The 576,716-nt window shown below is 39.1% G+C and overlaps 15 protein-coding genes, 3 long non-coding RNA genes and 10 other non-coding genes across 38 annotated transcripts; 12 read left to right on the top strand and 16 right to left on the bottom strand.

The window, feature by feature from the left end:
- The first annotated feature begins 654 nt into the window (after positions 1-654).
- On the top strand, positions 655-163,805 carry LOC117217812 (uncharacterized). Its single transcript, XM_033465655.2, has 8 exons — positions 655-1,738; positions 138,151-138,286; positions 146,810-147,005; positions 153,183-153,393; positions 153,513-153,837; positions 155,169-155,435; positions 155,522-158,468; positions 159,484-163,805. Exons 1-8 carry the CDS (start codon positions 1,408-1,410, stop codon positions 159,805-159,807), a joined length of 4,737 nt encoding a protein of 1,578 aa, XP_033321546.2. The 5' UTR covers positions 655-1,407; the 3' UTR covers positions 159,808-163,805.
- LOC143260898 (uncharacterized) lies at positions 11,198-11,813 on the bottom strand. Its single transcript, XR_013035168.1, has 2 exons — positions 11,460-11,813; positions 11,198-11,387 (listed from the first exon to the last, which is right to left on the bottom strand). It is a non-coding gene; the product is annotated as an uncharacterized LOC143260898 (long non-coding RNA).
- A 2,292-nt stretch (positions 163,806-166,097) lies between the features above and the next one.
- Positions 166,098-360,288, bottom strand: LOC117217789 (uncharacterized). The gene is made up of 7 exons (XM_033465628.2): positions 359,103-360,288; positions 303,485-303,911; positions 286,893-287,036; positions 240,006-240,121; positions 189,505-189,595; positions 170,389-170,445; positions 166,098-167,864 (listed from the first exon to the last, which is right to left on the bottom strand). Exons 1-7 carry the CDS (start codon positions 359,103-359,105, stop codon positions 167,782-167,784), a joined length of 921 nt encoding a protein of 306 aa, XP_033321519.2. The 5' UTR covers positions 359,106-360,288; the 3' UTR covers positions 166,098-167,781.
- On the top strand, positions 322,196-329,271 carry LOC143260900 (uncharacterized). Its single transcript, XM_076527474.1, has 3 exons — positions 322,196-322,532; positions 322,859-322,931; positions 329,202-329,271. Exons 1-3 carry the CDS (start codon positions 322,196-322,198, stop codon positions 329,269-329,271), a joined length of 480 nt encoding a protein of 159 aa, XP_076383589.1.
- A 2,075-nt stretch (positions 360,289-362,363) lies between the features above and the next one.
- LOC117217757 (uncharacterized) lies at positions 362,364-367,937 on the bottom strand. 2 transcript variants are annotated; one of them, XM_033465578.2, is made up of 4 exons: positions 365,044-367,937; positions 363,503-363,662; positions 362,960-363,382; positions 362,364-362,718 (listed from the first exon to the last, which is right to left on the bottom strand). In XM_033465578.2, exons 1-3 carry the CDS (start codon positions 365,213-365,215, stop codon positions 362,986-362,988), a joined length of 729 nt encoding a protein of 242 aa, XP_033321469.2. In that variant the 5' UTR covers positions 365,216-367,937; the 3' UTR covers positions 362,364-362,718; positions 362,960-362,985. The 2 variants fall into 2 exon arrangements, with proteins under 2 accessions (XP_033321469.2, XP_033321468.2); XM_033465577.2 differs by having other exon boundaries at positions 362,364-363,382.
- A 214-nt stretch (positions 367,938-368,151) lies between these two features.
- fabp (fatty acid binding protein) lies at positions 368,152-376,023 on the top strand. 2 transcript variants are annotated; one of them, XM_033465581.2, is made up of 3 exons: positions 368,152-368,383; positions 374,025-374,296; positions 375,560-376,023. In XM_033465581.2, the coding sequence occupies exons 1-3, from the start codon at positions 368,305-368,307 to the stop codon at positions 375,611-375,613; spliced, it is 405 nt and encodes a 134-aa protein (XP_033321472.1). In that variant the 5' UTR covers positions 368,152-368,304; the 3' UTR covers positions 375,614-376,023. The 2 variants fall into 2 exon arrangements, with proteins under 2 accessions (XP_033321472.1, XP_033321473.1); XM_033465582.2 differs by lacking the exon at positions 368,152-368,383 and adding an exon at positions 373,620-373,783.
- A 1-nt stretch (position 376,024) lies between these two features.
- Positions 376,025-377,777, bottom strand: LOC117217756 (Radiation insensitive 1). Of its 2 annotated transcripts, XM_033465576.2 has the most exons (5): positions 377,645-377,777; positions 377,347-377,571; positions 376,899-377,093; positions 376,304-376,579; positions 376,025-376,213 (listed from the first exon to the last, which is right to left on the bottom strand). In XM_033465576.2, exons 1-5 carry the CDS (start codon positions 377,735-377,737, stop codon positions 376,184-376,186), a joined length of 819 nt encoding a protein of 272 aa, XP_033321467.1. In that variant the 5' UTR covers positions 377,738-377,777; the 3' UTR covers positions 376,025-376,183. The 2 variants fall into 2 exon arrangements, with proteins under 2 accessions (XP_033321467.1, XP_033321466.1); XM_033465575.2 differs by having other exon boundaries at positions 376,025-376,579.
- On the bottom strand, positions 377,412-378,860 carry LOC117217758 (zinc finger SWIM domain-containing protein 7-like). Its single transcript, XM_033465579.2, has 4 exons — positions 378,786-378,860; positions 378,264-378,412; positions 377,970-378,201; positions 377,412-377,889 (listed from the first exon to the last, which is right to left on the bottom strand). The coding sequence occupies exons 1-4, from the start codon at positions 378,839-378,841 to the stop codon at positions 377,727-377,729; spliced, it is 600 nt and encodes a 199-aa protein (XP_033321470.2). The 5' UTR covers positions 378,842-378,860; the 3' UTR covers positions 377,412-377,726.
- Positions 378,861-379,418: 558 nt separating this feature from the next.
- Positions 379,419-384,806, top strand: Vang (Strabismus domain-containing protein Vang). Its single transcript, XM_033465583.2, has 4 exons — positions 379,419-380,177; positions 380,277-380,868; positions 380,943-381,101; positions 381,175-384,806. The coding sequence occupies exons 1-4, from the start codon at positions 380,047-380,049 to the stop codon at positions 382,009-382,011; spliced, it is 1,719 nt and encodes a 572-aa protein (XP_033321474.1). The 5' UTR covers positions 379,419-380,046; the 3' UTR covers positions 382,012-384,806.
- Positions 384,807-385,209: 403 nt separating this feature from the next.
- Positions 385,210-386,539, top strand: Pfdn2 (prefoldin 2). The gene is made up of 3 exons (XM_033465613.2): positions 385,210-385,410; positions 385,672-385,795; positions 385,896-386,539. The coding sequence occupies exons 1-3, from the start codon at positions 385,265-385,267 to the stop codon at positions 386,085-386,087; spliced, it is 462 nt and encodes a 153-aa protein (XP_033321504.1). The 5' UTR covers positions 385,210-385,264; the 3' UTR covers positions 386,088-386,539.
- Positions 386,540-386,880: 341 nt separating this feature from the next.
- On the bottom strand, positions 386,881-388,268 carry LOC117217773 (polycomb protein EED). The gene has a single exon (XM_033465608.2). The coding sequence runs from the start codon at positions 388,266-388,268 to the stop codon at positions 386,985-386,987; it is 1,284 nt and encodes a 427-aa protein (XP_033321499.1). The 3' UTR covers positions 386,881-386,984.
- Positions 388,167-389,497, bottom strand: LOC117217776 (uncharacterized). The gene is made up of 4 exons (XM_033465612.2): positions 389,269-389,497; positions 388,716-388,901; positions 388,473-388,634; positions 388,167-388,400 (listed from the first exon to the last, which is right to left on the bottom strand). The coding sequence occupies exons 1-4, from the start codon at positions 389,326-389,328 to the stop codon at positions 388,299-388,301; spliced, it is 510 nt and encodes a 169-aa protein (XP_033321503.2). The 5' UTR covers positions 389,329-389,497; the 3' UTR covers positions 388,167-388,298.
- Positions 389,498-389,656: 159 nt separating this feature from the next.
- MCTS1 (malignant T-cell-amplified sequence 1 homolog) lies at positions 389,657-391,349 on the top strand. 2 transcript variants are annotated; one of them, XM_076527480.1, is made up of 7 exons: positions 389,657-389,813; positions 389,968-390,174; positions 390,253-390,405; positions 390,482-390,582; positions 390,734-390,867; positions 390,959-391,026; positions 391,115-391,349. In XM_076527480.1, the coding sequence occupies exons 2-7, from the start codon at positions 390,164-390,166 to the stop codon at positions 391,194-391,196; spliced, it is 549 nt and encodes a 182-aa protein (XP_076383595.1). In that variant the 5' UTR covers positions 389,657-389,813; positions 389,968-390,163; the 3' UTR covers positions 391,197-391,349. The 2 variants fall into 2 exon arrangements, with proteins under 2 accessions (XP_076383595.1, XP_033321501.1); XM_033465610.2 differs by having other exon boundaries at positions 389,657-389,804.
- LOC117217772 (uncharacterized) lies at positions 391,341-394,786 on the bottom strand. The gene is made up of 10 exons (XM_076527479.1): positions 394,335-394,786; positions 394,206-394,252; positions 394,059-394,139; positions 393,767-393,973; positions 393,607-393,691; positions 393,408-393,530; positions 393,178-393,350; positions 392,983-393,084; positions 392,717-392,905; positions 391,341-392,662 (listed from the first exon to the last, which is right to left on the bottom strand). Exons 1-10 carry the CDS (start codon positions 394,396-394,398, stop codon positions 391,496-391,498), a joined length of 2,238 nt encoding a protein of 745 aa, XP_076383594.1. The 5' UTR covers positions 394,399-394,786; the 3' UTR covers positions 391,341-391,495.
- Positions 394,787-395,884: 1,098 nt separating this feature from the next.
- Positions 395,885-399,801, bottom strand: LOC117217804 (uncharacterized). Its single transcript, XM_033465645.2, has 4 exons — positions 399,570-399,801; positions 398,894-398,934; positions 397,770-397,966; positions 395,885-396,989 (listed from the first exon to the last, which is right to left on the bottom strand). Exons 1-4 carry the CDS (start codon positions 399,652-399,654, stop codon positions 396,935-396,937), a joined length of 378 nt encoding a protein of 125 aa, XP_033321536.1. The 5' UTR covers positions 399,655-399,801; the 3' UTR covers positions 395,885-396,934.
- A 1,094-nt stretch (positions 399,802-400,895) lies between these two features.
- On the bottom strand, positions 400,896-410,234 carry LOC117217803 (Death-associated APAF1-related killer). 5 transcript variants are annotated; one of them, XM_033465643.2, is made up of 14 exons: positions 409,345-410,234; positions 409,078-409,231; positions 408,529-408,917; positions 407,598-407,813; positions 407,334-407,508; positions 406,930-407,067; positions 406,541-406,855; positions 406,214-406,449; positions 406,010-406,139; positions 404,848-405,930; positions 404,720-404,772; positions 403,772-404,633; positions 403,294-403,698; positions 400,896-403,210 (listed from the first exon to the last, which is right to left on the bottom strand). In XM_033465643.2, exons 4-14 carry the CDS (start codon positions 407,783-407,785, stop codon positions 402,683-402,685), a joined length of 4,113 nt encoding a protein of 1,370 aa, XP_033321534.2. In that variant the 5' UTR covers positions 407,786-407,813; positions 408,529-408,917; positions 409,078-409,231; positions 409,345-410,234; the 3' UTR covers positions 400,896-402,682. The 5 variants fall into 5 exon arrangements, with proteins under 5 accessions (XP_033321534.2, XP_076383591.1, XP_076383592.1 ...); XM_076527476.1 differs by having other exon boundaries at positions 408,529-408,658; positions 409,078-410,234; XM_076527477.1 differs by having other exon boundaries at positions 406,930-407,058; positions 409,078-410,234.
- Positions 409,378-409,449, top strand: TRNAE-CUC (transfer RNA glutamic acid (anticodon CUC)). Its single transcript has one exon. It is a non-coding gene; the product is annotated as a tRNA-Glu (tRNA).
- TRNAE-CUC (transfer RNA glutamic acid (anticodon CUC)) lies at positions 409,518-409,589 on the top strand. Its single transcript has one exon. It is a non-coding gene; the product is annotated as a tRNA-Glu (tRNA).
- Positions 410,235-410,511: 277 nt separating the features above from the next.
- Positions 410,512-410,583, bottom strand: TRNAG-UCC (transfer RNA glycine (anticodon UCC)). Its single transcript has one exon. It is a non-coding gene; the product is annotated as a tRNA-Gly (tRNA).
- A 106-nt stretch (positions 410,584-410,689) lies between these two features.
- Positions 410,690-410,761, bottom strand: TRNAG-UCC (transfer RNA glycine (anticodon UCC)). The gene has a single exon. It is a non-coding gene; the product is annotated as a tRNA-Gly (tRNA).
- Positions 410,762-411,567: 806 nt separating this feature from the next.
- On the bottom strand, positions 411,568-413,301 carry LOC143260901 (uncharacterized). Its single transcript, XR_013035177.1, has 3 exons — positions 412,475-413,301; positions 412,007-412,404; positions 411,568-411,643 (listed from the first exon to the last, which is right to left on the bottom strand). It is a non-coding gene; the product is annotated as an uncharacterized LOC143260901 (long non-coding RNA).
- A 1,360-nt stretch (positions 413,302-414,661) lies between these two features.
- Positions 414,662-418,955, top strand: LOC117217843 (uncharacterized). 3 transcript variants are annotated; one of them, XR_013035175.1, is made up of 4 exons: positions 414,662-416,620; positions 416,688-416,763; positions 416,832-417,020; positions 417,434-418,955. It is a non-coding gene; the product is annotated as an uncharacterized LOC117217843 (long non-coding RNA). The 3 variants fall into 3 exon arrangements; XR_013035174.1 differs by having other exon boundaries at positions 414,662-415,190; positions 415,275-416,763; XR_004489651.2 differs by having other exon boundaries at positions 414,662-416,763.
- Positions 418,956-472,166: 53,211 nt separating this feature from the next.
- On the top strand, positions 472,167-472,238 carry TRNAA-UGC (transfer RNA alanine (anticodon UGC)). Its single transcript has one exon. It is a non-coding gene; the product is annotated as a tRNA-Ala (tRNA).
- Positions 472,239-485,197: 12,959 nt separating this feature from the next.
- TRNAL-UAG (transfer RNA leucine (anticodon UAG)) lies at positions 485,198-485,277 on the top strand. The gene has a single exon. It is a non-coding gene; the product is annotated as a tRNA-Leu (tRNA).
- Positions 485,278-485,804: 527 nt separating this feature from the next.
- On the bottom strand, positions 485,805-485,876 carry TRNAQ-CUG (transfer RNA glutamine (anticodon CUG)). Its single transcript has one exon. It is a non-coding gene; the product is annotated as a tRNA-Gln (tRNA).
- A 447-nt stretch (positions 485,877-486,323) lies between these two features.
- TRNAA-UGC (transfer RNA alanine (anticodon UGC)) lies at positions 486,324-486,395 on the top strand. The gene has a single exon. It is a non-coding gene; the product is annotated as a tRNA-Ala (tRNA).
- A 17,419-nt stretch (positions 486,396-503,814) lies between these two features.
- Positions 503,815-503,898, bottom strand: TRNAL-UAA (transfer RNA leucine (anticodon UAA)). Its single transcript has one exon. It is a non-coding gene; the product is annotated as a tRNA-Leu (tRNA).
- Positions 503,899-504,034: 136 nt separating this feature from the next.
- TRNAL-UAA (transfer RNA leucine (anticodon UAA)) lies at positions 504,035-504,118 on the bottom strand. The gene has a single exon. It is a non-coding gene; the product is annotated as a tRNA-Leu (tRNA).
- Between the last annotated feature and the right edge of the window lie 72,598 nt (positions 504,119-576,716).

The raw sequence follows: 576,716 nt of genomic DNA on the forward strand, positions 1-576,716 counted from the left end.
AGTAATAGTAATAATAATAGTAATAATAGTAATAATAATAGTAATAGTAATAATAATATCAATAATAGTAATAGTAATAATAATAATAGCAATAATAGTAATAGTAACAATAGTAATAATAACAATAAAATTTTAGTTCAAAATATTAGTGTACATAAGCTAATGGGTCCATTTGGACCCGACCGTAGGTCTCTGCGCGAACACCCAACCACCGCTAACGCGAGAGTTAAATAGTGATCTAGATTAAGCCAAATTTTAAAATTTACGATCATTGAAATCGTAAATCCACATTAGTTGAACGTTTCGTCGGACACGTAACGCGATAAAAATCGCTAAAAACCTGTAATTAATACACACATACCGTTATTATTCCGAAGCAACATAAAATACGGCTGCTTTCAGCGCTGCGCAAGGCTAGCGTTAAAATCGCCGTAGCCGCGAAGCACACACATACATACACACTCAGCTAGATCCGAGAATAATATATCCTTCGAAAACCGTTGACAATCGGCGCGCGCCGCGGCGTTTTCGCGCGGCGCACAGGAAACGGCGAAGGGATTCGCGGAAAAGCTTGCCACTGATTTTCGCGGTGCCGCCGCCGCCGCGCAGCCGACGCGACGCGCCGACCCGAAGAAGTTGCCCCGAAGCGGAGCGAGACTCGACGGCGCCTGCGTAGCCATGTGACGTCATTGGCGAACGGGGCAGCTCGTTCGCTAGACATTCAGTCTCGCCTCAACGTCGAAGGAGGTTAAACCAGCGGCGTACGTAGCTCGTCGCAAGTAGTATCACGGAAGTGATCGGGCACCGAGGGAGTCGGCCATCGTCGCGCCAATAATCGTTTTTTCAAACTCGCACTACACGAAACGTGTGACGGAGATAAATCAGTGGGGTTCGTAGTGAACGCACATTAGATCGCCGATTGAAATCGGGGAGAATCGACGAGCCCGAAAGGACGATCTCCGCGAAACGGACGAAGAAGAAGAATCAAGAAGTATAAACCGAGCAAAAAGTGTAAGAAGTAAAAATCGTCTCTCTCTCTCTCTTTCTGTCATTCGCGATCGCCGCGTTTTCTTCGCAGCGTCGCCCGTAGTCTGCGCGCAGTTTCGCGTATCGTATAGGTTAAATCGTCGCGTCGCGCAAACGGTCGGATTGACGTCCGCAGGCAGGCGAGTCGAAACACGTGTCGTCGCAGAGCAGTGTGGCCACGGGAACCGAGGCGGTAGGGTTCGCGTGCGAACGATGCTTCTGTCATCGCGCGAGTGACAAGTTCTCGTCCAGCCGTCTCTAGGACACGCCGCGAAGCTTCGAAGTGCCGTCGGCACGGTTCGCGCACGTTTCCGCGATCGTCGCGTTTCCCAGTGATCCCTACTATGCACACTACGAGCACTGCGACACTGCTATGAGAGAATGAGCTGCTCGGTGAAGATCTCGTGTGGCAAGAGCTGGAGCGGATCGCAGCGGAGGATCAACTCATTGGCGGAGGAGCCCGCGGCAGGAGGCGCCGGCTGTTCCGGCCAGGCTGCACAGCAGACGTCGACGTTGGGCACGGCCGCCACGTCCACGACGACCAGCCCCGCGGCCAGCGGCGGCGGCGGCGGACAGAGGATCGCGTCGCTGCGCCCTGTCAGGTCGATCGCCGCTAAGAAAGGGGAGGATACCACGAAACTGCTCAAGTACATCGAGGATAACGTCATCGGCAAGAATGGCACGTTCTTCGGACCGTTCGGCCGCAGGAAAGGTCAGTGATCAATATAGTCTTCTCGCCCCTGCCGCCCCCCCCCCCCTCTCTACGGCGCCCTGCCCCACCGCCCATGGCGGACGGCACGCATCGTCCGCGCGACGCACAAAGAGATGCGCCTGCCAGGCTCCGTCGAGATCCCGTCGTTAAGGTCGTCAACATCGTTCGATTAACGGGCCGCGGAGTTCTGTTCAATAAGACCGAAGGTTCTCGATCGAGCCCGATTCACCGCGACTCGTGAACTCCTCGCCGCGCGTCCAAGACCGGACGAGTTTATTTCTTTTTCCCCCCTCGAATTGACCGTGCCCGGGGGAACCTGCCCGAGGCAGGTCTCGAACGGAGGCAGGAGGACGCCTCGCAAGTGCCACTCGCGGCGTATAAACTTTCGTAACGCGACACTCGAGAGCCGTTCGGAAACCTCTCTCGCGTAGGAAGTACACGTATCCTCCGATCGGCAGCGTAAGAGAACGCGCGCGCTGGATCCACCTGGATCGATATACATAGCGCGCGTTCTTCATTGTTTATCGTTGAACGCCGCTGAATCGGCCGGATCGGCGCGCAACGTCGCCTTGCATCGTTATTCGCCGTCGTGTATGTGTTTCGCGTGCGGAAGGTGGAGGGGGAAGCGAGCGAGAGGCGTCGATGATACAAAGTATATAGTCCTGAAAGTAAACATCGGCGATCCTGTTACGGGAACGCGCGTTACACCACAGCGGGCCTCGTTAAATATTCCGAGAAGCGAATGTTTACCCGCGTCGCATCATTCGAGTGTCGTTGGCCTGCCGCGATGAAGGCCGTCCATTTTTCTGACCGAGAATCAAGATCGTTTCGGCGAGCTCGTTTTAAACTCGATTTCATCGTGATTTACTAACTGTGCCGCTCGCTTGCTCGCTCTTGGAAGCGACAGCTTCAGCCGGAAGCCTCTTTTCTTCCGGGGTACTTCGTAATCGTGGCGCGGCGTCGAACGTCGTCCGATCGAGTCGACCGCGGCCGTCTTGGAAACTCGCTCGCCGCCCGGCGGGAGGCGGAGTGGGGGGGAGCGGAGCGGCGGCGATGCTCCGTGAGATCTGTCCGCGGTTTTCTCGACCGACGCCCACTGCGGCCCGTGCGCGATGCAAATAAATTGGCCGGCGTCGGCCATTTAGAACTCCTCCATTAGCCCGCGCGCGCAATTCCATCCGCGCGCAGCGGATCGCGCGCTCGAGAAACGTCGCGGTACCGTTTTCTTCCAATCGTTCCTTTCCAGGTAAGACGCGTCCCGGGACGATCTGGGCGTGGAATAGCGGACGAACGATGCGGCGCAATTGTCTAGAAAATTGTTCGCGACGGAACGCGTGCGCAGCGTTAACGATTTTTTTAAATGTTCGGTCCGCGGTTCCGCGACGCGCGGCGAAGATCGACTTCTTCGACGGAGAATTCAGCATTGCCACGTTCGAACAATGGTATCGGTTTGGAAAAGAATTCAAAGTCTGCTGCGGGGCATGCGTCACCGATTCGCGTGTTATTGTCTGACCCCGGTGCGCTTTCCAGATGCAGCGTCGTCGAACCGACGTATGTACAGGGTGTCCCGAAAATGTCTCGCAAACCGCAAATGAGTTCCTGGGATCGTTTGAAGTAACTTTTTTCCTTTGCGAAAATGCAACCCATTGCTTCGTTCGCGAATTATCAACGAAACAACACTGACCAATGAGAGGCGAGCGAGCTTGCCTAGCGCTTGGCGAACGAGCCAATGAGCGCGCGAGGCCCAGTTCCGCTCATTGGCTCGGCCGCCTTGCGCCAGCATATCTCACCTCTCATTGGTCACTCTTTTTCGTTGATAACTCGCAAACGAAGCCACGGATTGCATTTTCGCCAAGGACAAACTTATTTCAAATTACTTAAGGAATCTCCCATTCTCGGATTGCGAGACATTTTCGGGACAGCCTGTATATGTATGTGCTGTCTCTTTCAATTTCACACGATTGTACGTGGTTTGCCGAGAGGACGCTATTCAATTTTTTTTCTTCGCTAAACCGATAACGAGATTCCGTCGGACCGAGTGTTTTCTATTTTCGTACCGTACTTCGGATCGATCCGTCTTCATCCGCCACCGAGATTCGACAGCGACCTTGTACTTGATTAGTTCTCTCGCTTTTCCGCGCGCACACCACGATCACTGCCGCGCGCTGTTTGACTTTCCTATCGCGCTCTTTACACACACGTCCATAGATACCGAATCGGATGTCACGATACTTAACCCTTAAATGCGTTATTTTTTTTGTTTTTAATTTCTACTTATCAAGCTTTACTTTAAAAACGAGCGTTTATTGGGGGGGAGGGGAGAATAAAGAGAAAAATTGTATCTTTGGGAAAGTAGCTTTTTATTACGAAATTATCGCGTGTAGCCCAATCGGCTACAAAACAAAATATTCTTCTGGATACATTATATGTATATATATAATTATTATGATAACTTGAACAAATGAAAGTATTACTAAAATTTCTATATTAATTATAATACATATTTTAATTTTTGTTATTTAAAAAAAAGAACTTTATACCATTAAATTATATAATTCTATTAATTATTTTTACTCTTATTATACTAACATTAAATTATTTTCTTGACCAAAAATCTATGTATTATTGTATAACTTTTATTTCTACAATTGGAGGAATTATAATTATGTTTCTATATTTGACAAGATTTATTGACAACTTTTTTCACAAAAATTATAAACTCTGTATAAAATATTTCTATTTAATTGTATTAACCTTTACGATACTATTTTTTTCTATAATTATTAATTCTAAAAAATCAACTATTATAATAAATTCAATTATATATGTAATTGAACATATATATAAATGATCGACTTTAACACTTAAATGCGCGATTTTTTGTTTCCAATTTCTATTTATCAAACTTTACTAAAAAATGACTATAATTTAATAAAAAATTATGTCTTTAGGAAAATAGTTTTTTTTATTACAAATCTTCTTGTAGATATAATATATTCTAGATACAATATATATATCCCATATATGTCCCAAAAATGTCTCGCAATTCGAAAGTGGCGGGTTCCTCAGGTGATTCGAAGCAACTCTTTCCTTTACAAAAATTTTCTCCGAGGCACCGTTAACGAGTTATTAATGAAACACAGTGACCAATGAGAGGCGAGCACGGCTGGCGCGAGGCGACCGAGCCAATGAGCGGAACTGGGCTTCGCGCGTTGGTTGGCTGGGCCGCCTCGCGTCAGCCGTACTCGATTCTTATTAGTCACTGTTTTTCGTTAATAACTCGTTAACGGTGCCACGGAGAACATTTTTGTAAAGGAAGAAGCTGCTTCAAATGATGCGAGGAACCCGCCATTTCCGGGTTGCGAAACATTTTTGGGACACCCAGTATATAGTATATCTGGAAGAGGATTTTGTTTTATAGCCGATCGGCTACATACGATAATTTTGTAATATATTGTAATAATATATAATATTATTATATATATATATATAATTTTAATATAATAATTATATATATAATATTATATAATTATATTATATTTATTATAATATAATATAAAAATAATAATATAAAAAATATAAAATAAATATAATATATATTATATAATATAATTAATATAATAATACAATATAAAATTATATTATATATATATATATATATATATAAAAATTACAATTACAATTACAATTATATTATATACATATACAACCCTTAAGTGCAATACGATGCACTTAAGGGTTAACTTCAGTCCGGTGCGCCGTGCTGCGTGAAACCAAGGGGTGCGTCGCAGCGAGCAGTTTTTCAGCGCGGCCGACGGAACGGCCCGTCGATGCGCAGGTTGATCACCTTTTCGTTCGTCAAATAAAACGGTATTAGCGCTAATAGCTGGGAGTGTGAACGAGAGGAGGGTCGCGTGATTCATTGAACGGGCCGAGGAAAAAGCTGCCGGGCGAACACGGTCGATCGGTCGGTCGGCGCTCGAAAAACAAGTTTTTCGGGGGCCGACTTTGACAGTTCGGCCAGATGCGAGACGTGTGCTGTCCGATGCGCGCGGATGCGCCGATTCGTTCCGAGAAAGCAGATGCGCAAGGTCGCCTATTGTGCGCGAATGCGGACGCGTCCTGCGCCCGGAGAGTATCGGCGCGGTTAAATGCATTAATAAATGACGGCGACGGGCCGTTGCGGTGCGCTCGCTCACCTCGCAGAGACTCGAGCGGCGGCACGATAGCGGCGAATGCGCGGCCGCGATAAGACGGTTTACTACGTTAGCGTAGCGCGTTATCGGCGCGGGGCACAGTCAAGGACTCGGCGAAGAGAAGAGAACGTCGTACGAAAGAGAACGAAAACGAAAGTACGTACGCAGCTCGTGCCCGCTCCCCGGCATCATCGATGTCGTCATCGGGCGGATATAGCCACGTAGACGGCCGCTGCCTCAAGTGCAAGGTCAACCGGTGAAATACACCCGAATATCTTGATCCGACGGCGCGCGGGTTCCGTTGCGGCTTCGCGCTCCCTTCCCCCCACCCCTCCGCCGCCAGTCGGCGTCGCCGGCCGAGCAACGCCGTCTCGCGTTTTCGAAATTCGACGATCACCACGCTTCGGGGGTAACCGCGATAACCTCTCGATTCCGCGTACCGCCCGGGCCAATTAGGATGATTTCTGCGATCGGAGCCGTTGACCGAAAAGCATCGACTGCAACGCAAAAATTCTCGGAGCTTTGTTTCTTCCGATTAACCACAAACCTGTTATCTCGTGATTTTATTTTTACTCTTTGCTCGACCGGTCCAATTATTTGCTTCGCATTTGTTTCTCGCGGTGAATTGTTTCGTTTGTTTTCGGCATCGAAACGACAGCGAAAAATCTGCACGATAATCTGGACCATTGATCACGTAGAGGTGAAAACAGAAAAAAACAGTTGGGATTTGCCAATATACAGGGTGTCCCAAAAATGTCCCAAAAATATATAATATTATTATTATTATATTATTATATTTATAATATATATATTATATAAGTATTATATATAGTATTATAGTGTATATTAGTATATTATTAGTATATTAGTATTATTATTAGTATATTATTATAGTATAGTATTATATATATTATACATAAAAAATTATCATATGTAGCCGATCGGCTACATAACAAAATCCTCTTCTAGATGCACTATATACAGGGTGCCCCAAAAGTGTCTCGCAATCCGGAAATGGCGGGTTCCTCGGATCATTTGAAGCAGCTTCTTCCTTTACAAACATGTTCTCCGAGGCACCGTTAACGAGTTATTAACGAAAAACAGCGGCCAATAAGAATCGAGTACGGCCGACGCGAGGCGGCCCAGCCAACCAACGCGCGAAGGCCAGTTCCGCTCATTGACTCGGTCGCCTCGCGCTAGCCGAGCTCGCCTCTCATTGGTCACTGTTTTTCGTTAATAATTCGTTAACGGTGCCTCGGAGAAAATTTTCACAAAGGAAAAAGTTGCTTCAAATGACCCGAGGAACCCGCCGCTTTCGGATTGCGAGACATTTTTGGGACACCCTGTATACAACTGACGAATATACATATATACGACTCGCGTGTGTCGTTCTGTTATGCAAGTTTCTCTGAATATTGAAGTGTACGACAAGAGTCCGGTGTAACTCGATGAATTCAGCATTCAGTTGCGAACAGGTTGGAAATCTGGTTTGAACCGCCTCCGGAATAATGATAACCCGTGTAGCATGATCCGACATTAAATGACCTGAAAAACAAACGCGGCGCAGAGAAAGAACGTTATTATGTATACATGCAGAGCGTGGCATGACTCAGAGACACGAATATACCGAATGCGCGTAATAAAAATCACTTACGTAAGCCCGCTGCCTTGTATTTGATTTTATTACTATGTTATTAAGCTTTTTATGCCGCGGCGTGTTCGCTTAGTTAGTTAACCGAGGTGTTAGAAATTTTCCACAAGAGTGCGCTCGCCGCGCCGCGCCCGTCACATAAATCTATCGTGTAGAAATGGCGAATTACGAAACTGTTTACAAATAATCAGCAGAGTTATGCGCGCGATATCGGACGCCGGGCCGATAACTCGTTAAGTGGAATTAATTACGGCTCGGGCTGTGTGTGCGCTTGAAATGAAAGTTGGCGAAACGATGAAAGGGACTCCTAACCTCGTATCAGGGTCGCCGCGAGTCGAGTGTTTACACGAGCTTCGCGCTTTTTTTTCGCCGATGAATCCTCCTCTTGTGTCGCATTCACATTTCACGAGATAACGGATACACGTACGTCGATCGCCGCGGTCGTTCGAGGGACCTTCCATGTTGGTAAACAAATTCACCGGAACGCAGTGTGATCGATGCAGAAATACGTGTTTATGATGGTCGACGGTCGCTTCGACATTCGGAATTGAAATTATTGGGTTGGCAACTAAGTAATTGCCGATTTGTTCAATGAATTTTAATTTAAAATTTTAATTTAATGAATTTTAATTTTTTTTTACTTGGAATGAAGTTTAGTCTGTAATGTATTTTCCATTTTGTTCGATGACCTTTTGCCACCTCTCTGACAACTTGAAAATTCCACGCTCGTAGAAAGTCTGATCCTTTTCGGTCAAAAACTGAGTTAAATGAGATTTTACAGCGTCATCATCATTAAAAGTTTTACCACGAACATCAATTCCCAACCAATATCCATCAATTCCCAACCAATATCCATCAATTTTTGCCGAGTGGACAAAGACGTGTGCGGCCTAGCATTGTCCTGCTGGAAAATGACACCTTCACGATTGACCATTTCTGGTCGCTTTTCCTTGACCGCTGCATTAAATTTGTCCAGTTGCTAACATTCACGGATAATAAAAAATAACATAATAATAATAATAATAATTTTATAATATAACATTTACGAATATCATAAAAATGGGAGTGAGAGACATCTATAACTGTGAAATCGGCAATTACTTAGTTGCCAACCCAATAATATAATAGTAATAATATAATTATTATATATTATATTATATTAATTTTATTGTATTATAATTATATATATATAATAATAATATAACCCAACAATAATTGGCTCATTATTATTTTTCACATACTCGCCATTTTGCAATTATGAACTTTTTTTTATAACTTCAAAGAGTTGGTAGGATGATTTGTTTCGTTAACTAGTATCTGGTAAAGATCCTGTTTTTATCTTGTTATCTTTAACATTATGCAAGCAACGCAACTTGTTGAATCAAGATGTAAAGTTACAATGGATGTAATATATATGGTGGGTATTTTTATTTAGAAAGTATTCGTATTCCTTCTAAAATGGAATTATTTTTTTTATGATTGAGCTAGGTATCCGTTTTTGTTATAAATGCATAAAGTCCGCATTCCAGTTGCAACAAGTTTATAATTTGCAACAATTAAATATTATTGAAATCTACTTTTTGCAAAGACTACAAGAAATTCAATTTTCTCGCGTTATACAGTTTGAAGAGCACTAATTGCTCTATTATACAAACTGAATTAAACTGTGAGAAAATTATAGTCTCAATAAGATGTAACTAATAACCTTGACATTCTTAAGTTGCTTTAAACAATCTTCTACTTCAACACACACGTATCCGTTTTTGTTATAAATGCATAAAGTCTGCATTCCAGTTGCAACATGTATATAATTTGCAACAATTAAATTTTATTGAAATCTACTTTTTGCAAAGACTGCAATAAATTCAATTTTCTCACGTTATACAGTTTGAAGAGCACTAATTATTCTATTACACAAACTGAATTATACTGTGAGAAAAATATTAGGTAAACCGAGAAGTAATCAAAATTTTATTTTGTTGGCGAGAAACATTTATTTATTAAAGAAATCCTACATTTTACTTGACAAAATAATTTCCATCATTTTTTAACACCTTTTGCCAGTGTATAGACAGTTGTTCGATTCCTTTTTTAAAAAGAGTCCTTCGATTTTGCATTGAAAAACTTTTCCAAGCGCGTGTTCACTTTTTCAACATTGTTAAAATTGTTTACCTCTTAATGTATGATGGAACGATCTGAAAAGATGGTAATTCGACGGCGCGAGATCTAATGAATATAACCTTATTCGTGTTATTCACGTTTCAAATGTTTGGCAGGCCGGTGAATAAGGTTATGTTCGCCAGATTTCGCGCCGTCGGCTTACCACTTTTTCAGAGATCGTTCCATTATACATTAAGAGACAAAAACTTCAACGAAAGTTGAGGAAATAAAAATACACTTGGAAAAGTTTTTCAAAGCAAAATCGAAGGACTTTTAAAAAAAAAAGGAATCGAACAACTGCCTATACGTTGGCAAAAGGTGTTAAAAAATGATGGAGATTATTTTGTCGCTTAAAATGTAGCATTTCCCCAACAAACAAAACAAACTTTTGCTTACCTTTCGGTTTACCTAATGCAATTAAAACGTGCACAAAAAGATATCGCACCTCGCGATCCAAGAATCGCGTCCACCACGAGATCACGATGTTGACACGTAGAAGCGTGTGAAAAGTCCCGATACATCGCGCACCGTATCTATCCTCTCGACCGGCGCGATTGCACAGCCGAAACGAATTTCTGTTTATATTTTTATTGCGTGCAGCGTATCGCGGACAGCGCGCTCGCGATAAGATAGTCCCGCTAGGCGAATTTCGTTGGCTGGTCGGAGCGCGTCGGTGCCCGTCGGAGCCCATCGTAGCCCGTCGTAGCCCGTCGTAGCTCGTCGACGAGTCCAATTCACTTTCTCCGGCTCGCGGAGCGGCAGGGAGGGAGGGAGGTTATTTTCGAAGCAGCGACGGTCGATTAGCATGCGGAGCTGCGCACGGAAACGATCGCGAGGCGACCCTTCGCCGTTTGTATCGACACCTAGTTGACCTAATTCCACGTTCGCATAATGGCGGCGCGTCCCAGGCGCGCGCGAGTCATCCGCCGCGACGTCGAACGATGTGTTGCACGCGACCGATCCGACGCAATCGTATCGCTGGTCGTTTCGTCTTGCGAGAATTGCTCGTCGATAGGGGGCATCACGGGCGGCCGAATCGGTGTCATTTAGGCGGCGTACATGGTTCCGCGCGGGCGCAATAAAAGCCGGCTGCGCATAATGGGCCGGATCGAAGATTTTAGTGACTTTTTCACAAAAACCTAATTTTCTCATATCGATGTCCAGTCGATTTTTATCGCTTGTTAAATGTCCATTACCCTCGAAAGTGGAAATATTAATCAAATTGATCATAAATTGTAATAGATACGACAATTTAAAGTTGAACATTTTGAACACTATATTTGACGCCGAAAAATATACTTCTTTTCCTCGCAATGTCCCGACGAACCTAATTAATTTTTTCCTTTGCTTTCTTTTTTAACATTAGGAGGCAATATTTCTCGTTAGGAAACGACAGCTTAAATTAACATTATCGTATCCTATATATGAAATATAAATATAATATAATAAATATAATATATAATAATATATATTAAAGGTAATATATAATAATATAATACATATATATAATAATGTAATAAATATAATAAAATACAAAGAGTGTAAAAATTCTCTACATTCGACAAGGAATATCTTTTGACACTCGAGGAATCACGGTTTCGGACGAACGGTATATTTTCAGGATACTTTCCTCTGCATAATTCTGTAAAAGTTACATACCAAGATGAACCAGATTGCAAATTATTATGTATCAAAGATATCAACGTTACGTTACTTTGAGGTTAAAGATATCGAAGATAATCTCTTTGTGTTCCAGTGGGTATTACAGAACGCTTCTGCATCTGTAAATCGACAGATATTTAAAATTTTTAATTATTCCATATAACATGAAAAATATAAGTGAACGAAACAAACTTTGTAACATTACAATACTAACGTACCTGGAATTACTAGCGGGTCCTCGTAACCAGTGTGGGTGCAATAAAGTACGCGTGCCAGAAAAAGTTCTCTGTATGCATGGTATGTAGTTGGTAAATAAATTTTGATAAAATGTAGAGTACGTTAATTAATCTTATCATTTTGTTATTGTTTCGATAAATCTGCAGCTTCAGGATTTAATGCATACAGAGACATTTTTCTGGGACGCGTACTTTATTGCACCCACACTGGTTACGAAGACCCGCTAGTAATTCCAGGCACGTTACTATTGCAATGTTACACATAGTTTGTAACATTATATTTAAACAATTTTTTTTTTACAAAAAAATGTCGATGAAAATTAATTACAAATTATTGTTTAACAAATGCAAAAAAAATTTAATTATCTATAGCTGAAAATAACTATTTTTTAAATATTTTTGGTGAAAATTTCGTTGCAATATCTTTAATGGTTCAAAAGTTATAACGGAATGTCACTGAATTTCTCGATCCAGCCCACTGTGGTGGCATAACGACGAGCAGCACATTGTTCCAGGAAACAACGGCTCGCGTTCGCTATGATTTTGCCGGGCCGGATACGCCATGCTGCTCCTCTTTGTGCATTCACGATCGTCCGAGATAGATCCTCGGCCGAGCCGGACGCGAATAATAATTCCGTGGTCGCATAATTGCACAGCTAGCGGCGAGTAAACACACCGGCGCGACGCGGCGTGGCGCGGCGATGGAAAAATTCTGACGTATGAAATCGCTCGCTCTGTTTGCTCGTCGAACACGATAGTGCTATCGATATCGTCCTCGATCGGTGAAATCACAGGCTCGACCGAATCGCCGCGGCCGGTTTTAGGTCGCCTAGCCACGCGCGTTTCCGACGCGATCGATCATTGCCATAAACTTATTGGACTTTCAGCTCGGCTCGATTAGTCGAGGCATGTTTGCGAGCCTCCCGGTATCTCGTTCACGTGCCGGAAAGGTGTTCCCTCTCCCACGCGCGCCGATTTTTAGCGAGAAAGAGATCGCGGACGGCTCTCGCGTTTTCGTCGCGACTCGCTTTCGATTTCTTCCTACAGGGTGTCCCAAAAATGTCTCGCAATCCGACAATGGCGGGTTCCTCGGGTCATTCGAAGCAACTTTTTCCTTTGCAAAAATTTTCTCCGAGGCACCGTTAACGAGTTATTAACGAAAAACAGTGACCAATGAGAGGCGAGCCAATGAGCGGAACTGGGCTTCGCGCGCTGGTTGACTGGGCCGCCTCGCGTCGGCCGTACTCAATTCTTATTGGTCGCTGTTGTTTCGTTAATAACTCGTTAACGGCGCCTCGGAGAAAATTTTTGTAACGGAAGAAGTTGCTTCAAATGATCCGAGGAACTCGCCATTTCCGGATTGCGAGACATTTTTGGGACACCCTGTAGTTCAGCGGACGCGAGCCGTTCGGGAAGTCCGCTGCGTGCATTTGGACGCTGAATTCGCGGCGCACGACTTTAAAGTGCCGCGTCGAATTTCGCAGGTCGCACCAACTGCGTTTCGATCCTCCTGAACGCCGGCATGGGGAGACTCGTGTTACATCACGAGCTTCGAGTTTGCGCGAAACCGTTGCTATCCCGGGAACCCGAGCGTTAAGCTCGCTATCATTATTCACACATTCTACGCACGTTGTTCTCACGGTCTTCAGAATGGCACCTTGACGATCGCGGCGTATCTTCGCTGCGACTACTACTACTATTGCGGTCTGGCACCGTCTCCGTTTCAAAACTCTTTTATTCTCTAATCACCATGTGGCGTCGCATCGCTCGCTACTGCTCACCAAGCTACCTGAGCGCGCGGCGGCCTAGCAAAGCAAAACATCTGCCTTCCTAGTCCTCTAGCGGGTCCCGGACGAAACGTTTCCCTCTCTCTCTCTTCCCTGTTTCCCAAACATGGCGTCATAACCGCCAAAAAGTACTACTATCCACGGCCGTTGTAACAGTTGAATAAAGTTGCCAGTTTATATTTCTTGTTTTAGAACGTTGATATCTTTGAAACGTAATAATACACAATCTGGTTCGTCTTGGTTTGTAACTTTTACAGAATTATGCTGAGGAAAGTATCCTGACAATATACCGTTCGTCCGAAACCGTGAGTCCCCGAGTGTCAAAATAATATTCCTTGTCAAATGTAAAGAATTTGTACACTTTTTGTATTTTATTAAACATATTTTTTATATTTAGGATACAAAAATCTTAATTTAAGTTACCGTTTCCTAACGAGAAACAGTAATATAATATTATAATATATATAATAATAATATAATATTATAATTCAAATAATTAGTGTAATATAATATTATAATTCAAATAATTGATGTAATATAATATTACAATTGAAATAATTGATAATAATATAATACTATAATTCAAATAATATCGTGAAGCAATTTGAGGGGCTCCAAACAACAAAGGTTCCAAAAATACGAAATCTGATTCTTTTATAACGTCTCGCAGAAACGACAAAACAATTTCCCACGGTATTATAGTTGCTTAAATAATTGTACGGTAAAATATGCGATCATTTCAACTTGATTGTTGCTATCTATCCGTCGACTCTCCGATAAGTCATTAATAATCTTAATTTAAGCTACTGTTTCCTAACGAGAAATATTGCCTCCTAATGTTAAGAAAGGAAGCGAAGGAAAAAATTAATTAGGTTCGTCGGGACATTGCGAGGAAAACAAGCATATTTTTTGGCGTCAAATGTAGCGTTCAAAATGTTCAACTTTAAATTGTCGTATCTGTTACAATTTATGATCATTTTTATTAATATTTCCACTTCCGAGGGTAATGGACATTTAACCCTTTGCGCTCCGCTGTCCCCTCTCGTGGGACATCGTAATTCTAGCATATCACTCGGATGTCCCCTCTCGTGGTACATTAAAGTTGATTAGTGATTACGGGGAATTGAGTTATTCCAGCGCAACTTTTTCAGACATGCATGTTTTCCTGAAGTTTTCACTTGAAATGGCACAACAAATCAAATCAAAATATAGTAAAATTACTAGGATATATACAAGAAATGTCGGCGGGTTTTTTGACGAGAACGTGAGTGGCGTGCTCACGACGGTCTGAGCACTTCGAAGGCGCCATTTGAAAAGAGCGATAAGGCAAGTTCGTAGAAGAAAGATCGGTATGCGAACATAGCACGCACTGTATAGCGAGATTTATAATCATAAAATCTGGAGGAAAAGATTTTCAAAGCTGAACTCAGTCTGGTTCAAAGCGTCAAGCGGTATAGATAGATCTAACGAGTGAGAAAATCGGAAAAGTGATTCTTCTCTTGGTAAATAAATTGTTTGGTAAAAGTTTTTTTGGTAAATATCATCTTGCGAGTTAGTAATAACAATTAGAAATTTTCAACCTATGTATTTATTCATATTTTTTATTAGAACAATGGCAAAACGTTCGAACACGAACGAGTTTCATGACACAAGTAGTAGCGAAGATGAGTTCCAGATAGACGTTTATAGAGATATGTTAGAAAGACTCTAACTGTAGAAGGTTTTCTTCTACAGTTAGTCTATCGTTTCGATAGCAGCGACAGTGATATCGTCCAAGCAACAAGGCGACGAGAGAAAGAGTTCGCATAGATAGCGATTACAACAACGAAACAAAATTATAAAACAAACAATAACAAAATTATAAAAAATAAAATATTGATTTTTTTGCAAATTTCTCGATTTCAGACAAATTCATATAAGTCCAATATCATTATAATATGTTAGTTAGTTCCAAAACCATACTAAATAATACGAGGGTCTGTAAATGCCCGTTTTTGCTGAAAAGTGGCGCTGAGTAGCTGGTAGCCAACGTCCAGAATGCTTCGGAGTGCTAAGGGTTAACTGATTTTAGTTTTCATTCTAGTAATACTAAAAGCAGAATAAAGATCGCACGCTCTCATTTACCACGAACCGCCACAAAGCCTCTTCTCGGACTGCAACCTTGCCCCCTCGGTAACTGGCGTCGACGTTTCTACCGGGACGCCGTTTCGGATCTGATTATCGTGTGCAGCGTGTATTTTTGGTTTCTTTTCAAGCGATCGGAAATAATATCTGACGGTTCATAGATAATAGTTTGTTCGGATATTTCGGTTCCGCGAGCTACGGCGGATCTTCGTGGAAATATTGAAGTCGCAATAATGTTTACTAATTGTGGAGATCTATTTTTAAAATTGGTAATCGGTGTGTTCTGGTCGACGAACTTACATAGAGCACTTTGATTTAGCGGGAGAACGATTTGAGCCGTTTATTTTGAAAGTGGCACAAGTCATTTTACCGTAATGAAAAGTGGTGATTTTTTAATGTTTATACGAAATTATTTATACTGAGAAAAATATCAGTATCCTGAGATAACAAATACAAGTAAATCTTCTCGAAAGTTAGTATCCATATTTTTAAACGTGTTAAAACGCAAACCCTTAAATATATCGACTTAAAAACAAAGTGACTTATGCCACTTTCAAAATAAACGGCTCATTTGCTGGCGAAATTATCTCATGAAATGGTTCAGTGGTTTCGCGGCCAAGGTCACGTGACCTTACGGCTCTGGATTGTTCATTTCTTTTTTTTTCTTTTTTATGTAGCAGTCTCAGGTTTGTGCTGATGAATCAGCAACAATTGACGCTTCGAAAGCAAATGTAACTGTTGTCGTTAATGAAATACACATAGGCAATTATAGTAAATTCTCTGCAATTGTCGCTCAACTTTTAAATAAAAATTGCACAATTTAGGAATAGGAGATTATTCGAGCGGCGCTTTCTTTTTTATCGTTGTTGACAATACTTGTAAAAGCCGGAGAAGTGCTGGAAAATGTTTGAAAAAACTTAAATATCATAAAATTATCTTTCAAGTACAGAAAAATTTGACTTCGAGGTTACATTTTCGCGTGTTTTGTTTTAATTAAAAGTTTTACCGTTCTAAAAAACAATACTCTCTACATGGAAATGTTTTAAACTATTATAATTCAAATAATTGATGTAATATAATAGTATAATTCAAATAATTGATGTAATATAATATTATAATTCAAATAATAAATGTAATATAACATTATAATTCAAATAATTAGTGTAATATAATATTATAATTCAAATAATTAATGTAATATAATATTATAATACAAATAATTAATGTAATAGTATATTATAGATCAAATAATTAATATAATATAATATTACATATATTATAATATTACAATATAATATTATTAATATAATATTATACTATTACAATAATATAATTAATATAATATAATACTATAATTCAAATAATATCTTGAAGCAATTTAAGGGGTTCCGAACAACAAAGGTTCCAAAAATACGAAACCTGATTTGTTTATAACGTCTCGCAGAAACGACAAAACAATTTCCCACGGTATTATAGATGCTCAAATAATTGTACTGTAAAATATGCTATCATTTCAACTTGGTTGTTGCTAATCTATCCGTCGACTCTCCGATAAGTCATTAATAATTGACGGTCGTTTACGCCAAATAAAAATATTTCCGCGTCAATTGCAAAAGATGGTAGGCAGATGTAAATGAAATTATTTCCCTATTAATTTTAACCGGTCGAAAATAATTATTAATAAAATAATATATTATATATTTATATAAAGGATAATATATATATTATTATTATTAATAGAATTAATTATTATTAATTTTAACCGGTCTTAAATTCCACCCAATCGGGAGCATCGTAGATTCATAAAAATCGCGCTTCACTGATTAACCACAGAAATCGCATAAACTGCAAATAGTTATGCGATGATTATTATTATATATTATTATAAGTTATTATTATATTATTATTATATATTATATATTATTATTATATATTATTATAAGTTATTATTATATTATTATTATATATATTATTATTATATATCGTCTTATCCAGGGATGAACGGTTCAACGACGCGCAGTAATCACGCGCACGATCTTTTCGCTTCCCAACCTTGCTGACAGAATCCAATATGGCCGACACAGTGCGTAGTTATAATACTCGGCCGCTAGCGATGAAGATGTTCTCCCGTCGTGGACGCACATCGTTACCGTTCTACGCGTTATTGAGAAACCCATAAATAAACCTGACCCGGAGCAGAAACAGGTAAGGACGAGGGACGTTCGAGCGCCTGGCTCTCCTCACCTTGGCTCCGCCGAATCGATCGGATTTCGAACGCGCGTCGCACGCTGCTGGCTCGTATCATTAATGAAACATCCGTGACCGGCTCACCGGTCACGTATTTCCGTCGCGCGACAGTTTGAAGAAAAGCGCGCCAGATAACAATTACGTTTGTTTATAGCAACAACGCCCGCTGCGATCTCATGTTCCATTGCGGCGGATGTCAGATATTAGATAACTGGCGTTACCGTGTATATGTATAGTTATGATGTCACCCGTTATGGCAGTTGATACAGAAATTCAGAGCGTACTAGTATAGTAATGGTTTTCTTTTAGTATAGTAATTATACTTAATAGTATAGTGATAGTATAGTAATTATACTTAATAGTATAGTACTTATACTTACTAGTACAGTGATAATATAGTACTTATACTTGCTGGTATAGTAATAATATAGTACTTATACTTACTAGTATAGTAATGATATAGTACTTATACTTACTAGTATAGTAATGATATAGTACTTATACTTATTAGTATAGTAATGATCTCGTACTTATACTTACTAGTATGGTAATAGTATAGCACTAGTATAGTAATAGTACAGTACTTATACTTACTAGTATGGTGATAGTATAGTAATAGTACAGTACTTATACTTACTAGTATGGTGATAGTATAGTAATACTATAGTATTTATACTTGCTAGTATGGTAATAGTATAGTACTAGTATAGTACTTATACTTACTAGTATGGTAATAGTATAGTACTAGTATATAGTAATAGTATAGTACTAGTATACTACTTATACTTACTAGTATAGTAACATCATAATACTAGCATAGTACTTATACTTACTAGTATAGTAACGGTATAGTTCTGAATATCAATAGAATTTTTAAATCAGTTTAATTAGAAAATTTAAATTAGAATTTTTAAAATATTCTATATACATATATATTCGTATATATCATCCATATTAAATTACGTAGATCTAAGCTACAAAGCTCCATCTTCGCAAAATGCAATTTCTCGAAAACCAAATGAACGATAACATTCGTCCACCGACCAGCATAATTTCGCAATGCACTTTCATTGATTTGGCAGAGCGTCGCACGCCATGCGCTATATCGCGTATCACGTTTCAAAGACGCGCGAAAGACGCGGCGGAAATCGGTTTCGCCACACCCATTTTTGCCGACTTCGCAATAATTCCCGGTCGCGGGAAAGCAACGGCGGAGGCCCGTCGCGGGCACCGCGCGCATTGTCGCTGGCCGCGTCAATTTATGCATAATGTCCTTTCGCGGCGCTGGGGAAGAATGCGCAACCATCGGGCGTCCGCGCGCGTAATCCCGCCATGCATAAGGACGGAATTACGGGCGGCACGACCCGCCCGGAGAGAGAGAGAGAGAGAGAGAGAGAGAGAGAGAGAGAGAGAGAGAGAGAGAGAGAGAGAGATCTACTTTCACAAAAAGGTAAACCGCGAGTGCGAGCAGCGCCGCGGCGCGCGGCTTTGAATTCACGCGTTTCGACGTGTCCTCGAGTTTCACCGTTTCTCGCTGGAATGGCCGCGCGATTCCGAGATGTGTGTGTGTGTGTGTGTGTGTGTGTGTGTGTGTGTGTGTGTGTGTGTGTGTGTGTCGCGCGTACGGTCGCGGACGTGTCGAGGAGCCGTTCAACGCACCCGTAGTAGTTTCCTCGAGGGTCGGAGAGCAGGTCCGAAACGATAGTCACGGTCCCGCGAGCTGGCGCGACAAATTTCGCTGACGGCGGTGTCCGTTTGCACGAGATAGCAAGGGAACGCGGACCGGCAACGGTTTCGAAGATTGTGGCGCGGCTTTTTCGTCATCGTAGGACGCGGTGAGAGAAAGCGAGTAGTGGGCGATTGGGGTCAGAGGGTGCCGTACGTTAGGCGCGCCCTACGGCCCATCCTATTATTATTATATATTAGCTATATTAGCTATTAATATATGAGCTGTTATATATATATATATATATATATATATATATATATATATATATAATAAAATAAATATAAATAATAAATAAATAATAATATATAATATACAATATACAATACATATAATACACAATATATACAATATACAATAAATATAATACACAACATATTCAATATATAATTTATACAATATACAATACATATAATACATAATATATTCAATATACAATCTATACAATCTATAGAGTATACAATACATATAATACATAATATATTCAATATACAATCTATACAATATACAATATAGAATATATACAATATACAATATGCAATATATACAATATACAATATATAGTATAAATATATAATAATATGATAATAATAATATTAATAATAATAAATAATAATATATAAATATATTATATATAGCTATTGTTATAAACTTTTATCAGCCGGTTAATCTTGCTCCGTAAATCCATCGCTAATCAGCAAAGGTAAACACGGAAACCCCGTGCGCCCGGAGAATAGTACGTCGCCGCGCGATCAGGATCGCGGATTCAGGTCACTGGGCGCCGCGTGCTAGCGATTCGCGGGCGCGAACGGTCGGCCGGGCACAACAAGATGGGAAACGGGAACGGAAAACGATCGCAATCTAAGCGCGTATGTAGGTGATGGATGCGACGCGCCGCACCGTGCCGTGCCGTGTCGTGTCGTGTCGTCTCGTGTCGTGGGTCGAAGTCCGGTAACGGGATAAGATGAAGTCCGGGAGACCGGGCTCTCTCGTCCTCCGACGTCCTGATTTCCTCATAAGGACGCGGCAGCTTGCGTCGCGCATCTGCGCGCCTCGCCGCGCCGCGCAGATACGCTCCGCTTCGGCGAGGAGGAACCAGAGACCGCGCGCGGAAACGATCTCCGCTCGGCGAGAGACACACACACGTACGTTTATATATTCAGAGACGTGACTCACAGTTCGACAATCGCGCGCAAATCGTGCGAACGCCGTCCTCCTCCATGTCTCCGCGACTTTCGAAAATCGGCGGCGATCTCTTCGCTTCACTTTTTCGCGTCTTCGGGGGCCTCTCGATTCTTCTTATTCTTGTTCCTTTTTTCTTTTTCTTTTTTTTAACGTCAGCGCTCTTTCGAGGAACGCGTAATTAGGATGACTCGGCCGGCCACCAACGCGGCCGTGACGATTATCGCCGTTTTATCGGGACGCCTGCGTCATCTAGCGTGTGCTCGCTAATTCGACCGATCGATAATTCTTAATCGGTGCGTCCCACCGATTAAAAAGGCGAATGTCTCGCGCCCGAAATCCGGAGTACGGACCTTCGATTTTCGCGCGAAGACGCGGCGGGTCGCGCAAGAATATATATACAAGGTGTTCCACAATTATTTTAACAGCCGAAAATGAGGGGTAGCTGAGGTCATTTGAAGTAACTTTTTCCTTTGCGAAAATGCAACCCGCGGCTTTATTTACGAGTTATTAACGAAAAACACTGGCCAATGAGAGGTGACGGTGCGAGAAAGAGGGTCCGCGAGAGAGTCCGCAGCACGAGGCTTTAACAGAAGGTCGGGACGGACTCGAGCCGCGTTCGAAGTATTGAACAAGTCACGAAGCGAGAACTTTCCGGATTTTTTTTACTACGTAACAGTGATATTTTTAAGAAAAACGCTGTTCACCTTTACTTTAGAACGTCTGAAGAATATTTACTAATTTTTCGGACCCGAAATAATATGAAGTTTAACCGTGACAGCCGTTTTAATTTTCTGGTGTGCATGACACCTCGTGTGTACCATATGAAATTTTTATGCGAGGTGTACAGTGAAGATTAACGAATGATTTGCAAAGCTGATTTAATAATAAATAAGGGACGTAAAGGATTTGTTTATTAGAGAGATATGAAAAATATTATCAGTAAGAAACTCACCCATTTAGTTGAGGATACATTTGCTGGCTGAAATTCATGATGTCGAAGGGCACTGACCTTGTACAACGTACAGCTGATCTTTCACAGCACTGTCACCAAACACTAATCACTTAATTAATCACTGATAATCCGAAACATTTGTGGATATTACGAAAGATGACTGAGACGCGTTTGCAGATAATCGTTTATACGACACGTTCGCGGATAATCGTTTATTCGACGTGTTCGTTCGGCAGTCGACGTTTCACTGCCAAAAAATCGAGGCCTCGACCGTGGGCCCTTGTCGTTCGTCTTTCGGCCGTCCGAGGAAATAACACCCGATACTATTTTCTTCGAAGCGCAGGGTACCGCCAAATGAAATAAACAAGATATGCCGAGACGTAAACTGTGTCCGACCCGCTGTCACCCTGCGCTCTTAGAACGTAATTAATGGCCGTGCGAAGAAAATGGTATCGAGTGTCATTTCCTCGGACGGCCGAACGACGAACAACAAGGGCCCACAGTCAGGGCCCGAATTTTTCGGCAGTGAAACGTCGACTTCCGAACGAACGCGTCGAATAAACGATTATCCGCGAACGAGTCTAGGAACGAGCGATCCCCAACTAAATGGGTGGGTTTCTTATCGATAATATTTTTCATATTTCTCTAAAAAACAAATCCTTTACGTACCTTAGCGCGATTATTTATTATTAAATCAGTTTTGCGAATCATTCGTTGAATTCTGTTCGTACACGGAATTATTTAAATTAAAATATCATTTACGAACTTTGTTAATTTTCACTGTACACCTTGCATAAAAATTTCATATGGTACACATAAGGTGTCATGCACACCAGAAAATTAAAACGGCTGTCACGGTTAAACTACATATTATTTCGAGTCCGAAAAATTAGTGAATATTCTTCAGACGTTCTAAGATAAGGGTGAACAGCGTTTTGCTTAAAAATATCACTGTTACGTAGTAAAAAAAATCCGGAAAGTTCTCGCTTCGTGACTTGTTCAATACTTCGAACGCGGCTCGAGTCCGTCCCGACCTTCTGTCAAAGCCTCGTGCTGCGGACTCTCTCGCGGACCCTCTCTCTCGCACCGTCACCTCTCATTGGCCAGTGTTTTTCGTTAATAACTCGTAAACAAAGCCGCGGATTGCATTTTCGCAAAGGAAAAAGTTATTTCAAATGACCTCAGCTACCCCTCATTTTCGGCTGTTAAAATAATTGTGGAACACCCTGTATAGTGATTTTAGTGATTTTTTGACAAAAGCCTAATTTTCTCATATCGATGGCCAGACAATTTTTATTGCTCGTTAAATGTCCATTACCCTCGAAAGTGGAAATATTAATAAAAATGATCATAAATTGTAATAGATACGACGACAATTTAAAGTTGAACATTTTGAACACTACATTCGACGCCAAAAAATATGCTTCTTTTTCTCGCAATGTCCCGACGAACATAATTAACTTTTCCCTTTGCTTTCGTTTTTAACAATAGAAGACAATACTTCTCGTTAGGAAACGGTAGCTTAAATTAAGATTATCGTATCCTATATATGAAAAATGTAATGTTTAATAAAATACAAGAAGTGTAAAAATTCTTTACATTCGACAAGGAATATCTTTTGACACCCAAGGACTCACGGTTTCGGACAAACGGTATATTTTCAGGATACTTTCCTCTACATAATTCTGTAAAAGTTACAAACCAAGACGAACCAGATTGCAAATTATTACGTTTGAAAGATATCAACGTTACGTTACTTTGATGTTAAAGATGTCGAAGATAATCTCTCTGTGTTCCAGTCGATATTACAGAACGCTTCTTCGTCTGTAAATCGACAAATATTTAAAATTTTTAATTATTCCACATAACATGAAAAATATAAGTAAACGAAACAAACTTTGTAACTTTACAATACTAACGTACCTGGAATTACTATCGGGTCCTCGTAACCAGTGTGGGTGCAATAAAGTACGCGTCCCAGAAAAAGTTCTCTGTATGCATTGTATGTAGTTGGTAAATTTCAACAGTTCGAACTTTTGATAAAATGTAGGGTACGTTAATTGATCTTACTATTTTGTTATCGTTTCAATAAATATGCAGCTTCGGGATTTAATGCATACAGAGACCGTTTTCTGGGACGCGTACTTTATTGCACCCACACTGGTTACGAGGACTCGCTAGTAATTCCAGGCACGTTACTATTAAAATGTTATAAATAGTTTGTAACATTATATATAAACAATTTTTTTTCACAAAAAATGTCAATGAGAATTAATTAAAAATTATTTCTTAACAAATTCAAAAAATATTTAATTATCTATAACTGAAAATAACTATTTTTTAAATATTTTCGGTGAAAATTTCATTGCAATATCTTTGATGGTTCAAACGTTATAACAGAATGTCACTGAATTTCTCGATCCAGCCCACTGTGCGTGGCCGCGAACGTTCATTGAAATTCCTTTTTGTTACATTGAATGTGTTTTTTATCGGTTCATTTCATTTTATCTGGTCGCATTCCGTCCGTCTGAAGGACGCCGGGCGAAGATTTTGTGGACGTTGATGCTCTTGAGCGTTAATTACTAGGAAATTAAATTGTAGTTAAATTGTAGTTAAAAAATGTTTCGAATCGCATAAATTATGTTTTTGAAATGTCGTAAAGATGTATAAAATAATTTGAGTATTGTTCCTTTTCAATTCGAAGCATCTTAAATTATGTCGAACGGAGGTCGGGCTCCTTCAAATTTGACAACGAATCTGGTTGTTAATTTTGAAGGTGGCCTAACTCCATTCTCGGTAAGAAAACGCGTATTATTCGCTCAATAATTGCCATTATTTTAACAGGAACTATAAATTTACCTTCTTTGGATACGCTTAAGCAGTATGACTCGCCAGTATCCTGTACGTATATTTTTAATTGCATCGAAACACAAACCCTTAAAATTTGAGGATTATGTCAATTATTATCTCAATTTAAGTATAGATAGACTTAGGCAATTTAAGTATAAATGAAATTAGTCTTTAGGCCACTTTCAAAATAAATGGCTCGCATCTCCTTTTCCCAAATTGTCCATTTTTGGAGACAATCCGAGCGTCAATTGGGGAGACATTACTGTAATTCCGTGTGTCGCGCCCGCGAAGAATTTCCAGATAAACGAACCGCTAGTATCCTGTACGTATATTTTGAATTGCATCGAAACGCAAACCCTTAAATATCTCAATTTAAGTATATAAATGGACTTGGGCCACTTTCAAAATAAACGGCTCAAGTAATGACCATTTGAATTGGTTCTTGGTGTGGTAAAGCAGTTGTTCGTTTCTCTTTGTCCTTTGAAGAGGGATCGGAGACATTCCTATGTACGGGTTAGAGGTCGGATAAATCGCCTGTCCTTAACAGAGACGTCTCGCGTAACTCCGAGCGAGTTTCATTTCGTCCAGGATGCTCTTTAATGTTTCAATCCACGTGTCACTTGCAAGCGCTTGGGGAAACTTACGTCTCCGAATCGATGTTTCCTGCAAAATGCACTAATTTCACCGAGGTCCAGGTTCCACGAGATATCAAAAATTTACAGTAGCGATCAGTTGAAAGTGGAAAAACAGTAAATTCTCCCTAATTCGCGCTCAGATTGCGCACAAAAATGGATAATTTGGGAGGAGAAGATGCGATTATTCGAGTCTTGCGGTTCATTTTTATAGTCGCGAATTGTCAACGACTAGCTATAAATACGCTATAAATAAAATAACTAAGAAATATAGCATAATTTCTATGTCCCTAGCATGTACAGTAATGTTTCCCTAATTCGCGCTGAAATTGCGCTCAAAAATGGACAATTTCGAAAGAGAAGATACGATTATTCGAACCTTTAGATTCGTTTTTGCAGTTCTTGACAATCGATAGCCATAAAAAACAAACAATAAGGCTCGAACAAACGCATCTTCTCTTCGAAAATTGTCCATTTCCGCGCGCAACACGAGCGCGAATTAGGAAGAAATTACCGTATTCGCAAATCTTTAGCACCGTTGTTATATTTTTCGAATATATTCGTACTTTATGTCGTAATATTTCACGTGTTCTATTTATTTCAATTTCTATTTATTTCGCGATCCGTGTACAAGGACGAATAAAATATTCTGGTATTCCATAGGCTCGAAGTTTTCAACTTCTCGTTTCGACGAAGATATCGCAATGTGATCGTAAAAGAATTTTTTGACACGCTTCGGAAGTTGTGTCCGGGTACCAGGCTATCGACGTAAAGATGAAAAGCCGCGAGGACCTCGAACGGTCCCTCGAGAAAGCTGGAGGTGGTAAAAGATCGTTGTCGAAGACAGATTTTCGACACACGCGTTCGGTATTTTAGTCGCTCCTTATTTTTACGACGAAAGCGAGGACACTACGAAAAATTAAAGAATCGCCGAGCACAGCGACTCCGCGCGAGAAAATCTGACACGATGCCTTTGCTAATTTCGTAGAGCGAAGAGTACGCTATCATTTTTTCCACGCTCGAAGCTTTTGAAACCGTTCGATCGCGCGGAAAATGACGTCCAGATAATAGAACAGTCGCGAGCGCCGTGTTAACCCTTTGCGCTCGAAGCTGTTTCAACTAGAAATCTGAAACAGTTTCTCCGATCTATAATATTTCCATTTCGAAGCAACTGTTACGCTTCGCGCAGTTTTTTCAAATATAAACACGTCCGACGACGTTGAAATCATTTCGAAACGTGGCACGATCATTTTTACGGCGCCTCGGAGTCGCCACTCGAGTGCGAAAGGTCGAACCTTTGCTGGTTTATGCGACAATAGCGTTGCACGTGGATCGCTTCGGACCGATTTATCCGCACGCGCAATGTGCACAGATAATACAGAATTCAGATGTCAATAGCGTATTTTGTTTAACGCTAAATCGATCAATTTTTCGTGTAAAAAAATTCAATACAATGAATTTGGGAAGAGGAGATTATTCGAGCCTTGCGGCTCGTTTTTATAGTCGTTGATAATCGGCGATTATAAGAAACAGGCGCGAGGCTCGGATAATCGTATCTCCTCTTCCCAAATTGTCCATTTTTGTGCGCAATCTGGGCGTCAATTAGAGAGACTTTACTGTATGCGGCATCCACTCGACGACCTGTGGGCACGGGTGCCGCATGTATGCGGCATCGAAATAAAGTGTATACAGTAATGTCTCCCTTACTGACGCTCAGATTGTCTCCCTAGCAGAAGCTCGCAAAAATGGACAATTCGGGAAGAGGAGATACGATTATTCGAGCCTTGCAACTTGTTTTTATACTTGTCGACAATCGATAACCATGAAAATCGAGCAACAAGGCTCGAACAATCGCGTCTCGTCTACCCAAATTGTCCATTTTCGTGGACAATTCGAGCGTCAGTTAGAGAGACATCACTCTATTAGCGTTTTTGTGATTTTGTATTACGCACCGACCCGATAAAATTCGTAACAAAATTCGAATCCAATCTTGATCAATCAATGACAGTTCGGGATTATTGAACCCAGGTCGGTGGAACGGTGTCGATGCGATTATGCAGCGACACCGTCGACGCGCGTCACGACCGAAAGATGCATCCTGTATAGTGCCAGGTAATCCGAGATCCGTCGTGAAACTTAAAAGTCAGGGACTACGTCAACATCTATTAGAGAAACGCTTCTTCCAAACGGCTAACTCAGCAGTTCCCCTTGAATGTACGTCGTGTCGTACGTTCCTTATCCTTCGTCTATTTTTCGATACGCGCGCGCGCGCTCGCGCTCGCATCGTCGAAGCATGTTTCATACAACGGGGATTCGCGTGACTCGAACCGACCGATCAATTATAACGATTTCACGGCGGCGTTCGCCGCCTCGTTAAACGATCTCGCGGACGATCTTGAAAATGGTTGACCTTTGACCGCGCGATTGCACGGCGGCGCAGCGGCGAGTCTCGGCTCGCGGGACACAAAAAAAGAAGAAAATTGAACGGGAACGACCGCCGTCGGTGTCGAAGAATACGCGCGGTTCGCGTGAAATGTGACCGGTCGGCAATGGGGCGATGGATAGGTCGTGTACAGGTAAAAAAGTCACGCGCGTTCGTGGAAAAACGGGACGGAGAAGAAATATACGGCGCGCGCGTTGCAACACGGCTGAATACGTAACGTGGTACTATCACGCGAAATGGCTGTGCCGTGACAGATTTTTATATTTGAACGTCTGACGCTCGAAACATGATTTATTATAACCGCCGCGAGTGGCTGTAGATGTTGTCCCAGTTCCAGAGAATTCCCGAGAAGCGGCCTATAGGTGAAGCAGCAGCTAAATTAACAGCGAACGACACGCGTGACCGATTTCGCAATCTTTATTTCAAAATTGTTGAAATTACGAGGTGTCTCTCATTGTATGAAATGATCGAGTGGGATTTCTCGATTCAAGCAGACGTTAGAGAGTGAAAATAGCAAGATGAGAGTTTTGTTATTAAGCAAGCAATTCTTGATGAAGCAACGAACGTTTGGACAAAGTAACGGAAATATGGAATTCTATTGAACTTAGGTTTTCACGAAATCGATAATAGAGTAATGTCTCTCTAATTGACGCTCGGATTGTCCACGAAAATGGACAATTTGGGAGGAGGAGACACGATTATTCGAGCCTTGTAGTTTTTATAGTTGTTGACAATTCGTAACTATAAAAATTAACTGCAAAGCCGGAATAATTGTGTCTCCTCTTTCTAAATTGTCCATTTTTGTGCGCAATCTGAGCGCATCAATTCGGGAGACATTACTGTACCTGTTTATATATCAGAATTAATTTCGTAACCTTCGAAATAGGTCACGTCGAAAGTAGCACAATAAATTCTCTCAAATTGTCCCTCAGCTCGTACACAATAATGTACAGCAATGTCTCCCTAACTGATGCTTAGATCGCGCACAAAAATGAACAATTTAGGAAGAGGAGACACGATTATTCGAGCCTCGCAGTTTTTATAGTTGTTGACAATTCGTAATTATAAACATTAACTGCAAAGCCGGAATAACCGTGTCTCCTCTTCCCAAATTGCCCATTTCTGCGCGCAATCTAAGCGTCAATTAGGGAGAATTTACTGTACAGTGATGTCTCCCTAACTGACGCTCAGATTCTGCATATTTTTTATAATTGTTGACAATTCGTTATTAATTGTCGTTACAATTATTCTCGTTACAATTCGTTATTAATTCCTTACAATTATAAAAACAAACCGCAAGGCTCGAACAATCGTATCTCCTCTTTCCAAATTATCCATTTTTCCGCGCAATGTGAGCGTCAGTTAGGGAGACATTACTGTATTCGACGGAGCATAACTTTTGAACCCTCTCAATCTCCGTGTTCTAACAGAAAAGAATATTTTCTATGCAGCTTCCTTTAAATAACTGCGAAAAGATCGCGACCCTATAGAAACCAGTTTGGAAGTTATAATTGCCCCTAGTTGTCCAGTTTTGTGCGCAATCTGGGCGTCAGTTAAGGAGACATTATTGTAAACATTAGACTGTGGATCTTTATTCGAAATAAAAATTAACTCCGTCGATTGCAACAAACGTGAATCCAATAGAAACTTCTTTCGTTAAGAATTTCAATGAATGCTTAGATTGTCCACAAAAATGGACAATTTCGGAAGAGGCGATACGATTATTCGAGCCTTGCGCCTCATTTTTATAGTTATCTTTTAATTATAGTTAACAATAATTAGTTAATAGTAATAATAATACTTCTAATTATAGTTGACGGTAATTAGTTAATAGCAATAATAATAGTTTTAATTATAGTTATCCTTTATCTCTCATTTTTACAGTTTCTCGCCTTCACGAAAATAGAAAAGTAAAACACGTCGAAAATGTTCGTTTTTCCACTCGATCTTAAAATCTAACAAACTATATCAGTTGTAAACAAAACTAAATTTGTTTCCATAGTAACCAAAACATGTGTCAACTACCAAAACCGAAGGCAGAAAAATTATAACCTCGACAAAAGAACGACAATGCAAACATAACGTTATCTATTATTGCTGCAGAAAATTACAGAATTTGTTGCAGAAATTACTTTCTTGCCAACCCAATAAATAACCGACGTCTTTCAGCTTCGCGAATTTTATTTATAATTCTTCCAGACGCTTCAATCCGAACACTATACTTTATTCATTCCAATTTCAACAATTCCCCACTCTTCGTCCGCCGTCTCGATCTCCGTTAAAAGCGCGAAAGCTACACCATAAAAAAAACAAAAAAAATTCTGCACTCAAAAATTGCGCACGCTTTTACCGTTAAATAAAACGCCCCTCGAGCAGATACAGGTATCGGATGCGTCGTCGACGACAGAGTTCGGGGGTGGTGGTATCCGTTCAGTTGTCTGTCGAGATAAAAACGGGGAGAACGAAAAAAAAAACAGAAAAAAAGAAGAAAACAGCGGATGCGTTTGACGGCTGTCAAAAAGTGGTCGGATATCATTTGAAACGCATTGCACTCGTGTGAAGACTCTGAGGCGCCACTAAAAATTAGTATACTATTTTTCAAAATCGTTCTAAGCGCGTCAGACTCATTTATATTAAAAAGAAACTATTAAAATTGCATTATTCTTGCCAATAGACTTTCATCTGCATAAATCGCAATAAATTATATAAAAATAGAAATAAAACAGTAGATCTGAGGCGCCACTAAAAATTAGTATACTATTTTTCAAAATCAATCTAAGCGCATCAGACTCGTTTATATTAAAAAAAAACTATTAAAATTGCATTATTATTGCCAATAGGCTTTCATCTGCATAAATCGCAATAAATTATGTAAAAATAGAAATAAAACAGTAGATCTGAGGCGCCACTAAAAATTAGTATACTATTTTTCAAAATCATTCTAAGCGCATCAGACTCATTTATATTACAAAGAAACTATTAAAATTGCATTATACTTACCAATAGGCTTTCATCTGCATATAAAAATCGCAATAAATTATATAAAAATAGAAATAAAATCGTAGTCCAGAAATTATGTTTTGAATCTCGAATTGGAATAGCTTCGACTGCAAAGGGTTTTAACCCTTTGCACAACGAGTGGTGACTCCGAGGCGCCATTACAATTAATTATACCGCGTCCTAAGATAATTTTTATATGAACAAAGTTCAGATTTTTAAAAATTGTCAAGAGCGTAACTGTTACGCGAGTCGCGAGAACCAATTTTATAAAATAACAAAATGCACTTTATCGTAGAAAATAAAAATACCGTAAGTCAGAGAAATTATTATTTAATTCACGGTGAAAACAGCTTCGACTGCGAAGCGTTTTAAAAGCCGAGGCGCGCGCGCCAGCGAGAGGGAAAAGTTGAAGGCACGGACGCAGCCGCGCGTCGCACAATAAATGGAAGATCCCGAGTCGGATCACGCTCTAGGCGAGAGGGGCCGAGATCCCGCGAGGGTTGCCGAACGTTCACCCGCGACCGTGCGTAGATCCGATAGGTCGTAACGCTCTGCTCGGGCCGCTTCTACGGTGCGTTACGTAACACGCCTTCACGCACTGTACGCAAGCGGCGCAACCGGAAGAGACGCGTCGCTATCTAAATTCGCTATCTAAATAGCCAAATCCTAATCTTCGCTGCCAATTATGTCGCTGCCTCCCGATTTTTCGTCTCACGCCTTACATCGTATTTAACAATTTGTTTTCTCGCAAAAAAATGTCAAGGTTAAATTAATTAAAAATTAAGATAGAATTCTAAATCGTTATTAATAATATAATAAATATAGTTATATAATTACATATATAATAATATAATATTAATATAAAATAATATATAATAATATTATATACAATATAATATTAATATAATATAATATATAATAATATTATAAATAATATGATATTAATATAATATAATATATAATAATATTATGTATAATATAATATTATTATAATTTGTTATAATATTACATTGTTATAATTACATTTACATTATATTACATAACTATATATTATATTGCTATACCAGCTTCGACGGAGCGATCGAAGAATTATGGAAAATTACTTTTCGTATTACCTAGCGGCTGATTTCCTCGCCGACTTGAATACACACGCATACACAACCACCGACGCTCGTGCGCGCGCGCGCGCACGGATTATTTACAGTATTATAGGAAACGATCGTGCGCGGTTCGCGAGACCGATCATAAATCATCTTGACAGAAGGTGTTGGATCGGGACACTGCTTCCGCATGAATAAATAAGGCGCCGTGTCTCTCGATCCCCCGCGCCACGTGATTAAAGTCGAGCTAAAACGAAAACTGTCAAACGGGGCGGAATAGAATGAAGAAACCTGCTAAGTCTCTCTTTCAATTCAGCCCGATACACGGCGACGGTGAAACGAGCAGCACAGCGCGCGGCTCGCGTCGGGACGCGCGGCGCCGCTACAATGCCGTGTGCACTGGATGCACTTCGAAGTTTCCCCATTTCGACGAGGCCGTGACATCGCGTCGACCGGCAAATGCTCTGTTCGCCTGACTGCCTGCCTGTCGCGTGCTCCCGTTTATTCTTCCATTGTCATCGAGGCACTATTCTTTCGCAATGAAAAATTTGGCTCGACCCGCGGCTTTCCATCGGTGCGCCTTGCGTCTTATTCGGAAATGAATCGGAGCGATGCTGATGCTTTTCTAAGAGAGAGAGGGGGGGGGAGAGCGAACGAGAGAGAGCGAGAGAGAGAGTGATTAAGAGAGAGAGCGAGAACGCGCGCGAGTGATTAAGAGGAAGAGAGAGAGAGAGTGATTGAGAGAGAGCGATTAAGAGAGAGAGCGAGAGAGAGTGATTAAGAGAAAGAGAGAGAGAGAGCGAGAGAGAGTGATTAAGAGAAAGAGAGAGAGAGAGCGGGAGAGAGAGTGATTGAGAGAGAGAGTGATTAAGAGAGAGTGATTAAGAGAGAGTGATTGAGAGAGAGAGTGATTAAGAGAGAGTGATTGAGAGAGAGAGAGAGAGCGAGATAAAGTGATTAAGAGAGAGAGCGAGAGAGAGTGATTGAGAGAGAGAGTGCGTGAGAGGAAGAGTGATTAAGAGAGAGTGATTGAGAGAGAGCGAGAGAGAGAGTGATTGAGAGAGAGAGCGGGAGAGAGAGAGTGATTAAGAGAGAGTGATTGAGAGAGAGAGAGAGCGAGAGAGAGTGATTAAGAGAGAGAGAGCGAGAGAGAGTGATTAAGAGAGAGAGAGCGAGAGAGAGCGAGAGAGTGAGTGAGTAAATTGAGAGAGAGCGATCGAGAGAGAGAGAGATTGGGAGGGAGACTGATTGTGAGAGAGTGGGAGCGGGAGAGAGAGGGAGCGAGAGAGAGAGAGTCGTTGAGAGGGAGAGTGAGAGAGAGAGAGAGTGATTGAGAGAGAGTGCGAGAGAGAGCGATCGAGAGAGAGAGAGAGAGAGAGAGAGGGAGCGATCGAGAGAGAGAGAGTGAGAGAGAGAGTGATTAAGAGAGAGAGAGCGATCGAGTGAAGGAGAGCGATCGATCGAGAGAGAGAGAAAGAGAGAGAGAGCGATCGAGTGAAGGAGAGCGATCGATCGAGAGAGAGAGAAAGAGAGAGAGAGAAATTCTCGCGCCCAATAAAAACGCACTATCGTCGCCAACGGCGCATACAACAATGTCCCATTGGCTCGCGCTTTCGCGAACGGGTCCGTCGATCGATGCGATCTGAAACGTCAAGATAGCGCGCGTCCCGAGGAAGGAAAAATCGCAGGTCCGTTGCAGCGAGACGGACGACACGCCTTTCCCCCCGCGCTCGGTTCCCGGGATTCCGGAGCTGACGTCACCGCGTCCAAAATGGCCGAACGATGCTGGGGATCGGCGCGAGGGCCCCGCGTTATCGTGGAACCGTAAACGCGAAAATAGCAGAGCCGAGGAAAGAATACCATCGGCGACCGGTCGCGAAATAAATTTATTTCTCTCGAAATAAAACGCATGCAACCTGCGCAACGCGACGTTTTCCATTTCTCTCGTTCCGTCGTCTTATCTCTTACACACCCCGTTCGGTAGCCGCGTCCCTCTTTCTCGCTCCGTCCCTCCCCCCACCACTCTGTCTCGCTGGTGTCCTTTCTTCGCAGTCCCTCCTGCCACTTCGTCGTTTCTTCACCCCTCCAACGGGCTGTTGACGACGACCCAGAGAACTTGCGCGTTTGTGTACATCCCGTCGTCCACGCGTTGTCCTCTCTTCCCAACGGTAATTCTCTTTTATGAGAACCGAAGGAGGTTGCTCGCGGGCGTACCGAGGCGACGACGAGTCTCAAGGTCGTGCCTATCGATCCGCCATCAGCCCACGTTTGCTCCCCCGGCCCGATTTACTTCGCTCCCGCTCGCTGTGTAATCTCCGACTCTGTCTCCTCCGACCCTGGCTTTTTTCGTCGCCGCGTTGCGCCCGTTGCAGTCCGATGCGGCCCGGCGCATCGAGTGCGAGAGAGAGAGAGAGAGAGAGAGAGAGTGAGAGAAAGCGAGAGAGGGTGAGAGAGAGCGAGAGAGAGAGAGCGATCGAGAGAGAGAGAGAGAGAGAGACAGAGAGTGGCTGAGGGAGCCCGGCGCAGCCCTCGGCGTTACCGTGACGTCACCGGTATCGACGACGCATCGGGACGCCGCCGAACGGGAACGAAACTGGTTCCGTTGCAAGGGAACATTTAACGGGTTAAGATCGTTCGTTGCCTTTCCGCGGACGCGGCGCATCTTTCTCGCAGAAGGTCGCCGGTAATCAGATCGCGCGGTCTCGCGTTACACCCCCGTTAACGGTCAACCCCTTTATTTCTTCTATCGGATTGGTTGGGCGTCGGCCGCGCTCGCTCTCCGATTGGCTGGCGTTTTTGGACGATAACTCGTAATCGAAACCGCGTAAACGAAGGTTACTTCAAATCACCTCGGGAATCTCTCATTTCCCGAAAGTGCCATAATTTCTGGTCACCCTGTATATTCGCTTAAAAATAGAAAGAGAAGATACGATCATCCGATCCTCGCGGTTTATTTTTATAGTTACAAATTGTCAACAACTATAAAAATGAGCCGCGAGGCTCAAACAATCGTATCTCCTCTTCCCAAATTGTCCATTTTTGCGCGCAATCTGAGTGCGTCAATTAAAGAGACATTACTGTACCTGTTTATATATCAGAATTAATTTCATAGCCTTCGAAATAGGTCACGTCGAAAGTAGCACAATAAATTCTCTCAAATTGTCCCTCAGCTCGTACACAGTAATGTACAGCAATGTCACCCTAACTGACGCTCAGATTGTCTCCTTAACTGACGCTTAGATCGCGCACAAAAATGAACAATTTAAGAAGAGGAGACACGATTTTTCGAGCCTTACAGTTTCTATAGTTGTTGACAATTCGTAACTATAAACATTAACTGCAAAGCTGGAATAATCGTGTCTCCTTTTCCCAAATTGCCCATTTTTGTGAGCAATCTAAGCGTCAATTAGGAAGAATTTACTGTACAGTGATGTCTCCCTAACTGACGCTCAGATTCTGCATATTTCTTATAATTGTTGACAATTCGTTATTAATTGTCGTTACAATTATAAAAACAAACCGCAAGGCTCGAACAATCGTACCTCCACTCTCCAAATTGTCCATTTTTCCGCGCAATCTGAGCGTCAGTTAGGGAGACATTACTGTATTCGACAGAGCATAACTTTTGAACTCCCACGATCTCAGTATTCAAACAAAAAAGAATATTTTCTATGCAGCATCCTTTAAATAACTGCAAAAAGATCGCGACCCTATAGAAACCAGTTCCGAAGTTATAATTGTCCCAAGTTGTCCAGTTTCGTGCGCAATCTGAACGTCAATTAGAGAGGCATTTCTGTGCTCTCGCCGCTCGTACGCGCGCCTTCTTCCGGACGCGGCGCGCCGTTTCGCAGTGCGCGGGGGGCTTTCGTAATATTTGTATAGAGAAGGGAAAGTAACCGAAAGAAACGTGCTGGCAGACGAGGATTACCAAACCAGTTGTAGAGCGGCATGGTAGCCTCCTCGGCTTCGGCCGTCTCCAAACGCCGGGAACAATTACGAAAATCCCGAAGCGTCCGCGCGACTGGACCGACCGTCCAGAAATTGCCCGCTCGTAAAAAACGCGCGCACCACGACAACCAGAAACGGGGAAATCAATGAGTACATATTGCGAATAGGCAGCCGGGGCACCGCTTCTAGGCTGCTCTCGTGCGGCACACACCGATTCATTCGGGCACTTTCACCTGGACCACTCTGTGTTGATCGAGCACTCTTCTGTATCTAGCATGTACATAACGTGGTAATTTAGAAATCAGGCGTCGGATCGAAGCCGAGTGCTTTCGCTTCCTTTTCTTTTCTTTTTACAGTCCCGCGAAACAGAACCGACGATCGGCGCGCGGTCGATTTTCATCGAATGACAATTCGGTGGGTCGATCGAGACCCGCTGGAAGATTACCGGCGTATGGATGTCGTGTTTCGAACGTGGTTAGTGCAATTAACGCTAGATTTACGGTGCAGAAAATACAGAAATAAAGAAATAAAGAAATGAAGAAATAAAGAAATAAAGAAATAAAGAAATAAAGAAATAAAGAAATAAAGAAATAAAGAAATAAAGAAATAAAGAAATAAAGAAATAAAGAAATAAAGAGAAATAAAGAGAAATAAAGAGAAATAAAGAGAAATAAAGAGAAATAAAGAGAAATAAAGAGAAATAAAGAGAGAAATAAAGAGAAATAAAGAGAAATAAAGAGAAATAAAGAGAAATAAAGAGAAATAAAGAGAAATAAAGAGAAATAAAGAGAAATAAAGAAATAAAGAAATAAAGAAATGAAGAAATTTTGAAATACAGTATTCAAAAATACTGAAATAAAGAAATACAGAATACAGAAATAAAGAAATACAAAGCCTAATGATTAAAAGTTTACGAGACGAAAATGATCAAAAAATACAATAATATGTAAAAACTAATAATATAATTCTGTGCGATATATTTGAAAGCAAGGATCTATACATCGCAATCTTTCCACTCATGCCGCGAATCCGTTCTTTTATCATCTTTGCTACAAATTACACATCTCCGTCTTCTGTACAGTAATGTCTCTCTAATTGTCGCTCAGATTGTCCACGAAAATGGACAATTTTGGAAGAGGAGACGCGATTGTTCGAGCCTTGTTGCTCGATTTTTATGGTTATCGATTGTCGACAACTATAAAAACAAGTTGCAAGGCTCGAATAATCGTATCTCCTCTTCCCGAATTGTCTATTTTTGCGAGCGTCTGCTAGGGAGACAATCTGAGCGTCAGTAAGGGAGACATTACTGTATACACTTTATTTCGATGCCGCATACATGCGGCGCCCGTGCCCACAGGTCGTCGAGTGGATGCCGCATACAGTAATGTCTCTCTAATTGACGCCCAGATTGCGCACAAAAATGGACAATTTGGGAAGAGGAGATACGATTATCCGAGCCTCGCGCCTGTTTCTTAAAATCGCCGATTATCAACGGCTATAAAAACGAGCCGCAAGGCTCGCATAATTTCCTCTTCTCAAATTCATTGTATTAAATTTTTTACACGAAAAATTTATCGATTCAGCGTTAAACAAAATACGCTATTGACATCTGAATTCTGTATTATCTGTGCACGTTTCGCGCGCAGAGAGATCGGTCCGAAGCGATCCACGTGCAACGCTATTGTCGCATAAACCAGCAAAGGTTCGACCTTTCGCACTCGAGTGGCGACTCCGAGGCGCCGTAAAAATGATCGTGCCACGTTTCGAAATGATTTCAATGTCGTCGAACTTGTTTATATTTGAAAAAACTGCGCGAAGCGTAACTGTTGCTCGAGTCGCGAAATTCAATGCCGTACGCGTAAAACGCGGTAAGTTGTTCGGAATGGAAATATTATAGATCGGAGAAACTGTTTCAGATTTCGAGTTGAAACAGCTTCGAGCGCAAAGGGTTAACGCGGCGCTCGCGACTGTTCTATTATCTGGACGCCGGTGTTTCTCCGATCGGTTCCCGCGACGATGTTCTGTCGTAAAAGAAAAATGTCGCGGCACGTTTTAAAACGAACGCCGTCATTTTCCGCGCGATCGAACGGTTTCAAAAGCTTCGAGCGTGGAAAAAATGATAGCAATTTTCAATCGAAGCTAGCTCCCGGAGCGACGGAGCGTACTCTTCGCTCTACGAAATTGGCAAAGGCGTCCTGTCAGATTTTCTCGCGCGGAGTCGCTGTGCTCGGCGATTCTTTCATTTTTCGGAGCAGAGCATCTTGTTTCGATCGGGCATTTTCTATTTTCGCGGACGAATCGCCGCCGGTCTTTATCGCGACAGACTTCCGATCGCTTCCGTGTCCTCGCTTTCGTCGAAAAAATAAGGAGCCTTATTATTCGAGCCTTCCGTTTTATTTTTATAGTTATAAATTGTCCACAGTTACAAAAACGAGCCGCAAGGCTCGAATAATCGTATCTCCTCTTCTCGAATTGTCCATTTTTGTGAACGTCTGTTAGGGACACAATCTGTGCGTCAGTAAGGGAGACATTACCGTATATGCGGCGCTCGACGCGAAAGTGTTAACGAAACGGGTGTCGCAGCGGGACGACGAGAACCGCCATGACGGTCACGTTCCGCGTTAACGCAGATAAAATCGTAGCATCTCGTTCGAAATACTTGAAGTCCCCCGAGGAAACGCGATAACGCGTGCAGCAGGCGTCGACGCCGCTGTGCGGCGCGGCGCAGGTCCCAAGAGATATAATTAACACAAATAACTGTTCAGCCGACATGAGGTGTGGAATGTTTTTTGCGGCGATCGAGTGCCGCGCGGTGAACGCGCTTACAATCGCGGCGCGGAACGTTCGATCCGCCGCGGCCGATACGACGGCCGCGCGGCGTGGCCCGCAATCATCGCATCCGCGCGCCGCTTATGCGCGATTTAATTATGCATTCGTTCGGCAAATGTTCGGCGCCGCTTCGCCGGGATCGCATGCCGCGAACGTCGGTCGGTGTTTTCGCGGCAACTTTAACCTTTCGCGGATTCCCGATCGTTTTTCTTCCTTTTTGTTTCTCGCGCCGCGTGGATCGATTCGCACCGATCCGTTTGGAAAAACGACGCCGGCTGGGCTACGTTTCACGCGAGGCGTTGCGTTTCGCGGAATTTTGCAACGTTCTCGAATTTCGAGCATGGAAACGCGGAATCGGGCGAAAATGCGCGAGTCGGCTAGTCGTCCCGCGAGACGCGATAACGCGAGAAATCGGAGCGAATATGGTAATTTCTCCCGAATTCGCGCTGAGATTGCGCGGAAAAATTGACAATTTGGGAAGAGGAGACACGATTGTTCGATCCTGGCGGTTTGTTTTTATAATTGTAAGGAATTAATAACGAATTTTGTAACGACAATTAATAACAAATTGTCAACAATTATAAGAAATATGCAGAATCTGAGCGTCAGTTAGGGAGACATCATTGTTCAGTAAATACTCCCTAATTGACGCTTAGATTGCGCGCAAAAATGGACAATTTGGGAAAAGGAGACACGATAATTCCGGCTTTGCAATTAATGTTTATAGTTACGAATTGTCAACAACTATAAAAACTGCAAGGCTCGAATAATCGTGTCTCCTCTTCCTAAATTGTTCATTTTTGTGCGCGATCTAAGCGTCAGTTAGGGAGTCAATCTGAGCGTCAGTTAGAGAGACATTACTGTACATTATTGTGTACGAGCTGAGGGACAATTTGAGAGAAATTATTGTACTACTTTCGACGTGACCTATTTCGAAGGCTACTAAATTAATTCTGATGTATAAACAGGTACAGTAATATCTCTCTAATTGACGCGCTCAGATTGCGCGCAAAAATGGACAATTTGGGAAGAGGAGATACGATTTTTCGAGCCTGCTTGTGGCTCGTTTTTATAGTCGTTGACAATTCGTAACCATAACAAATGAACCGGGTGACTCGAATAATCGTATCTTCTCTTCCGAAGTTGTCGATTTTCGTGGACAATCCGAGCGACAGTTAGGGAGACAATCCGAGCGTCAATTAGAGAGACATTACTGATTCTTGCGCGGAGTGGAACGAACACATTAAAAACCCCCGTTTATCGACTTTTCTATCCGATAACGAAAATTATCAAAAAAGAAAATGCTTTTCGCAATAGAACCGCAATAACTGTATCAAATTCAGTCCAGTTCCAAAAAAGTTATCGCATCTCAATTTAATTAGTTCCAATTGCCCACTTTCCTGGGCACCACTGCACCATTAATTAGGTTGTCAGTAATGACACAAAGACAACGTAAAAGTACTACAAACGCAAAGAAACCATCGCCGATACACAAACGCGTCACATTTTCCAGCGATTTTGCTCGATCATTTTTCCGTGCGTTTCCGGTTCGTTTGTCCCGCACAAACGCCCGCCGATCGCGCATATTGCGCTCGTATCGTCGGCTCGCCTGCTTCGCGAAGCGACGATCGACCTTCGGCCGTCCGTTTAAAATCATCGCCGAGGCCGCTTCAAGGGACCGGCGCATCCGCGACGAAGGTTCGGCCAGCGGCGTCGCCTAATCAGGTCCGTCGAACCCGGACGATCGACGACGATCGCGATTGTACCCGAGGCTCGATGGACCTTGCGCGCGAGAAGCTCTCTCCGTACCTTGCCCCGATTACGTTTCGCTATTTCCATCGCGGCGACGCGGCGTCAGATGAGAGCCGTGCGTCATCCGGCAAATATCCCAGGACACGCGCGAATGTTTGCGCACGGAGCTGGAGGACCCCGCGTGGGACACCGCCGCCGCTACCTAGCAGCGCGCGTCGAGCCGCTGCTCCTAGCGGCGCGCATCGAGCCGCCGCCACTAGCAGCACGCAACGAGCCGCCGCTACTAGCAGCGCGCATCGAGGCCCCGCAACTAGCGTGGCGCGTCGAGCCACCGCGACTCGCGTTCTGTGTCGAGCCGCCGCAACCGCAGCGCGCCGATTCGGCTTCTTTCTTCGCCGAGAACAGCGATCGCACGGCCGCGTGTTGCGCTAACGGTAACGCACACGCTCTCACGCGCGTTCGCTCGACCGGTTCGACGGGGATCGGTCGGTAAACGCGGCCGAAACATTTCGCGCCGGTCTCGCATGTCCGTGACCTAAAACTGTCCGTCAATCATTCTTGATTCTGCGGCTCGGTACTAACGAGCCGTCCGGTGACTGATGACACGCGGGAGAGCTTCGGGCCACGGCTCGCTCTTTAAATTCCACTGGCGAGTGGAATTTCGATGTACGCTACACCGGGAATCTTCGGGAATTCTTGTTGCGTTGTGTAGTTATAATGACAATGATAATGATAATAACGACGATGATGTAATGACTATGATAATAACAATAATAATGACGGTGATATAATTACAATAATAATAACAATAATAATAACGATGATACAATGATAATGATAATAATAACAATATCAATAACAGCAATAATAAGTTTTCAGAGATAGTTCGATAATTGAGCAGTATACAGGGTGTCCCAAAATTATGGTATCTCCGGCAAACGAGGGGTTGCCGAGGTGATTTGAAACAACTTTTTCCTTAGCGAAAATGCTCGGCCGGCGCGACGCGGCCCAAACAACGAACAGTCGGAGCCTTGTTCGGCTTATTGGCTCGGCCGCGTCGCGCCGGGAGTGCTCGCGTCTTATTGGTCGCTGTTTTTCGTCGATAACTCGTAAACGAAGCCTTGTAGAACATTTTCGCTAAGAAAAAAGTTACTCCAAATGATCTCGTGAATCCCTCAGTTCCCCGAAATACAATAATTTTAGGACATCTTGTATATATGGACGATATTAGACGTATTTTCTAGTCGATTCGACATTCCGAAGTTGTATCATGTCATATCAACATATATTATGTTGCATGCTATTTGTTTATATTATATTACATTATAGCTTATTTAATATAGTATTATTATAGTATTATTAGTATTTATAGTATTATTATAGTATTATTAGTATTAATAGTATTATTATAGTATTATTAGTATTAATAGTATTAATAGTATTATTATAGTGTTATTAGTATTAATAGTATTATTATAGTATTATTAGTATTAACAGTATTATTATAGTATTATTAGTATTAATAGTATTATTATAGTATTATTAGTATTAACAGTATTATTATAGTATTATTATATTATTATATATTATAGTATTATTAGTATTAATATTAGTATTATTATATTATTTATATTATAGTATTATTATATTATTTATATTACAGTATTATTATGTTATTATATATTACAGTTTAAATTATATTATATTATAAACTACTTGCTAATAGTATGTATACAGTGTCTCCGATTTAACGTTCAGACACCTTTTAAAACGCAATAACTTTTTTACAATTGCACCGAACGACTTCGAACCTTTCAAAACGCAATAACTTTTTTAGAATTCAACCAAAGGACTTCAGTTTTTGTTTACATGATTGAAAAACCAGTCAACTACGAACATGAATAAAATGTTTCTTATTAATTTTGCAAAATTACTTAGAACGACAAGAGAAAATAAAAATTTCTCATTTCTCCAACTTTTTTTTATCCGAGTCAATTTAATCGAACCGAGAACAAGCTCGTTCTTATAATTATCGACAATTCGTAAATATAAAAACAAACTCCAAGGCTGTCGAATAATCGTATCTCCTCTTCCAAAATTGTCGAATTTTTCTGGCGCGATCTGAACGACGATTAGGGAGATATTACTGTATTTTGACGACGCGATTAGGCGCGGGGCGAGAACGGTTGCGCTCCGCACGCTCCTCTTAATTACGCTCGCGCGCGCGCGCGCGCGCAGTGGAAACGTACGCGCTGGATCTTGCAAAATGAAAATACCCATTCGAAGATTGAGACAAATTAGGAGGCGTGGCCAACAGGAATTGATAGAGTAGCTGCTGGTGCAGTCGTCGTGTTACCGCACATTGCGGCGGCGACGTATCGCGTTGCAAGCCGATTTTGTTACCGCGAAACAATTTTCATTCGATTGCAGCCGATTTTGCTCGTATCTGTGAACACGGTGTTGTTACGTAACATCTGAAACGTGATATTATAACTTGTGGACGTCACGATCACCGAGATGGAGTTCATCAGACTCTTTCTGGAAGCACTTGTCAGCGATTAGGAAACGAGTTTATTTCGGTTTACAGTAATGTCTCCCTTACTGACGCTCGGATTGTCCACGAAAATGGATAATTTCGGAAGAGGAGATACGATTATTCGAGTCTCGCGGTTCGTTTGTTATAGTTACGAATTGTCGGCGACTATGAAAACGAGCCACAAGAAGGCTCGAATAATCGTATCTCCTCTTCTCGAATTGTCCATTTTTCTGCAGAATCTGAGCGTCGGTTAGGGAGACATTACTGTACTCGAAATGGATTCAAAGGGCTTCGGCTATTTTTAAATGTTCCAATCGATGTATCTACGATCGTTGCAAATTTTTTTCGACGCTGTCCCACGTTAAGCTACTTCTTTTTTAATTCCCAATACTAGGTTCCGATCGATGTTTCTTTAAAACCATGTACCAAAGTTTAACGTTAATCTCACCGTACGGCGTCTTCTCTAAGTCGGATTCGTCGCAGACATTTCAAGTTATTCGTTAGTCCGTTAAGTATAAACGTCGTTTCTTTCTTTTTCAGGCGTCCGAGCGGAGAATAAATACAAATTTTCTTTTTCTTCCAAGGAACGATTACAGTCGAATCTGGTCGTTGCAACGGTAAAGAAAATTTCCTAGCAAAGTGTTACCGTAAATACAGTAAGTTCTCCCTAATCGACGCTCATCTTGGAAACAAAAATGAACAATTTGGGAGGAGGAGGTTACGATTATTCCAATCTCGCGGCTCATTTTTAAAGTTGTCGACAATAAAAACGAACCACGAGGCTTGAACAATCGTATCTCCTCTTCCAAAATTGTCCATTTATACGTACGAACTGCGCCTCGATTAGGGAGAATTTTACTGTATTATAATACTGGGGTAGTTACGGCAAAGTCTCCCGAATCGACGCTCAGCTTGTACACGAAAATGGACAATTTGGGAAGAGGGGATGCGATTATTCGGCTCGTTTTTATAGTTACCGATCGTCGACGATTATAAAAACAAGGTGCAAAGCCGGAATAATCGTGTCTCCTATTCCCAAATTGTCCATTTTTGTGCGCAATCTAAGCGTTAGTTAGAGAGACATTACTGTACCTGTTTATACATCAGAATTAATTTCGTAGCCTTCGAAATAGGTCACGTCGAAAGTAGTACAATAAATTCTCTCAAATTGTCCCTCAGCTCGTACACAATAATGTACAGTAATGTCTCCCTAACTGACGCTCAGATTGTCTCCTTAATTGACGCTTAGATTACGATTATTCCAGTCTTGCGGCGCGTTTTTATCATTGTTTTTATATAATTACTAATAATACTATAATAGATAATAATATAATAATATATATTATATAAACTATAATATAATATAATAATGTATATATTATATAGACTATAACATAATATAACATAACAATATATATCATATATATTATATAAACTATAATATAATATAATATAAACAAGTAGTATACGACTTATTATATGTTGACATGATACATAGGACGCATAAATACAGTATATTCTCCCTAATCGACGCTCAAAATTGTCCCTAAAAACAGATAATTTGCAAAAAAGGCGATTTATCATTTTCTCCTATAGCACTACTTTTTATACTTAACGATCGTCAACAACTATAAAACCGAGTCAAAAGGCTCGATTTAATCGCATCACCGCTATGCGTCGTATGTACCATGTCATGTCAACATATGTTGACATTATATTATATTATATTATATTATAGTCTATATAATATATACATTATTATATTATAATATATATATATATATATATAATTATATTATTATCTATTATAGTATTATTAGTAATAATAACGTTATATATTATACAACGAAGAATCGCGAATCGCGGCGAGCCAAAGTGAATGGTCGCGTTTAAAACCGACAGACCGGTGGCCCGATATCAGGCTTTTTTCATCTGAAACGGGAAACAAACGCTGCGGGGCCGGGAGTCAGTAACCCTTTATCGCGCGCACCGATCTGTTATCCGCGGCATCGCTCGCCCCCCCCCCCCCCCCGGGGAGCGGAAGGCTCGGAATAAACGGGCCGCGCTCTCGCGGTCTCCGCGGAATAAGCCACGCGCCGCCATTACGCACCCCGGAAAACACGCGACGACCGCGCGCGCGCGCGCGCGCTTTCACGATCGCGAGTCGATCACGTAGCCGTCAGCGGGACGGGATGGATACTCGTTTCAGCCAGCGAAGCGGATTCCTGGCTAGGTGCCGGTCGAAAGCCGCGAAATACCGCTCCGCGAGTTCCGCGTTGGCCGTCGAAAATAATTCGCGACGCGCTGCAAGCAAAATAACAAATTCTCGAGGAAGCGAGACAAAAGGGCGAGACTTTCTCCAGTTGTGTCAATTTCACGGGGGATCAGAGGGGGTGATCGGGTTGTCGACGAAAGCGACGACAGTGTTCGGGTCAAGTGTCCAAAATTGTGGAAAAAATTATGCCTTCAAGAAAATTATTATATTATATATTATATATATTATTATTATTATATTATTATTGTATAATAATAACCACCCTCGAGCGAAAAATCTCAGGCTCGTTCGAGCGTGGCAACCGAGCGGAGCGTAGCGATATATTATGTATTGTATATATAGTATATATTGTATATATATATTATATATTATATATTGTGTATTTGGTATATTGTACATTGTATATTGTATATATATTATATATTATATATTGTATAGTGTATATTGTATATATATTATATATCATATATTGAATATTGTATATATGGTATATATTATGTATTGTATATTGTATATATTTTATATATTGTATATTCTGTATATTGTATATATTGTATATATAATATATATTGTATGTATTGTATATTGCATATATTATATATATTATATGTATTGTATATTGTATATTGCATATATAATATATATTGTACATATTGTATATTGCATATATTATATATATATTATATGTATTGTATGTTGTATATTGCATATATTATATATATTGTATATCTTGTATATTTTGTATATATTTTATATTGTATTATATAATTATTGTATTAAATCTTCATTAACTTCGCCCATGCTTGCACATTTTTTAAATTTGGAAACTGAGCTCCCGCGGAAAACAAAAATTCTTCCACCGTTCATCCAGTGCTTTTTTTCACGTCGAACACGTTGCGACGCGACGCGCAAGTTGCCCCAGGAAATAACCGCAGATAAAGCGTCACCGATAGCCTCCGTTTCGCTGGCGGTCGTGGAATTTACGATCGATCGACGGGCAATTTCGTTTCCGGGCCGGCGACGGACCCGAGTCGACTCGACTCGGCCGCGTCGTCGCGTCGCGCGGAAGATTTCCTCGCCGGGAACTTTTCCACTGGTGTGTGCTCTCTCGTCGTTCTCGTTTTGCGGCCGACGACGCGACGGCATGGCCAACGCTGGCTGCCGCGTCGCGGACGCAGAAACTGCGACCGGCCGAACCGAGCGGAGCACGGAAAAGAGTGCTTCACGACGGTCCTTCGAATCCTCGGAGTCCTCGAAGTTCTCGGAGTTCGTCTAAATAACTCTATTCTCTCTCTCTCTCTCTCTCTCTCTCTCTCTCTCTCTCTCTCTCTCTTTCTTTCTTGCATTTTTTCTTTTTTTTCCGCTCCGCTCCGAAACGCGAGTTTATAGCCGGCTCGTTGACCGAGGTCGCGGACGGAGCGATAACGCGCGGCTCCTGCTGGCGCGGCGGTTGTTCCGCGCTCATCGGAACGCGACCATGTTCGTTACGTAAGCACCCTCGAGCGAAAAATCCCAGTCTCGTTCGAGCGTGGCAACCGAGCGGAGCGATATATTGTATACTGTGTAATGTATATATTGTATGTTATATATTTAAAATAATGTATATATCGTATATTGTATATTGCATATATTGTATATATAATATATATTCTATATTGTATATTGTATACATATTATATATTATACATTCTATATATTGTAAATATTGTATATTGCATATATTTTATATATTCTATATTCTATATTCTATATATTGTATATTGTATATATTTTATATATTGTATATTATATATTCTATATTGTATATATTGTACATATTGTATATATTATATATATTGTATATTGTACGTTGTATATTTTATATATTGTATTTATTGTAAATTGTATATATTTTATATATTGTATACATCGTATATTGTATATTGTATATATTGTATGCATATATCGCGAGCGAGGCACTCGTCACGCGAACGGTTGCATCGCCGGACACCTCGACAGGTCGTTATTCCCTTCGAGCCACGTCGGTTGTTCAGCAGAGAGTCCGCCGATTCCGTTTATATCGGCGATCTAAAAACGGCGAGGCGCGAGGGAAAAAAAGCAGCTAGCAAATGTTTTCATACCGGCCGAACGTTGACCCAGCGCCGTGATCCGTTCCAGGCCGGTGCATTCATAGACCCAGAGACTGTTTTTCCTTTCTTCGAGCCTCGCGGTCCTCTTTCTCCGGGGCCTACGCCGCTTCTCTCGTGTCGCATCAGCCCTCCGGCTACTTGTCATCGCAACAAGACAATGCCCTGGAGATCAGCCAAGCTCAGCCTTATAGGCCTTCTCTTTCGTTCGAGCGGCTATCTATCGCCACACGGCGGCCTCTCCGCCCTTCTTCTTCGCTCCTTGCCACTGTCGCTTCTGTTATTCTCTGTTCAAACTTTCTCTTTCTCTCTCTCGCTCTCTATTCTGCCATCTCGATGAAGGCAGTTGCCGCGGCACACGCGTGTCACGCATCTGCCTCCTCCGCCTTCGTTATCGGCTTCTCCTCTTTCTCACCGTTCGCTCTTGGCTCTCGTTTTTCGCGGACAACTCGCGTCGATAGTGTGTGTGTCTGTTGTGTGTATGTATGTATGTAGTCGGCTAGCACGATTCTATCGGCCTCAGGACGGTCGTCGATCCTCCCCGTACAAAAGCGAGCATCTGCTCGCCGAGAGACGTACGCCTGCCAAGTCGACTGTGCCGAAGCAACGACGGATCTCCTCTCTTCTCTGATTTCCGTCGTGCTGTCTCGGCATTGGCGGTGTCACCGAAGTTGTTCTGTTTCGTTTTCTTTTTATTTTATTTTATTTTATTTTATTTGACGGGTCGAGTGCTTTAGAATGTACAAATACAGTGAATTCTCCCTAATTCATGCACGAATTGTATACGGAAATGGACAATTTGGGAAGAGGAGATACGATTATCCGAGATTTGCGGATGGTTTTTATAGTTACCGATTGTTGACAACTATAAAAATGATGTCACAAGCTGAGCGACAAGTAGCGAGAATATACAATGTACAATATATATGCAATATATACAATATTATTATATGTATATACAATTACATATATATGTATATATAACATATACAATAATATATAATATATAATAATATAATATCAAATAGGAATAATATAATAATATAATATTAAATATAGTATCAAATAATAATAATGTAATATTAAATATAATATTAAATAACAATAATATATTAATCTAAAGATCCTATATATATATATAATATTAAAATTATTTTGGAACACGATACAATATTTGTGCAGTGACGCCTCAGGGACACCGCTCAAAGAGTACAAAGCGTTAATAACTTCAATGCTAAAAAGATTTCAAGGTACAGCAGCGTCGACTCCGTTATGCTTCGAATAGCTAACCCGTCAACATGTTTGAACTCGTCGCCAAAATTCTGTCGACGCAAAGCGACGAACCCGGACAAACCGCCGCGCGATTTCCCGTTTCCCTATGAGCTGTGTCGTCTCCTATTAGAAAAGTCGGCGCTCCGCTCCGCTCGGCTTCGCGACGCGTTCCGACGCTTCATCTCTCTCTCTCTCTCGTCTTCCCTTTCGTTATCGTTCGCCTCGCGAGGCCTGCAGCGAGAGCCGGAAACGCTCGATCACTTTCTACGCCCGGTTCGTGTCCCACGTAGCGTCGTGGTCACTGATTCTGACGACTAGAAACTGGGTTGCGTGAGTGCCGATCGGCGAGATCGTTAGCCAAGCTTCAGGGAAAGTCCGCCGCGGGGAAAGGGCGGCGCAGCGGTGGCAGCGGCGGCGCGGCGTTGCGGCGGGGAAAGGCGACAGCGGCGGCGTGTAGGAGCGAAGCGGGATCATCGGATGCGATCGTTTCGGGTCACGCTTCGAACGATAAAATCGATCACGCCGTATTTTTCATTGGCGTACTATCGTGCGGAGTCCTTGCGGCTGACCGTGAACACGGCGCGCGTCCAGCTTTCATTGATTTTATCCGAACGCCGTGCGCCGCTTTCTACCGTCGATAATGGTGTTGCATTATTTTCGCTGCTCGGCTATCGATCTATTGCGCGACGGGCACGGAGCGCGAGGGTGTGTGTGTGTGCGCTGGAAACCGGAGAGGACACATCGCTGATTCGTCTCAGCTGGCGCGGCCGAGACTCTTTGTTTACCCTGGATGTGTGCTCTGTATATATGTGTGTGTGTGTGTGCGTGCGCGCGCGCGCGCGTTGGAGGAGATGAAAAACCGTATCCGCTCGCCAGATCAGATAAACCGTGGAGCCTGAGCGAGAGCGAATCGGGGTCAAGGATAAGGCTGTTAGATTTCGTGGGACGAAAGGTCCTAGCTGATTAAGGTGGTCGAAATTGCCCTTAAAGGTTTTCTGATGAGCATTATCTATGAGCATATTTTTTGTCTTTGGTGGCTTCCTAAAATTTTGAAAAAAAGTGACTTATTTCGGACATCGAGCCGCATATTATAGAATTTTTTCAGATTTTTAGGTTGCAAGCTCTGGTTATAAAAAATAGAAAATAGACCCCCCCCCCCACCCCTAGAAATCAGAAAATTGAAAATTTCTCGGAAACTAAAATATAGGCTTTTTTATACTAATTCCCTGATAAGGTACTATCGCAAGCAGTGCGCTCTATTTTTCTCAGATTTTTCGTCCGACTGCGCCATCGTAAAAAAAAATGAATATCCTTAACCCGATCGCGCTCTGCAGCGCCGCGCGACGTTAAGGTGGCTCGTGACGATGAAATTTCGTAGCCGGCTCCGTTCACGCCCATTCTATAACCGAAACGCGAATTCGATAATCAACGGCGAAGATGGCGAGCCTCGACCGGATGCGGGAATAGAGCAACGACTGCGCGCGCTCGATCGATCGGCGAGCGCGGCAGGAAGCGCGTAGAGCGGGACAGGAAACGGGAAGCTGAAATTCTGTGCCGATATTATCCAATTTCGCTGGCAATTGTCAGCGACGGGTATTAAACGGCCGCGTTTCCAACGGCGCGCGGCGTATCGATTTCCGGCTGACCGTATAACAAGGCCCTTTCTCCCGCGCGCCCGTGTCGACACCGTATTATTTTCCAACGCGTCGAGGAAGTCGTTTCTAGCGCTTGTTTTTCTAAGTCTCGGGCCAATTTACGTAGCGCCCGTCCTCGCGAGTTCGCGAATCACCGAGACGCTCGTTATATGCTTCTACGCGTGGCCCAGATACAGCGTGACGAGGTTTCCTCCATTAACACTTTCGCCACGGGGATTCAGCGTGTTTTGGAAGAAAAGGGATTTTTCTTTGAAACAATATACAGGGTGTCCCACAATTATTTTAACAGCCGAAAATGAGGGGTAGCTGAGGTCATTTGAAGTAACTTTTTCCTTTGCGAAAATGCAATCCGCGGCTTTGTTTACGAGTTATTAACGAAAAACACTGGCCAATGAGAGGTGACGGTGCGAGAGAGAGAGTCCGCGAGAGAGTACGCAGCACGAGGCTTTGACAGATGGTCGGGACGGACTCGAGCCACGTTCGAAGTATTGAACAAATCACGAAGCGAGAACTTTCCGGATTTTTTTTTTACTACGTGACAGTGATATTTTGAAGAAAAACGCTGTTCACCTTTACTTTAGAATGTCTGAAGAATATTTACTAATTTTTCGGACCCGAAATAATAAGTAATTTAACCGTGACGGCCGTTTTAATTTTCTAGTGTGCATGACACCTCGTGTGTAACATATGAAATTTTTAAGCAAGGTGTACAGTGAAGATTAACAAAGTACGTAAATGATATTTTACGTTAATGGTATTTTATTTAAATAATTCCGTGTCCGAACATAGTTCAACGAATGATTCGCAAAGCTAATTTAATAAATAATAATCGTGTTAAAGGATGTAAGGGATATGTTTGTTAGAGAAATATGAAGAATATTATCAACAAGAAACTCACCCATTTAGTTGTAAAATCCACTTCATGCACGGAAATGTGTGCAGGAGGATAGTGCATTGACCTCGTACAATGTATGATGAACTGCACAGCTGATCTGTATCCGATGGCGACGAACAGAAGGATATCTCCAGGCAGGCAATTTCAACGTTTACTTTCACTGCATTATCACTAAACACTGATCACTTATCAATAATATTTATGGACCAACTTTCCTGGGTTAATATGTATAGCTCTGAAAAGAGCCGATTTTTTTATGCGACGCGTTCGAAGTTCTCACTGTTAACGATACGTATGTACCGCGTTGTCGAGATGAACTGCAGAAGACTGGCACGATGGCCGACTGTGTTTCGTTCTCCTACGAGCGAATTTCAACTGTTTTCCATCGAACGCGAACATTGTCAGCCATCGTGCTAGTCTTCCGCAGTTTATCCCGTCAACGCGGTATGTGTTCTTAACGATATGAACTTCGAACGCGTCGCATAAAAAAATCGGCTCTTTTCAGAGCTATACATATTAACCCAGGAAAGTTGGTCCATAAATATTATTGATAAGTGATCAGTGTTTAGTGATAATGCAGTGAAAGTAAACGTTGAAATTGCCTGCCTGGAGATATCCTTCTGTTCGTCGCCATCGGATACAGATCAGCTGTGCAGTTCATCATACATTGTACGAGGTCAATGCACTATCCTCCTGCACACATTTCCGTGCATGAAGTGGATTTTACAACTAAATGGGTGAGTTTCTTGTTGATAATATTCTTCATATTTCTCTAACAAACATATCCCTTACATCCTTTAACACGATTATTATTTATTAAATTAGCTTTGCGAATCATTCGTTGAACTATGTTCGGACACGGAATTATTTAAATAAAATACCATTAACGTAAAATATCATTTACGTACTTTGTTAATCTTCACTGTACACCTTGCTTAAAAATTTCATATGTTACACACGAGGTGTCATGCACACTAGAAAATTAAAACGGCCGTCACGGTTAAATTACTTATTATTTCGGGTCCGAAAAATTAGTAAATATTCTTCAGACGTTCTAAAGTAAAGGTGAACAGCGTTTTTCTTCAAAATATCACTGTCACGTAGTAAAAAAAAAATCCGGAAAGTTCTCGCTTCGTGATTTGTTCAATACTTCGAACGTGGCTCGAGTCCGTCCCGACCATCTGTCAAAGCCTCGTGCTGCGTACTCTCTCGCGGACTCTCTCTCTCGCACCGTCACCTCTCATTGGCCAGTGTTTTTCGTTAATAACTCGTAAACAAAGCCGCGGATTGCATTTTCGCAAAGGAAAAAGTTACTTCAAATGACCTCAGCTACCCCTCATTTTCGGCTGTTAAAATAATTGTGGGACACCCTGTATAATAATATATATATATATATATATTATATTATTATATATATAATATAATAATAATAATGATAATAATAATATATAATATATATAATAAAACACAATATATAATACACGATAATAAAATAAAGCATAGTATATAATATACACTGAACGCTTCATTGAAATGAAAAGTGAATTGTAACGTCGTCGGCTCTCGCACGTCGCCGCGGGTCGCGGTGCGTGCGTCGGATATATCCGGCGTTCGTCTCCAGAGGGCCGTCGCGTGTCTGCCGGATAAATCCGGCGTTCGGCTCCGCGTGTTATCGCATGGATGTCGGATATATCCAGCGAACGGTGCGAAAGGGTTAAGAAGACCTCCTAAGACCCGATCGAAGGTTGATCGGCCGTGTTTTCTTTCCAGTCTTCTGTCGTCGAGTTCCTTGGTGAGTGGCTTGGCGTGCGGATCATGCATCCGTCGAGTTTGGCGAAACGCTCTCGCCGCTCCTGCCGCGGACGATGTCAAGTACAGGCGGGATGCCCGAGTCATTGTGTAACGTCGCGTTGCAGACATACCGAGGAGCGTTCGCCGTCGAGCCGGGTATTTTCGATTGTGCTCTTTGGATAATGCCAATGCTAGATTCGCTAGCACTGGCCCACAGCTCGAAACCGTAGGCCCGAATCGCGAATTATTGCGTCGGCAGGAAGATAATTTCGGTGTTTCAATGTGGAAATAAAAGTGATCTTTTTCTATGCAGGAAATGAGACTTTAATCGGTCGAATATTTTCCATTCTGTTCGACGACCTTTTGACGTTTTTTCCACAACGAGGAAGATCGAGTAATCTCGGAAATATGAAATTAGCTTTTATGGATGAATATTTTTAATATAATATAATATAATATTACATTTGTATATAAGGACATGGTGGATTTATTATCATATATATTATGAATATTATTATCATTGGATATTTGAAAACCTGAATAAAAATCCTGAGTAAAATTCAATATAATTACGCGTATAAAATCAACGAAAATAATTTAGTATTTCATTATAATTTATATTATATGTAATATTTTTATATTATAATATATTTATATTATATTATATTGTATATATTATTTAATTATAATTTCATTAATTATACATGATGTCCCAAAATTATGGTACCTCCTGGAAATGACGGGTTCCAGAGGTAATTTGAAGGAACTTTTTCGTTTACAAAAATTCTCTCCGAGCCATCGTTCTCGAGTTATTAACAAAAAGACACTGAGCAATGAGAGGCGAGCTCGACCGCCTTGCGTCAGCCGAGCCAACGAGCGCGCGAAGCCCAGTTCCGCTGATTGGCTCGGCTGCCTCGCGCCAGCCGAGCTCGCCTCTCATTGGTCACTGTTGTTTCGACAATAACTCGTGAACGAAGCGTCGTAGAACATTTTCGCTAAGGAAAAAGTTGCTTCAAATGATCTCAGGAACCTCCCGCTTCCCTCCTGCACAATAATTTCGGCAGCTATATTTATTATTTATAGCTATAATTATTATTTATAGCTCGTTGTTATTCGATTCGCATAGTTATAAATCCGTCCGTAATTTTCTCATAGAAATTAAAGGATCGCATAAACATCTGCGAACCGATTTGAAATAATTAACTCATCAGCATAATTATCCAATTGATAGAGGACGACGACAGTGAAAGCATTCGAGATTTGTTCGAGACGCGAGCCCGTCCTCAACTGGTTAAACATACTCGCCGAGCTCCCATTATCGATTTCCCGGAAAGCATCAAAGTTTCCCCCCCCCCCCCCTCCCCACTAGTCACACACCGTTCCCGCGGTCTTTCCGCGAATCCCGCCGTTGCCTTGCTTTTACGTCGATTCAGCGTCGCGCCGCTCGCATTCACGATGCTCGCGAGAGAAAGACGCGTTCGGGGATCCTAGACGAACGAATAAACGCGCGCGCGCGCGATTCTGTAAATATTGAAGGTGATCGAGAAAACAGAAGCGGCATTCAGCGGGACGAGTTCGCGGAAACGTTTCGAGCAAGTCGCGCTCGGCGAAGTACTACTACGCGCGAGATGGTCGAACTGGGTCGAAATTTTAACTAGGTCTTGCCTCTGTTCTCCGGGAGGGGCGCGCGGACGCGCGCGGGAGGGCGGGGCTCTAGTCGGAACGTCGACTTCGTGCGCCGGGGAAATTTCGCAAGTTAATGCGGCGCGCAACGCAGCGTCGCGCCATTTTAATGACTTTTTGACAAGAACCTAATTTTCTTATATCGATGACCAGTCAATTTTTACTGCTTTTTAAATGTCCATTACCCTCGAACGTGGAAATATTAATAAAAATGATCATAAATTGTAATAGTAATTCTTTTCCTCGCAATGTCCCGACGAACCTAATTAACCTTTTCCTTCGCTTTCTTTTTTAACATTAGGAGGCAATATTTCTCGTTAGGAAACGGCAACTTAAATTAGGATTATCGTATCCTATGTATGAAAAATATAATGTTTAATAAAACACAAAAAGTGTAAAAATTCTTTACATTCGACAAGGAATATCTTTTGACACCCAAGGAATCACGGTTTCGGACAAACGGTATATTTTCAGGATACTTTCCTCTGCATAATTCTGTAAAAGTTACATACCAAGACGAACCAGATTGCAAATTATTACGTTTTAAAGATATCAACGTTACGCTACTTTGAGGTTAAAGATGTCGAAGATAATCTCTCTGTGTTCCAGTCGGTATTACAGAACGCTTCTTCGTCTGTAAATCGACAGATATTTAAAATTTTTAATTCTTCCATATAACATGAAAAATATACGTGAACGAAACAAACTTTGTAACATTACAATACTAACGTACCTGGAATTACTAGCGGGTCCTCGTAACCAGTGTGGGTGCAATAAAGTACGCGTCCCAGAAAAATGTCTCTGTATGCATTGTATGTAGTTGGTAAATTTCAACAGTTCGAACTTCTGATAAAATGTAGAGTACGTTAATTAATCTTATCGTTTTGTTATCGTTTCGTAAATCTGCAGCTTCTGGATTTAATGCATACGGAGACCTTTTTCTGGGAAGCGTACTTTATTGCAACCACACTAGTTACGAGGACCCACTAGTAATTCCAGGCATGTTACTATTGCAATGTTACAAATAGTTTGTAACATTATATTTGAACAATTTTTTTTTACAAAAAATGTCAATGAAAATTAATTAAAACTTATTGTTTAACAAATGCAAAAAATGTTTAATTATCTATAGCTGAAAATAACTATTTTTTTAAAGAGGAGACGCGATTATTCGAGCTTCGCGGTTTGTTTTTATAGTCACGAATTGTCAACGATTATAAGAACGAGCCGCGAGACTCGAATAATCGTGTCGCCTCTTCCCAAATTGTCCATTTTTGTGCACAATCCGAGCGTCAGTATGGGAGACATTACTGTATCACGCTTTAAGATGACTTTTATATCAACAAGGTTTAGATTTAATATATTGTTAAGAGTGTAATTGTTGTGCGACTCCCAAGAGACAATTTTATGTGCATAAAATGCATTTTGTCATATAAAATAGAAAATAGAAAATATAATTAGAAACATGATTTTATATTTTAGAGTTGAAACAGCTTCGAGTGCAAAGGGTTGATAATAAAAATGATGCATAATTGTATTTTTTAGATATTTTTGGTGAAAATTTCAATGGAAGTTAATTAAAAATTATTGTTTCACAAATGCAAGAAATATTTAAATATCTATAGCTGAAAATAACTATTTTTTAAATATTTTTGGTGAAAATTTCATTGCAATATCTTCGATGGTTCAAAAGTTATAACGGAATGTCACTGAATTTCTTGATCCAGCCCACTGTGCGCCGCGTGGATGCGGTCGGAGGCAGCTCGTCCTTTTAAGGACTATGACCGTGAATGCAGCACTCGGTTTTAAATACAGCAATTAACCTTCGAGCCCGGGACTTTTTTTCTGCCTTCCACTCGACTTTCTCGTACACAACGCGGTGAACCCGCGTTTATTACTTCCGAGTTCTTTGCGGCTACAATGTACAATAATGTCTCCCTAATTCGCGCTCGGATTGCGCGCACGAATGGATAATTTGGGAAGAGGAGATACGATTAGTCGAGCCTTGCTGTTCATTTTTATAGTCACGAATTGTCAATAACTAGCTATAAATAAGCTATAAATAAAATAAGTAGGAAATATAGCATAATTTATATGTGCCTAGCATGTACACAGTAATGTCTTCCAAATTCGCGCTCGGATTGCGCTCAACAATGGACAATTTCGAAAGAGAAGATACGATTATTCGAGCCTTCAGGCTCGTTTCAATTATTTTTTCAAATATGTAGGTATTTATATTTATCGAGTGCACCATCGATAAACGCTAATTTTCCGGCCCCCCTAGCTGCCACGCGGCCCCATACCATGATATTACCAGCTCCGTGTTCGACCGTTCGTTTTAAACGCGTAGCTTGCAACTCTGTACTCGGTTCTCGGCGCACCTAATTCCGACCGACCGAAGACGTTAAATTTCGATTCGTCCGAGAACACGACTTTGTCCCAGAAGCAAGTATTTTTAGTAATATAATCGTTTGCAAACCGCAACCTCTTTCGTCGATTTACTTTATTTATGCGAGGCTTCTTTCTTGCCGCTCCGCCGCGATAATTATCGTCCCATAGTAATCGCCGGCACGATCGAGGACGAACCTGTTCGTCGAACATTTCTTCAACCGTATTCGCCAATTTCGGAGACTGAAGTTGCAGGATCTTTTTTCATTTCGCGAATCGTAGCCTTCTCTTCTCTGCTCGTTAATTTCTTTCGGACGACTCGATCGAGCTTTATTAACAACGATTCCTTGATCTTCGAACTTCTTTATTGTGCAGTGCGCTGTAGATTTATTCCTGTTTACAATTTTCGCCAATCTCGTTGTATGATTTCGGATCAACGTATGTTTTTCCGCGTATTTGATATTCGCGGTTCCCTACGACTTTTCAAGATGCTAGGGATAATAAGCTGAGTTTCTTTTCTTTAACTTGGAATATATTTGAACATTCAACTTCACACATCGATATAGAGTATAATTTTTAGAGAGTAGACTATTCCGTGTTCGGGTTGATGGTAGAATGACTGTTGTGTGTTGTGTGTTCTCGGAGGTAAATTCGGTGTGGGTGTGTTCTAAATTTGAGACAGTCGGATTTGTGGATTGTTCAATTCTTGCGAGGAGTGAGGGAAACGGTCGCCCTGACTGATTGGAGTGCAAAATTAGGAAGGTGACCGCCCCAAACTAAGGGTCCCCGCAGGTAGTGTTCGTGCCCTCGGGTGACGCCCGCGAAGTAATCCGAGTGCCCCAAGGATAAGCCGTAGCAAACAATGATCCGGAAAATGCCTCTTCTCGGTGGAACATGCATACAGTAAAAAACGGCTAGAAATGACATTTGGTGACCAACTGTGGATCATAAAAGAAATACTTGAATAGAAGACGGAAATGGCTTTCAACGAAATTGTTTACTACGGGTGTTCTGGCATTTCGATTGCTTCGTCCAAAATACGCTATTTCCTAGGGCCTTCGGTCCCTGGGTTATCCACATCTGGCAATTTTCCTCTTCCCAGGGATGGACGTAGATGGTCAATAATGTTTGACTCGAGGACAACATTTTTCCTCGCTTGATTTATAGGGGTTCCGTCATACAACGGAACAACGTACATGTTTCACGATCTATAAATAAGAAATTCGAATACATTACGAAGTCGAATACAGCAATGTCTCTCTAATTGACGCTCAGATTGTCTCCCTAACAGACGCTCACGAAAATGGAGAATTTCGGAAGAGGAGATACGATTATTCAAGCCTCGCAGCTCGTTCTCATAGTCGTCGACAATTCGTGACCATAAAAATGAACCGCAAAGATAAATTATTCGAATAACGGACATTTCATAGGTCGCTTCGATATTACGGGGCTACGCTGTAATGTTAACATAAGGCGCAGTGTACCGCGTTGTTCTCTCGCTATAAACGACTCTTTATTCGAACAATTAATAGCCTGTTTACTGGATCTACTGTTACACGGAATCTCAGCCGAAGGGTTCCCCACCGCTTTTGCAAAACTAGCGAGGCGAGCAACGCGGCAAAGTAAAACGCCTGTACTTCCTACAATAAGGAGGGAACGCACACGAAGAAATTCACGAACTCTATAACAGGCCGTGAAACGCTGCCCCGCGAACGTCGATAAAACAAGTTCGAACGTCCGCTAAAAATAGTTGGTGGATGATAAATAAGGGCAGAGGCTAAGCGCATTGATAAAAGCGTTCTAAATAAATATTAATAAATACTTTGCGAGCCGACGATACGATATTGCCCTGTTGGAATTTTATTTAAACGAGTTTATTATGTAGATTATTATTATTATACTTATCGTCAAGTATAAAATCAAATAAATTCCCTCGGATTCACTTTGGACAAATTCGGTCGCGATCGGATCGCGACAAAATGTCCGACAAAATCAAACTTTTTTTCCGGGTTCCTATAGCCACTATGAAATTCTTGTAGAGCTTCACTCCCTGAACAAGAATCCGACCCCGTAGGACAGAGAGAAGCGAGCAGCGAAGCTCATGGCGGCAAAACCTCGTGTACATGTTGCCGTCGAACATTTTCTCGATCTACTCGAAATGTATATCGTTCCGACACTTTTACCGGACCGTTTCTTCTTCAGAAATGTCTACAGAACCCGGTCCTGGGTAGAGTTTTCGTGCCAAACAAGAAACTTTTCGTAATAATACAAAAATATTGCACAGAAACTGCTCACATCGACACTTTTTTAAAATTTGACATCAATTTATTGCTATTTAGGACCGAAAACAATTAATAAATTGCGTGCCACTATATTCGGGAAACTCTCCTCTATCTTTTAACACCGATTAGAACTTTCTAACGTTTGTACTTTTCATGCAATACCTCATTTTTGTCGAAAATTTTGGGTTTTTACAAAAGTTCGTTTATTTAAAAAACTGAGGGTGATGGAGCAATTCGGTTTTCGGATTGTTGTTCAGGGAGGAAAGCTCTACAAGAATTTCATAGTGGCTATAGGAACCCAAAAATCGTGTCGGACTGTGTTATCGGTAAAAAATCGATCGTAACGTAACATGTCCAATGGCAACGTTCGCATAAATCGATGCGAGCCGAGTGGATAGAAAATTTGTCGACCGAGTCGAGTCGCGGTTGTCTAACGATCGAGATCGCGGCGGTTTCGACGGGATTTCGCTGGATCGTCAAATGAAAACCAGTTAACAAGACGGAACGGCGAACGGCGGTCTTTGATGGTACTCCGCGAGAAATTAAAATGAACTGCGTAATTTTGGGTCACAGGAAGTATGTACGTGTTGTGACGTCGTCCGAGGAAAATTCAATTGTGGAACTTTATAGTTATAGAACCGCTTTCGAGATTGTAAATGCTCGTGAACTCGTTTCGAGACATTTGGAGAGAAATTTCAAAAAATATCTGCGGCATTGGATGATAATATTTTTCGCGAAATTATATCGAGTTCGTCTTAAATTAATTTATTGCACTGTGGAAACGTGTCAGACTTCTTAGAGTTCGCTGCTTGTAACGAAAATAACGTTAATAACATATAACAATGTTATACAATATAATTTATATAATTATAATTAACAATAGTAATTTATATTAATGATAATCAATATATATTGTGTGATATTATACATATATAATAATAATTATTATTAATAATATAGCATAACAATATTGTTGTAATAATGTTACATAACAATATTATTATAATAATATTGCATATCAATAATGTTGTAATAATATTACATAACAATATTATTTTAATAATATTACATAACAAGATTATTGTAATAATATTACATAACAAGATTATTGTAATAATGTTACATAACAAGATTATTATAATAATAATACATAACAATATTACTTTAATAATATTAGATAACAATATTATTGTAATAATATTACATAACAATATTGTTGTAATAATATTACATAATAATATATAAATTATAATATTGATTATTATTATCAATATTAATAATTAATATAATTATAATGACATTTATATAACAATATATAAATAATATACAAAACAATGTTACTAAAATTAAGATAATGACGTGTATTTTATATCATTAACATACATCATTATAAATTAACAAATATCATTCCCGCGTAGTAATTTATCCAATGGTTCCACTCCAAGAATACCATTCTTCTCATTCTCCTTATTCTTCGGAAAAAAAATAAATTTGAGAAAAAACCCGGATCATTTCATTAAATGCCCTATCCTATAACTAGAGACCCGTTTGAAACAGAAACTCCCGAACACGCCTTCCGAAACCAGGCCGAAACTCGAATCTCGTAGAAAATCGAAAGTACATACGCGGTCGCCCTAAGCGTGATCCGATGAAGCAATAAGAATATACAATATAATAACGTGCAGAACGTTCGAGCAGACTACATAGATGCGCGGGGACGAATCTAGCGCTTCAAGAGCCAAGGGGCGATCCGAATTGAACCGAAAGGGACTCGATGCCAAGCGAATTCCCCGGACCCCTGGTATCCTTGATCCTGGCGCGGGCACAGGAACGTTTGCTGCTGGGGAACGAGGCCAGCGAAAGGATACGGCACGCGGGCGGAGGAACGAACGTGCCACGTTCTCCTATTGGTCGTTGGCCATCGGCCGACTCCGGCAGACCCGGCGTCGCCCCGCGGTTTACGTTACCGATTACGTCACCAGCGCGCCCGGTCCCCCGATAACTGTGTGAACTGGCGCGCGCGCTCCCGCTCGCACGCTCGCGTGTCCGCGTAGGCTCGCGGCGCGCGGCTCTCGATTCGCCGCGGCGATTACGTATTCGATTCGGAGCGTGCGAGAGGCTGCACGCGGGCCTGCACACGACACGCGCGGTGCTCTCTGCGAGCCCGGTTTCTGTGGCTGAAATTATTTTAGCGCTGTTTCGAATGCAAATTCCACTTTGGAATAATAATATTAATAATAATTTGTATAATATATAATAATAAATATGTAATAATAATATAATAATATAAATTGTTATTATCATTAATAATAACGCTGTTTCGAATGCAAATTCCACTTTGCAATGATAATTTTAATAATAATTTGTATAATATATAATAATAAATATATAATAATAATATAATAATATAAATTATTATTATTATTAATAATAACGCTGTTTCGAATGCAAATTCCACTTTGCAAAGATAATTTTAATAATAATTTATATAATATATAATAATAATATAATAATATAAATTATTATTATTATTATTATACATAATTTTCTGTAAAAATCCCCCTTCGTTCCACTCGTCGACTTATTAGTATCTGAAATCATTTAGTATCAATTAGTATCAAAAATCATAATTGTTATCGATTATTATGAAAAATATCTTTCGACACTTTCGTGACGCGTTTTTAAGTTTCCGGTGATCTTTTTATGCGTTAAAACGTAAATAAACATAAATATGAAATACATGTTTAGAAAGTAAAGAATAGTTTGTAAAATTGTATTTTAAACAATTTTCTTTTCCATAAAAGACGCCGATGAGAATTAATTAAAAATAATCGTTTCTAAAATGCAAAAAATACTTAATTATCCATAGTTAAGAAAATTAGACTATCTTAGACTATTTTAGACTAATTAGATTTATAAGTATAAGACTACTTTTTTTAAAATATTTTTGGTGAAAATTTCATCGTAATATCTCTGACGGTTCATAAGTTGTAACAGAAAGTCACCGAATTTCTCGATCGGGACCACTGTTCGCTGTATCTGACACAGGCAAGCCTGTCCGCGCTCCCCCCCCCCCCCTCCCGCCCCTCCAGGCGAAATATGTTTTCTCAGACCGCGCGGACCTTGAATGGTGATTGGGTTTATCGAGCGATTTGACTTTCCTCCTCTCGCCGCCGCTCGCCTTTCTCGCGTAACCGCCGCGCGATCCGAATTGGATTAGTTTATTCGCCTCGTCGACGTTCCACCGGTTTTCGCGAGCCGAGCCGAGCCTCGGAAATAATAGGTCGTTCTACGAGCTCGTGTGCGGTTTCAATTTCGATCTAGCTTGGCCGTGTAATAATCGCCTAACTGTTATGCAGCTCGTACGTCATTCGATAGCTTCGGTTTTCTCCCGTTGTGCTATTTATTTACTTGGTTCGTTTCACGTATATAAGTAATAAAGTGATAAAATTTTTGAAAACTCTTGGACCGTCGAGGTAACGGAAATGAACATCTTTGATGCGTCTTTACTATACGATTAAATCGTAAACTGTTCATTCTTGTTAATTCGAGTCCACATGGTTCTCGAAAAATGTGTCACTTTATTACGGATTTAACGATAGATTTACGGAGCGGTTTATATGGATTTATAAAAGTAACGATAAGACGTTTATGATGATTTTTAACAATAAGTGTTCACTCATAAATGTGAATGTGTATATATACATTGTATATATTAGATTAGATTAGATTAGATTACATTACATTACATTACATTACATTACATTACATTACATTTACATTTACATTACACTTACATTTGCATTTGCATTTGCATTTACATTTACATTTACATTTACATTTACGTTTACGTTTACATTTATATTTAAATTTACATTTACGTTACATTTACGTTCCATTTACGTTACATTTACATTACATTTACATTTACATTTACATTTACATTTACGTAATGTAATGTAAGTGTAATGTAATGTAAATGTAATGTAAATGTAATGTAAATGTAATGTAAATGTAATGCAAATATAATGTAAGTGCAATGTATTGCATGTAATGTAATGTAATGTAATGTATTGTAAATGCTATGCAATGTAATGTAAATGTAATGTAATGTAACGTAATGGAAATGTAATGTACTGTAATGTAATGTAATATGTATATAGATATACATGAATATGAGTAATGGTAAATTAAAAAATTAGTGACCCGTCATTGTGACGGATTCCGTAAATCTAGTGTTGTTAATCGTACAGCAAAACACGCGATGCTCGAGAAAAATGAGCGCGAGTCCGCCAAGTTCGTGCGGCCGCTTGTTTCAAGTAGAACCGGACGGTCATGATCGGACGCGCCTGCCTAAACAGCTTATTCTACTGAAACCAACTTTTATTTCCGTTTTCAGACTTATCTTTTTGTTTAGAATCATTCGATTTCCAAGGATGACAATTGTTTACATTATATATATTATTATATTATTATATTATATATATATTGATATTATAAATATTATAAATATAATATTATATTATATTTTATATAATAATTATTATATTTATTACATAACAATTATATATAAATTATTATTATTACTTCTATAACTATTCAGATTAATTGTGAACATAAGATACAAAATAAAACGTATAATCAAGCGAAGAAAATTATATCTGTGAAAATAGTTTCGAAAAGAAAAAAGCATTGCTTAGAAAGTGAGTAAAACGTTAATTATATCGACAATTATATATTACAAGTGAACGCAAATGTCACGTGACGTCATTTTCCACCGCCAAAGATACACTTTCATAACAACGAGATGATTGTCACCATTAGAAATTCGCACGATTTCTCTTATCGAACTAAAAAAAGTCTCGAGAGAGAGAGAGAATTTCTTAAGGGAACATCATACGATAGTCTCGGTAAAGTTCCTCGCAAAAGTCCAGTCTCTTTAACACTTCGGAAGATCGCGTTGCAATTGAAAGTCGACTCGCTGAAAAACTCTTCTTTATCGTCGCAAGAGGTTCAAGACTGTACGCGTAACAGATGGAAGTGAGGTCGGCGATGCCGCCCTCTTTTTTCTCTGTACAAAGCGACTCGAGCGAACCGCGTTCCCGTTGCTCTCGATTTCATTGGAATCAGGGAAATCGGGGCCCCGCGCGCCTGGTTCTGCGGCGACGTCATCCTGCCTCGGCGTTCACGCACAGCTACAGGAATATGTATATGTATACACACGGCGACCGTACGATCGGCGGATAGACGAAAGTAGAACGTCGGTGGAATTTGTCTTTGAGGCTGTCCCTGGTAGACCTTGCTTCGCAGCGAGGACAGATGCCGGCAAGAATTAACAAATTTGATCCGCGAGCAGCAGATACACTCCTGGACAAAAAAAAGCGCGCGTGTGCTATCGTTGAGCTCTCAAGGATAATAATAATAATAATAATAATAATAATAATAATAATAATAATAATAATAATGATACATTATTATTATTATATCATTATATAATAATATAATAATTATATAATAATAATAATAATATTATTATTATATTGTTATTATATAATAATATAATAATAATGGAACATATTCCGGTATTATAGAATTTTTTAAATACATAATATAATAATAATAATGTATAATAGTAATAATAATAATAATAATAATAATAATAATAATGATACATTATTATTATATCATTATATAATAATATAATAATTATTATATAATAATAATAATATTATTATTATATTGTTATTATATAATAATATAATAATAATGGAACATATTCCGGTATTATAGAATTTTTTAAATACATAATATAATAATAATAATGTATAATAGTAATAATAATAATAATAATAATAATAATAATGATACATTATTATTATTATATCATTATATAATAATATAATAATTATTATATAATAATAATAATATTATTATTATATTGTTATTATATAATAATATAATAATAATGGAACATATTCCGGTATTATAGAATTTTTTAAATACATAATATAATAATAATAATGTATAATAGTAATAATAATAATAATAATAATAATAATAATGATACATTATTATTATTATATCATTATATAATAATATAATAATTATTATATAATAATAATAATATTATTATTATATTGTTATTATATAATAATATAATAATAATGGAACATATTCCGGTATTATAGAATTTTTTAAATACATAATATAATAATAATAATGTATAATAGTAATAATAATAATAATAATAATATATAACATTATTATTATATAATATAATATAATAATGATATATATTTAATAATACATAATTTTTTAAATAACTTCAGTGTTTATCTTAAAGAACGTCATTTTATCTTTACCACAAAAGAAAAGGGAACATTGGCTGGCGCCAGCTACTGCTGGAGAAATTAGGCAGCGAAAATGTATTTCCGATCTGTCGAATTTCGGCGATTCGCAATGGACAGAGCGATATCGGTTAGCATTTTTGTACGATATCTACGAGGTGCAGCAGGAGAGTTTCCTGCCACGCCGCGGGGCTTAAAACGCTGTTAGACAGCCGCACGTAACGCCGCACTAGCATCCGCTAACATCCGTCGACGGGGGATCGCTCGAACCTACATACACACACATACACGCACAAACACGCACACACGTACATACGTCGACTCGCGGTCGTGCATTATTCACCGTTCCGCATGCAAAGCGAACGATTTCGCTGGAAACTGTTTTCCCGCGAGCCGTGTGCGCGCATTCGGCTGTCGGCTCATCTATCGGACGGACGTCCGTTTATTAGGTCAACGGGAATCAGGCCTTCGGCGGGGAGGGGGGATTCGCCGTTCGCGCTGCGTGGGAGCCACGCCATCCGTTTCGCATTTATTATGAATCCGAGAGGTGAATCCGCGTTTCGTAGCTCATCGCCGGCGAAATATATCCTCGTTGAGAGAGAGAGAGAGAGAGAGAGAGAGAGAGAGAGAGAGAGAGAGAGAGAGAGAGAGAGAGAGAGAGAAGAATCCGTGATTTTCTGCATCGAGAAACAGGATTTTTCTCATCTGTCTCGTCGCAAACAATACGTCAATCTTTGTAGCGACGTTGTTATTAGCAGACTAAGGAATTTGTGCATTTACAAGGAAAATTAAAAAACGTGGGTTTTCAATCTTTTCTTTTCTTTCCAAGTAATAGCAAAATTAACACTAGATTTACGGAACCCGTCACAATGACGGGTTACTAATTTTTTAAATTTGTATTATATTGTATTATATTATTATATATTACATTACATTACATTACAATTACGTTACATTAAATTACGATTGTATTACAATTACAATTACAATTACATTACATTAAATTACAATTACACTACATTACAATTACATTACATTATAATTACAATTACATTACAATTACAATTACAATTACATGACAATTACATTAAATTACATTACATTATAATTACGTTACATTACATTACAACTACATTACAATTACATTACAATTATATTACATTACATTATATTACATTACAATTACATGACATTACATTACAATTACATGACATTACATTACAATTACATTACATGATATTACATTACAATTACATTACATGACATTACATGACATTACATGACATTACATTACATGATATTACATTACAATTACATTATATGACATTACATTACATGATATTACATTACAATTACATTACATGACATTATATTACATGATATTACATTACAATTACATTACATGACATTACATGACATTACATGACATTACATTACATGATATTACATTACAATTACATTACATGACATTACATTACATGATATTACATTACAATTACATTATATGACATTACATTACATGATATTACATTACAATTACATTATATGACATTACATGACATTACATTACAATTACATTACATGACATTACATTACAATTACATTACATGACATTACATTACAATTACATTACATGACATTACATTACAATTACATTACATGACATTACATGACATTACATTACATTACAATTACATTACATTACATTACATTACAATTACATTACATTACATTACATTACAATTACATTACATTACATTACATTACAATTACATTGCATTATATTACATTACAATTACAATTACATTACATTACAATTACAATTACAATTACATTACATTACAATTACATCACACTACAATTACATTACATTACAATTACATTACAATTACATTATTATATATTATATTATATGTATATTTATCTTCCATAATTTCCATTACATAATTCCATTAATATATTTATCTTCTATAATTTCCATTTCTTTCGAACCAGTTAAAAAATGTTTATTTTGCATAAAAATCCGCAGTCCGGTTATTACTTTGGTATAAGTGTGGCTAACGTCAAGATCAGATTTATTTACACGTCCCGCCATTTCTATTATAATATATGCTTGAATTAAGAAATCAATTCTCCCACGAAAGTGTCTTTTTATAATTTCAAGAATTTTTGATACAATAGAGTAATTACCGTGGACAATCTGAGCGTCAATTAGGGAGACATTACTCCGAGGAAACGTCTTTGCCCACGTGGCAGAGCTGGCGCGGCGATCTAAGCCTCTGGATCGTGTTTGAAGCGGTTTCAGCGCACCTGCGTCTAACCGCGTCGGAATTGATCCCAGCGAGATCAAAGATGCCACCTTTTCCCCGAGTCGAAGCCGAGGGCGGACGCCAATGCAGACTCCGCTGTCAATGCCTGCGTCCCATTTGAATCGAATTGATGACCCGCGAAAGTAACAGCCGGCGCCGCGCTGAAAGCGAGACTCCCTTTATTCCGCGTGCTGTTCCGCCGTTCTCCCGCCCGTCGCGACATCCGTTCGCTGTTTACCTCGCGACGTTGACGACGTTCTATTTGCGTCGACGATGTCTCGTGATGTGTCGTAGACGCGGCTAAGGCGGAACATCGGCGACTGCTTTCCTGGAGAGGCGTACGCGCTGTTCCTGTCGTTTTGCGTGTCCGCGCGAACCGCCGCGCCGGGTTCGTCGCGACGCACAGTTGCTATTAAAGCTCGAAATCATGGTGAAAATAAGAAACAGCGACGGGTTTATTTGAAAATTTGTACGTTAGGGTTTTCGTGGTCGCTGATTACGAATTTGAATTTGAAAATTTCGAAAAGAAAATGGCGGAGCAGATATGGCGGAGGGGATGTTGGAGAAATGATTTGATTTTAACGAAAATTGGTGTACGTATATTTTTGGGAATCCTGATTACGAATTTGAAATTCAAAATTTCGAAAACAAAATGGCGGATCAGATATGGCGGATGGGTTGTTGGAGAAATGATTTGATTTTAACGAAAATTGGTGTACATATATTTTTGGGAATCCTAATTACGAATCTGAATTTCAAAATTCCAAAAACAAAATGGCGGATCAGATATGGCGGATGGTTTGTTGGAGAAATGATTTGATTTGAACGAAAATTGGTGTACTTATATTTTTGTGAATTCTGATTACGAATCTGAATTTCAAAATTTCAAAAACAAAATGGCGGATCAGATGTGGCGGAAAGGTTGTTGAAGAAATGATTTGATTTTAACAAAAATCGGTGTACATGTTTTTGGAAATCCTGATTACGAATCTGAGTTGGAAGATCATCATCATCGATTGACATTGGAAGATCATTGATAATTATTATAATAATATTAATATTAATATAACATAATTTTATTGTAATATTATAATAATATAATATTAATATAATATAATTTTTAATATCATATTAATATACGGTTGCTGCGATCGTTTCCTCGCGTTTCGCTGTCACTCGGCGATAATTATCGATCATTCGTAACAATTGATATGCATCCTGATATGCATCCTGATATGCAACGGAACGAAATGGAAAAAGAATGCAGACCCGTCGCAGACCTTGTTGTTGTCCACGAATTTCTTGAATCGCGAAAAACAAAGTTGCTTGTCTCGATCGATCGATCGATCGATCCGATTCTGTCGTATAAAAATCCGATTAAAAGCGGCTATCATTCTCGATCGATCAGTATATTCGTGATATTTTCGTGAGATAACTAAAATTAGATTTTGCTAAAATAAGAAGCCGATGACGCAACGTTTATCAGCGTTCGCCGGCGAAAGAGTTCTTGCGCGCGACTTTAATTGACCAGTAATCGAGGGACAGTGTAGGGTAGAGGAGTCAATTACTGTGCCCTGTTGACGGAGCCGGGGAGTTTTCGCTGTTAAAAATAACTCGAATAATTTAACCTTGACATTTCTTAGATACTTTTATATCATTGCATATGAAAAGCAAGATTCAAACAAAGAAACACTGTTTTTTGTTTTCCCGAAATCTTGAAACGTATTTTAGCCGTCGATGTCGCATTTTTGGAACGCTTTTTCACAACTTTTTTTCTTTTAAAAGTTGCAACTTCTGAATAAAATGCAGACGTTGTAACAGCGAGAACGTATCGCGTGCTCCATGAAAGTATCAAAGCTTTCTGCTGTTTCGTTTGAAATCATTGTAAACTTCGGGTTGAAACCGATGATCTCGATTCAATTTTTTTCTTTTTGCATTTTCGAATTGCGCCCGGTAATGGATTGATACGTTTAGAACGATTTACTCGACCGAATATCGATCTTCGTTCGTTCGGTATTTTCTGAACGTTTTCCGCGAGCCGTGCCGGAAAGCTTCGCGAATTCGGCGTGAAAGAGTTGAAGTAATTTTAAGCGCTTCCGTCTCGTACATGTTCGATCTTAACGAATAAATGATCGATCGAATTTCAGTAACAAAATTCGCCGCGTCCTATCCGATAAAGTCGATCACGTTTGAAAATAAACTAAAGGCACTGCGATCGGCTGCCACACAGAAAACCGGCTACACTGCCTTACGATTAGCATTACGGGGACCGGATGTCGCTTTTTCTTTGCGTTAAATTCGAACGGATCAATTTTTAACCAGCTTTCATTTTCGATCAACGATGCGATCGGCCTCGTTGTCGACAACCTTTCGCACACCCAGCGAGCAAATTTTCAACGCCGTATCGATCGAAATCGCTTGGTCTTCGAGAAAAATATCCGGAGACGGCGTTTTCGACGCCGTCCAAATTTTCAAGCTTTCCGCCACTTAGAAAATGTTGCAGCGATCTGGCATTCGGCTGGCCGTTTCACCGTTGAATAGCAAAAGAAACATTCAAGATTTAATTATTTACGAGAAAACGAGTCGCTCTAAGCTTAAAATCTCTTCGGCACGACTTCGAAGCACGCGATCAGCTGAGAAATGACGAATATCGACGTGCACAGAACGACGTTACTTTCCGGTTCCCCTAAATACAGTAATGTCTCCCTAATTGACGCTCTGTTGCATTACTGTACAGTAATGTCTTCCTAATTGTCGCCCAAATTTTGCACAAAAATGGACAATTTGGGAAGAGGAGATACGATCATTAGAGCCTTGCAGCTCGTTCGTATGGTTATTGACAATTCGAATCGTATCTTCCCTTGCCAAATTGTCTATTCTTGTGTAAAATTTGAGCGTCAATTAGAGAGAATTTACTGTACAGTAATCTCTCCCTAATTGTCGCCCAAATTGTGCACAAAAGTGAATAATTTGGGAGGTGGAGATACGCATAATCGAGCCTTGCAGCTCGTTTTTATAGTTCTTGACAATTCGAATCGTAGCTTCCCTTTTCAAATTGTCCATTTTTGCGAGCGTCAGTTAAGGAGACAATCTGAGCGTCAATTAGGGAGACATTATTGTATCATATCGTATCAACGTATATTATGTTGTATACATATATTGTGTATACAGGGACTCTAATTTAATGTTCAGACACCTTTTAAAACGCAATAATTTTTTTTAGAATTGCACTAGAGGACTTCGCATCTTCTAAAACGCAATACATTAATGTCTCTCTAATTGACGCTCAAATTGTCCACAAAAATAGACAGTTAGGGAAGAGGAGATACGATTATTCGAGCCTTGCAGCTCGTTCGTATGGTTATTGACAATTCGAATCGTATCTTCCCTTGCCAAATTGTCTATTCTTGTGTAAAATTCGAGCGCCAATTAGAGGGAATTTATTGCACAGTAATGTCTCCCTAACTGTCGCCCAAACTGTGCACAGAAATAGGCAATTTGAGAAGAGGAGATGCGATTATTCGTGCCTTGCAGCAACTTTTTATAGTTCTTGACAATTCGTAACTATAAAAACGAATAATCGCAAGGCTCGAATAATCGTATCTCCTCTTCCCGAATTGTCCATTTTCGTGGACAATCCGAGCGTCAATAAGGAAGACATTTAATGTACCTTGCGATTTCTTCTCCGTTCGAAGAAATTTTTATGATACTTTTCAAATAATAATACTTAAGAATAATAATACTTTCAAATATAACATAAATACTTAAAATATTAATCGTGTCTCCTCTTCCCGAATTGTCCATTTATCGTGGACAATCTGAGCGTCAATTAGAGAGACATTACTGTATTTTACATATCGTCGAAGCAGCGGTCCAGCGACGTCAGATGAAATTGTAGCAAGCGACAGCTAGCTCTGTTCGTCTTCATGGCGTGTTTACCAGTGAAATCGTTGAATTCTCTAGGCGACAATTTATGGGGTCGGCCTTGCGCCAACTAAAGAGAGAGAAAGAGAGAGAGAGAGAGAGAGAGAGAGAGCGTGCGATCGAGAGAGTACGAGAAAGAGAGCGAGAGTGTGCGAAAGAGAGAGAGAGAGAGCGAGAGAGAAAGAGAGAGGCGCGAGAGAGCAATCGAGGGAGAGAGAGTGCAAGAGAGAGAGAGAGAGAGAGAGAGTGATTGAGAGGGAAAGAGCGAGAGAGGGAGAGTCATTGAGAGAGAGAGAGAGAGAGAGAGAGCGAGAGAGAGAGTGATTGAGAGAGAGAGAGAGCGAGAGAGAGAGTGATTGAGAGGGAGAGCGAGAGAGAGAGAGAGAGTTCGACGATGGCCGGGTGGCACACGTGCGATCATCTCTTGCGGAAATAGCCACGGGCCCGATTTTACGGTAACTTTAGCACTCGTTACCATGGTAAACAAATCCCGAGACCGCTACTACCAATTCTTACGACCCGACTCGTTTGATTTGTTGTACGGGTCCGGAGAGCTGACTCGTGCCGCCGCGTATCGTAGCCGTAATTTTTTGGCACGTAGATCCGTCGCGAACGTGACGCTCGACGGATTCGCGAGCCCGTCTAAAACGTTGTTGCAACACGTTCCGCGATCCACCGATCAATTTTACGCGCGCACGTACCGGAGCGGACTTTTAACTTCGGAAATACTAAACTTTCAAATGTATCACGCGGTCGCGGTCATACGCTTGGCACCTAACGCAGTTTTCGAGAGATACAGTTGCACCCAAAAGTTTCGATACAACTTTCAAAAGGCGATCATTTTTTCGAAACTGAACTAAACGACTTGGCTTCAGTGTTCTTTTTTAGATGATAGAGGGACTAGTTTATTGGACGATGTCTGAAAACGTTTTTTTTAATGATTTTTTTATTAATTTTAATTTTTCTTTTAAATTTGTAATGGAATGAAAAAATTGTACAAAATTTGTAACCCTTTTTTTTCACTTTCTTTTTATCTGAGCTTGTAACGGAAATTTAAAAAATGCCTTTTGTAATTCGACCGAAATCGGTTCACTTTGTTGTGGGTTACAACAAATTAAAGATCGCAGAAATCGCGGTTTTATCACGATTTATGAAATTTTCTTAAATTTTCGGTATTAGTTTAGATTAAAAAGAAAGTTAAAAAACCAGAGATATTTTTGCTTTCTTGTCATTCCAAATAACAGCAAAATTTGAGTCATTTGAGTCATTTGAGTTATTTGAGTTATTTGAGTCATTTGAATTATTTGACTTATTTGACTTATTTGACTTATTTGAGTTATTTGAGTTATTTGAGTCATTTGAGTCATTTGAGTCATTTGAGTCATCGTCCAGTAGACTAGTTAGTCCCTTTACCATCTGGAAAAAAGTTCGAGTCATTTAGTTCAGTTTTAAAATAGTTATTGCGTTTTGAAAGTTGTACGAACACTTTTGCGGGCCACTATATCAGCTTTTTCCCAAACTTTTCTTCCGAAATCAATTTCGACGACGCACACGACACTAACGATTTTCCTTCTTTATGTTTCCAGGTGAGCAAAATATAACACGAGTCACGCTCGCTGTCTACCTATCTACCTATTTCGACGTCACGGTAAGACGAATATTTATAATCTTTTGCAAGCGGCGAGCCTGGGAAAACGAACGTTCGACGCTATTTTCAATAATACATACAATAATGTCTCCTTAACTGACTGACTCCCCAATTGTCCATAAAAATGGACAATTTGTGAAGAAAAATAGACAATTAGAGAAGAGGAGACACGGTTATTTGAGCCTTGCAGCTCGTTCTTATAATTGTTGACAATTCGAATCATATCTCCCCTTCTCAAATTGTCTATTTTTGTGTAAAATCTGAGCGACAATTAGAAAGACATTACTGTACGATAATGTCTCTCTAATTGACAATTAGATCGTGCACAAACATGCACAATTAGGGAAGAGGAGATACGATTATTCGAGGCTTGCAACTCGTTTTCATAGTTACGAATTGTCAACGACTATAAAAACGAGCCACAAGGCTCGAATAATCGTATCTCCTCTTCCCAAATAGTCCAGTTTTGTACATGATTTATCAGACTGTGGATCTTTATGCGAAATAAAATGCATCTCCATCGATTGCAACAAACGTGAGAATCCAATAGAAACTTCTTCCGTTAAGAATTTCAATGAATTGAAAGTCTCTCTAATTGACGCTCAGATTGTCTCCCTAACTGACCCTCAGATTGTCTCCCTAACTGACCCTCAGATTCTCCACAAAACTTGACAATTTGCGAAAAGGAGATACGATTATTATATATTTTACTATATATTTTTACTATATACATTTTCCTACATATATTTTTTACTATCTTACTATATATATTTACTATTTTATTTATACTATATATTTATAATTATTGACAATTCATAACTATAAAAAACGAACCACAAGACTCGAACAATCGTATCTCCTCTTCCAAAATTCTCCATTTTTATGGAACATCCGAGCGTCAGTTAGGGAGACATCACCGTATTCCGGATGCGACGGATAACGCAGCTTTTATATTTAATAACCGCGACTCGAAACGTGTTTTCTCCCATGTTCGCGTAGCTAACGACGTGCGAGGATCGTTTGGAAAAGTCGATTGCGTGGGACAGATATCGCATGGAGCGCGTCAACATTCCGTGAACATTCCATTCTACCTTCGGGAAGATGGAATTTTATTTGCGACACCCAGGACGATCGCTTGGAACGTGTCGGTTTTCTCTCGTAGTAAATTGCAATCGGATCGAACGATTGAAGCGCGCGCTCCTTGAGAAAACCTCTCTACGATCACAGCTATATATACAGAGTGTCCCAAAAATATCTCGCAATCCGAAAGTGGCGTGTTCCTCGGATCATTCGAAGCAACTTTTTCCTTTACAAAAATGTTCTCCGAGGTACCGTTAACGAGTTATTAACGAAAAACAGTGACCAATGAGAGGCGAGCTCGGCTGGCGCGAGGCGACCGAGCCAACGTGCGGAACTGGGCTTCGCGCGCCGGTTGGCTGGGCCGCCTCGCGTCAGCCGTACTCGATTCTTATTGGTCACTGTTGTTTCGTTAATAACTCGTTAACGGTGCCTCGGAGAACATTTTTGTAAAGGAAGAAGTTGCTTCAAATTATCCGAGGAACCCGTCATTTCCGGATTGCGAGACATTTTTGGGACACCCTGTATACATATATAGTACGTGTGCAATTTCTTTTTAGTTTCTGTTCTGTTGATTGCCCCGAATAGAATTGAATATTTTTAGAAGCACCTACGCCTCGACGATAGCTTTACAGACGTTAGGCACCGCGAACGAGTCAGCGTTCGATGAATACCGAAGCGCGGCACTTCAGCTAATTATAAACTCTCGAGAGGAAAGCATCGACATCGGGCAAGAGTTATAAGTAGATTGCCAATCCTCGTGCGGTTATCGTTCGTGAGAAAAAGACAAAAAAAAGTGATAAAGAGAACGATAACGGCGCGGCGCGCGCGCGGGGGCTTTCAGCGGGGCCAGCACCGGGAAACAGGTTCCGCTTATTTTTTTCATTCGCATAAACTGTTCGTCGAACAAATCCAAATTTCACTCGACACCGCTTTCTCTGCAACTGGAAATTTACGTGCGGCGGGTAATGCGAAAGTATTCGGACACGCTGGCTACAACCTCGACTTCCACGAGCGTATATTTAAATGAATATACATACATCGATGGGAAAAAATGCTTTACGGTGTGTTGGAGTATGTAAATGTGAAAATGCGAGAAACTTTCGATCTTAGGGTAAAAACGTTATCTACGTAATTGAGAAAATACAATGTAAAAGAACGTTGAATTTAACGCGCAACGTAAGTGTTCGAACGTCTTATTATAAAGTTCAAGCGAAGAGGTAAAAATAAATTCTTTGTTAATTAATTTTTATTACTAATTTTATACCTATATTGTTTAATAATACGTTTCGAGTAACGTGTTTCTTTTTTTAACAAACTTCAAAAAAGAAAATAGTTACGCTGTAGATTGAAAATTGTTGCGCAACTTGATTTATTTTAATGTTCGATGCGTATAATTGTTAAACGAATTTTAGATTTTACACGCTTATAACAAAATCATTTTTTTCTCATTCTGTTCATATAAATCTGATTATTTTGATTAATCCCATTATTTAGATTATTTGGATTATTTGGATTGCTTGGATTATTTGGATCATTTCGATCATTTCGATCATTTCAATCATTTCAATCATTTCAATCATTTCAATCAGTTCGATCATTTCAATCATTTGGATCATATCGATCATTTCGATCATTTCGATCATTTCGATCATTTCGATTATTTCGATCATTTCGATCATTTAGATTATTTAGGTCATTTGGATCTTTTAAATCTTTTGGATCATTTGGATCATTTGGATCATTTCGATCATTTCGATCATTTCGATCATTTGGATCATTTCGATCATTTTGATCATTTGGATCGTTTCGATCATTTGGATCATTTGAGTTATTTGGGTTATTTGGATCATTCGATCGTTTAGATCATTTGGATTATTTGGGTTATTTGGATCATTTGGGTTATTTGGGTTATTTGGATCATTTCGATCGTTTGGATCATTTGGGTTGTTTGTGTTATTTGGATCATTTCGATCATTTGGATCGTTTCGATTGTTTGGATCATTTGGATCATTTCGATCATTTAGATTATTTAGATTATTTAGATTATTTAAATTATTTAGATTATTAGATTAATCCTAAATGTAATTATACGCACAGTTTTGAACAGATTCGAAGCAGTGACTTTCTTTGAATTTTGTTCATCGACGGCCCGACCGTGCGTCGTTCGATGTAACTCGAGACCGCGATATACGTACACCGGTCGAGATACCCTGATCAAACTATCCGTGCCCCGGGCATCGTTATCAAGAAATCGTCGATAACAAGCGTACACGCGATCACCCGTGTCACAGAGGCTTCTTTGTGGCCGGTTGCGTGTTGCCGACATAAATACACAATGTATCCGGTTCCGAGAAGAAGAGGAAAACGGGGAAGCTGACAGATGGTTTTCGTGAAAATCGCGTTTCGATCAGGGTAATTAACGCTGACTGCGCGGCGCGCATCCGCCGTTTCGTCGCGGTTTTGCCTCGTTCGCGTGACTCGCCAAGTTGTTGGCATACACTCCGCGACAAAATGATAGACGCGCTTCATAAAACCAGCGGGATTTTTTATTCACTCAACGGTTTTGTTTTCATGAAAATCGGCACGAACGAAGTAGAATCGAATCTTGTTGCCGATCTAAATAATTTATATTTGAAGAAAGAAAGAATTTTTATATTTATTTATTTAAATACAGTGCACTGTAACTAAATTGCTAACTTAGTACTAATTTAATACTAATGCACTTGTAACTAAAAAGCGCGAATAACGATCAATCGACGAATGATATTCGATTCCCAAATTGTCAAGATGTTTCCAACAATGTTCAATGATGTCAAGGTCATGTGACCTTGTTGGCTGTTGGGATTATGGAATGAAAATGAATATGATTCTAATTCTTTGCTTAAAAGGACTTTATTTTATTCCTTTATTGAGAGAAGGTATATGGGCGAAAACGATCGAGCGACCAAACTCTACTGAGTGTCCGGTAAGAAAAAACGCTTCTTTTATACCCTTCTTGGGTTCGTCTTATCCACCAATCAGAGACGTTTTATTTGTCGCGTTTCACATTGTATTCGTGACGCTGGGATCCCCAAACAGTCAGGGCACGATGTATATCTAATGGTACCGGTGATGATGTATCGCGGTATCTACTATATACAGTTTACATCACCGTCGTTGCCCGCTGACGGAACCGGCGAAAATGTAAACCGATATCTTAGTATCTTAGTACTAAGTAAACTATAGATTAATTTTTGTTCGAGGCTAAAATTTCAACATTGGCCAATCCAAAACACGAATTTTATTCGTTCATTTCCATCGCTATTTATTTCGCAGTTAGTGGCATTTTTGCTTCTTCATTTTAAGCCTTTTCAAATGCTTGAAACCGTTTATTATTTTCAATGAATTTCAACGAATTAAAAGTCTCTCTAATTGACGCTCAGATTGTCTCCTTAACTGACGCTCAGATTGTCCACTAAAATGGATAATTTGGGAAAAGGAGATACGATTATTATATATTTTACTATATATTTTTAATATATACATTTTCGTACATATATGTTTTACTATCTTACTATGTATATTTACTATTTTATTTATACTATATATTTATAATTGTTGACAATTCGTAACTATAAAAAACGAACCGCAAGACTCGAACAATCGTATCTCCTCTTCCAAAATTCTCCATTTTTATGAAAATTCCGAGCGTCAGTTAGGGAGACATATATTATGTAGACGCTACAGTAATGTCTCCCTTACTGACGCTCAGATTGTCCACTAAAATGGATAATTTGGGAAGAGGGGATACGATTATTCTTATTTTTTTTATTTTTAAATAGTTATGATCTACACGACGATATATAAGCAATTTTTCGCACCGAATACTTTTCTTTAAATTGTTAATTATATCGATCTCCGTTATATTCAATTTCTTTCCTGCATTTTGTATCACAATCGAAAACTATCGCGCACGCAATATCGTTTGAAACACCGCGCCCTTAATAACAAGAATTCTCGACGAAAATCTCCTCTCGCAGCGTTCAGTTCGCCGGTTCACCGAAGACTGTCTTCTTATAGCGTTGTCGCGGATCGAGAGTTACATTGTTTACATTTTTCGCCTCAGTTTTCGAGACCGCTGACTCGCGCATTTCACGCAGCCGAGCGACATCCTTCTCTAGAACGTAAACAATCACACTACCGGCGAGAGAAAAAAAGAAAATTTCTAGGTTACGTACGTGTTCTCGAGTGTCCTCTATAGTTTTGTCGCGGTGTGTACATTTCGCTGTATCATTCGTCCCGTTATTTCGATTTTCGTTTCACCGTAGCGATCGATGCCGAAGCATAGCATATTGTGTAGCTTAGCTTAGCGTAGCGTGGCCCGTCGTTTCCTCGGTCTCTTCTGGAACACGGCCTCGGGAGATGAACAACGGCTTAGAAGTTTCCATGTACGCGTATTGTTCCACGCACGGCCGTCGCCGCGGAGACGTTGCTTACGTAACGCGCGCCATTATGCGAACGGCCTCTTCGAGGATTTTAGTGATTTTTTGACAAAAACCTAATTTTCTCATATCGATGTCCAATCAATTTTTATTGCTTAAATTGCTTTGTAATATATTATATTAATATATTATACTTATAATATATTATATTAATATAATATTAAATTATAATATTATATTATTATAATATTAAATTAATATAATATATTAAATTACTTTATTGCTGTTAAATGTTCATTACCCTCGAAAGTGGAAATATTAATAAAGATGATCATAAATTGTAACAGACACGACGGCAATTTAAAGTTGAACATTTTGAACACTACATTTGACGCCAAAAAATATGCTTCTTTTCCTCGCAATGTCCCGACGAACCTAATTAACTTTTTCCTTTGCTTTCTTTTTTTAACATTAGGAGGCAATATTTCTCGTTAGGAAACAGTAGCTTAAATTAAGATTATCGTATCTTATATATGAAAAATATAATGTTTAATAAAATACAAAAAGTGTAAGAATTCTTTACATTCAACAAGGAATATCTTTTGACACCCAAGAACTCACAATTTCGGACAAACGGTATATTTTCAGGATGCTTTCCTCTACATAATTCTGTAAAAGTTACAAACCAAGACGAACCAGATTGTAAATTATTACGTTTTAAAGATATCAACGTTACGTTACTTTGAGGTTAAAGATATCGAAGATAATCTCTCTGTGTTCCATTCGGTATTACAGAACGCTTCTTCGTCTGTAAATCGACAGATATTTAAAATTTTTAATTGTTCGATATAACATGAAAAATATAAGTAAACGAAACAAACTTTGTAACATTACAATACTAACGTACCTGGAATTACTAGCGGGTCCTCGTAACCAGTGTGGGTGCAATAAAGTACGCGTCCCAGAAAAATGTCTCTGTATGCATTGTATGTAGTTGGTAAATTTCAACAGTTCGAACTTTTGATAAAATGTAGAGTACGTTAATTAATCTTATCGTTTTGTTATCGTTTCGATAAATCTGCAGCTTCTGGATTTAATGCATACGGAGACCTCTTTCTGGGACGCGTACTTTATTGCACCCACACTGGGGTTACGAGGACCCGCTAGTAATTCCAGGTACGTTACTATTGGAATGTTACAAATAGTTTGTAACATTGTATTTAAACAATTCTTTTTTTCACAAGAAATGTCAATGAAAATTAATTAAAAATTATTGTTTAACAAATGCAAAAAAATTTAATTATCTATAGCTGAAAGTAACTATTTTTTAAATATTTTTGGTGAAAATTTCATTGCAATATCTTTGATGGTTCAAGTTATAACAGAATGTCACTGTATTTCTCGATCCAGCCTACTGTGTGCCGCCGCGGACGTTCATTGAAATTCCTTTTTGTTACATTGTTATTGTACATCAACGTCTCCCTAACTGACGCTCAGATCGCGAACAAAACTGGACAATTAGGGAAGAGGAGACACGATTATTTGAGCCTTGCAGCTCGTTCTAATAATTGTTGACAATTCGAATCGTATCTCCGCTTCTCAAATTGTCCATTTTTGTGTAAAATCTGAGCGTGTCATTTAGAGAGACATTACCGTACGTCAATGTCTCCCTAACTGACGCTCAGATCGCGCACGAAAATGGACAATTAGGGAAGTGAAGATACGATTATTCGAGGCTTGCAACTCGTTTTCATAGTTACGAATTGTCAACAATTATAGAAACGAGCCACAAGGCTCGAATAATCGTATCTCCTCTTCCCAAATTGTCCAGTTTTGTACACGATCTAAGCGTCAGTTAGGGAGACATTTCTGTAAATATTAGACTATCTATAGCTGAAAATAACTATTTTTTAAATATTTTTGGTGAAAATTTCATCGCAATATCTTTGACGGTTCAAAAGTTATAAAACAGAATGTCACTGAATTTCTCGATCCAGCCCACTGCGCGGCGGCACCGCGCGAATCCGTGAAAAACGGCCCGGCGGCGGCGTCGATAACTATTTTGTACGTTCGGCGATCGTCGAGGTGTTCCGGCGGCTCCAAACGATCTCGGGGAAATTGGCACGCGCGTGCGCTAGTGCGACCAAGCGCGCGGCAACTGCGTCGCTACGTGTCCCTCCAGTGCATGTACCGGGAGTCTAACAACGGGCGGCCATTTGCCGCGCGAGCCCGGCGAGCAAATCGAGAGAAACCGTTTGTTTGTCCTATTTAACCGTGTTTGCTGTCGCTTGATTTATTCCGGCGGCTGCGAAGCAAAGTTTCGAAAAAGTTGGCGCGTTGAGTCACGCGTGCGATCCAGCTTCGCGCGGTTACATTCGGTTAAGGTAAAACATTGTGCCGGTTATGAAACACCGCTCGATTGTGTCCCCTCGTTGAAACACAACAGCGAACAAACAATTCGATCGGAAATAGATGGAACGCGAGCGCGAAAGTGAACGGGGAAAAGAGCCGCGCGTACTTTTTCTTAACGTTGTTCAATACAGATTCGCTCGCATAAATCGTGGCCTATGTTTCACCGTGTTTAAAAATGTTTACTCGGAACACAAGGTGTTTCTATGTACAAGTACGTACCGTTCCGTATTGGGTGTTTCAACGATTTCATTGCATCCCGATTTATGGAACACGCGTATCCGTGTTTCGTATTCCATGCGCCCAATTTGGAACGGATAGTTTCGACGTGAATGTGGAACAGAGGGATATGTGGTGCGAGAACGGTGTTCCATAAACAGTTTCATGTTCGTATATTGTTCTATTCGTGTTAAATAAATATTTCAAGGTCCGTTAAGTTGTCTAGAAACGTCGATCCGTCGGAACGGTGGTAAAAAATATTCGATACATTTATTATATAATTATATGTTTAATATATAATAAATAATAATATATTATATTATTATATAATTATAATTATTATATATATATTATATAATAAATAATAATAATAATATATTTAATATATATTTATTCAATAACGCTTTTCGGTTGTAGTAAAATCGATGATCACCGCGTCGCTCTCGCTTTCGCTGGCAACGCGAATAATAATTCTTTATCGATGCACCGGGTGCAAACAAGTCAGCGTTCGCGACAGAGAAAATACATACATACGTACATACCGCGGGCTGCATGCTCGAAATATTCAGCACGATTGTAGCTGTTTACCTAAGCCCCGTTCTCTCTATCTATCCGATAGGGGAAATGACTTCATCTCTCGATGAGGCGACCACGTAACAGACATTTTACGGCGAACTGATTATGAGCGCGGCTGCTCCGTGACATTTCTTTATCGCCCCGGCATGGCATGGCATGATACAGCGTGTCGACTGAAACTTATTATCCGTTCTGCAAACTGCTGGATGCACTCCGATACACTTGGAACGAAAACATACCGATATTGAACTTTATTATTGGAAGAATTAACGTAGCGTTTTTTTATTTTTTTTCTTAACGGACAAATAACGGGACGAATAAAAGTTCACCGAGAGCGAGGTTGTATTTGAACTTTGGTACTGTTTGTTGAACAATTTTTACGGATCCAATATCGGACGATGTTTTATGTATCTTGTATACTTTGTGGTTTTAATCTTACAACGAGCCCCTTCTGTTTCTCGGCGTAAGTGACAGCGTCGGGTTGCCGGAGCTACGAAATAAAATATTAATAATTAAAGTATTAGTTAATATTTTGAAAATATAATAATATTATAATATTTATATATTACATGTTACATACTGTACATTATACATTATAAGTTATACGTTACATATTACATATTACATATTACATATTCCATATTACATATTCCATATTACATAATATTACATATTACATATTACATATTACATATTACATATTACATATTACATATTACATTTTACATATTATTACATATACAATGTTATTACATATTGCAAGTTATTACATATTACATACTATTACATATTACATATTATTACATATTACATACTATTATATATTACATATTACGTAATTACACATTACATATATTACGTAATTACAATTATACATTACATAATTACATATTACGTATTACGTATTAGATATTACATATTACATATTATTACTTATTAGACATTACACATTACACATTACAAAATTACATATGACACATTACACATTACACATTACATATTACATATTACATATTATATGTTACATATTACGTGTTACATATTACATATTACATATTACATATTACGTATTAAACATTACATATTACATATTACATATTACATATTACGTATTAAACATTACATATTACATATTACATATTAAACATTACCTATTGCATATTAAATAAATAACCTCAATGTTTTAGTATTTATTTACACGTTTGTAGAGACAAATTGAAAATATTTATGCTGTTACATCATTATCTTACATTGTTGGTGTGATGTATGCGCAGGCTGGATTCATCGATCGCCTAAATCCTCCGTTAATCCAAGAGGCGAATTATCCGACTTAATAAACAATACATAATAGAACAACTTATAATACATCCGAGCGAACGTTGTTAAAAATTTATCGCATAATCTTTATGAATCCAGTAACAGGCGCTGCTATTTTCATTACTAATTGCCGTATAATTTATTACGCCTTGGTTACAATATGCTATAAAATTGCATCACAATTTTGCGTTACCGATACGATACGCGAATATCACCTGCGAAAATCGGGATTCATCGTCGCGATCGGTTAAACGACGGTTTATCCGACAGCACAAATCCCACGTTAATGAATTTAAAATTCGAAATCGGTCGGTTTTGCGAACGATACGTTCTCCGAACGATCTCCGCATTTCTATACACGTTTCCATCATTTGTTTGCCTGCGAGAGAGAATTTACTTTACGTAACCGTAATCATGCAACCGCGTGCATGCGCGCGTTGTAATTCGAGAACCCGTCGCTTATCGCTTTATTAGCCGTTCTTTATTGCGATGACGACTCCGCGGACGAGCTCGCAGCTCTGACAGCCGCGAGAAAATCGGCCCGCAGCTACGCGGCGGCGGCGGCGGCTCCGCCGTGAAAAGTCCGCAGGTTCGCGGCGGAGACGCGTCCGCCATTTTGGCGTAGAATCATGCTCGCACGGACCGATAAATCTGTCTCGTCACGCGAAAATTTCGCAACGTCGCAAACGTGATTTACGAGAGAATGTATTTCTATGAAAATAAAATGACGGCTCGACGCGACGCACGAGGGCAACCGTGTGTTCGGGAAAATGCGATAATTTCTTTGGAAATTAAGAAAATGCCCGCAGAAGTCGAAATCATTTTATCTCGACGAATGCTTTATTTAAGAAAAACTAGGTCTCCTGTCTTACAAATGATCGTCGTCAAAGCGTTATTTATAAAGCGATTGTCGTTACGCGTTATTCACGTAACAGGAGATCCTGATCTATAATTTTGAGCATTAATACTAATTATTCGTTGTTATTTTATTTATTAACGTTAATAATGTAATTATTCGAATGAATTATTTTTAGTCGAATATTTTATTCGAATGAATTCTTCTCAGTCGAATCATTTTATTCGAGTGAATTCTTTTCAGTCGAATACTTTATTCGAATGAATTCTTTTCATTCGAATCATTTTATTCGAATTAATCCTTTTCAGTCGAATCATTTTATTCGAATGAATTCTTTTCATTCGAATCATTTTATTCGAATTAATCCTTTTCAGTCGAGTCATTTTATTCGAATGAATTCTTCTCAGTCGAATCATTTCATTCGAATAACAATTATTCATTATTTACAACGAATTGTCTTACGCGTTCATTCGAATAATTTTTCATTCTTCATTCGTATAAATTATTAATATAAACATTGTAAAATCATTCGAGAATAACCTCGACGATTTTTGAACAACATTTCGCCCAACTCTGATAGGATAATTTCGTCCAACTCTAAGGACGAAGACAGATAAAATACGCTGGCATATTGTTTATATTAATTAATAGCATAAACGGAGGATTATCGAATCCGGCAACAGCGTAAATTATCCGCGCGCACGTAGAGAGCTTCAAACATATATATATATATATCTACAGCGAACTCGCATTAAAAACAAACCATTCGCGTTGCAAACATAATCAGCGGTTGATTTATTTTCAGGCACATGTAGCCGGCGATTCGCTGAGAATAGGAACGTTCTTTCCATAAACTACGGAAAATTTTCCGTCGCGCGCGGATTCGAACACTGCCTCCTTTCATGCTCGCCGTGCCGTTTTGAACAGGTGCGAATACGCTCCGCGCGTCGCCAGTTGCACTCGCGTGAAATTAATTAGTCGATCGGCAGAAATTAACGGAAATTGCGTTGAAATACGAAATCATTTTTTAGCCATTGTCTAGTAAACTAATGACTCATAATTATAAAAATTATACTATATATAATAATATAGTACAATAATAATAATAGTGTAATAATATACTATATATATATTATTATACTATTATTATGCTATTATTATTATACTATATTATTATACTATTATACAGGGTGTCCCGAGGGAAAGTGTCCTGGCAAAGGATGATTGCTGAGGTGATTTGTGTGTGAAGCAACTTTTTCGTTTACGAAAATGCGATCCGCGGCTTCGTTTATGAGTTATTAGCGAAAAACGGTGGTCAATGAGAGGCGAGCTCGTCTGGCGCACGGCGTCCCGGCCAACGAGCGCACGGAGCTCGGCTCCGCTCATTGGCTCGGCCGTCTCGCGCCAACTGATCTCGCGTCTCATTGGTCACCGTTTTTCGTTAATAACTCGTAAACGAAGCCGCGGATCGCATTTTCGCAAAGGAAAAAATTGCTTCAAATCACCTCAGGAATCATCCTCTCCCAGATTGCGAGACATTTTCAGGACATCCTGTGTAATAGTATAATAATATAGTATAATAATAATAGTATAATAATAGTATAATATAATATATATAGTATAATAATAGTATAATAACATATATATAGTATATTATTATAGTATACCCCTCCCATTTCTGGATTGTGAGACATTTTTGGGACAGTCTGTATATTATTATACTAATCATAATTATAAAGAAAGTTATGCCGTTTCAAAAGGTGTACGGATACATTGTTACATTCGATTATTCATTAGCGATCGCTAATGATAAATCATTGCCTGCGGCGTCGCCGACAAAGTGAAAGAGCAAGCACGATGAAAAAAAAAGTTCGGAACGCAAGGATACGGCGTTGAAAACAAGCACGCGCGTACAATGCATAGCATTTTAATCGAACCGCGCATATGTCCGCGCGTACGTGAAAAAAAAAAGGAACGTCGAGTGCAACATAACCGCGCCGTTGCATAAGGCTAGGAAGAGCAAAGAGCAGGTGCAGGGGTTACATCAACAGTCTCCGCCAGATGCACGCTATCACGGATCGTAAAAATGAGAAACGGATGCAGCCAGCATAGTACACACATATGTGTGTATATGTAAGATCTGTATTTCTTTTCTTACGTCATCGGTTCGGACTGCGGGCCTATTACATGCATTGCTGGAAGCGATAGTCGGTCGAAAACTGTCCGACAGAAAAGACGAAGCTTACGGGAACGGCGACGGGGAACGGCGTTTATATCGATCGGCGCGCAAGATTACAAAATTCAATAAAACGGATGACGCTATCTTTCGTGAACGCACGGATTTATCGGACTATTTATTGCCGAACACAATCTCTGAATGTTTGCGATTTAGTATTGTCTGTAATGGGTGGAGGAACTTGGAAAAGTAGGGACCGCGATGTTACAACGTGTATCGTTTAGGACAGTCGTGTACGAATTTGCCGGAAGTATCGTGATTTTCGGAGTTTATGATTGAATTGGTTAGTTGCTATCCCCTTCTCTCTCTCTCTCTCTCTCTCTCTCTCATTGTAACAAAGGTTTCATCCCGCTGATAAATATAATAATATAATAATAATATAATATAATATAATATAATATAATAATATATATTATTATTATTATTATTATTATTACTTTATTTTATTATATTATTATTATATATTACATATTAGACATCACAGGTTACACGTTACATGTTACATATTACATATTACATATTACATATTACATATTACATATTACATATTATTACATATTACATATTACATATTATTACACATTACACATTACATATTACATTTTACATATTACATATTATTACACATTACAAATTACATATCACATATTATTACACATTACATATTACATATTATTACACATTACATATTACATATTATTACACATTACATATTACATATTATTACACATTACATATTACATATTATTACACATTATACATTACATATTATATTATTATTATTATTAATCATTATGATAGTAATTACGTGTGACCCTGCGATCCACGGGTCGATCGCGAAGCCCGGAATCTCGGTGCTTGACGCGCCGCGGAAGAGGAACAATGTGGCGGGCGATAGAAACGGATTCCGTTGATCACGCCGCGTAGATAAATCGCGGATCGGGAACCTCGGACGCGTGCCACGCGGCCGAAATAGTTTTCCGTCAAATCGGCCGGCCAGTGGAAATATCCTACGCGCGAAAATAGACGCTGTCGAAAAGTCCGGCCGGGTTTTATTTATACGATCCGCGGGCTCGTCCTTTGTACGGTACACGCCGGCCGGCCGTAGCGCGTCGTTCGGCAAATCTTCCGCGGCGTGCCGTTGAACAGCTGTTAAATAGTAGAAGCCCGGCGACGCGAATTATTCATGCGATCGGCGACGACGCGCCGTGGGACGCGTTCGCCGCGACCGGACGCGTCCGACAATGCGCTTATTATTCACCGACTGAATAACACCGTATCTGCGACCTTCGCCTACGATCCAGCAGGAAATCATCGGAAAAACGTTTCCCGCGCGCGCCTTCGCGAATTTCACTGGCATTTCGTGCCGCCTGCCGGGGGAAACAGTAAATCGGAATTAAAGGTGCTCCGCCGTCCTCGTTTTGGTTATATTTGAGTTTGAAGTTATATTCGAACTTTGGTACTGTTTATTGAACGACTTTTACGAATCCAATATCGGACGATGTTTTATGTATCTTGTATATACTTTGCGTTTTTAATCTTAAAACGAGCACCTTTTATTTCTCGGCGTAAGTGACAGCGTCGGGTTGACGGAGCTATGAAATAAAATATTAATAATTAAAATATTAGTTAATATTTGGAAATATAATAATATATAATATTTATATGTTACATATTACATACTATACATTATACATTGTAAGTTATACGTTACATATTACATACTATACATTATACATTGCAAGTTATACGTTACATATTACATATTACATATTACATATTATTACATATTATTACATATTACATATTACATATTATTACATATTACATATTACATATTACATATTACATATTATTATATATTACATATTATTACATATTATTACATATTATTACATATTATTACATATTATTACATATTACATATTACATATTATTACATATTACATATTATTACATATTACACATTACATATTACATATGACATATTAAATATTACAAATTACATATTATTACATATTACATATTATTACATATTACATATCTTTACATATTACATATTATTACATATTACATATCTTTACATATTACATATTATTACATATTACATATTACATATTACATATTACATATTACATATTTAATTTTTTATTATCTTCGTGGATTTCACCGGCATTTCGTGGCGTCTGCCGGGGGAAACAGTAAATCAGAATTAAAGGTGCTTCGCCGTCGCTCGTTTTACCGCTCGCCCGCCGATTTTACGCGTTTGCATTTCGCGCGAGTCCGGCGAGCCGTAAAGCGCGATTTTAGCGGGACGTCTAACTGATTTCCCGTCGCTTATGCGGCCGCATAGTATTCCGTTGTAAATCGATTTCGATCGCTGGAAAAGCGACTGGAAGTATTTTAAATTTGTGCAGAGAGGACGATAAAATAACAATAAAAAAAGAATAAATAAATTTGTTTAAATATTCTCAAAACTCCGCGCCGCGGTTTTCCTGCGTTTATGGCTCCGTCGAGCGATCGATTATGCTCGTTCCTGGTAGAAAGCGCGGATTACGGATTACACTGGGATTATTTGATTTATTTTTTATTTATTTATTTAGCCGCCGAAACGCGACGAAGGAGCCAATTGCAGCTTTTCTTTCGCCGCGAACACTTTTTATCTTGCTCGCTTTGTCCGAGCGCTCGTTAATCATCAATCTGTGCCACTTAGAGCACTGGAAAAAAATGAGATCGCCAGCGCAGACTGCGTTAGTAAGACGATACTCTCACCTGAATAAATTTATGAATCATTTCGCGCGTTCGGAATGTAACGTGCTGTAGGAGGAAATATCGCGAGCATCGAACAAAGGATTATGGTCCGCCACTCGAGTCATTTCGGCATAATTAGGGCGACTGGAAATCGTTTCTTTTAACGCTAAATTCGAACAGACGACGTAATCACCTTTGTTATCGCTAACGAAAGTTCAAATAAAGAAACACTGTTTTGTTTCCCCGAAATCTTGAAACGCGTTTTAGCCGTCGATGTCGCATTTTTGGGACACTTTTTCACAGCTTTTTTTCTTTTGAAAATTGCAACTTCTGAATAAAATGCAGGCGTTGAAACAGCGAGAACGTATCGCGTGCTCCACGAAAATATCAAGAATTCCCGCCGTTTCATTTGAAATCATTATAAACTTCAGGTTGAAACCGATGATCTCGATTCAATTTTTTTCTTTTTGCATTTTCGAATTGCGCCCGGTAATGGATTGATACGTTTAGAACGATTTACTCGACCGAATATCGATCTTCGTTCGTTCGGTATTTTCTAAACGTTTCCTGCGAGCCGTGCCGGAAAGCTTCGCGAATTCGGCGTGAAAGAGTTGAAGTAATTTTAAGCGCTCCCGTCTCGTACATGTTCGATCTTAACGAATAAATGATCGATCGAATTTCAATAACAAAATTCGCCGCGTCCTATCCGATAAAGTCGATCACGTTTGAAAATAAACTAAAGGCACTGCGATCGGCTGCCACACAGTAACCGGCTCCACTGCCTTACGATTAGCATTACGGGGACCGGATGTCGCTTTTTTTTGCGTTAAATTCGAACGGATCAATTTTTAACCAGCTTTCATTTTCGATCAACGATGCGATCGGCCTCGTTGTCGACAACCTTTCGCACACCCAGCGAGCAAATTTTCAACGCCGAATCGATCGAAATCGCTTGGCCTTCGAGAAAAATATCCGGAGACGGCGTTTTCGACGTCGTCCAAATTTTCAAGCTTTTCGCCACTTAGAAAATGTTGCAGCGATCTGGTATCCGGCTGGCCGTTTCACCGTTGAATAGCAAAAGAAAAATTCAAGATTTAATTATTTACGAGAAAACGAGTCGCTCTAAGGTTAAAATCTCTTCGGCACGACTTGGAAGCACGCGATCAGCTGAGAAATGACGAATATCGACGTGCACAGAAACGACGTTACTTTCCGGTTCCCCTAAATACAGTAATGTCTCCCCAATTGACGCTTTGTTACATTACTGTACAATAATGTCTCCCTAATTGTCGCCCAAATTGTGCGCAAAAGTGGATAATTTGGGAAGAGGAGATACTATTATTCGGGCCCTGCAGCTCATTTTCATATTTCTTGACCATTCGAATCGTATCTCCCCTTTCCAAATTGTTCATTTTTGCGAGCGTCTGTTACGGAAACAATCTGAGCGTCAGTTAGGGAGACATTACTGTATCATATCATATCAACGTATATTATGTTGTATACATATATTATACAGGGTGTCCCACAATTATTTTAACAGCCGAAAATGAGGGGTAGCTGAGGTCATTTGAAGTAACTTTTTCCTTTGCGAAAATGCAATCCGCGGCTTCGTTTGCAAGTTATTAACGAAAAACACTGACCAATGAGACGAATTGGCGCGAACCATATGGTTATCGATCGGCCGAGCGGCATGTGCGTTTACCGCTGAGTTTGACAGTTGAAGGAGGGTCTGTGTGCGGCGTCCGAATCAATGAACAAGTCACGGAGCATGAACTTTTGATATTTTTTTTACCACGTGACAGTGATAATTTCAAGAAAAACGCTATTCATCCTTATTTCAGAATGTCTGAAGAATGTTTACTAAATTCTCGGTCCCGAAATAATATGTAGTTTAACCGTGACAACCGTTTTAATTTTCTCACGTGTACCGTATGAAATTTGTATGCGATATGTACAGTGAAGATTAACAATAAGCAACCCAGTCGAAGTACATAAATGATATTTGAATTTAAATAATTCCGTGTCCGAACAGAATTCAACGAACGATGCGCAAAGCTAATTTAATAAATAATAATCGCGTTAAAGGACATAAGGGATATGTTTGTTAGAGAAATATGAAGAATATTATCAATAAGAAACTCATCCATTTAGTTGTAAATCCACTTCATGCACGGAAATGTGTGCAGGAGGATAGTGCATGGACCTCGTACAATGTATGATGAACTGCACAGCTGATCTCTATCCGACAGCGACGAACAGAAGGATATCTCCGGGTAAGCAATTTCAACGTTTACTTTCACTGCATTATCACTAAACACTGATCACTTATCAATAATATTTATGGACCAACTTTCCTGGGTTAATATGTATGGCCCTGAAAAGAGCTGATTGTTTTATGCGACGCGTTCGAAGTTCATATCGTTAAGAAAACATACCGCGTTGACGGGATGAACTGCGGAAGACTAACACGATGGCTGACAATGTTCGCGTTCGGTGGGAAACAGTTGAAATTCGCTCGTAGGAAAACGAAACAATGTCGGCCATCGTGCCAGTCTTCTGCAGTTCGTCTCGACAACGTGGTACATACGTGTCGTTAACAGTGAGAACTTCGAACGCGTCGCATAAAAATATCTGCTCTTTTCAGAGCTATACATATTAACAAAGGGAAGTTCGTCCATAAATATTATTGATAAGTGATCAGTGTTTAGTGATAATGCAGTGAAAGTAAACGTTGAAATTGCCTGTCCGGAGACATCCTTCTGTTCGTTGCCGTCGGATACATGAAGTGGATTTTACAACTAAATGGGTGAGTTTCTTATTGATAATATTCTTCATATTTCTCTAACAAACATATCCCTTATGTCCTTTAACGCGATTATTATTTATTAAATTAGCTTTGCGCATCGTTCGTTGAATTCTGTTCGGACACGGAATTATTTAAATTCAAATATCATTTATGTACTTCGACTGGGTTGCTTATTGTTAATCTTCACTGTACATATCGCATACAAATTTCATACGGTACACGTGAGAAAATTAAAACGGTTGTCACGGTTAAACTACATATTATTTCGGGACCGAGAATTTAGTAAACATTCTTCAGACATTCTGAAATAAGGATGAATAGCGTTTTTCTTGAAATTATCACTGTCACGTGGTAAAAAAAATATCAAAAGTTCATGCTCCGTGACTTGTTCATTGATTCGGACGCCGCACACAGTCCCTCCTTCAACTGTCAAACTCAGCGGTAAACGCACGTGCCGCTCGGCCGATCGATAACCATATGGTTCGCGCCAATTCGTCTCATTGGCCAGTGTTTTTCGTTAATAACTCGCAAACGAAGCCGCGGATTGCATTTTCGCAAAGGAAAAAGTTACTTCAAATGACCTCAGCTACCCCTCATTTTCGGCTGTTAAAATAATTGTGGGACACCCTGTATATACAGTTACTCTAATTGAATGTTCGGACATCTTTTAAAACGCAATAATTTTTTTTAGAATTGCATTAAAGAACCTTCGAACCTTTTAAAATTCAATACAGTAATGTCTCTCTAATTGACGCTCAGATTGTCCACAAAAATAGACAGTTAGGGAAAAGGAGATACAATTATTCGAGCCCTGCAGCTCATTTTATTATTTTTGACAATTCGTAACTATAAAAACGAATAATCGCAAGGCTCGAATAATCGTATCTCCTCCTCCCAAATTTGTCCATTTTCGTGGACAATTCGAGCGTCAATAAGGGAGACATTTAATGTACCTTGCGATTTCTTCTCCGACCGAAGAAATTTTCATGATACTTTCCAAATAATAATACTTTTTAGTATAATATAAATACTTAATATTAATCGTATCTCCTCTTCCTGAATTGTCCATTTTCGTGGACAATCTTGAGCGTCAATTAGGGAGACCTCGCGATTTCTTCTCCGATCGAAGAAATTTTTATGACACTTTTCAAATAATAATACTTAATAATAACAACACACTTGTAAGTATAATATAAATACTTAATAATAATCGTATCTCCCCTTCCCAAATTTTATCCATTTTCGTGTAAAATCTGAGCGTCAATTAGGGAGAATTTATACTATACAGTAATGTCGCTCTAACCTTAAAATCTCCTCGAAATAACACCAATATTCCCAATAAACTACCCAAAACAAATTCCGAAAGTAAACAAAATAAAATCTCCGTTATGAGATGCCACGCGCGGAACTAAGGAAACGATCGCGAAAGCGATAAAATCGAAAATATCGCGAGCGCGACAATAAAATGGAAAGCATTATGATATCAGTAAAAGCAATAAATAATGCAATAACACGCGTGGCAATAAGTTCGCGACGCGGAACGGGACTGCGGCCACCTTCCGTCGAATCCGAAGCGCGTTAATGCAGATTCTCGTTTTCCTCGGGACGGACATTAGCGCGCGCGCGCGCGCGTTCGCACGATTATTAATAGTCGCGGAGGAAAAGAAAAGAAAAACTTCGCCTTGAAGTCTCACGGTTGTTCAGCGACGAACGGCAGAGTTCCGCAAGAAGCGGAGGATCCGCGAGAATTTTCCACGGAAAAATTGAACGATTATTCGCGGCCGATCAGCGAGCCCCCCCCCCCCTCCTCCCTCCCCGCCGCGGACGATCATCGACGCCCCTCCCCGCCGCTGCGGCCGATCAGGGACGCTCCTCCTCGCCGCCGCGGCGCGCCGCAGCGGTGCGGCGCGGTCACGCGTGTTGCAAGATTTTTGTGACGGCGGTGCTCGTTTAATTATTAGATAACGGCCGCGCGGCGCGAGCAGACGTCGCGGCACCGAGACGAAAAACAACCGCGCGAGTAATAATGTCCGGTTATCGCGGCCTGACTCGGCGCTCGGCGCGCTCGGCAATCGTCGCAAAAAATCGCGGCGCGTATCGTTATCGCCACGGCGCGGCGGTCGGCGAGAAAAAAAATAGAGGACTCGATTATATCTCTGCGGAGCGGTGAGAAGTCGAAATTCGAGGTCGCTCGAGGCCACGACTTTCGCTGGCGCGGAAATACATTTTTTAAAAACGCGACAGCACCGCACGGTTTTCTTGTTTCGATAACGCGGCTTCGTTGTATACGAGGCTCGCGCGAGCTCTCTCAGTCCTATCTCGCCTATCTCTTGCGTAATTCCTCGCGGTGTATGTATATCGTTCCTTTTTTTCTTTTTTTTTCTTCCCGACGATTGCTAACGGTTTCGCGATGCAAGACGTAAATAAGATTATGTTGAGGTAGTGGTGAACACATAATTGCATGCGTAATGTGCTCGCTATGGCTACGATCCGGTGACGTACATACATATATATATATACTGATAATACTAATAATAATAATTCTGAGACATCCTGTGGATATATATATATATGTATATATATATATATATATATAATAATAATAATTTTTGGACACCCTGTATATATATAATAATAATAATAATTTTGGGACACGCTGCATATATAATAGCAATAATAATAATTTTGGGACACCCCGTATAAATATAATAATAATAATAATAATTTTGGGACACTCTGTATATATAATAATAATAATAATAATTTTGGGACACTCCCCCTGTATATATGTAATAATAATAATTTTGGGATACCCTGTATATACAATAATAATAATAATAATAATAATAATAATAATAATAATAATAATAGTAATAATAATAACAATAATTTTGGCGCATCCAGTATATATACTACTAATAATAATAATTTCAGGACACCCTATATATAATTAATTTAATTACTATAATTAATTGAATTAATTGTATATATTATTATATATTTAATTTCATAATTATATTTTACGAAATTACATTTAAATATCATATAATTGTATAATCATATATTTAATTGTATACCTTATTATTATAATTAATTAAATTAATTCTTATAATTAACTTTTGTAAATAATATTACAATTAATTTCCCTTTGGTGTTAGCATCGATTTTCCGAAACAGGAAATACATACACATAATACAATGAAGAAATACTGTATAACAATGCTATTTACATGAACAAATTTACTCACAGTTTACATTTTATACATGAGATCGAAATGAGAAGAATAACCTTGACATTTTTTGTTCATTTGTTTTTCGTTCCTGGTTAAGTTCGTTTGTGTGCGATCTTGTAATAAAAATCGTGCTTTGCATTACATATTACCGTGGGCATCGTTATCTGTTTTTTACAGCTGATTTGCAAAATTCTTATTTATTTAAATGTTAAGGCCTGCGCACCAGGGACTGGCTTCCGAACCGTCCAATTAATGCACGATGTAATTTGCGCACTAAAAATATGTAAATACATACATACGTCTTTTGTATTTGTATGCATCGCACGTTTATTATTTTTGGCGATCGTTGTACACGTCCGATTCGTGCACGTGCCGCGGTTACAGAGCTCGCGATACACGCATCGGTTATTGTATGTACAGTGCGCCACAAAAGTGTTCCTACACCTTTTCGAAACGTAATAATAACGTCTTTGAAAACTGAACGAAATGAATTCAATTTCTTTTTAGACGATAGATTGACTAGTTTTACTAGACGGTGACTTTTTTTAATTTTACCATTACTTGGAATGAAAAGAAAAATATTAAAAACCCTCGTTTTTTACGTTTTTTTCACCCGAGCCTATTAACGACAATTACGACGAATTACGATTAATTTAATCTATAATAAAAAGTAATTTACAATTGCAAATTCAAATTACAATTTTGCTATTACATTTGAATTTATCTGAGACTATAATGAAAATTTTAAAAATGCGTATATATATACAGGGTGTCCCAAAATTATGGTATTTCCGAGAAATGAGGGGTTCCTGAGGTCATATGAAGCAACTTTTTCCTTAGCGAAAATATTCTACGAGGCATCGTTAACGAGTTATTAACGAAAAACACTGACCATGGCCTAGCGCCAGGGGCGAGCGCACCCCTCATTGGTCATTGTTTTCCGTTAATAACTCGTAAACGAAACTGCGGATTGCATTTTCGCTAAGGAAAAAGTTAGTATAAATTACCTTAGGAACCCCTCATTTCTCGGAAATACCATAATTTTAGTAATAAATATAATATATATTTTTATTTAAATTTATAACATTGCACACAGAATAAAATGGTTTATATTTTATTAAAATTTAATAAAATGGTATATATATATATATATATTTTAATAAAATATAAACCATTTTATTCTGTGTGCAATGTTATAAATTTCACTAAACGCCATCAGACAAATCGCAAAAATAAAATGTACATTAAACGAGAAGATATTCTTTAAAAACAAAAGACAAACAATTCCGTAACTAATTTCTAACGAAAAGTGTACTTCGCTGGTCGCCGAATCAACGCATACACACACATAAACATAGAGTATATTTTTCTTCGATTCGTCATGGTCGCGAGGCCAAGTAACCGAGATGCGTCGCGCGGTGTTTTCCGTTGCATTTCGGCGGGGAGGAGAAACAAACGACTTGCGCGGTCGGAACGCACGAGACGCATCGTCGACGCGATCAACAGAAAAAGGCAAAATGTTGCAACGCAATATAAGAAGGCCTGCCACGATTATCTCACGTGAAACAGCTGCGAATCGGCTGATGTTACATCAACACATCTCTCGATACAATGCTGCGCGTCTCGTCTGTCCTTATCAGCGCTCTCTCTCTCTCTCTCTATGCGCGCATCGCGTCTGCGCATCGGTGTTGACGCATCGACGGAGCATCGATGGAACCGCCGCCGCCGTCGCCGTCGCCGGAGACATTTAATAGCTGACGCGCTCTATCGTACAGGAACTCCTCGTTCCCCGGCTGAAATCGATGATATATAGAGGTCTATTGAATCGCGTTAACGACGCCGTCGACGCGGGTATTAAATATAAATCGATTGGTTAAGTCGAATCGAAGGCTTCGGGTTTATTTTAGTACCGTCGCCCGACGGCTAATCTCGGTGCACGCTTCGTCCAGAAACACTTCGGTTCACGTAACGATTTATCAATAACGCGCGAAGCAACGTCCACGGGCGTCTTCTTGTCGAAACAGTTACAGAATACCGCTTAACAGATCGTAACAGTGACGCGGGGTACAGTGACGCGCAAAAGTGTTCGTACGAAATTTTCGAAACGCGAGAACTTTTTTGAAATGTCTTCTTTAAAGTTTGCTATTATTTGGAACGATAAAAAAGAAAAATAGAGAACTCTCGTTTTTGAACTTTTTTATCGGAGCTTCGTCTGAGCTTTTCATTGAGTTTTGTCACGATTTTGTGCAAACAGTGCAAGAAGTCTGCGGTAAAAGTTACCGAGATCTACGAAAGACATTATTATCATTTTTATCACATTATTATTATTATTATTATTATTATTATCATTATTATCATTATTATCATCACATTATTATCACATTATTATCATTTGAATTTATTTTTTTTAATATTAATTTTATTAATATTATTATATACAGGGTGTCCAAAAAATGTAGCTTCTTCTTTTACAAAAATTTTCTCCGAGGCATCATTAACGAGTTATCAACAAAAAACAGCGATCAATAAGAATCGAGTACGGCCGACGCGTGGCGGCCCAGCCAACCAGCGCGCGAAGCCCAGTTTCGTTCATTGGCTTGGTCGCCTCGCGCCAGCCGAGCTCGCCTCTCATTGGCCACTGTTTTTCGTTAATAACTCGTTAACGGTGCCTCGGAGAAAATTTTTGCAAAGGAAAAAGTTGCTTCGAATGACCCGAGGAACCCGCCACTTTCGGATTGCGAGACATTTTTGGGACACCCTGTATACGGGGTGTTCCACAATTATTTTAACAGTCGAAAATGAGGGGTAGCTGAGGTCATTTGAAGTAACTTTTTCCTTTGCGAAAATGCAATCTGCGGCTTTGTTGACGAGTTATTAATGAAAAACACCGACCAATGAGACAATGGCGCGAAACACAACGTGGTCAATCGATCGAGTGCCATGTGCTCCTACTACTGAGTTTGAAAGCTGAAGGGGGACTCTGTGCCGCGTTCAAATCAATGAACAAGTCTCGGAACATGAACTTTCGATATTTTTTTTACCACGTGGCAGTGATAATTTTGAGAAAAACGCTGTTCATTCTTATTTCAGAATGTCTGAAGAATATTTACCATATGAAATTTTTAATGCAAGGTGAAGATTAACAAAGTTCGTAAATGTTAATTTATTAAATTTTAATTTAAATAATTCCGCATCCGAACACAATTTAACGAGCGATTCGCAAAGCTAATTTAATAAATAATAATCGTGTTAAAGAACGTGAGGGATATGTTTGTTAGAGAAATATGAAGAATATTATCAATAAGAAACTCACCCATTTAGTTGTAAATCCACTTCATGCAGGGAAATGTGTGCAGGAGGATAGTGCATTGACCTCGTACAATGTACGATCAAACGGTCACTTTTACTACATTATCACTAAACACTGATTACATATCAATAATATCTGCGGACGAACTTTCCTGTGTTAATATGTATGGCCCTGAAAAGAGCCAATTTTTTAATGCTGCGCGTTCAAAGTTCGTATCGTTAACAACACGGACTGCAACAGATTGACACGATGGCCGACAATGTTTCGTTTTCCTACGAGCGAGTATCAACTGTTTCCCATCGGACGCGAACATTGTCGGCCATTCTGCAGTTCGTCCCGAGCATTAATATGAAAAGGACGTCGCGATAGAATTTTCTTAATTATTCTTGTACCGTGCGATCAACTTGTTTACTCCAAGGATGCTGCAAAGGGAGAGCATTACGAAATGTGTCAACGCGGTGCGTGTTGTTAACGGTGCAAGCTTTGAACGCGTCGCATTAAAAAATCGGCTCTCTTCGTGGCCATACATATTAATCCAGGAAAGTTCGTCCGCAGATATTATTGATATGTAATCAGTGTTTAGTGATAATGTAGTAAAAGTGACCGTTTGATCGTACATTGTACGAGGTCAATGCACTATCCTCCTGCACACATTTCCCTGCATGAAGTGGATTTACAACTAAATGGGTGAGTTTCTTATTGATAATATTCTTCATATTTCTCTAACAAACATATCCCTCACGTTCTTTAACACGATTATTATTTATTAAATTAGCTTTGCGAATCGCTCGTTAAATTGTGTTCGGATGCGGAATTATTTAAATTAAAATTTAATAAATTAACATTTACGAACTTTGTTAATCTTCACCTTGCATTAAAAATTTCATATGGTAAATATTCTTCAGACATTCTGAAATAAGAATGAACAGCGTTTTTCTTAAAATTATCACTGCCACGTCGTAAAAAATATATCGAAAGTTCAAGGGGCACAGAGTCCCCCTTCAGCTTTCAAACTCAGTGGTAGGAGCACATGGCACTCGATCGATTGACCACTTTGTGTTTCGCGCCATTGTCTCATTGGTCGGTGTTTTTCATTAATAACTCGTCAACAAAGCTGCAGATTGCATTTTCGCAAAGGAAAAAGTTACTTCAAATGACCTCAGCTACCCCTCATTTTCGGCTGTTAAAATAATTGTGGAACACCCTGTATATATACATACTATATATTATATTATTGACTAAATATAATCAATATATTATTGACAATATTATTGCCTAATATAATAATATTGTCAATAATAATATTATTGACTAATATAATAATATTGTCAATAATAATATTATTGACTAATATAATAATATTGTCAATATATTATTGACTAAATATAAATAAGTCGAGAAATATAAAATTGCAAAAGTACGGCGTAATTACCTCTCTGAAATATTGTCCTAAATAAGAAATTCGGGTCGACCCGAGCCGCCTCAAGCGCATGAATAAATCAGAGGGATCGTGAAAGAGTCATGCGCGAAGAGTCCGACGCGAAGAAAGGCACGAGCGTGTTCGCGGCAAGGGTTTTCGCGGCGACAGTAAACCGGACGGAAATGTAGGTAAACATTCGCCCCCGGAGGGGCTTTTAAAGCAAGAGAGACTCATCGCACACCGTACCCACGCGGGCTCGCGGGCGCGCGCGCGGTTTGCATATCTGACAAATGATTCAACGAAGAAGCGCAGTCGGTCCAACTTCTCTATTCATACGAAAATTGGAGCAGCTATCCCGTCACCGGGATAACAAATGGGCCTGTCACAGCGAGTGCACACAAGCTTGCCGACACTGTCCTCGGTGGCGACGACGAACAAAATGGCATTCTTGGGAGTCGAGCGATCGCCCACGCGATTAATGCGCGATCTGTGTACCGGGTGGCCCGATATCGCGGATATTTGTTGCCAAATCTTTGCGCAACGTTCGCTCGCCGCCCGGCGATTCGCGAACGCACCTTTTTTCCCTGGTTCGGTATTTATTATAATAATAATAAAATAATAATAAATATAATGACGCGAAAATATGAATTATAAAAAATAATAATAAATATAATAATAATAATAATAAAATAATAGTAAATACGACAACGCAAAGATATGTAATATAAAAAATAATTACAAATAAAATAAATAGAATATAACAATAATAGTAATAAAATAATAATAAATAGAATATAATAATAATAGTAATAAATATAATAAATAAAGTATAATAATAATAATAAATATGACAACGCGAAAATATGTAATATAAAGAATAACAAAAATAAAATATGTAAAATACATATTTTACACCGTGGTGGAATCTATCGATCAGGAAGTATGCACGGATCGCGCAGCGTTGCCGTGGATCAGAGGCGCCGCGGCTGCGGAGTCTGTGCCCGCGCAGCATCTAGCCTTGACATTGCCCTCCCGGTTACCTACCGGTTACGTAATCCGCAGCCGACGGACCAACCACGTGCTAATGCAGCACACGCCTAATGTGGTTTTGCTCGCGTGGCCACTTCGCTCGGCCACGTAGCCGCCTCGTGTGCGTGCAACGCACGTACGTTCGTTCGTTCGTGTGTGTTTCGTTTCTGTCGCTGCACGCGACACCAGACCGCGCGTGAACCGCGAATGAGTCAATCGAGAGAGACGAACGCGCGTCTAATTAGAGACGTCTACTGGAGATTGCGGTGCGGGTGGGGGAGGGGTGGAGGGCAGGCTGGACCATGCGCGATTCCTTCTGCGTTAATTCTCTTCACCTCGAGAGCTTCTGTGATCCTTTAATCCTTTTATAACGTGGTCTCCGGACTGCCGCGGATCGAAAATTAATCTTCGTTCGCACGCTCTTCTTTTTTTACAGCACAAAACGGCTGGTTGATTGAAATGTATGGTGTTTTTATTTTATCTATCTTTGATATTGTTATTCGGTGATTGTACAATATTTCATGTATAATAATAAGTATAGATATCAATATATAATAATAATAATAATAATAATAATAACAATATAATTATTAGTATTATATTATTATTATAATCATTTATTATATTATATATTAAATTATTTATAAAATAATATATATTACATTATTATAGTCAATCATTATATAATAATAATAATAATAATAGTAAAAGTATTATGATAATAAAAATATAAGTATAATAATAATAATAACAATATAATTATTAGTATTATATTATTTTTATAATCATTTATTATATAATATATTAAATTATTTATAAAATAATATATATTATATTATTATAATCAATTGTTACATAATAATAAAAATAATATAACTATTAGTATTATATTATTATCATAATCATTTATTATATTATATATAAAATTATTTATAAAATAATATATATTACATTATTATAATCAATCATTATATAATAATAATAATAATAATGGTAAAAGTATTATGATAAAAATATAAGTATAATAATAATAATAATATAACTATTAGTATTATATTACTATCATAATCATTTATTATATTATATATTAAATTATTATAATCAATCATTATATAATAATATTAATAATAATAATAATAATAATAATATAAATTAATAATACTTATTATATATATTATTATATATTATTATAATACTTATATTGTTATTATTATTATTATTATTATATAATGATTGACTACAATAATGTAATATATAATTATTTTATAAATAATTTAATATATAATATAATCAATGATTATAATAATATAATTCTAATAATAATATTATATATTATTATATATATAATAATATTATATATTATTATATATATAATAATATAAGTATTATTATATACATAATAATGTAATTATTAGGTCAGTTAGGGAGACAATACTGTACAGTAATGTTTCCCTAATTGACGCTCAGTTAGGAAGACGATACTGTACAGTAATGTCTCCCTAATTGACGCTCGGATCGCGCGCAACAATGGACAATCTGGGAAGAGGAGGCACGATTATTCGAGACTTGCATAACCTTGACATAACCTCGACAATTCGTAACTATAAAAATGATCCGCCACGGCTCGAATGAATCGTATCTCCTCTTCCCAAATTGTCCATTTTTTTTCTGGACAATCTGAGCGTCAATTAGAGAGACATTGCCGTAGTCACGACGACGAAAAACGTGCGCGCGCCGTCGCTCGGAATAACGCGAAGAAGTCGCACGATTTATTCTCGCGACAGCTCGAGAAATCGCGAAAAAGGCTCTTCCTCAAGGTTAAAAAAGAGAGAAGCGTCGACGCAGAACTCTCGGCCGGACCCCGAAGAAGATGTGGACGAGGTGGACGTTTCCGCGGGATCGATGCAGCTCCGCTGAACTCTGACTTTCAGTTCAATCGACCGGTCAGTCGTTCGAATGGGTTCCGGTGGTTTAACCGCGCGCGCACGAGCCGATCTCGTTAATAACGTTGCTCGGCGATGCTCGATTATCGCCGGCAAATTACCGGTCCCAAGATATCCCGCCGGAGCGCAGGAATTATCGGCGCGGATATCCAGCGGAGGTCGAGTGCCCTCTCGATCACTTCCGGCTGCCCTGGGATTACAGAGAGCCGGACGGTGCATAAAATAAACGCGCGCCGCTCCAGCCAAGGTTTAATCGAGTTTGCCGTGGGTAATTGCGCCGGACCAAGGTATATCACTCGTACACGGTGACGAATCGTTTGCGTGGAGAAGCCGTGATTGTGTGGCCTACGCCAATGTCCGGGAATTCCCGCCGGTTCGCCGGCCTCGAAATTCCGAGCGTCTGCTGTCAGAATCGACGCCGTTTCCTGGTCAATTGCATTCGATAACGAAGCCATAGGCTAAAATGTCTAGTAGGCTTGAAAGTGACTCGCAATTGGGCGAGGATGATTCCTGAGGCGATTTCAAGCAACTTTTTCCTTTGCGAAAATTTTCTACGAGGCTTCGTTTACGAGTTATCAGCGAAAAACGGCGGCCAATGAGAGGCGAGCGCGGCGGAGCCAATGAGTGCGCTGAGCTCGGTTCCGCTGATTGGCTCGGCCGTCCCGCGTCAGCTGATCGCACGCCAGTCGTGCTCGCGTCTCATTGGTCACCGTTTTTCGCTGATAACTCGTAAACGAAGCGGCGGATCACATTTTCGCAAAGGAAAAAGTTGCTTGAAATGACCCGAGGAATCATTTTTTAAAATGCAACAACTTTTATAAGCTCTGCAATGACAAAAAGATGCTTTTGGTTAATTATGCTATTACTTGGAACGAGAGTAAAAGGAAAAAGAGGAACACTTGCCCTTTGACTTTTTTTTATTTACTTTTTAACGGTTATATTATTATAAACCGGTTCCTATATATTATATATACAGGGTGGGGCATTTTAAACAGGTCACCTGAATAACTCGCTTGATTTTGAAGATAGGAGAAAATGCATGAGACCAAACTTACTTGGTATCGGGGGGCTCATAATCTGGTATTACCAATTTTTCTGTAGGTGCAGACGTCAAGGAGATATGAAGATCAAATCTGTTTTTTTAAATGGAACAGTAAGTTTTTTTACTTACATTCTGATAGAGTGTTTCGAGGCGAATAGAATGAACTATTATGAAGGTCATTCAAGGTCACCCAAAGTCAACTGCAAGAGAAAATAAATTGTCTCAGAGTACTTTTCGAGTACTTGTGTATCACGTGTGTGTATTACGTGACACGGGTCACAAAAGATAAACGAACATTGGATCACATCGTACGCTTATCTGTATCCTCAAACATTATTGGTAATTTTAAATTGTCTGTCTTAGAAAATAATTTGAAGAAAAATTCAGAGATTTATATATTTCAGCGAAGGATTAGAAATGTCGTAAATATTTCTGGACTTTTCGTACTAAATGTCATATGGTCATAGCGTTGTGGTCGTTGCATTGGACTTGATCTCAGCTTTTACGTTATGACTTTACGTTATTTTTTGATTAGATTTATAAACAAATTTGTGTGATTATTTGCCATTTTACTGTATTTTAGCTTCGCTTTTCTGTGTGACTTTGGGTGACCTTGAATGACCTTCATAATAGTTCATTCTATTCGCCTCGAAATACTCTATCAGAATGTAAGTAAAAGAACTTTCTGTTCCATTTAAAAAAACAGAATTGACCTTCATATCTCCTTGACGCCTGCACCTACAGAAAAATTGGTAATACCAGATTATGAGCCCTCCGATACCAAGTAAGTTTGGTCTAATGCGTTTTCTCCTACCTTCAAAAACAAGCGAGTTATTCAGCTGACCTGTTTAAAATGCCCCACCCTGTATGTACAGGGTATCCCAAAAATGTTTCGCAATCCGAAAGTCGCGGGTTCCTCGCGGCTTCCTTTGCGAAAATTTTCTCCGAGACACCGTTAACGAGTTATTAACGAAAAACAGTGACCAATGAGAGGCGAGCTCGGCTGTCGCGGGGCGACCGAGGCAATGAGCGGAACTGGGCTTCACGAGCTGGTTGGCTGGGCAGCTTCGCGTCAGCCGTACTCGATTCTTATTGGTCACGGTTTTTCGTTAATAACTCGTTAACGGTGCCTCGGAGAAAATTTTTGTAAGCGAAGAAGTTGCTTCAAATGATCCGAGGAACCCGCCGTTTCCGGATTGCGAGACATTTTTGGGACACCCTGTATATTCGATCGTGGATTTTATAATCGTGTTTTCCAGTGTATTGAATTTGACTCGTCATTGCGAAGTTTCTCTGCGATTGAGTTTCGTCGACTGTCGTCTCGACGCGAGACGTTCGTCGCATAAACCACAGCTTCCGCGCTCGCGCTCGTCGATCGTTACGCTTTTGCGTACGTAATTACGATCGCCGTGGATCGAGAAACAAGGAAAGGGAAATCCGAAGGTTAAAGGCTCGCGATATCGAGATTTTTTAACAGTTTCATTTGTGACGTATGAAAAAGAAGAACGATGTTTTCTAGATCGCCGGGAACATTAAAGGGCATTCCTAAGCCGCGCAAAACGCGACAACGATGCTGAATCATGCATAAAACATGATATTGCTTGCGACACCTTCTTCTCTCTCTCTCTCTCTCTCTCTCTCTCTCTCTCTCTCCGCGATCATGCTCGCAGCTGGCGCAATTAACGCGGAGCGCCCACGTTCGTCGCGACGATCATCATCACGATCGACGTTCGTCGCGTCGAGTGTCTCCGTTGAATGACGATTACGTAAACGTCGTCGACGAACAATCAATCGGATCCACTTCGGCCCGGTTCATGAATCTGGAACCGGTCGTCGGATGATGTAAAGTGTGAGAAGCGTTCGATGTGACAACGCATTCTCCGAGAATCCACTCCTGCTACTGCCAAAAAAAAACAAGAGAATTCCTCGTACGAAGAAGTCGATTGAAAATATAGAACGAAGGTCTCGTGACCGATGCATCATTTTCGAGAAAATCGTGTTTGATTTATCGCTCGAAATATCTCCCCGGTTGCTGAACAGAACTTGGCCGACGTGACTGATGATCACGATGAGTCGTTTCTGCATAGTATAAATAAGAATAACATAAATTTAAAGATTAGATGAACAAGATTTTTTTTTTTGAAGAAATCGATTATTGTATAGAGTAATACCACAATTCTTTCAATATAAATATATCTATATATTTAATAAATTTGTTTATATTGAAAATATTATATATAATTATATATATTGTTATATATAATATTTATATATATTTATATTTAATCAATTTATTTATATTGAAAGAATTGTTATTATATATACATATACAGGGTGTTCCACAATTATTTTAACAGCCGAAAATGAGGGGTAGCTGAGGTCATTTGAAGTAACTTTTTCCTGTGCGAAAATGCAATCCACGGCTTTGTTTACGAGTTATTAACGAAAAACACTGGCCAATGAGAGGTGACGGTGCGAGAGAGAGGGTCCGCGAGAGAGTCCGCAGCACCAGGCTTTGACAGAAGGTCGGGACGGACTCGAGCCGCGTTCGAAGTATTGAACAAGTCACGAAGCGAGAACTTTCCGGATTTTTTTTACTACGTAACAGTGATATTTTTAAGCAAAACGCTGTTCACCCTTATTTTAGAACGTCTGAAGAATATTCACTAATTTTTCGGACTCGAAATAATATGTAGTTTAACCGTGGCAGCCGTTTTAATTTTCTGGTGTGCATGACACCTTATGTGTACCATATGAAATTTTTATGCAAGGTGTACAGTGAAGATTAACAATGTTCGTAAATGATATTTTAATTTAAATAATTCCGTGTACGAACATAATTCAACGAATGATTCGCAAAGCTGATTTAATAATAAATAATCGCGTTAAGGTACGTAAAGGATTTGTTTTTTAGAAAAATATGAAAAATATTATCGATAAGAAACTCACCCATTTAGTTGAGGATGCATTTGCTGACTCGTACGTACTGACCTCGTACAACGAACAGCTGATCCCAGGTCAATGACCGCAACATTCGAGGGATACTGTCGGCGGAACCTCTGGTATGGTTATTTGAGAAGTTCACTTACACTGCACTATCACCAAACACTGATCAGTTATTTAATCACTGATAATCCGAATCACTTGTGGATATTTAAGAAAGATCACTGAGACTCGTTCGCGGATAATCGTTTATTCGACGCGTTCGTTCCGAAGTCGACGTTTCACTGCCGAAAAATTCGGGCCCTGACTGTGGGTCCTTGTTGTTCGTCGTTCGGCCGTCCGAGGAAATGACACTCGATACCACTTTCTTCGCACGGCCATTAATTACGTTCTAAGAGCGCAGGGTGACAGCGGGTCGAACACAGTTTACGTCTCGGCATATCTTGTTTATTTCATTTGGCGTTACCCTGCGCTTCGAAGGAAATGGTATCGGGGGTTATTTCCTTGGACGGCCGAAAGACGAACGACAAGGGCCCACGGTCGAGGCCTCGATTTTTTGGCAGTGAAACGTCGACTTCCGAACGAACGCGTCGAATAAACGATTATCCGCGAACGAGTCTCAGTGATCTTTCTTAAATATCCACAAGTGATTCGGATTATCAGTGATTAATTAAGTGATCAGTGTTTGGTGACAGTGCAGTGAAAGATCAGCTGTACGTTGTACAAGGTCAGTGCCCTTCGACATCGTGAATTTCAGTCAGCAAATGCATCCTCAACTAAATGGGTGAGTTTCTTACACCTTGCATAAAAATTTCATATGGTACACACGAAGTGTCATGCACACCAGAAAATTAAAACAGCTGTCACTGTTAAACTACATATTATTTCGAGTCCGAAAATTAGTGAATATTCTTCAGACGTTCTAAAGTAAAGGTGAACAGCGTTTTTCTTAAAAATATCACTGTTATGTAGTAAAAAAAATCCGGAAAGTTCTCGCTTCGTGACTTGTTCAATACTTCGAACGCGGCTCGAGTCCGTCCCGACCTTCTGTCAAAGCCTGGTGCTGCGGACTCTCTCGCGGACCCTCTCTCTCGCACCGTCACCTCTCATTGACCAGTGTTTTTCGTTAATAACTCGTAAACAAAGCCCCAGATTGCATTTTCGCAAAGGAAAAAGTTACTTCAAATGACCTCAGCTACCCCTCATTTTCGGCTGTTAAAATAATTGTGGAACACCCTGTATATTTATTTAATCAATTTGTTTATATTAAAAGAATTGTTATTATTATATATAATATTTATACATATTTAATAAATTTGTTTACATTGAAAGAATTGTTATTGTATACATATATATTTAATATATATAATAATAATAATAATAGTATATATATATATTTAATATATATAATAATATGTATATTAAATATACATATTTAATAATAATTACAATATATATATATATATATATATATATATATATATATATATATATAATTGTATGTTTAATAGCTATTTATATATAATTCAGCGGCCGCGCGCGAATTACGAGCCGCGTTCGCCCAAGTTCAAATGCGCGCGGGCCGCGGCACGGCTCGGCTCGTCTTCATTCATGCGTCATTGGGGCTCACAGGTTAAACGGTCCAAGGGAAGCGCGACAGTGATTTAATCGCTTTCGGTTTTCACCGCTCCCCGCCGCCATCTTGGCTGGCGGACGGTAGTTAGATCCAGTTACGATTGACGCGGCGCGGAAAAGTCTGCCGAACGAATCCGTGCGGTTTGTCGGCGCATTTTAATCTTCAAATTCAAAATACTCGAAATATATATATGGCATTTCCCCTCAGAATTGCAGTTAAATCGTCGCATGTCCCTTCAAAATTACCATCAAATCCAAGAATTCGATTGCCGTCGAAATTGCCGTTGAATCGTCGTTGTCCCTTCGGAATTGCCGTCGAATCGTCGCATGTCTCTTCGGAATTGCCGTCTAATCGTCGCTGTTCCCTTGGAATTATATTCAAATCCAGGCATAACCCCTCGGAATTGCCGTCGAATCTTCGCAAGTCCCTTCGAAATTGACGTCGAATCGTCTCTGTTCCTTTGGAATTGCCGTCGAATCGTCGCATATCCCTTCGGAATTGCCGTCGAATCGTTGCATATCTCTTCGGAATTGCCGTCTAATCGTCGCTGTTCCCTCGGAATTATATTAAAATCCATGCATGTCTCCTCGGAATTGCCGTCGGATCGTCAGATGTCGCATCGGAATTTACGTCAAATCAGGCATTTCCTCTCGGAATTGCCATCGAATCGTCGTTGTTCCCTCGGAATTGCCATCAAATCCAGGTATGTCCCCTCGAAATTGCCATGTAATCGTCGCTGTTCCCTCGGAATTATATTCAAATCCAGGCATGTCCCCTCGTAATTGTCATCAAATCCAACCACATCCTCTCAGAATCGCCGTCGTATCGATTCCCGAATACCGTAACTCCGCTAATATATCTTCTTTGTTACTCTCTACGCTGACAAACCAACAGCGCAACAGCAGCGCTCCGGTAACAGTTCTGTTCGCGTTTCGTCCGCCATTTCCGGTGCGCGGATCGATCGCTGGACCACGCGGTGACCTAGACGCCTCGGCGGGAGAGGGACCAGCGGAGAGAGAGAGAGAGAGAGAGAGAGAGAGAGAGAGAGAGAGAGAGAGAGAGAGAGAGAGAGAGAGGATACAGTTCGCCGCTGGTCCAGAGAGCGGCGAGGGCACGGCACCCAAGGAAATCGTCGCGGGTGCGCCGCGTGCACGCTTCGCCGAACAAAGAAAGACTATTTTCGTCGACGGTTTCATGGAACTGACCCCGCAGTCGGTGGCACGTACCTCGATCCCTTCGTATTTAGGTCGCAAGCCGCGCGTCCTCCTTCCCTCTTTCTTCTGCTTCTGTCTCCGCCGCTTCCACCGCTCTCTCTCCCTCTCTCTCTTCTCTCTCTCTCTCTCTCTCTCTCTCTCTGGCTCTCTTTTTCTTTATCACACCGCCCTCCGTCGAATAGCGCGTCGTTGGATATGAGCCTTGTTCCAAATTTAGTGCCGGGCTCGGTCTCTCTCTCGAAAGGCTTCCATCCACCCCCTCCGACGAAGGTTTTTGGCGCTCGTAAAAGATTCCGAGAACGGAACAGCGCGTTGTCGAAACCGTCGCCGGCTGTTATTGCACGGTTATTAGCGGGGCCAGGTGACTCCTCGCTCGTTTTCGTGGAACCTAGGCCGCGATCGGCTCCGTTGCGGCCACCAGACAATAAGATTACGCTTTAAAAGGCAGGCATGCTTTAAAAATCGCGACGTAATTTTTTTTGTAGATTTAACGTTGCGACGTTTCGCTTTTTGTTTTTCTTTGCGAACTCGCGATATGCGCCATTCGCAAATATACGGAAATGAAGTAGAATTGAGTTATTATTATTTTATGATTTCATTATTACTATTTTTTATTATTATTTTATTATTATTATCTTGTATTATTATTATTTTATTCTTTTATTATCATTATTTTATTATTTTGTTATTATAATATTTTATTATTATTTTATTATTATTATCTTGTATTATTATTATTATTTTATTCTGTCATTATTATTACCTTCTATTATTATTATTTTATTATTTCATTAATATTATGTTTTGCCACTATCATTTTATTATATTATTATTTTGTCCGGGAGTGTATTTGCGTCAATTCGCACACGATATAACCGATTGCGCGACGAACCTCGGATACGCTCGATCCCGTAATATATTTAACTCCGTTATTGGACAGACGGGACGAGCGCACTTCGCGCCTATTTATGCGAGTCTCTCGATACTATTTATGCCGATGACTCTCATACGATGCGAGCGAGTTACGATTACGTATTTTATCGTGCTTTTCTCCGATCCGGATTATCGTGATTCGCCACGAAAATATTTAACGTTTCTGGTTGAATCGTAGCCGCGGTTCGCGTCGCTTCTCGTTCGAATGCTTGCGTTATACACAGGGTGTCTTAAAAATGTCTCGCAATCCGGAAATGGCGGGTTTCTCGGATCATTCGAAGCAACTTCTTCCTTTACAAATATGTTCTCCGAGGCACCGTTAACGAGTTATTAACGAAAAACAGCGACCAATAAGAATCGAGTACGGCTGACGCAAGGCGGCCCAGCCAACCAGCGCGCGAAGCCCAGTTCCGCTCATTGGCTCGGTCGCCTCGCGCCAGCCGAGCTCGCCTCTCATTGGTCACTGTTTTTCGTTAATAACTCGTTAACGGTGCCTCGGAGAAAATTTTTGCAAAGGAAAAAGTTGCTTCGAATGACCCGAGGAACCCGCCATTTTCGGATTGCGAGACATTTTTGGGACACCCTGTATGCAATACGTACGTATTCGCAACGATGTGTTTATTTCGTGGGAAAAGTGCGCTAATAAAGGCGTGAGCCACAGGTGCGTGAAGTGTGATGCGCAGTGCGTTATGCTCTGCGGTGTGTTCGCAGGTCGTTAGATTGCGAAATGTGCGCATTTATGCGAACCGCGATACCTTGGGAATTGATTTGAATTTTACACGGAGACTGGTTACAATTCTTGTAAATAAGTCCATAAACGTAATGTCCGTGTCCGTGTGTATGTGTGTGTGGCTATTAACCGGTTAGCTGTTTACGACGAGTGTAGAACACGAAACGTTGGCATAGTCTTCGCGACGAGTATGCTCGTCGAAAACAATGTAACTGGTTGAGAGAAGGACGTTATACTTCTCATCGAAAAAGCTCAACGTTAAAAAAACGTTAAGAAACGTCGAAAATTTTCAATTTTATATTTTCGACTCATTATTAGGTTTATTCTGCTGTAAATATACTTTGATGTCCTACTTTGAATTAATATAATATATTTTATAAAGAGCTTAGAGCAATAAACAATACAATATTACAATAATTAAATATAATTATTTATATATAAATAATGTAATATAAAAGAAAATACATATACATATTATTATATTATATTATATTATATTATATTATATTATATTATATTATATTATATTATATTATATTATTAATATAATATAAACTATATTAATTAAATATTAATATTACAATAAATTTTATAGATATACATATTTTAAAGATACATTTACGGGTTATTTACTCAATTTAAACAATAATCACGGCAAATGTTACAACAACATCGATTAACAATCAGAATAAATGTCTAATTCTTGCTTTTATAAACTAACATAAAAGAAACAGCTGTTTTTTTGTGCTCCTCGAATCCAGCGTTAAAAACCATCGCAACCCGTTATTACCGCGCGGAGAATTTGGCTACTGTGCGTCAACACAAACTTTGGACAACAAATTGATTAACGCGGAACGTCCCGTCAATTTGATATTCAGGTCACGCAATTATATATTCGCCCGAGACACGTAATAGCCACGCGATCCGCGCGCGGTATGCAAGAGTAAAGTGCTGTCTATCTTCCGTTCGCATTCTACCTGTTGAGAAATCGTATACAGGGTGTCCCAAAAATGTCTCGCAATCCGAAAGTGGCGGGTTCCTCGGGTCATTCGAAGCAACTTTTTCCTTTGCAAAAATTTTCTCCGAGGCATCGTTAACGAGTTATTAACGAAAAAACAGTGACCAATGAGAGGCGAACTCGGCTGGCGCGAGGCGACCGAGCCAATGAGCGGAACTGGGCTTCGCGCGCCGGTTGTCTGGGCCGCCTTGCGTTAGCCATACTCGATTCTTATTGGTCGCTGTTTTTCGTTAATAACTCGTTAACGGTGCTTCGGAGAACATATTTGTAAAGGAAGAAGTTGCTTCGAATGATCCGAGGAACCCGCCATTTCCGGATTGCGAGACATTTTTGGGACACTCTGTATATAGTTAATATAATATAATATAATATAATATAATATAATATAATGTAATATAATATAATATAATATAATATAATATAATATAATATAATATAATATAATATAATATAATATAATATAATATAATATAATATAATATAATATAATATAATATAATATAATATAATATAATATAATATAATATAATATAATATAATATAAATATAATATAATATAATATAATATAATATAATATAATATAATATAATATAATATAATATAATATAATATAATATAATATAATATAATATAATATAATATAATATAATATAATATAATATAATTAATATAATATAATATAATATAATATAATATAATATAATATAATATAATATAATATAATATAATATAATATAATATAATATAATATAATATAATATAATATAATATAATATAATATAATATAATATAATATAATATAATATAATATAATATAATATAATATAATATATAATATAATATAATATAATATAATATAATATAACCTAATATACATAGTTAATATAATTTTCATAGTCTAACAGGGAGAGACGAACGTACGCGTGTAAAGAAAAATCGGAGACATTTCGTACGTCACTGTTGACTAATCTAAAATTTATCGTCGACTCGAAGGTCAGGTTGTGGGAACGCGTAAGTATAGGCGTCGGAGACGAGCAGACGGCCTCCTTGCTCCCACACGTTTCTCGCCCACGCGACCCGCTCGGATCGCGGCGAAGGGCACGATGATTGCTTTCCGAATTACGCTCGCGCGGAGATATCCTAGCTGTTTCACCGAACCGTATAACTTTATCACGGATCCGCGGCCTAAAACGAGCTTAGAACCCGGTTCGCTTTCTTATCGTACGATTTAATCCCGTCTATCTAATCTAAATCGATCGTCTTCGAGGCCGGCTCCTCCGTGGCCACGCTTTTTTTTTTGCTTTCCCAGCTCTGAAAATGTCCATGGAAAATCGACGATAATAAACCTTATTGCTGGCGCGCGATATCTTTCGCGCCTGCGAATTTCATTGGCGAACCGCCGTGGGCGCGAAATTGCGGGAATATATGTTTGTATGTTTTTTGCATGAGCAGATGAAAGTTTATTGGGCGGGAGATGATGTCTGCAAAGAGCTCGTCCGTTTCAAATTTCTATTGAATATATATAATATCTATTTATTTTATATATATATATTTTATTATATTATATTATGTTATTATACTATTGTATTATATATATTACATTATATTACATTACAATTACATTACATTACAATTACATTATATTACAATTACATTACAATTACATTACATTACAATTACATTACACTACATCACATTATAATTACATTACAATTACATTACAATTACATTACAATTACATTACATTACAAGTACATTACATTACACTACATCACATTACAATTACATTACAATTACACTACATTACATTACAATTACATTACAATTACATTACAATTACATTACAATTACATTACAATTACATTACAATTACATTACATTACATTACATTTACATTACATTATATTATATTATATCATTATATTATTGTATTATATATATTATTTACATCTATGTATACTATTGATAATTACATATATAATTTTAAATATATATGATAATATATGATAAAGATATACAATATATAATTATAAATATATATATAATCTTGATATTATTTGGAATGATAAGAAGAAAATAGAAAACTCTCGTTTCGTTGTTCAATGCCAGGTGTATCGATCCGAACGGGCGCGAACAAAATGTTTCCCGTTAACAGAACGAAGCGAACTCGTTCACCGCGGGTCGTAGTTACCGCCGCGATCCAAGTAAGTTCGAAGAACAGAACGGTGATCGTCTGTCGTCGTCGCGGGCGTCGCGCGGGGCTAGGCGAGGGGATAATCGAACTCGAAACTGGGTCGCATTCGACTCGATCGTTATAGCGGGGCCTCTCTCTATCCTCGTCTCATAGATCATGCCTCTTCCACTTTTTCTCCCGGCCTGTTTTCGCTTCTTGTCCGCCGTCTGGCCGGCTAGCGGCCCGTTTATCTGGGAATTCTTCGCGGGCGCGACACACGGAATTACAGTAATGTCTCCCTAATTGACGCTCGGATTGTCTCCAAAAGTGGACAATTTGGGAAGAGGAGATACGAGCCGTTTATTTTGAAAGTGGCCTAAAGACTAATTCCATTTATACTTAAATTGCCTAAGTCTGTCTATACTTGAATTGAGATAATAATCGACATAACCCTAAAATTTTAAGGGTTTGCGTTTCGATGCAATTAAAGATATACGTACAGGATACTAATGAGTCGTACTGCTTCAGTGTATCCAAAGGAGTTAAATTTATAGTTCCTGTTAAAATAATGGCAATTATTGAGCGAATAATACGCGTTTTCTTACCGAGAATGGAGTTTGGCCACTTTCAAAATTAACAACCAGATTCGTTGTCAAATTTGAAGGAGCCCGAGTCCGTTCGACATAATTTAAGATGCTTCGAATTGAAAAGAAACAATACTCGATTTATTTTATACATCTTTACGACACTTCGAAAACATAATTTATGCGATTCGAAGCATTTTTTAACTACGTAAATTACAAAACAATTTACTGCTCGTCTACATTTTGTTTTGGAATACTTTCAAAAGTACGATATTTCCGGTTCGAGTACGATATCTTTTTCCTGAATTCCGTTTAATCTTCCGCACTTTTTCGATGTACGTTTCGTCGATCTTTTCGACATTGTTATCCGTATCTTCATCCTCCGACGACGAATATCATTCTATAATTCTCTTTCTTTTTCGATTTTCCTTGAAATCGTTAGTTACCAATTCTTCTTCGCTATCCGAACTAAAAGGTCTTGTCGTTTCGTCCTTCCCCGTGGGTGAAATAATTTCTAAAATTTAATATTAAATTTTAAGTGTCATATTTTAACTGTAAGTATGTATATCGCGTAAATTTTCTTTAACCGCATCAATTAAACGTGCCGATTATTCGACTAAAGCGATTGTCCTACAACTGAGGTTAACTTGTTAAATACTAATCAATTAAAATTACCTTCGTCGCTGCCTTCGGACATTATGGATAATAAATATCTCGATTTAAGTATAACTCTATACTAATATAGAAATATTACTAATATATTAGTAATATAATAATATTATATTGTTATTATTACATTACTAATATAGAAATAATATAATAATAATACTAATATAAAAATAATATATAAATAGAAATAATCTTAATATTAGTAATATAATAATATTATATTATTATTATTATTATATTACTAATATTATTACTATATTCCTATTATATATTATGTTATATTACTAATATAGAAATAGAAATAATCTATTGTTACTAAATAGTACAGTAAATTGTTCGTAATCGAGACACAATTGTTCAGATCGGACACAAAATTGGACAATTTGGGAAGAGAAGATACGATTCGTTTGAGCCTTGCGGCTCATTTTTGTAGTTATCGATTTTGTCACCAACTATAAAAAGGGGCCGCAAGGCTCGAATAATCGTATCTTGTATGAATGGACTTGGGCCACTTTTGAAATACAGAGTGTCCTAAAATTACGATATTTCCGGGAAATAAGAGGTTCCCGAGGTGATTCGAAGCAACTTTTTCCTTAGCGAAAATGCGATCCGCGGCTTCGTTTACGAGTTATCGACGAAAAACTGCGACCAATAAGACGCGAGCTCTCCTGGCGCGACGCGGCCGAGCCAATGAGCCGAGCAGGGCGCCGACCGCACGTTGGCTGGGCCGCGTCGCGCCGACCGAACTCGCCTCTCATTGGTCGCTGTTGTTTCGTCGATAACTCGTAAACGAAACTGCGGATCGCATTTTCGCTAAGGAAAAAGTTGTTTAAAATCACCTCGGCAACCCCTCGTTTGCCGGAAATACCATAATTTTGGGACACCCTGCATACTGCTCAATTATCGAACTAACTCTGAAAACTTATGTGCCCAATATTATCGTATATACTCGGTATTTATTATTGTATTTAACCTGAAATGCTTTATCGATAGATAACTTTAAGTTCTACACGTAACCACGGGCAACCGGAAATGATTGACACAAATGGACTTAGGCCACTTTCAAAATAAATTATCTCATATTATTATTATTATTATATTATTATAATAATATTATTATTATATTTATTATTATTATTGTTATTATTATTTCGAGCTCGTTGCGGCTCGTTTTTATAATCGACGACAATTCGTAACTATGAAAAAGGAGCCGCGAGGGTTAAATAATCGTGTCTCCTCTCTTCCCAAATTGTCCATTTTTCTGCACAATCCGAGCGTCACTTAGAGAGACATTGCTGCATTCGCAACGCTAAATATTAAAACATCGCCAAGGATAAATTCCAGCGCGCGCGCGCTCGTCGCCGAAATTCTCAGATCTTCGAGTCGGCGAATCGCAACGATCGCTACCGGGAATCCGGCAAATGAAAACAAATCTCTGAAGTGGTCGTGCGCTTGGCCAGCCATTATTGTTCTGGACTCTGTCGATCGAGAAACAAACGGTTTCGGGATCGGCCAAGCTTTTCCGTGGAAGCGCGTCCTTCGTGTTGGAACGGTGAGCAACGCTTATGGTTCAACAGAACGCTCGAAATAAGCGTCTGCGGTGTTTCGCGTGGGTGGAAGCAAAACGAATTTGACGCGAGCCATTCAACAGGCGTACGGCGACTCGTTTCGCGGACGCGGCAGCCTCGCATCGGTGTATAAAACCGCTGTGCGCGGCCGTTCCATTAAGGTTTTAATGTTGAATCAGCGTTTTTTTAGAGCGCGTTACACTTGCTCGAACGCGCGAAGAACGAGCCTCCGCGGTTATATTTATGCATTTTCCGATAAATACAGGTTTTATCGTGTTTCACGATAAACCTGTGTGTCGTGCGGGCTTTTTTCTCTCGTCGATTCTCGAATAAACAAGTCTTGTCGACAACCGCGAGTCGAAAATATCTGTAACAGCATAATTCGGAACGAGTTTCTCTTCGAAGCGTGTAGCGTCGATTAACACGATTTCGGTGCTTTTAAAAACAGAGCCTTGTTCGTCGTTTATCAGCTCGTCGCGCCGCAACGAGCTCGAACAATCGTGTCTACTCTTCCCGAATTTGTCCGTTTTTTGAGGACAATCTGAGCGTCAGTTATGGAGACATTGCAGTATTGCTTTCAATTCATTGAAATTCTTAACGGAAGAAGTTTCTATTGGATTCACGTTTGTCGCAGTCGATGGAGATATTTTTTATTTCGCGTGAAGATCCACAGTCTGATATTTATAGTAATGTCTCCCTGATTGACGCTCAGATTGTCTCCCTAACTGACGCTCGCAAAAATGGACAATTTGGAAAGGGAAGATACGATTCGAATGGTCAAGATCTATAAAAACGAGGTGCAGAGCTCGAATAATCGTATCTCCTCTTCCCTAACTGTCTATTTTTTGGCCAATCTGAGCGTCAGTTAGAGAGACATCACTGTATCGCGTTTTAAAAGGTTCGAAGGTCCTTTAATGCAATTCTAAAAAAAATTATTGCGTTTTAAAAGGTGTCCGAACATTAAATTAGTGTCACTATATACATAATATATGTATACAACATAATATACGTTGATACGACATGATACAGTAATGTCTCCCTAATTGACGCTCAGATTGCCTCCCTAATAGACGCTCGCAGAAATGGACATTTTGGAAAGGGAAGATACGATTGTTCGAGCTCGTTGCGGCTCGTTTTTATAGTTGTTGACAATTCGTGACTGTAAAAAATATAGTTATAGACTATAAAAAATATAAATAACTTCAAATAAAATAAATACAACATTCTACAATTTAATAGATGCACAAGCTATCGAAATTATCGTATATACATATAGGCTGTTTTATCTTACAGCCACGCGTGCAATACGAATCGTATTTTATCAATATTTTATTAAAAATAAATTATTTAAGTTATTTATTAAAAATAAATTATATTAATATTTTATTAAAAATTTCTCTCCGGAACAAGAACAATATTACACGATTCAATGTAACTCAACTTTCGTCTGCGTTCCGTACGAAAAATCTGCATAAAAATCCAGGTCGGATCTCGGCACGACATTCCCATATCCGATAGCAATTTACACGCTTCAACCGTAAACAACAGAAATGCCAAGAGAATATTCAGATGATGCAACGTGCAATCGCCGCCAATCGCAGGCTTCGAATAGCTCGAGAGCGTCGCGTGACGTCGTCGACGGCCGTCGAACGCCCGTAAAAAAAATCAACTGTAAAAATTACATTCGCGTAATCCGCCGGACTTCGTTACCGTTCGACGCTGCGTCGAACAGCGGCGAGGATTTTCCGCGGCGGAGGTACATACATACATACATACATACATACATACATACATAAAAAAAACCGCTTGTCCATTCGCCGTTAAAACGTGTTACGCGCGACGGTCCGGCATCGTCGCTCCGTCTCCCCGGGCGTGCGTTTTCAATTTACGCGCGACGGGAAATACTTCGCTCGGTTTCGGCGACCTCGAGAACAATTTCCCGGATTAGCCGGGAAACTAGTGGTCGGGGGGAGGGGGGGGGGCATAAATGATACGCGGCGTTCCGCTTAATCCAGTTAGCGAAGTCGGCCGACACGCAGAAACGAGCCCGGAGCGGTCGGCATCGAACCGGAGACGGAGGAGACGGCTATCCCAGCAGCTGCCGTCAATAATTGCGAGCGTTAATTTCGTTCCATTTTGCTCTGTCACGGACACGTACGTCGAGAACTGTCGCAAGACGCAGAGCGACTCGACGCGATGCAGGGCGGTGGGAACCGACGCGACCCGAGGCGAGGCGACGCGAAACGGCGCTACTCGACTCGACGCGACGCGAGACGACGTGATCCAAGGCGGCGCGATCCGAGGCGGCGCGATCCGAGGCGGCACGACCTGTAGCGGTGCGATGCGAGGCGGCGCGACTCGACTCAACGCGACGCGAGACGACGCGATCCGAGGCGGCGCGACCTGTGGCGACGCGACGCGACTCGCCGCGACCTAACCCGACGCGACACGACTCGCCGCGACCTAACCCGACGCGACACGACTCGCCGCGACCTAACCCGACGCGACCTAACCCGACGCGACGCGACTCGACACGACGCGAAACGTTGCGCGCCGCGCCGTACGATCGATTGGCGCTCTCTCGTGCAACGCACCGGCGGTCAGCCCCGCCGGCTTCGCCCGTTGCAACTTTCTGCTATCGCGTAATCGCCGGCGAATCAACAATGTAGATCGCTCCCCGTTGGCGCTCCGCAAGTCGTGTTTCATTTCAATCTATAAATGGTCGCGTTCCACGAACTGTGTAGAGTTGAAAAAATTGATTCAAGCGCTGACGGTAGTTAGCGGTCTCGCGGGAAATGTTATTAAGTGGAAATGTTTGATCAAGCGGAGGCTTGTTTGATCGGGCAATTGTAAATTAGGCCGGACGACCGAGCGGAAATTGGAGAATCCAATTGGGAAAGTTGAGCATTCGAGCGCTTTTAATTGAAAGCGACAGCGTGTGTCCGTCTGTTACGTTCTGTTTCTAATTGTGAACAGAAATTTTCTCGGTGAAAATGTTCGTTCGATTACCTTCGTTCATTCGGATCCCGTGAAACGAATATGTACGTACAGTCACTCGCAAAATTCAGCAATAAATTACACATGTAAATTAGCAATAATAATTTGCGGGAAAATGAACGAAAATGGACATTTTTGAAAGTAAAAAAAATGCTTTATTTGGCGATTTCGACAGTTAATTCTTTGAAAAACTTTTTTTTTTAAATAAACAATTTATCTACAGGGTGTCTCAAAAATGTCTCGCAATCCGAAAGTGGCGGGTTCCTCGGGTCATTTGAAGCAACTTTTTCCTTTACAAAAATTTTCTCCGAGGCACCGTTAACGAGTTATTAACGAGAAACAGTGACTAATGAGAGGCGAGCTCGGCTGGCGCGAGGCGACCGAGCCAATGAGCGGAACTGGGCTCGGCCGCCTCGCGTCAGCCGTGCTCGATTTTTATTGGTCGCTGTTTTTCGTTAATAACTCGTTAACGGTGCCTTGGAGAACATTTTTGTAAAGGAAGAAGTTGCTTCAAATGATCCGAGGAACCCATTTCCGGAATGCGAGACATTTTTGGGACACCCTGTATATTTCACACTGAAGGTAAAAATACCCTTATTTCTTAATATCTCGATTTAAGTATGAATGGACTTAGGCCACTCTTTTAAAATAAACGGCTCGATTATCAAATCAACTCTGAAAATTTATGTGTCCAATATTATCGTATTTACTTGGAATATAAGTACATAACCTCAAATGCTTTATTGATAGATTACTTTAAGACGCATATCTAACCACGGGAAACCGGAAATAATTGACACAAATGGACTTAGGCCACTTTCAAAATAAACGGCTGGTGCGTTCGCAACGACACTTCGAAATTGTACATTCATAATTCTCCGTTCCACGGTCGTTAACTATAATCAAGTGTTAAGTAATAAGCAAAGGCTTTGGGCACTCGGTGCATCCCCACGAAAATAAATATACGCGATGCAGTTTTCGTTCGAAGGACATCCCGGACGATCTTGAAACGACCTCGGATTCGTTCTCGCGTAAGTCTCGAAATGTTCTCCTCCCTTCCCCCCCTCCCCTCCGGGCATCTGATCGTGGAAAAACAATATTCATGGCATCAGCCGTAAAAATACGAACTCTTGACGCGAAAAAGCTCTGCGATTTCCAGTCCGCGATATAACCAGGACTTTTCCCTCGAACGATTTCATGGCACGCTCGGGTTGTGATATTCAGATTCGAATCGCTCGCACATTTTTCCAGTCGAGATCATCAGCGATATATGAGTGCATTTCGCTCGCCGGTTTGCGGGACGAGCGTTTCTCGAAATGCTCGGAATGTGAAATCACTATCATTCCTCGTGTAAACGTAAATTGTTAGGTTGGTTTATTGATGTGGTTTATTCATTTTATCGATGTCGGATTTTTAAGTTTAGAATCGAATTGAATTTAAATTTAAATTGAATTGAATTGAATTTGAATTGAATTCGAATTGTGAATTTGAATTTGAAATGAATTTGAATTGAATTTGAATTGAATTTGAATTGAATTTGAATTGAATTTGAATTGAATTTGAATTCGAATTGAATTGAATTTGAATTGAATTTGAATTGAATTTGAATTTGAATTTGAATTTGAATTAGAATTGAATTGAATTGAATTGAATTGAAATTTAAATTATATTGAATTGAACAATCGCACAAACGGAGTTGCAAAGTGTCCAGTTTCATCGTTTCGACTTTCGAAACGCAGTTGACCCGAGTGCTGGTGTATCAGAAAAAAATTCAAATAATTAGGCCTAACACAAGCAATCCGCGTGCAATCAACGTACCACATTCCCTTTCGTGTAAACGGAAAACAGATCGAGCCGTTTTTTAATTTATTGTAAACGCGACCGTGGTTTTCCTTATGTCTTCGGAGAAAGCTGATATCGAGCGCTCCACATATGCAATTTGCCGCGGTACATCTATTAACGAACGGCTCAAAAATAACCCGCTTCTTATATCTCACTTTCCATTCGATGCAGATTCGTTTAGGCGCGCAACTCCTCGAGCGCGTTTAACATGTTGCTGTCGCGTCAACGGTATGTATAAATGCAGCGTGCGATGATAAATTCTTGTCAGAAGACAGAGAACGAAAATAATAATTTTCGCGAACCGCTCGGCTAGTTTTGCACTGCATCGACTTAGAAAAACTTTCTCCGAGCGTTCCGAAACAAAAAGTGATACAGCGCGGCGTGTGCTCGCGATGTTTACAACGCGTCTTCGTTGAATACATCGAAACGATGAAACTGAACATTTTACAATGCCATTTGTGCGATTGTTCAATTCAATACAATTTAAATTTCAATTCAATTCAATTCAAATTCAATTTCAATTCAACTCAATTCAATTCAATTCAACTCAATTCAAATTCAACTCAATTCAAATTCAACTCAATTCAAATTCAATTCAAATCCAATTTAAATTCAAATTCAATTCAAATTCAATTCAAATTCAATTCAAATTCAATTCAAATTCAATTCAAATTCAATTCAAATTCAATTCAAATTCAATTCAAATTCAATTCAAATTCAATTCAAATTCAATTCAAATTCAATTCAAATCCAATTCAAATTCAAATTCAATTCAAATTCAATTCAAATCCAATTCAAATTCAAATTCAATTCAAATTCAATTCAAATCCAATTCAAATTCAATTCAAATTCAATTCAAATCCAATTCAAATTCAAATCCAATTCAAATTCAATTCAAATTCAATTCAAATTCAATTCAAATTCAATTCAAATTCAATTCAAATTCAATTCAAATTCAATTCAAATTCAATTCAAATTCAATTCAAATCCAATTCAAATTCAAATTCAATTCAAATTCAAATCCAATTCAAATTCAAATTCAATTCAAATTCAATTCAAATCCAATTCAAATTCAATTCAAATTCAATTCAAATCCAATTCAAATTCAAATCCAATTCAAATTCAATTCAAATTCAATTCAAATTCAATTCAAATTCAATTCAAATTCAATTCAAATTCAATTCAAATTCAATTCAAATTCAATTCAAATTCAATTCAAATTCAATTCAAATTCAACCCAATTCATTCCGTTCACGGAATGCGGCAGAAAATATGAAAGACAACTGACCCGGATAAAAAGTGCACGCAATGCCGGTCGGTGCCCCCGCGGCCAATACACCATTCCTCCTGTTTGTGTGTGTGTGTGTGTGTGTGTTCTTCGATCGATCTATCTTGCGCAACGTTTCCCAGCAATTTACGCGAATCTCTTCGGCAAACAAAGCGTCGCGGATCCTCCAAGGAATCGCGGAGCATCTCGGGTTCATCGGGTTACCAAGCCGCCAGATGTTTTTCCTTCTTTCGGTGTAGCATTTACAATATATCTGTTTGAAACACGCGCCAAGCTTAGCTGACAAAAGTATTCGAGCGCCGCGAATACTGTTACGTTTTCACGCGTTAATATTGGTTTGGCAACTAAGTAATTGCCGATTTGTTCAATGAAATAAAAATTTTTTTTTTGCTTGGAATGAAGTTTAATCTGTAATGTATTTTCCATTTTGTTCGATGACCTTTTGCCATCTCTCCGACAACTTGAAAATTCCACGCTCGTAGAAAGTTTGATCCTTTTCGGCCAAAAACTGAGTTAAGTGAGATTTTACAGCATCATCATCATTAAAAGTTTTACCGCGAAGGGAGTTGTCCAGGGATCGAAATAAGTGGTAATCCAATGGCGCGAGATCAGGGCTATATGATGGGTGTAACATCAATTCCCAACCAATATCCATCAATTTTTGCCGAGTGGACAAAGACGTGTGCGGCCTAGCATTGTCCTGCTAGCTTTTCCTTGACCGCTGCATTCAATTTGGCCAGTTGCTAACATTCACGGATAAAAAAAATAACATAATAATAATAATAATTTTATGATATAACATTTACGGATATCATAAAAATGGGCGTGAGGGACATCTATAACTGAAATCGACAATTACTTAGTTGTCAACCCAATATTTTGTAGACAACCCCTATCGGCATTGATTGTTTCTCTTAACCGACGTTGCATACTATGTATTAGCGTTTTCGTGAAGCTAGGTTCGATAGAATTCCATATTTCCGTGACTTTATCCGTTAACATTCGTTTCGATGTAATTTCATATTTATTTAGTCTTTTTCCGATTTCTGCCCCCAGCTGCTCGATCGGATCGAAGTCCGGGCTTTGCAGGAGAGTGCTTAACATACGCGGTGTATTGTAAACGATCCATTCGTTGACGATCCAAGCTGCGCGCGTGGGATCGACATCTCGTCGGAAGTAAAAGTCTCCCGGTAATCCCAGTTTCCTGGCGCTATCGTTTCAATTATTTTTTCAAATATTTAGGTATTTATATTTATCGACTGCACCATCGATAAACACTAATTTCCCGGCCCCCGTAGCTGCCACGCGGCCCTATACCATGATATTACCAGCTCCGTGTTCGACCGTTCGTTTAAAACGCGTAGCTTGGAACTTTGTACTCGGTTCTCGCTGCACCTAATTCCGATCGTCCGAACCGAAGACGTTAAATTTCGATTCGTCCGAGAACACGACTTTGTCCCGGAAGCAAGTATTTTTAGTAATATAATCGTTTGTGAAACCGCAACCTCTTTCGTCGATTTTCTTTATTTATGCGAGGCTTCTTTCTTGCCTCTCCGCCGCGATAATTATCGTCCCATAGTAATCGCTGACACGATCGGGGACGAACTTGCTCATCGAACATTTCTTCAACCGTATTCGCCAATTTCGGAGCAGAAGTTGCGGGATCTTTTTTCATTTCGCGAATCGTAGCTTTCTCTCCTCTGCTCGTTAATTCCTTTCGGATGACCCGATCGAGCTTTATTAGCAACGATTCCTTGACCTTCAAACTTCTTTATTGTGCAGTGCGCTGTAGATTCACTGCTGTTTACAATGTTCGTCAATCTCGTTGTAAGATTTCGGATCAACGTACATGTTTCACGATCTAAAAATAAGAAATGCGAATACTTTACGAAGTCGAATACAGTAATGTCTCCCTAACTGACGCTCAGATTGTCTCCCTAACAGACGCTCACGAAAATGGAGAATTTGGCAAGAGAAGATACGATTATTCGAGCCTCGCAGCTCGTTTTTATAGTCGTTGACAATTCGCGACTATAAAAACAAACCGCAAAGCCTCGAATAATTATCCTAAATTGTCCATTTTTCTGGACAATCTGTGCGTCAATTAGAGAGACATTAAAACGTTACTACTAAAGTACTACCAAAAAGTTCGAATACTTTCGTTAGCCACTGCACGTACTAACAATATAAAATTCAAACCTTGCTTAAATATATAATTTTAATTGTTCCACGCACTTTTCCGTTCCACTTTTTTTTTTATATGGAAACCGACTATAGTGCGTTTCCTCGGCAGGCCAAGCTCGCTTTTCATTGCCCACAGTTTTACCGAAAGCAGCGCGTTGCATTCGCGTCAAGAAAAAAGTCTTCCTCCAAACGACTTCGAGAACCTTTCATTTCCTAATTTCTAGTTCCTTCTCGGACACCCTATATACATTTCTACCGACCAAAAAATCCGATATTTTGCCGCGGAATGCCGCGCGCCGGAGTGTGCACCGTGTGCACCGGCGAGCGAAAGCCGCACTCGAGACGGAACTCGAACGTTTTAGCGAGTTAAGGCGACGGACCGGACGCGTGCCGGAGTCGTCGGCCAACTCGTATGCGTAATTGAAAGCTAATTGGAAAGCGGAGTGCCAGTAATTTACCGTTTATTCGATGCGAGCTCCAGCGCCGCGCCGCGTCGCGCCGGTGCCGTCTTCGCTCCGTCTCCGCTCTCCTCTTCCTTTTTCATTCAGCTCGGTTCTTTTTTCGTCCCCTTTTCTTCCGTAATTCTCTCTCTCCTGCCTGTCGCGCGGGCAGGCCGCGCGTTTCGTTCGCCGCGTGCTCTAGTTACGGAGGAGCCGAAGACGACACTCGGCGCGCACCCGACGCGAATAGTTGTTCGGGGTCAAACGGTCGTTCGGGCAATCGTCGTCGTTGCCTTCGGGATTTAGGTCAAACTACGCCCAGAAGCGAATACCCTGCAGTTCCTGGTACCTTGAACCCGCCGTGGAAACGAACGACCGGCACACACGCATGCATACATACAGAGACACAGACACGCGCAAACAGATACACGCGCTCGCTCGCTCGCCTTCGTTCATTGTTTCGTCACGCAGCACACGCGACGCGGCGGCCAGGTACAGTAATGTCTCCCTAATTGACCCTCAGATTGTCCATTTTTCTGGTTGTTATTTAGGAATTTATTTTACAGCTAAATTCGGATTACTCGAGCGAATTCGTATTTTCCAGCGCTTGATTATTACGTAGAAATTCTTTTTGTATTGATCATTCGAACTCGGATGCTTAGATAGCGTCGAATTGCGGTAATGTCTCTCTAATTGACGCTCGGATTGTCTCTCTAACAGACGCACCCCGAAAATGGAGAATTTGGGAAGAGGAGGTATGATTGTTCGAGCTCGTTGCGGCTCGTTTTTATAGTTGTCGACAATTCGTGACTATAAAAACGAACCGCAAGGATCGAATAATTATCCTAAATTGTCTATTTTCGTGGACAATCCGAGCGTCGATTGGAGAGACATTATATTTGTTTGTTACTTATCAGCACATCGCGTGCTTCGAAGTCGTGTCAAAAGACATTTTAAGGTTAGAGCGACTTGTTTTCTCGTAGATAATTGAATCTTGAATTTGTCTTTGCTATTTATGGTGAAACGGCCAGCCGAATTTTTTTATCGAAACACCAAAAGCAGCAAGTATCCTGAAAGCAATAACCGAACGGTGCGTATTTTGCTGAATAAAATATTCATTTAATTCGAAAGAAAGACAAATTAGTCTTTCTCTTCGTACAATCATCGACCTAAACGAAGAAAGACCTCGAAACAAGGAAATTTGAAAAGTCCGAGTGGCCGGTGACGGTAGGTTGAATCGCGCGAGTAGAAACTGTAAGCGATGGCCAGACAAGCTGGACGAGTAGTATGTACTTCGTGTCACAGACGTTTATTAAACTTTTGAATGGAACTTTCCACGAAAGATCAATTTTATACGGCGAAGGAAACCTAGTTCTATATTTTCAATCTCTTTCTTTAAATTGTCGTCTTGTATACGATTTTTACAGTTACAGTTCGTAATCCATTGTCCATGCCGTGAAAAGTATAGTTATGCACGCAGTATACGCATAAAGCTACTTCGTAAGATCGCACAATCAGCAACCAATAATTTACAACATTGTTTGACGTAAAAGCTAGATATAGCGTCGAAAGTTGATTTAATATTATTATACAATTATATTATATATTTATAATATATATAATTATATTACAATATAATGTATTATATTGTATTAATTATATTATATTATATTAATTATATTATAATGTAATATAATGTGATGTAACGTGATGTAATTGTAATGTAATTGTAATATAATATAATGCAATGTAATTTAATGTAATGTAATTGTAATGTAATTGTAATTTAATGTAATGTAATGTAATTGTAATGTAATTGTAATTGTAATGTAATGTAATGTAATGTAATTGTAATGCAATTGTAATGTAATTGTAATATAATGTAATAATAGAACATAATATAATATAGTATAATATATATAATAATATAATCCAATAATTATATTATATAATTACATAATTCACTCATTTCTAAGTGATTTAATAATTAATAGCTGCTTCATATCTCTAACTGGGTACAAAGACATGGCACGATTCTTTTCTGGCGCTTTTGTTTCATTAAAGTATATTACGAGAAGAAGCATTGCGCGGAGTATGATCGCAAAAATTCAGGCTTCAATGACTAATAGTAAAGCAACTTTCATTTAAAGCGATGCTCGAACTGTTCCCCCGGAACGGTCAATGTAACTCGATTCTGGTAACGGCTAATCGAGAAACTTCGTGAAGCGGTTTCCTAGTTATGACGGCGCGTACAATAATAATGAGTTTTCCACCTTGTTAGCAAACATGTCGATAACTATTGCTTTCACGAACCATCGATAGCACAGGATTTAAATGGTTCATTAAACCGGAGGAAAGGATCTCGGATATCCGCTACGCTTCTCGTCTTACGATTTTAATCTCGATCATGATGATTCAAACTTCCTTATCGCTTCTAATTTTTCTGACGGACTTTACAGTCATAAATACATAATATTAAAAATAGTATAAAATTAATAATTATTGTATAAAATAAAATATATAAAATTTATAATCATAATAATTTATAATATAAAATTTATAATTATTGTATATCGACGAACATCGATGATAAAATTAATCTGTTTGCTTATAGGAGATTTCTATTTTTCAACAATTTTTGAGTGCGATCTTTAATAGTGCGTAAATTCTTTTGCTGTAAAATTAAATTCTTTACAAATGGCTGAATTCTTTCACAAAATGGTGCAGCAATTTTTAGTGTCGCCGCAGAATCGCCGATCGAGTGCGTCGCCGCCGAGGGTTAAATTCCACGGAGAGAACGCTTCTCTATAAGTTCACCGAAGGGGCGACGACAAGGATCGAAGAACAGCCTAACACGTCTCCGGCGACGCGAAGCAACGTAAAAACCTTCTTTCGCGCAATAATTACGAAGCAATTAAAAGTCCCGAAGTGAGGCGGCGCGGCGGCCTGTGCTGTCAGCGTGGCCAAGTTCGTCCGAAAACTGTTGGGATACCTCGTTAATTAAGCATCGTCGTTAAGAAATCGAGTCCCACCAGGCTGTCTTTTAATGAACCAAAGCACGTCGGTGAGTTCGCGTCGTCGTTCCTGTTACATATATACACCGCCAAATAAATCAGCACGATCCGATGCGCTAACTTTCGTGCCATACGATAGTGTCTCCCAATTAACGCTGAGATTGTCCACAAAAATGGACAATTTGGGAAGAGCAGGAAGAACATTACCTTACAGTTACCTTACAATTACATTACAATTACATTACAATTACATTACAATTACATTACAATTACATTATATTACATTACAATTACATTACATTATATTACAATTACATTACATTACATTACATTACATTATAATTACATCACATTATATTACATTATAATATAATTAATATAATATAATACATTACACTGTAATATAATTATATATATATATATATTAAATATTATAAATATATAATATAATTGTATAATAATATTAAATCAACTTTCGACGCTATACCTAGCTTTTATGTCAAACAATGTTGTAAATTATTGGTTGCTGATTGAGCGATCTTACGCAGTAGCTTTATACGTAGTATACAGCGTGCATAACTATACTTTTCACGGAATGGACAATGGATTACGAACTGTAACTGTAAAAATCGTATAGAAGACGATAATTTAAAAAAAGAGATTGAAAATATAGAACTAGGTTTTCTTCGTCGTATAAAATTGATCTTTCGTGGAAAGTTCCATTCAAAAGTTTAATAAATGTCTGTGACACGAAGTACATACTACTCGTCCAGCTTGTCTGGCCATCGCTTACAGTTTCTACTCGCGCGATTCAACCTACCGTCACCGGCCACTCGGACTTTTCAAATTTCCTTGTTTCGAGGTCTTTCTTCGTTTAGGTCGATAATTGTACGAGGAGAAAGACTAATTTGTCTTTCTTTCGAATTAAATGAATATTTTATTCAGCAGAATACGCACCGTTCGATTATTGCTTTCAGGATACTTGCTGCTTTTAGGGTTTCGATAAAAAAATTCGACTGGCCGTTCCACCATAAACAGCAAAGACAAATTTAAGATTCAATTATCTACGAAAAAACAAGTCGCTCTAACCTTAAAATGTCTTTTGACACGACTTCGAAGCACGCGATGAGCTGATAAATGACGAACGAATATAATGTCTCTCCAATCGACGCTCGGATTGTCCACGAAAATGGACAATTTAGGATAATTATTCGACCCTTGCGGTTCGTTTTTATAGTCACGAATTGTCGGCAACTATAAAAACGAGCCGCAACGAGCTCGAACAATCGTATCTCCTCTTCCCAAATTCTCCATTGTCGGGAGCGTCTGTTAGAGAGACAATCCGAGCGTCAGTTTGGGAGACATTACCGTATCGACCCGCACAGAATATTATATTACTTCCCATTACTTTCCGGTCGCCTTAATATGAATTCGCGCGCGTCCTCCATTCCGGTAACATCAAAGGACCAGTGCCAATCGTAGAAAACCACGCGTCTCGCATACGAACTCGAAACGCTTCGTTCGTCGACGTAACATCGAAGCGACATAACAATTCGACGCACGTTCTTCCAACGATCGTTCCATAAATTTTCGCGAGACGACGGAACGGCGGCTTACTCTACGGTCACATCGAAATGACCCTGCACCCCGACCAACCGGGATTAACCAACATTCTTATCCGCTCTTCGCTCTTCGTTGGCTCGTTCGTTCTCCTCACGAGAGCCTCCGCGTGGAATGCAAAGGCCGGGTTCATGCCTCTGAGCTAGAGAAAGCGACTCATCGCGGACATCAATGCAAAGATTCGTGTCCGCATCGAGGTTACAAGTCTTTCGAGCCGCGGATCCATCGCCGGCGGGCTGTTTCGGGAACACGAAATCAATTATTAGAAACACGGGGGACGGCGGCGACGACGGCGGAGATGCAGGCACGGGCGATGATTACACGACACCCGTGAGCCTCTCGCAGATTGCGACGGCGACCATAAACTCGTCGTTATACCAGTGGAGGGCATATTAATTATTATTATTTATTATTATTATTAATTATTATTAATTATTATTATTACTTATTAATTATTCTTACTTATAATTATTATTATTTATTGTTATTATTAATTATTATCATTATTTATTATTATAAATTATTAATATTATTATTATTATTCATTATTATTATTACTATTTATTATTATTATTATTATTCATTATTATTATTACTATTTATTATTATTATTATTATTATTATTATCATTATTTATTATTATTATTAATTATTATTATTACTTATTATTATTATTATTTCTTTTTAACCTTGTTACTAAATGGTAATTGAATTTTTAATTCGTTCAAATAATTATTTTCAATAATAAAAGCATTTCATCAAATAATTATTATTTAATTTATTATTTATTTAAATAATTATTTAACTTTTTGTTTTATATATTTATTTATTTCGATTATTTAATAACAAAAGCAATGATTTTTTTCATTCTGTTATAACCTTTTTCATTACCGAATGTTAAACTCATTAAAATCAACTTCTATTTTTAATTCAACTATTAACATAAATTCTATTCATTAGAAATTTTCTATCAAATCTTAATTTCATCTTAAGTTCGTATTAAATTCACCTTTAATATTTAATGTATAATATGTAAATATGCGTATTGTTGACATTCAGAGCAGCCGATGCAACGCATTCGAATTACATTCGCAATCCGAGTTCGCGGCCGCCGGCGACGTATTACGCCGCGTATTTCTTCGTCCGGTATTTCTTCTAGGAACTCGCTAGATTGTACAAAGAGAGGCCGTCGATGCCGGTAACGCGTGGCTTTGATGTCGATCGCGTTTGCCTTTTACTGATGATCAGCCGCGTCGCCGTGCGCGTGGCCTCGCCGCTGCAGCGATGGCTTCCGTTTCAACTCGCGTCGAGGCTGTGAACGCCGCGAAATGTCAAACGCCGTGTATTTTTTAACGACCTGTTCGGCTTCCTTGCTCCTCCTTCTTGCGCGTCAAATCCATTTTACTCGCCGCAATTCGAAAATACCAAAAAAAGAAAATGAAATTAAAATTAGAGTGTATTAAGTTTCAGGCCTGAAGTTTGCAATGATTTGAAACAAAATGGCGGGAATTCTTAAATACTGCCGCGGAGCACGTGAGATTTTCTTATTAATTTCGATGCCTGTATTTTATTTAAAAGTAGCGGTTTTTAGAAGAAAAATAAATTTGGAGAAGTGTCCCGAAAACGGGACATTCGAGGAGAATGGGTCAACGGTGACCCCGTGTAAGGAAACCATGCTGTGTTCCTTTGTATATCTGGCAACCTTGTAAAAAATTCCTAGCTGTTTCTTACAATATTGTTTACTTCCAATATTTAGTTATATATTAATATAGTTAATATATATATAGTAATATACATATAGTTAATGTATATATATATATATAAATATATATATAAATTAATATAAACTATATATAATATAGTTTATATTAATGAACTAAATATAATAAATAATATACAAATTAATATAAACTGAAATATATTTTGCTTTTAATTTTCGTTTTGTTTTCAATTCGTCCACGTGTCCATGTGTCACTCGTCGAGCGACGCATTAGAATGTAAACAATAATATTACCAGCGAGAGAGAAACAAATTTTCCAAGTTACACAGAATTGGTTGGCAACGTAAAGCGCGAGCGTCTTATAGTTTTGTCGCGCGACCTGTAAGATGGAAGATTTTGCGGGCTTCCCCGCGAAACAGTTGCGTTCCCGTTCTATTTTAACCGCGCCGCTTCATCGATTCGCGTCCGTCTCGATGAACGATCGTACGTTACTTCACTTTGTGAATCGAGCTATGCAAGGCGCCAGTTCCTGGAACTTTCACATTCTAGACCCGCGCGGATTACATACATACATACATACAGACATACGCTAGTTTGCCGTGGCAGCCCGTCGTCTCCGCTCTTCCGAATGCTCGGCCCGTAACCGAGTCATAATATTTATACGCCCGGCAGCGTGGGCCTCGTATGTAAATTAGGCGATCAGAAGATAAATCGGACTCGTGTCCGCGCGACGCCCAGGCAATTACGATCGTTTTTTTTCTTTCGTGCGAACCTCGGGCGTGTTTGGAGTGAGAGACAATCGATAACAAGTATTGATCGATAAAATGTAAATAATAAATATAATATTAGTAATAAATATAAGTATAATATAATATAATGTAATGTAATGTAATGTAATGTAATTTAATGTAATTGTAACGTAATGTAATTGTAATTGCAATGTAATTATAATTGCATTGTAATTGTAATCGCATTGTAATTGTAATCGCATTGTAATTGTAATCGCATTGTAATTGTAATCGCATTGTAATTGTAATCGCATTGTAATTGTAATTGCATTGTAATTGTAATTGCAATGTAATTGTAATTGCAATGTAATGTAATTGTAATGTAATGTAATGTAATGTAATGTAATTCTAATGTAATGTAATTGTAACGTAATTGTAATGTAACGTAATGTAATGTAACGTAATTTAATTGCAATGTAATGTAATGTAATGTAATTGTATTGTGATTGTAATGTAATTGTAATGTAATGTAATGTAATGTAATGTAATTGTAATGTAATGTAATGTATTGTAATGTAATTGTAATGTAATTGTAATGTAATTGTAATGTAATTGTAATGTAATTGTAATGTAATTGTAATTAATGTAATATAATGTAATTGTAATGTAATGTATTGTAATGTAATATAATATAATTGTAATGTAATGTAATGTAATGTAATATAATATAATTGTAATGTAATGTAATGTAATATAATATAATTGTAATGTAACGTAATGTAATTGTAACGTAATGTAATGTAATATAATGTGATGTAATAAATATGATATAAAGATAATATAAAGATAATATATATAAATATATAATATAAATATAATATAAATTAGAGAGACACTGCCTAAATCGCGACCCGAAAGTCGCGGGCATAATTTCGGCCACGTCGGCGACCGGTTGACAGATCGAACCGTTTCATAAGAAACACCTGCGGCTGATTATCCTTCAGCTACCTTGGCTTTCCCCGGCGATAATGCGATTCGATTTGCCCCCGCTGAACGACCGATTATTCGGAACACTCCTCCGTCGTGATCAATGAGACCGTATAATCCCCGCGGTTTCTACACGTCGATCAGTTAATCCGTGGTGCATATTTCGCAACCGTTCGAAGGCCACTCGGCCCGAGAAGTCCTCGGGCAGGTGCACTCGACGCCGTCGCCGTTTCGGTTCTCATACCTCGGTCACATACTCGGCGCGCTTTCGAACAGAATTCTTTTTTCCGCGAGTACGTTTACGCGGAATTAATGACGTGTTCGTGACGCGAACACGTGTACATACAGGCGCATAGTGATATGAAAGCTCGAAATTATGGTCGAAATGAGAAACAACGACGGATTTATTTGAAAATTTGTATGTAAGGCTTTTCGTGGTCGCTGATTACGAATCTGAATTTGAAAATTCCGAAAACAAAATGGCGGAGGGGTTGTTGAAAAAATGATTTGATTTCAACAAAAATTGGTGTACGTATATTTTTGGGAATCCTGATTACGAATCTGAATTTGAAAATTACGAAAACAAAATGGCGGATCAGATATGGCAGAGGGGTTGTTGAAAAAATGATTTGATTTCAACAAAAATTGGTGTACGTATATTTTTGGGAATCCTGATTACGAATCTGAATTTGAAAATTACGAAAACAAAATGGCGGATCAAATATGGCGGATGGGTTGTTGCAGAAATGATTTGATTTCAACAAAAATTGGTGTACTTATATTTTCGGGAATCCTGATTACGAATCTGAATTTGAAAGTTACGAAAACAAAATGGCGGATCAGATATGGCGGATGGGTTGTTGAATTTAAAATCAATGAATGAATGAAAAAATGTGATTTTCGCGATCTTGAATTGTTAACAGCTCACGTCAAGGTCAATCAATTTCGATGAAATGTTCAGTATGCATACAAGTTACCGAGAAGTACCAAATGAATCTTTTAAATTTTCATTACAGGCTGCGATAACAGAGAAAACGAGAGTTTTTTTACATTTCCTTGTTCCAAGTTGTTTTCGATAAAAGTGATATTGGCGTGAGAAGAATGAAATTATCAATTAATTAAAATTGTACTTGGAAAAAAAACGGCGTCCTAGAATATTCAAGGTTATGTGCACCTAATATATTCTCAAATTTTTGAATCTGAATAGTACATATGTACTTGCAGTTCTTAAGTGACGGCTGTTCGAAAGCTATATTAGGCCCGACTGACCCAAAATGACATTTAACCCCACTACCGAAGGGTTAATTATTACACGAAAAAAAATAATCCAACTTCTACGAGATTTTGCAGCATTCGACAGACTTTCAATTGTCGAGAGTAATATTACTATAGTAATATAATAATATTTATTACTATAATAATATTGTTATTACTATATTATTTATTACTATAGTAATATCGTTTTTATCAGAGTAATATAATCATATTTATTACTATAATAATATCGTTATTACTATATTATTTATTACTATAATAATACCGTTTTTAATAGAGTAATATAATAATATCGTTATTACTATATTATTTATTACTATAATAATATCGTTTTTAATAGAGTAATATAATAATATTTATTACTATATTATTTATTACTACAGTAATATCGTATATTAATAGAGTAATATTACTGTAGTAGTATAATAATATTTATTACTATAGTAACATTACTATAGTAACATAATAATATTTATTGTCATAGTAACATTGTATATTAATAGATAGACTTTCAATTGATACAAAAAACGTTCGTAATGTTTGAAACTTATGGTCGCTGGGTGTGTACGCACACATTTTTCAAAACTTTTTCTTTTTCCACGAACAAAGAAAGAGCGAGAAATGCGTGCAACGTTCCCGAGTAAACATTTTCCAATTTTCTGGTAAACTCGGGCCGGGCCGGGCTGAAAATAGCCGCGGTTTCCTCGCCGGGTCCGCGATTAGTATACGCATATACGGGGTGTTTCTCGCATCGTCTGCGAACCGGCACAACGTTCGGCTTCATTCAGGACGCAGAAAAACAATGGGGAAAAAAGGAGTGCGCGCGCGTACAAAGAAAAAAACTGTCCTTGGTTTTCCTGTCGCGGAACGAAACGTGCCAACGAGACTTCCTGTTTCGTGGTGATATATTGCCGGTGACCTTGACATAATACCGTTCGGGAAAAATTGGATCTAGAGCGAGGAAAAATTCGTGTCGCAGCGTGTTGAACGCTGAATGACTTTGGAGGTCCCTCGAACACGTTTTTTGAAGTCTCGATGCCAGAATTTCGATTGTTGTCTCGCTTCGAAGAAATAATTATAGTTACGCAATGATAATATAATAATATAATAGTATAATAATAACATAATATAATAATATAATAATAATATAATAACATAGTAATATAACAATATAATAATAGTATATAATAATACAGTAATATAACAATATAATAGTATAATAATATAATAATATAGTAGTATATCATTATAACAATACAATAATATATTAATATATTAGTATAATAACATATTAATATAATGATAATATAATAATAGTAACATAATGATATAATAATATATAACAATGCAATTGAGTTGCTTCAGCTTTCGATGGTAGTTTCGTTATCAATTTCAATAGATCGGGAATAATTTTAAATTGTAAATTTTTAATATAATTTTAAGAACACAGTAAATTCTCCCCAATTGTCCCTCAGTTTCTATCCCATAAAATGGACAATTTTGAGAATTTGGGATACGATTATTCGAGGCCGACGATTGTCAACAATGATAAAAACGAGACACGAGGCTCGAACAATCGTATCTCCTCTTCCCAAGTCGTCTATTTTTCTATAAAAGTTGAGGAACAATTGAAGTGAATTTACCGTATTTTTAAAATTATATTAAATTTACAATTTAAAATTATTCGCTATCTATTGAAATTGATAAAGGTACTACCACCGAAAGCTAAATTGCATTGTTATATTATTATATTATTATGTTATTACTATATTATTATTATATTATATTATTACTATATTATTATTATATTATTATGTTATTACTGTATTATTATATTACTATTATATAGTAATAACATAATATAATATTATGTTATTTTTATATTATTATATTGTTACATTGTTATATTACTATATTTATTATATTATTATGTTATTATTATATTGTTATATTGTTATATAACTATATTATTATATTATTATACTTTTATTATATTCTTCCATAATCATCCATTTTTCTTTAAAAGCTGAGGAACAATTTTAGAGAATTTAACCGTGCTTCAATGCCCAATAATCACTGGGTCTAAATTCATCGAAAATTATTTAGATCCCGCCGCTAAGAAACGCGTAACAGACGCCTCCAGCGCGCTCGGCGTTAGCACGTTAGCACATTTGCCGGCCGATGGAAACTAGTTCGCCGCCATCACGATACACCCTATGCATACATTACATTTCCAAACAAACCACGATTCGCCGGGACAGTGGCCTTTCACGAAAGGGGATCGGCCCACATAACGACGAACAGTTCCGGCGAGCTAGCTGCTGCGGACCGTGTTTGCCGTGGCGGATATTTCGGTATCAGGCTACGGCAAATCAATTTAATAAACGAAAGAAAGATAAAAAATGCTGCCTGCCGAGACATCGTAAATCGCGAGTAGAAACCGGCCGGGATCGGACAAACGAATAAAAACACGCAGGATGTGTGTTATTAGTTAGCGACGATCGATTTTACGTGCGAGCGAACTCGGCCAATGGTGAAATTTGTTTGTTCGTTTCTCATGCTCATGGTGTGTTTCGTTTTGTTTTACAGTGGTCTATTGCGACTATACCGCTTCCGGAAGGTCGCTGCAATTCCTCGAGGAGTACATCACCAAGGAGGTGTTGCCATGCCTAGGCGACACCCATGCGTCCACTTCTATCTGCAGCCTGCAATCGTCTCTGTTCAGGTAAGCCAGATTAATAGAAGCAGAATTGCTATAGTAATGTCGTTTTTTTATATATTATTTATTACTATAGTCGTATCGTTATTACTATATTATTCAGTAATATCGTTAATCCTATATTTTTTATTACTTAGTAATATCGTATGTTAATATAGTAATATTTCTATAGTAATATCGTATATTAATAGAGTAATATTACTGTAGTAATATCTTATATTAATAGAGTAATATTTCTATAGTAATATCGTATATTAGTAGAGTAATATTACTATCGTAATATCTTATATTAATAGAGTAATATTTCTATAGTAATATCGTATATTAGTAGAGTAATATTACTACAGTAATATCGTTATTATTACATTATTTATTACTACAGTATTATAGTATATTAATAGAGTAATATTACTATAGTAATATCGTATATTAAATAGAGTAATATTACTATCGGAATATCGTATATTAATAGAGTAATATTAGTATAGGAATATGGTATATTAATTGAGTAATATTGCTATAGTAATATCGTATATTAATAGACTAATATTAGTATAGGAATATCATATATTAATTGAGTAATATTGCTATAGTAATATCGTATATTAATAGACTAATATTAGTATAGGAATGTCGTATATTAATTGAGTAATATTGTTATAGTAATATCACTCAATTAATAGAGTAATATTAGTATAGTAATATCGTATATTAATAGAGTAATATTAGTATAGGAATATCATATATTAATTGAGTAATATTGCTATAGTAATATCGTATATTAATAGACTAATATTAGTATAGGAATATCATATATTAATTGAGTAATATTGCTATAGTAATATCGTATATTAATAGACTAATATTAGTATAGGAATGTCGTATATTAATTGAGTAATATTGTTATAGTAATATCACTCAATTAATAGAGTAATATTAGTATAGTAATATCGTATATTAATAGAGTAATATTACTATAGTAATATCGTACATTAATAGAGTAATATTACTATCGTAATATCATATATTATATTAATAGAGTAATATTTCTATAGTAATATCATATATTAGTAGAGTAATATTACTACAGTAATATCTCACATTAATAGAATAATATTACTATAGTAATATCGTATATTAATAGAGTCATATTAGTATAGGAATATCGTATATTAATTGAGTAATATTAGTATAGTAATATCGTATATTAATAGAGTAATATTTCTATAGTAATATCCTATATTAATAGAGTAATATTACTACAGTAATATTGTATATTAATATAGTAATATAATAATATTTGTTACTATAGTAATATCGTTAGTACTATATTATTTATTATTATAGTAATATCGTATATTAATATACTAATATTACTATATTAACATAATAATATTTATCAGTGTAGTAATACCGTTACTACTATATTATGTATTACCACAGTAATATCGTTATTAATATTAAATATTACATTAATATTACTATAGCAATATCGCATATTAATATAGTAACATCACCTATAGTAATACAATAATATTTATATTACAGTAATTATTATTACTATACGCAATATCGTTATTACTAAATCGTTATCGATAATAATATCGGAATAACGATGCTATTTCAATACTATTAATGACCCACATCCTCTGTTAGATAACGCATCGAGGAAACGGGATGCCTGAGTGAAAGATAAAGGAAACGTCTATATTATGTATTTTCGTTTTATTCGCGACCGGCCGGCCAGCCGGCCGTTGCTTTACGCTCTCTCTGGGAAAATATTATTCAGCTTTGGTCGCATTGCTTCCTGTTCGTTCTTTCATTGCGTACCTGATAGGTGTGATTGCTGGCGGAAACGTTGCACGTGATCGTTGATTATAAAGGAAGTTGCGTTTCGATTCAATGGAATTATTCTTGCTATTGAACTTTGATCGGACTGCGAATTGCCTGGAACCTATATGCAATTAGAATCAAACGCAATTTACTCTTCAGTTATTTATTTATTTATTTTACTCGGCTCTGAATAACTAGAAAATTCGAATTCGGTGCAAATGTCTCTACATCTCCGAATTCCATAAATCGGTTTCTAGAAATATTGTTACCGTCGCAATCATTTTTGCGTTTTCTATTCGTTATTTCACTGTCAGATTGTATTGGAAGACGCTAGTGTCGCGTTTCTTCGGGTATTTTCGTTTCGACCGATCCAAGTTGTAGACGGGTTTCAAGGTCACGCGCATACTTTCGTTACGTCGCGCGATGATCCCGCTCGATGAATCAGCTGTTCACGATGATTTTAGCAATGTTTTATGATGTAAAGTTTTACTGTTTTATATAGGTCGTTGAATTAGTTTTGACGTCAGCTGTGATATTATTAAGTAAAGGAGGATATGGCAACAATTAAACAATCAAGGCGACTTTAATTTTTTATTTAAAAACGAGTTGTTTTTTTAATTTTTTATATTGATGTTTGTAGGTGACTGGGTACTAATTAATTTTTGTTTGAATCATTATTTTGTCGAAGCACCGGAAATGACTATTATATTATATTACATTACATTGCATTATATTACATTTGCATTAAATTACAATTATATTACAATACATTACGTTACATTATATTACATTTGCATTAGATTACAATTACATAACATTACATTACAATTATATTACGTTACATTACCTTTATCATTACGTTACATTATATTCACATTACATTCATATTACGTTACATTATATTTACATTACGTTACATTATATTTACATTACATTACATTACATTACATTACATTACATTACATTACATTACATTACATTACATTACATTACATTACGTTACATTACATTACATTACATTACATTTGCCTTAGATTATAATTATATTACGTTACATTACATTCACATTACATTACATTACATTACATTCACATTACATTACATTACGTTACATTACATTCACATTATATTCACATTACATTACATTACGTTACATTGAATTACATTACATTACATTACGTTACATTACATTACATTACATTATATTACATTTACATTTACTTTTCATTTACATTACATTTACTTTACATTACATTACATTCACATTACATTTACTTTACATTACATTACATTTACATTACATTTACATTATGTTACATTACATTCACATTATATTCACATTACATTCATATTACATTTACATTACAGTACATTACATTTACATTACATTTACATTGTGTTACATTACAGTACATTACATTTACATTGTGTTACATTACAGTACATTACATTTACATTACATTTACATTGTGTTACATTACATTTGCATTACATTGCATTACATTATATTGCATTTATATCGCATTTACATCACATTTACATCGTATTTACATCGTATTTACATCGCATTTAAATCGCATTTACATCGCATTTACATTATATTATATTAATATAGTGTAATATATTATTTACGCATTATTATTTATAACACATTTTTAAGTACAAGAAATCAATTATTGTTAAAATAAATATTTACAAGCATCATCATCATCAGCATCATTATTCATCACGTTATCGCAATCTTCCACTAATTTCCGGTGCTTCGACAAAAAAATGTTCCGAGCAAAAATTAATTAGTCCTCTACAAACACCAATACAAAACATATTAAAACAACATTTCTTTATCAAACAGAAAATTGAAGTCACCCTGACTTTTCAATCAATCAGCAATAATTAATGCATTCCTAAATCAGACATTTTCCCGACCGTGCGTCAATGATAAAGCGCTTAGCGATGACGAGCGAAACTTCCCAACCGATTCGCACGCGATAATTTCCTCCAACAAGGAAGCGATTCACAAATAGCTTCCGAGTATTCCACGCAATATTTCCAACCAGACACATCGGCTCGGCGACGTTATGCATTATCGATAAGCATTATCGTACAAAGAGTCCCCTCTTCCCGATGCTGGATCATCGAGCGATCTCGATAACGATCGAGGTCGCGACGCGCGCACGCATCGATGCCATTTCCGACGAACCCATTGCCAACGATAGATCCGCGTCCGGCGTGCTCAAACGGTTCCCAGAAGCACAATTCCAGTTGCTCTATTAATCGCGAAATTAAACGAACCCGCGATCCATCGTTTTCCCGGCCGGTGGCGATCGTCTCGCGGCCGATCGAAAGTAGCAGCACGCTGCGCGCGCACCACAAGCGATCACGTGAATCGTTCATTCAGCCGGCGCACGGTTAACGGGCCGGGAAAGTGAAACACCGTGGCCGTTCGTAATTAACGCGAAGCTTTTAGCATAATCTGACAGTTTTATAACGGATAATCGCGGTGGGAAGGTTTTCCGGCACAATGCGGCGTCGCGTTGTTTCTCGGGAGCCTGGCACAAATATTTCGAGCGAATTATGGAGCGGTCGGTTAATTTATAACCGAAAAGTCAGCTGAAAAGCCGGGAGATTATCGGCGAAGTTTAGCGGATTCGAGCGGCGGCGGCGGCAAGCTCCGCGCGCGTTCGATATACGGTTTCACGGTCAGCCGCTCCATTAAGAGCTTAATTTCCGAGCCGACGATGCGATCTGCGGCATTAGTAAATGGGCGGAATGAAAAATTAGATTCGCGAGTTGTATTTCAATACGAGCGGCCCGCCGTGCCCGGCGTTCCCCGTTAATTATGGACAACTGGACGAACTAGCTTGGCTCGATTAATTCTTATCCTTGGACGGTGCACGGTTAAATTTTCATTTTTCGCCGGATACGCATGTCACATTTATTTGTATTTTTATGTATCGCACGCTTGCATGTAAATCGCGATTCCTGTTCTCGTGTGATCGCGTTCGATCTAGCGATCAAGTATTCTCATTCACTCTCTCGATCGCTCTCTCTCTCTCTCTCCCGTTCTCTCCCTCTCGCACTCTCTCGATTGCTCTCTCTCTCTCTCTCTCTCTCTCTCTCAGTCGCTCTCTACCTCTCGCTCTTTCTCTCAATCACTCTCTCCCTCTCGCTCTCTCGCGGTCTCTCTCACTCTCTCTCGCACACTCTCTCCCACTATCTCGATCGCTTCCTCTCTCTCGCTTTCTCTCTCGCTTTCTCTCTCAATCGCTCTCTCCTTCTCACTCTCTCTCTCAATTGCTCTCTCTCTCTCTCGCGCGCTCTTTCTCTTGCTCTCTCTCTCTCTCTCCTTGATATAACCTTGACATAACCTTGATCCGAGCATAAACGATTGCGAGTTGATAGACGAGAGTTCTCGGAGTCGTACGAATTAATCATTTCTTTCAAGATCGAATAAAATTCTATTCTTCTTTTTCTTCAATTTTTATTTTTTATTTTTTCTAATGAAATTATTGAGATCGAAAAAGGGGCTAATGAAATACGTTCAATTATGATCTTCTTGTGTTCTGTACGTTCTATATAATTTTTCTATAATTGTTGTATAATTTTTAATATTTTCTGTTTGTTTTTCTAATTTCACAAATCAAGATAACAATTTATATTTATACGTGATTTTAAATAGAGCTAAAAACAGCGACATCGATCTTAAATAATTGATAATAATAATATAATAATAACAGAGGAATAATAACGGATATATTATATAACAATATTATACAATAATAATATATAATAATAATTATTATAATATTATAATAATAATAATTTTTAAAATGTCAAACTACTTGAGACGGAGGAATAATAACGGATATAATATATAATAATATTATGTAATAATATAGTATATAATAATTATTATAATATTACAGTATTAATAATTTTTTAAATGTCAAACTACTTGAAACGGAGGAATAATAACGGATATATTATATAATAATATTATATAATAATATTATATAATAATAACTCTCGTCTTTCAACTTTCCTATCGGAGCCCGTGACAAAAATTTAATTTATTTAAACATAGACCGTAGAAGTCAAAGTTACACAGTAATGTCTCTCTAATTGACGCTAAGATTGACCACAAAAATAAACAATTTCGAGGAGATACGATTATTAGAGCCTTGTGGCTCGTTTTTTAATGGTTATCGATAATATAACAATTATAAAAACCAGATGCAAAGTTTAAATAATCGTGCCTCCTCTTCCCAAATTGTCCACTTTCTCGCGCGAACTGTCGCGCGATTTTTGCATCGAGCCGAAGAACGCGCGCGCAACAGCGTCGCGCATTATAAATTCCCAATTATCGTTCTCCCATTCGCGCATGCAATTAGCGCGCGCGCGCGTACGATTCCGACGGACGCGCGGTATCCGCGAAAAAAGAAAACGCGACTCATTTTCCGCGCGGGCTCGAACCGTTCGTCGCCTTTCTATTTCGCCACGGATTTGGAATTACGCCTCCGGCTCTCCGTGCGTCACTAACGGCCGAATTCCTGCAGGCTCGGTTTCCCGATCGGCCGGCACCGTTTTCAATCCAAGCGGAACGCGTCGCCGGAACGCGCGGCTCCGTTATCCCGAAATTTTATCTGCCAGCGAAACGCGCGCGCGGGCGGCGCTGAGGTCCCAGATCAATATATCCAGAGCGGACTTCTCGAGAGAGCCCAGAGCGAACACTTGCCGGGCTGCCGCGTCCGCCGCGGCGATAACGACATGATGGTTCGATATCGTGCGAATATCGTCGAATTTCATTCTTTCGCTCCGCGCTTCTTTCTCCTTCGATTTATCACTGTAACGGCCGCCATTAATCGCCAGCCGGCACAGTTAGCCGGAAAGCGTCGATTTTAGGTAATCGAGCGACCGCGCAAGACAGCTTTGAAGGTGACCTTGACGGAATAATTACTGCGGCTTTTCTTCTTATTAGGCGGTCGCGATCGCGTTTTTTTCGGGCCGACGATTTTTATCGAAGGTCGCGCGTATATTTGCCACGGACATGATGCCGAAATTATGCCAAATGCTCGACTGTAGAAAATAACCCTTAGCACTCCGAACCATTCTGGACGTTGGCTACCAGCTACTCGAGAAATTTGCAAAAAAATCAATATTTTATTTTTTATAATTTTGTTTTGTTGTTGTAATCGCTATCTATGCGAACTCTTTCTCTCGTCGCCTTGTTGCTTGGACGATATCACTGTCGCTGCTATCGAAACGATAGACTAACTGTAGAAGAAAACCTTCTACAGTTAGTCTTTCTAACGTATCTGTATAAACGTCTATCTAGAGCTCATCTTCGCTACTACTTGTGTCATGAGACTCGTTCGTGTTCGAACATTTTGCCATTGTTCTAATAAAAAATATGAATAAATACATAGGTTGAAAATTTCTAATTGTTATTACTAACTCGCAAGATGATATTTACCAAAAAAACTTTTACCAAACAATTTATTTACCAAGAGAAGAATCACTTTTCCGATTTTCTCACCCGTTAGATCTATCTATACCGCTCAACGCTTCGAACCAGACCGAGTTCAGCTTTAAAAATCATTTCCTCCAGATTTTATGATTATAAATCTCACTATACAGTGCGTGCTATGTTCGCATACCGATCTTTCTTCTACGAACTTACCTTATCGCTCTTTTCAAATGACGCCTTCGAAGTGCTCGGACCGTCGTGAGCAGGCCTCTCACGTTCTCGCCAAAACCCGCCGACATTTCTTGTATATATCCTAGTAATTTTACTATATTTTGATTTGATTTCTTGTGCCATTTCAAGAGAATACTTCAGGGAAACATGCATGTCTGAAAAAGTTGCGCTGAAATAACTCAGTTCCCCGTAATCACTAATAAACTTTAATGTCCCACGAGAGAGGACATCCGAGTGATATGCTAGAATTACGATGTTCCACGAGAGGGGACAGAGGAGTGCAAAGGGTTAACTTCAGAAATTCTGAATTTGTATTGTGCCGTCGCATCGCTCGCTGCTGCTCACCCGCTACCTGAGCGTGGCGGCTAGCAAAGTCAAGCATCTGCCTTCCGAGTCCTCTAGCGGGTCCCGGACGAAACGCTTACCCCCCTCTCTTTTTCTCCCAAGTAGGCATTTATTATAACAGCCAAACGTTCCGTATCGCGTGCATTTTCACGAACTACAACGTTTCTTTCTACAACGGATTTGTTTATTGCTGTCCCTTGTATTGTCATTGATTCAGAATGTCGTAAATAAATGTGCGATATCTGCGAAAGCTTGATATAGTGTGCTTATTTCTGTGATATTAACAGTTTAGATTATTAGATGGCATCATAACCGTCAAAGTATAAATGTTCATTTTTTTTCCTTTTCTTTTTTTGGGGGAAGGGGGGGGGGCAGCGCGTGCGTCGCTGAAATGTTCAGATTCGCGGGTCGACGAAGTGCAAAATAAAATAAATCCGCAAAAAAAAAGAGGAAAACGAAACGGCTGATTTTTATCGCGAGACTCGCGAAGCTGCCGCGTCGTCCTCGCCTAGGCCTCGAGGTGGCCGAGGAAACGCGAGGGAATCGCTGGTACGCCCTCGGCGGATCCGCCAGCCGGGTTTCTTTTTATACGATCGTTAACGTCAGCGGAAGGACGAATCGATATATCCTGACCGACGACGAACGTGTTGCAGACACGAAGCCAGAGACATCGTGAGACACGCGGTGGGGGCCGGCGAGCAGGATGCGGTGCTGTTCACGGGTCAAGGCACGGCGGCTGCCCTTCGCGCGCTCCTACGACACCTTGATCTCACGAAATCCACGGTGGTGTTCGTCGGACCGTTTGAGCATCACGCGAATCTGCGGCCTTGGCGGGAGCATGGTGTCAGGGTAAGATAAAAAAGATGTATTTTTGTGTGTATGTGTGTCTCTCTCACTCTCGATTGCTCTCTCATCCTCGATCGCTCTCTCTCCCTCTCTCTCTCTGACTCTCTCACTCTCTCTCTCTCGATCGCTTTCTCTCTCTGACTCTCTCACTCTCTCTCTCGATCGCTTTCTCTTTCGATCTCTCTCTCTCCCTCTCTCTCTCTCTTGATCGCTCTCTCTCTCTCTTGATCGCTCTTTCGCGCTCTCTCTCTCTCTCTCTCTCTCTTGATCGCTCTCTCTCTCTCTTGATCGCTCTTTCGCGCGCTCTCTCTCTCTCTCTCTCTCTCTCTCTTGATCGCTCTCTCTCTCCCGATCGCGCTCTCTCTCTCGCTCTCTCTCGCTTTCTCTCTCTCTCCCGATCGCTCTTTCTCTCTCATTCTCTCTCTCACACTATCTCTCCCGATCGCTCTTTCTCTCTCTCCCGATCGCTCTCTCTCTCTCTCTCGATCGCCCTCTCTCACGCTCTCTCTCTCTCTCTCGAACGTCCTCTTTCACGCTCTCTTTCTCTCTCTCGATCGCTGTCTCCCTCTCTCGCTCTCTCTCTCTCTCTCGATCGCCCTCTCTCGCTCTCTCTCTCTCTCTCGATCGCCCTCTCTCACGCTCTCTCTCTCTCGATCGCCCTCTCTCACGCTCTCTCTCTCTCTCGGTCGCTGTCTCCCTCTCCCGCTCTGTCTCTCTTGATCGCTCTCTCGATCGCCCTCTCTCTCTCTCTCGATCATACCTTCTCGCTCTCTCTCTCTCTCTCTCTCTCTCTCTCTCTCTCGATCGTACCTTCTCGCGCTCACTCTCTTTCTCTCTCTCTCTCTCTCTCTCGATCGTACCTTCTCGCTCTCACTCTCTTTCTCTCTCTCTCTCTCTCTCTCTCTCTCGATCTTACCTTCTCGCGCTCACTCTCTCTCTCTCTCTCTCTCTCTCTCTCTCGATCGTACCTTCTCGCGCTCTCTCTTGCTTTCTCTCTCGATTGTACCCTCTCTCTCTCTCTCTCTCTCTCTCTCTCTCTCTCTCTCTCTCTCTCTCGCTTTCGTGGGGAGAGGGGTGGGGGGGGGGGGGGGGGCGTGGAGCGTGCGGATAATTCGCGGCCGAAGATTTTTCAACGGTGAGTCAAGAAGTATTCTCGATCTAAGAAGCTTGGGGACACTCCAAACGCGTTCGAACGTTGCGGAAGACACCGGAGCTGTTACCTGTAACGTTGTTGACGTTACCACGTGAGGTAGCTGAGAACGCCTCCAATAAACGTTATAATTAGATTGAGCATTTGATGCAATTTATGATAGAAGTGGATCGGTGAAATTGATGAGACTATGTAAATATTATTAGAATTCAAGGTCTTCTATTGTACAGTAATGTCTCTCTAATTGACGCTCAGATTGTCCACAAAAATGGACAATTTGGGAAGAGGAGATACGATTATTCGAGGCTTGCCGTTTGTTCTTATAGTTACGAATTGTCGACAATTATTAATATATAGTATAAATATATAATATACAGTAAATAAATGTAGTGATATAGTAAAAAGTATATATAGGAAAATGTATATAGTAAAAATATGTAGTAAAATATATAGTAAATATATAGTATAATATAAATATAAATGTATAGTAAAATATAATCGTATCTCCTTTTCTCAAATTGTCCATTTTCGTGGATAATCTGAGCGTCAATTAGAAAGACATTACTGTGCTCTTGAGAAGAAACATCCGTATATTAACGTATCAACATTTTCCAATATTACTCGGTAATAAAATATCTTACACCGAAAGAACTACGTACATGATACCGACAACAATATAGAAATACAGTCCAAGACAAAAACATAGCACACCTTAAAATTAGCGTAATTTTTATTTACTTAAAATCAAGATTTTGTTTCTAGACAATCTTGCGAAAATACCTACTTTAAACATGCACAAATGAAATAGAATCGCATTTAACCGGTCTAAACAATTGTATCTATTTAAACAATTTGATAAAATTTTCAACATGCATAATATAAGTTAGCGAGATCTACGAAACGAATGTTTCAAATTTTCGTTATACACTCAGACAAAAAACTAAAAAAAAAAACGAGAGTTTTCTATATTTTTCTTTTTCATTCCAAATAATATCAGAATTAAAAAAAAACATTTCTGGCACTGTCTAGTATCCTAAATCCCTCTATCATCTAAAAAAAAATCCAAGTCATTTAATCCAGTTTTAAAAAAGTCACTTTAAAAAGGGTGTACGAACACTTTTGTGGGCGACTGTACATGCTGAAGCTTCGTCGAGAGTACATTTCTGATTCACCGAGTTCCGCTCGTCTCTTCCTCCTCTCCCTCGGAGCATAAATTTCCCGCGATCCGCGGGAAAGCGTGTGAACTGCTTTGGAATCGTGTGCTGTTTTCCCGACACTTCTTTGGAGTGCTGAGCTTCTGTTTTTCTTTTTTTTTTTCGCGCAAAGTTCTCCCGACGCTTTGGCAATGCCACTTGCTTCCCACGCTAGGACCGTCGCGTCGCCGTTTCGCGTGCTTTCCTTTGTAAGCACTTGTTCCGGCGCGGAGTTGACACGCGGTTTTCCGCGGTTCTCCTGAAATTTATGCGTCCCGCGTGCACGCTCAACGACAGTTCAACACGTTTTAAATGGGCTTTCAGCGTCACTTAATAACCTTTTATGTAGATTTTGATATGTACTGTACAGTGTCTGATACTGTACGTATTCCGTCTGTATATTGTTAAGACTGTTGTAAATCGATGTGAAGACAAAAGAAATGTGAAACAATGCATAGGAAGATGATTATTTCATTCGAACGGAGAGAGAGTGAGCAACTAGAGCGAGCCACTACAGGGTGTCCCAAAAATGTCTCGCAATCCGAATGTGGCGGGTTCCTCGGGTCATTCGAAGCAACTTTTTCCTTTACAAAAATTTTCTCCGAGGCACCGTTAACGAGTTATTAACGAAAAACAGTGATCAATGAGAGGCGAGCTCGGCTGGCGCGAGGTGACCGAGCCAATGAGCGGAACTGGGCTTCGCGCGCTGATTGGTTGGGCCGCCTCGCGTCGGCCGTACTCGATTCTTATTGGTCACTGTTTTTCGTTAATAACTCGTTAACGGTGCCTCGGAGAACATTTTTGTAAAGGAAGAAGTTGCTTCAAATGATTCGAGGAATCCGCCATTTCCGGATTGCGAGACATTTTTGGGACACCCGGTATAGTGGCGCGTCGTGACTAAGAGGTTAACAGTCGATTAAGTGACTTTTAGTGATTTTTAGATCCCGACGTCTGAAACGTAATACAGTGCCATTAAAAATCATTCGCTAGATTTTTATAGAAAAGAACACGTTTGTATGCATTCTTTGGTATAAAAAAATGTGAATATTCTTTAAATAAAATAAAGTGCCTGTCGATTATGTGAGCGAACAATGAGAAATAAATGGACAGTTTAACGAACAAAAAACTCTTTTAGTTTCTGTATAAACAATATATAAATGATAAAGCGTGTGATTGTAACAGTGAAATTTGCATAGGTATAGTTAACAAAATGTGTTAAGAAAAACAAAAATATTAAAATACTAATATTTTTAATATTTCCATCTTTGTGGCTAATAATTATATACTTCAAATATCTTATTATTTATACTACGAATAAACTTTTGCAACGTTGCAGTATCAATTTTACTCCATTCTCACACTTTAACGTTGCTGTATCGTTTTTATTTTCATTTCATTTCATAGTTTCATTTTCATAAGTTTATTTCTATTTTGTAATTTCATTTTTCTCATTTACTTATTTTAATTTCACTGTATAGCTGTGCGTTTTATTATTTTATGTTGATCACACGGAAAATAGAGACAGTTTTTATGTATATAAAAATATATGTAAGTATATAAATATCTAAATATATTATTGTATATTATACATAAATATATAAAATATATGTATAAAAAAATATATATAAAAAATATTATCTTATATTATAGATAAATATATAAAATATTATATATTTTTATATAATATATTATATAAATTATAATAATATATATATATTATATATTTATATATAACCTTGACATAAATATGTAAAATATTATATATTTATGTATGTATATAAAATATTATATATTTATGTATAATATAAGATAATATATTTTCTACACACTTATAATAAAAATATTTCTTATTATTCGCCGTATATTAAACAGAAACTTCATTTTATTAACAGAATACTAAGCTTCTTTCGCCAGTGACTATTGCTGTCTCTATACAAATCTCGCCCGCCGTATTTACGTGCGCACGACGCGCGTGAAATGTGATTCCGATCTAATCCGACTATCCAATAAGAGAGCCAGGATTAGCTACCGGAACGAGTTAAATATAACTCCGAATTAAAATAAATCCAATCTAATCGTTCGATTAAGACCTGCTCCAGTATATCGCGTGTGTAAGCACACGTTTCCATCGTATCGCATGTTTGGGGAGGTTTTCTTTTTGGCATAGCAAATTACCTGATCCCATTTCGCAAACAAACAAACTTCGAGTCAATTTCGAAACCATCGCGCGTTACAAGTGGCACGCGAAACTGTTCGCATACCTTCCAAAAGCAAATACAGTAATGTCTCCCTAATTGACGCGCAGATTGTCCCCAAAAGTGGATAATTAGGGAGACAAAGTATAATAAAAGTATAATAAATAAAAGTAGGCAATTAGTGTCAAATAGGGAGACATTACTGTACGTATATAACTGTTCTCTCTAAGCTGCACTAAATCGCTTGAATTTGTTTTTAAACGACAGGAGGACCTATTAGACAATGACTAAAGTACATTTTTTTTTTAAATATCGCTATTACTCGGATCGACGAAAATATGAAACACTCGTGTCTTTTAAAGTTTCTCGCAATCTACAGGGTGTCCCAAAATTATGGTGTTTCCGGAAAATTAGAGATTCCTGGTCATTCGAAGCAACTTTTTCCTTTACAAAAATTTTCTACGAGGCACCGTTCACGAGTTATTAACGAAAAAACGTTGACCAATCAGGGGCGAACTCGGCTGACGCGAGGCGGCACAGCCAACGAGCGCGCGAAGCCCAGCTCCGCTCATTGGCTCGGCCGTCTAGCGCCGGGCGAGCTTGCCCCTCATTGGTTCAGTGTTTATCGCGAATAACTCGTAAACGAAGCCTCGGAGAAAATTTTTGTAAAGGAAAAAGTTGCTTCAAATTGTCTCAGGAATCCCTTATTTCCCGAAAACACCATAATTTTGGTACACCTTGTATAATTGTTTTACAGTCGATATCAAGGTCAACCGGTTTCCATAAAAATTTCGATACACGCGTAACTTACCGGATTCTACAAAACGCATATTTTTAAATTTCCGTCAAAGGCTCAAATAAAGCAACGACGAGCTTGATCTTTCATTTAGCCATTGCAAGCGATTGCAAAATTGAACAGATAATATCTCAGACTTTTTTATCGTTCTCTGACAGACCAGTCTTTTTATCATTCCAAACAAAATTCAAGTAACTTATTCCAATTCTAAAAAAAAAACAGTTATTCCGTTTTGAATAATTTCGTGGAAACGTTCGCACGAATATTTTATGGCTTTTATTATTATTATATTATATATAATTCAGGGTGTCTCAAAATTATGGTATTTCCGGTAAATAAGGGATTCCTGAGATGATTTGAAGCAACTTTTTCCTCAGCGAAATTGCAATCCGCGGCTTCGTTTACGAGTTATTAACGAAAAACGGTGACCAATGGGAGGCAACTCGCCCGGCACTAGACGGCCGAGCCAATGAGCGGAACTAGGGGTTCGCGCGCTCGTTGACTGCGCCGCCTCGCGCCAGCCGAGAGCTCGCCCCTCATTGGTCACTGTTGTTTCGTTAATAACTCGTGAACGATGCGTCGGAGAAAATTTTCGTAAAGGAAAAAGTTGCTTCAAATCGCCTCGGGAATCCCTCATTTCTCGGAAGTACCATAATTGTGGGACACACTGTATATATTATCTTTTTATTACCGTACGAATTTGTTTCTCCACAATTTGGCCACCGCCTCGGAAATCCTCGTTCGCGAGACGGCATTCGCCGATGTCGATGCGGATTATTATCGCGCGCCGATCGCAATATCCCAACGGAATAGCAATAATAATAATAATAATAATAATTCCAATAGATAATGCGAGTGTCGGAGACCCGGGAGGGTTTCTTGGACCTGAACGATCTCGAGCGGAGCCTGGCCAAAGTGCGAGCGGAGGGTGTTACGCAAATGATCGGCTGCTTCAGCGCTGCCAGTTGCATAACCGGCGTTTTGGCGGATGACGTCGCGACGACCCTTCTGCTGCACCAATTCGGGGCGCTCAGCATCTGGGATTACACGGCGGCAGGTAATAATCGACGGTGATGCTAACTTAGATAAGACAAGGTCGCCGAACGCAAAGAAGAAAAATTCCGAAAAAATCTGAGAAGAAAAGGAGAAAACATCCGCGTTCGCTTTTTTTTCCAGCCCCGTACGTCCAGATCGACATGAATCCGCATTTACCGGGTGTCGGCGAGACAACGGTGCACAAAGACGCGATTATTTTTGCCGGACACAAATTCATCGGCGGCGTCCAGTCGCCCGGCGTGGTCGTCGCGAAACGGTCCCTGCTCAAGGATCAAATTGGCACCGAAGACATGAGGGACTCCCATCACTATCATCGTGACCCGGAGCTGAGGGAGGAGAGCGGCACTGCCGGTGTCGTCGAGACCATCAGATGCGGCCTCGCGGTTCAATTGAAGGAGAACGTGACGCCGCGCGCTATCGTTGCCCGGCAAGATAAAATCTCCAGGTAGGAATCGCGCTGTTAAAATAACATTCCTGAGGTGATTTGAAGTAACTTTTTCTCCTTTACGAAAATTTTCTACGAGGCGGCGTTCTCGAGTTATTGGCGGAAATGTGCTAACCAATGAGAAGCGAGATCGGTTAGCGCGAGACGGCCGAGCGCAGTAAGGTGAACTGGGCTTTATGCGCTCGTTGGCTCGGCCGCTTTGTGCCTCCCGAGCTCGCCTCTCATTGGTCAGTATTTTCTTTTTAATAAATAATATGACCTCAGGAACCCATTGTCCATTTTTATGAAGAATCTGCGCGTCAGTTAGGGAGACAATCCGAGCGTCAGTTAGGGAGACATTGCTGTACAGTCAAGCCTCGCAGCTCGTTTTTAGTATTGTTGACAATTCGTAACTATAAAAACGAACCGTAAGGCTCGAATAATCGTATTTGCTGTTCCCAAATTGTCCATTTTGATGCGATTTTTGTACCATTTGTGGACAATATGAGTGTCAATCAGGGAGACATTACTGTATCCCGAGAAAAACTGTAATTAATTTTCGAACTTGGAAGAGCAGATACGATTGTTCGAGCCTTGTGGCACGTTTTTTGTGGTTATCGATTGTTAATAACTATAAAAACGAGTCGCAGAGATCGAATAATCGCATCTGCTGTTCCCAAGTTGTACGCCAATTTTTGTGGACAAGTGGAGCGTCATTACTGTACAGTAATGTCTCCTTAATTGACGCTCAGATTGCGCAGAAAAATGGGCGCACAATTTTGGAAGAGGAGATACGATTGTTCGACCCTTGTGCCTCGTTTTTTGTGGTTATCGATTGTTAATATCTATAAAATCGAGCCAAAAGGCTCGAATAATCGTATCTGCCGTTCCCGAATGGTCCACTTTTATGAACAATCTACGCGTCAGTTAGGGAGACAATCCTAGCGTCAATTAGGGAGACATTGCTGTACAGTCGAGCCTCGCAGCTTGTTTTTATAGTCGTTAGCAATTCGTAATTATAAAAATAAACCGCAAGGATCGAATAATCGTATCTCTTCCTCCCAAATTGTCCAGTCTTGTGGACAATCCGAGCGTCAGTTAAGGAGACAATCCGAGCGTCAATTAGGGAGACATTACTGTATAGTCGAGCCTCGCAGTTGGTTTTTATAATTGTTGACAACCCCTAACTGTAAAAATGAACCACAAGCCTCGAATAATCGTGTCTCCTCCTCCTAAACTTTCCATTTCTGTGAACAATCGTCGCGTCAGTTAGGGAGACAATATGCGCGTCAATGATGGAGACATCACTGTATCTGCATTTAAAACCACGCTCATCTCTCTGCCCCCTTTAGGCAAGTGTTGGCCCACGTGCGCACGATCCCGGAGCTGATTCTTCTCGGCAGCGGCTCGCAGAACGTCAAGAGATTGCCCATCTTCTCGTTCATGGTGCGTCACCCGCGCGGCACGTTCCTTCACCACAACTTCGTCTGCGCCGTTTTGAACGACGTCTTCGGTATACAATCGCGCGGCGGATGCGCGTGTGCTGGTCGTTACGCTCACGACCTTATGGGCATCGACCAAGAACTCGCGAAGGAGTACCAGAAGGTGCTCGCAGACGGGTACGAAGCTCTAAACCATGCCCACGATATTCCTCCACCAATCCCTGACAAAAACCAAATCGTTCATACTCTCTCCTTCGTTTCAGCGAGAAGACCACCGACAACGAGGAAACGAACACCGAGGGTCTGCGTCCAGGTTTCGCGAAACTCTCGTTCCCGTACTTCATGTCCGAAGCGGAGGTAGCCTTCGTGCTCGAGGCCCTGAAGATGGTCGCGACGGAGGGCTGGAAGCTGCTGCCTCAGTACGTCCTGAACCCGGACACCGGCGAATGGCGGCACCACACGAACAGCGTGTTCAAAGAACGGAAGTGGCTCAGCTCGATCCGGTACACCGACGGCAAGATGAACGCGTCGGAACGCAGAGTGTCCGGCGCCGGCGTGCTGCCTCAGAACTACGGCGACTGTCTTCAGACCGCGCGGAACATCTTCAACCGTGCGAGAAAGATGGCGCAGAGATACCCGTTGCAGATCGACCGCAGCTACAACTTCGTGTCCGAGCGGATGGAGGCGTTGCGATGGTTCATGCTGCCCAGCGAGGCGCAGGATCTGTTGCTGGGCAACTCGCAGAACGTGAAGCAGGAGGTACCCTTCAATCCGACGCTGTCCTGGAACCGGCTGGGCCATCACACGCCGACCACCACGCACGACAACCAGATCAGCTGCTTGGCCCTGGTGAACAGCATCCGCCGGCTGAACAGCGACATCCCGCGCACCGGCAACCTGCAGATGATGTCGGCCAGCTCGCCGAGGCACCGAAGCCTGCCGGTGCTCAGCTCGGTCCGGAAGACGCTGCTGAACTCCGCGACCGAGTTCCAGCCTTGCTACTCCAGCGGCAACGAGGAAGAACGGTCTGCGAGCGTGGACCGGAACCATGGCTCCACGGGTGGCCAGAGGTCGCCGGCCACTTGCCCGAGCTCCCCGATGCCCGTCAGGTTCGCCGTCGGCGAGGTGGTCACGGCATCGGCGCTCAGTGCGATCTCCCACGCCGGCAGCAGGCCTATAAAGGAAGAAAGAGACTTGATAGAAGCTGGCAACGCAGGCCGCGCCAGATGCAACTCCCTGGGCAGCACCAGCGGCGGGGAGAACGCCTCGGTGAACCGCAAGGTCGCCTCCTCCTCGTCCTCCCCCATCCCGCCACTCCCCCTGAGCCCCCAAACGCTGACCAGTCTAGGCTTGAGCGGGAACAACGGCAACTCCGGCAGGCCCAGGCGGCATCATTGCAGCTGCAGCAGCCAGACCGAGCTGAACTCGCTGGAGCTAGAGAGCGGCAGCCCGAGTCACTCGATCTTGTCCTTGAGCTATCACAACACGGCCTCGCCGCCGTCCTCGTACTCCTCGGTTGGCGACTACGCGGAGAAGTTCGCGGCCGGCGGCAGGTCCTCGCCGATCACCGCGAACGGCGGCCAAAGGTCCGAGGACGATCTGAGCGCGTACGTGAAGGAGGTGACGAAGGAGCTGGCGACGGAGATCAAGTCCGAGATCCGGGAGGTGATCTCGAAGGTGGACGACGCGCTCTCGGAGACGAACACGTCGGAGAACACGCCGCAGCACCACTCGCGGAACGTCGCCGCGCCGAGCGCCGAGGACAAGATGAGGCACGACTCGTTCACCGCGAGCAACATAGCCGAGTACCTGATGGAGTTCTCGAAGGAGATGGCCAGCGAGGTGAAATCCGAGATCAGGTGCATGGTGAACGCCGTCGACGGGCTGCACAGGCACTCGCCGGACGCCTCCGCCTCCGATGTTTCCTCCAATGGCTGCGGCTCGCCGGACAGAGGCAGACCGGTTCCGGCGTCCGCGTCGCCTAGGCTGTCCAGCGGCAGACGAAGCGGCCCGATCGAGATCTCGGGGAAGGTCGGCGAGCTGACGCAGCAGGAGAGCAAGATGTCCAGCGAGTGCTCGTCCGACGAGACGGTGATCTACGTGATGAAGCCGACGGAGAGCGAGCAGCTGGCGCGCAGCCAGTCGAAGACCGACGACGAGGAGGTGGTTCACGACCTGGACGACGACCTGAACGACGAGGACGGCCAGGAGAGGGGCGGCTTGGAGATCGGCGACGCCAGGAAGATCCTGCCAAAGATCTACTCGGCGGTGAACTCGGTCAGCTCGCAGGACAGCGGTATCAATTTGTCGTTCCACGAGAGCGACAAGTCGCTGGACTCGGTGGACCTGAAGCGCAGCAGCAGCGCCGAGTCGAACTCGACGAACAGCTACGGCCGGAAGCCGAGGGCGGCGTCTATGACCGGCTTGGTCGGCAAGCCGAACTGCAAACAACAGGTCCGTCAGAACGACGACTTCTCGGAGGACGAGGAGTGCTCGAGCGACTTGAAGGAGGAGGAGGATCAGGAGGTCGCGTTCGAGGCGAAGGACGGGAAAGCTGACGCGGCGAGGCCGCAGTGGCATTGCCCGCCGAAGAGCGTGTGGAAGCCAGCCGTCGAGGCTATACAGGAGTTCGATATGATCAGGGATAACGACAAGGTGCTGGTGTGCTTGTCGATCAGCGGCAAGGACTCGCTGACCTTGCTGCACACGTTGCATCAGTACAGATTTTACGCGAGGTCGAAGGGCATCGATTTCCAGATCGGCGCGGCCGCGGTGGACACGAACGGACAGGACCCCATCGGTATGATGAGCTACCTGAAGACCATGAGCGTCCCTTATTTCTACGAGGACTATACCGGCAAGTCGAGCTGCGATCCCGGCGACAATCGGTCCGTGGATTCTCTGGACGCGAACGGCGCGTGCAGCTTTTGCGATCGGACGATCAGAGCGCGGCTATACTCGATCGCCAAGCGGCACAATTACAACGTGCTGGCGATCGGCCAGCATCTCGACGACCTCACCGACGGCTTCCTCGTCTCGGTGTTCCACGGCGGCAAGCTGAAAACCATGAAGGCGCATTACTACATCCGCCGGCAGGATCTCAGGGTCATCAGACCGTTTGTATACGTGCGGGAGAAATCGATCAGGCAGTTCGCCGAGAGCAAGAAGCTGGTGGCTTCCCAGGAAACCAGGCCGAGCGACCTTGCCGAGGTGAGCGCGGTATTTATAGCGCCGGTCGTCATTGTTAGGCGCGCATTTAGCGAGGCCCGCGAGCGATAATTATCCGATAAAGTCAAACCTTTTCCGGATTTCCTATAGCCGATATGAAATGCTTGTAGAGCTTCGTTTTGCGGACAAGAATGCGAAAACCGAATTGCTTCATCGCCCTCAGTTTTTGAAAGAAATGAGCTTTTGTGAAAGCTCAAACTTTGATATGAAAATTAGGTGTTGCGTGAAAAGTGAAAACGTTAGAGAGTTCTAATCGATCTCAAAATATAGAGGAGAGTTTTCTGAATATAATGGCATACAATTTATTAATTTTTTTCTGTTCTAAATAACTATAAATTAATGTGGAAAACCGAATTGCTTCATCAGCCTCAGTTTTTGAAAGAAACGAGCTTTTGTGAAAGATCAAACTTTGTTATGAAAATTAGGTGTTGCGTGAAAAGTGAAAACGTTAGAGAGTTCTAATCGATCTCAAAATGTAGAGAAGAGTTTTCTGAATATAGTGGTATATAATTTATTAATTGTTTTCTGTTCTAAATAACTATAAATTAATGTGGAAAACCGAATTGCTTCATCACTCTCGGTTTTTGAAAGAAATGAGCTTTTGTGAAAGCTCAAACTTTGTTATAAAAATTAAGTATCACGTGAAAACTAAAAATGTTAGAAAATTCTAATCGGTCTCAAAATGTAGAGGAGAGATCGTGTCGGACGACGTTGTCGCACTAGACCCGCTCCGATTCAGTTATCTCAATTACCTCAAACCCTTCACTCTTTCTCCTCCATTCCATTATTCATCGACGCTACGAGCAGTACATGAACATCAAGTGAATCGATCAACAGCTTCGTAGGTCAACAGCTTCCTCTGTCGTCATTTTCCACCTTCACCGACCTTCGCCATGCTAACATATTGCTACCCTATTGAACTGCAATCGTTACTCCATGTTCCTCTTGAATCTTGTCGATACTTGAATCATCATTAAAACAATTCATTCTTCCGCAGGCACAGAATCAAAGCAAAGAGTCGACGACGCAGCAAGAGCGCACCTATCCCCGGCTCTCCTGGTCCCTGAGGTCCGCCCTGCGGCCATTAATAGACGCGCACGGCCACCGAACAGACTTGGACCTGGCCTGCGCTAACTCGATCAGCAATTCGAGCATCTCCAGCGCTAGCAGCAGCAGCAACGGCGGCAGCGGCGGCGGCGGCGGTCAGCAGAAGAGGCAAAGACGAGTAAAAACCAGCTCCTTGCCAGCGGGATCCGGAGCCCAGTGCGCGGCGCAGGAGCAAGAGGACAATGAGGACACCGACGAAGAACCGGTCCTTTGAGGCAGACGGGCAGCGAGATGGGATTACAGTCGTTCCTCGGTCCCGTCTTCGCACCGCCGTCGAAAATTGAGCACGCTCTCCGTCGTTAGGAGAAGGCGACAGCGGTACGCCGCGGCCGTTGCCACCGGCGTTGCTGCTGTGAACGCTCAGAATCCTGAAGGGGAGCGTTAAGGGATCCAGAAGAATTCATCCGATGGTCCAGGACCACCGCAGAGACTCTCCTCGAAGCCGGCTGCGAATGTTCTACACTTGGAAGACGCTCATTGCGTCGCGGTCCACCGTCTGGTGCCGGCTGAAAAAAGAGTTGGTCGCTGTGAGACCGGTGGCAAACGGACGCAGCCGCGTTCGCCGATCGTTTCGCGCAATGAAAACAAAACAGGAACGCCGCTGCGGGCCCGTTCGCCGCCTAAACAACGATATTGCTTCAAACTTACTTACGATGGGACACGTTGTCGCGCGCGGTTCAATGTTACTTATCCTAAGGACACTTAGCGTTAATCACGACGTCGCGACGAGACAGGGGGTCGGAGCATGTTGGCCAGGGGGTCGGAGGTGTTCCAGGCAGTTGGGGTCCGTTCTCTGAAATCAGTGTGGAACCTATAATAGTGCTCTCGGAGTGGAAGTGACTTGAGAAACGACAAAACCTCGACCGCTCGAACGGGACAGCTGCGCGCGGAGGGCTGCGGGGGGATGTTTCATTCTTTTTTACATGTAAGATCGTGATCTTGTGAATCGCGTGAGCGCGCGTCCAGCCTCGAGGATGAGATTGGGACGTGGCTCGCGGTGGCTAAGGCGCGCTAAATTTTTTGTAAAACCGTCGACGAGGTACTCCTTTTGTGGACGTTTTTTTCCACAACCGTGCGCGGCCTCGCGAGAACTACGAAAACGGAAAAGGGATGTTCGGTTGCGTTGACCCGTTCGCGGATCGATAGGGCGTTCATTTTTTTTGCGGTCAAGAAAAACGTCGCCCTTGACCGTCCGGGGACGGCTGGCCACGCAGCAGACGTATTCGACTCGACGGCGCGCGATGATCGCTAATTATCGACGGAATTATCGACGTTGGGCGATGAATGTTGCACGGGGATGCTTTGTACGAGCCGCGATGCTGCGATCGAGGGGTGGAAGGTTTTGACGAATTCTCGGCGGCGCGAGTGACGTACTTCGATCGCACGCGCGCACAATGACACTTGGACATGCTCGTGAACGTACAGTGGCCCGCAAAAATATTATGCGCGCCTTTTAAGACGTAATAACTTTCTTGAAATCGGACCGAGTGAGTTGAATGTCTTTTTAGATGACACAGGGACTGGTATACTAGACAATGACCAAAACGTTTTGTGTTTTTAAATTTTGCTATTATTTGGAGTGACAGAAAAAAAATAGAAAACTCTCGTTCTTTAACTCTTCGCACTCGAGTGGAGACTCTGAGACGACGTTAAATATTGCTGCACTATATCCGAATGAATATTCGTGATATTAAATTTGTCTGATGAATTGTCAAATGGCAGAAGTATTCTATAAGCATACACGTTCAATTTTATACGTGATAAAAACAATTGTATCAAATGGAGATACTGTATGTTGAAACAAATGTCTTCGTTTCGGTAAGAAATCTGCAGTTTTGAAAATCTTTCGACGCTTGCAGCTCGACTCTCGGTTAACTTAACTAACGGGAGATCAATTTTCAGCACATAGGTTACCGAGATCTACGAGAGGCATTTTTTTAATAATCGTTACAAGGATAAATAAGTTAAAAAAAACTCTCGTTTTTGATTTTCTTCCGTCATTGCAAATAATAGCAAAATTTAACTCTTCGCACTCGACGTTATTTTAACCTGAAAACTCTTGGTTTTCAGTACTTCTAACCTATAGTATTTCTACTTTTGATAATTATTTTTCCTACTGTACATATAACATTAATGTTATAATGTTGTTGACGCAACATTTGCGCTTGGAACAATTTATTAAGTACAGATAAACGCAAGAATCATGTTGGAGAATGATATAGCAATTTTCAGTGGCGCCTCAGAGTTGCTGTTCGACTGCAAACGGTTAAAAAAGACATTTTGCTCCATTGCCTAGTATACCAGTCCCTCTATCATCTGAAAAAAAATCTAAATCACTTAGTTCAGTTTTAAGAAAGTTATTATGCTTCAAAAGGTGTACGAACACTTTTGCGGGTCACGGTACACGCATACGTAACGATTACCTCCGGCGTGTGAACCGAAGGGACACCCGGTATATCATTAAACGAAAGCTTTTTCCTCTTAACTGGTACATGCGTATAAATATTATGTATGTATAAACCACATATATATATATCGCCTTGTACGAGATTAATCGGCGAATCATATTTTTCGACTATTGTATAGCCTTCTTTCCGTCGGCGAGGAGAAAAGTACAGGCGATTCGGTTTCGACGCGGAGTACGGACGCTTCGATACAGAGGCGGATTCTGCGAAAACGGGAATGTTCGGACCGGCAACGCCGCCGGGACACAAAATGGCCGCGATTGGAGAGACGCAATGAGAGAGCCGAAATGATGTTTGCCGCCGAAAATCTTGCGACGGCGCGACGGTCGTTGCGATCGGCACGATCCTCGCTAATTGCGTTCCCGTTTGTTTGTTTGTTTTTCTTTTTTTTTACGTTCGACGAAACTTGTACGCTCGCTATCGTTGAAGCACGGTTTGCGGTCGCTGCGCGCGCAGACTCGTCGAGGTTATGTCGCTATCGCCGGACTGTGGATGTTTCTTCGATTTTACATTTTTCTAGAACCAATTCGCGGGGGCTACGCGAATTGCGCGTAGGGAGAGAGAGGTTCGTTTCTTCCGTTGGGGATGCTCGAGCGAATATAAAATAAAAACTTTCTCGGGAAAGAAGTTTTCGTTGAAGTTTTTATTTTATTCTGTTTTGACCACAGTCCAGGCATACGCCGGGAATCGCGCGCGCACCGCGCCGCGCCGACTGTAAAAGCGTCGCGCGTCTTTCCTAACCTCTCTTATATCGTTCCGCGGACGCGACGCCGCGATTTAACGGTGGCGCCCTCCGATCGTCCGATTGTCGCGGCTTTCGGGTGGACTGTACTCGCGATATCATAAGCTGTTTTCAATCGCAACCACTGCCAAAGGCGGCGATCCTGCTACACACGAACACAGTGATGTTTTTCTATTCGGACCATGTTTTTCGACGAATACGTGACAGTGAATTTTCGACCCGAAGGCTCGGACAAATTGGAATCGTCCACCGTTCGGAGCTCTGCGCGACACAGAAACTCGGTGCTTGTAAATTCGAGAGTGTTAAAAGTCGAGGACGCGCGTGATTCGTTTCACACGTTCGCGAGCTTGTCGACGCGGTCGAGGGCTCGTGAATAAAACACACACATACATACATACATACATACAGACACACAGAGCTGAGAGAGCAACAATTATTGCACGTACAGATACTCCGGTTGCTTTTAGAGTCGAGCGAATGGCCGATTTGTAGCGATTAGAATCGAAAGCGGTTGTCCTGCGTCGGACGCGTCGAGACGACGGCGCCTCTCGGCGATTGGTCGCGCGCGTCTCGAGAGAGCGAGTGCTCACGGGATGCGCGTCGACGATGCGCGAAGGCTCGTAGGCGCCATTTTGAACCGTACACGCAGCCGTAGATCCTCCGTACGCGTTTCGCGTCGTACAGGGTTTTTCTTTCGTTTCGTTTCTTTTCTTTTCTCCTTTCTTTCTTCCTTTCTCTCGTTTACTTTACTTTCTCAAAAAAAAAGGATCAGAGCTCCCGTATTTTCGTCGGTGTGTGTTGTTGAACGGTTAAATCCACGAGGAACACATGCACGTGGCAGCAACAATAAGATGATACGAGAACACAACAGAATGGAAGTCTTGATCTATATTGTATTTACGCGGATAGATAATTACCATATTTTCCGAGAGTTACGAGAGGATGTTGTTACTGTAAAGATATGTAAGTTTATTTATCGCTAATAAAAAATGAACGTTCAAGAAATACCTGCGGGGAATGCTGCTGTTTTTTTTGTTGGACAACCTGTTTGCCGCCTGTTCCTGCGATTTACGCGCTTTGTACGAAATTTTACGAGGATCGGAGAGGACACAATGGCGGCACCTCGTTCGAGCTGCAGGATTTTTCCGAAACGAATTCCTTACTCGACCGACTGCTGACGCAGCTGGCGCGACGATATCGATCCTCGTATTTAAAATAATTTTCTGATCGGAGACAGCTTCGGTTTCTTTCCACGGAAATTCGGTACGCTCTCCTTCCTCGTATAATACTATTGGCCTAACTTGCATGGATTCTCACACTGACGCAAGTTGACTATGCGCGTTTTGTCTTTCTGGAACTGTGAATGAAATAATCGCGCGCGCGTGAAATGATATTTAACTGTTTAGTTTTACTTCCTTTTTTATCATGCGGAAGATTGAAATGTTAGCTCGTCGTTTGTCTAGTTTTATTTATTAAGTGCAATGTTTCGTGTAAATAATATAAATAATATAATATAAATAAAATATAAATATAACATAAATAATATTTTATAGTAATAAATATAATATAAATAAAATACAAATATAAATAATATAAATATTAGTTCGTCGTTTGTCTATTTTTGTTTATTAAGTGCAATGTTTCGTGTCCAATTGCGTTGGCAAGAAAGTAATTTCGATTTGCACCGATAGAGAGCGTTATGTTTGCATTGTCGTTCTTTCGTTAAGGTTATAATTTTTTTGGTTTTCAATTTTGGTAGTTGACACGTTTAGGTTACTATACAGGGTGTACTATCTAGTAGAAAGGATTATATGCTCATGTGGTGCTTATTTCTTGCAATTAATGCAGACAATTTTTGTTTTGTATAAGGATTAATAGTCAGTATAATAATAATATACAGGGTGTCCCAAAAATGTCTCGCAATCCGGAAACGGCGGGTTCCTCGGATCATTCGAAGCAACTTCTTCCTTTACAAAAATGTTCTCCGAGGCACCGTTAACGAGTTATTAACGAAAAACAGTGACCAATAAGAATCGAGTACGGCTGACGCGAGGCGGCCCAGCCAACCAGCGCGCGAAGCCCAGTTCCGTTCATTGGCTCGGTCGTCTCGCGCCAGCCGAGCTCGCCTCTCATTGGTCACTGTTTTTCGTTAATAACTCGTTAACGGTGCCTCGGAGAAAATTTTTGTAAAGGAAAAAGTTGCTTCGAATGACCCGAGGAAGCCGCCACTTTCGGATTGCGAGACATTTTTCGGACACCCTGTAGACACAAATTTCGTATAGTTTTGTTTACAAGCGATATAGTTTGCTGTCGATTTTAACACGGAGTGCAAAAATGAATATTTTTGACACATTTTACTTTTTTATTTTTATAAAAGCAAGGAAGCGGCCGAGGCTCGCAAAAGAATACGCGAAATATATGGCGTCGATTGCTTAACAGAACGCTCGTGTCAGAATTGGTTAGAAAAAAATTCGAGGCTCGCAAAAAAGTGTGTAAAGGATGACACGTATTTTTTACCAAGACCTCCCTAAGTTTCGATATACCTTTTTAGGGTTGTATTATTATTTCAACTCGATATATTTATAAATAACTGATATAGTTTGCTGTCAATTTTAACACGAAGTGCAAAAATCAACAATTTTCGACACATTTTACTTTTTTATTTTCATAAAAGCAAGAAAGTGGCCGAGGCTCGTAAAAAAACTTCTCGTTCCGAAGATTTTTCACTTAAAAATGACCAACGTTTTGATCTCGTTAAAGTTCATTTCTTGTATAGAAAAAATTGAGTTCTATTTCACAACGAAGTACCGAAATTACTTTCTTGGCAACGCAACAAAAAACAATGCAATTTATCATCGCTAAAAGATTGCAGATTTTTTACGCACTTACGGGAAAACCGAGTGAGTAAAATACGAGTTGATAAATCATTTAAACAATCTAAAAGCAATTTTGCATCATCTTTGATCCACTGAAATCATCATTGAAGAGATAAGATTTCGTTTGCATAGAATTTCGTTCGCACGTTTAGAGAATTCTTTTAGTTTGAAAAGTCGAAGCAGCGAATAAACGAAACAAATATAAATAATAAATTCTACAGTTTCGATATACTTTATCCATCTCTATATTTAACTACCAATTAGATCATCGCTATTTACAAAGCTCGTCAAACTAATCGCTCGAAGCAGAAAAAGAAATCCTAAAAATTCATTATCTTAATTTATCAATAAATTAGTACAATTTGGTTTCATGAATGGATCGGGAACGGTCGACGGGCAGGTACATTACGAACAAGACCGGTCACTTTATTAGATTTATTAGATCCTTTAAAATATTCTTGAAACAGCGTGCGGCTTTTTTGTTATTTTTTGTTGTTGTTGTTGTTGGCGTAACAGTGAAATATCGTTTAATAAGGTACACAGTACGAAGCTCGTGGAGAGCAAAGCGATCAAGATCGAATGTGAAAATTCCACGTAAACATCTGCCCCGGAACGGAAAGTGTGTCGTCGATTTCGGTTCACTTTCCCGGCTTCGAATAAAAGGACAAAACGGGAGGAAACGTCGTCCGACAGGCGATTCCATCAGCGGCTGTATTATATCTCCTTGATACGAATAGCGAGCGTCTTCAGCTGTTGATCAACGATCGTTGTCGTCGTCGTCGTCCGGTCATCGGGTAAGTTTCCAATTTCATCCTCGCTGATCGATCGATCGATCGTTCGTTCGTTCGAGGTGGGCCGATCGATCCGGTTGCCTGTCCGCGGTGCTCGTGTTGTGGTTCTTACAGTTATTTGTTTTTGTTTTTTTTTGTTTTAGGTGTGAATAACAATGAGATCTATAGTTAGAGTTAAAATCGAAGAGAATTCAGATATCTTAGAAGGAGATCGATTACGATCGAGTCGCGTGTACATCGAGAGATTTAAGACGAAGAAAACGCCAACGAGGGATGCAAGGGGGAGGGGGGAGGGGGAGGCGGAGCAAAGACGATGAGTCAGAGCGGGGCCAATCCGACCAATCCGTAGCCGGCGGCTCCGCTCGCCGACCCGTCGATCCGTCTGTGCCCCTTCCCCCTCCCTTTCCTCGTTCGTTGGATCGCGCAAGCCACCGGAAACGGTTCGAGCAGATTTATCAGTAGACACTTTTTTTCTGCGCAGGTGAACGAAGAAAGAATTGGCCGCGCCGCGCCGCGTCGGCTGTGACTTTATGTTACGCGGGGAACAATTTGTCGCCGTTGTTGACCCTGCCTCTCGTATTCTCGTATTCGCGCGGGACACGCGACGGCGCTGCCAGAGGTCGGATCTGCGTTATTCATCGGACACGGCAGATGGCGCGCCTGCGCCGTTTGTTTACGATCGCACGCGTCCGACGAAACGTACGTTCGTTCGTTCGATTTTGCTTCGTTCGAAAAAATAATATCGTCGCGTTCGTGGTTCTTCGAGAGAACAGCTTGTTTCCGTTTAATTATTTCATTGAAATATTTCAGATCCGTCGCCGACCACTTGTAAGCTCTTTTCTTATTTTTTAGAAGGAAATGGAGGATTGCGAAGCGTGCCGATGATCGACGGTTCAACGTAACATAAAATCGCAGCAGCCATGTTGTATCTACGGATCTTACGGTAGGCGAGAAAATTGTGGCTCGTGGAAATTAGGTCCTCTGACATTTTTAACCGAAGAGCGTCCGACGGAGAATTCCGGTAAACGGTGGCCCGGCGACCCTGTCGCTGCGCCAGACGGTGCCGCGCCCTGTCGGCAGGACGCGCAACCATTTTCCGCGTTCAGCGGGAAGTCGAAATGTTCCCGCTCTCTCTCTCTCTCCTTCGCTCCGTTCTCGGTTCCAGATTTGCGACGTGCACGCTGCGACAGGGGGGGGGGGCTGTACTCGCGGCGTGCGAATGTCAGAGGGAAGAACAGTGAACGCGATCGTACGTCGCCGTTGGCTCGTCTTTAATTCGTTCTATCTAACACAGAGACGAGAATAGGTAAAATTCTAGTAACCCGGGGACTGCAGCTCCTCGTCCTCGTCGTCCTCGTCGTCGTCGATCCCTGGCTCGCCGAGCGCGTGCGCGAATTCTGCAACAGGGAAATTGTTGGTGAAGCGGCGATCATTGGCTTAGCGATTACTATTATATTTTATATTTAATAATATAAATTAATGATATTATGTATTAATAATATATAAGATGAAATGTAAAAAATAATATAGTATGTAATATTTTTATATTATATATTATATTATTTAAAGAAAAGATAATTTTTTTATACTTTATATTATATATTATATTATTTAACAAAAAAATAATTTTTTTATATTATGTATTATTAATATATAATGTTATTAATTTATATTAATATATTATATTAATAATATATAACATAAAATATAAAAAATAATATAATATATAATATTTTTATATTATGTATTATATTATATTTAAAAAGGAATAAATTTTTTATATTTTATATTATATATATTATTTTTTATACTTTATATTATATATTATTTTTTATATTTTATATTTTATATTATGTTTTATACTATATATTATATTTCATTATATTTATATTTTTTTACTTATATTATATTTGCGCTCGATGATCACTTTGACACACGTTCAGCGCCGACAAAGGACCACTAAAATTCCCGTCAAAGTCAAAGCGATTTAATTAATTTTAAACCGAAACTAGAAAGTTAATTATTTATCATAGATAGTTAATATTTATATCGAACGTCCTAGTCGAATATTCGGTTTGTTCGAATATATTACGATGAAAATGAACGTTCGAAATTAGTGAAAAAATTAATGTAAAAATCAAGGAAAAATCCCAGACTTAGAATATTTCAATTTTTAACGGTTCAGTGCATTTTACGCGTATCGAACCGAATCTCGCGCATCTTACAATAATTATATATTTCACAGGTTTTCAAATAGAAACAAATTTGGCAATGTTAAAACAATTTTGCAACGTGATATAACAATTCTTAGCTCGACGAAACAATTCAATTACTGGTTTCGGAATAATTTTCGCAACATGAAATCGGAATTGAAAACAAAAGTTGTGTTTTTAAACAATTTGTTTAGAAACGATTAGAACACTGCATTCTGTTTTCGTTGTTCTATCCCGACAAAAATATAAATATATAGTAATATTAAATGAAAAAGCAAAGCTTAAATATATAATTTCAATATTTTTATAATTTAAATATATCATTTTCTTACGTTTCTCGTACGGAAATCGACCATTGTGCGATTACGACCAAATTTGGAGCTCTTTAAACATGTCTTCGACACATGTTTAAAAATCTAATATTTTAACTATTTATTTTCTGTTTGGCGCACTAAAGTTGAGAAAAGCCGGAAAAAACGCGAAAAAAAATCGCCAAAAATTTTCTCGTCAGTGTTTTTGCACATTTTTTGGTACCGACGATGGCCATGTTCGTGCCGAACACAATGGACGTTCGTTTATCCATTTCAGAAAAGAGAAACAGCCGGAATATTGCGGTAACCGTGCAGGCATGTTCAATCGAAGGGGCACCGCTGAACTATTATAGCTGTATCCTCGACGATTTAAAATATTTCTTCATGAAAAAAATCGAGTATACCGCTCAAATATAGGTCAGAACTATGCCAAAAATATCACGACACTATCATGTCATTACGGTTCTAAAAAAAAAATCCCAAATAGCGCCAGAAAAATTGACTAGAATATCCCGTTAACGAAGAGTATTTTTATTTTATTATTTTTATTTTTATTATATTATTTTTATTTTTATTCTATTTTTATTTTATCATTTTCATTTTTATCCTTATTCTATATCTATTTATTTTTATTTTTATTCTATTTTTATTTTATTATTTTCATTTTTATTTTACTATTTTTATTTTTATTTTATTATTTTCATTTTTATTCTTATTCTATATTATTATTCTATATCTATTTATTTTTATTTTTATTCTATTTTTATTTTATTATTTTTATTTTTATTTTTATTTTTATTATTTATTTATCCGCAGTCTACTGATCGCAAACAATTCCGCGTTCCCGCTAAAACCAACGCATTTCGTACCTCAAAATTATAACACCCTGCACGGCCCGCCCTCTCCTAAATTATAATTCGAATTTCGTTCGAGAGAATATGAAGTGCAGAAAATTCGATCGCGCATCGTAAACTAATCGAAATAAAGAGAAGAAAAGCGTATGCTACCGATTTTACACCGGGCTCTCAATATCGCCAAATTGAAGGGGAGGGGGGGGGGTGATGCGTTTACAAGCACCCGAAGGAATTTTTGCTCCCATTTTCATCTCGAAGCTTTTCGTGTAACGCGGTTTCTTGAAACCCGTAGAGACGACTTTCGCTTCCCGTGCGCGAAAACTTGGCGATCGTAGCAGCCTTCGTTCACCGAATACCATCCCCTCCCCACCCCTTCCTTGGCTCCGGAAGCCGCGAGGTCAATTGCGGGCGAATGGCAGCGGGGAGACAGGCGCCCCCCACTCCCCCGGTGTCAATCATATTTTCCTCCGATTATTAGAAAGTCTTGCGGAGTGGGCGAGGGGTGGGGGTAAACGGTGCGCGCTCGCAACGTCGTCGGCTTACCGTAGAAATCGATTCGTCCGTCCCCGTCCACGTCCACTTCCTTGATCATATCCTCGACTGAAACACAGTAAAAGCTCCGATCATATATTTCGTCGTGTCTGAACGTCGTGTCGCCGGCACATCCTCCTGACGGATCGGTGGGAGGGGGGAGGGAAGGGGCAGGGGACCATTACGGCGAAGTACAAGCTACGACGGCGCGCTCTGTGCATTCCGTTTCAGCGCGTTTTCTAGACAGCCGCGCGCACATTCACGGAATTTCGGGCCACCGGCACACGCGCGCGCGCGCGCGCGAAATTATTCCACGGTCGAGTAGGTCACACCGGTTTTGAATTAACGGGCAAAGAAGCTGTGGGAACAGGTACGCTGCTGGAAATGAGGGAATTGGCCGGCAGCCTGGCGCAGCCGAGTCTATTAAATACATGCGAAGCGAACGCGGCGAATAATTTATCATCGTGTATGAAGATTTTCCATTCCGCGACGGTTTTTATCATCGTATCCTCGTGGAACGTATTGGCTTGGCAGGAAAGTAATTTCGGTATTTCGTTGTGAAATAGAGCTTGATGTTTTTTTTCTCTTTTTAGATAAGAAATGAACTTTGAACGGTCGAATGTTTTCTGTTCGACGAGCTTTCGTCGTTTTCTTGTGCTTATTTTTTCTGTGCTTGTCGGTAGAAAGCTCGATCAGGTGCGATTTACTTTTCGGGCGAACAAAAGTATATAAATAAATATAATCGAATAATAACGAGCTGTACAGGGTGTCCCGAAATTATTGTACGAGCGAGGAATGACGGGTTCCTGAGGTGATTTCAAGCAACATTTTCCTTAGCGAAAATGCGATCCGCGGCTCAGTTCGCGAGTTATTAACGAAAAACAGTGACCAATCGCGGCGTGAGCGTGGCCGGCGCTCCGCTCTTGCGGCCAATGCCGCGTCGCGCCGGCTACCCGCGGCAGCGGCAGTAGTCGCGACGGCGGAGCGTTGACCGTACGCGATCTCTCATTGGTCAGGGTTTTACGTTGATAACTTGTAAACGAAGCCGCGGATTGCATTTTCGCTAAGGAAAAGGTTGCTTCGAATCATCTCGGGAACCCATTATTTCCCCGTTTGTACAATAATTTTGGGGCACCCTGTGGATACATCTGGTTAACACGTTCCGTGTCTCGTGTACCACCGATAAAATTTATGTTTGCGATAAATCAATAAATACATAAATTTGTAACAAATTTAGAAGTGAAGAATTTAATTTGCACTACAAGAATGGATCATAATAAGTTTGTTTCATTGTTATACAATACATTATTTATATTAATATATTATATATGTATATTATTATTATATTATGTTTATTATTTATATTAATATATAATATATATTATTATATTATGTTTATTATTTATATTAATATATAATATATATTATTATATTATATATTATTTATATTAATATATTATATACTATTATCATATATATAAACAATATGTAAGTAAACTTGATATATAAATAATAATATAAGTAAACTTGAAATATTAATAATATATGATTATAAACTTGATATATAAATAATCTATAGATATAAACTTGATATATTAATAACATATAAATATTAACTTGATATATTAATAAAATATAAATATGAACTTGATATATATTAATAATATATAAATATGAACTTGATACATATTAATAATATATAAATATGCACTTGATACATATTAATAATATATAAATATGCACTTGATATATATTAATAATATATAAATATAAACTTGACATATAAATAATATATAAGTAAACTTGATATATAAATAGTATATAAATATGTACTTGATATATTAATAACATATAAATATAACCTTGATATATATAAACATAACCTAGAAATATAAGTAATATATAAATATAACCTTGACATATAAATAACATATAAATATAAACTTGACACATAAATAACATATAAATATAAACTTGATACACAACATACAAATACACTTGACATATAAACAATCAAACGTTCGACTCGAAGAGTCGAGCAAAAAAGAAGTGTCGACATGACGGTCAATTTGCCACCGAATTAACACCGAACGATCGCATTTATCGAAAATATCGAAATTCAGCACTCGGAGCCAGTAATTAATACAACAAATACACACACACAAACAAACTCACACACATACTATATATAGTACTTTCCTCCGCTCATCCGGCACCCTCGTTTCACAGCGTAACAAAATTATCAGCCGCTTCCGTAATTCACAAACCGACGTGGTATAGAGTAACCTCGACGGTTGACATTAATGCAGTAGCTTCGACGAATAATTATTTCTGATTTCGTTGCAGCTTCGTTCCAGGTCCGGTCGCCAGAATGATCACAGAGATGAGCCAGACAGGCCCCGACGGAAAGTAGAAATTAATATCGCCGGCGCGGCACGGCGCGGTGCGGCGCGTCCATTCGAGGCGTCCACTGACACGGCAAATATTGCATTTGGCATGATTAAAATCATCCATGGAATACGATCGTGTATGCTAATCGACACGCCGGGACGCCGCGCTCGGTGCAATTGCATTTTTAAATTCGGACGGCGCGCGCGCGACGCGCGCGTCGCGTTAAACCTGTCCGCGTCGAGGTATCGCGGCGTGAAACAACCCGACGTGCGGTCATTATTCCGCGTTACATTTTTTCTTTTTTTCACCCCCGCGCGGCGAATCACCCTCCCCCCACCGACCTGATAATTCTGCCGTTTCGCAGCGTGAAACCGATAGCGCACCGTGCACCGCAAAGCGATGCGAAACGGTGATTTTTTTCATCGGGCCGATGCGAGACGACGGGACGTGTGCCGCTCGTCGCGAATTTCCGGAATCGAATCGCGAGAAATTGGATTTTCGATTTGAATCGAACGTTAATTGGTATCTCTCGATTGTCGGTGACCGGATGGACCGTGCGGATATTTAGCAGAGCGACGGAGAAAATGTATTTTTTTTTTATGCCGGAGACGCCGCGATGCGGGATTTTTTCCACGAATTCGCTGATCGAAATTATTTTTTTTTTTCGTTTATGGAGTTTATGATGTGGCTAATTACTTATTTCAGAGTGTATTAGCTTAGATGAAGTAATTGTGAACTAGTAAAACTAATTGGGAACGGATAGACATTAATAAATAAGTGATAATTATTAATAAAATATTTAGAATATTATAATGATGGATTCAAGTCGTTACATTGTTATAGAATGGATTAAAAATATGCTCATTTATTTATGGTATTTGAACATTGTGGGAATAATTTCAAGCGTTAAAAAACAAATATTATTATTATTTGCGGACAATGGAAAGCAATAAAAAACAACTTGATCAACGTGAAATTGAAAGTATATAAAATATGATATTATATACTATAATATACTACATAATATAATATATAAAAAATCTATATTATATATATACTATAATTTACTACATAATAGAGTATATAAAATACTATATTCTATACAATAATATACTATACAGGGTGTCCCACAATTATTTTAACAGCCGAAAATGAGGGGTAGCTGAGGTCATTTGAAGTAACTTTTTCCTTTGCGAAAATGCAATCCGCGGCTTTGTTTACGAGTTATTAACGAAAAACACTGGCCAATGAGAGGTGACGGTGCGAGAGAGAGGGTCCGCGAGAGAGTCCGCAGCACGAGGCTTTGACAGAAGGTCGGGACGGACTCGAGCCGCGATCGAAGTATTGAACAAGTCACAAGGCGAGAACTTTACGGATTTTTTTTACTACATAACAGTGATATTTTTAAGAAAAACGCTGTTCACCTTTACTTTAGAAGGTCTGAAGAATATTTACTAATTTTTCGGACCCGAAATAATATGAAGTTTAACCGTGACAGCTGTTTTAATTTTCTGGTGTGCATGACACCTCGTGTGTACCATATGAAATTTTTATGCAAGATGTACAGTGAAGATTAACGAATGATTTGCAAAGCTGATTTAATAATAAATAAGGGACGTAAAGGATTTGTTTATTAGAGAGGTATGAAAAATATTATCAGTAAGAAACTCACCCATTTAGTTGAGGATGCATTTGCTGGCTGAAATTCATGATGTCGAAGGGCACTGACCTTGTACAACGTACAGCTGATCTTTCACTGCACTGTCACTAAACACTGATCACTTAATTAATCACTGATAATCCGAATCACTTGTGGATATTTAAGAAAGATCACTGAGACTCGTTCGCGGATAATCGTTTATTCGACGCGTTCGTTCGGAAGTCGACGTTTCACTGCCAAAAAATCGAGGCCTCGACCGTGGGCCCTTGTCGTTCGTCTTTCGGCCGTCCGAGGAAATAACAGCCGATACTATTTTCTTCGAAGCGCAGGGTACCGCCAAATGAAATAAACAAGATATGCCGAGACGTAAACTGTGTCCGACCCGCTGTCACCCTGCGCTCTTAGAACGTAATTAATGGCCGTGCGAAGAAAATGGTATCGAGTGTCATTTCCTCGGACGGCCGAACGAAGAACAACAAGGACCCACAGTCAAGGCCTGAATTTTTCGGCAGTGAAACGTCGACTTCCGAACGAACGCGTCGAATAAACGATTATCCGCGAACGAGTCTCAGTGATCTTTCTTAAATATCCACAAGTGATTCGGATTATCAGTGATTAAATAACTGATCAGTGTTTGGTGACAGTGCAGTGTAAGTGAACTTCGCAAATAACCATACCAGAGGTTCCACCGACAGTATCCCTCGAATGTTGCGGTCATCGACCTGGGATCAGCTGTTCGTTGTACGAGGTCAGTACGTACGAGTCAGCAAATGCATCCTCAACTAAATGGGTGAGTTTCTTATCGATAATATTTTTCATATTTCTCTAAAAAACAAATCCTTTACGTACCTTAACGTGATTATTTATTATTAAATCAGCTTTGCGAATCATTCGTTGAATTCTGTTCGTACACGGAATTATTTAAATTAAAATATCATTTACGAACTTTGTTAATCTTCACTGTACACCTTGCATAAAAATTTCATATGGTACACACGAGGTGTCATGCACACCAGAAAATTAAAACAGCTGTCACGGTTAAACTTCATATTATTTCAGGTCCGAAAAATTAGTAAATATTCTTCAGACGTTCTAAAGTAAAGGTGAACAGCGTTTTTCTTAAAAATATCACTGTTATGTAGTAAAAAAAATCCGTAAAGTTCTCGCCTTGTGACTTGTTCAATACTTCGATCGCGGCTCGAGTCCGTCCCGACCTTCTGTCAAAGCCTCGTGCTGCGGACTCTCTCGCGGACCCTCTCTCTCGCACCGTCACCTCTCATTGGCCAGTGTTTTTCGTTAATAACTCGTAAACAAAGCCGCGGATTGCATTTTCGCAAAGGAAAAAGTTACTTCAAATGACCTCAGCTACCCCTCATTTTCGGCTGTTAAAATAATTGTGGGACACCCTGTATAATATAGTATATTATAGTATATTATAGTGTAGGTATAATTTTCAATTAGTATAGTATACTAAATAGTATAGTAAAAGTTAGTATAGTATATTACAGTAAAATTACTAAAAACTGTAATAATAATAATAATACAAATAATCTGAATAACCGTGCGATGATTCCGAAACGAGAAAAACGAGTAATTACCACGAAATATAACTTTCGACGCAGAACAATGCTGCATCGGTACACAAATAAAAGATACAACGCCGATTGTTCATACATTCCAACAGGCCGGAAAACCGAGATTTCCTCGTCTTACGAAAAAATTTCAAAAATATCGTGTTTTGGTCAGCTTTTCGAAACAAATGCTCCACAATACGCCAGCGAATCGCGCGGCAACGGAGATTCGGGGAAAACAAAAGGATTAGTTAGCATTGTCAGAAATTTGCGAGCGGAGTGGTTTATTTCGTCCGCGTGCGACCGACCATTAAGCGACAATTTTAATATCGGCTGTCAGGCTTTCACGGCGTTTCAGAGCGTTTTCCCGTTTTCCGCCGAAAAATCACTCGTTCCTATTCGTTTTAATCCGACGTTCGATAATTTTCATTTCAATGTCCGGACACCCTCCCCCTTTTTATTATATAATAATTATATTATTATATATTACTATGCAATTATATAATATATAATTAATATTATATAACTAAATATTATTATACAATATACAGGGTGTTCCACAATTATTTTAATAGCTGAAAATGAGAGGTAGCTGAGGTCATTTGAAGTAACTTTTTCCTTTGCGAAATTGCAATCTGCGAATTGTTTACGAGTTATTAACGAAAAACACTGACCAATGAAAGGTGACGGCGCGAAGTTCGAGAGTCCGCAGCACGAGGCTTTGACAGATGGTCGGGACGGACTCGAGCCGCGTTCGAAGTATTGAACAAATCACGAAGCGAGAACTTTCCGGATTTTTTTTTACTACGTAACAGTGATATTTTTAAGAAAAACGCTGTTCACCTTTACTTTAGAACGTCTGAAGAATATTTACTAATTTTTCGGACCCGAATAATAATAATAATAATAATAATAATAATAATAATCGTGTTAAAGGATGTAAGGGACATGTTTGTCATAACCTTGACATAACCTTGACATAACCTTGACATGACCTTGTCATGACCTTGACATATCAAGGTTATGATATGTCAATTTGGTCTCATTGGTCAATGTTTTCCGTTAATAACTCGTAAAAAAGGCCGCAGATTGCATTTTTGCAAAGGAAAAAGTTACTTCAGATGACCTCAGCTACCCCTCATTTTCGGCTGTTATAATAATTGTGGAACACCCTGTATAATGTATAATTAATATTATATTATTAAATATTATTATACAATATATAATATATAATTAATATTACATTATTAAATATTATTACACAATATATAATATATAATTAATGTTATACTATTAAATATTATTATACAATATATAATATATAATTAATATTATATTATTATATATTATTATACCATATATATTACATAATATATATAAGGTGTTCCAAAAATGTCTCGCAATCTGGGAATGGCGGCTTCCTCGGATCATTTGAAGCAACTTCTTCCGTTACAAAAATGTTCTTCGAGGCACCGTTAACGAGTTATTAACGAAAAATAGTGACCAATAAGAATCGAGTACGGCTGGCGCGAGGCGACACAGTTAACCGGCGCGCGAAACCCAGTTCCGCTCATTGGCTCGGTCGCCTCGCGCCAGCCGAGCTCGCCTCTCATTGGTCATTGTTTTTCGTTAATAACTCGTCAACGGTGCCTTGGAGAACATTTTTGTAAAGGAAGAAGTTGCTTCAAATGACCCGAGGAACTCGCTACTTTCGGATTGCGAGACATTTTTGGGACACCCTGTATTATATTATTATATATTATTATACAATATATAATTAATACTATTTTCTAATATTTACTACTAATTATTACATATTTTTTTTAGACTTTATGGTAAAGCAGTTCACGAAAGTGAAAAGCCTCGTGAAACACAGTAACTTTTTACAAATTGTGCTGAAACTACCCGGTGTTATCGGCGCGCGTCCCTCTTCGCAACTAATTCTAGACCGCTGTCACTATCAACTTTGTATTAATTTCCATTGCAAACAAGATCGCAAAAGCTACCGGCCGGGTGTCCGAACGTGTTACCGCTTTCGACGAAGTTCGCTCCAATTCGCGTAATTGAGACCAATTAGCGGTCCGGTTTTCCGATCCCTTAATTTCGTGTTAATTCCAATCACGTTGGCTTGCCGCGCCGGCGGCTTGGCGAAAGAACTCGAAGAAACTTCGGACCACGCTGCAAGAATAAGACGGCGGCCCTAACGTTTCTTTCAGCGATTTACTGTTATTGAATCGGAATTTCGGGTTCACGGCTGGAACCGAAGGATTAATAAGTAATGGAAATCGGGAAATCGATTTCGAAAACGGCGCGAGCACCGTGGCCCCGTTGATACTGCAATTTTAATTTGGTTTGTAACAAATTGGAGGGATATATATTTTCACTTATTGGTGAAACGTGAAAACTTTCTTCGTTAATTTTGTAATTTTGTAATTTTTGCCACACGGTTGGGATTTATAGTATAAAATATAAATATAATTATAATGTAAATATAATATAATATAATATAATATAATATAATATAATATAATATAATATAATATAATATAATATAATATAATATAATATAATATAATATAATATAATATAATATAATATAATATAATATAATATAATATAATATAATATAATATAATATAATATAATATAATATAATATAATATAATATAATATAATATAATATAATATAATATAATATAATATAATATAATATAATATAATATAATATAATATAATATAATATAATATAATATAATATAATATAGTATATAATGTAATAATACTATAAATATAAAAATTTGTTGTTTTGAAAATGGAGCAAGTAACAAGCTATATGACGTAAAATTTTATTAAATAAAACGCCATCTCGAATCGATTTGAAATCTACGAACACAACAAAATTCATGAAATATTTCATTAAAGTTCTCGAATCAGCTATATTAATATAATAATATAGTAATATCAATAATATTAATATAATAATATATTAATATCAAAAATATTAATATAATAATATTCAATAGTTAATAATAACACAATATATGACTTCAAATTTGTGCTTGCTGCTAGGAATTGCTCCTTGACGCAGTCAATTTTTATTTCGCAAAAGAAATCGGTAGTCCAGTAATTACTCTATATTATATAATTATATAATTCAATAATATTAAAATATAATAATATATTAATATCAAGAATATTAATATAATAATATATTAATATCAAGAATATTAATATAATAATATAGTAATATCAATAATATTAATATAATAATATTCAATAGTTAATAATAACACAATATATGACTTCAAATTTGTGCTTGCTGCTAGGAATTGCTCCTTGACTCAGTCAATTTTTGTTTCGTAAAAAAATCGGTAGACCAGTAATTACTCTGTATTATATAATTATATAATTCAATAATATTAATATAATAATATATTAATATCAATAATATTAGTATAATAATATTCAATAATTAATAATAAATCACTATATGACCTCAAATTTGTGGCCAATTTTTAATTACTCTATATTATATAATTATATAATTCAATAATATTAATATTAATAATATATTAATATCAATAATGATTAATATAATAGTATATTAATATCATTAATAGTAATATAATAATATTCAATAATTAATAATAAATCACTATATGACTTCAAATTTGTGCTTGCTCCTGGGAATTGCTCCTTGACGCAGTTAATTTTTATTTCGCAAAAAACATCGTTAGGCCAGAAATTATACTATATTATACAATTATATAATTCAATAATTATATAATTCACTGTGTCGTTCATTTAATAGATTAACAGGTGCGACGGCGGTGGCTCACAAAATCGACGATCTCTCCTCGGAAGAACGTCGCTCTAGTACCGTAATCTGTTTGATACCCCGCGGCGAATTATTAATACCGTCAGAAATACGTGTGCAGATCCAATTGATTCTGGCCAATTAGTGATCTCATCCCGCGCACACCGACGTATTATTACGTTGGTCACCGTAGATGGCAGTTCAATACGGGAAAACGCAATTTGCCGTTTCGCGGGATAGTGGGTGGGAGTGGGGTGAGGTGGGGTGGGGGTGCGCGCAACCCTGTTGCTACTGTAAGCGCGACGGGGGTAAATTTGCACGAGGAGCTATCTGATTGTCCACATCGAGGTTCGCGGGGTTATATTCGTAGCCGTTTTGCACGTAGCCCTTTTGTTTCAACTCGTTTTTCCTCGGATTACAACGACCAAAAACGGTCGACTCTGTCGAATAATAAAATTAAACGCACGGACGTGTTAGTGGAACTACTAACGTTTTACTTTTTAATCAAATTAAATATACTAATATATTGTATATAATAATATATGCATTATATACTATGTATGTATACATATATTATGTATAAATGTATATTAATAATATATGTATGTTAGGTCTACCGGAAAGTTCTGTCAGTTTTAGAAATGAAAGGAAATAATAGATTTTTCATAAATTTAGTAATATTTATATTGTACAATATAATTTCCGTCGTTACTTATGACCTGTTGCCAGCGTGATGGCAATTTGTGAGCAACATTTTTTCAAAAATATATGTCTCACATGAATATGTGCATATCTATTGAAATTTGCAATGACATTATCAGACAGAACTTTCCGGTAGACCTAATATATCAGTAATACTAATATGTTAAATACTAATATATTAAATACTAATATATTAGAGTATTACTAATTTCTAATATATTAGTTTAATATAAAATACAATATTATAAGTTTAATATATTAATTTATTTAATATATTAGTATTATAGTAGTACTAATATATTAGTAATGCTAATTATATTAAATACTAATGTATTAAACACTGATATATTACTAATGCTAATATATTAAATACTAATGTATTAAACACCGATATATTAGTAATGCTAATATATTAAATACTAATATATTAAACACTGATATATTAGTAATGCTAATATATTAAATACTAATGTATTAAACACCGATATATTAGTAATGCTAATATATTAAATACTAATATATTAAACACTGATATATTAGTAATGCTAATATATTAAATACTAATGTATTAAATACTAATATATTAGTAGTCCTAATGTATTATATATCAAAATATATAATATTACTATTACTAATACATTAGTAATAGTAATATATTGAATACTAATGTATTATTATATATAGTATTATATTATATAGTATATATTATATTTATATATATACATATATTATAAATAATATTATAATATTATATATGTTATTATATATAATATATTAGTATTTAATATATAGGTACTATTATTGTTCGTATCAAATGAATGTTATATATATTAATATTAGTATCAGCAGTTAAAATATAATCATACGCAAATATATTTAATTATACATATAATAACGCGTCCGTATGTTTAATTTTATTATTCGACACAGTCACATGTGGCTTGGTCCCTGTAATCCGAATGAAAAACGAATTAAAACAAAATTAAAACGTGGAATCAATGAAGCTGAATTTAACATTGTTTATATTTATCTATGATGGACGATGAGGCAATAAGTCGTCATCGATTATCGGAGAGATTCTAGGGCTTATACAGGGTGTCCCTAAAAGTTGCTTACAAGCAGGCACCAGGTGACTCCTCGTATAAAAAAAAACATGACAAAAATATAGAACAGCTTTTTTTCCGAGAAAAAAAGTGGCGCTTAGTTTCTGAGAAAATCGAGTTTGAATATTCAAACGTGAGTTTTTTATTTTTTTTTGTCGTTCCAAGCAATTACGAAATTGTCGTAAACCGGTCGCTCTGTCTTTAAAAAAAAATTCGAGGCGTTCAATCCAGTTCTGAAAAAGTTATCGCGTTTTAAAAGTTGCCGGAACATTAAAGGTGACACAGTGACTGCCATTAATGTTCGGACAACTTTTTAAAAACGAGATAACTTTTTTAGAACTGGACTAAACGGCTCGAATTTTTTCTTTTTTTTAGATACAAAGAGGGACCGGTCTACGAGACCATAATTAGAATGCTTTTTTAATAAATTTTTCTGTTGCTTGGAATGACAACGAAAAAGAAAAAAGACACAAAATTCATGTTTGAATATTCAAAACTCGTTTTTTCCGGGAAACTAAAGTCCCTAAACAAAAAAGAACTGTTCCATATTTTTTCCATGTTTTTTTATGAGCAATCACCCGGCGTCCGCTTGTACGCACATATCTTTCAGGTACACCCTGTATATGTATACAGTAGTTCGGAGATAACAGAAGTATTTGTGTAAGCTGGCTCTCCTCGTCAATAAGAAATTGTCCGACTTGCTTTCTTCCCGTTTCCAGGCAAGAACGGAACATGTTATAATGAATTTGTGTCCGTCGACTTTAAGAAAATACATCGAAAATCGATCGGACAGACGAGCGCAGAAAATGTTGATCTCGATTGGACTGTTACAGCGCAGGTTTTTTATTGATATTTTGTTACCGGAGCATAACATAGTTTTGCAACTTTGGTTCAGCGAAAATTTAATCAACGTGTGCATAATTGTCCTTGACCTTGACAAGGTTCAAGGAAGCGCGAAGAAGACGAAATTTCGTTTGTTCTCTTATGTTGTACAAATGGCGAGGGCTAATTGTAAAATATTGTAAAATATTGTAAATATGTAATAATATATAATATATATAATAATATTGTGAAATATTGTAAATATTATATAAATTGTACAGTAAATTCTCCCTAATTGACCCTCGGCTTGGAAACGAAAATGGAAAATTTGAGAAGGGAAGAGAAGGTTATATTGAGCCGTTTATATTTTGAAAGTGGCCTAAGTCCGTTTGCACTTAAATCGAGTCATTTATTATCGATAATGTCCGAAGGCAGCGACGACGGTAATATTTTTTTAATTGATTAGTACTTAACAAGTTAACCTCAGTTTTTGGACAATCGCTTTAGTCGAATAATCGGTACGTTTAATTGACGCGGTTAAAAAATTTTACGCGATATATAAATTGTCCATTTTTGTTTGCAATCTGAGCGTCAATTAAAGAGACATTACTATACACAGTAAATTCTCCCTAATTGACGCTCAGTTTGGAAACGTTTTTGGCTCGTTTTCATAGTTATCGATTGCCAAGAACTGTAAAAACGAACCAATAGGCTCAAACAATCTTATCTCCTCTTCCCAAATTGTCCATTTATCTGCGCAATCTCAGCATCAATTAAAGAGACATTGCTGTATATTTTTAGTCTTTTTCCTTAATGCTATATGTTCGAAAATTATTTAACGCATTTCGTCCATAATTTATACAAAATTGCTACCGCGCGACTGGATTAGTGCGTTCCAAATTAGGCAAATCGCGATGAGCTGTGTCAGCGACAAAGTACAGTAATGTCTCCCTAACTGACTCTGAGATTGCGCGCAAAAATGGACAATTCGAGAAGAGGAGATACGATTATTCGATTATATCTGCAGCGCGTTTTTATAATTCTTGACAATTTGTAACTATACAAATGAACCGCAAGTCTCAAATAAATCGTATCTCCTCTTCCCAAATTGTCCATTTTCGTGCGAGATTCGAGGGTCAATTAAGGAGAATTTAACCGTAACATTTTCCGCTGCAAACGGTCTATTCTCTTGAAAAACGATGTTGAAGCTCCGATAATGATTAAACCGAGCTTATTCAGAGTGTGTTTACGTTTACAATGAGAAAGTATTATAAATAGCGTGCTAGTGACGAAGCACCAGGAAACTACAGATTAGCTCATGATATATCGGAATTCAATGCGGAATAATGAAAGTTCTCTACGTGCTGAAGAGAGGTTCTCCCAGGCAACGCGGTTTTCCAACCGTTAGATCAGCAATTTCATGATGAAAAGCGAGTCCTCTCACGACACCTTTTGGCCAAGAAAAATTTATCAAAATAAGTACAGTGGCCCCCACAAAAGTGTTCGCACACCTTTCAAAGATTCATAGTAACTTTTCTCAAACTGGACTAAGTGACTCGAATTCTTTCTTTTTTATTTGATGGAGGGACTAATATATTAGACAATGACCGAAATGTCTTTTTTTGTTTTAATTTTGCTGTTATTTGGAATGACCAAAAAGAAGTAGAAAACTCTCGATTTTTAAGATTTGATAAGTACATGTAAAAATTTATTGTAATACATTGTTTAGTTTTCATAATTCGTAGGATACAATTAAAAGAAAATATAACAGTATAATTGACGACACTAATATGCAACAAATACCAAAGTGCGTAATACAGTCCAACAAGCATAAATTATATTAAATTGTTCAATTTTCATAATTCGTAGGATACAATTAAAAAAAAAAATAAGTATAATTAACGACACTAATATGCAACAGATATCAAAGTGTGTAATATAGTTCGAGAAGCATAAATTTTAATTATATTAAACTTTTTAATTTTCATAATTCGTAGAATACAATTAAAAGAAAATATAATAGTGTAATTAACGACACTAATTTGCAACAGATATCAAAGTGCGTAATATAGTCCAACAAGCATAAATTATATCAAATTGTTCAATTTTCATAATTCGAAGGATACAATTAAAACAAAATATAATAGCATAATTAACGACACTAATTTGCAACAGATACCAAAGTGCGTTATATAGTTCAACAAGCATAAATTAATTATATCAATCTTTTTAATTTCAGCTCAACAGACAGATGATTAAATTAACAAACTTTCGCCGTCATCGTGCAACAATTCAAATGAAAACGATTATTTATTATTATATATATATAGTATTATATATATATATATATATATATATATATATATATATATATATATATTATATATTGTATATAGTTATTATTATATATAGTATTTAATTATTACGATTTTGAGAACCGGTCCCCGATCGTGATTGTGAACCGGGCGATATTTGTTACACTTTAACCGGACGGTGATAAAAAAGGAGTCGCTCCCCCTCTTCAGAAGGAGTCGCGCGTGAGCGTGGAACGTGACGGCCACTTTAAATTGCAAAGGAGCTTGCGAGATTACAGCGACGCGCGTGCCAGACTCACTGGAGGATAACGAGATCCCCGGCACGGGCCTTAGTCGGTCTTTGCCAGGGCTGTTCATCCACGTGACTTATATTCCTGGCGACACGTTCGAATCTGGCGGGAAAGCCGATCGTAATTCCTGCCAGTGACAGAACTGCGGCTCGAATTAAATTAATAAATTAATAATCGAATTAAATTAAACGGAACCGGCCACCGAATTCCGCGAATTACAGTAATGTCTCCTTTACTAACGCTCAGATTGTCCATAAAAAAAGGACAATTTGGGAAGAGGAGATACGATTATCCGAGCCTTGCGGCTCGTTTTTATAATTGTTGACAATTTATAACTGTAAAAACGTGCCAGAAGTCTCGAATAATCGTATCTCCTCTTCCTAAATTGTTCAGTTTTGTGGACAATCCGAGCGTCAGTTAGGGAGACAATCCGAGCGTCAATTACGAAGACATTACTGTACAGTCGAGACTCGCAGCTCGTTTTTATAATTGTTGACAATTCGTAACTATAAAAATGAAATAAGTAACTATAAAATTGTCCAGTTTTTTGTGGACAATCTGGGCGTCAGTTAGGGAGACAATCCGAGCGTCAATTACGGAGACATTACTGTACAGTCGAGCCTCGCAGCTCGTTTTTATAGTCGCTGACAATTCGTAACTATAAAAATAAAGTAAGTAACTATAAAATTGTCCAGTTTTGTGGACAATCTGGGCGTCAATTAGAGAGACATTACTAACGCCTCCAAGGAAAACCATAACGAATATATATTGTTATTTGTTACGGTTGCTGTTTGTCGAGACAACAATGCTCGCAGTTATTTTATAAGTTGTTATTCTTGCCTCGAAAATTATAGATCGACTCGGTCGCTTTTCAAAAACAGCTCCCCGTTCCTTTCACCATATTTCCTTATAGCCCGAAGCTCTCCGACGTATTTGTCGTATTTTCTCTGGCCCCGGCTTCCCTCCCGATTCTTTCGCAGCTGCGAGTTATGGAAATCTCTGTCAGGAAAATAACTCCGGGGACTTTGTCGTCTCGGTAAAAGAGACAGCCATTCACCGTTCAAACTTATTCCTCGATAAACGCGGCCGGTCCGCGTCCCGAGTCCGAATAAGCGTGTGCAAATTGCGAAACTAGGGCCGATATGTCGCGTAAACGAACGAGACCCCGTCGATCGTAACGGAATCGTTGTTGGACGAGTTCGTTTCGCGAATGTTCACGAATATTTTTTCGCTTCGTTCCGACGAGCCCGCGTGGAGGGCTTTCTAATCGTCAGATTAGAAAGCACTCGCGGAAGCAATCATACTATAATAATAGATAATAAAAATAACTAAATGCGAAATTGTTGGTGGTCCTCGAAATGACCGGACGTTTAGACATTGTCCTAAAATACATTATTGTATTTATTATACAATGTATATTGTATAATATATAATATATAATTAATATTATATTATTATACATTATATATATTTTATAACATATAATCTATAATTAATATTATATTACTATACACTATTATACAATATATATTGTATAATATATAATATATAATTAATATTATATTATTATATATTATTATACAATATACAGGGTGGGGCATTTTAAACAGGTCACCTGAATAACTCGCTTGTTTTTGAAGATAGGAGAAAATGCATTAGACCAAACTTACTTGGTATCGGGGGGCTCGTAACCTGGTATTACCAATTTTTCTGTAGGTGGAGACGTCAAGGAGATATGAAGATCAATTCTGTTTTTTTTAAATAGAACAGTAAGTTTTTTTACTTACATTCTGATAGAGTGTTTGGAGGCGAATATAATGAACTATTATGAAGGTCATTCAAGGTCAAGTATCTATAATATATAATATATATTAATATAATATAATATATAATAATTATTATAATATATATTAATATAATATAATATATAATAATTATTATAATATATATTAATATAATATAATATATAATTATTTATAAAATAATACTACAACGTAACACACTTCTCCACCCCAAGCCTGATTACATAGAATAATTTGAACGTACATATTATTAAAACAAATCTGATTTGTTCAGGTGTTCAAGAAGCTTAAATCCGACAGGATTGGCCGCTAATGAATACGAGCACACATTCTGCTTACGTACTACTTCAGACTGAGAATGAAATTCAAATGAGTCGTTTTAAGTATGTACATTGCTGCTTAAGACTGCGCGTTATCCCGCAGCATTTCGCCGTTTACGCAGCGCGTACTTTTCAGCTACGGGATTATGTAAATGCACCTGTAGATTTTAGCGCGGAACTGCCTTAACGTAACGTTTTCCAAAGCTTTAAGTCCTGCATGTCGATTACTGTAAACATACTCGTTAAGCTTCTTCGGGCCGATGCATACATATGTGTAGATTATTAATGCAATGTCTTTACATCATTCAGTCAGCTTTATATGTACGTATACAAATATACATACATGGTGTCCGAAAAATGTCTCGTAATCCGAAAGTAGCGGATTCCTGAGGTCATTCGAAGCAACTTTTTCCTTAGCGAAAATGCAATCCGCGAGCGGAACTTGGCTCCGTGCACTCGTCGGCTGGGCCGCCGCGCGCCAGCCGAGCTCGCCTCTTATTGGTCAGTGTGTTTTTGTTAATCACTCGTAAACGAAGCCTCGGAGAAAATTTTCGCAAAGGAAAAAGTTACTTCAAATGACCTCAGGATCCTCCCATTCCCGGATTGCGAGACATTTTCGGGCCACCTTGTATAAATCATGTGATATGCCTATACAAAAGATGATCTTGAATGTCACTTTTAATCTGTATCTTCATGAGGATTAATAAGAAGAAGTTATTCTTAATTTATCCTTGCTGAGCAGACAATGTTATTTATCTATAAATATAAATTGCTGTCTTAATTTGTTAATGCTTTTGAAGGAGTTGTTGCTAAATTTAGAATGTTTCCAAAATTAGAATGCAGTTTTGGTCCATTTAACCACTAATATTGATGCAACATGGGAAAAAGAATCAACCAAAAATGCATTCTAATTTTACAAATTTCTTCGGACGCATTAACAAATTGAGACAGCAATTTATAATCGTACGTGTCTTGTACACGACTGTCTGTCCCCATAAAGTGAACTCGGTCATTCGAGTTGCAACAGAAAAAATATACATAATATAAACAAATCATAAAATCGTATAAAATAGCGAGATAAAAAAAGCGACATCGATCTTAAATAAACACTTATTTTTAAAGTATCAAACTTCTTGAAACATATTGTTAAAAAACAATACGCTGTATGCACGAGACTTTGTCAGTAGTGAGTTAATTAAATTATCCCTTGACATGATGGAATAGCTCGATGGGAATATGATATTGTCCAGAATTGGTTATCCTATTACTGCAAATTGACTACATCGTTAATTGCACGGTATTTGTTAGGACATTCGATGCGATAATTGATACACTAATACGAAGCAGTGAAGTAATGTGATTGTTCCCCGTGTTCACAATTATTTATTACCTCTGAAAGGGTGCAGAAAATCGTACGAATTTATTAAAAATATTTATTGAAATTAGAAATATTTTTCAATCAGAATTTCTTGTAAAATAAATAAACGTAAATAAAACCGCCGTTGCTTTTAGGTTTTTTCCGTGCGGTATTTTGTATAGTCAAACTAATAACTACTATAATCAAACTGTACTGCACGCACTATTTGGCTATAAACACTACACACCTAATAACAACAACAATTGGAAACAAAAATCTCTTTTCGCGGTGTTTAAGTTGCCGGTTTACCGAAGTCTAGGTTTACGAAGATCTAATAGAATTAGAAATAATAGAATTAATCTACTAGAATTAGGGTTTCTAAGTCTAATAGAATTATAAATGATAGAATTAATCTACTAGAATTAGAATTTCTAAGTCTAATAGAATTAGAATTTCTAATTCCAATAGAACCAGAGAATTAGAATTCTAATAGAATCAGAATCAGAATTCTAATAGAATTATAAATAATAGAATTAATCTACTAGAATTAGAATTTCTAAGTCTAATAGAATTAGAATTTCTAATTCTAATAGAATCAGAGAGATTTAGAATTCTAATAGAATCAGAATTAGAATTCTAATAGAATTAGAAAGAATAGAATTAATCTAATAGAATTAGAATTCTAATAGAATTAGAAAGAATAGAATTAATCTAATAGAATTAGAATTAGAATTCTAATAGAATTAGAAACAATAGAATAAATCTAACAGAATCAGAAATTTTTCCATATTCAAATAAAATTGTTCACGATGCTCCTGTCTCATAATTTTGTCGCGAAGAAAAAGACGAATAAAGAGATCCCATTTACTCGATTACCTAACAAATTATCTGAAGTCTGACTTGTTGCCACAGTGCAACGAGCATAACAATCTACACAAAACCGACTACCAACAATTCTCTAAAAAATCGAATACGTACTTTCCTCCTCGGACAGGTCCTCCCCGAGGCATTGCAGGACAGCTCGCAGATCGGACGCGGTAATGTATCCGCGATTATGCTTGTCGAACACCTGAAAGCAGACAAAGTGATGAAGAAGAGGGGGCATGGACCATTGAATGGTTCCGCGGCCGGCTTAATAGGACGTAGGAGGGTCGTCGGGGGCATAAATCATCGCCGGGGGACCGGGATTCTTTTATTTCGCGGAAAATGGAATATCCGGCCGAAGGCGGGGAATGGCAGAAGGCTCTTTCCCCCGTCGTTCGGCGAGGAGAACGGAGCGCGACGGCTCCTCGGACGTGCGCCGATTATTGCGACGACGTGGCGGGCCGAGCCTCGCGAAAAAATGCCGTCGCGGGGGACAACAGCGACAACGCTGTATTATTTATCGGCTGTCGCCGGCTTCCAGAGGCGACACGGAACGGCCGGACCATCGCGCCAGATGGAATTGCGATCGGTGACGCCCTAGGGAACGTTCTCAGCGAGTTTCGACTCTCTTCGGATGGACTCTGTTTTTTCGCTGCTTCGTTACGACGACATTAACCTTTGACGTACGGCTGAATTCTGCGCGAGGCTATTTATCTGGACGGCAGAGTCTGATATGTACTGTACAGAGTCTGATACTGTATATTCTGTCTGTATATACCGGGTGTCCCAAAAATGTCTTGCAATCCGAAAGTGGCGGGTTCCTCGGGCCATTTGAAGCAACTTTTTCCTTTACAACAATTTTCTCCGAGCCACCGTTAACGAGTTATTAACGAAAAACAGTGACCAATGAGAGGCGAGGTCGGCTGGCGCGTGGCGGCCGAGCCAATGAGCGGAACCGGGCTTCGCGCGCTCATCCGTTCATCCGCCAGCCAAGTTCGCCTCTCATTGGTCAGTGTTTTTCGTTAATAACTCATGAACGGTGCCTCGTAGAAAATTTTTGTAAAGGAAAAAGTTGCTTCGAATGACCTCAAGAATCTCTAATTTCCCGGAAATACCATAATTTTGGAACATCCTGTATAAAACATTTTTAGAAGTATGTGTCTGTGAAAGTTGTTTTTGGCTTGTATCATTCGGTTATTTACTGGCTACCCGTGTATAAACGATGCTGGCGCATTTTTCACGCCGACCTGCAATTAAACGAACTTTTAGAACGCCAAGTGGCTGCTAATATGAGAATTGTACAATGTAATGAACCATGCTGCGTCGGCCGGACCGCGAGAGGACGCTCTAACTGGGATCCTTCTCTGGTGATTGTGCGGCAGCTGGTTGCGTCCAAATTTCATAGCACCGTCTCAAATTGTTGGAACGGTTGCGTACTTAACCCTTTGCACGCGGATGCCCCCTCCAGCGGGTGGTTATAGAGTATTCGAAATTGATTATTTTTGTCTCGTATCATCTGTGACGTTACGGTGTTCTATTTGTTATTTAAACGGGCTAGTTGTTGCTATTATTACTATTTTTATTATACAGTATATATTATGTAATATATAATTAATATTATATTATTATATATTATTATACAGTATATATTATATATTGTTATTTAAACGGGCTAGTTATTACTATTATTATATTTTTATATATTTATATATTATTATATATTATTATATATATATTTTATTATATTAAATTGTTACTATTTTCTAATAATTGTACAGTGCCAGCTGATACATGATACACATGATTTTTATGTTTATCATAATTATATAAAGATTAAGGTAGATCAAATTTTTCATAATTAGCACAAATGAAACGGACTAAACCGTTTAACTTCTTTCGGCACCATTCTCGTTCAGTTAAGACGATTGGAACTTTTTCGATTGTAATCATTTCATGCAAATGAAGGAAATTTATATTATATAGGGTGAGTCGTAAATTAGTCATCAATTAGTTATCAATCGATTTCTCAGTCGCTTCCGATGGTCTGACGAAAAAATGTTTCCCATCAGAGTTAATTAGTATTTAATCGACAAGAAATTGCAATTGTCTAAATTTTTAGACAAATTGATTTTCGATAATGAAACAAGGTCAACGTTACATTCTTAAACGAAACTAGGTAATTTTAACTGGATGATATTGTAGGCGACGTCGAGACGAATTCAACGACATGCTATTTGACGACCTTCGGATGACATCGAAGGAAAAATTGTAATGAATGCGAAGCTGTTTTATCAGCTCATGAAAGTTCTCGTATTTGTTGTTCGAGTTTATCCGAAATCGCCTGTCGTCGGTTGCGATGCGCCCGATATAACTTTTCGGGCTCGTTGCACGCAAATTTAACGATTTTTCATTTCGGACGTTTAAACGTTCCGACCGTCGAAAATATTTCCGACGACACGGTTCACGTGACATTTCGTAAAAAAATGCTGCAGCACGCGACCAGCGCGATGAGCGCGACGAGAGAACCGATAACGAGTTTCTCCGTCTCTCGTTACCTGCTGCGCGCTGCCCCGTGGCTAATAATGACGAACGTAGGAAGTGGAAAACACGCGAGGAGCCCCGCCACTGCGGACCATAGTGCCGCTAATGTTCATAAATGAATGCCCGCTTAACCACACGCAATGTTGCGGTCTACCGTTTCCCTGCCATACGCTGCAACACTTACCATTGTACTGTGCTCGCATACAGGGTGTCCCAAAAATGTCTCGCAATCAGGAAATGGCGGGTTCCTCGGATCATTTGAAGCAACTTCTTCCTTTACAAAATTTTTTTCCGAGGCATCGTTAACGAGTTATTAACGAAAAACAGTGACCAATAAGAATCGAGTACGGCTGACGCGAGGCGGCCCAGCCAACCAGCGCGCGAAGCCCAGTTCCGCTCATTGGCTCGGCCGCCTCGCGCCAGCCGAGCACGCCTCTCATTGGTCACTGTTTTTCGTTAATAACTCGTTAACGATGTCTCGGAGAACACTTTTGTACAGGAAAAAGTTGCTTCGAATGGGGAACCCGCCACTTCCAGATTGCGAGACATTTTTGGGACACCCTGTATAACCTGCATCACGATTGTAGATCTTTTATTCACGGACTAAGAGCAGGTATACTTTTCTTTGTTTATTTTTCGACTACCGTACACTCTGATATTTCTTGATTCTTGTGTAAAATTCAAAGGGATGCAACTAACTGAGAAGGAAACATTCGTTGCTGGTTATAGCGGTCTATAAAAGTGTTTTAGAATGCAATAACTATTTTAAAATTGAACTAAATGACACGAACTTTTTTTTAGATGACAAATAAATAAAAATCTCTCGTTTTTTAACTCTTTATAAGAGTTAATATTATATTATTATTAATAAAAATCTCTCGTTTTTTAACTCTCTGTAAGAGTTAATAATATATTATATTATTTAAAGAGTTATATATATATAAACATTTAAAACTCTTTTAAAAACTTTTTATATTTTATAAAGAGTTAAAAAACTAGAGATTTTTATTTATTTGTCATTCCAAGTAATAGTTAATAATATTATATTATTAACTCTTATTATTTTTAATAACAAAATAAAATTTAAGTTACCGATTTAAATATAAGCCACCGAGATCTACGAAAGGCATTTTTAAAATTTTCGTTATTGCTATCAATTTTTATAATAATTAATACAAATACCTCGTATTAATACAAATACCTTGTATTAATTATCGTATTAATTACTTCATGCTCAAGTGCATAACATCTCGCAGTCTATAAATTAACAACAAATCTCGTAAAATCGTTCTAGAGCGTCTGCTTATTTACGCGTGAAATACTTTGCATCTATCGCTGTAAATAAATGTTCGTCGAACGTTTCATTTAAACGGTTCTTTTTTTTTTCAATTTCACGTTCGCCCGTCGAGGAATCGAACAGACGTGAAACAAGCCGCAATCCGGTGACCGGAACACACGATTACGAAGACAAACCTGTTGATATTCGTTACAAAATCACCGACTGTTGACGCTATTTGGACCAGAAAAAAATCAATCGGCGCGTTTTCGTGCAAAAGAGTGGACGAAGCTGACCGTGTTGATCGTATAACAGACAAATAAGTTCGCCAATCACGTTCGTTGTTGTTTATCTTCACGGTTTCGAGCGTTGGTTTTACCGGACGAAAATTCGCAGTTCGCTGTTGCACATTTGCGGGCTCCGGTTAAATTATGAAATTCCTGTAGCGCGCAACAAATTACAAATATCGGTGACTGCACCGACGAAGGCTACCTTCGATCGTTGCATTCAAGCAACATATTATTTTATGTAAGCTACGCGGCTCTCGATCAATCGTCACGCCCCAAAGGCGTAGGCATCGTCGCACAATCAAATCCTTTTTTTACCACTGGTCTGCTTTGCGTCCGCAATTGCAATGATAACTTCATCTGTTTCGCAGATGATCCTTAATTTTATAAAAGTTTTATTTTTCAATTTTCTAAAATTTTATTTTTTAATTATTAAAAGAATTATTGTAGAAAAATATTATGACAAAAGGAACGCCGAGATTAGTCCAAGAAGTGATAAAGAAACGCGGTGGATATATCGACGAAAAGGAAGCTTAATTTGCTTTTATAAAATTGACGTTATTTTTTAATGACAACATAAAATTTATAATCTATATACTTGTTACAGTTTAATGTAATAATTAACTTTGACGTAAATTGAAAAAAGAAAGAAAAGACAATTTCGTATCAGATTTTTGTAATTATCTAATGTAGTATAAGTGTCGTAATACTTTTGGAGGGGGCTGTACGTCTTAAGTTCAGCTCGATGAGATCAATATCATCTTTTGTGCATATATTTATTGTTTTCTTCACTCTTTTCCTCTCTTAATTTCTCTCTCTCCCTCTCTCTCTATTTCTCTTTCTTTACCTCCCTCTCTCTCTCTCTCTCTATTCCTCTTTCTTTATCTCTCTCTCTCTCTCTCTCTCTCTCTATTTCTCTTTGTTTATCTCTCTCTCTCTCTCTTTATTTCTCTTTCTTTATGTCTCTCTCTCTATTTCTCTTTCTTTATCTCTCTCTCTCTCTCTCTATTTCTCTTTCTTTATCTCTCTCTCTCTCTCTCTATTTCTCTTTCTTTATCTCTCTCTTTTTATATCGCACTCTTTATCTCTATTTATCTCTATCTTTCTCTTTATCTCTATTTATCTCTATCTTTCTCTTTATCTCCCTTTCTTTATCTCTCTCTTTATCTTTCACTTCATCTCTATCTCTCTCTTTCTCTTTCTCTTTATCTCTCCCTTTTTCTTTCTCTCTCTCTATCTTTCGTTTTATCTCCCTTTCTTTCTCTTTCTCTTTAGCTCTCTCTCTTTATCTTTCTCTTTAGTTACCTCTCCCCCTCACTTTCTCTTTCTCTTTCTCCTTCCATCTTTCTCTTTATATCTCTCTCTCCCTCTCTTTGTCTTTCTCTTTATCTCCCTTTCTTTATCTCCCTCTTTCTCTTTCTCTTTATCTCTCTCTATCTTTTACTTTATCTCTGTCTTTAGCTCTACCTTTCTCTTTATCTCCCTTTCTTAATCTCTCTCTTTCTCTTTATCTCTCTCTCTCTCCATCTTTCTCTTTATCTCTCTCATTATCTTTCCCTTTATCTCTCTCTTTATCCTTATCTTTCACGTTCTCTCTCACTCTTTATCACTCTCTCTCTCTTTACCTCTCCCTCCCTCTCTGTAGCTTTCTCTTTATCTCTCTCTCTCTCACTCTCTATCTTTCTCTTTATCTCTCTCTCACTCTCTATCTTTATCTCTCTCTCACTCTCTATCTTTCTCTTCATCTCGCCCTTTATCTTTCTCTGTCTCTATCTTTATCTTTCCCTTTCTCTTTACCTCTCTCTTTATCTTTCTCTTTAGCTCTCTCTCTCTTTATCTTTCTCTTTACCACTCACTCTATCTCTTTTTCTCTTTAGCTCTTTCTCTTTATATCTCTCTTCATCGTTCTCTTTAGTTCTCACTCTCTCTTTACCTCACCCTCTCTCTTTATCTTTCTTTGTGTGTGTGTGTGTGCCTCTCTCTCTCTCTCTCTCTCTTTGTCTTTCTTTGTATCTCTCTCTCTCTCTCTTTATCTTTCTCTCTTTCTCTCTTTGTCTGTCTCTCTCTCTCTCTCTCTCTCTCTCTCTCTCTCTCACGACAAAACGCATGAAAAAACGAAAATCGAAGTGCAGCCTCTCCTTTGAACTTTCCGCGTTCAAACAACGCGACAAAAAGATACGGCACACTGTCCGTCCCACGTGAGATCCGTAGAGAAGAGATAAAGCGAAGACGATGGCCATGGAGCGACGACGAGTGCGAGCATTTTCGCGTAGAAATTATACAGAGTTCGTCCCAGTTTCCAGAATAGAAAGCTTGTGCACGACGCATCGAAGGAGCCACTTAACGCTCCAGCTAATGTACAATGTTCCACTTCCCTCCTCCCTCTCTCTCACTCTTTTTCTATATCTTCTTTAAAGCGTCCGCCTATTTAAACGGGCGCAGTCAAAGGCGCCGGGTCGTCGATCGACTCGCGATCGAGGAACCGGAACCGCCCGATTCTCTCCCGGTTTAACGATTACGCGACGTTCTGTTTCTCCGGCGAGTGGAAATCGCGCTGGCCCGGCCCGGCCCGGTTTCCGGGCCGAGCGAAAGGAAACGCTGTCCCGTGGAAGGAAATGGGAAATCGTGGCTGGAGAAAAAGTCGCCGCGCGACGAGCGACTCCGGGCGACGGGCCGTGACACGTCAATATCCCGGCCATCTTTGCATTCCCGACGCGCATTGTTCGCGGCTAACAGACGTAGAAAATCGCAGTCGGACGGACGGCCGCCGAAGCGCCGCGCCGCGCCGTTTACCTCTCTCTAACTGATCCATTGTTTCGGCAACAGGGTCCGGTTCTGCCAGCGTCGACGACACAATCGGTTCTAATTAAGGCCATTGTCGACGACGCGGCCCCGATCTCGCTAAGCCGTAAACTCGATCGACCAAGTTTTCGATTTCGTATTTTTTGGAGGTCCGCGCGACGGTTTTTCAAGCGTTTGCGGCGAGCGCGTCTTGCAGACGAATCGTCGATCGAACCGGCTCGGCGAACGTTCAGGCGAACGATGATTCATTGACTGAACGCGTCGAAGCATTTGTTAGCCGAAAGCGGTTTCTAATCTCTTAGTTTAGTTTCGGCGGTGAGCGAATGAGTCGGTAGAGCGAGCTACTATAGCGTCGTAAATGCAGGGCGTCCCAAAAATGTCACGCAATCTGAAAGTGGCGGGTTCCTCGGGTCATTTGAAGCAACTTTTTCCTTTAAGGAAAATTTTCTACGAGGCTTCGTTTACGAGTTATTAACGAAACAACAGTGACCAATGAGAGGCGAGGTCGGCTGGCGCGTAGCGGCCGAGCCAATGAGCAGAACCGGGCTTCGCGCGCTCATCCGCTCATCCTCTCATCCACCAGCCGTGCTCGCATTTCATTGGTCAGTGCTCTTCGTTAATAACTCGTTAACGGTGCCTCGGAGAGAATTTTTGTAAAGGAAAAAGTTGCTTCGAATGACCTCAAGAATCTCCAATTTCCCGGAAATACCATAATTTTGGGACATCCTGTATAAAACATTTTTAGAAGTATGTGTCTGTGAAAGTTGTTTTTGGCTTATATCATTCGGTTATTTACTGGCAACCGTGTATAAATGATGCTGGCGCATTTTTCACGCCGACCTGCAATGAAACGAATTTTTAGAACGCCGGGTGGCTGCTAATATGAGAATTGTACAATGTAATGAACCAGACTTCGGATTTTATGGATACATGAGAGAAATTCACAGATGGAACAGAAAAATGTGGAAAGATTATCGGACTCTGAGAATGCCGTTTCATTGTTTTCAACCTATTTGGCATATTAGGACAGAAAACAAGCGACTATTTAACGTTAGTTTGTTGGAATCGAAATAGACAAATTTTTATTTTGCATAAAAAACCGCGATCTGGTAATAAACAATGTGTTTCTTCGAAGCGATTGCCGAATGAAATTATCAGAACAAGATACGTATTTAAAAATACCTGGTATATAATTGAAGTTATTTTGTATCCTGCGACCAGTACTCTCTGTTACCCCTAATTAGTATGCCGGTGTAATAAGCGACTTCGACGTTATATTTCTACTTTTCTTTTGTAGTACAAAATTTAATTTCCCAGGCTTTTATTTCGTTATACAGGATGTCCCAAAAAAGTCTCGCAATCCGAAAGTGGTGGGTTCCTCCGGTCATTTGAAGCAACTTTTTCCTTTAAAAAAATGTTCTCCGAGGCACCGTTAACGAGTTATTAACGAAAAACAGTGACCAATGAGAGACGAGCTCGGCTGGCGCGAGGCGACCGAGCCAATGAGCGGAACTGGGCTTCGCGCGCTGGTTGGCTGGGCCGCCTCGCGCCAGCCGAGCTCGCCTCTCATTGGTCGCTGTATTTCGTTAATAACTCGTTAACGGTGCCTCGGAGAACATTTTTGTAAAGGAAGAAGTTGTTTCAAATGATCCGAGGAACCCGCCATTTCCGGATTGCGAGACATTTTTGGGACACCCTGTATAGTGGCGCATCGTGTCTAAGAGGTTAAACGATGTCGCCGCCGCGCGAACGAGAATAATGAGAGAAAATCTGTCGTCGATTCGGGATCTTCTCGGTTTGTTGAACTCGCGGGGAGGAGTCGGAGGTGTGGATTGGAAGCGGCGGATGTTGCTGATTACGGCGCAGAGGAGGGCGAGCGAAGGGAGAAACGGAGATTAAAGAATTCTCGATTGTTTTATCGCGATCGCGTGAACGGTGATATTATACTGAAATTTCGACGTGTTAATGAGAGATTGTGCTGATCCATCGATCACACGTGTGAATGTTCAGGGATTAACGGCTTATCCGTTCGTGAAACATGTGTCAGGTATGTTTTTAGGGACTTGTATATGTGCAGTATGTGTCAAAAGTAAGTGAATATAGGTGTTCTTAATTTTCGAATAAATTTTTCTACAATTTGAAAATAGATATAAATTTAAATGAATTGAAAATTCGTACTGGCATCTATGTGAGTCAACTTCAGGGCGTGAACTGTTGAAACTTTTATATTTTTTCAATTATGTCGATAACGTTTTACATTAAATCGAAAGTTTCTTGCATTTTGCCATTTATATACTCTACTTTGATATACCGTATTGTTTTTTATTGTTCAACCCGAACCAAATAACTCAATTTTGTTTTTTAGATGACAATGGGTCGAATCAACTATAAAAAAAACGAGCTACAAGGCTCGAAACAATAGTATCTCCTCTTCCCGAATTGTCCATTTTCGTGCGCAATCCGAGCGTCAATTATGGAGACATTATCTATACCCGGCAATCTTTCCCAGAAACGATCGCATCGCAGCCTGCGCGCTGTAGCGAATGAGAAATTAAACAATTATTCGCAATCCAGGTGGAACCGTCGCAAATCCAAGGCGCGAGGAGGTAAGCTTTACGATCCCAATCCAAGATTCCCAGATGTTTCTCCTTCGTTTCGTTGCTCATTCGTCTCGCGGAAGCACGCGATCACGAAGCGAATCGTGTCTATCCCCCTCCACCACTCGTGCCAGCAGCACTTTCCACGGGGTGCGTCGCGGCCGATAAGAAGAGGTGAAAGTTCGCGGAGGATGTTAGGAGTGGGGGAGGGGATGAGTTTATCGCGTCTATCTAAAATACTGGACGAATCGCCGAGATCTTGGCAATGAAGGACAACAACGAGATTATCGCGTTCAGCCGACACGCGGGCTCGCGATAATCGCGAACTTTAGAGCCGCGGAACGTGACGGAACGGGGAACGATCAGGTTAAATTGGGGAGGGGGGAAAAAACGGGGACGCGAAACAGAGCGGCCGACAATGGATTCCAGGCGAGTTGCCGGCGGAATTAGTCGCGCGATCACCAGCGAGGATATTAATAGTCGTGATTAATTATTATATATTATATAATAATTATTATTATAATTATATATATAATTATTTTTAATATTTTATATTTATGTAAAATATTAAAAATAATAATAATGTTATAATATAATATAATATAATATAACAATATTATATAATATTATATAATAATATTATGATATAATATAATATTTTATATATATAAAATAAAAATTTGTATATATAAAATATTAAGAACAAAATTATTTATTGTTTGTAAAATGACTTCACGTACATTTTTAACGACATGTATATAAAACATTAAGCGCAATTATCCGACAATTTTAAAAACACGACAAACTAAAAAGGCATGATGCATATCGCATGACCAGTGGCAGCTAGCATAAACAGGGACAAAAATTACCATTTCGACGTGTCGACGTGTCCACGTCACCAAAAGCAACCCGAGCCACGATCTTCTCCGAAATAGGATGAAAATGCGGCACGGATAACTTTATCGCGCCGCGAAGCGCAACGAAATCCCTGGCATAAAAATTGCAGTTCGGATAGCCCGCGTCTCTGAACAGTACATATAAGACCCGGTACATAATACGGTAGCCGTAGATCATTGATTTACGATCGGCGGACGACCACACATGCGGCAAACTGCGCGCGCGCGCGCTCGCGTCACATTCCATATTCTTCCTCGTTTACATTCGTCCCGTGCGTTACATTTCAGCTGGTCCCCGAAGACCATGCGACTCTCGCTTCCAACACACACACACACACACACACACACACACACACACACACACACACACACACACCGAAGGGAGGATATGTCCTGAATTTTTCAGCCCATCTTTTACCTCTAACTCGGTGTCCACCGGATTCATAATGGCGGCGCGGCGCACTCCGCCCACGCTTGCCGTACTTATTTAAGGCTCTTTTATCCTGTTGACGAGCTATTTACTTGGCGTAATCTAAACATTCACGGCTAATGGGCTATTGTGACACTGCGAAGTCGACGGAGCACCCTCGAGAATTTTAGGCACCCCGCTACGCGGGCTGCTTCACCGGAGACGAAGTTATTACTATTGCAGCCGATGCTAAGTTTTGTCGCAGCTTTCCGGTTTCGGCACCTCTTTTTTTCGGCTCTATTTTGCCCGATCTTATTCTAACAGATAATTTATTTTTATCACGACGTCTTTTACCGGTTAAATGAGCGTTTTCGCACGTCCTATGATTTTTAAAATTGTTTCGAAATTTCTGAAATTTGTAAAATTGTATTTCCAATTCTATAAAATTACCCCTAACTTTTATAAAATTAAAGTAGATTCACATTTAAACTGTATAATTCTATAAAACTTTCTATAAATAAATATTTTCTTAAAAAGAATCATCTAATTCTATAAAATTACCCCTAACTTTTATAAAATTAAAGTAGATTTACATTTAAACTATATAATTCTATAAAACTTCCTATAAATAAATACTTTCTTAAAAAAAATCATCTAATTCTATAAAATTATCCCTAACGTTTATAAAATTAAAGTAGATTTACATTTAAACTGTATAATTCTATAAAACTTTCTATAAATAAATATTTTCTTAAAAAAGATCATCTAATTCTATAAAATTACCCCTAACTTTTATAAAATTAAAATATAGATTTACATTTAAACTGTATAATTCTATGAAACTTTCTATAAATAAATACTTTCTTAAAAAAAAATCATCTAATTCTATAAAATTACCCCTAACTTTTATAAAATTAAAATAGATTTACATTTAAATCTTTCTATAAATAATAATAATAATAATATATAATAATATCTTTAAAACTTTCTATAAATAAATATTAAAAAAAAAAATCATCTAATTCTATAACGAAAGAACGATAGAAGGACAAATAAAATAGCAAGGTATGAATTAAAAATGAGTAATGATTAGTGTCTGGCCTAATCCTGAACTACTAAGTAACGTAACCTAGATAATTACCAAACAAGCGTTCTTATTCCAACTGCACTACATAATAAAGAAGTTTGAAAATCAAGGAATCGTTGCTAATAAAGCTCGATCGGGTCGCCCGAAAGAAATTAACGAGCAGAGAAGAGAAAGCTATGATTCGCGAAATGAAAAAAGATTCTGCAACTTCTGCTCCGAAATCGGCGAATACGGTTGAAGAAATGTTCGACGAGCAAGTTCGTCCCCGATCGTGCCGGCGATTACTATGGAACGATAATTATCGCGGCGGAGCGGCAAGAAAGAAGCCTCGCATAAATAAAGTAAATCGACGAAAGAGGTTGCGGTTTCGCAAACGATTATATTACTAAAAATACTTGCTTCCGGGACAAAGTCGTGTTCTCGGACGAATCGAAATTTAACGTCTTCGGTTCGGATGGTCGGAATTAGGTGCAGCGAGAACCGAGTACAGAGTTCCAAGCTACGCGTTTAAAACGAACGGTCGAACACGGAGCGGGTAATATCATGGTATGGGACCGCGTGGGGCAGCTAACGGGACCGGGAAATTAGCGTTTATCGATGGTGCACTCGATAAATATAAATACCTAAATATTTGAAAAAATAATTGGAACGATAGCGCCAGGAAAGACTGAGATCCGCGTTTGCTTTTACGTAAAACGAATTGCTTCCGCATTCCGACTCTTACGAAATAATCGAGAAAAAATGCGGGAGCTGGACGTTATACATATTTTAATTACTCGAATAATCAGTCATTTTTCATAAATATTCATCCGTACTTTCTCTGTTTTCCACCCTCGAACGCAATTCACTTAGCTAACATTCCGCCGTATCTTTGGCCATATCATCCCACGCCCGGAAGATCTCTCTCTCCCTCTCCCTCTCTCTCTGAATTTATCTCTCTGTCGCCTCGGCTCTCTTTCCTCTCATTTGTCCGCGTTTTCCGCTTTTTTTTTTCAACGGCCACGCTCCGGCCGACGGTTCGCTAGTCAGCTCGCGGAGATTAAAATATCGACGCGGTAACTGCGATACCCCCGCATCTGACCCCAATGCCGACCCGCTAAACTCTTTAAGCGCGCGTTAGGCGATTTAAAGGGATCGAGGTGAAGCTGCCGACGCGAGGCGAGTGTGTGCTCGCCTCGCGGATCCGATCGTTAACGCTCCGCCGGTTGGCTGCGGAACGCGATCCCGAACGAGAGAGAGAGAGAGAGAGAGAGAGAGAGAGAGAGAGAGAGAGAGAGAAGAGAGAGAGAGAGAGAGAGTCGTCGCGCGCGCTTTTCACTACTCATTCTCGCGCGATGCATTATGCCCGACGATTTCATAATGTGTTTTATCACACTTGTGAAAGTGATAATGTGCATTCCGACGGCTACGTTTCGTATTAGATTCGCGGGAATCGGTCGCGTAAATGGATTCGTTGACGCAGCTGCGAAAAAGTTTGCGGCGATCGAGCGACGAAACGTGCGCCGATCGCGTCGAATAATCGAATCTGAGATGCTAATCAATGATTAAATAGAAGTTTAAATGATTTGGACAGGTTGTAAGATTGTACAAGGGTCGCCACTGGAAAAGAAAGCTGGAAGGTTTAAATAATCGCTAAACATAATCATAAATTGTTAATTTTCAATCTTCTTTACATTCTTTCTTCGTAAATTATAGAGCGAACTTCGCAGATTAAAATGGCATTTATGGTGTCCAGCGACAAAAGAAACTCAGAGAGTCTTTCAATTCCAGTGAAAAATTAATTAGTAGAACTCATGTCGGTGGTCGACGTCGTTTACGACACGAAACTTTTTCTAAGCTCGTGGAAAATGCTTGTGCAAAGAGCCGGATTCGTTTTAGCTGAAAAATGACGGTCTTTTAGGAAATGTCGTGCTTCGAATATACAGGGTGTTCCAGAATGATTGTGTTTACGGGAATTGAGGGGTTCCTGAGGTGATTTGAAGCAACTTTTTCCTTTACGAAAATTTTCTACGAGGCTTCGTTTATGAGTTATTAACGAAACAACAGTGACCAATGAGAGGCGAGGTCGGCATGCGCGTGGCGGCCGAGCCAATGAGCGGAATCGGGCTTCGCGCGCTCATCCGCCAGCCGTGCTCGCCTCTCATTGATCAGTGTTTTTCGTTAATAACTCGTTAACGGTGCCTCGGAGAGAATTTTTGTAAAGGAAAAGGTTGCTTCGAATGACCTCAAGAATCTCCAATTTCCTGGAAATACTGTAATTTTGGGACATCCTGTATAATACATTTACTGGCTACCCGTGTATAAATGATGCTGGCGCATTTTTCACGCCGACCTGCAATTAAACGAATTTTTAGAACGCCGAGTGGCTGCTAATATGAGAATTGTACAATGTAATGAATCAGACTGCGGATTTTACGGATTCATGAGAGAAATTCGCAGATGGAACAGAGAAATGTGGAAAGATTATTGGACTCTGAGAATGCCGTTTCATTGTTTTCAACCTATTTGGCATATTAAGACAGAAAACAAGCGACTGTTTAACGTTAGTTTGTTGGAATCGAAATAGACAAATTTTTATTTTGCATAAAAAACCGCGATCTGGTAATTAACAATGTGTTTCTTCGAAGCGATTGCCGAATAAAATTATCAGAACAAGATGCATATTTAAAAATACGTGATATATAATTGAAGTTATTTTATATCCTGCGATGAGTACTCTCTGTTATCCCTTAATTAGTATGCCGGTGTAATAAGCGACTCCGACGTTATATTTCTACTTTTCTTTTGTAGTAAAAAATTTAATTCCCCAGGCTTTTATTTCGTTATACAGGATGTCCCAAAAATGTCTCACAATCTGAAAGTGGCGGGTTCCTCAGGTCATTCGAAGCAACTTTTTCCTTTACAAAAATGTTCTCCGAGGCACCGTTAACGAATTATTAACGAAAAACAGTAACCAATGAGAGGTGAGCTCGGCTGGCGCGAGGCAACCGAGCCAATGAGCGGACCTGGGCTTCGTGCGCTGGTTGGCTGGGTCGCCTCGCGTCAGCCGTACTCGATTCTTATTGGTCACTTTTTTTCGTTAATAACTCATTAACGGTGCCTCGAAGAACATTTTTGTAAAGGAAGAAGTTGCTTCAAATGATCCGAGGAATCCACCGTTTCCGGATTGCGAAACATATTTGGGACACCCTGTATACTATCCGAGAAAAAAAGACTACAACGAACTATTTTTTCTAGAATCAGATTTACGCGACTTTTTGCATTTTTTATTATCAAAATCACAACCGAAACTATCTAACAAAATCTTCGTCGTCCACCTAAACGCAGATTTATCTTCATTATTCACTAAAAACTGTTATGCTTCAGACTTTCTATCGGGAAATACCGCCATTTCGTGAGGAAAAGTGGTTCGCGATAGGTGCAACTAGATCAGAAATCTGATTTTCGAGGAACGTGCCGACCATGAGCGGATCGATAGCGTGCATCGAGCCCGATTGTAAGTGTCCTTGGGTATTCTGTGCGTTCTTGCGTATTCTAGGTGCCCATTGGCATTCTGTACGCATTCGTCTGACCAACTTGCGCATCTGTCGATAAATTAATGCAAACGCGAATATTCATCGCAGGCGAGTCTGATCATTTCCCAAGCGCCGCGCAAGTGTTTATTGAATCATACATGGATGCAACAAATAACAACGAATTAATTATAATATCTTCATGTCGAATCTACGATGGAAGCTGTAACAGCGTCGATTAGAACGAACGATAAAAGCTGCAAGAAAGTTTGTATGTTTACGGCAACGGAGCTGTGTGTTGGTAGTCTACAGTTACAGTCGTTTAAGGTTTCATAAAGACGAACCACTTAAAGGCAGGTACAATAATGTCTCTCTAATTGACGCTCAGATTGTCCACAGAAATGGATAATTCGGGAAGTGGAGATACGATTATTCGAGCCTTGCGGTTCATCTTTATAGTTACGAATTGTCAAGAACTATTAAAAAATGAGCTAAAAGGCTCGAATAATCGTATCTCCTCTTTCCAAATTGTCCATTTTTCTGGTCAATCTAAGCGTCAATAAGGGAGACATTACTGTATTGCTTTCAATTCATCGAAATTCTTAACGAAATAAGTTTCTATTGGATTCACGTTTGTTGCAATCGATGTAGATACTTTTTATTTCGCATAAAGGTTCGCAGTCTGATATTTCCAGTAATGTCTCCCTAATTGACGCTCAGATTGTGCGCAAAAATGGACAATTCGGGAAGAGAAGATACGATTATTCGATTATAACTGCAGCTCGTTTTTATAGTTCCTGAGAATCGGTAATTATAAAAGCGAGGCGCGAGACTCAAATTAATCGTATCCCCTCTTCCCAAATTGTCCATTTTCGTGCACAATGTGAGCGTCAATTAGAGAGACATTGCTGTATATTTTTAGTCTTTCCCCTTAATGCTATATATTCGAAAATTATTTAACGCATTTCGTCCATAATTTATACAAAATTGCTATCGCGCGGCTGGATTACTGCGTTCGAAATTAGGCAAATCGCGATAAGCTGTGTTAGCGACAAAGTACAGTAATGTCTCCCTAACTGACGCCTAGATTGCGCGCAAGAATGGACAATTCGGGAAGAGGAGATACGATTATTCGAATATATCTGCAGCGCGTTTTTATAATTCTTGACAATTTGTAACTATAAAAATGAACCGCAAGACTCAAATAAATCGCATCTCCTCTTCCCAAATTGTCCATTTTCGTGCACAATCTCAGCATCAATTAGAGAGACATTACTGTACTTGTGTACAATAGAAACGTCTGACATCTGGAACATGTTTCCGCCATGTCTTTTATGAAGGTAGATATTTCAAAACGATCGCGAATCTCACAAAATGCAAAACTTGGCGATTTTTTTCTTTACAAGCCGAGCGTCAATTAAAAAGACTTCACTCTACCTAATCAGAAATACAGTAATGTCTCCCATACTGACGCTCGGATTGCGCGCAAAAATGGACAATTCGGGAAGAGGAGACACGATTATTCGAGCCTTGCGGCTCAAAAATCACTGACGATACTAACGAAAGCTTCGCGACAAACAGCCCGAAAACACCGCCCCCGCGCAAATACGAAAACATTATTGACCGTCAACGCGAAACGAAAAGCTTATATTGAATTTGTTGCAATATCCGGTTCCGAATAGTCGCGGTGCGCTGCGCCGCTGAAATCCGGCGTCTATTAATAACAGTACGGCCCGTCTCGCTTCGTATTAAGCTCGGAAATTCGGTTAGCGTGCGCTAAGTGCACTTCATTATCTACGCAGGATTTCTCAGTGTTTAAATTTCCGCGTGTAATATGCTTTTCTTCGAAGTTCGCCCGCGGAGCCGGCACCGTCGACGTTAAGTTCGAAAATTGCACGCGTCTTTCGCGCGTAGGACGCGCGCCACCGAACAAAACCTATCGACGAAATCGATCGTGATAGCAGGACAAAAACCGCGGCACGTGCACGATCCACTGAATAAACGCCCTCCCCCCGTCTTTAATATTTCAATCGATCGGTTTAAAAAAGAAAAAAAGAGAGAGAAGAAAAAAACAACCCCCAACAACGTTGCGGCCGATTTAATGAAATCCCGTCGCGCTTGGGAAATCATAATCCTCGTGCTCGTAATATTTTGCTGAAAAATACGAAATGCCCGACAGGGAAGCGCCGATGGTAAATGCTTTTTGAAAATTAATCGCTCGCCGCAATTATTCGCTCGATTATTCATGAAACCGATCGACTCTTTCTCTGTTGAAACGTTGAAAGAAATTAGAGAGAACTCAGAGGAATCTCAGAATTTCGACGGCAAAAATTCGTGGTAAATAAAACGCGCTTTTCTCTCTCTCTCTCTCTCTCTCTCTCGCTCGCTCGATCGCTCGCTCTCTCGCGATGCACATTCGACCTTTAATCGCAGCGATATTATTTTTCCACAAATATCGCAGGCGTTCGGCACGCGCTGCCTGTATCTCCCACGCCAATGGAACGCGCTCGCGCGGGGCGCGATCATTGGTCCGCCGGAAACGAAAGCGTAGTGCAATCAATTACGCCTTATTCGCGGCGGTTATTTCGTGCGTTGTTACAGAGCTTAACACGGTTTTCCCGGGAACGATGGCGATGCGAAATTTCATTCGGGCCGGCGCGGCGCCCGCTTGGATAGCGTGCAATCTTTCTCCGAAAAAAAGTGAGAAAATAAGCAAAAAGGATGCGCGCGACGCAACAATTATTTCGGAACGGGTCCGGAATTACTTCCGACGAAAGGTGAGCGCAAATGGAGCGGTAAAAGGTGGCCGGCGACGATGAAGTGCCGGCAGGCCTGCGTTCGCGTGTAAACACGTAATGGAGGAAGAAGAGCTGCGGACGCACGCCAGAGAGAGAGAGAGAGAGAGAGAGAGAGAGAGAGGAAGGGGTGAGCGACGGTTAATAGCGGAGGGTGGATGCAGCAGGGTGCACGATGGCAGAGCGGTGACAACAGCCGGAAGACACTTGCGGCGGATGGGTCCGCGATGAAAAATGAAAATGACATCCGAACGGCGGCCAAGCATTGAATAACGATTCGTATAATACGGGCCGGAATCGCTCGGCTGACAAATTGACTCCGGGAATGGTAATGCGAGCCTCGTTAAACGGATGGGGCGACGCCGAGGCCAAGTATTTCCAGCAGTATTGTCGAATTAATATGCAATGGCTCGCGGGAGGGTCGAAAGACTGTCGTGGAATTGATACCGCGAGCGAGCCACTTCTCTCTGCTCCCCCCTAACCCCTTCCCAACACCGAACGACCGGTTTCACGTTGAATATACGGCGGGCAACGAAAGTATTGGAACGTCGGTATAACTTCGACTTTTCACGGCGTATATTTAAATAAATGTACGTCGAAGGGAAAACGTACTTTACGGTATACAATAATGCCTCCCTAATTGACGCTCAGATTGTGCACGAAAGTGGACAAATTGGGACAATTATAACTTCCAAACTGGTTTTTATAGGGACGCGATCTTTTCGCAGTTATTTAAAGAAAGCTGCATAGAAAATATTCTTCTTTGTTAGAACACGGTGACTGAGGGAGTTCAAAAGTTATGCTCTGTCCAATACAGTAATGTCTCCCTAACTGACGCTCAGATTGCGCACAAAACTGGACAATTTGGGACAATTATAACTTCCGAACTGTTTCTATAGGGGCGCGACCTTTACGCAGTTATTTAAAGGAAGCTGTGTAGAAAATATTCTTCTTTCTTAGAACACGGAGATTGAGGGAGTTCAAAAGTTATGCTCTGTCGAATACAGCAATGTCTCTCTAACTGACGCTCAGATTGCGTACAAAACTGAACAATTTGGGACAATTATAACTTCTAAACTGGTTACTATAGGGACGCGATCTTTTCGCAGTCATTTAAAGGAAGCTGCATAGAAAATATTCTTCTTTGTTAGAACACGGTGACTGAGGGAGTTCAAAAGTTATGCTCTGTCCAATACAGTAATGTCTCCCTAACTGACGCTCAGATTGCGCACAAAACTGGACAATTTGGGACAATTATAACTTCCGAACTGGTTTCTATAGGGGCGCGACCTTTACGCAGTTATTTAAAGGAAGCTGTGTAGAAAATATTCTTCTTTCTTAGAACACGGAGACTGAGGGAGATCAAAAGTTATGCTCTGTCGAATACAGTAATGTCTCCCTAACTGACGCTCAGATTGCGTACAAAACTGAACAATTTGGGACAATTATAACTTCTAAACTGGTTACTATAGGGACGCGATCTTTTCGCAGTCATTTAAAGGAAGCTGTATAGAAAATATCCTTTTTTTGCTAGAACACGGAGATTGGGGGAGTTCAAAAGTTATGCTCTGTCCAATACAGTAATGTCTTCGTAACTGACGCTCAGATTGCGCATAAAACTGGACAACTTGGGACGATTATAACTTCCAAAGTGGTTTATATAGGGACGCGATCTTTTCGCAGTTATTTAAAGGAATCTGTATAGAAAATATTCTTCTTTGTTAGAACACGGAGACTGAGGGAATTCAAATGTTATGCTCTGTCCAATACAGTAATGTCTCCCTAACTGACGCTCAGATTGCGCACAAAACTGGAGAATTTGGGAAGAGGAGATACGGTTGTTCGCGCCTTGCAGCTCGTTTTTGTAGTTGTTGACAATTCTTAACTGAGCGTCAATGATGGATCCATTACCGTATTTCAATAAGTATACAGTAGCCCACTATAGTGTTCGAATATACCTTCTTTACCAACTCTATGAATGAAGAAGAAATCGTTGACAAGGAAGAGACGCCAGAGATTTCTCGGATAATCGGAAAACGCTCGAGAAATCGAACACGAGAGCTGAAGGACCGAATCGGTTAGCGAAAAGACGGACGGACGGACCGGCAAAGCCTAAGCACGAATGGCTGCGCCGGGGACCAGGTAACGCCGAGGAAGAATGAAACGCGGAAACGACGATCCGGGAAGGGCGAAAGTCCTTCTGCCGAGACACGGTCATTAGAATGCATTGTCGCGCAATGCTCCGACGCGTCTCCTTTGCGACGCGACGCCCGCACAATGCTATATTGCTATATTTTGAAGAATTCAGTGAATTTATGAAAAAGTCAACTTTTATAAATTCATAATTATTCAATTTCTATTGATATACAAAGGACCTGCGGAACTCAGGGATGAAGAAATTAATGAAATTGTATAAATATGTTAGTTACTGTGAATATTTAAAGTTCGAAAAGTAGTCGGAAAGTAGAATATTTCGGCAGACGGAACTTCTCATCTACTTCGTGATGTCCTGATCACTGCGTTCCATAGTTTCTCTCGAACTTTTTACGTTATAAAGATCGTACTTTCCTAGTAAGAAATCATATATTTTATTAGTTATTAACAACAATAGTATATTGAGGAAGTAACATTGATTGGTACGTGACAAATTGAAAAAGTTCGCTATCTCTGACAGAGCATAACTTTTGAACTCCCTCAGTCTCCGTCTTCTAGCAAAAAAGAATATTTTCTATGCAGCTTCCTTTAAATAACTGCGGAAAGGTCGCGTCCCTATAGAAACCAGTTTGGAAGTTATAATTGCCCCAAATTGTCCAGTTCTGTGCGCAATCTGAGCGTCAGTTAGGGAGACATTACTGTATTGGACAGAACATAACTTTTGAATTCTCACAATCTCCGTGTTCTAACAAAAAAGAATATTTTCTACACAGCTTCCTTTAAATAACTGCGTAAAGATCGCATCCCTATAGAAACCAGTTTGGAAGTTATAATTGTCCCAAATTGTCCAGTTCTGTGCGCAATCTGAGCGTCAGTTAGGGAGACATTACTGTATTGGACAGAGCATAACTTTTGAACTCCCTCAGTCACCGTGTTCTAACAAAGAAGAATATTTTCTATGCAGCTTTCTTTAAATAACTGCGAAAAGATCGCGTCCCTATAGAAACCAGTTTGGAAGTTAACGATTCGATAACGTTGCTCCTGTTTCAAAGAGTCAAAGATTATCAGATGCCTTTATTATAAAATAATTTATTAGAATAATTAATAAATCACAAATAATACTTGATTACTAGATGTGTTTATCGTTGCATCGAATACATGCTGTTCGCAGCTCGTCGTTGCAACTCGTTAAAATCGATACCTTTCGGAGAAATACCTTTTAATACGAAAATTGCCGTACAGAAAAATTTGCCGTACGGTCTCCATGTTTTATTCTACACTTTCAACCTATTTTCCCGAGCAGAAAAACCTCCTCTTTGTTTTCGCGACTGATTCTAGCCCATTTCGAATATTTACATTTCGACGTTCCTACATCTCGTACACGTACAGTTCCTGTCAAAACGACGGAATCGAGCTTTCCCGTCGAAATTCGACGGAGCCATTAGCACGATTACCATTATGTTGATATTAGAAATATTACCATTATGAGTTTTAGCCATTCTCGTAATACTTCGGCACGATCTTAATTCCACAGGAATTTATACTGCAATAATGCGTTGCAACTGTGATAAATGATTATCAATTTTCCTGCTATCCCCTTTCGCGTAACGATAAGCAAAAACAAATTACTTATTAACAGATAACAATAGCAACAAATTGCAAGATTTTTCATTGTATTGGGGAAAGTGATGTCGTTTCTGTGCACGTCGATACAGTAATGTCTCCCTAGCTGACGCTCAGATTGTATCCCTAACAGACGCTCGCAAAAATGCACAATTTGGGAAGAGCAGATACGATTATTCGAGCCTTGCGGTTCGTTTTTATAGTTGTCGACAACTCGTGACTATAAAAATGAACCGTAAGGATCGATCAATTATTCTAAATTGTCCATTTTCGTGGACAATCCGAGCGTCAATTGGAGAGACATTATATCCGTTTGTCATTTATCAGCTCGTCGCGTGCTTCGAAGTCGCGCCAAAGACACTTTAAGCTTAGAGCGACTCGTTTTCTCGCGGATAATTGAATCTTGAATTTTTCTTCGCTATTTACGGTGAAACGGCCAGGCGAATACCAAAAGCGGTGCGTATCCGGTATGCTTTTCGAGTTTCACAAGGGTAGCGACGCGACAGTCGCTGCCAAAAACATTCGCGACGTTCATCCAAGCGCGTCGGACGCTCGAAAATACCGAGGATGGTTTTCTAAGTTAGAATCCGGCGATTTCGATCTTTCCAGGGGGCTCGCGTCGGTCGGGAAGACCGACAACTTTAGTCGACGACGCGTTAAGGGCGGAAGTGGAAGCGAATCCGTGTCGGACGATCGAGGAGCCGTCGAACGCTCTTGACCAACCTTGGTCGATCGTCCGAGAACATTCGCAGCGGATCGGTGAAGCAAGCGGAGCGGGTGTTCGGGCGCCGCATAATCTGTCCGAAGAAAACAAAGCCGACCCATCCACCGCGTGCAACTTATCGCCTCGGCGACGAACCGTGGATAAAATTAACGAATTAGAGCGGGAGGCGTCGCCTCGGCCACCGTACTCGCCGGACATCGCGCCGTCGGATTTCCATTTGTTCCGATCGCCGCGACATTTTCCAAGCGGCAACAAATTTGAAAATTCGGACGACGTCGAAAACGCCGTCTCCGGATATTTTTCTCGAAAACCGAGCGATTCCGAGCGACTCGGCGTTGAAAATTCGCTCGCTGGATGGCAAAAGGTTGTAGACAACGAGGCTGATCGCAACGTCGATCGAAAATAAGAGCTAATCCGTTCGAATTTAATGTAAAAAAGAACGACGTTACTTTCCGCTCTCCCTCTAATACATTTACCATTCTTTCCGCGAAGTTGTACAAAGCGCAACGGGATTATGTTAATAACGACTGTTGCCTAAGTCGTTGTGTACACCGCCTCGAATGCAATGCTTTAACTCAGATTAGGCTACGGTCTTAAACTCTCAGCTTCACCGGAACTTTCCGCCGGGAATTTCGGGCGACGTCTGGATCCCGAAAAGAAAGAAACAAACCGAAACACGCGAACGTAAACGGCGCGCGCGTCGAAACCGGGAACAAAACCGATTATTTTTGCGAAAATGAAAACGTCCGTTCGCTCGCCGGCGAATAATTCTCTCGCCGCGCTGTTTCGACGCGAAAATTCGTCGCGTTATTCCGACAACGTTACAAATGCACGCAGTTTAATCGTCGCCCGAAATAGAGAGTGAAAAAGAACGGAGACTGTTTTCTTTCTCTTATTTTTTTCATTTTTTTTGTATCGCATGTTCTTGTCAGTTGACGCTTTTTCCGACGCGCGAGCAACGACGCCGAGCGTTTCTCGTCGCGCCGCGCGCGATCGCAGCGAAAAGCGCCCCCCGATCGATCGATTGCGTCTGCTCCGTTCGGATCTAGATTCGATCCTCTAGATCCCTTCGATCGACTTTCTCAAAGACTACAGAAAGAAAGACGGCGATTTCCGTGGCCGAAGGTCGAGCGAGAAACGGGTCGTCGAGAAGGGTCGCGAAGACGAGGTTAGCGCCGGGAGAAGCGTGTGTTGCGGCTAAGCTCGTTCCACTAACTAATATGTATGTATGCACGATAACGGCGTGCGGGTAGTACATTATCGTTGCGGTGGAAACGAGGACGAATAGGTACGATCGTGTGTCGAAAGCATATTATCGACTTCTGAAACTCGAGCGCCGCCGTTCGCGTCGCTCGAGCGCCGCCAAAATGAATGAGGGACGACGACGAGAGGGATGAAGCGGCGTGTTTGGATGAAAAGAGCGAAAAGAAAAAAAAGATACGCCATCGACTGCACGGCAAAGACACATTTTCGACGTAATGAGTGCCTCGGATTTTTCGTCGAATCGCGCGGCCCGCGAGCGGGGAAATAAATTTCATTCGAAACTGTGCTGGTTCTAAGAGGCTTTTCACGCGAAGATTCGCGTACATGCGCGTCTCTCGGTTCGTCCTTCTACGGCGAGAGTGGCCCTTAACTCTAAGTAATCTTTCCGAAAGTTAAAATTTTGCTGCTACACTCCCCCCCCCCCCTCCAGAATTCTGTTCCAGTGAACGAAAAAACACGACGATCAATTCCGTTCGAAAGCGGTACACTTTTCCCACTATTTCGTTAATTCCTTTTTTACTTCTTGGAAAAATTTATCCGGACACGTCGTCCAGGTAACAGCGGAAATTGTTTATAAACATTCTGAAACAAATTTGCCGAAAGTTAAATTCGACAAATTCCGGAAATGAGATGAAAAGTGTAAGAAGTACAGTAATTTCTCCCGGAAATGCCAAGTTTCGGGTTGCTGGGAATTTCTCTGGGCTAGTCTTGAGCCTATGTAATTTATTGCTAACAGCAGGCGACGCTAAATGTGTAATATATACCAACAAATGATCAATAATAACGTAATAATATAATAATGTAATAATGTAGTAACTGCGCGAATTGACGTCGAACCACACTGACGAATCAAAAGCTCCGTAATTTGCTTGTTAACCTATATGAAATTGTGATATATGGAACCGCTTGTATAATCGTTATTGTATTTCGCTGGACGCAAGCTTGTTACTTTTCTGTTGATCAGCGACGATTTATTGGCCGCGAAGGCGCAAAAGTCACCTTATGAAATTCAAATCAGAACATCTAGTATTGCGTCCTCCATCCAGAGACCAACTAATAATATATTACAAATAATATATTACTAATAATACATTACTAATAATATATTAGTAATAATATAGTACTAATAATATACTACAACTAATATAGTACTAATAATATATTACGAATAATATACCACAACTAAGATAGTACTAATAACATAGTACTAATAATATAGTACTACTAATATATTACTAATAATATAGTACTAATAATATATTACTAATAATATAATATAATACCATAATACTAATAATATATTAGTAATAATATATTACTAATAATATATAATACTAATAATACTATAATATAATACTATATTACTAATATATTTTGCTTAATATATAATAGTATAATATAATAATTGCTAATAATATATTACTAATATATCACTTAATATATAATAGTTATTTCTTCTGTTCGAAGTTTATTTATTCACACGATACTGTTGGACAATGCATTTAGGTACTTGCAAAAGTAAACTATAGAACAATAATAAAAGAACATCGTTGGAACAAAAACGATTTATGTTCAAAATTCTGTGAACATTTTTTCACCCTTCCCTAAGTATGGTAGGGTTAAACAAACGTTTGTCCGTTGCCGTCGCTGAATCATTGTAATGTGAAAACGTGAATTACCGTAAAACATTTTCTGTGTTGAAACATTTGCATGCGAAGATGATCCTAAAGTGACATTGTATCTTCTGTCTTTGCATATTTATGAATTTTACGAGAATCTAAAGCTGTGAAGAACTTCGACGTCCTCGTTGGGTTTCATTAGATGCATAGAGAAAGTTCTGTTCTCTTAATGAAAACTTCCATTAGCTTTTATTATTCGTTGAGAAGTTTCTTTTCGATTATCTGAGTGACTGTCGACGGCGAGTAAAAGGATATATGTATATATGTACATATACATTAGTAATATATTATTAGTAATGCATCATTAGTAATCTATTATTAGTAATGCATCATTAGTAATGTATTATTACTAACATATTATTAGCAATACATTATTAGTAACATATTATTAGTAATGCATTATTAGTAATACATTATTAGTAATATATTATTAGTAATATGTTACTAGTAATACATTATTAGTAATATATTCGTAATATATTATTAGTAATATATTCGTAATATATTATTAGTAATATATTAGTCATATATTATTAGTAATATATTAGTAATATATTAGTAATATATTAGTCATATATTATTAGTAATATATTATAAGTAATACATTATTAGTAATACATTATTAGTAATACATTATTAGTAATATATTATTAGTAATACATTATTAGTAATATATGTAGAAATTGTTCAATATTTAAACAATATAGAATATGTATTGATTAGGAAAGAACTAAACGTGATGAAAACAGGAAATATCGCGTACCGTATCTACAACTAGGATTACAACTATTTCACTTAATTCTACAACTCGCAACGCTCCTCACTCGACGACTCTCGAACACACTCTGTCCACTCCCAACACGCTCCTTCGACACACTGTCTGCCTTTTCCAAAAACGTGACAATCGCATTCGCCGGCTCTCCGTCGCCAAGGGTTTTTTCCATCTAACCTGGCCTTCGCCAACGTTTCTCTTCTATTGCCTACCATACATACAGTCTTAAAACTACGGTCTCCTAAGCCTAACACTGCTCCTCGTCCTAAACGTACCCACTAAATTACGATACTACATATATTATTAGTAATATATTACTAATATATAACGTATACTAATAATATATTACTAATATATTATATATATATACATATATATACAGGGTGTTCAACAAATAATAATATTTATACGGTAATAATCAATATTTATATGGTATATAGGATACATTGTACTGAGTAAAAAAGCTTTAGTAAACATAGGTCGAAAGTTCAACCGTTTCTGAGATACAAACATTTTTGTTTGCCAGTATCATGATTAATTAAATTGTCCTGTAAAAACATAAAAGTACCAAAAAATACCATAAGAAATATGTTGAAATAGACTGATAAATTAAAAGATAAATGATCGTAAGTGTACGCAGTAATTTTTCAGCAAAAATATCCGCCGCCACAGTGAAAAGGAAATCAGATGCAGCCTGGCAAAAATAATATTTTCGGTGTTCTCGAAAAAGTAAAATTTGTTCAAAAATCTTTTATCTTTATGCGATGTAACTGTTAACTAACCTAAGAGGCAAAAGCTGCTTATATCAATTATATAAAAAACAGCAAGATAGCATCTTTTCGTTTGAAAATTTTCTTGTTAATAATTAAACTTCGAATCTCTCACGATTCTAACTAATTCACTAATTCTAGCGGCGGACCTTTCTGACGAAAAATTAGCGGATATACTTACGATCATTTATTTTTTCATTTCACGAGTTTTTCTAATATATTTTTTTATGATGTTCCTTCTAGATACGTTAATTTTTCTATAAGCTTCGCTGAAACGTGTGGAAATTGAAAAATTAGTTGTCAGAAACTTGATGTTCTTCGTATCAATTATTCCAGTCTGGGTCCAAATGGACCCGGACTCCGCCGTTCGAATGTTAAACGTTAAGGACACCCTCGAAACGAGACGCACAGAGAAAAAGTGCCCGGATTTATGTAATCGAAACGGAGAGGAGGGGGCGCCCATTGGTATTCGAAACATTTCTCGGGGCGGATTTTCGATCAGCCACGACCACGAAAGCACACTTTATTTTCACCGGTTTAAATAAACCTTATTGAATCTTGGCCAGAAAATGTTTCACGGTAATTCACGTTCTCACATTGCAATGATTCAGCGGCGACAACTGGCAAACGTTTGTTTAACCCTTGCATGCTTACAGAAAGGATGAAAAAAATGTTCACAGAATTTTGAACATGAATCGTTTTTGTTCCAACGATGTTCTTTTATGAATGTTCTATAGTTTACTTTTGCAGGTATTTAAATGCATTATTCGACCGTATCGTGTGAATAAATACACCTCGAACAGAAAAAATAACTATTATATATTAAATAATATATTAGTAACATATTCTATACTATTTATATACTATATATACTGTTACATTATACATTAACTAATATATTAGTATATATTATTATTATTATAGTATTATATTATAGTATTATTAGTATTATATTATTGGTAATATATTATTAGTACTATATTATTAGTAATATATTATTAGTACTATAGTATTACTAATATATTAGTATAATGGTAATATATTAGTACTACACTAGTAATAGTAACTACTACATTATACTACTGTATAATGTAGTATACTGTATACTACATTTACATGTATTTACATGTATTATTCGTAATATATTATCAATACATTAGTAATATATTATTAGTACTACATTATTACTAATATATTATTCGTAATATATTAGTATTATATTATTGGTAATATATTATTAGAAATATATTAGTAATGTTATTAATATTATTATATTATTAATACTGTTATAAATAATATAATACTATACCAATATTATAGTATACAAATAATCATAATAATATTTATAGGAATGCAAAATGACCTTCCCTCAAACAGACCTGAAACTTTCCAACTTCTTGAACGTTAAATCAACCAATGCCCCACCGTGCACTACAGCATCGAACATTCTAACAATCAGCAAATTATCTCAGCTTTTCCCAAATTCCTTATCCCCTGTTTCTTTAGTCGATCCTAAAAAAAAAAATAGTGTACCAACAATTCAGTGCCTGCTCCGTCCTTGTTCCGTAAAAACCGGTTGGCAGGAAATCGGACGTCGAAAGAATTGAACAGAAAAATTGAACATTACTATTCCAGCGATGTTACAATACCGAGAGCATAATGGTGGCGCGCTTTTACACGAAATCGGTGCTTTCGCCCGCGTTTCGTTGGCACACCTTTCCGCCGGGCTTAAAAGGTGTCTCTCGACCGGCTGCTTGGCAGAACCGAAAAATCGGGCTGGCGACCAGAGTGCCGTCGTTTCGACGAAACTTGGATTAGGTTGCCGCCGCGGTGGGGGCAAAATGAGGTTTAATTACAAGCGCCCCCCGCGGTGCCGGAGTTGCTTCGCGCAGCGAAAAGCAACCTCCCTCTCGGAGGGGGGGGGGGGGTGGCTTCGACTCTTTAATTATTTATCAGGACGCGCATCGTTACGCAGCTGCTCTTTATTCGCGTGGTTTGACGACGGTCACGGGACTTGATATGAAAAGCGATTGAAGACGGACTCATTAACGGCGCCCTTTGCTCGCGCACAATTTACCGTCCTTTTAACTCCGCCGAACTAGATCACCCGTCCCTGTCACCCTTATCGTAACCGCTCCTCGAAACTTATCTAATGTTTACGCCGATCGATGGGGAACTTCCGAACTCGTCGTTTTCTGCCGGAGACAGGAGAACCACCGCGCAGGAAAAATGTCCGGACGCTTCATATTTTCATTAAGAAACTTGCAAGCTGATGCGCCCGATTGCGGCCGGGTTATCTATCGATCGCATTGTTGGACGATAATTTCGCGATTCGCTGATTAGGCTATTTTTACGGGCGAGTTGAACACGGATATCTGTCTTCGATGAAAGGATTTTTTGGAACATATGATGCTTGCGCATGCTGTTTTAAATACGGCGGTTTGTTTTTGTTGTGACGGTACAGGAATCTTTAAAAAATAAACTTTGAATATGTTCGAGGAAGTGGATTCTGAAAATGGGGCGTTCCTGAGGCCATTGGGAGCAACTTTTTCCTTTACAAAAATTTTCTACGAGGCAGCGTTCTCGAGTTATCAACGAAAAACGGCGACCAATGAGACGCGAGATCAGCTGACGCGAGACGCCGGAGCCAATGAGAGGAAGTGGGCGTCGCGCGCTCGTTGACTGGGCTGTCTCGCGCCAGCCGAGCTCGCGTCTCATTGGTCGCCTCCGTTTTTCGTTGATAACTCGTGAACGAAGCCGCGGATTGCATTTTCGCTAAGGATGAAGTTGCTTCAAATGATCTCAGGAACCCTTATTTCCGGATTGCGAGACATTTTTGGGATGTTTTATATATGAAAACTGAATCCGATTGATTCTTTCTCGCTCACAATAATTCGTAGAAAAATGACTTTTCGTAATCGTAAAAAATCGTAATAAATTGAATATAATCGAAATCTAAAAAATGTTGTTTAAGTTTGTGCATTTAATTGCGGAAAACGCGGTATCATTTTTTTCTTGCGTTTCTTAGTCTCAGTGCCATTCAAGTTAATTGCGGACAAACTTGCAGCAACAAGACGATAATTAATAATAATAAAGATAAATATTAAAAATAATAATAATAAAATAATAATTCGCGATCATCGTTTCTATCATTAACAATAATATCTGTTGCTTCAGTAATTTATTAAATTCAACGTGCCTCTGTTATGGAATATCAAAATAATTTAGCAAAAATATTATTATAATATTAATAATATTATAAAATGTATATAAATATATATAACATACATAAATACATATTATATATATATATATAATAATAATAATAATAATAATATGTATTATATATATAATATAAAATATATAAACATATATAATATATTATAATATATTATTAGAATATTATAATATTATTAGTATAATACTTTATATAGCGCACTCTCCTAATAATATGCTATCTACTAACACTTTAAAGAATAACGTGTAACATCTCGTGCTTTTACGTAAACTGCTGCTACTAAAATCCCGTAAAATCCCTACAGTACGATTCGAACCTCGAAGAAGCTACTTTCTGTTGGCTCGTAAACCTTTCGATGAACTGCGAAATCCAAGCGAAAGGAGAACGTAATAAAATCAACGGAAATATGTATCACGCGAATTACAGAAATGTCTCTCTAACTGACGTTCAGATTGTCCAGCAAAAATAGACAATTTGGGGAGAGAAGATACAATTATTCGAATCTTGCGGGTCAGTTTTACGATTACGAATCGTCAACAACTATAAAAACGAGCTACAAGGAGGCTCGAATAATCGTATCTCCTCTTCCCGAATTGTCCATTTTTCTGGACGATCTGAGCGTCAATTAGAGAGACATTATGTGAATATATCGAAATTTATGTGTAACGTATGCGCGAATTTGAGGAGGCTCTCGTGGATACGCGCGTCTACCTAGGGTTTCAAGACGATATATGCAGGTGTAAGTATGCATCGATCTATCCGACACATGCATACGCATATGCACAAACAGTTATGCGAATGCCTAGACTCATTGAAGCAGCCGATGCGAAGCGAGCACTTAACCAATCAGATACATTTCGCTGCGAGACTAGCGTCTGTTCGATCTCGATCAAATTCTTATGATCGTAAGCGAGTACCGAGTATACAGGGTGTCCCAAAATTATGGCATTTCCGGGAAACGAGGGGTTTCTGAGGTGATTCGAAGTAACTTTTTCCTTTACGAAAATTTTCTACGAGGCTTCGTTTACGAGTTATTAACGAAACAACAGTCGGTCGGTTGGCCGTGGCGGCCGAGCCAATGAAGCGGAACTGGGCTTCGCGCGCTCGTTGGCTCGGCCGCCGCGCGCCTCCCGAGCTCGCCTCTCATTGGTTAGTGCCTTTTCGTTAATAACTCGTTAACGATGCCTCGGATAAAATGTTTGTAAAGGCAAAAGTTGCTTCGAATGATCTCAGGAATCTCTAATTTTTCGGAAATACCATAATTTTGAGACACTCTGTATATTTTCTTCATTCGTGTTATATCTACTTACTATTAATCCTTTGCACTCGAGTAGCGATTCCGAGGCGCGATCGAATATTGTTGGATTACGTTTGAAAATACTTTCTAACATCATCGAATTTGTTTATATTTAAGAAAACATTGAATTTCTCTTTTGGACACTTTGGACAGACAATTTGTTTTTGAGTTCAATAATATTAAATCTATGGTTTCAACAATTTCATTAACGATTATATCAACATTTATTATCCAGAAAAAAAATTTGTGTTAACTATGCGAATGGTAGTTTATACATGAACACAATGAAAAAAATAAGGACTATTAATAAGGATCAGTCGTATTTTTATATCCGATTTAATATAAAGAAGCGAGCAAGCCGAAATTAGTTTCGGTGTAATTTCAAACTTTTCCTCTTTCGGACTTTGCTAGAAAAATAAGGATTTCCTTTTTATCTGTCGCGGAAATCAGAATAGCGACGAGGGGGACTCCGTTAAACAAGAATTTCCAAAATAAAAAAGAAAGAACTTCGATCTCGGTTCGGTTACGTCACGCGCGGAGTCGACAGAAACTTTCTTCGTTTCACCTTGTGAACGAAGGTTTGTCGTCCGAACGCGCGACGAACTTCTCCCGCGGCAGAAAGTCGACGGTCAAAGGATGCAAACTGGATCCTGCGGTAAATGTCGACCGTTTTGTACTCAAGGACACCTGCAATCGCATTCCATCCCGAACTTAGAAGTTCTAACTCTTCGGTGGGACAAGGCTGTTCCTTTTCCACTGGGCCCTTTGTGTTCCAGGAAATTCGGCGAGCACGGTAATGTCCCTCTAATTGACGCTCAGATTGCGCAGAAAAATGGGTGCACAATTTTGGAAGAGGAGATACGATTGTTCAAGACTTGTGGCTCGGTTTTTCTGGTTATCGATTGTTAATAACTATGAAATCGAGCCAAAAGGCTCGAATAATCGTATCTGCCGTTCCCGAATCGTCCACTTTTATGGATAATCTACGCGTCAGTTAGGGAGACAATCCGAGCGTCAATTAGGGAGACATTACTGTACAGTCAAGCCTAGCAGCTTGTTTTTATAATCGTTGACAATTCGTAACTATAAAAACGAAACGCAAGGTTCGAATAATCGTATTTGCTGTTCCCGAATTGTCCATTTTGATGCGATTTTTGTACCATTTGTGGACAATCCGAGCGTCAATTAGGGAGACATTACTGTATCTCGGGAAAAACTGTAATTAATTTTCGAACTTGGAAGAGCAGATACGATTGTTCGAGCCTTGTGGCGCGTTTTTTGTGGTTATCGATTGTTAATAACTATAAAAATGAGTCGCAGAGATCGAATAATCGCATCTGCTGTTCCCAAATTATGCGCCAATTTTTGTGGACAAGCTGAGCGTCATTACTGTACAGTTATGTCTCTCTAATTGACGCTCAGATTGTGCAGAAAAATGGGCGCACAATTTTGGAAGAGGAGATACGATTGTTCGAGCCTTGTGGCTCAGTTTTTCTGGTTATCGATCGTTAATAACTATAAAATCGAAGCCAAAAGGCTCGAATAATCGTATCTGCCGTTCCCGAATTGTCCATTTTGATGCGATTTTTGTACCATTTGTGGAAAATATGAGCGTCAATTGGGGAGACATTACTGTATCTCGCGGAAAACCGTAATTAATTTTCGATTATACTGTGGCTAAGACTTCTCGTCGCAGTCGTTGCAAAATTACAACAAATTTACATTCCGAAGAAGCCTTTTTTTTTAGAATACACCCCGTTGAACCGACTTCATTGTGACCAAAAACTGAAAATGCAATTCTTACGTTCAACAGACGATTTATTCAATAAAAATCGTACTATTTTATGCAATGTGCACATCTGTATTTATATCAGATTACGTTTTCGACGATTCTTTTTTAATATAAACGAATTCGATTAATCAGACTATTTTGAAACGCAACGTAAGTAGTTTTTAGTGGCGCCTCGGAGTTGCCAGGCAAGTGCAAACGGTTAATTTCATGGGAATTGAAACGATGCTGCATCGTTGTCTCCAATAGAAAGAGCGTCGTAACTTTGTTTCTTTGAGTCAACGAAAAAGCCTGTTTGCTCCCCAAAAATATAGTTGACTCGAGGCGAACGAGTTATAAACGAGGAAACTTCGATTCGAGGGAATTTCAAATGTACAGTAATGTCTCTCTTACTGTCTCCCTTAATGTCTCTCCATACTGACGCTCAGACTGTGCAGAAAAATGGACAATTTCGGAAGAGGAGACACGATGATTCGAGCCTTGCAGCTGGTTTTTATGATCGTTGACAATTCATTACTATAAAAACAAACCATAAAGCTCGAATAATCGCGTCTCCTCTTCCCGAATTGTCCATTTTCGTGCGCAATCTAAGCGTCAATTAGAGAGACATTACTATACTTCGAATAGGCTCGGATCTTTTTTATCGCCATTTCACGCAATACTGAGTAAAGGAACTTATGCGAGAGCTTATCCGGAATTCAATTCATCAATTAAAAATTTTGGAACGGCGCTCGTGTTCCTATTCGTTGATAATATCTGCTTAGACGAACGACGGATTTTTCGTTCGATGAAACGAGTTTCGTCCGTTCGTAAAACACGCAAACGATTCGCCCGGCAATTCGAATCAGCCGAGGAAACAGCGCGTCTCGCAAAGTTGCGATTTCACGCACTTAACCTTTCAGGTACGGCTGAATTCTGCGCGAGGCTATTTCCCTGGACGGCAGATTCTGATATGTACTGTACAGAGTCTGATGCTGTATATTCCGTCTGTATATTGTTAACACTGTTGTAAATCGATGTGAAGACAAAAGAAATGTAAAACAATGCATAGGAAGATGATTATTTAATTCAAACGGAGAGCGAGTGAGCTACTAGAGCGAGCCGCTACAGAGTGTCCCAAAAATGTCTCGCAATCCGAAAGTGGCGGGTTCCTCGGATCATTTGAAGCAACTTTTTCCTTTACAAAAATGTTCTCCGAGGCACCGTTAACGAGTTATTAACGAAAAACAGTGACCAATGAGAGTCGAGCTCGGCTGGCGCGAGGCGACCGAGCCAATGAGCGGAACTGGGCTTCGCGCGCTGGTTGATTGGGCCGCCTCGCGTCAGCCGTACTCGATTCTTATTGGTCACTGTTTTTCGTTAATAACTCGTTAACGGTGCCTCGGAGAACATTTTTGTAAGGGAAGAAGCTGCTTCAAATGATCCGAGGAACCCGCCATTTCCGGATTACGAGACATTTTTGGAACAGCCACTGTAGTGGCGCGTCGTTCAGAGAGATGACATCCGCGAAAGCCACTATAGCGGCGCGTCGTGCCTAAGAGGTTAAATTCCAGTCAGCCGGCCCGTCTTCTTCTTTGCTTTGCAGCGACTCGCGTGCTTCGAATTCTCGTGCCGTGTAAGCTCGATCGTCTCTTTGATCGAACGCAGTTTCGCACATTCCTCGCGCGTCCCCTCGAACGATGAAAAACGAGCAACGGTGAGCTTATGAAAAGCTGCTTATTTTATACTTATTTCGACCGGCACGAGAAAGGAATCGTGCTTCCGCGTTCAATGGTTATTTTGAATGCTGACTGAAATGAAAAGTTACGCCAGGAGTGTCTGCTTTTTATGCTATCTTGATGACTTTGCATTATACTCGTATTACAAATCGTATAAACATTATTTATGGCAAGGCTAAATTTTGTATAAATGCCGAAAAATGTGAAAATTCACAAATGTCGAACTACATTTCGAATCGAAGTTCAGAGATTTGGCAATGCTTCTACTTGTCGTTCATCGGTTGAAATAGTTTACTGTTATTTACTATTATTTTGCTATTATTTTTATTATTTTTTACTATCGATGTAAATTGACCAGGAAAAGCGAGAAAACCAAGCTTTCGAAAGCGATGCGAAAATGTCGAAATATCGTAATTCAGATTTCTGGCACGCAATGCTTCTACTTGTAGTTCATCGAACGAAATATTTTACTGTTATTTACTATTATTTGACTATTATTTTCATTATTTTTTACTATTGATGTAAATTGTTCAGGAAAAAGCGAGAAAACCAAGTTTTCGAAACCGAAAGTAGGTTAAATTATTTTTAAAAAAGCTTCGGTAAAGGACGCGTCATTGCTACGGCCGCCGGAATATTCACGATCGATTCGGATTCACGAAAAATTGATTGAAATCGATCGATTCGAATTGCTTGAAACCGATTATATAATTAATTTTATAATTGTTGACAATTCGTAACTATAAAAACGAACCGCAAGGCTCGAACAATCGTATTCAGCTCTTCCAAAATTGTCCATTTTTGTGGACAATCTGAGCGTTAATTAGAGAGACATTACTGTACTGTAATGTCTCCCTAACTGACGCTCAGATTGCCTCCCTAACAGACGATCACAAAAATGGAGAATTTGGGTAGAGAAGATACGATTGTTCGAGCCTTGTGGCTTGTTTTTTATGGTTATCGATTGTTAATAACAATAAAAACGAGCCGCAGGGATCGAATAATCGTATCTGTTGTTCCCGAATTGTCCATTTTTTGTGGACAATCTGTGCGTCAATTAGGGAGACATTACTGTACTATAATGTCTCTCTAACTGACGCTTAAATTGCGCAGAAAAATGGGCGCACAATTTTGGAAGAGGAGATACGATTGTTTGAGCCTTGTGGCTCGGTTTTTATGGTTATCGATTGTTAATGACTATAGAAACAGGCTACAAGGTTCGAATAATCGTATCTGCTGTTCCCGAATTGCCCACTTTTATGAACAATCTACGTGTCAGTTAGGGAGACAATCCGAGCGTTAATTAGGGAGACATTACTGTACAGTCAAGCCTAGCAGCCCGTTTTTATAATTGTTGACAATTCGTAACTATAAAAACGAACCGCAAGGCTCGAATAATCGTATTTGCTGTTCCCGAATTGTCCATTTTGATGCGATTTTTGTACCATTTGTGGACAATATGAGCGTCAATTAGGGAGACATTATTGTATCTCGAGAAAAATTGTAATTAATTTTCGTACTTGGAAGAGCAGATACGATTGCTCGAGCCTTGTGGCGCGTTTTTTGTGGTTATCGATTTTTAATAACTATAAAAACGAGTTGCAGAGATCGAATAATCGCATCTGCTGTTCTCAAATTGTGCGCCAATTTTTGTGGACAAGCTGAGCGTCATTACTGTACAGTAATGTCTCCCTAATTGATGCTCAGATTGCGCAGAAAAATGGGCGCACAATTTTGGAAGAGGAGATACGATTGTTCGAGCCTCGTGCCTCGTTTTTTATGATTATCGATTGTTAATAACTATAAAATCGAGCCCAAAGGCTCGAATAATCGTATCTGCCGTTCCCGAATGGTCCACTTTTATGAACAATCTACGCGTCAGTTAGGGAGACAATCCGAGCGTCAATTGGGGAGACATTACTGTATCTCGCGGAAAACTGTAATTAATTTTCGATCACACTGTGGCTAAGTCTTCTCGTTGCAGTCGTTGCAAAATTACAACAAATTTACATTTCGAAGAAGCCTGTTGTCCTTTTTTGTGGACAATCTCCGAGCGTCAATTAGAGAGACACTACTGTATACAGTAAATTCAGTTTGGAAACGTTTTTGGCTCGTTTTTACAGTTACCGATTGCCGACAACTACAAAAACGAGCCGCAAGGCTCGAACAATCGCGTCTCCTTTTCCAAAAATTGTCCATTTTCGTGCACAATCTGAGCGTCAGTTAGAGAGACATTACTTTACTCGCATTATGCGTCAATGCGATTGCGCGATGCGATGTATCGTCGATAAAAAAAGAATTTGTTCGAGAGTACATCGCATTAGCCGATCGAATATCGCGGTGATCATTGTTTCGCGATGATCATTGATCTCTTTAGCGACGTCCGAGAACAATTCTGCAACGACGAACGGTCTCAAGACTGCGAACAATTTTCCCTCCGCGGAGGGAAAATAGTTTCGCGCTTTTTCATCGATAACGCAGCGGAAAAGAAAGCTCTGCTAAAAAAAAGCGCACATAATGACTCGGACCATAAACAGAGGCCTCCGCGTGCGGGCAAACACCGGTGAAGTAATTACTTCGATGCGGCCTCCGTCGCTTTGATGCGCGTTAAAATGAACGTTGATTCGTACGCCGTCTCATGAATAATACAAATTTTTACGTTAACGAGCTGCCGCCGGTCGTCAAGTTGACGAGTGGTTCGCGTGATTACGACGCGCCGGGGTCATTCGCGGGAGAAGAGAAAAAAAAACGGTGGCGCTGCAGCGTCGAATGGGATTTTCAAACGTGAGCCCCGAAAATGAGCGAGATAGGTGCCGGTGACAAAAGGGAGACGAATTCGAAGATGACACAAAATGCTCGTTCGATGCGCACGCCTTCGGTATAAAAACGTTCGAGGCGATCGGCTTCGACGCGAACACTATAAAGGGCAGCCGTGAAGAGCTTTCAAGCTTGCGCGTTTCACAGCGGGAATCGACGACTTTGCCTCGCAAAGAATGCAACAGACGTGAGCATTACCCGTTTGACGCGTGCTAGAAGATACGGGACGTAAACGCAATCTCTGTCGTTCGCTCTCGTTCGACGCTCTTTGGATACTTTGGCTGCCTGTAAGAAGCGAAACGGACTACTTGGCGCGAACTGGACTGACGAAGTTGTCCCAGTAAGTTGGAATGTTCGAGACGACTCGGCGTCTGCTGAGTTTACGAGACGCGATCGACGCGACACGCGTCGAAGAATGCGCGACGGAACGCGCGACGTAACACGGAGCGATTATTCGTTCATCGAAGCAGTTGCGGAATGTCTCCGTAATTGACGCTTAGATTGGGAACAAAATGGACAATTTTTGGAAGAGGAGATACGATCGTTCGAGCCTCGCGGCTCGTTTTTATAGTTAGGTATTATCAACAATTCTAAAAACGAGCTGCGAGACTCGACTGTACAGTAATGTCTCCCTAATTGACGCTCGGATTGTCTCCTTAACTGACGCGACGATTGTCCACAAAACTGGACAATTTGGGAAGCAAAGATACGACTCTTCGAGCCTTGCGGTTTATTTTTATAATTACCGATTGTCAACGACTATTAAAAAAACGAGCTGCGAGACTCGACTGTACAGTAATATCAACCTAATTGACGCTCGGATTGTCTCCCTAACTGACGCGACGATTGTCCACAAAACTGGACAATTTAGGAAGAGGAGATACGATTATTCGAGCCTTGCGGTTCATCTTTATAGTTACGAATTGTCAACAATTATAAAAACGAGCCAAAAACGTTTCCAAACTGAACGTCAATTAGGGAGAATTTACTGTATACATTAATGTCTCTCTAATTGACGCCCAGATTGTCCACAAAAGTGGACAATTTGGGAAGTGCAGAATATGATTATTCAAGCCTTGCGGTTCGTTTTTGTAGTTATGAATTGTCAACAATTATAAAAAACGAGCTGCAAGGCTCGAATAATCGTATCTCCTCTTTCCTGACTGTCCACTTTTCTGAACAATCCGAGCGTCAATTAGAGAGACATTACTGTATTTCGTTTGCATGCTTCTCTGGAATCGTTTACAAATCTTATCAGGATAAAAGCCACCCTCAACACGAGAAACATGTTTCACTGAATATTTCGTGAACCAATCGAGTTATAAATAACGAAATCGTGTATTTCTCGGAACGAAAGCTGTGCGATTAGATTCGAGGAAACTGGCATAATTGAGTCTCCTTAGACGTTCGAATGAAAATTTCAAATCGGACGTCCTTGAGTAAATATATTAGTTTCATTTCATTGCCTTTTCACGAGTTTTCTACCTTTCACCTTTCATTACAGAGTTTTTATACGGGGTTATTATACAGGGTTAAAATTGTCCCGTTTCGATATCGTGTGAAACTCGTCGCAAAGATTTGGAACGCGATCTACTAACGATAAGCATAAATGTTACAAACCTCTATTAAACCGAAATCAAATTTCGCCTTTCTCTGATCGATATTTAAAGTAACGGTTGATATTCAATAAATTTAAATGATTTGTCTCGACTAGGAATTTATCAGCGACTAAATAGTGCTAATCAACGTAGCTCCGAAAGAAATCGTCGCGCGAGGCATTAAGGACAACGACGTGTTAATTACCACAGTTAATGAAACAGTAGTCGCACAGAGATTTTGTTTCTTTTTCCGTGATATCGATAGAAGAATATGCTACAGCGACGCTTTTAAATCCTTTTACCGTTTTTATTATTTTATATAACACCACGCTTGATGTATACAGGGTGTCACAAAAATGTCTCGCGATCTGAAAATGTGGGGTTCCCGAGGTGATTCGAAGTAATTTTTTCCTTAGCGAAAATGCGATCCGCGGCTTCGTTTACGAGTTATCAACGAAAAACAGTGGCCAATGAGAGGCGAGATCGGCTGGCGCGAGGCAGTCCAGCCAATAGGCGGAACTGGGCGTCGCGCGCTCGTTGGCCGAGCCGCCTCGCGCCAACCGAGCTCGCCTCTCATTGGTCGCCTCCGTTTTTCGTTGATAACTCGCAAACGAAGCCGCGGATTGCATTCTCGCTAAGGAAAAAGTTACTTCGAATGATCTCAGGAATCCCTATTTCCGGATTGCGAGACATTTCTGGAAAGTCATATATAAAAACTGAATCCGATTGCTTCTTCCTCGCCCGCAATAATTCGTACAAGCTGTCATTTATTCGGTTTCCGATATTTTTCTTATCTTAGCTTACATCCTCATATTTTAAGGTGCATTATTTTTGGCAAAAAAAGATAGGTGAAAATCTAAATTAATTATCAGCAACTAGAAAGTCAAACAACGATATTTATATTCCGAGTCAAATTTAACCCGAGTCCCGCCGTTCGTTTATTAAATATCACCGATCGTCTGCCTTCATTTTTGCCTTCATTTCCAATTGTCCAAAAATATAAATATAAATAAAGAAATAAGAAACGTTGGAATACACTAATATAGCAACTTCCAGCTTGATTTCTCATCGTACTAGTTACTAATTGAAACAGAAATTTCAGATTTCGTTTCCTCGTGCATATTCACGAGTCACGCTATTACTTCCGATTAAATCAGAGATTGAAACAGAAACGAATCAAAGTCGCGTCCGTTTCCGGGGCCGCTCGAATAAAGCAACAACAAGATTTTCTCCGCGCAAAATTCGAAGTCAAATATCGCGATCAACAGTTAATAAATTACTTCCGCCTCCTACGACGACAAGTTAGGGTCCACTTGTTTCGCTTTTTGAGCAGCGAAATCGCGGCAGAATTTGCCTGGATTTGTTCCGAACGCGGCCGAGCCGAGCCGCGATTCCTTTGTAGGAATTTGCTCCGCGAACGTGCAGCGCGTTCAAAGCTTTGTCTCGCGCGCGACGAAATCTGTCGTCACTCGTTACCTGACAATTATTATTAACGTTCCCATTCAGCCGTGGATTCGACGCGTCCGACGAAGAGACCGGGTCAGCGCGTTAGAAACGGCTATCGTCGTCAAAGGATCCGTCAGCCGCCCCGCGATTCATTGAATCGCACAGCTTAAGATGACCTCGACGCTGCGAAGATCCAGTTAAATAGTCTCTGTTGCACGAGAAACGTCTGGAACTGTCGATCTCGATGACCTATCGGTCATCTAGCTAGCTTTGCTACACAATTGCAATTTCTTGTCGATTAAATACTGATTAATTTTGATAGGAAACATCATTTTTTCAGACCGTCCGAAGGGGCTGAAAAATCGTCGGGACTATATACAGGGTGGGGCATTTTAAACAGGTCACCTAAATAACTCGCTTGTTTTTGAAGATAGGAGAAAATGTATTAGACCAAACTTACTTGGTATTGGGCGGCACATATATATATATATATATATATAATATATATATATAATCTGGTATTACTAATTTTTCTGTAGGTGGAGGCGTCAAGGAGATATGAAGGTCAATTCTGTTTTTTTAAATGCAACAGTAAGTTTTTTTACTTACATTCTGATAGAGTGTTTCGAGGCGAATACAATGAACTATTATGAAGGTCATTCAAGTTCACCCAAAGTCAACTGCAAGAGAAAATAAATTGTCTCAGAGTACTTCTCGAATACTTGTGTATCACGTGTGTGTATTACGTGACACGGGTCACAAAAGATAAACGAACATTCGATCACATTGTACGCTTATCTGTATCCTCAAACATTATTGGTAATTTTAAATGACCTGTTTTAGAAAATAATTTGAAGAAAAATTCAGAGATTTATACGTTTCAGCGAAGGATTAGAAATGTCATAAATATTTCTGGACTTTTCGTACTAAATGTCATATGGTCATAGCGTTGTGGTCGTTGCATTGGACTTGATCTTAGCTTTTACATTATGACGATAAAAATTGCACACAAGTAAATAGATGACATTATTTTTTCATTAGATTTATGAACAAATTTGTGCGATTATTTGCCATTTTACCGTATTTTAGCTTTGCTTTTCTGTGTCACTTTGGGTGACCTTGAATGACCTTCATAATAGTTCATTGTATTCGCCTCGAAACACTCTATCAGAATATAAGTAAAGAAATTAATGTTCCATTTAAAAAAACAGAATTGACCTTCATATCTCCTTGACGCCTCCACATACAGAAAAATTGGTAATACCAGATTACGAGCCCCCCGATACCAAGTAAGTTTGGTCTAATGCATTTTCTCCTATCTTCAAAAACAAGCGAGTTATTCAGGTGACCTGTTTAAAATGCCCCACCCTGTATATAATTGTTATGTATGTTTTATTTAAGTTTTCATTGCACGAAAGACGTCTAGAACTGTCAAGCTCGATGACCGATTAGTCCTATTTTAAGTAACGAGTGTTCGTTACACAGGGTGTCGCAAAAATGTCTCGCGATCGGGGAACAACGGATTCCTAAGGCGATTTGAAGTAACTTTTTCTTTGTGAAAATGTTCTACGAGGCTTCGTTTGCGAGATATTAACGAAAAACGATGAACCAATGAGAAGCGAGCTCGTGTGGCGCTAGGCGACCCAGCCAATCAGCGCGCGACGCCCAGTTCCGCGCATTTATGCTGTGACAAGAAACGTTTTAATTTAGGTGGACCCGATGGCCTAAATTGTGAATGAATATTATGAATGAATTATAAAAATATGAATCTGTTTCTACAAAATGAATGATAGTAATATAATAATAATAATATATAATAATAGTAATATAAAAATAATATATAATCATAGTAATATAATAATAGCATATAATAACAGTAATATAACAATAATATGTAATAATAGTAATATAACAATAATACATAATAATAGTAATATAATAATAGTATATAATAATAGTAACATAATAATAATATATAATAATAGTAATATGATAATAATAATGTGGATATCGTTAATATTCAACTATCAAAATATCAAAGAACAAATAGCCAAGCAAAAGTATTACATATATATATCTTTCATAACGCAGCTGTGCATACTGCAAGAATAACGCGAGCATATTTCGGAGATAAAAACACAGATATTTCACCGTTGCCAGCAAGATCGCAGAATTTGAATATCATTGAAAATTGTTCGGGAACGTCGGCCGAGAAAGTATACTCAAGGGAAAAGAAAGTAGCGGAAAGAAGAGGATACGTGGAAGAATTCTGAGACTGTAAAGCAATTAGAAAACTGTATAAAACTTTACCACAAAGAATATTGGGAATCGCGAGAAGAAAGGATTAGAAATACACGTTATTGTGTATTCGATTACAAAGTAATAGAAATGATAAGTAAAGAATTCTATACATATATTATTATAATATACAATAAGAATTATATGTTATTATATTATATATTGTATATTATTATAATATATAATAAGAATTATATTATATATTGTAGATTATTATAATATATTTTATTATATTATATATTGTATATTATTGCAATATATATTATTATTTACTATATAATGATATATTATATTATGTATATAGTATTATAGTATATATTATAATATATATTATAATATTATATATTATTATAGTATTTATTATAATAAGAAATGATAGTAAAGATTACCGCGCGTTCCAATTACAAAGTAACACAAAAGATTCAATGCATTAATTTTTCCCAATAAACCTAACCTCTCTTATAGTCTTGTCGCGGCGTGTAAACGACACTGGAACCGCGCGAATCGAATCGAATCGAATCGAGAAAAAAACGCGAAAGCGAGACAGAACAGAAATTCTCAGCGAATTAAAAGAATTCCACGATCGTTTGTTATTTCGTCATTAAACCATAGCCTTTGCTAAAAGCGTCGATCGATCCACCCTCCGTACTCTCCGTTACGTAAAAGCGCACGAACACTATGACAAAAAGTAAAAAAGGAAAATACACGCTGGCCTGAATTACCTTAAGCAGATTCGCATATTTCTCGCCTTGGAAAAGGATTTCTCCGAGACATGACATCAAGAGGGGGGGGGGGGGTGGACAAGGATATTCATGAGCCACGTACGCGTTTCCGGCGTCATTTGAAACCGGCGGAGTTCTTTCGTCTTTCAGGATACGTCAGCCGCAAAGATTTGTTTTCTTTAACGGATCGCTACTTCGCACGTAGCGGCACTAAGTTATACAATATGCGCGCACCGGAATGAATGCGGGTTAGCGCCGGCAGCGCCGCGCCGCGGCGCGGCGGGGCTTTATGTTTCGTGCCGGCACGGTGGAACGTGTGCGCCGAAACCGTTCGGGTAAAAAGACCGTTAGAACGCGGGCTACGAACATGAAAATTTCCATCGCAACGCGAAACGCGTAGGACGTGTAGTTCTCCGGCTTGAATAGCGAACGAGTTATTCGTGAAATAACTCGATCCGATTATTTATCGGCGAATATCTTGTCCGTGCTTTCGCTAATAGATTTTCCGATCGTTTCCGACTTCGCTCGTCATTTCTCACAGTTTTTCGTTCCTCGCCTTCAATTTCGTAGAATTTTCTTGTACACAGCACACGTTGCGATCGTTTCTTCGCGCGCCGTGCGAACTACCTGAAACGCGTTCAACGCGCTTTTCGACTTTTTTAAAATTTCGCTTTTCATTTTCGCTCTTTCGATAGAATAATAATAGTTAATAATAATAATAAATAATAATAATTATTAATAATAATTAATAAATAGATAATATATTTAAAGATTTATTTATTTGTCGTATTTTGCACGGTTTTAATTCACTGCGATAGAATATGCGAATTAAATATCTTCCTTTCTTTGTAGTGTAATTATTTTTTACCGCTCTGTCAATTTTACGCCAAGTGATTAATTAACGAATAATATTTCTCGTTCAAGGTCATCTGAAGGTCATCGTTTAGCAGCTCGTTGAATTCGTCTCGGCGCCGCCTACAATACTATCAAGTTAAATTTGCCTAGTTTCATTGAAAAATATAACGATTGCCTTGTTTTTTTTATCGAAAATCGATTTGTTTTTAGATTTAAATAATTGCAATTTCTTGTCAGTGAAATAATAATTAATTTTGATACGAAACATTTTTTTATCAAACCATCGAAAGGGGCTGAAAAATCGTGAGGACTAATTTGTAACTCACCCTCTATAAATTTACTGTACTTATTAATATTTAATAATATTAAATCACCAGAAAACATTTACATTTTCAATTTGCTTTTTGTCCATGCAAAATTGTAATATTTCATTTTATATTCTGTATCAAGTTCCTGTGAACAAAAATATGTCTGACGGCGAGTCTTTTGTTACTGTTGTATTTTATATTATTTTTTGTATTGCAAATTAAATGTCTTTCTCTCTTTACGATGTAACTTATGTTAATGTTATACTTATTTATATGTACTTATATTTATATATTACACATTATATAATTATTATATATTATATTTTATTTTTATTATAATTATTATTATATATAATAATTATTATAATAAAAATAAAAATAAAAATAAGTATAACATTGTTAGTTAGTATATATATATAATAAAATAATAATAATAATTATTATTATTATATATATAATAAGGTTACAACAAGCGATTAATAAATAAATAATGTAACCATGGTTCTCAAAAAACAAGTTAATTGTTTGTTTATTCATCCACGTGACACTTGGATTATGAAGTCAAGTTAATTGCACACAATTTTAGCAATTTAACAATCCTTTAGAAGGTAATAGTTTACGTATTATCCAAATATTTTTCTAACAACTCAAAAAAAAAACTACAGGAATATCGTTCTCTTTTCAATTGAACTCGTTTTTCTGCTAATAACGTGGTCTCCTTTTCTTCCTTCAATAAGCGAAATTTTCATTTAACGTGTAATATTGTAGACGAGAGAAACCCAAATATTCAATGTCAAACCGAAAATTAATTATAACCTCGTGCGTGCACGTCTCTCTTTAGCTCTCTCTCTCTCTCTCTCTCTCTCTCTCTCTCTCTCTCTCTCTCCCTCTCTCTCTCTACTCTTATCGATTAATTAATAAAATACCTCGCGTCGTTTTCTGTAACGACGAATATCCGCGCAAATATTACCGCGAAATATTATTCGAATTTGTATAAATAAACTATCGATCTTCCGATCACGGTTAAATGTAACGTAAATCCGGTCGGAGATAATCCACGGACACAATAATTTCAATGTACACAATGATGATTCCGATGACGCAAATTAAACATTAAACGTACGTATGTATACAGGGTGTCCCAAAATTATGGTATTTCCGGGAAATGAGAGATTCCTGAGATCATTCGAAGCAACTTTCTCCTTTACGAAAATGTTCTCCGCGGCATCGTTAACGAGTTATTAACAAAAAGACACTGACCAATGAGAAGCGAGCTCGGCTAGCGCGAGGCGGCCGAGCCAACGAGCGCGCGAAGCCCAGTTCCGCTGATTGGCTCGGCCGCCACGCACCAGCCTCTCTCGCCTCTCATTGGTCACTGTGGTTTTGTCGATAACTCGCAAACGAAGCCGCGAATCGCATTTTCGCTAAGGAAAAAGTTACTTCAAATCACCCCAGGAACCCCTCAATTCCCGGAAATACAATAATTTCGGGACACCCTGTATATAGTTTGAAAGATTCGCGAGTTGAAATTGAACGATGAACAACGCGACAACAATTCGGCTGAACGAGAAATTGTCGTGTCATCGAAATAATGTCACGGCGCAGATGTTACTTCGATTCACGCTAAACGTTGCCAATTAGTTTGCAATTCGCCGGTCGAAGTTAATTAATAACGGCGTCTCTATTTTGACGTGTCTACCGTTTACGATAGACATATATGTGTATTATGTAATTGAAATTAATACCTTCGTATCGTGGAATAAGCTCGCAATAATTCGCGAATACAGGATCAAAGTCCGCAAACCACGCTATTCCTGATCGGTGACGCGCGAACGGATTGACCGCAGCCGTTGATCAAACTACGGCCGTCAGCTTTCACTTTCACCTTTCTCGGAAAAGGATACGGCAATGTCTCTCTAATTGACGCTCGGATTGTCCACAAAAATGAACAATTTTGGGAGAAAAAATGCGATTATTCGAGCACTGCAGTTTGTTTTCATAGTTACGAATTGTCAACGACTATTAAAAAAAACGAGCTGCGAGACTCGCGATTGTACAGTAATGTCTCCCTAATTGACGCTCGGATTGTCTCCCTAACTGACGCGACGATTGTCCACAAAACTGGACAATTTGGGAAGAGGAGATACGATTATTCGAGCCTTGCGGTTCATTTTTATAGTTACCAATTGTCAACGACTATTAAAAAAATGAGCTGCGAGACTCGACTGTAGAGTAATGTCTCCCTAATTGACGCTCGGATTGTCTCCCTAACTGACGCGACGATTGTCCACAAAAATGGACAATTTGGGAAGCAGAGATACAACTATTCGAGCCTTGCGGTTTATTTTTATAGTTCCCGATTGTCAACGACTATTAAAAAAATGAGCTGCGAGGCTCGATTGTACAGTAATGTCTCCCTTACGATTATTCATATCGTAAAGATGCATTTACGAGTTATTTATTCAATTTAAAATGTTATAAATAACGCTTGTTAAAAGTCAGAATAAATGTCTTATTGTTACTTTTGTAAGCTAATATAAAAACAGCTGTTTTTTTTGCTCCGAGAATCTAACGTTAATCTAGAGTTAATCTAGTGTTAATCTTGTGTTAATATTAATTATCACTAAGTTAATATTAATTAACACGATGTTAATATTAATTAATATCTAGTGTTAATATTAATTAGCACAAATGTACATTAATCCATTTGTCAAATGCGATTTCCAATGTACGTTCAGATTGCATTTTTTCCAAGTTATCCTTTGCCATATCGTTCTTTTCCATTCTCCTTTGATCTGTCTTCGGACACGTGATTTTCTACATGATTTTCAATCGCATGATTTTCAACCCCCATTTTCCTGTAATTTGTCCAATCGAAGCCTATTCTCTCGCATCTCGTACATGTCCTCTTCTAGAGCATTCATTCGTAATTAGAGATGCTACGGCTGATAAAATGATCGATAAATGTCGATAATATCGAAATGTTATTGCTCTATAAACAATGGCATTCTGATATCATTACTTTTATTTGAACTGATCGTACGCAATATGTTATTCGATTTTAAACGTACTCTTGATTTTCTTTATGAACGAATACACAGGGTGTCTCAAAAATGTCTCGCAATCCAGAAATAGCGGGTTCCTCGGGTCATTTGAAGCAACTTCTTCCTTTACAAAAATTTTCTCCCAAGCACCGTTAACGAGTTATTAACGAAAAACAGTAACCAATAAGAATCGGGTACGGCTGACGCGAGGCGGTCCAGCCAACCAGCGCACGAAGCCCAGTTCCGCTCATTGGCTTGGTCGCCTCACGCCAGCCGAGCTCGCCTCTCATTGGTCACTGTTTTTCGTTAATAACTCGTTAACGGTGCCTCGGAGAAAATTTTTGTAAAGGAAAAAGTTGCTTCGAATGACCCGAGGAACCCGCCACTTTCGGATTGCGAGACATTTTTGGGACACCCTGTACAGGGCGAGTCACAAATTAGTCCAATTTTTCAGCCCCTTCCGATAGTCTGACGAAAAGATGTTTCCTACCAAACTTAATCAGTATTTAATCGACAAGAAATTGCAATTGTTCAAATTTAAAAACAAACTGATCTTCGATTAAAAAACGAGGTGAACGTTATATTTGTAAATGAAACTAGGTTATGTTAACTTGACAGGGTTGTAGGCGACGTCGTGTCGAATTCAACGACACGATGACCTTTAAGATGACATTGAAAAAAAATTGCATATTTTATATTATTTTTTGCATTCAATTATTTTCGATAAAGAGACAAATTGTATGACACAAGAAGACAAATATGATACTGATTTGTAGTCTGCGACATGGTTTCTATTTTGACTATTTTCGACAGTTTCGTTGCAATATTGATGAGTCGAATTCCATTTCAACCGCTTCCATTAGCTTCATTCATATAATTAACATTAACGTCAGACGTATCAACAACATATCGATAATTTATGCATAGTTACATGTTGCATCTCATCACGGCTTGCTCTACTGTGTCGTATTCTATGCTTTCACAATACATCCTCCAGCAAATATTAGCGAGACCAGAAAATAATATCGTTTCTATGCGCGTCGATATTCGTTTGTCATTTATATCAGCTCGTCGCATGCTTCGAACTCGCGCCAAAGACATTTTAAGGTTAGAGCGACTCGTTATCTCGCGAATAATTAAATCTCGAATTTTCCTTTGCTATTTACGGTGAAACGGCCAGTCGAATACCAAAAGCGGTGCGCATCCGGTATGCTTTTCGAGTTTTACATGGGTAGCGACGCAACAGTCGCTGCCAAAAACATTCGCGACGTTCATCCAAGCGCGTCGGACGCTCGAAAATGCCGAGGGTGGTTTTCTAAGTTCAAATCCGGCGATTTCGATCTTTTCGGGGCTCGCGTCGGTCGGGAAGACCGACAACTTTAGACGACGACGCGTTAAGGGCAAAAGTGGAAGCGAATCCGTGTCGGACGATCGAGGAGCCGTCGAACGCTCTTGACCAACCTTGGTCGATCGACCGAGAACATTCGCAGCGGATCGGTGAAGCAAGCGGAGCGGGTGTTCGGGCGCCGCATAATCTGTCCGAAGAAAACAAAGCCGACCAAATTAACGAATTAAAGCGGGAGGCGTCGCCTCGGCCACTGTACTCGCCGGACATCGCGCCGTCGGATTTCCATTTGTTCCGATCGCCGCGACATTTTCCAAGCGGCAACAAATTTGAAAATTCGGACGACGTCGAAAACGCCGTCTCCGGATATTTTTCTCGAAAACCGAGCGATTCCGAGCGACTCGGCGTTGAAAATTCGCTCGCTGGATGGCAAAAGGTTGTAGACAACGAGGCTGATCGCAACGTCGATCGAAAATAAGAGCTAGTTAAAAATCGATCAGTTCGAATTTAATGTAAAAAGAAACGATGTAAAAGCGACGTTACTTTCCCGAATGCCATGCCGCCACCCTATAAACCCTATCCTATCGCACCTCGCTGCACTCTGTGCCTAGAAAAAAAGAGAAAAAGAAATGCAACGTCCGCCCATCTCATCGACAAATCTCGCGAATAGTATCCGAAGTTCGAAGCAACCATTTGTGAAAACCGTTCCGTTGGTCCGGTCCCTCCATTATCTAGTCGACAAATAGATATTCAGAGACGTCACCATGGAATTGTTAGATCGTTAAACGAATGCGGCGGCGACGGTGGCAGCGGGAACAGCCTATCTACGCGGCGGTTTTCCATGCCGGTGATTTTATTGAAAGAGCATTCGAATGGGGGATAGTTGGCTCTAAAAAAAAAAAAAACAAAAAAACAAAGGGCAGAGATAAAAAAAAGAAGAAAAATGTCGAACGTACCCGAAACGCGTCTCTCAGCTCCTTCTCCTCCTGATTCTGATCCGGGGAAGTGGTCTCGTTCGCGCTGATGTTGCTCACGATCCCGACAAACTCCTCGAAGCTGACGTTCCCATCTCCTGGAAAAAAAGCGCCCGGCAAAAACGTTATGTTTATTCTGTGTCGTTATTTCCATTCCCTCTCTCTCTCTCTCTCTCTCTCTCTCTCTCTCTCTCTCTCTCTCTCTCTCTTTCTTTCTCCCGAGAAGGGGATGAAGAGAGGGGTGGAGGGAGGGCCCCCCTCGCCATTATATTTCTTCGGAGTAAGTTGTTGCGCGGCTGACACGTATACAGGGTGTCCCAAAAATGTCTCGCAATCCGAAAGTGGCGGGTTCTTCGGATCATTCGAAGCAACTTTTTCCTTTACAAAAATTTTCTCCGAGGCACCATTAACGAGTTATTAACGAAAAACAGTGACCAATGAGAGGCGAGCTCGGCTGGCGCGAGGCGACCGAGCCAATGAGCGGAACTGGGTTTCGCGCGCTGGTTGGCTGGGCCGCCTCGCGTCAGCCATACTCGATTCTTATTGGTCGCTGTTTTTCGTTAATAACTCGTTAACGGTGCCTCGGAGAACATTTTTGTAAAGGAAGAAGTTGCTTCAAATGATCCGAGGAAGCCGCCATTTCCGGATTGCGAGACATTTTTGGGGCACCCTGTATAAGCTCGCGCCACGAGCCTCAAAAGAGAGAGTGAGATCGCGGAACGAGCTTTTTTCCGGCGCGACGCGAGAAGAGGACAAATTGTATCCGCTCGAGGCGGGGCGAAGGTGACAGAACGACCACCGGAAACACTTTTTATCGCGCCGCGACGGGTGTCTCCGATCGTCCCGTTCCGATAAGGACCTCTCTCTCTTTCTCTCGCTCTCACTCTCCCTCGTTCTCTTTCTCTTGCTCTCATTCTGCTCGCGCGGGCAGCTTCTGTTTTTTACTTTTGCGCTTTTCCCAATGACAGCACGCTCGAACGCGAAAACGCGACCACGGGGGACCGCCGCGGCATCGGAGGATTAACGAAGAGCCGCGGCTCTGAATTCCTTAGGAGGAAAGCTGCTTTCCCTGATACTCGGCTTTTCATCGCGCGGGAATCGCGTTTTCCGTCATTTGCACTTTTCTTCCGCTTTTCGCGCGACCGGCGAAACGTGGGGTGCGGAGAAAGCACTAGGGTGGGCAAGGGGAAGGGGGAACGTTAGATCGTCGAATCTCCGCTGATTTTTTATGCATTCGTAACGAGAACGTGGTCGGCTTTTTAAACGCGTTTTTCGAACTTTCGTTCGCTGCCGCGGAATGATTGTAGAGAGAGAGAATTATGTTAAGTTTCCGTTCGAATATTCTCGCTCGTTGCTGCCAATATAATATCTGCGAGTCTAATTTTAGTACTCGTTTCAAAGCCGATGGGATATAAATTCTTTTTTCTTTTTTATTTCATCTGTGAGTAATATCGATTTTCCCTAATCGACGCTCAGATTGCCCACAGAAATGGACAATTTGGAGAGAGGAGATACGATTATTCGAGCCTAGCGACGCGTTTTTATAGTTACCGATTTTGTCGACAAATATAAAAATGAGCAAATAACGGAGCAATCTTCACGTTTCTCCTAGTTTTCCTCGTGCGTATTGTCTTCTTTTACTCGACTTCATTTCGTATTTCGATTCGTCGCTTCGAATAACTGTTCCCTAAAACGAAATTACCTTTTTACAATATTCCCGAGCAAATCTTGAACGCTTCGCAGCTATCACTCTTTCGAAATATGTGGCCGTTTTCGTGATACACAGCCACGCAAATTGCCGTCGTTTCTACAAGATTTTATTCGCGCAAATCTAAAGGGCAAACATTAATTTTCTTACAATTCTCTGGCACTAAGAAATGGATTTTTTTTAACTTCTCGAACTATTTGTCCGCCTCGACGAATGGTTGTCTTCCTTCTTCTTCCAGTTCTGGTTAAATTTTCTGGTCTCCCACTGATATTTATTTCTTGAAATATCGTTTTTACAGCTTCTTTTTGCTCATCGCTTTTCAGCCGTTTGCTCAACGATTATTTTGTACACGTTCTGTTGCACCGAATTCTTGAACTTTTCGCATTTTGCGAGAAATTGCCTGTTATAATATAAAATATGTACGCAAAATGTATCATTTGATCTTCTTTAGATACAAGAACATACAAATAAATAATTACAAACCTAATGTTCTAATCGATAAATAAAATTTAATACGCGTCGACTTGCTTTCCGACGGTAGAGCAATTCAAGAATTACACTTTTAATCGAAAAATCTAGAGCAATATTAACAGTTCGGCTTTTCCATCGATACCGATGCATCGTCGACGCGGGGAAAACAATAAGCGACAAAAGGCGAACGCCAAGTTTCGAACAAAAGAGAGATACGCGACGGAGATAGCATGAAAGTCGCTTAAAATCGTACACCTCGACATTCAACCGATTTTCATTTATAAAACGTGATAATTGTAGGATTCGACTAGAACGCGTATAATGGCATGTAGTTCGATACTTCTTCATTTAATGTATAAGGGTAGAACGAAACTTTCAATAATTATTAGTAAATTAAATAAAATTTGTCGTTACATACAGAACTAGCTCGTCGGTGAAAACCGTACAGAAAATATTTTCGATAATATTTAATATATAAATATCCAAATCCTATACTTAACTTTCACAATAAGGAATTATTTATTACAAGTACAAAGGTTGTTACATGTGTTTTTGTAAGATGAATACTACATAATTTTTCTCGCTTTCTTTCGCCGCAAGATCTTCGATCGCGTCGTCAAAATTGATCGAGTTTGCTACTTCGCTTTCTATTGGAAGAAAAGCCAGGAATGTAAATCGGTCTTGGCCGATCGACGATCGAAGATAACTTTTTATTAGTTTCAATCGCGAGAAACTACGTTCGGCTGAAACGTTACGGTCACTGGCATGGTTAACGTTATTCGTAACGCAATTAATAAATTTGGGAAGACACCGATTTTACCGACATTCTTATAGAACATCGGTACTTTACGGTCACATTTTTCCGCATCCATAATTCGCTTTCGAGGGGCAAGAGATTCGATCAAACTATCGATACAGCTTAATTTCTCGTAGAAACTACGTTTCTCTGAAAGCGTTTGGTTCTTTTTACCGGAAATAGTTTCCAGGAGATAAGGACTGTTATGGAGTTACGCCGAACTTCGACGATTTTTGTTACGCCTACGAACCGGATCGTCGCTACAAAAAAAAAATAGATGTCTCGCATCCGTTTATGGTATCATCGTTTTGTAAAAAGTTAATCAAATTCGGCGTTTTCTAATCGGGCAATTATCTTAACACATAATGTCCTCCGCTGCCGTGTCGCAGACGTGCCAACGTTCGAAGTCAACATTTAACGTCGAGCCTATTTATCGTTAATTTATCGTCTGCAACGCGCAGCAACGAAATATCTCGATGCAAAGACGGGAGAGAAAATCTTGCGCTCGTCTGAGTGCGCAGCAAATCGTCAACGATCGGTGGATCGTGCGACCGCATTTTCGTACCAATTCTTCCGCGAAGAGAATTTTCGTATCAATTTATCGAACGCGATGGACGACTTTAGCATTTGGCACTTGCGATAGGGTCGAAACAGTAATTTTCGTTCTAAATTATAAATAGATCGCGGATTCGACGTATTTATAACAAAACCGAATAGATGAAATACGAAGTGGCAAATACGTGCGAAGAGTTCGAGGACATTCTTCTATTTTTGTCCAATTAAAATTATTCAAGGTAAAGGTTAATTTTTATCGAATTTCGATCGCTCGTAGCAGATCCAGCAAATTTTTATTTTCGCCAAAGATCCGAAGTCCGAACGTAACTTTTCAGTATTCGCGATGTTCGACGAATAATTTCGATTTCGTGAAATATTCACGATCATTCCTGCAACATTTAATAACACATGTTTCATACATTTCCGTGATTTTTCATTGTCGCAGTCTGTAGGTAGCGAGAACTGTACTTTACGCTTCAGGTTCGAAACATTTCGGCCGCATCGAAAGCGGCGGTGTTTTCAACGACTCGCACATAACGAATAACCTTAACAGAAGAACGACAATACAACCATAACACTATCCATCGGTGCAAACCGAAATTACTTTCCTGCCGACCCAATGCTATACAATGTGATTCCTGCAATCACGTCCGATGAGTTTTCGTAGACCGCGGGGCCTTTGAAAACGCTGAACCCGCCACGAGCCGGCCCTGCGATAAGGATTGATAGTCCCGGATACCAGTTTGTTCCAGCAGAAGTTTTGGCTTGCCGATCCACCCCTTAGATAAATATTGGAATTACCAGCAGCAGCCCCCTTTTAACGATTGCTGCGGGCAAACGGAGGCGTTTGTTCCGCATCTGTTGTTCCGTGGACCCAACATTGACGTCTGCGCCAGGAGGGAGGTGGAGAGGGGGGGAATGTTTGTCAAACAGTTCTCCTGCAACGAAAACTTCTGACCGGTGTCTATCCGCTGCCGCCTCGGGCCTCACCGCGAGGCTGATTTCAATGAGTCATTTTTCAATTTAAACCGGAGGATCCCGGGAACGCCTCGACGAAAGGGTTAGCTTAAGTTCAGACACGCGCGAACATGATGGCCGGAGATTCCGGTACACGACGGTGCACGATCTGTCACGATCGAACGTGCCATCTCCGGTCCAAACTCGGGTCGCATCTCGTTCCTCGCTTTGGGATCTTGCTCCTCTTACGTAGAAGATACCTCAACGGATTTCGGCTCGAGCGGAAAGCTCGGCAAATATTGTTGCTGGTTGGCGTGCTTGCGCTGGTAAAGGGCATCGTTTAAGCGATCACGCGTCACCGGCGCGCCTTTCGTACCGGCTTTGACGCGCGGGTTTGCTGAAGTTCGGGCGTGACTCCATTGTCCGCCGAACTAATCGAACCATTGCGATCGCATGAATTCGGGGGGAATCCTTTTCCTCGGGGCTTAGGTCGGGCTTAAGTTAACATGTCGACATAACTTAAGTTAACAAAAATGTCCAACATAAATTGGACATCGTGGATAATAATTTACTAACGTTCCCGGTTGCGATTATGAGCTTCTGGAGACGATAGCGTTCGGTATAAAGCTAGGTAGGTCCCAAAAGTAGCCGATCTAACAAAGAAAACAGAAGAAATTTGAGAAGAAATATCTCTTTATCTTTCAATACAATCTCCTTTTAGGTGGGGACCATTTTCCCGGCAGTGTTCGATAGCTTCGATACCCTGTTTATAGCGAGAACCATCGAGCTCCTCGAAATGGCCATTAACCGCGGACTCCGGCTCTTCGTTATTGGACAATCTTTTACCACCGTGCTATTTTTTCGAGTTTCGAAAGCGAAAATAATCTGACGGGGCTAAATCCGACGAACAGGGTGCGCTAGGGTGCAATTCGAACTCGAACTCCTGGATTTTGGCCGTCGCGATAACGGATGCGCGAACCGGTGCATCGTCTCGGCGAAACAACGCTTTCTTTTTCGCCAAACGCGGCCGTTTTTCCTCGATTTTGTCCCTCAAACGCTGCGGTAAACTCGCACGATACCCGCCGTTCGTTGTTTTTCCTTTTCCGAGATAATCGATGAAAATTATTCCACGCGCGTCCCAAAAAACCGACGCCGCGACCTTGCCAGCGGATGGAACCGTCTTCGCCTTCTTCGGAGCCGGTCCTCCCCTTACGGTCCATCGTTTCGACCGTTCCTTCGACTCGGGTGCGAAGCGACGAACCCAAGTTTCATCCACGGTTACGAATCGACGCGAAAACTCGGCTTTGTTCCTGCGAAACGTCGCCGAACGCTCGATCGAAACATCCTCGCGACGCTGTTTTCGTTCCGTTGCGAGCAAGCGCGGCACCCATCTCGCGCACTGCTTTCTCGCGTCCAAATTCTCAGTCGATACGCGATGTACGACGCTTTTTAAAACGCCTACCGTGTCTGCGAACTCGCGCACTTTCGGTCGACGATCGTCCGATACCGTTCCGTGGATTTTCTTCGGCATTTCCTGCGCGGTCGCTTCGTTCGGTCGACCACAGCGGTGCTCGTCTTGGCAGCTCGTACGGCCTCGTTTCAATTCTGCCACCCGATATTTTATCGCTGCAAACGAAGCAGCAGACTCGCTTAGAGTAGAATCTAGCTCGATTTTGATATCGGTTGGACCGAGTCCTTTCGAATGAAAATATTGCATCGCGTAACGATGACCAATTCTGTCCATGTTCACAAATTCACCGAGAGCGTTCGCTATTAGTGGCTGCCAAACTAATACTAAACGATGTAGCGTCTTCAAACTTGAAATTTAAGCTTAATAAGGTTCGTACTTTCGATCATAGTCATTTTTAAAAAATAATAACCGCCGGCTATACCTCGGGTCGGGTACTTTTTGTGATCACCCTCGTATATGTCGCATATTACAGTAATTCTAACTAACTTAACCCTTTGCACACGAAGCCATTTTAACTGTAAATCTAAATTAATTTTTCCGACTTATGGTATTTACATTTTATATAACAAAGTGCATTTTACGCATATGAAATGTATAGTCTTGCAACTCATACAACAGTTAGACTTTTAACAATCTTTTCACGTCTGGACTTTTATAATATAAAAATTATCTTGGAACGTGATGTAACAATTTTAATGGTGCCTCGGAGTCACCACTCGAGTGCAAAGGGTTCATACCCCCTATCCGACGCTCAGATTGTGCAGAAAAATGGACAATTTGAGAAGAGGAGATACGATGATTCGATCCTCGCGGTTCATTTTTACAGTTACGAATTGTCAACAATTATAAAAACGAGCCGCGAGGCTCTAATAATCGTGTTCTCCTCTTCCCAAATTGTCCATTTTCGTGCACCATCTGAGCGCCAGTTAGGGAGACATTACCGTACCGCTTTCGTTTCATTGAAATTCTTAGCGAAAGAAGTTTCTATCGGAGTTACGTTTGTTGCAATCGATGCAGATACTAAACAATGTAACGTCTTCAAACTTGTAACTTAAGCTTTCTAAGGTTCCTACTTTCGATCATAGTCATTGTTTTTAAGGAATAACCGCCATCTATAGGCCAGGTTCGCTGTTAACCCCTTGCCATACTTCGACGAGCCCGGCTCGTCATGAAAATGTCTAGTAATAACTTTTCGAGTATAGTCGTTATTCTGTCTTTTAAAATTGGAATAAAATTGGAATCTCTTGTCGTAAACATTTAAGCGATCGAGCAAATTTAGGCACGCGATAAACATCAATTTCCTTCCTCTTCTATGAAATGATTGCAATCGAACAATTTCTAATCGTAGTAACTAAGAAGAAAATCGTATGTCAAAGGGTTAACGGCTGTCAAACGAATGCTAAACAATGTAGCGTCTTCAAACTTGAAACTTAAGCTTTCTAAGGTTCGTACTTTCGACTATAACCATTCTTTTTATAAACAATAACCTTCATCTGTACCTCGGACCGGTCACTTCTGCGACCACGTTCGTAAAATAAACCGGAATTCACAATGTACCAATAAGCTTCGAATATAATGAATTATCTGCCAGTAAATATCTCGTCTGTTATGGTTCCAGGTATTATCGTAAATCTGAATCTAATATACACGCGAGCTTCGAACGCGATGAATTATTTGCCATGAAACATTTCATAACGAAGAGTTACGAAGTGGAGTTAATATTGCGATAATGAAAATTAATAATGCGAGATTAAATGGCCGTCGATGAACAATTCCGCGCGCACAAAGTAATGAAACCGATCCCATTCAAAAGCAACGACAACATCTAAAATATTCGAGGGATGCATTCGGCAAGCTCGCCGAACGAGATGTAATTGGTACACTGGATTGCTGCGAGTTCGATGCTTCGGATACCGTTTATATTGTTGGAATCTGATCAAAGGCACGTCATTATCGTCGTCAAATCGCGAAGATGAATGTCAAAATGGTATTTCGGTACAGTCGAGCTGAAGTCTCACATCGCGCATAATTCTTGACGTTTTTCGCGTTGCCAGGAACCGCGCGCTTTTCTTAACCACCAGCGCAATTAAAAAATTGCATAGACTAAATGTTTCAACAGTTGTTGAAGTAACAGATGAATACGAAGCGGGGGCATACGTGAAAGCACCTTTCATACGGTTGTAATTCCTGTCCTTTTATATCTGCGAGTCGTTGAAAACACCGCCGCTTTCGACGCGGCCGAAATGTTTCGAACCTGAAGCGTAAAGTACAGTTCCCGCTACCTACAGACTGCGACAATGAAAAATCACGGAAATGTATGAAACATGTGTTATTAAATGTTGCAGGAATGATCGTGAATATTTCACGAAATCGAAATTATTCGTCGAACATCGCGAATACTGAAAAGTTACGTTCGGACTTCGGATCTTTGGCGAAAATAAAAATTTGCTGGGTCTGTTACGAGCGATCGAAATTCGATAAAAATTAACCTTTACCTTGAATAATTTTAATTGGACAAAAATAGAAGAATGTCCTCGAACTCTTCGCACGTATTTGCCACTTCGTATTTCATCTATTCGGTTTTGTTATAAATACGTCGAATCCGCGATCTATTTATAATTTAGAACGAAAATTACTGTTTCGACCCTTTCGCAGGTGCCAAATGCTAAAGTCGTCCATCGCGTTCGATAAATTGAAACGAAAATTCTCTTCGCGGAAGAATTGGTACGAAAATGCGGTCGCACGATCCACCGATCGTTGACGATTTGCTGCGCACTCAGACGAGCGCAAGATTTTCTCTCCCGTCTTTGCATCGAGATATTTCGTTGCTGCGCGTTGCAGACGATAAATTAACGATAAATAGGCTCGACGTTAAATGTTGACTTCGAACGTTGGCACGTCTGCGACACGGCTGCGGAGGACATTATGTGTTAAGATAATTGCCCGATTAGAAAACGCCGATTTTGATTAACTTTTTACAAAACGATGATACCATAAACGGATGCGAGACATCTATTTTTTTTTTGTAGCGACGATCCGGTTCGAAGGCGTAACAAAAATCGTCGAAGTTCGGCGTAACTCCATAACAGTCCTTATCTCCTGGAAACTATTTCCGGTAAAAAGAACCAAACGCTTTCAGAGAAACGTAGTTTCTACGAGAAATTAAGCTGTATCGATAGTTTGATCGAATCTCTTGCCCCTCGAAAGCGAATTATGGATGCGGAAAAATGTGACCGTAAAGTACCGATGTTCTATAAGAATGTCGGTAAAATCGGTGTCTTCCCAAATTTATTAATTTCGTTACGAATAACGTTAACCATGCCAGTGACCGTAACGTTTCAGCCGAACGTAGTTTCTCGCGATTGAAACTAATGAAAAGTTATCTTCGATCGTCGATCGGCCAAGACCGATTTACATTCCTGGCTATTCTTCCAATAGAAAGCGAAGTAGCAAACTCGATCAATTTTGACGACGCGATCGAAGATCTTGCGGCGAAAGAAAGCGAGAAAAATTATGTAGTATTCATCTTACAAAAACACATGTAACAACCTTTGTACTTGTAATGAATAATTCCTTATTGTGAAAGTTATGTATAGGATTTAGATATTTATATATTAAATATTATCGAAAATATGTTCTGTACGATTTTCACCGACGAGCTAGTTCTGTACGTAACGACAAATTTTATTTAATTTACTAAGAATTATTGAAAGTTTCGTTCTACCGTTATACATTAAATGAAGAAGTATCGAACTACATGCCATTATACGCGTTCTAGTCGAATCCTACAATTATCGCGTTTTATAAATGAAAATCGGCTGAATGTCGAGGTGTACGATTTTAAGCGACTTTCACGCTATCTCCGTCGCGTATCTCTCTTTTGTTCGAAACTTGGCGTTCGCCTTTTGTCGCTTATTGTTTTCCCCGCGTCGACGATGCATCGGTATCGATGGAAAAGCCGAACTGTTAATATTGCTCTAGATTTTTCGATTAAAAGTGTAATTCTTGAATTGCTCTACCGTCGGAAAGCAAGTCGACGCGTATTAAATTTTATTTATCGATTAGAACATTAGGTTTGTAATTACTTATTTGTATGTTTTTGTATCTAAAGAAGATCAAATGGTACATTTTGCGTACATATTTTATATTATAACAGGCAATTTCTCGCAAAATGCGAAAAGTTTAAGAATTCGGTGCAACAGAACGTGTACAAAATAATCGTTGAGCAAACGGCTGAAAAGCGATGAGCAAAAAGAAGCTGTAAAAACGATATTTCAAGAAATAAATATCAGTGGGAGACCAGAAAATTTAACCAGAACTGGAAGAAGAAGGAAGACAACCATTCGTCGAGGCGGACAAATAGTTCGAGAAGTTAAAAAAAATCCATTTCTTAGTGCCAGAGAATTGTAAGAAAATTGATGTTTGCCCTTTAGATTTGCGCGAATAAAATCTTGTAGAAACGACGGCAATTTGCGTGGCTGTGTATCACGAAAACGGCCACATATTTCGAAAGAGTGATAGCTGCGAAGCGTTCAAGATTTGCTCGGGAATATTGTAAAAAGGTAATTTCGTTTTAGGGAACAGTTATTCGAAGCGACGAATCGAAATACGAAATGAAGTCGAGTAAAAGAAGACAATACGCACGAGGAAAACTAGGAAAAACGTGAAGATTGCTCCGTTATTTGCTAATTTTTATATTTGTCGACAAAATCGGTAACTATAAAAACGCGTCGCTAGGCTCGAATAATCGTATCTCCTCTCTCCAAATTGTCCATTTCTGTGGACAATCCGAGCGTCAGTTAGAGAGACATCACAGTAGAACCCAATAGAAATCATCGCGTAATAGTCGAAAGCACTGAAGCCGCACTAGGATGTCGCCAGGAAATACTTTAATTAAGCGTCCGACGTAACGTGTATGCTCATTGTTTTCAACCCCCAGCAGTACAATATACATATATACAAGCGTCGGCGCATTTAATTCGAGCAAATAATTCGCAGCGGAACACATCCGGTCACAATAATGCAGCGTCGTATGTTGTAAACCAAGGCTCCTCTCGATCGTCGTAACTGTAACGCGTTGCCACGTAAACAGTTGCCTCGCTCATTCGGGTGCATCGCGATGCTCGTAAGTCCGGATTTCGGTCGCGAAATTCCGGGGAGCGTAAACCGCGGCCGACGCGACCGATGCAACCGTTCCACCACGGCTTGGAATCTCCGGACGCATCTTAAGCATAACTCGGCGAGTTCATCGACGAACACCGAGAACGCGCAGAGACGTCGCGGAAAACGAGCGCACAAGTCTCCTCGGAAATGTCGGAAAGGTCTCCTCGCTGTCCGTCTAGCGGACCAATAAGAATCGAGTACGGCTGACGCGAGACGGCCTAGCCAACCAGCGCGCGAAGCCCAGTTCCGCTCATTGGCTCGACCGGCTCGCGCCAGCCGAGCTCGCCTATCATTGGTCACTGTTTTTCGTTAATAACTCGTTAACGGTGCCTCGGAGAAAATTTTTGTAAAGGAAAAAGTTGCTTCGAATGGCCCAAGGAACTCGCCACTTTCGGATTGCGAGACATTTTTGGGACACCCTGTATATACCAGACAGAATATATAGTATCAGACTCTGTACAGTACATATCACATTCTGCCGTCCAGAGAAATAGCCTCGCGCAGAATTCAGCCATACCTAAAAGGTTAAATAAATTGCCCCGTGTATAACTTTTGCCAGCCGGCTGATCGTTGTTTCTTAACTTCGCCCGTAATTCTTTTCACGAGAGACTGCGCCGCGACGCCGACGTCTGTGATCCTCTTGGGTAGGGGGGAGGGGGTAGGGGAGGAGGTGGAAGGGAGCCGCGATGCTGAATTATTTGATCGAGATATCACTTCAAGCGCGCGCGCGCGCGCCTCGCGCTTTTATATTAAACAAATTCTTGAGCTTGCCGCGCGTTTTTCTCGGAATTGCCTCGCGTAAGTTCAACAACGTCTTGCCCGATAGATACCGGCGCGTATTTCGGGTGATATTTATGGCCATTATTCTCCGACCAGACCCGTGGGTTTTAAAGTTATCTGGGCACGAGTTCGTAGTATGGCGCTGCTTCGAATTTCGTTGAATGGTATTTTTGCAAAGCGAGAATGCATTTGGTGGCGCGGCGATGTTTTTCTAACAGTTTCTGATATTTTCTTCTTTTGTTCGCCCCGCGTGAAATATTGGTTTTTGGAAGGACGGGCTTTTAGTTCGTTGAATCGCCGTTAGAAATAATTCGATATCTTTTTAGCTGCGCTTAAAAGTGTATTTTTTGAACGTTGGTGTGATGATTTGGTGCAGTTATTGGCGAGGGTTTCATCCTCCCGATAAGTGCGCACCGAATTTGCCGGTTGGAATCCTTGAGACAATAATGTCTCCCTAATTGACGCTCAGATTGTCTCCCTAATTGACGCTCAGATTGTCTCCCTAACTGATGCTGAAATTATCTCCCTAATTGACGCTCAGATTGTCTCCCTAACTGATGCTGAAATTATCTCCCTAATTGACGCTCAGATTGTCCCTCTAACTGACGCTCAGATTGTCTCTCTAACTGACGCTCAGATTGTCTCCCTAACTGATGCTCAGATTTTCTCTCTAACTGACGCATAGATTGTCTCCCTAACGGATGCTAAGATTGTCTCCCTAACTAACGCTTAGATTGTCTCCCTAACTGATGCTGAAATTATCTCTCTAACTGACGCTCAGATTGTCTTCCTAACTGACGCTCAACTTGTCTTCCTAACTGACGCTCATATTGTCCATAAAAATGGACAATTTGTGAAAAGGAAATACGATTATTATATTCGAGTATCTCCTCTTCCCAAATTGTCCATTTCTGAGGACAATCTGAGCGTCAATTAGAAAGACATTACTGTAGCAAATTAAAAGAAGTAAAAAAACGAGAGAGAAGCAATGAAAGAAAAGTTGCAATAGATGATACAAAAGGAAAGATAAATTTAGCGATCTAAAGTCTATACTGAAGAGGGGCAAGATCGATTTGCGATGACAACAGACATTTTAAACGATCTGTACGAGCAGCAATAATTTTAGTAAGATAACAATAACGTGTCTGGATTATTGACGCTGGATTTACGGGGCGCAAAAAGCAGCTGTTTTATATTAACTTATAAAAGTAACAATAAGAGATTTATTCGAATTTTGAAAAAGCGTTATTGTAGCATTTGCCGTAAGCAACATATAAATAGAATAATAATAATATAAATATTGTTAAAATAATTGAATTTATATTATTATTAAATATATATATATAAATATTATTATTTAATAACATTATTGTTATTATAAATATCAATACAATACAATAATTTATATATAATATAACAATAATAAATATAATAATATAATAATAATAAAAATAATAATATAACAATAATATGTATAATATACATATTATTAAATATATATTATTATCAAAATAATTTAATTTATATTTATATCATTTATTTATATTATTTATATTAATTTATATTTATATTATTATTGAATACAAAATAACTGAATAAATCGAATAAACGTATCTTTACGATCTCAATAATCGTAAATGAAAAAATTAGAGTGACCCGTCATTTCGACGTGTTCCGTTAAATCTAGCGTTAAGGAGTAGAATAAATCGTCTTAGCTTCTCAGCGTCGACGTCCGAAACGTCGTTTCTTTTTCTTTTTCGATATCAATTCGCAATTTCAAGAATGTTCAGCGTAGATAATTGTTGAAGAGCAATGAATTACCCGTCGAATATTCCGTAATGGACCCCCTATTTCCCAGCTAAATGGAAACGTCTAGTTCCATTAAAAACAAAAAAAAACAAAAAACGAGAAAAACAGTCATTCGAAAATCTCCGAGGTATCTGGACAAGATTTATCGCCATCGTAAATCCATCCCTCTCGAAACAAAGCAAGTTTTGCTTGAAACATTTTTCTCTGTAACGACTAGACACTAGGCATACATGATGATTCATGTCGCGTTAGTGGTACCTGATGCTCGAGTATAGCTCGTTCGGGCTATACTAATCTGGCTTTTCACAGCGGAACAAAATGTTTCGCGGCCGGATGTTCACCGCGAGCCACTCTTATCGAACGTACAGTAGCCCCCAAAAGTGTTCGTACACCATTTAAAACGCGATAATTATTTTAAAACTAAACTGAATGAGTCGAATTTTCTTTTCTTTTTTTTTTAGATGATAGAGGGACCAGTCTATTAGACGATGACTGGATTGCTTTTTTTGTTTTTAATTTTGCTATTGCTTGGAATGGCAAGGAAATAAAAAACTCTCGTTTCCAAACTTTTTTATCTGAGGCTCCGACGAAAATTTAAAAATCGGTAAGTTACATGCATGCTAAAATATATATATACACATAAAAACCATATATATGTATGTATATATAATAATATAATATATAATACAATATATAATAATATAATATATATAGTAAAATATACAATAATATAATTAATATATTATAATATATATATAGTGAAATATATAATAATATAATGTGTAATTTAATATATATATAGTACAATATATAATAATTTATATATTATAATATATATATATATAGTAAAATATATAATATAACATATAATATAATATATATAGCTCAATATATAATAATATAATGTGTAATTTAATATATATATATAGTACAATAAATAATAATACTATAAATAGAGTACAATAATATAATAATACAATTTAAATATTATATATTATTATATTATATATTATAGTATATTATAATAATATAATGTATAATATAATATATAATATATTATAATATATACAGTACATTATATAATAATATAATTTATATATTATAACATATATATATAGTACAATATATAACAATATAATATATAATAAACAAATATATATTTCATTGTTAATATAATATAAAAATATAATACAATATAAAATATAACGTAAAAAATATCGTATCTATCAAAAAGATTCTCATATCGACCATGATCCAGGCGACAGTAAAAAGTCGAACCCCCTCTTCGAACGATTCCTACAAAATCGCGCGAAAGAACAAACTGCCGTTCCGGGCCGACTCGCAACCGGACTGGTCGGGAGGGGGGGGGGGGGGGGCGCGATCGTTCGTTACGAACGCAATTTGATGTCCGAATTTAAATTCGTGCCGCGTTCGTCATATCGTGAGCCGATAGCCGACACGTGCGAGCGTGGACAAAGGTGTTCGTCAAAGTCGAGGGACCGATCGTCGACGCGTGCGGTCACAAACGACAACGACGCCGGCCCGGGCTAAGCAAACTGCAATTTCTCGGATAATCCTAGCGGAGGAGACCCTGCCGGAAAGGATCGCAACGCGGAAATTATACGAGGGGGGGGCGGGAAACGGGACGCAATTCGGCCGATTCGTTTGAAACTTCTTCGATGGAGGGGAACTGTAACTATTCGATACAGCTTCGACCCATAAAATCACGTTCGCCGGCATGGCACCGGCGAACAGGCTCCACCTGTTTCTCCGCCGAGTTTTCCGAGCGTTTTGGTATCTTTTACTTCGCAATTTAACCGCAACGACGGCGGCCATCGCGATGAAGCGACGTTGTAAAATTTACTTCCGACGCGTCCATATTCTCAACGAGGCGGTCGCATCTCTCGATTCTTTGGAAGCAGTTTCGTAAGAAGATCACGATACCTGTATTACCTTTGGTTGCACTTTTTTCCCCGGCTATTTCCCTTGATTGCCTTGCGAAGGGCGTGTGGTTTTCTTTTTTGTCGAGAATAATGTATCTTGAATGACGAGAAAGAATAAAATATGAGGATGTAAGCTAAGATGAGACAAATATCGGAAATCGAATAAATGACAGTTTGTACGAATTATTGCGGGCGAGGAAGAAGCAATCGGATTCAGTTTTTGTATATAAGACATTCCAGAAATGTCTCGCAATCTGGATGTAGGGGTTCCTGAGATCATTCGAAGTAACTTTTTCCTTAGCGAGAATGCGATCCGCGGCTTCGTTTACGAGTTATCGACGAAAAACGGAGGCGACCAATGAGAGACGAGCTCGGTTGGCGCGAGGCGGCTCGGCCAGCGAGCGCGTAACGCCCAGTTCCGCCAATTGGCTCGGACGCCTCGCGCCAGCCGATCTCGCCTCTCATTGGCCACTGTTTTTCGTCGATAACTCGTAAACGAAGCCGCGGATCGCATTTTCGCTAAGGAGAAAGTTACTTCGAATCACCTCGGGAAGGCCCCATTTCCAGATCGCGAGACATTTTTGTGACACCCTGTATACATCAAGCGTGGTGTTATATAAAATAATAAAAACGGTAAAAGGATTTAAAAGCGTCGCTGTAGCATATTCTTCTATCGATATCACGGAAAAAGAAACAAAATCTCTGTGCGACTACTGTTTCATTAACTGTGGTAATTAACACGTCGTTGTCCTTAATGCCTCGCGCGACGATTTCTTTCGGAGCTACGTTGATTAGCACTATTTAGTCGCTGATAAATTCCTAGTCGAGACAAATCATTTAAATTTATTGAATATCAACCGTTACTTTAAATATCGATCAGAGAAAGGTGAAATTTGATTTCGGTTTAATAGAGGTTTGCAACATTTATGCTTATTGTTAGTAGATCGCGTTCCAAATCTTTGCGACCAGTTTCACACGATATCGAAACGGGACAATTTTAACCCTGTATAATAACTGGGGAATGAAATGGAACTAATATATTTACTCAAGGACGTCCGATTTGAAAATTTCATTCGAACGTCTAAGGAGACTCAATTATGCCAGTTTCCTCGAATCTAATCGCCCAGCTTTCATTCCGAGAAATACACGATTTCGTTATTTATAACTCGATTGGTTCACGAAATATTCGGCCAAATATGTTTCTCGTGTTGAGGGTGGCTTGTATTCTGTTAATATTTGTAAACGATTCCAGAGAAACGTGCAAACGAAATACAGTAATGTCTCTCTAATTGACGCTCGGATTGTCCAAAAAAATAGACAGTTAGGGAAGAGGAGATACGATTATTCGAGCCTTGCAGATCGTTTTTTATAATTGTCTACAATTCGTAACTATAAAAACGAACCGCGAGGCTCGAACAATCGTATTCTGCTCTCCCCAAATTGTCCATTTTTGTGTAAAATCTCAGCGTCAGTTAGAGAGACATTACTGTATACAGTAAATTCTCCCTAATTAACGCTCAGTTTGGAAACGTTTTTGGCTCGTTTTTATAGTTACCGATTGCCAACGACTATAAAAAATGAGCCAATAAGCTCGAACAATCGTATCTTCTCTGCCAAAAATTGTCCATTTTTATGCGCAATCTGTGCGTCAATTAGAGAGACATTACTGTACAGTGGATGCAGAAAGTATTCGTACACCTTTTGCAACAGAATAAGTTTGTTATGATTCGATGATGTGGCCTATATTTTTCTTGGAATAACAGAAGAATTAGTTTACTAGCCAACGACTGCAAAATTATTACATTTATATATTTTCTCCTTCAAAAGGAATACATGTAACGTCTCCCTAATTGACGCTCAGCTTGGAAACAAAAATGGACAATTTGGGAAGAGAAGACACGATTATTCGAGTTTTGCACCTCAGTTTTTATAATTATTGATAATCTGCAACTATAAAAAGCGAGCCGCAATGCTCAAATAATCGCGTCTCTTCTTCCCAAATTGTCCATTTTCGTGCACGATCCGAGCGTCAATTAGAGAGACATTACTGTGTATATGCACCCTAGTTCTGTGAGAACTAGATTCCATTAAATTTTCATCAAAATCAGCAGCAATTCCGGTAAACTGGGGAAACGGGAACGCGAGGCAGCATCGGTATGCTCTGCGCGGCCGCATTGGCAACCGGTGTTCATAAATTTTTAATGCGCGTCTGACAACTGTGTATACATTCATACATACATAATCGTGACGCGACGGTGTATTTGGCGGAAAAAAGAACGCGACTAAAAATTGATACAAATAAATTCGATATCGTAACACGCGAAGAATAAGAAAATATACAAGACTCGAATTCTAAAAAAATATTACTGTTCGACACGATTTTTGAGTTCCTATAGCCACTATGAAATTCTTGTAGAGCTTCACTCCCTGAACAAGAATCCGTAAACCGAATTGCTCCATCAACCTCAGTTTTTTAAATAAACGAACTTTTGTAAAAACCCAAAATTTTCGACAAAAATGAGGTATTGCATGAAAAGTATGAACGTTAGAAAGTTCTAATTGGTGTTAAAAGATAGAGGAGAGTTTCCCGAATATAGTGGCATGCAATTTATTAATTGTTTTTGGTCCTAAATAGCAATAAATTGATGTTAAAGTTTAAAAAAGTGTCGACGGGCGCAGGTTCTCCGCAATATTTTTGTATTTTTACGAAAAGTTCTTTGTTCGACACGAAAACTCTACCCATGATCGGATTCTGTAGACATTTCTGAAGAAAAATCGACCCGATAGAAGTGTCGGAACGATGTACATTTTGAGTAGGTCGAGAAAATGTTCGTCGGCAACACGTACACGATGTTTTGCCGCCATGTGCTTCGCTGCTCGCTTCTCTCTGTCCGACAGGGCCGAAGCTACGCGTAATCAACACCGATGGAGGGATCCAAAGGGGCACCAACGTGTGCACGTTGCCGACGAACATTTTCTCGACCTACTCAAAATGTACATCGTTCCGACACTTCTATCGAGCCGTTTCTTCTTCAGAAATGTCTACAGAATCCGATTCTGGGTAAAGTTTTCGTGCCGAATAAAAAACTTTTCGTAAAAATACAACAATATTGCGCAGAAACTGCTCACGTCGACACTTTTTTAAACTTTGACATCAATTTATTGCTATGTAGGACCAAAAACAATGAATAAATTGCATGCCACTATATTCGGGAAACTCTCCTCTATCTTTTAACATCAATTAGAACTTTCTAACGTTTCTACTTTTCATGCAATACCTCATTTTTGTCGAAAATTTTGGGTTTTTACAAAAGTTCGTTTATTTAAAAAACTGAGGTTGATGGAGCAATTCGGTTTACGGATTCTTGTTCAGGGAGTGAAGCTCTACAAGAATTTCATAGTGGCTATAGGAACCCAGAAGAAAAGTTCGATTTTGTCGGACAGTGTATCAGATTCGATGTCCCGAGTAAGTTAGTAACTCTTTTTGCTGTTAACACGCCTCCTGTGACGATTGTGACTCCTGTATAAAGGAAAAGTTTCTTGCGCTCGCAATATAAAACAACGTACGTTTGAAACGAACATAAACGAACATAAACTTTTATTGCGCACGATAAAAACGTTGCTCGCGCGATCTCTTTAGAATAAATCTAGGAAATATCGCTGTGAAAATTCTAATTATTCGTGGAATTCGCGATTTCCTTATCTAAACAGAGGGAAATCCGGCGGACGCCGCGATCTGTGATCGAAACTGGCGTCACCCGGCTCAAACACTCGTCGACGACCGATCGATATTCGCGTTAACGCGGACAAGACACTTCGGAAACGGCAGCTCGTTTCCGGCAAACGGATCGCGGAATTTAATATGTTTTTATGTGTCGAGAGCGTGCGCTATAGAATTGCGTTCCTGAGCATGAATCCGACAAGCGGGCTCTGCTGTTTCAAGCACCCTTCGAATTTTCAAGCGTCTTTCGGGCCGCGCGATCGCGGCTCGATCGAGGCTGCGCCGTCGGAATACACGGTACGACAAATAGGTTTCAAGACTCGGGCCATATCTCGGTGACTAATAGACCCATCCACGATTTTAGAGCGGCGTTCGAAAGCTGCGACATTCCTCTTTCCGACAGCGTCAATTTTGGTTAAATCGGTTGATAAATAGCAAAGTTATAACAGTTCTCCCTGAGCGACTTTCTCGTCGATGTTGAAATACGAACAAAGAGCGGTGATTAAATTTCATGGAAAACTTGGTGAAAATGCATCGGAAACGTTCCGATTGACGCAGCAAGTGTACGGCGCTGATTGTTCGAGTAGAGCAAATGTTTTTCCGTGGCACAAACGTTTTCCGAAAGGCAGAGAGAGGGTAGAAAACGGCGATCGCGAAGGAAGGCCAACTTCGGACACCCGAAATGATAGAAAAAGCGCGCAATTTTATCGCAAACGATCGCAACGCTTCGCTGAAAATGATGGAAGAGGCTTCGAACATCGGCGGAGAAACAATACGAACCATTCTTCGCGAGAATTTGGGCGAAACGAAGGTCCGTGCAAAATTTGTTCCACGCGCTTCGACGGACGACCAAAAATCGTTGCGCGTCGATCGTTCCAAAGAAGTCGTTGCAGCCGCCGGAAATGTTCCAAACTTCCTGAGATCAATTGCCACCGGTGACGAAACACGGTGCTTTCGGTACGACCGAGAAACCGAGCGTCGAAGTGCGGAATGGAAGTCGAAAGGTTCGCCGCGAGCCAGAAAAACACGGAAAGTTCCTTCGAACGATCGAGACGATGCTCGTTACATTCTTCGATAGCGAAGGAATTGTCCGCAGGGAATTCGTTCCAACCGGCCAAACAATTACCGGCGCATATTATCTCGAAGTTTCGAAGCGTCCGACGGCCAGAATCCGTCGCATTCGACCCGAATATCGCGATCCAGGGACCCGGTGTCCGTTGCACGACGATGCACCGAGTCGCGCCTCGCTTATTGTTCGTTGATTTCTGGCTCGAAATCGAGTCCGCGCGTCGAATCGTCCATCGTACTCGCCTAATTTGGCCCCGCGCGACTTCTCCCTATTCCCAAAATTGAAATCGAAGTCGAAAGGATGTTTTTCCAATAACATCTCGACCATCAAAACAGTTGCAACGCGAGCGCTCGAGGCGCTTCCACAAAATGAGCTGGAACACGCATTCGAATCGCCGTTGAATCGCTGAGACAAGTGCATCGAAACTGGAGAAGAATATTTCGAATAAAAAAGTCGAGCAATATTCATATATCTTGTTTCAATGACGTTTTCCTCGGCCAGTCTCGAAACTTATTTGTCACTTACTCTGTGTGCAGTAATGTCTCTCTAATTGACGCTCAGATTGTCTCCCTGACAGACAGTATCTCCTGTTCCCAAATCGTCCAATTTTCTGCACAATCTAAGCGTCAATTAGAGAGATACTACTGTATCTCTTTACGCGTCAGAATTGATTTCGTAGCTTTCGAAATAGGTCACGTCGAAAGTAGTACAATAAATCCTCTCGAATTGTTCCTCAGCTCGTACACAATAATGCACAGTAATGTCTCCCTAATTGACGCTCAGATTGTCTCCCTAACTGACGCACGAATCGCCCACAAAAATTGACAATTTCGGAAAAAATTTCACGATTACTCGAGCCTTGCAGCTCGTTCTTATAGTTCTTGACAATTAGTAACTATAAAAACGAGCCGCAAGACTCGAACAATCGTATCTCCTCTCCCCTAATTGTCCATTTTCGTGGACAATCCGAGCGTCAATTAGAGATACATTGCTGTATATTTTTAGTCTTTCTCCTTAATGCTATGTATTCGAAAATTATTCAACGCATTTCGTCCATAATTTATACAAAATTGCTATCGCGCGTCTGGATTAGTGCGTTCGAAATTAGGCAAATCGCGATAAACTGTGCTAGTGACAAAGTACAGTAATGTCTCCCTAACTGACGCCTAGATTGCGCGCAAAGATAGACAATTCGGGAAGAGAAGATTCGATTATTCGATTATATCTGCAGCTCGTTTTTATAATTCTTGACAATTCGTAACTATAAAAATGAACCGCAAGGCTCGAATAATCGCATCTCCTCTTCCCAAATTGTCCATTTTCGTACGCAATCTCAGCATCAATTAGAGAGACATTACTACACTTGTGTACAATAGAAACGTGTGGCATCTGGAACATGTTTCCGTCATATCTTTTATCAAAACGATCGTGAATCTCACAAAATGCAAAACTTGGCGATTTTTTTCTTTACAAGCCGAGCGTCAATTAGAGAGAGTTTACTCTACCTAATCAGAAATACAGTAATGTCTTCCATACTGACGCTCAGATTGCGCGCAAAAATGGACAATTCGGGAGGAGGAGACACGATTATTCGAGCCCTGCAGCTTTGGTTTTTATAATTGTTGATAATTCGTGACTATAAAAACGAACCGCAAAGCTCGAACAATCGTATCTTCTCTTCCAAAATTGTCCATTCTCGTGGACAATCCGAACGTCACTTAGGGAGACATTACTGTAAACAGTAAATTCTTCCTAATTGACGCTCAGTTTGGAAACGTTTTTGACTCGTTTTCATAGTTATCGATTGTCAACGACTAAAAAAAAACGTGCCACAGGGCTCGAACATTTGTATCTCCTCTTCCCAAACCGTCCATTTTCGTGTACAATCAAAGCGTCAATTAGAGAGACATTACTGTATTTCTAATCGCAACTGCAATTTTCAAAATTTATTATCATTGAAAATATAATTGAGTTCGCTTAGGATCATTTGTAATATCAATTATTAATTTCCTCCCCAAGGCTCGAATAATCGTATATCCTCTCCCCAAATTGTCCATTTTCGTGGACAATCCTAGCGTCAATTAGAGAGACATATTACCGTATCACTGTATCTCGACCAGAACGAGGCCGCTGCAAACGGTCTCACGCGGCTTATCCGCGGCACGCCGCAAACCGATTCACGAGTCACAAAATCGTGGATACCAGCGGAAACTATCGACGCTCTGATTTACCTGTTGGAATCGTCCCGACTTCGCGTCGCCGGATACAGTAACGCTTTCACTGTTCCGACTCCGAGAATTTAATGGGCCGCGGGCGACGCGTTTCAAAGGAGCGCGGGCGCCACGATAGACGACGCATTGTTCCGCGCGATCTCTGTTCCCAGGCTGCCGCCATTTCCGGATCCCTTGTAATCAGGAATATCGGTTCGTTAACGGTTGATTAACTGTGCGATCGATGTCGTTCGCAATCCGTTACCGCGCAGCCCGGTGTCGGGATACCAAACTGGAAGACCTTCGGTTGTTCGCGCGGCGTCTTTCGGACTCGTGATCAGAGGAACGCGTGTTCCCCGATCGGAGACACGGGATACCCAGAAACCTATTGAATTACGCGACCTTACTTTCTGGCTGTCGGTTACGGAGAACCGGAGAGCCGGCGTCGAGGGAATATTGACGCATCGATGGCCGTCTAACTGCGCTCGACTCGGAACTACAATAATGTCTCCCTAATTGACGCTTGGGAAGAGGAGATACGATTGTTCGAGCCTTGTGGCACGTTTTTTATAATCGTTGACAGTCGGTAACTATAAAAACGAGTCCAAAACGTTTCCAAACAGAGCGTCGATTAGGGAGAATTCACTGTTTACAGTAATGTCTCTCTAATTGACGCTTGGATTGTCCACGAAAATGGACAATTTTGGAAGAAAAGATACGATTGTCCGAGCTTTGCGGTTTGTTTTTATAGTCACGAATTGTCAACGATTATAAAAACCGAGCTGCAAGGTACGAATGATTGTGTCTCTGCCTCCCGAATTGTCCATTTTTGCGCACAATCTGAGCCTCAGTATGGGAGACATTACTGTATTTCTGATTAGGTAGAGTAAAGTCTCTCTAATTGACGCTCGGCTTGTAAAGAAAAAAATCGCCAAGTTTTGCATTTTGTGAGATTCACGATCGTTTTGAAATATCTACCTTGATAAAAGGCATGACGGAAGTACAGTAATGTCTCCCTAATTGATGCTGAGATTGCGCTCGAAAGTAGACAATTCAGGAAGAGGAGATACGATTTATTTGAGTCTTGCGGTTCATTTTTATAGTTACGAATTGTCAAGAATTATAAAAACGAGCTGCAGATATAATCGAATAATCGTATCTCCTCTTCCCGAATTGTCCATTTTTGCGCGCAATCTAAGCGTCAGTTAGGGAGACATTACTGTACTTTGTCGCTAACACAGCTTATCGCGATTTGCCTAATTTCGAACGCACTAATCCAATCGCGCGATAGCAATTTTGTATAAATTATGGACGAAATGCGTTGAATAATTTTCGAATATACAGCATTAAGTAAAAAGACTAAAAATATACAGCAATGTCTCTTTAATTGACGCTCGGATTGCCCACGAAAATGGACAATTCGGGAAGATGAGATACGATTATTCGAGTCTTGGGGAGAAAATTAATAATTGATATTGCAAATGATCCGAAGCAAACTCGATTATATCTTCAGTATTAATAAATTTTGAAAGTTGTAGTAGCGATTAGAAATACAGTAATGTCTCTCTAATTGACGTTCGGATTGTCCACGAAAATGGACAATTAGGAAAGAGAAGATACGATTGTTCGAGCCTTGCGGCTCGTTTTTATAGTTACAAATTGTCAAGAACTATAAGGACGAGCTGCTAGACTCGAGTAATCGTGTCTCCTCTTCCGAAATTGTCAATTTTTGTGGGCGATTCGTGCGTCAGTTAGGGAGACATTACTGTGCATTATTGTGTACGAGCTTAGGGACAATTGAAGAGAATTTGTTGTACTACTTTCGACGTGACCTATTTCGAAGGCTACGAAATCATTTCTGACGCGTAAAGAGATACAATAATGTCTCTCTAATTGGCGCTTAGATTGTGCAGAAAATTGGGCGATTTGGGAACAGGAGATACGATTGTTTCGGCTTTTCACCTTGTTTTAAAAACGAGTCAAAAACGTTTCCAAACTGAGGGTCGATCAGGGAGAATTTACTGTATACAGTAATGTCTCTCTAATTGACGCTCAAATTGTCCAAAGAAAAATAGACAATTAGGGAAGAGGAGGTACGATTTTTATTCGAGCTCATTGCGGTTCGTTTCATAGTTTGGCAGTTTATTGCTTTTTAGTTTGTTCTTTTTTTTAGGATTGTTAAGAAATATAAAAACGAGCTCTGCAAAGCTCGAATTATCGTGCGCAATCTGAGCGTCAATTAGGGAGAATTTACTATAATACTTTCTAAGCACGTTTTATCATTTCTCGTCCCAATAACGGAGCTCAATTTTTTCGAGGAGAGTATTATTAATTTAGTGCACTTTGTCACTTCGTATCGCTTTTGCAATGATTAGGTTAGGGAAATTGATTCTTCTCGGTATATATATACTATATCCATATATACTACAATGGGTGCAGTGACTGTACGTACAGCTTTTAAAACGGAATAACTTTTTTATAATTGGATCAAGCGTTATGTCAAGGTCTGAATTTTTCGTGGATTTTAGAGCGATTAATTAACTAGACAGTGTGGCTAAGAAATTATTTACAAAAATTGCAATCTGTTGACACGATAAAAGAATCTAAAAATTGCTTTCTAATCGCTTTCAAATCGATTGATTGCTTTTTAATAAATTCAAATTGCTTTTAATTGCTTTTTAATAAGTTAAAATTGCTTTTAATTGCTTCTTAGTCAACTAAAATTGCTTTTCATTGCTTTTTAATCAATTAAAATTGCTGTTAATTGCTTTTTAATCGATTAAAATTGCTTTCCATTGCTTTTTAATAAATTAAAATTGCTTTTAATTCCTTTTAATAAGCTGTTTCTCTCAACTTTTTTATCTGAGGCTGTGACGACAATTTAAAAAATGCATTTAGTAATAAATAAATAATTATATATATAATTAAATAATATTAGAATATTGTATGTATATATTAAGTCGTATATTCTATATATATTATATTATAATATTTTAATATAATATTATATTGTAATATTTTTAAAATATTATTATATTAATATTTAATGTAAATTTAATAAATACATAATCTAAAATTATATAATCGCATAATATAAAATATAAAATTTAATAGACATAATTTAATTTGGCTGTAAAATAAATCACTAAACAACAACTAGAAAGTATGAAGACCGTAAAAAACCAAAGAACAACATAAAAAACCAAAGTTTTACGAAGTACGTCCAGTTCAAACGACGCCGATTTCGAAAGGTTAAAAGTTCGAATCAACCTCGAGAATGAAGACAAAAAATTCGAAGGTGAAGAGCACACGTACTACGCCCCTAAAGCTGTTATTTATTTTGATTTAATGCGATTCACTATTTCCGTTTCTATTGGGTTGGCAACTAAGTAGTTGCCGATTTGTTCAATGAAATAAAAAATTATTTTTTACTTGGAATAAAGTTTAATCTGTAATGTATTTTCCATTTTGTTCGATGACCTTTTGCCGTCTCTCTGACAACTTGAAAATTCCACGCTCGTAGAAAGTCTGATCCTTTTCGGCCAAAAACTGAGTTAAGTGAGATTTTACAGCGTCATCATCATTCAAAGTTTTACCACGAAGGGAGTTGTCCAGGGATCGAAATAGGTGGTAATCCGATGGCGCGAGATCAGGGCTATATGGTGGGTGTAACATCAATTACCAACCAATATCCATCAATTTTTGCCGAGTGTACAAAGACGTGTGCGACCTAGCATTGTCCTGCTGGAATATGACACCTTTACGATTGACCAATTCTGGTCGCTTTTTCTTGACCGCTGCATTCAATTTGTCCAGTTGCTAACATTCACGGATAATAAAAAATAACATAATAATAATAATAATAATAATAATAATTTTATAATACAACATTTACGGATATCATAAAAATGGGAGTGATAGACATCTATAACTGAAATCGGCAATTACTTAGTTGCCAACCCAATAGTACGGCGTTTCCTATGACAGCTTTTCATCGACACGTTTCTCTCCTCTTTGGACGACGCGGCGAGATGGAATCACGGCTCTCCGCTGTGTACGCGGGCGTACTCGTGGTATCGAAAACCGCCGACAAAAATCACAGGAAATTGTAAACACCGAACACTGCGCGTGATTTATGGATTTCGAAGTCTCTTGAACGCGGCGGTTTTTTAATCGCGACGCGTGTTGAGCCCGACACACGCTGCGAGAGCCGCGATCCGTAATCTGGAAAAGAAAACAAGAACAGGAGAGGAGACGGGTCGTTGCCTATCGACTCGACGGATAAAACGCGCGAGAGGGGAAAAAGGACAACGGGGAAAATTAGAAAAAAAAGGTGAACCTCCGGTGCATCCGTTTTTCCACCGTGTACGATTTATACATTCATCGAAAGTATTATGCAATAACGCGTATCTCGTTTCACTTTCTTCCCTTTTCATGGGGAGAATGGAGGGCTTGTTACTCGAGCCAACGTTGGTTCTTGTATTTTCTTCTTTCGTCGTTTTCTTTGCTAGTATTGTACAGTTTGTGCATTCGATAAAAATATTGTTATTGTTATCGTGGAAATTATGACGTTGACATCGTAATCCCGATAGCTTAGAAATTCGATAAAATCGGAACAATTTATTGAATGAATGAATAAAGATAAATATCGAAGTATTGAAGTGATTAAAAATGAATATGGAAGTATTGAAATGAATAAAATTAAATATTGATGTATTGAAATAAGTAAAAATAAATATTGAAGTATTGAAATGAAATATTGAAATAGTGAAATGAATATTAAAATATTGAAATATTGAAATGAATGTTGAAATATTGAAATGAGTATTGAAATAGTGAAATGAATATTGAAATATTGAAATGAATATTGAAATATTGAAATGAATATTGAAATATTGAAATATTGAAATAGTGAAATGAATATTGAAATAGTGAAATATTGAAATAGTGAAATGAATATTGAAATATTGAAATGAATATTGAAATAGTGAAATGAATATGGAAGTATTGAAATGAATAAAATTAAATATTGATGTATTGAAATAAGTAAAAATAAATATTGAAGTATTGAAATGAAATATTGAAATAGTGAAATGAATATTAAAATATTGAAATATTGAAATGAATGTTGAAATATTGAAATGAGTATTGAAATAGTGAAATGAATATTGAAATATTGAAATGAATATTGAAATATTGAAATGAATATTGAAATATTGAAATATTGAAATAGTGAAATGAATATTGAAATAGTGAAATATTGAAATAGTGAAATGAATATTGAAATATTGAAATGAATATTGAAATAGTGAAATGAATATTGAAATATTGAAATGAATATTGAAATATTGAAATATTGGAATGAATATTGAAATATTTAAATAGTGAAATGGATATTAAAATATTGAAATGAATATTGAAGTATTGAAATGAATATTGAAGTATTGAAATGAATATTGAAATATTGAAATGAATATTGAAATAGTAAAATATTGAAATAGTGAAATGAATATTGAAATATTGAAATGAATATTGAAATAGTGAAATGAATATTGAAATATTGGAATGAATATTGAAATATTGAAATATTGGAATGAATATTGAAATATTTAAATAGTGAAATGGATATTAAAATATTGAAATGAATATTGAAGTATTGAAATGAATATTGAAATATTGAAATAAATATTGAAATATTGAAATGAATATTGAAATATTGAAATGAATATTGAAATATTGAAATGAATATTGAAATATTGAAATATTGAAATGAATATTGAAATGAATATTGAAATATTGAAATATTGAAATGAATATTGAAATGAATACTGAAATATTGAAATATTGAAATATTGAAATCTTGAATATTGAAATATTGAAATATTGAAATATTGAAATCTTGAATATTGAAATATTGAAATATTGAAATATTGAAATCTTGAATATTGAAATATTGAAATATTGAAATATTGAAATCTTGAATATTGAAATATTGAAATATTGAAATCTTGAATATTGAAATATTGAAATATTGAAATATTGAAATCTTGAATATTGAAATATTGAAATATTGAAATATTGAAATCTTGAATATTGAAATATTGAAACGAATATTGAAATACTGAGATATTGAAATGAATATTGAAATAATAAAATATTGATATGAATATTGAAATATTGAAATGAATCAATATTCATATTGAAATATGAAAATAGAGAAATGAATAATAATAATTATTGAAATATTGTAATCAATATTGAAATATTAAAATAAATAAAAATAAATATTGAAATAAATAAACAAAATTGAAATATTGAAACAAATAAAAATAAATATCGAAATACTGAAATAAATAAAAATAAATACTGAATAAATCGATAAACACTAAAAAATTAATCGCACCACATACCAATGCGAGTATTAATTCAATCTTCTCGCAGATCACAAATCAAATCCAGAAAATAATCTGTAACAGCGTGAAAATTCATTTCCCAAAGTCAATTAACTCGAAACATTAACTCATTTACTCGCCCCGAATCCACAAACTCCCTAACTTCATTAATTATTGAAACAATTTACTACATTCTTCCCGGAGTTTCAGACAGACTTCGACGACACCTCTAATTTTCTGTTCATAGATCAAATACAGGCAAACATGCCCCTCGAGAAGAAGGAGCACGACACGAAGGCAGAACGTGAACGAGCAACGATGCCACAGAATTCCAGCGGTTTATACGACGTGCTCGAACGAATAAGTCAAACTCGAACCTCAAACAGCGTGCGCGCGCGCGAACACTTTATTCGAGTGAATTCCGGCTCGTTCGTTGGTGAAGAAGCCCTCTTGAAAAGTCAACTCGGTGCGAACTTTCCAATGTAACGTTTCCGTGGTGCCGGTTTCCACCGCGGGATAAAGGACCGACAAATATACTTACAATTACTTTGCCGCGCGCGCGTGCCGGAATAATTTTCCGACCAGCGGCCGCACAGCCGGCCGCCTATGAATGCAATGCCTTTCGAACTTTCTCGCGAGACTAAACGCATTCATCATCTCCTTCTTCGCTCTGACATAATAGCGCGTCAAACGAACCGTAATAAATCGCGACGGCCGAGCCCCCCGAGCATTCGAAATTAATGTTGTCGAGACGCCGCGGCACAATAATTGTCGCACAATCTGCGACCGTTTCGCGAACAGATAAATAATATATAATATATAAAAAAATATATGTATATTTTTTATATATTATATATCTAGATATATTATATATATTTATTATATATATTATATATACATATATATAATCTTTAACAAGATTATAATAGTTGATCGGCCGCAAAAGAATACGCGGCAACAAATAGACGCGCTGAATATATTTTTTTTTGCGGAATGAAAAACGTGTCGGAGGAAGAATCGCGGTCGCGCGAGTGATCCATCCGAGTCAACAAATATATATGCATGTGTATGTATTATATGTATATATGTATATATAACTTTTCTCTCCGCGCGCTTGATATTCGAGTTGTCTGCCGTAAACTCGCACACGACACACCGGGATGGAAGAGGAAATGGTAAAACATGCCCCTACTTTAAAGAACGATCACGTACAGTTTTTACTGTTTTCAAAGGGACAACTGTGTATCGTATCAACATTCCCGAGATTTTCCTACCGCGCGTCACCTACAACCTCCGTGCAACGTTGTAAGACGACTTTGATCCCTCAGGAATTATAGTAAACATTGCAATAAATATTATTGTATTCACAATTATTATTAATTATATTTACATTACATTCGTACTGTAAATGTGTTTATATATATATATTATATATATATATATTATAATATATAAATGTAAATATTATAATATTATATATTATAATTATATATTATATATTATTTATAATATAATTTTATATTATCGTATTATATTATAATATATTATAATATTTATATTTTAATATTATATTATTATTATAATTTTTATATTATAGTATATTATAAAATAATAATTTATTTTCGTATAATATAACAATTTATTATGATGTTCATTTATAATAATATTTATATTCATATTTATAATATAATTTTACATTATCAAATTATTATGTTTTAATATAATTATAATATAATTATAATATATTATAATATAATAATTTATTTTGATACAATATAACAATTTATTACGATATTGATTTATAACAATATTTATATTTAGATTTGTAATATAATTTTATATTATCATATTATATTATAATATATTATAATATAATAATTTACTTTGATATAATATAACAATTTATTACGATATTGATTTAAAATAATATTTATATTTATATATTATAATACAATTTATAAATGAATATCATAATAAACAATTTCCTACCAAGCGATCGTATATTATATTCTTGAAGAGAAGTACGACGATGTTTCCTGATCCCTTTTTCTTCTCGGCAACATTTTTTTCTTGCGTGTATTGTACGGTACACTACGACAGAATGTGTTTAGTTGTGCCTGCGATCCGATCCCAGAAGGAATTGGCAATCACGATATTGGGGGATTTATAGAGAAGAATGGGCATTATTAACTGCCGAAGAAGATCTTCAATTCCTATTGGAAATTGCTTGTTATCCTTAAAGAACAAGTACAATCCCTGGCAAAAGGTATTCGTTCGCCTTTCGAAATGCAATCGTTTTTTTTCAAACCTCGTTAAATTACTTGAATTTTTGCTAAATGTAAAAGGTGAAATTGTAAAAGTTTACCATATAAACCAAAAGTTTATACCAAAAACAGGTAATTTTTCCTTTTTTTACTGGCTGTAGCTTGATTACGTGTAAACCGATTTCAATGAAATTTTCAGTTTGCGTGTAAAATACATTTTTTAATTTTCGTTCCAGCTTCGGACTAAAAAAGTTAAAAAATGTGTGTTTCTTATTTTTTGTTCCCCTTTTATGTAGTAGCAGAATTTAAAAAAAAATAGAACGTATGCCAGTCATTGTACCGTAAACTAATCCCTCGAAAAAAATCACTTAAAAGTGACTTTAAAGAAGATTTAAGCCACTTAAATCAGTTTGAAGAAAGTTATTATTATTATTATTATTATTGCGTTTTGAAAGGTGACGGAATACTTTTTGCCAGATATTGTATCGAAAGAAGAGCGTCAATTAGAGAGACATTACTGAACTTGAAGAAACTTTTAACTTAATTTTGAAAATGGTAAAATACCTAATGAGTTCAACTCCAATTTATCTTTTTGACGAGTTACAGTAATGTCTCCCTAACGATTTGTAAACAATTCGAGAGAAACGTGCAAATGAAATACAGTATTGTCTCTCTAACTGACGCTCAGATCGTCCAAAAAAATAGACAGTTAGGGAAGAGGAGATACGATTATTCGAGCCTTGCAGCTCGTTTTTTTATAGTTGTTGACAATTCGAGACTATAAAAACGAACCGTGAGGCTCAAACAATCGTATTCTGCTCTTCCCAAATTGTCCATTTTCGTGGACAATCCGGACGACAATTAGGGCGACATTACTTTCATTTCTAATCGCGACTGCAACTTTCAAAATTGATTAATACTAAAAATATAATCGAGTTTGCTTAGGATCATTTGTAATATCAATTATTAATTTTCTCCTCAAGGATCGAATAATAGTATCTCCTCTTCCTAAATTGTCCATTTTTGTGGACAATCCGAGCGTCAATTAGAGAGACATTACTGTATTTGAAAGTTTAAGCGTCAATTTGAGAGTTTGCGACGCCTTTGGTCGTTGGATTATGTACTCCAAAACGTTTCCACGTCCATGAAACACAGTCTGAGGAACGTTCGCGCTTTGTTCCGGTTTCGCGGCTGCACTTGTTGCTTGTAACAAGGTGTTCACGCGTAAATCAGTTCGTTCCGGGCTGCTTGCGATGACTGAAACGGATCTGCTCCTCTCGGTCTGTTTTATACTTTTTTTTTAAGGTTATGTCAAGTGGAACATCGTTAAGACGCTGCCGATTGTCGCTTCTATGTGGACGCAGTATATATTCGTTCCTTTTGTAATTAATTTGTCGAGATGTTAATTCATTCATCGAGATAAAGTGTTACATATTGCATAACAATCATCTATGCGTCACTTTATTTTATACAGAGGATTTTATACACTTTATTCGAGCAAGGCTCGAATAATCGTATCACCTCTTCCCAAATTGTCCATTTCGGAGCGCTGGTGATGGAAGAAAGTAATTTCTCCCTAACTGACGCTCAGATCGCGCACAAAAATGGACAATTATGGAAGAGGAGATACGATTGTTCGAGGCTCGCAACTCGTTTTCATAGTTATCAATCGTCAATGACTATAAAAACGAGCCACAAGGCTCGAATAATCATATTCTCTTCTTCCGAAATTGTCCAGTTTTGTACACAATCTAAGTGTCAGTTAGGGAGACATTTCTGTAAATATCAGACTGTGGATCTTTATGCTAAATAACAAGCATCTCCATCGATTGCAACAAACGTGAATCCGATAGAAACTTCGTTTGTTAAAAATTTCAATGAATTGAAAGTCTCTCTAATTGACGCTCAGATTGTCTGTCTAACTGACCCGCACATTGTCCACAAGAATGGACGATTTGGGAACAGCAGAATACGATTATTCGAGCATCGCGGCTCCTTTGTTATAGTTTCGAATTATCAACAACGTATCTCCTTCTTCCCAAATTGTCCATTTTTGTTTACAATCTGAGCGTCAATCAGGGAGACACTACTGTAAATCGTCGCGCGAATACAGTTTTTTCTCTCGCACGTTCGATGCATCGCGATAAATTTCTGCGAAGCGTCGACTGGTCGCTGAATTTCTAGAATTCGCATTGTTGTTTTTCTCCCCCCCCCCCCCCCCCCCGGTTACAAAATTTCGCAGGAAAAATCTGCGATCTTGTTTAAACAGCCGACAGAACGAAACGGTCGTCATAAATCATGCGGCGAGAACAACGAGGCCCCGACACCAAAATTCTGTCTCGCCATTCAATTTGCCCGGTGCTGGTGCACACAAAAGAGACGCGTGTAAAGTGGCTTCGATTCGGCGAAATCAATTCGCGGCTCTCGTCTCTCTCTCTCTCACTCACTCTCTGGTTCGCCACATTCCGCACAGTTCCCCGATGAATAACGAGAGCCCGGTCAGCCACGGCTCGCCTCGAAGTTATCGGAATCAACTTCGCCGGTCGCTGTTGACTATCGACCGGCATGGAACTTCCGTCGACATTGCTAAATATCGCGACATAACGGCCGTTGTTCAATTGACATGCGACGGCGACGACTCCTAAACAGGGGGAACGCGATCTCTCGCGTAACAGTCCTGAAAAGTGTTCGATCGAACGAATCGAAAAGCTTGTCGCGTCGATTATTCGCGCATTTTACGCTAAGAAAGACGCCTTACAAATTAAGAAGATAAAATTAAGAGGAAAACATTGAGTTTAATTTTTCACATTGAAATACCGAAATCACTTTCTTGCCGACCTTATTGACGCTGATTTTGTCTCCCTAATTGACGCTCAGATCGTACACAAAAATGGAGAATTTGGGAAGAGGATTATTCGAGCCTGAAACTCGTTTTTATAGTCACCGATTTTGTCAATAATTATAAGAACGAGCTGCAAGACCTCGAAGAATCGTATTTGCTGTTCCCGAATTGTCCATTTTTGTGGACAATCCGTGCGTCATTTAGGGAGACATTACTGTAATAATAGTCTTTTCACTTCCTAACTGAGAGCCGAAGCATCGCAACACTCAAAAAAAGAATATGAATTAGCTTACAGAATGTAAAGATTGGCAAAAACTAGTTAATTAGTACAACAAAGTATTAAAAAAATATAGACTTCGTCAAACATATTTCCTCATCGCGCGGAGATGATTGAACGAGCTTTCACTGAACGCTGTTCAATTTCCCCATTTTTTACTTTAAACAGAAGCAAACATGTTTGCTCGTAGATTCGTTGCAAATTGTACCATTAATTTGTTAGCAGCGTGTTCGATGAGTATACTTGTCACGAGGAAAGTAATTGGAATTTGCTATTTAGACTGAAACGTTTTAGACAGAAACTAATATACATATATGTTTTAACAAACGGTAAAATAAAAGTCCGAAGAAATTGAAACCACGAAGAAATCTCAAGAACGAACGAAAAATTAACTCGTAGACTTTCCCGAATTGTCCATTTTTGTGCGTCAATTAGGGAGACAATCTGAGCGTCAATTAAGTCTGAGCGTTAATTGAGTTTCAATGTTAAATAAAACTCAATTTTGTCCTCTTAATTTGTAAGGCGTCTTTCTTAGCACAGTAATTTCACCACGACAAAACGTAAAATGTGTGAATAATAATTAGTAGAATAATAATAAGGAGATACGATTGTTCTCGAGGTCTTGCAGCTCGTTCATAAAATTATCGACAAAATCGGTGACTATAAAAACGAGTTTAGGCTCGAATAATCCTCTTCCCGAATTCTCTATTTTTGTGTACAATCTAAGCGTCAATTAGGGAGACAAAATCAGCGTCAATAAGCGTCGGCAAGAAAGTGATTTCGGTATTTCAATGTGAAAAATAAAACTCAATGTTTTCCTCTTAATTTTGTCCCCTTAATTTGTAAGGCGTCTTTCTTAGCACAGTAATTTCACCACAACAGAACGTAAAATGTGTGAATAATAATTAGTAGAACAATAATAACGAGGTACGATTGTTCGAGTTCTTGCAGCTCGTTCTTATAATTATCGACAAAATCGGTGACTATAAAAACGACTTTCAAACTCGAATAATCCTCTTCCCAAATGCTCCATATTTGTGCGCAATCTAAGCGTCAATTAGGGAGACATTACTATAGTTGCTTAAACGGTAGAAATCGCGAGAATCAGCGCCCCTTCTCGAGGAGCGCATTGAATCAACGCTGCGCGTCGCGAGGCTGTATCGCGAGGCCGCGTCGCATCGGCGACGTTTCTATGAACGCGTCGATTGCGATCGGCGATATTTTTTTCCTGCTCGAGTTTCCCGGTTCTCTTTATCCCCCGCACTTATTTTCCCGCGCTCGCGGTCTGATTTATCCGCGGCGACGCGGTTGTATTCATCGAGACCGCGTCGCATTCGAAATGAAACGAGTCTCTTCGGACGTGATTACGGGAGGCAACGGTCTTGTTTCGCGTTACTTCTAATTATACACGTGTATTATGCATCGTGCACGTCCTTGCCTCGATACTTGCAGTATCGAAATTCGAAGCCACCCTTCACCCCCCCCCCCCCGCCCGACAGCGCCCCGTCCCTCGAACGGTAGTATCGAACCATTCCGATTGCTTGAAACGCATTCCTTGCCCGCGGTCTGGTATTCGCGGCGTGAATTAAGCGAACTGGCCGATTAAGGGGAATAATACGCTGGAATACTGATGGCGACCGTCCGGCCATTAGTGCGCGCGGAAACCACGCGAAAGAATTATAATTGCGCGCCGCTGCGAAACTTCGGCCGTCGCTCGGAACGACGCGTCGCCTGGAATCGCTGTCGAGCGAATGAGTTTCGCACGCAGTCTTTAACCCCTTTGCACTCGTGTGGCGCCACTGAAATTATTACTTCACGTTCCAAAATAATATTTGTATTATTTAATATTTATATTATAATATAAATATTAAATAACGCAAATATTATTTTGGAACGTGATGTAATAATTAAATAATATATATAATATAAATATAAATATATTATAATATATTATAATATAAGTAATAATAATATAATACTATATATAATATAATATAAATATATAATATAAATATTATAATATATAATATATTATATTTATATTTAATATTTATATTATAAAAGATCGTCGATTAAAAGTCTAACGAGTATGAGTCGCAAGACTATAAAAAGTATTATTATTGTAAAAGTATTTCGATGAAATACGCTTTGTCAGATAAAATGGAATACTATAAGTCAGAGAAGTTAATTTAGGTTTACGGTCAAAATGACTTCGAGTGCAAAGAGTTAACCCTTTGCACTCGAGTGGCGCCACTAAAATTATTACGTCGCGTTCTAGAATAATATTTATATTGTCAAAGCTTAGATTTAAAAAGATCGTTAAAAGTCTAACTGTTATACGAGTCGCAAGACTATGAAAAGTATTATTATTATAAAAGTATTATTATTGTAAAAGTATTCCGATGAAATACGCTTTGTCAGATAAAATGGAATACCATAAGTCAGAGAAGTTAATTCAGATTTACAGTTAAAATGGCTTCGAGTGCAAAGAGTTAACCCTTAGCACCTTTGTTTAAATAAATATCTGTGTCAGATATTTTTCACAAATTTTGCCAAAATTGTGATTCCGTTGTGCAAAGTTGAATTGAAATAAAAATCATTGCTCTGCTGCGAACATTATTATATAGGAATTAAAAAATAAACGATTTTGTTATGTGTGTTATTTTTTATGTGTTTAACAAAATTACCATAAATATAAACCGCTAAATATAATTTAGCGTCGCCGTATCGGCGACATCCGAGAGCAAAGGGTTAATGGCCGGTGAAAATCGAACCTCTAAATTAGCGTTTTTCGATCTGTGATTCGTTGGAGCATTGTTCGCTGGTTAAATATTTAACCTTACATCAACCCATAACCTCTCATCGAGACATAAGCTCTCGTCGTATCGATGTTCGAATCGATTCCGAATTATTCAGGGTTAATTTATTTCGGATTGATTATTTAAAATCATTACGCGCCACGTTAACCAAAAAAGTTGCGGGTTACTGGTAATTAAAACAGCTGGTACAGCCGGAGCAAAAAGTTACTGCGACTATCTTCGCTAGGAGGAGAGAGAGAGAGAGAGAGAGAGAGAGAGAGAGTTTAAGTTATAATTACAAGAGTGGCCTGGAACTGATGAGGGGATGGAAGAAGTCACGAACTGGGAATGATGCGGCGAAGTTTCCAGATCACTGGGAAAGAATCTTCGTTTTTAATGCAAAGAATCACCTCGAGGGACCGCGCTTTAAGTAAGTTAATTGAACGTTATTTGCCGAGGAAGATACCTTTTTTTGCCGGGAAACATTCTAAATTTCGTGTTCCTAGTTTCCAACGTTGCTCGTTGTCAAGGTTAAATTGTGTAATAGTTTGTTGCGTTAAGTGTAATGTTAGGTGCACGGTGCGTGATCAATGATATTGCAATTATATTGTATTATATTGTATTATATTATATTATAATGTATTATTTTGTATTATACAGGGTGTGCCAAAAATGCCTCGCAATCCGAAAGTGTCGGTTTCCTCAGGTCATACGAAGCAACTTTTTCCTTTACAAAATTTTTCTCCGAGGCACCATTAACGAGTTATTAACGAAAAACAGTGACCAATGAGAGGCGAGCTCGGCTGGCGCGAGGCGACGGAGCCAATGAGAGGAACTGGGCTTCGTGCGCTGGTTGACTGGGCCGCCTCGCGTCAGCCGTACTCGATTCTTTATTGGTCACTGTTTTTCGTTAATAACTCGTTAACGGTGCCTCGGAGAAAATTTTTGTAAAGGAAGAAGCTGCTTCAAATGATCTGAGGAACCCGCCATTTCGGATTGCGAGACATTTTTGGGACACCCTGTAGATTGTATTATATTGTATTATATTGTATTATATATTGTATTATATTGTATTATATATTGTATTATATTGTATTACATATTGTGTTATATTGTACTATATTGTATTACATATTGTATTACATTGTATTACATATTGTATTATATTGTATTACATATTGTATTACATTGTATTACATATTGTATTATATTGTATTATATATTGTATTACATATTGTATTATATTGTATTATATTTTATTACATTGTACTATATTGAATTATACTGTATTATGCTGTATTATATTGTATTATATTGTATTATATATTGTATCATATATTGTATTATATTGTATTATATATTGTATTATATTGTATTACATAATGTATTATATTGTATTATATATTGTATTATATATTGTATTATATTGTATTATATTGTATTACATATTGTATTATATTGTATTATATATTGTATCATATTATATTATATTAAATTTCCTTTTACCCAATTGCCAAAAGAAAATTGTCGTCAGCCCTTTTTTATCGATATATAAAAATGTTCCGTATTACCGGTGCTATCTCGCAACAAACAGCTGCACTTCGACCATCGGTTCACTCGTATCTACCTTAGCCTGTTGCAAACACGTAGATAAACAATGTAGCATTGCATTCGCGCACTACATTTCATACTCTCGCAAATAAATCGTAAACGAATCGTAAACTGTAAAAGCGTCGAAACGTTCTGTGCTAGAGGCGTACGCGAATAATTCAGCGCCGACCCACGAATCGGCAACTTTTAAAACGATGTAACATTTTTCAAACTGGACTAAACAACTTGTATTTTTTTTAGTGGCGTCACCAGGGACTGCCGAATGAGGGACAATGAAAAGTTTACCGTGCGTATTTTTTAGTTGATCCTCCATTTTTTTTTATTTACGACCTCAAATATCCTTTCCGGCATCCCGAACAAAATAAAAGCAAGTTCAGTTTTCTTCTTCGTGATTTATTAATTTCTAATTGCATTCGTGATTATTTTCTTAAATGCGATTGCCATAATATTGAGCGCACCGATATTTATTTCGCAGAAAATTTCAATGCTTTTGTAACATTGATGTAATATACATATTAACAGTTAACAAGAGAGTTATTCCTTTCTCTGCATTTTTTGGTTCCCGGCCACTTTTTAAGAGAATTAAATAAACATGTATGTAGAGCGTTGCAGTTTTATTAAATCGACGCTATTTTTGATAAAATATTTTACGAAGTTATTTATTTACACGTCTAACATTAATAAAATATTAATAAAGCATTAATAAAGTATTAATAATAAGGTATTAATAAAGCAGTAATAAAGTATTAATAATAAGGTATTAATAAAGCAGTAATATAGTATTAATAATAAGGTATTAATAAGGTATATATTAATAAAGCACTAATACAGTATTAATAATACGGTATTAATAAAATATTAATAAGGTATATATTAATAAAGTATTAATAAGGTATTAATAAAATACTAATAACGTATTAATAAAATACTAATAAAAAACGTATTAATAAGGCATTAATAATGTAATAACAAAAATTTAGACAAAAACGTAAACACAACTCATCCGTTAAGTGTTAATAACATGAATGGCTCGGGAGGGAAGGGGTAGAAAAAGTCGAGAGCGTTGCGAGTCGCGAGAGCGTGAAGGGTTGCGAGCGATTTGTTGCGAGAGCACTTGCTAGTTTTTATTTCCGTTCTTCTTATTAGAAATCTCGTAGATTAGAAACCTGCGATCAATTACCAAAAAACCCCTACAATAAACATATTATTTAAATACTTAACTGAATTTCACTGAATCAGTTGATCAAACGAATTGCATGATAACAAGAAAACAAAACAGAAAACACAAATTTCGTCGCGTCGTAACAAAAAGCTTCTTCCAATTATGCCCGATATTCCCATGTAATAATTACTTATTTTTAGGGCAGCGTAGCATACATGGTGTCAATATTATTTAGGATAGGGTGGAACGAGTATAGTCGAGGAAACGCGAGAGATTTCGCCGCGGCGCATAGTGGGCTGGATCGAGAAATTCAGTGATATTCTATTATAACTTTTGAACCATTAAAGATATTGCAATGAAATTTTCACCAAAAATATTTAAAAAATAGTTCTTTTCAGCTATAGATAATTAAATATTTTTTGCATTTGTTAAACAATAATTTTTAATTAATTTTCATTGACATTTTTTGTGGAAAAGAAAATTGTTTAAATTGCAAAACCATTTGTAACATTGCAATAGTAACGTACCTGGAATTACTAGTGGGTCCTCGTAACCAGGATGGGTGCAATAAAGTACGCGTCCCAGAAAAAGGTCTCTGTATGCATTAAATCCTCAAGCTGCAGATTTATTGAAACAATAAGAAAATGATAAGATTAATTAACGTACTCTACCTTTTATCAAAAGTTCGAACTGTTGAAATTTACCAACTACATACAATACATACGGAGAACTTTTTCTGGGACGCGTACTTTATTGCATCCACGCTGGTTACGAGGACCCGCTAGTAATTCCAGGTACGTTAGTATTGTAATGTTACAAAGTTTGTTTCGTTTACTTATATTTTTCATGTTATATGGAATAATTAAAAATTTTAAATATCTGTCGATTTACAGACGAAGAAGCGTTCTATAATACCGACTGGAACACAGAGAGATTATCTTTGATATCTTTGACCTCGAAGTAACGTAACGTTGATATCTTTGAAACGTAATAATTTTCAATCTGGTTCGTTCTGGTTTTTGTAATTTTTACAGAATTATGTAGAGGAAAGTATCCTGAAAATATACCGTTTGTCCAAAACCGTGATTCCTCGAGTGTCAAAAGATGTTCCTTGTCAAATGTAGAGAATTTTTACACTTTTTGTATTTTATTAAACATTATATTTTTCATATATAGGATACGATAATCTTAATTTAAGCTACTGTTTCCTAACGAGAAATATCGCCTCCTAATGTTAAAAAAGAAAGCAAAGGAAAATGTTAATTAGATTCGTCGGGACATTGCGGGAAAAATAAGCATATTTTTTGGCGTCAAATGTAGCGTTCAAAATGTTCAACTTTAAATTGTCGTGTCTATTACAATTTATGATCGTTTTTATTAATATTTCCACTTTCGAGGGTAATGGACATTTAACAAGCGATAAAAATTGACTGGACATCGATATGAGAAAATTAGGTTTTTGTGAAAAAGTCACTAAAATCTTCGATCCGGCCCACTGTGCGGCGTGGCGGCGACAACGCGCGGCAGCTCGCAGTCCATTGGTTTCAGGGGCGCGTGTAGAATTAATAAAAATTCTGTCACCGCGTCCGCCAGCAACGAGCCTTTCACGAGCAACGGATACGGCTCGGTTATGTGTCGCGCGGACGCGCGCGCGCGCGAGGACCGCACTCTATTCCGCGAATAGAGAGGAAAAATTTTACACGGGGTAAACACGAGCCGCAATTGACGGCGACAGCTTGCGAATTTGGCGGAGCGACGGACCCGTCGCGACGTGACGGTTGTTTAGACGTACAAGTAATTTCGGCTGGGGAAACACCCCTCCGGTCACTGCCAGTCCGCGAGAAAAATAATTGAAAGCGTCTACGAATTCCCAGAAACGCGTGGAACGACGTGAACTGCCGGAAAATTCGTTACGGTAATGTCTCTCTAATTGACGCTCGGATTGTCTCTTCAACAGACGCTCACAAAAATGGACAATTTAGGAAGAGAAGGTACGATTGGTCGAGCCTTGCGGTTCGTTTTTATAGTCGTTGGCAATCCGTAACTATAAAAACGAGCCAAAAACGTTTCCAAACTGAGCGTCAATTCGGGAGAATTTACTGTATACGGTAATGTCTCTCTAATTGACGCTCGGATTGTCCACGAAAATGGACAATTCGGGAAGAGGAGATACGATTGTTCGAGTCTTGCGGTTTATTTTTATAGTTGCTGATTGTCAACGACTATTTAAAAAACGTGCTGCGAGGCTCGACTGTACAGTAATGTCTCCCCAATAATCGCATCTCTTCTTCCCAAATTGTCCATTTTTATGCACAATCTGAGCGTCAGTTAGAGAGACATTAGTGTACAGTGGGTGTAGAAAATATTCGTACACCTTTTGCAACAGAATAAGTTTTTTATAATTGGTTCACGTGGCCTAAACTTTTCTTGGGATGACAGAAGGATTAGTTTACTAGACCACAACTAAAAAATTATTATATTTATACATTTTCTTCTTCAAAAGGCATACAGTTATGTCTCTCTAATTGACGCTCAGATTGTCCACAAGAATAGACAATTTTGGAAGAGGAGATTCGAGCCTTGAGGTTCGTTTTTGTAGTTACGAATTGTCAACGACTATAAAAAAAAACGAGCTACGAGGCTCGAATATACATATATACATTAAATTTATTCAATTAATTTGTATTCGATAATAATATATAAATTCAATTATTTTAATAATATTTATATTATTATCATCATTCAATTTATTCGAGTTATTCAATTTATTCAATTATTTTGTATTCAATAATAATATATATTCAATTATTTTAATAATATTTATATTATTATTATTCAATTTATTGAATTACTTTATATTCAATAATAATACATAAATTCCATTATTTTAATAATATTTATAGTATTAGTATTCAATTTATTCAATTACTTTATATTCAACAATAATATATAAATTTAATTATTTTAATAATATTTATATTATTATCATTCAATTTATTCAATTATTTTAATAATGTTATTGAATATTATTGAATATATATATATATATATATATATATATATATATATATATATTATTAAAATAATTGAATTTATATATAATATATAAATAATATAATATAAATATTCAATAATAAAAAATCAGCGACCCGTCGTTTCGACGGTTTCCCTCGAAACCAGCGTTAACAGAGTCGTTCAAAAGCCGACGGCCACACGATTTAATCCACCGCGGATTTAACTCGCACCCTCTTATCCCCCGAAATATTTCGAAGTTCGCCGGCAGTAAGGGGGCGCGGAGAAGTTAATAAGGAGATCGCGGTCGTCGAGAATCGTGAAGAGAATATCGCGACTGCTTGTCGAAACAATAGAAATTTCAGCCTCGCTGTCGTCGTCGTCGTCGTCGTCGTCGCTCGGCCAGCGAGCATTCTTCGCGAACTTCGTAACCCTTTCCTCGACCGGAAGACGAAGAAAATTGCCCGGTGGGAGTATAGTTGTACGAAAAAAAAAGAAAAGAGGGAGGAAGAGGGGGGAGAAACGAGTATGCTCGTGGTCGAGGAAAAAGAGCTCGAGGGGGAGAGCAGATCCGCGGCTTAATAAAGAAGACGCTCCGCTCACGAACGCGTCCTCTCCCCCATTGTCAGCCGGGGGGAGAACGCTCTTCGCGAAAATTACCCGCAATTAAGTCGATCGCGCCCGCCGGTTCGAAAGGTTTGTAAGTGGGCCAACGTGGTTACACACGGACGAATGGTAAACTTCGAAGACCTCGGCTCGAAACAGATTGTTTGCCACCTTGTTTACGAGCCACGGCGAATACCCTCGTCGAATCGCGGATGAAATAATTATAGCATCGTTCGACACCATGTACTCGCAGATGTCTAATTAGCTTTGCAAAACTAACCATTCGAAGTTATAGTGTTATACAGGGTGTTCGGGAAATCGTGGTGGTAACTTTTTTGGAAGTCAAGTAAATGACTTGAATTTTTCTTTTTGTCTTTTTTCGGTGACGATTTAAAATCCTACCATTCTGGTTTTTTATATTGTGCATTTTTTTTAGATGATAGAGGGACTAGTTTATTGGACGATGATCGAAATGCCTTTTTTTAAATTTCGCTATTACTTGAAATGACATAGAAAAGAATAAACGAATAAAAATCTCTCGTTCTTTAAATTTTTTATCCGAGCCTGTAACGGGAATTTATATAAATTATATGTAAAAAAAGATTCAAATCATTTACTTGAGTTCTAAAAAAGTTAATATGTTATATCAGTTACAGTTAATAGTTATAGTTATATCAGTTATATCAGTTATAGTTAATAGTTATTATATTATATATTATCTATTTGTTATACAGGATGTCCCAAAAATGTCTCGCAATGCAAAAGTAGGGGATTCTTCAGGTCATTTGAAGCAACTTTTTCCTTAGCGAAAATGCAATCCGCGGCTTCGTTTACGAGTTATCAACGAAAAACAGTGACCAATCAGAGGCGAGATCATTTGGCGCGAGACGGCCGAGCCAATGAGCGGAACTGGGCTCCGCGCACTCGTTGGCTGGGCCGCCGCGCGCCAGCCGAGCTTGCCTCTTATTGGTCAGTGTTTTTCGTTAATAACTCGTAAACGAAGCCTCGGAGAAAATTTTCGCAAAGGAAAAAGTTGCTTCAAATGACCTCAGGAATCTCCCATTTCCGGATTGCGAGACATTTTTGAGACACTCTGTATATTAGTATTATAACTATATTATTATAGTTATTTGTTATATATTAGTACTATAACTATTTTATTATAGTTATTTGTTATATATTAGTATTATAACTATATTATTATATGTTATATATTATATATATAAAAGGTGTACGAACACTTTTATGGGCCATGATATACGTAACAGCGTACAATAAAAATGTACAATACGTAAGAAAATATAATAAAAATACAATATTACATAAATAATAAATAAATTCTAATCCGTTAGTTTCCCTAAACTAATCAGACGTCCGGGATAATGTCGATTGTCAGACAGAATCGATAGCCGCCGCGTTTTATTTAAACTCGAGTGATAATAATTCTGACGCGACTCGGCCGACACTGTGATTCTGATAAATGTTATTGGAGCACATTCGATTCGACATACGCTTCGAAATATTTTATTAGCTAATGAATTCGGGATCGCGCAGTCGATATTAAAACGTATTTGGTATGTGTTCCGGCGGTGTGTGTACGTCATCGCCGGCTAAATTACGAGCGTCTGCACTTTTATTTGCTTACGATAATTCAATTTTCGGCATAATTGATAGTAGCATTCTCTATGTCGCTAGGATCGTATTTTTACGATATTTATTGGTTACAATTTTTCGGGGGCGTCGTCGCAGATTCAAACGTTTGCTCGGTAATACGAATGGTTCGTGAATTTTAAACAATTTCGAGAAATAATTTCGTCGTTGAAATTTTGTGTAAAATTCAAACAATGTTATTAATACTAACCAGATGCGTTAGAGTCTATCGTATTATTGTTAATTGTTGATGAAGTTGTCTCGGTAATTATTTATCGGTTTGTTTTGTTATTTATTTTATTTGTTGATGAAATTATCTCAGTAATTATTTATCAGTTTGCTTTAGTATTTATTGCTAATTTTTGATAAAGCTATTTCGGCAATTATTCATCAGTTTGTTTTATTATATATAGTTAATTTTTTAAGAAGATATCACAGTAATTATTTATCAGTTTATTTTATTATTTATTATTAATCGTTGATGAAGTTATCTCAGTAATTATTTATCAGTGTATTTTATTATTTATTGTTAATCGTTGATGAAGTTATCTCAGTAATTATTTATCAGTGTATTTTATTATTTATTGTTAATCGTTGATGAAGTTATCACAGTAATTATTTATCAGTTTATTTTATTATTTATTATTAATCGTTGATGAAGTTATCTCAGTAATTATTTATCAGTGTATTTTATTATTTATCGTTAATCGTTGATGAAGTTATCTCAGTAATTATTTATCAGTGTATTTTATTATTTATTGTTAATCGTTGATGAAGTTATCACAGTAATTATTTATCAGTTTATTTTATTATTTATTATTAATCGTTGATGAAGTTATCTCAGTAATTATTTATCAGTGTATTTTATTATTTATTGTTAATCGTTGATGAAGTTATCTCAGTAATTATTTATCAGTGTATTTTATTATTTATCGTTAATCGTTGATGAAGTTATCTCAGTAATTATTTATCAGTGTGTTTTATTATTTATTGTTATAATCGTTGACGAAGTTATCTCAGTAATTATTTATCAGTGTATTTTATTATTTATTGTTAATCGTTGATGAAGTTATCTCAGTAATTATTTATCAGTGTATTTTATTATTTATCGTTAATCGTTGATGAAGTAATCTCAGTAATTATTTATCAGAGTATTTTATTATTTCTTGTTAATCGTTGATGAAGTTATCTCAATAATTATTTATCAGTGTATTTTATTATTTATTGTTAATCGTTGATGAAGTTATCTCAGTAATTATTTATCAGTGTGTTTTATTATTTATTATTAATCGTTGATGAAGTTATCTCAGTAATTATTTAATAGTTTATTTTATTATTTAGTTTTTAATCGTTGACGAACTTATCTCAGCAATTATTTATCAGTTTGTTTTATTATTTATTATTAATCATTGACGAAGCTATCTCAGCAATTATTTATCAGTTTATTTTATCGAGGTCTTTTTTTTTCTTTTTACACCTTCAACGTATTAAATATTCACGTCGGATACATTATTTTTAAATCATGTATAAAGGTAACGAGCTGCTCGGTTCACATTCTGTTGAAACGTCTTTTATGTTTTGCATAAGCATACGCAAACTCACCGTCGATATCGATGTCTTGCATCATGGTGTGAAGCTCCTCGGCTCTTGCGAACTGCCCAAGGGAACGCATCACCCTGCCCAGCTCCTCCTTCGTGATGCTCCCGTCGCCATCTTTGTCGAATAAGTTGAAAGCCTCTCTGAATTCTGCAACAACGAAGTCATTGTTACATACATTGGTTGCCGCAAAATTGTTCGAACACCTTTCAATGCGCGATAAATTTTTGAAAACTGAACTAAGTTTATCAAGCGAATTTTTATAATTATTTTAAGCGAATTAATTATTATTTAAGCGAATTGAATAATTGAATAATTTTGGTTGCCGCAAAATTGTTCGAACACCTTTTAATGCGCGATAAATTTTTGAAAACTGAACTAAGTGTATTGAACGAATTTTTATAATTATTTTAAGCGAATTAATTATTATTTAAACGAATTAATTTATTATTATAAGCGAATTTTTTTTCAGACGACGCAAGAGGAGGGAGGACTGGTCTGCTAGATGATGCCTGAGAAGCTTTTTTTAACCCTTTGCACTCGAGTGACGACTCTGAAATTGTTTCGCTGAAATTGTTACATCGCCAAGATAATTTTTATATTATCAAAGTTTGGCTTGAGAGATCTAAATTAAAATTGTAACTAAAAAAAAAAAGCTGTAATATAAATATAAAATTGTAATAAAAAGAGATCTCAATTTCATATGCATAGAATGCACTTTGTTATATAAAAAAGGAATGTAAGTTCTCTCTCTGTAAGTGAGAAAAATTATTTTTGATTTACTCTTAAATTGGCTTCGATTGCAAATGGTTGATTTTGCTATTAATTGGAGTGAAAAGAAAAAATTGAAAACCCTCGTTTCTTTTTTAAGTTTTTTATCTGAGCCTGTGACGAAAATTTGAAAAATTCGTTGAAGTAAACGTTATTTATTTTGCAATGCACACACACACGCACACACACACACACACACACACACACACACACAGAGTTATTTATTATTATTTATTTTATCTTGTTCATTTGGAGCTCACTTATTAAGTTACATAAATTATAATTACCAGATCGCGAATATTTATGCAAATCCTCATTTCCATGCGTCATTTTACAAAAATTAGCATTACAGAAAAGTTTCCTTTATGAATTAAAAAAATTACTCGTCGTAGAAATAAAATAAAAATTCCATCAAAGCTAATTATGTAATTTTCCTTACATTTTAAAAATTCCCGCATACCGAAAAACCACATAAAAATCTTCGGTGTAATGATATTACAAATAAATTCCAATCGTCAGATTTATTTCTAAATTCGAAACGGCTTATATTATAATAAAATAATATGTATATAAAATTTGTATAAAATTTGTAATAATATTATAAATAATATTATATTATATTATATTATTAATAATATTATTTATATATAATATAAAAATATATAATAATATTATAAATTTTATATAAATTTACCGAAGATTTTTATGTGTTCTTCGGTATGCGGTGATTTTTAAAACGTAAGGAGAATTACATAATTAGCTTTGATGGAATTTTTATTTTATTTCTACAACGAGTAATTTTTTTCATTCATTTTTAATATTCATTTATAATATTATTATAAATTTTAGATTCAATACATTTCAATACTTTTTACATTTCAATACACTTTCCCGACTTTTCCGTTCAGATATAAAATAAAACCTAAATCTATTAGCGCGAACTTCTTTTTACACTCGACTTCTGTTTAGCAAGACCTCGAATTTTTTCGTACGCTCTCCGCAATTCCTTCGCGAGCACTCTATCTATCGTGCTTAATGGTACGAAGCCTGCTGCATCTCGCAGCGAAACTGGAAACAGCGAAAGCAAAAGGTGCAAAGCACCAAAAAGCATTTCAGAATTCTTTCGGTAATGTTCCAGCGCGAAAAGACTGCTCGCGAATTTAAGGGGAACTGCTCGTGTAACGGGTTGGAAAACGTCGAAACTTCTTTGCATGAATCAATGTTAAACAAGATGTTAATGACATCGATACGAAATTCGAAGTGTGAAGAAAGTTATACGGATCGATTTTGTACACCAAGTAGGCATGTTTAAAGATCCTGATTGCAAACGAGGCTATTTTTAATTTGCATCCGCGTCGCGACAATGCTGCTGCGCTCGGTAAAAAGTGCATGCATTGATCGCGAACAAAGACGATTAGCTGCTCCAAGAGGAATCGTTAAGAGAAAGAACTACGCGATTCGATAGTATACGTCGCGTTTCTTTTAGGAAGAAGTTACAGCGTCGCCTGCTGCGAGCGATAAATTGCATAGGCGCGGGACTAGCAAGGGGAAATTCGGAGCAACCCGAAATTTGGCATTTCCGGGAGAAATTACTGTATTTCTTACATTTTTGTGTAAGAAATGTCATTTCCCGAATTTTTCGAATTAACTTTACGGAAAATTGTTTCAGAATGCTTTCTGAACAATTAACGGAGTTGCCTGGACGTGTTCGCATAAGTTTTTCCAAGAAGAAAAGGGAAAAGGGAGAAGGAAAAATGATCGAAATAGGGAAAAGTGTAACGGATCTTCGACGGAATCGTTTTTAGAGTCACGAATTGTTAACGATTATAAAAAAGAAATGAGATCAAGGCTCGAATAATCGTATCTACTCTTCCCAAATTGTCCATTTTTGTGGACAATCCGAGCGTCAATTAGGGAAACATTTAATGTATCATTTATCTTGCGATTTCTTCTCCGATCGAAGACATTTTTGCCACACTTTTCGAATAATGTTACTTAATAATAATAATACTTTTCAGTATAATATAAATACTTAATATTAATATACTTTTAAGTATAATATAAATACTTAATATTAATATACTTTTAAGTATAATATAAATACTTAATATTAATATTATACTTTTAAGCATAATATAAATACTTAATATCAATATCAATATATATACTTTCAAGTATAATATAAATACTTAATATCAATATTATACTTTCAAGTATAATATAAATACTTAATATCAATATTATACTCTTAAGTATAATATAAACACTTAATATTAATATTATACTTTTAAGCATAATATAAATACTTAATATCAATATCAATACTTTCAAGTGTAATATAAATACTTAATATCAACATCAATACTTTCAAGTATAATATAAATACTTAATATCAATATCAATACTTTCAAGTATAATATAAATACTTAATATATATATATATATATATATATATATATTATACTTTTAAGTATAATATAAACACTTAATATTAATGTAATACTTTTAAGTATAATATAAGCACTTAATATTGATATTATACTTTTAAGTGCAATATAAACACTTAATATTAGTATTATACTTTTAAATATAATATAAATACTTAACATTAATACTTTTACTACTACTACTAATGATAACAATGATAATAATAATAATTTCGATCGCAGATTTTCGATCTTTCCACCCGATCTCGCAGCCGCGCATCGTAGACTTGCCATCCAACGCATCGAAATTAATTTCCAAATCGCTAGAACTTTGGTATTTCCGTCGCAATAAAAAGTATAATCGCGCGACACTCTGCTCGACGCGATTAATTACTCGCACGCAGTAAAATCGCGAAGCGTAGCCTCGAGAACGAGGCTCGCGGAAATCCTGAAACGGGATCTCTCGCCGCTCTCGTCCCGTCGGTGCGCGACGCTTTGCTCTCCTTTTAGCTTTTTTGTTTGTTTTTTTTACAATCAACTCGGAGGCTCGTTTTTTCGAACCGATTATAAACGCTTCTAATCGATACGATCTCGCGATGGTTGATCCCCGCGCGACGCGAAGCCGAGCCGAGAGCGGAGCCGCAAGACGAGGTGAGGCGACGAGACGGGACAACAAGCGGTCGAACTTGGATCGACGATGCTCTTGACTCGACCGTTTAATAGCCTCGTTTCACGACCCATTGATTTTCTACGTACCGGCGGCTTTAGTTCCCCTTGTAAACACATTCCGCGCCGGCATATACACGCGCCATTGTGTTCCGGCGCTAGGAAAGATGGGAAAGAGAAACGGCGAGGGCGAGCAGAAGCGAGAAGCCTCGTGTGATTTTCCGCTAATGGGCGACGCGCGATGGAAAAAGCGCGCAGGAAGAAGCGTCGACAAATAGCTTCTGCTTAACCCGGTTACGAGTTCGCGTTTTCATGGGTTCGGTTCTCTTCTTTTTCGGCCCGTTCCCGCGCTTCTCGAGAGATAACAGCGGCGCGCGACACCTGAAGACGCACCTGAAGACACCTTGCTGCCGCAAGAAAAGTCGCGAGTGATATCACGAACCCGAGACATCGCGGTATCTAAAATCATCTGAAAACGCGATTTCATTGCACGCTGAACGGAATCATTTTTGTCGTTTGTATTTAATTTACCTTTACGCGAGTATACGTTAACCCTTTGCGCTCGAAGCCATTATAATACGAAATAATTTCAATCGAAACTTTATTTGGATTTTAATGTAAAATAATTTTTTTCTAACTTACAGTATTTCCATTTCGGATGGCAAAGTGCATTTTATGCGCATGAAATACGCTTTTAATTATTTTTAAAATCTACACTTTGTTAAGATAATACTTTTAAGTATAATATAAATACTTAATATATCAATATTATTCTTTTAAGTATTTATATTATACTTTAAAGCATAATATTGACATTAAGTATTTATATTATGCTTGAAAGTATTGATATTAATTATTTATATTATACTTAAAAGCATAATATTAATATTAAGTGTTTATATTATACTTAAAAGTATAATATTGATATTAAGTATTTATATTATACTTAAAAGTATAATATTGATATTATGTATTTATATTATACTTAAAAGTATAATATTCATATTAAGTATTTATATTATACTTAAAAGTATAATATTGATATTATGTATTTATATTATACTTAAAAGTATATAATATTGATATTATGTATTTATATTATACTTAAAAGTATAATATTCATATTAAGTATTTATATTATACTTAAAAGTATAATATTGATATTATGTATTTATATTATACTTAAAAGTATATAATATTGATATTAAGTATTTATATTATACCTAAAAGTATAACATTGATATTAAGTATTTATATTATACTTAAAAGCATAATATTAATATTATACTTTTAAATATAATATAAATACTTAATATCAATACTTTCAAGTAAAATATTTTTGTCGCTTGTATTTATTTTTCCTTTACGCGAGTACACATTACGCCTTTGCACTCGAAGCCATTTTAATACGAAATAATTTTAATCGAAACTTTATTTGGATTTTAATGTTAAATAATTTTTCTGACTTATAGTATTTCCATTTTGGATGGCAAAGTGCATTATACGCGTATGAAATACGCTTTTAATAATTTTTAAAATCTACACTTTGTTAAGATAAAGGTTATCTTGGAACACGATGTCGCCACTCGATTATTTAACATTTTAGCAAACAAATTTGTTACGACACATTTTTCCATATAATCGAAATTAACGAAGATATTCGAATATGCAGGATAAAAGAAACATATATATATATATATATATATGTTTCTTTTATTATCATTGTTATTATTGTTAGATATTATATTGTTATTCCTCTTTCTCGACTTATTTTTGCATGTAGAATAAAAAAAAGAAAAAGTATTAGAACCATTGTCTAGCAGACTGATCTCTCCATCATCTAAGAACAATTGTTAATTGTCAAAATGTTGTCAAAATGTAAAAACAAAAGTCTTCTAGCTCAGCTGTACTGCACTACAAACTTGAAAATAATAAAAAATGATTGAATGGCGATAAAAGAAATGATTACATTGGGAAAAAACGAATATCGTACATTGGAATGTGCATCGATAGATGAAAATTAATGTTTTTGCAAATGGTCAGTCAGTCGCACGAACCGACGCGACGCGTTAAATACACGCGAGGTATAGCACTATAATTTTAATCGACGTTGGAATCATAGTCATAAAGTTCGGATTAAATCGCATGCGGAACTATCGATTCCAAAGGCCACTGAAAATTCATTTATTTCTACGCTCGATATCGATGTGCACGCTGCACGCTGCAATGGTCGTCGATAAAATTACTTACAATGTATTAGAGGACCGCGTTGAGTGGTTCCATGCGACTAGTTTCAGATTCGTTGACGATTTATGAAAAAGTATAGCCCTAGGATTATGATATCTTAAGGTACGATAATGGACTTTGATTTGAATTTGATCCGAATGGCAAGGTTTCTTTGTAAAAGCCCCGAATCCGGGACGCGACTACTAGATTATACAGGGTGTCCCAAAAATATGAAGATGTAACCTAAGATAAGACAAATATCGGAAACCGAATGAATGACAGCTTGTACGAATTATTACGGGCAAGGAAGAAGTAATCGGATTCAGTTTTTATGTATAAGACATTCCAAAAATGTCTCGCAATCCGGAAACAGGAGTTCCTGAGATCGTTTGAAGTAACTTTTTCCTTAGCGAAAATGCGATCCGCGGCTTCGTTTACGAGTTATCGACGAAAAACGGAGGCGACCAATGAGAGGCGAGTTCGGCTGGCGCGAGGCGGCTCAGCCAACGAGCGCGCGACGCCCAGTTCCGCCGATTGGCTCGGCCGCCTCGCGTCAGCCGATCTCGCCACTCATTGGTCACTGTTTTTCGTCGATAACTCGTAAACGAAGCCGCGAATCGCATTTTCGCTACGGAAAAAGTTACTTCGAATCACCTCGGAAAACCCCCATTTCCAGATCGCGAGACATTTTTGGGACATCCTGTATACATCAAGCGTGGTGTTATATAATATAATAAAAACGGTAAAAGGATTTAAAAGTATCGCTCTAGCATATTTTTCTATCGAAATCACTGAAATAGAAACAAAATCTCTGTGCGACTACTGTTTCATTAACTGTGGTAATTAACACCTCGTTGTCCTTAATGCCTCGCGCGACGATTTCTTTCGGAGCTACGTTGATTAGCACTATTTAATCGCCGATAAATTCCTAGTCGAGACAAATCATTTATATTTATTGAATATCAACCGTTACTTTGAATATCGATCAGAGAAAGGTGGAATTTGATTTCGATTTAATGGACGTTTGTAACATCTATGCTTATCGTTAGTAGATCGCGTTCCAAATCTTTGCGACGAGTTTCACACGATATCGAAACGGGACAATTTTAACCCTGTATAAAAACCCGATATAAAAACTCTGTTATTAAAGGTGAAAAGGTAGAAAACTCGTGAAAACGCTATGAAATGAAACTAATATATTTACTCAAGGACGTCCGATTTGAAATTTTCACTCGAACGTCTAAGGAGACTCAATTATGCCAGTTTCCTCGAATCTGATCGCACAGCTTTCGTTCCGAGAAATACACGATTTCGTTATTTATAACTCGATTGGTTCACGAGATATTCAGTGAAACATGTTTCTCGTGTTGAGGGTGGCTTTTAATCGCATAGCTTTCGTTCCGAGAAATACACGATTTCTTTATTTATAACTCGATTGGTTCACGAAATATTCGGTCAAACATGTTTCTCGTGTTGAGGGTGGCTTTTATTCTGTTAAGATTTGTAAACGATTCCAGAGAAACGTGCAAACGAAATACAGTAATGTCTCTCTAATTGACGCTCGGATTGTCCAAAAAAATGGACAGTTAGGGAAGAGGAGATACGATTATTCGAGCCTTGCAGCTCGTTTCTTATAGTCGTTGACAATTCGTAACTATAAAAACGAACCGCAAGGCTCGAATAATCGTATCCCCTCTTCTCAAATTGTCCACTTTTCTGCAAAATCTTAGCGTCAGTTGGAGAGACATTACTGTATTCCGAGTGCAATTCCCGGAAATTCCTGGAAATTCGATTCGTAAAGATTCTCGAAGGTCCCCGTCAATTTTCAGAATTCCCAGCAGATCGAAATTTCGACCAATTCAGTTTCACAGCCTGCGCCAATGTCGCGGTCATTTTCTCTCGCGGAGCTCGATTCGAAAAATCGAGGATAACGCGATGACGAATTCTCTCGCCGTGGATCCTACGTCGCGCGGTAGCAAGCTCGAAGAAAAACACCGGCGGAAAATTCGAGATCAGCCCTCCGGGCGATTTTGCCGTGGAAAAATTGAATTTCTCGCGTCCGCTCGCCGTTACGTTCGCGATTCGTTAGCTCCGTCGGAGCGACGTACGGACGTCAAAAACGCGCGCGCGAGCTTCTCCTTTTTGTCCGATGTCATATCGCCGCGGCAGCGAGCGGCTCCTGGAAATCGTCGAGTTAAATAACTAATTAACGAGAGATCCGGCGAACTGATTATTCGGCGATATAAATGATATTCGGCGTCGATCGTTCATCGCAGACGGAAATACGATTCCGCGGGCGATTTTCACGATCGCGAAAAATCGCGCGGCCCGCGGAAGTTTATGTCTCGGTTTACGTCTTCGACTCGGTGCGTTTAAATAAAGAAAAGAAGTACGTAACGATCGATCATTCGGCCGATATGAGGCGCTTTTTTACAGTCGGGGAAACCGTCGCTCGTCGTTTAAAGATTTTCGTCGGAGTCAGCGATAACACTGTCAGACAAAATCAAACTTTTTTCCCGGGTTCCTATAGCCACTATGAAATTCTTGTAGAGCTTCACTCCCTGAACAAGAATCCGAAAACCGAATTACTCCATCACCTTCAGTTTTTTAAATAATCGAACTTTTGTAAAAACCCAAAATTTTCGACAAAAATGAGGTATTGCATGAAAAGTATGAACGTTAGAAAGTTCTAATTGGTGTTAAAAGATAGAGGAGAGTTTCCCGAATATAGTGGCATGCAATTTATTAATTGTTTTTGGTCCTAAATAGCAATAAATTGATGTTAAAGTTTAAAAAAGTGTCGACGGGCGCAGGTTCTCCGCAATATTTTTGTATTTTTACGAAAAGTTCTTTGTTCGACACGAAAACTCTACCCATGATCGGATTCTGTAGACATTTCTGAAGAAAAATCGGCCCGATAGAAGTGTCGAAACGATGTACATTTTGAGTAGGTCGAGAAAATGTTCGTCGGCAACACGTACACGATGTTTTGCCGCCATGTGCTTCGCTGCTCGCTTCTCTCTGTCCGACAGGACCGAAGCTACGCGTAATCAACGCCGATGGAGGGATCCAATGGGGCACCCACTTTTCGTAAATATTATTTGAATTTTTTTTAGTACTTCAATGTTCTGTTTTTTTTTTACATATTTCTGTGGATAATAATCACCAAACTGTGATATATTTCATAAAAAAATCACACCAGAAAATTTGAAGTTGGTAACGAAAGTATTCTAACACTAGTATAATTTTGACTTCTACGCCATATAATTAAATAAATATTTAAATATATATTTAACGATATGTTTCAAGAAATTTACTGTTTTGAAAATGACCATTTATTCATGATCGTATTATCGTTATAATTTAAATGATAACTGTATACATGATATACTTGTAATTCGAACAAATTCAGACTAAAATGAATATTTTTTGTTCATTATTTTTCTTTTATTATTTCTCCATTTTTAATTTATGATTCACAGTTTGGTGATTATTATCCATAAAAATATGTAAAAGAAGACAGCACATTTTGATGTACTAAAAAAAATTCAAATAATATTTACGAAAAGTGGGTGCCCCATTGGATCCCTCCATCAGTGTTGATTACGCGTAGCTTCGGCCCTGTCGGACAGAGAGAAGCGAGCAGCGAAGCACATGGCGGCAAAACGTCGTGTACATGTTGCCGACGAACATTTTCTCGACCTACTCAAAATGTACATCATTCCGACACTTCTATCGGGCCGATTTTTCTTCAGAAATGTCTGCAGAATCCGATCATGGGTAGAGTTTTCGTGTCGAACAAAGAACTTTTCGTAAAAATACAAAAATATTGCGGAGAACCTGCGCCCGTCGACACTTTTTTAAACTTTGACATCAATTTATTGCTATGTAGGACCAAAAACAATGAATAAATTGCATGCCACTATATTCGGGAAACTCTCCTCTATCTTTTAAAACCAATTAGAACTTTCTAACGTTCATACTTTTCATGCAATACCTCATTTTTGTCGAAAATTTTGTGTTTTTACAAAAGTTCGATTATTTAAAAAACTGAGGGCGATGGAGCAATTCGGTTTTCAGATTCTTGTTCAGGGAGTGAAGCTCTACAAGAATTTCATAGTGGCTATAGGAACTCAAAGATCGTGTCGGACAGTGTAATTGTCGTCTTCGTCGGCCATTGACGGCTAAATGCTGAAAGCGGAGAATTTCGCCGTACAAAATTCGAGCCAAGATCTTGGAACGTTTTACCGATCTTGGACGCGAGATGCTGCGCCCATTTCTCAGCTGCGAAGGGTGACTTGAATTCCTATAGCTTCCGTTTCGCTCGGCGATTTTTTTTCAGAGTCGCGGAACCGCGCGCGCGGTTTCGCATTCGAAGCTCGCGATATCCGAGAGGTTCGATTTATAGCGAGATTTAATGCGACGTTTTTCTTTATCAGATCGTAAAATCAGCCGGGCAATAAAGTGATCATTAGCCTGCAACTGTCTGTTTTTATGGAAGGTTAAAATTGTCTTCGACGATTTTGCCATTTTTCTTGCGTTACGACGACCGGTTATGACAACCAAAGACGATGATGTCACTTCTCATTGCGAAACTATGAAAATATTCTTCTCGAAAGAACAATAGGAACAACAAAATTTGATTCTTCTGTTAGCAATATTTAGGAACGGAAGATGCGAGAGAAACAAAAATTTTAATATCATGTCAAGGTTAAAAAATTCGAATAATCGTATCTACTCTTCCCAAAATTTTTTCCATTTTTGTTTCAAAGCAGAGCGTCAATTAGGGAGAATTTACTGTATACAGTAATGTCTCACTAATTGACGCTCAGATTGTCTCCCTAACTGACGCACAGATTGTCCACAAAACTGGACAGTTTGGGGAGAGAAGATACGATTGTTCGAGCTCGTTGAGGCTCGCTTTTATAATTGCTGACAATTCGTAAATGTATCAAATGAATCGTAAGGATCGAATAATCGTGTCTCCTCTTCCCAAATTGTTAATTTTTGTGGACAATCTTAGCGTCAATTAGAGAGACATTACTGTATGCCTTCTGAAGGAGAAAATATATAAATATAATAATTTTTTAGTCATGGTCTAGCAAACTAATTCTTCTGTTATCCTAAGGAAAATTTAGGCCACGTGATCCAATTATAACAAACTTATTCTGTTGCAAAAGGTGTACGAATACTTTCTGCACCCAATGTACAGTAATGTCTTCCTAACTGACGCTCAGATTCTGCAGAAAAATGGACGATTTTGGAAGTGGAGATACGATTATTCGAGCCTCCCGATTCGTTTTTATAGTTACGAACTTTCAACAATACTATAAAAAACGAGTTGCAAGGCTCGAAAAATCGTGTCTCTTCTTCCCAAATTCTCCATTTTCTTGCACAATCTGAGCGTCAATTAGGGAGACATTACTGTATCTTGCGATTTCTTTTCCGATCGAAGAAATTTTTATGACACTTTTCAAATCATTATTTGAAAATATAAGTATTTAAGTATAATATAAATGCTCGATATTAATCGTGTCTTCTCTTCCCAAATTCTCCAATTTTCTGCACCATCTGATATTTCCATTCCAAATATTTTCCATTCTATTCGACGACCTTTTGTCATCTTTCTGGCAAATTCACGATTCTACGCTCGTAAAACTGTCCTTAAAAATTGTCCTTATCATTTAAAAAAAAGCTCAATTAAGTGCGATTCGTTATTAAATATCGAGGCTCTCGTTATCATTGAAATTTCCACAAATTATTATCTTGTGAAACTTCAAAAAGTATAATTTTATCGCAAATAAAGTATTAATAGTAGTAAAATAAGAATATTACTTTATTGAAATTTTCTCAAAATATTATTGAAATTTTTACAAAGTTTTATAAACTTCGAAACGAATGCTAAAAAAAAATCACAACCTCAACAAAAGTACAACAACGCAAACATAACGCCTATATCCATTGCCACCGAAATTACTTTCTGGCCAATCCAATAAATCCAAGAGCACGACAGAAACCAAAGGGCACAGCAATCGGTCACCCCGCACCGTAATCAGTTCCGCTATTTCCCATACAAAACGATCCGGCCGGCCGGTCTCCGTTGTCCAACCGCGTTATTATTTCAGTAAACATCGCACATTTCCATATTAACAAGCGTAAGTAAATTTACATGGAAACGTTGCAAACTTTACACGAGATTTCAAATAATTCGCGGCAACGTGTATGAAAGTTGCGCGGGTGAACGCGTCGCGCTGCGCCGCGCCGCGGCCGCCACAATCCGATTAATGGTTAAACAAATATTTGACACCGGCCCGACAGTACGGTGAACAGAATTCTACGTTCCTTTCGACGATTAATCGCGACACGGATTCTCTAACGTTCGCGAGAAAGAACCGGGCGCTGGTTAAACTGCAGATAACCGGCGCGCGTCAGCGCTACGTGACGCAGCTTCATTATTTAAGTAATTACCTTGAAAGTTCCGATTCCGGCTCGTGTTCACGTGTTATCCGATATTTCCGAAGTTACATCGTGCACCGTTGTAATTTCTGCGAAGCACGTGGTAGATTCATTTATTATTTAGAAATTATTCTCTCGAGAGCAGAGCGTACGCGTGCATTAAACAAATTCGTCGCGACGCGCACGGTAATGTCTCTCTAATTGACGCTTATATCGTACACGAAAATGGGCAATTTGGGAAGAGGAGACACGATTAATATCAAGCACTTATATTATACTTAAAAGTATTATTATTATTAAGTGTTATTATTTGAAAAGTGTCGTACAAATTTCCTCGATCGGAGTAGAAATCGCAAGGTACAGTAATATCTCCCTAATTGACGCTCAGATTGTGCAAGAAAATGAACAATTTGGGAAGAAGAGACATGATTTTTCGAGCCTTGCAACTCGTTTTTTATAGTATTGTTGAAAGTTCGTTCGAATAATCGTATCTCCTCTTCCAAAATTGTCCATTTTTCTGCAGAATCTGAGCGTCAGTTAGGGAGACATTACTGTAATTCCGTGTGTCGCGGCCGCGAAGAATTTCCAGATAAACGGGCCGCTAGTATCCCGTACGTATATTTTGAATTGCATCGAAACGTTAACCCTTAAATATCTCAATTTAAGTATACAAATGGACTTAGGCCACTTTCAAAATAAACGGTTCACATAATTTAACCGAATTTCAGAATCTCTGTGTTCATCGATGCCAAGTTTCGTACGATATTCCACAACGTTCGAAAGTTCTCCGCTCTTTCGCAGCGGTGAAAGAGTACTAAACGAAAATCCAAAAACTCGCTGATCGAAGCCACGAGTTCGAGTTACAAGTTTCCAGGACAAGTTAGCCCACTTCCAGAGAAATGTTATCTTAGCTCGAAGTAGTTACACCTTCAACATCGCCGCCATTCATTTCGACAGAACCTTCAATACGTCCCATTTCGAATGTCGTGCCCGTCCGAAGATCCTGCTCCATCCCCCTTGCTTCCTGACAACAGCGGTAAACTTCCTGCATCGGCGCAACGATCCCGTCGACTCTTCGATAAGAGTCTCCATAAATGATATTTGATTTTCGAAAATTGATTTCGCCGAGTTACGAGCAATTAGAACCAACCGTCTTCAGACTCGAAACATTTCGAACAACTTTCAAACTAGAGTAATGTCTCACTAATTGACGCTAGGATTGTCCACGAAAATAGACAGTTAGGGAAGAGGAGATACGATTTTTATTCGAGCCCTGCGATTTGTTTTTACAGTTACGAATCGTCGAGAATTATAAAATCGAGCCGCGACGAGCTCGAATAATCGTATCTCCTCTTCCCAAACTGTCTATTTTTTTTTCTCTGCGCAATCTGAGCGACAGTTAGGGAGACATTACTGTAACTCGTCAAAAAGTTAAATTGGAGTTGCATTCGTTAGGTATTGTATTATTTTCAAAACGATGTTAAAAGTTTCTTCGAGAGTTCAGTAATATCTCTCTAATTGACGCTCGGATTGTCCAACAAAATAGACAGTTAGGGAAGAGGGGATACGATTATTCGAGCCTTTCATCTCATTTTTATAATTGTTGATAATCAGCAACTATAAAAACGAACCGCAAGGCTCGAACAATCGTATCTCCTCTTCCAAAATTGTCCATTTTTTATGCGATCATCGATCTGAGCGTCAGAGAATTATAGTGTGTCTAATATACTAATAGGCAAAATATAATAATTCGCAAAATTCTGAAATAAAAGCAAGAACAAACTTCGAAGGGTTAAACAGGTCCCAATTAAACAACGCAGTAAAGCATCAAAAATCATCCCACGATCGTTTCGCATTATTATTCACGAAACTACCCTAACCGCGATGTTCCAAAGAAAGTTGCGCCCTTAACGTCGAAGCCTCGCAGCTCCGTCAACATCGACGAACAAATTGAAAAGTTTCCGAAAACGAACTTCGGCGAAAGAAAAACTCTCCGGTCGAAAAAAATTCACGCGCTCGTAAGAAAAATTCATGCGTCCCGGAAAGACATGAACCGCGAGCCTAACTTTCCCGTGACAGGATTACGCTCGAAGAAGAAAAAATATGCGACAGGACCGATGCATCAGCCGAATAATCGGTGGAAAACTTTTTATCCAGATTTCCTGAGGGACCCGCGGCAATTTTCGCGACGTTGCACAGTGGGCCGGATCGAAGATTTTAGTGACTTTTTGACAAGAACCTAATTTTCTCATATCGATGTCCAGTCAATTTTTATCGCTTGTTAAATGTCAATTACCCTCGAAAGTGAAAATATTAATAAAAATGATCGTAAGTTGTAACAGATACGACAGTTTAAAGTTGAACATTTTGAACGCTACATTTGACGCCAAAAAATATCCCGACGAATCTAATTAACATTTTCCTTTTCTTTCTTTTTTAACATTAGGAGGCAATATTTCTCGTTAGGAAACGGTAGCTTAAATTAAGATTATCGTATCCTATATATGAAAAATATAATGTTTAATAAAATACAAAAAATGCAAAAATTCTCTACATTTGACAAGTAACATCTTTTGACACTCGAGGAATCACGGTTTTGGACAAACGGTATATTTTCAGGATACTTTCCTCTACATAATTCTGTAAAAGTTACAAACCAGAACGAACCAGATTGAAAATTATTACGTTTCAAAGATATCAACGTTACGTTACTTCGAGGTCAAAGATATCGAAGATAATCTCTCTGTGTTCCAGTCGGTATTACAGAACGCTTCTTCGTCTGTAAATAATCGACAGATATTAAAAATTTTTAATTATTCCATATAACACGAAAAATATAAGTAAACGAAACAAACTTTGTAACATTACAATACTAACGTACCTGGAATTACTAGCGGGTCCTCGTAACCAGTGTGGGTGCAATAAAGTACGCGTCCCAGAAAAAGTTCTCTGTATGCATTTTATGTAGTTGGTAAATTTCAACAGTTAGAAGTTTTGATAAAATGTAGAGTACGTTAATTAATCTTACCATTTTCTTATTGTTTCAATAAATCTGCAGCTTCAGGATTTAATGCATACAGAGACCTTTTTCTGGGACGCGCACTTTATTGCACCCACACTGGTCACGAGGACCCACTAGTAATTCCAGGTACGTTACTATTGCAATGTTATAAATAGTTTGTAACATTATATTTAAACAATTTTTTTTATTCACAAAAACTGTCAATGAAAATTAATTAAAAATTATTGTTTAACGAATGCAAAAAAAGTTTAATTATCTATAGCTGAAAATAACTATTTTTTAAAGAGGAGACGCGATTATTCGAGCTTCGCGGTTTGTTTTTATAGTCACGAATTGTCAACGATTATAAGAACGAGCCGCGAGGCTCGAATAATCGTGTCGCTTCTTCCCAAATTGTCCATTTTTGTGCACAATCTGAGCGTCAGTATGGGAGACATTACTGTATCACGCTTTAAGATGACTTTTATATCAACAAAGTTTAGATTTAAAATATTGTTGAGAATGTAATTGTTGTGCGACTCCCAAGAGTCAATTTCATGTGCATAAAATGCATTTTCTCATATAAAATAGAAAATAGAAAATATAATTAGAAAAATGATTTTATATTTTAGAGTTAAAACAGCTTCGAGTGCAAAGGGTTGATAATAAAAATATGGATAATGGTAATTTTTAGATATTTTTGGTGAAGATTTCAATGAAAGTTAATTAAAAATTATTGCTTCACAAATGCAAGAAATATTTAATTATCTATAGTAGAAAATAGCTATTTTTTAAATATTCTTGGTGAAAATTTCAATGGAAATGAATTAAAAATTATTGTTTAACAAATGCAAGAAATATTTAATTATCTATAGTAGAAAATAGCTACTTTTTGAATATTTTTCGTGAAAATTTCATTGCAATATCTTCGATGGTTCAAAAGTTATAACAGAATGTCACTGAATTTCTGGATCCAGCCTACTGTGCGCTTTGCGATCAGCCGTCGCTCTTAAACTTCGACGATTTGCTTCGCCTCTTCGCTGTCCACTCACCTTTCATCTGAGACTTCGTTATGTTTGGCGATTTACTGGACGAGACAGGCGCAGGTCTTTTCGGCGACACGGGCAGAGAATAGAGGTTGCTGGTCGCCGTGTTGCTGGTGGTCGCGGACGAGGACGCCGGCGAAAACATGGCGGTCGCGGCGGTCGCGCCTCGGCACTGAGCGCTTCGCGATCGCCATTCGCCTAATTGCTGCGAGTGGTCGCCGTCGTCGACGGCGGCGGCGGACGATATCGACGGCTGGAACTCCGCGTGCAGGAATGGCAGCGGGGCCGACGCGACTGTCATCGTCGACGTCGACGTTGTCGAGGCTGTCGTCATCGTCATCGTTATCGTCCCCGTTGACGTCCTCGGTGAACCGCCGCTCGTCCCTTCTTGCTCCTCGGCGTTCCCCGCTGCTGCCCCGCTGCTCTGCCTCGTCTGCGAACATTCCAAACGCACCCCTGTTCACACAATCGTTTCTCTCATCCCCCGTGTAATTGCTAATTTCGTTCGCCGTCGACGCGACGGAACTGGCCGTCGGATTTGGAAAAAAAGATTTCGAACGCGATCTACTAACGATAAGCATAGATGTTACATACGTCTATTAAATCGAAATCAATTGATACAGTAATGTCTCTCTAATTGACGCTCGGATTGTTCAAAAAAAGTAGACAGTTAGGGAAGAGGAGATACGATTGTTCGAGTCTTGCGGTTCGTTCGGATAATCGTATCTCCTCTACCCTAACTGTCTATTTTGTTGGACAATCCGAGCGTCAAGAAACTTTTAACATCGTTTTGAAAATAATACAATACCCAACGAAAGCAACTGCAATTTAACTTTTCGACGAGTTACAGTAATGTCTCCCTAACTGGCGCTCAGATTGTGCACAAAAATGAACAATTTCGGAAGAGGAGATACGATTGTTCGAGCCTTGCGGCTCGTTTTTATAGTTGTTGGCAATCGGTAACTATAACGAGCCAAGAACGTTTCCAAACTGAGCACCAATTAGGGAGAATTTAATGTATACAGTAATGTCTCTCTAACTGACGCTCAGATTGTCCACAAAAATGGACAATTTGGGAAGAGCAGAATACGATTATTCGAGCCTTGCGGTTCGTTTTTATAGTTACGAATTGTCAACGACTATAAAAAACGAGCTGCAAGGCTCGAATAATCGTATCTCCTCTTCCCTAACTGTCCATTTTTTTGGACAAACCGAGCGTCAATTAGAGAAACATTACTGTATTTCGTTTGCACGTTTCTCTGGAATCGTTTACAAATCTTAACAGAATAAAAGCCACCCCCAACACGAGAAACGTGTTTGACCGAATATTTCGTGAACCAATCGAGTTATAAATAACGAAATCGTGTATTTCTCGGAACGAAAGCTGTGCGATCAGATTCGAGGAAACTGGCATAATTGAGTCTCCTTAGACGTTCGAATGAAAATTTCAAATCGGACGTCCTTGAGTAAATATATTAGTTTCATTTCATAGCCTTTTCACGAGTTTTCTACCTTTTCACCTTTCATAACAGAGTTTTTATACGGGGTTATTATACAGTGTTAAAATTGTCCCGTTTCGATATCGTGTGAAACTGGTCGCAAAGATTTGGAACGCGATCTACTAACGATAAGCATAGATGTTACAAACGTCCATTAAATCGGAATCAAATTCCACCTTTCTCTGATCGATATTTAAAGTAACGGTTGATATTCAATAAATATAAATGATTTGTCTCGAGTAGAAATTTATCAGCGACTAAATAGTGCAAATCAACGTAGCTTCGAAAGTGCTTTCGATAGAAAAATATGCTACAGCGACACTTTTAAATCCTTTTACCGTTTTTATTATTTTATATAACACCACGCTTGATGTATACAGGGTGTCCCAAAAATGTCTTGCGATCTGGAAATGGGAGGGTTCCCGAGGTGATTGGAAGTAACTTTTTCCTTAGCGAAAATGCGATTCGCGGCTTCGTTTACGAGTTATCGACGAAAAACAGTGACCAATGAGAGGCGAGGTCGGCTGACGCGAGGCGGCCGAGCCAATCGGTGGAACTGAGCATCGCGCGCTCGTTGGCTGAGCCGTCTCGCGCCAGCCGAGCTCGCCTCTCATTGGTCGCCTCCGTTTTTCGTTGATAACTTGTAAACGAAGCCGCGGATCGCATTTTCGCTAAGGAAAAAGTTACTTCAAACGATCTTAGGATCTTTTATACATAAAAACTGAATCCGATTACTTCTTCCTTGCCCGTAATAATTCGTACAAGCTGTCATTCATTCGGTTTCCGATATTTTTCTTATCTTAGGTTACATCTTCATATTTTTGGGTCACCCTGTATAATCTAGTAGTCGCGTTCCGGATTCGGGGCTTTTACAAAGAAACCTTGCCATTCGGATCAAATTCAAATCAAAGTCCATTATCGTACCTTAAGATATCATAATCCTAGGACTATACTTTTTCATAAATCGTCAACGAATCTGAAACTAGTCGCATGGAACCACTCGGCGCGGTCCACTAATGTATTATAAGTAATTTTATCGACGACCATTGCAGCGTGCAGCGTGCACGTCGATATCGAGCGTAGAAATAAATGAATTTTCAGTGGCCTTTGGAATCGATAGTTCCGCATGCGATTTAATCCGAGCTTTATGACTATGATTTCAACGCCGATTAAAATTATAGTGCTATACCTCGCGTGTATTTAACGCGTCGCGTCGGATCGTACGACTGACTGGCTATTTGCAAAAACATCAATTTTTACCTATCGATGCACATTCCAATGTACGATATTCGTTTTTTTCCCAACGTAATCATTTCTTTTATCACCATTCAATCATTTTTTATTATTTTCAAGTTTGTAGTGCGTAACGCGAGAAGAACGGCGTTTCTTCCAGTCGGTTGAGCGCGCGCGGTCGCAACGAAACACGTTCGTCGAGGTAAACGTTTCGTAGGCAGCGATTTATAGTGCCGGTTGCGCGGCGAGCAGCCTCGATATCCACAGGTGGCACGAAGGACCGTTCCGAAGGTGCGACGCGGACGGGAACAGCGATGCGGGATATAAAGTCGCCGGCCGAAGAGCCGCGCGTTGCTTTCATTATTTTATGGGATTCGAGGATCATCACCGACGGCAATTACGCGAGATGGAGACGTTGTTTAGCGACAAGGTAGAATTAACCCTTAGCACTCCGAACCATTCTGGACGTTGGCTACCAGCTACTCAGCGCCACTTTTCGGCAGAAACGGGCATTTACAGACCCTCGTATTATTTAGTATGGTTTTGGAACTAACTAACATATTATAATGATATTGGACTTATATGAATTTGGCTGAAATCGAGAAATTTGCAAAACAACCAATATTTTATTTTTTATAATTTTGTTATTGTTTGTTTTATAATTTTGTTTTGTTGTTGTAATCGCTATTTGTGCGATCTCTTTCTCTCGTCGCCTTGTTGCTTGGACGATATCACTGTCGCTGCTATCAAAACGATAAACTAATATATCTGTCTAAACGTCTATCCGGAGCTCATCTTCGCTACTACTTGTGTCATGAGACTCGTTCGTGTTCGAACGTTTTGCCATTGTTCTAATAAAAAATATGAACAAATACATAGGTTGAAAATTTCTAATTGTTATTACTAACTCGCAAGATGGTTTTTACCAAACAATTTATTTATCAAGAGAAGAATCACTTTTCCGATTTTCTCACTCGTTAGATCTATCTATACCGCTCGACGCTTCAAACCAGACTGAGTTCAGCTTTGAAAATCTTTTCCTCCAGATTTCATAATTATAAATCTCGCTATACAGTGCTTGCTATGTTCGCATACCGATCTTTCCTCTACGAACTTGCCTTATCGCTCTTTTCGAGTGGCACCTTTGAAGTGCTCGGACCTTCGTGAGCACGCCTCTCACGTTCTCGTCAAAACCCGCTCACATTTCTTGTATATATCTTAGTAATTTTACTATATTTTGATTTGATTTCTTGTGCCGTTTCAAAAGAAAACTTCAGGGAAACATGCTTGTCTGAAAAAGTTGCGCTGAAATAACTCAATTCCCCGTAATCACTAATACACTTTTAATGTCCCACGAGAGGGGACATCCGAGTGATATGCTAGAATTACGATGTTCCACGAGAGGGGACAGCGGAGTGCATAGGGTTAAGCAGGAATCGGCTGTCGCTTTCTTTTGGTCGCGCCGTTTGGGAATCGCGTCGTCGCGGCCGCGAGGATAATAAAAAGCGGCCGCGAAAATGGTCACGTCGAGGCGGAACGGGGACAAACTGGGTGTAACTGGAACGAGAAATGCACATTGTTGAGGCAATAAACTCGGCGTAACGACCGACACGGTGCTTCGGAGCCGTAAACTTGGACGCGCGAGGTGCGCAGACGTGTTCGAGCTGTTAAAGTTCGCCGCGCCGCGAACTTCGCCGGTGCGAAGATCGAAAGAGGCGAACTTGAAAGCTCGTGCTGTTCGGCTAAGAATTTCGACTGGATTGTGAGTCGATCGTCGCGTTATAGTCGTGGGAATTGTCGGTAGAAGAAGCAAAGTTTTTCTTAATTTTTTCTTAATTCTTCTTTGGGAAAAGAGACGATTATTCGAGCCTTGCACTTCGTTTTTCTTTTTTTGTAATCGTTGGCAGTCGGTGGTTGTAAAAATTAGTAGCGAAGGTCGAATAATTGTATCTACTTTTCCAAAATGGACAATCCAAAGTGGACAATCTCATCTTTCGAAAATTGTCCAGTTTTTGTTTAGAAGCTGATGGAAAATTGGGGAGAATTTACTGTGCCTTCGAAAGTCGCTTCTTTGGACGCGTTGAAGCGGTTAAACCTTGACATAACCTTGGCATAACCTTGACATTTCCTCTTTCCAAATTATCCACTTTTTGTTTTACAAGCTGAAGGAAAATTGGGGAGAATTTACTATGCCATCGAAAATCGCTTTTTTGGACGCGTTGAAACGATTAAACCTTGACATAACCTTGACATAACCTTCGCATAACCTTGACATCTCCTCTTTCCAAAATTGTCCACTACTTGTTTAGAAGCTGAAGGAAAATTGGGGAGAATATGCTGTGCCTTCGAAAGTCGCATTTGGACGCATTGAAGCAGTTAAATTTTGACATAACCTTGACATAACCTTGACATTTCCTCTCTCCAAATTGTCCACTTCTTGTTTAGGAGCTGAAGGAAAATTGAGGGGAATTTACTGTGCCTTCGAAAGTTGTTTCTTTGGACGCATTGACGCGGTTAACGTAGCGTAATGCGTTTACTGTAATGTCTCTCTAATTGACGCCGAGATTGTGCAGAAAAATGGACAATTTGGAAAGAGAAGACACGATTAATATTAAGTATTTTATATTGTACTTAGAAGTATATTATTATTTGAAAAGTGTCATAAAAATTTCTTCGATCGGAAAAGAAATCGCAAGGTACAGTAATGTCTTCCTAATTGACGCTAAGATTGTCCACAAAAATGGGCAATTTGGAAAGAGGAGACACGATTAATATCAAGCATTTATATTATACTTAAAAGTATTATTATTTGAGAAGTGTCATAAAAATTTCTTCGATCGGAAAAGACATCGCAAAGTACAGTAATGTCTCCCTAATTGACGCTCAGATTGTGCAAGAAAATGGACAATTTGGGAAGAAGAGACACGATTTTTCGAGCCTTGCAACTCGTTTTTTATAGTATTGTTGAAAGTTCGTAACTATAAAAACGAATCGGGAGGCTCGAATAATCGTATCTCCTCTTCCAAAATTGTCCATTTTTCTGCAGAATCTGAGCGTCAGTTAGGGAGACATTACTGTACAGTGGGTGCAGAAAGTATTCGTACACCTTTTGCAACAGAATAAGTTTGTTATAATTGGATCACGTGGCCTAAATTTTCCTTAGGATAACAGAAGAATTAGTTTACTAGGCAACGACTAAAAAATTATTTTTAAAAATTGCAATTTCTTGACACGATAGACAGACAGGCAACGGTGTGCGTAGCAACGTTGCGTTCGCTGTATTGGATTGGCTCTCGAGCGGCCTCACGTGACCGTGGGAACCATTGAATAGCCCCGAGCGCTCGGAGATATTGAACATGGTATTTGTACACAACAAATAGTTGTCTATTTACTGCGCAAAATGTGTGCAGTCCGTAATTTCTTGATTCGAAGCGGTTGCAGTATTGCAATTAATATGGTCGTGTCGACGTAACAATTGAACGTAAAATATATTTAATAAAATAATGTATGGGATAATTGAAATATGTTCGCATAATTTACCAGCAAATTATATTTAATTAGTTTTACAATTTTAGCAATTTTATTTAACAGTTATCTTTTGTGTGTGTAATTCCTAGCTCCGTTCCGTTTAAAAAATTGAAAGTGCTCTTCGTATGATCTTGATGAGAAAGCAGAATAAAAAGAAAAATTGATTACTATACTTATATGATATGTTCCTTTGGAAGCCATGCAACTTCTGTTCGAAACATTTTTTCATACAACAAATATTTTACGAGTTATTCGAGAATCGTCGCGCTACCCTTTATATTGACCCTTTATTATTATTATTATTATTATTATATATTATAATAACCCTTTGCACTCGGATGTCGCCGACAATCGATAATAATTGTGTGTGTCGCAACGCAATCTATTCACGTCGAAGTGAATTATTAATCCTTTTAATTATTATTTTCCTTTCGTACTGTAAAATGCGGAATCGCGTAAAATAATTTTCAAACATAATTTTAAAAACGCCAAATCTTTTATTAACCCTTTGCCCTCGAAGCTATTTCAACCGAAAATATAAAATAATTTTTCTAACTCACAGTATTTCTTTTTTACATGAGAAAATGCATTTTATGCATATATGAAAATTGACTCTTGGGACTCGCGCAACAGTTACACTCTTAACAATTTTTCTAAAGTAAATTTTGTTCATATCGAAATTATCCTAAAAGGTGATATAACAAATATTGGTGGTGCCTCGGAGTCGCGACTCGAGTGCAAAGGGTTAATCAGTTTTCATAAAATCGTCCAGCAATTTCGTTTCACGAAATCCGAATGTCCGAAAAATCTGTTCCGAGCGCAAAGGGTTAAATTATTTAACCTTTTAGGTAGGGCTGAATTCTGCGCGAGGCTATTTCTCTGGACGGCAGAGTCTGATATGTACTGTACAGAGTCTGATACTGTATATTCTGTCTGTATATACCGGGTGTCCCAAAAATGTCTCGCAATCCAGAAATGGCGGATTCCTCGGGTCATTTGAAGCAACTTTTTCCTTCACAAAAATGTTCTCCGAGGCACCGTTAACGAGTTATTAACGAAAAACAGTGACCAATGAGAGGCGAGCTCAGCTGGCGCGAGGCGACCGAGCCAATAAGCGGAACAGTGCGCTACGCGCGCTGGTTGGCTGGGCCGCCTCGCGTCAGCCGTACTCGATTCTTATTGGTCACTGTTTTTCGTTAATAACTCGTTAACGGTGCCTCGGAGAACATTTTTGTAAAGGAAGAAGTTGCTTCAAACGATCCGAGGAACCCGCCATTTCCGGATTCCGAGACATTTTTGGGACACCCTGTAGACTGTTGTAAATCGATATGAAGACAAAAGAAGTGTGGAACAATGCATATGAAGACGATCATTTGGTTCAAACGATGAACGAGTGAGCTACTAGAGCAAACCACTATAGTGGCGCCTCGGGCCTAAAAGGTCGTTGTGATTCGATTAATACAATATAAATTCTGCTAAAATTCTGCTAAAATTCTTCTACGATCCTTCCTAACAAAAAAGATTCTCGCTCGGCTGCCATAAAGAGTCTGCGACCGTTGATAACACCGGCGTATTAAAGGTGCAAAAAAATAGTTAATTAAACATTGCCGGAAACGAAACGACCCTCCGCGGTAGGGTGAAACGAACCGCGCACGATTACCGGATAGCGTTCAAGCATGATTGTTGCTCTTATTAACGGTAACCGAGCGCTCGGTTCATCATTCGTCATGATAACGCTCGGCTGCCCGCCGAGATACACGGCCGCCGGAAAGAATTGCGTGACGCCGGGGCTCGGTCATCTATCAACTCGCGAAGTTACGTTATCTGCTCCGTCCTAAATTCCTTTTTTGAAACGCAGATTGGCTTGGGCCTTTGGCGTTGCCGGCCAGGAACAGCGCCAGTGGCGCCGCCCGAACGAACGAACGAACGAACGATTCTGAGAAAATTGCACGAGATTTATCGATAAAGCGACGTTGATATCCGTCGAAGTAAGCGGGCACGGCTTGTCGGGGTTGATTTATGAAGGAAAGTTACGCCGCGGGGGATCAAGAATGCAAGCAGTTACGATCCGGTTCACGCTGTTTAGGGCGCGCGCGCCACCCCGCACGGCGACGGCGACACCGAATCGGGGACGAGAAAACGGAAAAGTCGCTGCTTCGCGCCGATTCGAGACTACCATGAAACTACTATTATTGACGTTATTATTGACGCTTTAGGCGATTAGGTCATTTCATACCTAATCACCTAAAGCGTTCTTTTTACTGGTTTTGCCAGTTCCTGAGCTCAAGGTAGTCCGAAGGTGATTGTACGGTGGATCATTGAATTCGTTTTTTCGTCAGTTATAACAATATGGAGTCAAAGATACATGGTGCTATTTAATAAGGTCAAGGTGACCTTGGTTTTTTATTGAATAAAAAGATTTTTCGTAATTTTTATTAATGCATTTTATTCGTATATACAGAGTGTCCCAAAAATGTCTCGCAATCCGAAAGTGGCGGGTTCCTCGGATCATTTGAAGCAACTTTTTCCGTTACAAAAATGTTCTCCGGGGCACCGTTAACGAGTTATTAACGAAAAACAGCGACCAATAAGAATCGAGTACGGCTGACGCGAGGCGACCCGGCCAACCAGCACGCGAAGCCGAGTTCCGCTCATTAGCTCGATCGCCTCGCGCTAGCCGAGCCCGCCTCTCATTGGTCACTGTTTTTCGTTAATAACTCGTTAACGGTGCCTCGGAGAACATTTTTGTAAAGGAAAAAGTTGCTTCGAATGGCCCGAGGAACCCGCCACTTTCGGATTGCGAGACATTTTTGGGACACCCTGTATAACGAAATAAAAGCCTGGGGAATTAAATTTTTAACTACAAAAGAAAAGTAGAAATATAACGTCGGAGTCGCTTATTACACCGGCATACTAATTAGGGGATAACAGAGAGTACTCGTCGCAGGATACAAAATATAAATTCAATTATATACCGTATTTTTAAATACGCATCTTGGTCTGATAATTTCACTCAGCAATCGCTTTGAACAAACACATTGTTTATTACCAGACCGCGGTTCTTTATGCAAAATGAAAATTTGTCTATCTCGATTCCAACAAATTAACGTTAAACAGTCGCTTGTTTTCTGTCTTAATATGCCAAATAGATTGAAAACAATGAAACGGCATTCTCAGAGACCGATAATCTTTCCACATTTTTCTGTTCCATCTGCGAATTTCTCTCATGAATCCGTAAAATCCGCAGTCTGGTTCGTTACATTGTATAATTGTCATATTAGCAGCCACTCGGTGTTCTAAAAATTCGTTTACTTGCAGGTCGGCGTGAAAAATGCGCCAGCATCATTTATACACGGGTAGCCAGTAAATAATCGAATGATATAAGACAAAAACAACTTTCACAGACACATAGTTCTCAAAATGTTTTATACAGAATGTCCAAAAATTATGGTATTTCCGGGAAATTGGAGATTCTTGAGGTCATTCGAAGCAACTTTTTCCTTTACAAAAATTTTCTACGAGGCACTGTTCATGAGTTATTAACGAAAAACACTGACCAATGAGAGGCAAACTCGCCTGGTGCATGAGCGGATGAGCGCGCGAAGCCCAGTTCCGCTCATTAGCTCGATCGCCTCGCGCCAGCCGAGCTCACCTCTCATTGGTCACTGTTTTTCGTTAACAACTCGTTAACGGTGCCTTGGAGAACATTTTTGTAAAGGAAAAAGTTGCTTCGAATGGCCCGAGGAACTCGTCACTTTCGGATTGCGAGACATTTTCGGGACACCCTGTATATACAGTATCAGGGTAATAGCCTCGCGCAGAATTCAGCCGTACCTAAAAGGTTAACAAGCGATAAAAATCGCTTGGACAACGATAACATGCGAAAATTAGGTTTTCGGTGGAAAAAGTCACCGAGATCCTCGATTCGGCCCGCGGGGCCGCGATAAACCCCGAAAGAATCGGACAGCCGGCGAAATTGCGGCAAGCACCGTTTTTTGCAGCCCGAAAGCGAAAAGGATCCCGCAGGAACAAGATATCCGCCTTTAATCTTCCACGGAGATCGTGCTCACGTATCGGCCGGGATCATAAATTCGGTTGCTGGCGGGGCGAAGAGGAACGGCCCCTCGTATTATCGTAATTCTCGCCTGCAAATATTTCCTTCCCTTCGCGCTCGCAGCCGGAACAGAAAAAAAAAGAAAAAAAGAAATCGAACTGGTGGCCGAAAGAAACTCTTTGTGCCGGATAAGGCGGCGGACGAAGGGTGGGCGCGCGCTCTGTGGACGGTGAGAGAGAGGGTGGGGGGTGAGCGGAGGTGCTCGGAAACGAATGAATCGATTCATTAAATTCCAAGCAGGTGGCATCCGACACTCTGGCATGGTCCTGACCCAGAACGATATATCCCCCCGCGACGATTCCCACCCCTTCCCCTGCGCGTTTGAAGTCCGCCGAGAGAGAAAGTTAGGCGATTTCGCAGACAAAGGGGTGGCGGAACGAGTTGTTCCGCGTCGTCGTACGGGGCCCGCCCCGTTTTTACATCGCCGGCTAAAAGGCTCGGCGACGAATTCTCGTTAACCTGTCAGCGGTCGCCGATCAATCCGAACGTTCTCCTCCGAAAAAAAAGAAAAAAACGATCCTCCGGATCGCTCGCCGATTTAAATTACATTTCACCGGTTGGCGAGCGCGGACAAAGCGAACCGTAACCTATTTCATCCGTCGCCGCCTCCGCCTCCTCCGACTCCTTCGCCCCGGGGATTCTCTATTCGGAGTCGCGCGATTCAACGCGGCGAACGGCTGTTTGCAAACAGCGTCGGAAGGCGGCGGCGGCGGCGCCGATACGGTAATTGCGAAAGTGGCCTCGATTTCTTTCGTCAACATGATCGTCTCCGCGGGGCCGGAATAAGTCCGCGCGATCCGTGAAAAGAGGCGCCCGCGCGGAACATTAGCTTCCGCAATCTCCCGTCGTACGGATCATTCAATTAAGACGGCCATTCAGCCGCGATCTAATTGGATAAAGGCGACGCCGGGACGCACATTTCGAGCACTCGTTCGATAGGACTCCGGGAGATCGTGTTTAATACCGATTTTATGGAAGCGCTGTCACGCGGAACGCGAGACGCGTAACAATGGCGCGGCGCTTTCGCCCACGTCGATGCGTCGCTTTGCGAATATTTCTTTTTGTTTGGATCTGACATATAGTTATTACGATGGAGATGGTATTTCGATCGGGACCGTTCGTCTTGATGCTCGCGCGGACCGGCGAAATTGGCAAAGCAAATTGGGCAAATTGGCGAGCGCGCGCGTCGCATCTTACGAGGGTGGTCGCAGAAGTAGCCGATCTAACAAAGAAAACGGAAGAAATTTGAGAAGAAATATCTCTTTATTTTTCAATGTAATCTGCTTTTAGCCGGGTACAGTTTTCCCGGCGGTGTTTGATAGCTTCGATACAATGTTTACAGCGAGAACCATCGAGCTCCTCGAAACAGCTATTAACCGCGGACTCCGGCTCTTCGTTGTTGGACAATCTTTTACCACCGAGCTATTTTTTCGAGTTTAAAAAGAGAAAATAATCCGACGGGGCTAAATCCAGCGAACCGGGTGCCCGAGGGTGCAATTCGAACTCGAACTCCTGGATTTTGGCCGTCGCGATGACGGATGCGCGAACCGGTGCATCGTCTCGGCGAAACAACGCTTTCTTTTTCGCCGAACGCGGCCGTTTTTCCTCGATTTTGTCGCTCGAACGCTGCGGTAAATTCGCACGATACTCGCCGTTCGTTGTTTTTCCTTTTCCAAGATAATTGATGAAAATTATTCCACACGCGTCCCAAAGAACCGGCGCCGCGACCTTGCCAGCGGATGGAACCGTCTTCGCCTTCTTCGGAGCCGATCCTCCCCTTACGGTCCATCGTTTCGACCGTTCCTTCGACTCGGGTGCGAAGCGACGAACCCAGGTTTCATCCACGGTTACGAATCGACGCGAAAACTCGGCTTTGTTCCTGCGAAACGTCGCCGAACGCTCGATCGAAACATCCTCGCGACGCTGTTTTCGTTCTGTTGCGAGCAAGCGCGGCGCCCATCTCGCGCACTGCTTTCTCGCGTCCAAATTTTCAGTCGATACGCGATGTACGACGCTTTTTAAAACACCTACCGTGTCTGCGAACTCGCGCACTTTCGGTCGACGATCGTCCGATACCGTTCCGTGGATTTTCTTCGGCATTTCCTGCGCGGTCGCTTCGTTCGGTCGACCACAGCGGTGCTCGTCTTGGCAGCTCGTACGGCCTCGTTTCAATTCTGCCACCCGATATTTTATCGTTGCAAACGAAGCAGCAGACTCCCCTAGAGTAGAATCTAGCTCAATTTTGATATCGGTTGGACCGAATCATTTCGAATGAAAATATTGCATCGCGTAACGATGATCAACTCTGTCCATGTTCACAAATTCACTTGAAACTTAAGCTTCGTAAGGTTGCTACTTTCTATACTAGAAAGTCTTCTAGACTATAGTAATTTTTTTTAAACAATAATCGCCACCTATACCTCAGGCGAGGTACTTCTGGGACGCGGTGCACCCTTCGCTACTTTCTGTGCACGCGCTTCCCTTCCTCGAAGGGAAACTTCATTAGCGCGGACCACGCTAATTGCTTCGCCTCATATTCGTCAACAGCGTGGACTGGCGCGAGCAGGTGGAGGGTTCGTCTGTCGAAGGGTTTGTTGCGGTCGAAGCTGAATTATTATTGGTATCTGTCGACACTATCGTTGGGGACAAAATTAAGTGGACGCGCAGTGGAAATGTCGAAATTATCGTCCATGAAACAAGGACCGACGAAATTCCTGCTTTCGTGTTTCCTGATTTTTTATACAAGGTGTCCCAAAAATCAGCATTCGGAAATGGTGGGTTCCTGAGGTTATTTGAAGTAACTTTTTCCTTTACGAAAATTTTCTCCGCAGCTTTGTTTACGAGTTATTAATGAAAAACACTGAGACCAATGAGATGCGAGCTCGGCTGCCGCGAGAAGGTGGAGCCAACGGGCGCGCAAAGCCCAGTTCCGCTGATTGGCTCGGCCGCCACGCGCCAGCCGATCTCGCCTCTCATTGGTCACCGTTTTTCGTTAATAACTCGTAAACGAAGCCGCGGATCGAATTTTCGTTAAGGAAAAAGTTACTTCAAATCAGCTGATGAATCTTTTGCACTCGAGTGGTGACTCTGAATTATTACACTATTATATTAATTTTCGAATAATTACCCCGTGCATAAAATTAATATAAAAAAACTAAAATATAGTTTTATATAAAATATAAAACTATAATATTAATAAAAAACATATACATAATACGATATGAAATATATTTTATTTAATTTGCCATTTCTCCGAATGGATCATGTACATAATTTTGAACAAGACAATTGAAAAACTCATTTGTTACTTTCAGTATTAGAAAATTAATTTTCTAAAAGCAAAATCATTATAATAGATAATATCTACCAAATTAAATTATATTTTCAATCTCTCTGTAAATCGGAGTTTGCCAACGAGTAATCTGATTAACAATTTGTTAGTCAACAAAATTACCAGTAATAATAAAATAATAAATAATTACAATCGTTACACTCGTTACTCACACTACTTCTCGCCGGACTCTGCTGCTATAAATCCAGTCGATTCTAACTTCAGTCGGTTTGTGTTACGTCGAGTGTACGCTCACGCTCACGAAGAATGTAACTCGATTAACTTCTTACTTAATTAAACCGTCTGAGGAGCCGAGCACTTCGGGGACCAATTCCGCGGCAGGCGGAGACAGTTAACAGTTCGACAGACAATTACAGGGGTCGGGTAACAAGTTTTTAGCTCGAGAGCACGCCGATCCCGCGCCTAGACGAGAGAGAGAGAGAGAGAGAGAGAGAGAGAGCTGCACACATCGGTGGCGATTAAAAGAACGCTTTCCTCGAATACTGATGAGAAGAGGGCGGCGCGGAGCCAAGCGAAATGTTTGATAACTCCGCTCAGTTTTCTCGGTTAGAATATTTAATCGGACGACGTCCGATCGGAAATACAGTAATGTCTCTCTAATTGACGCCCAGATTGACCAGAAAAATAGACAATTTGGGAAGAGAAGACACGATTAATATCAAGCATTTATATTATACTTACAAGTATTATTATTATTAAGTATCATTATTTGAAAAGTGTCATAAAAATTTCTTCGATCGGAAAAGAAATCGCAAGGTACAGTTATGTCTCCCTCGGATTGTTTCCCTAACTGACGCGCCGACTGTCCACAAAAATGGACAATTTGGGAAGGGGAGATACGACTATTCGAGCCTTGCGGTTTATTTTTATAGTTACTGATTGTCAACGACTATTAAAAGAACGAGCTGCGAGGCTCGACTGTACAATAATGTCTCCCTAATTGACGCTCGGATTGTCTCTCTAACTGACGCGCCGATTCTCCACAAAAATGGACAATTTGAGAAGCAGAGATACGACTATTCGAGCCTTGCGGTTTATTTTTATAGTTATAAATTGTCCACAATTATAAAAACCAGCCGCAAGGCTCGAATAAATAATGTCTCCCTAATTGACGCTCGGATTGTCTCCCTAACTGACGCGCCGATTGTCCACAAAAATAGAACAATTGTCCATAATTATAAAAACGAGCCGTGAGGCTCGAATAATCGTTTCTCCTCTTCCCAAATTATCCATTATTCAGCACAATCTGAGCGTCAGTAAGTGAGACATTACTTGTACCGCCATCGTCTAAAAACAAATCACGATCCCAATCACACTGCGCTAAAAATATTACTGAAACTCGTTGGGCGAACGGTTCTGATGACAAAATAATTCATCTTCATTATCTGAATATGAATTATTATAGAGCCAAAAACTCGTTCGATCAATTACCCCCTTTTGTTTATTCGTCGGAAATCGTCAACGGATAATACGAGCCGCGAAGGAATAAAAAAGTGTCCACCGCCAGGAACGCAGTAATCGGTCCGACACGTTGGAACTTTAATAATTATCGGAGAAATTGTATCGGTGAAGCGTCGAATAACTGTCCGAGCGACAGATTTACGGCGGTCGGGCTGGGCAAAGCGAACGCTTGGCACAGTAAATCAATGATTTAAGAACCGGAAACACTGGAAACGGAGAAAGTTGCGGGGACAGACACGAGGAAAAAGGGCGCAGCCACGTGGTTAAAGAAGAATAGGGACGGCCGCGAGGAAAAAAAGAAATTTACGGGCATCGGGTGGAGCAACGATAAGACGCGCGCCGCTCGATCACGCTGTCTCGCATTTTGATCGAACGCGAAACGAGAAAACTTCGACCACATCCAAAGCGTGCCTGAACAATTTGCATGCGACTACGTCGAAGCTGCATACAGATGATAACAGTTACACGCTGTCGTTAAAGCTGTAATTCCGTCTTGCGAGGACTGTTCGCCGGTTTCGAATTGCGAAACACCCGGCGCGGAAACGACAACTGTGATTTGGTGGCCGATGCGGTGGTGGAATCGGTTACTGTGGGGTGACCAATCGCTCTGTGCCTTTGGCTCGACTTCGGGTGTAATTAAATGCATATTTATTGAATGAGATGTATCGAATTTTGTATTTATAAATTGAGAAAGTAAAGGAGTATGTTTAACGTATTATTATTATATATTACATCATATATTTCTACATTATATTGTACTGTATATTGTATATATATATATATATATATTGCATATTATTATATTGCATATTGTATATCATTATATTCTATATTGTATATCATTATATTCTATATTGTATATTATTATATTTCATATTGTATCTTATTATATTGTATATTGTATATTATTATATTATATATTGTATATTGTATATTATTATATTGCTTATTGTATATCATTATATTGCATTTTGTATATTATTATATTGTATAGTGTATATTGTATATTGTTATATTGCATATTGTATATCATTATATTGCATATTGTATATCATATATTATTATATTGTATATTGTATATATCATTATATTGCATATTGTATATTGTATATTATTATATTGCATATTGCATATATTCGATAAATATGAAGCTAATAGATCCAAAAACATACCAAAGGCACAGCAATTGGTTACGCCACAGTAACCGGCTCCGCTATCCCAGTTTCAATCAGATACAACAAACCCAATATTTCTTTAACTTCGCATATTTATAGAAAAATAATAGCAATCGCATGATTATACATTTTTTGTCCTCGAAGCAAACGGGATGGAAAATCAAAGCGCGCACAGTTACAAAATATTTAATCTAACCTTACGTTTCCATAAAAATTCCAATTCCGATACCGTAACACTGAATGTGCAAGCAAACCTATGCGCGCGTCTGTGGACTCAAAATGAAATTAACGCGCCCCCTCGCCGCGCACTCGGATAATTTTAAATCCGCCAAGGTAAACAAACCCGCCACTGTTTTCCGATGTTTGCCGAACCAACGGTGTTTCTTTTCCATTTAACGGCGGCTACCATAGGCGGATGATATCAGGAAAATGAAATGTCGTTACTTACTTTCGTCGTTTAGTACCGGCGTTTCGGTAATTAAACGGTCTGTGTGCGTGTGTGCGTGCGTGCGTGCGTGCGCGCGCGCGCGCGCTTGTGTGTGTGTGTGTGTGTGTGTGTGTCCTAACTGCGGAGAAGGTTCGGCCTAAAATTGGGGCAGGAACCATTTGGAAATTTCCAGCGAATACGAAACTACGTTTACACGGTGGCGCGAACATTCGCGAAACAAAGTGCTCGCTGCTGCCTTCTGAAATCTTAACGTTGCGGACTCCGCGAGCCGGATACGCGGCGCGCGCGAATTATACTGGTTATTATTATTATTATTATTATTATTATTATTATTATTATTATTATTACTATTATTATTATTATTATACTGTAACCCGAAATGGAGGTTCCTCGAATTATTTGAAGCAACTCCTTCCTTTACAAAAATTTTCTCCGAGGCACCGTTGACGAGTTATTAACGAAAAACAGCGACCAATAAGAATCGAGTACGGCTGACGCGAGGCAGCCCAGCCAACCAGCGCGCGAAGCCCAGTTCCGCTCATTGGCTCGGTCGCCTCGCGCCGGCCGAACTCGCCTCTCATTGGTCACCGTTTTTCGTTAATAACTCGTTAACGGTGCCTCGGAGAACATTTTTGTAAAGGAAAAAGTTGCTTCGAATGACCCGAAGAACCCGCTACTTTCGGATTGCGAGACATTTTTGGGTCACTCTGTATATGTAACGTACCTATACTTTGACTACGACGCACCGGATCAAACGACGCGATAATTCGATTTACATTGGACAAACCGCTCGCGGCGAGGTTCGCGTCCACCGCGGCGACGGAGAACTGTCCGATCTGCCGCGAGACGACGCTGCAATCGCGCACGCTCCCGCGCGTCGTTCGAAATCTTCCTGATATTCAAGAGCATTTCAAAGAGATAACCAGATAAGACACAAACCGCTTATGTCGCGTGACGCTCCCGCGAACCTTGGATATTATAAATGGAACAGAAACACAACATATGTGTGCCGTTCGCTGCACAAAATTGATTAACTCTGTGAAATAAAAAGTGGAGAAATGCGATGGAATGATGTATTGTATATTGTTTTTTCTTTTTTCAAATTTCCTTTATGATTTAAATCGAAATAAATAATTGTAGAATTTATAGAATAATTGTAGAATGCATGAAATACGAATGTAAGGTTCAGCTGACGGTATATAAAATTAATAAATAATTAAAATATAAAAAAAGATTAAATAATAAAATAAATAATTAAAAATAGAATAATAAATAAAAATTAATAAATAAAAATAATTAAAAATAGCCAAAAGGTAATCATACCTTAATCATACCTAATAATGTTACCATTTTCATGTTACTGGAAAAGTTAATCGATTTAGGAAGTGAACAAAGTAATAAATTTAAATTCAGTGTTTCATTTTCTTTAAGTTTTTTTTTTAACTTTGTGGTCTACCTGCTATAGATTTCCTTATATTAATTTAGGGATTATTATATCGACAGTTTTTTTGCAGGTATTAAATTTCCTCCTCCATTCGTGTGTGCCAAATCTTTTGTTCTTTTGAGCTTTTGTACATTTCGGGCCGAATTATCAAGATTATGCCTCCGGATTGTTATCGCCAGATAGCAAAATTTTTCTGCAAAATAAAAATTGTTCGAGTTAATTCTGAGGAACCTCAGTCAGACGACAATGTATTCTCCTTTTCAATCATTTTAACAAATTGTATGTAATATAATAAAGCTCTTCTGATGTCTTAAGAGCTTCGTTTCTGTGATAACTAATAAAGCCATCCACGTTTTTAGACCGGCATTCGAAAGCTGTGACATTTCTCTTTCCGTCAATTTTGGTTAAAACGGTTGATAAATAGCAAAGTTATAACAGTTCTCCCTGAGCAACTTTCTCGTCGATGTTGACATACGAACAAAGAGCGGTGATAAAATTTCACGAAAAACTTGGTAAAAATGCATCGGAAACGTTCCGGTTGACGCAGCAAGTGTACGGCACTGATTGTTCGAGTAGAGCAAATGTTTCTCCGTGGCACAAACGTTTTTCGGAAGGCGGAGGGAGGGTAGAAGACGACGATCGCGAAGGAAGGCCAACTTCGGAAACCCGAAATGATCGAAAAAGCGCGCGACTTTATCGCAAACGATCGCAATGCTTCGCTGAAAATGATGGAAGAGGCTTCGAACATCGGCGGAGAAACAATCCGAACCGTTCTTCGCGAGAATTTGGGCGAAACGAAGGTCCGTGCAAGATTCGTTCCACGCGCTTCGACGGACGACCAAAAATCGTTGCGCGTCGATCGTTCCAAAGAAGTCGTTGCAGCCGCCGGAAATGTTCCAAACTTCCTGAAATCAATTGTCACGGGTGACGAAACACGGTGCTTTCGGTAGGACCCAGAAACCAAGCGTCGAAGTGCGGAATGGAAGTCGAAAGATTCGCCGCGAGCCAGAAAAACACGGAAAGTTCCATCGAACGATCGAGACGATGCTCGTTACATTCTTCGATAGCGAAGGAATTATCCGCAGGGAATTCGTTCCAACCGGCTAAATAATTACCGGCGCATATTATCTCGAAGTTTCGAAGCGTTCGACGGCCAGAATCAGTCGCGTTCGATCCGATTATCGCGATCCAGAGACCCGGTGTCCGTTGCACAACGATGCACCGAGTCGCGCCTCGCTCATTGTTCGTCGATTTCTGGCTCGAAATCGAGTCCGCGCGTCGAATCGTCCACCGTGCTCGCCTGATTTGGACCCGCGCGACTTCTCCCTATTCCCAAAATTGAAATCGAAGTCGAAAGGATGTTTTTTCAATGACATCTCGACCATCGAAACAGCTGCAACGCGAGCGCTCGAGGCGATTCCACAAAATCAGCTGGAACACGCATTCGAATCGCCGTTGAATCGCTGCAACGAGTGCATTGAAACTGGAGAAGAATATTTCGAATAAAAAAGTCGAGAAATATTCATATATCTTGTTTCAATGGCGTTTTCCTCGGCCAGTTTCGAAACTTATTTATCGCTTACTCTGTGTGCAGTAATGTCTCTCTGATTGACGCTCAGATTGTCTCCCTGACAGACAATATCTCCTGTTTCTAATTCGTCCAATTTTCTACACAATCTAAGCGTCAATTAGAGAGACACTACTGTATCTCTTTACGCGTCAGAATTGATTTCGTAGCTTCCGAAATAGGTCACGTTGAAAGTAGTACAATAAATCCTCTTGAATTGTCTCTCAGCTCGTACACAATAATGCACAGTAATGTCTCCCTAACTGACACTCAGATTGTCTCCCTAACTGACGCTCGAATCGCCCACAAAAATGGACAATTTCGGAAAAGGGGACACGATTACTCGAGCCTTGCAGCTCGTTCTTATAGTTCTTGACAATTCGTAACGAGCCGCAAGGCTCGGACAATCGTATCTTCTCTTCCCTAATTGTCTATTTTCGTGGACAATCCGAGCGTCAATTAGAGAGACATTGCTGTATATTTTTAATCTTTCTCCTTGATGCTACATATTCGAAAATTATTCAACGCACTGCAATGTCGCGCTGTAACAATAATTTCCTTATCGTTACAGCAGTTTCGTGCGAATGGGTGCTAAGGGCGAGCCACTGGGTGCAACGTTCGAAAAACACGATTAAAGTCGTAAATGCGAAAACAATGGCTGTGCCAGTGAACTCCGAGGCCGGAAGGCCTCGGGGGAAGTTGTCCGAGAGTGAGCGTCGCCCGCGGTATTCGCCGGGTGCTAATTGGGAATGCGCGAAATTACCAAGAATTAACCGATTAATCGGCCGAGCTGGAAAGGGGGAGACAAACGCGTCGAGGGAGAACTCGTTAGCGTTGCGGCTGACCAACCCGCTTACGGCCGATTTCACGCGGAGCGTCGCGTTCATGCGCGGCGGCTATAATTTTGCTTATTAGAATGGAAATGATCATAGATTGAAAAGAAGTTTTACACCGGTTATATTCCGTTTCGATTTTAACGCGCGAACGATAACCGTTTCCCCGGCGGGCGAGCTTAATAGAAATTCGCGACGCGAATTACGAATTACGGCGATTCGAGTAAAAGCTCGAATTAATGAACGCTGTTTTCTTCTTTTCTTTTTATTTTTTTTTAAAGCGGTGTAAACATCGCCGTGGTTTTCCCCCGCGGTGAAATAAAAGTTTTATCTTTCGGAGCGGTTCTTTCCTCCTCGGAGCGGCGGGAAACTCTTAAAACGGGGATGAAGAAAACACGGACGATCGAAAGAAAACACGCGGCCTATTCGCCGGTTAATAATGAGAGACGCCCCCCTTCGATCGTTATCTGCTTTCTCGTTGAAACGTTATTTTTTAATAAGAATTATTTTTTATTAAGAAGCTACGCGCGGATAATGTATTTCGTAGCTGACAGAACGAAGGACAGTTTTGTAGAATTCGACGGTAATAAAAGATAAGTTTCTCCCTGAGGAAGGTTATGTCAAGGTCAGTGACTTTCATTGGTCAGTGTTCTTCGTTAATAGGTCGTAAAGAATGCCGCGGATTGCATTTTTGCTAAGGAAAAAAGTTACTTCGAATTATCTCGGGAATCATCATTTTCCGGTTGTTAACATAATTATGGGACACCCTGTATACTTTGTATCGTACTCGCGTTTCGTTTCGCGGACCATTGTGGTATTAAAAATTATTAAATCGCTAAAGAAATGCATTAGAATGACTCTTTGTTCTTGAATCGTGCACTTTTTGAAATAAGTCTTGATCAAACAGTGTCTCAAGTGAAATAAATAATAGAAATAATTTTGTCTAAATAATGGACGATCTATCTAACATTCTGTCTAAATAATAGAAATAATAATATTCTGTCTAAATAATAGAAATAATAACATTCTGTCTAAATAATAGAATTAATAATATTCTATCTAAATAATAGAAATAATAATATTCGATCTAAATAATAGAAATAATAATATTCTGTCTAAATAATCGAAATAATAACATTCTGTCTAAATAATAGAATTAATAATATTCTATCTAAATAATAGAAATAATAATATTCGATCTAAATAATAGAAATAATAATATTCTATTTAAATAATAGAAATAATAATACTCTATCTTAATAATAGAAATAATAATACTCTGTCTAAATAATGGAAATAATAATATTCTATCTAAATAATAGAAATAATAATATTCTGTCTAAATAATAGAAATAATAATATTCTGTCTAAATAATCGAAATAATAACATTCTGTCTAAATAATAGAATTAATAATATTCTATCTAAATAATAGAAATAATAATATTCGATCTAAATAATAGAAATAATAATATTCTATTTAAATAATAGAAATAATAATACTCTATCTTAATAATAGAAATAATAATACTCTGTCTAAATAATGGAAATAATAATATTCTATCTAAATAATAGAAATAATAATATTCTGTCTAAACAATAGAAATCATAATATTCTATCTAAATAACAGAAATAATAATGACTTTTTCTCCGAATCGACGAAATATCCTACTGTGCGACGTCACGGCAATAGAAGTGATTCCTCGACGAGGCTATTTAGCTCGTAATTAACCCCGCGAAGCTTTAGACGCGAGTCCAGGAACAAGTACAAACGCATAATCCTGTTGAAACTATTGCAATTATACGCTACAAGCTGCTTTAACAAATTAGTAGCATTGCCAATTGGCACAGCTACATCAAACACGTACTAGATTACTGTTATTAAACAGATACGATTTCGTCAGAAAAGCATGATCTGCGCATGATGGCTTCCACGATAGAAAAATAAAATCTAAACGTCTTCGTGCAATGGTAAATTACATGTACTGTAACGTATTCGGAGATATAGTTCATTACAAGCAACGTTATCAGTTCTAATATTATTATATTAGTATTATCATACTGATATCATACTTAATATCAGTTCTAATATTATTATATTAATATTACTAATATCAGTATTATCATACTGATATCATACTTAATATCGGTTCTAATATTATTATATTAATATTACTAATATCAGTATTATCATACTAATGTCATACTTAATATCAGTTCTAATATTATTATATTAAATTACATGTACTGTTACGTATTTGGAGATACAGTTAATTTCAAGCAACATTCTCAGTTCTAATATTATTATATTAATAATACTAATATCAGTGTTATCATAATGATATCGTACTTAATATCAGTTGTAATATTATTATATTAAATTACATGTACTGTTACGTATTCGGAGATATAGTTCATTACAAGCAACATTCTCGGTTCTAATATTTTTATATTAAATGTTTACACTTAGCTTTTTATTTGTTAAAATAAATACCATACATTATATTGAATAATATTGAATATTGAACATTGAACATTAAATATTGAATATTGAATATTGAATATAGAATATTCAATATTGAATGTTGAATATTGAATATTGAATATTGAACACTGAACCTTGAATTTTTTTGTACACCCTGCATGTCCGCTACCGCGTATCCATACAGCACGTATATTCACATAAATAGAGCAATAGAATATGACAACTCGCAACTAGCTTAACGATATTAGCATTGAGAACGGTGACTGTGACGAAGTTCTAGTGTACTCGGAAGTTCTAGTGTACTTCGAGAATTTCGATTGTACACCAATCAGCGAACGGGATCGGGGAGAGCGAGAAACGTGCGAATTTTCCGGGTTCATCAAGCGTGTACGTGGGGACGCCGATGTGACCGCATAACCGTGTCTAGCTCGAGTTATCCGACTTCGGTGCTCGGTCAGATGTTTCAGTATAAATGTCTCCCTAATTGACGCTCAGGTTGCGCACAGAAATGGACAATGTAGGACGAGGAGATGCGATCATCCGGACCCTTGGGGAGAAAATTAATAATTGACAATTACAAATGACTACATAATGATCTCGTTACCGTTTGTCAATAATTATAAAAAAAACGAGCTAGAAGGCTCGAATAAAAATCGTATTCTGCTCTCCCCAAATTGCCCATTTTTCTGCAGAATCAGAGCGTCAATTAGGGAGACACTGTATTTGTCCCGAGCAACCCCTAAATTTCAGCGGTTCTCGGCGGGTCGAAAAGACGCATTAATCGTTGCGCTATCACGCAACGTCGATCTCATAATCCACGGAGACGGATCGAGACGGAATTCGACCTAGCTTAAAGGTTGGCAATAAAAGTGCTATCTGAAGCGGAGCATTTCCCGCGGCTCGAAAATACAACGAATCACGGCCTAAGCGGCGAGAGAGCGAGAGAGAGAGAGAGAGAGAGCGATCAAGAGAGAGCGCGCAATCAAGAGAGATAGAGAGAGAGAGCACAATCGAGAGAGAAAGACAGAACGCAATCGAGAGAGAGGGGGAGGGGGGAGAGCAATCGTGGGAGAGAAAGCGTTCGAGAGAGAGAGGGAGAGAGCAATCGTTAGAGAGAGAGAGCGTTCGAGAGAGAGAGAGCAAGAGAGAGCGAAAGAAAGCGAGAGCAATTGAGGGAAAGAGAGCGAGAGAGAGCGAGAGAGAGGGAGCGAGAGAGAATGGGAGAGAGAGCGATCGAGAGAGAAAGCGAGTGAGAGCGCGATCGAGCGAGAGTGTTCGAGAGTGAGAGCGAGTAAGAGAGAGAGAGAGAGAGAGAAAGAGAGAGCGAGTGGCGCTAGCTTACATACGCGTCAGCGGCGCAACAACCTACTCCGAAGGAATTTAGTGACGGGACGGGCCCTCTTCATCCCTCTCTTCATCCCTTTCTTCCATAGAGCAAGCTTCGCGCCCTCCACGACTCGTCTCAGCCGCCCTGCATTTTCTCTCCGGGGGTGGGTGAAGAAGCAACCTCTTTCAACCGGCGAGAAGCAACGTGTTTCCGTTGCTTCGCAGTCGCGGCGCGGGCGACGTGTTTCCATCTTTTTCTAAAAGCTCTGGCAGCCGCGCGTCGCTAAATCTCCCTCGGGATTTTCGTTTCGCTTGGATCAACGTGAACAAAACGAAGGGAGGACCGCGCGGCTTGTCGGTTGTCGGCGGCGCACAGTTCGAAGGACTCTCGTGTTTTCGCTCGTTTAATCGCTCCGCGGTGCCGCATCCGTCGCGGAAACGTCGCTGCGTCGCGGTAACAAATTATTCTAATTAACGAGCAATTTCAGCGACCGCCCAGGTGTCTTATTATTAAATACGGACGCGTGAAGTTGTACGCGATGCGAGCGATGATTTTAAGCTGCGAAGAATGAGTCGGGGAAATTTTTGGTTTTTGGTTATTAGGCTTCTTGATAGATTATTGTTATATTATATTATATTATATTGTATAGTGATAATTTATATGTAAAATATTGTATAAGTAAGTATATATATATAATTGGTAGATCATATTATACAGAGTATCCCAAAAATGTCTCGTAATCCGGAAATGGCGGGTTCCTCGGATCATCCGAAGCTACTTCTTCCTTTACAAAAATTTTCTCCGAGGCACCGTTAACGAGTTATTAACGAAAAACAGTGACCAATAAGAATCGAGTACGGCTGACGCGAGGCGACCCGGCCAACCAGCGCGCGAAGCCCAGTTCCGCTCATTAGCTCGATCGCCTCGCGCTAGTCGAGCCTGCCTCTCATTGGTCACTGTTTTTCGTTAATAACTCGTTAACGGTGCCTCGAAGAACATTTTTGTAAAGGAAAAAGTTGCTTCGATGATCCGAGGAACCCGCCACTTTCGGATTGTGAGACATTTTTGGGACACCCTGTATTGTAGCATGTGTTTTTGAGTTGCATAAGCAATAGCGTCGCAGGAATTGCAGACATGATAGAGCGAACTTTCAGTCGCAAAATCGGACATTTCGTATTATACTCAACGACCTACATTTATTAGGCTAACTGATAAATTTTAAATTGCTACAATTTAATATCATAATTAAATTTTCAGAGTGCCTGGTATAGAAATTAGAAAAACTAATAAGGAAACCACGGATATAAAAGCTTACGAAGATGGCTAGGAACCTTACAGCACAAGCAAATTTAATGAATAATGGTTCCAATGTTGCGGCTGTAGTAAATGTGCACGTAAAGAATGCCGTGCTGTGTTACAACCGACCCGCGGTCGGGTCGCGGTCGGTTGTAACTTTTTACCCGCTTCCTACATTTTATTAATCACTTGGATATCCCTTAATGCGCGACGAAGCCACTGTAAATGAATAATCTCGGATAAGTAGGTAAGAGGTTCGTACAAAAATTGTCGCTGTAAATACAACAGCTTACGTGCAATCGTGTTCGAAAGTCAAAGCGTTGCAACGGTTCATCGGTCTCTCCCACTGTATAATTAATTTCTAAACCATAACTCGTGTTCAAAAATGTTTCGAAACGAAACAGCCTGGTTGGAGGAAGTCATTTTATTACGGCCACAAATAATCTTCGAACGGGCGTGTTTTTTAAAATTTCGTGGCGACCTTTGTTTTTTGATAACATTTTAGTCTTACGAGGTAATTTAAGTTCATTTACGATCCTTTATTGAAGTTTTACCTTCGTTTTTTACCTAGAAATTGTTCCTCTTATTACAAAAGAATGTTCCATCGACTTAAAAAAGAGTTTCGCCTAATCGAATAATAAGTTTTGCGATATGTTTTAAAATCGAGGTGCCTGGATTTCATTGTCGGTCACAATAGCTGTCCGCCCACGCCTATTTTTCGCATGTTACGAGCGTTGTAGCGATTATAATAGGATGGACAGCTATTATGACCATCGGTGTGCCACGGTGTTCCTTTTTGAACGCGTTGATCGCGTGATCTACATATTAGAGTGAACGTATTATTGCACTCATTCTTTCTGCAGTACTTGATATTGAAATGTAGGATTCCTGAGGTCATTCGAAGCAACTTTCTCCTTTACAAAAATGTTCTCCGAGGCATTGTTCACGAGTTATTAACAAAAAGACACTAACCAATGAGATATCGCGTACGGCCGACGCCCCGCCTTCGCGACCACCGCCGCTGCGTCAAGGGACATGCGCAACGCGGTATTGGTCGCAAATTGGCCGCGCCGGCCGCACTCGCGCTCCGATTGGTCACTGTTTTTCAATAATAACTCGTAAATGAAGCCTCGCAGAACATTTTCGCTAAGGAAAAAGTTACTTCAAACGACCTCAGAAATCCCTCGTTTCCCGGAAGCACCATAATTTTGCGACACCCTCTATAACCTCGATATTCTCGCCGCAAAATTTCCGTGAAACGTCCTCCAAACTAGATCAGAAATTCGATAATCCACTAGAAAACAATTCAACGAGCCGCGACCGACAAAATCAAACGCGAGTAAATCGCGATTCCAATTTGCTTTTCAAATCGTTAACAAATTATAAACGCATGTCAAGGTTATGTTATATCCAGTGTTTAGAAATGGGTCGCGTTCTTTCGCACGCGTCACAATGTACGCGTGAAAATCCTTTGTTTCCAATGCGCTCGCGCGAACCGACTTACGTGTCACGTGGCATCGACGTGAGCTCCAACGCGGAACCTAGAAAACCGAAGAGAAAACGAAACACAGAATTTTCCATAGCCGATGGAACTTCGCGGCGAAGCAGCTTACGATCGTACGTCGCGCACACGACGCTTTCCGTCGCGGAGGAAACGCTCTCGCGCGTTTGTCATAACCTTGACATACGTTTATAATTTGTTAATGATTTGAAAAGCAAATTGGAATCGCGATTTACTCGCACTTGATTTTGTCAGTAGCGGCTCGTTGAATTTCTAGTTCGTGGATTATCGAATTTCTGATCTAGTTTGGAGTTATACAGAGTATTCCAAAATTATGGTGCTTCCGGGAAATGAGGGATTCCTGAGGTCCTTTGAAGTAACTTTTTCCTTAGCGAAAATGTTCTGCGAGGCTTCGTTTACGAGTTATTATTGAAAAACAGTGACCAATCGGAGCGCGAGTGCGGCCGGCGCGACCAATTTGCGACCAATACCGCGTTGCACATGTCCCTTGACGCAGCGGCGGTGGTCGCGAAGGCGGGGCGTCGGCCGTACGCGATATCTCATTGGTTAGTGTCTTTTTGTTAATAACTCGTGAACAATGCCTCGGAGAACATTTTTGTAAAGGAGAAAGTTGCTTCGAATGACCTCAGGAATCCTACATTTCAATATCAAGTACTGCAGAAAGAATGAGTGCAATAATACGTTCACTCTCTCTCTTCTCTTCTCTCTCTCTAACATGTAGATCACGCGATCAACGCGTTCAAAAAGGAACACCGTGGCACACCGATGGTCATAATAGCTGTCCATCCTATTGTAATCGCTACGGCGCTCGTAACACGTGAAAAATAGGCGTGGGTAGACAGCTATTGTGACCGACAATGAAATCCAGGCTTCTCGATTTTAAAACATACCGCAAAACTTATTGTTCGATTAGGCGAAACTCTTTTTTAAGTCGATGGAACATACTTTTGTAATAAGAGGAACAATTTCTAGGTAAAAAACGAAGGTAAAACTTCAATAAGGGATCGTAAATGATCTTAAATTACCTCGCGCGCGCGCGCGTAAGACTAAAATGTTATCAAAAAACAAAGGTCGCCACGAAATTTTAAAAAACACGCCCGTTCGAAGATTATTTGTGGCCGTAATAAAATGACTTCCTCCAACCAGGCTGTTTCGTTTCGAAACATTTTTGAACACGAGTTATGTTTGTAACATATTATATTGTTTCAATCATATACAAGGAAAATACGTTCTAGTGAGAACTATGCGCGCATACATATGTACCTAGCATAATTTCTTCCGCCGCAAAGTGGCCGTACAGGTTTCAAGAATCTTCGATCCTCCCCTATCCGCAAAGGGTTAATTAGTAGCATCGTGCCACGAGGTGGCGCGTTTTGCCACGTAAAAGACTCGCGATCTCGGCGATGCAAATCTGGGCGAATAGAGAACGGCTCTAACTGTCGGGTTAAATGGCGGGGAGCTGCCCAAGGGACTGATACAGGGGACGGTCCTGTATCCTTTCTGGGGAAAAAAGGGAAACGAATGTCCCCGGGTTCGGCTCTTACACGCGCTCCGCTCCGCGCCGCGCCGCGCCGCGCCGGCCGGTGGCAACGGGAGCACGAAAATCTGGCTGCGTCAGCGACGTTTCGCGTTACGGTTCTCGTCTTTCCTCGTAGAAACCTCGTTAAGCCTCGTCGAATTGTCTTCGAGGATCTCGCGAAAATAGGGTATAATGCGATTCAACGGGAAACTGAAAAGTACGGAGGGACGGAGGGGGGGAGTACTCAGTTCGCCGGTTGATTAAAGCGAGCACAGCCGCGCGCGCACTTGGTTAATTGTTTAAAATTGCAACGACCGTGGAGAGTTTTAATTATGGACCGGGATCTAGTCCGGGACGAAACCGAGCTAGGAAATTCACTCTTACGACCGGATCCCACCGAATCCATCGCACTAAACATGATTGGAGCGCCATTTTCTGGCTCCGTACGAGCACGTCGCGCGGCTGCCGCGCGACGAATTTGGTTCCCTTGCGTTAATTTCTACCCCTTTGCTTTGACGTCGCGAAACCGTGTCCGTTGAATCCAACGAGATTTTGAATGCTAATTGTAGAAATTGGAATGTCTTGTTTCTTTTTTTTTCTTTTTTTCCTGCTTTGGAGAGTAATTTATCCGTCTCGCGCTCTCCGAGAATTTAAATGTTATCGCGATTATAGGACTGCGGAATTTTCTGCGGAATTAAAGTTGTTTCGCGTTAATTGCGGGAGACGAGGACTTGTTGAGACGACTGTTCCCTTTTTTTTAATTATTTCGATGAGTTGTACGTAACAGCCTGGCATTTTTAAATAATTTGAATGCTTTTAAAATAATTTAAAAGCTTTTTACATTTAACTGTTTCGATGCACGAATCCGCGGACCAGGGATTACAATCGATTGATTAACCTTTGTTCTTCGTTCTGTTCATACTATTTTATGGTATTTTAGTTATTATACTATATTTCGTAATATTTTGCTGGCATATATACAGGGTGGGTCGCGCAACTTGTATAACTTCTGCTCGCACCTCTTGTAACTTCCAAAATACGCGTCGCACGAAAAAATTGTTTATACAAAAGTTGCACAGTTTAAAAGGGCGCATTATGTAGTGTATTTATTTTTTTTATAGGTGCAGGGGTTTCGGAGATTCGAAGGTCAACCTTGTTTTTTCAAATAGATTACTATATTCTTTGCATCGAAATATGAAAGAATATCGAATTCTGAGTAAAAAAGTATCGACCTTTATTAGTCCTAAACCCAATAGTTAACGAGTAATTTCGACAAATTTGAGATGAAATTTATTTTCATGTTGTACAGGGTGGACCATGCAACTTGTGCACCTCTTATAACAACAACTTTCAAAATACGCGTCGCACGAAAAAATCGTTTATACAAAAGTTGCACAGTTTGAAAGGGCGCATTATGTAGTGTATTTATTTTTTTTACAGGTGCAGGCGTTTCGAAGATTCGAAGGTCAACTTTGTTTTTTAAAATAGATTACTATATTCTCTTTGCATCGAAATATGAAAGATTATCGAGTTCTGAGTAAAAAAGTATCGACCTTTAATACCCCTAAACACAATATTTAACGAGTAATTTCACTTTATTTCTTGAAAATTTTCTCCACGTAATATCGAGTTGCAGATTCTGCCTTATCACAGATTTCCGCAGGTCAAGTGAAGAAAACGTTCGAGAAATAAAGTGAAATTGCTCGTTACCTATTAGGTTCAGGGCTAATAAAGGTCAATACTTTTTTACTCAGAATTCGATATTCTTTCATATTCTGATATAAAAAATATAGTAATCTATTTTAAAAAACAAGGTTGACCTTCGAATCTCCGAAACACTTCCACCTATAGAAAAAAACAAATGCACCATGTAATGTGCCCCTTGAAACCATGCGTCTTTTATATAAACAATTTTTTCGTGCGACGCATATTTTGGAAATTATTATACATATAAGAGGTGCATAAGTTGCATGGTCCACCCTGTACATCATGAAAATAAATTTCATCTCAAATTAGTCGAAATTACTCGTTAACTATTGGGTTTAGGGCTATTAAAGGTCAATACTTTTTTACTCAGAATTCGATATTCTTTCATATTCTGATATAAAAAATATAGTAATCTATTTTAAAAAACAAGGTTGACCTTCGAATCTTCGAAACACCTGCACCTATAAAAAAAATAAATACACTACATAATGCGCCCCTTTAAACTGTGCAACTTTTGCATAAACAATATTTTCGTGCGACGCATATTTTGAAAGTTATTATATAAGTGGTGCACCAGTTGTACGGTGCACCCTTGTACAACGTGAAAATAAATTTCATCTGAAATTTGTCGTTGCTACACGTTTCCACAAAAACAAACGTACGCATCGAAAATGTTCCCTCGGTCGGTATATTTAATCGCTGTAATTTATTCAACGTAAAAATACGTCTTTCTGCGCGAATGATAATAACAGGATCTATTCGCAGATTTTCAAATATTCCGTATATAATAATAATAATAATAATTCGTTCCCCGTTTCGAGCACACGAATGAGATACGAAATCTCTGTGAATCCGGCGCTGTGTAGCTACGCTGAAAGAAAATCTCGCAGGTGCGGCCCCATTGTCGCGTACGTTTTACGATTCCCTGCAACATGCTATTTTCAATCCTTTCTCTCAAGAATTAGGCGAGGACGCGATTACAATCCGGGCACGCGACAGAGAGGCCTCGTTATTAAAATTAAAAACTTCATCGGCGTTTCTCGCGTATACGAAAACCTGCCGAAGGGGGTAGAGGAGGGGTGGGGGGGGGGGTGGATTGACTGCGTAAGTGATATTCCGTGATACACGAAAGCGTTTGCATATTCAATCGATGGGTATGCAGATGAGACGCGATCCGAACGAACCGCGGCGCAACGGCGCGAAAATTGTACAACGGCGTCTCTGAAAAATATTTGCAATGCGTATGCAACGAGACGAGTTTCTATCAGCGGAATTTCATTTCACGTTGTCGATTCGTTGCATCCCTTAAAGCGTTATAATTCGGTGCTGAAAACGTGCGTCACGCTGGAACGATTCTTCGTCGACGGTGCGCCGTTAGGCGAACTCTGAATTTTGTGCCCTTATGGCAATAATGAATGTAGCAGGATTATTGCAATGAATTTTGTGCGCTTATGGCAATAATGAATATAGCAATGAATTTTGTGCGCTTATGGCAATAATGAATATAGCAATGAATTTTGTGCGCTTATGGCAAAAATGAATATAGCAATATTCATTTCGCTTATTAATTTCGATTTATTAAAACACTTAATATAGGAACAGTATATATAATATAATACTTATAGTATATTATATTAGTATATAATTATATGTATATATACTAATATCTAATTATATATTAACTATATATTAGTATATTATTATAATATAATACTTAATATAATTTTTATTTCATTCTTTTCTATTTTATACTGGAATTAAAATTGTTTATTTTATAATATAAATATCCACAGTCTAAGCATAATTATAAAACTTCGAATTAATTATGAAGCACCGTTGTAAAACTGATCATTTTCTATTATGGAAAACATAGGCGTGGAGAGACGTTTAAAAATTAATTAAATGTTCTTCATCCAAATATATTCGTTTCTATGAAAATTGTAATTGTTACGTGTACAACGTCCGCACGCAGAATGTTAAATACAGAGTAGAATAATATTGTGCTATTAAAGTGACATAACTGAAAGTTACGTCTGCCGATACGTCTGTTCGTGACTGTGCACATACCAGACTCAAGGGGTTAAACAATCGTGACCCAGTGCCAGTTCCCACGAAATTCATTAAGCATTCGCAGTTGTTCGCGGAGAAAACACTTTCGATCTCTGATCGAACCAGCAAAATATTCACGACTCTACAGGTTGGTTTTCGATTATCGAACCGACGGCTACGAGAAATTCTCTAAAATCCAAGTACTTTATTTATCGAAACGAATACTGAAAAAATGTCCGTTAATAATGATCATTTTCCAAACGTTCTAAATTTTGCAGATACTAATGATAGAAATTGGGACACTGCATACAGGGTGTCCCAAAACAGTGGCCAATGAGAGGCGAGCTCGACTGGCGCGAGGCGACCGAGCCAATGAGCGGAACTGGGCTTCGCGCGCTGGTTGGCTGGGGCCGCCTCGCGTCAGCCGTACTCGATTCTTATTGGTCGCTGTTTTTCGTTAATAACTCTTTAACGGTGCCTCGGAGAACATTTTTGTAAAGGAAGAAGTTGCTTCAAATGATCCGAGGAACTCGCCGCTTTCGGATTGCGAGACATTTTCGGGACGCCCTGTATAATGTGATCTACCAATTACTCACTTATACAATATTTTACATTTAAACTATCGGTATACAATATATAATATAATATAACAATAATCTACCAAGAAGCCTAATAACCTAAAACCACATCGATAAATTCAAAATCTAAACATTGACATACATTCAACATCTTCCAAGTTCGCTCTATTATATCTCGAAATGTCGAACATATCGAACTCGATGCTTCAGGTGATCGGACATTTCCCACAGAAACGACCCAATATTTCGGATCATTCTTTTCCGGAGGGTCAATCAAAAATCTCCGGGAACGTGCCATTCCTGTCGAACGAGACATAACCATCATATTCGCGATAACAATGCACATAATCGTGCGACAAGGGGATGTAACCGGCGCTCGAACGATCATCGTCGTCGGCGCGACGGATATATCGACGCGCTCCCGCGAGCGGCTTAATTTAAAACGCCGCGAGGCTGTCGCCTTATCGCGATGTCCCCGCGCGTTAATTGCCTCCGATCTATCTGGCGCGCGTTACCCGCACGCCTCTTCGAGAGCACAAAGAGACTGACGTTCGCGAATCCGATCGGTGTCGATACGCCGCGCGCGCCGGGACACGTTCCTCTGCTCCCGGAGAGCTTCGGGAGCTTCGGACTTCCACCAGTCCCCCGGAGAAAACAGCGCGTGTTCGCATTGGCGGCGGACACGGCGCCACAGAATGGGCTGGATCGAGAAATTCAGTGACATTCTGTTATAACTTTTGAACCATCGAAGATATTGCAATGAAATTTTCACCAAAAATATTTAAAAAATAGTTATTTTCAGCTATAGATAATTAAACTTTTTTTGCATTTGTTAAACAATAGTTTTTAATTAATTTCCATTAAAATTTTCACCAAAAGTATCTAAAAAATACAATTATGCATCATTTTTATCAACCCTTTGCACTCGAAGCTGTTTCAACTCTAAAATATAAAATCACCTTTCTAATTATATTTTCTATTTTCTATTTTATATGACAAAATGCATTTTATGCACATGAAATTGACTGTTGGGAGTCGCACAACAATTACTCTCTCAACAATATTTTAAATCTAAACTTTGTTGATATAAAAGTCATCTTAAAGCGTGATACAGTAATGTCTCCCATACTGACGCTCGGATTCTGCAGAAAAATGGACAATTTGGGAAGAGGCGACACGATTATTCGAGCCTCGCGGCTCGTTCTTATAATCGTTGACAATTCGTGACTATAAAGACAAATCGCAAAGCTCGAATAATCGCGTCTCCTCTTTAAAAAATAGTTATTTTCAGCTATAGATAATTAAACTTTTTTTGCATTCGTTGAACAATAATTTTTAATTAATCTTCATTGACATTTTTTGTGAAAAAGAAAATTGTTTAAATATAATGTTGCAAACTGTTTGTAATGTTACAATAGTAACGTGCCTGGAATTACTAGTGGGTCCTCGTAACCAGTGTGGGTGCAATAAAGTACGCGTCCCAGAAAAAGGTCTCCGTATGCATTCAATCCTGAAGCTGCAGATTTATTGAAACAATAAGAAAATGGTAAGATTAATTAACGTACTCTACGTTTTATCAAAAATTCGAACTGTTGAAATTTACCAACTACATACAATGCGCACAGAGAACTTTTTCTGGGACGCGTACTTTATTGCATCCACGCTGGTTACGAGGACCCGCTAGTAATTCCAGGTACGTTAGTATTGTAATGTTACAAAGTTTGTTTCGTTTACTTATATTTTTCATGTTATATGGAATAATTAAAAATTTTAAATATCTTTCGATTTACAGACGAAGAAGCGTTCCGTAATACCGACTGGAACACAGTGAGATTATCTTCGATATCTTTATCCTCAAAGTAACGCAACGTTGATATCTTTAAAACGTAATAATTTGCAATCTGGTTCGTTCTGGTTTGTAACTTTTACAGAATTATGTAGAGGAAAGTATCCTGAAAATATACCGTTTGTCTGAAACTGTGAGTCCTTGGGTGTCAAAAGATATTGCTTGTCGAATGTAGAGAATTTTTACACTTCTTATATTTTATTAAACATTATATTTTTCATATATAGGATACGATAATCTTAATTTAAACTACTGTTTCCTAACGAGAAATATTGCCTCCTAATGTTAAAAAAGAAAGCAAAGGAAAATGTTAATTAGGTTCGTCGGGACATTGCGAGAAAAAGAAGCATATTTGAGCCGTTTATTTTGAAAGTGGCATAAGTCACTTTACCGTAATGAAAAATGGTGATTTTTTAATGTTTATACGAAATTATTTATACTGAGAAAAATATCAGTATCTTGAGATAACAAATACAAGTAAATCTTCTCGAAAGTTAGCATCCATATTTTTAAACGTGTTAAAACGCAAACCCTTAAATATATCGACTTAAAAACAAAGTGACTTATGCCACTTTCAAAATAAACGGCTCATTTTTTGGCGTCAAATGTAGCGTTCAAAATGTTTAACTTTAAATTATCGTATCCATTACAACTTACGATCACATTTTTATTAATATTTCCACTTTCGAAGGTAATGGACATTTAACAAGCAAACAAAAAAATTGACTGGACATCGACATGAGAAAATTAGGTTTTCTGTCAAAAAGTCACTAAAATCTTCGATTTGCGGCCCACTGTGCGGCGCCGCGAATAACGGGAGAACGCGATTCCGTGAAACGCGTCGCCCGCAGGTATACCCCTCCCCCCACCCCTCTGTTTACCTGGCGCGGGCAACGCGCTCCTGATAAGGCTCGCAGTTTATCGAATCGCGTTCGGCTCGCGCTCGATTCCGAATCCAATATAAACGGCGAAAAGACGTGTGGCTGTTTTTTTCGTGCCGCCGCGGCCCCCCCGTACGTTCGCGCGTAAAATATGATTACGTACCGTGGAGGCGGTGGTTGTGGGGGGGGGGGGGGGAGGTTAGGGGTTAGAGGGAGTAGATAGAACGCGCGGCGTGTGCGCACGCGCGCGTCTATCGTAAAGATAACCCAAATTTTATACCCGCTGCCGGATGGTTTATTGCCGCGGGGCAGGCAAACTTTATTTTCCCCGAGATATTTCGGACGTATTTGTTCGGGAGGCGCGGACGAAAACACGCGTAAAACGTTAACGGGATGGTATTTTCGTTAACGCCGGCAACGAACGGCTGGATGGAACGAGTTATGACGAGCCGTGCCCCGTTAACGGTTCTATCGATGTGTTTTGTCGTCTTCCACGTTCGCCGCGTTTCGACGCTGCTTTCTCATCGGGCAACCCCCTAGTCGGTGAACGATCACGAGGAGGGTTTATAAAAGAACGAGCGTATGTCTTTAATTTGGCGCGGCAACCTTCAATTTTATCGCGGGAATACAAGTTTACGAATGGAGGAGCCGTCGCGTGAAATATGTTGGGTGATTTTTGGAATGAGCGCTGAGAAGAGCTTCGATTCATTCGGGTTCTACGGTTTGATCGGTGATGTCGATGTGACACCGGGAAATTGCGATTTTTTAAAATAATTCTTTGTCGTTGCCTGGTAAACTAATTTTTCTGTTATACTGAGAAAAATTTTCAATTATAAAAATACTTATTTTGTTACAAATAAATAAATACTTTCTACTAAATAGTATTATTATAAATATATATGATAATATAATATATAATATATAATATATAATATATAAATATTATCCTAATAAATATAAATTTCTACTAAATAAATAAATACTAAACGAATACTTTCTACGCTCACTGTACGGTAATGTCTCTCTAATTGACGCTTAGATTGTCGACGAAAGTAGACAATTTTGGGAGAGGAGATACGATTGTTCGATCCTTGGGGAGAAAATTAATAATTGATATTACAAGTGATTCTAAGCAAACTCGATTATGTTTTCAGTGTTAATAAATTTTGAAAGTTGCAGTCGCGATTAGAAGTACAGTAATGTCGCCCCAATTGACGCTCAGATTGTCCAGAAAAATGGACAATTTTGAAAGAGAAAATAATAATAATAATAATGATGATAATAGCAAAATCATTCTTTCTTACAATTCATTGAAATTCTTAACGAAAGAAGTTTCTATTGGATTGGAAGTTTGTCGCAATCGATGGAAATACTTTTTATTTCGCATAAAGATCCACAGTCTAATATTTACAGTAATGTCTCCCTAACTGACACTCAGATTGTGCACAAGACTGGACAATTCGGGAAGAGGAGGCACGATTGTTCGATGCTTGCCCCTTTTTTTACAATTGATGGCAATTAAAAACTATAAGAATGAACAACGAGACTCGAATGATCGTATCCCCTCTTCCTAAATTGTCAACTTTTGTGGACAGTTAGGTAGACATTATTGTATTGCTTTCAATTCATTGAAATTCTTAACGAAAGAAGTTTCTATTGGATTCACATTTGTTGCAATCAATGCAGATACTTTTTATTTCGCATAAAGATCCACAGTCTGATATTTACAGTAATGTCCCCCTAACTGTCGCCAATCTGAGCGTCAGTTAGGGAGACACATCACTGCATTGCTTCCAATTCATTGAAATTCTTAACGAAAGAAGTTTCTATTGGATTCACGTTTGTCGCAATCGATGGAGATACTTTTTATTTCGCATAAAGATCCACAGTCTAATGTTTACAGTAATGTCTCCCTAACTGACGCTCAGATTGTGCACAAGACTGGACAATTCGGGAAGAGAAGATACGATTATTCGAGCCTTGTATTGACAATAATCATTAATAATTATTGACAATTCGTAACTATTGGGTTGGTAACTAAGTAATTGCCGATTTGTTCAATGAAATAAAAAATTTTTTTTAATGTATTTTCCATTTTGTTCGATGACCTTTTGCCATCTCTCTGACAACTTGAAAATTCCACGCTCGTAGAAAGTCTGATACTTTTCGGCCAAAAGACTGAGTTAAGTGAGATTTTACAGCACATCATCATCATTAAAAGTTTTACCACGAAGGGAGTTGTCCAGGGATCGAAATAAGTGGTAATCCGATGGCGCGAGATCAGGGCTATACGGTGGGTGTAACATCGATTCCCAACCAATATCCATCAATTTTTGCCGAGTGGACAAAGACGAGTGCGGCCTAGCATTGTCCTGCTGGAAAATGACACCTTTACGATTGACCAATTCTGGTCGCTTTTCCTTGACCGCTGCATTCAATTTGTCCAGTTGCTAACATTCACGGATAATAAAAAATAACATAACAATAATAATAATAATAATTTTATAATCTAACATGTACGGATATCATAAAAATGGGAGTGAGAGACATCTACAACCAATATAAAAACGAACCGCAAGGCTCGAATAATCGTATCTCCTCTCCCCAAATTGTCGATTTCTGTGGACAATCCGAGCGTCAGTTAGGGAGACATTACTATATCTGCGCTCTACTTTGGATCGCGTTCGATCACTTCGGCGAAAGTCGTTAAATATTATAAAGCAAAATCGTGTGAAAGTTGCGTGATAAGTGCTCGCGCGATTAAATTAAGCGAAATTTGCGTTTCGATTTGAGTTTCCAAGCGTTGTCCACGAGGCATCAAGCAGAAACCTTCCGCGAGGCCATCTTACATATCGTTCACGTGTCCGCGCATTAGCCAAAATAGTTCCATTATCGCGTCTCCGTGTCGTTCCGCGAACCGATTTCAATTAAACGACCGCTCTATTTTCGGCCAAAGAATAATTCCGCTTCGAATGCTCGCCGACGCTCACCATTGTTCCCGCGTAAAGCTTTCATTGTCCGTAACGCGAAATCCCGGTTCCGCGGCCCTCCCTCCCTTCTGTTTTGCATATTCCCGGACTAATCCCTTGAATGCCTTCCACGACATATTTCTTCGTACCCACGGGCTTTTTCGCACTCCGTTTCGCCGGCTATTCTCGCGGCCGCGCGGTCCGCGAACGGAAACCGGAGCGGCGCGCCGCGCCGGCCTCCTAGTTCCCGAAGAAAGTTAGGCTAATGAATAAAGTTGCCGGCGGAAAGTTACCGCGAAGCATCTTTCGGCGATACGCGAACGAAACCGCGGATACTGAAGTTGATTTAAATCAGCTCGTTTGCCTAATATATGTACGCGAGAGGGTGCGCGGGGGGGGGGGGACTGAGAAGCATTCGTGCCGGCGCGGCGCGGCGCGGCGCAGCGGTGACGTCACAGAAACACCCCTCGACCCTCGAAAATTGGTCAGGAATCCAGTCTCAGACGTTGCAGTCTCGATTCCCGGGCCTAATTAATCGAATTTCGGCGCGAAGAATGCCGCGTACGATGTCTAAACTTGGAAACATAAGTTTATTGGAAACCTGATTGACGTTGATATTAACCCTTTGCACTCGAGTGACGACTCCAAGGCGCCATTAAAGAAACTTAGGTGAACTTAGAAACCTAAGTTCATTAGAAACCTAATCGCCGTTTAAGTTAACCTTGATATAACCTTGACATAACCTTGAACTTAGAAACCTAATCGCCGTTGATATGAACCCTTTGCACTCGAGTGACGACTCCAAGGTGCCATTAAAGAAACTTAGGTGAACTTAGAGACCTAAGTTCATTAGAAACCTAATCGCCGTTTAAGTTAACCTTGACATAATCTTGACATATCCTTGAACTTAGAAACCTAAGTTCATTAGAAACCTAATCGCAGTTTAAGTTAACCTTGACATAATCTTGACATAACCTTGAACTTAGAAACCTAAGTTCGTTAGAAACCTAATCGCCGTTGATATTAACCCTTGCACTCGAGTGACGACTCCAAGGCGCCAAATCACGTTTAAAAATAATTTTATTAATCGAATTTGTTTATATTCTGAACGGCTGTTAAAAAACGTAAACCGTGTTGCACGAGTCGCAAAATTCAATTTTATGTGTATAAAATGCGCCAGATTATGCGAAATAGAAATGTACCGTGGGTCAGGAAAACTTATTTTAAATTTTGCGTTAATTTCTCCATAAAATTTTGCGTTGGTTTCTCCATAAAAATTGCTCGAATCGTTTGGAAATCACGGCGTTAGATTCTCCGATAAATGTTTACGCGAACCGGAAGCATCGAATGAAAAATATTCGGCAACGGGGAAGTTGCTAAATTGTTGTTTATCGAAACTGTCGGAAGATTATCCGCGCCGCTTTTCCGGATGAGTTTTCGGTCGGTATGTTTGCGCTGTTCTAAATCGCAACTCTGTGTACCTCGTTGAATCCGATGATGACAAAGGTAGCCCAGTTACCGGAACTTTCCGTGTTCCAGAAGTTACGTTACCGCCGTCAGAGGATATTTATAACTGTATAGGAACTAATTAACTAGACAAATGCGACGAGATAACGAGGTGGTCCGTTTCAGTTGAGAATGTTCGGACAGAGGGTCCCCGGACGATTCAAAATTGATCGCGATACTCTGCGCGACGAATTTATATAATTTATATGTTTTTTATAATTGATTAGAATTGAATGTTATAATTATTATAATAATATAATTGTAATTGATATTTATATATATAAATAATATATAATATATATAATATATACAGGGTTAAATTAGGGCATTTCCGAGAAATTAAAGATTCCTGAGGTGATTCGAAGCAACTGTTTCCTTTACAAAAATTTTCTACGAGGCGTCGTTCACGAGTTATTAACGAAAAACGCTGGCCAATGAGAGGCGAGCACAACTGGCGGATGAGCGGATGAGCGGATGAGCGCGCGAAGCCCAGTTTCGCTGATTGGCTCGGCCGCCGCGCGCCGACTGGTCTCGCCTCTCATTGGTCGCTGTTCTTTTCTTGATAACTCGTTAACGATGCCTCGGAGAACATTTTTGTAAAGGAAAAAGTTGCTTCGAATCGCCTCAGGAACCTCATCATCACCTCATTTCTTGGAAATGCCATAATTTTGGGACACCCTGTGTAATATATATGTATATATAATAATAATAATAATAATAATTATGTTATTTCAGCTTAATTATAAAAGTCGCGCGCTTTGTCGTCCGCCGCGTGAAATTTCTCAAACGACAACAATTGACGGAAGCACCCATGCCGGGGTGCTGCGAGCACCCATCTGTGTGCAAGCACCTACGAAGCTTCATTTGTATATCAGTGAACAATAAACAAACTCTTCGTTGCAGTGTAACTGGCTAAAATGGCGTCCATTTTAAGTCTGGTCGTGTTACGACGTAAACTGGACGTCTTTAAGACGTCGTTTCGACGTCTGAGACATCTCTTCAAGGTTATATTTCAATCTTTATGTCTTCAATGCTCTTCTTTTTCAAATAAATCAGTCCAGTGCCTTTTTAACGATTCACGGAACCCGACAAAATGGCGGACCACTAATTTTTTAATTTACAACGAATATTAACACTTGTCAAAAATCAGGATAAACGTCTAATTGTTACTTCTATAAACTAACCCTTTGCACCCGAAGCAATTCCAACTGTGGATCTAAACTAATTTTTCTGACTTATTGTATTTCTATTTTATGTGTCAATTTTCTATTGTGACTCGTACAACAATTGCACTTTTAACAACTCTTGACATCTAAACTTTAATCGTATAAAAATTATCTTGTAGCCTTCCTCGAGCGCAAACGGCTTTTATATTAATAAAACAGCTGTTTCTTGTGCTCCTAAATGTACTGCAAACGTCTTAAAGACGTCCTTTTTTGGACGACGTGAACGCCGTCGATTTTCAAGAGTCCTTAATTCACGCAAAGGGCTAATATAAAACAGCTGTCTCTTGTGCTTCCTAAATATCTAACATTAAATATAACTTCAACGTATCCCGACAGCCCCTAAATGTACTACGAACGTCTTAAATACGTCCATTTTTGGACGACGTGGACGCCGTCGATTTTCAAGAGTCCTCAATTCACGCAAAGGGCTAATATAAAACAGCTGTTTCTTGTGCTCCCTAAATATCTAAATTAAATATAACTTCAAGGTAACCCGACAGCGCCTAAATGTACTACGAACGTCTTAAACATGTCCTTTTTTGGATGACGTGTACGTCAATTCACGCAACAACGCCAATTAATTGTTCCAGCATCGTAAACGTTTACCTTTCGGCGAAATGTTAACCTTTTTTACGATTTACTCGAAGAAACCTCTGAAGCCGTCTTTCGGCGTTTCTTTTTTATCGCGGACGAAATAGAAGTTTTACGAGGGTCGCGCGTCCGTCGCGATGCTTTCCGATCGGCTCGCTTCCATCGTTAACCGAATTCTAATTATTGCCGGGACGAGAGGCGAGCGTTATAAAGCCATAAGAATGCCGGGCGCTCCTAAAAAAAAATCGCTCTGGAAAGAGAGATCCGCCCCGATCGAGAAAGCGCGCGCGCGTTCCTCTGCCATTATTCCTTTTCTCCTTTATCGTCGCACGCGTGTCCTCTGCTGTGACACGCGACGCGAAGCAAAACGAAGCCGCGTCTTTTCCTTCGCGCCGCTTACAAAACCGGAGAATCCGCGGAACCGTAAATTTCGCATAAAACGCGCATAGCGTTGCGTACACACAATGCTGCCGCAAGCTCCGCGACTCGATGCTTTCGAACCGTCCCGACGGAACTGCCTCCTCTCACCGCCCCCCCCCCACCCTCATATCGTTCGCGCAAATTACGCGTACATTCCGCGCGCTTCCGCGTGCTTTCCTCCTCGGCCGGGCAGTTTTTAACCCTTAGCACTCCGAACCATTCTGGACGTTGGCTACCAGCTACTCAGCGCCACTTTTTCGGCCGAAACGGGCATTTACAGACCCTCGTATTATTTAGTATGGTTTGGGAACTAACTAACATATTATAATGATATTGGACTTATATGAATTTGGCTGAAATCGAGAAATTTGCAAAAAAATCAATAGTTTATTTTTTATAATTTTGTTATTGATTGTTTTATAATTTTGTTTTGTTGTTGTAATCGCTATCTATGCGAACTCTTTCTCTCGTCGCCTTGTTGCTTGAATGATATCACTATCGCTGCTATCAAAACGATAGACTAACTGTAGAAGAAAACCTTCTACACAGTTAGTCTTTCTAACATATCTGTATAAACGTCTATCTGGAGCTCGTCTTCGCTACTACTTGTGTCATGAGACTCGTTCGTGTTCGAACGTTTTGCCATTGTTCTAATAAAAAATCTGAACAAATACATAGGTTAAAAATTTCTAATTGTTATTACTAACTCGCAAGATGGTATTTACCAAAAAAAACTTTTACCAAACAATTTATTTACCAAGAGAAGAATCACTTTTCCGATTTTCTCACTCGTTAGATCTATCTATACCGCTCGACGCTTCAAACCAGACTGAGTTCAGCTTTGAAAATCTTTTCCTCTAGATTTTATGATTATAAATCTCACTATACAGTGCGTGCTATGTTCGCATACCGATCTTTCTTCTACAAACTTGCCTTATCGCTCTTTCCAAGTGGCGCCTTTGAAGTGCTTTCAATCTATATTTAAATTCAAGAAATCCGAGTTTCGAAAATTATCTTATTTTATAATATAATTTAAAATTTAGTTGCCCCAATGGATTTTGAGTATCCTGATTCGGATTCAAGTATTGAGGTACGACGTCCCAGAAAACGTTGCCGGAGGATTTCGTCAAGTTCTGATAAGGAAAATGAACAGTGCGATAGTTTTATAAATGAAGAGTACGTGTGGAAAGCCGAAAATCATACTCCCATTATACATCCTTTTTCAAGTGCGGGTGGTGCAACCGTAAATACACGAGGTCTGTCTAGAAGGGAGGTTTTTGAACTATTTTTTAACAAGGAGTTGATTACAAAAATAATTACCGAAACAAATAAATATGGAGCAAGAGTGACGCAGACTTTATACCTCTTGAAGAGAACGAATTAAAAATATTTATTGCCTTAAATATTTTAATGAGCCTAATTTCCAAGCCCACGATTCAAAGCTATTGGTCGGCAGATAAAAGTATAGAAACTCCGTATTTTAATGTCCCACAAGAGGGGACATCCGAGTGATATGCTAGAATTACGATGTCCCACGAGAGGGGACAGCGGACTGCAAAGGGTTAATCGAGGCGGAGCGTTCGGAATGAAATAGAATCGAACGAGACCGGGGCTCTCGCCGCGAAATTTTTGCCCCTTTGCTTCCCGCAAAAGGTCGGAGCCGGAAGCGGAGAATAGGGGTTTCGTTATTAAAATAACGAAATATCCAGCCGTCTCTTACAAATTGCCACGGAGAACGGGATAGCCTAATTAGATTCGCAGTTCCCCGCGACGATCCACCCTCGGCGGTCCGCGCGCGCGTTTTCACCCTTGCTCGTTACACGCGCTCGTGTAAAAAGAACCTGTTAAACCGGTGCAAAGGGCCACCACAAATGAATTTAAGGAACGCCAGAGATGATTCCCGGCCCGAAAAGGGAAGCACGCGAGGGGCCGCGTGCTTGCGGAGCATTGTTACCGCAGGATTAAGTCGTGAAAGCGAAGCGTACTTTCTCGCGGTTAGCCGCGCGCGGATCGTTCGCGGCACGATTTTCGGGGGATCCGGTAACTACCCTTCGCGGATAATTGTTATATTGTTAGGCGAACAATGGCGTATAAAGTGTTTCGTAACTGTGATTACTTCGGAGAAGCGCGCCTTGGGTTTTTCTTGGAGTTTATTGCAGATTTAAGATTCGTTCAGCTAATGTGTACGATAATGTCTCCCTAATTGACGCTCGGATTGTGCACGAGAATTGGCAATTTGGCAAGAGGAGAGCCTTTCGAAAGGCTATTTCTATCTTCTGTTATATTTCTAACATAAAAATTAAATTTCTATACAGTTACAATTTTATACAGTGGTGCGCATAATTATAGAGACTCCAAGTAACTATTACATTACTCCCGATATCCAAACGAAAATTTAACAAATTATTATATTTGTATATTTCTATCTTCTGTTGTTTCTAATATAGAAATTAAATTTCTATACAGTTAAATTTTTATGCAGTGGTGCGCATAATTATAGAGACTCAAAGTAACTATTACATTACGATATTCAAACGAAAATTTAACAAATTATTATATTTTATAAAATGTAATATATAATATATAATATATACTATAATATATATATATATATATATATATATATATATATATATATATATATATATAATATATACTATAATATATATATATATATAAAATATTATATATTTGTATATTTCTATCTTCTATTATTTCCAATGTAGAAATACACAAATATGATGTAGCTCGGTTTTTTTTATAGTCGTTGACAATTTGTAATGCGAATAATTATAGAGTCAACGTAACTTTTACGCTTTCAGTGACATTTAAATATAAAGTTAACGGTACACAGTAATGTCTCTATTACTGACGCTCAGATTGTCCACTAAAATGGACAATTAGGGGAGAGGAGATACGATTATTCGAGTCTTGGGGAGAAAATTAATAATTGATATTACAAATGATCCCAAGCGAACTCGTTTATATTTTCAGTATTAATACATTTTGAAAGTTGCAGTCGCCATTAGAAATACAGTAATGTCTCCCTAATTGACACTTAGATTGTACACGAAAATGGACAATTTTGGAAGAGGAGATACGATTGTTCGAGCCCTGTGGCACGTTTTTTATAGTCGTTGACAATCGGTAACTATGAAAACGAGTCAAAAACGTTTCCAAACTGAGCGTCAATTAGGGAGAATTTACTGTTTACAGTAATGACTCCCTTACTGACGCTCGGATTATCCACTAAAATGGACAATTAGGAGAGAGGAGATCCGATTATTCGAGCCTTGCGGCTCATTTTTATAATTGTGGACATTTTGTAACTGTAAAAATAAACCGCAAGGCTCGAATAATCGTATCTCCTCTTCCCAAATTGTCCATTTTTGTGGTCAATCTGGGTGTCAATCAGAGAGACATTACTGTATCTTATTTGTATATTTCTGTTTTCTATTATTTCTGATATAGAAGTATACGAATATAGAATTTTTCTTGGTTTTCGTTGAAATGTCAATAAAAAAGTGTAAAACTTACTTTGTGTTTATAATTATTCGCAGCAGCGTGAGTGATCTATTTTAAGTGAGTCATCCTGTATATTTTAGGAAAAGAAACTTTACAAAATATCATATTTGTATATTTCTATAATGGAAATAATAGAAGATAGAAATATACAAATATATAATATTTTATATATATATTATAGTATATATTATATATTATATATTATATATTACATTTTATAAAATATAATAATTTGTTAAATTTTCGTTTGAATATCGGGAGCAATGTAATAGTTACTTGGAGTCTCTATAATCATGCGCACCACTATATAAAAATTTGACTGTATAGAAATTTAATTTCTATATTAGAAATAACAGGAGATAGAAATATACAAATAATAATATACAAATATACAAATAAAAATTTTCTCCGAGGCATCGTTCACGAGTTATTAAGGAAAAACGCTGGTTAATGAGAGACGCGCTCGGCTGGCGGATGAGCGGATGCGCGGATGAGCGGACGGAACTCGGTTGCGCTCATCCGCTCATCCGCCAGCCGAGCTCGTCTCTCATTGGTCAGCGTTTTTCGTCAATGACTCGTGAACGAAGCCGCGGATTGCATTTTTGCAAAGGAAAAAGTTGTTTCAAATGACCTCCGGAATCCTTTATTTCCCGGAAATACCATAATTTCAGGACAACCTGTAAATAACACTCGATCGTCGCGTAGACAACAAATGCTTCCACAACGTCGCTCTAATAATTCCAATTATAATCATCCGCTTAGTTAAAACTGTGACCGCGTTATCTTTGGCGCGTTACAAACTAGCTCGAAGGTTCCCGAAATAGGAAAGCGACGGTAAACCAGGCCAAACAAATAAAATCCCAGCGAATCCCAGGGTCTCCTTTAATCCACGTTCCGCGATGCAGGCGCACATGTCGCACGGTTTCCGTGCCGGAATTTAAAAGTGCGATCCGGCATTCGGCAATTTAAACGTGGAACGCAAACCGGACCGCCGACCGCACAGTTTGCGTCAAACATTTGCGCGGCCGAGCCGCGCGACGGACGGATAATTATTTCACGAGGTCAAACAAACTACTCTTGGCCCAATTAGAAAAATGAGTTCGGCGGGCCGGCGGTAGCCGACGGCCTATTAAATCGTGACACGCGTTTCCAAACTTGGTCGCGGAGATTGATAACCGGCACTGATTCTAAAATCGGTTCGCGGTATAATCGACGGCAACTAATCGAGTGCGGAGGGCAGCAAACGGTGCGGGCTATAGAGCATCCAGGGATTTCAACGCGCGGCAAAATCCTGCCGCGAGATTTTCGATGGAAATTTGCACGAACATCGGGGAGGGGGGTAAATACTCGACGCGTTATACTGGAACGGCAACAAACGGTGTTTAATTCCATCGATTCGAATGGCTGCTCGTTACCGACGAAATGCAGTTACCCAAAAACTGGTTCATCTTCGTTCGCCGTCAATCGCTGGGGCCAAACTTCACGAACCTTCGCGGATTTCGTACGCTTCGCACTATTAGGGTCGATGTACATCTACGTGCTAGGCTCGGGCCGTGCTAGCAGCGTGCTCGATCGAGAGTATTCAAGTTAGATGCGCGAGCATGGTGCCAGAGAAATGAAGAATAAATAATAAAAATTTTTCATTATTTTTTAATGGGACCTTTTCCGTTGGAATCGTGAGCTTTTTCTGATTAAAATGAGACCAAACACGATAAGATTATATTAATTTTTAGTAAAAATATAAATATAATTTCCAAATGGTGATTTGAAACAACTTTTTCCTTAGCGAAAATGCGATCCGCGGCTTCGTTTACGAGTTATTAACGAAAAACAGTGACCAATGAGAGGCAAGCTCGGCCGGCGCAACGCTGCGCCCAGCCAACGGGCGCACGAAATCCAGTTCCACTCATTGGCTCGGTCGTCTAGCGCCAGGCAAACTCGCTTCTCATTGGCCGCTATTGTTTCGTTAATAACTCGTAAACGAAGCGACGAATCGCATTTTCGCTAAGGAAAAAGTTGCTTCAAATTACCTCAGGAATCTCTTATTTCTCACTTGTATATTTTTATATAAAAAAGCTCATTTTTATTTTTACATAATAAAACGGAGCACGTTATTTCGTTGCAAATTTATAAATCAGACGTATCATTTCGATACGGAGAGCGTAAACAACAAAAATAAAAATTTTGTCTAGGATGACGTTTCACTGGCTTCCTAAAATATTTAAGTTAATATCAATACGAAAAGTATATTTATATTTTTACTAAAAATCAATATAATCTGATTGCGTTGGAAATGGCCCCATTAAAATATAATGAAAAATAAAGAATTTACACATTGCGTTATTACTTATTCTTCATTTCTCTGGCATACTCTCGAACGAGCACGCTGCTAGCACGGCCCGAGCCTGGCACGTAGATGTGCATCGACCCTTAACCGTCTGTATCCATCAGTAGAGAGGGAGAGAGAGAGAGAGAGAGAGAGAGAGAGAGAGAAAATAAGACAAGAAAAGCTTGTTCAAACTTCTAAACAGATGCTGATCCGCGTTGGACACAAGCGATCGAAGGAAGTTCAGTAATTTGAATGCGTTTCCTGACCGAGTTCCCGAAAAACTTTCGAATAAATTCAGACACGGATACGTACACGAGAGCCGGAACTTCGCGGAGCAAGCGTATCAATTCTCCGGGAAATCTTAGCCATTTCCTTCTTCTTTTTCCTTTTTTTCTTGTTCTTCCACTGCGATAGTTTACTTGTTCTCGTAAGAAGAAAAAAAGAAAAGCTCGCATGGAATTGACTTCCATCTCCTTTAGAAGCCGGATTCTCCTGTCAGAAGCGTCATACGCCCAACTTCCGGGGCTCTTGCGAGAAGCGAACGCGAATTCTCCGCGAAACCGCCTGGACGATGCGGTATTCCGTTAAAGGAAGCAGGAGCGCCGAGCCTTGCATAGTTTCGCCGACTAAAGTCGACGTTAGAGCCCCAAATGTCGGTGGCCGTGGTTTTGGCATGTTCGGCTCCGCGATGCAAAAAATCTCGGACGAGAAAACGGGAACAGGCGGCATGCGCGCGCGCGCGCGCGCGAGAGAAAGAGAGAGAGAGAGAGAGAGAGAGAGAAAGTAACCCTTTAGGAAAGCCATGGTCTGGTGGAGAACGCCGCGGAATTCGTCTGCGCTCAGGGATAAAAGCGTCGCTGGTCGTTGCTAGCTAGTCGCTGGTCGCTGGTCACTGCTCGCTGCTAGATAGACGTTGATCGCTGCTAGCTGATCGTTGCTAGCTGGTCGCTGCTAGCTAGTCACTAGTCGCTGGTCGTTGGTCGTTGCTAGCTGGTCGCTGGTCATTGCTAGCTAGTTGCTAGTCGCTGGTCGCTGGTCGTTGCTAGCTGGTCGCAGGTCGTTGCTAGCTTGTCGCTGGTCGTTGCTAGCTGGTTGCTGAGCGTTACTAGCTAGTCGCTGCTAGCTAGTCGCTGCTAACTGGTAGCTGCTAGCTGGTCGCTGCTAGCTCGTAGCTGCTACCTAGTCGCTGCTAGCTCGTGGCTGCTACCTAGTCGCTAATCGCTGGTCGCTGCTAGCTCGTGGCTGCTACTTAGTCGCTAATCGCTGGTCGCTGCTAGCTAGTCCCTGGTCGCTGGTCATTGCTAGCTGGTCGTTGCAAGCTGGTCGCTGCTAGCTAGTCCCTGGTCGCTGGTCATTGCTAGCTGGTCGTTGCTAGCTGGTCATTGCTAGCTGGTCGTTGCTAGCTGGTCGCTACTATCTAGTCGCTGCTAGCTGGTCGCTACTATCTAGTCGCTGCTAGCTGGTCGCTACTATCTAGTCGCTGCTAGCTGGTCGCTACTATCTAGTCGCTGCTAGCTGGTCGCTGGTCGCTTGGTCGCTGGTCGCTAGTCGCTGGTCCCTGATCGCTCGTCATTGCTAGCTGGTCGCTACTAGCTGGTCGCTGATAGCTAGTCCCTGGTCGCTGGTCATTGCTAGCTGGTCGCTGCTAGCTGGGCATTGCTAGCTGGTCGTTGCTAGCTGGTCGCTGCTACCTAGTCGCTGCTAGCTAGTCGCTGGTCGCTTGGTCGCTGGGCGCTAGTCGCTGGTCCCTGATCGCTGGTTGCTGCTAGCTGGTAGCTGGTAGCTGGTCTCTGGTCGCTGCTACCTAGTCGCTGGTCGCTGGTCGCTGCTAACTAGTCCCTGGTCGCTGGTCATTGCTAGATGGTCGCTGCTAGCTGGTCATTGCTAGCTGGTCGTTGCTAGCTAGTCGCTGATCGCTGGTCGCTGCTAGCTAGTCGCTAGTCGTTGGTCGTTGCTAGCTAGTCGCTGGTCGTTGCTAGCTGATCACTGGTCGCTGGTCGTTGCTAGCTGGTCGCTCGTCGTTGCTAGCTAGTCGCTGGTCGCTGGTCACTGCTACCTAGTCGCTGCTAGCTGGTCTCTGGTCGTTGCAAGCTGGTTGCTGGTGACTTGCGGTGACTTGCGGTCGCTTGCTGATAATGCTCGCTTTGTCGCCCTGTTCAAGCGACCGGAATCGCTATCGGGTCATCAGCTAGACAGCGATGCATTCTTTTAGGAACGCCTCGGAACAATCTGCGTATCCGATCATTTGTCTTTCTCTCTCGCGACGGCACCGCATATGTCCGGAATTTCGAGTGCTCCAAGCATTCGTCGACGATATCGGAACGTCGGGAACGAAGTGGGACACAGAAGCACCTCGGGGTGCGGACCTACGACGCGGAACAGAAGTCTACATCCCGAGGACAATGCTCGGATAATGCTCAAGACCCAGACGCGTTCAACTCGTGGTTCTCGGGGCTGGATACGCGGTGGCGAACCTTCGCGTAAACACCGATTGTCCCGTCGAGCATTGGCGTGGAAATTAAAAGTAGCGCGGCCACCCTTACAATAATAAAGTAGCGCCTGGAGCAACGGAGCTGGTTGCTACGGAGTGTGACCGACCAATTGTCGTGGCTTTGGTTCTTCTTTTTAAGTTTAAAAGTGAATTTTGTGAACTTTTTGTTTATCGAATATGAAGATAGGGAAATCGAAACGTATTTGTGCAATGATAAATTATATGTACTGTAATGTGTTCGGAGATATATATAGTTCATTAGGAGCAACGTTGTTGGTTCTAATAATTTAATATAGATTGAATTTAATATAGATAATATAAATATTATTATACTATAAATTATACTAATAATATAAATATTATTGTAATATAAATTATACTATTAATATAAATATTATTATACTATAAATTATACTAATAATATAAATATTATTATACTATAAATTATACTAATAATATAAATATTACTGTAATATAAATTATACTATTCATATAAATATTATTATAATAGAAATTATACTAATAATATTAATATTATTATAATATTTATAATATTATTTATATATATATATATATATATATATAATTTTATGTTATATATAATATTATTTTAATATATATATATATATATATATATATATATATATATATATATATATATATAATTTTATATTATATATATAATAAATATATATACATATATTTATTGTCTATATATTACTATTATAGTAACAATAGCAATAACAACAATGCTGACAACAACAACAAAAATCCCCGAGGTTTAAAATTCTCAAAAATCACGACAGTGGTCGCGCAATCTTGACGCGTAGCACTTCTCGACCGCGAATCGAACCGGGGGTGGCCCGTGGCAGTAAGATACAAGCCCCGGACACATTCGCATTGGCTCGTTACCAAATTTCGCAAGCACGTCATGCAAGCATTTAAACAGATAGTCTTCGACGCGGCATCGGAGCCAGAAACGGTGCGGAACTGAGCGCCGCGCAGGAATCAAAATCGATGCCTATTTGAGAGCCATGACCACTTGTCAGGTGGAATTTAATAAAGAGAAACTCTCCCCGCAAGAGAGAGATAGAGAGAGAGAGAAACTGGCCGGATCTCTCAGCGTATACGTGACTTGTATATTCGATCCGCGAAATGGATTTTTCCTCTTTTCCTAGCTCGGATCCTCGTTTACGACGACGGTCCGCCGTCTGGCTGATCGTCTTTTGAATAAATTTAATCGCCGACAACCAGGTCACCGACAAGATCCCCACCCCCCTCCTCTAGGGTAGTTCTTGCCACCCTCAACCCTCTCCGAGTCCCACTCGACGATGCCGGCCAGCCGTTTCTCTGTTTCGGATACGCTATGAAACTATTAGGTATGTGTGTATGTACGTCCCTTTGATCATTCCGCCCGTGGTTATAGTTAAATGCATTCCGACGAGAGCGATTCGGTGCAATTTCTCGGCACTAGAGTAGAGTCCTCGTGGCCCCGTTATGAACCGATGATTAACATACAAATGACCCGGGGACCGACCGAGAAAATATCGAGCAACAAGTCCGACGCAACGGTATAGAGACAAAGAATGCGCGGATTGCAAGGGGAAAGAAAATTCGCGAGCAGAAAAAAATTCTGCAGTTCTCTCTCTCTCTCCGCGACGAGGGTGGAAAAGCAACATCGATTCGCGTTATCGGGGACCAACGGCATTCTACTGGACCGTCGTGTTATCCGCATGCTTTCCTGGCGAACCGCCAAATTCGCCGTTCGCGAATTACTTTTTCCGCCGGCCGCCGATTTACTCTCGCGGTCGTTCCGCCGCCGTTCTTCGCGGGAAAAAAACGACTTTCCGCGACGGCTAATGAATTGCTCGCGTCGCTCGGACATTCCGCGCGCGCGGTGGTGGTGGTCTCTTAACGCGGCGTTCTTTTTTGCCCGAGGACGGATTCGCGACGGATTTAAAGAAGGAACTCCGAGCGAGAGGAGAGAGGAGTTTAATGGGGCGCGAACGAGCGCCGAGGCGGATAATCGCGCGCGATTAAAGACGGTGTCGGAGAAATTAGCGGAATGACACCGCGGACCATTTCACTCGCGTGTTTCCGCGACTTTATGGCACTCGAGAGCCGCGAAAAACTCGCTATCGGACGCCGCTCGAGGGGAAAGTATTACAGCGAAGCGGACGAAAGAGCGAGTTGAGGAACTGCAGACGCTTTATTATTCGCGTTCAGCGCATTGTTTGCGACTGGATATCGTTTGACCGGCGTTTCTTCGCGCGACGGAATACATTCCGGCGAGATTTTCTTTCTGAATTCTTGCGGGGGCGCGACGGAGCGCGACGGAGCGCGCGAGAAAACGCGCGAGCGTTTGCTACCCTTCTTCGTTGCGCTTGAAAACGACGAATTCGGCGCACAGAGCTTAACCCTTTGCACTCGAGTGCAAAGACTCTGAGACACTAAAAAATTATTGTATCAGGTTCCAAGATAATTTTTATATTAACAAAGTTTAGATTTTGAGGAATTGTTAAGGGTGTAACTGTTGCGTGAGTCCTAAAAGTCAATTTCATGTGCATAAAATGCATTTTGTCATTATAAAATAGAAACATTATTTCTATAATAAATAATAACTATAAGGAATACCTATTTCGAATGTCGAGTTCGAATGGGCTCCGACTGCGAAGGGTTAATATAATGGTTAATATCGGTGTTTAACCCTTTGCACTCGAGCGACGACTCTAAGACGCCATTAAGAATTGTTATCGCCACGTTTCGAATTGATTTTAACATTTGTCAAATTTGTTTGTATCAAATAAAAACTGTGAAACGCGTTAACCGTTGCATCCGTTACAAAATTCAATTTCATATCGATAAATAGTATAAAATGCACCGGGTCGCATAAAATCGAAACGCTATAACTCGGAATAACTATTTATTTCGAATTTCGAGTTCGAATGGGCTCCGACTGCGAAGGGTTAACATAATAATCGGCGTTTAACCCTTTGCACACGAGCGGTGACACTGAGATACCGTGAAAATTTTTTACATCACGTTCTAAGATCATTTTCATATTAACGAAGTCTAGAATTTCAAGAATTGTCGAGAACGTAACTGTTGCACGAGTCGCAAGACTGAATTTCATACGCGTAAAATGCACTTTGTCGTACAAAATAAAAATACCACAAGCGAGAAAAATGATCTTAGATTTACAGTTAAAACAGCTTCGAGTGCAAAGCGTTAAGATAACTGAAACTGCTGCTAATTTTTCTGCGATCTTTTTAGGCATAGGCTAATGATATTTGTTTTTGCGTAATGTGTGCAGATTAAATGAATAATATTTAGATGTGGCATATTTCAGTGAATTTTTCACGAAAATACGCGGAATAACTGCTTCATTAATTTCTAAAAATATGGATTTCACAATTGTACCGTACAATGTCTCCCTAATTGACGCTCAGATTCTGCACAAAAAAATGGGCAATTTAGGAATAGGAGATATTAATGTATAGAGATATAATAAGATTATTCGAAACTTGCGGTTCATTTTAATAGTTACGAATTGTCAATAACTATAAAAAAAGAGCCGCAAGGCTCGAACAATCGTACCTCCTCTTCCAAAATCGTCCACTTTCGCGGACAATCTGAGCGTCAATTAGAGAGACATTACCGTATCTTCGCGTTTCCAAACAAGAATTCTGTTTCCTCGGAACTAAATGATTGAAAATGACTGAATTTCATACGCATAAAATGCATTTTGTCACACAAAATGCAAATACTATAAGTGAGAAAAATTCGTTCAGATTTACGGTTAAAACAGTTTCGCGTTCAAAGGGTTAATAGCGAGCTAATCGACGTGTCAACCCTCTGCACTCGAGTGATGACTCTGAAGCACTAAAATCGCAGCAGACTAAAATTGTTGTATCACGCTCCAAGATAATTTTTATATTAACAAAGTTTAGATTTTTAAAAATTGTTAAAAGTGCAACTGTTGTCACGAGTCGCCGCAATACTCAATTTCATACGCATAAAATGCACTTTGTCACACAAAATGCAAATACTATAAGTGAGAAAAATTCGTTCAGATTTACGGTTAAAACAGTTTCGCGTTCAAAGGGTTAATAGCGAGCTAATCGACGTGTTAGCCCTTTGCACTTGAGTGGTGACTCTGAAGCACTAAAATCGCAGCAGACTAAAAGATAATTTTTATATTAACAAAGTTTAGATTTTTAAAAATTGTTAAAAGTGCAACTGTCGTCACGAGTCGCCGCAATACTCAATTTCATACGCATAGATTGCACTTTGTCATACAAAATGCAAATACTATAATATACTATATATACTATACTATAGTATATACTATATACTATATATACTATACTATAATACTATTATATACTATAATATAAGATGCAAACGGTTAATATTCGTCCAATTAGGAAAGTTCGTCGAAACAACGAACAAGCAAGAAACTCTTCAACGCGAGAAACAATCGCCGAACCAAATCGCCAAAATTAAAATCGGTCCCCTTAAATCTAATCGCTCGATCAAAGCAAAAACGCTACCCCCAAGGGGTCTCGTCTCGCGACACTTTCAAGAATATTTCCGGCAAACAATCGAATTGTCCTCAATAAGGTCGCGCGGAGATCGCGGCAGCGTCGCCTCCGCCGCCGAAACAAAGGGTTAAAATGAAAGAGAGAGAGAGAGAGACTCACCATCAGCAGCTTGACTTTGTTAACCAAAGGGGATGTCGTAAGGAACTTGTTGACGACCGTCAATATTTTCCCTTCCAACGTGGCAGCGTTTCCGGCGTCTCGTTCTCGCGAACATCCGGGCCCGATGTTCGCTACTTCGGGGCTGGGTAACAACCCCCGGCAGTCCCGCGGGAAATCCCTCTTCTTCAGTCTCCTCGCGAGCCCTCGTGGCGCTCCTCTGTCACCCCCTTCCCGCAGTCCGCCCTCCTTCCTCGACGATTATACGCTTTTCTGGCGCGTTCCGCGCTTTCGAAACGCGATTACCTAATTTTACGGGGACGGTGGTCCCTCAAGGCATCCGTCGCCGCGGGGCCTTCGATGCCGAAGAGCGACGTTCTTCAGGGTCGCCGGAACGGTTTTTTCGCGAGGGTGCCGAGCGGATCCGAAGGCGTTCAGGCGTCCCTGTCCGGTGATCTTCGCGATCGTTTGGCCGATGGTCTGCGACGGGGAACGAGGATCGTCGCTACGACGTCGACCATTCGACGGAAGAAGCGTCGATTAGTTAACGCCGCGATCTCTGTTTAAAACCGATGATCGAGCACGGCCATTCCTCTTTCTGCAGCGAGGAACCGTCGAAGGTGCCGACGGGGCTCGATGGATCAGTGACTGACTCCCTTTAGGTCTTTAGGGTGCCGACGGTGCCGCGTTCTCGATGTGGACTGAAGTCCGGAGCGGGCAGATGGATGCTGCGAGTTGCTCCAGAGAGGCAGAAGAACGCGCGCGCGAGAGAAAGCCGCGCGTGTCGTCGGGGGAGAGAGACAACGGCGGATAGAGAGAGAGAGAGGGATCGAGAGAGAGGGGAGGGGAAACGAGAGAAGCGGCTGAGCGGTAGGGGTTGATACGTGGAGATCCACGGAGGGGAGAGGGGGCTGTCTATTCAGGGAGGGAGTGAATGGGAGGGACGGAGGCCTCGGCGAGGGTAGAGCTTCGACGAACACCACTAGTTGCTGGCAACCCTTCCACGTTTACGCGCACGACGCGTGTCTCAGGCTGATCGCCGACAACGGGGAGTATGTAATGTAAATCCTGGCTGAAAATTTTCAACGAACTGTCCGAACAATTTCGAATCGATTCAAAAGGCTCCGACGCGCCGGCGGAGTACGCCGAAACGACGCCGGAATGATTTATACCGCGGAAACGGAGAGCACTGTCCGTTCGTTCGACAGGTATCAACGGGCAGTCTTCTTTTTTCGCCCTTTGTGCGCGGGTCGCGGGCGAAAATCGCAAATCGCGCGGCGGGGGCGAGAAAAAAGAGGAGACAATGCTGCGCGGCAACGACGACGGCGGCGAGTCCATTGTTGCCGATTATAAATACTCGGCGACAAAGGAAATGTCAGCGGCGTGGAGAGATTTCTTGCGAGTGTCGCGATCTCGCGGCTCTTTGTTCGATCTCACGGATCGCGAGCGTCGCGTTCGATTACTCGACAACCCCGTAGTAAATTTACATAAAAGCGCGGCGATACAGGGTGTATAAATTCTTGTTTGATAATCGTGTTAAGTAGACGGGGCGATTGCTGAGGTGATTTGAAGGAATTTTTTCCTTGGCGAAAATTCGATCCGACGCTTCGTTTACGAGTTATTCGGGAAAAACGGTGGGCCAATCGGAGGCGAGAACAGATGGTGCGAGGCGGGCCGAGCCAACCGGCGCACGACGCCCGGTTCCGCTCACTGGCGCGGACGCCGCGCGCCGGCCGAGCTCGCCGCTCGTTGGTCGGCGTTTCTCGTTGATAACTCTTAAGCGAAGCCGCGGATAGCATTTTCGTTAAGGAAAAAGTTGCTTCGAATGACCTCGAGAATCGCCCCTTTGTTAATATAATTATGAGACACCCTGTAGAATAACGCAGATAAGCGTATCGATTGTAACGGTCAATTCTGTTTTGAATTTTCGCTAAATGTTATACGACCCGAATGAAAATTCATTCTTCACAGCCGCGTACCGTTCGAATAACTGCGACCAGAATTTAATGATGATATTATTATTAATTAATATTATTAATAATGATGATAATATCGATTAATATTAATATCAATATTATTATTAATATTAATTATTATTATATTATATTATTAATATTAATAATAATATTGATTAATAATAATAATAATCGACGCGGTGTGCTAAATTTTTTAGCGATCCGCATTTTTGTCCCGGCGACCGCAAATAGGACGAGACATCGTGAATTAAGGATTCTACATAGAATTCATTTATCTGTTTTATAATTAGACATTCGGCGGGAATGCTCTTTTATGCGCCGCTACAATGAGAAGCTCCTACATACATGGACAAACACGGTGGTGAATAATTGAATTCAGTTTTGTGCCCGGTAGAAGTAAAGCAAACCGGCGCGAAACGACAAGCTTTGTTCTCCGTCTGTAAAATCATCCTTGGCTGCGTCTACGATAAAGAACGAGTATGGTTGCGGGGGAGGAGGAGAGGGGAGGGGGGGGGGCAACGGTAAACCGACGGCAAAATTAAGTCCAAGTTAAGCCATTCCCTTTAACGTGAACGCGGAAGCCGGTCCCCGCGAGCGAGCATAAAGGCACGCATTCAATTGAAATCAGCGATTACACGCGGACACGGTTTGCCCTGGAACCGGTCCGCCAACTCCCGGTGAAATTTTATGTCTTCCTGCAGCGGCCACTTGTGAAATCTCCTTAACGTTCGTAAGATGTAAACGACGTTAATCCGCGTCGTCGTCGAGTTCCTCGGCAAAATAACTAGTCGCCTCGTTATTACCACGCGCTTATGTAAAACAATTTCGTTACCGTGAGAGTCTGCTTTTCAAGCATCTTCTCCTCTTTTTATGCTGCCGCAAATGATGATTCATAACCGCGTGATTAATTAGCGGGCGCTCCGTTGTAATCGGTTTTATTTAAACATTGACAAACAATCGACGGGAAAATGATCGAGTACACGTAATCGATGAGAAGCGTTGTACACGTGGTCCGTAAGCATCGCATTAATTAAATTCAACTGATCTCTCCTGTTAAACTCTCGGTTTCCTAAATTAAGCGCTGCGGTTCTGTTCGTATAATTGCTGAACGTAAATTTCGACGCACCGGTGGCGCCACCTAGTCGCGCCTCCCGCAACGCAGATGAATGCCGTATCAACGCGTTATCGACGCGATATCGACCGCCGGTAACGTCGCGCGCGACGTTGTCCTCATACGTTATACGTATCTCCTGGTCGACGATTTCCATAACCCTTCACGATGAGACGGTTTTATCGATAAAATATAACTAATATTTATTTCAAATTTACGAAAATACATGGTGCCGGTCTTGCGCGCAAAGACCGGCCGCATCGCGTTTCCGTTTACAGTACATCGCCACGTCGTATATATACAATATATCTATATATATATATATATATATATGTATATGTATACGTATAAATTTTCTATCCTCTAGGTCTGCCATTCGTCGAAAGAATCTCCGTCGCGTAATATCACAGGTATAGGTACTCGAAGTGTAAATCCATGAATCGTGCTCGGTCCGTTGCAGAACGACGCTGCCGTCCGGCGTGTTCATGGACGCGCGTTATCGCTGTATCGGTAACTCGGAACAGTTCGCGACCTATGTAGAGTTATTATTATCAAGCAATTATCGGAATCAACGTATAATTCGTGTTACAGCACTCGAGAGTAACGTTGGCGCCCGTGTGGTGTTCGATCAACAACAACAAACGCGAAAATGCACGCTGACGAAAAAGAAAAAAAACAAAAACAAAAGAAATGCACGGCCAGCGTCCAAGAAGTCTTACGAAACACCACCACACGGCCATTCCACGCGCGCACATGCATACATACATACATACATTTAGAGAGAATACATTTATCGTTGCTAGTTGTCCGGGGGGCGTATAGCCAGCGCCAGAACCTGTTGTATCTGTATCCTAACGTCCAGCTTCTTCTCGTCGGGAACTTGTCGTATAATAGGCAATAGAGAGAGCAGGAACATTTTGTCGTAGTCGTCCTCGTCGTAGGCGATCCGCTGGCTGCTGTGCGACGACAGCATGTCGTGGATCTCGTTATCGAAGGACGCGAACGACGTCTCGCAGAGCTGCTTCGGGTAACGGGGACACATTTTGTAGGACGCGCCCGGCTGGAGGTATTCCCTGGCGGTCGTTATAGGGGGCGCGGCGTGCGCCAACGGCATGTCGTACTCCTCGATCACCGGATTATCAACCTCGCCCTCGCTCTCCTCGGACTTGCAATTGTTCAGCCCTAGGCCGACGTTGCTGGAAAGGCGAAGAAAGCAGTCTCGCCGGTTAACGGGTCTCCGATGCGCGCCAGTCACCCCACGTTCACTATACTTTGACTGAGACTATACTCCGCCGTAGACTATACTCTATACTGACCGTTTGTTCTCTACCGTCGGCATAAGGAACTGCAGCTGATCGAAGTACATGTACTTCTTCCGCTTCCGGCCGGACGGTCCCAGTTTCTGCGACTTCTGCAGCTTCAGCTCCTTCATGAAGTAGTCGCGTATGTTCCTCCATTTGCCGCGCAGATTCTTCTCTGGAAATATTTCTGACGATAGATATGAGCCGTTTATTTTGAAAGTGGCGTAAGACACTTTACCGTAATGGAAAGCGGTGATTTTTTTAATGTTTATACGAAATTATTTATACTGAGAAAAATATTAGTATCCTGAGGATAACAAATACGAGTAAATCTTCTCGAATGTTAGCGTCCATATTTTTAAACGTGTCCAAACGCAAACCCTTAAATATATCGACTTAAAAAACAAAGTGACTTATGCCACTTTCAAAATAAACGGCTCAAATATCAGAATTGTTATTTGTTTATCAGATTGATTGATTTGTTAGTTAAAAATTGTTTGAGACTATTTTTGTGTCGACAGCGAGAAGGGAAGTCTCGAGATTGTTTTCATAAAATTAGAAAATAATTCGATGGTATAATAAATAAGAAATAAATGAAATCGAATAAATGTGAGGAAATTAAAATAATCAGATAAAAATAAGAAATTTAACTGTTCGAATACTTTTTCGTTGGACACACCGTATATCATTTTCTTGGTTTCCATAAAATAATATTAATATAATAATAATAACAATAATATAATATTAATATAATAATAATAATAATAATAATATTAATATTAATATAATAATAATAATAATAATAATATTAATATAATAATAATAATAATAATAATATAATATTAATATTTATAATAATATGTGATTAGCGACAGCCGACGGCTGTCTCGTGTCCTGAGGGAGAAGCGGAAACGGTCGCGCGGCGTGTTTTTAGAAGAAATCTACGATAATATACAGGATGTCCCCGAAAATGTCTCGCAATCCGAAAGTGGCGGGTCCCTCGGATCGTTCGAAGCAACTTTTTCCTTTACAAAAATTTTCTCCGAGGCGCTGTTGACGAGTTATTAACGAAACAACAGTGACCAATGAGAGGCGAGCTCGGCCGGCGCGAGGCGACCGAGCCAATGAGCGGAACTGGGCTTCACGCGCTGGTTGGCTGGGCCGCCTCGCGTCGGCCGTACTCGATTCTTATTGGTCACTTGTTTTTCGTTGATAACTCGTTAACGGTGTGTCGGAGAACATTTTCGTAAAGGAAGAAGCTGCTTCGAATAATCCGAGGAACCCGCCGTTTCCGTATCGTGAGACATATTTTTGGGACACCCTGTATATGTATATATTTTTAGATGTTTTCAGTGTTTTCATCCGAGGATTATGTAAACGGTGAAAAATCGGAGAAACGATGCAATCGAGAAACGATACGAAACGACCGCAGATACGGTCGCGCTGCGGCCGGTGCCAGGGTCGGGCGAGCGCGAGCGGAGGAATCCGGATCGATCGATCGCGCGAGAGGCTCTCTCTCTCTCTCTCTCTCTCTCTCTGTGTGTCTCTGTGTATACCTTCTACGTTTCTCTCCTCGTCCGTCAAGCGCGCCCAATTCGGTACCATCACCTGGCAGACCTCGTCCCACGCGGTCATCTTGGCGTTACGGTCGTTGTACTCGCTGCGATTCACGTCGTAAATCGCGGGCCGCTTCTCTATCTCCTCGATAAATTTCTCTGTATCGAACATGCCGTATCGATTCCGTGGAAACCGCCGGAAAACCACCCTTTGGCGGCCTTCTCACGTTCGATTAATAATCCCCTTCGTCCGACTCGAACTTTTCAACTTTGCTCGACCGTTCGCGGTGGAAACAGGTGCCGGTGCGGAGACGACGAGGGGAGAGGGGGGAAGACGGGCAGAGTGAAAACGCCGAGACAAATACAGAGAGAGAGAACGAACAAAAATAGAGGAACCGGGACACGATGGTGAACGAGGAGAAAATAAGGGATGACGATTTGCCGACCCGAGAGAGGCGGCCGATTGTTTTTCCAAACGACGACGACGACGACGGACCAGATTACGGAATTATCGATTCGGATTAATGTTGGCGCGGCGACGGCCACCGGGAGCCGGTCAATACACGCGGTCGACGGCGTTACGAAATCGATCCGGTCGTGGCCGAGGATCTCGCGAAAGAACGAAGGACCGGTCGGAACGAGGATTCGAAAAAAAAGAAAAGTCTAACAAAATATATTGGACGGAAACGTGTCTCCCGCAGGCGATTCGACTGGTGTAGGCTACGCCGTCGCCGGCAGCTTGCGCGTCACTGCGGAGAAACCGTTGCACGGCTAGCTTGGTTTGGCATCATGGCGCGCTAGCCCTGGCGTGCGGTTGCGGTTGCGGAGCGGAATCTATGCCGCTGCTATGCCGCAGCGTTGCCAAATCTACCGGCGAGAGAGGCTGAAAGCCAGCGGAACCCGCGGGGCGAGCTTGTCGCGCCGCGCCGCGCCACTCCGCTCCGCTCCGCACCGCTCCACTCCGCCGCTCCGCTCGCTCGCTCGCTCGCTCGATTGCCTCCTTTCCTCCGCCGTGGACGTGTGTGCAACACGGAACGACGCGGCACGGCGCGACGCGGCGGGACGCGACGCGACGCGACGCGACGCGTCCCCGTTGGCCGGCCGGTCGCCGCCGCATTTCCAATGCGGTGATACTGGCGCTCATCGACCGCGCCGGATTTATAATAACGCTTGCGAGAAACCGGTGATCGGCTGGAACCGGTTGTAAAAGGCGTTCGCTAACTTTATAAATAGACACCGTTTCGTCCGAATAACGTCCGATAGTGTTGAACGCGGTGAAAACAGGGAGGAGGGGAGACGCGAAAATCGTCTGCGATTTTTGGAACGGCCACGCGAAATCCTCGGGGGCACGCCGTGTCGCGTCGCACGTGCGCCGGCCGCCGCCGCCGCGTTCCTCCCATGCTGGATGCGGAATTCGGGCTGTTTCGGCGTTGCCAAATGCGTCTGCAGAGAGCCGCCGGCGTGCGTCGCGTCGAATGCTACGCGCGTTGCTACGCCGATCGTGGGGCCGCTCTCTCTCTGCCGAGCGGGCGAGAATGGACGCGCGGGTACACCGCGCGCGCGTCACGTCGTCGCGTTTCCACCGCGCGCGCCGTTATCGACCATGCTTTGCCCTGCCGGGGCGGTTTGGCAAACGCAGCGAAATCGACGAGGCCGCCGGCACGCCACCGGATGAAACGTTATACCCGCGTCGTCTCTTCTGCGCGCGCGACTCGCTGGACCTTGAGGGATGTGTGCTCGGCAAAGAAGAAAAAACACGCCGCCCGCTGACCGTGTCCGTTTGCCAATTGTTTATGTTACGATCGAAGCGGGAGCCGTGCACCGATTGTTTACGCGCCTCGGTTCTAAGGACGAGAATTGAACTAGGGTTTATTAGTCAGGTTTATTAGTCAAGGTTATGTCAACGTGTTGCAGATGATACACCGATACATTCTGGGTGTACATAATAAGTGTAATATCTACGGCGTGTTCGAACCATCCGAACGATTGCGTTCATACTTTGATCGTGCAGCGCCGTGATTGGCCCTTACGCCGCGCGCGGTTCCCCGTCGGCCAATGGCGGACGAGCAGCACCGGTACAATTAGACAGCGCTCACGCCATGATCCCAGGCTACATCGTTCCAGCGTCGAGTAATAATAATAATAATATTATATATGTTATATAATTATTATATAATATAATATAATATTATTAATATATAATATATAATTATACATATATTATTATATATATAATATATTGAGTAATAATATAGTAATAATAATATATATTATTATATATATATATTTAGTAATAATAATCCTGCTAATTAAGCCGTTGCAGATCGATAAGAAATCGATACCGATCGGATGCGCTCGGCTGCGAAGAGTTCGTCGTTCGCCTAAAATCCGCGATATTACGGCAAAGAATTACGTACGCCGCCGATAAATCGACGTACAAAGACGTTCTCCTATGCGTCAATATAACGCGGCGGTCGTTATCGCAGGACCATAAATCACTGCGTTATATTACGATAGATTGACTCGCGCGCGATCGAGTCTCCATTGACAAATCAAAAAAACACCGAGTCGTCGAAACACCGTGAACAATGTGCCGTACTCGCGCGCGCGCGAGAAAGCGATGAACGAAAAAAGGGGGTGGAAACGATTTAGCGGCAACCTGTAATAAAAACGATAGAAATCACGGTGTTGGAAAAGAGACGACGCATCGACTCCGAGCTGTGCAGCTGCGAATATTTCGATAGGGGCCGGGAGGGGCGTGGAGGGGAGGGGAGGGAGGAGCGTCGGAGCGCGCAAGCGAAACTGCTGAAAGGGAGAAGAATATTTTTCGAGCGAAGGACGAAAGGAGCGGGGTTCCGTTGGAACGAAAAGGACGGATCGTAGGTGTGAAGGGTGCGACCGGGATCCGTTGAAAGAAGAGAGAGAGGGAGAGAGAGAGAGAGAGAGAGAGAGAGAGACGAAGGAGAACGCAGAGACGGACAAGTGGGAGCGCGGGCGAAGGAGGGAGACCGAGCTATGTACTACTGTGTGTAGTTCGGTTCGCATTGGTGTGCTTCGTGTGTACACCTTTAACGTTCCTCGTCCTCCCGGATCCTAGCCAGTCTAGAGCCGGCGTGAAGACAGTGAGCATCTCGGCCTTGTATCGCACTACGACTCCTCTCCTCTCTCGTCCAGTTGGCAATCGTCCTTTGGACCTAGCACCGTCGTCGTCGCCAGTCGCATTCTCCTCCCCAGCCCGGACGAAATTCCGATCGATCGACAATGCCGGCCGAAGAGTTCCTCGGGAAACAGTACAAACTGTTCAGCAGCGAGAATTTCGACGAATTCATGAAGGCGCTCGGTACGTATCGATCGATATACACATCTCGCGATAATGGGATCCCAATGGAACACCTCCCTCGTCGATCTCGCGATCGACCTCGCGACGCCCCGTGAATTTTGTTTCGCGAGATCGCTGCAGCTTCGGTTAGAGATAGTATTATATTCGCGGATGTCGTTATCGCTGTCGCGCGAACGCGTCGTACCGTGGAAATCGTCTCGCTGTTCCGCCGCAAGCAGCACAGGTTCGTCGTGCAGCTTATTGTAGCCTCGGAGGGTACTTATTGTTGATAAACAACCGACTGTACTTGAATTATATTGTACTTGAATTACGCGACGATAAACGTGTTAATCGCGACAAGATTCTGAGACCGTTTATAAATACATATATGTATATATCACGATTGACCGTAATCTGTTCGTAAGTTACATCGATGTTCGATATACATAATTATCGTTCAGGGGACGAGTGTTGTTGTTAACGAGATAACGACTGATAACGAGAAATCGGATCGAGATAAAATAAGCTGAAGAATCTTATTGCCGCGGCAGTAGAGAGACAGACAGAGAGAGATAGAGAGAGAGAGAGAGAGGGCGATATCGTGTTTTCGAATATCAGGGCCCAGCCTCTCGGTATCGTAATAAGATAATCAATTTTAATACGTTGAACTATGCCCGCGTGGCCGAGCAACGACCTGACCTCACCGCTTAATTCCCGCCATGTGCTACACAGCCCCCAGGAGTAGTCCGATTGACATCCAATTTAGCACTTGAATTAAATTCACCGGGCAAGATTAATAAATCGCAATTGTCAGTCGAATCGCGCTAATGTACGGTACTTACGGGATTGATTTAATAAAAACACATTGACCGCGCGAGTCCCGCCTGATCCCCAGCGACTCAATGAAAACGATAACGGGACGCCGGCTTTTGTAACCTGTAACACGACCGAATAATTCTTTCGGATGAACGTTTCAATTTGCGAATGAGAACTTCCGTTCGGAATTGGTTTCGGAATTGTCGCAAAAATGTTTTGCAGTCCGATTGTAAGGGGATTCCTGAGGTGATTTGAAGCAACTTTTTCCTTAGCGAAAATGCAATCCGTGGCTTCGTTTGCGAGTTATTAACGAAAAACAGTGACCAATCAGAGGCGAGATCATTCGGCGCGAGACGGCCGAGCCAATGAGCGGAACCGGGCTCCGTGCACTCGTTGGCTGGGCCGCCGCGCGCCGGCCGAGCTCGCCTCTTATTGGTCAGTGTTTTTCGTTGATAACTCGTAAACGAAGCCTCGGAGAAAATTTTCGCAAAGCAAATAGTTGCTCCAAATCACCTCGGGAACCTCCCATTTCCGGATCGCGAGACATTTTCGGGACACCCTGTATGGCGCTTTGCCGTTAGTGTCGCGCTCGTATCTTTCGTTATCGCTAACGAGGAAGCGCGAGGAGTCGTGTTTAAACGCAACGTAAGGAAGAACAAGAGGTGGCATATGCTTCTGAAGTCGAAGAAGAACTATCTATATCTCATTGACGCGCTTAACGAACTATGGCAACGATATTGTTACGCAGCTAACGATCCTAATTGCTCTATGGACTCTCTAAACGATGATCCGACTTCTTGCATTTCTAACGACCGACAGAAGCTTTTTATAGAATTTTTAAGAAATGCAAGCGTAGCGAATTATCCGGGGAACATAATAGTGCAGCAGAATTTACATAACGCGACATTTCATCACTTCCGTAATCCAGTGACAAAAAAGTAGCCATTAATTCTATATTTACCGAGAGAGAGAGAGAGAGAGAGAGAGAGAGAGAAATAGCGTTCAGTAAATATTTTACTTGACGTGACGCGGCCGCGAAGTCGTGCTCTTAAATAACATAACCTTTCAAGCAAAAAATACAGTGTGCCCGCTCGAGCACCGAAAATGTTATTGTTCCCAATGAAACGCTTAAGATAGCAAAGAATTCGTGTTAATCTTAACACTATGCCGTCTGCAGATCTTAGATACAATTCTTTTCTTTGACGCCGGCATATAATAGCTTGGAAATTTTAGATTTAAAAAAAAAATTCGAAGATGGCGATAACATAAATTCCTAAAATTAAGATAAGTCATCCAAGAATTTTCGTACTTAATTCTTAGTTAAATAAGCACAATGCTGTAGTTAGTTTGTCGCCTTTTAACACCCAAGAAATATAGTTCAAATGTTATTTCAAATTTTTTAAAAATGGCACCAAAGTGGTACCATCGGCATACAATAAATTAAGTGTTAATATCTTAATAACTGAAATTTGACGCGGTGTCGTTTGTTCTGTGTAAATATTGGGTTGGCAACTAAGTAATTGCCGATTTGTTCAATGAAATAAAAAATTATTTTTTACTTGAAATCAAGTTTAATCTGTAATGTATTTTCCATTTTGTTCGATGACCTTTTGCCATCTCTCTGACAACTTGAAAATTCTACGCTCGTAGAAAGTCTGATCCTTTTCGGCCGAAAACTGAGTTAAGTGAAATTTTATAGCGTCATCATCATTAAAAGTTTTACCACGAAGGGAGTTGTCCAGGGATCGAAATAAGTAGTAATCCGATGGCGCGAGATCAATTTTTGCCGAGTGGACAAAGACGTGTACGGCCTAGCATTGTCCTGCTGGAAAATGACACCTTTACTATTGACCAATTCTGGTCGGTTTCCTTGACCGCTGCATTCAATTTGTCCAGTTGCTAACATTCACGAATAATAAAAAATAACATAATAATAATAATAATAATAATAATTTTATAATATAACATTTACGGATATCATAAAAATGGGAGTGAGAGACATCTATAACTGAAATCGGCAATTACTTAGTTGCCAACCCAATAGATCTGTGACTTAATGTTCTTTTGATGTTCAATGTGACCGCAAACAGTGCTTGAAAGAGAACCGAGCACAGCTTTTATACATGAATAAGTTCCGCCGCGCAAGAAAAGCTCTCCCCACCCTTCCCCGGCGTAACTTGGTAGATTCAATCAAGAACAATGTCGTTATTATAAAGCGAATATTACCGGAACAACTGGCAGTTGTACGACCCGTAGTCGCCAGTCATCGCCCGACGACAACTTTAATTAATCTCATTCACCTTTTTAAAAGACCGCACACTGCTTGAACGTCTTAAATCCTTCGAAGGCTAAATAGGTTAAATTCGTTTCCATCTGAAATGTAACTTGATTTCAAATCTAATCAAGAATTAAATTTCGAATCGAATTTCATTCTTACCAAATATTAAAATATCTTCAGAATATTTTAATTTCATCTCTTTGAACAGAATCGAAATTTTTTCCTACGCTGCTTGCCTAGAATTCAATTGATCACGCTATGAAATTTGTACGTCGACGGTTGTTTCGAATTAGAAACGATGACAACCTTATTCGTGCGTCGGCGACGACGACGTTCTTGCATTCTCATAGTCGTTTGTGTGCAGCCGTTTCTGTCCGAGCACCGGAAATTAAATAAAACTGCAAGTTCACAGTGATCGGCGGTAGCCCACGCGACAAAGTGTTGACTGATGCCACGAAGGAACATAAATTATCGCTTCCTCGAACGGTGGCCGATCGACAATTGCATCCTTGCGCGGAACGCGTTATACAAGGTGTCCCGAAAATGTCTCGCAATCCGAAAGTGACGGATTCCTCGGATCATTCGAAGCAACTTTTTCCTTTACAAAAATTTTCTCCGAGGCACCGTTAACGATTTATTAACGAAAAACAGTGACCAATAAGAATCGAGTACGACTGACGCGAGGCGGCCCAGCCAACCAGCGCACAAAGCCCAGTTCCGCTCATTGGCATTTTCGGTGCTCGTGCGTTAGAGCGGGGAGACTGTATTTTTTGCTTGAAAGGTTATGTTATTTAAGACCATGACTTCGTGGTCGCGACGCGTCAAGTAAATATTTACTGAACGCTATCTTTCTCTCTCTCTCTCGGTAAATATAGAATTAATGGCTACTTTTTTGTCACTGGATTACGGAAGTGACGAAATGTTATGTAAATTCTGCTGCACTATTACGTTCCCCGGATAATTCGCAACGCTTGTATTTCTTAAAAATTCTGTAAAAAGCTTCTGTCGGTCGTTAGAAATGCAAGAAGTCGGATCATCGTTTAGAGAGACCATAGAGCAATTAGGATTGTTAGCTGCGTAACAGTATCGTTGCCATAGTTCGCTAAGCGCGTCAATGAGATACAGATAGTTCTTCTTCGATTTCAGAAGCATATGCCACCTCTTGTTCTTCCTTACGTTGCGTTTGAACACGACTCCTCGCGCTTCCTCGTTAGCGATAACGAAATATACGAGCGCGACACTAACGGCAAAGCGCGATACAGGGTGTCCCGAAAATGTCTTGCGATCCGGAAATGGGAGGTTCCCGAGGTGATTTGGAGCAACTATTTCCTTTGCGAAAATTTTCTCCGAGGCTTCGTTTACGAGTTATCAACGAAAAACTCTGACCAATAAGAGGCGAGCTCGGCCGGCGCGCGGCGGCCCAGCCAACGAGTGCACGGAGCCCGGTTCCGCTCATTGGCACGGCCGTCTCGCGCCGAACGATCTCGCCTCTGATTGGTCACTGTTGCTTCAACTGATAATATATCTTTCAAAAGTTGCTTCAAATCACCTCAGGAATCCCCTACTTTCGGATTGCAAGACATTTTTGGGACACCCTGTAGTAAACTGCCGCCACGCTTTGCGGCGTTACAATGTTATTCGAGATCTCGGGGCCGCGTTTAAGAACTGCGACCGAGGATATTGGTTGTCCTTATATAATAGACCTGTGTACACAGAACCAGTAATAATAAAATAACGCTGAACGATTCCAGCGGAAATAGCTCTGTCCGCGACGCGCGCGTGCGCGGAACATTTTCCTAAAAGAAAAAACAAGGAGAGATCGTATTACACAACCGTTCCACGCATTACGTGCATCGTATTGGAATGTATTACATAAAATTGTATCATATTTTCTCACCGTATATTAGCACGTGCTTCGAGAGAGAGAAAAAAAAGAAGAAGTCAGAGATTGCACGCGGAGTTAAGGGGATTTATCGTTTTCGGTTGATAAAGTATCAATTGTAAACACAGAGAACGGTAGACGGTAATCGGGAAAGTTCAAACTTCAAAGTTTGCGATTCTCGGAGTCTCGCATACTAATAAAAGTCGAGAACTGTGATTCACGTACAATTGATAAAACACCGACACCGGTATCGTTGTCACTGAACTATATAACACGGGCAACACGTCGGCCGCTGTTCAGTTCGATTAGCGCGTCGTTCCTCGATCGTCCGTCGCGTAGAAAAAAAAAAAGAAAAGACAATCGTGCAAGATGTTGTCGGATTTTTACGGTAAACGCTACAAGCTGGAGTCCAGCGAGAACTTCGACGAACTGATGAAAGCTTTAGGTGATGTAACGCTCTTATTTATTCCGCTTTTAAAACCGGAAACCGTGCGTCTTCGAATTCCCGTTGCGTCCCGTTCCCTCCGCGTCGTCCTAAATCGGTGACGCGAGGCTTTTTTTCTTTTTATTTTGTACACGCGTGGAACTCGTAGAAAACGGCTTTAAGAGAGCCGCGACCGGTTTGGCCCGTTCTTTCAATTTCCCCTTAGATATATCTCTACGCCGTGCGCTTCCTCTTCTTTCAGGCGTGGGTGTGATGACCCGTAAAATGGGCAGCTGCGTGAGCCCCGTCGTTGAATTGACTGAGGACAACGGCCTCTACACCTTGAAGACGACCAGCACGTTCAAAAGCGGCGATATCAAATTCAAGCTCGGCGAGGAGTTCGAGGAGGAGACACCGGACGGCAGGAAAGTGAAAAGCGTCTGCACCTTGGACGGGAACAAGCTGATGCAAGTGCAGAAGGGCGAGAAGCAGACCACGATCGAGAGGGAGTTCATGCCGACGGAAATGAAGGCGGTACGTACCAGGGTGTCCCAGAAATGTCTCGCAATACGGAAATGCGGGGTAGTTTAGGTCATTCTGAGTAACTTTTTCCTTTGCGAAAGTGCAATCCGCCGCTTTGTTTACGAGTTATTAACGAAAAAACACTGACCAATGAGACGCGAGCTCGCCTAGCGTTCGGCGGCTGAGCCAATCGGCGCATGAAGCCCAGTTCCGCTCATTGGCTCGGCCGCCTTGCGCCGGCATATCTCACCTCTCATTGGTCACTCTTTTTCGTTAATAACTCGTAAACAAAGCCGTGAATTGCATTTTCCCCAAGGACAAACTTACTTCGAATTACCTCAGGAACCTTCCATTCTCGGATTGCGAGACATTTTTGGGACACCCTGTATTATGATTCGGTGTAACCTCGATTAAAAATTCGTACGATTAGGCCGTGTGAAAAATGCCTCGTCGCCGACAACGACAACTGGACGATTCGTTATTGTTCGGCCCGAACGGCCGACGGCGAATCTAATAAAATCTGCCAGATAATCAATTACGTAATCTTGCACCGTGGGAGATCATTAAAGAATTATAAGCCTGACGGTTCAATTGAGTTAGGTTTCGTGCGATGGTAGCCGAGGGCTACGCAGGGTTGAACGACACACAACGACAAGAGATAACTGGGCCGAACGGTTAATGATAATAACAATGGCTGCGCCATTGGTCAAAAGGTCCGACAATTACCGCATGTGCCTATCGCGCATTCGTGTCTCGAACAATTTAATAAGAAGTTCAATAATGAAGTTAATGATAATCAATTGTTCGGAAGTCCTTGGACATTGGCGAAGGGAATAATTAATGTGTGCGCGCGAGTATTAACCCTTTGCACCCGGGTGGTGAGTCTGAGGCACCACTGAAATTATTGTATCACGTTCTAATGTCACTTTTATATTGTATAATATATATTATATAATATATTATAGTATATTTATATTATATAATATATATTATGTAATGTATTATAGTATATTTATATTATATATATATATATAATATGTATTATATAATATTATTAAAAGCATAACTGTTCTATAAATCAGAAGACTCAATTTCGTATGCATAAAATGCACTTTGTCATATAAAATGGAATTACCGATAAGTCAGAAAAATTATTTTAGATTTACTGTTTTAAAATGGCTTCGAGTGCAAAGGGTTAACAGAAGAAACACTCACTCTCTTTATATGCACGTTTCACACGATTGAATCGCTTATTTGTTTTTTTTTCTGTTACAGATCATGAAAGTCGACGATGTTGTCTGCACGAGGATGTACAAACTCCAAGAGTAAAAGTATTTTCTCAACGAAGAAATGACATTTTTTTTCGGATCAACGATGAATTTATCAACGTTCAGAAGTTATCGTTAAAAGTCAAGGAATGATACATTGTTTTCGTTTGTAAATTGTAAAAGAAAATGACAGAGGGTCGACGTAGAAACGTATATATATATATATATATATAATGTTGCGACTACTATTCTAAAGTGAACAAAATGCGCGCGCACACACACACACACACGCACACACACTGTTTCGATAGCGTGTATATTCGTATTTATATACCGTTGATCATGATTATATAACGTCTCGAGAGATCCAACAGTTTATATATTTTTTACGCTTGTTTAAATGTAATTCAATGATTTGCTTTTTGCACAAACGGATTCTTTATAAATAAAGAGAGATTGACGTGACTACCAGTTCTTTTGTACAAAGATGATATTTTTTTATATACTTACAATTAGCATTGCGAAAAGATGAATGAGAAATAATTTGTATGAAATATTCAATCATTTTTTTTATCCCGTTACTATGAACAAAATCCCGTAATAATCCGTAGTAACCTAGAGAGTACAATTACTACTCGTTCGAGTCTATCACCGGTGAGATCTGAAAGAAAGTATTTTTTGACATGTGTACACTGTTTTATTAACTGCTGATTGTCTTTGAGCGAAATGCGAAAAGATATGAAACTCTTACGTAATACTCTATGTAACATGTATGACCGTCGTCCGTTTTAACCATATGCTGGAAACATAACAGTCCGCATGTGTTTGTTCTCAACGAAACTTTATTAGCATATACCAATGCTTTCATAGCCGGTTTGATATGCGACAATTTGTAACTGGTTGTTGCTGTCGAGGTGCACTCGAAATTATCTACTAAATCACCGCCATGTGGTAACTCGATGCGACAAATCCCAGCCAAGCCAGCTGTACTGATCCGAAAATATGGCGCAGAGGGTGATAGAAGAAGCTATAAAATTAGAGCCATCGGAAAAAAAAAGAAAATATAGAACCATTAACGCTTTGACTGTTACGTTGCAACTTCAAAAAATTTAATGAGATTAAAATATTTTATTCAATTAAATTAAAAATTGCAAAGTATAGTTGTACGACATCGATTACTATTCCAGCATTATTATGTTTTGCAAATCTTACGATTAGAAAATTATAATAGATCAGCGTAAAAGATAATTTTCAAATCCGAGTAAATAATTTCTTCACCCACGTATGGGTGACACAGGAATTATAGTGTTAAATTATAAACATACAAATTTAAGATTGTACCCCACCTCTATTAAATCACTGGTTTGATCGAGCTCTGATAATATATCTTTCAACAGTTCAGTTTGTAAAACTACTTTATTTAAAACATTTTCTGGTTCTAGATGAAAGTTCAACAGTTCATCAGGATCTTGAGTTTTTAAAGAACAGTCTGTTATAATACCATCTTCTTCTATAAGAACCGTTACTGGATGTCCAGTTCCCTATTATTGGAATGATTATTCCATTAATATTTGAAGTTCATGTAATATTTAGTTCATAAATATTAATAATAATGGAAGTGGACTAAGGTCTAAAAAAATGTTATTTGCCAGTTATTCTGTGTTCTGTCTACTTATGTTACGATAATGTAGAACCATGGAAAATTGAACTGTTAGATGACAAATTAGAAATATTCTGAGTTAAAAAATATATGACTTAAGCTATTTTTGTAATCGTGTCACCGTATGTATATACTTTATAAAAAAGTTGAAGGGCCACTGAATTCCCTTGAGTATTGATATTGCTCCAAAACATGCAAAGACATTCGACCAATATATTTAAGCTTATTTGAAAAATAACGTCGTCCTTTAAGGTAAATTCTTGAAATACATAAGATGGAATGTATGCGCTAGCCTGCATACACTTTGAATCCTCCACCGTTACTTTCAAACCATTTTCGGTACCAAAACATGTTGCACTCTAAATAAAATGTACAGATTATTAGATAATATCACGCAGAATGATTAACTGAAAATACTTTGTGTTATTATACCTCCTTAAAATTAATTGCTTTTAGTAACTGTACTATAGTCTTAAGGTTCCCTAACTTTGCAACAAATTTATAATTTTCTGTATCAGATAACATGTTGCACGTACGAAACCTGATGTAGTAAAACGCTCTGGAATTGAGTCTCCGTCATGTATTGATAAGATAATTTACTCTTTGTAATTGTCGCTAGGCAGTCTGCTAAAACGTGTTTGCAAGTGAATAAAGATTTATCATTTAACACTTGACACCTGCGAGATAAAATGTTTTACGATAGCCGATATAATTAATATTTAAAAACATTTCCTATAAAAATAAAACATTACGATACCTAAATGATGAACAAGTGCAATAATTTACATCGGGAAACAATACATATATTGATCCTGAAAAGCCTTTAACTTGCACTAAATATCTTGTATTATTATTATCATTGTGAGGTAGCGCTGCAACAGTCTCGGATGAATAAATATGGGTTATATGTCCTCGCTCATATAATTCCAATGCTCTTTCGAATACAGTACCAAAAATATTATATAGATTTAATAGAACTTTATCGGATACTAAAATCATTAATTATATTACAAAAAACATGTCACAATATGAAACATTAAATATTACATACGTTTTTGTTCCTTTTCAAAACTTCTTACTGTTTCATTTAGAACATTATGCACAAGTTTTACATATTCTTCGTCGTATTTATTTGATGCAGGAATAGTGTTCACTGAATCTTGATTGGAATTCATGAAGTCTAGTACGTATTCTTCTATCCTATTTAATTATTCTATACAATTATTACAGCGTCATGTAAAAAATATTACACTGAATTATAATTAATTTATACAATCGCTATCGAAAATATATTGCACGGTTACGAACTGACAACAATAAATAAGAGTGATTAAATAGCAGTATAAGTCTAACACTAGTTAAAAATTTAAATACAATGGTAATAATAACAAACTATTTTACACTGACATAAATTTAAAAAATGAAAACGGAGATTATTTTTGGTTCAATCTAATAAAATGCTTAACGAACGAAAATTTTAATTCTTAGTGAAATAAACTCATTTTATGTCAACTTTTACGTTAAATTACGTTTCAAATTTTACGTTAAATGTATGTACTACGGTAATATATACCTCAGGTTTTGCACGATTTTTTTACCTCCCATAGTTTTTGCAAGCATCCCCACCATTTCACCGAGCAACAAATCCGCGGTGAAGCTTGATCTTAGCATTTAATCGGCAGCCAATCAGAGCAAAGCAATTTCTACTCCTATACTTGTCACAGATAGAACGCACAGCTAACTTCAGGATGTCAACTGTATATTGTTATGGCTCCCGTCTTGTTCGTATGTGATAACAAAATAACGAGAATATGGCTTGAGAAAATTAAAGAACGCTTTATTGTCCGAGTTCTAAGATGTGTTTTCTATGAGCACTGAATAAAGTCTGTTATTTTTCATGAAGTTTGGAATCTCCTTCCAACTTCTTTCCCGTCTTTTCTTTTTGGCCAATAGGAAAATTGGAGTCCTCTAGCTGGACGCTGATTCGTCGAATGATTAGTGGTGGTTAATTATTTTCGTTAATAACTCGTAAACAAAGCCGTGGATTACATTCGCGGTAAAGAAAAAGGAAACATAATTTTAGAACATCATATACATGGTCTAAGTGTTCGAATCGTGTACATATATGCATATACCTAAGATTCGCAATGTTCGCATCGTGTAATACGGGGTACGGATGCTATCCCCACTTCTACCACTACCTCGAGTCACCTGCGCCGGTTCCGTTGCAACCTAAGCACACTGGTACACATATACATACAGTCGAAATAATTCACATGTACGTACTAGTGCATAGTATTTTTTTGATTGAATATATGATATATAATAAATAAACGTAACTTTTCAATATTGTAAATATATATTAATATTAGACATGCGAATATTTTTGTATATTCTACTTGATATTTCCCTAAACATCCCTAGGAAATTTTACCTGATCTTCCTTCTCCTAACAATTATTCTGGAATGTGGTAACAAGACAAAGAGGGTGGGAATAATAAACGTTAGGCGTGTCGGTGTCTGTTTTTAAATATATTTTAATAGAAGATTACATTGATAAAGCGATCTTATTACAAATATTTCGTTCTGAATGGTACGAATTCGACATTTCGGAAAATTAATTACGTATCTTAAAATGTCGGCTGTGCAAAAAATTTTGTGCACAGAGAATGCCCTAAAGATTCTTAATTCGTAGCGTATCATTTTCTAATTCAACAAAGTTTCAACACCGCGATTGTGATATAGCACTAAGTATATGTGCCTGGCGTTCGGAAACGATTGGAAGAGGGTATGTTCTTATGGGGTAGCTCGAGGGCGGTAACCTTTGCCGGGGAATGGAGACTGAGAGCGTAAAATCGGGGGCTAGCGAGCATAGCCATAGCCATCATAGCAGGACTTCTCAAAAACATCACAGAACTCATAGTTCTAAGTCTCATCACAGACAACATTCTCATAGAAGTACCAGGTATTTGAATCTGATGACCAAATGTGCTTATGTAATAATGGCAAAAATTATAGTTAAATCCTGTGTTTCACTTATAATATGAATATTTTTATTTAAAAGGACCAGTCGCAGTCACAGAAAGGAAAGGCATCATTTAGATACAAGCGAAATGGCTCCTTTTCAAACGACTGTTAACGTAAGAGGCGATAGTGTCGACAATTTGGGTCAAGAAGTTATCGAAGTACAGATATTACCACAAGATGAAAACTGGGGCGAAAATACTACTGCTGTTACCGGAAATACTTCCGATAGATCAGAATCGACTGAAGATGTGAGCCACTGGCCGCATGAAAATGATGGATCATTTAGTTCCTGTAATCGATTCGTGGGTCCTGTTATAGCAATGATAATTGGACTAAGCGCCTTTCTTAGCCCTGTCGCTATGGTTATACTGCCCAAAGTAGGATTTTTTCCTGATTCTACAACCGTATTAACAATGCAACAAAAGCTACAATTGCTATCATGTAACGCAGAATGTAAAGGCCAATTGTTAGGTTTAGCCTTTAAGTTGGTGCTACTAGGTATCGGGAGTTGGGCTGTGTTTTTACACTCACGAAACGCTACTATGCCTCGTATATTCTTATTCAGAGCTGGGGTATTACTTCTTACCACATTGTGCATTTGTACTTATTGGCTATTTTACGTTGTTCAGGTATATAATTTTATCAAATGTTTTCAAGTTTCCTTTCCATTATAACATTTATATAAAATTATTATAAATCTTAGGTCACAGAGAGTGCAAAGACTGCTGCAAATGGTGGAATAACAGAGTACAAAAATTTAGTAAATTACGCTGGTACTCTCGCAGATACTCTATTGTTCATACATTATATCGCGATATTACTTATTGAAATCCGGCATCAACAACCTATGTTTTATATCAAGGTATGTCAAGGTTAAATTTTATATAATAACTTTCACTTTTTAAGTATATTCTAACGATAACTTAATATTCAAGGTTGTAAGATCACCAGACGGTGTATCACGATCGTATGCAATTGGTCAGTTATCGATACAACGAGCAGCAGTGTGGGTATTAGAAAGGTATTATACAGAATTTCCTATCTATAATCCATATTTGGAACGACTGCCCGTATCAAAGTCTGGCAGAAAACAGTCAAGCTTCAAATTTTATGAAGTTGACGGTGGTGTTACTAGTGGTGTTCAGTCTCGAGGAGGTAGCGGCGATAGATCTGTAATGCCGACTCAAACCCGTCGTAGGGATTCTAGCCATAATGAACGTTTTTACGAAGAACACGATTATGAACGTAGAGTTAGGAAACGTAGAGCAAGATTAATCACTGCCGCTGAGGAAGCATTTGCACATATTAAACGTTTACATTCGGAGGTAGAATCAACTCCAAATCCTGGTCCTATGGATCCTATGGAAGCTGCGCAAGCGGTATTTCCATCTATGGCAAGAGCCTTGCAAAAGTATTTAAGAGTGACACGACAGCAACCGCGTCACTCTGTAGAGTCTATTTTAAATCGACTTGCACGGTGTTTAGCTCAAGATGCAGCCCCGCGAGCATTTCTAGAGCCTTTTTTCGTAACAAGTCCCGTTTTTTCAAACGAGAAGGAGAGACAGAAACGTTCTCATCATTGGGCCTTAGTTTGCGAAGGCGAATTACCATCACGACCTCTTGCTAATGGTTGCGAATTTCAATTGAGACAAGGTGAAGTAGCTCTTTTATGTACAGCATATCATTTACCCCACTTCCATCTTACGGAACAACTTGCGCATCCGAAATCTAACAAATTCTTGTTAAGATTAAACTCTGAAACATCGGTCTAGTAATGCTTTAAAATTAACGAAATTCTTTGAGATAATTTGCAATCAGATGCTTGTATTTTTATTGAATACAGAATTCATTAAGAACGAGTAGTTTTTTACTGTATATATATATAATTGAGAAAAAACTCCACAATAATAAGCTTGTAAGTATTGTGAATTAAATATAACTATAGCGATGCTAATAATACAGAAGCCTATATTATTGTTATATACATATAGCAGTGATAAAGTTTTTATTAGAGTATATTTTCAGACAAACAGAAATTTTCACAGCATTGAGATAGTTTTTCATAACGCTGTCACAGAAAAATGTTCCCATTAATGAAATTATTCATATTCCTTCTTTGCTATAAGCGATCGGAGGATACATGGACGATGCAGTGTTGCATTCATGGCTTTGGATAAAATACTCAATCATTCATACTATACACGCACACATTTATTTATTCCATTATTTGTATAGTATAATTTATAAAATCAAAATAAGTCGTATCATATTGACTAAAGTCTAGCAGTATTGACTAAAAGTATAAGATTTTTGAGCATTTTTTGGAACATTAGTATACCTATAGTGAAAAAAAAACCAACAAAATTAATTTCAAATGACTCGTAAAGTAGTTGTGTTTTAGTTGAAATATACATATAAGCTATAAATGCTTCTTCGTTGTTGAAATAATAGTGTCCCAGAAGTGCATTAAAACTATTATACTCATATCAACGATATCTATTATTATAAACAGTATTTTCGATTTAAATCCATAAATGCTGTTATTTGCGTAAGCATTAAAAATACTTACGGAAATAATCGTGTGTATACAGTTAAACGGAACATACTGTATACTTAGAATCTATAAGCTTTCATTTTATATAACATGTTTTTTTTATTTATTCTGAATAGGAACATAATTACATTCCTACAATTTATACAATATTCTGTTTGTGCATATAAATATGCGTCTATACGTATTGTATATAGAAAGACACATGACATCTGTATTTTTTTTTTTAATACAGTTCAATGATACAGTTTCTTCCATGATAAGTTTTTTATATCGTTCATAAGTTTTTTTATATTTTACATTTACATTGTATACTTGATTTTTTATAATTTATATATTTGTTTTTTTTTTACAATACGTGTCGAAGATAATAACCGTAAATATTGATGAAAAGGGATTTTAACACAAATGACTTCGACATATGTTGTCAAAGACACCACCATTAGAATACTTTAACTGACGCTTGTCCATTTTGATCTATCTCAAATTAATACCAATATTGATCTTTTATTGCAAAAAGGAAAGTATCAGTATTGATTCGGATTAAATAAATCTCCGGTCAGCCGATAATACTGTCACCACTTTGAAAAATATGTCATTCAGTAAAATTTTTCTATTATTTGATTTTTAATCATTTTTTAACAACTAAAATCTTTTGGAGGATAGTCGCAAGAGTATTCTTGATAATATACGAAAGAGTTAAGGGTCAAGTAGCTCTAAACTCCCTTTTGATCATATTTACCTCAACTTTCAATTGTTAATTACTTGAAGTACTTAAAAGAATACTTACTATTTTTTAAGCATACGATCAACATACAAACGTAATGAAAGATCAAGTAAAATATTAAAGGATCTGCTAAAATTTACAATGCTTCAGAAATCATAATTATTTATAAAATATGTTTAATATAATAAACTAGACTGAAGGAGTAAACTTCTAGTAATATCCAAAGTAGTTAAAAATATTTGAATTCTTTGCTGCAACAAATAATAGTAATAGATCTCTTGAAATTTCTATTAAACATCTTCTGTTTTGAAAAATGTTCCATCTTTTAAGAAATTCTGTTGTGATTATGTTCTAATTTGCTTGTACCCATCAGCGGACGCAGTACATTAGCTCCATGTTTAAGTATTTAAGTTTGTTTACCAATATTTATAAATCATTTTATGCATTCAAAAGTATCGAATGTATTAATTTTTCTGAATGTAACCACTGATATTACATTAATATTAGTATAAGTTTTTTTTTTGTATTAAATTGTTATTTTATATGTCACTTTGCAAGGTTTATGGTTTTTTTACTGTATTCGTGACTGAAGTTATTATTACAAATATATGTATGTACAGTAGCTTATAAGAATTATTCTACATTCACATCGTAACATGTATGTATATATGATATATTCAGCATTCGACATATAAATAAGATGACCAGTGTAACAATGAGATTTATTACGCAGAGAAGGTATACTAGCGCAGGTACTTTTGTTATTCTTTTACACTCCTGATCAATCTTTGAATTCAAATAACGAAAAGTGTAAATCGACCCATGTCTAGGAAACATTTAACATATCACGATTTTGGTAATACAAATGTACACCATTTGCCTCTGCTTGTAACTTATTGTTTAAGGCTATACTAAGTTTCAAATAATTACATTAAAAGTATACAAGAATTTTTCTTTGTAACTTTATATTGCAAATATATATAGATAATGTTGCTGTTGTGAGTAGCTTTAACTGCGAACTTTTTTTATTTATGTGTGAGCGTGATGAATGTATCAATTGGTAAATTAAATATGCATATTTAGCATACAAATATTAGTTTTCCGATATGTATTACTTTTGCATGCATTGTACCGCGGCTCTTGTATTCTTTGTAGAATATAATAAGTTATTGTTTAAGTTATTACTTAAAGTAAAAATTATGGTTTGTAAAAAATTGTGCGCACAAAATAAATAAAATTCGATATAACGTAAGGAGAAACCTGAAAAAAATAAATAAATGAAATTGTTACTTCAAGTTTTATTTATAAATCTTGTATTAATGAGAAGCATTTGAATGTAAGCTATATATGATTATAATAATATATAAGATACATAAAAGAAACAGGATTTTTATTCTTTATATTTCGTAAATCGGAGATATTTACTTTTTCTTAAAATCTTTTTAACATAGTTTCTTAATGTACTTTATGTTGATTACTATAAAAAAAAACACTTTTAATTCATATTAACGCGTTTTTCAAATAAATTAAGTAAAATCTATTTGATAAATTCCATAAAATATCAACATCGGTTTTAATCTATGTACAACATATCTGTGTGAACATCTATGCAAATCGATTCTTGAGTAGGAACTAGGAACGTAGGAAATAGGAACTTCGCGCAGGATATCATGTATATATGTATACAATGCGTACATAGATTGGTTAATCTCACGCGTGTAGAAGAGAGTAATGCGAAACGCCTAATATGGCTAGCGATAAAAAATCAGGAAAATCTTCCAAAGGTACAAAATCCACTGCTGAAATATTGTCGGAATTTCAAACGCTACGCAATGAGCAACGAACAATGGCTAATAAATTATCGGAAATGGAGATGGAATTAAATGAACACAAGTATGAATTCCTTAACCTATACTAACCACTCTTGTGCTTTATAAACATAAGCGTTTTCCACTATTTGAAATAATTAACGAACAATCTTTATTCAATTTTAATCTAGTAAAATTATAATTCATTTATTACAAAAAATAAAAGTATAAGTTTGATCATTTTTATATATAAATTTCATGAATTTTGCAAGCTAAGCATCCGTTGCATTCTAGAAATATTTATAAATAACTTTTCGATATTACAACGAAGTATTTCAAATTTTAGGATTGTAATTGACACATTGAAGCATGTCGATCCAAAAAGGAAGTGTTACAGATTAACGGGAGGTGTATTATGTGAGCGCACTGTAGAAGATGTAATGCCTGCGTTAACAACAAACAAGGAACAGGTAATATGTTTTCCATATGTTTTGCATCTTAAAACGTTTAAAGTAGATATACGTTTGTATTATTACGAAGTTCGAATAACATATGCATCACGATTTGTAGCTTATAAAGATCATAGATGGATTCAATGATCAATTAACAAAGAAAGGAATTGAAATTAATGAATTTAAAGAAAAGCATAATATTAGAATTAAGGGCCAGCAGGATGTGCAACCGCAACAGCAAAGTGAAGAACCAAAAGAAGCGAAAAGAAGCACAGTTGTTGTTAATTCATTGTTGAGCAACTATGCTTAAAATCAAAAATTTCGCTTCGAATATATGCTACATTTCGATTTAAATACTGTTTCGACATTTGCTTTCTTACTATTCTGAGATATCGTTCTGTCCATACACAGTTCTTCAATATTTTAACAACAGTGTATTTTTTATGAAATGTATTTATTCGTTTTCGTTTATAAATAATAGTATACAATTTTAATAATTACTTCAGTCTTTTGAACTATTATTTTCTTAAATTAATTTATCGTTAAAAGTTGTAAAATACAATGTATTCAATTCAAAATTCACAAATAGACAGCTAAATTAACATTACAAAATTGTAATGCGTCGTATTTTTTGTTATACTAGTGATGAAACCAGAAGTTTGTCATAAAAACATGAAGATGCAACAATATTATTAGAAACATTACACAAAGTTTTTGTGGTTTACAAATTGTTTATAAAAGTAAAAATATTTCATTTTTTTTTATATGCTTTTTGTTATGTATACCTTCATTGATTATTAGTATAATTAAATAAAATGTTGTTTATCAAAGTGCATGTACAGTATAGTTTCAGCACTATACCATTTCTAAACTTATTACATATGAAGGGATAAAAATATACGTTTTTCGTGCAAGTATCATTATAATTTACCTATGCGATATATATACGAATTCACCTCGTTTAACTTTGCTTGAAATTAATGCGAAAGTCTAACATACTAATAATAGTATGGATGTATAAATCGTAATTTCCTCATAAATTATTTATGAATTAAAATTATTACAATTATCTGATTAATATTTTGTAATAAGTGTACAACCTATTATTGATAAGAGTTATTTTATAATACTCCATATTAAAAGGCAGTAAGCTTAATGTGGTACATTCTGTAAGTATGAAGGCACATTTTTATATATTATATAACTATTAATGTTCACGGTTCCATCTCCATACAGTGGCGTCATCACAAACACATAATAGCACTGAGCCATCTCTACTTAAACTTGTCTGTCGTATAGGGGCAGTACATCTAGGATGATGAAGGGAATAACACCGTGCTTGTCCAGGTTCATCAACCTCTAAGTCCCATACATATGTTCTGCCAACTTGATTTCCTAAAGCTATTGTGCGTTGCCAAAAATCCATTGAAAACCTTATAAACCATATATCACATTCTTTAAATTCAAATCGATGTAAAACTGTGGCACTTGTTTCTCCATTACGTAGTTGAGAATCTTCGAGACGTCCTGGTTTCCAACATACGATACAGTTTTCACAAGATTTGCTTAAAATAAAGTCACCATACCATTTAACACAATCAACGTAGTTACGATGTACATCTCGTGTAGTGAAGTCTGGAAAATGTTGCAGTATGGAATCAAAAGGTCTTCCGTTACGGGTAGGATTAGAGTAATAAGATTGTTTTATTGCTTCTTGCATATCCGGTTTATCCAATGACCATAATTTCAAAGCATGATCCATGCCGCATGAGATGATACGTTCCCCTTTCATATCAAAGTCTGCACTTAAAACTTCATCTCTATGGCCTTCGACTCCGCCAAAAATTGCTATACAGACATCAGTTTTTATATTCCATAACCTGAGAGCATGGTCCTTTGATGCTGAGAGCAATATATTGGGATCTTTAGGATGAATTTTTAATTCATTTATTGCATGGCCGTGTCCAATATAATGCTTAATACAAGTCATAGTTACAGGACTAATGACTCTAACAACACCACGTGATCCTGCCACTGCTAATAGAGGTTTTCCAGAATCATCGTAAGTCCAAATACAAGTATAAAAATTTTCTTCCGGATCAGGATCCGCATAGCACTGACGTAGTCTGATATTACCCCCTTCGGGACACTCGTAAATGCTTACACGATTGCTTCCTACAGAAGCAAATATTAATGGCTCTCCTTCCTTTAAATGATGATTGAACTGTACACCAAACAACGGTTGTCCATGATCTTCCTTAATACTGCAGCAATATTTATAAAGGGGCTTATCTGTGCAAGACTTATATTTTGTAGTTTTACTTCTACGTCTTCCTTTCCTTCTGTAACGTGCGCTGCGTGTAGGTGTGTCACTACGATGAGTACCTGCTGTCGAATTACTACCAATGCTGCATTCAGTTTCATCGCTATCATTTTCACTATCTTCTTGACTCGATGCATATGTTTGACCCTTATTACTCGTCTTTTTCATTTCAGTATTATATATACAACTTTAAACGTATTATATTGAAAACCCAATAGTGGGAATTCCGCTAGTAATACCAAGTATTGCCTCTGCTATGTTCAATATTCTGTTACCTAGCTGAACACAACTTTGTAATTTCTGGAAAGTATAAAATGGTCAGAACAATGAGATAAATATAAGTTAATGGTAGAGAAGATTATAAGGGCATACAGAAACATTAGCAGATAAAAATCTGATATTATATTTATTCCGTAGCTTTGCTGATTTATGGGAAATCAATCCCATACTACTAGAAGTCTCCTTGCAATTTACTAAACACGTGGCTCCAGCGATTATATAATGCTCATCTATGAGGTTTATATTTGCTTCTACCTTAAATAAGAATTTATCTATGTAAAATTTTTGTAAATCGATGTATAACTTAAAACCATTTTAAATGATTTATATACTTACCTCAGACAAAGATTGAAATCTCCAATCAAATACAAAAATAATGAAATCTACTGTAATATCAACTTCTACCTTTACTACTTCACTAACAAATTCACACTGGTGCACCACAATATTCCATTGTCTTCCTTTTACACTTTGATGTAATCCTTGAGAAACCTTTTGACATAAATCTGCTGACCCGACAACCTATAAATAATGTTTCATATTATCAACAAAATGTTCAAATTCGAATGGCCTTAGTTTAGCATAACCTACAAAATCGGAGCTACAATATTATTTTGAATATTAACAGATAAATGGACAATCAATTATTATAATTTTGCATAGTCAGTATCGTATTAAACTAAGATGATACTTTCTCATATTAAAACAAATATACAACCTTCTTTTTAACATATGTATTGCTAAATAAATGTAAAAAATAGATCTTCACAGTTTGGTATTTTGTTATCAAAGCAAAATTGTAGATTGTTGTGTATTTGTTGTGACTTTATGAGAATTCAATGAAACACAAAGTAACATAAAATGGAATATTGAAGTATTATAAACGCACCAAAAACGAAATTAAAGATTCATATCGGCGTTTACCGAACTTAGCAAGAATGTGAGCCATATCCTCATATCACGTCTTCATAGGATGGCTACCGGCCATATTACATTACGTACATACAGTAATGGGACTTGCTTCTTGCACGCTTTTCTTACTCCCTATGCTGGCGCGCACATCCCCACCATTTTACTGCGCATCCAATCTGCAGCGAATTCTGTCTCAGCAGTGAATCGTCAGCCAATCAAGGCAAAGAGAATTCTACGTCGACCCTTGCTAACGGATCAAGCTGCGACCTAGAAGTTTGCAACAGTAAGATCCATTACTATACATATGTACACAAATGAGCCTAAATAAATTATCATATATTTGTACGTATGTACGTATATAACATTCTGCTATTTATTAAAATTATATATCGTATATTACAATTCTGATACATATGTAATTGAGGTATTCGATGGAAAAAGGACACACACGTTTCCCAAAAATCTGTCCATTGTTTGATGTGTAACAGATAAGAGGAACCATAAAATCACAACGTGAGAGAGGCAATATTGTATTTTTAAACATTTTCGTATTCGTATATTTCAAATTATGAGCTACATAAATTTGTATTATTAACCTGGAAATGAACAAAATTTGTTTAATAAATGTGTTATCATAACACGTGAACTTTATATAGATGTCCGTATGTGTTTGTAGGTTTGGTTATAAGTCATGTGCACACCGCACACCGTATGAAACTGTAGCATAATAACAGAATTTATACAAAGTGTCCACCGGCTAACATAGAACATTTTACAAGCCAACGTTGATTTTGTGAATTATCGAATTGAATGTATTTCTCAAATATCAGTACTCCATTAACGTGCGGCATTGTTTTATAAAATATAAGAAGATGTTCAAAAAGTATGTGTCATTATGTCCGTTAAAAGTACATAACCTCGATTCGGTAATATATTATGGTTTTGTTTAAAATTTCGTTAGATTCGATGAAAAAGACAGTGTTTCTGGGATACAGCAATTAAAATCGTCAGTGCAAAAAGGTATTCGTTCCAAACTCCTTGATCTTTATCCTCATTTAGAAAGTCACGTGGACACTATTATTCCAAAGAAGGATTCATTCCGAATTGTAAAATGGTAAGAGATTTATAGACAGAATATTTTATGAAATTGTTAATAATTGAACGTATTTATATCTATTTTTATATGTCAGTCACGATCATATAGAGATTATTGTAAATGCGGCAGGAGACCTTTTATTTTTCCGCCAACGAGAAGGACCCTGGATGCCTACCTTAAGATTGTTACATAAATGTGAGTGAGAAATGATTAAATTTTAAACAAATTTTGTGAAAAAGAAATTATAAAGAAATTTTGCATTATGTTGTATATTTAGTATTGATATATCTGTAATATATATATAGGTATAAATATGTATACGTATGTAGATATTAAAAACTTTTAGATCCATTTTTTTTACCAATGCAACAAGTTGATAAAGGTGCTATCCGGTTCGTTCTTAGTGGAGCGAATATTATGTGTCCAGGTTTAACGTCGAAAGGTGCAAAGATGTCACCTGTAGAAAAGGGAACAGTCGTTGTATCCTTTGTTAAAATATTTTAAGTTACATACACACTGTTTACCAATCTTAATATTTGTTAGTCTATTAGATTCTTAATTAAATATGTAGGCTGTTATGGCAGAGGGCAAGCAACATGCTTTAGCTGTCGGTGTTACTACATTATCAACGGGCGACATGTAAGTAAAATGAGGCACATGATTATTTTTATATACAAAGTGTATAAAAAGTAAAGTGCTAGGTGTATTATAATAATATAATTTGCAGAGTTAAAGTGAACAAAGGAGTGGGCATAGAGAACTGTCATTACTTGAATGATGGATTATGGCAAATGAAACCGGTGAAGTAAAAAGACTGATGTGTATGTTGTTCAAAATGTAATCATGTGCAAAAACATCTTGTTCGTTGCACAAACACGTTCTCTGGAATTTTTGAAAGTTACATGTCATGCTGTGAAAAGCAACAGTATTGCTACTCAAAATAAAAAAAAAGATTAATATTACGTTTTTATTGTACAAACTGAATGAATATGACAATTTTATTATAATTGTTTAAATGCATCAATATTATTCGAATGTAATGTCCTACAGTTTACATAAATCGAAAGCAATTCTATATAAATAGAATTATGTAATTGTAAAAATATAATTAACCAGACCCTGATTTAATATCTACTTGGCCTTCTTGGTTGTCTGAAGAAACGGAACGTTCGTTTTCGCAATGTCCTGATGCCGGAGAATAAGATGAATTGTTAGCATCGGATGTTGGTGCAGAAGCAGTGTTCGAACCAGGCACACTGTTATTAGTAGTATTATTTTCTCCGACGGCATGAGGAGATTGTGGGTGATAATGCGGACTGTGCGGACTATGAGGGCCATGAGCATGAGGACGACCCATTACGTGTGGTGAATACTGTGAATACGGTTGATGATAATAGGGATGTGCATATTGAGGATACGGCTGATGATACGGTTGCTGCTGTGAGTATGTATAAGATGGATGAGGTGGTCTCGGAGTTAATGGGACATTTTGAGCTTGCTGAGTTGGTCCTGGTTGATATTGTTGACCATAGCCTTGATTCGGTGGAATCATCTGGGGGGAATGCGGATTAGAAACAGGGCCTTGCGGTGGAAGCACCTGTGTTCCCTGAGTCCCTTGTGTTCCTTGATGAGGTGGCATTGAATGATTAGCTAACATTCCTTGCTGATGAGGAGTATGCTGCACAGGTGGAGCTGGTGAAGAAACAGGAGGCATAGTAGGCGCATTTGCAGTGACACTTGCATTTGCAGGTGCACTTGAATTTATATTGGATGGTGCTGCTGTTGTCGTAGTAGTAGATTGTGGTGGTTGTAAAGGTGATGGTTGCGGATGCGAAGCCGATTGTTGTGGATGCTGTTGGTGTGGCTGAGATGTAGGTTGTTGATGTTGAGTCGAAGGAGGCTGTTGCGATGGTTGTGAAGGTGGTGGTTGTTGTTGTTGTTGTTGTTGCTGCTGCTGCTGCTGTTGTTGTTGTTGCTGCTGCTGCTGTTGTTGCTGCTGCTGTTGTTGTTGCTGCTGCTGCTGCTGCTGTTGTTGTTGTTGTTGTTGTTGTTGTTGTTGTTGAAGTGGAGGTGGTGGTGTCTGTTGTTGTATTGGACTAACAACAGTCCCACAATATATTCCAGAGCTAGGAGCATGTTGATTCGAATTTGCCTGAACCGATGGAGGTTCAGGTTTGTTGTCAGTATATGGCGGTGAAGATGTTTCCTTTTTTATTTCATTTGTAGTCTTTTCCGTTCCATTTGGCTTTTTATCTATTGCCTCGTTTTCAGGAACCTATAATAGAGAATAATGAGCAGGCGCCTTAATAACAAGTACATAATTACTTACATCAGATGGAGTTTCATCATTGACTGGTGCAGGGGTCGGAGTAGGCGTGGAATTTGGAGTAGATTCGCTAGATGCTGGCCCGTCTGAACGATTTTCTTCTGTTCCTTTCAATCTATCTCGTCTAAGTGCTTCATATTGACGTTCTACCATTTTATTGAATGTTTCTTCATCTACTGCAGGTTTACAGTGCTAAAATAAAATTTTGTTTTTTTTTAAATTAAAGTAAATTTAACTTATACTTCGATGAACAAAAATCGACCACTTACTTTCTTCAATTCTTCCTGAAATATTTCACTTGTTTCAATAAATTTACGTTTTTTTGCTTCAAACTTTTCTTCTATTTGTTGCAATTCTGCTTCCAGCTTTTTCTGTATGTTTTTGATCATTTAACATAACAGCTATTAATCATACCATACTGTTTAATCCATAATCAATGTTCAAAACATTTTATATTACATTACCTGGTGCATCGTTAACGATTGTACTTGACGTCGCAATACCTGCATTCGTTGTGTAGTAACAACAGAGCGAACATCTGGGACTACAGTGTCACTGAATATTTCATTAATAAGACGATGATTTCTAGTATACCGCGAATATGCAACATGTTTCACAGAATATCCATCGTCTTGATCTATAAAATTAAATACATATATGATATTATGCACGTGATAGACATACATTTACGTACCATCATCATCTTCTGCAGGTAAGATATCTATTCTTCTATCTTGCGCTGCTTGACCTTTAGTACCACCCGATGAACGTTCATGACTTTCTCGGTCATCATTACTTTGTTGCGCAGCACACATTGCTAATAAATAAATGAGATATCATTAATTTCATATTTCCTAATTTCCTACCTATTTTCATCGATTTCCAATATTTACCTGATTTTCCTCTGTTTTTAGCAGCAATGTAAGCCAAATAGGCAGGTGAATTGTGGTAAGTTTTTAAACTTTTTTCATATTCCACCTGTTTCAAATATGAAAAATTAGCATTGGCTACTGATAACAAATTTTCAACAAAAATATCGATTATCTTTTATACCTTTTCTGCTTCGTACATCTCAATAAATTCCGTTTTGTCCTCCTCCGGCAAATCTCTCCACATTTGACCAATAATCTTCCCTATTTCCCAAAGTTTTAATTCCGGATTCTGAGCTTTCACTTGGTCCCATACTTTTCTACTATATCTCATGTACGGCATAAGTGGTTTCTCTGGCGGTTTAGGTGGTTTGGGCATGCGAGCGTCAGCCTAATCGAACAACGAAGAAATAAATTTTGTAAATTCTCAAGGTTGAAAATTTGACTTCAAATAATATTCAGAACCGAGTACGTACATTTGTGTTTTTGCCAACCTTTTGCGGCGTAAAGCCTGGATGACTATGAGGCGTTTGTATAAACGGGCTTTGAGCATCTTTCTACAAATTATCATAAGGATTAACTGTTTATTCTAAAAATACTTATTCAATTTAGACTATACTTACGCTGTTCGCTGAGCTATTGCTACTTCCACCGGAAGCTCTAAGACGTTCTGTAAAAATGATTTCTAAACTTAAGCATTCTTAAAAAATATGTCAAGTAATACTATAGAAATCAAGATTAATAACACTTACGATTCGATGCTACGATGTTTGATGTAGCCATTGCTACTTGTTTATAGTTTGGTGGCAAAGCCATTTTGTATGCACGTGTCGTGAGGTTTAATTTCTCTCAAGATTTATCACACGAAGTTAAACAGTAAGCAATTATTAACGATCTTATATCATAGACGACTATGAAAATTTAGCTGTAAGCCTTCACGAGATTCACTAAATTGTGCTGCTGTGTACACGACCGTTACGGTAGGACAGCTCTAATTTCACGGCAAAAGATATTACTTTTATTGTAATTCTAACATAGAATTATACTTTTATTACTTTTGCAGATCTGCTTCATTTCTTGATCATATGAATGATGAGATTGTTAAACAATCAGCATTTTTATTAATCTACAGAATACATTCCGGCGTTGTCACCTTTTTATGATGTGCCACAGAATTACAGAGTATACTCTAGTGGATATATGATACTGCCAACATTTATAAAACGGTAATGCATGTTACTTTGACTCGACATAGAATTGCATTGTTGCGTAACCATGCGATCGGATAGGGAATTTCTGGCTATTTTCGATATCTAGGAGGATAGAGCATATACGAATGGCATATATGCTAATATGCTATAATAGCTGAATTATGGCAAAATACACGCACTTCGGTTGTATTCGGTTTGACTCGGAACTACTCGAACGAAAATAGTCGATGGTATGTAGTCTCTCCTTATCACGAATTTCACACCCCACTCTCGACATAATGCTCAGTCCATTAGCCAGGATTGCATGAAGCTACATACATAGATATACAGGGTGTCCCATTTGAAGTAACTTTTTCCTGAGCGAAAATGCAATCCGCGGCTTTGTTTGCGAGTTATAAGCGAGAAACAGTGACCAATGCGAGGCGAGATCAGCTAGCGCGAGACGACCGAGCCAATGAGCGGAACTGGGCTTCGCGCGCTCGTTAGCTAAGCAGTCTTGCGTCGGATGAGCTGACGTCTCATTGGTCAGTGTTTTTCGTTAATAACTCGCAAACAAAGCCACGGATTGCATTTTCGCTAAGGAAAAAGTTACTTCAAATAACCTCAGGAATTAGTCATTTCTCGGAAGTATCATAATTTTGGGACACCATGTATACGTATGTTCATAGTATGTGGGGTGGAAAACCCGCCAAAACATGAATTATGGACGAATTAGGTGCGGACATCTCAAGCCAATTTCTTTTTTTATTATTCAATATTTGCTTAGGGCTTCTATGAAAACATTCTCTCTATCGTCTCGCCTACTTTATATCTTCCTGACATTATATATGTCGAAATAATATATCAAATTAATTTTTCTAGGAAACGAAATCTCAAATCTTTATGTATATCTTCGACACATTTTCTTATGTAGAATCATATCCTTTCCGGTTGTATCACCACTTTAGAAACACGCTATACATATACTGTATATTACGAGTGTAATACGAGATTCAACTCACTTCAGCTATAAACTCAAATTGAAAGATTACGGCATCGAATACGTTGATATGTGCGTAGGTTGAAATTTAGTATTGGATAAATAAACCATGTTATACAAAAATATATTATTTTATTAAATTTATACAAGGCAGTTATAACATTATCGAACTCAGTATGCAATTTGTACATTTCCTACGTTTTCAAATTATTCGGCATCAGTGTTGCGCGAATCATTATACATAATAGGTATTATATGTATATTATTGTTTGGAGGTAGATTTGTACGTAGACAAACATACCCAATAAGTATAGTATATCAATATTACAAACTGGTGTACTGTTATCGGTGTTTTCAGTTTACAATATAATTCAGCGAGTATCTATTAAATTTTGATATTGTGTAATACATTTTAATTGGTACATGTACTTAGTCTACGATTTGCAATTTATGCATTACTAGTGGAATAAAGTTATGAGCAGCACCTTTGGTTCGATATCACAGTTCGGTATGAACATTTTATGAATTTCACAGATTCTGAACTCAGAACATTATAATCTTTTCTTTTGGAATCCAAATTTCCTTTGTAAATAATGTTCGATCCTATTATGTCGTAGTTTCCGATCGTCAGTGTTTCAAACTATTCTAGATAATAGAAGTATAAATTTGATTATTGGTGTTCGAATATCCTGAGTGCGAATGATCTGTTCGCGGTGTGTTCCAAATCTTGGTATTTCATTTCTGTTGTTTTCGTTTCTTTAGCCTTGGCGTTTAGCAATTTTTTGGAATATTTCATCTTTGTAGTTTGTATTCCTGATATACAATTACTTCATCCTCGTGTTACGATTGCTCCTTTTTGGTATTTCAATGCTTCTAGTATTTCTATGATTGATTCCCTCCCGTGTTTAATATACAACTAATCACCGTATTTATGTAAATTGAAGTATTTACAACTTTGCTATATGGAACTTTCAAAATTGCTGAAAGTGCCAGTTAAATAATTATTTTAATCTCGCGGTTATTCATAGAGTGTTACTGCTCCTCCGTTTCACATTACATAACATTCGGAAATATTCCGCAAGTCAGTGTACCTAATATGGTCATTATCTACATTAAGTATTGTTTTTATCGCTAGGAATGTATATCATTTCAAGTATAGTCACTATTTTCCATGTGTCGTCGATGCTTTCGCTAGAGCTTCCTGCTCCCGTTGATAGCTAAAAACAAATATTCACTCTTCAGTGAACAATGTTCTTACTGTCAAATAATTCTTATAAATAAGATTAAATACTTATACATTAGTAGAATATTGAAATATGCAGGTTCCGTGCTTTGATAACTACTTTAATGATCTTGAATATTATAAAACTTACATAATGCATTCAACATAATAATCTCCAATAAAATTGATTATGTACATATGCGATAGTCGATGCACAAGAATGTGTATGCAATTTACATTGAATTATGAATGCATTTAAATTCTATCGTATAAATCACACAGGAATAATAATAGATTAGAAATTTGGTTTTCTGTGCGATTAAAATGTGATTAAGAATAAAATATACGGCAGAGACTCTTTTATCTGAAGGTTTAGTTTTGTAATATCCTGATATCAGAACATTCTATTATCTAGAAACTGTATTCAAGTTTTCTCTAGATGATATAATAATTATTCTAACGGAACGTTTATATAGATACCAGAAAATTGTAAAAATAAATGTTTCTACTGTATACTCATTCCAAAACTTATTCTCTACAGTGTTAATTAAAAAAAAATCAAGAAGTTTTTCAAGTGCTTTTCCTCATATATCTAGAAAAAATATTTGAAAGAACTTACGTAACAAGAATGATATGAATTAAAATGTATTCGCATTAAGCACAAATGCGTTTGTTGCAAACAATGCATCAAGCGCTTCGTTGTGCCTTACGTACTTAATAATGTTATTGAATGAAAATGCAAAATATAAAATGTAAGATATATGTATATACTTACTTTACTGCTCTAGCAATTTGATAAATAGACGTTATCGCAACGAAGAGATTTACGCTAAAGAGACTCCAATTTTTCGGGGTGATTGCTAGGGAATATCTGGTCCATATCACTCCCGTCGCGGCCAAGGCAGACGATTGGCTAACAGAAAGCTGACTTGCTGGCCTCTGTAGGTCACTGAGGCCAGCTATTACAAGCCCCTAAAATGTTCGAATTTCGTTCAACAATACGGTTACTTCGAACAGGAATGTATTACAAACGAAAAGTGACAATCATCAATAAAGGAACAAGTCTAATTATGTGCGAGAAACGAAAGAACAGAAAGCTTAGGCACAGACATTGAGATTGTTTACTTCAAGGTTAATCTATTTCCAGCTGAATCGACCACAATTTAGCAAAAGCATGCGCACAACGGTGATCTCCAAAATATTCAATTTGAAGAATGTTCAAACTACGAATCAACGATAGGCAAAATTGTTGTCCAAATAAGAACGTTCGAATTGTAAATAATTACAAAATTGTTTACGCGTTATTTGTACGTACGAAATAATCCAAATTATAGATTACAACAAATTTTAGTACGAACGCGATAAGTTTCGATATCTATCGAAAAAAAACATTAATAAATGAAAAATGATAAAATCAGTTAATATTTGTTATCTTTTTGTAGGTATAATAATCTTGCCTATCTTCTCGTACTAGATCACGTTGCAGAAATCAATTTCATGCATCGTTACGGAAGAAGAGGAGAATAAACGATTACGAAATCGGCGAAGGTCGCACGAGCGGCGACAGCCGTTTCAAGATCTACGACCTCACGTGTCAAAGTCGCACTTGGATCGAGTCCATTGTACGCGAATACACAACTGCCTCATGACACGAGAAAATATTTCTGCAACGTGTTTATTGGCGAGCGACGTAAAGGCCCCGCCGCCGCGTTATCCGCCTTGAAGTAAAATTATTTCGCTTATATTAACCACAAAATATATGCACACGGTCGCGTAGAGACGGAAAATTTGATTACGCGTTCCGTGCACGGATTATTCGCTTCACAATTTATGGTATTACGAATACGAAGCACGAAATATTTAATAGCGAGACATAGAAGTTCAATATTTATTACTGACCCATTTAAAAGTCGGTGCCCAGAAGAATATAGTCTGCGGACCTGAAAGGGGAAAATAGGTCGGTACTGCCGTGTTACATTCCTCTTTTCCTGTATTTTTTTGTTGTTTTTATATCAAATTGGGTACAGCACAAAGAAAGAAAGAAAAAACACTGTTCATGCTCCAACGACCATGGTCATATCGAGTTCTCCTTTTATTTGGAAGTTCAACGAATTACACACCAGTCGTTATTAACGATAGCATCCGAGTTACTGGATCTTTGTAAATTATTAACATTAGACGAATGACAAAGCGTTATACCGTTTCTTCATTGGTACATTGATGAGTTCTTGAATGCTATCATTCGAAAGATACGTGTGAAGATAGCTCTCGGGTTCGGAGAGAGAAAATAAGCTAAAATGTAGAGCAGTGTGTCGTGTGGTAAAAATTGATTTTCGTGTGAAACGATACGACGGTCAAGTCCACCAAGAAGATAACAGTACGTGTTACGTGAATAGAGAGATAAGGAAAGAAAAAAGCGCGGTGCTCGTGCTCCCTAAGACGATTGCCCCTTTTACTAATCTTATAGTGTGAGAACGCACGTTTCAGAGTGGCACGTATAAAAATGGTACACGATGTCGGTCGACACGTGTGGAAAAAATTTAAAAAATTCGAAAATCCTAGACAACTTACTAACCAGCTGGGTGATTCCACAATGGCTGGAGCTGCTGGGGCACGTACTTGCCGATCGTTAGCATCGACTTCTTATAGATTTGAGACATTTTTTTGTAACGTGTGCTCGCACACACGGGTCGGGAACAACTAGTGAAACAAACGGATATGAAAATCGAATTCTGGGTCCACGCGAGGAGAGCGAGCCGACGTGACGATCCGCGCACCGAGACTGAATATCGTGCAATATCATAGTGGTAGTGCAACGATTGGTAGCCGTGCTGTTTCCTCCACGGGTTACCTTCTTCCCTTCCCCGCTTTAATTTCCTGGACCTAAGCGTGCTCCCACACATGTACGCACATTACGATAAACTATTTAAAATATGGTTCAATATACGCGCTCGCGTATCGATCGATTTCTACATGCGATGATACAGTAATTAGTACGAGAATACTCACGGTTAAAAATGCCTTCGACGACCGAAGCTAAATAATTTTGTATTCGTAAAATAATCGAATGTCAGCGTGGAAATTTGTGAAAATTCTATAAATCGTTATCATTTTTATCGTGAAGTTTGCGTAACGAGAATTTACGATATGTAAACGTGTCTATTTATAAATTAGATTATCGAAATTGATACGCAAGATTACCTTCTATGTATTTAGCTTGTCTCATCTGTTTACTTGTTAAACATCGTGTCTCTTTCGATCAGACCGAAGAGTATCCTTTTTTCTATTTCTGTCGTTACACGTCCAATCAACATTTCTCTGATATATATATTTTTTAATATTTCAGTAATTTATTCTATAATACTATCTGATATGTTGATAGAAATTTCTTAATGCTGAGTTACGTATGTACAGTGGCTAACGAGAGTTTTCTTTACATTTTTTGTCATTTCGAGTTATTTTATACAGTTTGTAAAAAGTTATCGCGTTTTAAAAGGTGCTCGAGCACTTTATAATACAGAATATAATAATACATAATAATATAATATAATATAATATATATTTATAATATATAATATAATATTATATAGTATTATATTAATATTATATAATATAATATAAGATACTTTATAATACAGAATACATTTGGTAACAAGGAAACAGCAGCTATAAATTTAGTGGTAACATAACTATCAACATTACTGTCGCTGCTACGGAATAATCGACATTGACCTAGAGTATAAAATTGGACGCAGGATACAGTGCCAAATTGTACGATATAAGATCAGCCAACGTTTCAATCAACGTGTTAACCATACGTAATCGTTAATGGAGGCGTGCTTTTGCAAATGCAATTCCGGATTCAGTTCGTTGATCTTGTGGGAACGATGCATGGAAGGTGTACCTATATACAAGGCTTTATTACAATTAAATGTGTACATTCCTCTTTTATAACATCGAGTAAAATACAATAAATGCTATTAAAAAATTGAGCTCAACGAGAGATTGCAGAATTGTCGCAATTGCTATTCAAGAGTAGCACTGGCTAGCGTGTTCGAGCGGATTGCTATTGCTTAGATCTCTCATAGATTGCACCGCAGTTGACGAATACATGTCAATTATATGTATTCTATATATCACAATATTTACAAATGCTTCGTCGCGTTTACAACCACGTTCGATTATACGAATTATACATATACGCATTTCTAACAAATTTGCAATGTTTCACAAACTTCCTGCAAAAATCTGCATGCATATCTTATTTCTCCCTTATCGTAACGTTACTTTTATTCTTTTTTTATGTGTTTGTTTTACTAGACGTTCAAAATATAATAGATATAGTAATATATGAGATCAAATAAATTTAATGAAATCGCAAAAAATCAACGCATACAAAAAAGTATTGCAAGAAAATTTTCAGATTATAGAAGGTAAAATAGTTGACCGGAACGTACTCATTAAAAATACCATGTTGTCACACGAAGTTGTTAAAATGTTTAAAATTAAATTGTTTCCCATTTTCTATGTAAATTGAACGAGTAAGGTAAATATTACCTAGAGAGTACCGCATTGTATAGTGATAGTTGGAGAGTAGAATTAGTATGTATGTATAGACATACTTAAACTATAACACAGTTTATGGATAAATTTTCACTTCCCCTTAAATATATGTATAGTATACTTAAGGCACATAGATCGAAATAACGATAAAAATAGTGGTATTAATTTTCTAGCTTAGAAATAAATGAAATTAAAGATATGGAAGCTTTTACAATTTGTAAAAGAGTTGATAAAAATTTTAATATTAATCGTAAAAATTAAATTAAATGATTTATAAACTTATAAGTACATAATGCATAATTAGTTAAATTTTTTTTTATCTTTTCATTTATCACATTACATTGTTCAGATTAAACAAAGAATAAGTCTTCCATATCAGTAAAATTTATTAATTAGACAAATTTGTTCGTTGTGCAATTTGATGCAATTAAGTATCTTAGCTATTTATCCTGTATATGTATGATACAATTTTATGAGCGATTAATTTTCGAATACGAATATTTTATCTAATATAATATTTAAAATGTATTTCATATTGCGATAACACTTATGAAATAAGTATACACTATTCTCCTGTGTATCTATATCCATAATACTAAATTGCAGTGGATATATAATTTTTCTATCTAAATAAAAAAAAAAAAAATATTTGTACAAATGTGAAATTAAATAAAATGTTTGAGATATATAGTTTGGCAACTTAATGAAAACTTGTTTATCATTAGTATAAATGCATCGAAGTCTGTTATTATCAGGAAAATTTCTTTTAAATAGAATCGTATAAAAAGAGCAGTCATGAATGAAACTATGATAGTTTTGTATAGATATAAAAATACATGAAAATAAGAGATCCTTTCATTTACTGGTAAATGCAAGTGGCAGCTTGTGGTACTGTTATGAAGTGTACATATTTTTTCTAAGTAGTCTTTTGAGCATCAGTCGATAATAGTTGTATAATAATTTACTTATTCTTTAACTTAAATTGGATTCACTTTGATTTAATAATAGCTGTGCCTGTATCATTTACAAACTTTATGACGTCTCCGTTCGATCATAAAGGAACATTACGAAACAATTGTGTATTCTTGATAATATTGTAAGAATTATGACTTAGGACAGCTATTATTAATTGTATCCATATATTGAAAAAGTGCTAATTGACCCATACATGTCAACTGTTACAAATTTTGTGAAATCTGTAGATACACAGACTTTTGCAAGAAAATTCGATGGTAATTCCACTACAGCTAATAGTGCCGGTTGCTTTGGATCTTTACCTTCTTTGAGCTTCCAGTACTTACTTACGGTAGATACTCCATTCGTGATAGTAAGGGTCTCGTGAATATCTTCTAAGGGTCGTTGCGCACTGTAGACATTCAAGTCTGCACTTTGACTAGAAGACATATGCGAATGATTAATTGAACTTCTGTTGTCTAATGTAAAACTAGTGCTACGACGCATATTTTCATGTCTTCTCGTATTCTGCTTATCCTTATGCGTGTCCAAGGCAATGTTCCACCAAACTAGTTCGTCAGAATTTACAGAGAGCAAAATAGGGACGTTGATTGCAGAAGGTGCCCAGTACAATTGTGTAATAGGAGTTGTATGAAAACATAATTTATGTACTTCCATTCCCAAATTTATATTAATGATCTGAAAATCAATAATAAAATACGACATTATGACATTTTTTTCATATCTTTCCAAGTAAAAACAAATGTTCAATTATAGCTTACAAAAATATCTCCACTTTCACAACCAATAGCCAAATATTCTTCTTTCTGTGAAATTTCACAACACGTTAATTTCTGCTTATACTTCTTCATAAAGTAATTGGTTAATTTTATAGATACTGGTAGCGTTATTGTATCTTCTTGCAGCTTATATAAAACTACATCCCCATTTTCATTCAGCAAAGCCAAGATATTCTTTCCGTAACTTAAACAACTGAATGTGGTGATCGTGTCCAAGCCTCCGATGCTTACTCTATCTATCCGTAACCAATTTGTACCATTTATATTCCAGATCGTGATTATACCACTTCTTGTTACTGTTACAACACATTTTTCATTTATTTCATGAATTGAAATAACGAATCCTGTATTTTCAACCAAGTATGATATATCTATGTTTTGCCATATCTATAAATAATTAAATAAAAAAGTGACAAACGAACAATGTTATTATGGTTTGTTAGCCTAGAAAATTTCTTACCCTCAAATTGTCATCCTTTTCTCGACAGATTATTACATTATTGTTTTGTATTTTAGCCATTTTTATTAATTCTGCATTTTTCAAGATGTTTATAGTTTCCTTTCGGTCAATATCAAATAAGGCAACTACATCTTCATCTGTAACGAATACTATTTTCGATTTATCCGATGAAATAACCAAGTTATTTAACTTTCCATTAAATGGTTTAGATTCTGCTATTATCGTATCGCCAACTAATGTAACAACAGTATTCGCGAATGTCTCTGTAATAATAGTATCAGGTTCATATAATGGCTGCACAGCTGCATCAAATAATGGTTTTTTCATCGATTTGCAAATTCCTTCTACTGGAAGTTTCCACTTGTGAAGCAACTGGTTTTCGCTACCACAGATAATGTGGTATCCTTTTTCTTTTAACCAGTAAGTATCCAAAGAGGATACGCGACTCTTATACGTTGCTATTGGTTGTAGTCCTTCGTTGGTTTTCCATATGTTTATAAAACCATTAGAATCCGCCAAAATTAAGTACTGGCCATCGTATGTTAAAGCACTGCAAACAAAAACCGTGTTTTTGTTCTCAACGCTCGCTCTGATCTGCTTTTTATAGCTGTGCATTTGATCGTTGCTGAATTGAAACCATTTTATATATACAGCTTTATCTTCGGTAACAATGATTAATGAATTATTTTGTTCTGGCACGTTACAGAAGAATATAATCTTCTTCTTTTGCAAATTTGGGTTGTACTGTGATAGATACTTATATTCCGAATTATATTTACGATATGATATTAAAACTCCATTCGTTTCATCCATTATATGTAACAAGTTGCTTCCTTCTGAAAATACTATGCTCTTCAGGTGACTGTAACAATTTTAATAAAGTTATTATATTAAAGATAATAGCACGGAATACAGTATACAACATATAATAGATAATAAATAACTGACCTGCGAGAATTATGTTCAGGAATTGACACTACACACCCATTACGATCCCAGACCTAAAATAATAGTAACACTTTATCCTACTTAATTGGATCAGAATAATAAATGCTCATTTTCGTAAATATTTATACCTTTATGGTACCCTTGTTTGTACAAACTGCAATATAATTATTATCCTGCGCAAATGTCATATCCAATATAATTTCTTTATCAACAGAGAACACTTTTGAGCTATCGTCATGAGAATACTTGCCAGTAAAAATTTCTCTCCAAAAAGGTTGCTTTTGTTTTGGATTTAATAAAACAATTTGATCTTTATCATAATCTGCATCGTTATAAAGTCTAAAAAGCTTAATTATACCATGATCGTCTAGTGACAGAAAGCAGTCATGATCGCTAGACACAACAATCTTTCTTATTCGACTCTTGTTATGTCCATTGAAAATCTGTTGCCTTTTGTAAATACTATTCCACAAAAATATTTCGCCAGCTTCATTTCCGACCAAAATTAGGTCTGGATCATGTGCAAAACAAACCGTACAAATTTCTGTCAGCATCTCTTCGCTCCATGGCATGTACATTTGTCCCATTCTTTTATCATGAAGAACATACAAACTTTTAGTCCTTTCTTTTGCAAGCTTAATGGCAGTATCTTTAACAAATCCTTCATAAGGATGATTCATGGCGATTTGTACTATATCTAGACACTTTTTGTATCTACATTTTGCTATGACACCTGCTTGTTCTTCTAAGAACTTTTCAAGATCAGTTAGACGCATTTTCAATACTGGGTCAGAATTTCTGGTAATGTACTCTCTGTAATTATCCAAATCAATTAACAGGTTAGTTAAACCACTATGCTCTATGGTTGCTTGAATAAAATCGAAGTTGAAATATATCTTAGGAAATTCTTCATATAATTTTGCTTCTTTTAAGTGATGTCCAATGTACGAGTAACTGTAATTATCTGCTGGTAGTTTTGAAAAATCACCATTGCATTTTTTACGATATTTCTCAATAAATGATTTGTGCATTTGTGTCAATTCATCGTTAGAAAATTTTTTTCGCAAATGGCAAAGTAATAAATCATGTACACCATATATGTAGCTACGCAGTTCGTTGTTCCATTGTCTGGCAGCTAATGATTTATGAGATAGTTCAAGCATCATTTCATCAACTTGATGGATTTCTTCGTCCCAAAGAATTTCTAATGTCTATAAAATAAATAGAACACAACAATACATTACATGAATTGTAATGTTTGTGTAGTGTTTAAATAGTCAAGCGTTTTACCTGTGATGTTATATTGATATCTTCTCTAAAGATTACTAATTCTTGATAATGTTTCCTCATTTCATCAGATAAATTCTCTATACATATATTAAATATCGCTTCTTGCTTTTTTAGAAATTTTTTGATGACACTGGAAATAGTGGAAACCGAATGAATTATGATTTTACTTAAACATATTAAAGTTCTAACAGACTTAAAATGTACCGATTCTTTTCATCTCTATTTTTCAAAGAATTTAAATAGTATGTCCATTTATTTGATCGTAATTTCATATCATCTTTGAATTCTTCAAACTGAGCAGAAAACATAGCGATTAACAGAGGCATCCCTTTGCATTCATAATGAATTAGTTTTGCTTCTACTGGGAGTTTATCTACTTCTGTACCTAACACTTTTGCAAAAAGACCTAAAGTTTCTGCTTCTGTGAAGCCATCACTCATCTACAAGAACATATTTCATTACAATCACATTTGCTATAGGATACTCGTAGTATTTGTAATAAGAAGATGAAAATATGTGATTATAAATTACCTCAATGACGGAAGGCCTCTTATCAAACACAATATCTAGATCAGCAGTTGTTACTAACGTTTTGCAGCCGAAATCAAATATTTCAATTATTTTACTATTGCAAACATCATCCAAAATTAATAATGCACGAGAATTTCCTTCTTTAGCAAAGTAATGTTTTAAAAAATGAATTAACGAATCTTTCAAAGGTTCAGGTTTTAATGTTTCAGGTAACATTTCCAAATTCTTTACTTGATGATACAGTTTATTTAATTGAATCAATATTTCTTCATCTACTGAACACGTGTATCCAAATTTGAGCCAGTAAATCTCATTCTAAAAGCAATTTACCAATTAATTTATATCGTTATTTTATTCCTTGTTTGATATCTTCCACAAAGAGGACCTACATTAAACGTATTTCTTACGAATTTTGTGTCCTTCAAAGTGCTTGCTGTTAAACATGATTTACCGAATCCTTTCATTCCATGAAGTACAACATATTCGTTTGGTTGCAATTTTTCCAAGTAATCTTTTAACTGTTTAATCTATAATTAAAGTGAATTAATTTAATTTTATATAAATATTATATATCTAGAGCGTAAAACATCAATATTGTAAAATATTGAACAATATCTTTTAACTTACATGATTCATATCCATAAGCATGCACATAAAATGTTAAAAACTTAATTGTTGATGCATATTTTAATTTGTACTTCAATGCATGTACATACAAAATTGTAAGCAACGGATGACGTAGTATACTATCTATACTAATTATACAATATTTCATTTATTTCGCGCATCGTACCTTTTGTTCCCTACTCACAGTTAAAGGTGAAAGTGGTGGGAGATTTGGTGTACAGACACGTCTTACATCAGTCAAAGTTTTTTCGTTCGCCTCTTGTCGATCCATATCTTCACTTATCCATTCATAATGGTGTCGCAAAGCTTGACGAAACTTATCGAAGGCATCTGCTCCCCGACTAAAAGATATACCATCGTAATTATTTAACATCCACATCCTCGTAAGTTATTTCTTTCATAGAAACGTGAATTTTATTTCACTATATACCTTGGAAGTATATCTAATAAGATTTCAGCTTTTTCTTCTTTAGAATTACCAGCTTTGATCCTTGCTACATCATCTTCAGATAATATGTAGTCCGATTTCAGTGGTTTTATTATATCATTAAATACATCCACGTCAATAACTATACTTGAACGTAGACGTTTAAGGATGTCTTCGTGTAATTTGTCCATTTTTTATGATCCCCACATGCTGTAAAGTCTATGAAAAAAGAATCATTGCTTTAGTAAAATAGCACTATATGTATAATTAGCATATTATTTAGGAACAAATTTTGCTTCATAAAGAATTAATTTCAGTGTCAAGAAAGGCTATATGCTTTTTATTCATATTTTTATAAATCAAAATGTTTTCAGTTTCACCCAACTTCTGTAATTACTTATTTATTAACGTTTGACTTTTTCCAATCTTGAAATCCTATGAATATACTATTTAAAATTATTTACTATCTGATTGAAAAATTTCAGTGTCAAAACAACCTTGACAAAAATAGACACAAATTATAGTCTTATATGTAACTCAAAATTCAAATAATGAATAAAAATCACAGGAAACTGTATAGCTAAATAAACTTAGAATACACTGATAAAATTGTTAAGTCAACTTCTCTCTAATGGACATAATACTGCAATGTATTTTTGAAATTGTCAATACAGAATTACATATTATCGTAAATTAATATAAAAGAAAAGGTTAACTGTTGCTGGAATTCACGCAGGTTTTTTTGGTGCAACAGGTTTTTATCGAATAATAATGAGAGGCTATCGTTCATGTACAATGCAGTGTATAAGTTAATTACAATCAATTTAAAAAAAAAAACATATACATACACTGCGGTCAATGACTCTGTAGCAAAGTTCTCAAACAATTCTGTAATCATTGGAGAAGTTGGTGAAAAGGTCGAAATGAGCCTTACCTTGTCGATGTTACTCACTAAAGTTACGCAGAACCTCTGCTTTTCGCGAGGCCTTTGTTCGAAAATCACTACAGTCTTTCCAGCATACAGTATTCACTCACGTTCATTGCTCGCCATTAGGGAATCAACACTGGAATGAACGGGAAGTTGGAAGCAACTGATTGTACCTATGTGTCGCGTATGTATCGTATATGAGTCAGAACACATTGTTGCCACTGTTGCCGAATTAACCAATCAAATTCGAATGTGATAGGACTTCAATGTCATATGGTAAAATTTTCCCGCCATTACTATATCTTTTAGGAATAGCTTTTGTTCGATTAAGAGAGTACCAAGAAAGTTTGTGCCACTTTGTATTTACGAAACATGTAACATAATGTTGACAAGACCTTGAAAAGAAGTTGAAACATATATTTTACTATCGAAAACAAAAATGTTCATCGAAAATGTGTAGAAATGTTATTAGGTCGTGAGAAATAGATAATAAAAACCGAAAGCAACTATTTTTCTCAATAAATGATTAATTTGTGCATTTTGTGTATTATTTACCTCTATCGATTGAAACGGTATGATTTTTCGATGTACATATACATACATATAGTGAAATGTAAGTACATATTACATGCATGTTAAAAGAAAAGTCATGTACATAAAGTACATACTCGTCTATCATTTTAAATGCATTACCATTTTAAAGCACCTCCTGCATTGGAAAAAATGTATATTATTGTAATATTAAGAGAATCCACATACTCAATTTAGCTAATGTTTTATTAATTCGATGCTTTAACCTAAATTGTAACGAAACAATCTTACCCATTTTGCTTATTAGACGATTGAAGCATCAAGTCCGGTATGGTCTAGTGGCTAGGATACCTGGCTCTCACCCAGGAGGCTCGGGTTCGATTCCCGGTACCGGAAATATTTTTTATTTTTAACGAAAGCAATTTTGACAATTTATCTGTTATATTCGGAGCATCTCTCACAGATCCGGTATGGTCTAGTGGCTAGGATACCTGGCTCTCACCCAGGAGGCTCGGGTTCGATTCCCGGTACCGGAATCCTTTTTTTTTTGCTATCTGTTATCGTTAACAATAATGTATTGTGTTTATATTTAAATCATTCATATTATATAATGCACCAAAAAATATTTTCAATGTATAATATGAACATGGAATTGGATCACATATTATTTATACATATTGCAATCGTATATTTCTTACATAAAAGTAAGTAAACAATGTTGCACGATAAAGTTACACAATAAATGTTTGTAAATAATTATAATAATTATGATTGTATTATAATATATATAATTATATTATAATAATTAATTATATGTAAATAGTGGAATACGAAGGTTCCTCTTTTTTAAATCGGTGTGGTGATTAGAACTCGATTAGAACCTTAACCAAAAAATAGACCGGTCGAATATCTTCTTTTAAATTCGTCAACCACCTGCGAAAAAGTTGTTTTACGAAGTTTCTAGCAACTATTCACGTTACATTTTACTGTGGGCTGTTTCATAAATTGTATTTACTTATCCTCTCATTTCATGCGTGCAGCATGTATTTCCGATTATTTTCGAACAAAACAGTTCTTATAGATTGTAACACAACACTTATTTTTTTATTTTTACGTGCAGAACGAACCCCGCGTAGATCTCATAACACGGTAAACAAAATTTTAATTGAAGCAAATAGGTTAATTGATATATATATTATTATAATTATTATATATATATATAATATATAATATAATATATATATATATATATATATATATATATATATATATATATATATATATATATATATATATATATATTATAGATATATATATTATATTAATTGATATATAATAGGTTAATTGCTGCGCGTGGATACGCAGCAGTTCTGTCAAACGTCATTCGACCGTGATTGTAATTTTCGGTAGAAAGACGATCGGGAAAAGGATCGTTAAAAGGTGGTAAAATAAAATTACTGCGATGGCCGGGAATCGAACCCGGATCAACTGCTTGGAAGGCAACTATGCTGACCATTACACCACCATCGCAGTTTGATTCCACTGATTTAAAATGGGCACACAAGAACAACGTGGACTATTTCTGTTATAAATTCATGCGTTCGCACAAGGAAAAATAAAAACAAAAAAAAACTACTGCGATGGCCGGGAATCGAACCCGGATCAACTGCTTGGAAGGCAACTATGCTGACCATTACACCACCATCGCAGCTGAAAGTTGCTCCATTAGAACGAGTGGTGAGGCCACCACGCTGTCAGAAAAAAGTTCTACGAGCAGAATTTCATTCGCGATAGTTAATTAAAAGTTAATTTAATGCGCGAGGCATTGTTGCACCTGTTTGCCAATTAAGTGGCATTAGTCCTTACAAAACGACGCGTTTTCTTCCTTAAACCTTCGCGCAAACTTTGCTTTATCCCTACAAATGAAAAAACTTTAAACCCGCTATTGGCCAGTGCATTAATTACCTTTGGTTACACGAGTGCAGCGATTCATTAGACGTTCCTCCTTCAAAGTTTAAATTCTCGTTCGTTTGTTTTTGTTTTAATAAATGAACGCGTTTTTAGTACTTATATGTCGGAAAACACATATTAAATTAAATTGTTCAACACTTGATTGAGAATCAATCAAATTTTCATTTTCCCATAAGTGTGAACAGTACAATAAAGCAGATACAGAGGGTATCAAATCCAAGAGAAAATACAATGGTTTCTTTACATCGTTAATTTTCTTTACGCACAAATTTTCAATAATTTAAATTATCTTCGTAATTTATATTTCAAATCTGCAATAATTTGTGAATTATATTAATAAACACTTATTATATTATTATATTATATTAATATTACTATTATTATATTATTTATTATTATTATTAATATTAATATAATATTATTATTATTAATATTAACTATTATTATATTATATTAATTATATAATTAAACATTATTATACTAAACAATATTAAACACTAAAGCAGATACAGAGGGTATCAAATCCAAGAGAAAATACAATGGTTTCTTTGCACCGTTCATTTTCTTTACGCGTAAATTTTCAATAATTTAAATTATCTTCATAATTCATATTTAAAATCTGCAATAATTTGAATTATATTAATAATTTAATAATATTAAACACTACAATTTACACATTATCACGTTATAAGGTTATAATAACCCTACTTTTTCAAAATATATTTATAAACATGTACACACAGTGCATTTATCGGTAGCAAAAAATATTATAGTTTCAATATATTAGAAGAACTTACGCCGTAATTTGCAGTAATTTGAATTATATTAATAATTGAATAATATTAAACACTCTAATTTACAAGTTATCACGTTATAAGGTTATAATAACCCTACTTTTTCCAAAAAATATTTATAAACATGTACACGGTGCATTTATCGGTAGCAAAAAATACTATAGTTTCAATATATTAGAAGAACTTACGCCGCATTTATTTCACTTTTAATGGCACGGTTGAAGAACCGAAACGACTTGATCAACAAATAATCCCCGGAATAAGCTTCGACATTTGAAGCCTTCTCTCCATCGGACAGGCCAAATTACTCGGAATTTCATTATAGCACCGTGAAAGCTACAATAAACGGACTCGATCGGTCATAACTATCGGCGGCTCGGAGGTTCCATCGAATCGACACCTGCCCGCTGAGAGATTAAATTATTTTTGAATAATCCGGAGCCGGCTAGGTAACCGACGAGTCGTTATTGCGCGCGACACGAGATTGCGGAAATGAATTATTTGATTAGTATAGTCGGCCGGGCGGGCTAGTTCGCCGTTGACGCGTATAGGTTAGGCCGGTTGTAGCCGGCGCGCGGCGGACAACCTGCAAATTCGATTACGTTAGAAACAGCATTTGGCGCTCAGCCTGCATTAGCCGTGCATTGGTTACTTGCCCGATTAATTTGTCGCGAATTCACTGTTACGAGCAACTGTGCCATTTTCCTGGTGTCCGAATCGCGGGCATACTAACCAACGCCGGGATCGATAGACCGTGTCGGTCGTAAAGGTGGCACACGCTCCTAATTAAATGGAGGAACACCGGCGCGACAATAATAACAATAACGTACCGGGGGGGGGCGATTACAATAACAATCTGAACGGATAGTCGACGAAGAAAAGTGGCAGGGAAGCTCGATGTTGCGGCAAAGGGTAGGGGGGCGGGCGAAGAGAGTGTCGTGAAAGCATTTCTTTGCCCGCGCGGCTGACGAGCGGGGGGAGGGGGGGGCCGTCGCACGAAGCCAACAAGGGGCCTATCATTATTAGTTCGCCGGATCGTGACGATGAAGTTATGACGGCATTAAGATACCGGCGGCTGTATCCTTTAATTAAAAGTATCTCATTAGAAAAAGAGCAGTGTCGCGTGATTTACAGGGACACGAGAGAGGGTGGCGGCGTTGCATTTCCCGTTCAGGATTTGCATATCGCGTGTACCCCGGTTCTACTCCTGCGTTCAGGTTAGACGCGCCGGTTGCCTAAAGTGCAGACGCAAACGCAACTCCGTATTGTCCGACTAAGTTCTATTTGTATGTAAGAATTACGCGATCGCCTCGATTTCCTTCCTTCCTTCCTTCCTTCCTGAGTCAGTTAACCGTTCACCGATCGAACACCGTGGCTTTCGTTTCCGTGCGAGTTGCCGTCCCCCTCCTTTCTCCGTCGCGGATTTATATCCCGGCCGGCGACGCGAAATTACTTGGAAGTTGCGCGACGATAGAGCAACAACGTTCTTCGGGCTCGTTCTTCTCGTGCGCGACAGCTGCGCGCGCGCCAGTTTCGCGAAACTTCCGCGGCAGACTTTGCGAACGCGAGTTCGTTACTCCCCCCTCCCCAACGTCCTTACTTATTTACGTTCTATTCGCCGGACGGTCGCGCCGCTCGGGCCAATGAGTCCGCGACAGTTCGACGCATAGAAAGGAAACGAAGAATCGGGACCGGATAAATATCGTCCAGGTCTAATAGGATATTTCGGTCGTCGAGAAGCTGCTTGCCCATTGTCTGATATACTCCCCCCCCCCCTCCGCCGTTCCTGTTTCTCCTCTTCAAAGCCAAGGGCGATTGCCGGAGGGTAAATTCGAACCTCTTAGGGGCTGATCGATCGGCACTAGTCTAAGCACTTCAAATAGTGTGATCGTGGTATGCGAGCAGGAATGGCAATAACGTTGATAGGATAGTAATATGATTATCACCTGCACAAGAGGACACATAGTGGTGCTACACGTATAATTAGAGATGGGATTGAAGAGCCGAATAAGGGGCGGGGACAGGTGGGGTATCGCAAGCGGGGGTGCGGCGGGGGCAAGGCGCAAGTATAATGCCATGCAAATACATCTCATCACTTGGTCCACCAGGAATAGAGTGCATTAATCCGCTAATGCACATGGGTCCCGTAAAATTAGATTCGGCCAGATTTAGTTGGAAATGCGATATTTCAGTGTCGAGTGAATTCCGAACGACTCTCTCCTCTCTCTCTCTCTCTCTCTCTCTCTTGTTCACTCGCTCCGCGTCGACGAGAGGATATCTCTCGTTCCTGCGAGGCTCGGCCGGCGTAAAACGTTGTTACTCGTGAACCAGATTAATGCCGACATGCACGCTCCGGCGCATCCTCGATCGATAGAACCTGCTGCGTCCTTAATGCGGCATTAATCAAAAAATTTACGATCACCGATACGCGGCTCAGGCCATCACGGACTCTCGTATTCATACGAATCGTTGTTATCGTCGTTCTGACGCCCGGATACGCCATCCTCGGATTAGTATTCTCGTTGTGATGTCGGTTTAATTTAACGGCGGATCGACGCGCGCACTTATAAATCGATGATTAATTTATGTAACTTACAGCGATCCGAAAGTGGCGGGTTCCCCGGATCATTTGAAGCAACTTCTTCCTTTACGAAAATGTTCTCCGAGGCACCGTTAACGAGTTATCAACGAAAAACAAGTGACCAATAAGAATCGAGTACGGCTGACGCGAGGCGGCCCAGCCAACCAGCGCGCGAAGCGCACTGTTCCGCTTATTGGCTCGGTCGCCTCGCGCCAGCTGAGCTCGCCTCTCATTGGTCACTTTTTTTCGTTAATAACTCGTTATCGGTGCCTCGGAGAACATTTTTGTAAAGGAAAAAGTTGCGAGACATTTTTGGGACACCCTGTACGTATGTATATCAGTTTGCAGAGGTTACGTTAACTAGACAGACGCTTTAACATCGAAGTATGCAATACAGAAATGGAAAATTCAGATTCCCGAAAGGCTAAGCTCGATTGCCTCGCTTGTAGAAACGTCCGCTTTGTGGTTGTCTCGAGATATTTGCCAATATTCGACCAACGTAGTGTCGATCTCGCGGCATGGCGTCACAAGATGGCCGCCGCCGACAGTTTTCGCAAATATCGAGAGATTTAGAGTTCGAATTGAAAACTCACAACCGCTGCTACGACATGTAAATCGCTGTCAAGACATGCACAAAGGCAGTGGAGTGTATTTTTAATTGATTATTTGCTTAATTAAGACGTACATAACGGACGTAGAACACTTTGACATAATCTCGACATGACCTGTCAGAAATCGGCCGTCATTCGAGCTCCGCCTAAGATGATCACAGCTACTCGACAAAGTTTCCCGTTAAATAACAATTCTGGATGCGATTGTTGTTAATGATGCATTCCTTTAACACGTATCGATAGTAATTTGAATTTTGATTGAAGGATCCCAGGAATGAATCACGTACTTCTATACGTGACGTATTAATTATGATATTTACCCAAGCGACCTGTTCAGTGCATGAACAACAGTTAAGCCGTTGATTTTAATCACACATCACCGTTGTTTAATCCCCTTAATAACATTATCGTAACTGAGCTGGTTTACCGGTAAGTTTATTCATGTCCGAACACAATTTAATCATTTTCTAATAGCTTTTTGTAACAGCGTAACGATCAACATTACATTTTCGTACAATACGGATAATATTCGTTCATTGGACAAATCACCCTAGTTCATAGTTAATTTGAATTTAATCGCGTACGTATCGTCCCCGATTTTTTTGTAATTATAATAATAATAATAATAATAATAATATAATCTCACAACATGGTAAAAACAAGTTTCTTTCTGTTTGAGAGTGCGTTTTGCCGGTCTTATAAAAATCTGCCGATTCTTCGACGAATTTCGCGGCAATGAATGCATGCGCCCCCCCCCCCCCCCCACTCCCTCCGGCTACGTACGCATGTTCCTCGTGGCGTTCACGGGGTCGCGTGATTACTTGCGTCCAATTAAATTTAACGAATTTCCAGCGGTACGAACGGCTTTATTGGTTTCATTAATTACGCATGCAGCGTGTTGTCCCGTGGAGCTGGCCGGGCTCCTCCGAAATGCGCGCACGTTCGACCGGTCCAGGTTACCGCGGGGCTGCGATCCGCGTTCGGCTCGCTTCGTGGATCGCGCGTATTTCCACGTTCCGCGAAATCGAGAGCGACGAGAGAACGATTAAAGGCCGACGATTCGATTGGTCGAGGGACTATGCCCCGCGGGGACCTACTACGCGCCATATCGACCGACGTGCCGATATTCAGAATTTGCTAATTAAATCCCGGCCGGCTCTCGACTCAACGGCTCTGTCGATTTACTACTTTACTAAAACATCCGCGCGACATTGTAAACCGGTCGACCGGCTCTCGAACGGCCTAGTCGAATTGGCCGCAACACGTTCAGCTTGCTTCGCGTCGGATTCTTCCGTTGTTAACTCGTTGTCCGCCAATGTCCCATTTTTGCGAAAACTTTATCAAAGTTTTTTCCTTTTAAAAACTGCAACTTCTGATTGAAATAACAGGCATTGAAACAGCGAGAACGTATCACGTGAAAGTATGCATGTATGTATGTATTAAGGATTCTCGCTATTTTGTTCGAGATCGTTGCAAACTTCAGGTTGGAATTAATAACCTCAATTTAATTTCTTTTTCAACGCGTTCGCCGCCACGTCGCAAGCTGAAAAGCTCACAGTTTCAAAACTGTTCGAACGATGAAACTGATGTTCTCCGAGTCAAAAATTTTGGTAATCGAATTCCTAAGAGAATTTAGATTGCTCGAATATGTCCGGATACAAATTAGCTTTTAATTAGGTCGAAGAATATCGTCGTTTGTGTATTATCGACGGAGAGAACTTCCATCAACGTATACAGTGGCCCATAAAAAAGTGTTCGTACACCTTTTAACACGCAATAAGTATTTTAAAACTGAACTAAATAACTTTAATTTCTTTTTAGATAACAGAATAACCAGTTTACCGAACGATAATTAAAATACTTCTTTTTCGTTAATTTTGCTATTACTTGACTGATTATTGGAAATACGAAAGGCATAAGGAAACGCAGAAAAATTCGTCATTATGTACGTTGCATCTGCATTGGGCGACAGCAATAATGTCACGTAAACATTGCACCGAACCGTTCGTCGTAAGTTATACCGTAAATTATTAATTTATGATTATCTGAAAGAAATAATACAACACTGTATTCGTATTGAAACCAGCTGTTCTAATATGACTGAAAAAACGTATGGTCCTATATAAAAAAATCAACTTGACCTTGAAATATCGTTCACCATTATGCCGATATATATAACATAATAATATAATATAATATATAATATATTTATATAATTATTTATTTATTTTATTAATATATATATATATATATATATATATATAATTATATAATATATAATATATAATATAATTATCGATGCTACCTAAAACATCTCTTTATACTGAACACTTTTCGTATAAACATTGTTTTCGTAGCTTCGATCTGTTTCGAGATATTTCACTGTTTTCAGGCATAACAACACCCTGTATATTCTGTTTCAGGTACACGTTTCCCGAACGAACAGCCAACCCTCAGCGCGTTTAAAAAGTGAAAGTTCGGAAGTGCGCGCAAGCAACGAGAGCCTATTCCTCCGTAAATTAATAATTCATGGACAATTAGAGCGCCGCAGGTGGTCGGTATAAAATGCAAGGCGGCCGGCATATGTTTGCTTGCCCCGGTGAATCATAGTGGAATTAGCATAATTAACGCGCCACGGGATCATTAGCATATTCGTGTCGATAGGCGCACAGGGATCTCGCATGTCAGCCGCTCGTCCCGCGCTTCTGCCGACGCGGCGCGACGCCCCGAAATGATCATGCCCAGGAAACATCCTTTTTCCTGCGTTTACCTCTTGCTCGCTTTGCATCTAATTTTCCGAACCGTCGTGTCGGGTGTCGCGTATGAGCGCGCGCGCGCGCGCCCGTCAATTTCGACACCCGTTCTCTCGTCGTCGCTGCTCTTCGATTGTTCCCGCGCCGGGATTACGGGCAACTCGGATCAATTCGGATGTTTCGCAGGCGGGAATTGTTCGAATTGTTCGCCGGCTGTTGCCGGCGCGAAAAACAAACGAATCGGAAGGGTGGCGAGCAAATTCGGCGGCAAAGTGTTGTTGCCCACGCCGCGCACAAACGGACCGTTCGCTTGCGTTTTTTTTTCTCTCGCTCTCCTTTTTGTCAGTCGGTTTACCAAACCTTGTAACGTTACATGTCCGAAAACAAGCGGTAAAGGTCGATTCACATTAGCGGACGGGAAACAAAGTTTCAAAGACTTTTTTTTACATGTTCTCGATGAGCTGGAGTGGCCCAAAAAAGTGTTCGTATAATTTTTAAGATATAATAACTTATTATACATATAAGATATTATACATATCGTAAAGATACTCTTAAAGATATCCTCTGTTAACCCTTTGCACTCGAAGCCGAATTAACGCAAAATTTAAAATAGTTTCTCCGACCTAATATATATATTTGATCAATTTATCAATTTATGTACCTATAAATTGAACCATTGTGATCCGTGCAATAGTTACGCTTTCAACGGCTCTCTAAATATAAACAAATTTGATTAATAACATTATTTTGAGACGTGACAATTTGAGAGATTTTAATGGCACCTCGGAGACGCCACTCGAATGCAAAGTGTTAATAAACTCGATAAGTGGAAAATATTGTGTTGACGATTTTAAATCCGTCTAATTTTCTGGCACTTTCAACCCTTTCCACACGAAACAATCTCAATTACAAAATGAAGACGTTCATTTGGAAACATCTCAATTTTTTCAAATGAAGACATTCGTTTCAATCTACAACATCCTCATATGGTATAATTGCTGCGATTATTACGTTTGTACGTCGTATCATTAACGCGTAGGAAACACAGTTTCGTAGTTATTGCCAATTTATGAGCTCAAGGTCGTCTTTTCATCAGCTACAACAATATCGAGTCAAAAATACACAGTGCAATTTAAAAAAGTCAAGGTGACCTTAGCTTTTTATTGAATAAAAAAATGTTTCCCAATTTTTATTAATGCACATTATTTCCATCAAACTACTGAGTAACTTTTATTCGACACATTTTTTTGCCAGATCGACCTAAATGCCTAAAACATCGTGGCGACCGTGAACACCCTGTATTCCACCCTATATTCCGTATTTGTTCTACGTTATTACGGGGCGGGGAGTGGAGGGGCGTTCTCGCGAGAGTGAATCGTTGAAAATCGTTTCGGATAGAATCGGCCGACCCTCGTACGCGCGAACGTGTCGGCGCTCGGCGTCCTCCGAGTTATTTCAATAAAGCAAATGGAATAGGCCTCGCCGAGGTGGTATATCTTCCCATAGAATGGCAAAGTGCGCGGCGATCGCGGCGATCCGTTGGGGCGTAGAGAACACCGAGAGAGGCTATGATGGAGCCGTCAGTACATCGTGATCCACGCATCATCAACATTGACGACCTCCGTCCGCTTTTTGGCCCCGGCGGCTGAACCACCCTTCACCGCCCCCGGGACCATTGCGCCGGTTTACGAGCCTGACGGAGGGGGTGGGGTGGATCCCTGTCTCTCTTTTCCGCCCTTCTTCGTCGTCGGCTCCCCGTTCGCGTGTCTTCGTTCACCGGGCTCCTCGAGAACCGTCAAACATTTTCGGCGGTGCCGTGACGTCACCGGTTAAATCACCCTTCACGCCTTGTTAGCCTCCGCCAACGGACCGTTTTACGGTCTCGCCCCGGCATCGCCTGCGAATTGCCAATTGTTAATTAGCATTCTCGCGGAAGAAGGCCATCGGCGGGGTGGCCGCTCTAGTCGGGAATGATCGTTGCAGGAGTTACAGGGTAAAATGGGGTTAAATAATAAATATTATTATTATAATATTATATATTTATATTATTATATAATATTATATATTTATATTATTATATAATATTATATATTTATATTATTATATAATATTATATATATATATATTATTATAATATTATATTATTATTATTATTATTACTATTATTGTTGCTGCATCGCTTAAAAATGTAGAAAGTCAGAAAATGTTCATTGTTTCGCAGAATCGATTCGCGTTGTTACGAGTTGCAACAAATTAATGATCGCAAAAATCGCGGTTCTGCCACGATTTTCATCAAAAACTGCAAAAAATCTGCAGTTTTTAGATTCTTTCAACCCCTATAGCTCGACTCTGAGTTAACCGATTTCGATCAAATTTGCACAGAAATTACCGAGATCTACGAAAGGCATTTTTTTTAAAATTTTCTTTTTCATAGAAAAATTGCAATTTGTTGGCGTGATAAAAGATCGAGAAAATGATGTTCTTTCAACTTTTTTATCTGAGGCTGTAACGAAAATTTGAAAAAGTGAATTTTGTAGATTTCATTAATTTGTACGCGTGCAGCAAATTTCGATGAAATCGGTTGATGTATTGTCAAGACATCGAAATTTGCTGCACGCGTACAAATTAATGAAATCCACAAAACTCACTTTTTCAAATTTTCGTTGCAGCCTCAGATAAAAAAGTTGAAAGAACATCATTTTCTCGATCATTTATCACGCCAACAAATTGCAATTTTTCTAAATAACTTTTTAGCTGTTGTCTAGCAATCTAAAATCACTCTAGCATCCCCCAAACGATTCAGGCCGCTTGGCCCAATTATAATACATAATATATATAATAATGTTATTACGTTTTAACGTAACGTGTACGAATACTTTCTACACCCATTGTATATTATATATATTATTATATATTAATATATACATTATTATATACTAATATATATTATTATTATATATTATATATATTATATATATTGTACAAGATGTTTCATCGAAGCGTTCAGCTCAAAGCGATACACACTCGCAAAAAGATACATGTATACATAATTTAATATACAAAATATTTTTCCCTTTTTTTGGCACGCAACGGCCGAAACACCATAGCATTTATGCAACGGCGATCACACTGGCCGAAACACACCATTGCCGCAAGACAACGTCTACGAGTTAGTTGCAGTTCGTTTGCACAAGGTCAGCTCTTCTCGCAACAGCGACGATTCCAAGGGCGCTGACAGGCGTTTCCAGCGTTTCCGGTTTCGCGACTGTTACTATGTATGTATATATATATATATATGCTCGATATTAACGACTCGCCGGATAATATGTACGGGCAAGGAAACGGCAGCTGTACTTCCTAGACCACGGAAGAGCTCGCCGATACCCGAGCCGCGTTCAAGGTCCATTATAATTGCGTCCGAGTTAATCGTAATGCGGCGAAACCCGTTTACATCGTTAGCCCGTAAATAGCTCGGCAAGCGAGGGAACGGGTGCACGGATGGCACTGGGGGGTTAATCGTCGTTTACCTTCGTTGCTAGCCCCCCACGTGTCACCTGGTTTCCAAGAGAAAAACCAACAGATACGTCTGTCGATGGCTTGTTCCGTTGCGACGCCGATGAAGTCGTCAACTTGCTAAACTTTTCTTTCGAATCTTCTTCTTCTTCTTCTTTCGAATTTCTTATATGGAGAGAGAGAGAGGGGGAGAGAGAGAGAGAGAGAGAGAGAGAGAGAGAGAGAGAGAGGGAGGGAGGGAGAGAGAGAGAGAGAGTGAGAGAGAGAGAGAGAGAGAGAGAGAGAGAGAGAGAGAGAGAGAGCAGAAGATCGAATGTCCTTCGCGCTGATCCCGTGTTAGACGAATCCTGTAATTGGACGGAGAAATTAAAATTGCGGATAACATTAACACTAGATTTAGAGAACCCTCGAAGCTTTTCTTTTTTTTTAATTTTGCTATTATTTAGAATGAAAATAGAAAGTACAGTAAAAAAAAGTACATTAAAAGTACATACACTAAGAGACGTAAAAATTACTTCTTTTAGGTTGAAATTCCTGTGAAACTAATAATATTGTCACGAACTTTATATATATATATTTTTTATATTTATATTATATTATATTATATTATATTATATTATATTATATTATATTATATTATATTATATTATATTATATTATATTATATTATATTATACTATATTATATTATATTATATTATATTATATTATATTATTTATATTAATATATTCATAGCAACGTCAATCGATTTCGCCTTTTTAAGCAAACCATACATTCAACCATTGTTTAAAATTTTTTAAATTCCTTAAAAAGCACGACATATATTCTTCAACGTTAGATACAGTACTTGACAAGTTTCATGTATCCAAAGTAACATGTAATAACTAAATGTTATATTTACATGTAATAACTACATGTAAATATAATGTATAATATATTGTATATGCAATAAAAATTTTGTAATGTAATATATTACAAAATATATTGCTGATGAGCCCATAGGTGGTGTTTCACAGCTTAACAAATAAAAAAGAAACCTTGCATTCTTGAATATTGTCACAATTCATCTAGTACAGTAAGAATAATTACAGTATTTCTCAGTTGTTTCAAGTAGGTAATTTTGTAATATAATATATTACAAAATGTATTACTGTTAACCCCATAGGGTGTTTCACAGCTTAATAAATAAAAAAGATACATTGTATTCTTGAATATTGTCACAATTAATCTAGTACAGTAAGAATAATCACAGTATTTCTCAGTTGTTTCAAGTAGGTAATTTTGTAACATAATATATTACAAAATATATTGCTGATAACCCCGCAGGGGGTTTCACAACTTAATAAATAAAAAAACCTTGCATTCTTGAATGTTGTCACAATTAATCTAGTACGTAAGAATAACTATAGTATTTCTCAGTTGTTTCAAGTAGGTAATTTTGTAACATAATATATTACAAAATATATTGCTGTTAATATATTATTATTATTATTATTATTATTATTATATCAGTATTATTACTAATATTATTGTACTAATATTATTATTTTTGATATATTATTATTAGTATTATTACTAATATAATTATACTAATATTATTTTTAATGTATTATTATTATTATTATTACTACTAATATTATTACATTAATATAATTATTTTCAACAATAAGCCCGTAGTGGATGTTTCACAGCTTACTAAATAATAACGAAAAAGACTGAGTCCGTAATACTTGTCTCTGCGAGTGTTCAACGACACGATAAAGCCGCTTTGGAATTTCTTGCGCGATTAATCGACGATGTTCTAGCCAAAGAGAAAAAAAAACTTTGGCCCGGTAGAACCGAATCGATAGTATCTCTCGAGGGCTTCCCGTCGACCGAGTCGTATCCGATTGCCGTCACATATTGACGCCTCCACTTTATTCAATTGCTCATCCAACACACAAGACCTCCCCCCCCCTCACGCCTCGACACTTTGGCTCGGGGTTCAAACATGTTTTTTCGCTTTGCTCATTTCCGGGCGGAAAACGCGCCGCGTCCTCCACGGTTCCGGCCCGTGGATCGCGCGTCGTGTGTCTTGTCGACGGGGACGTTTAGTCTCTGACCCGTGCCACGTGGGGGGAGGGGGTGAAACCGCTCGGGGAAAACGGGACGAGGAGAGACAAAAAAAAGGAAATAGAGAAAAAAAAAGGAAAGAGGACGGAGGAATCAATCTGACCGGAGGGTGAACGACCATCGTGCTCCGGTAATTTTTCCCTCATCAGGCATCGTTCCGGGATTTTATTGATAATTAAAAGTCACCGGGCTGTGTGATTGGAATTAATGGTCAAATGGTCAAATCTGCCTGGAGGGAAAAACCGTTCTGTAAAAGAGTTGCCTTCGTTCGCCGGCTCGGACGTTCCTGAAAATTCTCCGTCCGCGTGTCTGCAAATAAATATAGATAATAATATAAATAATAATAAATAAATATATATAACAAAAATATAGATAGCAATAAAAAAATGAATATATATAACAAAAATAAATGTAGATAGTAATATAAATAATAATAAATAAATATATATAACAAAAATATAGATAGCAATAAAAAAAATGAATATATATAACAAAAATAAATGTAGATAGTAATATAAATAATAATAAATAAATATAGAAAATAATATAAATAATAATGAATAAATATAGATAACAATATAAATAATAATGAATAAATATAGATAACAATATAAATAATAATGAATAAATATAGATAACAATATAAATAATAATAAATATATAATAATATAAATAATAATAATTAAGTATAGAGAATAATATAAATAATAATGAATAAATATAGATAGCAATATAAATAATAATAAATATATAATAATATAAATAATAATAAATAAAAATATGTAACAAAAATAAATATACAATAATATAAATAACATATAAATAAATATGTGTTCAACGTGTTAATTTTGAATTACATTCGATGCTTACATATCGCTCGCTTTTCACGTCGTTTCACGCATTATTAGATCACAGTGTCCGAATTCTAATTCGGCGAAACCGAAGCCGAGTTCGCATCGACGTCGAAATTTCGGTCGGACCCGGCTTATAAACCGATGGAAGAGCTTACGGGACGCGGGTAATGGTTATGGAAGCTCTTTTTCTCCGTCAGATTTGCGGTGGTCGGTATAACCGACTATAGACGAAAGTATATAACAATTCCGGGGGCATAACCGTAGGAAAACTACGAAGGTATAAACGCAGCGAGCCGCGCGCTCCCGGAAATGGAGAGAGAGAGAGAGAGCCAAAGTGGAGACGATATCGAGGGAACTAGGAAAGAAGCGCGCGATCGCCGCGGCGCGGCGTAAAGTGCCGCACGGCGAACGCCCGGGACCATATGGAATTGTTTATGAACCATGCAACTTTATTTTCTTCCTCTCCCTCGCATCGCCCCGTTCGTTCGTTCCTCTCGATATTTCTCTCTCTCTCTCTCTCTCTCTCTCTCTCTCTCTCCTTTGTCGCTCCTTGGACAGCGTTATTGCCGCGTGACGCGGTCGATCCTGCGTTAACCTTGTATCATGTGTCTACCGTATTCTGTTCTACCGTGAAACTACCCCTCTCCACCCTTCCTCAAACCGTTAACAATAATTTTGCAGGCGCTGTAAAAAGCGCCGATAATTAAGATTTTTTAATACGATGAACAATTTAATGATATAAATTCCGACTACGAAATACGTATGAATTCGACGAATATTAAACATATTATATAATATTAAATAAATAAATATATATATATATATATATATATAATATATATATTTATTAAATTATAATTTATTCGTTTCTTCCTATTCCATCAGGTTTCATTGATTAAATTGTTTCGACGTCGTGGCAATTTTTTGGATAGGATAATATTAATAGGATAATATTAATAGTATATATATATATATATATATATATATATATATATATATATATATACTATTAACATTTTTCTCGAAATTTTTACGTAATATTATTATAATTCTTAGGATAGAATAATAATAGGATAATATTAACAGGATAATAATAATAATAATAATAATAATAATAAAAAGATAATAATAATAAGATAATTAAAATTTGATAATATTAATGGGATAATATTAATAGTATATATATATACTATTAATATTATCCTATTAATATTATCCTATTAATATTATCCCATTAATATTATCAAATTTTAATTATCTTATTATTATTATCTTTTTATTATTATTATTATTATTATTATCCTATTATCATTATTATCCTGTTAATATTATCCTATTATTATTCTATCCTAAGAATTATAATAATATTACGTAAAAATTTCGAGAAAAATCAGGAAATATGCAAAAATATCTTATTAATCAAATATTGTTATTTAAAATATTATTATTTAAATTAATATTATTTAATTAACTATTAATCAAATATCTTAATTAACGATTACGCGATAACGTTGAATCGAAAAGCTTACATTGGACTCTCTCTCTCTGCTCTAAAAATTAAACGCAAACTTTCAACAAAAACTTGAATCCCTGCGCCGAGATTCCGTGCACCCTCACCCGTCAAATATTTTATTTAATGAAGCTCTAATATAAATATCGAAGATTAATCGAGCCATAATGCGCTCGTTCCCGGATGATAAACTACCCCTCGGACCGATAACAGCCGAGTCACTGTCCATCAATATTATGTGCATATTCCTCCTCCCGCCCCTCGGTGTTTCGAAAGTCGAACTCACTTTGGCCTGACAGGAATGAATTTGACGAGGAAAGTAAGTTATCTACTTTCCTTCGTTTCCCGGCGTCCCTTCGTCGTCGTCGTCGTCGCCGCCGAAATACGATTACGTCGAGCCCCGGGCTCATTAACCCGCTATCATTCATTCTTTCGAATCGTTATCGACTCTTTCGAATCCGAACGGAAAATTGATAACCGATAATAATTCCCGTTCTGTTTTCCTCCGCCGGCGAATCTCGTTGTCTCATTCTCAAACGAACTTCCACGTTCTAACAGCACTTCTCCGCGATTCGAATAAAGTATGCTGGGAACTATAATTGCTACGACACGACAGCATTATTACGGAGCAACGCTAATCGGAAATCTGATTGAATGTGGCGCCTTCAATCTTCCTTCAAAGATGCTAATATTTCGCATCTTTTGTTCGATTTTATAATATCAATAGTATAATAGTATAATATTAATAAGATAATATTAATAGTATAATATTAATGGGATAATATTAATGGGATAATATTAATATATAGGATAATATTAGTGGAATAATAACAATAGGATAATATTAATAGGATAATAAGAATAGGGTAATAGTAATAGGATAATAATAATAGGATAAACCTTAGAACACAATAGATCTTCCAACTCGTAATTAACAAAATGTACGCCTAACGAAGAACCGCGAGATGTTTCAATCATCCGAACAATTACTAGTCGCGTTCACCTTTTCTCTCGGTTCGTCACGATTTTTCGCAGGACGCCTTTACGCCTATAAAAATTGTTTCAGCGAATCGAAGTTGCGTAAGTTACACGATCGATCCCCTAGCATTATACATAGTTACAAGCTTCGGCGGCTGGTGGTCAGTAACCTACGGATTGCCGGAAGGGTGAATAACACGGAAAGGGGTGAAACTTTTCATTACCGCGGCCGTCCGAACTTTTTCTCCGGTGATCCGGTTCATCGAATCCGTTCCGACGATCATCGAACTTTCCACCAAGTCGTCGCGCCTTCTTCTTCTCTTTGTTGTCCTTTTTTTATACCCGTCGTTCCCCGTAGTTATATACGTCACTTTTATCTGCCGGGACCGGAAGCGATCCGTCCGTCGCCGTAATTTTAAAGCATATTCGACGGTATCTCTCCTCTGGCGAGGTAGGATACACGGAGTCTTGTCGAACGGAGGGAAATAAAGTCCGGGGATTTTCGAGCGTTCTCCCCCGCACCCCGCACCAACCACCCCGGAAAAGTTTACGCAGTCGCGGAACGGCGGGATTCGCGAAACGGGGGTTGGACGCGATAAGCGTAATCAATAAAGTACGAGGCGCGTGTATATGAAAAGTTGGCGCGACGGTGACGGTGCGTCCCAATTTCCCGTCGTCGTCGTCGTCGGCGACGGCGACGGCAACGACGACAACGGCGTCTCGCGCTCCTTTTTCCAAAAACCGTTCGCCGGCCCCGAGACTCGAACCCGAATATATAACCCATTGATATGCAAACTAAGTCCCGGATCGTAAAATTCGCGTAATATCACCGAGGCTTTGCAATCCCACCCCCTGCACCCCCACCCCCACTCCCGTCCACGTCGTCCCAAACTACCTCGTTCGGAAGCGCTCACGGAGTTACCGGCTGATCGTCCGACACGATTTTATCCGGCATTATCCTGAATGATACGACGCCAGTTTAAACTTTAAGTTAACCATAATCACGGCGTAAAGCTGAAATATAAACCCGCGCCACGGAGGGGCTGTTATCTTCGTGCGGCCGCGAAAAATCCGAGCGGCCGCTCTGCCGATCGTTTTCTAATCGTTTTCATTTAACGCCGTTGAAGATCTATTGTGTCCTATTGTTTATTCTATTATTATTATTCTATTGTTTATAGTGTTATTATTATCCTAGTATTTATCCTATTATTTATCCTATTATTATCCTATTAGTATTATCTTATTATTATCCTATTAATATTATCCTATTCTTATTATCCCATTAATATTATCCTATTCTTATTATCCTATTAATATTATACTATTAATATTATCTTATTAATATTATACTATTAATATTATACTATTAATATTATCTTATTAATATTATCTTATTAATATTATACTATTTGAAGTCATTGAAGTTCCGTTGCTGTTATCACTGCACTGATAGTTCGTTAATATCTGTTAGGAGGGAGGGATGGGGTGGGGTGGAAAGATTATGTCGCTTTTTTTACATTAATTTCGAATGGATCGATTTTTAAGTAGATTTAATTTTCGATCGATGACGAAGTCGAACTCATTTGAAAAATATCTCATGCGAAAAGAAAAACATCGTCCATGCATTCTGTCCCGAAAATTCACTCCCATCTCACTTTTCTCCATCAGTCTGCAAACGCACTGCGTCCGCGAAAAACACAGTGATCCAACCGATAACGATAAATCAAAAAAAGAAAAAGAAAAAGAAACAAATCACATCGTCGAAGAGAAGCAGAATCGGTTAATATGTTAAATAGAAGCAGATATCTGCTCGCCGCGGTCCAATTAGCAGGCACAACGTTCAACTTTAACAGCATCCCGGCCACGGTTTCGCCGTTCTAATATCCGACAATCCTGTCCAGAGAATCCGTGGATCGTTCCTTCCCCCTCTTCCCCCGGAGGGATCCACCTTTGCGTAACATTCTCACCATTCCCATGCAAATAAAACGGGAACGAGAGCTGGCGAGAGCAACGCGACGCCGTCACGTCGACGTGTCAGCCGATGAAAAAAACGGTGGTCGCGTTGTCTCGACCGAGCTCACGGCCTTGATCGCGCGACCTTTGACCGCGAGGCAAGCAGCCTAAGGAGCAAAAGAGTTATCTCTCGTCCGCGAGTCTCGCCGCTACTGTGAAAGAGATCGCTCGTTGGCCACGTGGTAATATATTATACTATGTAATATATTAATATAATATAATATATTAATATTAATATAATATAATATATTAATATTAATATAATATAATATATTAATATTAATATAATATAATATATTATATTTATATTATATTAATAATACAATATAATAAAGTATATATTATTATATTATGTTGTATTATTAATATAGTATATTAGTATCATAATTGCATTATGATACTAGTCATCGTATGTGGACACTTACGACCATTTAATATCTACATCTATATCTATATCTACATATTTATATCTCTATATATCTATATATCTACATTTATATCTCTATATCTATATATATCTATATATCTATATATCTATATTATCATTATTATATTATTATTATATTATTATTATGACATTGTGCTCTGCTATCCTGCGAATTTATTCTCGCGCTGGGCGTCGCAAGAATAAGAGGGGGAGAGGGGGACGGGGGACGGGGAGATGAGGATAACAAGGGAAAAAAAGGGAACGCGAGCGCGGCGAAAAGAAAGAGACGAGGATGCGCGGAGGCGCGGAGGAAAACGGCCGAGGAGAATCTGCTTTGCATATCGACGAATTTACGAGCCGGTTGAACCCGTCCTGTCACTCAATCCCTTCGTCCTGCGCCCTCTCGCCTCCCCCCTCTGTCACCCTCTGCGTCCCTCACGACTTCTCCGGCGGCGTTGCAAGGGAACTTTCAACCCCCGAACGGTGGTTTATGATATCGACGAAAAGTCGTCTCTCTGTCCGCCGTTTCTTCCTTCTCTGTTCCCTGAAACAGAGCCAATCGGCGCCCTCGATGCAGCTCCTCTCTCTCCCCTTTGCCCGTTCTGCCCTTCGCCCTTCGCCCTTTACCCCCCGCCCCCCGTCTAATATCGACGAATTTATCGCTGGCACCGCTCGGCCCATTGTAACGAAGATTGTTTATGATATTGACTCTTCCTTTTATGTTAATCCGGTGTCCGAACGGTTCCGCTCGTTCCAACAACGTCGGCACGACACTCACACGCGCGCAAGTGCGCGCGAGCGAGCGGACAGATCATGTAAATTTCGTGTGCGAACTTCTCTCTGTGCGCGCCGTTGGGGACCCGTTGGGGACGAACCATCGACGAATTTACGAGGAAACGGACGTTCCATGGAACTCTCTCTCGCGATCCTCTCTCTCTCTCTCTCCCTCTCGTTGCTATGCTAATTGGACGTAATTAGCATAGGAAGTATCGGCGAACGAATGCGAGGCCGCCGCGACGGCCCCCGGGTGACGTACGATATCGGCGGAGGGTCGGTGCCGCGATATTTGCCGCGAACACAGACCGCAATTAGGCCCCCCTATGGCCGGCAAAAAATCGTTCTTTCTTTCTTTCTTTCTCTTTCTTTTCTTTTTTCTTTTTTTTTCTCGCCGCTCATTGTACTGCTCTCCTCTGAGTAACGACACCGTTGTACAATGTAACGCGTTCTCTCTCTTTTGAACGCGGAGAGGGAGAGAAAGAAGCTCGTTCTCTATGGTCGTCGCATTATTTCTTAAACGTTGCATCGGATGATCGTAACAGTATATCTCGCGGAGAAAAGGAAGAGGCAAGGAGTAGAAAAGAGGAGAAAGAAAGAGATGGTTGAACTATATGCATCTGGCGAACTGTGCGCACGTTTTGCTAGTGAGGGTGGTCGACGAAGTATCCGGCGGTTATCGTTTAAAAGAGAATGACTATGGTTGAAAGTATGAACCTTGCAAAGCTTAAGTTTCAAGTTTGAAGACTTTAGTATTTGTTTGATGGCCGTTGATAGCGAACCCGACCTATAAATGGCGGTTATTGCTTAAAAACAATGACCATGGTCGAAAGTATGAACCTTGCAAAGCTTAACCCTTAAATGCATGATTTTTTGTTCTGAATTTTAAAAAATCGTTTTTTATAGGAATGTAGTCGTAGGTTACGTGAAAAATAAATAAAAAGATCTAGGTAATCATATTGAGTATTTATTTCGAAAAAAGAGGTTGTATTGTAGACTTTTGGCAACGATATGCGTTTATTACTAAAATGATTGTAGACGTAAGCAAATGGTCATGTATTTATATTATCTGTTAGTATAGGAATTTTCATATTATTTATAAATGAAATGCAGCAAAGCAATTGCGATTTTTGTTGTGACACAATGCAATTTTAAAACTCGAAGAAAGAAAGTATCTCTCCAAGTAACACATTGAAGGTTATCACCCGCCACATTCAAATGTCAAAAAACATACAACTTACTCGCCAAAAGTAATGTTAAGTCTTTTATTTCACATATGGTCTATCGTCGTACGTGTGTTCGGAAACGCACGTACTCGGGTTTTTGAATAAAATTAAGTGAAACTGGAACGTAGACAATTGGCAACAATATGCATTTAAGAGTTAAGTTTCAAGTTTGAAGATTTTAGTATTTGTTTGATGGCCGTTATAATAGCGAACCCGGCCTATAAATGGCGATTATCGCTTAAAAACGATGACTATGGTCGAAAGTACGAAGCTTAGAAAGCTTAAGTTTCAAGTTTGAAGACGTTACAGTGTTTAGTATCTGCATCGATTGCAACAAACGTGACTGCGATAGAAACTGATTTCGTTAAGAATTTCAATGAATCGAAAGCGATACGATAATGTCTCCCTAACTGGCGCTCAGATGGTGCATGAAAATGGACAATTTGGGAAGAGGAGAACACGATTATTAGAGCCTCGCGGCTCGTTTTTATAATTGTTGACAATTCGTAACTGTAAAAATGAACCGCGAGGATCGAATAATCGTATCTCCTCTTCTCAAATTGTCCATTTTTCTGCACAATCTGAGCGTCGGTTAGGAAGTATTAATCCTTTGCACTCGAGTGGTGACTCCGAGGCACCATTAAAATTGTTACATCACGTTCCAAGATAATTTTTATATTATAAAAGTCTAGACGTGAAAAGATTGTTAAAAGTCTAACTGTTGTACGAGTCGCAAGACTATAAATTTCATATGCGTAAAATGCACTTTGTTATATAAAATGGAAATACCATAAGTCGGAAAAATTAATTTAGATTCACAGTTAAAATGGCTTCGAGTGCAAAGGGTTAAGTTAGTTAGGATTACTGTAGTATGCGACACGTACGAGGGTGATCCCAAAAGTACCCGGCTCGAGGTATAGACGGCGGTTATTATTTCAAAAAAATGACTATGGTCGAAAGTACGAACCTTATTAAGCTTAAATTTCAAGTTTGAAGACGCTACATCGTTTAGTATTTGTTCGACAGCCGTTAATAGCGAACGCTCTCGGTGAATTTGTGAACATGGACAGAATTGGTCATCGTTACGCGATGCAATATTTTCATTCGAAAGGTCTGGGTTCAACCGATATCAAAATTGAGCTAGATTCTACTCTGTGGGAGTCTGCTGCTTCGTTTGCAACAATAAAATATCGGGTGGCAGAATTGAAACGAGGCCGTACGAGCTGCCAAGACGAGCACCGCAGTGGTCGACCGAACGAAGCGACCGCGCCGGAAATGTCGAAGAAAATCCACAGAACGGTATCGGACGATCGTCGACCGAAAGTGCGCGAGCTCGCAGACACGGTAGGCGTTTCAAAAAGCGCCGTATATCGTGAATCGACTGAAAATTTGGACGCGAGAGAGCTGTGCGCGAGATGGGTGCCGCGCTTGCTCGCAACGGAACGAAAACAGCGTCGCAAGGATGTTTCGATTGAGCGTTCGGCGACATTTCGCAGGAACAAAGCCGAGTTTTCGCGTCGATTCGTAACCGTGGATGAAACCTGGGTTCGTCGCTTTGCACCCGAGTCGAAGGAACGGTCGAAACGATGGACTGTAAGGGGAGGACCGGTTCCGAAGAAGGCGAAGACGGTTCCATCCGCTGGCAAGGTCGCGGTGTCGGTTTTTTGGGACGCGCGTGGATAATTTTCATCGATTATCTTGGAAAAGGAAAAACAACGAACGGCGAGTATCGTGCGAATTTACCGCAGCGTTCGAGCGACAAAATCGAGGAAAAACGGCCGCGTTCGGCTAAAAAGAAAGCGTTGTTTCGCCGAGACGATGCACCGGTTCGCGCATCCGTTATCGCGACGGCCAAAATCCAGGAGATCGAGTTCGAATTGCACCCTCGCGCACCCTGTTCGCCGCATTTAGTCCCCGTCGGATTATTTTCTCTTTCTAAACTCGAAAAAACAGCTCGGTGGTAAAAGATTGTCCAACGACAAAGAGCCGGAGTCCGCGGTTAATGGCTGTTTCGAGGAGCTCGATGGTTCTCGCTATAAACAGGGTATCGAAGCTATCGAACATCGCCGGGAAAAGTGTCCCCGGCTAAAAGGAGATTCTGTCGAAAACTAAAGAGATATTTCTTCCGAAATTTCTTCTGTTTTCTTTGTTAGATCGCGTACTTCTGGGACCACCCTCGTAATTCCGGCTCTTGTAACTCGGTGATAAGCGAGACACCCCGCGTCTGGTGAAGCTCTTCAGGCTTTGTTCGCCGCCACTCAAGAACACCGTCGGCTCTCATCAGGATTCCGGGGTTCCCGGTGTATTAGGCGAGCAAGACCGCCCCTGATTTACCTAATTGGCAGGGATAATTAGCAGGGCAACCGGCACGGTGGCTCGTCACTTCCAGTCGGTCGCGTACTCCACCTCGCCCCTCGCAGTTTCACCGATGGGAGCGTTACGCAGAAATCAGGCATTCGTATGTAAACTTCTGCCGATCTTCCTGCTCCCCTAGCCTCCGTATCGTCTCGATCGCCCTATCCCTCCCTCTCTCTCTCTCTCTCTCTCTCTCACTCTCTTTCTCTCTCTTGTGCTACGCCGATTTCGTCGATGGTCCGGCGATGATGCGCGCTCTCGATGACTGAGAAACGGTGGCTGCCGCCGCCGAGGGACTCTCCGAGTGGTTTACGAGGTGTACGGATGCTCGAACCGCAGGGCCAGGACCAACATAGTACATAGTAGATTGCATCATGGAATATAGATGGGAGAATAACTTCTCGTGCGGAGCGCGAGGCGAGGCGACGCGCGCTCGTATTGGGGTCCGCGATTCGACGCGGACCGTTCTCGGTCTGCGGGTGCGTTTAGTTAAGTCATTCGCGGGGATTACGGATCCGCCACGGGTCGTGATCTCGATGGCCTATGGTGTCTCGCTGGTGGAAAAACAGAGATCTCTTCTCGTCCCCCTCGGATGACGGACCCACGATGCATTCGGGGAAGCTCGATCGGTTGCCGAGTCTAGCTCCTGATCAAGATTTAAGTATGTATTATTTCGACTTCGATTTGGGAATCGTTTATTAGGGCATCGGGACGTCACGGATCATCGATTATGTCGCGAAATGATGCATACTCGAAACGTCTGAATAGTTACGGCGAGTCTGATATCTAAATGACGCTCAGATTGTCCACGAAAATGGAGAATTTTGGAAGAGAAGATACGATTATTCGAGCCTTGCGGTTTGTTTTTATAATTGTGACGAATTAATAACGAATTGTAACGAGAATAATTGTAACGTTAGTTAAAAACGAATTATCAACAATTCTAAGAAATATGCACAATATGGGCGTCAGTTAGGGAAACACTGCTGTACAATAAATTCTTCCTAATAGACGCTTAGATTGTGCAGAAAAATGGATAGTTTGGAAAAAGGAGCGTCTCGCTTTTTATAGTTATCGATTGTCAACAACCATAGAAATGAATCGTAAGATTATATTAATATACAGGGTGGGACATTTTAAACAGGTCACCTGAATAACTCGCTTGTTTTTTAAGATAGGAGAAAATGCATTAGACCAAACTTACTTGGTATCGGGGGCCTCGTGTGTAATCTGGTATTACCAATTTTTCTGTAGGTGGAGGCGTAAAGGAGATATGAAGCTCAATTCTGTTTTTTTCAATGGAACAGTAAGTTTTTTTACTTACATTCTGATAGAGCGTTTCGAGGCGAATACAACATACTATTATGAAGGTCATTCAAGGTCACCCAAAGTCAACTGCGAGAGAAAATAAATTGTCTCAGAGTACTTTTCGAATACTTGTGTATCACGTGTGTGTATCACGTGACACGGGTCACAAAAGAAAAACAAACATTCGATCACATTGTACGCTTATCTGTATCCTCAAACGTTATTGGTAATTTTAAACTATCTGTTATAGAAAATAATTTGAAGAAAAATTCAGAGATTTATACATTTCAGCGAAGGATTAGAAATGTCGTAATGATTATTTAATATTTATTGATAAATAGAAATTGAAAACGATAAAGTTGTGCATTTAAAGGGTTAACATGTCGGCATTTCATTGGCGTAAATGAAAGGTGCGCGAAATTTGAATAGAAAAGACAAGATTTATTTCAGCAATTAATGTTGCAATATTCGTACGTTCCATTGTTCCTAACAGAGTCTGGTTCACCTAATAGATTAGAATAAGAATACATTTTCAACGATTTAAAAACAATTATATTTATGTCTGGAATAACTACATATAACTATAGTATATAGTATAATAATAGTATAATAATATATAAGTATAACTATAGTATATACTATAATAATAGTATAATAATATATAGTATAAATATAGGATGTAGTATAATAATGGCAAAATAATAATATATAGTATAACTATAGTATATAGTATAATAATAGTATAATAAAATATAGTATAACTATAGTATATAGTGTAATAATAGTATAATAATATATAAGTATAACTATAGTATATAGTACAATAACAGTATAATAACATACAGTATAATTCGTACGTTCCATTGTTCCTAACTGAGTCTGGTTTACCTAATAGATTGTAATAAAAATACATTTTCAACGGTTCAATAACAATTATATTTATGTCTGGAACACATCCTCGTGAACGTCGATAAACAATTTTTCGAATCAGTTCAGAATAAATATGCAAAGTTGAAAAAAGATTTTATTACAGGTATTTAAGAATTCCGTTGTTCAACGATGAGAATATTACAACGGCGTTCACGGATCCAAATGTTCCATGTAAAATATCGGAGTACATACGTATCGGAGCACAAAGTGAAAGGGTGGAAAAAGCGCGACGGAAATTAAGCTCGACTTCGGTTAAAAGGGAAGTGCTTTTAAATTTTACACGCCGCTCGCGGTTAAACGTTGCTCCGCCGCCGCCGCTGATATTACACGGCCGCATTTTTTTCCCCCGGATTCCACGATATTTTCTCGGGTCAATTATTCCCCTCACGGTCGACGGCGGTCTGCGAAATTAGAAATTAAAATTTCACTGTTTACAACAGCGCGAACTGTGGCCGTTGCTCCCTGAGAATGGAGCGCCTCCTGCGATTGCTAATCAGAAAAACGATCTTCGTCGGTCAAGTTTACGTCTGTTTCATTAACAAAATTGTTAAGATCACCGAGAAGTGTACAATATCTTTTTTTTTATAGCCAAGTTTCATCGTTTCATTTAAATAATTGAAACGGCAGTTTTCAGTGTTCAGCACTGAGCAGCAGTTTGAGCAGTTTGAGCGATGTACGAGCAGCGCTTTTCTTCGAAGTAAATAATAATTAATTGAAACTTCCCGCGAATGCTCCTTTCTTTGGGGAGAACGAAATTCGACATTTTTATTGCAAAAATTGTTTACTTTGCGGAAAGTTCGACAGGTGTGGTTGTGAGGCTCGTTGCGAATAAAATAAAATGCTGTAGCTCACAAATCGCATATATATATACAGATTTATGTAGATAGATCTATGGATAAATGTAGATTAGCGAAATACTGAAATCGTAATTTTACAAAATACCAGGATCAATTTGTAACACACACACATATATATATATATATATGATTATTATTATACTATTATTATATTATATATATATATATTTATCTCGAATAATGTAGTATAATAATATATAGTATATAGTATAATAGTAGTATAATAATAATATAATAATATATAGTATAACTACAGTATATAGTATAATAATAGTATAATAATATATAAGTATAACTGTAGTAGTGTAATTATACTAATATAGTAGAATAATGTATAGTATAATTATAGTATATAGTATAATAATAATATAATAATATATAGTATAACTATATAGTAAATAGTATAGTAAATATTATAATAATATATAGTATAATAATAGCATAATAATATATAGTATAACTATAGTATACAGTATAATAATAATATAATAATACCATAGGCTCGAATAATCGTATCTCCTCTTCCCAAGTTCTCCATTTTTCCGGACAATCCGAGCGTCAATTAGAGAGACATTACTATACTATCGGAAACTAAGCTATCAAACAAAATACTGTGCAACGCTTTTCAACCTAATTCCGTCTTTATTTCCAAGAACAAGTAAACCGCTATACTCTACCATACAACTTAAACGACTCAAAACTAAAATTCCATGTAACTTTGCAAATATAACCTCGCAAATATCGCCGAAAAATCTGATTTCGCATCAAGAATCTTAGGTTCCACGCGAACTCTCCGCTTGGTTTCCGCGCTCGGGATAAAAAAGATCGCGCGGGGAAGACACAGATTAGAATCATAATTTTGAACTGGGTCAAGCGCGAGCCTCGCGCGGCAACGCGAGCATTTCCATTGCTCACTAATCGGTGCAACAATTTTTCCTGGAACAGGAAAACGCCACGTGTCGCGTGCTCCAAATGTGGATCGACCTAAACCCATAAACTGGTCAAATGAAAGCGTCCGTTGTAACACGGCTCTCTCTCTCTCTCTCTCTCTCTCTCTCTCTCTCTCTCTCCCTCTCGATTCCGCAATTACTCAGGTGTAATTGCATTCGGACCCTCGCGCGCGTGAACCAAAAAAAGAAAAAAGAAAAAAAAAGAAACGCGGTGCGTACGCGTGTCACGCACACACACACAGAGACCCGCGCACACGTACGATATGTATGTACATATGCATATCGAGAGACACCGGCCGGGATTCGACGGTGTAGAGACCATCGGGCCCGATGCGATGCTGCAATGGGCAGGCATTTGCCAGTTTCCCTTCGTGCTGCCACCCTCGCGATTCAATTCAATGCCACTCAATCAGTCAATGTAACGCGCACGCAGCCGCATACCGGTGTACCGCGGCGTTTCGCAATGAAACGGCCGCTGTTTCGACCGGTACTTCGCTGTTAAGTGTCCACCCACCCCCTCCACCCTTGTTGTAACCGGGCTCTCTTTCTCTCTCTCTCTCGACATCGTCCATCAAGATATCACGGGAATATGGCACGCGCGCGCGCGCGAGCACGAGCCCACCGCTTTTACACAGATTTTATTTTTCAGTTACACAGTCCGTTGTTTATTTACGGGCGAGCCCGGTGCGTCGCCGGGCCATTTCCCTTCAATTTGTCCGAGCGTCGCTTTACCGGCGCGGAGAATACCGGCACGCGTTAACCGTGCGCGGCCCTGTGCCGGAAATTATGGCCGCGAGCGCGGCATAGCGGCCCTTTTCACGGCTCTCGTTCTTCCGAAAACACGCTGCGAACGCTTTGTTTACGCGCGCGGATATTCGTTTGATTCGAACGGGTCCGAAGCGGCGAATTTCAAAAATTTCAAAATTTTTGAAATTTGAAGTTCGCGAGGAGTATAATAATTCAGTGTTCGCCTAACGTGGCGATACGCAACTTTCTATCATCTTAATCGCTCGATCGATGTTTTTTTATGCTGTTTTTAATGGGAACGATCGGACACGGTTTTAAAACACAGTTTTATCGGGACTTTTTGCTTCTTTATTATCGCGCGATTTTTTGTGATTCGAGGATCGCAACGGCGCGTCGAATGACTGCTTGAACGACGAGGAAATTTTCTGAGCGATCGGGGCAAGCAATGGAGAATTTATTGATTAATCGTTCGCACTCGAAGACGAATTAACGAAAAATTGCGAAACAGTTTTACCGAGCCACGGTTTTTCCATTTTATACAGGGCGTCTCGAAATTATGATGCTTCTCCGTGAAACTAGAGATTCCTGAGGTAATTCGAAGCAACTTTTTCCTTTAAGAAAATTTTCTACGAGGCGTCGTTCACGAGTTATTAAAGAAAAACACGGGCCAATGAGGGGCGAGCTCGGCTGGCGCGAGGCGGTTGAGCCAATGAGCAGAGCCGAGCTCCGACCGCTCATCCGCTCATCCGCGCATCCGCTCATCCGCCAGCCGAGCTCGCCTTTCATTGGCCAGCGTTTTTCGTTAATAACTCGTAAACGATGCCTCGGAAAACATTTTTGTAAAGGAAAAAGTTGCTTCGAATCACCTCGGGAATCGTTTCCGAATCTCATTTCTCGGAAATACCATAATTTTGGGACACTCTGTATAAAATAAATTGGGTATTGTTTTCTTTCAATTCGAAGCATCTTAAATTATGTCCAACGGACTCGGGCTCCTTCAAATTTGACATGTTGTTCATTTTGAAAGTGGCCAAACTCCATTCTCGGTAAGAAAACGCGTATTATTCGCTCAATAATCGCCATTATTTTACCAGGAACTATAAATTCAACTCCTTTAGATACACTCAAGCAGTACGACTCATTAGTATCCCGCACGTATATTTTGAATTGCATCGAAACGCTAACTCTTAAATATCTCAATTTAAGTATATACAAATGGCCTAACAGGCCAATTTTTAAATAAACGGCTCAATTGATGAAGACAAGTTGTACACGGTAAATCTCGATACTGTTTCTCGAGCACGAATCTATTGTTAGCTCACGGAAGAGCCGTTCGATCACAGTGTCCATCTTCCGGGGATTACGCTCCAAAGTTCTTAGGACCCTCGACGAGCACTTATCGGGGACAAACAGAGACACCGGTGAGTCGCTAACACGTGCATGACTCCAACATGTGTCTGATAACGTAAACGGGACAGGAATCGAGTGGAATAGCTGGCCTAGTTGATCGAAATATAAATCGAACTACATATAACTGTAGTATATAGTATAATGATGGTATAATAATATATAAGTATAACTATAGTGTGTAGTATAATAATAGTATAATAATCTATAAGTATAACTATAGTATATAGTATAATAATAGTATAATAATATACATAGTATAACTATAGTATATAGTATAATAATAGTACAATAATATATAGCATAACTATAGTATATAATATAATAATACTATAATAATATACAGTACATACACAATTTTTAACGAGCATAAACAACTCGCTTTTATCCTATCTACAGTCTGTTCATGGTAACATTCGCCACGATATTTCAGACATTCAGACCGATCTACCGAAAAAACGTTTCGAATAAAAGTTATTCAGTACTTTAACAAGAACAAAGTGCGTCAATAAAAAATCACAAAAAATCGCAAATTTTCGTTCGAAAACCCAAACGTCAAAGTCTCCGAAGAATCCGTTTCGACAGCAACGCGATCGGCAAACCTTGAACCGTCCTAGGCGGCTCGCGTCGAAGATTAGGCCCGAGTTGTCGCCCCCGAAACGGGTTGCGTTGATCAAAAGATTGCTTGCCCGATATTTCAAGTAATTACGGTGGGCCCGGCTGGTATATTCTGCCGCGAGAACGGCGCGGCCGGCAGCAGCAACGGTAATTAATCACAGCGTGGCAGGGGCCATTCACGTTCCGTTGAATACCGTCTAAAATTCAGTGAAACAATCGAGGGAAGTTGCACCCCTGCGTATGCAGAAGTGCCATCCGCAGGCGAGCGGGACCATCCAGCGGCCTTCCAATCCATCTGTAAACTGACCACTTTGATGGGACGACAATCACACCCTGTTGTAACGAAGCTCCGCGGCGGTATTGTCTCGTTTGCGCGAAATTGTAGTACCTGGCCGTTTCGGACGGTGTCCGGGAGTCGAGGGTGGGGTTGAACCGTTGAAAATAAAGATCACTCGGCGTTGATTGCGCCATTGCGAAGTAATCGAGGCACCGGCTGCCGATGGACAGTAACCACCCCCTCCGATGCAACCACCCCGTCTATCGTTCGACGCGTACGCGGTTCCGGCGAGCGTTTGCTTCTTCTTTTTTCTTTTTTCTCGGTTTGCTTTCTGTTTTACGTTTCGCTTTTCTTTTGTGTTTCACTTGAGAACGGCGCTCGAAGGATGTGGCAAGCGCGAAGATGATCGTCGTGGCGAATTCTTAATAATGCGTTTCTTACATGTAAAGAAGAAGGAAATGAATTGATTTTAATCAATTGAACTGTTTGAGGAGACGTGTTGTAGATGTTGCAATTTGGGGATGAGATTTTATGGAAGAACGTTGAATTTTTCTAAATTGATGGTTATTCGATTTGTAGTGATTTATGGAGGTTAAGTTGGAGCTTGGAAGTAAGGGAATTAATAATGTTGTTGAATTAATGTTTTATTTTATTATTATTATAATACGTTTAGAGTTGGGCGTTTTGAAAGTAGAATATTTCGTCCGACGGGAACTTCTCATTTTCTTTGCGATGTCCTGATATTTTTTTTAATATTTATTGGCGATTTTTTTGGATTATGAACGTCGTACCTTGCCGATAAGAAATCATTGATCATTGTGTTTCATATTCTTTTTCTCAATTTTTTTATATTATAAACATCATACATTCCTAATAATATTTCTAATAATATTTCTAATAATATTCCTAATAATATTGCTAATAATATTCCTAATAATACGCCTCATATTATTCTTAACAATATTCCTACTAATATTCCTAATAATATTTCTCATAATATATCTAACAATATTCCTAACAATATTCCTAATAATATTCCTAATAATATTCCTAATAATATTTCTAATAATATTCCTAACAATATTTCTCATAATATTCCTAATAATATTCCTAATAATATTCCTAACATATTTCTCATAATATTCCTAATAATATTCCTAATAATATTCCTAACAATATTCCTAATAATATTCCTAATAATATTCCTAACAATATTCCTAATAATATTCCTAATAATATTCCTAATAATATTCCAAATAATATTCCAAATAGTATTCCTAATAATAATTCCTAATAATAATTCCTAATAATATCCTAACAATATTCCAAATAGTATTCTTAATAATAATTCCTATTAATAATTCCTAATAATATTCCTAATAATATTCCTAATAATGTTCCTAATAATATTCCTAATAATATTCCTAATAATATTCCTAATAATATTCCTAATAATATTCCTAATAATATTTCTAACTGATCATTGTGTTCCATATTTTTTTCTCTCAATCTTTTTATATTACAAACATTGCACCTTCCTAATAAGAAATCATTGATCATTGTGTTCCATATACTTTTTTCTCAATCTTTTTATATTATAAACATTGGACTTTCCCAATAAAAACTCATTGATCATTGTGTTCCATATTTTTTTCCCCCAATCTTTTTATGTTGTATATATAATATAATTTTTAACCTTGACATAACCTCGAATTACACTTTTAACAGTTTTTAAAATACAAACAAATTAGTTAACGTTAAAATTATTTCGAAATGTTACATACAAATGTTACACAATTCTAAGCTGTGAGTCGGAATCACCAGTCTACTGCAAATTAATTAATTATCACCAAAGCTAAAGCTAACTATTTTCAAATGAATTTCAGCGCAAGTTTCATCGCGATATCCCTAATATATACAGGGTGTCCCGAAAATGTCTCGCAATCCGGAAATGGGAGGTTCCTGAGGCCATTTGAAGCAACTTATTCCTTTGCGAAAATTTTCTCCGAGGCTTCGTCTACGAGTTATTAACGAAAAACACTGACCAATAAGAGGCGAGCTCGGCCGGCGCGCGGCGGCCCAGCCAACGAGTACACGGAGCCCAGTTCCGCTCTCGTTAATAACTCGTATACGAAGCCGCAGATCTTATTTTCGCTAAGGAAAAAGTTGCTTGAAATCACCTCAGGAATCCCCTATTTTCGGATTGCGAAACGTTTTTGGGACACCCTGTATAAATAAAACTATTTTGAAATGTTACGTAACAATTTTAATCGATGAGTCGGAATCACCAGTCGACTGCAAAGTAATTAACTATCACCGGATATTTTCAATTTTAACATTTCAAAAATGATAACAACAACCTTGTCACACAGAATCCTCGAAAACCGAAAACCGCGTCGACGATCGACGACGATCCGCGTCGGCAAAATCGCATCGTTCATCGCCGCGAGATCCGTTCGCCGCCGACAAGAGAAAATTGGCCCCGAGGGCCGATTGGACCCGATCGCCCGATTAAAAACTAATGAATAGGTTTCCGGCCGTTGAATGCGAAAATCAATTTCGTAGGCGCACACGCGTTTTGCCTCCGGGATTCCCGGTAATTCGAATAATTATCGGCCGTAATTACAATGCGTCCGCGTCATCGCTGGCTCAATAAAACTGAAATCGCGGATCCATCGTTCGAACAATATGTCGTCCTCTATTATTTCGTTCGAGAACTCTGCGCGCTCGCGGGCCGCGAATTCGTTTAATTAAAGAGCGAGAGAGAGGGAGAGAGAGAGAGAGAGAGAGCGAGAAAGAGATATAGAGAGAGACAGAGAATTAATATGAGAGCGCCGCTCTATTCCGGGCGAACGGAAATAAACAATATATCGCTTGTTAGCCCGGGTCATCGCGGCTTCATAATCCCATCGAATTCCTAATGAACGGAAAAACAGAGATGCCGCGCGTTTTGCAACGCGTCTCGCCGCGTCGCCGCGCGCGGTCCCGCTCTATTTTAACGAAGTTTTGCGAGCGTAACTATAATTTCATCCACTTGTCGCTGCGTCCGATACCCGTTAATTCGATTCCCGTACAAAGAGAGACGAGGCATCGTGCGTCCGCTCGCGCTCGGACAGCCGCGCTGCGCGGCGTGCGCCGCGAATAATGCGACCGCGCGTCGCCGGATACGTGACGCCGCACCGGGAACGATCGCGGTGAATCAAAGTGATCGATACAGAGAGAGAGAGAAAGAGAGAGAGAGAGAGTGAGAGGAGAGAGAGAGAGAGAGAGAGAGAGAGAGGATCGGGCCGAGGTTAGGATTACGCCGATGCGATTTGTTCGGTTAAATTATACCGGCAATCAACGACTGTCCCGCTTAATCGAGTCGTTACGGCTTCCTGTATGACGCTGGAAGCCAATGGGATCGCGGTTATTCGTTTCGGGGATGTGCGGGGTGGGGGGGGGGGGGTTGCAACGAAAATATTCGTGATGATACCATTAGATAATATAATGGTATGGTAATAATGATATTAGTATAATGATATTGGTGATAATATTGATATAATGATAATAATAATGATATATTAAAAATAAGAATATTAGTGTAGTAATATTGGTAATAATACTGATATAATAATAAGAAGAAGACTATATTAGAAATAATAATATTAGTATAATAATATTGGTAATAATACTGATATAATGATAATAATAATAATATATTAAAAATAGTAATATTAGTATAATAATATTAGTAATAGTACTGACATAATAATAATAATAATAATATATTAAAAATAGTAACATTAGTATAATAATATTAGTAATAATACTGATATAATAATAATAATAATATGTTAAAAATAGTAACATTAGTATAATAATATTAGTAATAGTACTGATATAATAATAATAATATGTTAAAAATAGTAATATTAGTACAATAATATTAGTATAATGATATTAGTATATATAATAATATTGATATGATGATAATATAATATAATAATATATTAAAAATAGTAATATTAGTATAATAATATTAGTAAGGTCTATGGAGCTTGGAAATAAAGAAATTAACAAAGTTATAGAATAAATATTTTAGTTACTGTGAATACGTTTAGAGTTGGGCGTTTTGAAAGTAGAATATTTTGTCTGAGACGGAACTTCTCATCTTCTTCGCGATGTCTTGATATTTTTTTTCGCGTTCTTTTTATATTATAAACATCGTACCTTCTTAATAAGAAATCATTGATCATTGTATTCCATTTATTTTTTCTCTCAATTTTTTTACAGTAAAATGGCAAATAATCATACAAATTTGTTTATAAATCTAATCAAACAATAATGTCATCTATTTACGCGTGAGCAATTTTTATCGTCATAACGTAAAAGCTAAGATCAAGTCCAATGCAACGACCACAACACTATGACCATATGACATTTAGTACGAAAAGTCCAGAAATATTTACGACATTTCTTCGCTGAAATGTATAAATCTCTGAATTTTTCTTCAAATTATTTTCTAAAACAGATAATTTAAAATTACCAATAACGTTTGAGGATACAGATAAGCGGACAATGTGATTGAATGTTCGTTTATCTTTTGTGACCCGTGTCACGTAATACGCACACGTGATACACAAGTATTCGAAAAGAACTCTGAGACAATTTATTTTCTCTTGCGGTCGACTTTGGGTGACCTTGAATGACCTTCGTAATAGTTCATTGTATTCGTCTCGAAACACTCTATCAGAATGTAAGTAAACAAACTTACTGTTCCATTTAAAAGAACAGAATTGACCTTCATATCTCCTTGACGCCTCCACCTACAGAAAAATTGGTAATACCAGATTATATATATATGAGCCCCCCGATACCAAGTAAGTTTGGTCTGATGCATTTTCTCCGATCTTCAAAAAGAAACGAGTTATTCAGGTGACCTGTTTAAAATGCCCCACCCTGTATATGCAATAGTAGTCGATGTCTCGGCTCCGGGGAAATATTGAAATGGCCCGGCAAGATTTAGGGATTAGCTGCGATCGCGCAATACATCCCTTATGCGTCTTGAGCCGTTGCCAAAGTGAAAGCTTTTTCAAACGGGAGCAACAAGTGTCGTATTCCTCTTATTTTCGCGTCGCGTATATATATACGGACACATATATATCTATATCTATATGTCTATGTATATGTATATATGTATATATATATATGTACCCACCTAGAGGAGCTAGTTGAAATTTAGTGGGCAGTAAAACTTTCGGCATATATCTCGCAAAGTGGCGGCATCCATCTTGGAAATGGCCCGGAGCGCCGCGGCGGCACGGTCGCCGCCGTAGGAAAATGCAAATTGTCGAATATTTATACGCGACGCGCTGTTCGGGAATGATTCGCATGGCAGCTCGAATTGCTCGGCGGTCCTTGTTCGTTCGTTCTTTACCCTCGGATGCAAAGTAGCGGGTAGCACCGTACTCGTCCGGCAGAGGAATATTTTTCTGTCGTGCGCGCTGCTCGCCCATCCATCATCGACTACGTGCTCGTTTCGAGACACACATTTATTTCTCAGTCGGTCTATTTCAACGAAATAGACACGCGTTACGATCTTGTGTTTCGTAAAGATAGGTTAAAAAGAAGATTACAGTAATGTTTCTCTAATTGTCCAGAAAAATGGACAATTTGGGAAGAGGAGATACGATTATTATATTTTATAGTTACGAATTGTCGAACAACTATGAAAAAACGAGCTACGAGGCTCGAGTAATAGTATCTCCTCTTCCCTAACTGTCCATTTTGTTGGACAATCCGAGCGTCAATTAGAGAGAAACTTTTAACATCGTTTTGGAAATAATACAATACCTATCGAATGCAACTGCAATTTAACTTTTTGACGAGTTACAGTAATGTCTCCCTAACTGGCGCTCAGATTGTGCAGAAAAATGGACAATTTGGGAAGAGGAGATACGATTGTTCGAAGCCTTGCGGCTCGTTTTTATAGTTGTTGGCAATCGGTAACTATAACAACGAGCCAAAAACGTTTCCAAACTGAGCGCCAATTAGGGAGAATTTACTGTATACAGTAACGTCTCTCTAATTGACGCTCAGATTTTACACAAAAATGGACAATTTGAGAAGAGCAGAATACAATTATTGAATGACTATAAAAAATGATGACTATAAAAAACGAGCTGTTAATAACGTTGTCAATGTAATTTTATTTATTTAACGTTTAATTTTGTCCGGAATCCGGAGAAAATTATAATAAAAATTTATTCGACAAAATTACATTTAACGAATAAAGTTAATGAAAATTATTTTTCATTTAATTAAGATTATATAGAATGCATAGAATTTTTTGTGTACGAGACTTAGGTCTCTTTAGAAAATTTTGTTCAGATGTAAACGAATTTGATTAACCATATTATGGTTAAATAGATAAATAAATATTACCTGATAGATGTTATTAGATAGGTTATTATAATATTATTATATAATAATATATATAATAATTATAATGATATTATAATATTATTATATAAATTATTACAATACTTATAATACTTATTTATCTAATAATAATATAATATTATTATATAAGTTATTATAATATTATATATTATTTATATATATATATATATATTGTAATATTACAATAATCTTGTATAAATTATTATAATACTTATGATACTTATTTATCTAATAATATTATAATATTATAATACATTATATAAGTTATTATAATATTGTAATATTACAATATTATTAGACAAATTATTACAATATTATAATATTATTACATAAATTACTATAATATCATAATATTATTAGACAAATGTCATCTAATAGATAAATAAGTATTAAGTTTGTGCATACACTTCACTTCAACTTGCTCATGGAATCACCATAAATTAGTGGATCGATGGCGCGTCGTTGACCTTGGCGTCTCCGTAGCATTCCTGCCTTATCGGACACATAACTCCAGGTATCCCGCGATTGATTAGGCGATGCTGGCCGCGTAACACCGATCATTCCGGCAATAATAAACTATCGCCGGTAAACAGGCAGACGCGCTATGGCGGGGGCCGAGTGCAACAGTTGCATTGCCCCCACGACAAAGGCTGCAGCCGATGCGGATAGGCGGCGGCTAGCACAAGCGGAGGCAGCGTGGCACCGATGTTTTGCAGCAGCAACAGCAGCAGCAACAGCAACACCAGCCGCTGCTGCTTTTCCATTTTCCGCGACACTATTTCCGCCGCAATATCGCACAGCGCGCAGACACACACACACACACACACACACGAGTGTCCCATGCATTATGCAACGAGTGATGTACATACGATATCGCGCATTATGCGAGCGACAGATGTAACAGTCTGTTACGCTCGTTGCGGCCGCGACTTACATTTCCACTAAGACGTACAGTTGTTTGTTTGTATGCGAATGTTTAATGCTCGTGGTATCGATCGAATCGACGATTTCCGAAGGAATTATGTTAAACGAACAATGCACGGTACGGTAATGTCTCCCTAATTGACGCTGAGATTGTGCAGAAAAATGGACAATTTTGGGAAGAGGAGATACGATTGTTTGAGCCTTGCGGTTTGATTTAACAATTGTAACGAATTAATAACGAATTGTAACAGCAATTAATAACGAATTGTCAACGATTATAAAATATATGCACAATATTAGAGTCAGTTAGGAAGACATTGCTGTACAATAAATTTTCCCTAATAGACGCTTAGATTGTGCACAAAAATGGACAGTTTGGAAAGAGGACACGCGATTATTCCGGCTTTGCACCTTGTTTTTATAATCGTCGATGATCGGTAACTGTAAAAACGAGCCGAATAATCGCATCTCCTCTTTCCAAATTGTCCATTTTCGTGTACAAGATGATCGTCGATTAGGGAGAACTTATCGTATTTACGATAACACTTTGCTGGGAAATTTTCTTTACCGTTGCAACGACTAGATTCGATTGCAATCGTTTCTTCGAAGAAAAAGAAAATTTGTATTTATTCTCTGCTCGGACGCTTGTGTATTAATAACGGGAGAACGGAATTTCATTCCGACGCTTGAAAAAGAAAGAAACGACGTTTATACTTAACGGACTAACGAATAACTTGAAATGTGTGCGACGAATCCGACTCGGATAAGATGCCGAACGGTAAGATTAACGTTAAACTTTGGTACATGATTTTAAAGAAACATCGATCGGAGCCTAGTATTGGGAATTAAAAAAGAAGCAGCTTAACGTTGGACAGCGTCGAAATAATTTGCAACGATCGTAGATACATCGATTGGAACATTTAAAAATAGCCGAAGCCTTTTGAATCCATTTCGAGTGCAGTAATGTCTCCCTAACCGACGCTCAGATTCTGCAGAAAAATGGACAATTTGAGGAGAGGAGATACGATTATTCGAGCCTCCTTGTGGCTCGTTTTTATAGTCGCTGACAATTCGTAACTGTAACAAACGAACCGCGAGCCTCGAATAATCGTATCTCCTCTTCCAAAATTGTTCATTTTTGTGGACGATATGAGAGTCAATTAGAGAGACATTACTGTATCCTCTCCGAGAGCTGCGATTTCCGACGACAAGGTCATCGCGAAACAAAGGTTCATCGATGCTCAGCGCGGCAATGGTCGAGTTCAATTTTCCCGGTAATCTCTGCGGCAATACAATATTGCAATATATCAGTCTTGCAATATATCAGTATTGCATTATATCAGTGTTGAATATATCAATATTGCACTATATCAGTAGTGCAATATATCAGTGTTGCCATGTAACAATATTGCAATATATGAATATTTGCAATATATCAGTGTTGCAATATATCACTATTGCAACATATCAATATTGCAATATGTTAATATATCAATATATAAATATTGCAATATATAGACAGGCAATGCAACAAATCGCGCGTAATGTCTCCCTAACTGACGCTCAGATTCTGCAGAAAAATGGACAATTTGAGGAGAGGAGATACGATTATTCGAGCCTCCTTGTGGCTCGTTTTTATAGTCGCTGACAATTCGTAACTGTAACAAACGAACCGCGAGCCTCGAATAATCGTATCTCCTCTTCCCGAATTGTCCATTTTTCTGCACAATCTGAGCGTCACTTAGAGAGACATTACTGTACTCCTGAAAATGGCGGAGATGCGCGCTGGTCGCGGCTTGATTGTTCGAAAGAACGGATCGTGATTTCTGAAAATTTGCATTTGGCTCGCATGACATCGCGTATCGGCCGATGCAAACAGGTTTGCATATGCAATGATACCGTATGTCGCGACGGATATGTAAATCTATACGTACACAACATACATATACATATATACGTACACTACGCGTGTGTACATATACATACATATTACGTATAATATACACGAATATACATATAGAATATGTTGTAATACAATACAATACCATGTATTATACATATCCTATACATATATTTACTATACATATACTATACATGTATATACTATATATGTATATAGTTTCAATGCGTTGGTATAACGCGCACAAACACGCCCAGCCAGATACATAATTATATCCAATATACATGGACCATTTGTCGATGTTTGTCACACGTCTAATGCACGTACACATATGCATGTATAAATATGAGACCCAGCCGTGACACAGGCGCGCGGGCGCCGGTGTCTACGTGTTCCGTATATGCATAACGATTATATGCCTATTAGAGGAACACAGAGAGACGTACGCGTACATAGAATATAGACAGAGGAACGCGGTGGTGTGGGTGCACGAGCGAGGAAGAGGGGGAAGGATGGCACCATTAGCGGTATTGATGAGCAGCTGACCAGAGGAATTGGTTCAGCGTGTGTGATCGATCTAGCTAATCTCCCTTTGCGGATGGCCAGATGCTAATCTTCGATCGATAACGGTCCACGGTCGTATATTGGTGTTACCGAGCCGCCGAAAATCTCTGACGCTGCTAGCAACTGTTTGGACCAAGATGTGTGTACCCGTACTTTGATCGCGTCTGATTCGTACTTAATGAGATGTCGATCAATGTAAGACGACTGTTGTGAAGCGAATTATTTTGATAGTTTTTCGGCGACTGGCGCACACAGGGAATATAATTGTATATCGAGGACGAGATGAGACGAGGTTTCAGAGAACGTTTTGAAACGGCGTGCGCGGAACGCGTTGCTATTGCCTGTCGATATATTGCAATATTTATATATTGATATATTGATATATTGCAATATTGATACATTGCAACACTGATATATTGCAATATTGATATATTGCACTATTGATATAGTGCAAAATTGACATACTGCAACACCGATATATTGCACTATTGACATACTGCAACACCGATATATTGCACTATTGATATAGTGCAATATTGATACATGGCAACACTGATATATTCAACACTGATATATTGCACTATTGATATATTGCAACACTGATATATTGCAATATTGATATATATCAATGCAATATTGCAATATTGATATGTTGCAATATTGTATTGCCGCAGAGATTACCGGGAAAATTGAACTCGAATATTGCCGCGCGGCGCATCGATGAACCTTTGTTTCGAGATGACCTTGTCGTCGGGACGAAATCGCAGCTCTCGGAGAGGATACAGTAATGTCTCTCTAATTGACTCTCATATCGTCCACAAAAATGAACAATTTTGGAAGAGGAGATACGATTATTCGAGGCTCGCGGTTCGTTTGTTACAGTTACGAATTGTTCTTCGTACAGTTCTTCTCAAATTGTCCATTTTTCTGCAGAAACTGAGCGTCGATTAGGAAGACATTACTGCACTCGAAATGGATTCAAAAGGCTTCGGCTATTTTTAAATGTTCCAATCGATGTATCTACGATCGTTGCAAATTATTTCGACGCTGTCCTACGTTAAACTGCTTCTTTTTTAATTCCCAATACTAGGTTCCGATCGATGTTTCTTTAAAATCATGTACCAAAGTTTAACGTTAATTTCACCGTTCGACATCTTATCAGAATCAGATTTGTCGCAGACACTTCAAGTTATTCGTTAGTCCGTTAAGTATAAACGTTGTTTCTTTCTTTTTCAAGCGTCGGAATAAAATTCCGTTCTCCCGTTATTAATACACAAGCGTCCGAGCAGAGAATATATACAAATTTTCTTTTTCTTCGAAGAAACAATTGCAATCGAATCTAGTCGTTGCAACGGTAAAGAAAATTTCCCAGCAAAGTGTTACCGTAAATACAGTAAGTTCTCTCTAATCGACGCTCATCTTGGAAACAAAAATGAACAATTTGGGAGAAGGAGGTTACGATTATTTCAGTCTCGTGGCTCATTTTTAAAGTTGTCGATAATAAAAACGATCCGCGAGGCTCGAACAATCGTATCTCCTCTTCCCAAAATTGTCCATTTTCTTTCACAATCTAAGCGTCAGTTAGGGAGATATTACTGTATCAGTTTAGAAATATTTCAAGTTTCAAATCTGAAATTTCGATACAAAATATCGTGAAGACAATGAAATACAAAACGCGTTAGTGGTGTTTCTGCGACGTTAAATTTCGCCATAATTCAGTTCGTTGTTCGGCATCGAGAAAAGTATGTTCAATAAATAAATAAGATTGATGTCCTTATAAACTACAATGAATGATCTATTATATCATAAAACAAGAACACCAAAGTTACTATTACAGACAATCGAAACCAACAATTTTTTGAACAGCATGATGTCCGAATATTAATATGAGTCGCTGTACGCGTGTCAGTAAAGTTGACCGCGCTACAGTAATGTCTCCCTAACTGACGCTCAGATTGTCTCCCTAACAGACGCTCACAAAAATGGAGAATTTGGGAAAAGAAGATACGATTATTCGAGCCTTGCGGCTCGTTTTTATAGTCGTTGACAATTCGTAACTATAAAAACGAACCGCAAGCCTCTTGTCCCAGTCTCCCCCAAATTGTCCATTTTTCTGCACAATCCGAGCGTCAATAAGAGAGACATTACTGTACTCCGAAACTCAAAAAGTTCAAATAAGAAACCATAATTCACGTCTACGATCTCTAAAACATTCCTCATCTCTAACCAAAAGAATAATCTCCGGGAAATGTTCAGTAAAACTTATACGCGAACACGGCGCGACCCAAAGTCTCGATCAATCGATGAGCCTAATTTCCACGCTCGATATCATCGCGCCGCATCAACAAAGGTTTCACGGGTCGAACGTTCCGGCGCGCGATTTTACGACGCCGTTTTACAACGTGTTCACGGGCAGTCGCTCCTCGCAAGCAGTCCGAGAGTCACGAGCGCGTGAAAATGCAGCGTGACGATGCACCGGGAGTCTCGGGAGGTCGCAGCGCCTTGTAAGGTCGTGAACGGCAGAAGGTGACGGGACGTCCTCGAAATGATGTTATTGCCATAGACGGTGGCTTCCGGCTTCCGATCCGATCGAATCGTAACTCGAATTGGAACTCGTTATTATTAGGCTTGTCCACGTGCCGCGCGCGGTCCTCGCGGCGGTTCTCACCTGGGCGCACCGCGCGGATATTATGCAACGGGTGTGCGTGAAGGATCGCATCCACGCAGGGTGCACCCCTCCTGCGCTTTCCGTCGAGCGGAACCGACAAGGTACTTTGCTAAATTAAAGCGCGAAACTCACGCAAACTCGGGCACCTCGCGGCGGTGCCGCTGCACGCACGCGCCGGACACGCGCTCGCGTTCTCGTTCTCGCGGCGTGCGTGCCGCGTTGAAACGCGGCGGGACGTGCGGCGGAAATTCAGCGGTCGAGCGGCCGCATCTCGCCGCGCGTTCTTCACCTTCTAATCGTTGCTCGCGCGAGCGCGCGCGCGCGTGGACACGTGGTTCCGCGATCGTCGGATAGCGCGGCTGCTTTGCCAGGGCGAGGGCAGATGCTTGTCGGAGGTTGATAGGTTAAATGAAATCATTAGCTGGCAAGCAGCGTGCTGCTTCGTTGCGTGCTCGCTGTTCCAGCCGGCTCCTCCAGAAATTATTCAAGGAGAATACGTGTGTACATGGCTTTTTTTGTGTGCAATTATTACGGAGGCGAAGAGTAAGACGGGTGAATTGCACCCTTTGCGCTCGAGCGGCGACCCTGAGGCGCCATCAAAAATTGTTGTATCACGTTTCGAAAATAGTTTTAACATTATCAGAAGTTGTTTGTATAAAAATATTTCGAATTTGTTTTAAAAAAAAATGTTACGCGAAGCGTAATTGTTGCTTTAGTCGTATGCAGAGAATGCAGTAAGTTATATGAAATGAAGATACTATAGGGCGAAGAAACTATTTTAGATTCCGAGTTAAAGTTGCTTCGAGCGCAGAGTTAATGGGAGAGGGGGGATTGCAGGATTACACCGGATAATTACGGTGTTCCTTGGATTAATACGATATGGGATAAGCTTACTTTGTTTTCTATCGGATGTTAATTGCAAGTCGAGAGCAACGGTACACGATGTACCGTAATGTCTCTCTAATTGACGCTGAAATTGTGCAGGAAAATGGACAATTTGGGAAGAGGAGATACGATTGTTCGAGCCTTGCGGTTTGATTTTATAATTGTAACGAATTAATAACGAATTGTAACGACAATTAATAACGAATTGTCAACAATTATAAAATATATGCACAATATGAGAGTCAGTTAGGGAGACATAGCTGTATAATAAATTCTCACTAATAGACGCTTAGATTGTGCACAAAAATGGACAGTTTGGGAAGAGGAGACGCGATTATTCCGGTTTTGCACCTTGTTTTTATAATCGTCGAATAATCGCATCTCCTCTTTCCAAATTGTCCATTTTTATGGACAGCCTGGGCATCAATTAGAGAGACATAGTTCAGATATTGAATTTAGTCTTCATCGTTACTCCCTGTATAGACTATACAAACGAGTTCTTCGTCTGCCTTTTCCTTCGAATTTATTTCTCCAAGTTTCATGCTCGTTCTTTCATCTCGATATTTCAATATTGGAATATATCAATAGTGCAATATATTAATATTGCAATATATCAATATTGGAATATATCAATAGTGCAATATATTAATATTGCAATATATCAATATTGCAATATATCAATAGTGCAATATATTAATATTGCAATATATCAATATTACAATATATCAATAGTGCAATATATGAATATATCAATGTTGCAATATATCAATATATCAATGTTGCAATATATCAATATTGGAATATATCAATAGTGCAATATATCAATATTGGAATATATCAATACTGCAATATATCAATAGTGCAATATATTAATATTAGAATATATCAATATTGGAATATATCAATAGTGCAATATATCAATAGTGCAATATATCAATATTGGAATATATCAATAGTGCAATATATCAATATTGGAATAGATCAATATTGCAGTATTTCAATATATCCTCTTCCCAAATTGTCCATTTTTATGAGCAATCTGTGCGTCAATTAGACAGACATAGTTCAGATATTGAATTTAATCTTCATCGTTACTCTCTGCATGAACTATATACAAACGGTTACTTTATTTACCTTTCTCTTCGAATTTATTTTGCCAAGTTTCATGCTCCGAACACGAATCAACAACGATCTGACTTATTTTCTCTTCTAGTTCACATTTCCAAGATCTTATAAACGTTAAATTATCAAATGCGTTTCTTCGCAATGCTTTATGTCAATCAGTCTTCTTTCAGGCTTCGAAAATACATTTCCATCGCAAAATTTATTAACTATGATGTCAAACGTTATCAGGATCCACGAGTTTCACGAACGCAACCTCGACAGTTGAAGTATTAAAAAAAAAACACTCAATCCCCGTAGCCAACTGTTAACCCTTTGCACTCGAGTGTCGACACTAAGGCGGCATTAATAATTGTTATATCACATTTTCAAAATTCTTTCGTCGTTATCGAATCTGTTGGTATTTAAAAAAATCTTTCAAAGTGTACAGTAGCAATTATAATATACAAGTGTACATATAAGTATACAGTTAAAATCATTTCATCGTTATCAGATCTCTTAAAAATCGCTCAAAATGTACAGTTACACTTCGAACAATTTTCTAAATATTACCAGATTCGATAACGATGAAACAATTGATCCCCGTGTCACAAAACTCGATTTCGCACGTAAACAAATTAACATCGAGTTACACAAAAATGAAACATCACTTTCCAGAAAAACAATTTCGTATTTCCGTCGTTGAAACGACTCCGACGATTAAAAGAGAGAGAGAGAGAGAGAGAGAGAGAGAGAGAGAGAGAGAGAGAGAAAGAAAGAGAGAGAGAGAGAGAGAGACAGACAGACAGACAGACAGAGAAAAAGGGAGAAAAATCGCGACACGGCGCGCGCGTCGCCGACGGATATTTAACAAGCGAAAATATGGCATAATCGATTGAACGACGCGGCCGCGGCCGCAGAGAAGACGACTATTTATTTTCGTGGATCCGTCGCGCCGTATAATGGCATTAATACAGAGAGGATAATTTACGAGCGACGACACCTGCGCGCGATAAAGTAAATCTAGCTTTTCGTTTCATTGTTCGCCGCCGCGCGGCATCATCCCCTCGTGCCGCGCCGCCACCCCTCGCGCAGCGCCTCGGACGCGCACCGCATTAGCCGACTATAAAAGCACGATCGACGATACACCGGCGAACGATCGCATACATGAATTTTTAATAAATCCTTCGGGGCTCTATTAGGGACAAATTGTGCCGAAACCGTTTCGCCGCCGCAACAGAGCGTATAAATTAACCGTAATCACGTTCGGTCCCAACAAATCGTAGAATCGCGGTTCGCTCGCCGGATCGGCGACAAGGCGAACGGCAAGGCGAAATAGATGCGGCAGTTCGAACACGAATCAGATTCGAATCGAGAATTAAATTCTTCGGATTGACGATGATGCGACGCTAATTTAATCGTTTGCAGTCGAAGTCGTTTTAACGACGTAAATACGAAATCGTTTTTCTGGAAAGTGGTGTTTCATTTTTGTGTAACTCGATGTTAATTTGTTTACGTGCGAAATCGAGTTATGTGACATAGGGATAAATTGTTTCATCGTTATCGAATCTGGTAATATTTAGAAAATTGTTCGAAATGTAACTGTACACTTTGAACGATTTTTAAGAGATCCGATAATGATGAAATAATTTTAACTGTATACTTGTATATTATAATTGCGACTGTACACTTTGAACGATTTTTTAAAATATTAACAGATTCGATAACGATGAAAGAATTTTGAAAACGTGATGTAACAATTATTAATGCCGCCTTAGTGTCGACACTCGAGTGCAAAGGGTTAATAGTCTGCTACGGGGATTGAGTGTTTTTTCTTTAATACTTCAACTGTCGAGGTTGCGTTCGTGAAACTCGTGGATCCTGATAACGTTTGACATCATAGTTAATAAGTTTTGCGATCGAAATGTATTTTCGAAGCCTGGAAAAAGGCTGATTGACATAAAGCATTGCGAAGAAACGCATTTGATAATTTAACGTAAATCATATCGTTGTTGATTCGTGTTCGGATATAATGTTGATCGAAATGAAAGAACGAGTATGAAACTTGAGGAAATAAATTCGAAGGAAAAGGCAAATAAAGAAACCGTTTGTATAGTTTATGCAGAGAGTAAGGATGAAGATTAAATTCAATATCTGAACTATGTCTCTCTAATTGACGCACAGATTGTTCATAAAAATGGACAATTTGGGAAGAGGATATATTGATATATTGCAATATTAATATATTGCACTATTGATATATTCCAATATATTGATATATATTGCAATATTGATATATTGATATATTGCAATATTGATATACTGATATATTGCAATATTGATATGTGGCAACATTTATATATTGATATATTGCGATATGGATATATTGCAATATTGATATGTTGCAACATTTATATATTGATATATTGCAATATGGATATATTGCAACATTGATATATTGATATATTGCAATATTGATATATTGATATATTGCAATATTGATATATTGATATATTGCAACACTGATATATTGCAATATTGATACATTGCAATATTTCATTGCCGCAGAGATTACTAGGAAAATTGAACTCGAATATTGCCGCGCTGCGCATCGATGAACTTTTGTTTCGCGATGATCTCGTCGCCGGACGAAATCGCAGCTCTCGGAGAGGATACAGTAATGTCTCTCTAATTGACTCTCATATCGTCCACAAAAATGAACAATTTTGGAAGAGGAGATACGATTATTCGAGGCTCGCGGTTCGTTTGTTACAATTACGAATTGTTCTTCGTACAGTTCTTCTCAAATTGTCCATTTTTCTGCAGAATCCGAGCGTCGGTTAGGGAGACATTACTGTACTCGAAATGGATTCAAAAGGCTTCGGCTATTTTTAAATGTTCCAATCGATGTATCTACGATCGTTGCAAATTATTTCGACGCTGTCCTACGTTAAGCTGCTTCTTTTTTAATTCCCAATACTAGGTTCCGATCGATGTTTCTTTAAAATCATGTACCAAAGTTTAACGTTAATCTCACCGTTCGGCATCTTAACCGAGTCGGATTCGTCGCAGACATTTCAAGTTATTCGTTAGTCCGTTAAGTATAAACGTCGTTTCTTTCTTTTTCAAGTGTCGGAATTAAATTCCGTTCTCCGGTTATTAAATAAAATCTACTACCAACGGACAGCAGCAGCGGCACCGACGCGTCTCCTATAATTACGTTCTATATCGTTTACCATTTAAATTGAAACGCAACTTTGTTGTCTTTGTGGGCTTTAATCGAATATCGCGGGCTGCCCTTTGTCCGCTTATAAATCTATCGGGGCCGCTCCTCGCCCTCGAATTTCAGCGGCGCGGCGCGGCGCGGTGGGAGGAACGCGAACTTGCCAATTGTACGGCAATCGATTAAAATATTTTCATTAGGGAGAGGTCCGTTGCAGTTCGACGTCGTATATAACGAATGGCTCGAATCGGGGCTGATTGTAAATTGAGCGCGAAACCGTCGTTGATTGGTTTAAAATCAGATCACCGCGATTCCGTCCGTCCGTCCCGTCCCGTCCCGTTCCGTTCCGTTCCGTTTGTCCGTTCGTTCGTCGGTCGGTCAGCTGGGTGCATCTATCGTTTGTGTGCATCGGCGAGGAGAGTGCATTGCCGGTGCGCGCGTGCGGGGGCGAGTGCAATAGAGGGTTGCGTGCGCGCGGGCTCCCCAAAATGAATTACACCGACGCGGAGGCGGTTGCTAAGCGACCGTTCTCTTGTAACCGTAATACACTGGCACCGTTCGCCGTCGATGCTTTTTGTTTGCGTTGGAAAATCAACGCGCGTCAACCCCCGCGCGCGCGACCACCCCGGAATTCTGGAGATTTTGGGTCGCGCGAGCACGCGCGAGCACGTGAAAAATTATATAATAAATATATCGGAATTATAAATATAATATTTTAATATTATTATTATGTTTATGTTATTTATTATTTATTATGTTATTTATTAATATTATATTTTAATTTATAATAAATATACCGGAATTTTTATAATAGATATATCTTTATTATTCGATCATAACTTAATATTTCATCTTACAATCTTTATTAATTTAAATCAGTATAATATTCACCTTATTATATTATATATTATATATAATAATATATAATATACTATTAATATACTATTTATATAAAAAACATCCCCCAGTTAAATTTCACAATTTCAATTTCTAAATCATCTTATTTACAAATAACTCCACCACGTCCAAGTGACCTATAGTCGGCGACAGTCACCCTCCCCGCACCAGCTGCGTTCACTATACTTCTCTTTCTCGATCTCCGAGCGTTCCTTCCGTTATCCGAACGACGTCGCCCCGGCAGAAAGAAGGATATTGGAACGTGCGAGAGGGGGTTTCGAGATGAATATCCTTTCGATCCCGGCTGCACTCGACGTCAAGTTCCCACAACGTTGTCACCGCACCAACCCCCTGCCTTTCGCAGCGCCACCCGTTCACCCCCATCCCCAGTTTCACGGTTGTAACTGCGATTCGGTCTTTCGCGAGCTGGCCTTTAAAGTTTCAACCCTAAAAGTGTTTCACGCTTGGTAACATCCATTGATCGAATTTAAAAGTGATGCGTACACCCCCGGCCGGCAACCACCACCCGTTCGGGTGACATCGCTTTGACACCCGGATGTGCTGATTTTACAAGCAGGCACGCGGCGGAAACGGATTCTGCCAATGAAATTTAGGGTCGGGGCGGGCAACGGCAAAGAAGCCGGTGAAAAAAGAGTTTTTCGATTCGCGAAGGGCGGAGGGTGGCCGTATTTATCTGTTCCCGTAACGTCACCGATGACGAGCGCGCCGAATTTCTTGCCGGTTCGCATCTCGCCGCGCCGCGTTAGTTTAATTAGTCGTGGCGGAATTACTCGGCGAGCATCGAGCAACGAATTTTTATTGTAACCTCGAATGGCTGGTGACGTGATCGAATTAATCGAAGGAACACCACACCATCGATTCGATGGTGGAAGGTCTTGATGATTGTTCGACGTTTTCTGAAATGCGAAATTCAATTGTAATTGGAAATAGGGTCCCTTAAATAGTATAAATAGTACAAATAGTATAAATAGTAGAAATCGTGTAATTACTATAAATAGTGTAAATAGTATAAATAGTATAGAAAGTTTAAATAGTATAAATAGTATAAATAGTGTAGAAAGTTTAAATAGTATAAATATTATAAATACTATAGAAAGTATAAATAGTATAAATACTATAAATAGTATAAATAGTATAAATAGTACAAATAGTATAGAAAGTATAAATAGTGTAGAAAATTTAAATAGTATAAATAATATAAATAGTACAGATAGTATAAATAGTATAAATAGAATAAATAGAATAGAAAGTGTAAATAGTGTAAATAGTATAAATAGTATAGAAAGTATAGAAAGTATAAATATTATAGTATAGAAAGTTTAAATAGTATAAATAGCATAAATAGTATAAATAGTACAAAATAGCCTAAATAGTATAAATAAGTAAGTATGTACTACATACACACCTCTATTTACTACTTCTACTACTATTATTAAATTATTATATAATAATAATTATTATTATTAACCTATTACTATTATTAAATCATAACAATGCATTCCTGTGTGTAGAGTTTTTAAATTATTAATAGGCGTTGCATTCGATTAATATATAAAATCGAATATAGAATTAAATATAGAAAAAAATAGAATATAGAAAGACAGAAAAATATAAAAAAATATGGAGTCAATATATAGAACGTTAATAATAACGTTCCAAACATTATCTATAGCATCGTAATTTATCATAATTCACTAAAACTATCAAGCCCGTTAATAATAAAATAATATAATAATATTATATAATATTATTGTATTATTTTATAATATAATGCAATAATAAAATTAAAATTAAAAATAATAAAATAATGCAATAATAGTATATAATATTATTATATTAATTATAATATAATATAATAATATTATATTAATTTTAATTTTATTATTGCATTATATTATCCTTTTGCACTCGAGTGGCGACCGTGAGACGCCGTAAAAATTATTCTACAACGTTTCGAAATAATTTTAACGATATAATAATATTACAATATAATAATCTTACATAATATAATAATAACAACACTTCGACCACTCAATAGAATTCGAAAACAATACCGCGCGCGAACCCAGCTGCACAAATACTTTCGAAAATACAAACCGTGTTCCACGAACAATTCGATCATCCAAGATTTTCCAATTACAGCCGAAGAAAAATTGGCGCACGCATAATCGTGTCCACTAACGATTGAAGTATTGGGTTGGCAACTAAGTAATTGCCGATTTCAGTTATAGATGTCTCTCACTCCCATTTTTATGATATCCGTAAATGTTATATTATAAAATTATTATTATTATTATGTTATTTTTTATTATCCGTGAATGTTAGCAACTGGACAAGTTGAATGCAGCGGTCAAGAAAAAGCGACCAGAATTGGTCAATCGTAAAGGTGTCATTTTCCAGCAGGACAATGCTAGGCCGCACACGTCTTTGTCCACTCGGCAAAAATTGATGGATATTGGTCGGGAATTGATGTTACACCCACCGTATAGCCCTGATCTCGCGCCATCGGATTATCACTTATTTCGATCCCTGGACAACTCCCTTCGTGGTAAAACTTTTAATGATGATGACGTTGTAAAATCTCACTTAACTCAGTCTTTTGGCCGAAAAGGATCAGACTTTCTACGAGTGTGGAATTTTCAAGTTGTCAGACAGATGGCAAAAGGTCATCGAACAAAATGGAAAATACATTACAGATTAAACTTCATTCGAAGTAAAAATAATTTTTTATTTCATTGAACAAATCGGCAATTACTTAGTTGCCAACCCAATATAATACGATAGCCCCAATAATGAACTGTCGCGAGCGATCCGGTTTCGCAGGTCGCTTACCTGGAAGGAAACACAAGCTCCGAAGGGGTTACGCAGGGACTTCCGTCAGAGAATCGAAACTAGGTTTCCAGGTACAGCTGCGATAGGATTCCGCGATGGGCGACGTTCGCGTTCCTCGACGCGAAGCGATATTCCGGGGAATCGATCATTTTCGAGAAACGGGAAAACCTAGTAGAAGGGTAACACCGATATCGCCTCGCGACGAGTACTCTTCCGTAAGAGTTCCATCGAGGCACGTGGCCGACGGTCCGACGCCATTGGCGGTTCATTGTGCAATGCCGGGGACCGAATTTGTCGGACGCTAAATCAATCCGTCAGCATTGCTCGCGCGACTTGGCTGTCCATCGGTTAATTTATTTGCTAAATTAAATACATTAACCTTACGACCTCGACCCTGCGCAACCTTTGGAATCGGTCGCTCCAGCTGGACGTCTTCGGCATGTTTGTTATTAAATTAATTTAGGATAATTATTCGAGGCGTTGCGGTTTGTTTTTATAGTCACGAATTGTCGACGACTATAAAAACGAGCTGCAAGGCTCGAACAATCGTATCTTCTCTTCCCAAATTCTCCATTTTTGTGAGCGTCTGTTAGGGAGACAATCCGAGAGTCAATTGGAGAGACATTACCGTATCTTCGCGTTTCCAAACAAAAATTCCGTTTCCTCCGATCTAAATGATTGAAAATTACTGAATTTCATACGCGTAAAATGCACTTTATCGTATAAACTAAAACTACTATAAGCGAGAAAAATGATTTTAGATTTACGGTTAAAACAGCTTCGAGCGCGAATGGCTGTTAATATTCCTAAAAATCCAACGAAGCTACGAATTGCGGGCGACGAATTACTTGTTGGGGAAAAAAGTTACGCCGCCGTGTGACCGGCCGGCTTCTGAAACCGATAAAAAAGATTCCCGCGGAATAGAGACGTGACGACATCCGATTCGCGATTCGACGTGCCGTATGCAAAGCGGCGGCCCCCCGCGGGGAGCTCCGCCGATTTTTACGATCCGTCGCCCGTTCGCCGATAGAAACGCGGCCGAACGACGTCGCATAAAGAGACGCCGGGTCTCCCGCTGAGACGACGAGCGTCGCCGCCTGTTTCGCCGCAATTACGTAGCCCTTATCGGCGCTCCTTATCGGCGGCGCTAAGTCAACCCGCCAGGCGTTAATCCATCCGTCAATACGTCGCGCTGGTAATCTGACGATAACAAACGGCCGTGCCGTGAATAATCGCTGATCCGCTGAAATCGTCGAGTCGCGTTTTACGGCTTTCTTTTTATATTGTCGATATTTTATATCGTCGCCGATCACGGCTTGCGTTTAATTCCGTGAACGTCGTTGATGGCGCGCGCGTGTTCCGATCAGCGTCGAAATCGAGATCGACGTCGAAATCGTCCCAGGTCTTTCAAGAACGAAAAAATTTAAATATTGTAATGGTTCGAGGCGAGCCATTGTCGAAATCAAATATATTATAATATATATATATTATTATATATTGTAAGATATATATATATATATTACACAATATTATTAAATTCCCACATTATTTAATAATATTATACTATATGTATTATATAATATAATAATATTGTAATATATATTACAATATTACTAAATATCATACATGAATATATATAATATATATAGTACAATATTATTAAACTCTCACATTATTTAATAATATTGTAATATATATATTACAATATTATTAAATGTATGAATATATATAATATATATAGTACAACATTATTAAATTCTCACATTATTTAGTAATATTGCAATACATATATATTATATATATTCATATATTTAATAATTTTGTACTGTATGTATTATATAATATAATAATATTGTGATATACATTACAATATTACTAAATACATGAATATATATAATATATATAGTACAATATTATTAAATTCTCACATTATTTAGTAATATTGTAATACATATACAGGGTGTTCCACAATTATTTTAACAGCCGAAAATGAGGGGTAGCTGAGGTCATTTGAAGTAACTTTTTCCTTTGCGAAAATGCAATCCGCGGCTTTGTTTACGAGTTATTAACGAAAAACACTGGCCAATGAGAGGTGACGGTGCGAGAGAGAGGGTCCGTGAGAGAGTCCGCAGCACGAGGCTTTGACAGAAGGTCGGGACGGACTCGAGCCGCGTTCGAAGTATTGAACAAGTCACGAAGTGAGAACTTTCCGAATTTTTTTAACTACATAACAGTGATATTTTTAAGAAAAACGCTGTTCACCTTTACTTTAGAACGTCTGAAGAATATTCACTAATTTTTCGGACTCGAAATAATATGTAGTTTAACCGTGACAGCCGTTTTAATTTTCTGGTGTGCATGACACCTTATGTGTACCATATGAAATTTTTATGCAAGGTGTACAGTGAAGATTAACAAAGCTCGTAAATAATTCCGTGTACGAACAGAATTCAACGAATGATTCGCAAAATTCAGGCCTTGACTGTGGGTCCTTGTTGTTCTTCGTTCGGCCGTCCGAGGAAATGACACTCGATACCATTTTCTTCGCACGGCCATTAATTACGTTCTAAGAGCGCAGGGTGACAGCGGGTCGGACACAGTTTACGTCTCGGCATATCTTGTTTATTTCATTTGGCGGTACCCTGCGCTTCGAAGAAAATAGTATCGGGTGTTATTTCCTCGGACGGCCGAAAGACGAACGACAAGGGCCCACGGTCGAGGCCTCGATTTTTTGGCAGTGAAACGTCGACTTCCGAACGAACGCGTCGAATAAACGATTATCCGCGAACGAGTCTCAGTGATCTTTCTTAAATATCCACAAGTGATTCGGATTATCAGTGATTAATTAAGTGATCAGTGTTTAGTGACAGTGCAGTGAAAGATCAGCTGTACGTTGTACAAGGTCAGTGCCCTTCGACATCATGAATTTCAGCCAGCAAATGCATCCTCAACTAAATGGGTGAGTTTCTTACTGATAATATTTTTCATATCTCTCTAATAAAGAAATTCTTTACGTCCCTTATTTATTATTAAATCAGCTTTGCAAATCATTCGTTAATCTTCACTGTACACCTTGCATAAGAATTTCATATGGTACACACGAGGTGTCATGCACACCAGAAAATTAAAACGGCTGTCACGGTTAAACTTCATATTATTTCGGGTCCGAAAAATTAGTAAATATTCTTCAGACGTTCTAAAGTAAAGGTGAATAGCATTTTTCTTAAAAATATCACTGTTATGTAGTAAAAAAAATCCGTAAAGTTCTCGCCTTGTGACTTGTTCAATACTTCGAACGCGGCTCGAGTCCGTCCCGACCTTCTGTCAAAGCCTCGTGCTGCGGACTCTCTCGCGGACCCTCTCTTTCGCACCGTCACCTCTCATTGGCCAGTGTTTTTCGTTAATAACTCGTAAACAAAGCCGCGGATTGCATTTTCGCAAAGGAAAAAGTTACTTCAAATGACCTCAGCTACCCCTCATTTTCGGCTGTTAAAATAATTGTGGAACACCCTGTATATTATATATATTCATATATTTAAATAGCGAGCTGATACCGGACGGAAGCCCGAAGACGGCCCGACCGTATTTGCTGAGAACTTCTCACGAGCCGGCTCGCGCACAAAGAGCCTCCTTTGCTCGCCGCCGCTGCAGGTTACATTGCTTTACAGGCCGTGTAAACAGGAGAGAGAGCTGGTTATCCAGGAGAGCCCGGTTATCCCCGGGATTATTTCTTTCGTTGGCCGGCGCGTGCTTAAGGACGCTAAGAATAAAATATGCACGGCCCGGCTGCGATTTCTCGGGGTCGGCCGTTTTCCGGTAATTAGGCCTGTTAATTGCGAACGAGGCCTCTGCGCGCCTCTTCTTTCCTCCGGAAGCCTTCCCCCCTCCCCCTTAGCCTCCTAGATCTCCGTCGCGCCGACGTTGCCGACGAAGCCGACGCCGTTAAAAAAGAATGTTTATGGCAGCCTCGCTGTCGGCGAGCTGGTTAAGACGTAATAGGACGCGTGCCTTTGGGCGGCGGTCTTCGGGCTTCTTCGGGGATTAATTTCGCTAATTGTTAGTCTCAAAGGATGCGGGGTGCGACGGGGTATAGAAAGGAGGCGGGTGGAAAGGGGGCGGGCGGGGGGGGGGGCAATGACTCGGAAAATTCGGGATTAAGACTTCGAGGCTAATATTGCTTCGCGTTCCGCGCTACGCGATGGATCAAGAAGGGGGAGGGGGGGGGGGAGCTGACGAAGACACTTTAATTCGACGCACAAAGGGGTTTTTGTAGGGCAAAAGGGTACACGCGCCAGGAGGATTTACGTTCGTCGCTTTAAAGTAACACTGTGTCCGACAGGATTTTTTATTTTATATATTTAATGTTTACTATTTTATTTCATGTATTTATTTTTTACTATTTTATTTTGTATATTTAACATTTAATAATATTGTACTATATATATTATGTTTATTCATATATATAATATATATTATATAATATAATAATATTGTAATATATGTATTACAATATTATTAAATAATGTGAGAATTTAATAATATTATACTGTATATATTATATATATTCATATATTTAATAATCTTGTAATATATATATTACTATATTATTAAATATATGAATATAGAATATCATATATAATATTGTTCCAAAATTATGGTATTTCATACTTATACTATATATATATATATATATAATTTCTTATATATATATAAAGGATTTCTTTAAAAATAATGAATATATTAATATTTAATATTATTGTATATATTATATATATATTATACAATAATATTAAATATTAATATATTCATTATTTTTAATAATATAGAATATTACATATAATATTGTCCCAAAATTAGGATATTTCCGAGAAACGAGGGATTCCCGAGGTGATTCGAAGCAACTTTTTCCTTTACAAAATTTTTCTCCGAGGCTTCGTTAACGAGTTATCAACAAAAAGACACCGACCAATGCGAGGCGAGCTCTCTCGGCGCTAGGCAACCGAGCTCCGTGCGCTCGTTGGCTCGTCCGCCGCGCGCCAACCAAGTTCGCCTCTCTCATTGGTCACTGTTGTTTCGTTAATAACTCGTAAACGAAGCCGCGGATCGCATTTTCGCTGAGGAAAAAGTTACTTCAAATGATCTCACGAACCCCTCAGTTCCCGCAAATACAATAATTTCGGGACACCCTGTACATTGGAAGCGCGCCGGTTCCAAGATTCGTTGTGTTTCAAGGACGGGCCCGGCCAGATTGTTTTTCTTTAAAACGCTGCCCTATCATTCTCACGTTACTGTTTGCCTTTGAACAGGCGAGAGCAGGGAGATTCTCGGATTTGACCGATAAGACTGGCCCGTTCTCTTAGCTCTCTGCCTCTAAAATATCGCATTACCGCGTATCGGGTTACGATTTATCAAGTTTTCAGCCGCACAGAAAATACGGGGAAAATTTAAAAGCGGCCCTATCGAATTACGCGGCGCTCTTATCAAAAAAAGTATTGACCCACCGCCCCGCCGGCGGAATTATTGCCGCGCCGGACGCGGACGGATCAATGATCCATCAATTTCATCGTTTTACGAGTCCGCTGTCGTCCGAGCAAACGGGATTTCGCGCAGGATCGCAAACAGGGTGTGCGATATCAATATTTTCGAGATGTACAGGGTGTCCCAAAATCATGGTACTTCCGGGAAATGAGAGGTTCTTGAGGTGATTTGAAGCGACTTTCTCCTTTACAAAAATGTTCTCCGAGGCATCGTTCACGAGTTATCGAGGAAAAACGCTGACCAATGAGAGACGAGCTCGGCTGGCGGATGAGCGGATGAGCGGATGAGCGCCAGCCGAGCTCGCCCCTCATTGGTCACTGTTGTTTCGTTAATAACTCGTGAACGATGCCTCGAAGAACATTTTCGTAAAGGAAAAAGTTGCTTCAAATCGCCTCGGGAATCCCTCGTTTCTCGGAAATACCATGATTTCGGGACACCCTGTATATAGCGACTTACATAGACGCGCAGTTACTTCGAACGTATACAAAACTTCCAGCCGGAAGAAAAAGTGTAATGCGACCGCTGTTGCGTCCGATGATCGCCCGAGGCGATTCTCGAGTTACGGACTGGTCGGTCCGGCAACACTGTTGCAGATGCAATTAAGGATGTATGTATATCTATATGTATAGAGAATGAATTGTCGCAGGTACATGCTTTTGGTTACTTGCATCGATAACACGTCTACATTTCCGCCGGTCGCGAGACTTCCTTCTTCTACCGCTATCTCTCCATCCCTCCCTCCCACGGAATTACCGTCATTTATTATAATTCGCTGTTCAGTATCGTACGCATAAAATATCTTGGCTCGTAGAAAGCAGAGGGAACGGTCTACTTTCACTTGTAGCTGTTCTACAAGCGTTTAGATATCGAAGAACGCTGTGCGGAGACGTTTTTACCGCCATTTTGATTCCAATGTTGCGTTGTGTAACGAAACTGCAAACTGAAATGGATTTTACGTTTGCGTGGAGTGGAGGTGATAGAGAGAGAGAGAGAGAGAGGGAGATAATAGAGAGAGAGAGAGAGAGAGAGAGAGAGAGAGAGAGAATAGAGAGAGAGAGAATAGGGAGAGATATAATAGAGAGAGAGAGAATAGGGAGAGATATAATAGAGAGAGAGAGGGGGGGAGAGAGAGGGGGGGAGAGAGAGAGAGAGAATATTAACCCTTTGCAGTCGGAGCTATTTTAAATCGAGATCCAAAAAATGCTTTCTGATCTGCAGTATTATTATTATTTTACAATCGATTCAGTGCAGTTTATGCATCTGAAATTGGACATTTTAAAATTAGAGCGACTCGTTTTCTCGTAGATAATCAACCCTTTGCACTCGATCGACGACTCCGAGGCCACGATAAAACTTGCTATATCGTTTTTCACAAGAATTTACACATTATCAAAATTTGCATTCGATGAATTGATAAAAAATAGAAATCTTCTATAAGCAAAAAGGTTAAATTTTCATTTTCAACGTCCAATAAATACAAGCATACAAAATGCGAATACTTAGCTCGAAACAAATGCTTTCATTTTCGAGTTGAAATAGTCTCGAGTGCAAAGGGTTAAATCTTGAATTTTTCTTCGCTATTTACGGTGAAACGGCCAGCCGAATACCAAAAGCGATACGTATCCGGTATGCTTTTCGAGTTTCGCAAGGGTAGCGACGCGACAGTCGCTGCCAAAAACATTCGCGACGTTCGTCCAAGCGCGTCGGACGCTCGAAAATGCCGAGGGTGGTTTTCTAAGTTCGAATCCGGCGATTTTGATCTTTCCGGCTCGCGTCGGTCGGGAAGACCGACAACTTTAGACAACGAAGCGTTAAAAATTTATTGAAATTCTTAACGAAAGAAGTTTCTATTGGATTCACGTTTGTCGCAGTTGATGGGCGATACTTTTTATTTCGCGTAAAGATTCACAGTCTGATATTTATAGTAATGTCTCCCTAATTGACGCTCGGATTGTCTCCCTAACAGACGCTCGCAAAAATGGAGAATTTGGGAAGAGGAGATACGATTGTTCGAGCTCGTTGCGACTCGTTTTTATAGTTGTTGACAACTCGTGACTATAAAAATGAACCGCAAGGATCGAATAATTATCCTAAATTGTCCATTTTCGTGGACAATCCGAGCGTCAATTAGAGAGACATTATATCCGTTTGTCACCTATCAGCTCGTCGCGTGCTTCTAAGTCGCGCCAAAGACATTTTAAGCTTAGAGCGACTCGTTTTCTCGCGAATAATTAAATCTTGAATTTTTCTTCGCTATTTACGGTAAAACGGCCAGCCGAATACCAAAAGCGGTGCGTATCCGGTATGCTTTTCGAGTTTTACATGGGTAGCGACGCAACAGTCGCTGCCAAAAACATTCGCGACGTTCATCCAAGCTCGTCGGACGCTCGAAAATGCCGAGGGTGGTTTTCTAAGTTCGAATCCGGCGATATTTTGATCTTTCCGGGGGGGGGGGGGCTCGCATCGGTCGGGAAGACCGACAACTTTAGTCGACGACGCGTTAAAGGCGGAAGTGGAAGCGAATCCGTGTCGGACGATCGAGGAGCCGTCGAACGCTCTTGACCAACCTTGGTCGATCGTCCGAGAACATTTGCAGCGGATCGGTGAAGCAAGCGGAGCGGGTGTTCGGGCGCCGCATAATCTGTCCGAAGAAAACAAAGCCGACCCATCCACCGCGTGCAACTTATCGCCTCGGCGACGAACCGTGGATTAAATTAACGAATTAGGGCGAGAGGCGTCGCCTCGGCCACCGTACTCGCCGGACATCGCGCCGTCGGATTTCCATTTGTTCCGATCGCCGCGACATTTTCCAAGTGGCAACAAATTTGAAAATTCGGGCGACGTCGAAAACGCCGTCTCGTATTTTTCTATCCAGGTGTTAAAGTAAGCTTTCATTAAACAACGGATGAAAGGAGGAATCGTAGCGAGCTTTCATAATTAATTCGGCTTTGGCAAAGCGACCGGTCTCGCGTGAATTTCACCTGTCGCGAATTCGCCGTCGGACGTCGGCAGTTTCCTGAAATCTTAAGAATGCTTCTGTCAACGGGACGCTGGGCTCTCTCTCTCTCTTCTCTCGGTGGTCCACGTGGTCCAGCGCAGCAGGAAGCTCCGGCGAACAGAATCGAAGCGTACATTGCCGGGAAATTAAGTACGGAAACCTTAATAAAATCTCGGCGAATTCCGCGCGCGATTTTCCGGCTTCGCGAAACGTAAAATATCCGTCCGGCCGCTCTCTCGGCTCGACGGACCGCAGTTGCGGGGTTTCTAAAAAAAAGAGAAAAAAAAAGAAGGGAAAAGGTTTTGATTGCTGGAACCGAACGAAACGAACGACCGCCGCAGCACACGCGCTCGAGGGGAATATCGATGATTATATATGTTCGTTGCGCAGCTTCCTGTTATTCTAATCTATTTCTACGCTTTCTTTCCAGATACATAATATCGAATTTCACCTCGCGGTGCGTCTCTCGTCTCTCTTGTTTGTTCCCGTCCACTGTGTTTTATCGCTGATCGCTCGGGAAATTGTCTTAGGTAGCGTTAAGTTGCGTTCTTAGAAAATATATTGAGCAATTGTAGAATTATACAGGGAGTCCCAAAAATGTCTCGCAATCCGGAAATGGCGGGTTTCTCGAATCATTTGAAGCAGCTTCTTCCTTTACAAAAATGTTCTCCAAGACACCGTTAACGAGTTATCAACGAAACACAGTGACCAATTAGAATCGAGTACGGCTGACGCGAGGCGGCCCAGTCAACCAGCGCGCGAAGCCCAGTTCCGCTCATTGGCTCGGTCGCCTCGCGCCAGTCGAGCTCGCCTCTCATTGGTCACTGTTTTTCGTTAATAACTCGTTAACGGTGCCTAGGGGGAAATTTTTGTAAAGGAAAAAGTTGCTTCGAATGACCGGAGTAACCCGCCACTTTCGGATTGCGAGACATTTTTGGGACACCCTGTATATTGATCAATATTATACATTGGTTTATATATATTGATGGATGGCCTAGTTAAAAGAGATTGTTTATATAACAATTATATATTAAATAACTGTGTAATAGTATATAATACAATAAATAAATAATAATATTATTTGATATATATATATATAATATTATTTATTTATATATTATATATTATATTTATATTATTATAATATATTATATTACATTATATTTATATTATTATATTATATTATACATTATTATTAATATTACTATATTATATATATAAAAATATCTCGGATATTTTTTTCGAAAACCGAACGATTCCGATCGATTCGGCGTTGAAAATTTGCTCGCTGGATGGCAAAAGGTTGTCGCTAACGAGGCTGATTGAATCGTTAATCGAAAATTAAAAAAACAACATTGCTTTATAGTTGCGCTTAACGTATACACCATAAACGTAGATATGTATTGAAAGCTTTATTTATTTTGATATGTATTAAAAATGTTTCTGGAACATTATTCGAATCGATTTCAATGAATTTATAAATAAACACAGTTTTAACGATGTTGTTGCATTGTTTCTCACGATGTCAATTATAATTCTACGAACTCGTCGCGGGGATGTAGCTCAGTGGAAAAGCGTTCGCTTTGCATGTGAAAGGCCCCGGGTTCGATCCCCGGCGTCTCCCACACTATTTTGGGGGAGATGCCGATTTTTTTGGCATCTCACAATTTTATCATTCGAATTTCACAGAATTTTTTTCTAACACAACAACGAGGTTCACTTCTATATTCTCTCCCATCTCTCGATCACCTAACCGTACAAAGTTGCGACATGCTGTTATATTATGCAAATTAATATTAATCGAATTATATATAAAAAAATATAATATTATAATATAAATTAAAAATAATACAAATAATTTTATTATAATATAAATATATTAATCAAATTAATGTAATCATATAATAATAATCATATCAACCAAAGTAACCGCAAAGAATTTTCTATTATCGGAACACATTTCACATATATTTTATTAGAAGCCGGTAAAAATCGAATCCAACACTACAATTAAAACAGTTCTATTATCCGAACATTCGCGTTCGATCAGTCCATAATCCGAAAGTAGTGCGTTCCTCGGATCATTCGAAGCAACTTTTTCCTTTACAAAAATGTTTTCCGAGGCACCGTTAACGAGTTATTAACGAAAAACAGTGACTAATGAGAGGTGAGCTCAGCTGGCGCGAGGCGACCGAGCCAATGACCGGAACTGAGCTTCGCGCGCTGCTTGGCTCGGCCGCCTCGCGTCAACCGTACTCGATTCTTACTGGTCGCTGTTTTTCGTTAATAACTCGTTAACGGTGCCTCGGAGAACATTTTTGTAAAGGAAGAAGTTGCTTCAAATGATTCGAGGAACCCGCCATTTCCGGATTGCGAGACATTTTTGGGAGACCCTGTACATTGATATAATATGTATAGTATAATATAATATGCATAATATATGATATTATGCATATAAATCAATATATAATATTGACATAATATATACATATGGAAATCAATATATAATATTGACATAATATATACATATATAAATCAACATATATATATTGACAGAATATATATATATATATATATATATATATATATATATATATAAGTGAAATATATAATATTTGAAAATTCATATCGGCCGATTCTCCTCGACAAAGCTCGAAATAACGAGAACAATTCCTCCGAAGCGCACGGACTCTTTCATCCCGTAGCAGAAAAACGACGGCGACGGGTCGCGAAACTCTGGTCGCGCGGCATCGGCATCGGCATCGGAAAGCGAAGCGGAAGGGTTGCACAAGCTAGTCGAGGGCCAGAGAATGAATGCCGATCGAGCGTGCGTAACACGCAACCCGAAGGGGTTTTGCTGGTTGCTCGTTTGCTCGCGTTGCCTGTTCGTTTCTCCTCCCGGCGCGTCCGTCTCCGAGACGGGCGGATGGACGGGTGGACGGATCGAGAAGAAAAAAATTGCATACAACTGCAGAATCGTGTTAACTGCAGCGGAATAACACGGTTCCCGTGCCGCGTTCGCGTTTATAATCCACTTAGCGCTGGAACTGCATCCGAGTGCACGAGACGGGACGCGCCGCGCCGCGGCGTTCTCTCAGCTGGTTTCGCATAAAGCGGAAAACAGAGAGCGAGAGAGAGAGAGAGCGCGCGAGAGAGAGAAAGAGAGAGCGAAAGAGAGCGCGCGTGGAAGAGAGAGAGAGAGAGAGAGAGAGAGAGAGAAAGAAATCCACCGCGTGGCGAGGCTGAAAGATCTCTCCGGACGCAAGCTATGCAGTACTCAGGCTAAATGCATTTATCGCTGATGCACCGAGGGAGAAAATCAGAGCCCTCCGTCGTTGCTACCGGCGAGCACCATTGTCCTCGGCCCGTACCATCGGCGTTGTGCTAGAGGACGCCGCGGCGGAGGTGGCGAGCAAGGGGTTGCGTCGGAGGGTTCCGAGTGGAATGACAGGGTGAGAGAGAGTGAGAGAGAGAGAGAGAGAGAGAGAGAGAGAGCGAGAGAGAGGAGGGTTGCGCGCCGTTCCTTCGGCATTACGTCATACGTCAATTCCCCGGGGATTCCCACGGCGTCAACCCGCGCCGAGAACTTTCCCCGTGGACGCTGCACGCCGGGCACCCAAGGTGCGCGCACCCAAGGTAACAACTTCGTCATTTGGCTCGCACGAGGTCGACTTCGACGTCGGACGGACGATCAAATTCCGATGAAATTCCTTAGATCGGAAACGTGACACTTTTAACAATTCTTCATCTTTTGTCCATTTCAATGAGATTGTTTGTTATTAACGCTAGATATTTACGGAGCACGAGAAACAGCTGTTTTACAGTTATAAAAGTAACAATGAGACGTTCTTTCTGATTTTGAACAAGCGTTATTGTAACATTTGCCGTGAGCAACGTGTAAATCGAATGAATAACTCGCTAAATGTATCTTTACGATATGAACAATCGTAAATGAACAAATTAGTGACCCGCCATTTCGACGGGTTCCGTGCTCTAATTCGCGATTCTCGAAAATATTACTCTAGAAAATGCGATTTAATAAATTCCAAGAAAATGCCACGAATTTCTTTGTAATAGTATTCGAATGACAGGAGTTAAGTATCAAAACGAACTCGAATTTCTTCCGAACTTAAGAGCTGAAATAAAGAGATCTTGACTCTTAAGAATTTGAAATAAAGAGACGATCGCGATCGTTTCGTTCCTCGGTAGATAAACGTTATCTTCGCTAAAAATGAATATTTATTTGAAAAAATAGAAGGTTTCATAACGTTTCAGCTATGTCGGCGAAATCAAGACCGACTACAATTTTCCCTCAACTTCGTGCTTCGCGAGGAAACACGTTTGTCTCGCGGGCAAGATAAACAGAGGTGGTCTAAGACAAATCCTTTACCAACTTTCCAGAGGGTAAACTGATATAGTAAGTTTCACTTGTTAGACACCCTGTTTCCTGTTCGCTCGCGTTCAGTTTGCAGTTAACGATATATTGCCTGTTTCCGGTGAAAGTTCATTTGTAATGCTTCGAATAGACTGACCTATCCCGCGAAACGAAGCGACGAACTTCTTTTATTGTAGCAATGTCTTTCTAACCGACACTCAGATTACAAACAAAAATGGACAATTTGGGAAGAGGAGAACAAGATTATTAGAGCCTTGCGATTCGTTTTGATAGTTACGAACTGTCAATAATGCTATAAAAACGAGCAGCAAGGCTCGAATAATCGTGTCTCCTCTTCCGAAATTGTCCATTTTTGTGGGCGATCTAAGCGTCAGTTAGGGAGACAATCTGAGCGTCAGTTAGAGAGACATTACTGTACATTATTGTGTACGAGCTAAGGGACAATTTGAGAGAATTTATTGTGCTACTTTCGACGTGATATATTTCGAAGGCTACGAAATCAAGTCTGATGCATAAACAGGTAAATGGGAACAATTTGGGAAGAGGAGATACGATTATTCGAGCCTTGCGATTCGTTTTGATAGTTACGAACTGTCAACAATGCTATAAAAATGAGCCAAGAGGCTCGAATAATCGTATCTCCTCTTCCCAAATTGTCCATTTTTGTGCGCGATTCGAGCGTCAGTTAGGGAGACATTACCGCATTAGTTTAGAAATATTTCAAGTCTCAAATTTGAAATATTTCGATACAAATTATCGAGAAGACAATGGAACACAAAACGTGTTAGTTGTGTTTCTGCGACGTTAAATTTCGACATAATTCAGTTTGTTGTTCGGCATCAAGAAAAGTATGCACAATAAAGAAATAAAATTTATGTCGTTACAAACTACAATGTATGTTCTATCTATTGTCATCGAACTGGTAACGCGCGCGAACGCCCGTAAGGAGACAAATAGCATTTAACCCTATACTACTATACCTTCGATATTACGGGCCACTATAGTGGCCCTCCATAAGATGCCACCGAGGTATTACGGGCCACTATACAGGGTGTCCCAAACATGTCTCGCAATCCGGAAATGGCGGGTTCCTCGGATCATTCGAAGCAGTTTCTTCCTTTACAAAAATGTTCTCCGAGGCACCGTTAATGAGTTATTAACGAAAAACAGCGACCAATAAGAATCGAGTACGGCTGACGCGAGGCGGCCCAGCCAACCAGCACGCGAAGCACAGTTCCGCTCATTGGTTCGGTCGCCTTGCGCCAGCCGAGCTCGCCTCTCATTGGTCACAGTTTTTCGTTAATAACTCGTTAACGGTGCCTCGGAGAAAATTTTTGTAAAGGAAAAAGTTGCTTCGAATGACCCGAGGAATCCGCCACTTTCGGATTGCGAGACATTTTTGGAACACCCTGTAGTGGCTCGCTCTAGTAGCTCACTCGCTCTCCGTTTGAATGAAATAATCGTCTTCCTATGCATTGTTTCACATTTCTTTCGTCTTCACATCGATTTACAACAGTGTTAACAATATACAGACGTAATACATACAGCATCAGACTCTGTACAGTACATATCAAAATCTACCGTCCAGGGAAATAGACTCGCGCAGAATTCAGCCGTGCCTAAAAGGTTAAAAGCGGAGGAAAGAAAAAAAAAGAAAAAGAAGAAAAGATAAAGCGGTGGAAGCGGTGTCTCTCGCTTAGGGTAATCGTCGTCGCGTGGCCCGCGCCTAAAAATGGGGCTGCCGGCGGCTGATTAATCATCGGCAATCTCGCGAGAGCGGTGCCGACCGAGAGAGAGGAGAACACGGCCGGGGCCCATTAAAAGCAAACGACGAAAACTTCGTCACTGCTCGCCGTCCGACGGATGCGACGTAATCGGGCGCGTGTTATTTTTTTTCCCCCCGGCCACCGCACCGCTCCGCGCACCAATGTAGAAATACAGGCGGGCCGAGTAATTTAATTGAAATTCTCTCCCCCCCCCCACCCCACACACACACCGTTCCATCCGTGCCCTTGAAATTGTGGAAAAATCGAGTCATACGATCGCCGGGGCCTGCGTGAAAATAGAATTACACCGGGGAAACGAGGTTTGCCCGATGATGCAGGTGAGCGCCGGTTTCGCGAGGGGTTGCCAGAGAGATAAGAGAGCGAAACGGGGAGGGGCAGCGGGGCGGGGGCGCGGCGAGGCGAGGAAGGGGGGGCAGGCGCGGGCCGAGAGGGTTTGCCGGGACAAATTTTTTGGTTTGAAATGTCCGCACAAATTGGCCCAGCTAAATTACTCTCAATTACCGCATCGTACTCTCGCGAGCTATATCTCGCCCCTCCCCCTTTCCCACCCCTCTCCTACTACTCCCCCGCGCTCTATGTACACGTTGATCTCGAATGTCTGGCCTCGAGCAGCCCAGCAACTCGACTGCAAAATATCCTATCTGCTGCGGGCGCGCGGCCTTTCGGCGTGTATGGGTTTCAATGTGTACAAATGGCGCGTGCAAATGTGCGCGAGTACAAATTGCTCGACACAATTCGATCGATAATTCCGCCGGTAATCGAGAAGTTTTCGTGACTCGCGCGCGGATTTCGACGTCACGAATTTGCGGGGAAATGGCGAATTTTTGGCGGCCGCGGCCGCGGCGCTCGTAAAACAGCAACGGCGCGCGCGATCGCTGATCTACTATCCATTTATTAGGTGGAATGAAAAGCGATGAACATTTTTGTTTGTTGGCGAGAAACGTTTGCTTATCGAAGAAAATTTTAATCGACGAAATTATTTCATTTTAAAGTGATTTTTTAACATCTTTTGCCAGCGTTTAGGGAGTTGTTCGATTGCTTTTTTAGAGAAAGTCCTTTGATTTTACATTGAAAAACTTTTGTTATGCATTTTTTAATGTTTATACATTTTTCGGTGAGTATAGCGTTAAAATAACAGTGTTAAATTGAAATAGTTAAAATAACAGTTATATTAGGTAAACCTAAAAGAGATGAAAATTTTTGTTTGTTGGCGAGGAACGTTTGTTTATTGAAGAAAATTTTAATCGACAAACTAATTTCATTTTAAAATGATTTTTTAACACATTTTGTCAGCGTTTAGGGGATTGTTATTCAATTACAAATACATAAATAATACAGTTTGCAATATAAAATAAAAATACTCTATAGTCTATTCTATAGTTTTATTTTATTCTATAGCAGAATTCTATAGTTCTATAGCTCTATTCTATCGTACAATTCTATAGTTCTATTCTATTCTATAGTACAATTCTATAGTACTACTCTATTCTATAGTACAATTCTATAGTTCTACAGTTCTATAGTTCTATTCTGTTCTGTAGTACAATTCTATAGTTCTATTCTATAGTACAATTCTATAGTTCTAGAATTCTATAGTTCTATTCTATTCTATAGTACAATTCTATAGTTCTACAGTTCTATAGTTCTATCCTATTCTATAGTACACTTCTATAGTTCTATAGTTGAATAGTTCTATAGTCCTATTCTATAGTTTTATAGTTCTACTCAATAGTACAATTCTATAGTTCTATAGTTCCATTCTATAGTTCTATAGTTCTATTCTATAGTTCTATTCTATTCTATAAATACAATTCTATAGTTCTATAGTTCTATTCTATAGTACAATTCTATAGTTCTATAGTTCTATTCTATAGTACAATTCTATAGTTCTATAGTTCTATTCTATAGTACAATTCTATAGTTCTATAGTTCTATAGTTCTATAAAAATTAAAAATTAAATTAAAAATAAAATTGTAGTTCTATAGTTCTATAGTTCTATAGTTCTATAATTCTATTCTATTCTATAGCACAATTCTATTCTATTCTATAGTAGAATTCTATAGTTCTATAGTTTTATAGTTACATAGTTCTATTCTATAGCTCTATAGTTCAGTAATTCTATAGTTTTACTCTATAGTACAATTCTATAGTTCCATAGTTCAATAGTTCTATAGTTCTATTCTATGGTTCTATAGTTCTACTTTATAGTTATATTCTATAGTTCTATAGTACAATTCTATAGTTCTATAGTTCTATTCTATTCTATAGTCCAATACTATAGTCCCATTCTATAGTTCTATCCTAATAGAAGTATAGATTAGGATAGAAGTTCAGAATAGGACTATAGAACTATACAATTGTACTATAGCATAAGATAAAACTATAGAATAGAACCATAGAACCATAGAATTGTATAGAATAGGTTCTATACGTTCCAAGAGAGAATGTTAATATTATCAAAGTTTAAATTTATAAAATTGTTGAAAGTGTAACTATTGTTGCAAGACACAATTTCACATACATAAAAAAAACGCGTTTTGCAATATAAAATTATAAAAATACTCTAAATCAGAGAAATTATTTCGAATTCCCAGTTGAAATCGCTCCGAGTGCAAAGGATTAAAACACGACATCGTCGTAACTTTCGGATCCGCGTCGAAGCTCGCTGCACTCGCCGCATAGTTTACCCGATCCGGGCGAACGTTCGTTCGTGAAACGATCATGATCCCGGCTCTGTCGAACGCGCATCTTTCCAGTTAAATTATAGATAACGCCGCGGGAGCGGATCGAACTTCGGCCTCGTTTCACTATGCACGTTTTAATTAGCGCGGCGGCCGCGGGGGATGGGGGAGGAAAGAACAGGGCATTCTCGCCGGGCAGAGATAAACAGAAACGGTGTAATTCGATTCGGAAGGCGCAAATATTTGAGTTTGTGTAACGCCGTGTTTCCAAAGGGTTACCCGAGGCGGCGCGCGGTCCGCGCCGGAACCGATGCAACGAACTGCATATAGACAGTTCATCAACGCGCATCCGGGATCGCCGGAGGTCAGTTACGCGAAAATATTGCCACGTTGTAACATCCACCCGTTTCGCGGGGGTGCAGGGTGGCTGGAGGGGAGAACGCGGCCAGTTTTACCTGGTTTCGGACGCGGAGCCGCACGCGGCCCGCTTGTTTCACCTGGCTGAACTCGCTGTTCCGAGTTTAACAGTGCGTTCTATTCTATAGCACAATTCTATAGTTTTATTCTTTTATATTATTCTAATTCTATAGTACAATTCTATAGTTCTATAGTTCAATAGTTCTATAGTTCTATTCTATTTTATAGTACAATTCCATAGTTCTATAGTTCTATTCTATTTTATAGTACAATTCTATAGTTCTATAGTTCTATTCTATTTTATAATACAATGCTATAGTTCTAGTTTTATTCTATTTTATAATACAATTCTATAGTTCCATAGTTCTATTCTATTCTATAGTACATTCTATAGTTCTCTAGTAGAATTGTATAGTTCTATAGTACAATTCTAAAGTTCTATAGTTCTATAGTTCTATTCTATTTTATAGTACAATTCTATAGTTCTATTCTATTTTATAGTACAAATGGAATTCTATTTTATAATACAATTCCATAGTTCTATAGTTCCACAGTTCTATAGTTCCATAGTTCTATAGTTCAATATTTCTATAGTTCTATTCTACTTTATATAGTATAATTCTATAGTTCTATTCTATTTTATAGTACAAATGGAATTCTATCTTATAATACAATTCCATAGTTCTCTTCTATAGTACAATTCTATAGTTCGGCGCCGCGCGCGGCGCACTAGTTTCACCTGGTCAAACTCGTTGTTCTAAGTTTACCAGCGCGTTCGCGTTCGCGGCGGTCCGAAAGCGCCATTGAAACGGAGCTCGTTCACCGGAAAATATTGACTGATCGCGCGAAATGGCACATCGGGCCGCCGACGATAAAATCGTCGTGGCCTATCCGCTCGCGTGCGCGCGCGCCATGTTTCCGACGATCGGGATGCGAGGCACGCGCGACCGCAACGGATAACGCGTGCCAACCAATTCGAGCTGGTTACGTTTGTTTGGCCGCAAGTCGCGGATATAGTCCGGTAAGCGCGCGCGGAACACGGCCGCGTTCGTGCCGACGTTAAAGCGCGCGACGCATTTCCCGGGTCCTCATCAATTGTCATTAAACGACATGATTATTGCGCGTGCTGACGATTATTGCGCCGATAGACCGTTACCGGGATACCCGGCGAAGCCTGCGGCCTCATTATGATCGATGCTCGATACGTAATCATTGTCCGTTTCGTTAATGGGGGGTGTACATTGTGTGCGGCATGTACGATATGGGTTCTTGAAAACATGGGACATGTGCCTGCGGACATTTTGTTGATTTTGTAGATTTCTGATTGGGTAGAGGGAAGTTTCTGTAATTGACGCTCGGCTTGTGGAGAATGAAATCGTCGAATATTGCGTTTTATGGGATTCAGGATTGTTTTGAGATTGATGGATGACGTGGCGGAAATATTTTTCAGGTGTCAGACGTTTCTAGGTCCGAATTGATCTCTATGGTTCTATTCTATAGTTCTGTCCTATTCTATAGTTCTATAGTTCGATTCTATAGTACAATTTTATAGTTGCATAGTTCTATAGTTCTATTCTATAGTTCTATTCTATAATACTATTCTATAGTTCTATCCTATAGTTCTATTCTATTCTATACTACAATTCTATTCTATTCTACACTATAATTCTATAGTTGTATAGTTCTATAGTACTATTCTATAGTTCTATTGTATTCTATAGTACGATTCTATATTTCTATTCTACGGTACAATTCTGTAGTTCTATAGTTTTATAGTTCTATTCTATAACTCTATTTTATTCTGTGATATAAGATAATAATAATAATAATAGTAATAAATAATAAGTAATAATCCCCAATATAACCTTGAACATTTCGGACATTACATTCGACGCCTAAAAAAAATATGCTTCTTTCCCCGCGATGTCCTGACGAACCTAATTAATTTTTTTCTTTGCTTCGTTTTCTTTTTTACATTAGGAAGCAATATTTCTCGTCATAAGATCATTGTATTCTATAATATAATACATATACACGTATATATGAAAAATCCAATGTTTAATAAAATACAAAAAGGCATCGCGTCGTCGCGACGTCCCCCGACGTACGACGTCGTCGTTTCTCCCCGACTCTCTCGAGTGCGAGGTACCTGTTTAGCATCGCGTTTAGCAGAATCACGCCGCCACTTTAGCCTAATACTCGTGGCTGTCGGCCGTAAATGATGGATTGTTAGACGGCGGCGGCGACCGTGGGCTCCTCGTACAGATGATCCCGATGACTTGCATCGACTGAATTACGTGCCGCATGTCGCCCATCGCCGAGCAAAATCCTCGCGGGCGCGCGCGCGCGCACGGAGGGAGGCGCGCGCCTATGGATTCCCGTGAAATAAACTGCTGGAAGCCAATTGAGGATGATAAATCTATTATTTTCAGCGAATCATTCGGCCGCCGGCGGAGGGAAGCACCGGGACGATGATGCGCCTCTAACGCGAGCACCGCTCGGCCGGCTTGCAGTCAGGTGCTTGTTCCGTGACTTGGGTGCTCGTTTCGTGGGCCCCGGACCACGCGGAGTCATCACGAGCATGCAATTAACCGGATGACGCGATTGCCTCGCGTTTAGAGATTGCTGAACGACCGATCGATTACGACCCCCCGGACCAATCGGCATGGATAATGGCTTTCCAGAAGAGCAGAAAAAAATCGAAACGTTCACGTCTGGCCTGTCAAACATTTCTGTTGTAACTCTGCTGTAACCGTTGTAACTTTGGAACTGATCGGAAACAGATTCGCGGAAGCTAGCGAGTCAGGTTCGAGGCGATTCGTTGGAATTAGAAAGCTTCCTTAGTTTTTGTTGTTGTTGAAGTTAACCCCTTGCACTCGAAGCAATGTTTTAACTGTAAATGTAAAATTATCTTTTTGGACGAACAGCATTTTCATTTTATATGGTAGAATGTATTTTATGTATAGCGAGTTGAGCTTTGCGACTTGCACGACGGTTGCGCTTTCAAGAATTTTTTGAACCTAAGTTTTGTCGATATAAAAATTAACTTGGAACGGGATATAACAAATTTTAGAGGTGCCTCAGAGTCGCCACCTAGGTTACCCACCTAGGTTACGCCCACAAAGGGTTAATTAACGAGCTAACTGCCACTGAGACTGTCTTCGAGAGGCACAGGACATCGGAAGAATTTGTTTCACTGTGGAATTGTATTGAATTGTTGTATAGAATAGGATAGAAGTATAGAGTAGGATTATAGAACTATAGAATTGTACTATAGAATAGGACTATAGAACTATAGAATTGTATTATAGAATAGAATAGAACTATAGAATTGTACTATAGAGTAGAATAGAACTATAGAATTGTATTATAGAATAAGATAGAACTATAGAATTGTACTATAGAATAGAATAGAACTATAGAACTATAGAACTCTAGAACTGTAGTATAGAATAGAATAGAACTATAGAACTATAGAACTATAGAATTGTACTGTAAAATAGAATAGAACTATAGAACTATAGAATTGTACTATAAAATAGAATAGAACTATAGAACTATAGAATTCTACTGGAGAACTATAGAATAGAACTATAGAACTATAGAATTCTACTAGAGAACTATAGAATTGTACTATATAGAACTCTCTCTCTATAGAATTGTACTATAGAATAGAAATATAGAACTATAGAATAGAACCATAGAAGTATATAACTATAACTATAGATATACTATAACTATAGATAACTATAACTATAGAAGTATAGAACTATAGAATTATAGAACTATAGAACTATAGAATTGTACTATAAAATAGAACTATATAACCATAGAATTGTATTATAGAATAGAACTATAAAACTATAGAACTATAAAATTGTACTATAGAATAGAACTACAGAACTATAAAATTGGACTATAGAATAGAACTACAGAACTATAAAATTGTACTATAGAATAGAATATCATAGAATATATTATATCAAGAGACTTCGCAGAAGGGGGTGACTTCGCTGTCGAGACCGGTGGGGGGGGGGGGGGGGCGTGGAGAAGAGGAAGAAAGTGTTGTTACATGTGTATTGAAATATTTCATTACTATTTATAAATACTTTATTATTGTTTAGCGAAATATTTTAACGAACGTTTCATTTACAAAATTCCCGCGCAAATTTTTCGCGCGCAGCTGGGCGATCGAACCACGCCGATAAGCAACGTCGGCGCGATCGGCGCGATCGATGAACGCGATAACAAAAATCGCGGGACAAACGAAGAAGAAAAAGGAAAAAACAACGACGTCAACGACGACAACGACGAGAAAGAGCTGGAAATATTGAATGCAAGCGCGTCGTCGAGGCCCATAAAACACGGCGCGCAAGGAATACGAAAGAGCCCAGATTTATCCTCTATTTTCTACCGTCGACGTATCTCTCCGGCCCGTAACGAGGGGATCCTCGCTCGCAAGAACCGATTTCGGCTTATCTCGCCGGCTTATCAGCTGCGCGAATATTCACGCGAATTTATCGATCTGTCTGCAGCCATTTCGGCGCGGTCGCAGCCGGCCTGTACGTCCATCCGTCCGTCCGTCCGTTTCCTCTTTTTCCCTCCTCAGCTTCCCGTCGCAGCTTCACGGTTGTCCCTCGGGTGACGTGATAAGGGAACAGGAAAGAAGAAAGGAATGAAAATAAGAAGACAAGCGCGCGCCGGAGGAGGAGAGCCGCGTTATGAACACGAATTTTTATATTGAGATGTTATCTGCGCGACACGTCGCTACCGGCCGGGGAAAGCGAAGACGCTGCGTAGCGGAGTGGGGAGTGAGAGAGAGAGAGAGAGGGGGGGGGGAGACCGTAACGACGGACGCCACCGCGTTACGGCGCGTCGCGCGTGCACCGTGGTACGGTAATTTCGTCGGATCCTTTCCACTCGACTCTCGACGATCGAAACCCTTTAATAGGTATTTACACGCAACGTTCCTATGAAACGCGCCGGAACGCGTAAACGAAATCGATCGGGGAAATGTTTTTACGGATTTTCTGCGGATTTAACGATGGATTTTCGTCGCGACGAACGATTCCCGCGGTTCGCCGTTACGCAGCCCGCGTCTCGAGCACGCGCTCCGTTATATTAGGGAAATCAGCGGGACGGGGGGGGGGGGGGGGTAATCGTAAAATTCTTTCGATAAATAACGAAACGTGCGCGTCTCGCGCGCGACGCGATGCGCAATATACGAGCGATCGACGCGTGAAATAACGACGCGCGGCCGCGGCACCGTTTTGTACCGGGTTAGAGAAACACATTGCCGAAGGCAGCGTGGCCGAGCGGTCTAAGGCGCTGGTTTTAGGCACCAGTCCGTATGGGCGTGGGTTCGAATCCCACCGCTGTCAAATTATTTTTGTTCGTTTTTTTTGGCGCGCTCTTCCCGACAGGACGTGCCGCGAACGATTTAGCAAACGATTTGTAAATTAAACGATTTTTTGGCACGGTCGGCGGTTTCTTGTTCGCTTTTGTTTGTCGGTGTAACAAACATTTTATCGTAATCTTCGCGTGAAATATATATTGAAAATATGTGACCAGGTAGTCGTCCGGTGATGTTGTTTAATTGTTATTTATAAAATAAGACGGAGATAGAGAAAAATATGCGCAAAATGCTCGCAATGCGATTGGAGTGTAAGCGGAATGTTTGCACGCGTAATTGACGCGTAATTGTCGCTTACGTTTGAAATACAGTGTATTATCGCATTGAATATTATAATATTTATTATATATTTTGTTGTTATATTATTGTCCACGCGAAAGTACTTGTTACTGAGCGTCATATTTCCGTTGAAGCGTTTGTAAAAAATTTCAACTAAGCGGTTCGCGCTCGAATATCCGGCTAAAAATGTTGCTTAATAAAGTTATAAAAAATAAAAGGTCCCACCGAGATTTGAACTCGGATCGCTGGATTCAGAGTCCAGAGTGCTAACCATTACACCATAGGACCTTCAAGGATATTTGGTAATAATAATGGTGAACTGGTGCTGTCGTAAATAAACAATACAGCAACGAGAACAGACGAATTAGCATGCCGTCGTGGTTAAACAAACGAAACACGCTAAATAATGTAGAATAAACAGTCGCTATGCTTATGGTTTATTTGTGAAGTACCTTGTGATATTGATTAAATAAATATTTAGACTTGATAATGCGTATATATTTAAATAATCAAAATAAATGTATTCGATTGAGATTTACTATTCTGATGTAAAAATCTTATAAACGTAAATACATTGTTCTGAGTATGATTTATTGTTGCTTCTATGTTGAATTACGTGTACGTAAAAAAATTAGACGCTTTTCATTTTAATTGATATTTAAGGAGATGAGAAAAAAAAATCAATAACACATGGGAATGAGAGAGACTTCAATTTATAATCACTCTTCAAAAAACGGGGATGTAGCTCAGTGGTAGAGCGTTCGCTTTGCATGTGAAAGGCCCCGGGTTCGATCCCCGGCATCTCCAATCTTTTTTTTTCTCCTCGGAGATCATTTTACTCCTTCTTTATGATTTTACGGCGTTGACTGTCGCATCATGTTCCCCGAACTTTTGTATGTTTTAAGCAATTTGGTTGGAAAATGAATTTTGTGTATTATATTATGCTGTTATATTACTATATAATAACATAATACTATAATAATAATAATAGTATATGATACTATAGTATGTAGTAGTACATATACTGTATAATAATATAATAAAATTATAAAGAAGGAGTAAATATATTATATTAATATATAATAGCATAATATAATAAAATTATAATGAAGGAGTGAATATATGTATAATAATAGCTATTATATTATTATGTAATAGCATAATACTATACTATGTAAATAGTGCATATACTATATAATAATGTAATAAAATTATAAAGAAGAAGTAAATATATAATAATAACTATTATATTAATATATAATAGCATAATATAATAAAATGATAAAGAAGGAGTGAAATGATTTCCAAGGAGAAAAACGAATTAATATAAAAGAAGTTATATATATATATATATATATATATATATATATATATATATATATATATAATATTAATATAATCTACATACACTAATATGTACATTATGTTTTCTAACATTTGAAGTATTGAAGCATTGTCAAGTATATAAGAATTGGTTTTGCCTTTTCCTAGAGTGGTTGATACGAATAAAAAGTTATTTCAACACATTTATTATACACATTTACTAGAAGAAAAGAAGACTCGATTGCACAATGCAGTAAAGTCTCCCCAATTGTCCTTCAGCTTGTAAAGAATAATGGACAATTTGGAAAGAGGAGATACGATTATTCAGATTGGTCTATCTTTGTTTATAAGCTGAAGGACAATCGGGGAGAATTTACTCTATGTACGAAAAACGAAATCCAATTTAAGAATACAAATATTTATAAAATTAGATATCTATATACATTTGTATATATATATAAAATATAAATAATATAAGTAATAAATACATAAAAATAAATAATATAAATTCCATATAAATAATAAAAATACCAATAATAAAATTCTATCTCTATATCTGTATATTTTCATTATATTATAATAATCTATTATAATATATTATTGCATATATTTAACCAGTTTAACCAACACATTAATCACAAAACTGAAGAATAAGATTTACGCTAAGCGTTCAAAATTTGTTCCTTCTGCTTCAATACATTTTCGATACATTATTAACGATTGTTGCAAACTTGCTTATCGAACATTATTATTATTCAATAATAATAATTTTAATTCTTTTTTCAAACCAACATCTTCCAATTCGGTAATTGCAACCCGCTCTCTTTATCGTTTCCGAGAAAGTGAAAACTTATACCGAAAATATTATATTATTATAAATATTAATATTATATTATTATTATTATTATTAATATTATATTAATATTATCTTACAGAAACCAAGAAAATGATATACGGCGTGTCCAACGAAAGTATTCGAATAGTTAAATTTCTTATTTTTATCTGATTATTTTAATTTCCTCATTTATTCGATTTCACTTATTTCTCATTTATTACACGATCAGATCATTTTCTAATTTTAAGAAAAACAATCTCGAGACTTCCCTTCTCGCTACAGACACAAAAATAGTCTCAAACAATCCTGACTAACAATTCAATTAATCTGATAAACAAATAACAATTCTGATATTTGAGCCGTTTATTTTGAAAGTGGCATAAGTCACTTTGTTTTCAAATCGATATATATATAAGGGTTTGCGTTTTAACACGTTTAAAAATATGTATGCTATCTTCCGAGAAGATTTACTTGTATTTGTTATCTCAGGATACTGATATTTTTCTCAGTATAAATAATTTCGTATAAACATTAACAAAATCACCACTTTTCATTACGGTAAAGTAGACTTATGCCACTTTCAAAATAAACGGCTCATTTCACTGCTTCGCTAAAAATGAGCAATCGAACCGTTCGATTACTTTCGTCGGCCACTGTACGTGCACGCAATTCAGTCGGATACACACGCACACACACATACACACATACATACTCGGTGTTACTCGAGCACCGCGTACATATTCGATCGTCGAGGCACGATACGGTCGCATTAGCGCGACGGAAAAAAGAAAGAAGAAGACGAAGAAGAAGAAGAAGAAGAAGGGAGAGGACTACGATAAAAGTCGATGATGCGCAACGTTTGTTGAGCGATGGCCGTGGCCGTATATGTAAAACGAAACACACAGCCAGAAATGATAGGATGCAAACGAAGGCCGGGCAGAGAGATTGAATGGTAATAGTCTTCCATTCGTCATATGCAAAAGTTTCGTATATCGGAGCGAAACGCGGGCCCAGAGGTTGTCGTCGCCGGCCCCGGGAGAAAGATGGTATCGTTTGAATTGCCGTGCTCATCGCGCGGCCAGAAAGACGCGCGCGCCTAACCAACCGCGCGGCCCCTATTCGCAAACGAAAACGCGGAGAGAATAATCGCGCGAAATATCCTGTGACAGGCTCCTTTTTTTCCTTTCTTTCTCTCTTTCTTCGTCTCTTCCCTACTCCCGGCGCGCGCGTTCTTTCTCTCGCCGCGCCGTAGGGCATGTGCTGCTACGCGCACCGTAGCGGTCGACGAGAGTGAGAGAGGGAGTGGGGGTAAGCGAGAGAGAGAGGATTAATCATCGACGCGCGGTGGAAACGACGCAGTAGGCCGGGGCATAGCTCGGGTCTAACGTAATAGAACACCGATGAGTTGTACAGCTCGCAAGAAACCCGCCGCGTTGCGGACAAAAAGACCTTGATTGATCGGAGGTAAACGTTGCACCGTTTAACGTTTGCAGTCGCCGAGGGAAAGACAGTCGGCCGATCGGGAAAAACGATATACCGGTACACCGTCGTCGCGTTTCTTTTGTTCATTGTTCGCGCGATAAGGAAACTCGTTGTTGTTGTTGTTATCCTCTATGCAAATTCAAGCATCGCGTTTAGCCGCGCGTTGCGTAAAATCTGTTCGGTATTTCGCCGAGCGATGCGGTTTTGGAAAATGGAAAAACGCGGTGATCTTTGCGGATAATTGGGCCGTTTATTATTAAAGTGGCATGAGTCCATTTATATGTACTTAAATTTATATTATTATATAATATATTATTATATTATTATTATAATATAATAATACATTATTATATATTATTGTATACTTAAATTGAGATATTTAAGGGTTCGCGTTTCGATGCAATTCGAAATATACGTACAGGATACTAGCGGCCCGTTTATCTGGAAATTCTTCGCGGCCGCGACACACGGAATTACAGTAATGTCTCCCTAATTGACGCTCGGATTGTCTCCAAGAATAGACAATTTGGGAAGAGGAGATACGAGCCGTTTATTTTGAAAGCGACCTAAAGACTAATTCTATTTATACTTAAATTGCCTGAGTCTATCTGTACTTAAATCGACATAATAATTGACATAACCCTCAAATTTTAAGGGTTTGCGTTTCGATGCGATTCAAAATAAATGCACGAGATACTAATGAGTCGTACTGCTTGAGTGTATCTAAGGGAGTTGAATTTATAGTTCCTGTTAAAATAATGGCAATTATTGAGCGAATAATACGCGTTTTCTTACCGAGAATGGAGTTAGGCCACTTTCAAAATTAACAACCAGATTCGTTGTCAAATTTGAAGGAGTCCGAGTCCGTTCGACATAATTTAAGATGCTTCGCGAATTGAAAAGAAACAATACTCGATTTATTTTATATATCTTTACGACGCTTCGAAAACATAATTTATGCGATTCGAAACATCTTTTAACTACATAAATTACGAAACAATTTACTGCTTGGCTACATTTTGTTTTGGAAAACTTTCAAAGGTACGATATTTCCGGTTCGAGTGCGATATCTTTTTCCTGAATTCCGTTTAATCTTTCGCACTTTTTCGATGTACGTTTCATCGATCTTTTCGACATTGTTATCTGTATCTTCATCCCCCGACGACAAATATCGTTCTATGATTCTCTTTCTTTTTCGATTTTCCTTGAAATCGTTAGTTACTAATTCTTCTTCGCTGTCCGAACTAAAAGGTCTCGTTGTTTCGTTCTTCCCCGTGGGTGAAATAATTTCTAAAATTTAATATTAAATTTTAAGTTTTACATTTAATTGTAAGTACGTATATCGCGTAAATTTGTTTTAACCGTATCAATTAAACGTACCGATTATTCGACTAAAGCAATTGTCCAAAAACTAAGGTTAACTTGTTAAATACTAATTAATTAGAATTACCTTCCTGGTAATTACCTTCCTTCGCTGCCTTTGGACATTATCGATAATAAATATCCCGATCCATGTTTAAACAGACTCTGAAAACTAATGCGTCCAATATTATTGTATTTACTCGGAATATAAGTAACCTCGAATGGTTTATCGATAGATAACTTTAAGTTGTACATGAAACCACGGGCAACCGGAAATAATTGACACAAATGGACTTAGGCCACTCTTTCAAAATAAACAGCTCAATTAATTCCTAAATCTTCGATCGCCTCTATCGCTCTCAACGTGAAAATACTTTCGATTTATCCGAAAATTTAAAACAGATTGGAAAGATGGCAGTAATTCGTTCATCTTTTACCTGTTTGTTACGTTTCAGCGTGCTTCGTTGATACGCTGGCAAGTACATATTTCGTTTGTACCATTGTTAGATCACAAGAACTTCGACAAAACAATTCCACTTGGGACCATTCTCAATCGTCTCTGACACAATATAGGGAAATATAGCGGAGCAAATACAATAATGTCTCTCTAATTGACGCTCAGATTGTGCAAAAAAATGGACAATTTTGCAAGAGTGTGCAGAAGAAGAGTTTTGCAGTGTGATACGATTGTTCGAGCCTTGCGATTCGTTTTTATAGTTACGAACTGTCAACAATACTATAATAACTCGAATAATATAGTATAATAATAGTATAATAATATATAAGTATAACTATAGTATATAGTATAATAATAGTATAATATAATATATAGTATAACTATAGTGTATAGTATAATAATATATACTATAACTATAGTATATATAGTATAATAATAGTATAATAAAGAAAGAAAGTATAATAAAGAATATAATATACAATAATATATATGTATACTATAATAGAATCGTATGCATCGCAGCTGTCCACAGCCAATTATCAAAACATTGCGTCTCCCGGTGCTCGAAAATCGCGGAACGAAAAACACGCACTCTAAAAAATTCGCTTCTTATTCGCTAAAACATATCCAATAAAATTCCACCTTCAACAAAACCTCCCAGCAACGAGACGCTTCAGCCTAAGAACGGACGGACGGACGCAGTTCCTCGGTTCGCGAATTCGAGGATACGCTTTGAAATCTAATATAGAGCCGGCCGCGCGCCGGGTTAATCTCACCCCTAAAGAAAAGAAAAGAAAGAAAAAGAAAACACCGCGGACATCTCGGATCCCCTGTCACTGAACCGTTATAATATTCTGTCCGGCGATCCCCGTATCTATTTTATTCTGTCGTCGCGAGCAGCGTAACTACGTGAAAACAACATAAAAAGAAAGAAAGAAAGCAAGCAAGCAAGAAAAAGAAGAAGAAGGAGAAGAATCTCGTCGTCGCATAGATATCAAATTCTGACCCGAACAGGGGGTCAGCAGTGGAGCGTGTGACCATTTTCTCACCCTCGGGCAAATTTTATTTACGAATATCCTTCGGCGGACGCGCGGCAGTGTCCGCTGCGATTCCAGAATAAAAGCTTCGTCGACGAGGCTTCGTCGACGACGGCAACAACAAACGACGACGCCGCGCGCCGCATCGCCGCGGCTGGGTTTCTTTTCGCGCCGGAACATCGACACTTCCGGCTGAATTTAAATGTCCAATTGAACCCGGTCCGTCCTCTCCCTCCACCCTCCCTTGAGCAAGCTACTCGATGGGTGCGGAGAGGTGTCTGCCAGCGAGGGTGGCGTAGACAATAGAGAAACGCCTCATCGTCGTTCCATAAATTCGTTTCTCCCGGCTCGGCTCGGCGCGGAGGAATTCCCGTCACGTCGAGAGCTTCACTCCGCGTGATAAGTCTTCCCGAAGAAAATAACCCGTTAATTCGATGCTCGCGCCCGTCCCGGGTGCAGTGTTCGCGCCTCCCGGCGCGAGGGAGAACAGCCGCGCGCGCGAACAACCGGGAACGAGCTGAATGGCCGGGCCGCGGGAGAGGAAAAGGATTTTAAAACAAAAAGTCAGTCGGCTGTCCAATGGCGCGGCGCGCAACGGGAAGTGACGAGCGGGCTGGTTAGAGGTGACTGCACCAGAAATCCATCAGATGGAAGAGATCACGCCTGTCTCCATGCCCGGGACAATAACGCGGCCCGCAGACGGTTTTTGTGCCCGTGCCACTCTTTCTTTTTTTCTTCTTGTTTTTCTCTGTTTTCTTCTTGCTTCCTAGATTTCCCTTCTCTCTCTCTCTCTCTCTCTCTCTATTTATCTCTCTATTTATCTCTCTCTCTATTTATCTCTCTCTCTATTTATCTCTCTTTCTCTTTCTTTCTCTCGGGCCTTCTTCCCTGTTTCCTCGATTCCACGGGCACCGTTGTCGAATAAGGATCGGGAAGAAGAGGAAAGGGCGGGGGGAGGGGGAGCAGGCGGCGTCGACGAGCAGGCGGAGACGGAAGGGGAGCTTTAAATATTTAGGCGGCTAATTTTCGCGGAGGATTTTTAAGCCGACGAAGGAAAGTGAGAATTGAAAAGGAACGCAGGCGACGCGGTGGAGGGAGCAGAAGACCGGGTGAAATGTCCTCCAGACTGAAATAATAATGAGAGGCGCCAGCGCCTTTAATCACGATATTAAACATTTACGATTGCCGTGCCGTCCTCTCTTCCTTAAGACTATTCTTTCTTTCTTTCTTTCTTTTTTAACGCGGCCCCGATCCGATCTTCCCTTCTACACAAAGCGCGCGACTCTCCCCTCGGAACATCCACGCCACGGCCGCCGCCACCCCCGCGCTCACCCTACGCGCCACCTCTTGTTTATGTTTACGTAGCTTCTTCTGATAACTTCGCGCAAAGATCAAGTTCTCGTTCGCGACAGCGAGCCTCCTTCGAGAAAGGTGGTGCTTGGCGAACGACGACGGGGCAGAGGACACCCTCTGCGAGCTTCTCGTTGGACAACGGACGTTCGAGAAGTAGGCGAGCTGACGAAGAAAACGCGAGAAATTTGGGAAGAAATTCTTCTTTAGTTTTCGATGTAATCTCCTTTTAGCCGGGGACAATTTTCCCGGCGGTGTTCGATAGCTTCGATACAATGTTTACAGCGAGAACTATCGAGCTCCACGAAATAGCCATTAACCGCGGACTCCGGCTCTTCGTTGTTGGACAATCTTTTACCACCGAGCTATTTTTTCGAGTTTAGAAAGAGAAAATAATCCGACGGGGCTAAATCCGGCGAACAGGATGCACGAGGGTGCAATTCGAACTCGAACTCCTGGATTTCGGCCGTCGCGATAATGGATGCGCGAACCGGTGCATCGTCTCGGCGAAACAACGCTTTCTTTTTCGCCGAACGCGGCCGTTTTTCCTCGATTTTGTCGCTCAAACGCTGCGGTAAATTCGCACGATACTCGCCGTTCGTTGTTTTTCCTTTTCCAAGATAATCGATGAAAATTATTCCACGCGCGACCCAAAAAACCGGCGCCGCGACATTGCCAGCGATGGAACCGTCTTCGCCTTCTTCGGAGCCGGTCCTTCCCTTACGGTCCATCGTTTCGACCGTTCCTTCGACTCGGGTGCGAAACGACGAACCCAGGTTTCATCCACGGTTACGAATCGACGCGAAAACTCGGCTTTGTTCCTGCGAAACGTCGCCGAACGCTCAATCGAAACATCCTCGCGACGCTGTTTTCGTTCCGTTGCGAGCAAGCGCGGCACCCATCTCGCATACAGCTTTCTCGCGTCCAAATTTTCAGTCGATACGCGATGTACGGCGCTTTTTGAAACGCCTACCGTGTCTGCGAGCTCGCGCACTTTTGGTCGACGATCGTCCGATATCGTTCTGTGGATTTTTTTCGGCATTTCCAGCGCGGTCGCTTCGTTCGGTCGACCACCGCGATGCTCGTCTTGACAACTCGTACGGCCTCGTTTCAATTCTGCCACCCGATATTTTATCGTTGCAAACGAAGCAGCAGACTCCCCTAGAGTAGAATCTAGCTCAATTTTGACATCGGTTGGACCGAGACCTTTCGAATGAAAGTATTGCATCGCGTAACGATGGCCAATTCTGTCCATGTTCGCAAATTCACCGAGAGCGTTCGCTATTAACGGCTGACAAACAAATACTAAACGATGTAGCGTCTTCAAACTTGAAATTTAAGCTTAATAAGCCGTCTATACCTCGGGCCGGGTACTTTTTGGGACCACCCTCGTATATGTTGCATACTACAGTAATCCTAACTAACTTAACCCTTTGCACTCGAAGCCATTTTAACTGTAAATCTAAATTAATTTTTCCGACTTATGGTATTTCCATTTTATATAACAAAGTGCATTTTACGCATATGAAATTTATAGTCTTGCGACTCGTACAACAGTTAGACTTTTAACAATTTTTTTACGTCTAGACTTTTATAATATAAAAATTATCTTGGAGCGTGATGTAACAATTTTAATGGTGCCTCAGAGACACCACTCGAGTGAAAAGAGTTAATACTCCCTAACCGACGCTCAGATTGTGCAGAAAAATGGACAATTTGAGAAGAGGAGATACGATTATTCGATCCGTGCGGTTCATTTTTATAGTTAAGAATTGTCAACAATTACAAAAACGAGCCGCGAGGCTCCAATGATCGTGTTCTCCTCTTCCCAAATTGTCCATTTTCGTGCACCATCTGAGCGCCAGTTAGGGAGACATTACCGTATCGCTTTCGATTCATTGAAATTCTTAACGAAAGAAGTTTCTATCGGAGTCCCGTTTGTTGCAATCGATGTAGATCCTAAACAGTGTAACGTCTTCAAATTTGAAACTTAAGGTTTCTAAGCTTCGTACTTTCGACCATAGTCATTGTTTTTAAGCAATAACCGCCATCTATAGGCCGGGTTCGCTGTTAACCCCTTGCAATATTTCGACGAGCCCGGCTCGTCATGAAAATGTCTAGTAATAACCTCTCGAGTATAGTCGTTATTCTGTCCTTTAAAATTGGAATAAAATTCTAATCTCTTGTCGTAAATATTTAAGCGATCGAGTAAATTTAGGCACGCGATAAACATCAATTTCCTTCCCCTTCTAAGAAATGATTGCAATCGAACAATTTGTAATCGTAGTAACTAAGAAGAAAATCGTATGTCAAAGGGTTAACAGCTGTCAAACAAATGCTAAACAATCTAGCATCTTCAAACTTGAAACTTAAGCTTTCTAAGGTTCGTACTTTCGACCATAGTCATTGTTTTTTAAAAACAATAACCGCCTTTTCTTGCGGCACCCTCGCAAGGATGAAACGAATTTCGCTCGAAGGAATTTCGGACTGCGACGAAGGGGTCCATTTTTCTTGGTCGAAGCGCGCGCGCGCTCGCAGAGAGAGAGAGAGAGAGAGAGAGAGAGAGTGAGAGAGATAGAGAGGAGAGATTATGTCGCCGTTTATATTGATGACAATGGCAAAGCCAACCGAATCGACCGGCCGGGCTCAATCTAGTCCTCAGTTTGTTTTGCTTTCGCGCAATTTGTCATCCATTGTCTGACCGTGCGCGGCCCGGGACCGCCGCGAATCGTTATTTATGGTTTTCGGTTGATTAATTTTTGCCTCATCTTCGTTGTATGTACGTATTTCGGAATTGGCGGCGTCAACCGCAGCCTTCCGCGGCTGACACACGATTCGCTATTTACAAACTCCGGCCATTTTTCCGCCGCTTTCGAAAAAGAAATTTTCAATATAATTTTCGGTTGCTTTCGAAACGCAACTTTCGCAAATTTCGACCGATACGAAATTCGATTTCGCCGACCGAAACGGCCTAGGAAGATCGCCGTTTCGTACGGTTGTTATTCATTCCTCGGGCGCCGGTTTAGAACGTGTTTTATAGGGTTCGATTGTGGTGACGATAACGCGAGGCGATAGCCTGGGAAGACAGAGATGAATTTAATATTCCGAATCCCGGTAACGCGATTTCACGGGACGTCAGGCTTGAAACGCGTAAGTATTATAAATACGATTTCCCTTTCCGATTCGTAAGGGGCGCCGGGGATCGCGTTGCGGGGAGACATTTTCGCCAGACTTGTTTTCCAATTTCTTTTCTCTCTCTCTCTCTCTCTCTCTCTCTCTCTCTTCTTACTTACTTTCACGCCTCGCCGGCACGAATTGAATTACCGTAACGCCGGAACCGGAGAGATGGAGACGGAGAAATAGACAACGAATTATTAAATAGACTGCGAACTATTTTTTACAAGCGTTGCGCTGCTCCAACCCCTTAACGGGGGGCTACAGTAATGTCTCCCTAATTGTCGCCCAAATTGTGCAGAAAAATAGACAATTTGGGAAGAGGAAATACGATTATTCGAGCCTCGCGGTATATTGCAATATTCATATATTGCAATATTGATACATGGCAACACTGATATATTGCAATATATATATGTTGCACTATTGACATAGTGCAGTATTGATATATTCAACACTGATATATTGCAATATCGACATATTGTAATATTGATATATTGCAACACTGATATATTGCAATACTGATATATTGCAATATTGACATATTGTAATATTGATATATTGCAACACTGATATATTGCAATATTGACATATTGTAGTATTGATATATTGCAACACTGATATATTGCAATATTGCATTGCCGCAGAGATTACTGGGAAAATTAAACTCGAATATTGCCGCGCTGAGCATCGATGAACCTTTGTTTCGCGATGACCTCGTCGTCGGGACGAAATCGCAGCTCTCGGAGAGGATATAGTAATGTCTCTTTAATTGACTCTAATATCGTCCACAAAAATGGACAATTTTGGAAGAGGAGATGGGATTATTCGAGGCTCGCGGTTCGTTTGTTACAGTTACGAATTGTCAGCGACTATAAAAACGAGCCACAAGGAGGCTCTAATAATCGTATCTCCTCTCCTCAAATTGTCCATTTTTCTGCAGAATCTGAGCGTCGGTTAGGGAGACATTACTGTACTCGAAATGGATTCAAAAGGCTTCGGCTATTTTTAAACGTTCCAATCGATGTATTTACGATCGTTGCAAATTATTTCGACGCTGTCCAACGTTAAGCTACTTCTTTTTTAATTCCCAATACTAGGCTCCGATCGATGTTTCTTTAAAATCATGTACCAAAGTTTAACGTTAATCTCACCGTTCGGCATCTTATTCGAGTCGGATCCGTCGCAGACATTTCAAGTTATTCGTTAGTCCGTTAAGTATAAACGTCGTTTCTTTCTTTTTCAAGTGTCGGAATAAAATTCCGTTCTCCCGTTATTAATACACAAGCGTCCGTGCAGAGAATAAATACAAATTTTCTTTTTCTTCGAAGAAACGATTACAATGGAATCTAGTCGTTGCAACGGTAAAGAAAATTTCCCCCAGCAAAGTGTTACCGTAAATACAGTAAGTTCTCTCTAATCGACGCTCATCTTGGAAACAAAAATGAACAATTCGAGAGGAGGAGGTTACGATTATTCCGGTTTCGCGACTCATTTTTAAAGTTGTCGACAATAAAAACGAGCCGTGAGGCTCGAACAATCGTATCTCCTCTTCCAAAATTGTCCATTTATACGTACGAGCCGAGCGTCGATTAGGGAGAATTTACTGTATTATAATACTAGTAGTTACGGGGGGCAAAATCTTCCTAATCGATGCTCAGCTTGTACACGAAAATGGACAATTTGGGAAGAGGAGATGCGATTATTCGGCTCGTTTTTACAATTACCGATCGTCGACGATTATAAAAACAAGGTGCAAAGCCGGAATAATCGCGTCTCCTCTTTCCAAACTGTCCATTTTTGTGCACAATCTAAGCGTCTATGAGGGGGAATTTATTGTACAGCAATGTTTCCCTAACTGATTCTTATATTGTGCATATACAATATTTTATAATTGTTGACAATTCGTTATTAATGATCGTTACAATTATTGTCGTTAGAATTCGTTATTAATTCGTTACAATTATAAAATCAAACCGCAAGGATCGAATAATCGTATCTCCTCTTCTCAAATTGTCCATCTTTGTGGACAATCTGATCGTCAATTAGGGAGACATTACTTTACCTTTCCCTCACTGGATCATCGGATCTCATTTAGACTTCGACGCGAGCGCCAGAATTTAACCCTTCGCACTCGAAGCTATTTTAACTGTAAATTTAAAATGTCTAATTTTTTTGATTTATAGTATTTTCATTTTATACGACAAAGTGCATTTTATGCACGCGAAATTGTGTCTTGCGACTTACGCAACGGTTACATTTTTAACAATTCTTTTTAAATCTAAACTTTGTCGATGTAAATATTATCTTAGAACGTGATGTAACAATTTTAATGGCGCCTCGGAGTCGCTGTTCTAGTGCAAAGGGTTAAACGAATATTCTCGATTTAAAACGAGGATCCTGGTCCACAAGGTTACAGAGGATTAGCCCTTAAATTAATCCTATTTTATAAAAATTAGTGCATTTTGTACACACGAAATTAAATATTGCGATTCATGCAACAGTCGCGCTTTCAACGATTCCTCGAATACAAACAAAAATTTGCTTAATAAAATTATTTTAAAAACGCGACAGAACAGTTCTTAACGTCGCCTCGGAGTCGCTATTCTAGTACAAAGGGTTAAGACGAGCACATTTATCGGCGAGTTGGAAAATTCGAAGGAATCAGAGCAGCGAGAAAATGGCGGGAGAATCTCGACTCCCGGACGACACCTAGTCCCCCCTCCTCCCCGCGCTCTTCCTATTCTGCTTTCACGACGGGCCTTTTATATGTCGACCACATTATCGGAACGGCACCCCTTGGCTGCAGGGAGAGCTACTCTGCCCCATTGTGCAACGTTCGCGCAAGGGTTGCTTGAAATACGCGAGAGTCCGATATTCTCTCTTTTTGTTCTTTTTTTTTGTAGCTCGACGAGTCGCCGCGCGAGCCACCTAGCCGCGTAACGACGGAGGGCCGAAATATCGGTGCCGGTGTGGTAACGTGAGAATGACAACAGATGCGACGGAATGGAATTACAAGTGTTCTGGGCGTCATTGTGCCGCGCGCGGGTGTCGCGCCTTTTTGCCGAAATTGTTGTGACAAGCGTTTCAACCGGCACGGCCTCTCTTTCTCTCTCTCTCTCTCTCTCTCTCTCTCTCTCTCTCTCTCTCTCTCTCTCTCTCTTCGACGGGGAAGGAGGCCCCGTGACACTTTTACGGTGTCAAGTCCTGGCCTTCTGGGAAAAGGGCTGGCCCGGCACACGGTCCTGCCGCCTCCAAGTTGCCCTAATCCGATTTAATCGGCTCGTTTTCCTTCCCGGTACGACGATTCGAACGAAATCGTTGGTCAAACTCGGAAACGTCGATAAACGCGTTGTCGGGCTTTTTTTACGCGCTGGGGACTCCGTAAGGCCTCTGTGTAGAATAGAATGGTAGCTGGTTGCTTTGACAGAGTGTACGGGATGCCCTTTGCCCTTTGCCTCCATTGAATGAAAATTGATTTTCATGCTCGCCTGCAAAATAAGCTAATACGATATTATATATTGGGTTGGCAACTAAGTAATTGCCGATTTGTTCAATGAAATAAAAAATTCTTTTTTACTTGGAATGAAGCTTAATCTGTAATGTATTTTCCATTTTGTTCGATGACCATTTGCCATCTCTCTGACAACTTGAAAATTCCACGCTCGTAGAAAGTCTGATCCTTTTCGGCCAAAAACTGAGTTGAGTGAGATTTTACAGCGTCATCATCATTAAAGGTTTTACCACGAAGGGAGTTGTCCAGGAATCGAAATAAGTGGTGAGTGACCAATTTCCATCAATTTTTGCCGAGTGGACAAAGACGTGTGCGGCCTAGCATTGTCCTGCTGGAAAATGACACTTTTACGATTGACTCGCTTTTCCTTGACCGCTGCATTCAATTTGTCCAGTTGCTAACATTCACGGATAATAAAAAATAACATGATAATAATAATAATAATAACAATTTTATAATATAACATTTACGGATATCATAAAAATGGGAGTGAGAGACATCTATAACTGAAATCGGCAATTACTTAGTTGCCAACCCAATATTTTTGCTCGTATCTTGGAAACTGTTTGCTTTAGAGCATATTTGGCGTAATACTTTTTTATGTAGAATTGAACGCTTTGTCCGAAGTCGTGGAGAAATATTGTATATTCTATTTAAAAAATTGAAGGTGACCTTTGTACCTTAGTAAAAAAGTGATGTAACGTGAAACTGATTATGGTGGTATAGGGATCCCTGGAAACTGTGCAACTTTTGTCTGAGATGTTTTTTCGTACGACAAATATTTTACGAGTTATTTGATGTCTAGTTATATGTATATAAGTATACATATACTATTTGAATGATACAATATTATTATTATTACACTATTTTATTTGAAAATCTTATATTTTCATATAATTTATTTTCCGGACAAGTAGCAATGCAAGATAACAAATAACAATGTTTTGTAAATATATATAATTATATTATTATATTATAATAATAATATTATTAATAATATATTATACTAATACTATAATTATATTATTATATTATAATAATAATATTATTAATAATATATTATAATAGATTATACTAATACTATAATTATATTATTATATTATAATAATAATATTATTAATAATATATTATAATAGATTATACTAATACTATAATTATATTATTATATTATAATAATAATATTATTAATAATATATTATAATAGATTATAATAATATTAATTATAATATTTTATGATTTGTTATATAAAATGTAGCGTTCACATGAAAAAATTAATTAATGGAGAAGGGAATCACGATATAACAAATTATTTTTTTTCATATTAAAAATAATATTAAAAAATAGATTCAATTCCTTCTTCTTGTTATTTAATTTGATGTAATATAATATTAATATAAAATATATAAAATATTGTTATAATAGTAACAATTGCGTGAAAGTCAATCAGTGAATGTAAAAAAATGTAACTCGACCTGTGATGAATAAAAGGCATGGGTGAAGAAGATGAATTTTTAATTTAATAATCGATTAACTTCATTTATATAATTATAAATTAAATTAATTATAATTTAGAATCGATTGACTTAAATTTAATTTAACAACGATTATTGATTTGCGACTGCTTTTTCTGTCTTTAAGCAACGATGTCATAGTTTCTCCATGAATCCAACAAAAGTAATGAATTTAAATAGAACTGTTTTAAAAAATTGACGAACATTATTCGAATATTGTTGGAATTTTTTCGTCGTAAATATCTCGGACTTGTTTTCCGAAGACCTAAAAATTATGTAAACGAGAACGCTAGCAGTGTAGTTTAATTTTTCAAATAAAGTTTTCAAAACATTTTTACATAAACTTTTTAAATAAATGTTTTTAAAACCAAAAGTTCGGGTAGCCGGCTATTTTATGAAATTTAATTGAAATTTAATTAAAATTTAACTGGAATACCTGAGCAATTTTTAAGGGCGTTTCTATCTCAAGAACAAACCGGGTGTCTCGTAAGTTACAGCTCCAAAAATTAAGAACGCGCACGGATCTCTGCGAAAGTACTGAAACGTTTCGACTTAAAAAAAAGAAAATATTAGCGCAAATTGCGAGGTTCGCGACGACTCGATCGCGCCGGTTTATGTAAATACAGTCGAGGCGAACGCCGCGCTCTGCGGCAACACGGTAACGGGATCAACGGGCTAAAATTGCTGGCGCATAGTTTGCCGGCTTATCTCGACCTCCCTAATTGTCTATGACTATTCATCAAGTCATTTATACTCGGCTCTATTATCGCCGCCATCAGTTAACCGAGGCCCCGAGTCACTTCGAATCCGGCTACGAGACGAAAGCCAGAACCATTTATCTCCGCGTTCGGATGCTCCGTAATTGCAAATCCAGCTTCCACTCTTTTTTAATTAATCACTTGTTAACGAAAGCATTTTTCATGCGATTACACGCGGGGGACTCGCTGGCGACCGTTTAAGCTGATATTTAAAGATCAACGGCACGATCGCGACTTTTGCTTTCGTACGCGTAATTGTTCTACATTTACAGTTTCAAAGGGTTAACGCGTCGATTTTTTTATTCGCGTGGAATTTAAATCGGACAGTCAATTATGCGCACCGATGTTAACGTGTTATTTAGTGGCGATTTTTACATACTTTTTGAAAATGTGTAATTTGCAGCTAAGATAATTAGTACTGTTATGCTATATATATTATACTATATATCAATTTATAATATTATAATAATGTTATAATAAATAGAATTTATCATAGTAGTATTAATAATAGTAGAATAGTATTATATATATGATAAATTCTATTTATTATAACATATTATTAAAAATTTACCACAGTATTAATTATAGTATAATAATATTATATATATATGTATATATGTGTGTGTATATAATTAATACTATGGTAAATTTTATTTATCATGATATTAATATAATATTATAAAATTATATGTATAATATTATTCTATTATAAATACTATGCTAAATTTTATTTATTATAATATTATAATAATATCATAATAAATAAAATTTATCATAGTATTAATTATATACATACATATATATATACATACATATATATATACATATATATATATATATATATATATATATATATATATATATATATATAATATATATAATTTTATATTATTTATAATATTATAATAAATAAAATTTACTATAGTATTATATATTATAAATACTAATACTATAATAGTATTATAAATACTATTAGGTTAAGTTATTTCCTAAGGAGAGTTATCCATTTATTTAATTATATATATATTACCATAAATACTATTATACTATAGTTAATATTGTGGTAAATTATTCCGCAGCGATACTAATTTTAATCGCGAACCCAGAAATCACGCCACGGAGTCTAATATTTTCTCGTAGGATCGCAATTTAAGGAGTAGCTTAATTCCAGAAAACAATTAAAAACAAGTTTCCAGCGATTAAAATGTCGAGAGAAGAAAAGAAAAAATTACTTCGAGAACGCGACATCGCGTATTTCTTACTTGTTTAAAAACCACACTCTCTCTGTAACTAACCTAAAAGCATCGTGTCGTTGTCGTCGGTTCTCTCGAGCGTGTTTTCGTATACAGCATATATATTATTAACGCGTTCGAGGATAATTTCGTCAACAGTGAATCGGATTTGAAGAGTAAAAAGAAGATTTTGCTAAGTGTGGGGTTCGAACCCACGCTCCCAGACGGGAACCAGAACTTAAATCTGGCGCCTTAGACCGCTCGGCCAACCTAGCTTGCTTGTACAGGCTGATAGTATTTTCGTATATACGCCGCGTGGTTTATTCTATTACAAATAAATGCGGACAGATGTCACCACCGTACGGTACGACGCGATCTATCGAGAGAAAAAAAAGAGGAAAAAGATTGCTTTGCTAAGTGTGGGGTTCGAACCCACGCTCCCTGACGGGAACCAGAGCTTAAATCTGGCGCCTTAGACCGCTCGGCCAACCTAGCTCGCTTGGTCTGAAGGTTTTAATTTCGCTATATATGCTGCGCCATGTGTTCTGCTCTGTGTGCACATAAGTAGATGGTATATTGCTGTGTAAATAAATATGTGTCCGATAGAGAAAGATGAAATAAAGAACAGTTGTGCTAAATATGAGGTTAGGAGACGCGTCTCTAACCAGGCGATCAGCTTTAGAGGGATTGGACAACCTGGCCTTGTCAATAATAATTATATAGTATAGATAATATATATATAATAGTATATAATAAAAATATACAGTTATGTATATATATATTACTATTTAATATTCGAAAAGCTTTTAGAGCGCATAATTTCTTAAAAATTGAAACGATTTTATTGTTTTTTTAGATATGATATACTAGATAATATATTATACAATGACTAAACTATTTTGTTGTAATTTTGCTATTATTTGGAATGACGAAACAAAATAAAATTTGTTTTCACTGTTTTATAACTGTTTCAATTATCTGTTTTATAACCGTTTTTTAACTGTTTTATTTGAGCTTATAACGAAACTTAAAAAATACGTTTCGTAGATCTCGGTGAGATCTGAAAAATAATTAAAGAATTGCAGATTTCTCACACTCGCTGGTCGAAAATAATTGCGTTTTTTTTTTGCGAACAAAACAATTAAAATTGTTTCTTCAATTTTCAAGTTATCGAGATCTACGAAACGTATTTTTTAAATTTTCGTTATGGGCTCTTATAAAAGGGTTAAAAATCGAGAGTTTCTTTTTTATTTTCTTTTGTTATTCGAGGCAATAGCAAAATTTAAAAAAAAGCATTCTATCTCTATCTCTATCGCCTAAAGAAAAGAAAAATAAATCAAGTCGATTAATCCAGTCCTAAAAAAGTTATTGCATTTTTAAAAGGTGTCCGAATATTAATGGAACTATAATTTATTAATTATACTTATAATTTAATAAATATACTTATAATTTAATAATTATACTCGTCGTTTAGTCCAGTTCTAAAAAAGTTATTGCATTTTTAAAAGATGCCCGAATATTATTGGGAATATAATTTATTAATTACACTTATAATTTATTAATTATACTTACAATATAATAATTATACTTATAATTTAATAATCATACTCGTCGTTTAGTCCAGTTCAAGAAAAGTTATTGCATTTTTAAAAGATGTCCGAACATTATGCAAGTAGAATTAATATGTTATTAAAAATTATAAACACAATAGTCGAGTTCCTTTACCTAATAAATTATTCAATTCTAATATGTAAATTTGTGCTCAGATTTATGTAAATTATTACGTTCTTATTATTTATGCAACAGTAACAAATTTTCTTGCTAAAAATTAAAACATTGAACATGTGAAAATATATTATTCTAATTCACGTATTTCAATGGTAATTACGATAAACTATTTCATGGAAGAAGAAACGTGTCAGCGGATAACCTTCGACACGATCCATTTCTTTTAGCGTGATCGCCGACCGTTATCTATCCGACTTTAATTTATCCACGCGTTATTAAGGGCCAAGGCATATCGAATCACACAATAGATTGGTTCAACAATTTAACCGTAAAGTGCTAACGAACTTTTCCACCGTACGAAATTGGTAAGAAAAATTGCAGAAGTTGTAAAAGGCCGAGAGCCGATTTGAATAACACCGCGATTATTCACTTCCCCCCACCCCCTCGTCCTCTTACCTTGTTCTTAACGTTGACTAATGATCGACTCGAGGAAATAGTCCACGCTCGTAAAACTTGATTGCGCTCAGGTAAATCGAATGTACTCTGTCGCGCAACCGTATCGCGTGTTTTTCTTTTTATGCAGGCAACTCCTTTTACGATCGTAATTGAAACGATTTAGACTCGACTCACGATCACAACATATACATACATATATATGTATATATTAACGACATATAATATAAGTAATATAATATATATATATATATATATATATATATATATATTACTTATATTATTATACTTATATTATACTTATATAATAAAATATAAGTATATTATACTCTTATACTTATATTATTATATTATCATTACATATATTATACTTAAGTATATTATACTTATACTTCTATTATTATATTATTATACTGCTTACAATAATACTTATATATAACTTATACATAACAATAATAATATTACTCATATTATTATACTTATATTATACTTAAGTATATTGTACTTATACTTATATTAGTATATTATTATTACTTACAATAATACTTATACATATAACTTATATTATTATATATATTATCAGTACTTATAATAATACTTTATATACAGGGTGGGGCATTTTAAACAGGTCACCCGAATAACTCGCTTGTTTTTGAAGATAGGAGAAAATTCATTAGACCGAACTTACTTGGTATCGGGGGGGCTCATATATATAATTTGGTATTACCAATTTTTCTATAGGTGGAGGCGTCAAGAAGATATGAAGGTCAATTCTGTTTTTTAAATGGAACAGTAAGTTTTTTTATATACATTCTAATAGAGTGTTTCGAGGCGAATACAATGAACTATTATGAAGGTCATTCAAGGTCACCCAAAGTCAACTGCAAAAGAAAATAAATTGTCTCAGAGAACTTTTCGAATACTTGTGTGTTACGTGTATTACGTGTATTATGTGACACGGGTCACAAAAGATAAACAAACGTTCAATCACATTGTGCGCTTAACTGTATCCTCAAACGTTATTGGTAATTTTAAATTATCTGTTTTAGAAAATAATTTGAAGAAAAATTCAGAGATTTATACATTTCAACGAAGGATTAGAAATGTCGTAAATATTTCTGGACTTTTCGTACTAAATGCCATATGGTCATAGTGTTGTGGTCGTTGCATCGACTTGATCTTAGCTTTTACGTTATGACGATAAAAATTGCACACAAGTAAATAGATGATATTATTTTTTGATTAGATTTATAAACAAATTTGTGCGATTATTTGCCATTGTACTGTATTTTAGCTTTGCTTTTTTGTGTCACTTTGGGTGACCTTGAATGACCTTCATAATAGTTCATTGTATTCGCCTCGAAACACTCTATCAGAATGTAAGTAAAAAAGCTTACTGTTCCTTTTAAAAAAACAGAATTGACCTTCATATCTCCTTGACGTCTCCACCTACAGAGAAATTGGTAATACTAGATTATGAGCCCCCCGACACCAAGTAAGTTTGGTCTAATGCATTTTCTCCTATCTTAAAAAACAAGCGAGTTATTCAGGTGACCTGTTTAAAATGCCCTCCCTGTATATGTATAAGTTATATTATTATACTTATATTATACTTATTCTTATATTATTATATTATCATTACTTATAATAATACTTTATATATATAATAGTAATATTACTGATATTATTATACTAATACGTTATATTATACTTACATTAAACTTAAGTATACCATACTTGTATAAGTACATTAACTCACATAAGAACACAAGTTAATTTCTCGTACAGAAAGAAATTCAGTGCCGTTGGAAATCAACGAGTCGCGAATTCAAATGCGCATGTTTACCGAACCACCGGGCCCACTTGGCCGGGCCCAACGATGCCCGATAATCGTCTCGATCTTCGCGCGAGAATGTCCAACGACCCGTTTCCATTAGTCGCTTCAATACTTAACACCGCGTCCCGCAGATTTACGCGCGCATCATTCACGGTGCTTCGTCGATGTAACGAGCGTGCGTCGTCTACACACAATATGTAGACATATGTATATGTGTATATATATATATGTGTGTGGAGGGGGGGGGGGGGGTGTATCGTCGCGACGATAAGTCAGCGCGACGGTCGCGTTACAGGTTGACGGTGGAGAGCAATAAAAGCAAATCGCGCGATTCGGCTGTGCTAGTCCGCCTCGTAAAAACGAAAGGGGTGGTCGGGTGGCGGGGGAACTCGACGACGAAAAGTAGTCTCTCGTGTCACTCGAGTCACTCTTGTCGGCGGATTTGTACGTGGCACTGTTTTACGTCGTTTTTTGATGTTAAGATCGCGTGCCACCGATGTCGTACCAGCCTCCAACAATTCGGCCATACTCGGCCGTGTCGTTAACGTAATCACTCTCCGTCACTTGGAGAGACTGACTCCGATGAGAGAGAGAGAGAGAGAGAGAGAGCACTCTCGATACTTCAAGCAGTCTAAACTTTCGGCGTCACGAGCGACCAAGCTGCTCGCGAATTTCCACTTACTTAGCTGCATTCGTGCTCCTCGACGAACCTAATTTGTCTTCGGGACTTTGAGAGGACGCACGACATTTCAACGAGCTGTACAGAGCATTTCGTGTATTATACGGCCACGTAACTGCCAGGGTTCAACTATATACAGGGTGTCCCGAAAATGTCTCGCAATCCGAAAGTGACGGATTCCTCGGGTCATTCGAAGCAACTTTTTCCTTTACGAAAATGTTCTCCGAGGCACCGTTAACGAGTTATTAACGAAAAACAGTGACTAATGAGAGGCGAGCTCGGCTGGCGCGAGGCGACCGAGCCAACGAGCGGAACTGGGCTTCGCGCGCTGGTCGGCTGGGCCGCCTCGCGTCAGCCGTACTCGATTCTTATTGGTCACTGTTTTTCGTTAATAACTCGTTAACGGTGCCTCGGAGAACATTTTTGTAAAGGAAGAAGCTGCTTCGAACGATCCGAGGAACCCGCCATTTCCGGATTGCGAGACATTTTTGGGACACTCTGTATACAGGGTGTCTCGGTAACTCTGTTACAAAGCGATATCTCCATTATCGTTAATGATACGCGGAAATGCTTGAGAAACAAATTGTTTGGTTCGAAGGGACACATGTTGTGGTGGAAATCATTTTTTTGTGAAAGTTATAGTTTTTTGTGATTTCAAGGTCATCGATATTTTTTCAAATGGGATCACATATTTCTATCGTTATATCGTGATAGTTAAGATCAAGACGCATCTAATAACCTATTGTTGGGATTATGGAATGAAAAAATGAATATGATTCTAATTCTTTTCTTAAAAAGACTTTATTTTATTCCTTTATTGAGAGAAGGTATATGGGCGAAAACGATCGAGCGACCAAACTCTACTGAGAGTCCGGTAAGAAAAAAACGCTTCTTTTATACCCTTCTTGGGTTCGTCTTATCCACCAATCAGAGACGTTTATTTGTCGCGTTTCACATTGTATACGTGACGCTGGGATCCCCAAACAGTCAGGGCACGATGTGTATCTAATGGTACCGGTGATGATGTATCGCGGTATCTATTATATACAGTTTACATCACCGTCGTTGCCCGCTGATGGAACCAACGAAAATGTAAACCGATATCTTAGTATCTTAGTACTAGGTGAACTATAGATTAATTTTTGTTCGTTGTTAAAACTTCCTTTTTTTTCAACACCTATAATACCATGACCTTCGTGTGACCTTGGGTACGAAAAACCCTTTGCACTCGAGTGATGACACTGAGGGACCGTTAAGATTTGTTATATCACGTTCTAAGATAATTTTTATATTAACAAAGTTTAGATTTCTAAAAATTGTCAAGAGCGTAATTGCTGTGTGAGTCGCAAGAAGTCAATTTCACGTGCATAAAACGCACTCTGTCATGTAAAATAAAAATACCATAAGTGAGAAAAATAATTTTGGATTTACAGTTAAGATAGCTTTGAGTACAAAGGGTTCAGATATACTTATTGTTATTATTTATGATATATTGTACAATCACCGATTGTCAATATCAATGATAAATAGTTAGAAAAAAACACCCTACATTTCAGACACGACGTTAATAAACCATCATCGCATTTGCTTCGTCATACATACAGCAACCGAAGTGCAATTTAACCGTACTGTTAAAAATAATTTCGATCCAAGATGTCCTTGCACCACTTTCAAATCAAACATATTTACAATACCGTAAAAAGCTAAAAAAATCTTTCACCTCCCAAATAATAGCATTCCGAGATTTTTGTCACTCTAAATTGTTCACAGATAAAAAGGTTATATTACCTACTAACAGTGGGTGCAGAAAGTATTCGTACACCTTTTGCAACAGAATAAATTTTTATTATAATTTAACCACATGGCCTAAATTTTGTTTGGGATTATAGAACAATTAGTTTAATAGACCATTGCTAAAATATATATATATATATAATAATAAAATATATATATAATATTATTATAATATTATATATATATATATTTTCTTGTTCAAAAGGCATACACTAATGTCTCTCTAACTGACGCGAAAGATTGTCCACAAAAATAGACAATTTGGGAAGAGGAGACATCATTATTCGAGCCTTGCAACTCGTTTCGACGGTTACCAATTGTCAACAATTATAAAAAAAACAAGCTATAATGCTGGAATAATCGTATCTCCTCCTCCCAAATTGTCCATTTTCGTGCACAATCTGAGCGTCAGTAAGGGAGACATTATTCTACTAAGTTTTATCCTATAACTACCGCCATCTTCATTTTCTTCTAAAAAAAAATCGACTCGCCACACTTTCAAACTAAACGACTCATGTGACTTCGAACGACCGTCGAATGATAGCTCGTTGAAATCGTCGTCTCTCGCATCCACCGCCGCACAACCGCACGCGTTGTCGCGCGCGCGCGCGCGCATAAATCTCGCAGCCGATTATTAACACAGAGCGTTCGCGAGCATTTTCGCGGCCACCGTACCGCTAATATCGTCCTGTTAATATCGACTAAAAGCAAGACGGTCCATTTCCGAGACGCGATACGGGCCTGTCACGACGTTCCGAGAACGATACGGCATTCTTGCCCTCTCGGGTGGAACTAAAACGGTTCGCTGGTACCTGAAATCGCGTGCATTTAGCATGTTCCGTTATTTTTTCCCTCGATTCCCGCATTCGCATACCGTCCTGCAAGTTGTACCACACACGTACACTCATACACGAAAGTATTCGAACGCTCACGTTTCTAACATTCAATTAATAAAATATATGTGTTAAACCGAAGCATTTGATATGATATGACACGATATATAGCGTTTTTACAGTACATTTATTGTAAACACATGCCAAAAATGGCTCGCAAAAGTATTCGAACGAAACAATTAATAGTTATTTAAATCGAACGATTAAAGGTTTTAATAGGAAGTTGATCCACCTTTTGCTTTTATAACAGCCCTAAGTCTGTTTTCCATTGAGTGGACCAACTTAGAAGTAACATTTGCATATATCGATTGCCATATTTCAATAATATTTCGTTTTAACACTTCTTTCAAAGTGATAACCGTATTTCTTAATCATCTTTCTATTTCATCTCATAAATGTTAAATGGGGTTTAAATCGGGACTTTGCGGTGAATGTGGCACCACGTGTGGAACATTTTACAATACCCATTCTTTGACTATTTTAGCGGTATGCTTCGGATCATTGTCAGACCGAAACCAATAATCGCTAGTTAAATTCAATTTTGATACACTGCTTTTGAAATTTTCCTGCAAAATTTTTCAGTATTTCGTTTCGTCCATTATCCCATCGATGAACACAAGGTTTCCCACTCCACTAGATGCCATGCAGCCCCAAACTAATACAGATCCATCGTTATGTTTTATAGTCGGTCGTAGATTTCGCGGTTCTAATTCTGCGTTCTTTTTCCTCCCAAACACTTTTACGTCAATCGCTACCAAAAAACGTTAAATTTACTCTCATCAGAGAATAATACTTTGTCCCGGAATGAATTATTTTCATAAATAAATTTGTCGGCGAATTTTAAACGTACAATTTTACTTTTTCTTGCTAATAAAATGGCTTTCTTCTTGGAACACACACAGAATTAGAACCGCGAAATCTACGGCCGACTATAAAACATAATGGCGGATCTGTATTATTAGTTTGGGGCTGCATGGCATCTAGCGGAGTGGGAAACCTTGTGTTCATCGATGGGATAATGGACATTCGAAATACTTAAAGATTTTGCAGGAAAATTTCAAAAGCAGTGTATCAAAATTGAATTTAACTAGCGATTATTGGTTTCAGACTGACAATCATGCGAAGCATACCGCTAAAATAGTCAAAGAATGGGTATTATATAACGTTCCACACGTTATATAAGAAATACGGTTATCACTTCGAGAGAAGTGTTGAAACGAAATATTATTGAAATATGGCAATCGATAGATGCAAATGTTACTTCTAAGTAGGTCCACTCAATGGAAAACAGACTTAGGGCTGTTATAAAAGCAAAAGGTGGATCAACTTCCTATGAAAACCTTTAATCGTTCGATTTAAATAACTATTAATTGTTTCGTTCGAATATTATTGCGAGCCATTTTTGGTACGTGTTTGCAATAAATGTACCGTAAAAACGCTATATATCGTTGAATTATTTTCTAATTTTGCTTACGCAGTCTTGTTATATGTGTCATATTATATCAAATGCTTCGATTTAACACATATATTTTATTAATTGAATGTTAGAAACGTGAGCGTTCGAATACTTTCGTGTATGAGTGTATATTCATGCGGCCTGCGAGGCCTTTGAAGGGAAGAAAGAAGCGAGCGCGCGCGCGCGCGCGTTCGCCACGGATCATATCGGCCGCGCGCCGCGGCGCGTAACAGCCGCAACGGGCACATGGCAGGCGGTCTTTTAAAAACCGCGACGACGACGACGACACCGGCCATCAGCGGTCCTGAGAAACCTTTTTCTCTCGCCGTTAATCCGGGCCCGCGTACGGCCCGTTTATACGAGCGTATTATCGGCGGCTAGGACGCTCACGGTTCCCCTCTTAACACCTTTCATAGGCTGACATGCTGCTGCTGCTGCTGGTGCTGCTCTTAAAGCGATTTCGAGTAAGTACTTTGTCTAACTGCGCTCGCAACAGGATATAAACGGGCAGATATCAAACCGCTGCAACCTTGCCGCAGAGCGTCGCCGCTGGAAACGCGGTGCCTGGCAGCGCGCGCGGCCCGCCATTTTTACGGCGCCGCGGCCATTTACCGGTTCCGATGGTCACGGGAAATACCCGTGATCCTCTTATTGCCTTCGAACCGCGAAATATTTATACAATGTTGCACGGTGACGTCATCGTCACAGGGCAGATCCCTGTTGGATACGGTCGTTTCTTCGCCTCGCGAACAATTCGTGCCCCCTCCGTGACGGAGTAAAGCGGGACTCGAGACACGGACGGCTTGGGATCTTATTTTATTTAGCTTAACTTTTTTAGCTTTGCTTCATTAAGCGATTGGCATCTTAGTTTTTATCGTCGCGATGTTAGAATTTGCGCTCGTGGCAGAAATCGCGCTGCTAGAGTTTGCTGTGGGCGTCCAGTGCCCTCGGGAATATGTGTCAATACATGTAAGTCTTCCACGCTATTGATGTTATTCTTCGTTGTTTTTTCTTATTTTTGAAATAAGTATATAATAAATATTTTCGAAATGTACTTTACGTGCTCGCCGGAGCTTTTTGCAGCGCGGCAAACATTGATCCGTGGAATGGTTTTTTTTGGTACTTTTCGATCCGGAGTTACGAAAGTTCTATCGAAATTCGAATTTTGTGGCAGTCGTTTTTAAATACAGTTTTATTTACATTTTTTTTCAATTATCTAGATCAGAGGGAACGGAATTTTTGTTTTGAATCGTGAAGGATACGGTAATGTCTCTCTAATCGATGCTCAGATTGTCCGCGAAAATGGACAATTTTTGGAAGAGGAGATACGATTGTTCGAGTTTTTGCCTCGTGGCTCGTTTTTTATGGTTATCGATTGCCAACCAACCATGAAAAACGAGCCCCGAGGCTCGAATAAATCGTATCTACTCTTCCGAAATTGTCCATTTTTCTGCACAATCTGAGCGTCAATTTAGACAGACATTACAGTAAATAAGAGATTGTGAATCTTTATGCGAAATAAAAAGTACCTCTATCGATAGCAACAAACTTCCAATCCAATAGAAACGTCTTTCGTGAAGAATTTCAATGAACTGAAAGCAATACAGTATTGTCTCCCTAATTGACGCTCAGATTGTCCGCGAAAATGGGAAAATTTGGGAAGAGAAGATACGATTATTCGAGGCTTGCGGTTCCTTTTTATAATTGCGAATTGTCGATAACTTTAAAAACGAGCTCCTCCAAAGCTCGGATAATCGTGTCTCCTCTTCCTGAATTGTTCATTTTTGTGCACAATATAAGCGTCAGTTAGGGAGACATTATCGTACCGCCTCGGTTTCTTTATCTCGCGGCTCTTTTATACGCTATCTTTATTAAACCTCATCCGGTGACATAACCTTTCTGATACATCCTCCTGTATTACGTCTAAACATCCTGATTGAATTCGTTGCGATCCTTATAATTCTACCGGGTGTATCTATATGCATTAACTTTGAGTAAAAGATATTACATATAACATAATATAACACAAATACAACATTATAATTACAATAAAATTGCTTAAACCGTTAAATTTCTTTTCAATCTTTCTCAATTCAAAATCTTTCAATTAAATCATAGGTTTGTAATTCTTGATTTTCCGTTGCATAAATTTTTTCTTACATTCAAGAAAAAAAATTCGTCCCACAAAGGGAGTTCAGGTTTACAGCGTCAATTACATTTTCAGCATGCTTACATTTTTGCGGATCCTAATAAAATTAGGAAGATATACATAATAATATAGTTTAGCGTACAAAATAATTACCGTTAATGAATATTTCCATTAATTACGTTTCATTAATTTCTTCATTGAGAAATTGAACTTCGACGCAAGTAAGCACTCTATTTATAATACACAATTGTGAAATCCATATTTCTAGAAATTAATAAAGCAGTTATTCCGCGTATCTTTGAGAAGAATAAACTTTAAAAAACACGAATACCAATAATGAAATCGAGATATCTGTATTTCCATTGGATTTACGCTTGATTTATTTGCACATTCATTTCGTCACGCCTAATATGCCACATCTAAATATTATTAATTTACAGCTAACACGTTACGCGAGAATGAATATCATTAGCTTATGCCTGAAAAGATTGCATAAAAATTAGCAGCAGTTTCAGTTATCTCAACCCTTTGCACTCGAAGCTGTTTTAACTGTAAATCTAAAATCATTTCTCTAGCTTATAGTATTTTTATTTATATAAAATAAAAATAGTATTTTCATAGTATTTTTATTTAAAAATACTATATATAAATATGTTATATAAATGAAATACTATAATATAATATATATAATATATAATACTAATATAATAATTTTAATGATATAATAATATTAATATAATAATATTATAATTTTATATAATACTAATATATATATTAGTAGTATATATAATACTATTGTCAAGAGCGTAAATGTTGCGTGAGTCACAAGAGTGTATAGTATTTTTATATATATTATATAATAAATAATATATATATATATATATATATAATATATATAATATAAAAATGATCTTAGAATGTGACGTAACAAATTTTAACTGTGCCCCAGAGTCACAGCTCGAGTGCAAAGGGTTATTATTTAAACGCTGGACAGAACATCGCATCTTCGCTAAAATCAACACCGCCAATATCAGAGAGAGAAAGAGAGAGAGAGAGAGAGAGAGAGAGAGAGAGAGAGAGAGAGAGAGAGAGAGAGAGAGAGAGAGAGAGAGTATCTTTTTCACGATTTAAGCAATTCTTTATAAATCTGAATATCGAACGCGCGTCTTCTCCGCGTTATTCAACGCGACGCAGGAAATCAATTACCGTTTCAGCAATCTATCCGCAAGCCCTGACAATGACACACACACACACACGCACGCACGCACGCACACGCACACACGAAGAGAAAAGGCCTCTTTCCGCGGCAGTTCGCCGCGCGGGCGCGTACCTCTTCTCTGTCCGCCGCGTGCTCCTTTATTTGCCTCTGCTCCCTGGCGAGCGGGAGAAGAGAGTAACCCAGCCATAAATATCCCGTAGGGTAATTAACCCTTTGAGGACTTTGAAGCTCTGACGATTTTAATAATCTTAAAAGACACCGGTACCCCGTGATTAGTGTTCCTGCCGGCGCGGCGGATGCAATCGGCACGGTGCGCAGCGCTCTGTGTGTCTCGCGTATATTCCTTCGTCGGTGCTCAGGACTGCTTCGGGTAAGTACGTGTGCACATCACAGAGAGAGAGCACCCGGGTTTTCGCTTGTTGTGTACACCGTAGGAAAGGAAATAATGTACGTGGGCGCGGAGACCGAACGGAAATTAAAACGAAAGAACCGAGTAAACGCCGTTTCTTTGCGCGGATCTCTCGGCCCTTCGAGCCGGCTTCCGCGGATTACGAGTTTATTGTCGCATCGCATGAAATTCTGCTCGCTACGAAAGACATTTTATAATTCAGGTACTCGTGAACGATAAACGGACAATCGACGATATCGCATAGAAATTTATACAGATTATACGATGCTGCGAAGTTCACGTATCGCTTTGCGAGCCGCGGCCGCTCGATTTTTTGCAATATAACATTGCTAAATAACATTGCAATATAACATTGCAAAATAATATTGCAAGATAACATTGCAAAATAACATTACAATATAACATTGCAAAATAACATTGCAATATAACATTGCAATATAACATTGCAATATAGACTTTGCAAAATAACATTGCAATATAACATTGCAATATAACATTGCAAAACAATATTGCAATATAACATTGCAATATAACACTGCAATATAACATTGCAAAATACATTACAATATAACACTGCAATATAACATTGCAAAATACATTACAATATAACACTGCAATATAACATTGCAAAATACATTGCAATATAACATTGCAAAATACATTGCAATATAACATTGCAAAATAATATTGCAATATAACATGCAACATAACATTGCAATATAACACTGCAATATAACACTGCAATATAACATTGCAAAATAACATTGCAATATAACGTTCGCATTATAACATTGTATCTTTTTAAAAAGAAAAAAATGAAGCAATCTGGCAAGCAATAGGAGGCAAATTAGCAGCTAATGAGACCGTGCGAATTCGTTAAGTCTTGCATTTTGTGACATTCATTTACAGTAATGTCTCCCTAATTGACGCTCAGATTGTGCACAAAAATGTGCACAAATTTGGGAAAAGGGACATTGCATTGTTCGAGCATTGCAGCTCGTTTTTATAGTTGTTGACAATTCGTAACTATAACAAACGAACAGCAAAGGCTCGGATAATCGTATCTCCTCTTCCCGAATTGTCCATTTTTGTGCGCAATCTGAGCGTCAGTTAGGGAGACATTACTGTAAATATTAGACTGTGGATCTTTATGCGAAATAAAAAGTATCTCTATCGATTGCAACGAACTTCTAATCCAATAGAAACTTCTTAAGAATTTAAGAATTTCAATGAATCGAAAGCAATACAGGATAATGTCTCCCTAATTAACGCTCAGATTGTCCACGAAAATGGACAATTCGGGAAAAGGTGATACGATTATTCGAGTCTCGCGCCGCATTTTTACACAACTTACATATTTTGATATATATCATTTTTACATATATATTGTAATATAACATTGCAAAATAACATTGCAATATAACATTGCATTATATATATTTACATATATTTTTCAATTATAGTTAACAGTAATCAGTAAACAGTAACAATAATAGTTTTAACTATAGTTATCTTTTATCTCTCGTTTTTATAGTTTCTTGCCTCTACGAGAAGTAAAAAGGTAAAACGTGTCGAGAATGTTCATATTGCATTTGCACTCCGCGTTAATATTGACAGTAAACTGTAAACAATTGTGAACAAAATCACACGAAATCTGTTTTTCTATAGTAACCTAAAGGTATCAATTACCTCAAAGCTGAAGAAGACAAACAAAATTATATCTTTAACAAAAGAATGACTATAATATAAACGTAATAAAAATTATAATTAATTATAAACGATATAAAATTAATTATAAACGTTATAATATAAACTATAACATAATAATAAATAATATAACCGTAACGCTATCTGCTGGTGCGAACCGAAATTTCTTTCTTGCCAATATTTAGGACATAAAAAAAGAAATGAACGGCTTCGTCAAAAGTATCGACAAGCTGTCGCAAGGAACGCTGAACGATTTATCGAAATTGTAAGATTTAATCATTTTTATTCAACGAGTACGACGCGACGTTCGATGGGACTGCGGGTGCAAGGGGCCTTAACGTTTCTTTGCGTTCGCGTCTGTAGCTTTGTGATTCCGGATCAGCATTGTTTCCGTGCTTCTCTCTGATCGCGAGCGGAGCAAAGAGCACGACGGCTGAAAATACGAGACTTCCGCTTTCTAGAAAACGGAGACGTTACAACGATGTGTAGCCCTCTGGCTTTGTGCACGGTCACAAAGAAAAAATTAGCTTTTCGAAATAATCCACGTGTGTTATTGGCTAAAAAGGGTCGTTTCATGTATACCGGCTCATTGTTTTCGCCGTGCGACGCGGGTCGCTTTTATGCCGATACATCAAAGTGGCATGCAACAGACGCGCGCGGAGAGAGCCGCGTACGTTGCAAAAGTTGCGCCAACCGGAATCGGATCGTCGTCATCTTTGATACATTCCGCTGCAGTCCGCTGATGACACCGTCGCGTCGGATCAATTTTTTTTCACGTATTTGCGTATAGGCGAGCGAGATCTTCCAAGTGCATTATGAATACGGCGTGCCGTTTAAAAAAGTCAAGTCAAGTCAAATCACTTTGATTCCCAGCCGAGAAACAATAGCTTTGAAATTTATTGTTACAGTAATGTCTCTCTAATTAACGCTTAGACTGTCCACAAAAATGGGCGATTTTGAAAGAGGGGATACGATTACTCGAGGCTCGCGGTTCGTTTGTTATAGTTGCGAATTGTCGACGACCATAAAAACAAGCCACAAGGAGGCTCGAATAATCGTATCTCCTCTTCTCAAATTGTCCATTTTTCTGCAGAATCTGAGCATCGGTTAGGGAGGCATTACTGTACTCGAAATGGATTCAAAAGCTTCGGCTATTTTTAAATGTTCCAATTGATGTATCTACGATCGTTGCAAATTATTTCGACGCTGCCCCACGTTAAGCTACTTCTTTTTTAATTCCCAATACTAGGTTCCGATCGATGTTTCTTTAAAATTATGTACCAAAGTTTAACGTTAATCTCACCGTTCGGCATCTTATCCGAGTCGGATTCGTCGCAGACATTTTGAGTTATTCGTTAGTCCGTTAAGTATAAACGTCGTTTCTTTCTTTTTCAAGTGTCGGAATAAAATTCCGTTCTCCCGTTATTAATACACAAGCGTCCGTGCAGAGAATAAATACAAATTTTCTTTTTCTTCGAAGAAACGATTACAATGGAATCTAGTCGTTGCAACGGTAAAGAAAATTTCCCCCAGCAAAGTGTTACCGTAAATACAGTAAGTTCTCTCTAATCGACGCTCATCTTGGAAACAAAAATGAACAATTCGAGAGGAGGAGGTTACGATTATTCCGGTTTCGCGACTCATTTTTAAAGTTGTCGACAATAAAAACGAGCCGTGAGGCTCGAACAATCGTATCTCCTCTTCCAAAATTGTCCATTTATACGTACGAGCCGAGCGTCGATTAGGGAGAATTTACTGTATTATAATACTAGTAGTTACGGGGGGCAAAGTCTTCCTAATCGACGCTCAGCTTGTACACGAAAATGGACAATTTGGGAAGAGGAGATGCGATTATTCGGCTCGTTTTTATAGTTACCGATTGCCAACGATTATAAAAACAAGGTGCAAAGCCAGAATAATCGTATCTCCTCTTTCCAAATTGTCCATTTTTGTGGACAATCCGATCGTTAGTTAGGGAGACATTACTCTATTTGAACTCCCTCAATCTTTATATTCTAGCAAAAAAGAATATTTTCTATGCAGCTTCCTTTAAATAACTACGAAAAGATCGCGTCCCTATAGAAACCAGTTTGGAAATTATAATTCTCCCAAATTGTCCATTTTCGTGCACAATGTGAGCGTCAATTAGAGAGATATTACTGTACCGATTAACGTTCATTCGAATCGTTTTCCCGTCGGACTGTCGAAAATGCAACATTTACTAGAAAATAATCGAAGTAAACACAGCCATGCCATTAATTAGTCCATTAATTAGTATGTACTCCGATACAGCAGCGTCGAGGACTACATATCTCGATCTCTTGGATAAAACCATTTTCGTTACTCTCTGATTCTCGTTGATTATTCTGTTTACATCTGTCCCGGATGTTACAAAGTTAGCTAGTGTAGTTAATATATAATGTTAGTATTATATTATTATACTATATTATATATACTATATTATTATACTATAATTATACTATAAAATAGTATAATATAAGTATAATATATAATAATATAGCATATAATATAAGTATAATATGTAATATACATATAGCAATGCCCGATAAACCGATATCGTGCAGCTTCGAGAATTGCTCCGAATGATGCGAAGGTGTTTACAAAAAGTGATAGCATCGAAAACGTGTCAACGGATAAAAGTGACAACGGGACGCTGTTCGTCTCGCGAGATAACACTTTTTGTGGATCCAAGACGATTACGTGGTCGTTGATACACGGGAATATCAGTGTTTACAAACAAATAGAATGATCGACTTAACGATCATAAAGCGCTTCGTTCATATCCCGGTGATCCTAGCATTTTTTTTTATATCGGTCCAATTGACCCGACACGTCGTCGATCGCAGACAGTTTCTCGAGAGAACCGACTCCGCCCCGTTGACCGCGACGCTTTATGTACAGTGGCCCGCAAAAGTGTTCGTACACCTTCTGAAACGCTTTATTAAAACTAAACTAAATCATTTGAATTTTTTTTTCTTTTTTTTAGGTGACAGAGGGACCGGTCTAATAGACGACGATGACCGAAATCCCTTTCTTTTTATTTTGCTATTAATTGGGATGACAAAATGAAAAAATAAAAGACTCGCGGTTTTTTAAATTTTCTTATCTGAGCATATAATGGAAATTTAAAAAATACGTTTTGTAGATCTCGGTAACTTGTACGCGCGATGGAAATTTGATCGAAATCGGTTAACTCAGAAGTTAAAAATTCGAAATGCAGGTGTTGAAAAATTTAAAAAAATCGTTTCAAAAACATAAATATAACTTTATGTAATACAAAATTATTATTATTAATTATAAAATTATAAAATTATATTATTATTAATATAAAATTATAGCTAATCGTTTTAATGACTTCAAAAAGGAAGCGTATAATAAAATATTGTAATAATTAATAATAAGAAAACGAATTTTAATAATTTCGAATTAATTCCGAAATTTAATAATTCTAGTAATAGGATCGTGAATGCGTTAATGTGATGTCTTCGATCGTTCTCCGTCATATTATTAATATTTATTATCTATATTATTATCTTATATTATTTATATAATATTTATACAATATTTATTTATCTCCAGCATCCAACAAGTGACGCACACTGATGCGAATATTCAATTACCACTAATCGTTCTCTGTCATATTATTTTAATATTTATTATCTATATTATTATCTTATATTATTTATATAATATTTATACAATATTTATTTATCTGCAGCATCCAACGAGTGACGTGCACTGATGCGAACATTCAATCACCACTAATACAATCACCACTAATCGTTCTCCGTCATATTATTAATATTTATTATCTTATATTATTTATATAATATTTATATAATATTTATTTATCGACGTGCACTGACGCGAACATTCAATTTTGCAACGAGTCCGACGAACAATTTATTCTCGGCAAAAATTCCAGAATTAAAATATTTTCGTGTGTATGTATGTGCATGTATGTACATGCGTGAAATATCCACGCGTGTATCGTGAACGATCGAAATTACCTAATTGTCTATTCTTGATGGGCCTCGCGATCATCCCTAGTTTACAGTGGAACACATCGGCACGGTTTATTGGTTCTATTTCGTTCGCTCGATATAGCACCTTTAATGTAATAATTTCAGTGCCCCCCCCCCCCACCCCTCTCGGTTAATCGATTCGTGCTTTAATTTCGTAGCGGAGCAAGTTATACGACCCGAAGCGATGACGTTAACGAGACGACAGAATTGTCTTCTGTTCTGTAGACGCGTTTCAGTAACTTTAACGCGGCACTAACTTCGGAATGACGTGAATTACATCAGCGGTGGTGCTACCCCTGCGCACAGGGTTGTCCATAATGGAACCTAATTTCCTAACGGTTCCCCGCCGGAAAGAACAAAGCGAGCGATACTTCTCTTTTTTTCTTTTCCCTTTTGTTTTGCAAATCTGCGAGATTAAAGAACGTTGAATCGACGTGCACGTGTGCATCGTCGTCGACGCAACAAGAAATAAAGAAAATAAAAAAGAAAATAAAAAAAAACACGTTTTATACGCGATTCAATTTTTTATAAATCTATATTTTTATATAGATTATTATATCTGTTTTTTTATTTCGTGGAAAACGTTATACACACGATTATACAACACTTTCATTATTTTATTCAATTCATCGAATAATTTAATAATAAAATAAATAAATAAATAAATAAATAAATATATATATATATATTTATTTATTTATTTTATTATTAAGTTATTTACAGTTATTATATAATAAAGTAATATAAATAGATATACTAATATATTATATATAAAGCATATTTATACTTATAGTATATTAATAAGTATATTTACAGTTATTATATAATAAAATAATATAAATAAATATACAAACATATTATATATATAATATAAATAAAAATAATATTATATATATAATATATTTGTATATTTATATTTATACTACTTTATTATATAATAACTATAAATATTATATATATAAATCCATAAAGAAAGTACAATCGACAATGACGACAAACGAATATACAATAAATTTGAAAGTACAAAGCACGAAGGAAAATGAAATATAAAAACGATCGGCGAACCCGCCGATTTCCATTCGCGCCTGCACCGGCGACGAGAAAATACCGCATGAAACTACCTAACACCGTATACGGCGATTAGTTCACATATGCCTATCGTCCGCGTTGTAACCGTTTTTTTTTTCTGATCCCCGAACGAACGGGGATTTTATTACGCGAAAGAGAAAGAAAAAGGATCGCGTCGCAGCCGTTTCGATCCAGGAAATTCAAAGCAAACCGGAACCGGAGGGGCGAAGGGGAAAAACGGGGAGGAGAGGGTAGAGAGGCCGTCCGTGAGTACTAACGAAGTTAATGACGTGTCAGGATCATAATGGCGTATCATCGCGCGAAGGAAGACAAGGTACATCCATATATATATATATAAAGCATATGTTTTAAAGCTCCGCGTAATCGGCCATCAAAGTAGACGGTTCTGCCGGCGGGTGCACAATGCGGCGGTGACGCGCGCGGTGCCATTAAAGAGGCGCGATTAAATTTAATTATCAAATTTTACGATTATTTGGGGCGCGACCGAGCCGAATGCGGCGGCGGCTGCCACGGAAGGACCACCCGAGACACGGCAAAAAAAAGAAAAAATAAGCGAACCACGGTTTCGGCGGGGCGCAAAAAGCGAATTAGAATTTTCGCCGGTCGCAATAAACAGCCCCGACGAAACTAGAAAAACCTGTCGGCGCCTATGCCGGCCGCATTGCCCGTTAACAGGACAATACGCTACGATACCATAAATCTTCGATCTCACCGTTTATTCCCATAAACGGAATTAATACCTTTCCTTAAGTACGTGCATCGTATGCGAACGAATCAGCGGCGAGCCGGAAGAGAAGAATTAAAAAAAAAAAGCAGAAGAAACGCGCGATAAACAGCCCGGCGAATCACAAAAGCTCTTTTAAACGCGCCGCGAGCGCGATTTCGTAATTTTATCGCTTTTCTTTCGCGCGTCTTCGCGACGAAGTAACTCGCGGAAACGCTGGGACTTTTCACGCGGCGTTCGACCGGACGCGGATAAATTGCCACGCGCGCGCGCGCGCGAGGAGGCGAGAGGACGAAGCGTTTTCCGCGAGTGTAATCGTTTTTATCATCGTCGACCGCCGTCGCTTTTACGCCGCTCATCAAAAAGCGTGCCGGTCTTTCGTTGTTTCTTTCTCTCTCTCGCCGCGCGTTCGCTCTTTGTTTCCGCGCGCGTCGGTCAGCGTTCAAAACGTCCCGCATAAACCGAAGGCTTAATAAAGCCTGGAATCCGGACTATTCCCGCTCGCAGCCGACATTCCGTATTGGATGAGCGACCCGTTTACAGCCTTTCACGACGCTGCTACGAGCCTCGTTTCGCCGGCGAGCCGGGAGGACCGCCGCGCGCGGCGTGCGGCGCGCCGGGAAAAAAGCTGATACGATTCGATGAAACGCGAACGGAAAAGAAGGAAAACGAGGCTTAACCGTGCGAGAGCTTAACGGACGCTTTTAATGATAGGCCAGCGACAACGACGGCCCTCTCCGGCCGCCGCGGCGGCTCTCTTTTCGCAATAAAGACCCAGAGGCACCCGCTGGCTTTATTGACCGGAAGACTAGGCTGCCGAACGATTTGGACAGTCGGACATTCGGCCGGCGAATTTCCGGTTTATAAGCGAGCCCGTGGAGTCGTAACGCCACGCCGTTAACGATTAACGATTCATTTAGGAACGTTTAGTACGACGAACGAGGGTTCAGAACGGTACGCGGACCGGTCCCGAGTCCTTGCTCGCTCTCTACGATAAGAGAACGGTTTCTTCGGGATGGAGGATTTGAATATGCTTACGGGAATTGCGCGAATTGCGGAACATGGCGCGGCAAAATGCGATTGTTGCGGGTTTAACCCTTTGCACTCCTCTGTCCCCTCTCGTGGGACATCGTAATTCTAGCGTATCACTCGGATGTCCCCTCTCGTGGGACATTAAAGTTTATTAGTGATTACGGGGAGTTGAGTTATTTCAGTGCAACTTTTTCAGACATGCATGTTTCCCTGAAGTTTTCTCTTGAAATGGCACAAGAAATCGAATCAAAATATAGTAAAATTACTAAGCTATATACAAGAAATGTCAGCGGGTTTTGACGAGAACGTGAGAGGCGTGCTCACGACGGTCCGAGCACTTCAAAGACGCCACCTGAAAAGAGCGATAAGGCAAGTTTGTAGAAGAAAGATCGGTATGCGAACATAGCACGCACTGTATAGTGAGATTTATAATCATAAAATCTGGAGGAAAAGATTTTCAAAGCTGAACTCGGTCTGGTTTGAAGCGTCGAGCGGTATAGAAAGATGTAACGAGTGAGAAAATCGGAAAAGTGATTCTTCTCTTGGTAAATAAATTGTTTGGTGAAAGTTTTTTTTGGTAAATATCATCTTGTGAGTTAGTAATAACAATTATAAATTTTCAACATGTGTATTTATTCATATTTTTTATTAGAACAATGGCAAAACGTTCAAACACGAACGAGTCTCATGACGCAAGTAATAGCGAAGATGAGCTCCGGATAGACGTTTAGACAGATATGTTAGAAAGACTCTAACTGTAGAAGGTTTCCTACAGTTAGTCTATCGTTATGATAGCAGTGACAGTGATATCGTCCAAGCAACAAGGTGACGAGAGAGAGAGAGTTCGTATAGATAGCGATTACAACAACAAAACAAAATTATAAAACAAACAGTAACAAAATTATAAAAAATAAAATATTGATTTTTTTGCAAATTTCTCGATTTCAGCCAATTCATATATAAGTTCAATATCATTATAATATGTTAGTTCCAAAACCATATTAAATAATACGAGGGTGTATAAATGCCCGGTTCTGCCGAAAAGTGGCGCTGAGTAGCTGATAGCCAACGTCCAGAATGGTTCGGAGTGCTAAGGGTTAACCTTTTAGGCCCGACGCGCCACTATAGGTGCTTTCGCGGATGTCATCTCTCTGGACGACGCGCCACTATAGTGGCTTGCTCTAGTAGTTCACTAATATTAGTCGTAATAATAATCCTAGTAATAATAATCCGTAATAATAAACCTAGTAATAATCGTCTCCATATGCATTGTTTCACACTTCTTTTGTCCTCACATCGATTTACAACAGTCTACAGGGTGCCCCAAAAATGTCTCGCAATCCGAAAATGGCGGGTTCCTCGGATCATTTGAAGCAGCTTCTTCCTTCACAAAAATTGTCTCCGAGGTACCGTTAACGAGTTATTAACAAAAAGACGCTGACCAATGAGAGGCGAGCTCGGCTGGCGGATGAGCGGATGAGCGGATGAGCGGACGGAGCTCGGTTCCGCTCATTGGCTCGGTCGCCTCGCGCCAGCCGAGCTCGCCTCTCATTGGTCACTGGTTGTTTCGTCAATAACTCGTTAACGGTGCCTCGGAGAAAATTTCCGCAAAGGAAAAAGTTGCTTCAAACGACCCGAGGAACCCGCCGCTTTCGGATTGCGAGACATTTCGCGGGACACCCTGTATATACGGCTTCCAGAAAAATATCGCAAACTCGTTCTCGTCAATTCATATCCCTCCACGCTAATGCTCTCTACGTTGTATATATCTATCTCCGAAACACTTCGATCCTTTATCCGAGCCGACTACTCCAGTATTCCATTAGACAGCGTCAACCAGCCGATAGCAGCCGAGGAACGTACATTTCCCTTCTAACGCCGATCATCTTTCTCGTAGCACGCGATCATCTCTCGCCGAGTATAAGCCGCGGCGGCTCTGTCACAGCCGTCGTAGCGTTGAGCTCCGATTAATCGACGTCCCGGCGAACTTTCCAATAAAAAATCCGATTGAAATTGCGTGTAAACTGCCATCGTCGGTGGCTGCCGTTTCAAGGCGTCCACAGAGGTCGTTCCGCCGGAGCGAACGGAAGCGGAGAAGAAGCGTCCTCAGGTTCTCTGCGCCACGTCGGCTCGGAGAAAAGATCGCGGCGATTTCTCGAAGGACTCTCTCTCTCTCTCTCTCTCTCTCTCTCTCTCTCTCTCCGCCGTTGATTTGCGGTCTGTCATAGACTCGCGAGCGTATCCCCGTCGTATTTAGCGTCGCGTCAGGGAAAACTTATCGTGTCGCTTAAAAGCACTAGAGCCGCGAGGGGATATATTAAGCGGCCGCGGCGGATACGTATCCGTACGTAGCGGCGGACCCACTCCTCGCAATCTTGTCTTGCCACGCTAAATGCCGGAGAGTGCACGTAATTCCACGGAAGATATTGGATAACCCTCGAGTGCATCGTGAACCGTGAACGGCCGCCGGAGGGGTTAACTACGCGGAATATATCTTTATCGTTCGGGTGAAAACGCGCGTATCACGGTGATGGTTCATTTTCGACGTGGAGGAGAGATCCCCGGCCCGGCTTCATCGGGGATCGCCAATTAAAACGTCGGTGCTCTCGACAATGCGCCGGCAGAATGGAGCACCGCAATTCCGCGCTTCATCGACGCGGCTTTTTGATGCTGCGCGCGGCCGTTTCGTCGACCACGTTTCCCGCCGCCACCCACACAGGGTGGCTTGCCAGCGCGCTCGCGCGCGTACACACACAGATACGAGATCGCCCTGTTCGCGGGCCGGTGGTTGTAAGAGTCGGCACAATGGAGCAGAAAACAAGAGACGGTCGGGACATCAAAGTGCCGGATGTTATGGAGTGAGAACGCTGCCGGATCCGGCACAGACTGATAATCATCTCTACGAAATACTTCGTAATCGTTAATTACGGCACAGCATCGACGACGCTTTGGGCAAAAGATCAGTCAGTCGACGTGGGGGCGCGCGCGGCGCGGGGGTTGGAACCGGGAACGCCGAAAGAGGGGTTTTATAGTCTCTTTTATATCGCGAAAGAACGGCTCCGATACACGTATATATTGTATATATATATGTATATACGTGTATATCGAGCGTGTGTGCGTGTGTTTTTGTACGTGTATAGTTCGTTTCTCTCTGTAGGATTCGGGTTCCGATCCTTTTGAGCCGTAGCAACCCCTTATTCAGCACTGCGGACTTCTTAACCGACGGGTATTACCGATTATTTCTCTCGTGAGTCTATTTTCTCCCCCTCCCCCCCTCTCTCACTCTGTCTTTCTCTCTTTCTGTCTATTTTTATCTCTCTTTCTCTCTCTTTCTTTCGTTTGCTCGCTTGCTCTGAATACGCGTTTCCGTTCCGCGATCGTAATAAGGTGCGCTTTGTTGGCTCGTTGACGGAGAGGAACGACTTTCCGGGACCAGAGAGTCAAATACAGTTGCGGACAAAATTGAGTGGACAGGCAGTGGAAATATACTATTAATATTATATATACTGTTACGTATACTATACTATACTAATAATATAATACTAATATGCTATACTATATTATAGTATAATTATAGTATAATAATATAATACTATATATATAACATTATATTATAATATATTATTAATATTATATTATAATATATTATTAATATTATATTATAATATACTATTAATATTATATATACTGTTATGTATACTATACTATACTAATAATAAAATACTATTTTATAGTATAATTATATAATTATGCATGTAATCTTTTATTGGCAGGATTATTTCTTGAAAACACTAAAACATAATATTAACCAAAGATGCAAAGAAAGATTTCCATAATTCAAGACCATTATACAGGATGGGCCATTTGAAACGAGACACCAGAATAACTCGCTTATCTTTGACAATAGGTTTTTAGCCTATTTGACAATAGACAATTCATGGTAATTCTCTCCGCATAATCGGCGACTATAAAAACGAACCGCAAGACTCGAATAACCGTATCCCCTCTTCTCAATTTGTCCATTTTTGTTCACAAACCGAGTAAAAATCGAGCAAAATAAATAAAATAGTATTATATTATTAGTATAGTATAGAATATATAATAGTATATATAATGTTAATAGTATATTATAATATAATATTTATAATATATTATAATATAATATTAGTATAGTATATATAATAGTATTATGTTATTAAAATTGCTTGTTAAAATTATATATATTATACTATATATTATATGCTATATAATTATATTGTTTTATAGAATAATTATATAGCATAATAATAGCATCTATATAATAATACTATATAATAATAGTAGCTATAATATTAATAGTATATTAATATATAATATTTATAATATATTATAATATAATATTAGTATAGTATATATAATATAATATTAGTACAGTATACATAATAGTATTATATTATTATACTATAATTATACTATAAAGTAGTACAATTATATAGCATATAATATATAGTATAATATATAATATATATAATATAGTATAGCATATAATTATACTATAAAACTCACGTATTTCATACTTAACGACCTAATATTTCAAGCAAGTATAAGCGACTATATACCGTAAACAAAATTTCACTGAATACCGAACAATAAAAAACAGAATAAATAGCAAAATAAGAATCGAAACCACAGCTTTAAAAGTTGGAACAAGCAAAGACTGAAGGTTACGCTTCTTGCTTGTTAAAATGAAATAGTTTATTCACCTGTTTCAGCTATGCAGCGTGTTCTTCAGCGTTACTCGATTCGAAATACTAAATAATAAGAAATAATTGAAATAATATATATCATATATTTCAATAAATTAATATTATTAATAATATATAATTGAAATAATTGAAAAACAGAATACAGTAGATTCTCTCTAATTAACGCTCGAATTGTGCAGAAAAATTGGACAATTTGGGGAAAGAAGTATACACGATTATTCGCGTCTTGCGACTCGAACTTTTATAGTTGTTGACAATCGATAACCATAAAAAACGAACCGCAAGGCTCGAATAATCGCGTCTCCTCTCCCGAAATTGTCGACCTTCGTGCGCAATCTGAGCGGTCAATTAGGGAGACATTACCATAAATGGAAATAGAAAGAGAGAGAGAGAGAGAGAGAGAGAGAGAGAGAGAAAGAGAGAGAGAGAGAGAAAGAGAGAGAGAGAGAAAGAGAGAGAGAGAGAGAGAGAGAGAGTGAGAGAGAGTCGCAATCGAAATTTACGTTTCTTAGCCGCTATAATAATTCAATCTTTAATCATTCGAATAATATTTATGTTCGAGATTTTTTTTTACGTAAAATACCACTTCGCAACGGCGGTCTGTTTACGCGAAAAGACTGCCGGCGGTGCCGAATTTATCGGGGAAGTTTAAATCGCGCGAACTGTCGGATCGCGCGGGATCGCGCGGTGCGCCAAACCGTGAGCTAGAATCAAATGAGGTGTCCGACGATTCCGTGAAAATTTCTCCGGACCCTCAGCCATGAAAACTTCTCTTTCTTCTTTCTTTGTTCGTAAGCGGTGGAGGGGGGTGGAGAGGGACGGAACGCCCGCGCGGGGTAAATGAAGCGGACTGGAAAAGGAATCGCCGCAGGAGTGAAAGCCTCTGCTAAATATTCGAATGCTCGAGTGCATTCGAAGTGGTGCTCAGACTCGTTTGCGCGCGTATCATTTCTCGCTGGGTTGCCAAGGTTTATGCGAATACATTATCCTTTATCGCGCGTACGTTACAAGCTATCTTTCAGGCGTTCGTATGTACCTGCATGCGTACGTGTATCGTTAACGCCGCCCTTGCGTTGCAGCACGATCAAATGTCTATCAATAATTTATAGTAGTTATTAGTATCAATGATTTATAAAACTTTATTTAATCACGGGGCCGGAAGTCGGATTTTTATAAAGCTAACTTAACGTTGAAATTGCCGGACTTGGCGATACGACTGCTTTCTGATCCTTTATTTCGCTGTTGCTCAAATTATCAAAGCCATCTGGAGAGAAACTTTCTCGTAAACTTTTTTACTCGAGCGATAAAAATGTCGAAATCGTGTCGAGTTTCTGTAAATCCAATCTTGTCATTGTTATCAATATAATATAATATAATATAATATAATATAATATAATATAATATAATATAATATAATATAATATAATATAATATAATATAATATAATATAATATAATATAATATAATATAATATAATATAATATAATATAATATAATATAATATAATATAATATAATATAATATAATATAATATAATATAATATAATATAATATAATATAATATAATATAATATAATATAATATAATATAATATAATATAATATAATATAATATAATATAATATAATATAATATAATATAATATAATATAATATAATATAATATAATATAATATAATATAATAATAATATAATATAATATATATAAATATTTTTGAGGTCATTTGAAGCAACTTTTTCCTTAGCGAAAATGCGATCCGCGGCTTCGTTTACGAGTTATTAACGAAAACAGTGACCAATCAGAGGCGAGATCGTTTGACGCGAGACGGCCGAGCCAATGAGCGGAACTGGGCTCCGTGCACGCGTTGGCTGGGTCGCCGCGCGCCAGCCGAGTTCGCCTATTATTGGTCAGTGTTTTTCGTTAATAACTCGTAAACGAAGCCTCAGAGAAAATTTTCGCAAAGGAAACAGTTGCTTCAAATGACCTCGGGAACTTCCCATTTCCGGATTGCGAGACATTTTCGGGACACCCTCTATACATACATATATAACCTTGTGCAGTATATTTATTCGTTCATTCAGCAATCATTTCAAGTACATAATCCATGAAGAATAATTTGCAGTATTCTTTGCACTAATAGTTTGCAATATATAATCTTGTTCAGCATATTTATTTATTCATTCAGCAATCATTTCCAGTACATGATCCATGAAGAGTAGTTTGCACAAAGAAAAAGAGTCACTGCAGTCAATGTTTTCAATTAAAAATTGTTCTATTTCCGATGTATTCACTCATTACTGCACTTCTCTTATTATCTGCCACTCATTATCGCGATGCACTTCCTCTGACTCAGAGAATTGGAATCTTTTTCCTCCGTGGTATATTCGTTCACTTAATTACCAAAACATTTCACCATAATTCCTTGCATGAACAAAATCCTCGTCTGAAGAAATTGCGAGTATTTTTTTTTTACCTTAATTTACCTTTTCTGCTTGCATTTATATGCAGACTCATCACTTATTCGTATCTCCATGTTATCTACTATTTATATATAGTATATATAAGTATATATATAATATATTATTAATATTAATATATATATATAATAATAATAATAATAATATAATAATATATATAATATATTATAATATAATATATTAATATAAGTATATATATATAACATATTAGTATATCTTATATTTTATATTTTGTTATCTACTATTTAAAAAAGTAGAAACGCTTTTCTAATTACAATTCCTGTAAAAAAACAGTTCGGTGATGCTGAATAAAACGGCACCAATTTTGTATACATTACGTAGATTCTAACGCGAAGTTTCGCGTGTCTTATTATAACAAAATAAGTATATATTCCTGTTTGACTAAGCGATAGCAGCGCCGCCGGATGAAGCGAAGCACGAACACGAACGCCGCCACGCGGCGGGAAATATAAACAGCGGCGCCGCGGTAGTGACAGTGTTCAAGCGAAAGTGATAGAAAGTTGTAACACACAGTAACAAAGGCAAATGTACATTATTTTCGATTAGAAGCGATAAATGAGAAAGAAATAAACGAGAAAACGAAATCGTGGGCAAGGTAAGAAACACAAGAAACACAATTGCAAATACAAATATGTCCATGAGAACTGTGTACAAAGTTTCTCTGCTTTAATCGTGCTTCATCTATCAACGAGAATATCCGATAACCTCAAAAAAACCTTAGATCTGTTCACACATTTTCTGATATTGTTAGATATTGTTAGATATTATTAGCCGACTGACTGTCGATCAAACGACTGCATTTCAATGGTAATTTATATTGTCAAGCGATACGAATATTTGTTTATAAACTTCGTTTCGATTATAAAAATATCAGTATAAAATCAGTAAATAAACATTTCGTTTGCCTTTCTCTGCTTCCAAACCTTCAATTGTTTTCGCATCGAATCCGTTGCTGTTCGTTGCCATCTTCCATCATTTCCACGTTCTCCTATACTTAATTATTCTTCCCATCAATATTCCAGTGTCTAGTTTCCCCTCTTCTCTCTTTTTCTTCCTACAACCTCTCGTCTCGCGAGTCTCAAAAGCGACGTAAACATTCTGTCCGCATCCCGCGCGCGATCGTTTGATTTTAATTGATCGAATTAAACGGGCCCGTTAACACTTATTAGTCGCGTCACGTTCACGAGCCGCGAATTATCGTGTTCCGTGGCGGAAGACGTTCGCTAAAAAGAGAACCGTCGTACCGAGCCGTTTCGACGCAGCAAAACCGACGCGACGCCCGGTTCCAGGTATTTGCTCCGGAGCCAGGCCCAGATGTTTTCTTGTTTGATCATCGCGGCCGCCGGTGATTACTTACCGAGGATCATAATTATCATGGGTGGGTCCGAGAGAGAGAGAGAGAGAGAGAGAGAGAGAGAGAGAGAGAGAGAGAGAGAGAGAGGAGCCGGGTGTATCGTGAAAACGGTGCTCGCGCGCGCCGAGCTTCCGAGTTTCGCGCGGCCGCGTTTTAATCGTAATCGGTTCTGGGAAGATTTCGCCCCGTGGCCAAGGTTATGTCGCACAGTGGGCTGGATCGAGAAATTCAGTGACATTCTGTTATAACTTTTGAACCATCCAAGATATTGCAATGAAATTTTCACCAAAAATATTTAAAAAATAGTTATTTTCAGCTATAGATAATAACATTTTTTTGCATTTGTTAAACAATAATTTTTAATTAATTTTCATTGACATTTTTTGTGAAAAAAGAATTGTTTAAATATAATGTTACGAATTATTTGTAACATACAATAGTAACGTGCCTGGGTTCTCGTAACCAGTGTGGGTGCAATAAAGTACGCGTCCCAGAAAAAGGTCTCCGTATGCATTAAATCCTGAAGCTGCAGATTTATTGAAACAATAACAACATGGTAAGATTAATTAACGTACTCTACGTTTTATCAAAAGTTCGAACTGTTGAAATTTACCAACTACATACAATGCATACAGAGAACTTTTTCTGGGACGCGTACTTTATTGTACCCACACTGGTTACGAGGACCCACTAGTAATTCCAGGTACGTTAGTATTGTAACGTTACAAACTTTGTTTCGTTTACTTATATTTTTCATGTTATATGGAATAATTTAAAATTTTAAATATCTGCCGATTTACAGACGAAGAAGCATTCTGTAATATCGACTGGAACACAGACAGATTATCTTCGATATCTTTAACCCCAAAGTAACGCAACGTTGATATCTTTAAAACGAAATAATTTGCGATCTGGTTCGTTCTGGTTTGTAACTTTTACAGAATTATGTAAAGGAAAGTATCCTGAAAATATACCGTTTGTCCGAAACCGTGATTCCTCGAGTGTCAAAAGATATTCCTTGTCGAATGTAGAGAATTTTCACACTTCTTGTATTTTATTAAACATTATATTTTTCTTATATAGGATACAATAATCTTAATTTAAGCTACTGTTTTCTAACGAGAAATATTGCCTCCTAATGTTAAAAAAGAAAGCAAAGGAAAAAATTAATTAGGTTCGTCGGGACATTGCGAGGAAAAGAAGCATATTTTTTGGCGTCAAATGTAGCGTTCAAAATGTTCAACTTTAAATTGTCGTATCTGTTACAACTCATGATCATTTTTATTAATATATGAGAAATATATATATAATATAAATAATAATATATATAATATACATATATGTAGTATCGTAATTTAGTGGATACGTTTAGGACGAGGAGGAGTGTTAGGCTTAGGAGACCTTGTATTAAAACAGAAACGTTGACGAAGGCCGGGTCAGATGACAAAAACCCTTGGCGAAGGAGAGCCGGCGGATGCGATTGTCACGTTTTTAGAAAAGGCAGGTCGAAGGAGCGTGTTTGGAGTGGACAGAGAGTGTTCGAGAGTCGTCGAGTGAGGAGCGTTGCAAGTTGTAAAATTAAGCGAAGTAGTTGTAATCCTAGTTGTAGGTACGGTACGCGATATTTCCTGTCTTCATCACGTTTAGTCCTTTCCTAATCGATACAGATTCTATATTGTTTAAATATTGGACAATTTCTACATATATATATATATAAAATATATGAGAAAATTAGGTTTTTGTCAAAAAGTCACTAAAATATTCGATCCGGCCCACTGTGTGTCGTCCCTCTTTCGCTCCGTGTTTCTTTGCCTCGCGTCCCGTCCGTCCGTTAACCGCGAACGACTCGACGCGGAGGCTCGTGCCGGGCCCGAGACCGCACCAGGAAATCAAGACGAGTTATCATTACCGTCTAAAGATTACCGTAGACCAGTGCGCGCGCTATCTCCGCCGCTGCTAATAAGAGCAACGCGGAGACGCGGATCGGGGCTAACGGGAGAGGGAAGTACGCCGGCGCGGCCGGTGGAACGTTATAAAATCTGCGCGCGACCGCAAAAACCGCACGGCCACGCCGTTCTCTGTCTAGGTTAGGTTCAAGTGGCAAGTTCAGTGGCCTTGATACACGCTGCACTATTTGATCCCTTATTCCTTCGATTACCAGATCGGTTGCAGGTGCGTTCACCATTTCCGTGTATATTTCTCCGTGTAATGGCTGGTTTTTCGAAAGAAGATACCTCCTCCGGTAATAGCTGTTACACACGACTCCTTGCTCGCGTTGTTGCGGGGCTGACGTGGTAGCAGCGCGATGAACAGTTATTGCGAGGATCCAGTGTCTTTGGCATTTTTACCCCCATTTAAACCGATGATATATATATATCGATGTGTAACTTGATGGGGAAAATCGAACAAAGATGCGTTCGAATTTTATTAATTTCTTCGGGTGCGTTAAGATATTAACGTGAGAAATTATGTTTACTATTTGTATTATATTGTTACGTAACCGATGAAGTTATGTGTCTCGTTTCAAATGGCCCACCCTGTGTATAATGGTCTTGAATTATGTAAATCTTTCTTTGCATCTTTGGATAATATCATGTTTTAGTATCTTCTGACAAGAAATAATCCTCCCAATATAAAAGATTACATGCATAATTATATAATTGTATTATAAAATAGTATTATATTATTAGTATAGTATAGTATATATATAGTAGTATACATAATATTATAGTAGTCCTATAATAAAAAAAATATATAATATAACAATAATCCTCCCAATAAAAGATTACATGCATAATTGTATAATTATACTATAAAATAGTATTATATTATTAGTATAGTATAGTATATACAGGGTGTTCCACAATTATTTTAACAGCCGAAAATGAGGGGTAGCTGAGGTCATTTGAAGTAACTTTTTCCTTTGCGAAAATGCAATCTGCGGCTTTGTTTACGAGTTATTAACGGAAAACTCTGACCAATGAGAGGTGACGGTGCGAAGTTCGAGAGCCCGCAGCACGAGGCTTTGACAGATGGTCGGGACGGACTCGAGCCGCGTTCGAAGTATTGAACAAATCACGAAGAGAGAACCTTCCGGATTTTTTTTTACAACGTAACAGTGATATTTTTAAGAAAAACGCTGTTCACCTTTACTTTAGAGCGTGTGAAGAATATTTACTAATTTTTCGGACCCGAAATAGTAAGTAATTAAAACGGTTTCATTTTCTAGTGTGCATGACACCTTGTGTGTAACATATGAAATTTTTAAGCAAGGTGTACAGTGAAGATTAACGAAGTACGTAAATGATATTTTACGTTAATGATATTTTATTTAAATAATTCCGTGTCCGAACACAGTTCAACGAATGATTCGTAAAGCTAATTTAATAAATAATAATCGTGTTAAAGGACGTAAGGGATATGTTTGTTAGAGAAATATATGAAAAATATTATCAATAAGATACTCACCCATTTAGTTGTAAAATCCACTTCATGTATCCGACGGCGACGAACAGAAGGATGTCTCCGGGCAGGTTATGTCAAGGCAATTATGTCAAGATTATGTCAAGGTTATGTCAAAGTTATGTCAAGACTATGCCAAGGTCATGTCAAGGTTATGTCAAGGCTATGTCAAGGTTATCTCAAGGCTATGTCAAGGCTATGTCAAGGTCATGTCAAGGTCATGTAAAGTCTATGTCAAGGCTATGTCAAGGTTATGTCAAGGTTATCTCAAGGCTATGTCAAGGCTATGTCAAGGTCATGTCAAGGTCATGTAAAGTCTATGTCAAGGCTATGTCAAGGTTATCTCAAAGTTATGTCAAGGTTGTGTCAAGGTTATGTCAAGGTAAACATATGAAATTTTTAAGCAAGGTGTACCAGTGAAGATTAACAAAGTATGTAAATGATATTTTAATTAAAATAATTCCGTGTCCAAGGAAAATCGAGATAGAAAGAGAATTATAGAACAATATTCGTCGTTGGGGGATGAAGATACAGATAACAATGTCGAAAAGATCGATGAAACGTACATCGAAAAAGTGCGAAAGATTAAACGGAATTCGGGAAAAAGATATCGTACTCGAACCGGAAATATCGTACCTTTAAAAGTTTTCCAAAACGAAATATAGCCGAGCAGTAAATTGTTTTGTATTTTATGTAGTTAAAAAATGTTTCGAATCGTATAAATTATGTTTTCGAAGTGTCGTAAAGATATATAATAAATCGAGTATTGTTTCTTTTCAATTCGAAGCATCTTAAATTATGTCGAACGGACTCGGGCTCCTTCAAATTTGACAACGAATCTGGTTGTTAATGTTGAAAGTGGCCTAACTCCATTCTCGGTCAGAAAACGCGTATTATTCGCTCAATAATTGCCATTATTTTAACAGGAACTATAAATTCAACTCCTTTAGATACACTCAAGCAGTACGACTCATTAGCATCCTGCACGTATATTTTGAATTGCATCGAAACGCAAACCCTTAAAATTTGAGGGTTATGTCAATTATTATCTCAATTCAAGTATAGATAGACTCAGGCAATTTAAGTATAAATGGAATTAGTCTTTAGGCCGCTTTCAAAATAAACGGCTTATATCTCCTCCTCCCAAATTGTTCATTTCTGGAGACAATTCGAGCGTCAATTAGGGAGACATTACTGTAATTCCGTGTATCGCGGCCGCGAAGAATTTCCAGATAAACGGGCCGCTAGTATCCTGTACGTATATTTTGAATTGCATCGAAACACAAACCCTTAAATATCTCAATTCAAGTATATAAATGGACTTAGGCGATTTATTCAAAATAAACGGGCTCAATTAGTCTTCGTCAGTAGTGTTCACAGAACTCGACGTAATAATTATTCGGCGACTCTTACGCGTTCGATCGCGTGTAATTAAGTCGCTGCCACGTATATATGTATATATACATATATATGCTTAAATGCGAATCAGTAGTCGGGTTCAGGTAGGATCGGATATCTAGACGCGTCTAGTGGACGTTAACGGGCGTCAGGTGTGTCGAGACGCATCATCAACGCGTGCAACCCAGCTCGGGCTCCGTGGCACCGCGGGACACACGTGCACAGATCCGAGGCGTATTCACACGCACATTCGGGCCGCGTTTCGCACACATTCCCATATGCGTTCTCACGCACGGAGCTGCCGGACCAGTATAGGACGTATGTACAACTACGGCCGCTCACGAGGCCCGGCTACGTTCCCTGTGAGCCGTGCCACAGGTTTGCCTGTGAATTAGGGGTAGCTTGCTTTGGATTATTACGTCATAACAGTACAACCACCTGGATGCAATTGCCCGTGTTGCTGATGCGACGAAACCTATCGTCCTATTTATTGGCCGTCTGCTGGCTCCTCGCTTCGTTGACATAATTGCGCGCCTCTCTGACTTCGGTACTTTGGAAGCGATTGATTCCATTAGGTCGGCGCATGTGAAATGTTTATCGATTCTGAAGAGCAGAATTTTTTCGAGACAGGCGTCGATGCGTTCAAATGCCGTTGGGAAGAGCGTATCGAAGCAGAGACGAAGCATATTTCGATTAAAACTTGGTAAAAATGCATCGGAAACATTTCAGTAAGTGTACGGCACTGATTGTTCGAGTAGAGCAAATGTTTTTCCGTGGCACGAACGTTTTTCGGAAGGCGGAGAGAGGGTAGAAGACGACGATCGCGAAGGAAGGCCAACTTCGGACACCCGAAATGATCGAGAAAGCGCGCGATTTTATCGCAAACGATCGCAACGTTTCGCTGAAAATGATGGAAGAGGCTTCGAGCATCGGCGGAGAAACAATCCGAACCGTTCTTCGCAAGAATTTGGGCGAAACGAAGGTCCGTGCAAAATTTGTTCCACACGCTTCGACAGACGACCAAAAATCGTCGCGCGTCGATCGTTCCAAAGAAGTCGTTGCAGCCGCCGGAAATGTTCCAAACTTCCTGAAATCAATTGCCACCGGTGACGAAACACGGTGCTTTCGGTAGGACCCAGAAACCAAGCGTCGAAGTGCGGAATGGAAGTCGAAAGATTCGCCGCGAGCCAGAAAAACACGGAAAGTTCCATCGAACGATCGAGACGATGCTCGTTACATTCTTCGATAGCGAAGGAATTATCCGCAGGGAATTCGTTCCAACCGGCCAAACAATTACCGGCGCATATTATCTCGAAGTTCCGAAGCGTTCGACGGCCAGAATCCGTCGCATTCGACCCGAATATCGCGATCCAGAGACTCGGTGTCCGTTGCACGACGACGCTCCGAGTCGCGCCTCGCTCATTGTTCGTCGATTTCTGGCTCGAAATCGAGTCCGCGCGTCGAATCGTCCACCGTACTCGCCTGATTTGGCCCCGCGCGACTTCTCCCTATTCCCAAAATTGAAATCGAAGTCGAAAGGATGTTTTTTCAATGATATCTCGGCCATCGAAACAGCTGCAACGCGAGCGCTCGAGGAAATTCCACAAAATGAGCTGGAACACGCATTCGAATCGCCGTTGAATCGCTGTGACAAGTGCATTGAGACTGGAGAAGAATATTTTGAATAAAAACATCGAGAAATATTCATGTATCTTGTTTCAATGACGTTTCCCTCGGCCAGTCTCGAAACTTATTTGTCGCTTACTCTGTGTGCAGTAATGTCTCTCTAATTGACGCTCAGATTGTCTCCCTGACAGACAGTATCTCCTGTTCTCAAATCGTCCAATTTTCTGCACAATCTAAGCGTCAATTAGAGAGACACTACCGTATATCTTTATGCGTCAGAATTGATTTCGTAGCTTTCGAAATAGGTCACGTCGAAAGTAGTACAATAAATCCTCTCAAATTGTCCCTCAGCTCGTACACAATAATGCACAGTAATGTCTCCCTAACTGACGCTCAGATTGTCTCCCTAACTGACGCTCAGATTGTCTCCCTAACTGACGCTCGAATCGCCCACAAAAATTGACAATTTCGGAAAAGGAGACACGATTACTCGAGCCTTGCAGCTCGATCTTATAATTCTTGACAATTCGTAACTATAAAAACGAGCCGCAAGGCTCAAACAATCGTATCTCCTCTTACAAAATTGTCCATTTTCGTGGACAATCCAAGCGTCAATTAGAGAGACATTACTGTATTTCTAATCGCAACTGCAACTTTCAAAATTGATTAACGCTGATAATATAATCGAGTTTGCTTAGGATCATTTGTAATATCAATTATTAATTTTCTCCCCAAGGCTCGAACAATCGCATCTCCTCTTCCCAAATTGTCCATTTTTCTGCGCAATCTCAGCATCAATTAGAAAGACATTACTGTACTTGTGTACAATAGAAACGTCTGAAATCTGGAACATGTTTCCTTCATGTCTTTTATCAAGGTAGATATTTCAAAACGATCGTGAATCTCATAAAATGCAAAACATAGCGATTTTTTTCTTTACATGCCGAGCGTCAATTAGAGAGAGTTTACTCTACCTAATCAGAAATACAGTAATGTCTCCCTAACTGACGCTCAGATTGCGCACAAAAATGGACAATTTGGGAAGCGGAGATACGATTATTCAAGCCTTGCGGTTCACTTTTATAGTCACGAATTGTCAACAACTATAAAAACGAGCTGCTTCAAGGCTCGGATAATCGTATCTCCTCTTCCCGAATTGTCCATTTTCGTGGACAATCCGAGCGTCAGTAAGGGAGACATTACTATACGCGCGTCACTAAAGTTCGACGCGCGACGCAAGATATCGCGATATCGCGCTGCTTGGTACTGAAACGGTTAAGTAAAAAGCTCGTATCGCAAACTACTGTACACACCGAGTACACCGCGAGAAACCTACAACAGAGAGCGCAGGTTAATATGTTAACGTTGGTCGATCGCAATTTCACACGAGGATCGGCGGTAAAGGCCGCGCACGGGCGACGCCGTAATTATAAACAGAAGGCACTTCGCGCGACGATAAATCCCATTCGCTGCTCGGCTACGTGAGTCATTCTCGTTTACTTTATTCCGTTTGATTAATTCCGGCCCGTAAAAGCACCGTAAAAGCGCGACGACGTCGGCGGCTGCTGGAATCGCGGGGGCATCGGGCCGCGGCGCGTAGACGACGAGAGCCCGACCGTTCTCTCTCCCCGTTCGCCGTCGTTCCGACGTAACATTGTACGCCGTCGAACGGGATCCCGACGATTCCGAACTTCCTCTTTTCGGCGCAGCAAGAGAGGATGCGAGGTCGTAATTTTAACGGGCCCGCGCGGCGGCCGGCATTTCGATGCCCGGCTCGGACGTTCTCTCCCTGTCTTCGTCCCTTCGTTTCTTTTTTTCACGGTCACCCTAGGGTCAGTCGTCTTTCTCCAGCCCGAGCGGGCGATGATCCCGCTTTCTTTTTTTTTACGACGATAAAATTTCTTGGCCCTTGGGGAGGGACGGCGACGGGACGCGCCGCTAGAATGAAGATATTAACTGTTCGCGGAACAAATATGTCTAATTGGTAGCTCGACGGGCTCCCGGCGTGCCGGCGTTCATAAAATCTTTATCGTCCTGGGGTATTTAGAGTTCGACTGCCAATGGTGGATCGTAGGGGCGCGATCGTGTAACGCACGGATTTCGGGCGAGCGCGCGTGTCTTCGATCGCCTCGTGTCTTCGTTTTCTTCCACGAATACGGGCGCCGCTAATTGCACGGGGACACTCGTCGCGTTCCGTTTTATCGCGGCATTAAATCGGCGCCGTTGTAGCAAAATGTCCGGCCATGGATCCGCCGGATTCCTCCGCGATCCGAAGCTTTCCGATTCGGGGGAGCTCGAAGCTCCGAGCGAAGAACCGCCGCCGCGCCTTGAACGCGCGCGGCTTAACCTTTTAGGCACGACGCGCCACTATAGTGGCTTTCGCGGATGTCATCTTTTAGAACGACACGCCACTATAGTGGCTTTCGCGGATGACATCTCTCTGGACGACGCGCCGCTATAGTGGATTGCTCTAGTAGCTCACTCGCTCATCGTTCGAACCAAATAATCGTCTTCATATGCATTGTTTCACACTTCTTTTGTCTTCGCATCGATTTACAACAGTCTACAGGGTGTCCCAAAAATGTTTCGCAATCCAGAAATGGCGGGTTCCTTGGATCATTTGAAGCAACTTCTTCCTTTATATACTTCCTTTATATACTATATAATACTATAATAATATAATATATATATATATATATATATATATATATATATATATATATAACAATACTATAATACTATAAATATTATAAAATACTATAATATACTATATATAAGTATATATAGTATTATATAAGTTATATATAATACTATTTAATACTATAATACTATAATATAAGACTATAATAATATATATATATATATATATATATATATATATATATATATATATATATATATATATATATATGGTATTATAGTATAATAATACTATAATACTATAAATACTATAAAATACTATGATACTGTAAGTACTATAAAATACTATAATTATAAAATAAAAATAATAATAAAACTAAAATACTAATACTAATACTACTAATACTAAAACTAAAATACTAATATTATAAATACTATAAAATACTGTTATACTATAAATATTATAATACTATAAAATACTATAATACTATAAGTACTATAAAATACTGTCATATTATAAATACCATAAAATACTATAATACTATAAGTACTATAAAATACTGTCATATTATAAATACCATAAAATACTATAATATTATAAATACTTTAATGCTATGAATTAATCCGAAGGCACCGTTAACGAGTTATTAACGAAAAACAGCGACCAATAAGAATCGAGTACGGCTGACGCGAGGCGGTCCAGCCAACCAGCGCGAGATGCCCAGTTCCGCTCATTGGCTCGGTCGCCTCGCGCCAGCCGAGCTCGCCTCTCATTGGTCACTGTTTTTCGTTAATAACTCGTTAACGGTGCCTCGGAGAACATTTTTGTAAAGGAAAAAGTTGCTTCGAATGGCCCGAGGAACCCGCCACTATCGGATTGCGAGACATTTTTGGAACACCCTGTATATACAGTATGAGACTCTGTACAGTACACATCAGACTCTGCCGCCCAGGGAAAAATAGCCTCGCGCAGAACTCAGCCGTACCTAAAAGGTTAATTGAATTAAGAGCGCGAGGTCGTTAGGAGCGCGACGGATCACGAGCCGCGGTCGAAAGCGACGGGTACAATGGCCACGATTGTTCTCGGCGTCCGAGACTTCGTTACTATGTTTCTGTCGTTGCCATAAATCGCATCGTTTCTTGGGCTTCGAGCACGCGAGCGAGAGAGACCGCGCGGCCGCGCGAGCGAGCGCGAGACGGATGGAACGCGTGTCCGCGCATTCGAAACGATATCGCGAGCGAGAAGAGTATCAGCTGTAACTTTTATTGGTTGTAAAAGCTCGCGATATTATGCCGAGCCTAAGTAAATACGTTTAATATACTCGTCGCGTCTCTTGTTCTGCTGAGTCGGCTTCCACGTCTGTCCGTGCTTGCTCAATGTAATAGTTGCGCTTCATGTAATGGTTGGAACGGTGCCCTCTGAATTTCACGAGTTTTCTTATTAATTGTAATACATTTCAGATTTTATGATGCCTTCTTCGCACAAGTGTTGGAGATGCTGTTTATTTACGATCAAGATTACGCTTTGGGCTTCGAAGTACAGAAATAGAGGAGTTGCGATCGCATTGTCGACGCTCTTTCGAACGATGCTGTACAATGTCTCTTTAATGTCTCTCTAATTGACGCTCAGATTGTACACGAAAATGGACAATTTATACATTCATGCCTTGCGGTTTGTTTTTATAGTTACGAATTGTCAAGAATTGGAAAAACCAGCCGCGAGAGAAAGAAACCAAGGCGGTACAGTAATGTCTCTCTAATTGACGCTCGGATTGTCCACGAAAATGGGAAAATTTGGGAAAAGAAGATACGATTATTCGAGGCTTGCGGTTCGTTTTTATAATTGCGAATAGTCAATAACTTTAAAAACGAGCTCCTCCAAAGCTCGGATAATCATGCTTCCTCTTCCTGAATTGTCCATTTTTGTGCACAATCTAAGCGTCAGTTAGGGAGTCATTATCGTACCGCCTCGGTTTCTTTATCTCGCGGCTCTTTGATACGATATTTTTGTTAAGCCTCGTCCTGTGACATAACCTTTCTGATACATCTTCCTGTATTACGTCTAAACATCCTGATTGAATTCGCTGCGATCCTTATAATTCTACCGGGTGTATCTATATGCATTAACTTTGAGTAAGACATTACATATAACATAATATAACACAATATAACATTATAATTACAATAAAATTGCTTAAACTGTTAAATTTCTTTTCAATCTTTCTCAGTTCAAAATCTTTCATTTAATCTTTCAATTAAACCATAGGTTTGTAATTCTTGATCTTCCGTTGCACAAATTTTCTTACATTCAAGAAAAAAAATTCGTCCCACAAAGGGAGTTCAGGTTTACAACGTCAGTTACATTTTCAACATGCTTACATTTTTGCGGATCCTAATAAAATTAGGAAGATATACATAATAATGGTTTAGCGTACAAAATAATTACCGTTAATAAATATTTCCATTAATTACGCATCATTAACCCTTAGCACTCCGCACCATTCTGAACGTTGGCTAGTAGCTACTCGGCGTCACTTTTCGGCAGAAACGGGAATTTACAGACCCTCGTATTATTTAGTATAGTTTTGGAACTAACTAACATATTATAATGATATTGCACTTATATGAATTTGGCTGAAACCGAGAAATTTGCAAAAAAATCAATATTTTATTTTTTATAATTTTGTTATTGTTTGTTTTATAATTTTGTTTCGTTGTTGTAATCGCTATCTATGCGAACTCTTTCTCTCGTCGTCTTGTTGCTTGGACGATAACACTATCGCTGCTATCAAAACGATGGACTAACTGTAGAAGAAAACCTACAGTTAGTCTTTCTAACATATCTGTATAAACATCTGTCTGGAGCTCATCTTCGCTACTACTTGTGTCATGAGACTCATTCGTGTTTGAACGTTTTGCCATTGTTCTAATAAAAAATATGAATAAATACATAGGTTGAAAATTTCTAATTGTTATTACTAACTCGCAAGATGATATTTACCAAAAAAACTTTTACCAAACAATTTATTTACCAGGAGAAGAATCACTTTTCTGATTTTTTCACTCGTTAGATCTATCTATACCGCTCGACGCTTCAAACCAGACCGAGTTCAGCTTTGAAAATCTTTTCCTCCAGATTTTATCATTATAAATCTTACTATACAGTGCGTGCTATGTTCGCATACCGATTTTTCTTCTACAAACTTGCCTTATCGCTCTTTTCAAGTGGCGCCTTTGAAAGTGCTCGGACCGTCGTGAGCACGCCTCTCACGTTCTCGTCGAAACCTGCCGACATTTCTTGTATATATCTTAGTAATTTTACTATATTTTGATTCGATTTCTTGTGCCATTTCAAGAGAAAACTTCAGGGAAACATGCATGTCTGAAAAAGTTGCGCTGAAATAACTCAATTCCCCGTAATCACTAATAAACTTGAATGTCCCACGAGAGGGGACATCCGAGTGATATGCTAGAATTACGATGTCCCACGAGAGGGGACAACGGAGTGTAAAGTGTTAATTTCTTCATTGAGAAATTGAACTTTGACGCAAGTGAGCGCTCTATTTATAAATAGGTTATTTATAATAATAACTTCATTTATTAACATTTATTTATTATAACAATTTCTAACACTTTATTTACAATAACAAACAATTATCGCGCACAATTGTCACGACTGGTGAGATGCTCTAGTATTTTCGTTCGATCCTGATTTCTCACGGGGTGAGTTCGGGTAGCAAAGTATCTCGTATACCCGAACGAAGGTATTATACTAGCTCTAGTAGAGACGGTTGCTCGAGTAGGCGAACGGTCGATATCTCGCGAAGCGACCTGTCTCTCGCATTCGTTCCGGTTTTATTGGTGCACGCCGTCATCTTATAGCGCATGTAATAATAACACAGATACCCCGGGCCCGGCATCACGATGCCACCACCGCCGCGATACGCTCAATAAAACATCCCGGGGCAGCAAGAAACGTGATTTTCTGATAAATATTAATGTCGCCTGGGTGCATCGCGATGTTCGCGATGGGCGCCGAGTGCCCAAGATAACGCGCGTGCGCGCGCGCGCGCTCGGCGTGTCGCGCCGTGTCCCGCCGCGACGGCAGACCGGAAATTGCCGATACGTTGTTTCATTAAATGCGATTAATGATGGGCCGGCGTTCCGGCAGACGATGGAATCTGGTTTTATTGCTTGTCGCAAGTATACGGCCAGGGAATCAATTAATATGAGAACGGCGCATGAATCGATGGTTATTCGCGAACGTTTCCACGAAATGGCATCGTCGGGGTGCGCTGATAACGACGAAGGAGGGGGGGGGGGTGGAAGGACCTGCGGGAAATTCAATGTCTCTTTCATGATCATTGATATTGTTGTTCAGCGAAGAAATTATGGGACTTGTTTATTAAAAGCACCGTCGTTCGAACACAAAAAGTTTCGACGTGAAAGATTCGCTGGTTTTTGAAGGAAAATTTTACCAAAGTAACAATTGTTCTGCTTCTTTCTTTCTTTTTCTTTTTTTTTTTTTAGTGAGAGTGAACGTGACTCTCTCTGATGCAAGTTTTTCTTTTTTTAAAGAAGGATCTTTTCATAAGGCGATATAGTTGCACGACTTCCATGGGGATATACAGGGTGTCCCAGGTTTTAATGTTCAAACTTTGTCAGTGTATTCTATGGCACAAAGTAAGAAAAAAATGTTATGTAAACATAGGTCATATAGAGCTTTATTAAGAAGTTATAACGAAAATTCAGAATAAGAATAGTAATCAACTAAAAAGAAAATAAAAAATAAAAATAAATCTTCGATCGATGTCAATCATGTATTGTCAACAACGGTTAGTAATACATTTCGAAATGTATTAATACACACAGCTTACATAAACACACGGCATGTGCTGATCTATTCAAGCCAATGCTCGCAGTAACAGCAAGTTGATTACTATTCCTGTTCTGAATTTTTGTTATAACTTCTTAATAAAGCTCTACATGACCTATGTTTATATAACATTTTTTTCTTACTTTGTGCCACAGAATACACTAACAAAGTTTGAACATTAAAACCTGGGACACCCTGTATATTATTGTAATCGGTTTTATGTTATTTTGCTTTTTTATCAAAATACGAAAGTCACTCTTCAATTTTTTAAATGGAATAGTTAGTATTCCCTCCCGAATTCGTATAAAGCGTTGAATTCTATTGCTTTCGTTAATATCTCATTAACTATGTATCTTAGGCCCCGTTTGGTGCGATGCTTTTTTATGTAGATTTCAACGCTTTATCCGAATTCAGGAAGAAACGTTTACTATTGCGTTTAAAAAATTACAGGTGACCTTCGTATCTTGATAAAAAAGCAAAATAACATAAAACCGATTGCAATACTATATGCTTCCCTGGAAACCATGCAACTTCTATCTGAAACATTTTTTCATACGACAAATATTTTACGAGTTATTTGAGATGGTGACGTTATGACGCTCACTCTACTATACAGGGTGTCCCGAAATTATGGTATTTCCGAGAAATGAGGGATTCCCGAGGGGCGATTTGAAGCCCTTTACAAAAATTTTCTCCGAGGCATCGTTAACAAACTATCCAAGAGAAACACTGACATGAAATCAATACAATAATGTCTCCCTAAGTGACGCTCAGATTATCCACAAAAATGGACAATTCGGGAAGAGGAGACACGATTATTTGAACCTTGGCGCAGCTCGTTTTTATAGTTGTTAACAATTCGTAATTATAAAAATGAATCGCAAGGATCGAATAATCGTATCTCCTCTTCCAAAAATTGTCCATTTTTCGTGGACAATCTGAGCGTCAATTTGGGAGACATTATTGTATTGCTTTCAATTCATTGAAATTATGAACCAAAGAAGTTTCTATTGGATTGAAAGTTTGTCGCAATCGATGGAGGTACTTTTTATTTCGCATAAAGATCCACAGTCTCATATTTACAGTAATGTCTCCCTAACTGACGTTCAGATTGAGCACTAAAATGGACAATTCGGGGAAACTAGATACGATTATCCAAGCCTTTTTATAGTCGTTGACAATTCGCAACTACAAAAACGGACTGCAAAACTCAAATCAAATCGTATTCCCTCTTCCCAAATTGTCCATTTTCGCGTACAATCCGAGCGTCAATTACAGAAACATCAACTATAATTGGCACGGTAATCGTACACGGTTCGTTGGTATGCAGATTTCACGGATCCGCCATGGGCGTAACCGTAATTAACGTTGACTGACTTGCGAATACACGCCTCCTGTATACATATACAGGGTGGGGCATTTTAAACAGGTCACGTGATAACTCGCTTGTTTTTGAAGATAGGAGGAAATGCATTAGACCAAACTTACTTGGTATCGGGGGGCTCATATATATATAATCTGGTATTATCAATTTTTCTGTAGGTGAAGGCGTCAAGGAGATATGAAGGTCAATTCTGTTTTTTTAAATGGAACAGTAAGTCTTTTTACTTACATTCTCATAGAGCGTTTCGAGGCGAATACAATGAACTATTATGAAGGTCATTCAAGGTCACCCAAAGTCAACTGCAAGAGAAAATAAATTGTCTCAGAGTACTTTTCGAATACTTGTGTGTCACATGTGTGTATTACGTGACACGGGTCACAAAAGATAAACAAACATTCGATCACATTGTACGCTTATCGGTATCCTCAAACATTATTGGTAATTTAAAATTATCTGTTTTAGAAAATAATTTGAAGAAAAATTCAGAGATTTATACATATCAGCGAAGGATTAGAAATGTCGTAAATATTTCTGGACTTTCCGTACTAAATGTCATATGGTCATAGTGTTGTGGTCGTTGCATTGGACTTGATCTTAGCTTTTACATTATGACGATAAAAATTGCACACAAGTAAATAGATGACATTATTTTTTCATTAAATTTATAAACAAATTTGTATGATTATTTGCCATTTTACTGTATTTTAGCTTTGCTTTTCTGTGTCACTTTGGGTGGCCTTGAATGACCTTCATAAATAGTTCATTGTATTCGCCTCGAAACACTCTATCAGTATGTAAGTATAAAAACTTACTGTTCCATTTGAAAAACCAGAATTGACCTTCATATCTCCTTGACGCCTCCACCTACAGAAAAATTGGTAATACCAGATCATATGAGCCGCCCGATACCAAGTAAGTTTGGTCTCATGCATTTTCTCCTATCTTCAAAACCAAGCGAGTTATTCAGGTGACCTGTTTAAAATGTCCCACCGTGTATATTGTATAGCCGTACGCCATTAACAATCATCTTTCGTTCGAAAAGTAATTAAAGCATGAAACAGCTTCGCGGCGCGTACGATAGGAGAGGAAACGTTCGTTCGTTGAAGGGTTGATAAAGACCGTGCGCGCGCGCTCGTCGCGCTGGTTAACGGGAAACGCTTTATACGCTCCTATACCCCGGAGAATAACCGAAGAAGATAGCGTTTGATATACGATTCCGTGCCGGTATAAATTAACTCCTGGTGACATTTAGATTAATTGTTCGAGCCCGTGTTGTGCCCGGGGGCCCTCGGGCCGCTTTTTTAAGCCCGGCCAATCGCAATAATTATCGCAGCTGCTTTCTGTTCGGCTATTAATATTGGAACGCGGCGAGAGAATCCGTCGAGAGAGAATCGTCGTCCGACGAAAGTTCGCGCCTGGTTTCTCCGCGAATAAATTACAAGAACGGGAAAATTAGTCGCTATGTTCCCGTGGCACGTTTCCCCCGCGTTCCATAATTCGGGACCGGGGTCGAGAGGGAGAAAAATGGCGACTTTCGAGCCGCCGCGGAACAATGACGCGACGCGATGGGTGGCGTCGTCGATCGGGGATCACACGCCGTTTCTCGGGGTCACGCGAAGAAGCCTCCCTTTCGAAGATGCTCGATTTTGTCCGGCGCCCAAAGGGGGACGCGACGGGCGAACCCCGCGGCTTTTCAGCCGACGCGCGCAAACCCGGTCATTAGGGCAAAGCGCTCCCTTTGATCTCGTCACGATCGGCCGTATCCCGCAGCAAGCTTTCCCAAACGATGTCCGAAAGGCTCGCGCATCTCGGCTCGTCTTCTTTTCTCGTCCTGTTTCGCTTCCGCCACCACGTTTCGCCGAGCTGTTACCGCTCCTCTTTTCTATCTTTATTGATATTCGACGGTCTTGGGCACGAATAGAGCGCCGCGGTAAGGCGCCCGCATCCTGTCAACAACCCTCGACAGAAGAACCAGAAGCTGCGAATTATGATAGGGGCCGGAGCACCCTGGTGTTGTCATTAGCGGCGGCCGAACGCCGCTGGGAGGGGCGCGTCGTAACGAGTCTCTCTCGTCGAGCACGTTTTCAAACTCGCCCGCCGCGATGCGGTCAATTGTGTCCCGTCCCGTTGTTACAAAGTTTCCTCTTCCTCGTGCTGGATGATGTCTCATGTACGCGCGGAGTCCGTCGATTAATTGTATAATTGTAATTGACATATTATATTGCTATATAATTTTGCTATATAATTGCTATATAATATTGCTACATAATTGCTATATAATTGCTATATAGTATTGCTACATATTTGCTATATAATAATGCTACATAATATATATATATATATATATATATATATATATATATATATATATATATATATATATATATTGCTATATAATTGCTAAATAATATTGGTACATAATTGCTATATAATATTGGTATATAATTACTATATAGTATTGCTATATAATATTGCTACATAATTGCTATATAATTGCTATATAATATTTATACATTGCTATATAATTGCTATACAATATTTATATATTGCTATATAATATTGCTATGTAATTGCTATATAATTGCTATATAATATTTATAAATATCAATATAATTAGCAATATAATTGCTGTACAATAATTATATATTGCTATATAATATTGCCATATAATTGCTATATAATTTTGCTATATAATTGCTACATAATATTGCTATGTAATTGCTATATAGTAGTGCTACATAATTGCTGTATAATATTGCTATATAATATTGGTATAATATTGCTACATAGTTGCTATATGGTATTGCTATATAATAGTGCTAAATAATTGCTATATAATTGCTATATAGTATTGCTATATTATTATATAATTATTTTGCTATATAATTGCTATATAATGTTGCGATATAATTGCTATATAATATTGCTATATAATTGCTATATAATATTGCGATATAATTGCTATATAATATTTATATATTGCTATATAATAAGCCTCAGACACGCCACCCGAATACAAAGTGTTAAATTCAATTCGCTCGTAACCATTTTGTTCCTATTTATAATAAACGAAAATAAGTTCCCGATTTTAGCCCTAACGATTTTCACTAAATCACTTCTGCCCTGACGATTCAGCAGCAACAAACAACTCGTGACACACTCGAGTCAATCCAGAACGACGCTCGAATCACTTTCGACAGTTTCGTCCGAACAATTACCTTGCGGACTCGTTTAAAAAGCCGGCCATGTTCCGCGCCCTCCCCGGTTCTTCGGCTTCTTTTTGCCAACAGAGAGTCGGGAGGACCCCACGATCTCCGAGGGGCCGGGGGGAGGGGAGGGGAGACAGCAATTTCCTCCGGTATATCCGGATTTACGGTGCTCCGGGAAGATATCGAACAAATTTAGCGCGAAACACGTAACGAACGAGCTTCGGAGTGCTGCTGGCTGGCGACGACGACGACGACGTCGACGGCGGAGGGGGTGGTGGCGGGGTGTGTGTTGTATATATACATACATCGCGGCGGCGGCAGTTGAAAACATTAACTACCTCACAGCTCATAACCCCGTTATGACCTCTCCGTGGCCGTCGCGCAGCCAGACGCGGAATCGAGCCTGCACACGATCATCCCCCCTCCCTCCCCCGCGTATCTTTTTCTCTCTCCCGTCGCTTATTATTTTCTTGTCCGGGTCAAGACAAATATTGTCTAGACATTAGTGGCCCCGGAACATCGTCGTCCGTGTTATTCCAAGCGAAATGTACTCTTCTGTGTCCGGCGCGAGACGAGATACGCGCGCGCGGGAGGGATGGTCGCTCGCGAGAGGGTGGGCTAAGCCGAATCTGAAAAGGGCAGGGCAATTTCGTGCCGCGTATCGTTTACCGGGGGATGGTCACTTCTTTTCGCGGCGATTTCATGTGTCGCGCATCGCCGGGAATCTCTGATCCTAAGCCATCATCGAAAGGAGGAGATGTTGTGTCAGGAGTGCCCGGGGGGTGGCCTTACACCCCCGCCCGTCTCTCGAACTCCCGTCTCCTCCCAACGGATTTTTCTCTGATCTCTGCGGCGTGGCGTCTCGTCTCCGTGGAAATAACAAGCTCCCGGCTGCCGGGAATATCTTTGGTAAATTTATCGAGCGATGGGGGCGAAGGGGCGAAGGGGCGGAGACCGCGCGTTCATTGTGTATCTAAGACGATCTCGAACGAAGCGCGTGTACTACTTGTGCACCGTGCACGTATTATTGTGCCGCGGACGTATTCATAAGCGGAATTGGTACGCTTGTAGCAACATGTCGACCGGTATCTTTGCGGAACTACGTACGGCGAGATGGATCCACGAAAATACGAAGTGAATGAAGAGGGTTATATTTTTATATCTTTTGTTATAGCTTAGACAGTTTTAGGGATTTTTTTTAGGGGTTGTAGAATCCGATCATGTAGAATCTGATTAAAATTAGGTTTAGAGATTAGTAGAATTTGTTTCTATTAATTAATTATTTAAATTTTTATCCTTATATTTTGTGTATTATAAGTTAAACAGTTCTTTTAGGGTTTTTAGGGGGGTTGTAGAATGCGATTATGGTATTACTTTTGTAATGCGACGAAAACTTATGTTTATAGATTATTAATATTTATAAATAGCTATATCATATTTATATATATATAACAATTATATAGCAATTATACAGCAATATTGTATAGCAATTGTATAGCAATATTCTGTAGCAATTATATAGCAATATTATATAACAATTATATAGCAATTATATTGCACTATATAAATATTCTATAGCAATTATACAGCAATATTATATAGCAATTGTATAGCAATTATATAGCAATATTATATAGCAATATATAAATATTATATACCAATTATGTAGCAATATTGTATAGCAATTATATAGCAATATTGTATAGCAAATATATAGCAATATTATATAGTAATTATATAGAAATATTATATAGTAATTATATAGCAATATTCTATAGCAATTATATAGCAATATTGTATAGAAATATTATATAGCAATTATAAAGCAATATTGTATAGCAATTATATAGCAATATTGTATATCAAATATATAGCAATATTATATAGTAATTATATAGAAATATTATATAGTAATTATATAGCAATATTCTATAGCAATTATATAGCAATATTGTATAGAAATATTATATAGCAATTATAAAGCAATATTGTATAGCAATTATATAGCAATATTGTATATCAAATATATAGCAATATTATATAGTAATTATATAGAAATATTATATAGTAATTATATAGCAATATTCTATAGCAATTATATAGCAATATTGTATAGAAATATTATATAGCAATTATAAAGCAATATTGTATAGCAATTATATAGCAATATATAAATATTATATAGCAATTATGTCGCAATATTATATAGCAATTATATAGCAATTTAACCTCCTCGCGCAAGCATTCGAATAAAAGCGTAGGTGCGCACAGTAAATATAAATTTCCGTTTATAAAGAAAATATAATTATAAATTTTAAAGTAATTATAAATATAAATTTTCGTTTAAAAAAATGATCGCGGTCTAAAAAAGTTCCAACCGCGAAGAAAATTCAACGGCAGATTACAGATCGATCATCGAACGCTTAAAGAGATCGTTGTGTATGTAAGATTCGATTCGAAAGCGACCGAGTGCCGAACATCTCGTTCCGTTTACTTTAAGCTAACGCGACATCCATTAATCGTCTAAAAGCACCGAACAACCCCGGCGCAGGCTCGTTCCCGGTGTGTTTTACGCGACAAGCATTTATCCGGTCTCCGTGTCTAGCCGGCCGAAACGAAATGTTTTAAACGATGATTCAGCTCGAGGACTCCGTTAGAAAGAGACACCCCCCCCCCATCCCCGTCAGTCAAGGAAGCGTCAAAAGCTACGATCACCCCTTGACAGCCACTTTAAAATTATACCGATAATGAAATCCAGTCGCGACCCCTAATTCCTAAGCTAAACCCCGCGGACCCGACCGAGGAACAGATGCGGGGACAATGGCGAGTCGATCGTCGGTACGAAATGAATTTAGAGTCGGGATTTAAAGGCTTCGGAAACACAAAACATTCCCTCGTCGCCCCACCTCTCCCCCCCCCCTCCTTCGCCCCTTCGCAGACGTTTAGCGTTGGTGCCGTGCAGTCGCAATTATTACAAGCCGATCAGCCGTAAGAGATATTGTTAGTCTTCGACGAGGAAAGGGATGCTTCCTGCTTGGGGAAGGAAAGTGTTAATGCTGACGTGGGGGGTTTTTACGAGCCACACACTCGTCGATAGATTTACGTACTATGATTTCACGGTTCGCGAATCTTGCAACCTGTATTACGATATTTATGGTATATTATTTCCCTAATGTTTCCTTGCATTTGCACTCAAAGCTGTTCTAACTTCAAGGTTAAGATACCTTTCGCAATGTTGTATTATTTTTGTATTGTTTGCGTGTAAAAATCGGTTTACTCGCACTCGTACGATAACTAGACTTTTAACAATTCTATGAATAGAAACGAATTTGTTAAATATATATAGCTAAGTGTATATATTGCCATATAATATTGCTATATAATATTGCTGTATAATTGCTATATAATATTTATATATAGCTATATAATTGCTATATAATATTTATATATTGCTATATAATTGCTATGTAATTGTTATATAATATTGCTATATAATTTCTATATAATATTGCTATATAATTGCTATACAATATTGCTACATAATTGCTATATAATATTTATATATTGCTATATAATATTGCTACATAATATCTCTATATAATTGCTATATAATATTGCTATACACTATTGCTACATAATTGCTACATAATTGCTATATAATATTTATATATAATATTGCTGTATAATTGCTATATAATATTACTATATAATTGCTATATAATTGTTATATAATATTGCTATACAATATTGCTACATAATTGCTATATAATATTGCTACATAATTGCTATATAATATCTCTATATAATTGCTATATTATATATATATATATATATATAATATATTTATTATATTACGATATTATTAAGAGGAGATATGTTTTCATAGTCACCGATTGTGAACAACTATAAAAATGAGGCGCAAGGGTTGAATAATCGCATCCCCTCTCCCCAAATTGTCCATTTACGTTTGCAAGCCGATCGTCGATTACGATGAATTTACTGTAACCTCAAGGAATCGGCGAAACGGACGCGAGGCATCGGCATAAAGTTGAGCCATCGGCCACGTGAACCACGGTAACGGTTGATTATAAAGCTCGAAGCAGAAGAAGAAGAAGAAGAAAAAAGTCTAAGCTCGAAATTAGCCGAAGCGTGTAATCAAGGAAGAAGGAAACTTCGAGACGGTCCTAACTAATCCCGTCACGTAGCGCCATAATCGTCTGGGACGGCGGCGTTAATCAAGTTCCGAAAATACAGGAATGGCCGGAGGTGTAATTTCACCCTTATATACGGGTGTTAAAGCGCGCCGGAATGGCACCCCATGCATAACGCCCGCCGCGCTTGTACATCTATGTATATGTATGTATGTGTGTATGTACGTGTATCTGCAACACCGGTACACCAGCTTCCTCTCACTCGTAACTGATCCAGGTACTACACGCGTACACGTGTACGTGGGAATGATGTACGTATATAAATATATATACATATATATATATATATACAGGGTGTCCCATAATTATGGGAACAATTTCTAAGAAATGATTCCTGAGGTTATTCGAAGCAACTTTTTCCTTTACAAAAATGTTCTCCGATGCATCGTTAACGAGTTATTAACAAAAAGACGCTGACCAATGAGAGACGAGCTCGGCTGGCGGATGAGCGGATGAGCGGACGGAGCTCGGTTCCGTTCATTGGCGTGGCCGCCTAGCGCCAGCCGAACTCGCCTCTCATTGGTCACTGTTTTTCGTTCATAATTCGTGAACGAAGCCTCGTAGAATATTTTCGCAAAGGAAAAAGTTGCTTCGAATGATCTCAGGAATCCCTTATTTCCCGGAAATATCATAATTTTGGGTCACCCTGTACACATATCGTAAACTATGTAGCAGAAGCGTGTTAAATCTTCCGGGCAAAACGGGAGAGGACAAACTTACGCGGAAACTTGGGAAATCGCGGCGCTTCCGAGCCATTCATGGTTACCACGCTTTTATGTACAAGCTTGCGAAAAGCACCCGGTGACGTCTACGCGCCGCCGGCCGTAACTCCTCTAACGGCCATCTTTACCCAAAAACATCACTGCATGTCCGCCGGCGAGACCGAACTTCGACCTTTAAACGCGGCTAACGAATGAAACAGACATTAAACGCTGCACCGTAACGATTCGAAGTTCGCATTAGCCGGATATAAACGACGGCTGTATGAGCTTTAACATGTCCCTTGGCACCTCTGCTATACAGCGATGACTGTATTAACATCGTCGACGACATGCTCGGATATTTTTCGATCGTTATCGCGATACGCGAGATCGTTCCATTAATCGTTAAACGCGATATTCGTTACGACGATGCATCGGCATAGAGAAAATGCTGATCGAATAAGAGAAATTTAGGGAACACGAAACATTAACCCTTTGCACTCGAAGCCGTTTTCACACTGTAAGTCTATAAAGTAATTTTTCTGACTATAATTTCTCCGATCGTAAAGTACTTTACGGTATATCATTTATTTTACGGTATTTTGCAATTTGAATGGCGAGTCTGAGGCGCCGCTAAAAATTGCTATATATATTATATTAATATAATATTATATTATATTATATTAATATTAATATTATATTAATATAATATATATAGCAATTTTTAGCGGCGCCTCAGACTCGCCATTTATAATATATATAGCAATTTTAAGAAGATGTATACAGGGTGTTCCACAATTATTTTAACAGCCGAAAATGAGGGGTAGCTGAGGTCATTTGAAGTAACTTTTTCCTTTGTGAAAATGCAATCCGCGGCTTTGTTTACGGGTTATTAACGAAAAACACTGGCCAATGAGAGGTGACGGTGCGAGAGAGAGGGTCCGTGAGAGAGTCCGCAGCACGAGGCTTTGACAGAAGGTCGGGACGGACTCGAGCCGCGTTCGAAGTATTGAACAAGTCACGAAGCGAGAACTTTCCGGATTTTTTTAACTACATAACAGTGATATTTTTAAGAAAAACACTGTTCACCTTTACTTTAGAACGTCTGAAGAATATTCACTAATTTTTCGGACTCGAAATAATATGTAGTTTAACCGTGACAGCCGTTTTAATTTTCTGATGTGCATGACACCTCGTGTGTACCATATGAAATTTTTATGCAAGGTGTACAGTGAAGATTAACAAAGTTCGTAAATGATATTTTAATTTAAATAATTCCGTGTACGAACAGAATTCAACGAATGATTCGCAAAGCTGATTTAATAATAAATAATCGCGTTAAGGTACGTAAAGGATTTGTTTTTTAGAGAAATATGAAAAATATTATCGATAAGAAACTCACCCATTTAGTTGAGGATGCATTTGCTGACTCGTACGTACTGACCTCGTACAACGAACAGCTGATCCCAGGTCGATGACCGCAACATTCGAGGGATACTGTCGGTGGAACCTCTGGTATGGTTATTTGCGAAGTTCACTTACACTGCACTGTCACCAAACACTGATCAGTTATTTAATCACTGATAATCCGCGAATCACTTGTGGATATTTAAGAAAGATCACTGAGACTCGTTCGCGGATAATCGTTTATTCGACGCGTTCGTTCGGAAATCGACGTTTCACTGCCGAAAAATTCAGGCCTTGACTGTGGGTCCTTGTTGTTCTTCGTTCGGCCGTCCGAGGAAATGACACTCGATACCATTTTCTTCGCACGGCCATTAATTACGTTCTAAGAGCGCAGGGTGACAGCGGGTCGGACACAGTTTACGTCTCGGCATATCTTGTTTATTTCATTTGGCGGTACCCTGCGCTTCGAAGAAAATAGTATCGGGTGTTATTTCCTCGGACGGCCGAAAGACAAGGGTCCACGGTCGAGGCCTCGATTTTTTGGCAGTGAAACGTCGACTTCCGAACGAACGCGTCGAATAAACGATTATCCGCGAACGAGTCTCAGTGATCTTTCTTAAATATCCACAAGTGATTCGGATTATCAGTGATTAATTAAGTGATCAGTGTTTGGTGACAGTGCAGTGAAAGATCAGCTGTACGTTGTACAAGGTCAGTGCCCTTCGACATCATGAATTTCAGCCAGCAAATGCATCCTCAACATAACTTTACTGATAATATTTTTCATATCTCTCTAATAAACAAATCCTTTACGTCCCTTATTTATTATTAAATCAGTTTTGCAAATCATTCGTTAATCTTCACTGTACACATTGCATAAAAATTTCATATGGTACACACGAGGTGTCATGCACACCAGAAAATTAAAACGGCTGTCACGGTTAAACTACATATTATTTCGAGTCCGAAAAATTAGTGAATATTCTTCAGACGTTCTAAAGTAAAGGTGAACAGCGTCTTTCTTAAAAATATCACTGTTATGTAGTAAAAAACATCCGGAAAGTTCTCGCCTTGTGACTTGTTCAATACTTCGAACGCGGATCGAGTCCGTCCCGACCTTCTGTCAAAGCCTCGTGTTGCGGACTCTCTCGCGGACCCTCTCCCTCGCACCGTCACCTCTCATTGGCCAGTGTTTTTCGTTAATAACTCGTAAACAAAGCCTCAGATTGCAAATTCGCAAAGGAAAAAGTTACTTCAAATGACCTCAGCTACCCCTCATTTTCGGCTGTTAAAATAATTGTGGAACACCCTGTATAATATATAATATATATTTTCTAGCCTCCTTTTTTTCTAAATTAAAGAAGCAGAATTAAATTTCATTCGACCTCAAATCGCATTTTCGAAAATAATTCTGCAAAGTCCGCGCATTTCGTCAAACTTGGCAACTTTCAATGTAACAAAAACACAGCCTCATATTCAAAGGGGTGGACCAGGCTTCATCAAACATAAAACCAAAAATATCATCTTAAAGCATGAATTTCAAGCTTTAATTTAAAAAAAAAGCGTCATCATCCTAACATCACTTTTTGCAGAGTTCTCGTCAGTCAAAGTCAGCCAATTCTTCTCGAAAATTTGTCTCTGTTATAATTCTTTCGAGCAGTATGACACGCCAGTATTTTAACCCTTTGCACTCGAGACTACCTTAATTCCGTAATAAAAACATTCGTTTCAACCGACGGTATATCAATTTTCTACGATTATTTTTATTTGATACAGACGAAATAAAACGAGCGCACTTATATAGAACAGTTTTATTCTCTGACAATTCATCGGAATTTTTTATACAAATTTAACAATGTGAAAACTCTTTTGAAAATAGCGCGGCAATTTTCAGCGTCGTTCCTCGAGTGCAAAGGGTTAAAATATTGTTTCGCATTTATTTTCCTTATTTTTGCCACGAGTGCACAAGATCCGCAGTATAATAATAAATAAATTAACCCAACTGAAACGAAATCCATTTAAGTGTGTCACGAAGGGAGAGTATAGTTATCTCGGTTATGGGGATATTGACCTAACCGAACGTCGAAAATCGATGCGGCCAAGATTGCCCGTTCGCGTTTCCGTGGCACAGCGCGCGCGGCGCGTAACTTTATAATTGAATATTGAAAGCGGCGGCTTTGGCCGCGCTAGACGACGTCCGACAAATTGGAACGAAGTTCCAGGCGAAGGTAGGGGAAACTATCGCGCGCGCGGGGCATTCTCGCGGGAGGAACGCGCGTTTATGGGAAGCGCTGTCGACGAAAGTCGTGAGCGAGACGGGAGCGCTCGGTGTCTCGCTGGCCCCCGGATTTATGCGAGGCGTTATGGCCGACGGATCTAACCCACTAGAAGCTAGTCCCTGGCCGTAAAGCCGAGATAATTAAATTATGGGAATAAAAAGTGGAAGTCGGAGAGCGCGTCCCGCGTTGCCGCCGCGCCGCGCCGCGTCGGTTCTCCGCTTTTTCGTCGCGAAGGAAAATCGTAAAACCAGCCCGACCGACAAATCTGTATAATGTTTCGCGATTTTTATCGCCTCGCCACCCTTCGTCACCCACGTGCCGGCACTAAAAACTTGTCGCAGGGCACGACGAGCGGATCCGCGGCTCGGACGTCGGCGGTCGCCCGGTGTTTGCCGGCTCGTCGCTTACGCGCGCCGAATTTCGAAATGGAAATGAAAGATTTTATGCCGTCGTCAAAAATCGACACCGGAATGTCTGGAATGGCCGTCGCGACGGTCGCGATACGGCTCCGTTGCGGCTCGTTGTTTCTTCGACAGCTGCGTGCCAACGGATTCAAACGGGTTACGACTTGGAATGCCCGCGGCGCTCGCTGTCCCAATGAAAGAACAATGCGAGTGGAGGATAAACAAATTTACTTAGCCGCGTATTTCAAACCGGAATATACTGTTGGATTATACTGTGTGGAATGGTACTGTTGTTGGACGCAAAGAAGCGCGGACGATTAGGTATCACCGAATGAAAGTGAGTTTTGTTGTAATTTTCGGAATTGACGAAATTACCGCGTTCTAAGTTATTGTTGGCCAACGAAAGTTTATCTTCGTGAAGATATATTCTAGCGAACGGGAAGAAAACGTGAACCTATGCATATGTTAATCGGGATTATGGTTAAATTGTAACGGAAAGTGCAGAAGTTGTACACGTTATCGAGCTCCTCGAAATAGCCATTAATCGCGGATTCCAGCTGTTCATTATTGGACAATCTTTTACCACCGAGCTATTTTTTCGAGTTTAGAAAGAGAAAATAATCCGACGGGGCTAAGTCCGGCGAGCAGGGTGCGCGAGGGTGCAATTCGAACTCGAGCTCCTGGATTTTGGCCGTCGCGATAACGGATGCGCGAACCGGTACATCGTCTCGGTGAAACAACGATTTCTTTTTCGCCGAACGTGGCCGTTTTTCTTCGATTTTGTCGCTCGAACGCTGCGGTAAATTCGTACGATACTCGCCGTTCGTTGTTTTTCCTTTTCCAAGATAATCGATGAAAATTATTCCACGCGCGTCCCAAAAAACCGACGCCGCGACCTTGCCAGCGGATGGAACCGTCTTCGCCTTCTTCGGAGCCGGTCCTCGCCTTACAGTCCATCGTTCCGACCGTTCCTTCGACTCGGGTGCGAAGCGACGAACCCAGGTTTCATCCATGGTTACGAATCGACGCGAAAACTGGGCTTTGTTCCTGCGAAACGTCGCCGAACGCTCGATCGAAACATCCTTGCGACGCTGTTTTCGTTCCGTTGCGAGCAAGCGCGGCACCCATCTCGCGCACAGCTTTCTCGCGTCCAAATTTTCAGTCGATACGCGGTGTACGGCGCTTTTTGAAACGCCTACCGTGTCTGCGAGCTCGCGCACTTTCGGTCGACGATCGTCCGATACCGTTCTGTGAATTTTCTTCGGCATTTCCGGCGCGGTCGCTTCGTTCGGTCGACCACCGCGGTGCTCGTCTTGGCAGCTCGTACGGCCTCGTTTCAATTCTGCCACCCGATATTTTATTGTTGCAAACGAAGCAGCAGACTCCCCTAGAGTAGAATCTAGCTCGATTTTGATATAGGTTACCGAGACCTTTCGAATGAAAATATTGCATCGCGTAACGATGACCAATTCTGTCCATGTTCGCAAATTCGCCGAGAGCGTTCGCTATTAACGGCTGACAAACAAATACTAAACGATGTAGCGTCTTCAAACTTGAAATTTAAGCTTAATAAGGTTCGTACTTTCGACCAGAGTCATTTTTTTTAAAATAATAACAGCCGTCTATACCTCGGGCCGGGTTCTTTTTGGGACCACCCTCGTATATGTTGCATACTACAGTAATCCTAACTAACTTAACCCTTTGCACTCGACGCCATTTTAACTGTAAATCTAAATTAATTTTTCTGACTTATGGTATTTCCATTTTATATAACAAAGTGCATTTTACGCATATGAAATTTATAGTCTTGCGATTCGTACAACAGTTAGACTTTTAACAATCTTTTTATGTCTAGACTTTGATAATATAAAAATTATCTTGGAACGTGATGTAACAATTTTAATGGTGCCTCGGAGTCACCACTCGAGTGCAAAGGGTTAATACTCCCTAACCGACAACAACAATTATAAAAACGAGCCGTGAGGCTCTAATAATCGTGTTCTCCTCTTACCAAATTGTCCATTTTCGTGCACCATCCGAGCGCCAATTAGGGAGACATTACCGTATCGCTTTCGATTCATTGAAATTCTTAACAAAAGAAATTTCTATCGAAGTCACGTTTGTTGCAATCGATGCAGATACTAAACAATGTAACGTCTTCAAACTTGAAACTTAAGCTTTCTAAAGTACGTACTTTCGATCATAGTCATTGTTTTTAAGCAATAACCGCCATCTATAGGCCGGGCTCGCTATTAACCTCCTGCCATACTTCGACGAGCCCGGCTCGTCGTGAAAATTTCTAGCAATAACTTCTCGAGTATAGACGTTATTCTGTCTTTTAAAATTGGAACAAAATTCTAATCTCTTGTCGTAAATATTTAAGCGATCGAGTAAATATAGGCACGCGATAAACACCAATTTCCTTTCCCTTCTAAGAAATGATCGCAATCGAAAAATTTCTAATCGTAGCAACTAAGAAGAAAATCGTATGTCAAAGGGTTAACGGCTGTCAAACAAATGCTAACCAACGTAGCGTCTTCAAACTTGAAACTCAAGCTTTCCAGGCTTCTTACTTTCGACCATACTCATTGATTTTTAAAAAGCAATGGTACCACCCTCGAAGGTCGTCGACTCGAAAATGTCCCGAATCGAAAGGATCGCGTCGCGTTTCGTCGCAATCACGATCACGTGGAGAAACCGTGGCGCGACGGATGGCGTATATAGTCCATAGTCCGTGAATAATTAAACGACGATGGCGACGCTGTCAAGGCTAATGGTCGTCGCAGCACGTGTTTCGTAGTGTAAAAAAAATGCCGCGGTGGCCGGAGTTTCGCACGCGCGGTCCGATTTCGTGTTACAGGCCGGAGGCATGTAACCCCGTGTAAAACAGTACGGTACGATGGTCATCGCAACGGCCAGGTGGCCGATGCGCCGGAAGTGGGATTCTGATATCTCGAGGATACTGCCTGCCTGTAAATGGTATGGAAATAAGTTCGAACTACCGACTGGGCCGCCAGGGAACCGCGAAAGGGGACCGCGAAGGGGGACCGCGAGGGGGGCCGCGAGGGGGCCGGACGAAGGATCAAGGGAGAATAGGTTAGGTGCGCGTTTCATGTGGCTGCGCAGGAAACGGAGAGGAGTAAGGTGTGCTAGGAGAGGAACGGGAACGGTGATCCGCATAATAGGGAATCGGCGTGGTTGGTCGGGGTGCAATCGTCGGTACGTTGCCGGCAACATAGTACCGTTTTGAGTGTGCACAGAGGGTGCGACCGCCGTGCACAATGCGGCGAGGGACACGGAAGGATGGAAGAAAGGAAGAAAAAAACGCTAACAACATAACGCGACACAATGGTCGTCAGGTTCCGCGTCACAGTTTCTTGGGGTTCGAAATCAGCGGGGTGGCTCTCTCTCTTTCTCTCTCTCTCTCTCTCGGGCAAACATTCGTTGGGTAATTAGACAACGCGAAGGCTCGACGAAGAGGGGAGAATGTTTGTTGTGCTCCTTGATATCTGTTTCGATCCGCGCGCAATTTTTTCTCTCTCTCTCTCCTCTTTTTTTCAATTTTTTTTTTTTTAGCTTTTTCAACATCGGCGAACGTACAAAAGGTTGGAAAAACCGGGCGCGGGAGATCAGTCAAGCCTAATTCTGCACCGTGCGCGTATCGATCCCGTTTCTATGGTCATTTTTTGCCGGTCCCCCGACGGAAATCGGAGAAGGCTCGTTAACAGAAATAGTTCCTTTTAGATTAAGCGGCGTTGCGCGACGCCGATGGTTCACTGTCAGCGTATTTGCTCGGAGCAATTTGTTAATTTGAAGCGGATAAGCATCGGCTATCCCCAAAGGGGAAAGCCGCGCGCTGGCATTCGGGGTGAAATTGCGTATTTATGCCGCGCATAATCCGCCCATTCTACAAATGGTGGCGAATCTATCAATGCCGTCGCATTACCGGTTTCATTTTCCTACGTCGATGGAGACACACAAAGCTATAAAAAATAGATCCCGTCCGGTCATTTCGGAGGTCGACTCCCCTCCCCCCTCCGCCCTCCACAACACTGCGATCCGCCAGGATATCGCTCAATTTTTTACTTTCGTCCCGCGTCCGAGCACACCCGGAAACGAACGCGCGCCGTTTATTCATGCTTTACCCTCGTTTCCGGTCTTCGCGAAGCATCGTCCAATCGAATGACCTCAATGACGCAAGAACGAGCCTTTGACGATCTGCGCGCGGGACAGTACCTGCGTCTCGTCGGAAAGGACAGCTTTGATTCATCTAGTTTTGATCGTTATGAGCTGTCATTGTACCGTGCAATCATTACGTAATTCGCATTGTACATTTATATTTATATTTTATATTCAAAAGTTATGCCAAAGTTATGTTAGGGTTATGTCAAAGCTATGCCAAAGTTGTGCCAAAGTTATGTCAGAGTTATGTCAGGATTATGTCAAAGTTATGCCAAAGCTATGTCAGGGTGATGCCAAAGTTATGTCATTCTATATTCTACCTTCTATATATATATTCTATATTCTATATTCTATATTTTATATTCTATATTTTATATTCTATATTCTATATGCTATATTCTGCATTCTATATTCTATATTTTACATTCTGTATTTTATATTCTACATTCTATATTCTATATTCTATATTCTATATTTTATATTCTATATTCTATATGCTATATTCTATATGCTATATTCTATATGCTATATTCTATATGTTATATTCTATATGCTATATTCTGCATTCTATATTCTATATTTTACATTCTGTATTCTATATTCTACATTCTATATTCTATATTCTATATTCTACATTCTATATTCTATATTCTATATTCTATATTCTATATTCTATATTCTATATTCTATATTCTATGTTCTATATTCTATATTCTGAATATAAAATATAGAATACCGAATTCTATATTCTGTATTCTGAATTCTATATTCTACATTCTATATGCTATATTCTGAATTCTATATCTTGTGTATAGAATACAGAAGTCTGAATATAGAATATAGAATTCAGAATACAATATTCTGAATACAGAATATAGAATTCCGAATACAGAATATAGAATTCTGAATACAGAATATAGAATTCTGAATACAGAATATAGAATTCTGAATATAGAATTCTGAATACAGAATATAGAATTCTGAATACAGAATATAGAATTCTGAATATAGAATGATCTGAATACAGAATACAGAATTCTGAATATAGAATTCTAAATATAGAATAATCTGAATATAGAATATTTTGAGTATAGAATACAGAATTCTGAATATAGAATATTCTGAATATAAAATATACAGAATACAGAATACAGAATATAGAATGTAGAATAAAGAATACAGAATATAGAATAGAGAATATAGTATACGGAATATAGTATATAAAATATAGAATATAGAATATTAGAATGCAGAATATAGAAAATATAATAAAATATAAAATATGGAATATAACTTTGGCATAACCTTGACATAATCCTGACATAACTCTGACATAAGTTTGACATAACTTTGGCAATTATAAAAACGAGCCGCAAGTCTCGAATAATCGTATCTCGTCTTCCCAAATTATCCATTTTTGTGCACAATTTGAGCGTTAATTAGCGAGACATTACCGTATATAGGCTCAGATAAAAAAAAAAAAAAACAATAGCTCTTTACTCTTCTTTTTGTCATTCGAAGTAATAGCAAAATTTAAAAAAAAGGCATTTTTATCATCATCAAGCAGACCAGTCGCGCTATCATCAAAAAGAAAAATAATTTGAAATCACTTACTTTTAAAAAAGTTATTGCATTTTACAAGCTGTCAATTTCGTGAGTAACTGTAGTTACTCATAGCGCACATAAATTACGTCAAAAGAAGCGAAAAATATTCGCCGCAAAGATTGACAAAAAGCACTTTTTATAAGCACGCTTATAAGAATTCCCAAACCGTGCGACCTTTTTCCATCGACGAGTGCGTCGCACGGAATTTCATCGGGCAGCCGAATCGTCGTGGAGCAAACAGTTCCCCGCGCACGAGCAGTCCGAGGAGGAGCGCAATAGCAACGAATATCTGGAGAAGATTAAATTCTACCTAATAACAGTGTTTCGTTCTCGACTTCCAGGGTATCGATATCGGGGCCAGCCGTTCCGTTCGGGCCGAAATGAAAAGACGGGAATGCGGCAACGAGCGCATCAAAACGTTATCGCGGAACGAGCATCGTGGAAGTACAAATTCCACGCTTTTTCTTGCCGGTGTGCCTCAGAGAGAGCGCGCGCGCGCGGGCGCGCGTTTCCGTGTGTGCGCGCGTGGAGTACACAGAGGAGGGTAGGGTGCTTCGGAACACCCTAATATCCCTCGGCGCGTAACGGTTTCATTTCTCCCACTTCCCTCCTCCTCCGCCGCGCGTTTTCCTCTCGCACGTACACATTACCTAGCCTAACCTTCCGTCCCTGTCGCAAGATAAACGATCAGTCACACCCTGCGACTTTTATTCCTAGCAATCATCCTTCGCCTCTCAGGCCTACTTGCTGCCGTTTTCCGTTCGCTATCCGCCACCTTGTGTGTCCTTCCTCCTTTTCTTCCCCCGGCCGATACAGGACTTCCGAGGGCATACCTCTCGCCCCTCCTGCCATGGGGATAGGAACGCGGGACTTTTATTGCCCCGCGTAAACTTTGCCTCGTAAGGATTCGACTGCTGATTGAAAGGTAATCGTATCGCCGATGGGTCCAGGCAACGGTAATCGACGAGTAAAATTTAAACGGCGCACAGGGCCATCCGTCGACGACGAATCGCGGCGCAGCTTGGCCGAGACGAAATGGAATTCGGGATTGTGCCAGGGGATGTTCTGCGTAATTTGTATAATCTCTGGCGAAATGTATTTCATCGAAATATCGAAATATCGAATATAGAATTCAGAATTCTGAATATATTATAGAATATTCTGAATATAGAACACAGAATTCTAAATATACATAGAACTCGGAATATGGAATATACTGAATATAGAATTCAGAATATAGCATATAGAATATAGAATACAGAATTTTATTTTATTCTATATTCTATATTCAGAATATAGGATACAGAATTCAGAATATGGAATATAGAATATAGTATATAGAATATAGAATATGGATTATAGAATATAGAATGCAAAATATAGGATATAAAATATAAAGTATGGAATATAGAATATTGAATATATATAGAAGGTAGAATATAGAATGACATAACTTTGGCATAACCCTGACATAACTCTGACACTTTGGCAATTATAAAAACGAGCCGCAAGGCTCGATTAATCGTATCTCCTCTTCCCAAATTGTCAATTTTATTGGACAATCTGAACGTCAGTAAGGGAGACATTACTGTAATGGAAACTTAGAAAATGCCTCTCGTTGATCTCGCTAATTTAAATGCATGCTGAAAATTTCATCGAAATCGGTGCACCTTGTTATATGAATTACAACAAACCAAGGATTGCAAAAATATCGCAGTTTTATAACAATTTTGACCGGAAGAAATCTGCAGCTTTTTTTAAAAAATCTTTCAACGCCTGTAGCTCGAAACGCGTGTTACCAATTCGTCCGCGAGTGTCTGACATTGTTGGCACTTTTTTTTCAAGCTATCGTCGCTATTGCGGCGAGAGAGATTATTAGCGAAAGGTCGTTGAAAATTGCTCGCCTCACGGTCGCGTCGTTAATGATAATTACAACTCGAAAGCCGTTAAATTTGTTCTTCCGTTTCGCGTGTACGCCCGACGAGTACAGAATCTCATAATTAGCGACGCCGGCAAGATAGCAACTGTATTGCGAAATCCCGCGGAAGACAAGAACTGTCTGCGCGGTGTAATTACTTAATGAGCTAATTGGATTAGCATTCGCAGTTGTCGCGGAGTTTCCCACCGCGGCGCGAGCGTTCCGAGCATCGGGAGACGGTGCTCTTCGTTCTTATCGGATGGAGTCGTGTGCCGCGCGCGTAATTACACCATCGAGAGAGATAATATGCTAACGAAGCAACCGCGTTTAATGATATGTGTGTGAATCCTTCTGTAAACGAGTTCCCGTACGCCCCCGGGTGACTAATAGAAACGTAGTTTACCGACGCGCGATTATTCCAGGTCGAACTGAAACTGGAACTGCTGTTCTGAAAACGATCGTGCGCCAAGGATTCGCTGTATCCTGTAAACGCTATCACTTCGAGAGCTGTAATATCGTAATTAATGAAAAGGAATATCGACATGACGCGAAAATTTATCGAAGTCGATCGAGATCGCATCGATCGGACGGTATGTGCAATTTCTGGTACATTGGGTTGGTCAAAGTTATGTCAGAGTTATGTTAAAGTTATGCTAAAGTTATGCTAAAGTTATGCCAAAGTGATGCCAAAGTTATGTCAGAGTTATGCCAAAGTTATATCAGAGTTGTGTCAGGATTATTTATGTCAAAGTTATGTCAGAGTTATGGCAGGGTTATGTCAAAGAATATATAATGTAAAATATAGAATATAGAATATAGTATACAGAATACAGAATATAGGATATACAATATAGAATACAGATTTCTGAATATGGAATTCTGAATATAGAATACAGAATTCTGTACAGAATTCTCAATATAGAATTCTGTATATAGAATACAAAATTCTGAATATAGAATTCTGAACATAGAGTATTCTGAGTATTGAATATACAGAATACAGATCACAGAATATAGAATACAGAATATAGAATACAGAATATAGAATACAGAATGGAGAATAGAGAATGCAGAATACAGAATATAGAATTCAGAATATAAATGTAAAATATAAAATACAGAATATAGAATGCAGAATATAGAATGTAAAATATAGAATATAGAAGTTCTGTATTCTATATTCTATATTCTGTATTTTATATTCTATATTCTGTATTCTGTATATTCTATATTCAGAATTCTATATTCAGAATTCTGTGTTCAGAATTCTATGTTGAGAATTCTATATTCAGAATTCTATGTTGAGAATTCTATATTCAGAATTCTATGTTCAGTATTCTATATTTAGAATTCTGTATTTTATATACAGAATATAGAATACAGAATAGAAAATATAGAATGTAGAATATAGAATACAGAATATAGAGTATAGTACATAGAATGTAGAATATGGAATATAGAATACAGAATATAGAATATAGAATATAGAATATAGAATATAGAATATAGAATATAGAATATAGAATATAGAATATAGAATATAAAATATAGAATATAGAATATAGAATATGGAATATAGAATATAGTATGTAATATATAGAATATAGAATGCAGAATACAGAATATTGAATATAGAATATAGAATATACATTGAATGTAGAATATAGAATGACATAAGTTTGGCATAACTGTGGCGTAACTTTGGCAGTACCCTGACATAACTCTGACATAAAATCGCACAAGGCAACAACGTTTCATCTTTTCGTCCATGTGTTCTCCATCGTATCTATTAGAACGTTCCACCGGAAACGCTTGTTCACAATCGCGTTGAAATTAACAACAATTTCCTTGGCCCCGGAGATAAATCCAGTCGAAAATATCCAGCCGGCGAATTATCGTGAAATCAGTGTCGCGATCGCGAGATTAGTTAAGGAATGCCTTTCGAGACGCGGAAGCCAATAAAAGTGTCTCCGCGATAATTATCTTTGTCGGAACGCGGTGGCCTTTTTAATTGTTATCGTTAAAACGACGAGGAAAACTGCCGTCGTCAGGAGAGAAAAAAAGAAAGAAAAAGAAAAGAAGGATACGAGGGTCGAAATAATAGCGAGAGATAAAAAGGGAGGGCTTCTCTTACTTAAAGGGACGTTCGTTTATGATTGAGGCTGTTCGTGCTTTAGTGGCTATTTAAAAACTCTGCTTTATTACGTCCCGCCCGCTGGCATAGGAGATTTTTATAATCATTATCTCCCCCGCATTCAGAGACCCGGATTCTCTAGTCTGTTATTCCAGTCGAGACCTCGATGCTACATTAAATTCTCCTTAATTGACGCGCAACTTGTCCACCAAAATGGACAATTTGCGAAGATCAGGCATGATTGTAAATAACGTTGCAGCTCGTTTTTATAATTTTTGTTAATCGATAGCTATAAAAACGAGCCGCAAGACTCGAACAATCGTTATGCGTTCTCTTTTCAAATTGTCCATTTTTTCGGCACAATCTGAAGCAACAATTAGGGAGACATTACTGTCTTCTAATCGCGACTGCAACTTTCAAAATTTATTAACACTGAAAATATAATCGAATTTGCTTAGGATCATTTGTAATGTCAATTATTAATTTTCTCCCCAAGGCTCACAAATAATCGTATCTCCTCTTCCCAAAATTGTCCATTTTCGTGGACAATCCGAGCGTCAATTAGAGAGACATTATTGTATTTCTAATCGCAACTGCAACTTTCAAAATTTATTAACACTGAAAATATAATCGAGTTTGCTTAGGATTATTTGTAATATCAATTATTAATTTTCTCCCCAAGGCTCACAAATAATCGTATCTCCTCTTCCCAAAATTGTCCATTTTCGTGGACAATCTGCGCGTCAATTAGAGAGACATTACTGTGTAGCTAATTATACGATATCCTTCGAGTACAAATCGATACTTAATCGATATTATCGATATTTAATCCACTCAACAAAGCTATTCACAGTACGTCGAGATAATTCTTACCCTAAATGGATTCACATTAAGCCCAGCAATGACAGTACCAGGCGCTCATTGCCTGGTAAAACTGAAAAGCTCAAGATCATCTCGATCAAGCTCTCGTCATAATGTTTGCTTCAATGATTGAATTTATTCGAGCATTTCCCGCGTTCCAGCATTTCTCCAAAGATTTTAGAATCGTCGAACAAAAGCTATTTTCGACAATAGCAGCTTCAGCATTAAATTATATTAGGGGGACCAGAAAGTAATGTCGTTTCTGCGCATGTCAGTATTCCTTTTTTTTGCATACTAAAAATTTGCATACTAAATGATAAAAGGTTGTTGATAATGAGGGTGATCACATCATTGATTGCAAATAAAAACTAGTTAAAAATTTATTTGTTCGAATTTAATGTAAACAAACGACATAACTTTCCCCATACGTTCTCCTAATATTTCGTCCGCAAAAAGGGAGAGTTTCGTCTCGCAGAGTTTCCTCTTGCGAAGGTTTGGAGAACACCGTCCGCCCTTCGCGGACACTTTCGAGGTTACGAATGGCATGCAGAAAGCGGCGCGAGAAAGAAATCCGTTCGAAATCGTTCGCGAAATCCTTTCGTTTTTATAGGAGGGCCTCGGTTATTATTCGGCCGGTAATGGTTCTCTCGCTCGGCGCTCGAGACGAGATATCCGAAAGTGACGATTCCAGCGGAGGAAATTCCGTGGCGTGGACACATTCGCATACCTTCACGACGTCCTAGGTCGTCCGACGTATAATAAGGAAGCGACCTGAGGAGCCGCGTGCCCGTGACCCGCGCCGATATCCGAAGGCACACCGACGGCCCGTCAACGACGTCACGGCGACTTTGCATACGTTTGAACCCGACAATACCCGGGTTAAACGATATTACATACACGTTTTCACCGCGGGGAACGCGAGAGCCCGTCGGGTTAAAGCAGAGATAAATCAGCGTAACGTTATTACGGCTCATAGAAATCGTGGTCACTTCTGAATCCGCCGAGAGAAGTGCAAAACCGATGTGCGATGTTATTTCATCGTCGAATAGTAAGTACTCCCGGGGCCAGGTGTGAACGCCTGGGTCCCGAAGGTGGCCACGTGCACGGGGAAAACGGAGGAATTTTGACGGAGATCGAGATCACAGCTGAAACGCCGTTAATGATTTGTCGGGTGAATCCGACGGATTCCATGAAACGTCCACGCTAATGTCTCCCTTTACTGACGCTTAGATTGTGCAGAAAAATGGACAATTCAGGAAGAGGAGACATGATTATCCGAGCTTTGGAGGAGCTCGTTTTTAAAGTTATCGACAATTCGCAATTATAAAAACGAACCGCAAGCCTCGAATAATCGTATCTTCTCTTCCCAAATTTTCCCATTTTCGTGGACAATCTGAGCGTCAATTAGGGAGACTACTGTATTGCTTTCAATTCATTGAAATTCTTAACGAAAGTTTCTATTGGAATGGAAGTTTGCTGCAATCGATACTTTTTATTTCGCATGAAGATCCACAATCTAATATTTACTCTAATGTCTTCCTAATTGACGCTCAGATTGTCCACAAAAATGGACAATTCGGGAAGAGGAAATGGATTCAAAAGGCTTCAGCTATTTTTAAATGTTCCAATCGATGTATCTACGATCGTTACAAATTATTTCGACGCTGTCCCACGTTAAGCTGCTTCTTTTTTAATTCCCAATACGAGGTTTCGATCGATGTTTCTTTAAAATCATGTACCAAAGTTTAACGTTAATCTCACCGCTCGGCATCTTATCCGAGTCGGATTCGTCGCAGACATTTCAAGTTATTCGTTAGTCCGTTAAGTATAAACGTCGACTCTTTCTTTTTCAAGTGTCTGAATAAAATTCCGTTCTCCCGTTATTAATACACAAGCGTCCGAGCAGAGAATAAGTACAAATTTTCTTTTTCTTCGAAGAAACGATTACAATGGAATCTAGTCGTTGCAACGGTAAAGAAAATTTCCCCCAGCAAAGTGTTACCGTAAATACAGTAAGTTCTCCCTAATCGACGCTCGTCTTGGAAACAAAAATGAACAATTTAGGAGGAGGAGGTTACGATTATTCCAATCTCGCGGCTCATTTTTAAAGTTGTCGACAATAAAAACGCGGCACGAGGCTCGAACAATCGTGTCTCCTCTTCCAAAATTGTCCATTTATACGTGTGAGCCGAGCGTCGATTAGGGAGAATTTACTGTATTATAATACTGGTAGTTACGGGGCAAAGTTTCCCTAATCGACGCTCAGCTTGTACACGAAAATGGACAATTCGGGAAGAGGAGATACGATTATTCCAGTTCACTTTTACAGTTACGAATTGTCGACAACTGTAAAAATGAGCTACAAGGCTCGAACAATCGTATCTCCTCTTCCAAAATTGTCTATTTTTGTGGACAATCTGAGCGTCAATTAGGGAGATATTACTGTAAATATTAGACTGTGGATCTTTATGCGAAATAAAAAGTATCTCCATCGAAGACAAACTTTCAATCCAATAGAAACTTCTTTCGTTAAGAATTTCAATGAATTGAAAGCAATACAGTAATGTCTTCCTAATTTATTATTTAACACTAGATATTTACGGAGCACGAAAAACAGCTGTTTTACATTTATAAAAGTAACAATAAGACATTTACTCTGATTTTTAACAAGCGTTATTGTAACATTTGCCGTGAGCAACATGTAAATTGAATAAATAACTCGTAAATAAAAAAATTAGTGACCCGCCATTTCGACGGGTTCCATGAATCTAGCGTTAAGGATCCATTGCTTTAATTCGCGACTCTCAGAAATATTACTCTAGAAAATGCGATTTAATAAATTCCAAGAAAATGCCACGAATTTCTTTGTAATAGTATTCGAATGACAGGAGTTAAGTATCAAAACGAACTCGAATTTCTTCCGAACTTAAGAGCTGAAATAAAGAGATCTTGACTCTTAAGAATTTGAAATAAAGAGACGATCGCGATCGTTTCGTTCCTCGGTAGATAAACGTTATCTTCGCTAAAATGAATATTTATTTGAAAAAAAGAAGGTTTCATAACGTTTCAGCTGTGTCGGCGAAACAAGACCGACTACAATTTTCCCTCAATTTCGTGCTTCGCGTGGAAACACGTTTGTCTCGCGGGCAAGATAAACAGAGGTGGTCTAAGACAAATCCTTTACCAACTTTCCAGAGGGTAAACTGACATAGTAAGTTTCACTTGTTAGACACCCTGTTTCCTGTTCGGTCGCGTTCCCTGTAGTTAACGATATATTGCCTGTTACCGGTGAAAGTTCATTTGCAATGCTTCGAATAGACTGACCTATCACGCGAAACGTAGCAACGAACTTCTTTCATTGTAGTAATGTCTCCCTAACTGACGCTCAGATTGCAAACAAAAATGGACAATTCGGAAAGAGAAGATACGATTATTCGAGCCTTGTAGCTTGTTGTTTTATAATTGTCGACAATTCGTGAGTATAAAAACAAATCGAGAGGCTCGAACAATTGTATCTACTCTTCGCAAATTGTCCATTTTCGTGGACAATCTGAGCGTCAATTAGAGAGACATTATTGTAGCTCGCAGAGCACGAAGTCAGCATCTCCGTTTGCTATCGCGGCATCGAAAAGAAAAGACAAGTTGGCGAGTTGTAAAAGATCGATGAAACAACATCTTTCCCATAAGAGGCCGATAGTTGTTCTAATACTTCGGAGGCTCTTTGTGGCGAAGGTGAGTCAACCTGCGCGGGGTGGGGTGGGGGGAGGGGATCGACTCGTCCCTGACAATGGATTGATTTAGTGCACTTGTGTTCGAGGCGGCCTAGAGGAATGCCTTGGACAGATCTTAGCCAGCCCTTCAGTCATACGCGTTCCCCTCGGCACGTGTGTATATGCGTGTATATGTGCGCGCGCGTGTGTGTGTGTATCGTGGCACACACAGAGACGCGGCCTCTACATTATATGCGTTAGCACATACTCTCGTGACACGACTGTGCGTAAGTGCGTTTAACCGAGCACGTGTACTAAACGCGCTTTGTTCGTTCCATCCTCTCTCCGTCATACGTGTATGCGCGCGCGCGCGCGCGTGTGTGCGTGCCAGCGAGTATTCGTGGCCGACGTGCCTGCGCCATCCACCTACGTCCTCTTTTCGAGCTCAGGAGCCTAAGGGATTATCGTCTTATCGGATGCGTGGTCACGCACGTGCGTTTATGGCGCGGCTCTCGCATGACTTCCACCTGCAAATCCGCGCCGCTTTCGGATTTGAAACGCGGCCGTACCTAACGTCCGCGGCTGAACGGAGCGGAGTCGATTAGGGCTGCGAGGACAGACGGTTTCGGATGCTACTTGATCCGTAAGCCGATTTCGAGAGCCGTTGGATTTTCGAAAATCGATTACGCTTCGCGTTTTTCGCGATGGGGAAGTGCTGCGACGCGGATGATAAGAGAGAGAAACGATAGAAAAAAGCGGATAAAAAAATAGCCGGCGAAATATTGGGCTGGATAGAATGTAATTTAGCAAGGTAATTAAGTAGTGGATTGCTTTGATAGTTGACACGTTTAGGTTACTATAAAGGTTACTATGCAGGTTACTATACAGTCCCGAAATTATGGGATTTTCGGAAAGTAAAATGTTTCTGAGGTGATTCCATGCAACTTTTTCCTTTGCGAAAATGCGATCCGCCGCTTTGTTTACGAGTTATTAACGAAACAATAGTGGCCAATGAGAGGCGAGATCAGCTGGCGCGTAGCGGCCGAGCCAACGAGTGTGCGACGCCCAGTTCCGCTGATTGGCTCGGCCGCCGCGCGCCGACCGATCTCGCCTCTCATTGGTTGCTGTTCTTTTCTTGATAACTCGTAAACGAAGCCGCGGATCCCATTTTTGCAAAGGAAAAAGTTGCTTCAAATGATCTCAGGAACACTTTTCACTTCCCGGAAATACCATAATTCTGTGAATAATATTTCAGGAAATATTATTTCATCTCAT

This window comes from Megalopta genalis, unplaced genomic scaffold (assembly GCF_051020955.1).
Source record: "Megalopta genalis isolate 19385.01 unplaced genomic scaffold, iyMegGena1_principal scaffold0023, whole genome shotgun sequence".
NCBI lineage: Eukaryota > Metazoa > Arthropoda > Insecta > Hymenoptera > Halictidae > Megalopta > Megalopta genalis.

Bases quoted from the DNA above. Each gene is read 5' to 3' on its own strand.
- Vang (XM_033465583.2), top strand. From the start codon at position 380,047: ATGGAGACTGAGAGCGTAAAATCGGGGGCTAGCGAGCATAGCCATAGC. The intron at 380,178-380,276 runs GTATTTGAATCT...TTTATTTAAAAG, and splicing joins CATTCTCATAGAAGTACCAG to GACCAGTCGCAGTCACAGAA. The intron at 381,102-381,174 runs GTATGTCAAGGT...TTAATATTCAAG, and splicing joins AACCTATGTTTTATATCAAG to GTTGTAAGATCACCAGACGG.
- LOC143260900 (XM_076527474.1), top strand. From the start codon at position 322,196: ATGTTGACATACGAACAAAGAGCGGTGATAAAATTTCACGAAAAACTT. The intron at 322,533-322,858 runs GTCCGTGCAAGA...CCGGCGCATATT, and splicing joins AGAATTTGGGCGAAACGAAG to ATCTCGAAGTTTCGAAGCGT. The intron at 322,932-329,201 runs GTGTCCGTTGCA...TTAAATTTTCAG, and splicing joins TATCGCGATCCAGAGACCCG to AGTGCCTGGTATAGAAATTA.
- LOC117217758 (XM_033465579.2), bottom strand. From the start codon at position 378,841: ATGGTGGGGATGCTTGCAAAAACTATGGGAGGTAAAAAAATCGTGCAA. The intron at 378,413-378,785 runs GTATATATTACC...ATAATTAAATAG, and splicing joins AAAATCGTGCAAAACCTGAG to GATAGAAGAATACGTACTAG. The intron at 377,890-377,969 runs GTATCGTAATGT...TTTATCTCGCAG, and splicing joins TGCACTTGTTCATCATTTAG to GTGTCAAGTGTTAAATGATA.
- LOC117217789 (XM_033465628.2), bottom strand. The intron at 287,037-303,484 runs GTGAGTGGACAG...TCGTTGTTGCAG, and splicing joins AACGAAGTCTCAGATGAAAG to AATTCAGAGAGGCTTTCAAC. The intron at 170,446-189,504 runs GTACGTATTCGA...ACTGTGTTTCAG, and splicing joins GGACCTGTCCGAGGAGGAAA to TCGAGGATATGATCAAGGAA.
- LOC117217804 (XM_033465645.2), bottom strand. From the start codon at position 399,654: ATGTCTCAAATCTATAAGAAGTCGATGCTAACGATCGGCAAGTACGTG. The intron at 398,935-399,569 runs GTTAGTAAGTTG...TTCCCCTTTCAG, and splicing joins ATTGTGGAATCACCCAGCTG to GTCCGCAGACTATATTCTTC. The intron at 397,967-398,893 runs GTCAGTAATAAA...CGAACATTTTAG, and splicing joins GGGCACCGACTTTTAAATGG to GGGCTTGTAATAGCTGGCCT.
- LOC117217756 (XM_033465575.2), bottom strand. From the start codon at position 377,737: ATGTTATCTGATACAGAAAATTATAAATTTGTTGCAAAGTTAGGGAAC. The intron at 377,094-377,346 runs GTATATACATAC...TTCCAATAATAG, and splicing joins CCCTTCAACTTTTTTATAAA to GGAACTGGACATCCAGTAAC. The intron at 376,580-376,898 runs GTGGGGTACAAT...CTAATTTTATAG, and splicing joins AAACCAGTGATTTAATAGAG to CTTCTTCTATCACCCTCTGC.
- MCTS1 (XM_076527480.1), top strand. The intron at 390,583-390,733 runs GTGAGTGAGAAA...AAAAACTTTTAG, and splicing joins CTTAAGATTGTTACATAAAT to ATCCATTTTTTTTACCAATG. The intron at 390,868-390,958 runs GTATCCTTTGTT...TTAAATATGTAG, and splicing joins TAGAAAAGGGAACAGTCGTT to GCTGTTATGGCAGAGGGCAA.
- fabp (XM_033465581.2), top strand. From the start codon at position 368,305: ATGCCGGCCGAAGAGTTCCTCGGGAAACAGTACAAACTGTTCAGCAGC. The intron at 368,384-374,024 runs GTACGTATCGAT...CTCTTCTTTCAG, and splicing joins CGAATTCATGAAGGCGCTCG to GCGTGGGTGTGATGACCCGT. The intron at 374,297-375,559 runs GTACGTACCAGG...TTTCTGTTACAG, and splicing joins TGCCGACGGAAATGAAGGCG to ATCATGAAAGTCGACGATGT.
- LOC117217773 (XM_033465608.2), bottom strand. From the start codon at position 388,268: ATGAAAAAGACGAGTAATAAGGGTCAAACATATGCATCGAGTCAAGAA.
- LOC117217776 (XM_033465612.2), bottom strand. From the start codon at position 389,328: ATGGCTCACATTCTTGCTAAGTTCGGTAAACGCCGATATGAATCTTTA. The intron at 388,902-389,268 runs GTGCGTTTATAA...CATTATTTATAG, and splicing joins AATCTTTAATTTCGTTTTTG to GTTGTCGGGTCAGCAGATTT. The intron at 388,401-388,472 runs GTATGCCCTTAT...TATACTTTCCAG, and splicing joins TTTTATCTGCTAATGTTTCT to AAATTACAAAGTTGTGTTCA.
- LOC117217757 (XM_033465578.2), bottom strand. From the start codon at position 365,215: ATGTTCGATACAGAGAAATTTATCGAGGAGATAGAGAAGCGGCCCGCG. The intron at 363,663-365,043 runs GTATACACAGAG...AAATATTTCCAG, and splicing joins CGAGGAGAGAAACGTAGAAG to AGAAGAATCTGCGCGGCAAA. The intron at 363,383-363,502 runs GTCAGTATAGAG...TCGCCTTTCCAG, and splicing joins CCGACGGTAGAGAACAAACG to CAACGTCGGCCTAGGGCTGA.
- LOC117217803 (XM_033465643.2), bottom strand. From the start codon at position 407,785: ATGGACAAATTACACGAAGACATCCTTAAACGTCTACGTTCAAGTATA. The intron at 407,509-407,597 runs GTATATAGTGAA...TATATCTTTTAG, and splicing joins TTATTAGATATACTTCCAAG to TCGGGGAGCAGATGCCTTCG. The intron at 403,211-403,293 runs GTAAGCTATAAT...ATTGATTTTCAG, and splicing joins GTGAAAGTGGAGATATTTTT to ATCATTAATATAAATTTGGG.
- LOC117217772 (XM_076527479.1), bottom strand. From the start codon at position 394,398: ATGGCTTTGCCACCAAACTATAAACAAGTAGCAATGGCTACATCAAAC. The intron at 393,531-393,606 runs GTAAATATTGGA...TTTATTTATTAG, and splicing joins TAAAAACAGAGGAAAATCAG to CAATGTGTGCTGCGCAACAA. The intron at 392,906-392,982 runs GTAAGTGGTCGA...ATTTTATTTTAG, and splicing joins TTCAGGAAGAATTGAAGAAA to CACTGTAAACCTGCAGTAGA.
- LOC117217812 (XM_033465655.2), top strand. From the start codon at position 1,408: ATGAGCTGCTCGGTGAAGATCTCGTGTGGCAAGAGCTGGAGCGGATCG. The intron at 138,287-146,809 runs GTAAGCCAGATT...AACGTGTTGCAG, and splicing joins CTGCAATCGTCTCTGTTCAG to ACACGAAGCCAGAGACATCG. The intron at 155,436-155,521 runs GTACGAAGCTCT...CCTTCGTTTCAG, and splicing joins CAGAAGGTGCTCGCAGACGG to CGAGAAGACCACCGACAACG.
- Pfdn2 (XM_033465613.2), top strand. From the start codon at position 385,265: ATGGCTAGCGATAAAAAATCAGGAAAATCTTCCAAAGGTACAAAATCC. The intron at 385,411-385,671 runs GTATGAATTCCT...TTCAAATTTTAG, and splicing joins ATGGAATTAAATGAACACAA to GATTGTAATTGACACATTGA. The intron at 385,796-385,895 runs GTAATATGTTTT...CACGATTTGTAG, and splicing joins TAACAACAAACAAGGAACAG to CTTATAAAGATCATAGATGG.